We start from the raw sequence: 461,457 nt of genomic DNA, 5'->3' as shown, positions 1-461,457 counted from the left end.
AGGAATATTTTGAAAATCCAGATTTTAGTCTGGCCTAGGAAAACTTTAATTACTTAATTATTAGCAGGTCCTAGTCTTAGAAAATATGAAGTTGCTTAAATGAAGTAGGCTGAGTTATTAGCTTTTGTTACTCCTCAAAGTTTGCGCTGTTGTGAAGTTCCAGTATTTAAGGAAATGCTCAGAATGTAGAAGTAATTGAAACGGAAACAATACACAAATGGAGAGACTGTGAAGACAAGGTCATTAGAAAATTTTATGAGGAGTCATCTTTGTCAAACATGGATCTTTTGGAAGGCTGAGCTCAATTTTCTCGGAAAAGATTTCACTTACCCTATTTTTCTGTTTCTAAGGAGCTTTTGATCTGTAGCCTACCTGTTGAATTAAAGACTAGAACTTTGTCACAAACAAAAAATTAACATTTCCTATTATGAGGAGGAATAGATTGCATAGAACAATTGCATTTACTTAATGAGTCTACAGGTCTCAGACATTAAAAAACAGGAAATCACCCTTTAAAAAATAAAAACCATGACAAAGAAAAACAGACTTTACTGCCTTTTCACGCTGAATCTCAGGTCTCCTCCCTTCCTAGGATAGGCCATCCAGAAAAAGAAAAATAAAAGACTTGAATCTTCAGTGAAGCTTATTCTAGATAACAAGAATATAGGAATCATATGAGCTTAAGAGATCAAGCAAGGTAATCTTTACTATTTTATTTTGTCTAAATTTTAATCAGCACATTATTAATATATGTTTATAAATACATTGCCTTTTATTGTTTCCTGAGAGTAAATGCAGGCTATCATTCAGGTAGTTAAAAATTGAGCATAGTCTTGAGTTAAAAACTGGTATAGAGCACAATTTTTCTATGACTTCATTGTTAAATCAATAGATCTGTATTTATTGACAAGGTAGAGTAGAAATAAGTGCAACAACAACAATGGAGAGTTACAGTTTGAAGAAGGAAGTGGCAAAATGGAGTTTCTACAGACATTCAAAGAGCTGTATTTTCCTAAAACATGTCTGGTTTAATACAGGTAAATACATATAAATTTTGTTTTCCAGACATGTCTTTGCTTTATGGGAAGATTCTCAAACAGAACTAATGTTAAGTCTGGCTCAAGCTGTTATAATGTATCACTCACCTAAAATATTTATTTCTGTGGTCAGCTTCAGTTCAAATTGCATCTGTTTATTCATGTGATAATTTTAACCTGCTGATTCAAGCTTAATTTTGATATCAAAACAATCATTACATTTTTTTCAGTTTTAAACAGCTCCATAAAACTGTAGTATAGCCTGCTCAAGTGCAAAAATGCTTGCAGTTGTTTTGAGAAAAAAACATAGAACTGTGAGAATGTATTTTATTCTGACAGACTTCAACATGGGTCACCAATACTGAGAATTCTTAAACAAGAATTTTCAAGTTGCATAATTACAATCCCAAAATACTATCTCATAACATGTTATCACCAATAAAGTCTCAGACCTTAAGACTTTACTTTCTACAACTAGTCACAAAATTATAACCTCTAACAGATGGGAACTGTCTCATCTTCTTTTCCAAATTTCATACTCCCTGAATAAGAGATAAATGCTGAATTGCAATGGCAGAAAAATGGAGAAATTCTATTGATTTTTGGATGTATGCCATAGAAGGATTTTATTTACTTGTGCTGAGAAAATCAAAGGTCCCTGCTTCATCAGTTTTTATAATATTCATACATATTCCTAGAGATTCATTGATAATGGAAATTTTTCTCTCAAGTCAATTTGATTAGCATTTAGTGTCTCTTTGATGCAGCTGCACCAAGATCTCAAACTTGGTGTTTATAGAATGTGAAAGTAAAAAGCGTATGATATCTTTCATGTTTCAAAGGTAAAAGCTTCCGGCGAGCAAGCCTCCCAGTGCACAGAGACTGCATAAAATCCTGTCTCACAATAATTGAGTTTGGCCTTCTTGGAGATGGACCATGTAACTTTTCTTGTTGTTGCTCTCCAGCTTTATGGAAGTAAGATTTATTATTCCTAGCTTATGCTTAGCCTTATTCCTAGCTAACATACTTTCATTTTTTTTCTTACATCGTGAAAGATATGATCACAATTCACGAGGGTTACTGTAAGGTTTAGGCAGATTTTAAGTGTTCAGTCATGCTCAAAAGTTAAAAGTAATGATAACACCTAGGGTTCTTTTTTTAGTGCACCTTTTATTCAGACTTTTCAGCATTTTGCTTGTAGTGCTTCCAAAGTTATTTCTGAGTTTTGCTATTATTTCAAAGTTTAATGACATTAATTCTGAGACTAATCTTATGTATATGTTTTAGCGAATGTGGAAGGAAAGTTTGTGGATTCAACTGTAAAGCTTACAGAGAAGATGAAACTGGATTGCGTATATCCAAAGAGAGCCATGATAATCCAGACATCCTGGGTGAAAAGTAATTTAACTCATAAAGAAAATATAGCTGTCGTGCATCCAATCTATGGCATACATATTGAAGACAATTACAAAGGAAGGATTCATTTTCAAAATGATTCCAGTGAAGACAATTCCTTATACTTCATCAAGAGCACTTTGGAAGATGTTGGTCTTTACTTTTGCTCCATTCAAACTTATCCAGATGGAATCTGGGAAAAGGTAATACAAATTGTTCAGCCAGGTAAGTGAATCTTTCATTCTTCTATAAATTTATGGTATATGTAAAACAGAAATGCATGCTAGCTTAGGGAGTATTTGACAATATAAATTTTATTTTCAGTTATATAACTTATGGAAATGGAGTAATTTGGAGGTAAGTGCTAGCGTGACAGAAAAGAATTATAGTAGTCTGGCAGAAGGTCATTTTAGGAGAAGTATCAAGTAAGGGAGTGAACTGGAGGAGCCATCCAGCCATACCAGCAGCAATGTGTTACATGGCAGTCTTTGGGTACTAACGGTCAGTGATATTTCTGTTGGAACAAGCTTCTCATAGCGTTTCAACCTGTTACAGGAGCTCCCCCAGAGTATGAATAAACCGTGTATCTACACTTGAGGGTATCATATTTTTTCATTATGGTCAATGGTGAGGGAATTCCCAGCTCATTTCTAAGGCTCAAACTAGGATTGTTTTTCCTAGAAGCTTTCTCTTCTTGCCTTTTTGACAACAGTATAACCATTTAGGACTGATGTGGCAACAAAAGGGAGGCAATTAGGGAAGTTTAAATGAAGAAAAAGACCTTTTCTTTAAAGGGCACTACTAAATGATTGAAAGGGGCGGGAAAAAAAGAAAAAATTCAGTTATGTCCATGTACTTTCAGTGCAGCTACCCCTGTGCTTTCCAGTGCCTTTGTAACTACCCAGCCACTCATCCAGTTTGAGTCTTCCCTACTCTATAAGTAAAAAAAGGAGAAAGAACCCTTTTCTAGTATTTTCCATGCCTATTCAGTATTGGTCAATTGACTTGTGCAAAGGACTAGGCTCCCCTGGTGGGAGCTAACTATAATCACTATTGTCTGGGGTTAATCTGAAGTGATGCAAGAAGCAAGTTATTCAGTGGGATATCGTCCTTCTCCACTTACAGACTTCAGCACAGTGTAAACCAAACACAAAGTGGATCTGTTATCAGAGGTATTTTTTGAATGATACTGTGGGATTCAGGATTTTCAGTATATAGTATTTTTCTCTTGGTTTGAGCACTTTAAAACACAAACCTGAAACAACAACAAATCTCAACAACAACAACAGTCACAACGTTTCAAGTATGTCTCCTTAATCAAGCCACAGAGGGTGATAACAATGTTGTATAGAAATTAATCCTTTTCTTTTCCATTTAAAGAATCAAGATTTCTGAGAACAGGAACTATCCTGTTCAGCATCCCTGTAGTTGCATATAAACATGATCTTTATATCCACTGATCTCAAGAGAATAAAGTTTATTACCAGTGAAGATAAAATATTACAACTTCATTCTGTAATTCAAATTAAATATGTTATTAAAAACAGAGCTTGAAGAAGGTATTTATTAATACAGTGGTTATAGTAGAACAGTATCAGTCTTTATCTAATTTTGCTAGCACATTCATCACTATCAAATATTTTAAACTCCCTGGATTAAATCTTGCCTTGATTAAATCAACAGTAAACTTTAAATTCACTTCCATGCAAGCAGTATTTCAGCTTGCTGCCATCAATGGATACATAATTTTTCTTCTTTATCTTTCAGTCTGTAAAATTAGGACACTGATGTTTATCTTTAAAGTTTTGTATTCTGCACCAAAGAAAGAGCTTTGAGAAAGCTAAGTATTGGTCTAATACTGGGATATGGGTCTTGTTCTGTAGGATGAATATCCACTATTCAGGAGTTGAGGTTCCTGGAAAATGAAGTGCTTTTTAAGGAATTTGACATTCTCTGGTGTACAGAAATCTGAACAATGTAATTTTTGAATTGCATTTTTTTTCAATTAAGATTTAGAATTTATTGATTCTTAATACACATTGCTTTTCCAAAAGCATTAGTTTACCTGCACAGCCCCAGATAAACAAACAACTGACTGCAAAATCCATTTCTTCTATTTGCAACAACTGGTCAAGAAACTTGTAAGAGACGGAAATCTATATTTTTAGGGAATTTCATAATGTCTAGTGCTTACAGACTCACACATATGAGCAAGCTTAGGTGCTGAATCTGCAGTCGTTATAGCTCTGTTGCAGTGGTGTTGTAGTGAAAAAGAGTTTTTGGACTGCAGACACTCTACTTCTCTGCAAATAGACATTATTTACCATTTGCTTAGATTCATTTTTTAAAGTTTCCCTATGTGCTCTGGGTGGCATCGAGTTTTAGATTATATGTTTTCAATCATCAGCAGTATTTCCTGATTAAGTCTCTGCTTCTGTGAAGAATGTGCTTTCATTGGGCCTAAACTCTCTTTTTTGGATAAAGAAAGAAATAGTGGGAAAAGGATAGAGCACTGGTAGCCCCTGAACAGCAGTAGTTTGCAGTGACACTGCCTTTAAATTGATACAACTTTGTTTGTGGACACTTACAGCATTTAAGCTTGCTCTGGTAAATTAGCACTGATGAGGTTAGGTTGATAGTATTAAGGTTTTTATGTCAATCAGAACTGATTAAATCTGTTCAAAGCCTGGTTTATAATTTAACTAGTGTGGTCTGTGCATTGAGACATTTCGGGATTTATCTGTAAAGTTGGGATCAGTTACTGTGGGATTTATAGACGTTTCCACACTAGGCAGGATGTATACCATGGATGAATTTGCAGCACAGACCTCAATGAAAGCTAGCAACAGAATATGGACCCAGAATATCTGACTGGCTTTCAGAATTTGCATGGATACTGTTAGACTATTAGTCATGACAGTGATTGTTAACTAGATTAAAGTGTAAGGTGATATGCTTCTCATATGGCAGTCACATCTGTTGGCAGTTATATAAACTTGGATGAAATATGTTGGGTTAGTACTTGCTGGTTTGCAAAATAATGAATGCTTCTGCACTCAAACAGTTCAAAGTTGCTGTAGTGCATCACTACTGGTAAACAACAGAGGTCATGGGACTGATTCTCCTTTCCCACATGCTTTGTGTAAATTTTAAAACTTTGAACTAAGTGTATACAAAGTGGGTAAAATTGATATGTTTCTGATCTGGGAACATTTTTCATCTGTGTAATAGAAAGCATCAAGTGCTAATGCTTAATGAGTAAATACGACAAGTAGTGTCTGTCAAATTAATGTCAACAGACCCAGTAATTCAGAAGTGTTAATGAGACCCTGATGCTTTACAACATTAAGCAGTTAAAAGAGTTTTTAAACAAAACACAGAAAAAAAGAAAGCAGTCAAATACTGAAAGGAAATAGGCATGCCTTTTTTATTATTATTTCAATAACACACCTATGTCTTTCCCTTTAGCTAAAGGTGCTTTTATAACAAAAAGTCCTCCATTGTTACAGTCTTTCATATGTGATTAAAGATGTTATTAAATGAATAAAAGATTCCCCAGAGACTGCCATTGTATGAGAGCTGGCAAAATAATACTGGAGAAACTCCATTTAGAGCTCTGCTCCTGGCTTATTCTCTGGCCACAGAACACCAGGTCACCCCACCGTGGTCTGTGTGGGGAGAATTACATTCATTTTTAACCAGGGACAAAATTAAAAAATGGGAAAAGATTAATCTTAATCCTGGGCAAGGAACAGCTGTGTTGTCATAGGGATCTGGGATCCCAGGAGATAGAGGAGATTATAGCTCTCATCATAGAGATCTTTTCTCAGTGCACTATCCTTGTTGCATTACTGGCAGATGAAAGACACTAGAAGTGGTGATAAATCACCACTTAGATCAAATTTTTGACATTGTTATTGTATTGATTGATTTTTTTACTAGATGTGATCTCAGTTCAGTCCTAGGGCTGTATCAGGAGATACAATAAAAATGTTTTGTTCTTTTTGTTTTAAATTTTTAAGTTTTCTTGAGAAGTCTGTGTAACAGATGAGAAAGAATTCTCCCAGACTGCACAATATTATCCATGCTTTCTTTATTGACAGTTACTGAAACATATAGGCAGAAAAGCAATAATATTAGGGATTTTTTATTGGAAACTTCACATGTTTACCTACAGGATATTTTTATAGGTGGATTCAGTACTGAAATTCTGTAACATAATTGTGAAGAACTTCAGTATATTCTGCCACCATTACCCGTGAATATATTGGCAAAGAGTATTCTAGTTATCCCTCAGGAAGGTGTTTGCCAGCTGTGTGAATGTGTTGCTTTTTTCTCGTGGAGTGAACATACATCCAGCAGTTTTCAGAACTGTTCAGTGTTATTTTTCCCTTAATCTTCCTTCATTTTGGAGCCATAAACACTCCATGCACTAAAGAAACAAAACCCTCACCTACAGAGAAAACTCCTTTAAATTTTTGGATAAGATATTTTAAAGATTGTGTAGGAATGGTCAGTAGTTGTAATATCTCACTTTTCTTAGGGAATAGTTTAAGGACAATCTGGAGTTCCTTATACGCAGTGCTTAGACATGTATGTCTGAAGACTGGTTTTGAAAGCAGTATAAAACATGAGGAGCAGAGAGTAAAGTCACTACTAATGGAAGAAGCATTAGGGTAGGAAACATCATGCAGGAGCTGTTGGACATCAAAAAGATGTTAATTCCTATGCTCGCTGCCCAGAAGGGAAAGCATTTGAAGCTGCAGTTTGTTGTAATTGTACTTTTAGATAAAAGAACATTCAGGGAACAGTGTACATGGTTAGTCCATCGGGGAGGTGTGCTTAGCAATGCATGTTTAACTGTGGTCTCAGGCGGCCACTCGAAACAGCACAGTACTTGCCTGGGAAAGAAAAAAAAAAAAGTGTTGTCAGTTATGTACCTAACTATAAGAAAGAGGCAACAAGAATTCTGCAATATTTCTTTAAAAAATAAATTTTAAAGCATAAACCTTTACAAAGAAATGTATATAGGAAAATTCTCCAATTTCTAGCACTTTAGAATGAATACTAGGGTGATGGGTTTTATTTCCAAAGGAACTGAAGGACGTATTGGCAAAATCCCTTCTTTCTTCTTACAGTAACCCCCTTTTTTTTTTCCTGTTTTGTCCAGACTTTTACTTACCTATGGCCACTGAGGGCTTAGCTCCATCTGTTTTTTCAGTCGTTGGTCCTTTGCCAGACATGTCTTCAGTCCTTTGGTTCTTCTTTCTTCAATTCATTCATCACTACAAAAACATACATCTATGAAGGGATTTTTTTAAAGTTTTCATAAAGTATCAATTCACAGAAAAAGAGTTTAAGAAATAATTCTGGCCTCTTCCATCATTTATTCAGCAGAAAAGAAGGTGTTGTCCTGTCACTGTCATGGATGCCTGCCTTTAAGTTCTTGATTTTTTTCTGTTCTTTTTCAGCCATTATTGACTCCATGGAATATTGTTATGTAGATATATAAATACAAAAGGTTAAGAGGAGATCAATGTTGTTTGGTTCAAATCTGTGATTTCCATAAATTTCTGTAAATCAGGATCTTAAGACTTCAACAAATCTGAAGGGTATTTATGTCCTGTTCTCATCCTAACAAAATAAAATACTGATAGTTTCCATTTAAAATGTCCTTCAGGTACAATACTCCCTTGAACTTAATGAGTTTATTTCAGGCTTCCTATACAGTGAGAACTTAAAACTTTTTTTTCCTACTGCACTTTCATATTGATGATGTTTGTTGAAGAGACATGAACAACCACTACTACCTGGTTATAGCTCTGTACCATCATTTCCCATAGTGATAATCTTGCCCTTTTCTTTTTTGCACTTATTAAAGTATGAGACATTTCTTTGACAATTGGAGTTCAGTGCAATAGTTTTCACATTATCAGCCCCCTGTATCGATGCTTCCTACACAACCACAAACTATCCTCTGATTCATTCTGCCTTGAGAAATAGTGATAGGTGCATCAAGCTCCAAACCACTCCACATGGTTTTCACATTCTCCCAGGCCACTTTGACTTATTAATAGGTTAGTCCTACAGGTACCATTGCCTTGAAATGTAACAATTCGTGTGTATTTAAGTTTCCACATATGTATATAATTAGAATATTGGCTATTTTTAGGTTAATAGAAGCAGAGATGATTGAGTGTAGGCAAAAACTCTTAGAAGCAAAGTAAATCAACCTGTGAAGAGCTTTGTGGCACAGAATTAGATCTGTTAAGGTTGGCTTAGCAATTTTAAGACACATGACATTCAAATTTACAGTGTAGATATAATTTGAAAAATAGAATATAATAAACATCACAAGAGAGATCAAAACCTGATATTGTTCTATATACTATGCCTTTGCTACATATTTAGATAGAAGGTCAAAAGTCTTCAGCAAGGAAAATGCTATGTGCTATACAGAGCAATGTCTTTTGTTTATTTACAGAAAGAGGAGAAGTAGTTAAAATTAACTGGAATGTTTTTGTTCTGTGTTTGCTTACTTACCTTTAAAAATTGTTGAATTTTAACATGACTTTTTGGTATATTTTGAATCTTACATTTATTTTCTCCATAGTTTTCTTTCAGTTAGATGGTAAAATAAATAAATAAATAAATAAATCCTTAGTTTAACTTAAAATTTCCCAGTCCATGCTCTGGATGAAATGGGAAATATTCTTTCGTCATTTATAGTGACTTTTATATCTTGTAATACGAATTACAATAATTGTTATTATTATTGTTCTTTGTTTTCATACTATTGTATGTTTTGTTTTGTTTTTTAATTCATAGCTAAAATTGATTTTCTGTTAGTCAGTGAGGATGGACCATTTGCTCAGGAGATATTTTTTGCTATCAACTCTGAATGAAAATGGAAGTTCATTAACAGAGTATTTAAATACCAGATGTACTATGAGGTACTTTCATATTTTAAATAGAGTGATCAGCTTATCCTGTGATAGCAGAGACAGAGCTTTTCTATTCTTAATTAGCGTGATGATATCCATGCCACTCAGCACTTCCTTCTATATTACTGTTCTTCTGCCTGCCAAAAGCAGTACGTTGCATAGATTTTTTTCAAGTCCCTATTCACCTGAAATAGCTTACTTTCTATTTATCTCTGTCCCAATTCAGAATGTGATTCATAGGTCTACAGTGAAAAACTATCAGCCCTTTAAAGCACATGGAAGCAAGAGCTAATCCTGAGGGATTGTCATTCTTTAGCTTAGACTGAGCTTCCCAGAGCAAGAACTATTTTTGCATCTTTATACAGTGTCAACCACATTGTCAGCACCTAATTAGAAAGGAGGAGGATGTAGCCAAGTAAAACTGCCTTCTTCATACCTCTGCTGTGGTTACTGACCTGCTAAGTACTGCTTTTCTTTCTTTTTATCTTCTGTGATGAGCTAAGGATTGGATGCCCCTTCAGTATAAAGGACCAGGGGAAAAGAAAACTGTTGGGAGCAGAGTAGACATCTCCTCTTCTCTTGCGAAGGAAAGCTTAGATCAAAAGGAATTATAGAATTGTGAAAAATTCAGGTAGAAAGAGACATTGTAAATTCATCTCATCCATCTCTGTGGTCTGATGCAGGATAAGCATATCTGAATCACCCCTGTTTCCCATGTTGGAAAACATATGCACGATATTCTTACACAGTCATCTTAGTGCTTAACTAGCCTTGCAATAAGAATCTTTTCTATTATATCTAACCCAAACGTCTCTTGTTTAAAACTGAGCTTATTTATTGTAGTCCTTTCCTTTTACTCACAGTAAGGCTCTCATGATACCAGCATTCAGACATCTTTTCTGTACTAATCAAACCCAGTTCTTTTAAATTTTTTCTTTGGTCATGATTCTAAATTTCATCTTGTTCTCTTCGGAATTCTCTCCAGTTTGTATATATCCTTAGTAAAATATGATACCTAGAACAAAACACCATGCTCCATCTAAGGCCTAGCTGTTGCTTTGTCTTATATAAGTTCTCTGTTCATATACCTGAGAAAATCAGTCTTTTGGAAACAGTATCACACTGTTGACATTGTTCAGCTAACAATCAATTATAACATTCAGACCCTTTTATTCATCACTATTTTTTGACATTTATTTTTTAATTTTCTTCTCTTTACTTCTTACCATTTTAGATGTCTGATTAGTTACTAAGAATAATGATGCTATTATGTACTCTTGGTTACAGTGTTTGCATCAGAATGTACTATGTTAAGGAAGAAAAAAGAGATCACATTTAGCGTCCACAAAGACTGCTGCATTTTTGCTGTGATGAGATAAAACTTGAAGGTTGTTTTACTATTAGCTGACTTGCTGTTGCCTGATAATTTAGGGGCAAATCTCACTTCTAATTTGTTCATCTGCTGACCCAACCTGCTGTTTAAGGAGGTTTGCTGTTGCAGAGAGTCGCAGAGAGGCTGCTGGGAATTGACTGGCTCTCAAGCTACTATCCCCTGCTGCTCTTTGACTTGAACACCTCCGTGTGGCCAGGGGAGACCTGGAGCACATCAAACATGACTACATGGTGCTAAGGATTAAAATCAAAGCTATGGGATCCTATGTGGTTTTCACCTTGATCCTGACAATGAAGGAGAAAAGCTTCATGAACAGGTGGCATATCCTGCAGATCAACACCTTGTTGTGCAACTGATGTTAACATCAGGGCATTGGCTTTTATGACTGTGGGAGCCTCTTTGAGGATTGAGGACTGCTAGGAAGAGAAAGGATCCACCTGACCAGGTGGGGCAAAAGCATCTTCACCAACCAGCTGGCCAGTCTGGTGAGGAGAGCTTTAAACTAGGAACAACGGGGAAGGGAGCCGATGCCTCACAAACAAGTATGGAAGCAGTGGACAAGGTTGGCAAGCAAAGGGTGCAGGATGATGTGGACAAGAGAGACATTGCAACAAAACAGGGCAGAAGGAAGCCCATCCTGAGGATATATACAGAAATAAGGAAGTGTTGTGAGGACAGCATTTTGGGGAAGCTCTCACATCTCTTCTGGGAACTCAGCATGACTGGATGCCCATGGACGCCCATGTGAAATGCCTGTGAACCAACACATGCAGCAGGGAACAAACAGGAGGAATTAGAGCTCTGTGTACAGTTGCAGGGCTGTGAGCTCATCAGGGCCACAGAGCCGTGGTGGGATAGCTCACGCAGTTGGAGTGCTGCAATGGATGGGTACAAGCTCTTTAGGAAGGACAGACTGGGATGACAAGTAGGGGTAGTAGCCCTTTATGTGCAAGCAACAGGAATGCATAGAGCTCTGTCTGGGAACATGTGAGGGGCCAGCTGAGAGCTTATGGGTCAGGATTAGAGAGCAGACCAAAGTGGGTGATGCTTTGCTGGGGGTCTGCTACTAGCCACCTGATTAGGAAGAAGTAGTGAGGCCTTCTGCAGACAACTGGAAGACATTTTATATTTGCAGGTCCTGGTCCTCCTGGGGGACTTTAATCACCCTGATATCCATGGAGGGGAAACACAGCAGGGCACAAGCAATCCAGGTTTCTGCACTGATGATAATGTTCTGACACAGGTAACTGAGGATCTGACAAGGAAAGGTGCTCTGCTGGACCTCATACTTGCAAACAAGGAAGGATTGTTTGGGGATGTGAAGGTCAGGAGCAACCTTGGCTGCAGTGACCATGAGACAGTGGAGTTCAGGATCCTGAGAGGAGGGAACAAGGCAAATAGCAGGATCACAACCCTGGGCTTCAGGAGAGGAGACTTTGGTCTGTTCAGGGACCTGCTTGGAAGAATCTCATGGGATACGACCCTGGATAGGAGAGGGGTAGGAAAGACTGGCTGATTTGGATCACATGGATCGCATCCTCTGGTGGTGCATTCCAATGAGCAAGAAATCAAGCAAATGTGGCTGGGAGCTGCATGGATGAACAAGGAGCTCCTGACTAAACTCAAACATTAAAAGAAAGCATATAAGAGGTGGAAGCAGGGTCAGGTGAACCAGTAGAAACATAGACACACTGTCTGAGCATGTGGAATGTGGTGAGGAAAGTCAAAGCCCATCTGGAGTTGCTAAGCCCATATGGTGAAGGATGTGAAAGGCAAGAAGAAAGGCTTCTACAAATACTTCGTCTGCAAAAGGAAGATGAGGGAAAATGTGGTCCACTGCTGAATGGGGCAGAAAACCTGGCGACACAGGACACAGAAAAGGCCGAGATTGTCAATGCCTTGTTCACCTTGGTCTTTATTTGTAAGATTTGCTTTCAGGAATCCCGGGTCCCTGACACTGGTGGGAAAGTCTGGAGCAAGGAAGGCATCCCTTGGTGAAGGAAGATCAGGTTAGGGAACATTTAAACGAGTTGGACAGACAAAGGCATATTGGACCTGACTGGGTGCACCCATGGGTGCTGAGGGAGCTGGCCATTGTCATTGCGAGGCTGCTCTTAAATATCTTTGACACGTTGTGCTGACTGGGGGAGGTTCTTGAGGACTTCTTGAGGAAGAAAACAAATGTCGCTCCCAAGAGGGGCAAGAAGGAAGATGTGGGAGACGTGGAAGATCTACAGGCTGGTCAGTCTCATATCGATCTGTGGGAGAGTGATGGAGCAAAACCTCCTGGAAGCCATTTCCAAACATTTTAAGTACAAGAAGGTGATCAGGAGTAGTCAGCATGGATTTATGAAGGGCAAATTGCGCTTCAGCAACTTGATAACCTTCTGTGATGAGAGGACTGGCTTGGTGGACAAGGAGAAAGCAGTGGGTGTTGTTTATCTTGATGTTAGCAGTGCTTTTGTCATCGCCTCCCATAAAATCCTCATAAACAAACTGATGAAGTATGAGACAGTGAGATGGATTAAACTGACTGAACTGCTGGGCTCAAAGGATTGTGATCTCCAGCTGGAGACCAGTCACTACTGGTGTACTCCAGGGGTTGACACTGGGGCCAATACTGTTTATCTTCTCCATTAATGACCTGGATGATGGAACAGAGCACCCTCAGCAAGTTTGCAGACGATACAAAACTGGGAGGAGTGGCTGATACACCAGCTGGAGCTAGCCTCAGTGGTGCCCAGCAAGAGAGCAAGAGGGAATGGGCACAAACTGATATACAAGAAATTTCACTTAAACATAAGAAAAATCTTTTTTCCTGTGATGGTAGTCAAACACTAAACAACTTGCCCAGAGAGGTTGTGGAGTCTCCTTCTCTGGAGATATTCAAAACCTGCCTGGACGCGATTCTGTGCAACATGCTCTAGGTGACCCTGCTTGAGCAGGGGGTTTGGACTAGATGATCTCCAGAGGTCCCTTCCAACCTCAACCATTCTGTGATTCTGTAATAATTGCTCCACTTACCTCTTGAATAATAGTATTCACCTGGAAAGCTGAGTAATTTCAGTTGTGAAGTGATTATAGTCTGGCATAGAAAAGATGGCAATTAGATAAGGGGAAAGGAACCATCAGGCACAGCAAATCCTTAATTTCAGTTGGATTTTCTTTTCTCAGGTATTTCCCTGCCTATATAAGCCCAAATACTTACTTTTCCCAGCTACTATTCCCTAATTTTGCACCGTTGCAGCAACCATGCTAAAATTCAATTTAACTAAAGCATGATATTATCTCTAATATCAACCAATACCTCTGTAGCATCCAGTGGTTATGTGCAGACTCAAGAGTTTTATTAACCTTGTTTTTTGTTTCTGAAAGTGTAAATGTGATCAATGAAATTTTGAGATAATGGAATCTGGAAATCATTAGAGTATGCAATTGCAGGGGACAATGGAAAACACAGAGTAATAGCTTTAAAATATTTAAAACTAAGAAGATGGTATTAATTTATCTAGGACAGATTGAACAATATTTTATGTGGGGGAAATACATGCTAGGTTATGGAATGAATAGTGGCAGAAGATAAGCAGAGGGTAAAAAGAACTACAGATTCAAATAGTTAAGCTTCCAAATATTCTGAAGGAAATCACTAAGGGATGTTTATTTTTTAAGTTCTTAAATTCTTCCATCTGCAGATCCTATTTCTGCTACTGATATTTCTAATGATGAACCTTGCATTCAGCTGGCCTGTCAGGTGATATAAATGAGAATTTAATAAGGACAGAAAGAAATGGAAAGGAAACATTCAATAAAAGATACTGATGATATACTGACTTCTTTTATTTTCTTAGATGGTACCAAAGTGCATAACAAACTTATTATGAAACAAACTGTATCTATCTTTCTTTTCCAATATATTTTCAGTCCTTAAAACAACCCATTAAAGCTAACAGATAGGTTCTGAGATGTGGGGCAGAAATTTGCCGCAGAGCATCCTGACCCAGCATTCCTGTGCTGTATAACACTGCTGGGACTGGGCAGGCTGGAAAAGTGTGCTGTCCGCTGCCTTGGGATCCATTCAAATGTTTGTCCTTAGGGGTCAGTTTGACTTTTCTCACCCTTTCCCATCCCCTCTCCCCTGCCTTTTCTGTCCTGTGTGGCTTAAAGCATCATTTCCTCTGTCCTACCTGAAGCCTGAACCCTCAGGAGTCTCATGGACGATGTGAGTAGGCAGACACAAACATGCACACACACACAGACACGCACGCATGTGCTGTGACACACAGTTTCACAGTATAACACTTCTCTTCATCCTCTGAGGGAAAATGTGGATCATTAACAATAAAGTGAAGGCTGGGTACAATAGTCTGTGTCACTTCTTCTGTCTCTTTATTGGATTCCTACTGCTGGTAAATTCCTTTCATCTTGAGATGATGACTCCTGTAGAGGATGAAAATCTGGGATCCTGACTTCTCGTACTTTCTAGACTCCTGTGGTTGAATTCCAGGATAGCACATTATATGCTCTTGTTGAATGACTTCTTTCTCAAAAAAAAAAATAAAATTCTTCTTGCTAGAAATCCATGAATGTTTGTGTCTGAATAGGGGATGATTTTCTTTCTATTATTAGAACTGCACTCTCTCTTCCTCTCTTCAGTTTCTCCCCTTCCTTGCATCTCAAGTAACTAATGTTCAGTTTTAAAGACAGGGTAAAATAGCAATAGTGATGCAATCTGCATAAACAAACTAGAATTGGCAGATGGGTTAAAATTACATGCAAATTGTTTATAACCTCATGAAGAATTAACAATTGGTACAGACAGGTTCACCAAATTGTTACAATATCACTTATTATGAAAGAGATGTTTTAAGAAGCATAGGAGTATGAATGCTTTCATTTTATCTTTTATAATCCAAATAGTCACTGTTAGAAAAATACATTCTTATCAAGCATTGTTCTACTGCTGGTTTCTGTGTCTGACTGTAGAAGTGATGTCAAAACTTTGTTGGAAATAAAAATCTTTATTGGCCATTAATTCTCCAACTTATTTAATAGCTGTGCATCCTCATGTCCCTGTCTTATCCAAAAAATGGCAAAAATATTTTTTAGAAACTCTACAAAATTGTGTGTTATATGTTAATACAGTGGGAACACATTATTTTGGGGGGTTAAATATCATCCCATATTTCACTTATTCAGGAAGAATGAAGAGGGCACTCTTCTGGAAGTATTTTCTCATCTGAAAGCTGATCTTCATGGTGATAGAAAGCCCTGGAGAAAACTCATCTTCATAAAATTTTGAGCCTACTTTTCATGTTTGATTTATTTGTCACTTCTTATTATAAGTAGAAGAAAATTGTATTTGTACTCAGAGCTTGGGCAAACAAAGTGGAACCTGTCTTTAATGTATAGCCAAATTAGCTTTACACTTTTGAAAAATCTGCTAAGGTCATTTATTATTTCTGATGGAAAACATTACTTCCTAAAGGTGGCTACTTTGAAGGTAGCTCTGCTACCTTCAGTATGAGCATCTGCTGATCTTGCGGTACATTGGAGCATGTGGGAATTGGCTGGGTCCTCAGATATGTGGTGTTACTCACTGTGTGCACTGCTAGGCTGTGTGTGTTGCCTGCACAAGTTGATGTAACTGTTTGTCTAGCCAGTAATAGTTATAGTGCCAGTAATAGTTAACCTTTACTTAACCTTTAAGCCTCAACAAAGATAAAGAGCCATTTAAAGCCCAAAGAATGCATAACTGATTCAATTAATTTTACTTTACTGCACTGAATTTTGCCTTTCTGAGGTTGCAGGATTGATGTTGAAGTATGTATATTTTTTTCTGGTGTGTGTGTGTGTGTGTGTGTGTGTGTGTATGGCTTTAAACCAGGAGGAATGCATGGGATTTATGTGCATGAGTGAAACTCTGGAAGCCTTGTACAAGATTATAAATCTGGGACTAGTGAAACCTATGATGAGCAGTAATAAAAATGTCATAGATACTGACTTTAAAAATGAATAAACTAGCTGAAAACAAGTCCAGATATCTAAACAACTTTCCATTGAAGAAACAAAACCAGCTAGTCCTGTCACAGACCAGAAAATGAGAAAAATAATGGTTGTGGATAAGACCTCTTGTAAATCGAACCAAAAAGTAGAGAATTTGAAATCTCCCTGGCCAAAACAATGAGAATCAAACTAATAAGAAGCATTCAATTTTAAAAAAGTAGGCCATTTTGATGTTTACATGACATTTATATTGACTTTTAATTCCTTGTGGGGAAAAATCAAACATTGCTTTATTTTCCAGAATGGACTCTCTTAACTTCAACAATTTCCCTGCTGCAGCATTTGAATTTGGTTGCTTAACCCTCTAAACTCTTTCCAAGAAAAATATTGAGAGATTATGTTTTTAAAAATATAAAAGCTTAGATTTCCCTCCCCTCCCTTTATGTTTTTAATGGTCCTAAAACAGCGGGAAATATGGGTAATTATAAGATATAATGAGATAGCACTATGCCAAAAGAGACTTGAGAGGAGTGTTCAACATAGAGCACCTCTCTGGTAAGCAGAGGCAAATGCACCTACTTCACCTGCTACTACTTTTTATCCAGGAGGACGATTACATTGCCAGAGCGGGCAGCAGCTGCAGTTGTTGGAATGAACAGAGAGAAGGGGAAGTCTATTTTTATCAGATGAAATGCTACATTTTTTTTAGCGTTTCTGAAATAATCACATGTGCTTGTTACCTTGAGTTTTTTTTGGGGGGGTGAAGGCATGTCAGTGTACCTTTTTCTGCAGAAGTATTTCTCAGAGTGGGAGGTATTCATCCCATACATACCAGGCTGAAAGCAAAGAAACTGTGTTCAGAAAGGAGCTAAATAAAAAAAGTGGTTAAACAGAGGAAAAGGAGGATGAAAGAATTAAGCTGATACTGGTGCAAAAATAAAAAGGGACAATTACTTAAAACAAAAGCCTGAAACATTTAAGTGCACTTGGGAAATTTTATTACAGCTATGTAGGCCTGATTTACCACTGCTTGTGCCCTACGTAATCATATATTTTGTGCACAGTACCATATTGTAAGAATGGGATTGTTTAAAGTCTTTTATTAAGAGTGTAAATGGCTGAATGTTACTACATATTGTCAAGTAAAAAATATGTGCAAAACAAAAAATGTGTGATATATTACTGAGAACCTGGGATATCTTGTTGGACAAATATAACACAAGGATTTAACTAATAAATTATCAGACAGAAGGGATTTTCATGGTTATGGTGGAATGACTTTTACCTGTTTGATCACAGTTCACTATGTGCGTAATATATATTTTCTTAGCAAATGTACAGCAGGACAGCAAGGGAAAAGGCTATTTTTTCCTCTGGTCCTGGTTGCTGCTTTTTGACTTGGGGGCAATCCTGTTAGGAGGGTGGCAACATTGTCATACACATACTTTCCTTAATAAGCAGGTTTATATAGGAGAAATGCCTAGATTCTTGCCAAAGGCATCAGTTCAAGGTGGCTTTGGCAGGAAGTGAAGGACCCAGGCGCAGAGGGCGACACTTGGAGGGTCCTGAGGAGAGTGCAGGTAGCAGTAGGGCTTGCTCGTAGCAGAAGGGGACAGCAAAGGCATCGAAGTGAAGGAGAAGATGAGATTTTATTGAAGACTCAGGAAAGGATGTGTGGTTTATTGTAAAATAGGCAGTTACTGAAAGCTGGTGGTCTGGAAAGCGGGGCTGGAGGAAAGGATCTGACCTGTAAGAATATGATGAGTGAGAGAGATTTGGTCTGCAAGCCCTTTTTAAATTAGCCCTCTCACCTGGCAATCTGAATGTGCTCTGCATAAAGAAATGACCTTTTTCTACTTTAGTGACTTTTGAAGGATTGGATCTTGGGATCTGCGCTTCAAGGAGCATTTCTTGCAAGTGTGCGATCCCATGATAGTAGTCATTTAATCTGATCTGAGTAATAGTTAGACTTCGGTGAGCAAATTTTTGCTGGAACTAGCACGATCTCTTACATGATTATCCAGCCTTGGCTGTCTTCTTCAGCAATAGAAAATTAACCATCTTTGGCAAGTTGTCCAAGGAGTTAATTACCTTAACTATGTTGTACCTTCTGTTTAGTCTGAATTTATCTCGCTTCTGTCCTTGTCTATCATTAACTTTCTGTCTCCTTGATTGCAATCTACATGCAGTCAAGTTACTCATTAATTTTTTTTAGGTAAACTAATTAGACACAGTTCCTTTTGTCTTTCAGCATTTAAATTTTTTAACCATACTTCTGGTTTCCAAAGGCAGAGGGAATGTAATTTTTCTGTGCTGTGTTCCATTGATAAAATATTCAAAAATTATATCTGGCCTTTTTCATTCTTGCTCTTCATTGTTTCACTGAGAGCGTGCAAATTTTTTCAGATTCTCAGGCTTCCACACTAAAGCTGCCTTTCTGTCCAACATGAATGGAGTCACTTATTCCTAGATTTAGGGTAGTATACTTGGCCACACGAAATTCCATTACCCTTTGTTTATACCTAGCTTAAGAAGTGGGCTAGATCACTCTGTATCAATCATTTCTCCAGTACTTACAATTTTGGCCACCCTGGCACTACCAGCATCCAAAGCAATAAAGTTTACCAGCATTATTTCCCCTAGGTCTTTGATAAAAATGTTATAGCAAGCAGTATCTAAACCTAACACAGTCTTACAGCATAATCTGTTCCAACCAGATTGTTACTGGATCCATACCATTCCATGAATCGCTGTTTACAGCTTCATTTTAAAACCTACTAGACAGATTTTGATGCATTTAATGACTGTCATTTTTCCTATGCACATTTTAATTTTCTGTCTCTGCTTCCAGTTGCTACTGTATATAGAGGCAAACATATAAGAAATATATACTGGTGACATTTTTTGACATAAAGGCATCTAATGAGAAAGAAACTCCTTGAACAGCTTGAAAGATCAGACATTTTACATTGCAGGCAAAGCAGTTTGAACGTTAATCTCTTTCAACACTAAAGCTGACAGTACTAGTCCTTACTTAGGAGATATATGCATTACAAAGCTGCCTTTAGAAACCAAATGGCTATTGAATGCTCTGAATATCAGAAACACTGACAAGTTTTCTATAGAAGAATTTTTTTATTTTCTTAATCTGTAAACAGTGAATTCTATTACTAAAAGCAATAGCTCCGAGCAGAGAAATTTCAGTCAAAATGATTTAAAAAATAATATATCTATGGTTTACATGGGGATGAGCTATTGAATTTATCTGGAAATCTCCTTGCATACCACAGCCTGAATATTGCAAAGGATTTTCCAAAGTAGAGCATGCAAGTGGTTAAGAAATTTTTTATATCTTTAAGTGATAAGGTTTGTGAATGAGACAATTGTTATTCATAAGCTGGAATGTCCTGAGGGTCATGTAAAACTATTTTTTTTAATAATTAGCATGAAATCAGAATTTTAGAAGGACAAGACTACCATAAGCTTAATTAGAATGGTCCTATAATTTCTGTTGTTGAATATTTACTGAAACTTTTAATAATGCATTGATGTGTTTGAAATGTATAAAAATATCCTTCTTGCAATGTCACAGAAGCTCATAGCTCCATAGTTTACTGTTTTGTCTAGATATGCATAGAAATATAGTCTATATATGTATAAATGCTATTTTTCAGTATTTCAAATTGAATATCTTTCTGCTGTAAGCCAATTTCATTAATTTTTGCCATTCAGGAAATGCTGATGTTGAACTTCACTTGAATTAATTATAAGCAGTTTTTTTGGTGTTTTTTGTGTTTTTCAACAGACGCTTTTGAAGGACCGGAGAAAGAAAATAATCCTGTGTTTACTGAGCCGGGAGGAAATGTCACTTTTACTTGCCCTTATAATATTGGAGGTTCAGTGCAGCAAGTGATGTGGGAAAGGATTAAAGCAGATCGGATAGATAGCATTGTCTTGTGTAACACATTAGGGGAGAAAAGCTTTGGTTCAGATTTCGAAGAGCGTACACTGGTGGACTGCACTCCTGAGGCAAGCTCCACGATCATCCTTCAAAACATTACAGCTTCTGACTTTGCAATGTACCGCTGTGTAGCTACTGGAAGAAACAAAACCTATGCAATGAGTTTTACAGTGGCTGGTAAGTAAAGAAGCAAAGTGATAAATGGTTTCACAAAGAGGACCTTTTGAGGTATCACACTTTTACTATAGAGAGTAACACTTAAATAACAAATGAATACCACATTCAAATTTGCAGCATGTAAAGGATAGCAAACTTTACTCTTTTTGTTTGTTTGTTTCCATAGTAAGGAACTGGTTTTAAGCTCCTCTGATCTTATTATATGACTTCAGGACTGTTTGTGAGAAAGTAGTTTGATGTTAGGAAGGAGATACTTTGGAAGAGGAGAGACTGCCCAAATTTTCAGGGAGAGGTTGGTATTCCCCTGAAGAAGGCACTTGAGGAAGTCCCTACTAGCACAGATGCCCTGCAGGGTGCAGACTTAGGTCACAGGAGAGAGACCTATGTTCCACAAAAAGCAAAGAGCACCCTTCTATTTAAAAATGTTAAAATTTGTAAAATGGCCACTACCTTATTCATGTAAGGAATTTAGGGTGAGGTGAATAGCTCTCTAGCTTTTGCTTTAACCATTGTCACAGTTTGATCATAATGGGAGCTTAGGTATCCATATGTACTAAAATTACACAGACTGTGAGCTGAATCCCACATTCATATCTATTTTCTTTTATGATTGAAAAAAAAGACTAATTTTGGGTTATTCTTTATAGAATACATCTGGAAGATATGGTTCTTGTACCACCCCGGTCCTTCTTCTCCTGCTGTAGCATTCAGTCAAGCTTTTTAGTATCTTTAAGTGTATTGCCTTTGTTCCTGGTAATAAATGAATGTTCAACAGACAGCCCTTTAGCAGTGTCAAGAGCTGTGGCATGAGGTATAAAACTTCAGAATATCCTTAATCTGTGATATGGTTTTTGAGAAGCGGAGAATACTCTGGGGAAAAAAGGCTGACCTATTTTACTGAAAATAATCAACTACAAAAGTCCATGAAATTGAGCAGAATGTCATAAAAGGCAGAGAAGTTTCAGATGTAGAAGTCCTCTCTCTCACCTCTGACTACTTTAAACACTCAAATTTCAAAATTTTGACCACATTCATATAATCCAGCAGATATGAACTATAGAGCAATGAATATATTTTCTGTTCACTCCAAGTGCAGTGGTTCTCATACTAAAACTAAATCAGTCTATCAAATAATGATTTTATCAAAAAATCAAACAAAAAATTATCTGTTCTATGTACAAAAACTGTTTCTTCTTGTAAAAGAGAGTTTCCATGCTTTATGGCTCTTGAAGCAAATCCTATAAATCACTGCTATTCCAACAATGCCAGCATGCAGTTATGACTGTTTATTGGAGAAAAAAGGTATGAAACCAGTGAAAAAGCTGAAGTACAGTGTGATTCAGAAAATATCTGCTGTTTCCCTCTTAAACACTCACATTGCAGTATGACACACTGCCATATGTTGACTTTTTTGCAGTTCCAAGGGAAGTGTTTGTATTGACAAGGATTTCCAATCATTTGTCTTTAATGTTTGGAACTGTTTCATAACACATGACTAATAATTCTAGGGAAATAAGGAGAAACACTAAAGGGAAAGAGAGAGACAGGTCATGTGTCAGCTTGTGCAGCACTCTGTGAGACAGTCAGTAAAGTCCCTTACAAGCTCAGAGGGCCTTATTCTGTCTTGATTTGACATCTGTGCCTTGAATGAACCAAGTGGTGACAAAAACTTGATATGTCTTTTTTTTTTCATTCTGTCAGTTCAGTTACTTCATTTTGTCTGGCTTAGCATTATAACGAAGCCACAATCTAGCTTGGATTTGCTACCAAACTCTTCTAATGTCTTTCTTATGCTGATGTGATTATGCATGGATATTGCAAATCTTCTCACCTTGCCCAGTTCCAAAGATGTTTTGAAATATTGAGTCTAGGAGTTGGGAGAATAGCTGCAGTTTAAATAACAATAGGGAGACATTCTGTTTTGGTGGAGAGAGAATAAGACAAAAGACAGGAAACATTTTTTGGAGAAGCTGCTGCTGAGAAGATACCAAGAAATTTTGAAGAGGAGAAATCTTGTGGGAAGGGAGGTCGAAATAAGGAAATAGGATTTAGGGATTATTTGCAGAATTCATAATAGTTTCAAAAGCACTGATTCTGAGAGATATCACAGTAGAATGAAGAGGCTTGTTTCTTGTCTACAGGGAAATGTATTTCTGCAAGGAGAAACAGCATGGAATTTCTATGAACAAAGAAGGGAGATGTAGGAGAATAGGTATTCAAGTGTTTGGATAGTGTTTGTTATTCTTGCATTTGTACCAGTAAAAGTCATCAAGCTATATTCAGTGTTTTCCAGCATTTGTGAAAGCAAAACCATGAGACTTGTTCAATGCCATTAAGCTTGTCCATTCTATTCTACTAAATATTGTGACTTTTGCTTTTCAGTAACAGAAATTCCGAGCTGAAATGGGTGTTTTGCACATCCATCTTTGACCTCAAACCCTAGAAAGCGTAAAGTGACAAGAGTGCATAAGGTAGTGTACCTTTTGTGGAACAAAAGTTTCAGAAAAAGAAGACTGAATATTACATAATCATATAATGTATTCAGGAGACTTCAGATTAATTTTTGATGTGTTTGTCACTATATTTCTGCTTTTGAAAGCTCTATTCATATGGAGGTTGGTTGTGTCACCAGATCCCACATCTGAATTTACTTACAGTGCTTTTTCCTTTGATTAGACCTAGGCTTTTTACCATGTTTTTGAAGGAAAGAAGCAGGCTTTACAATAATCCATGCATTGTTTTGGTAGATATAGGTGAAAGAAGGGTAGAAGTCATGTGAAAGAACTGAAAAATTAAAAAGATGGAATAATAAGTTCTCATTCCATCCTGAAAATCTAGCCATCTTTAGAAAGGTTTAGTGAAGTTTCTTCTTCATTTTTCTTTAGCTGACAGTGAGATAGCAAGCTCTTTCAGACAAAGGAAAATGGAAAAGTTGTTCATTGCTGTGTGTTCGCAGTAGATCTGAAAAAATGGACCAATGATTGTATTTAAACACAGTTTTAGGGGTCAGAATTTCATTACTGATTTATACTAGTTGAACAGCTGACCCTCTATCTGACTTAGACATCCAAGTTTGAAAATGTCAATCTCTACCTGTATTATGTGTTCTTAGTAGTATATAAAGGTAAATCCTTTAGATTTTGTCAATAGACTTTTTTAATGTTTTTGAAACAGAAAAAGGGCATATGTGAATTTTGTGATTCCTGAATAAAAAAGTAAGCTTTGAATATTATTAGAGCTGTATCCAGTTGGATCACAGTGGCATGCAGTTTTAAAAGGTTCCCACAAAAATATTAAATGGTACTCTTTTTATGTATTGTCTAGGGTGCTTCCATATTACTGCAAATAAAATTTTCTGCTTGTGGTAACCTTAGTGTAGTGACAACACCTGCAGAAGACCTGGCGAGGAGTCAGTGACTGGCAGAGTACGTGGTAGCAGCCCCAGCGTGTGAAACTACACACTGACCAAATTCCCATCAGGGCCAGGCATGCATATTCCATTTTGTCAGCAACATCTAGCTGCTTCCCGGACAGTAGTTTCTCAAGGTTAGCACAGCTGAGATAAGGAAATAGTTCTAGCAGATTTAAGGGGCCCTTAGGAACGAGTCAAGTCCCACCTGTGCGTCCGAGCTGTGTGTCTGATCTGTGCCTCCAGCAGCCTCCCATCGGCAACCCCTCCTTGCGGTTCCCAGGGCTCCCCATGCAGTCTGTAGTGTAAGTCCTTTATTAAACCTATTCTGTTTAATCCCATATGAACCTTGACTGTCTCTCTCTGCCGGTATCCGACCCTCTCTTGTCTGCCTTGTGGTCACACTTAGGTATACCTATAAAGTTAAGAGGCTTTGTACACTGTTTTATGCCAGCCCCAGTTCCCTGATTGTTCAGAGTACATAAATGTTAGTTTTAGGTTCTGGGCTACACCACATCATTGCTTGGGAAACTAAGGCTTGAGGATTGTCTATGCCAGCGCAAAATCTGCACACACTATGAACATTAATTACAGCAGATTTAGTTCTCTCAGCCTGCTTCAGTCCTTCCAAGTCAGAGGTCAAATCCAAGCCCAAGAGGCCTTGTGCTCTTCCATGCTTACACTACAGCTTACTATTGCTTACTACTTACAGCTACCTCATGGGAGGTTACAGACAAGACTACTTCTGGAAGTGCACAGTGATATGACAAGAGGCAATGACCACAGCTGCAACATGGGAAATTCCAACTATATGTAACAAAACAAAACAAAACAAAAAAACCCATGAGGTTGGTCAAATACTGGCACAGGTTGCCCAAAGAGGTTGTGGTGTCTCCATCCTTGAAGATATTTAAAACTCAGCTGGACACAGCCCTAAGCACCCTACTCTTCTGCTTTGAGGAGTTGGATGAGATGACCTGCAGCGGTCCTGCAGTCTAAAGTACTCTGTGATTCCAGCTCATATATTCCATGCTGAAGGTCCCACAGTAACATAGCGAAACACACTTCATAGCTGTGAAAGCTATGTGTAGCTACTGCGTCCACAGATGCTTCATGGTCAGAAGGATGCAAGCGGGTCCCAAACAGACCAGGTCCCCATTTTCCCTTTGTCAGAACCAGGTGAAAATGCAGTTTCCCAGCAAATTGCTTGGTAGCTGGTTGCGGGCATCTTTAACTGAAGCAGTGAGCAAAGCTACTTCAGTGTTAAAAAATCAGAGGCTTCAGTCATCACTCTGACTGTGACAGGCTCTCACAATCATGACAGCTGTCAGTGAACCAGGATTGTCATGTGAGTTCAGCGTCTACAGCTCAGCAGCTTGCAGTGCAAGTACACCTCTTTGCACTGACAGGGGAAGAAAGAAAAACATCCTAGCCTAAGACAATCCCTTTTCCCCTTCTGATCTTGTCTTATAGATGGATTTTTAAAATGCCACTTTGACTTTTTCAAAGGCTGCGGATAGCCCTGCGGTGGCTCCAGGGTCTTAGGCTTGCTAGTGCCAACATCAGCAGCATGTCTGTGCTGTTTGTGTAGGGCAGAGTCTGAGAGGCTGCACTAAGCGTGATCCCCTTTATGGAGAGCACTGGTAATTTATGCATGAGGCTGATGAATTGAATTTGGGTGCATGCTAGTGAGACTTGTATTGATGATGTATAGAAGATTCTAGTCTATACTTTTTTTTAGTTCATGCTTCTTTTGGATACCTAGTTTATTAAGTTACTGGTGGACCTTTGGCTTAAATGGATAATGTGTTTTGAATTGTTACAGTTGATCATCTTTTCGGATCCACTTGTCCTGCATGAAAACATCTTTAAAACACAAAAGCTTTATTTGAGCTCTTTGTGGACACTGGATACCTGCTTGTAAGAGCCAGTTATTTCTAAAGAACAGTGACACAGGCATCCTAAGATTTTTCAGATTGTCATTTTTGTTCCCAGATAATCAAAATCACATGCAACAGTTAACTTCCATCTAAAACAGGTGATGATGGGCTGGTTAGGCCTCAGGACACTGTTAAATTACTTCCAATATTATTTTTAGCTATAATGGAACCTTTTCGCTCCAAGACTGCTTACTCAGTTTTAGAGAACAGGAATCAGATAATCACTAAAATAACAGACCAGAATAGGACAAATCCAGCATTGGGCCACAAGTGGCAGATGAGAAGTAAAGCTGGGGACTCCATGTCCTGTCATTGAAGGTTATCATACAGTTCTAAGCTGGGAGAAGATTTATATGCCATAGAAAATAGATAGAAAATAAGGAGGATAGTATTTATAGATTAGTTTATAGATATAGATTTATAGATACAGATTTCCCAAAACAGTAGGGGATGAGGAGAATCAGAGTAGGAATGAAATAAGCTTCCTTTTTCCTTCATATAAATGTAAGATATCAGTCTTTTTGTGGGTCTCTTATTCAACAAAGCATCTTTTTCTGAGCGTGAATGCATTCATGCTGGATTTCTGCCATTCACTTGTGGGTGAAACTGATGTGTAGTTAGGATACCATATGTACCAGTCCAGCTAGGCATGTGACAAGCTGTATGAAGACCCTTACAGTGCCCAACTTCTTGTGAGAACAAATAGCTGTCTGGCCCAGCAGTACTTGCTCCACAAACCCAAAGCCAGTGCCCTGAAGATTGAAAACCTTCACCTAAGAAATTTCGCTATCTTATAGAAAAAAAGCCAAAGATATAAAGCTGCAAGAGAGAGAGGAATAGGTTATCTAATGCTTAAGAGAAATTGTGTCAGTAATTACAACTGTATATCTGTATACTGTATATATACAGTAATTACTGTAATTGTATATTTAAAGAAAACAAAAGCCTCAGGAATGTTTTGCTCACCTCAAATGCAAAGAAACAAAAGGGCTTTGAATTGTTGTTGCTTCTAAAACAAAACTCAATGACTTCTTCTAAAACAAAACCTAAAGACTTTTCTCATCCAAATTTAATTGTCAGCTGATAATCCCATCTCTCTCTTTTTTTTTTTTTTCACTCAGAGATTGTTATCTTGGCCTGATAAAGTTGAAAGTGAAACTTCAGGAAAAGAGAAATGAAGTTTGGAGTGCTCAGACTACAGGGCTGGACGGCCACTGAAATTTGGAACACTGTCTAAATTCACCCATTCATGATGATAATTAAACACAGGATTTTTAATGGAGCAGCTAAAATCTTAAAGTTTCTTTCTTGCTTACAGGACGTTTTCCCCCGTCTCTGTAACTACTCACTGGCATAGATAAGGATTTTCAGTGATGGGTAGCTAAACACTTAGAAAAAAAGTCATCATCATTTTTTCTTGAGGTTGGGCACAGATATATGCACTCTCCTGCCATTTTAAGTATCTAGCAATTGCAACCATGCTGAAAGTAGAGTGCTTTTACATGTGGTTACAGTTCAAAAGATATCAGCTTGTGTTATCAAGCAGCCATCTCTGATGTGTCACATACCTTCAGCAACATGTGTTTCTGAGAGAATTTTCTTTCTTTTTCTTTCCAGTAGAATAACATTGAAATTCAAGGATAAGACTATTCTGTAATCAGTATTTTTGTTATCCTTTCCAATGAGCACATTAATACTGAAGAGGTGAGAGTTAGCAAGTCTCAACTGGTATTCAGGACAGCCAGGTAAAAAGCTGTGAACCCGTTTTATCCTCTTTCAAATCCCTCTTATCTTGGCCATGATGTTCAGGACAGAAAAGCCATCTGCTGATGGATCAGCAGCTGGCCAGCTGGGATTACTGTCATTAGTGATGCTGATTATTTTAATTTCCCTATGTATTGGGCACATAACTTCCCTGCGTATGCAGAACACAAGCTCTTGGAGGCAACTGCTGTTTCATCTGCAGATACTGTCTTTCTCTGTACAGTGTCAAGAACACTGAAGAGGGACTAACCTACAGACAGACTTTTTTTGCCCCTTTGCCCATAAATTGCTAGTCTTTATTTATAACACAAGAAACAGCTTTGTGGCCATAAGATATGGCCACCATCTCTTGTAATAATACAAGAGGCATCTCCATGACTTCTTTATAGTGAAGTTACCATTTTTTTACTCCTCTTTCACCCCAGAGCACCCTCATTTCTTTGTACTTTTTGTTTTTGTTTTACTCCTACTTGTTCAGAAACTGAAGAACATGTAAGAAATATTTCTTCTTTAACATGTAATTGGACAAACTTACACCTAATGTTTGCCTCATTAAGACATTGGTAAGATGAACCAGCTAAGATGTGCACTGTAGTAGCTGCTATTGCTAGCCATATATGCCCTGTATAAGGTAATGTTTATTACATACTACTTGTGTTAAGTCTGCTTGCTTTTTGTGCTATCAACCTTAAGTCTACAGAGAACTAGTATGGAGGTGCAACAGAGAAACAGGAAGCAGGGCACTGGGGTAGGCTGCAAAAAGTTGACTTGAAGTTTTGTGGTTTGACACACATTTTCTTTTTAATGCCACTAATGAAGTTCAGAATTGTGACAAGAGAAAAAAAAAAAATCACAATGAGTGTTCTAAATGCTTAATAACTGTACTGAGGACCTGTGTTGTGGACTTCCTGGGTGACTTTGGGCACACCACTTCTTTTCTTTCTTTCAATGTTTTTCTCCTCCTGAAAAATGAGAATAATATTACACAACCACTCCCCAATCTTGAGTACTATGAGAATATATTGGCTGATACTAGAAGTGATCAAATCACAGCATTTGCCTTGAAGTTATAGTCTTGCCTATCTCTACCCTCTAGTCAGGGCATGTTGCCCATAGCTTCATATGGAGATGTGACACTGTATCCAAGAAGCATAAGCTTTTTAAGCAAAGCTGAGGCTAATATAAATGTAGCCTTTCCTGCCTTGGTTGTGATTCCCAAAGAAAGCATTTTTGTTTCGACTGGAACAAACAGGGTGGGTTTCCTGACATCTGTCATCAAAGCATGTGCCATACAGGGTTAGAATTTTTTTTCCATCATACTAGGAGAAGTTTTTGTGGAAATATTTTTGTTAAAAAGTGAAGATTTGTCTTTGAATTAGAACAGTAGAAAACTGACACAACTGTGTAGTACTGAATGGAAAAACCTCTTGGGGCCTGAGATGCTCTTTTTGGTACTCTGAAAAACATCTTGTTGCCTATGGAGGTATTGCATGATTGTTTGGTTTCTCTTACAGGAGGACTTTTACAATACCAATAACATTCACAAAGCTAGTCTGAGTGCTTTTATTATCCATGTATCAAGTCACCTGTGTATGTTGTTGGTCTACTTTCCTCACCAGGGGAGGGAGGGAGACGGGAAGGGAATATACCAGGCCTCATTACTTTATTTCATACTGCTTTGCTGTGTTCACTCACCTTTGGTCATCCCAGTCACAACTCTTGTAAGAGCTAGTTCAGCATAACAAAGGCATTTTAGAAACGAGGAAATGGTTGCGAGGTCTGAATATTGAGCAGAAGCTGTCATGCAGTAATGTGTCTGCGTAACTGTTGATTTTCGACTTAGTGTACCATAGAAAGTTCATGCTGTTTTTCCAGAATGCTAATAGTATTTATTATAATCATATTTTAGCGACTTTGGATCATCAGTGGTTTATTATCTACATAGCGGGAGGAATTTCTGCTGCTTTTCTACTGTTAGTTTTCTTACTGATCATCTGCATCACCACTGCTTATCACAAAAAGTGAGTAACAAATCAATTTGCTTTGTATATTGAGGAAACATGAAAGTATGAAGGTATTAACAGCTTATCCTCTAATATCCTTTTTAGAGCCAGTTAAAAAAGGTGGATGTGAAAATTTAGATTTTCTTGCCAAAATTTTAAGCATGAAAAGAACTTCTCAGTCTATTAAAAAAAATTACATTTTCATATTTTTTTCTCTTTTTTCTTATTAAAAAAAAATCAGCTTACTCTAATCTCTTTAGTCAGCTAAATGCTTACAGTGGTATTAGCTGAGACTTCATGCCAAGGGTGATTTGTCAGGAATAACACAGGCATAGGTGTGCCTATCTTGGATGTAGAGAAGGATAGGTGACATGAGGTTTTTCTAGATCTTCCAGCACTTTTTGTCCTTCTGATTCTATGTTCCAAATTTGTTCATGGACAGACCTGAACTAATCATTTAAAACATTACCTAAGTTTGCTGTATTCCTTGCCAAATATGCAATAGTTGACTGACTCATGAGCTCTACTTCCAATGAAAAGAAATAGTGAGCATGAAAAATATTTCTTCTCCTTATCACAAGATAAAAAGCTGGTGGACCTTGTTAGAAATATATTATTGGATCTGTTTGAATAGGAAGGTCTTTTTATCTGGTCCAGGCATTGATGAAGCAGTACTAATCTCATGCATATTACAGTTTGCAAGTCAGAGGAAAAGCTACTTGGATTCTTATTGTAGTTATTGGTTTCAGTAGGAAAATAAACTATACCAGTGTTATCTCTTATTTGGACTATGCTGTCACGCATGGTGCAGTTCTCTATTATGTTTCTGACTGAATGTGTGTCCCCAGAAAGAAGAGGAAGAGGATCACACAGGCCTTAGCGAAAGCTTTGTACCCTACTCAGACTCGGGTAAGATCAGCTGGCATTTACTTGTACTCAGTATTATATATTTCTTAATATCTTTTTCTTCTGTGCCTGATGTATATAACCCTTGAGTCTTCTTGTTTAATCTTAAACTATACAGACAAGAAAAAACAAATATTTTAAACTATGGCTAACACTTATTCATGATTTTTTTGGTTAATGGTATTTAATGTTTCATAGATATATTTAGAGACCCAACTGCATCATACATTATTGACAAAATAGCTCTTTTTGTCTTGCCAGCTTTTTTAATATTTGTGTATTGGTAATTTCTATTTTGCCCAAGTAGCTACAGATAAAATGAAGCAAAAAATTTTATCTTGTGCTCTGATGTAGATGGCACTGACTTTATTTTTTCTTCTATTTATCTTCACTATATTTTGTTGGACAGCTGTTTCAGTGCTTCTCCTTTCTTTCTGTACTGTAACAATCAGTTTTTTGGAACTTTGTGATTTTTTTTTTTTTTGTAATAATCCTTATTAAGGCCTGAAGTTTACAAGTGGAAAGATAGGAGTCAACTTTGCTGCTTCTGCCTCTTCTCTTCATAACCTGAATCAGGTTGTATCATGCTCAGGGAAATGTCCCCATTCTCTCAGCGGATGTGAGACTCTCTGGCTTTTCACCTGTTCCCTCTCAGCTGGCATTTCTATGTGATGCTGCAGGGAGCTCCACAGTAGATATGTCCTTACAAACCCACCGACCTCCTGCATTTTTCCTTTTCTCTCATTCTGACTTTTGGGTCACTGTTTGGCCCAGAATGAAGCAGTCTGTGGGGCAACCACAGGCCAGGGACTAGCTGCTTGCTGCAGAAACCATCCATCTTCCTGTGCCAGTTAACCAAGTCACCATCACATTAAGTTGTCCTAATGATATTACTAATTCTTAGTGTGGTCAATATCTTTGGAATAATTAGTGTGTTAAGATCAGCATAGGTGACTATTTTAATATCTGAAGTCAGGGGAAGGAGGCAGGCCACTGCTACTTTACCTGTGCCCTGATGTGGATAGCTGTGAAATATATTCAAAGCACATTTTTTCATATAACTTGAACCTGAAATTAGTTGGCACAATACACCAAGATAAAAAATATTTTGATTGATATTTGTATATTTCCTAATAATAAATTACTGTATGACGAGAATTTGTCATTTTTCTCCTTGCTCAAAATTGCAGCTGTTTTGCAAAAAATCTGGATCCATATGAGAAACTCAGAGTTTGAAAAATGCTAACTTTTTGCAAGCTGTCATCCTGTCTCCACTCTTTCAAACCTCAAACCCTTTCACTACTTCATTTCTTTCTGTAATACAAAAGGGATCTGTGTTTTGTACTATTTACATACAAATCTCAGCCTCAGGCTTCCCTTATTTAAGGGTATCTTTCTGGCAGTCCTGGTGCTATTACACTGGGGGCAACTGAAACCTACAGCCCACTGAAATCCTTGGGCCTTAGTTCCACTCCTAGTACAGTTCATGACTGAAATAAGCAATTCTTCTGCTGAACTTTGGCTGAACTCTGCCTTTCTCAGGTAACTTTTTGCTGAAATCCTTTAACTTGTTCTTTCCTTTTTTTTTAAATGTTCTTCTAGCCTGTTAACAGTTACGGAAGATCCAATTTTCAGGGTACAGAGAACACAGAAAGAAGAAGAGAAGAGTCATCGCTCAGCCAGACAGAGGAGATTTACATCAACTGCAGAAGTGTCTCACACAAACCTAAGAAAAGACTATTAACTTCCTTCTTAGACTGAAGTAACCAAAGTGCAATCAGTGTATTTGCATCTTACACTGGATTCTGTTTGCACCGGCTTGACGTGGAGAGTGAAAGCGGCTGTTCCCAGCGCTGCCCGGGCTGCCACGACTGGGCAGTGCGGCTGCCTGCACCCACCTGTTTCACATTACATCAAATATGTCTTTGCTACATTGCAGCCTACAGCTCTGATTCATATGTACAAGTAAAGGCTATTTGTATTGTTACAATTTAAGCATTTTTTTTACCCAGTGGGTATATTTTTAAGCAATAATTTTAGAACTGCTCTGATATGCAGAACAGAGCTGCATATGCTTGCATTAAATTAATTTGATCTGAGAAATCTATGTGTCTGAGAAGTCTATGTGACAGGGTGAGAAAGAAAATGTGCTTGGTGTTGTCTATATCTGACACTTTTGTATCTCGAATTCAGAGAATTTGAGAATTGTTATAGAATAACAAACATCCACAATTTTCCACACTGTAGGTGTTATTATGCTGCTGGGCAAACAGTATCGTTTAGCTGGCAAAGGCAAAGGTATCAGGGATCCTTGAACCCGGACTTAAAACTATGAACAGAAGCTTGCTGTCTGACAGCTGTATGGCTATACAGGCTTCTTGACACTCAACAGCTTATTTCAGCACTTGCCATTTGGGGATGGAAGAGAAGCTTAGCCTCTGCTCCATACACGCACGCACACACACTCTGTAGCGCCCAGGAGAAAACAAAGCACTCAGACTCTGTCACTGTCAAGTTATATTTAATAATAATTTATTATAAGGTTTAGTTGCACAAAAAATAAATGAGAACATGGAAGATACATGGATAAATGGCGCAAAGCAGAAAAAAGCGTGACTGAGAACATTTACAAAACAATATACATACATACATATGTGTATGTGTATATATTCTGCTGAAACCTACAGAAGAAACCACACAAAAATAGAACAAACAAACAAAAAAATCCTCAAACAAACAGAACTAGAAGGCAGACCTGAGAATTAGGATCTACACATCTTTTGGCCTTTTACAAATCTGCTTTATTACCAAGGACGGAATCCCAGTAGATGAAGGTGTTACCATGATGGCGAATAATCATATATGTCTGCATACCACAAACTGTATATGCCTGGACCACCTCTGCTTGATTCCCCTTTTCTCTTGAAACATTAGTAAAAATGTTGTTAAATAAATATATATATATATTTATTTATTTATTTATTTACTTATTTTTAAGAAAGGGGTGGTTGGGGGAAGGCATCATTATCGCCTACACCTCAGTTACCAGTTCCACTTGGTTGGCTAGGAAGGAGAATCAGCAGCCTGACAGTGAAAAGCACATTTTGCTTAGCCTTCATGGGCACAGAAGAATAGGAGTCTAGGCTCTTCTGACAATAATGGGGACACAAGGCTTTTCTGAACTACTTGAGTGATAATAGCACTGTGCAGTTATCCTACACTCCAGCTAAAAATTTTAAAACCTAAACAAAAGGTCTTTTAACCTAGCACTGAAGATGTAAATTGCTTGCAATGTCAAATGCCATTAGAAAACATCTCATTTTGGTTTTGTGTACTCCTGAACAAAGACACATACACTTTACAAGGGATATATCTTTTTTTCATTTACTTGCTGAAGGATTTTGGAAATATAAATGCTTGCTTGTGAAGTTGATGAGGATACACAGAACTGTACTATTAATAAGTTGTTTTATTTCCTGAGTTATCAAATGTCATAGCAGATAATTCTAAATTGTGCACAGCATTACAAGTAAAACCCTGTAGCATTGGGTTGTTTCTTTGATGACCTCACTTATAAATATCAAAATGCCAAAATGATACTGTAATGAATTTGGTTACATTTAAGTTCTCTGTCAGAACTCCTGATACAGAAATATCTATTAACTGAGAAGTTGGTATTGTTTCACTGTTTTTAGAGACAGAATACAACCCTAAAGGGAAGAGGTTGAGCTTAAGTGCCTGCAAGACCATATTGGTTTCCTTATTTCTGGTGATGCCCTTGTTTCTTGCCTCTCCTGGCTCCTGTAGTTTTTCTGCACATTATTATTATTTTTTAAAATAATTGCTTATTTTTGAGATTCGAGGAAGGAAAAAAAAATCTGTAGTGCACATCTTTGCAGTTATTTAATCTTTTTTAATTCAAATTCCATAGACATAGTACTTCTACCAGGATAGTTCACAGGGAAAATTATCACATCACACATAGCATAGTAAGAACAATATATTATTTTTCCAATAAAGAAACCCAAAGCAACAGCTTCATTTTTGTACTGTCGTACAAGTGAACAGCAGCTGAACATGAGACTGAAACAAATAAAAACAAAAAGGAAAAAAACCCAACCCTCAACCTTATCATATTCGCACTAGCTTAAAAGCTAGTAAATTATGCACAAGAGAAAATTCCAGAAAGGTCATTTGAAATGTAACGTATAAACACTTTAAATGTTTGTAGTGTGTAGTGTGGCAGGATGGGACCCAGCAAGAGCCTATGTGCTTTGCCAGGGTTTGGATTATGTAAATCGGCTTTCCAGTGTAAAATGGTTAAAAAAAAAAATTTATTTTCAATATTTTCTGTAGAGCTGCCTTTTTCTTTCACATACTTTTAGATACTTTAGGGTAAACTTAATCAACTGTAATTTAGAAATTTCATTCTGAACAATTACTGTGTTATTTCTTTCTGCACTACTTTCCCAAACAGGTAAAAGGAAAAAAAAAAATCAAGCAAATAATATGACACAACCATAGTTAGCAACCAACTCAGAATGCTATCCAAACTGTAGGATAATGTTGTCTTTTTTGCTGTTTTAAAGCCTTAGAAACTTTGCTGAAAGGAGATGAATATAATAAAGGACATTTTTATTAAACAACTGAATCTTGAATCACTGGATAACTACTTTTCTTGTAACAGGAAAATGGATCTATAAGATTTAAGAAAGGGGAAAGCAGATTTTTTTTCCCCCATGATATGGTAGATGAAAAAGGTGGATGTTTAAGTCCCATGTTCAACGGAAAATTCCGTGCTTTATAGTATTGCCAAGTCTTTAAACAGCTTAAAGTCACATCTCTTTAAAAAAAGAAATCAGAGACAAAGGATATTTGAAATCAGTCTTTGCTGGGACTTCTGAGTGTAGGTGAGACACTCGCCAGAATTTGGATGAACAGAAAAAATATTAAACTCACAGTTTACAATAGAAAGTGAAAGTTAGAACAGTATATTACATCATCTCCAGTTATTCTCCTTAAATGCATCCCTATACATTAAAGAATTTCTATGACCATAGAATACCTTCATGATACCGCCAATTCTGCTTTTCTTCATGTCCCCTTTGGCTGTGAGTCTTCGCATAAAACAGTGTTGCTGCCAAAAAACAGAGCACACTTTTAGGGCTGGACCCACTGCAGACCGCATGAAACTGGATTCCTCCAGACTCCTGCTTCAGGCAGGGGAGCGCAGCACATAACCCTCTTTACCACCAGCAACCTGCCCTAAATTCTTAGGCACCTTTTCTAATAGGCACTAAAAGTTTCTCAAGCACACTCAGAAACAACTAGTTTTAACTGCCTGCAGTGAGCAGTTTAATCATCTAACTCCTACCCAAGTCTTAATCCAGGAATAGAGGAGGGGAGGATCAATGCAGCAAACTAGGCAGACTATTTAAAGGTTAGATGCTATCAACATTTGTTAGTTTGATTGTAGGTGGATGCTAGCTTATTCCTGAAAGATTCAAATAAGAAATCTGGCTTTGGAGGAAGAAAAGCGTTCAGAGGACTGACCTTGCTATTGTCAGGTTCATTTCCGTTTGTCTGAGTGGGGTTTTTTTCATAATCGTAAAGATTTCTGGAAACTAGGGCTGTGATTGTTTAATTTTTATTTTATCCACATGATGTTTCTTAAAACCCCTGTATGTTATTGGGCTATGTGAAGTTCCATTCAAATGAATGGCAGTTTTTTACATCAGCTGAAACTCTGTCTCAGTGAATACTCTCCAGAGTAAGCTCTGGACCCCAAAAGTTGAAACTAAATGTCAAATTCTCAGTGTCTGTTATGCACAGTGGAAGTTAGGCAACTCAAAAGGTATTTTGAAATACTCACACATTCCTGAGGAACTGCCTTGGGCTAGACCACAGGAGATGCTGAGGACGAGATGAGTCCCAATTGCTGTGCCTCTCTGGGATGTGGTGTCAGGATGTATGTGGAGTCAGGGTGGCCAGCAGATTGCTCTGGCCCTATGAGGTCCAGCAGAAAGGGTCCTTCCCTGAGGCTAACGTGCTCTTCAAAAAGCTATGCAGGAGAAGGCTTTTCAATGGCATATGAAAGTCCAGCTGTTTCTGCCACCACTCATTTGTTCATGCAGTATCCTACTGGCTACATCGGCCAGGACATGGAGGACTTTGGTTCAGTTCTTCCCCCAGCTTGCACCAAACTCACACACCCTGTCCCATGCCCTTTCCACCCTTCCAGCTGAAGCTGGGCTTCTGTACAGACATAACCAATGTTTTTAGGACTGAGAGGAAGAGCCAGGAGGAGGCCTTCAGGGCCCTGTAGGCAAGTGGCTAGGGCACTCACATAAGGATGTCCTCCTTTCTGCTTTCTCCCACAACTCTTTGTCTTGTTCTTTTCTAATCACTGTATCAAGTAAAATGCATAAACAGCAATGAGGACAGGATGAGCATCTGGATAACACCTGGGCAAATGCATAGTAAGTTTGCCACCACTTCCCTTAACTGAGTCTTAAAATAAGAGAGCCTCAGGAAGGTAAATCATTTATAATACTAACCAGAAAGTTTTGTTACATGATTTAAGTGATCAATAGTTAATTATCATACTAAGATAGAGTCATACAAATGCGCAGTATCTGTCCTTTTTTCCCAGTATCTTTCTCTATTTGTTCTGAGGTCTGTGTGTGTGGTTGGAGAGAGAGAATGTATGTTTGGAGTACATATAGGTATTCCAAGTGCTCTCTGTCAACACCATTTTTTTCTCTGAACTAAAATCATCTGAATTTATATTAAATTTCCATAACTTACACAATAATCATAATATGCAAGGAGCTTTGTGACAGAACTCTGTCACATCATTTCATAATTAGAAGCATAAGGCTGGAGCACCTGTGTACATATTTTTATCATCATAAATGCAGATGCTGTTCTTATCACCTTGAGTCTGATCAGCTCTGAAATACTCTAAATCAATTTTAGTAATATCTTGCAGAAGTAATTCCACAAAATCATGTGATGGCAGTAATGATGCATTGTACAAAGTAGTAATATTCTAGCATCTATTTTGCATAATGAACTTTAACTGGATTGCTGGTTCTTCCAGCCATGCTACGGAAAGGGGGTCCAACACTACTGCGTCCACTGTTATAGAAAAGCTCGGACCTGTGAGTTGAATTAAGCACAAAATACTGACCCTGATAAAGCCAGAAGAAGTTGAATGCTCCGGAAAGACATTTTGTACTCAACATGACTCAGTGCTATGTGCCTATAATGTCTGCTAAATTCTCCTAATCTTTTTAGAGATTAAAGAATCTGTTTTATTTTTCTTGATTTCTTACCCTTTCCTTTTTTTCTGCTTCATTATGCTTCTAAAACCTTCTTCTCTCTCTTTTTCTATGATGGTGTTTTTCAAAGAGTGAAATGGAACTGAGAGCAGTGATAAAAGGTGAGGATATGTCATACTTTGGTAAGAAGTCACAATTCTGTTTTCCTATATTGCCTGTTTTCCTTACAACCATCTTAAATCAGTACAACTCAAAAAAGCAGTTCAAGAACATAAATAGCTCCTGTCACAGCCTGTCATTTAAGGAAAATCAGGAAAATTAACAATTAACATCAACAAGGGCAACTTTACTTTCTATCATTTATTTTGTTTTAGCAGCAGGAGCAGCGATGAGAATAAATGTTTAACTGCAGCCTTTAGTTTTGTAATTGGTATCAAATTGCCAAGACAGTTGATTAATTTTGTGCTATTTTAGATGCCTATTGCAATCTTGCTATCATACAGTGACAAAAAGGTGGAAAGATGTAGCCTATATTAAAAATGAGGGTTAACTTCATTCATGTCAAATATTGTTAAATAGAAACAAAAAAAACCTACTGTAAAATGTGTCCATTCAATCCCAGGACTGTTAGAACAGAATGAGGTAAATGTGTTTAACCTCATGAGGGTTTCTGTACTCAAGGAAAAAACACAAAACAATGAAATCTTAATCCTTCTTTGGGACTATCAGTGTGAGATTTTAAAGATTAACTGCTTCATTTTAAAAATTCAGAGCTTACATTCAATTAAAAAAGAAATCTTTTCTCCATTATAACTTTTTGCCCTCGTAACATCAACATTTTAAAATGCTTTAATTTTAATTAATCATACTTAAAACTTAGTTATTCTCATATCTGTTTTAACCATATCCGTAAAAGTCTGCCATGCTGCATATGAATGCAAAGATGCAAGAAACATCTTTGTATAGTGAAACTTTCATTCTCTTGAATATAACCAGTTCATCTGTGGATTCTAATCTTCAGAATCCACAGCTGAACTGGTGTCTAAGCATAATACCATTCAAATAATTGATGAATACACATCACCTTTCTATATCACCTTTTACTGTCTTGTAAGGCTTGGACATAGAAAGACAAACTTCTTATTACAACAGGGTACTCAATATACTTTGACATTTCTTTCATTCCAACAGATGCATGTACATAGCACACCTTTTTATCTAAAATCAAAAGCAAAGATTATTTATTCATAATATCAAGAACATACAGCATACCCTATATGGAGTTCCAGACTTTGCACCCACAAAATTAATATATAAAACCTTAAACCCTTCAATTTTGAAGCTATGCTACTACAATGGTATGCACCCATTCTTCTACTAACGAAACATTGGCAGACACCCCACCACTTGTCTATGGTAAAAAAATATAAGGTTCTAATATATACTTGCAGTGTAATAAGTTATTCTGGAGAGAGTCACAAATAATTAGGATGATGTATGGAAAAAGAAACTTTTGAATGTTGTTGGATCGATTCCTGTAACCAAACAGTAGCTTTCTGCACTTTCTCCACTGTCTGCTTCATTTTGTGTGTGGATAAAAGCCATATTTATTCCTTTGCAGCAGGTGAAAAAAGTGGCTAAATACACTGATATTAAAAACTGAAAAAGAGATTAATTGGAACATCTTCCTCCTTTCTTTTTAGGAAGAAACAGTTGCATATAGGCGATGCTAGATTTCATGTTAAAAGGGGCAGCAATACAAGAGATTGATATTTTGACATGGAAAACTACCCTGTAGTTTCTGGGTTACCAGCTGAAAACTAGCAAATGTGGCTGGTGAGCTAAATCTGACTAGAGGTTTATATGCTACGGGCTGATGATCTTTGTCAGTTCCTAGTGCTCTAATATCTGAAAAATCACTATCTTTTGTGGTAGTATCTTTTACACTGGAGAGCAAGAACTGAACAAGCATGAATTTCATGCCCTTTCTGATAAATGCCATTCAGAGGTCTGATTAATACTCTTTTTTAATTTTTGCCATGAATGGGTAAGGGTCTTCACAGTCTGCCTGCATGTAGCAATTCCTAAATAAATGGTGCCTGTAGGCATTTAAATTATTGCTATAGAGAGCATTTTAAAAGATTTTTGACCTCAGATATTTAATTGTAACTCTTCCCTCAGTAAAGTCTTATCAGCTTACAACAAGACTTGATTAGATATGTTTGTAGCTTCCCAATATGAATATCCTCATACTGTTAAATGAAAAATTTCCCCAAATGCCATTGCAGACTTTTGCCAGAACAAAAGAGAACAGCTAGTCTAACAAATTTACTTGGTTTGTCAATACGATTCCATGCTTTCCTTGCTGGATTTGGGGAAAAAAATCAAGAACAGAATTTTGTACAAGACATTCTCTTTGCTTTAACATAGGCAGGCAAGTTTGTTCCAAAGGAATATACTCACAGGTGATTTAAACTATTAATAATATAATGTAGCTGCTTTAAGAAGGGGGCTACTCAGTGACCTTAGCATCATATTTATGATTTATTACCTGTCTTCTTCAATTTCTCCTTTTCTGCACCAAGTGACTTCAAAATCAAAAGCACCAGCATGCATCAATCAATAATATTCACAGCTAAGAGGTATTAGTAACTACATTGAGTAATGTTGCCTGTTATTTTTTATAAGAATTAATATTCTCTTATCAAGGGTCATGTTTTAAAATTTAAAATCACAGTTACAGAAGTATTTTCATCACACTATACCTCAGAACTGAAGTGAAGGCAATGGTCTTATGTTAATTTTACCATTTTTTAATGCACTAATGCTAAGTCTTGTTTTCACTGGTTGCACCTGGTTACCACTGAAGACATTTGGTTGCCCTCCTGCTCTTCGCAGCACATTAGCTGAAAACAGAGAGCTCTTCTTGGGTCAGGAGTGGGCATATTATCTGTGTGCCTTGCACATGAAGAAAGCCGAGACTTGAACAGGGGGACCCATGGGGTCCCCAGGCCTTTTAAAAGCCCCTGGTAGTCTCTAGGCAGGCAGCTCTACCACGGGTGCCAAAAGAGAGTTTCCTTCTGGCAGAACCACTAGGAGCTGGACAAAGTTGTCTCAGTGGGGAATCACTTGTATTATTGACAGGCATATGTCAGGAATTAAAGCAATTCCATGAAAACAGAAATTTTTGGCAAACTATTTGCCTGGTGCCTGCCTGGTTCTCATGGAGCTTTTCTGAGGAACATTTCTGGAAGTAATACAAATACACAAATTTTACAGTGGTATCATCTGCTGTTCTGGAGTGGCACAAATGGCAAACTCCACCTGCCACTGAATATCTTTGTGCTTCAGGGGCCCAGTTTTATTTGACTGTGTTACAGGACACTGTGAAGTTGCATACTTAACTTTCAGTGTGGATGTGTTTACTCTCTGAAAGAAATGTGTTCCTGATAAGTCAATTTTGCTTTTTGTTGACTCAATTTCCCGGCTTTGTCCTGCAGTTCAGTTTTCTAACTGTTGCTACAAGATGGCATTTCACAAATCTTTATAAATGCATAGTTGCATAATGTAGCAAAACCAAAATATTTAGTAAAATTCCTCCAGATGACCAGTCCCTTTTATTTTTCTTTTTTGGAAACATTATCTACATTATCATTAACTGAACGTTACTCATTCGCTGCATAGGAAGACAAACTCATCTGGGACAGACAGCAACCTTTCCCCAGGAAATGGAAGGAGTGCACTTCTGTATAGATCTTGTGTTCTTATCTAAAACACAGCTAAAGCACTAGCTTTAGGATTTAGATTTTTAAAGCATATGGGCACTGAATCTATAAAGCAGTTCTGATACTCTCCAGTTTTCCTTTTTCCTACTTTGGGGCCATGAAGAATATATAAGCATTAAATGACCAGTGTTTAAGTCACTAAGAAAAATAGTTACAGATACAGCATAGAAACCTGCAGAACATGCTGGAAACTTATTCCAAGGAATTTTAAAGAAAATGTGTATTTTTAGGGCAAGGAAAATGATCACAGTTGCATAGAAATACAAATAATTGGCCAGTTCCTCAAAAGGCGTATATTTGGCAAAGCTCCATTGAATAACAGAACTGTACCAGCTGAGCATCTATCCTTTTGTATCACACTTTGCATGCAACATTTGCAAATTGGAAAATTTCCCAAAGCAAAATGTCAACCACATTTTTTTCTTAAATGAAAGTGTGAATGAAGCTTCCTTGATGGGTACAGCTCAGAGACCTGTACCATAGGTACAGCTCCCTGACAGCGTGGGAGAACAGTTTTTCATTATTGTGTTAGCTCATCAAAAATTTCTCTGTAGGGAGCCATTCTACTCCTGAGTGTGGCAGCAGTGTGAGAAGGAGTAGAGGTAGTGAATGAGACAGGAAAGGAGAGCAAAAATAAAGCTGGTTGTGGTGGGGTGCAACTGTTTCATTCAAATGGATCACAAAACTTTTTTATTCAGCAGCTGTTCACTGAGTGTAGAAATCTTTACGTTTGTAAGGTCTGTTAGTCTGTAAAGTGTTTGAAGAAAAGCTGGACATACTGTATCAGTAAATGTTTAATCAAAAGCAGAAGTTTCTTCTGTACTTTTTTATGATATATACATATATGTATATGTATGTGTATATATAAAACAACCCGACAGCACTTTTTCAGTAAAATTATAATAGCTAAAACTGATTGTTTAATTGGAAAACAGTCTATGTGTCTCCTCCTTGACACGCTTCCTCAACCTGTCCTGAGAAACAACTAGTGAGAAGAATTCCTCTTGTAATCATGGCAGAGACTTTCGTACTGGGAACAGAATGCAAGGGCTGCTCATACAATAGCAAGAGAGCAGATTTTTCTCTCCACATTTTCAAATGTTCCAGGGCATTGCAAGAAGTACATAAATATTTGATGCCACTTACAAAAATCTAAATATTTAGGATAAATAAAACTTGTTCCCTGCCTACAGGTATGCCTTCCAACTTATTCCCTCCTTACTGATTACAAACACACCTTCTACAGTTCATTTTTTAAAGACCTCTTCCGAAGAAAGAAAATTTCCATTGAGATGCACTCATCATCCTTTTCCATGTAAACTGATACCTGATCCATGGTCATACAATATACAGTGTGCATCTAAAACAGAAATCTGAGAAAGAAACAGAGAAAATCAAAGTAACGCTTACCAGAAAGACAAGACCAGAGCTCAGCTTCTGTACCATATCTGGCCCACAACATACAATACGAGATTGCCAGTCAGGAATGCAGCCCACATTTATTTGTTTGAAGAACAGCTTTCCTGCTGTTTAAAGTTATGCTTGCAGGCATGATTATTTAAATAATTTGCAAATGAGAAGACTTCTTGGCAGTTCTAAGGGCTCTACTTTGCTGCTTATATGTGCATCCACAGCTCTTAGAGGTATTCATGGGAGCTATGCGCATATTAGTAAGGGCAGGATTTGTGCCCTAGGAATTTAAGGTTAGACACATACTAGGTAGTAACCTTCTCTTAATGCACCAAATTCTATTCTCAACAAATAACTAAGTATTCGCCTGCTACTCCAGTACTTATTGGAGTCCGATTCAAGTAATACTTGACCCTCCGAGTAATTAGCAACTTTACTTGATTCTAAGGGTAACATCTACATTATCTATGCTGTTTATTTAATTGGCAGCATTTCAACAATTCCAGCTGGAATCAGTGGGCTGCAACAAGGACCTAAAAACACTATCAGATGAACTAACCTGACAATGGAGATGGGTAGGAAGACCCTAATGTCAAAATGCGTCATCATGATAGAGCCCAGAGAGGGCCTTCTCCCGTCATGCAGAAACCTTCACACCAACACAGTTTCTTTTGTTTCAACCACTTTCTTACAACACAAATGCTTTCCCCTCCCTCCCCTCCTTTCTAAACATATTAACAAAAGGAAAGATAAAATAAATAAATAACAGCTTAGCCTCTGCTTCAGGGAAGCTGCCTCTTCAGGGTTCAACCTTTGCTGTGACCAGGCTGGAGCTGGCCGGCCTCAGTTTTCACTGCAAATTGTGGGTGCGGAGGGCGCACGTTGCTTCCTGACCCCAGTGGCAGGCTCCAGGCTAGACTGTCTCTCTCGGCCGGCTGCTCTCCGGGTGTCATTGGATGAGGCCTGAGCTGTAGCTGAATCCGTAGCTGCCGGCCAGCGCCAGGGACTGCTGGTGCTCCTCGCCCTGCTCCGAGGGGTAGCTGGGAAATGTCTGTGCCCGAGACACCTTCCCTGGACCGAGACTGTGACCTAGAGGTCAGAGATAAGAGTAACGAAAGCATTATAAAATTTTACCATAACTCAGCTTCCTTAATTTACTTGGGCCCTGTTAGTCATGAACACTGGGCTCTGGCTGACTGATTTGGACTTTTCTGGCCCGTGGCCCCGTCGGTGGGGAGGGCCAGCCTCCAAGGCTGAAGGTATCTCTTGCTGTACCAGCATCACTGCCCGGCTGCCACCTGAGCCTCTGCTGGCCAATCTGCACAGAGCTGCAGCAGCACAGCAAAGCACTGCCCCGAGACGCAGCGCAAGGAGGGGCTGCACTCTCCTAGCAGGTCTGGCAAACAAAAGTCACTGAGCTTTCTGTATTTCCCATTCAATCTGATGCTGCTGGCATGCACTGAGAGCAGACCTACCATGCTGGGCTCTTCTGGGGCTTAAAAGGAGGCTTTGTGCCCACACCTAAAGCACAACTGGAAGATAGATGCCTAGCTGAGACAGAAACTATCCAGACCCAACATAAACATAATTTAGAGTCAGAATTTTTTTTTTTTTTTAGTTTTCAGAATATCACATCTATATATTTGATACCTTCATCATCTACTATCATCTCAATGATATTTGACAGAGCTGATGAAGAACTTATGCACATCTTATATATCTGAAGCCCTGCTTAAATCACAGAAGTAATGCATGTGGTTTCAGAGGAATTAGTAATGCAAATGTCATTTCACATACTTATTGTCACTGGAATATAGGATGTTAGTTTGTGCCAGGTAAAAATAGTCATTTCAAGATCAATCTTGAGATGGGATATAGTTTGTGTGTGAGAATACTGGTTGGGAAGAAGTATATCTGTGATCTTTTCTCAGAAGTCCTAGTGAGTTTCACAAAATCATGGCTTGTTCACTCACAGTTGAGGAGGTGGGAAATGATTGTGAAAAATCAAAATAAGCCGGCGATAGAATATCGCTCATATGATGATTCTCTATCATGATCACTCACCCATCTCAAAATACTTTTTTGAGTTTGAGATTTCATTAGTAACTAAGACTGATGCAACATTGACTGCTCTTAGTTCCAAAGTATGTATCTTCATCCAAAGTATATTTTCCAATTTTGGAAAGGTATACTGAAGCCTGGAATTAAAATGGTTTTGGATAATTTTTTTTGAAATGTCTTTAATACATGTATTATATGTAGGAATACAAAATAATAGTTTTCCTTCAACCACAGATTTTAAATTAAAGGATGGCTTTGACAAAGTATATACTCTTATGCTGAATAATTCATTTCACATTGAAACACTTCAAAATAAGTATCAGTTTGCTAGACTGACCTAGTAGTACTGGAACTAAGAATGCTGCTGATTGGATTTGGCAAAACTTTATCATTACTGTTGTACTTGGAAAAGTCTGGCTATAATAACTGTTACTTACTGCCTGCTTCATGAAGAAAACCTCAATTCACCCAAAAATGAGTACATCAGTGGCAATATTAGGGCCAAGAGAGAGAAAACAAACAACCCCCCCACACACACACTAAATAAAAAACAGACTGAAAGGTACATCTCAGTGACACTGGAGACAATAAAACTACAGACTGAATTCCCTTTCAGAGTATGACAAAGCAGAATGATTTCTGTATGCATATCTTTATTATTCATTCACTAGATTAAATCCACATTGGCTATGAAAACCCTGACTGAGATGCTAAGTTTAAATATTTTCTGCTTCAAGAAGCTTTTGCATCAAACTGAATTGAAACGTACAGTGGCTGTAAGGTCTGAGCTGCAAACTAAAAGTACTGAAAAAACAGATAGCATGTTGTCTGAGAATAATCTGAAAAGCTCTACTTTGAGCAAATTTTAACCAGGGAGAATATTAAGTGAGGTCTTTACACATTTTTACTTTTATTTGGTATTTGCATTGCAGATAGTGTTAGTTTTTTTTTTTTATTTAATGCAAGCCAATCTATAGAAAGTTGCATGACTGTAATGACTGTTAATTTGGTGTTCCAAATCTGTCATTTTTCTTTCTAAGGATGTAAGGCCATATTTTCTTTTTACTCAGAGGCTAGAATCACAGTCTTTAATGGCCCATATGGAACTTTTAATCCAGTCGCATGATTGGCTCTGCAAAATTTGTTTCTTTCTTACCAAGAAAGATCATTAAAATATGTCAAGGTACCATTTTCTTCCATTCCGTTATTGTATTGAATCAAAAAAAAAAAGTAAAACAAACAGGCCCTGCAACAAGAAGCAGGACTAGAAACACTTGCCAGCCAAGTGTGCTCTGTCTCTCATCTGACCAATTCTGAATTCCTTGCCCAACTTCTGTAAAGTGATGAAGAGCGCCCCATCCTAAGATAATTTCTAGACAAGGCATTAAGGCCATCTCTTAAAATATAGAAGATCAATTGAATGTACTAAGGTTAAGAAGGAGATTAAATTCAAGTCTTTCATTTCCTGAATGTATGCTTTAGATGCTAGCACGTCTCTTACTGATCTTTAAAAGAAAATTGTAGCCGCTAAATCTCACAACAGGACTGATTTAAGCCATTCTGTAACCAAAGGGGTCAATGAGGCTAAGTGACTTCCTCCCTGGCTGCGTATGTGCTCAGAGAGGGAGACTGTCTTAGATCCAAAAGATTAAAAAAGCCGCTCAACAGAGCCAAAAGGTCTAAGACGCCAGGGCTCGGCCCAAGCCACTATTTTCATAGAACATAACATTCACGGAACATACAACATTATTCTATGAAAATAATAATAAAAAGAATAGAGGACAGATCAAATGAAATGAGCAAGCTATGGGTAATAGAGAATTTGTCAGTTTAGGAAACTATATCACAGCATTTAAATAAAATGAATAAAAATATCTAACAGTGGTAAAACAATGAAATAGTGCCATGGTTTTCAGGCTGACTTAAGATTTTCAATGGGAAAATTTCCGAATTTTAGGGTTTTGTTCAATGCAGAGCTTTTTTTTAAATTTAGTATTTCCCAGAGGGGAAATTCTAAATTATAATCCACTATTTCATTTTCATTCTTACTAAAAATTATTTTAATACTGATCATCTCACCAGCCTTACAGAGTCTTAACTATTGCAGAGTTTCTACAGTTAAGGTTTAGATTTTGAATCTAAAGATACAGGAAAAGCTTTTGAAGCAAAGAAATAAATTCCACAGTTTTCTAAGCTTCTGCTGGAATATTTGCTGTGTTATATTTGTGTCTTAACAGGTTAAGAGAGAAGTAGGAGAATTCTGTTTGTGGACTTTGCAGCTCTTTGGTACCACAGCTGTTTTCAAGAATACTAGATAAACTCTTCTGTACAGTTCTTCTGAAGTCAGTGTGAGGATTTTGAATATTACACGCTTTGTGAGCTGAAGACACCAGGAGAGTTGGTGGAGCTTTCTTCTTGTGGCTTACATAGGAAATATATTTTTTTCTTTTCTAAGACAGGACCTTGAAAAGGCAAGTATTATTCAGTCTACTTCGGCCTTTATTCAGATTTACTGTCAGGATCAGAGAACGCAATGAAGCTGTAGTCCAAACCAATTAAGTATGAATGGTACATAAGGATAATTTAATGTAATCTGGCAAATTAGACCAAAATTAGATTTTTCCTGATCTTAATTATGTTGGAAACAGAGGCAGTATACATAAAGATCTTATATCATGACATGGTACTTATTTATAACAATTCTTTAGAGGAAAAACCCTGTGGTTTCCTAGTAACAGAGTGATGGGTGTTTATATAAGTAGATTGATCACAGCTTCTAAGAAAAAACTTGCACAACTGAGCAAGTTTTAAAAGCTACTTTGCTGCTGCTTATTGGGAAATGTTTCTCTCCGGGGTTCAGAATTCAGAATCTGAACCAGAAGGCAGGGGCCTGGTTCACTTCTTTTCTAAAAGAAGACAGGGTCACACTTTTCTTTTTAATACAAGAATTCAAGGGATTCTTTTATCCAATGTTCTCTGGTTAGAGCACTCATCCGTGATGTTCAAATCCTGGCCTCAAATGCCCCTCTCCCTCTGGGCAGGGTTTGACATTGCACTTTCTGTAGTGGAAAATCAGCTGAAAATGTCCCCTTCCTCTTCTGTACCCATAGGGCTGTCCCTCAGTTGTGCCCTTGCAGCTAGCTCCTTTGCAGACTGCAGCCCTTTGGTGATCTGGTTTGCAAACAGCCCAATGAATCGTTGCACTGGCACAGCTGAGGAGCAGGCACAAGCAGCCAAGGGCAAGAGATGGTGAGATTTTTCTCTGACTGGCTTCGGTGCCAGAAAATTTGTTTGGAGAATGATGACCTGAGTAATACATATCCAAATTCAGGAGAATGATATTGCCACCAGACTACTGATGCTTTTGATGCAGGATCACTTTTGAAACCCTGTGGCTAAACTGTCCTGCTATAATATCTAAAATATATGTATATTTTTACAGTACAATGATTAAAAATTAATAGGACCAGAGACTCCTGTGTTTCAGCTTCTGCTGTAGAGCTTTTTAAGTACCTCATATTAGATAGTCATTAGATAAAATATAGAAACAGTTCTTTGCAGCTGCACAGCAAGTTTTCATCTGGGACTTCCTAACCCCCTGAACAGATGACTTTACAAACAAAATGATGTTCTTCTAATGTAGTTTTACTTTTCTAGGTTATGATAATAATCATATTTGAAAATAAAACTTGGCACTTTCATTCCCAAGATTATGAGCACAAAATTGAAGTCATTAAATTAAAGCCAATTGGATATCTTTATTAATATGCTTTGTATATATGTACATGGGAGTGCTCTGAGACTTCATGAGGACAAAAGTTCTGTGATTGCAAATGCTATAGAAAAACATGGTTGTTAAAAAGAAATTTATACGAATTAGTCAGTTCAAGCTAAGAGCTAGAAAAGTAAATCACTCTGCACACTAAAGCAATCTTTTCTTTTTTAGAAGTATCCATTTGCAAATTCTGGTATTCACAATAAACAGAACAGTTTGGAAGTCAGTGAAACTGAGATGATGAGATTTTATTCACAAAGGATGTTGCAAGGAGGTGTAAAAAAACCCAATTAGCTAACAGATGTTTGAGGAATGAAATGTAGGTGAGAAAGAGTTAGTTGCATTTTGTTTTCTCACACAATTCCCACTAGGCAATAAATGTGGCCCTTCAGCCAGAAAAGTCCACAAAACTAGTACCAGCCTTTAATCTAGATTTATATCTTCTAAGGACTTTTCCAACAGCAGTAGAAATATATAAGAGAAGGCCCAAGGATTGTACTGAGGACATGGTTTTGATGGGGACTGATGTCTCAAGATGCTTCAATGTCTAATATTCTTGGCGGCATTATTGTAAAGATGCAGCACAAAATGGGAAGGTCACTGCAGCTATGCATTGAGAGTCCACTAGGGAAAATAAAACACTTATTGCAAGAAAATAAATTATTATGACTGCTTATTTCTGATGGAAGCTTTTATCTTCCTAAGAGCTTTTGTTGCAAAGAAAGACAAAATTCATATTTTATTCTGGGTAAAGAAAATGGTTCTCAAAAAAACCCTACTACAATCTCAAATCACGTTAAGTGGCTATTATTGCATCAAATAGGATAGTTTCATTTAAGGCAGAAAATAAATGATTGCTGTTATCCTATTTATAAATTGATACTGGTTAAAATTCTGCCAACATTTCTGTATTCAATATACAGTATCTCCTATTGAGCTGTTGATGAGAAAGCATCTTTTCCTTTTCTGCCGTTAGTTGATTGGGATAACTAAAGCAAAGTTTCATGCTAGGGCAAACTGCTACAAAGCAAAACATTTATTCTGCTGTAACGATGCAGTTGGATTGCAAGGGCATTAATTGGTACAGCAATTATTATGCTGTCAGTCACAAAAAGAGGCAATGGAAAGGAGCAGATGGAAACTGAATAATAGTATAAGCTACATTAGAGCATATTGATTTTCATATACTTATTGAAAGTGAAACTGTGGGCCTGATTCAGTTCCAAATAAAGAAATCCAAACTTTCCCTTGAATTTAACAGATACTGGAATTAGCACTTCAGGGAGCACAGCTGGGCCCAAACGGTTACATTTTATAAAATAATTTTATATTTCATCAAACATCTATCTTTTTGAGGGGAAAACAAATATTTGGAAACAGATTTTTTGAGACACATTTTTAATAAAAGGGTTTAGTTTGTATCTGAAATAATTTTGAACCAGTATATTTTAAATTTGTCCTGAAATTTATAGGAAATACATTTAGGGAAAGAATGTAAAAAATCCTACTAACATTTCAGAATATTTCATTTTCATTCTCAATTAAATATAATTTTAATTTTCTTTGAAATTGTAAATGAAATGAAGAATCCATTTTTGCCAGTTACAAGATCACTAAATATCTGACTGGAAGGTATTCATTACAGATTTCCATCACTTTCCAGAACTGGAAGACTACTGCGCACCATAAAAGTTTCTGGTATTATCATCAGGGTCTCCTCTAGGGAAGACAATATTTTACATATGCAGGTAGAAAAGATTGCAGGAATAATTTTTTGGCAGTTTTAAAAAAAAGTAAATCTACAATATGTCCATTTTTTCTGTCTTAAAGAAGAAGTTTTCCTCATTCCAATTTTGGCACGAGAACACTGGCGTTTTATGATGAATACATTTATATGTTAATATTTTGAAATCAATAAAATGCATGTCCTTATGTCTTTGTATTAGTGCTGATCATTTCGGTACCTACAAATAATATTAATTGCACGTAAACTCTATGTACAGAAAAAAAAGCACTATTTCACCTGTATTGCTATCTGAAAAGAGCAAGTATTTAAAAGCACCATCTCAAAAACATGTCTACAGCTAACCTATTGACTAAAGGGTAGGTTGGTTAGTCAATAGGTTAGTTGTAGTTGTGTTTCAAGATACTGCTTTTGAATACCTGCTCTCTCAGTGCATGTAAAGTGTATTTCACCTTCAAAACCCACTCTCTCCTTAAGACTACTTAAGCCATCACAAGGTGATGTAGTTCTTGTGGTAGGAACAGCACAGAATCAACCACATCTTTCTCAAAGGTGAGTAGGTTTCCCGTGACCAACCGATTATTGTTAGTCCATTGGGGATTTTTTCCTAATAATATATCTTTTTATTCATAGGAACAGCTTTCTATGCCTCTGTGTGTGTATAAAAGGAGGAGACGTATATAAATGCCTGCTGCCTAGCATCTCTGTCTAGAAGATGGAAAGAAGAAGAAAGTTATTCTGCACACATCTCAAACATTACCCAATAGTTTTTTCCCCTTTTTGCCCACCAACTATTCCTGCAGCCAAAATATGACACATATTTGGGAAGAGCAATCTGTTTCATGTATTACATCTCTTTGATGCTTGTGCTCTCCTATTGTAATACATATTTGTATGCATGCATCCTGGAAGTAGTGAGAAATTAAATAGGAGTGAATCTGACTGGGGTGGTAATAATTTTACTCCTGCCTTCTGAGCCAACATGCAGATAAGAACAATAAGCTGGTACATGTTACATCACCTTCCATATACAGATTGCAGTGGTCTTTACAGAGATTAATTGGTTTCATCTTTACAGCTCTTTATTTACACTTGCCATGCTTGTGCTAATGTTACAACACCAAAATAGTCTTCCCTCTCCCTCCATACTGAGTTCAGCTCCTGAGCTACGCCAGCACAGCAGAAGCAGGCATAACTCTGTTCTCATGTAACAGAAAATTAGGCTACAGCTTTGCTTCAAAACAAATAGAATTCTCCAGATGAAAATTTTCAGATAGAAAGGTTTTCTAAGTTCAGTTTCAGAGATTCTGCAAAAGTGAAATTTTCTGCACCCATGTTTTAAACCAATTAACAATTTTCAACTATTTGTTGGGGAAACCTGATCTAAGCTAGCCCTGCATTGAGCGAGCAGTTGGACCAAATGAGCTCCAGAGGCCTCTTCCAGCTTGAACTATTCTATGATACTCTGCAATACTTTATTTTCAGTCATTTGATTTTCTGAGAAAAACAAATGAACGTGTTTTAAATCAGTTAAAGAAAACACTCAGTCATTCTTCCTGACTAGCATATTATATTAGGAGAGTGGTAGTTTTCTCTAAGTCATTACATACATGGTACAATTTGCACCCATTAAAGAAGTGGCTCTGGCCAGAGATTTTGTTTCATAGTGAAAGATAGCAGCATCAGGATCTTGAAGAAAAGCTTTTGACAGGAAAAGTGACCAAACAGTTTAATACTGGCATGTCTCAAAATGATCAACACGTTACTTAGGGCTCTGAATATGATCTTGAATTAGTGCCCTAACAAAGCTAGCTGAAATGGCTGAGTACTTCATACACGGTGGGGAGCATCCCAGGACCAATTTATCCTTTCAGCCACAGACTCAGCCAACAAGAAACTAATATAAAATATCTTCACGCAAGTTGAAAGTATAAGTATTATTTATGAAAATAACAACGCCAATCTTGAAATTTTTATGCCTGTTTAAAGTACAATTATTTCATTTACAACAAAAGTAAACAGAGACTAAGTGTTTTTTTTTTTTTGTGGAGAATGAAGGTAGTTTCATTTTCTGATTCAAGCTCAAAACCTAATGAACTGTACATAATCACAGACTTTTTAAATAAAAGCCTCACAAAGCTGAGACAGGCCACATCAGCAACACTAAGGAAAGAAAAAGAAGATGGCAGAGGAGGAACTCCTGCAGATGACATAAATTCTTTATGTCAGAAAACATTTGAATTAGATAATAAGAAATAAGATGAAAAAGTAATAAGAAATGAATGTTCTGACAATAAGTGGTTATGGGAAAGGTTAAAGGAGGTTTGGGGGAAGATTACATAGCTAAGGAAAACTCTGGCAAGATAATGTTTTTGGTATTTAAAGTACTTTGCCTTATGGGTACGTAACATATCAACAATAAGGAACTACTAGGAAAAAATACTGTTCAACTGGAATAACCTGAAGAGTGGGAAGAATATAAAGGCAATAAAATAAGAAATAAATGCAAAAGAAGATAGCTAAAATTGTGTGACCTCAGTTTATTTGACTCAGTAATGACTTTCTACTGTATTTAAGTAGGTAAAGTTCTACACTTAGCTATCTTCTTTCGCTTTTGATTCCTGTCAGGAGCAGAAAGTCATTATATGAGTCAACTGATTGTTGATCTCTATACATAAATAATTTAGAATATAATTTTCTTTTACATCCTTGAAAATTACATCTACCAGAATAAGTTAAAATAGGTGGCTATGTAAGCAGTGTTATCATCCTGATTTACCAATTTGTCACTTTACTGGATGTTTTTCCCTTACTCAAATTGTTTTTGTTGCATTTCTTCCAAAGCTGAACTAAATGTCCAGTTCAAAGAAGGATATTATCAGTGCCATGTTAAAAAAAACCAAAAAACCTAAATCTTCTACTGATTTGACATGAAGTATCTTACTAAAAATGCAATGTAAAAATGCAAATTTATACTTGCATATCAGTCTGATGGTATAGAGTATTTCACTGTTAAATATTTATTGCATTTTAAATTATGTTGATGTTGACATTTCCCCTTGGATAAGCTATTCCAGAAAACACTGTAAAGGCCTCATGCAATCTACTGATACAACAGAGGTAAAGTGGAATAATGAATTTCTAATTTCATATTAGACAATCTAAAACTGTCTGTTTTAAAAACTGCCTGAAACTAGAGGCTTGCCTTAAACTTAAGGTTGCTTGAGTTTCTTTAAAATAGGACTTCATCTGCACTATGTCTGCAAAGAACAGCTTAAAAGGATAGGCTGAATAACTGAAAAACTATACTCTGAATTTAGGAATACTTTGATAATTTCCCACTAAAATAACAATCTGCTGACTGCCACACATTCATTAAACATGTTTGTAAAATAAAGATGTTTCTTAAATCAAATGAATCAGAGGTGCTAACCCAATGAAAGCGTGATGATAGCTAATTGCAAATTTAGAAAACCATGACAGAGATTGCTTTCCTATCACAATGAAATTATAGAAAAAGTGTGTTTAAAAACTCACTTTCTGCTACCATCTTCACGGCAAAATCCCATCTTACTTCTGGAAGCAGAAAACCAGCAGATAGTTTTGAAGAGCAGCAGCAAACAAAATAAGCTTACACACTTATCAAGAGATAACCGTTCAGTTTAAGCAATGGGATCATTATGTGTTCAATGCCTGCTTGTAAGAGCAAGCTGCAAAGCTCTTCTTGAAAATGCAATTAACATTTTTCTGGTAAGGAATTTTGCACGCTAGCCAAATGCTATACTTATTTAGGATTTTGAGTTTATTTTATATTCTGGAGAGGAAACTTAAGCTGAGATTGTATTCAGGAAAAAATAGGACTTTTTCTATTTCTCAATCAATATTTTTTCTGTCTCAAGCAGGCCTCTTGAACAATCTTTGAAGAAAAACAACTTAATGCTTCCTGTAGGTGACAGGATGTAGTTCAGATGTCTCATATTAACCAGTTTATCCAGGATAATATCCAGGCATGATTCACCAAATCAGAAATAAAAATCTTTGCCTATCTAAAATATCTCAGGGCACAGACACACAGACAGGTGTGGGGTTTATAAATGGGTAAAAAGTCATCCCATACAGGATGATTTGAACAAGCTTGAGCTAAGTATCTTTGTGGATCCAATCCTGAGCTACCTCAACACTTGAGGCTAATTGTTAACATGATAACAGTGACCCATTCTGGTTACTCTTATTTAACGCGAGGTCTTCCCATCTTTGCACTGCATCCTTCAGTGTCCAGACTGAGAATTAAATCTTTCACTGCATAAAGTCTGTATTGTATTTTTTAAATGAATTCAGTTTTAACCTGTAAGAACTCTGCTGAGGACTTCATCGAATTCTTTTACCTTTCATTTATCTTTAGTTAGCCAAGTATTCTCTTGAGATAAAACAGTAAAGATTGATCTGCATTGGAAATCAAATTTTACAATTTGCGGATGAGAAACATGCATATTGCACATGAAAAAATGCAGAAAACAGGTTTCACGAGAGATAATTAAGGTATATTTTGATTTTGATAAATTCTCTACCTATTAGGAACCCAGACAAACCTAATTTTGGAGACATTTTTCATATCTCCTGCATGTTCCCGTACCTTCCTACAAAGCATCTGGTAGCAGCCTCTGTATAATATTTTATTAAAGGGACATAGGTCTAACCCAGTATGAAAATTCCCAGGCTCCTGTCTAGAGTCAGGCTTTTGTGCTGAAGGAACTGGGGGAAGATTTCTATCTGTATTTGGCTTACCAGCACTTTGAATTCTTTCTTTCCTTTCAGGGATTACATACATAAAATATGTGGAAATAAGGCAGTTCACACAGGCCAAACAAATTATTTTTCTGCAGGATTTATTCTCTAAAATAAAGAAGTTCATTGATTTTGGATCTTATAAGTTTAATTGGAATAAAGTAGATGCCTAAAACATCAATGAAGCATTCAGGAAAGTTAATCCATTTTTCATGACTCTATAAATAATTTCTTCTAGCTGTAAAAGCCTTCAATTACCCACTAGGAAATCAAAAACAATGGCTGTAATTCACTGAGGGATGCAAGTGGCGTTCTTTTGCTTTTTTTCCTTAAAGGGAATTCACTGTGATTCAGTGTGAACAAGCTGTGTCATTTTAATCAGACTCGTGTAAAGCTAGAGGAAATGAGCTAAGGTAAATCTGAAAAAGATGTGTCAAACTGGCAGATCTGCTTGTGTCTTGAGATGGGAGAAGTCCTTTTTTCTTTATTCTCATGAATGACTGGAGAAAAAAGAGTAAGCCAAAGCACTTTATTTCTCCTCCCGTACAAAAATAAATAAATAAATAAATAAATAGCTATACTTTGAATACCAACAACAATAATCATCACACCTGAATTACTGCCCATGTGTCTTCTCTCTGAAAATTTGTTATTAAACCTGCAAATACTGTTTCCCATTTCTTGGCTTTTCCTACTTCTCTGCTCATTGAGGCCAGTTTTGGCCTCACAAAGTCAGTCCTAAGAAAAAACAGTGCGTTCTGGCAAATTAGTTGACCAATTTGCTGAAAGTACAGGCAAGAAGATGTAGGAAACTATAATCTCTTAAGTGACATTCATTCTGTCCTCTCTCAGTGCCTATTAGTTAAGCATTATTAAAGCAAGCTAGGAAATTAAAAAATAGTACCCACAGCACCAGGCAATAACCAACAATGGTATGCAGAACATGACACATATAAAGTAATTATATTTCCTACAAATGTTTGGAGAAAAGAGTGTTTTAAAATAAAGCAAGGTTAGTCCTGATGGCAATTTTGCTATTGGCTCGGATTAGGCAGAGCTGTAATGCAGAAGTTAAATTCATTATGCGTGCCTGTAGTAGTAGCATACAACATCAGAGGACAAGGTGAGCAAAGATGAAGCGCCTGGGATGGCTGAAGGTTAGAGATACCAGTGTTCAGTAGCAGCTTAGCTAAGAGCAAGGTGGATGGCATGGAGCCAGCAGCAACAGAAGAGAAAAAAGAAGTAACATAAAGGATGGCAGATATGTCCCCTCCACCTTTACATTGCTCACTCCCTTTGCACACCATGCACAAACTCCTGAATGAAACCTGGGGGATTGCTCATGTACGGCTAGATCACCCAGTGCTCCAGCCATTTGCAGCTATTGGCAGCAACACTGAGGCAAGTGAAATTCAGAGCAGCCTTTTGTATATCACTGCTCCGAATACACCAGGGCACAGAAGAGACTCCAAGCAACTTTGCCTTCCCTCCTTCCCTCGCCAGGGTTTGTTGCTGTTTGTGCTATTTCTACTTCGAGTTCATATCAAACCAGAACAATGTATAATGTAGAAGCATACAATATGAGATGATATTCTTGAGTTATGGCACCACTTCTTCGCAAACACTGAAAAAAATATTAACTTACGCATATATTTCTAGGTTTATTAGTACAGCTCTAAAAGGACAGAAATAAATAACAGAATTTAAGTAGCTTTCCAACTGGAAAAAATGGGAATTCAGAGAGCTGTAAATCAGCTGTGATTTAAAAGGAAATTAAAGCATAATTTTAGCAGAAATTACTCTGAAAGTACTATAGCTGTTGAAACATGATGACATACTTTTACATGAAGACAAAATGGCAGCTTGCAAAACCATGCCATATAAGGTATTTGCTCCAGGTTGTAAGCATAAAGTCAGACTAAAATTAAACTTATATATGCTCTATTTTAAGAGCATATTGAGGACAATTTTAGGAGAAAAATAAATTTAAAAAATGCCTGACAAAGCAAATTCCTAAAATAAAGAAGAAAGCATATGTCTTTTTTTATCTCTTTACAGTCTCATTCTCCCTGGAGAAGCAATAATTAAAAATTAGTAATTGTGATGACTTCTACATATCATTTGTTTAAAACTAAAGATAGTGAAGCAGTACTGAGGGGTTCTTAGCTGAGTGTGCCCCAGACTGGAACTAGTTAAGTGTCAGATAACTCTGATAGAAGAAGCTATGCTATTAATGACAAAATATAAATGATTTATACCACTAGAAGAACAAAGACTAAAATTTATTATGTTATAGCTCACACCAGCGAGGACTACACCATCCTGATTACTCAGGACATTGATTTTGCATCATAAAATTACCAAATTTACATCCCATAGCTAGAACTTACAGTAAAAATAATTTTCTTTATATAGTCTTGCGGCTGCAGACATGAAGACTACTAAGGCACAGAGGAAGGAGTATTACATCTTTCTTGGAGAGCTGTATCTCTCACGAGATCTTTGCATTCTCCCATTTCCGTTCCTTTAGGATGGATATTTAATGAAATGCAGGCATACGTATAGGAGCCTCTAAAATAGCTCAAACACTAGCTCAAAATGTCAGCCAGTGAATACTCAGTACAAAAGTCCCTGGCTTCAGAAATTCTCTCTGAAAGGCAAAACAAAATTAAACAAACATTCTTGCCTTTTTAGAGAGCTTCATGAGAACAATCACCCGCTAAAAAAGGACCTTTGTTGGGGCGTGGAATCTGCCTGGCCATTTGCTTTAGAGGATAGACAGGAACTGAATTTAAAACACAACTGGGGAGCTATCTGAATTTAGGAGACATTCAGACCTGAGCCTGCTGAAGGCTTTGAGACCACGTGCTTTACTCTTGTAACTGTGGTGTTCAGAAGACACCCAGGGATTTCAGCAGGGGCAATGAGCAAGGGGAGATTCACTTTTTAAGCCTTTGATAGAATGGCTAAGTAGCAATGATTCAGGCAACTGGACCACCATAATGCATCACAAAACCTATCTTTACTAAATTGTTACTTTAACTGCAAAAATGAGGAAGCAGGAGCTAAAACGAGCACACTGAAAAATGCAGCTACTGTTTCTGCCAGCTAAAAATTATTCTTCCTCATTCTAGAAATTAATTGCCTTGAATGTGTCACAATTTCTTGCATTTCCTTCCCCCTGAAAAGCAGACAAAGGAATCTAAATTGAAAGGAAAATAAAAGAACGGAGAAAAGAGAAAAGAAAAACCTCTACAGCACATGCTTTCTTTTTTCTCCTTTCTCTGCATACTTGGGTCATGCAAAAAAAGAAAAAAAGAAGTGATCTAGTATCTACTGTGCTTGGACAGCAGCACCTTTGCAAGAACTGAAATGGAGGAAAAGGAAGTTTTATTTTAGTATTCTAAAGAGCATTCTTGACTAAGTTTAAAAACAGAAGCTCCATCTGACAGGAAGCATTTCCTCCTTTCCTCAAAATAGGATGTAATTTTTGGTTCACTGAGTATCACCCTTTGACCAGAGTTTAGCTCTTCTGCCATCTACCTGATTTTGCATAAGATCCTTTTCAGATTTTTCAATGACTTATTTTCACCGAACAAGAACCTAAAGTTTTTTTTTTAAACTTAACAACTAGAAGTTATGAAACCACTGAGCATAATTTCTAAGCAAAACCAAACCAAACCAAACCAAACCATTAAGAGGATCTGTCCCTTGCAGTGAGCATGTCTGGGATGATGTTCTGATTAGAGCATCAAATGGATACTAAAATACTCTTATTATTATTCAATAGTAACAGTAGTATCTGTGCAACCTTTACTCCTTGATGATCAAAGGTAGGACACAGACATGGAGAACAATCCTTCTTGGCGAGATGGAGAGCACTTCTTCAAGGAGACCCTTTTCTTATTTTCCTCCTGTTAGTGTCTAGCTCTTGCCTTTCCAGAAATGACTAGTGAGTACATCTATTTCAGTAGTACTTGTCTCTAAATTAAATGACAATAAATGCTCATATGCAAAAGATAGGCTTACTTGGTGATCTTTTTTGCAAATAGACCTGGCCGAAGTATTTGCTAGTAAAGTATGTATTTGCAATTTGTTCCCTGTGGCCATCCCAAGTCTGCTGTTGAAATTATTACTGCCACTATATACAACATATAATATTATTTAATAAATTAGGGGGTCTTTATTTTTCAAAGACAGTTTCCAGATGCTAGATTTTTTACAGATTGTTTGAATTTGTATTGCTACTCATTATAGATGGCAAAGTATTTATATATTCAATAGCTTCATGAAATGGAATAACTTAACCTCCCTTGGCAAACACATTTATTTCTTTGCTTATCTTTGAGAAAACTTTAAAATTCTTAGACTCCAATGGGATGCATATACTTTTGTTTTCATAAATAAGAGCCAGTTGGCCTTATGCCACTTGTCTTCTGTCCATCTTTTCTTTTTCTTCATTGAATAAGAATTGAAAAACTGGTCAATGATAAATGACAAGCAACAGACATATTGGAATTTTTTAACATTTGGAGAAATAATTTCACTATAATTTATCAAAATATTATTTTTTATATTTTCACAAATATTCCCAAATCATCCAAATATTGTCAAGCAATAGATGATTATTGAAAACTATTTCAGATGATCAGATATAACTTAATTTTACTAAAGATTCATATATCCCTTTGTTTAACTATTTCCATAACCATCCTTTTTAAATTTTATCAGGATTATCACACATAGTGACATAACAAATTTCCATTAAGTGTTACAGAGGGATCTGTGGTAAATGTATACCTTAATAACAAGAATTAAAAATATTCTAGTAGATTTTCCATTTTTTAAAATTTTTACTATTTTACTATTTTGGTCTCATTGCCTTTATTTCTAAGTTGGCTTTATTTCATCTATCCAGATCATTTCTCAAGTAAAAACTGTCTTTCAGTATTATATATTCCTCAAATGCCTATACATTTAAAGGGGACTCAATAAAAAAGGATGCTTTATAGAGCATATACAAAATATTATTGAGGGAAATGAAGAGAAATATATGGAAATACAGTAAGCTGCAACACTCTGTTAACCATTTTATTACCTATATCTTGCTGGACCTTTTTGGCTGTTTACCTGTCTTAGAAACTCTAAATAAATCAATTTTTTTTTTAAACTGGTGCTTTATTTCACCTGGAATACTCTTGCTGCTTAAAAGATTTTAATATCTTGGCTCCATTCATCACAGCTGCCATCGTGTCACAGCACTTAGCAGAATGTCCCAGTGTCATATAAGAAGTCAGCACACCTGCTGAAAACTGTGCATATTAATTAAATGTATTACAACACAATTTTGTTTCACGCACCAGAAAAGTGTATCATTTGGAAATAAAGCATTGGGATGAGAATATTCTAGTCACACCTGAAAAAAGGAAAGTTTGTTTCCAAAGGCTGCATTTCCTGATAAAGCGATGGCCTATTATATTTCACATTCTGTTATGCTTTTTGGCAGAGTTTTGCTGTGAATTTGCTGTGAATCCCTGCTGTCATTTGAACAGTCTGGATGAGATGGATTATTTTTCTTTCCTCAACCAAACAGCGCTCTGAAGCGGGACGCAGCTTTTCGCGCACCCAGGCATCACCCCGATCTCTATCACTGTTCCAGATACCAGCGCCACTTTTCCTTTTTCATGTCTCCTGCTTAACCAGGAACTCTTAACAATTTGTTGCGATGCTTAAAACTAAGAATAACTAAATGAGCAACACCAGCCTGGGCGCTCCCACGCAGTATCCCTTGCACTGCCCACGGCATTGCATTTCCACGGAGGCCTCTAGCGTGAAGGCTGCCTGGGTGCACAACAGCTTCTCAGCAGTGCCACCTCTTTTAGGGGGCTCACGCCCAAACTCCGTAAACACGAACTCTGAGTTTTGAAAGCAAAAACTGATTTAAATTCAACCTGGGTACTTCCGTCCCCTGTGAAGGCTCACGACCTCATTTTCGAAAGCCCCTTGCTGCAGTCATACCCAGTTGTCCCCACAGGTCCTGGCACACAGCAGCATGACCATGAGGTGCAGGGGTAACAGTAGGAAAAAACCTCTGCCTAATCCAGTAATTGGGACTCTGGCCACGGCTTCGCAGAGCAGCCAGTTTTCCTGATGCTGCCCACAGCTCGGATAATTGGTGTGACATGTCGTCCCCCCCTTTCCTGGGAGAAGGCACAGGGGCAGAAAGCTCATTCCCCTGGAAGGCGCCTCTGGCCTCGAGGGAGCAGGCGACTGCAGGTCGCGGGTCAGGGCCTGACACCTTTCCCAGTGTGGTCAAAAGCTACCTTCCCCCGCTCTATTACTTTGCTGAAAATAAGGCATGATGGAAAAAGGGAACAAATGCTTTTCCTGGAAATATATACTGTCAGGGAGTTATATGCAGGTAAAAGCTGCCTGTCATTTAATTAGGTATGATGTCTGTGCCATTTTGCCCCTTGCAAAGGCTGATGCCTAAGAAGTATTGCTTGCCAGATATGTGGCACATAGACTTAATTATTTTGGATAAACCACAGGTGTCCAGAGATTAACATAGGCCTTGTAGGCTGGAAATTGTTTACATTATAGAAACTATATTAACTGAGGAAGTGCAATCTAATTATACAAGTTTAATAATATTTTTCCAACTGAGTATTTTTACAGTCAAAAAATCATAACAGCAATGTGATGCAATGCCATAAATGAGCAACAGTTAAAGATTATTAGCTTTGTGGCAGAGCCATTGCAGTATTCTTTATGGACAAATCACATGCACCCTCTCTACTCCCACCCCAAAAAACACAACAGCAAAAAAACTCCCCAAAACCTCAATAAGAGAATGATTTCACCCTGTAAGGTATTATAAAATGCACAGCCAAAGACAAGTTACATTCACCAGAGGGCAACCCAGCACTTTCCAGCATGAAAAAGTTTCTGTTTTATAAATATTTATATACAGGTATGTCAGCTGTAGTCAGATTCTCCAAAATTCATAAACAGAATAGCAACAAACATGGCAGCTAGGTTATTTTTAAGTGAAACAAATTGAGCTTCTCAGAATAAAATGAGAGACCAATAGGAAATGCTTTTAAGGTTTAAAACAGCACAGCAGCATTTAAAGCCTTTATTTTTTTATTGTTGCAGATATCTGTAAGAACAGATGGTTGCAAAAAGATGCGGTTCCATTTAGGCTTCTGCTGAAGCGTATTTATGTGAGTGTACAGTCACAAGGCATATGCCACCTGGCTTGGAGCTGTGATTCATTCAGCTGCAGAACTGCATTAGGTGGAAATCTTTTGAAACATTGAAGAAGTTGCTGGAACCTTGTAGGAATAAAACTCCTGCAGTTTGAAGCTATCTCCCCATGCTTCAGTAAGAATAACTCTACCTAATATCCTGGCAAGAAGAAAGAGTAAGGAATAGACTACTCCCAAACACTATGGTCCTTGTGGATACAGGAGGTAGCCAGTTAGTTCAGGATTATTTGATAGTGGCTGACAAAGACTAAGAAACAATCCACGTGGGTAAAGACAAAGAAATGAGTTCACAAAATCTAGTCCTAAAGGCTCATTTCCAAGTGCAGATGTAATGAATGATTCAAAAAGGCTACCTCTTCCTTTTGCAAAAATATATGTGGCTGGGGACATGCACAGCTTTATCTTTATCTTTATCTTTAGCTTTATCTTTATGTATGCAGCAGGGCTGTAAGCATATTTTAAAGACATGCTGCATTTTCTCCCTTCAGCTGCAGGTTTTGAATGATGCTTTGTGGAACCTGTCACAGCCCTTTAGGTTAGACTCGTTCTGGAAAAGGAGTGGAAGGTGACAGAGGACTAATCAAAGACTCCTCCAGGCTGAGTAGACATTTTCTAAGGCTTGAAGCACAGCCAGCCACGTGTGGTAGCTGCAAGATTTGTTCTGTATGGATATAACCTAGAGCAGTCACCACTGACAGACAGAAGCAAGGAGAGAGGCGTGTGACCTGTTACTTGAGTCTCAACATGAACTGCCGATATGACTATTCTCTCTTCTGTCCAATGTTTCTATCATATTCACTGCCAAACTATGGGTTTGGCAATGTATAATGCAGGAAAGAGCAAATTTTAATTTTCCCCACATAAGTGTATGCAAATCAGAACAGTTTAAATTTGGTGATGCATTTAGACTAACAAGGGAGTTTGTCTCTGTCTATTCCATTCACTTAGCGCCATGCGATTCAGAGCAAAAGAAAGCAAACTACAGTATTGAGAAAAAAGCCATAAAGCCTATGTGAAATAAAAAAGTATCCCTTATTTATCAAGACACAAAGACACATTGTCATCCTTCTATGTGAAACAGGTAGAAATTTTAAGAACTTTTTTTTTAACCCACATCCTTCTAATTGATTTCCTGTCTTGCAAAAGATTTCCACCTAATATGACTCTGAAGTTTGATGAATTGCAGCTGCAAAAGGGGATGATGTACATATACATTTCTGATCATTGACTGAAAAATGTACTTGACCAGGTCCTGAAGTGGAAATGTTTTCACCTTGGAGTTATTTTAAAAAAATAGTTCTTCAAAAGCCTAGTTTGTATGGAAAGTGTTAACCTGCTTTTCAAAGTCAGCAAAAATATTTACGATAATAATTTAGAAAAAAAGAAAAGGTTGTTTCTATTTTAATACCATATAAGTGTACAGACAACTCTGGAGACGTTGCCAGACCTACACATGAAGTTTCATAGATAAGCTATTGACAGGGTGATTTGCTCTGACTGCTATAGGCAATTCTAGGCTGATTTTGTATGCAAGGCAGGTCAGGCTCTGAACTCAAGTAACTCATACACAGTAAACAAGACAATACTTAGAGTTATCATACATATGCAACAGTATATGTAATATTCTAGTGCAATACACTGCTGCTATTGCAGCTTGAGTACAGGAGTTAAAGACAGAACTTTCCCCACCATTTTGGATATATCATACAAACTATAAGGAATTAAATAATACATCCCAAAGAGAAGTACAGATAATATCAAACAGCTGTTTGATCATATAGGAATTCTTTAATTTTTCCCACTTTTCTCTCTATGAACTGGTAAAAGCTCAAACAAATTTTAATAAAGAATACAAAATAAAACTACTTTGAAGCACTACTCTTGAAATATTGGAAAGCTTTTTAAAATAAACTTCCAGCCCCTGAACTGCAGTTTCAAACTCTATTTTGAGAATATAGGACCACTTTTCATTTCTTTGCTCAGACTTCCGGCATTTACAACTGTTGCAGATGATATGTCAGACTGATGCCTTTTGTGGGTATCTTTGCTTTAGAAATTGAGGGAAAAACTACTTCTATTTCACACAGTCTGCTGAATGAAAGGGAATACCTTTTATCCACTCAGATGCTACATGTTCAGATTACTAATGTAGGTGCAGAAGCCTGCTTTTATAACAAGAGTGTTGACTGGGCTCATCACTATCCTCTCATGAAGAATGCAGTAAGGAGGATGACAAATCTGGGATAACCCTGGCAATCTGGTAAAAGGTCACAGCTGTCTGAAAAAAGCTGTACATATCTGGGCTAAATCTATGCTGTTGCCATACATTGTTATTGATGGTGGCCGCCCAGGGATCCAGTTTAAAGGAGATTCCCTTGATAAAGAAATGTCACACAATGGGGGGTTTATTATTCTTCCACTGGGATCTCCATTGGTTCAGTGAAGGGACAGTGTACGGTTTCCATGCCTACAATCCAAGCTGTCATTTTCCTAATCACATAACTAGTCAGGACACTCAAAGGTTTGCGACCATTCAAGAACGTTATTTGACATCACTCATTTAACAATTTCCATGATGCCAATCCCTGCCTTACTATGGCACTACAAAAGACAAAAAGCTTGTGTGCCCTCTAGTTCAGTGTTCCCCCCAGCCCAAAATCACTTCTTTTGGTAGCGTTAAGTGTACCAAACCAAACTTTTGTGAATCAAATTGATTGGAATATGGTTTCATATTTTAGGATTATTTTTAAAAGACAGCAGAACAGTTGATTTGGGACCAACCCTATGTAATTCAGTGTCCCAATCCCTGTTTACACCAAGGACATTGTCAGCTCCTCCTGTTCTGCACTGTATGGAACAATAGATCTTAATTCCCTGGTTCTGAAGCCACACCATATTTAGTTAAGCTCATAAAAAATAAATGGGCCTAGAAATTTTTTCTTCCGTTACATAGCACAGTATTCCAGTTTGGAATGTGCTTATGTTTCCAGGCTGCATTTTCTCACACAGGAACATGCCATCAGATGCTGTGGTCAACCAATAAACCCCTACAATGGAAGAAGGCTCAGAGGAGATGGGTGAGGGCCATGTCCCCATGGAGCTCAGGGATGAATGCAGGGTGTGACTGCCCACAGCTGTCCCAAAGAAAGCTGAATTTATCTCAACACAAATGGGACCAAAGTGGCCTTTGTTTTAGATGAATGGCTATCTCAGTTGAGTGGATCAACAGGCTGTAAATGTTTTTCCCTGATTTAATCATGAGAGGGTGAATATCTCCCTGAGTTACCCAGAGCCGCTTTGGGGGAGTGTATATGCGGCTCAGCCCAACACAGAGTGTAAAAACTGAGCAATTAATAAAAGAACTTTGAAGAGAGCAATGGGCTTGAGCTGGTTTCAACTCACATACTCCTTCCTGGCAACTGGGGGCACCCAGCATCCTGACGGCAAGCATATTATAGAGACTGGTAATGGGAATCATGTTTGCATTGTGACTCAGCTGTATATTGCAATTTTTATATTAACAAGTGTATTGTGATTACAGTATATTGCTGTATCACTCTGCTAAGTCAAAATCCTGTGTCATGTCAAATATATTCTTCAAATAAGTAAATCTGATATTGAACATTATACCCTCCACATGTGGAGCATTTAAAAGAACCTGGTCACAGAGTATTGGACTCTGACAGATGCCAGTCAGATTTAACCATCATGTATATTTTCAGAAAGGAGCTGAAAAGTCTGATGATATGTTTAGTAAGAAGGAGATTTAAAACCAACATTTTCTAAAATTAATAATGATGATAATAATGATGATGATAATACTTTGGTTATCTGATATCAGACACTGTATGAAAGTACAGACTGACTTAAGTCAAACCAAAACATGAACTGTTTTTTGGATTTAGATGCACAACCTGTAGAAGAAGGAATATTATTAACTTTTAATGTTTCACCAGAAAATAAATGTCTGCATCCTGCCATTATGCTAAAATTATGGCAAAGGAATCCCACACTGCAGGTTTAATTTTGCTAAGCAAATAGCAGTTCTCCCACTTTCAGGACTACGTGCAGAACTATGATAAGACTGCTCTAAGAATTGCCTACTTTCATGTAAAAATGCATAGTAAATCATTTCTCCAGGAAAAAGGAATTTGTGCTGCACTTGAGATCATCATAGTATCAGACAAAAGAGGAAAAGCATAAAAGATACACATTGGAAAGTTCTTCCAAATAGCAAAAATATGTATAAACATGAAATACAGCCTATCTCAATAGATATTCTGCTTCAGTTAGATGAATAGTCTGCCTGGAATTTTGTTGGCACAGTATAACTAACAACGCTGTTCCCCTGTCGTGATATTTCAGTGAGTACAACTCAACTTTTCTTATCAAATATTGTACTTGTACTTGTATTAAAGCATTCCTTTGAAGCTGTCACTTTTGATTGGGAAGGGGTTTGGTGCTTAGCCAGACAGAAGAACGATTTACAGGCAATCATCAACCCAATTTTTGCAGCACTCTAAGTAGACCAATCCAATCCAGAGCAGGAATGAGTCTGATTAAATTAATAATGATTAATAGTGGATCAAAGTAGAAGTTGGAGAGGTTGCTGCACTATAATATTTCTATTGCTTTACAACATACTTAACTTCTGGTTTGTAAACATTCCTGTTCCTGTACAGTAACACACACACACAAACACACACACACACACAAAGAAAAATTAATACTGGTTTAGCCCATCCCATTTTCCTTTTAAAGATCTAACATCTACTGATGTGAAGCTCTGTCTAGAGGAGTATTTACGTAACTTACCTTTTTCTCTAATAGTGATATGGATGCATTTAAGCAGTCTGGTAACTGCAGTCCCTTCTGATCACAAAATGGCATTTTGTCTATGAACCTGTTGGGTTTGCCAAGTTTGAGAATGTCCAGAGGGACCACATTTTTAGTCTTTACAAGCTGACTGTTTGTACCTTGTTTTGAGGCTTAGACACTGGACATTATTTAGACATTAGCAGTTAAACTCATTAGCAGTTTATGGCCTGGGTAAAGGAAACAGCTAACATTTATATCATAAAGTAATCTTTAATGAGAAGTTCTAACAGTGGACTGAGATCAATTGAGTAAGTGATAAGGAAAATAGACTCCCTGAGAAAAATAGAACTCTTTTAAACATGAGAATGAATAATCTACTATATAACTAAAAAAAAAGTAATATGATAAATTACAGACTAAGAAGTTAGTTTGATCATGCATTTTCAAATACACCTCTCCTTCCAAGTTTTTCCTCCCCTTATCTATTCTAACATTTGAAATTAGTAGAAATTTCCAATTTTATACAACAGCCTCTGGTAGAGTTCACTCCTTCTTATTTTCACTAAAAACTATGGAATTTCCACCCGAAGTAAGCATACCTCAGATATGTGCTAATACTGGCTCTTTTTCCATTTACCGACAGACTGTAGTCTCCTTAGGGCAAGAAATAAATTTTCTTGCAGTGAAATGTACTTTTTGGCATTTAGTGACAATAATGACAATAAATATAGCTCCTAGAGCGCTCTAATTGTAGTCCACGGCTACATGCTGTGCATGTGACAAAGAAGCCTAGCATGCATCTTGACCTGTGGGAAATAGTCAGCTAAGCTGTTCTTTTCATGTCTCTTGGTCTCAAGGCAAGTTGAAAAAGCCTCTCCTTTGGGTAAAATCTAGGTGCCTCTGCTCCAAGAAGTTTTCAGCCATTTGAGAACTATAATAAGACTGTGCCATAGAGCCAACTGTTACCATCACATTTACTATATACTTTTGACTAAAACCACATAGGTCTTGATGATGGGTTATGATTTTGTGACACTTACAAGTATATAATATCATCTCATTCTAAGATTATTATTTTTAGAATGAGAGAAATGCCAATGAAGTAAAATAACACACTTTTTCCTATATGGGTGTTCAATGTGAACACCACCACAACAGACTTAATATGAAAAAAGACTAAGCATTAAGATAAAACTTTCCCACAAATGAAAATCAGTATTCCTGCATTTTCATTCACCTTTTTATCTGAGTCTTTTATGCTTGTATTTCATATTTTTCTTATAAAAAGCTCAATTGTGCTCCAACAGGCTTTTTTCTATTGTCTTATGTCTGAATTTTATTGTATACTGTGATGACATTTGGTAATGCAGTGAAAAGAACTACAATTTTATCTATTATATTTATCCTGCCAGGAAAAATCAAAATAGATATGTGGATCACATCTCAAACGTTAGTGAGGAAGTATACTGGACTTTTTCTCCTTTTTGCTAGGAAATTTCAATTGAAAATTAAAATAAATAAAATACTTCTGACAAAACAGATTAATAACCCCAATGTTCACCAAAATCTATGAGTGTAAACTAATCCTTTAAAAATGATTACCAATAGGTAATTTGCTTGGAGACAATCTTAGTTCCCCTTGTTTGATGTCAGTGCTTAATCTCCTTGTCATGTTAAATGCAGCCTTGAAAATAAGAAAGCTGTTGTCATCAACAAAAATATACTAATAAAAGATTGAATAAGTCCATCAAAACAATGGTCCAAAATTGGTTTTGATTGTTGTTGCTAAAAGAAATGCAAGCTAAATAATGTGAATGCAATCAAAGAGAGAAAATATCAGTTAAAGGCCATTCCTAAAAATGATCTGTCTTATTTTAACAAATAGGAAAATAAAGTGATGTAAATATAGGTCTAGCCAAGTGCAGGTGTAGAAGTTAGCTTCTTTATGGATGCACTGTGAAAAAATAAGGTTATGAGCACTTTCATGTTACACAAGAGACAACCAGTTTTCAAAGTTAAAAAGTAGCTTTGAGTAAACTTTCTTATAATTTATAAAATTAAATTTATTCATAAAATAAGTGTAAATTTGAATCAACCAATTGACTGATATCAATATAATATATATTTTTAAAGGCTTTAGAAGGCAATTTTAATTCCTAGCTTCACCAGTTACATTGTTGATATTTTGTTAAATTATTGGATTATATTTCATATTGTACTTCTCAAAATATTTAAAGATGTGCTATTATTTGTGGCCACTATCTCATAGCATAAAGTCCCCCAAAATAATCCTTTTCCTAAAAGCAACGTACATAATTCAGAACATGTTTTCTCTTTTCATCATGACTTTGTTTTGTAGAACTGTTAATTCAGGTTTCACGTATTTCAGTACACAGATACTATGTTTCTAGAAGCATTATATATACAGATAGATTTGACAGATAAAATGCATAATCATTATTCTTGCCAGAAGGCAGAACATACGTTTCTGTTCTTTCCATCCTGATAAAGGGTATATATTATTGTCACTACAGTGCTTTTATTAACATTGGAGGGCAGAGAACAAAATGTTTCATTTTTCTGAGTCACTGTAAAATATAACCTCACCTTCCTCCTCTTCCCTCTCTATTTGCAATAGGATTACAGAAGTCTGTGATATTAAACATTACCTTTCTTCTAGGTCAAATAAATGATAAACCATATAGCCCTGCCACAGTTAGATCAAAACATGAAGATTCTCATTGTTAGTAACTATAAAATAAGCCCGAGAGACAATGGACTGATCCTAAGGGAACAATAATCAGGGGAGAAATGAGTTTAATGCATTTCCACTTACTTCTAAGATACCCCAAAACACAACCAAACTAAATCCATCCATGAAAATACAGTGTTTATTCAAAAGAAGCTTAAATCCTGGCACACAGTTTCTTGATGGGAGGGACCCAAAGTAATATTGATTATCCACTTTTTGAAAACCAATCTTTCCAGAAAAAAATTCTCAAAAATATATCCTCTCACTCACACCTCTTGTTCCTTCTCCTCCCACCCTGAGGTACCTCAGCTATTTTCAGTCTACTTTTGGCTTCTTAGTCTGACTCAGACTTTCAAGCAAAAAGATGAAATGGAAATTTCATGTTAGTGAAACAAGTGTTAGCAGTAAAAATGTAACAATAAAACAAGCAAAAGTAAACATTTTTGAGGAATTATGATAAGAAATTAAGGCATGATCATTTATTTGATTTCAGGATCAGACATTAGTGATGTTTAATGACTAATATCCCTTATTCCATCATGTACATAAAACAAAGATGGTGATTACGTATAACATTTCTCCAAGTCAGCCTGTTTCTCAGTGGGAAAAAAATCTAGTTTCAGAGATAAACAGGCTATTTCCAATAATTTCCATGGGAACTGTCTACCACTCTCCTCCAGATGGAAGAGACTGTTGTATTATCTGTGCCAGTTCAATGGTCCCACTTCACAGCATAAGCTATGAGATCTGAGAAAATGATTTATTAAATTTTAGAGTGAGGAAAAGAAAAAGGTTATCAGAGAAATACTTTATTTATTTCTTTTTTTAATTTGTCAAAATGTTTAGGTTTTCATGGACATAGTCTGTATAGAAAACACTTAAATAGATCATTTGGAACTATTCGCCTTGTTTTATGAAGCCTTTGCCCTGACAGCCTGGTCTTCAGAAGGACTGAAAGCTTTTGAAAGATTTTAAGCACTTTCAATGCCAAGGCCACACTCATAGCTGGTGGCAATTAAAGGCACTGATCTGCTTTCCCAGGATTCAGAGTTATAATGGATATTGAGAGTCACACCTTCAACTTGCATGAACAGTTACAACCGTATCAATATCAGTGCTGACTTCTGTTCAGGGACTTCCAGGGCCCTAAGAAAACTTATACATGCTGCAATATTCAGGAAGTAATCATGCATATTTGAAAGGTGGGCTGACTAATTTAGGGCAATTTAAATGATAGACTGATTCAGAGCTGGGACCCAATTACATCTTGCTCCAAAATGCCTGTCACCTGCATCCTGTTGGAGATCTGTTCTTCTAACACTGACCAGAGCCCCACAGCTGCTGCAGTGAGGAGGAAAGTTCAGAATGGAGATTTGGCCATTGATCCACAATTATTAACGTCAGTGAAGCACCAATGCATCATTTAATCACACAGATTGAATCTAGATCAGTTATCAGAACATGAACGTATTTATGTTGAATAAGCAAGAACATGCAGCAGAGTGTTTATGCTAGCTTTATGCCCTTAAATTGGCCTTATACCAGCAACAGAAAAAGAGGCAATACCTGATCTGGTATGAAGTTAAAGTGATATCTAGTTTGGCATAAAGTCTGCCTGCACCAAGCTACTCATCAAAATATTTTGAACAAATTTAAACTGTTTGAAGGAGTTTGTGTCAGTTCAGCATTCTGAATCACATAGCCATGGCATTTCTTATCAAGCAGTAGGCACTTTAAAACAGGATTTATTGTCTTGTCAAACCACTGCCCTATTCCATGCATCAATGGGAACATAAGCAAACAAAGTAACATTTTAATCAAGACAATGCTAACACTTTTAATAATTTATATCTCTAAGTTATGCATCAATATCCATGCATGAATTCTTCTCCTAATAAAAATGAGCAAGCAAACAAACCAGCTGCAAACATCTTTCATTAAATTAGCACTTGAAGATACAAAGTCTTTCAGCTTAAGAATACTCATTAATATTATTCAACACGGGCTGGTAGGTAGACTTCCTTTTTGCCCCTTTGCTTTATTTTTCAGTCTACTGATGGTCATGGTGAATATGAAAGACCTGAATTGCTTATTACCTTATAGAAGACTCTTGTCAAAGGCATCTGTATTTCAGTATAATGGTATGATGTTGCAATAACCATAATTCTCTCACTGTGATCATCTGGATCAGAAAATGTTTCCTTTTGTCATTGTGCTTGAAATGCCTGTCATCAGGAAACAGGCTCCCAGCCACCACGTGGCAGCACATGTGTCTATTAAAATTTTCAGAGACCCTAGATTTAGTAAACAGCAAATACTCTTCAGGGATATCATTTTGCAAATAGCCATGATACCAAAATAAAAAATTCAGGGAATAATTTGTCATACTTCTCAGACAAAGGATAAATCTATCTGCTAAATAAAGGAAACTTTAGAATGAATAGAACAAGTTTCAAGTAAAAAAATATTTTTAGCATGTTAAAATGATAACTATTAACAACTGTATTTATCATAGGGGATAGTACAAATAATACTAACTTATAAAGGACAACTAACTATGGTGAAATAAACAGTCATAGAGTAAGAATGACAATATGAATTTCTGTAGCAAACTTGGAGGGCTCTTCAGCAGAGCTATGCTGGTCTACAAAAGATTGGGATCTGACCCTCATTTGATTCTGCCATATAACCAGGAATACTGGACCTAGTTGTCACCAACTATCTGCATTTCATAGACATTTGAGTAATATGGAAAAAATGCACTTATGATATTCTAAGTGAAAACAATGTTACAAGGAAAAGAAGTAAGAAATTTTTTTTTTTAAGTTTGTAAATGTACAATGGGCAACACATAAAAAACAGGTAAGGTATAAGAATACCTACAATATGTTGTACATGGCCTATATTTTCCGTCTGTGAAATCTGATAAACATATTTGAAAAATATAGTAGATAACAAGGTGCTCTGTTTAACCCCAATTTGCATTGTATGATACTTTTGATCTAACAAACACTTCTCTGAGGAAAAAACACCTGGATGTGAGTTGGATTCATGTTTGCAGCTATTAAGGTCTGAATACATAATAGACAAGATCCATATAGTGTACATATTCAGGGTGTGCCACTTCTTGATATACTTCAGCTACACAATTTAGAAGCGGTTTCATATTGAAGGAAAGTCTGAGTTATAACAATGCATCCAAAATTAATGCATATAAAATTCATTATGCTGAAATAATAATTATATAAACAAGGTTTGTCCGAACATGTGCATCTCACCTACAGTCATATATTTCATTTTGATCTCCATAATACTTTTTGTTTGCTTGTTCATTGTGTAGGTTTAAAAATCCTGTTAATACTTTTGAATGAGATACTGGGAAATGATGGATATATTCATATCAATGAGTTCTGTGCTCAGTTTCTGTTAGTAAAACTCAGTACAAAAAAAGAAGAACTGAAATTACCTTGAAAAATTTCATTCTTATAAATACATTTGTGTAAAGGAAATACATATAAATATTTACATTTCAAATAAAATGCTATGAACTAATTTTGAAAAATTTTCTCCAAGGACAAATTCTCTTGCAATTTTAATGCCTTCAGTGGCCACTTCAAAAAATAGCCAGTCTACTAAAACTGCATGTACCCTAGCACTGTGGTCTAAGAACAGCACTTGGCTGCCAGACAAGAGATGCCACAATAATTGCTAGATTTGACTGATTTCTCCCCAGGCTGGTGAAAACTGTGAATGCTGTGTAAATAGTGAGACAGTGAGTCATATTACCTTTGTGAGTAAGGCAATTTACTTCTCTGGGGTCAGCAAAGACAGGATTCAAAGCTAATTCTATCTATTGCTACTGGATGAAAAATATTTGCAAGCAGCAGATCAGTATTCACAGAGTGTGGCTTTAGAGCTCCCACTGACTAGGAGCTGTTCTCAGGGAGATAAGGGGATCATCAGTCCCTCGCTGTTAAGGCTGAATATTGATGCTCAGTGTAATGATATGGACCCATTCTCTAGGTATTAAGCTATACTGCAACAATATCTGTGTTGGGACAATTTCAAGCTATGTGATAGTAGTGAGGGCTTTATTAAACCATTCCCACAGTTGTGGTGATGTTCTCAGTTTACTTTTTGTCTGATCACCTCTGTAATGTAATAATAATAATAATAATAATAATAATAATAAAGAAATCCCATTCATATAGATGTTTTTTAAATCCAAAGCAGTCAAACATGTAGAAGTTCTATCATAAAAATGCATCTACATCTCCATATAAAAATCCTACTAAGGATCCATGACTACCAGAAGAAAGATTGACTTCAGTCAAAAAGGCTGTACATAATAACACAGGTCACTGCAGAAATGCTCAAAAGTGGTAGAATTGTTTATGCTGCAGTGATCGGCTGACATGAGTTGTAGGGAAAGGTTCTCATAAGTGTAGGTCAGCAGAGTTTTTTTTTTCATGAGTGATGATGAATTGCAACAGCTGAGGCCCAATGCTTTAACAACGAAGAATCTTCTCTTTCTTGCCTAGTTATGAGTATTTTCTCTTGCATGGCTGTGATTATTTAAATAAGCAAAATGAGTAAACATCTCATATTCCTAGCAATGATACCATTCAGATTTTCCGAACAGTTTTCCTTTTCATAATAGCTATGCACCAGCATAATTTCATTCATGTCTCTGGTAATGTCCCTGATTTACAGCAGCATAAGCAAAAAACCAGTCCCACCTTGAAGATAACAGCTTAAATCGTCTCCCTGTTTGGTATTTTATTACACAGTAAACAGCACTGCAAAATTTATGGCTCATTCCCACAGTTCTATATAAGGTTTGAAGCACAACTAAGGTAATAAGAGTGCGTGAAGAGGTATCTTGGGCCTTTCTATATATTTCTTCAGTCCTGAGACACCTTGATGCTGGTCCAACCCACAAGCATAATGTGGAGCAGTTCTCTACTTTAGAACGCTGGTCAACAAATCAGGAAATCATATAAAATGGTAGAGGCTCCAGAAAAATCCCTTTTCCTCCTGGCCTTATACTAGATGAATAGAAGATAATGGTCCTCTAAGAGTTACAAGAAATTCACAGTGAGCAGCACTGGGAAGAGACCTTCTTACAGCTCCACTACTGAGTCAAAAGGCTTTGCTGGTGCATACAAACCAGTATATAATATGAATGAAAAAACACACACAGGTACAGATAATGTTCAGTATTTATCACTACCAGAAGTCATTTGTTAAAAACAGGCTGTCTTAATTAATATATGGTGACAGTCAAAGAGGAAAACAAGATTCTTTGGAAACAGATTCATGGACAAGCACTACAACAGATTGGCACTTAAACCATAATGAACGTACTTGATCAGAGGAAAGTGTTTCTATAAGAGGCATGAAAGGGATGAAAAACTACTGAACTATTTCTCAGAATTAAATACCTGCTCTGATGAATGGGAAATAATGAGACAGTTGACAAAACCAAATGAAATACATTTCCATTTCCTAACCCAGAACAGATTATCTTTTCCATCATAAAATGCTTGTAACATCAAATGTTTTGTTACGATAGGACTGTCATCTCACAAATAGAAGCCCTGAAAAACTGCTGAGATGCCCAGGAACAATATAACAGTAATAATGGAGAAAACAAGTGGCCAAAGTCTGTCATCAATCATTCAATCAAATAGATGCTGCATTTATAATAATCAAGCTTCACCATTTATGTAAATAGGCTCTGAGCTGTACTTTCAGCACCAACATTAATTGTGAATATTCCCACAGACTGGGACTTAGGTAGATGAGGAGTGGAGATAGAAAGCTTATTTGGGTACCTGCACCCCTGGTTTGATGTCATTAGTCCATGAGCAAGAAAGTAGGAAATCTGATGCCTGATGTAGGCAAGTATATGGACACAGAGGTGCTACTCTAGCATGTTTGTGGGGGTATTTAGGGAGAAAATGTTGCATTATTGTTATATATTCATACTCATGTTTCGAAAAGTAGGAAAATGAGGTATAAAATACAAACCTGCTTGATGCAGTTTTCACTAACTTCGATGAAAGGACACCATACCCAGTAATGGGAATCAGAACTCTTACAGAAGTAGAGTAATTACAGAATATAGAATACAGAAGAGAATAAAAATGATAGCATTAATAATAGCAAATTAATAAATTGCAAGAGCAATGAGCAATGCTGTAAGCAGGGGAACAGTATTTTTCTTGGAAACCAAAACCAAACAACAGATCAAAATCCTCTGTTAACTCATATTTGTTTCAGAAAAGATAAAAATGCACTGACAGTGGTGGTAGTGGTATAGGTAGAAAGAGCTAGCCACAGATCTTGTGTACTTAGAAGACATCCAGAAAAGGCCATTTTATCTTATACACCTGTGCACAGTTAGCTAATTTTCAACTAAGTAGCCTGTTAATTCAGTAGGTATTTTACTATGCATGCCTGAAAATAACAAATATGATTAACTTCCACTTGTTTATTTAGCTCAGCTCATGTCAAACAGTTTTGGGACCAGTCCAAGGTGACTGTATAGTGCTCACTAGAGTTTGGCGAGGAGTAAGGAGGCTCATCACTGGCAGTGGCAGCCCCACAAAGGTCAGTTCCCGAAGGAGTAGGTGGGTGGGACGAGGCCCCACTTTCTTCCGTGAATGGGAATGAAAGTCAAAGGCAGACAAAAAGTGGAGAGAAGCCAGAGCCTTAGTTTCGGTCTACAGAGTAGCAGACAGAGCAGTTGTACCAGCTCAGAGAGACCAGCAGTCCCTCCAGAGGCTGCCGTACTGAGGAGGAGTGGATGGGCAGCTGCAATGCTGCGCTGTCCTCAGGCTAGACGGAGTGCTGGCATTGCCACACTTCACAGATGACGGGACTATAACATACAGTCATTAAAGAGAGTAGTAAAGATCCTTTCACTTCAATCTCGCTCTCCAAGTAAGGCCTTTGCTGAACAAAAATTTTTGTTTTCAACAGTTCTGGCTGAATTTTTTTCAACATCTGAACTAAAAACTCATACCGCTGAGGGCCTCACCTCCAGTCTGTAATTAGAGTTGGCATGACTTCACAGGACACTGCTCTGCTACTCTGTGCTAAGCCCTTCATGTGGACGTTATTAGTAAGAGCATAGGGAAGGACAGAACTTTTCATATTTATTAATGTAAATCCACAGTACCCAACCATCTGTCCCTGAACAGCTAACTCCACTCTTCCTACAATTTCTACAAAGTCCTGTCTCTCTTATCTCTCTTCCAGTCCAGTACTACATTTTCTTTTCTTCCATACAACTTTATAACTCAGAATATTTCATTTGTTTTTGAACTCAAACCAACAAACTCATTATTAAAATCCTTTCCCAGTAAGTACCTTCACAGAGTTTTGAAGGACAAAGATAAAGAAGTATCCAGCAGCTAAACAGCAAACTTACTTCAAGTATGCAGGCATGGAGCTGCAAGGAGCCTGCAGACTCCAGCTATGTCTCACTTCCAGTTTGGGAAAAGTTTAAAAACTTTGGTGAAAGATTGTTAATTCTGAATTGGGATGAAATTCCTATTACTATTCACAGTTCTTTCTTCTGTGAAATTTATCATAGTGTCTTACAATGCATCATTTTGATCAAATAAGAAGTTGGCAGGATATAAGCATTCACCAAGATGAAAAAAGATGAAAAGGCTTTTTGAATAAATGGAGAATGAAAGAATTTCTAAGAGATTTTTTTTGAAGGTTCCTTTTTTTTTCCTCTACTGAATAATACTATGATTTTTTAATCAGTTTTGAACAGCTAAAATTCAATATGCAGTTTTAAAGAATATATTCTTATGGCTCAATTGAATTGAACATAGTGAGTATGTTGTCCATCGTGCTTAAATTGTCATTACCGAGAAAACAAATAGGTCTGTAATAACACCAGACTTTATGTCATATGCTGCAAATATTGCCATCTCAATATTGTTGAAGATCAGTAAAGTGGAATATACATGATGGATAGTCTTACAGAAGCTTAACATTATTATATTTGAGATCTTATGATACTCACCTATTTTCAAAAATTACAACTTTTCTAGATTCTAATGATTCTTGTGAACATTTTCAATAGGATGTCTCAATTTCAGCCTTTTTTACTTTCTTTTAAAATTAATTATTGACAGAAAAAGCTTATAATTTTTATAGTATCATGCAAATGGATACTAAAGGAAAATCTTTTGTTTTGCCTAGGTAGTTTTTGCCCAAACCACACAGACTTTTGGGGGGTTTTTTGTTCATTTGTTTTTAAGGACTTTTAATGCATCCATGATTTGGAGTCATAGTTTGACTGGAAGATATGGTCTGTCATCATATTTCAATTCATTCAAAAGTACACAAATGAAATATTTAAGCCTAGTGACAACCATCTTGATTCTAACTTTGAAAACTACTTAACATAAGATAAGATAGCAATTGCTAGAGCAAGCAATTTATTGGTGAAAAGATTTGATAGAAAAATACAGTTTGCACAAAATTGACCTTTGTCAAATATTTCAATTTTCTCTTAGAATAAACGTAACAAAACCTTTTTTGTTCAGACAATCCAATACTGACTGACAATTAGCAGCTGTGGAGTTGGTGGTGCCCATTCCCCCGTGGCACATTCTCTGCCTGAACTACACGGCACAATGCAGGTCCTTCTCACATTTTATGATACAGCAGAGTGATCAGATGACTGTAGCAATCCAGCTTCAATCAGTAGCATGGATAAAAATTCTGGGTTTTGGTAAGAGGTAGACCGGGGCAAAACTTGGCACTACTGGAACGAGTCCAGCGTAGGGCTACAAAGATGATTAGGGGACTGGAGCATCTCTCTTATGAGGAAAGACTGAGAGAGCTGGGCCTGTTTAGCCTGCAGAAGAGAAGGCTGAGAGGAGATCTTATCAACGTGTACAAGTATCTGAAGGGAGGGTGTCAAGAAGAGGGAGCCAGACTCTTTTCAGTGGTGCCCAGCAACAGGACACGAGGCAATGGGCACAAACTGAAACACAGACAGTTCCATCTGAACATGAGGAAATACTTTTTCACTGTGAGGGTGACAGAGCACTGGAACAGGTTGCCCCGAGAGGTGGTGGAGTCTCCTTCTCTGGAGATATTCAAAAGCTGCCTGGACATGATCCTGTGCAACGTGCTCTAGGTGCCCCTGCTTGAGCAGGGGGGTTGGACTAGATGATCTCCAGAGGTCCCTTCCAACCTCAACCATTCTGTGATTCTGTGAAACATTAAAATACTTCTCATACTAACACTGTGTGAGAAGCTAGCACCACCACATATTCATAAAGTCATTAATCAAAGACAAAATCTGTGTAGTTTGCATTGAAAAACTATGTTTGTTGCTTTTTGGAAGGGAGGGAGCAAACACCCAAGATTTAACTGCTCTTCTTGCACTGTTTGGGCTTTCAAAAATAATTTAAGACTGGTGACTTCTATGCTTTCTGGTCTAGCAGGGAATGAGCTTGTTGACATGTGATCTCACTGGAAGACCATCTGCTGAGAGAAAGGGTATCACAACATAGGCCTTAAATGAAATCAGAACTTTAGAATTTGACAACAGGATATGCTTTATTAATCTTTTTTGGCTTCCCCCCCCCTATTTTTCATGGCTTATAATTGTAAGAACCTCTTACCTCAGCAACCATTTATCAGAACGAAAAGGAATATGTCAAGATACTCTTTAGAACTTGTCAGTAATGCTCTTAATTAGCTATAGCAATCACTGTTAAACACAATGAAGTTCTTTACCTTTACTAGCTTCTGAATAAGACTCTTCACATTTCCAATATGCCATTTTAAAATCAGTCTAGTTTTTATTAGAGTAAGCATCATAATAAGACTTCATAGCAAATATTTTTGGAGAGGATACTAATATGAAGAGGACATGCAGTTGTTGAATCGTCATCTAAATTTCTCAAATTATTGCAGTAAATTTTACCTCAAACCTATTCTAAATTTTAAAACCACTTGCGAAATTCTCTGTTTTCCCCAAGGCCATGTCTGGGAGAAATGGGGGAACAGCCAGAATCCTCACCGAGAAATTGCTGAGCCATTGCTTCCTCCGGGAGTTTCTAGGGGCATATACTAACAGAACATATACTAACTTGACGAAAATATAATGTGTTCTTCCCTTCCATCCTGCTTCATTTTGGGGATTAAGCATCTAAAAATATTCATCTTTCACAATGAGTGAAAAAGAGAGAAAGGAAATAATACTAAGTAGGTACACATTTTCTCTCCTGTTCTCACATGTGCTCTTGAACTTCAAAATGAAGCTTCTTGCTATATCAGTGCCACCAAATATCTTTTGTTTTATGTTAGTGTTTTATAAATGCAATTTTGTTGCAAATATTGCAAATGAATTTGATAGCAGACATAATAAAAACCAGCAGCTAATGCTATCAAAAGAGTAATGTGGCCTATCATACAGTCTGGTACTTTGTTACTTTCCTCCACTTTATATGTCTTCCCCACGAAGAGAGGGAGTATAATTATCCAAATCAGTGAGGTTTTTTTGGTTTGATTTTAATACTTGGAAACATTTGAGCCGCAGTGTATTTCCAGTAGAAATATAGACTGCTGTGTAGCATGTATGAATATGATTTTTTGTTGGCACTTTCTAAGTGACATCTTAGAAGAAATACATCCCTCCCTCCCCATGGAGCCAAGGATCACAGGTTGGAAACTGTCCTCTTTCTAGAGGAAGAAAAGTATCACAATTTCAGACTTGTAGTGAGACTAGACTAAAACATTAAGGGTTGTCTGTGTGTCTCAAGAGAGAGGAGGAAAAGAACATTTTAAAATAATTAAGAGAGAGGAATGAGGTTAGATTGTCTTGGGATATATAGAAAAGACTTCATTACTGTGTTATCAATATCTGGATGCAAAACACTAGAGAACTGTTTAACAATGCAATCTTGCATAAAATGATTTCACAAAAGTGTGCACAGGATATGGACAATACCCCCAGGTCAGTGCAGATAATTGCAAAATGACAGCCCAAATATTTTTATATAGCATGGTAAACTCTTGGCAAAAGCAAAAAGACAAAAAAAAAATCAAATTGCTATTAAATAGACTGTGGTAAACTCATGAAATTAGAGGTCTCCAAGAAGTGCAAAATAGATTTTCTTCTGAAAGAAGAAAAAAAACATTGAATAGTCTACCTATAATAGAGTCCATGTGGAGTAGATAAGAAAAAGCCTTGGATTTTTTTTTTAGGTTTTGATTTTTACATACGAAGGAAAAGGAAAAATCAACAACATCATTACAGTAACTCTTGAGTGCAGTTATTGAATGAGGAAACATAAATGGTCAGGAATATATTTTAACGCTTCCTTTATATAAACCTTAATGAAATGGCTTTAGAAAAAATAACATATAAAATGTTAAAAAAGAAGTTATTTCGTATTTAATATCTAATTTTAAATTGTATTTTTATCCTAAATATAAAATTCACTTTTTACTTAATATTTATTTTAAGAAAATTAACAAGCCATGAAGCAATGTATTATTTTGCACAGAATTTCAAGATCAAAAGAAAAGGGCCAAATCTGCTGCATAAGATTAAAGAAGAATACATAATACAGTAATTTTAAATAATGTGGATCTTCTATAGTCTGTACTTAGTAAGTATCCTGTTTCAGGTGTCCTGTATTCATACTTCAAATTTCATAGGCTTCATTTTCCTAATGTGAAAGTCCTGATGAAAGATTCAGCAAAGGAAATGGCAAGGTGAGAGGCTATGAAGCATTTCTGCCTGAGCTGCTGATAGACACTTACTGAAACGTAACTGAATGATCAGATTTGTTTAACAGATACATTCTAAAATTTTGTATCATTTACACCATTCTGGCATCAAGATTAGATGGGGAAATGAGTTCTGTACTCCATTGCTGGGCATATGAACAAACAATGGAAATGCCAAAATGATGAATGTCCTCTGATTCATTTTACACACTTTAATTTGCAGAAAACTGCAGAAACACATAGGAAATTCCTGAAGGATTAGCCTAAGGAGCATTGAACAGAATGATTCAAACCCTTCTAAATATTTAGGAACTTGGATACTCTCTGATTATTTTTAATGATATATCAGCCCTGTTACCTTGTAAGGGCTGGAAACTTTTGTAGCTGGAAGAAATAATTTGCATATGCCTCTGTCTCCTTTTTAAATATAAAACCTTTAACTTCTATTGGTCAACACAAAATGCTAATCTGGTTTAAATATATTCCAAAAAAAAAAAAAAAAAAAGATGGGCTCTCACCTAATAAGGCCAAAATAAAAGGAGCGCTGCAGGCTGGCTTACTGAGGCCAAAGAGGGGCCATAGGTTCCCCCTGTTTTTATGAGCAAAAGCGGATTTATGTTTCTTGCATCTTTAGTGCTAAATACAAAAGACAATTGTCTTAAAGACAAAATTCCTATCAACTTCATAGAGGCCAGCTTCTATTTCTGGGTCTTTTTGTTTTTGACATGTACTTACGATTTTAAGTGCTGCTTTTGGCTTAAATCCTGTCCCACTGAAGACTATAGTTTTATTTTTTGAAAATTTTCCATGACTTTAAAAATTGGAGAATCTAGCTCTTAGCAGGCACATTTAGAGTATATTTTCAGTTTTATTTAATCACTGTGTCATGGATTTGCAACAAAATGTGGTAAGTAATTTCTTTGGTTCTAAGTTTACTGTGGAAAAAAAGCATTACTGTTCTCTTTAAGGGGAAAACACTCAAGATGTTATTGGTGTAATCCTTATACAAGTACACACTTCTTTATGTGAGTACTTTCACAGAAATGAAGGATTACTTCTGTGGGTAGCTGTTCATCACTTTGAGTATGGATAGCAAAAGCAAAGTCCAAATGGGGAACACAAACCAGATTCAACCAAAACAGGGTGATTGAAAGCAATTCCTAATTTTGAATTTCTTGGAGAAGGGCCAAACTGTAATTAGATTTTCTGAACATAATTTCCTCAGAGATTTCTATAAATGCAAATAAAAAGCTAATGCGAGTTTCTATGCCAAAATTTTGTTTGGCCTTATTTGTTTAAAACTATCCAAACTGTTTAAAATTTGTAGTATCTAAATTCTCTAGAGCTAGAGCAAGAAATACAATATTAAGTTTCAACTAGCTGAAAATTCATTCTGCAATCCTTTTTCATTCTAAGCCAACTTAAGCTCCAAAATGCAAAATTTTAAATTATAACATGCATTAATGCTATCCATTATATTTTGTTGTATAAGACGACATTGACTTTGTTTCTCAATTTTTAATATTGTAACCTTGTGAAGCAGTGCCAAACCACATGCCAAAGACTAATAGTAATAAATGATGAGTTATGAAGGTAGATACATTTTTTATTCATGCTTACATGCATGCTTTTTTTGCTTATATTCTTCTGCTTCTTATCAATGATTTTAGTTGACAGAGTTGCTCTTGGCTTTTGATTTTTGTATTCTTGTAAGTATAGGAGAGCATAATATATTAATGCAAGATATGTTCTGTTGGGGTCTAATTCTTTACACAGTAATCTATTATTCATAAAAAAATGTACAATGCATTTAAGACTTACTTGCATATGCACAAAGATCAGAGTATTATGAGAGAGATTAAAACAATTTTCTTTTTTCTCCATTACTCAAACTATTTTATGTTAAAAGTCTGTAAGGTCTTAAAAATACGATCTGGATTATATGTAAACTTTATAAACAGGCATTATGATTTGTAAAGCCACGGGTATCAGTTGGGTTTTAAGTGAAATCACTCTACTACAGAAGCTTAGACCGGTATTCAGCTTGATGGCTGTATAAACTTTGTGTTATTTTTCTATATGGCGCTGATTCCCCTTTTTATTGTGAGGCTTGCACCATGGTGATGGGCTGCCCCGGTAAAAGCCAGCCGCCGAGCTGCTCCTATTGACAAGATTAATTAGACATCTAAAATACTATTTTTATTTTAGTAGTGTAATCAAGGACTGAAAAAGTGCAAGGAAGACACATAAGGAGGAAAAGATCTATAAAGAGAGAGTCCAGCCCACCCAATTTTAAGATATTTTGTGAAATGTGTGATCTTTGAGCACTGTTACTCAGGTTTTTAATCTTTTCAGGTCTTTATGTGTAAGTGTTCATGGGCAGATGGAGAATGATAAACCCAATACATATTTATTGAAATGCTTTTTCTCCTCTGAAATATAGTTTTGTTTTTTTTTTTAAACCCACCTTCTTACTCCACAGCATATTCATTATCAGATCAACTCACACTACTAATTAAGTTAAATTCTACTGCTAAATAACTCCCAAAGAGCCAATTTATCTAAGGTAGTATGAGCACATATTCATTTCTCCTTATACATCACCAGCTGTTATTAATTAAATTCCAGTCACTTCAGACTGTAAGTTTGAAATAATTGCAATTACAGAAACACTTTTATACTGTATTTAACAGTGAGTTTGGATGTTGTTTTACTGATATTTGGATATGGGCAGGCACCACCCAAGTAATTTTATTTTAGAGTTTACAAGACATTTGGAAGAAAATGTGGAATTTTCATGTTCATTTCTTGAATGTAAAAAACTTTGTCATAAATACACACAAAGTGCAGAACTGAGTTTGATGGGTTATGCTCTAGAGAAAAAGTGTCCTTTCTGAAGGTGTAGCTTACCTTTTCAAACTCGTAAGAGAACAGAGCAGCAGCAAGTGACTTTTCCCATGGCAACAGTCCATCTCAGATGGCTGCTGTACTAAGAGAGGGTGGAAGTGATGCTCACATTCTGCTCCCTCTCTACCCACTTTCCACCTTTGTCTGCAGGCTGATGCTTTGGCGATCAGTATCTCTCTGTTGTGCAAAGACTACCAATATAAACAGGTATCGAGCGGTAAAGGCATACTTCATGCTCCCTTAGGCTTCTGCACAAATACCTTGCCTTTAATTGGTCGTAAGCATTGCTGTAGACAGTTCAAAGAGATCTTCACTATGGATAATGAATAATATTACTGCATGTTAAACTTGTGCAATCAGAGGGAGAGAAAATTGTCCTTTGGATGCATTTCTTAGCTCACTGATAAAACTGAACTAGTCTCTTCTGAAATCTACTATGCTTTCTCAAGTTACAATCACCATAGTACATGCAAGAGAAGTGAAAATCTTAAGTTCAGAAGTATTCATTAATCCCATGTTTCAGTGGAAGTGTGAGTAAAATCTGCATACTTCCAAAAAGTAGTATTCTTGTGTTTTTAATAATACAATTCCAACATGATGCCTCCTGCAAAGCCAGTTGATACACATGTTGAGATATTATTCCATATACAAAGTTTTGCTTTCCTTAAAATTCTACTGACTTACAGTGGCCATTTATGAGACACAAAAGATATGGCAAAGAATGAACAATGTTCCAAATATTTCTCTCACTTCATAAATATTATAATGCATGTTTACTATCCTTTGGCCAAAGGAAAAGCCCAGCAAGAACATAACAAGAGGAACTGTAACGGCTCTACAAAGAAACTTTTTTTTTTTTTTAATTCTATTGTGTCCATACAAAAATATCAGTGATATGAGGAATAGGTGATCTACAAGTACAACATTTTTCACAGACAACTTCTAGAAGGTGTTTTTTTTTTCCATTAGTGTTATTTGACTGTAAGTCTATGACCCTGTTTAGAAATTCACTTTGTGCCTTAGTTGTATGGAGATTAGGAGAAACAAATGCTGTACCCTTTAATGAGTCATCCATCAAATTCACAGTTCACCTGCTGATTTTAATTTCTGTGATAATTTACAATACAAAACATCTCAGATCTTTCATCTATATCCTGCATTTCACTTATTTTTATGAAAGCATGTAATATGTTTTCTTGGACAGGATTCTCTTGTTTTTGAGCAATTTCTAACCTCCTATCCTAACTGTAAATTGATTATGCAAACAGCTCTTTAAGAGAGAAGTGAAATGAAATCCTTAAGACCCTGCCAAGTAATACAAAGGAATATGTTGACAACAGCTTGTTCTTTTTTAAAGTGAAAACAATACTATTACTTAAGGTTTACATTTTGAATGTAATAAAAAGTTCAGTTTCCTAAAAGATACCAATCAATTTCAGCTTAAGAGCAGTAAATCATCATCATCATCAAGTTATGTTAATTATAGCATTTAAAATCTTAAACAAATAGCTTAGAATCTAAATATACAAATGAGAATTGGAGGGAAAAAAAAGATGATATACATATATATACTAACATACATATGTACAGCAGACATATAAGTTTGCCAAACCAAGCAGTTCATATATTTGACTCTCTAAGCAAATTCACCAAGAGTAGCTTTTATTCCTAGAATTATTTAGTTTTAGTCTTGAAACTCATATAGCCACTTTATGTAGATTTAATTGGGCACCCTGAGGTTAGCTTCTGAAATACATACACAGTCTTATTGGAAGAAAAATACTAAAACACCCTGGCATTCATTAGCTACTGAGAAGCTACATTGTGCCAAATTGGCTATCCATTTTTATGTGGTGATTCTGGGAAAAATTTTCACCCCTAGTTTATGAAATGACTAAAAGAAATCTGCTTTATGTAAATTTGGGAATCCTGCTGAGGTTGCTGACAAATGCTAAACTGAAACACAGAGAAAACAACCAGTGCAAATAAAAAGCAATTTGCATGAATTCTGGTCAAATGGAAGGAAGTTAATGGACATGGCATTTTTTTATAAGGAATTTACCTTGTAAACTGTAGATTTCTCCAACGCTGTTCTGCCGGGTGATATGATGCCAATATGCACTACGAGGAAGTGAGATTGACTTGGATAATGTCAATGGTTCAGACAGACTGGTCTGGAGCTAAAAACCAAAGCAAACAACAGATCATACATGACCATACTTGATAAATAAATCTCAATACTTTGAATTGCACCAATGTTGTTAGGAAAATACAATTTACTGAATTACTGTAGTTTTTATATTGTCATTTACAGTATGTAACAAGCATCAGCACTGGGAATGCTCAGGAAAGCCCTGCAAGAATATATTTGGATATTTAAGTTTATAAGCACAGGTTTCTTACCATGTAAGAATATGTCCCTATTTGTCTACAGCTACTCCTGCTGCTGCCAGGATTTTGTTATTTTCTTCTTTAACTTTGCAATAGTGATGGATTAGAATATGCCTGAAATCTGGAATCCCTCTACAATCGTACTTCTTTTTGGTTATTTAACCTGCATATTGGATTGACTATCCAGAAAGATGCTCAGAGAAAGTCTGAGCCAACTAGCAGAGAATTAGCAACCAGGAGTCATTAATCCCCTGATCCACCATTCAAGTGCAGGCATCTCAACCACCAGTAGCAGGCTACAGCCTCAAGAGCAAATTTCCCCAGTCCAGGGGACTTCATTTAACAAAGCAGTGAGCTGCATGATAAGTGTGTGCGTATACAGGAGCAAGGGCAGAGAAACCTGATGGGAGCAATGTAAACTCTATTAGGGAGAGCTCTGTCTCCAGATGTTCTAGAGATGCGACCCAGAGACAGAAAAAGTGGAAGGACAGACGATTTTGCATGCAGACAATGTTTTTGGAGAGATCTATACATCTTATCTCTGTTTATAAGAAAACAGAATTTTTCTGCAAAATTTGTCCATCTCTGGCTTTACAAAATATAAAATGCAAAAAGTAGTTTGCAGAATCTAATGAATCACTAATACTCTGTGGAGCATGCCGTGGGATGGCTGAAAGGATCAACACCAGTGTCTGTGCTTAATGAGTTAGAATGGAAAACCCCTTAAATTCAGGAGCAAGGCCAGGAAGGTGAGGGTGGTGCTCTGAAAGGCTATGCCTGAAACCCATATCTTCAGCAAGTCCAGCTGCAGCGCAGAAGGCATCCAAGGTCTGGATCATTTATTGCAGGCTAATGAAAAACTCCAAGGGATTCCTCCTTCAGAATCATAATGCCAAATTTAAAAAAACCATTTTTACATCTGCAGACTCATGCTATTCTTTAATAACCCCCCCATTTTGGAGACAGTACAATTATTTCATTTTTGAGTATTAAGACACACTGATGCGTGGCAGTTTTGATTTCAGATCAACTTATTATAATTACTTCAGATGTTGCTTTCTTGAGAATTGTCATCCAAATGAGTCCCTTACTACAGTTAATCTCTTTTCTGCTCATTTATTGCCAAATATAACATTTTATTTCTCACTGGTGCAGACCACCAATGGAAACTATTCAATATGATGTAAAGAACTTGCTGAAAGATTTCCTCCATTAAGAAAAGTTCAAAAGTCTTATCACAGGAATTATATTTTGGAGGAGACTTGGCAATTTGAAGTTTATAAAATTAGAAAGGTTCCTTTATTATGGAGAACAAGGCAATAAGAAACATTCTAAGAATTATTCTGCAGGTTATTTTACTATGCTAGTATAACAAGACTTTGTAGGGTAAGAAAAATACATAATATCAATTAATTTCAATATACACATGATTCCCTCATAATTTATTCACACAAAAGCTAAATTCTAGTCTTGAAGCAATGGGCAAAGCTCTTTATTGGTACACACTCTTAACAAATTAATACCAGTAAGGAGAACCACTTTGGCTACGGTTCATTGTCTCAAAACTAAAGGCTTTAAAAGACTCAAAAAATTCATTCTTACTATAAATTAAGGTAAGAAGCACTGCAGTACAAAAATCACACTGGGAGCATTTGCAGTGCTGTATTTCCTCCTTTCCTGTTCTCTAATATGGGAACAACTTCTGACACCAGCTTTTGGGCAAGAAGTATCACCTCACATATGCTTCGCCACAATATGCTAAGTACCATAGGACCAGACGAACTAGATTTCTTTGGGGATTCCATGGAGAGGAAAAGCAATTTATATTTTATGAAACATCATCCTTAGAAAAAGAAAACTTTAAAATACTTTAAAAAATTGTCAATTTGTTTTTAATTTGAAACCTTAAAATATAAACATAAACATTATAATTGAATATCTTATAATCTTATGTAATATATAACTGATGATAATTTAATATCATATTAATTTCCCCATGAAGTTAATCTTACTAGTTGCTAGATTCTTATTAACTAAGATTTTGCTTTTTATCTTTTTTATCAATATTAAAAAAAACATTATTGGTCAAATGCAAGTGATAATGCAAATGATAATCAATGACAGAACAAACTGCTGTTTACAAAAAAAATGCTGAAAAACTGGATTTTTTCAGCAGATTTTATTGCAGAAAACTGGAAAATAAACTGGCAGAGACCTACTTTCTTCACAGAACATCTTATGTGCCAGACAGTGGGTGTTTCAAAGAAAAACTTGAAACCAATGTGTGAAGAAAACAACCATATAAACATAGATAAAATCATTTATACATACATTGGTAAATAGCTTTTTGCCATATAAATTATTACAGCTTAATGTGCAGAGATCTACCTTTTCAGGATCTATTTTCCCCAAGTGTAAATGAACGTCTGTTAGTTAACAATGTTAAAAAAACAACGTGCAAATCAGGGAAGATGACCCAGAACTGTTTACTTTTTAGATAATTAGTCACTCAGGTTTGAGGGTCCTAGTGTTCCAGACCAGTGGAAGAGATCATGCTGGATAAGTTTAAAGACTTTATCCTAGATACTCTTCTTACCTTTGTCTTCTTACTTTGCCTCAGAAAAAAACAACTAACTTGTGCTCAATCCTTTTCTGAATCAGCTAACTCCAACAGAGAACATCTCCCTGTGGAAAACCAAGTAAATAACCTTTCATTTTCTTTTCTCCCCTAAACATCTAGACCCTCAACTTTCTACATTTATTTTTTCCTGCCCTTAATTTAACTTAAATACATCAATTTAAAAAGCCATCTTTAAAAATGATTTCACCTATCTCCTCAACCTTATTTACCAGTTACAAAATTAAATCTAGGCTTCTCAACATGGGTCCCTTCTTATATAAGTTGCCACTGGGTACTATATTCTTCTGTTGCTTGCAAAACCAGCCTTCTCCTCAGGAGCTGGCAAAACAGGCTCAGATGCATTAGCATCAGCTGTGCAGAAGCAACTCATAATAACAGAGGTAGCACAGGCACATAGAAGAAATAAATACTTTCCTCTGTCAATGAACTGATCTTAATCTTTTGTAACTAGTTACAGAGATATAGAGGAAAACAAAACTAGTATATCAAATCAAGCATGTTAATACAATAATGTAGCATTAAACTAACGTTTATCTAGAATGATTTTGCTATAAATATCTCCCAAATGTAGTAAGACTTAAGAAAATGAAAAACATAACCCAGACTTTCTTGCCCAACTTATGAGGGAGAAAATGATGGTGTAATTAGAACTTGGATGAAAAGAAAAGTAGAAATGCATACATCAATATCGCATCAACCCTGGGGTTTTTTGGTGGGAACATAAAAAAAATCATCATTGAAATGTTTCCTTTATCTGACATGAAATTGCTAAGTGGTTAGGTTTCCTCCAGTTATTTGAATCTTTCTTGGATAAGATGCCTTTCACATGGTGAACACTGCTTTTCTTTCCTGGCTATCCAAAATCTTTTTAGTCATACAAAGCCTTTCCATTGCCAGCAACAACTTTATAATTCTTAAAGGACTATTTGGTTAAAATAGAAATGAAAAAAAAAACTATAAATGTCTCACTGTAAGTTGTTCCCGATATTTTTCATTACTGTTTTTTCATGAAACAAGGTTTAAAGACTAAATTTACTTTTAATTCCCATAGGCCAACTCCACTGACTTAAATAGATTTATTACTCTGATTTCAATAAAGAATACAATTCCAAGAATGGAACCTGTTACATTTATTAGGGCTCTGAGCTTTGATCTGTTTAGCATAATATTCTCTCATTTTCTTTTTGCATTAAAAAAGTCAAAACACTGAAGGTGACAGAAAAAATGCTTGGCTTGGGGAGAAGAACTGAGTAATATACAGTTCATTCAGTTTTTTAGCCTGCAATAAAATGAAGTTGCTTTTTACAGGTACAGTTTGGAAATAGGTTATTTTATTATGTATAAAAAAAGACTAGCTCATTTCCCATTCTCATTATAGTTTTTAAACAAATAGCAAGAGAAACAGGTCACAGATGATTAATGAGAGTTAAAGTTTAGTGCAGAAGTAGGAACAAAATCTCCTCCACTATCTAGATTCTTTTTCTTTATAACTCTAAAGAAGGCTCTATTGTGTGTTATGCTTTGAAGAGGAAGAAGGGGTCAAGAAATATATTTCACTTATCAAGTGTCCATATGCTGAGAGTGGAAAAGGACTGATTCATTTCACTTGTATTCACAAAGAGAAATGACTAGAGTTTAAGGATTTTAAGGATCACGCACTCTAAATGGTAGCATCAGCTGAGCCTAAGTTATATCACAAGCAAGAGGGAAGATGTAAAACATATTTAAAAAATAAAGCTTTAAATAATGACCAAGGAAGAAGTGTCATGTTTACCTTTTTTTGCAAAAGCAGACTCTTTTGACTCATGTTCAGCTGTTGATCTACTAGGGCACACAGAACTATTCTACAAAAAAACAGTTCCCACCCAGTACTCTGAAGCAGATTATTCTTTCTAAAGCACAGAGCTTTGCCTGTTTCTATTGAATTTTATTTTTCTGTTCTAAACAGAAATTTATCCAGCTGATATCTCTGAATTCTAAATCTCTTCAGTGACCCACTTCCATATTGTTTTATCCATGTTAAGATCTGCAGGTTTAATAATAAAATTGTGCCTTCATTCAGGATTTCTGGTTTAATAATAAGATTGTGCCTTCATCCAGGATTTCTATGAAAATACTTAATAGAATTGGATGCAGGATATATTCCTATGAATGTCCAATCGGTACAGTCCTCTCTTTGGTGATATATTATTAATAATTACTTGACTGTTATGATTTTCCCATAACCTTTTATTTATGATCTCTTAGGTTGCTTATGAAACAATCACGTATTATTTGGACTGTGTTCATTACTTAAAGATGTTGACTAATAGTATAAACACAAATAGCTATCAGCATACTTTACCTTTATTATAACTTGCTTTATGTTTCTTTTTACATTTTTAACCAGCATGCTATTCCTGACAGAATACACAATATTGGCAAAGGATCACAAATATATGCATCTCTTCTGAAAAGACTTATATAAAAGCTAGCTGTGAAAGTCATTTCAGTGATTTCAACCTTTATAACAACATATTTCTAGCATCCAGTTTTTCAGGAGCTATTCTAACCTTGTTATGACCTTTTAGGGAGTTTCTTTAATCGATTACGGAGGGAAAAAAACCCTCAAAATAATAATACTGCTTTGCAGTGCCAGGGTGGATGATGACTATTCTTTGGCTGTGGAATAATATTATGTATGAATAATAAAGTGATTGAAAATTTTTTTCTGATCTCCTTGGCCACACTATAAAGAGAGAATTGGGACATTTTGCTCCTTTTCTGGCAGAAGCATGTGTTTGTTTGTTTTTTTCCTATCCTCTGAAAGCTCATAACAGATCACATTTTTGTCTGACAGAATGGATTAATGTTGAGAAAAGTAGCTGGATTTTACGGTGCATTGGGATTATATTATTTGAATATCAGTAAGGTGTGTCTTCACCCATATTCTGTTACGAAAATTCTGGTTTTGTTTCTTTGTTTCATGAAAGAAGTTTCCCATCCATGGGAACGATACTAAATACAGTGATGGCAGAAGGTTCAATAAATGTATATAGTAGAGAATCCAGTAGTGCACAGACATTATTTACAGATATTGATTGTCCTTCCTGTTACCATGAAATGGCAGCTTTTACCAACATGACCTGCAAATGTATACAATTTCAGGATAAGACTGAGTAGAACGATAAAATAATTTCTCTAAGCACCATCATCCAGGGCAAAGTCTTCAGGTTTTAAAAATAAAGATGGATTGGATTTTGAAAGTGCTCAGTACTGATGCAGTTGTTTAAAGGTATAGCTATTTTTAGATGGGTAATGGAGAGGATCAGAGCAAAAATCCACCCCAAAATAAAAAACAAAATCCAGAACAACACCCCCTCCCTACATTTTTCTTCAAGTAAAAAGTGGAAATGAATCACAGTCCTAGAGCAGTTCATCACCTTGTCTCATGAACACTTAAAGGGAAAGGGGGGTGATTTAGGTCAGCTTAAACTGTGTTGGATTAGATTAACCTTCAAAGATATGCTCTAGAGGTCATTTATCTCAAGCAGTTCATCACTGAAACATTCATTTATTCTTTTGTCTCATTTTAGAAACACATACTGAATTATCTGCATCAGTTCCATTATAAATGTTTGTTAGAGGGTGATATAAAATACAAGTCAATGATGGAAGGGCTGGGAGAAGAGGAGTTTGGTTTTTTTATTGAATTAAGGCATTAATAGTAGGCCAGTTAAGTACAGGAGATAATATCTGGTTTGCCAAAGCAACATTTGCATTTCCAAACTGAAAGAGCCGTTTTTAAACTGAAAAGGGAGAGTGTCAGAGCTGTCTTCTGAATAACATAGAGATAAATCAGTTGGTGTGGGAAAGAACGAACTGAAATGCAACAGCTGGAGAAGTCCAAGAAAGAGACTGTCCACAAAGGCTGGCATGTTTCACCAGGAATAAGTTTTTTCAGTGGAATTCAACTTGAGATTTATGGTATTCCAGAAGACTATCTTTCATGAAGTGTGTCAAGTCGATGTCAAAATTAGTGAGGCTTGCCATCAGTGACAGCTGTCTTGCCCTCCTTCCTCCGCTTTTTGCTGTCCTTGCTCTGCTGGGTATCCCTCTCTCTGACAAAGGTACTCATGTCTTACCTCAAGCTGATTGACATCGGAGAAGATTTCAAAGTAAGCGAGTTGTTTCACAGTATGGCTTGCTCAAAGGTATGACAGATCTTAAAAAGAGGGATTTGGGACACCCAAAGTGCCAAGTCCTCAATATCTTACTTGAGAGTACTGAATGGGCAGCCCTTCTGACTTCACAGAAATTGCCTTGGCCAGTTTTAGAGCTGGTAAGGTAAGAGTCATAGCATGAAAAAATGTCTCTTGGTGAAGAACAGTTTCCAAAAAATCTCTCTAGTATGTGGCAAGAAAGGCAAAGTAAGGATGAACTCAGAATGTCCCTGTTCAGGCAAAGTTTATCTGAGTATTGTGAAAAGATCATTGGACTCTGGGGCTGAAAATTTAAAATTCTAAGGCTCATATACATGTTTTGGTAACATAATACTAGAATCTGAATTAAGAGCATTCACTCTTGCTTTCCAATAAAGCAAATACCTCAGACCTCACAAACTTGCTAATGAAGTTTTTCTTTTGTAGTCTAGACCAGATCAGTAGTCTCCAGTAATACATCTTCATGGAAATCACTCTTCTTTTTGTTACTTCATTTGGTTACATAGAAACTGCTGGTACCAATTATCTTTAATAAAATGACAGGAAGACAATTTTCTAAATATTTGCAAAAACAATATCAATAACATTTTATAAATTTTCCTCATTAAGCTTATCAGTGCATGACTCCAGTATACAATAGCATACAGTCTTGCTGACCTCAGCTTTCTGATATCAGAAGTTGGTTTTGCATGTCATACAAAGACATTTGAGTTAAAAAGAAAAAAATGACAGACCCAGAATACCTAAAAATTACCATCATGTAGCAAAGCCCTCTGACATGACTGATTAATATCTTCCAAAAGGATGTATTTCCTTCCTTTTAACTAGTTATTTTTAATGATTACAAGTATATATTGAATTATTCATATCAAGGATATACACTGCATGTGAATGACCATGAATATAAATTATTCAGTTTTAATTTTGAAAGATGTTATATTTTTACATATTTTGTGCCTAAATAAACATGCTTGTTTGTGCATATGAATGCACAAATAAATATTTTAGTTTTATTATTTCATTTACTATATACTTCAATAACTCCATTACCTTCAGTGTTTTTTTCATAGATTTCAAATCAACTGAGAAGGTGGTATTTAAAAATAACGGACTAATCCTTTTCAGTGTGTATGCCCACACATCATGATCACATATAGATGTATACAGACAGAGAATTCTTGACATTACTGAGTTTTAAAATTGCAATAAATTGTAATAATCATTTAAAAGCAACACACACACTTCTAAATAAATATACAAAAGAGATGTTTGGAAATAATTTTTTTGTTCTGAAACAACTTAAAATGAGAGACAAGAATCTCTAAATCACAGCCCAAACTTCTGCAGATAAAAGAAGCCAGTGAAACAGCTTTGTTTCTATAATGGTGCAGGTTTACTAATATAACATAAACAGCTGCAAATTAAGAAACCAAATTGCAAAGTGGGAAACAGATACACACTTCTAAATTGCTGTGTCTTTCAACATACATGCATCAGCCCAATAAATCCTACAACTGTCAACTTCTTCCATTTAATTTCATTTTCTGACAATATCTCAGCCTTTCCATTTTCCCCTGGCAAAAGTTGCCTGCAGTTGCCTGACCACAGGCCCCACAATTCTGTCCTTTTGAAATCCTGCGTTGCCGTTTAACAGAGCAGCCCCTTGCCTCCCTGCACGAAACAAAGGAAATAGAATTATACCTGTTGCCATGGAAACCCGCAACTCTATCAGGCTTTTGCCTCATGTAATGCAAAATACATGTAAAGGTGATCACTGGGCATATGTGGGAAACATTACAGAAATGGCATCATAAAAACAACAAAATCTCTCAGCCAGTAGCAATTGCAACTTTTACCACTGCACCCTACAAAGAAATTATTAAGAATAATGAAGAAAGCACAAGTTCTTTTTTTAATAAACAAGAACCCATACTGATTTGTGAATGGATTTTGAATTGCAAACTGCATTCAACAACCCAGCCAACTATACCTTCATATGAATCTTGCCTGGTAGCTACTTTTACAGAAATAGATGCTGACAGAATGAATACCTGATGGGACCAACATCTGTTATCCTGAGGCAGTCATAAGGAACAGAGTAGTGTATGCTTCTATCTGTGGAGCATGCAAAGACTTCATTTAAGCCCTTGCTGCTGAATACTGCAGAGCTGAAATATTGCTGAATAACTTATTCCTGAAGTTTAGATAGGTCAGTTCTCCAATACTGCTTAGCATCCTCATCAACAGCCTGGACAGTGGGGCAGAATCCACCCTTAGCAAATGACAGCAAACTAGAGGCAGATTGGTTGGGGCTTCCCTTCAGAGGGACCTCATCAAGGCAGAGGAATGAGCCAACAGTAATATCATGATATTCAGCAATGACAAAAGTTAATGCTGCTCCTGGGCCCAGGCAACTCAGTGCATGAATACAGGCTGGGGACCAGGAAGAAGCTCTGCTGAAAGGACCAAGGACCTATGGGTCCTGCCGATAACATGAATAAGCAGTGTACATGTGCAGTAACAGAGGTTAGTCACATACTGCAGCATAACCAGCAGGTCCAGGGAAGTTATTCTCCTCTATTTGGCACTTCTGGAACCACATCTGGAAGTTCAGCTTTGTTCAGAGGGCGTTCAGGTTTGGGTCCCCAGTACAAGAGAAACGTCAGCAAACTGGAGAAGGTGCAGCAGAGAGACACTACAGAGAATCTGACTTATGAGGCTGGATTAAGGGAGCTAGGTTTGTTTAGCCCAAGAAAAGGAAGGCTAAGAGACATCTAACTGCAGTCTCTCTCTCTCTCTCTCTCTCTCTCTCTCTTTCTCTTCTTAAAGATATGTTTTAGAAAAGACAGAGCCAGAGATGTGTTATTAGAGAAGCACAATGAAAGGGCAAGCGGCAACAGTCACAAGCTTCAGCACAGCAGATTCCAAATAGAAATGTGGAAAAATTCTTCATAATGACAGTGGTCAAGCACTGGAACAGGTTCCCAGAGTACAGATGCTTGGAGATTTTTGAACCTTGACTGGATAAGATCCCGAGGAACTTGATCATGTTTTCGATGCTATCCCTTTGTTGGACAGAAGTTTAGACTAGGTGACCAGCAGAGGTCTCTTCCTATTTAATTTTTTCTGATACTGTAATCAATAGGATGGAAGAACAAAAAGCTAGCGAGATGTGCTGTGCCAGTGTCTTAATCTGACATTATTTTGCTTGCTATAACAGCTGCACATCTTTATACAATATAGTTACTATAGTAAGTGAAATAATGTCAAATCAACAGCTTAGAGACTGATTTGCTTGTTCCAGTTTTTTATATTCTTCTTGAACCAGATTCTTGGGCAGTGCAGAACAGCTGATAAACATAAGCTGTTAGCATGGCTGGAATCATATATGGGTTATCAGTGATGTAAGAACAGCAACCCAAGATTGAGCAAAAAAGGAACATAAACAATTGCTATCTGGACAGGCTTTGATCAATACATATCAAAAGACAGCTTGTACTAGGAAAAGCATCCATATTTCAAGCATGTTTTTTTAGCATACTAAATATCAGCAGTCTCCAGTCTAAACATAATCAGAGAGATCGTTGTGTTAAAAAATCTGCCATCTTTAGAAAAAAAGGAAAAGAAGCAGGGAAAAAAAAGAAAAATGAAGATAAAGGGTGGGCTTCACCTATTTTCTGTGCTACCAACAGGTACTTGATGAACCAAAGAACATAAAGCACAGAAGGGATTTACGGAGTAACTTTAGGACTATTACGAGAATTTTTGATCCCCTTGCAGACTATCACTTTTTATAAATCTTCTGTTTACTGAATAGTACCGTGCCCCTCTGTAAATCATTGATAAAGACGTTCCGTGTTAATCAGAGACAGAGTCTTAACAATTCCCTTGTGTTTTATAAAGAACTCCTGAATAGAGTTGCTTGAACAGAGGAAGGTCTTGTTTGACAAAAGACACAGAATGATATTATTGTTCAGAAGACTAAGGAAATCCATGTGAAAAATAACTTTTTCAAAAGTTAATTCTTCTGTGAATAAGTAATTGACTATGATTCAGGATTTGTTTTGTTGTTGTTTTGTTGTTGTGCTATTCCCAGCAGTACAGCTGATTGCTCTATGACCTTGGGCAATTCATACTCAGTTGAATTTGGCCTTAATCTTTCTGTGCCTCATTTTACTCATTAGTATAATTACTATAATAATACCTGTCTCATGAGAGCATCGGGTGGCTTCATCAGCTATTATTTTTACTAATAATAACAGGAGCTCTACAGGCTACTTTAGTTTATTTTACAAGAAACAGTTTCTCAAAATAATAGATATGCGATTAATAATAAAGTAAGCCAGCTGGAGAACTGGCTTGAAAATTATTTTTCTAGTAATACATCAACCTGCTCCTCTGCAAGAGAGTTTAATGATATAAATCTACAAGCATAGTTATACAAAAGCAAGTCCTTTTAAAGGTACAGAATGCCAAAGAAAACCTCCCTTCCATATTAAATGCTTTTCAGAGTTTAGTTAAGGGGAGGGCTGGGAGTAGCCAAATAGGGCTCAGTCAGGCATGTAACAACTATTGTGTAATTACAGCAACCCTTCCTAATTTATCATTCATATCACCCATGTCTTTTAGCAAATAAGACTGCTAATCAAATAATCAATTTTGTTCAGGGAAAGTTCTTTGGCTATTCACTTTCTCGCATTTTCCAGAACCAGATATGAATTTCAACTTGATAATACCTTTCCAGCTACTTTGATAGCTCTGTAAACATGAAATATTTTGCAAAATATAAGAGCAAAAGAATTTACAAATGTGCTTATGCCACCAACCTACAAATCCCCTTATTTTCAAAAACGACTTGTAAAGCTGAAGGTAAGGATACCTGACTCCTAAGAAATACTCAAACGGCTCCTTAAAAAGTTCCTAGAAATGGAAATAGGAGCCCATATGGATTTTTAAAGAGCCAAAGTGCTAAATTCTCAGGAGGGTTTGCATCATCACATACTTGCTAAATGTATAAAGATTTGCCCTCTTGCTTTTACACAAAACCCCCAATGTCTAGTTAGTTAAATCAAAGTGTTCACCATACATCATAGCTGCATGCAAACACAAAAATGACATGGACAGAATAGGGAATACAGTGTTCATAGGATTCATGCATGCAGATTTAGGAAGGATTCATAGGAGCAAATTCCTGGCTGACAAGAAATTGTAGTGTTTCAGTTATGAGATACCTCTGTGAATCTTTTATTACAAGTAGATTTTGGTTCAGCTTCTATTTCATACAAGGAAGATGGTAGACTTCAATTTAAGTGTCTTACCTCTTTGGTCATAATAGCCAAAAAGCTAGAAGAGTAGTGCACATTATATAAAATAATCCAGAATTTTTAAGAAGGAAAGAACAGTTCTGAAGGTAGGATACAAATCCCTGTGGTGAGATACCTGGGTTTTAGTCCTAAATTATTAATTTTTTTTTTTCAACACAGGACAGTAGCAGCTCCTGAGATTTAGAGACTCTTCACAGTCAAGATTGCCCAGTCCAGCAGCAGGCAAAATATTGAATTTGTCCCATCATGCTCTGAGAGAAACCACTCATGACTACTACCATTTCAAAAATATTTTTCCAGCCAAAAGTCTTGTGCAAACTCTAGTCCATAGTTTTGAAATGGTAAAATTCCATGTAAATCATGTCCCCGCTACCAGTACCTCTGTTACACTTATACACAAGGCCTTGCCCGCTCTGCTCTCTCGGCTCCCCACTCCCCTTCCCTACACACTTCACAAACCGGTACGTTGTTTGCAGTGTCTCTGACATGACAGATTGTTCTGTTCTCCCACCTGCTCTCCCACTGCATACAAACACCTCCACTACCGCTTCGTTACCGTAGTAAAGACATTGCCCACACTGCTGCTTCATTTGAACCCACAGCAAACTTCTAACAACAACCGCCTGCAGCTTCCCTGGTGAACTGGGGCTTTGCACCTCATCTTGCCCCTGTCCATAAGGTACTGGGTAGGAGACCGTAGACTCCTGCAGCTGACAGAGGAAGAGAAGAGAAAAAGGTGATGACTTGGTAGGAGAGGAAAAAGCAGGGCACCATGGTGAGGGGCTGTGGAAGTTAGAAGAATTTCATGAGCAGGATGAATATCTTCCTTTATGAAGCCAATGATACCTGCTGCATAGTTTATGGCAATATTTCAATGCCAGTTATTGGATATGAGTGATTCCCTGAAAAAAATGCCAGTGACACAAATCTACTTTCAAGGAAATATTTTCTTTCAAATGAGATTAAAAAATGAAACAGCTACAGTCTGAGGAAGTATTGAGTTAACAGTTATTGAAACCCAGACTGTATATTCACAAATCCTCTACTTTCTTCTGAAGTGGTGAATGTTGAAAATAGACCTGCTACACAGCTCTAGGATTTACATTTATCCAAGTATGCATAGCTCTCTGACCCTGAGGACTAACAAAGAACAATGTAAAATTGGCAACTGGCACAATTCTCAGAAAATTCTCACTGAAAAATAAGAATCAGGAAAAACAGCATTATGTGCTTAATGAATCAAGAACTCTATGGGAAATTAATGATATTTATAGGAATGGGGGATACAAAACTCAAACCTAAAGTACATAGATTCTGACTTAGGGCAAAAGAAAAAATGCAGCCTTTTTGTTTTTGTTGTTTTTGTTGTTAATCTTGGCAATATGCAACGGTGACCAAGATCTGCCAGTGGGCAGAATATTCACTGATCATGCAATAGAACACTCTAGTTTTTTTATTATTGGTTTCTATTGCAAAGAAGAGAAAGCTTTACTTCTGCAGAAGTCCTCTTCTGCCAAAAGTGCTGAATATCTATTTCAATTTTAACTTGTAACTGTCAAAGACCTCTAGAAACAGTAACAAAAATAAACTTCACAATGTGTGAGAACCAAGTAAGCAATTCACAACTATGTACCATAATAAAGCAACCAGCTTATAGGGTTATAAATTAAGATGCAATAGCGGCTTCTAAACAAACATTATATAACAACATCATACAGTAGTTTCAGGTGGGAAATAAAGAAAAGTATCCAAGCTAAGTGAACAACTACATGAATAACTGACCTGAGTCTGTACCTTAACTTACATAAAGTGCAAGAGTTCATGAATGATCAGATGTATCAGGACCTCAATAAGTCAGCCTCTCCAGAACTTGGAGTCACAGTAAAACATACTAAGAAACCAATGAGTCGTAACATGGAAATCTGACACCATGTTCTACAGCTGAATACCAGCATTTTTTCCTCCATGTATTGACTTGACGCAACTGCACTTAGGCAGTTTATCATACTTATCATCTCTTTATCATATTAAGTAAAATACAGTACTGAAATGGAGCCCCAAAGATGTATATTTTAACTAAATATTTCATATAATCATTGGGTCTGCAGCATCCACTAGTGTTTCCCTGCATTTCCCACCTTTCACAACTTGATAATAATAGGTGATGGGCATGTCATTACACAAAGGCATAAATATAACTATAAACCAGACAAAGCCCTGAATATGCTTTGGCTGTTTATTGAAACTATCATTTTAAACTGAAAACTTAGACTCTTTTAGATATGTTTATGATTTTGTTGGATTCTGTAGAATTTTGATGAGTGTTTAGACTGAGATTGGGTTTAAAATACGTGAAGAAATTCATAGTAAAGACTTGCTTACAGAACAAAATTAAATTAAAAGTTGACTATGGAACTAATGCTGTTATTTTCTCCAGTTTCCTTTTTTTTTTAATTCTAAGACAATTTACATTGTTATTTTTCATTCTATTTACAGTCTTCTTATTAATACCATGCCTGACAACCCTATAATTTATATTTATCCTCAAACCAGACTTATGAAATGCTGTTATACTCCTAAACTTGTTTCAGATGAGATATAGAAAGATGAAATGACTTGCTGAAGACTACCAAAAAAAAAAAAAAAAAAAAAAAAAGTTGGTCACATGAAGAATGAATACTTATCTCCAAAATCCCAGGCCTATTTCTTAATCACCTTGCTCTCCAACCTCTCTTTAAGTCCAGTGACATTGCCTGGCATTTGTCTTCTTTGGCACATTTGTTATTCCCCTTTTAATATCCAAATTCATTGATATTAGCTTATTTAAAGGACAGAAATCTATCATGATGATTCATTCACTTATATTAATCTGAATATTAGAGACAAGCCACGTAAATAACAAGAATGGAAGAGAAATATACAGATGCAGTGTTTTATAAAGGTGTTTATCTTGCGGTGAATGTTAAAACTATCACAATCTAAAATGACATTATTCTTGCAGCCTTGCTGTCCTTAGTAAGGCAAGCACCACAGAACATTTCCCATGATAATAAGTAATGAAAACTTGTACCATTTTAATTTCTTCATGCATTTACACTCCAGGCTTACTGATGTTTGATTAACATCAGCTGGCTAACATCAACTTTAGCATATTTTATTTAGAATTAGTTTTACACATTGTAAATTTTTATTCTTTTGAGATTACATAATAGAGTTTTACTGGCAGTTCTTGAAAGAAGTAATTTATAAGGTTACAAAGGTACCAATATACTTCCTTGGCATCCCTCCCTTGCACCTGTAGTCATAATGAGAGTAATCTGCAGTTCTTAACCCCCCATTCTGTACGCTCAAACTTAATGGGTATGGTAGTTATATCAGGAGTGTTTTCAGTGAAGGCTGAGTGGCAGAAGATTAAAGTTGGCATAAGTGAGGAAAATCAGGCCTTAAATTCCAATGCCGTAAAACTGTAAGCACATTTTAATTGTGATGTAGAGGTTAGATAGACAAGTGCCATTGAGAGTAACTGTGTTCATCTGTTTGGAAATGATCTAAACTGAAATCCTTTAAAATGATCACCTAAACCAACATCTTCTGTTGATTGCAAGAAGGAGGATACTCAGCAATGAGAGAATGAATTATTCTTTTTCCTTCTCACCTTGGGATGGGGCAACCAAGAAGATCTGGCAGGTTCCTCTATAAACCAGTTCAGCTCAGTAACCCTGCAGATCCCTATTCCTTCTAGTTAGGTTTGTTTTTGGATTTTTTGGTCAAATTAGCAAGCTGAATTGACTTGCTAAATCAGATTAGCATCTGAGCTACCTGAAGAGAAGTGGCAGGAGCTTGCAGCCTAGACGAGGGACAGGGGAGGGATGGGAGAGCTGGCTGTTAGGTACTCAGAAGTGGATCTGCCATGGCCAGCGCCAGATTGCAGTTAGTGGGGACACTTCCTATTCCTAAGGCTGTCACTTTTCTTTCAACTCCAGGACTGCCAATCGAACCAGATTTCTAAATGACTTTTTTTTTTTTCAAAAAAAGGGGCAAGAGAAGAGATATGTAAGAATACAAGCTATTCAGATGATAAAATGAGAGCTGTTGATACTCTGAGATAACACAACAGCACAAGATAAAATCTCGTAGACAGCAAATCATTATTCCTTTTAATTAAATTGTTGTGTTGATACTGTAAAAACACTAACAAAACATTCCAATATCAACCCCTTCCCACAAAAAAAACCCACAACCCCAAATCAAAGCCATCATCTGCATTACACTGGTCTGCTAAAAAAAAAAGGAAGATTAAAAAAGAAGTAAATACACAAATAACTCTTTTCCCCCCTCAAATTTCAATGTACAGTATTAGCACTGGCCCAAATTTTTTTACTCCCCCCCAAAAAATGAGCATGAAACATTTCCACTCTGTGAATGTAACATTTCAAACTCAATCTAAGAAGAGCACCAGAACTAAATTACAACAGTATCTCCTCTTTGTCTTGATATTGCATTTGAGTAAAATCGAGCCTGTTTTGATCACAGTAAAACCAATAACCAACTAGAAACCCAACCTATGCCAGGGACTATTGATCCCATATTTCATGTCCTTCTTCCAACGTTATAATTTGAAAGGGATACAGGCAGAAGACAAAGTTGTGCGTTGTGCTACCTACTTAAACCGACAGGGTTGTCTTTCTCGTGATTACAGTGAAGACTTGCTACTCTATGAGCTGCCACAGAACAGTTTTGCTTCCTCTCCATGACATTTGGAAGATAACGGGAAGAATTCATTTGCTTGTCAAGTCTTGCCCTTTTTAACACAGTTATGCAGCAGCTACTTGGTTTCAGCAACAGGTTCCTTAGTGTAAAAATGAATTTATTGCTTAATATTCTGAAGCAGGATTCTTGTATGCAGAGATCTCCATAAATGGAGCAAATTTTGCTCCATTGGCCTGAGGCTGCTTACAATACCTTTATCTGAAAAGTTTCTTGCAGTAATAATTAATTTTGCCTTTCTTCTTCAGACAGAATTTGGTGGGGTTTTCTTATGTTTTTGGTTTTGAAGAGTAAGGCGACCCACATTGTATAGTGATCATGAGAACTAATCATAATCTATACATTTCATCAAGGTGGCTTCAGTAAAAAACGCATTTTGGTTTCCTTTATAAAGTCTATTCTCTAATACCAGATTACAACCTACTATAATCTGGAAAAATGTAAACTTTAGAGTATTAATCACTTAAAATGTGCTAACATTTTAAGGAAGGAGCACACAAAAATTCAAGAATCCTTTCTAATATTTAGCTTCTTGAAATTGGAAGGAAGGAGTAAAGATGGAGCTACCCTTACATTTCTTCTCTTTTCCTGATTTGTTGAGTAATGGATATACCATTAAGCTTCCTTAACTTTTTAAATTTCTTTCATTTTCACCTTTATCAGAAAAAAAGTGAATATAATTCTTAATATTACACATGACCTGTTCATTACAGAAAAAGAAAAAATAGAAAGCCCACATATGGGGCTATAAAGACAAAGGATCAAAGGTCAAACTTTAGGAAGACTTAGAAGACATTTGCAGCTTCTAGATCCTTGACTTAAAACTATATTGTATTGTGCTTGTATTTCAATGTTGGATTTTAGGGGAAAAATATATACAGGCTCTTGGTGAAACTGTAGGAATTAGATATTGCAGATGCAATTATGGTTGAAAAAAGGAAAAATAACACCTACTTGGTCTATCTTCAGTTTTTGTTTTTGTTTCTAAAATGAATACAACTCAAATGCTGCAATCAAAGATGTAGATGACCTGTTAAACATTCAGTACCTCATCAGTCAGGAGTAGCAGAACTTCCAAAACCAAAATTCACGTTAGATTTCCATTTTAAACATAAAAGAAACATATTTTTGTGCTTTCTTTACGCAGCCTAAAGCATCTATGCAGCCTACAGCCGATCACAAGCCTGTATCGATCCCTTTAGGCAGATCACAGTATAGCCTCATCCAAAGATGCAAGTACTTTGTACACTGGGCGGATGATGACTCATTTTTATTTCTCAGTCTGTTCTCAGAGTGTGATATTATGTACCATACGGCCACAGCCTTCATAAATGAGGTTTCAAGGAACTCATCCAATGGCAGAATGGAAACAACTTTGCTAAGCAGCAAAGCTGCTAATCAATAGCTGGAAGACCTGAAAGATAGGTTGCATGAAAGGAAAATCCTACATAATCCTGGACTCAGGTATCAGCACTTATTAGAGCAGCATGAAAAATGCTCTAATTCCTATTCCTGGTGTAGGCACTTTAAAAGCAAACATATTCATAATGATGCTTTCTTCTGTTTTCTGACTATTATTCAATCACTTTCTGCCTAGCGGAATTAAGTTATTTTTTACCAAGACTATTACTACTTCAGATACTTTAAAATTTCCTCTATTGTCTGTTTTGGATTGCATTTTTCAACAAGTGTTCATATGTCCCTAATCTCATTTTAATCTTGATTGTTAACTCTCCTCTTCCTACTTTTTCTGCACAAAGTTTGTGTATCTCCAGTTTCCTACACGTGCTCTTTAGAGAGACTTTAAGTCTAGTTTTGTTGAAAAACTCATCCATCTCTTTTCACAAACCACAGAAAAAGCCACATTTTATGCCTTCTCATCTCTCAGCTCTTACTCAGAGACTTATAAAATCTGAAGGGAGCATTCAATATGATGAACTTTTGTCACGGACAGATAGGTCTTTCAAGCTTTCTCTACAATAAATAGAGAAAAATAGGCTTCTCTAGGGAGTAATTATGAGCAGGAGTTGAACAATGGGGTTCTGAATTGGCCTCTGCAGCAGCCTTTCTTCCTCAGGAGTGTAACAAGGTATTTTGACAGTGATGGAGTGTGTGGGGAGAGGATCACATAAGTTATGTTTGTGCGACTGCGGGCACATGCATGGGGGTTGAAGGAAGGAAGGAAGGAAGGGGCAGTGACTGGAAACAGTGTCAAAGATATGTGAAGAATTGTGGTCATTTGAGAGGAAAGAAGGTAGACCTGGTTCCCTGGGCTCCCTCTACCCTACCTTTCTTCACTGGCAGACATAAAGGTAGATTCAAACTACATCTGAAAGTTAGCTTTTCAGAATGGTCCTTTAAGGTTGTCTCTACTCCTAAGCATATAGAGATGCTGTTCAAAATCACTTTTTTTTTTCTTTTTGTCTTAAAAAAAATACACTTTTTGGCAGTCTCTTAGAGTGTTTAAAGATAACTTGTGGAAACCAGAAATCCTGAACGTGAAAGTAAGAAAAAACTTTACAAATTCACTTTGTATTGCTACTTATTACAGCGTAGGGAAAGTAATTTCTTTCCTGTGTTAAAAAAACAGCATGTGTCTGTTGACACCTAGGTTTTTTTTCCCCACATGTGAAGCCATGAGACAAAGTTAACATTCAGTCATCGATAGCTAGCTCACAGCTGGCTTCAGATAACAGCCTAATCTTTGAGTTATGGAGCCAAAACTTTCAGGACGGTAACCATGGATCTAGTAGTTAACAGTATCTGTTACTCCAGGAAGACATTAATAACACATTATTGTACAGCACACTGAAAAACCCTGACCATGAAAATACACAAATCAAAAAGTTTGTTTTTTCTTAGCCACACAGCTAATAGCCTTATTATGGTTGAATCCATAGACTGCCATACTCGATACTTCTTTTGTTCTTGATTCTCAATTTTTATAAGTCCAAAGATTTTGGTGAATGGACATTACCCGTGCCTTCTGCTCCATCTCCATCATTAATCTTTCATGTTGCTCTGCTATTGCCAGTGTTGCAGAATGGACTTTCTGATATATCATCTCGCCTTCTCTTGTCTGAAAGGTGAACAGCCCTTCTCCTGTGTCACACATCCTGAGATGAGATTTAAGCAGAATGGAAGGAAAAAAATTAGTACGCTTTCATTTTTATCTAACTATTATAAAAAGTGCATACTTTGCAGTAGAAAATGCCAACTTTTATAGTTAAACTCTGGAATTCTGAACATCTGCAAAATTATTTTTACCAGTGAGGAGAGACATATTCCAAGAGATGTGTGCAGAACTGATGAACACAACCTTTAGATTCAGTTTTAATCATCCTCTGAACAGTAAGAGAGAAGTTCTATCATAAAATAAAAACCTGAGGTAATACAGTCAGCTATTTACAGCACAGTTTCAAGTGTCTGCACTGGTAAGTAGAAGCTGAATTTAATTCTCTTAACCAGTTCATGCCAAAAGTACATAGCACATCATGACATTGAAAAGCTGAGATTTTAACAGAATGCAGACCAATTAACGTTGCTGTTATGATGATCACTACAAAGAAGATATATTGAAATACAGCATTAAGAGTTTTAAAATATAACTCTGTCTTCTTAGGAGTACATTTATGTAAGGCAACATAAGCTATCATGATAATTTCAAAAGCCACTCAGCCTGAGTATATTTGGCATTAGCAACAGTATTTCTGTTGTATAAGAAGATTAAATAAAGAAAAATATTACATAAATAAAATGTGTTCTCTTCCCTTTAGAGAGTAAATGCTATATTATCCTTATCTTTGGTATTCCTAAGGCATTATTCTGAGAAACAAAAGAGAGGAGTGGTATGTGGTAAATGTGATGAGCCAGAGGGCTGGTAAATATAGTAAGAGTAAACATCAATGTTAGATTATCGAGTAATTTCAAGGGTATATACTGCGTTAAACAGCAGTGCAATCATCTGACATATTCAGATTAGTGGATTATAATAAAATTTTATTCTTATTGTCTTGCATGGGTCCTGTTAAAGACAAACATGCATAAATAGCATTTGCTTCAATAATTACAGTTATTGCTTCAGCAGTAACAGCTTACGTGTCTCTGATTTCTGTATTTATAAATAAATCTTTATGAAATTTTAGAGTTGGAATTAATTTGGTTTAATGTTTTAAATTGATCTGATACTTCCTTTAAAGATTTTCAGAGTTATCTGTGATAGAAATTTGATGTTTTGAGTCACTGATGCATAACATCCTTCAACAATAGGAAGATTTCCATTTGCCTTAAAAGACCAGATTTCTTTAATATTTAGGTTGCTTACATTATTTTTAAGGACATCTAATTTTTCAGAAAGTGCTGTCTATTCCAATGCCTTCAATATGGGCCCTGAAAATCTGAGGTATACCGAATTACTAATCATTTTAGAAGAACATGTCCCTAATACCCTAACATTCTAACAAGTTTCTAAAAATAAAAGTATTTACAATTTGTCTCTCAGATTCTGGAAGATTGTCCACAAATTAAATTTTACAAAATATTTTCTAGTCAAATTAAGGTATGCATATATATTATTTTAATTAAATAATCATTACATACTTCTGCTATATAACACACACGCACACACACACACACACAATTATATTATAGCTGTTTGAAAATGAAATTTGTCACGAGAGTGATTTTTGTCCAAATTAGAATAAAGCTTCATATATAATTTTATTTCAAAACCCAGCATAGTATTATTAGTAACATCTCTTGAGTTCTGAATTCTTAACTTTATTTATAAACAGGATTATTGTGCTGTATAAAAGAGTATTGAGAGTTCAACAATTCCTTGTGATTTCAGGGCAGACCTGTGAAAATAAAATCTTATTAACTCCTATAAAAACTTTGCCCATACACTGGTAAAGTACACAGTTTTAGGGAGCTCCCTCTAAAAACATATGCATATGTGTGTTTGGGGAGACCGGAAAGCATTGGAGGCAGACACAGATAAAATAGAAGTGCTTCTTAGGGAAAGAAAATGCATGGTGAACATACTTAGTAATGATCAATAGAGATGTTGAAGGGAAAGTCATCGTTTTAAGAACAGCCCAGATTCCTAATATTATACACACCTACACTTCTGAAACAAAAATAGTCTTCCCCCATCCCAGGATGCAAAGAAAATACAATTCACTTTGTAGACAGCTATTATTTCATCAGCATTAATGTGATGTGCCAATTAAAAGACAAAAAAAAAAAAAAAGCAAAGTTTTGTACTAAATTCTAGTGGAGATCAAGATCCCTGCTGTAAACATTTAAGATATTTTATATCCTCAGCCACAGTCTTCTGAAGAGCTTCTGGTAGAAATAAAATGTCTCAAGAGTTTTGAGACATTATAGCAACAGTCTTTCAGGTCCCTCAGGGCATCGTATAGCTGGTACTCTGCTTTTGTGTAAAGAGATCTTAATAAAATTCAAACAGCGTGAAATGGAAAGTCTGGAAAAAATGACGAAGTTTCAGAAACTGAAGCAAAATATGATCTCTTTGTTGGTTTCAGAGGATGAAAAAATCCTATAGGGATAAAAACAAGGAAGTAGGCAATGGACTGTGATGAAGATCCAGGAGTTAGGCAGCTTATTTTAACAAACCAAAACCTAATCACCACCAGCGCTGATACGATCAGATTCTGTATCATGTCTGTGAACCACAAGTGGAAACGATCCTGCTGGCTGCTGCGCCGCCGTGGCAGCTCTCCCACAGCAGAAGGTGGCCCCACGGAGGAGGCTGTGCTCTCCAGTGGGACGGGGCAAGCACAGCCCCCTGCCCTCGCGGGCCATGTTACACCAGCGGTGGGACACCACTGATGGCAGCCTCCCAGCATGTGTGTTGTGTGCTTCCCCGGCTAACCATGTACAATATACAGGCAGCAGCCCAAAAATTGAAGGAGGAAGAAAATTATAGGCCTCATTTTTCAAGTGCTGAATACCCCTAACTTCCTTTTAAGTATAACAGGACTTAAAGGCCCCAAGAATGAAACAATCAGTGCCTGGCAAGTCTGAATGCTACAAAAGCAAAAGTTGTTAGAAAAAAACTTCCTTTCTTCCGTCTAAACCTGCTATTTGTAATTAATCTCCTGAGGTGGTGAATCCATTTGATATAGCGAAGTTCTCCAACTTGTCAATATGATATAGAAAGGCATTCACTTCCCTCCCAAAATCTTTAATTATTTTATTCAGAAAAATGATCAGACCTTAATTACGAGACCAAGAACAGAGGAATGTTTCAGGGTTAGTTTCAGTCTTTCTAGTACAGGGAAATGCAAACTGACTTAGAGAAGTCTCAAACTGCTAGGGAAATACTCCTGAGCATGATGAGGATGGGGACAGGGAAAGGGGCAAGTGTGCTCTCCTATGCTCAAGAATTTTGCTGAAAAGACCAAGGAGCTTTACTTATCTGGCCGACAGGAATGGGCAAGCAGATGGGCTGAAGCGTACTTCTTGACTTGGTCTCTTTACAGTCGAAACACAGACAGAAGTACAAAGGTATTATTTCCTCTATAGCCTCTATATTATATTATTTCCTCTGTATGCCAGATAAATGTCCATCTAAAACTGCAGTTTCAAGTTCAGCCTTGTCAATATGTTGCTTTAGAATGAGTGAAAGTGAAAGAACTATGGGTAAATTCAAATTTCTCTTTGTTCAAAGCTAACCACGACACATAGTTGTTTAGTTGCATCTTTTTGGTTACTTTCCATTATATTTTAAAATAAATAAAAACCATTGCTGCTTGCAATCTGTGTTCAAAACCCCTAAAAAGCTCTTTGTTTTCCAGCAATCTTTTAAAATGAAAAATGGCCTTTTCCATAACATAGACCAAAACTTGTCAAAATTATTACTTTTTACTATTCTGCAAAATACCCTGCTGTCTTTTTTCACTTAATAAATGAATTGATAACCATTTATTTCCTAGAATAATTTTAGAGCGAGGACAGAACAAAGATGTGGACCTCTTTTTTTTTTCCCCAGTAGTACCACAGGTTTGCATTGCAGCCCTACCTACTCAGTCTTAGGAACCTATGTCTTAGGATATTTAAGGACTCAATGCATTAAAATGTACAAAGTGCTTTGACTGAAATAGAAAAGTGCATTTTTTCTCCCATATTATTACGGAATGATATAACTGGGCAGAAAACAAAACAAGTAGATAAATAATGGCTGGAAATCATCACAAAATTTTTACTTCTTAAAATACTACTGCAGCTGTTCACCATCATCATTGTTAGCAGATCTGGTTCAAGACCTAGTGGAAGGAACAGGGGGAAGGTAAGAGCTAAGATTGTGGCACAGGGAAAACTACATTGATAGATCAACAGTGAAGGTTCTTGCTTTTACTCAAAGGTCGGGTTTCTTTTCAGGCCAAGGAGACTTTCCAACCAGTATTGACAGATTTTTTCAGTATTTCCCAGATCAACACAATGATTTCCCAGTGCCTCTGCTCACTACAGCAATCTCACTCTTTTAGGGCAGAATCAATGATATATATTAATCTCATAGAATTCACTCCAAAAGGGAAATTTTGTTGACAGTCTGTTCAGTTCTTTAAAAATTGAAACCAAAACAAAATATTAAGTACTTTCTTCTCAGGATTCCCTTATACATCACTATCAAATATGGTATTCAGATAGCGGTGACCCTGCAGCCAAGTCAAACTCAGTTTCTTTGTCTGCATTTTTCCAAACATAATTAAACTAGCTTTATTCCAACTCCAAATTGGAACTGCTTCTGTCTGCTATAGAAATATCCCTAAATCTATCTACATATTAAGGCAAAATAGACCTGCCTTGAACTACCCATCACTTTGCTCCCTTTGCTTTCCAATAAATGACCAAGGAGCTCCCTTTCTTCTATGGACCTCTGGCCATATGCATAAGCCACACGTCACAGGAATCATTGGTTAAGCCTCCATATTATTAAGACCTACCCAAAGAATAGAAATAACTGCTTTGTTAACACATGCCAGACAGCACTGGAGGAAGTTCCAGGCTAAATCAACTTACATTACTATTAAAAACAAACCTTTTCTTTCAAATCTACAAACATTGTATCTGCAAACTAAATGCCAAATGAGTTATTCGGAAAATGCCAATGACAAAATAACTCATGCATGGACTTGACTACCACTTAAAAATGGTACTTTTTTCCAAAGAGAGGTTGATGCTCTCATGTCATGGTTGAAATATTTTAAAAGTTTAATAGAGTAATATTCAGCAAGTGTATGTATGAGGGCATAAAAGGACAAGATTTTGATATCTCAGTTTCATTTAATTGTTTTTGTTAAAGATAAAATGCATTTTTAGAGAATCATAAAGGTTGTCTGAAAACTGAGGTGCTCAGAAACACTATGCATTATAAGTCTTTGTTTTAAAATAATGGATAAATGAAAATTGTAACTAGAAAGATTTTAGCTCTTCTTATATCAAAATCTAAGATTTTAATGGACTGAGGTTTTTTTTGTTTTTTTTGTTTTTTTTGCCCACAAATAGTTTAGCACTAAAGAAATTATGGCTGATTTGTATAATTCATTAATTAGCATTATATAAAACTATATACCCACACCTAAATAAAGGTAAACATTCTCAAAAAAGGCACTGAACAAACTGAACTGACCAGCTAGGAATCATTAAAAAAGTGTAAAACATTAGAGTCATTAGCGTTGGGTCATTCCTTCCCAAAGAAATGTGATTAACTGCAAAGGCAGAAATCCATGAGAACATGTCACTTGAGCACTGATTCCATCAGGTGAATCAGCTCCTAAGCACGTCCATACCACTACTGGACTCTCTGGGTCCAGTGCAGGGGACCTCTGCCCCAAATCATCTGTCAGCACTTTTAATACTAATAACAGATGCTGTCTTCTCAAAATTTATCTCCTCTTTTCTTGTAGAGTAAATCAACACTGGTTTTAAAGATACAGTAGAAACAACAGATTTTCTGTTTAAAGATAGTAGTAAATAACTATTGCCCTAGTTTGGCATTTCTAGTTCTTTAAAGAGACATGGGCTTTAAATTTTTAATTGAGAATAGATCAGGATTCAGTACTGTCCAGTAACCAGAGTGATAAAAGTTAGCAATAGCTCATCAGATTTACTTTCTGTTGCAGAGTTTGCAGGTGCTGTGTTCCAGGCTCTCCTGCTACAACATAAAACACTGTAGGACTACACTGGTGGAGAACCCAGCCCAATGGTATTTACAGATCAGAAGTCTTTCACATACAACCCTTCCAACACCTTATTGCTCAGTTACATGACTCCTTTTCCAAGTTACTGGTTTAACTTAATTTGGGTATCCTAAGGCACTCTAAGTAGGTTCATTTGTTTCTTTTCATATTTTTCCTTAACTTCACAGTCCAGATGTAAAGTCTAGGGTGTCTTATCAACGAAGGCTTATTGAAATTATTTCTTTTAAATAGTGAAGCTCTTTTCTCAGGCACTTCAAGGCCCAGAAGTGAAGTAAGCTTGTGCTCATTTCCTGTATTCTGAAGAAGTTGGTCAAATGCCAGATGAGGAACCAGCCCTGGTACTGTCACAAGAAGCATGGTCAAGAAAAGATGGTCTTTCCTCACAGCCTTAAAGCTGTGGATGTTGGTCAGAAGAGAACTCAACGGTATGCAATGTTTAACTCTGGACTGAAACACTTATTTCTTATGTTGTTACAGCTTTGATTTTCTAAAAAAAAAAAAATGGTGGAAACTAGCTGCAGTTTTGCCTTCAATTTCACAGAATCACAGAATCACAGAATCACTGAGATTGGAAGGGACCTCTGGAGATCATCTAGTCCAACCCCCCTGCTCAAGCAGGGTCACCTAGAGCACATTGCACAGGATTGCATCCAGGCGCGTTTTGAATATCTCCAGAGAAGGAGACTCCACCACCTCTCGGGGCAACCTGTTCCAGTGCTCTGTCACCCTCACAGTGAAAAAGTTTTTCCTCATGTTCAGATGGAAGTGTCTGTGTTTCAGTTTGTGCCCATTGCCTCGCGTCCTGTCGCTCGTCACCACTGAAAAGAGTCTGGCCCCATCCTCTCGACACCCTCCCTTCAGATACTTGTACACATTGATAAGATCTCCTCTCAGCCTTCTCTTCTCCAGGCTGAACAGGCCCAGCTCTCTCAGCCTTTCCTCATAAGAGAGATGCTCCAGTCCCCTAATCATCTTTGTGGCCCTTCGCTGGACTTGCTCCAGTAGTGCCACATCCCTCTTGTACTGGGGAGCCCAGAACTGGACGCAGTACTCTAGATGTGGCCTCACCAGGGCTGAGTAGAGGGGGAGAATCACCTCCCTCGACCTGCTGGCAACACTCTTCCTGATGCAGCCCAGGATACCATTGGCCTTCTTGGCCACAAGGGCACATTGCTGCCTCATACTTAACTTGGTGTCCACCAGCACTCCCAGGTCCTTCTCAGCAGAGCTGCTTTCCAGGAGGTCAACCCCCAACCTGTACTGGTGCAGGGGGTTATTCCTCCCCAGGTGCAGGACCCTGCACTTCCCTTTGTTGAATTTCATGAGGTTCCTCTCTGCCCACCTCTCCAGCCTGTCCAAGTCTCTTTGAACGGCAGCACAGCCCTCTGGCGTATCGGCCACTCCTCCCAGTTTTGTATCGTCAGCAAACTTGCTGAGGGTGCACTCTGTGCCTTCATCCAGGTCACTGATGAAGAAGTTGAACAAGACTGGACCCAGGACTGACCCCTGGGGGACACCGCTAGCTACAGGCCTCCAACTAGACTCTGTGCCACTGAGCACAACTCTCTGAGCTCTGCCATTCAGCCAGTTCTCAATCCACCTCACTGTCCACTCATCTAACCCACACTTCCTGAGCTTGTCTATGAGGATGCTATGGGAGACAGTGTCAAAAGCCTTGCTGAAGTCTAGGTAGACAACATCCACTGCTCTCCCCTCATCTACCCAGCCAGTCATTCCATCATAGAAGGCTATCAGATTGGTTAGGCATGATTTCCCCTTGGTGAAGCCATGCTGACTACTCCTGATCACCTTCTTTTCCTCCACATGCGTGGAGATGGCTTCCAGGATGAGCTGCTCCATCACCTTTCCAGGGATGGAGGTGAGGCTGACTGGCCTGTAGTTCCCTGGGTCCTCCTTCTTGCCCTTTTTAAAGACTGGGGTGACATTGGCTTTCTTCCAGTCCTCGGGCACCTCTCCTGTTCTCCATGACCTTTCAAAGATGATGGAGAGTGGCTTAATTTAATTAGATTATCAGAGGAGACACACAAACACTGTCTCCCTTGTGGACATCTAACTTTTGTTCTTTCCTTGTTTGCTGTTAACTCAATTTCAGCTAAGTCATTTTGACAGAAATCCTATTTGTTCTTTCTATGCAAGGACATTACACACAGCACACTAAACACAGATTAGCTAATGGGTAGGCTTCTCTAAGAAATGAATACAAAGCTCTCCTGAAGGTCCAAATGCTTTGCTTGTTCCAACACATGCTAGCGTGCATGTGTCCCAAGGTTGTTCTTTTCAGAGAAAATGAAAAAGGCAAAGAAAGTAAACAATTCTTTGTGGCAGGGACATATTCATATAAAACAGGCCATATATACCTAGGAATACTTATCAAAATATTTGTAAAATAAACTATGTAGATTTTTACAGAATTGTAAGTTGAACTTCTATGTTGAAAAGATAGAAAAAATAGAGGAAGAAATAAGAAAGTATTGATAAGAATCCTAAAGTACAATAGAGCAGGCAAAAATGTGATACATTTTGGGTGGGTAAATTAACAAGGAAAAAGGTAACAATATATAAATAGAATCTGTATGGGATCTATGAAAGGTCAATGAGTGAAGCAGAGAGAAGAAAATTAATGGAAAATGTGCAGAAGGTGTAATTATTTCTGTTATAGAACTTTGGTGGCAGACATGGTTAGAAAGCTCTAAAGGTGGGAAAAGGTCAGTGAAAGCAGGGAAAATGTCCCATGAAAAGATTGTGAAAGGGAAACAAAGATCAACAACATCAAGCACACCAATAATATAAAGGGCAATATATAGAGCAAGCAGACACAGAATCTCAAAATCTTTGTGTGTGGCATGTTACTCATACCCTAAAGTAAATAATGAGTTAGATTTCCATGCTTTGCAGTCAGCATTTCAGAGTTTTATGCTGCATGTCAAACAAGGATATCCTGGCAATTTTATAATCTGAGAAGCAAATAAAGAAAATGATCTGATATAAGAGGCATTGGCCCGTCCCCTTAGATAACAGCTATTTACTGCCAAAAATATACAACAGGAAAAAAATAATTATGCATGATATCTACTAATTGCTGGCTGTAGACATTGATCCATAACATTTATTGTCATGTTATTGCACTTTAGCTGACATGGGTAACTTTCCACTGTCCATGCGCATGCTCATGAGAAATGGTAGTGTTTTATCTTAACTCTTTTATGTGGAATCTCCTTGAATGTGACATGAGTTAATAGAGGGAACATGGTGTATTACCACACCTCAGATGTGGCTCAGTAACTTGATCATGTAGCTTAGACCTGAACATTTGTTCAAGGTCATATCTTGTATTTCTTGCATCATTCTGAGTGTTTTCTGCTAGAAGAGCTAAGGGGTTCCTCATGGCATCAAAACAGTTTCCTACTAAGTCCTATTTATGGGAACTTTGAAACTCCATATTTTGCCATTTTGAGAAGTAAAATGTTAAGATATATTGGAAAAGGGTGGTGATTTGTTCCAAAAACATAGCTGGGTCCAGAGGACCACAGTACTTTCCAAGCAATAGCTGCATGTCTTTTTAAGTTATTTTATGCAATCATGGTAACAGAATACTTGTGTGGCAGATTGATTAATGCACTGTTAGTCTTTCTTAGCAGAGATGCATTACACTGCTAATTTTCCCTCTAAATTACAGTTTTTTTCACATGAATACTGGTTATTCAAGATAAGATAATTTCTTGTGCTGCATGAAGCAAACAACCATTTAAGGGGTATTATATAATATAAACTTTTTTTTTTTCTTGAAAACATTTTTTTTTAACTTGTTTTGCCAGGCAGGAGAGATTTCTGTACAGTACTAGTAGTAATTATGCCTCCTGGGAAATTCTTCCTTCTCATTGCCTGCGCTGTGTCTACAATTGCTGTGTCTGTGCTGCCCTCTGTAATAGCACATTTAGAGTAATGAGGTGCATATCACATTGCTAAAGCTTCAGGGACAATATCCCACTCCTGCATATCAAATGCTTTCTGTTTAATGGAAGTACAGTAAGCAGGCTGTGTCTTTCTCTGAACCAGATCAATAACTGTTCACTAGTACTGTTCACTATTCTCTAATTCATTTCAAACAGTTTGATCCCTGTTCATCATAAGACATAGTGGTAAAATTTATATTTTAGGTTTTTATCAAAGGTTTCATTTTGACAAGAAGCAGGATTCTGTTTGGGACTTGTTTCAGACCATTTTTATTTGGTAGCTACCAAGCTTCACCATTGTTTCTCATTGCAAAATGTTCTTATATATTTTAATTTCTTGAGTTGGCATATCAGAATAAATGTGAATTATTGCTGAAGAGATAAAGATAACAACTCGGTTTCCATGCTAGTTACAGTATAGAAAGCAGAAAACAAAAATCACTCCCCAAAGATAGTAATCATTCAATCGCTGTTAGGTAATGAAGCAATACTTTAGATCAGTTCCAAGTGAAGAAATAAAAATCTTCAAAACAAAACATACCACTTCCATAATCAGCAGCTTTGTAGAGCTCACACAGTAAAGGTAGAATATGGAGACAGACATACAAACATGAAATATATTCATACATAATGATGAATATACTGTGGCAAGTCTCTGTTTTCCTAGACCCTAGAAACTAAATTTCAGTCAGTAAGAGAAGAGACAGCCATTTGGAACTTGTATTTTGGAGTCTAATAAGTTGAATTCCAAATATGTTAACACTGCTATAACTAAAGTTTTTGTCCCTTGTTGCTTACAGACTAGTTTCATAAAACATGACCTAGACACTTTGATGGGGAAGCTTGAGCTCCATCTGAACACAAGGAAAAACTTCCTTATTGTGAGGGTGACTGAGCACTGGAACAGGTTGCCCAGAGAGGTTGTGGAGTCTCCATCCTAGGAGATATTCAAAAGCCGTCTGGACATGGTCCTGGGCAACGTGCTGTAGGTGACCCTGCCTGAGTGATCTCAGGAGGTCCCTTCCAACCTCAACCATTCTGTGATTCTGTGAACTGTGCTGTTTATGCTTTAGCATCTCCATACAACAAGAAATCTAGGTTGCACATGCAAATTAGATCTTTTCTCAGTATTCAGTCCACATTATTTAATTAATCTAGGTGATCAATACATATACATATGCAAAATAATCCATTCTAGGGAAATTTTTGACTACTTAATGTTTTCTTTTTTAAAAATCATGTATATTATACATAAAGGAAATTTATCAAACACAAAGGCAGGAAAATGAAATCAATTGTTGACATATTCTTAAGTACATAAAACATTTGCATTTTTGACAGCTTAAGTAATAGAACAAATATAAAAATGTTATTAGATAATTAGTTCCGTTAATTTGTAAAGCTCTGGTCTCACTGATAATGATGAAATACTATTTAACACCATATTTTGGAAGAGTATCTATTCTTAGCAGCTAAGTGGAAGATACAGCAAGAACTTATATTACTATTATCATTTTAGCACAGGAGCAGCATTTACAGACTGCTGTACAGCAAATAGACCAGTGAAAAACATAGATCTGAAGGGAAGAAAAATAAAGAGGTTACAAAGATTACAACCAGCTCAATTTTTTTTGATTAAACCTTTTCACTCAGCATGGTCCAGCTATTATTTTTATCTCACTTTTGAACCACAGACATATAAGTTCCAAGCCCTGTAATCTGGGATTGCGTTCAAATAAAGATAACCACTACAGAGTTTCTGCCAGCCTGTTAAGAGCTATTATTCCCCAATGAGAAAAAGTGCATCTCAGTAAAACTGCTTACCTCCTCTCACTGCCTTAAGTAGCAGAACACAGGTGAAGCAGCATTAATTTTATATCACTACTGTTGACTTTGCTAAATACAAAAATGTTAGATATAAAACCCAAATAAGGTTATTGCTTTACTAACAGATGAGAGCATAATAATACAGAAGCCCTGTGGCAGTGCAACATTACTTCCTATATTAGAAGCAATAAAACTTAGGGACCCAGCGACTTTATTTTCTTCTTTTTTTCTTTTCAAAGCTCTAAAGTCACTCTTACGTGTGGGACTATTCCTAATCCAGGAATTGCCAGTGGAATTCTTCTTAGTTGCTGCCTGCTACAGTCTGAATTGTTTTTGCATACAGTGTGACACAAATCTGAATTTATTTGTTTCTCTCTCAAGAAGCAATGAGTTTTGTAAGAAGGAGGCATATTCCAGTTAACAGATATTATGACAGCCAAGGAACTAATCTGTATAACTGTTTATTTTACTATATTTTTGAAGAACTCAAGCAACTCAGAAGCTACAACACTGGACACTATTTTACAAGTGCTGACAATACTGGGAGTAATCATTCATGTATAAAGCTCAACTTAAAAAAGACCATAAAAATCAGTTTTGCATCTGCACATATCATATCTGCATATGCAGTATGAGCCATTAAACACAAGACAACACTTGAAATGATCTACAAGAGGATTTGTCCTATAATTCCTCAATAACTTCTCATCTATATATTAAGTGTTGTTGGAAATACATTGCATCTACCATGAGGCGGATACTGTGTTTGTGTCATTACCCCTTTTTTTATATTCACAATAAAGATGGGAAACAGACACTTTCTACATTTTGAAAAAAATATACTAATGCTTCCACTTACATGGAGAGGAAGCAAACTTTCTGGAGGGTTGAACAGGAATGAACTAAGACAATTAACATTTTTGATGGATGGACCAATAATATCAAGACGCTAAAGTGAAAAGCTATAAATGCCCAAAGACAGAGTCAGGTTTAGAACTATACAACCAGGGGAAAAGGTGAATTAGTCACAGCTGATTATGATGTATATTCAAAACAACAGTTTTCCCAGTTCGTGAAAAATTACATGACCTTCTAATGCTACATTCTCTTGTTTTGAAAGTGGGAAAAACAAAGTGCAAAGGAATGGTGAAGGGAGATACACTCAACTGTCGATGTTGAGTTTGATTTTTGAATTCTGACTACTTCAAAAATAAGGGGTTTCAAGGTGTTCTTTTTTTTCCTTTTTTTTAAATGCACCATCATTAAAGGTTTTGGCCACTCAAGCCATGATCTGCCACTCCACGAAACTTTCAGTACATTATGATCTTATTGTGAAGGGGATTTGAGTACTGTTGTCTTCTTTCAATGTCACTCTCTCCCTCTTCAAGCCATGAGAAGTACTGGTTTGAACATTTTGTCCACAGAGGAATTTTCAGAAAGTCATATGCAAATATTACAGGCACAAAAGGGTTGTCCAGAAACAATCACCACCCTATGTACATACACTAATGAGTAATTAACATATGTTAATGATCCAAGGACTCATCAGCACTAAGCTCAAAACTGGCAGGTTTTCAGCTACAGCTTGGGAGTAGCCTGCCACAAGCAGAATGATTACAGCAGAGATCCCTGGGGCAGACAAAAGCACTGGCCATGAGTCAAATCAGGGATGTTTTAAAGAAAAAGCTAGATTTCTCGGATGCTGACAGTAGAAACTGAAGAATGTAACTGAAGGCCATGTTCCTGGTCTGATCTTCAGCGAGACATATGGACACAAGCTGTGAAATAAGGCCTTAGGTGGATAAGCAGTATGTGCAATAATAGCATTATGTCAAAAGAATAATTAGACAAAATGTATGGATACCATCACAAGTAAAAAACACCGAACTTCTACCATTATTATACATATGGTATTTAAAGTAAGGAGGAAACAAGACTTCCCTCCCACTTGCTTTATCTGTTCCTCTTTTATATAAGCCAGGCAGAAGCTAAGTCGCCAAGTTTTACCTGTTCTCTTGATTGCAAACAATAGCAATTCTGTTATGGATTTAACAACTCACAAAACATTTGCCTGGCATCTCTGGCTCCAACTGTGATTGTGTATATGATAACCACGTGCTAGTGTTTCTAGGAGTGGGAAAATTCTTGGTAAGGATTTCTCACTAGCCAGATTGCTAAATTCAACTTGTAGTTTGTGTTCAGGCAAGTAGCAGCTTGATAAGGGCTTGAGAATCCTCAAAACTTTTTTGGTAAAATTTCCTTCCATAAAAGAAGACACACCTTTCAATCTGAAAGGCAAGTGGGGAGGAAAAGGTACTAGTGGATAAAAGGAGTGTAAAAACAAAGAAACTAAAAAAAAAAAAAAAGCAGCAAAGAAAAGCACAAGAAAAGCAACAAAAATAATCACATGGATCAAATAACACAGCAAAGGAAGAAGAGGAAAAGCATACAAAGAAATGAAGAATAAGAAGAAAGCAGTATTTATAATTAAATACTTAGGCTCCCATATTTTCCAAGAAATATCTTATTTCTATAGCCTCATTGGATGGAACCGCTGGGCATTTTCTGATGTTTTGATAAATGCATATTTCTACTTCTCTGTCTGCTATTAATATTTCAATTACACTGATCATGTTCTCTTAGCTGAATAGCTATTATGGGTCCTGTGTGAAACTACTGAAGCTGTACTGAACAAAGACACACTTTATGCTAGCATTAGTGAGGATTTTGCCTAAAACAAAAGGGATTAGGTAAGAACAGCAGGAACTGTGGTCACTGTGCATGTATGTGACCCTGTCTCTTCTTCATAAACAGACCAGTTTCTCTGCATAGCACAAAATGCTAATAACTGATAAGAAATGCTACTTGACAAGTTCACAAGAAGAAACACAGACTGCAAAACATATTCTGGGACAGCAGAATTCAAAAGTATGAAATCTATTTTCTCTAATGCATAGGATTTTTAAGCACAGCAGCCTGCTCTGTTTCCAGGGAACATGGGGCACAGTTAGAAAGCAAAACGAGGAAAGCAATCTTCCTTTGCTCTGAAAAAAAACAGTAACTAGCTACTTTTACACTAGAGCTAACTTGTCTAAGTTCAATATTTCATAATTTAGGCTTTCGCTTCTACTGTTCTACACTTCTTTAGTAATATTTTTATAAGAAATTTACAACAACAGTGGAACTGCAGTGAACATTGGCATGTGTTGATGCCTTCTGTCATGACTCTGTATGCTAGCTTAAAAAAATTCATGAACTATAGACACGAGACCTACTGGCTTCATCAAACATTTATAGGCAACTATCCAATTATGAAGTACTATAGGTGGTAGAATCATATATAAAGGACATTCATAGTTCTTATGTAGCAAAAGGCTACCATGTCTCCCCAAACATTTATATATAATAGCTTGGGTATGTTTGTGGCTATCAACCACCCCGATATCTGCTGGAAAGACAACACAGCTAGGCACAAACAGTCCTGGAGGTTCCTGCAGAGCATTGGTGACAACTTCTTGACACAGGTGGTGGAGGAGCCAACAAGGAGAGGTGTGCTGCTGGACCTCGTACTAACAAACAAAGAAGGACTGGTGGAAGATGTGAAGGTTGGGGGCTGCCTTGGCTGCAGTGACCATGAGATGGTGGAGTTCAGGATCCTGCGAGGAGGCAGCAGGGCACCAAGTAGGATCGCAACCCTGGACTTCAGGAGAGCAAACTTTGGCCTCTTCAGGGACCTACTTGGAGGAATCCCATGGGTGAGGGCCCTAGAAGGAAGGGGTGTTCAAGAGAGCTGGTTAATATTCAAACATCACTTCCTCCAGGCTCAAGAGCAGTGCATCCCTATGAGTAGGAAGTCAAGCAAAGGAGGCAGGAGACCTGCATGGATGAGCAAGGAGCTCCTGGCAAAACTCAACCAGAAGAAGGAAGTATACAGAAAGTGGAAAGGGGGACAGGCCACTTGGGAGGAATATAGGAACGTTGTCAGAGTATGCAGGGATGCGACGAGGAAGGCTAAGGCCCGTTTGGAATTAAATCTGGCTAGAGATGTCAAGGACAGCAAGAAGGGCTTCTTCAAATACATCAGCAGCAAGAGGAAGACTAGGGAAAATGTGGGGCCTTTGCTGAATGGGGTGGGTGCCCTGGTGACGAAGGATGCAGAGAAGGCAGAGTTACTGAATGCCTTCTTTGCTTCAGTCTTTACTGCTCAGGCCAGCCCTCAGGAACCCCAGACCCTGGAGGCAAGAGAGAAAGTCTGGAGAGAGGAAGACTTTCCCTTGGTGGAGGAGGAGTGGGTTAGAGATCATTTAAGCAAACTTGACACCCACAAATCCATGGGCCCTGATGGGATGCACCCACGAGTGCTGAGGGAGCTGGCGGACATTATTGCTAAGCCACTCTCCATCATCTTTGAAAGGTCATGGAGAACAGGAGAGGTGCCCGAGGACTGGAAGAAAGCCAATGTCACCCCAGTCTTCAAAAAGGTCAGGAAGGAGGACCCAGGGAACTACAGGCCAGTCAGCCTCACCTCCATCCCTGGAAAGGTGATGGAGCAGCTCATCCTGGAAGCCATCTCCACGCATGTGGAGGAAAAGAAGGTGATCAGGAGTAGTCATCATGGCTTCACCAAGGGGAAATCATGCCTAACCAATCTGATAGCCTTCTATGATGGGATGACTGGCTGGGTAGATGAGGGGAGAGCAGTGGATGTTGTCTCCCTTGACTTCAGCAAGGCTTTTGACACTGTCTCCCATAGCATCCTCATAGACAAGCTCAGGAAGTGTGGGTTAGATGAGTGGACAGTGAGGTGGATTGAGAACTGGCTGAATGGCAGAGCTCAGAGGATTGTGATCAGTGGCACAGAGTCTAGTTGGAGGCCTGTAGCTAGTGGTGTCCCCCAGGGGTCAGTACTGGGTCCAGTCTTGTTCAACTTCTTCATCAATGACCTGGATGAAGGCACAGAGTGCACCCTCAGCAAGTTTGCTGATGATACAAAACTGGGAGGAGTGGCCGATACACCAGAGGGCTGTGCTGCCATTCAGAGAGACCTGGACAGGCTGGAGAGGTGGGCAGAGAGGAACCTCATGAAGTTCAACAAAGGGAAGTGCAGGGTCCTGCACCTGGGGAGGAATAACCCCAGTCACCAGGACAGGTTGGGGGTTGACCTGCTGGAAAGCAGCTCTGCCGAGAAGGACCTGGGAGTGCTGGTGGACATGGAGTTAACCATGAGCCAGCAATGTGCCCTTGTGGCCAAGAAGGCCAATGGTATCCTGGGCTGCATCAGGAAGAGTGTTGCCAGCAGGTCGAGGGAGGTGATTCTCCCCCTCTACTCAGCCCTGGTGAGGCCACATCTGGAGTACTGCGTCCAGTTCTGGGCTCCCCAGTACAAGAGGGATGTGGCACTACTGGAGCAAGTCCAGCGAAGGGCTACAAAGATGATTAGGGGACTGGAGCATCTCTCTTATGAGGAAAGGCTGAGAGAGCTGGCCTGTTTAGCCTGGAGAAGAGAAGGCTGAGAGGAGATCTTATCAACGTGTACAAGTATCTGAAGGGAGGGTGTCAAGAGGATGGGACCAGATTCTTTTCAGTGGTGCCGAGCGACAGGACGTGAGGCAATGGGCACAAACTGAAACACAGACACTTCCATCTGAACATGAGGAAAAACTTTTTCACTGTGAGGGTGACAGAGCACTGGAACAGGTTGCCCCGAGAGGTGGTGGAGTCTCCTTCTCTGGAGATATTCAAAACGCGCCTGGATGCAATCCTGTGCAATGTGCTCTAGGTGACCCTGCTTGAGCAGGGGGGTTGGACTAGATGATCTCCAGAGGTCCCTTCCAACCTCAGTGATTCTGTGATTCTGTGATTCTGTGATTTGATGTGTGGCATTAAAACCATTTTGAGTGTCCTCAGCAATACCTAAAGATTCTTTTGAAGTATTTCCCCATTTTCTCACTCTCATTCATATTACAGGTATTCTTCATATCATAGACAGAATATTAGTCTCAAGATAAATGCTAATATACATTTCTATTTCTGTGTATTACTATTTCTGATCTAATTTCTCTGATGGTCTTTTTACTGGCTATTTGACACTATTTCCACATGCACTGAGCACTTTTTTCTTGGCTGCCCTCCATTTCCTCTGTGCTTCTAAGGCTGAGAGCTAATTGAACCCGTTTTTCTTCTTTTTCTCTCTGAGAGAGAAGCTTGTCCAACGGGGCTTAAAGAAGTTTACCATAAAGAGGCAAAGTACTAGTGAAATGAAATATCTGAGCAACCCCTTCTTGTCACCTTTTACTCAGATCTTCTATACTTTCTGACGGGATGTTATTCCTAAAATGCTGTACATATTCCGGTGCTAGAGTGTTCCATCAAAACAACATATATGTTGTGCCTCTAGGCAGAAGTCCCTTCCTAACTCTATTTCAGTCTTACCAGCCCATGTACTTTACCCTCAAATTCCTATCACCTCCTCTTATTCCATTTACTTAGACCTTTATGTTGCTGCCACAAAACCTTCCCCAATTTTCATCCATCTCTTGAATTTTCATTAGTCCCAGCAAGGTGGTCTATTTGCTGTCCAATTTCATATCAGTGTTGGGCTTCCTGTGCAACAGCTTTAGCACTCATACCACTGTCGTTGTCTCTAGCCCTGTGTTGTTTTCCATTGCTCTTGTCACTCCTTATCCTGTGGCAGCAGCAACAGGAGTCCTAAATAAGTCAGTCACCAGAAACATAGATGATCCAATCTGTTCTTTCATTACATAAAGGTCAGACACCACTGATCATCATCCTAAAGATTTTCAGGGTTTCCCATTAAACCATCACCTAGACTGTAAACTCTCCTTCCATTTCAGTCCCCTTCCTGACAGTAGGTGCTACTTATGATCAGAGGGTTTAAACTTTTTTGATTTTTTAAATGCTGCATACTAATAAATGCAGTTTTGCAATAAGTGGTGATTATTTTTATTTATTTTTACAGTCAACACTCATGAACTTTCAGTCATCATATCACACAGTTCAGGAAAATAAAATCTATACTGTTATTCATTCCAAGACAATGCTGTTTTGAAAAGATGTATCAGAGATCAATTAAAATACATTTTAAAGAAGGGATATTGTTCAAGTTGGACAGCGCAATAAACAAAATATACATGTATACAGATATATTTTTGATATAACAAAATGTCCAAATCCACCTTGTTGCATTGGTTCAAGCAAGCCATGAAAGTGCAATGTTATATTTGACTTCTCAGCCCCTGACAGGATAATCAAGTAGATGAAGCATCTCAGTGAATTATAGAACTGTACTGATTTATTTATTTTTTTCAAAAAGTCAGAAAGATCAAATGATGTTTGGAACCTCTGAGATTGAGCAATTCCATTAGATGCTGCCTTTCCCTCCCCTCTTTCTAATAAGACTGAAGCTTTTTAGAAAATATGTGACAAATGACTACTCACAGTAGAAATAAATCACACACCATCACAGCATTACTCAGAGTACAGAATTATTAATAGTGCAATAATAGTAATAACTTTCTGCAATAGCAAAAAAGTACTATTAGGAGGGACCCAGCAGCTAATGGCATTTGCTCTAACAGGGGCTCAGGGACAGGCCTTCCCCTAGTGCCTTATAAATAAGCACAAGATTAAAGGAGCCCATGAGACCAGTCAAGAACTCCTCAAAAACAGCCTGACTTTTCTAGAATGCTACCGAGAAGGTGCTGCATGCAAATTGTTCTCGATCTCCCTTACGAGACATTGTTTTGATAGTTCTATAGTTAATTAAAATTAAAATGAGAGGACACTTAGTTTCAGTGAAAGTCTTGAGGGGGGCATAATATATGATAATGCTACCAGTGCTCTGGCTTGGATTTCATTTACTAGTCTTGTCTTCTCCTTAGCAGAATCCTTTTGTGAAAACAAAAACTGAAATTTAGCATAGGGATTTGTATTCAGTCAGCATACACCATCATTACCTAAGCAATGAAAAGAATTACTCACAAATGGTCAGTCTGACAGTTCTTCGAGGCCTGCCTATTTATTTATATATTCATTTTTGCTAGTGTCTTTACAATCTGGACGAGTGCATATTTTACAATATTTCATAAGTACACATGTCTCTAAATATATTTTTTGTTTATGTATACTTGTCTTTTCTTAGCAGCAAATGTTTCTGGTTGGCAAAACGTAACTTGAATTTCATTGAGAAAACAGCTGTTGAAAATGGTGAAAAATCTCTATCCTACTCCAAACTAAATTAACTAAACTAAATTAACAATATCTGAACACCTACCAATCTGACTCCAGTGAGAGTTTTTGAGCTTTTTTTTAAAAGGCTTAGACCAAAATATGTAAAGTATTCTCTGGTTTATATGCACATACATTAAAAAAAAAAAATTCAACCTAATGCAAAAAGCAAAAGAAAGCAAAGCCACCATTAATTTGCTCTTAATATTATCTCTTAGTTTTGTTTACCTATAGATTTTTACAGATGAGAATACTTTTATTTCTAATTATTGACATTATTTCAATGATTATTCTTTGATTTTTGCATAAAAATTTGCAAAACCCACTGCAACAGAAGAAATGAAAGAATCAGTAACTTCAGCAATTATACACTTACTCCTACACAGTCCTGGGGGATTTGAGAACACGTATAGAAATATTTGTGTGCGTGCGTGTGTGTATGTGTGTATAAACATATACATATATTATATATGTATACACACACACACATATAAAAGTATACATACATGTATATGTATATATACACACTATATACCTATATATAAAGAAGACAGTGGGTATGATCATCCTCAGAAAAGCTACATCTTAGTGAGGGTAAACAAAAAGAAGTCAATACGTACTTTATAAGTGAATTTATTATTCATGAGAGCATTGAATTAACACTGATAGAACCAGGGGAATTAGGCAGATACTAGACAAACCTTCCACGACCAGCTGCCAATGCAGCTTTCTCAGCTCCTGAGTAGTAACTGGCAGTCATACTATACTAAACTTGATTACAGTGCAAACAAGTCCTGAGATTGAGAGAAAAACAAAAATTTCATTGCAGTTTTTCATGTGACGTACAAAGGACAACTGTTCAAACATTGAAATGGCCTTTAGAATAATCCTACAGGCAGACTGAAGCTCAGGAACTGAAGTTTTTACAAATGAAGCCCACAAATGTTTAGAAACATGCCCCTTTATGCTTCTGCAATACTGTTTGCAAGTATGCATTTGCACAGGGTCCTACATATTCATGAACAAGGCTTTTTTGCTGTGCAGATTCCATCCTCTGCATTTGGATTACTTCCTTCTATGTTTGTACAGCACCCAGGCAGAGTACAGAGGGTATTTCAAACCTCCTCAAGGGACGGTACTGCATTCATGACATAAGCTTTGGAGAAAAGGAGGATTTATTTATGCTTAGCATTCCTGCTGGCTAGATGGTTCTCTCTTCAAAATGTGCCCTTCCGGATTGCCCTTTGTGAAGTACTTAACACTCTCCTGCTGTCTGCATAGAGAATTAGGTGCCTCATTTTAGCATTTTCAATCAGCTGATGCAGACAGGCTTCGGGGTGGGGGGGAGAGGTGCAACAGTGTTTAAAGGCTAAAATAGACACCCTGGTTCTTATTCTAACATAAAAATGAAGAATGTTATGAATTTTATTAGCAGATTTTGGAAACATGGTTTTGTTTCAAGTTTTGCTGTTAACTTTTTTTTTAAATGGGTAAAACTTTTTTTGTTTTACTATTTTACTTTTCAAACCTGTGCTGCTTCACAGTCCTCCTGTATTGTGAGGCAGAAGGTTAAATTTTAGTACGAGTCCTGTAGAGGAATGGACTTGGTGCTGGGGCATCGTGAGTTATTCAGAATTGCCAGATGGGATAATTCTTTGCTATGGTCCACTGTGGAACTAGCCGGTCAAAATGTGGAGTTGGAACAATAAGTGCATCCTGCTATGATTATGAATATATGAATGCTCCAGCGTTCTTTGCAAGTTAAAGTGTTGGGTGGGTGTGTATATCATGGCTGATTCTTCAAACCAAGGGCTAAAAAAAAGCCCTGAAGAACACTTTAGACCATACAATAGAAATCCAGGATAAATTAATTTAGTATATATCCCCTTCTTCTCACTGTTTGTCATATTAAGTTACATTGTGGAGGAACATGCCCAGTCTTACCAACACAAGAGCAGACTGACAGCAGCCTTGGCAGATAGAACATGCAACAAGCACATCCTAAGTCACTTACAATGAGTTATATTAGTTTCCTCTAATCTAAGAGTTGTCAGATGAGGCACTACGATCAAAACGAAGTAAGAGTCTTGTAGATGACAGGACACAAGGAAATACATAACTCATTTTTAAGTAGGATTTACGTGAATCAGATGACTAACACAGAACTTATCCCAGGTCAGGAATTTGGCAGAAGCCAAGTTGACAGGTGGAGAAAAGTTGGAAATGCAAAAAGGAGTAGGAATGGAACTACAATTAGATCAGATTTGAATATAACCTCAGCATTGCTAAATATCAAGAACTAATTAATCCTTTTAAGTGTTGAAAATGCCACTTGTCCTAAAATTAGAGCTACGTGATTATTAAAAAAACAAGGGGGAAATACAACATACTCTAGTTTTTGGAAAGTTATTTTCAGATTTTACCAATACATTGCACTTGGGGAGAGCATAGGAGAAAGAAGGGAAGAAGCTGTGAGAAAACACAGCAAAAGCAAAACCACTGACAATTCAAATCATAGGTAAATTAAGCATTATGAAAATATAACAAAGGCATAACACTAAAATAAAAATATCCCATCAAACATTATTCAGTGTGGAACACTGAGATCTCTGAGCTAGTGCTTGCAAGAAATTATAAACGTATTTATTGCAGCTGCATTTGATTGGTTTTTATGCTTTTAAACCCAAGCTGACTTACAAATTCTGGAGGCATGTAGAAAAGGTGCCTTTCCCCACATAGAGGAAAAAGAGCATGCTTCCCATAACTTAATTGTAAGGGTTAACTGACTAATATGTTTCACATTAAAACCAAAACTTGCCACAGAGGACTGACAGTCAAATAAAAGATTTCTGTCAGATGTAGTGCCTGAAGCAAACACTGAACTTTCTGCTCCAGATAACCCTAGCATCTGTGTATCTACCACTGAGAAAATGAATAGTCAGTCTTGGGTCACATAAGGGGGAGGGGGAGGGAGGAAGAGAAAGTCTCATGTCATCACTCTGCAGTGCTTGAACCTTTCTTGTCCACACAAACAAATTCCAGATCTTAGGAGTGACAGAGAACACCATATTTAATTAGTTTGTCTCTGATGAAGTAAAAAGCAAAATCAAAAGCAAATAAACAAAAAATAATTTAGTGTGACTCAAGGGGTCTCTCTGAATGCACAGCACGAATAAACTTGAAATTTAGATTATTCCAAGTATTTACATCTTGTTTACAAAAGAGAAGGAAGCGTATTTCAGAAAAAGGAGTGTGTCACAGATTTGTGGCTACTTCCAATTCTTCTGAAAATTCTCCAAGAATATACCTATTACCTCCAACTCTCTACTCAGATGAAAACTTATGGTATTTCACATTGGCTGGGGCTATGGTAGCCCATCTCCATATTGCAATTTCTCATTATGTTTAACTTGACTTCGGCACTTTTGGGGGGCTTTTTTTGGATATGTCTTGCCAGTAGTTAATGCACTTGACTAGAGAGCTTCCATGCGGAAAAATACTGTTTAATGCAAAGAGCAGAACTGCAGTAAAGCAAAAGAAACAATATTTCAAAAAAACCAGAGTCCATATGTGTTTACTTCTCTCAATGCCTTGCCCCAAGAGATGAAAAAAAAATTCTGAATTCTTAGGGCTCTCCTCTTATGATCTTACAGAAGGTGCCTCAGACAGCTTGTTTTGCTAAAACAGAGAGTTTGGACAACTGCCTTTCTCACTTTCCAGACAGTAATTTTTAAAATTTGCTAATGGCCTTTTGGTTGTTTGGTTTTCACCCTCAGTAAAATGCATCCTGAAACTTTGGCAAGTGGCTGAAAATGGTATCTTCACACCTGATCTAGACCATGAGATATTTTATCTTCATCTATTTTATCACTTTTCTGGCATGCTTCTTAGATTGTATATAATTAATTAATCCAGAATATACATACAAGTATCTTCACCTGGACAGATACATGAACACCTCCAAAAGGAGCATGTTTCCCATTTCATGGACTTAAAATCAGAGCCAGTCACAGATTAATGCACATTGTACAGACCTACGGTGTGGAGCAGCAATTCCAAAGGTTTCAAGACAAATGAATGCTACTGCACTTTCACAGAACAACTGCATCCTTATGCATAGTGTCTCCAACATATCCCATACCTGAAATAATGAGAATGAACTGTCTGAAACGCATGACACCTTACATCTGTTCATAAATTCAGGAAATTCTGTTGATTCAGTGATGATTCAACAGTACAACTGACCAAGCCAATATGAAGCTGGCTCATGAAAAAGTACATGATCAGCTCCTAGTTTAGGTGCTCTAAATTACTGTGGGATCCACTCACTATATTAGATGCACATTATTAGTTGGTATAATGCCACCATCGCATCTATACCCAAAAGAGTGGTGAATTAATATTTTCTGATCAATGGATTGATTGTATGGGATTAGCCCTAATCAGCTACTTTGAGAGACATGAGAATGAAGAGTATAAAAGAATCTCACCACCCACTTTTGAACTAAGCCACACAAAACTGTGCTTCCTTCACATCTCAGCAGAATTTGAATGGGGAAGAATATAAACTGAGTAAATTAGTTTGCAAGAAATATTTATTTTCACTGGCTATCTAATTAATGAAAAATAAGGATGAGTCTAACTTCATACGTAACGCAAAGGTACATATACACCCAAACTCCAATTCAGTGGAAAAGTCAACACAAAAATCTGGGTATTGAAAAGAGTCTGTGTTCATTCCTCTCATATTTAAGACAACCTCCCAGTCATGCAGTTATTAGATTTCATTAGACAAATGAACAGTTTAGTTTGATATGAGTATATATTTCATTTAAATGTAAGAAAATATGTTTATTAAATGATAACTTCAGTTGTCTGAAAATTTAATTTTGATCTACTTATCATAGTATCTTTTTCATGAATATGTCCACTTATTTTAATGTGATGCACTTATTTTGTGAAATAAGTAATTCAGAAAAGAGTATGGATAATAAATAACATAATAATATAATAATAAACATATAAAACTGAACTCTTAAAGTTCATGTAAATTAGCCACATACATATATACTGCATAGCTGCTAGTGCTCAACAAACAACAAGAGCCTATTTCAGAATATTTCCTTTAAAGCAATTGTCTACATTTAAATTTTAAGCCTTAGGGAAAAAATAAAGTAACAACATTTTTACTATGTAACATTGTCATCAAGCATGGATGAGCACTTCACTTCTGAAAAGAGACTATGCATCAAGAATTTACTGTATTAAGATACTAGCAGATTAAAGGACGAAGATAAAATGATGTTCAGAAAGATGCTGAATAAAAGATAAATAAATCCCCACAAAAAACAAAAACAGATTTTAAATTGAGTATTAGTATTGCCCTATATAGTCTTCATATGTTATTAAAGACTCTTTTTTCTGTAGTCCTGTTTTACCTCTACGTTTTTCTGCCAGTCTAAATCTAATCTTCAGGCATTTTCAAATCAGACAGATAAAGCACTCTCAAGCATGCAAAAGGAAGGAATCAGATCAAATAAAATAAAGCATAACAGATAAAGGCAGAGCTAGCTCATAAAAATAAAAGACAGGAAAACAATCTACTTTTCATCAGGATGCACGGTGTATAGATGGCACAGGGAGATGATGTACAAATATCAGTATAGGAAGCTGGAAAAAGCAGTAAGATAAAAATCTCTTGCATTTTACTTGAGTATGCACAATCACTATATATAACTTGCTAGTGCTGATGTGCCATAGTTAAAAATAGAGCAGAACAGAAAGCAACAATCCTGTTTTAGAAAAAAAAGTAAAACCCAGAATTTCACTATGCTATAGAATGACTTTTTTCATAATTAAAATACTGTAGAGAAAGACATGCACACATTTTGAACCACATACAACAAATCAGCTTCAAGTGATTAATTTGCAGAACACAAAAATACTCTGGTGATATCAATCTTGATATACATCTTATGAGTTAAGCAATAACTCCCATCAATAAGAAACTGCAGAGAAATTTTGCTTGCTACCTTTTTTAGAATGTAGGGTCTATTTGATCTGTGGTTTTCTTTTTTAACACCAGCTGTACTTTTGTAAGTCTTTGTTAATGATATTTTAATAAGTACATACTGAAATGCATATAAGATTTTTAACAAAGGCAGTGTGGCTAACCCAAGAGTGCAGGGATACCTGACTCCATAGACTGCTCAGCATAGGGAACTGGGACAAAATTAGAAAAGTCTAGAACCATAAAATATAAGACAAAACATCAAGGACAGAAATAAGCCAAGAATGTACCAGAAAAAAAAAGGCAGAGGATACGGGCAAGATATGAAATGCAATAAAAAGATATGAAATGGAAGCAAAAACAGACTTGCACAGATCTTTAAATCTGATCTGAGGATGGAAATCACAATGAGGATTAAAACTTCGGGCAGAAAAAAAGCTAGACTTTTATTGGACCCACTCCCTTTTATGGGAGTTCTCTGTACTCCTGCTTATGATTATACTAGGGTGGAAATCATGCATCAGGAGCATCTGAGAAGAATAATATCTACTGTAACTGAACTTATTGCATTCATACTATATGATGAGTCTTTTCCATGATCCAGAATTCACTTCTTCTACATCAGCAGCACTCAAATATATCCCACAGTAGTGTTTAAGTATAGTGAGACCCATAAAACTTAAGACGGACAATTCAATGACAGTTAAATAAAGAGCAGAAGCAGCGAATGCCCCTAGCTGGGAGATGACAAGTAGAAAAGCTTTAAGTCCTTTTAAATATTATTTATAGTTTGTATATCATATTATATAGTATTTTATAAAGTATTTATATTATAGTATTAATGTTTATTTTGAACAGTGAGCTGAATATATTGAAAAGTAATATTCAACAGATGGAAGTGTATGGATAAACCATGTATTCTGTCTTTCTTACTTCAGGAGGGCTAATCTAACTTATCAGGCAGCTTCTCAAAAATGACTGTTTCTTTTCTTCTTTTTGCTGCTTCTCCTTAGCTCTTACCTTCCAGACTCAAATGTGAACCATGTTGAGTCACGTCCATATCTCCTCAAAGAGCTCAGAGGCCACATGACCAACTTGACCTTGGCATTGTGGATGTCCCAGAGATAGATGTTTTCATGTGTGATCTGCATTGTACATTCCCCATAGATGTCTAGATTTGGTGTAGGCATAAGATACACATTGAATCGCTCTGGAAGAAAAAAACAGAATAAGGCATATCCAGTTGAAACAAAATGTGAACGTGCAAAACCATCAAAAAAAATCTTAAGCTACTAAAGTTTCAGAAACCAAGGCCAAATTTCTAGCCTGTGAAAACTGCTAGGGATTCACTGATGTCCAAAAAGCCTTGCCAGTGTACCAGAGGAGTATGAGAATTCTTCTCATTTCATTTTCAGTATAAAGAATACAGCAGGCTAAAATCTCTTTCACAGATGATCTTCAAAGTCCTTTAACTTTGTCATACAACCCCAGCAACTTAACTCAAAGCCTTTATCCTCACACTGAAGTTCACAATTCTTCACACACACACTCCCACACACCCACACACACCCACACGCCACAGTGATTTAAACTCTGGTAGAAGTTCCTTTCTCAAAGAATAGAGTACCTATATTGGCAAAACATATATGTACAACTATTGTCCTTACAAAAAATTGTCCTTGTATTTGCAAACCCAGACTTACTTACTGAAGCCTGTAAATAATTACCTTCTTTGTGTCAAGCTTCTACTTAGGTGCCAAAATTGGTAAAATTCGTAACATTTTTCACCATCTGTTGCTTTCTGGACACATTTGATTCAACACAATATATTACCAAGGCTACAACAACAATTGTTATTAGCTGCACTTCCACTTCTTAGTACACTTACTGAAATGAGAGGTCAAGGCAAAAACAATTTGAAGTATAAACATGAGCAACGCTCATTCTATAAAACAGGTTCCTGGAAATATGTACTTTACGGGGAGGCCTGATAAGAAAATTGTGTCCAAGTACTTAATAAATGAATGGTGGTTTGTTGCGGAACATTTTTAATGCACTATTTCCACTGAATTTCCTCATAGTGAGAATGACTTCCTAAAAATTATGAAAGAATTCAAAATAATCATATGAGGTATAAAATGAGAGAAATTTGACATAACAGTCAAAATGAGATTCAGCTTCCAGGTGTGTTTGACAGTCAATATCTCAAACATTATGTTTTCAGGTTTTTTAATATTTGTTAAATATAATTTTCTGACAAATCAGTTAAAATATTGCAAATAAGTGAGTTAATATAAAATATGCCAGAAGTGTGTGTGTGTAGAAAGCAATAAAAGTTTGGTTAAGGAATTAAAGGAACCAAGGAACTGCTGGGTGAGCAGTAAGATTTGCAGTCCTGCATAGCTATAAGTAAACTTGTCATCCCCAGTGTTATTCTGTTTCAGTCCATTTAATTTTGTCCCATTAATGATTCTCCAATTGATTCACTCAATCTCATGGCCATTCAACCTCTTCTACCAGGCTCTTGTTCTCATTAATCACACTAATGGGTGCTAGTCCTAAAAGCTGTATTTTATGACTAAGGTCCTATGTGTGAAACTCTTAATGTTTTGTAAAAGTCTTCTGACGCACAGCACAAATAGCTTAGCAGGTGCTGCTGAAATTGCTGAAAAGAATTTCCCCTAACTTTGAGAGGAACATGTTGAGCACGTCTCACCTAATGCTTGCTAAAGTCAACAGAAGGACTTGCTTATGGAAGCATGGGGCAAGGACTACATCATAAAGGGAATGGTGCAGAACAAGGTAACCTACACTTTGCACAAGAATTATATATGTTTGCCCTTTTTCAGTGCCTAAATATTGCAGTAATGGGCCATACGAAAATGCCTAGAAGCCATGGAGATAAGCTTTTATTAGATGTTAGATTTTAATTTTGTATTATCATGCTGTTACCTCCTAGAGTATTCTCCCTCTGTTTGAAAGAAAGATGCAGATGATCAGCATATCAGCAGGTTCTCTTGGCCCCCCTTTCACATAGTGTCCTTTGGCTATGTGAAATCACACAATGTGTGATACGTAAAAAGTAGGAATGTCCATTTCCCAAAGTCTTCCCCTTATCTTGTCTTCACTGACAGAGTGCCTCAGAGAGCAGAGAAAATGGAAATGTGCAATTATTTTCTGTAGTAGACATGAAACTCTCATGTTGAAGACAAGGAAAATTTCAATTTGCTTTAAAAGTTACCAGAACATTCACAAAACCCTCAACTTCTCAGAAGTGTCTGAGGATATTGTTGCATGAAGGGTATTCAGGACATTTGATATACTCAAACTGTCCGGAGACATTGTTGACTTTGCACTGGAGGTCAGTGTCTAAGGTGAGGTGGCATGGATTAAAGAAAGCATGTCTGATTAAACTGAACATGAGCTGCAAGGCAAAATGTAGAACCATTGGAATTTATTCAAATTGGCAATAAAAGAAAGTACACAAATATATTTGCAGGGAGAGATTGAATATGGATTTATTTGCTTCTAAAACTAAAACTTACCAACACCTTTGGGTAACAAGAAGTCGAGGACAAGGGAAAGGTGCACTGTTAAATTATGGTAAGAATTTAAATCTAGGGTCCAATTTGTCCATTTCAGAAATATTTGAACAGGTATCTAGAAAATGGTAATACAACCATTCAGTTCTTAGAGGCAAGTTTTGCCCTTATATTCACACTAGCAAGAACAAACACTCGTAGACCAGATTTGGGGTGTCTGGATTCAGTCCCCAGTTGAATTCAGTCCCAGATCTCCGATATTTAGCTTCTCTGTGGGTCAGTCACCATCTGCATAAGGGCGACATGGGCTAAGAGTAGTTTTTTGGGTAGTAAGGTTAACCAAATAGAAGTTAATGAGGGACTCAGAAAATATAGAAATGGAAAAAAACAAACAAGTAGGTACTACTAGGCTGAACAAGAGAAGGCAGAGACCGTGAGGTACAATTCCTCAGCATTCAGCATCACGAGTTTCTTCCCTTCTCTAAAATAGGTGAAAGAAAAATTCAGAGATAGGGGGAGAGAGGATGAGAAAAAAATGCTGTTTTATTGCCACACCTATTATTCCACTGCTTTCGGCGCAATTGCTCTTTCACATCTCCTTCAATAAGCAGAGCAATGTTTCATCATATACTTGGGCTATGTAAAGGTGTTTAGCATTTAGGCTTTGGCAAGTAGATGACCTTTAATAATGCTTTTCAGAGCTCAGAGGCAGAAGAGGCTTTGTTAAACTGAGCATATTGACTGATACAGAGACTTGGCAGCAATGATGAAATGCTCACAGTCTTTCAGTTCGATGTGCAGCTGTACTGGGGAAGCAAAATGACCGTAAGGCCTAATGATCCTGGTTCTAATCATTTTATCACTAGATTTCTTTGGCTAAATCATTCCAGTTGGAAAACTGAATAGATAACCCTGAAATTCTGTATTCCAGATGCTTCTTTTCATTCAAACTTTAATGTCAAGGAAAAGTACTTATGGAAGGAGGCAGTCGGGTTGGTGGAATCTGTGTAAGAAGAGGCTTTAAAAGCACACATTTAGTTCCTATCTGGAATAAACTCCTCCATCTATGAACCTTTTGCTGCTGACAGTGCGGCAAAGAGAGCTCTAAGTCGCAGCATCTTCTGTTCTTTCATACATCAGGGCTATTAGAACGATTCTCTCCTGGTTTTCCTTCCCAGTGAGAAACTGGCCCTTTAGAATTACTTTCATCTCTTTTTTTGCATAATTATTCTGCTTTGTATCTATTATAAATGCGTGGAAAGGTTTATTAACTTAAAAAAAAAATCAAGGCTACTGTACATTAATTCATTGATAAGTAAGGTAGAGATGATTCTGAAAACTCACTGGATTAACCAGTCACTGAAAACTGTAAATCCCTTTCTCTTCTGAAAAAGCTGGCTGTATTTACTTTATTCTTGAAAAATACAACTATAAAAACAGATTAATGATAACAGAAAATGAATTTGACGGTAGTTTGTAATCTCAATATGTAGCATAAGGAAATAACTCATAATCCTCTTCTGAGAATACAAAGATGTTTTTCAGTATAGGAAGGTACATTTTTATTAAGAGAAATTAATGGGTTTCTTGATATTAAAACACAGGAAGCAAGACTGCTGTACTGTGGTATCCTTTAAATAAAGAAAGGGAAGCAGCACAATGGTTATCATGAAAAAAGAGAGATCTTTACGCAGGAAGTAATTTTATGAGGTATTAACAGCGATATTAGGCAGGGAGTAAAAGAAGTAAAAAAATAATTATCTTTCAAACTTGCACAGATTTCTAAAATCAAAATTAGTCTTATAACATACATCAAGAAAAGTCAAAGCACCAGAAAGACATAATAGAAAAGCATCATCTTGACATAACAGACATGACACCAATCATTAATTGAGCTACAGCAGTAAAAGATGGAATGAGCCTTTTCTTCATCTTAAAAATGAGCATTTTTACGTTTGCCTATTTTCTTCCCTGTTTACATCATTACTACAATTAAAATTCAACAGAATCTGATTTTAATACAAGTATTCAGTTATTTTAGCACTAGCATTTAGTATTTGTAATAGACAGGAATACTGTCTTTATCAAAAAGGAGCACCTGCTCTTAAAGAATCACTTTAATAGCATCTTCTTCAAATAATACTTTTTCAATCAATATTGTCTTGAATATTCTGGTTTCTTTTGCACAGTAAACATAGTCTCTCATTGTCCATTTAGATGACTTTTTTCTTATTATTTCTTCTTATAAAATCATGAAATACAGTGTTACATCGGAACAGTGACATTTTGATTAAATCATCACCATAGACAGAGTCTACAAGCAATGACAGCCAGGCAGATAAAAATCTTCAAAAAAATAGATTTGTTCCCGTTGCTCGGTTTTGGGTGCACTACTACAATTGCTTCTAAACGCATTGAGATCTGCAAAGGAAGTTTCTGTGTCTTTCAGATGAAGATGGCACTCTACATGAATGCTGTTTTTCCCTATCGGCAGCTTGGGAAACCTAAGGAATATGAAAGGTACGTGTAAGGGTCTGAGGATATTGCTTAGAAGGCTACTTGTCAACAATGTTATCAGATGCAGCTGAGTCCAGATTTTCCTTCCAGGACTTATTGCTATGTATTATTATTTGCACTGTCATTGCATCTAGAGTTCCAGTACCATTATGCTAAATTCATTATCTAAAGAGGATCGTGTAGTCTTTATTGCTTTTGATATAATGCTTTATCTTCATTCTTTATAAAATAATCTAAATAGACTTTCATAAGCAGTAAGAGCCTGTTTTGCTGTTATAGGGCTGAGGAACACCTGCAAGTCACATGGATTCGCAGGAGAGAGAAGGTAAAATGGTTGGGAGTGTAAGGGACGCTTCATTGCAGATCTCAGTTTTATGAGAAACTGCATTTCATTGCAAACTAAGTAGCCATTAGTTGTGAGCCTTTTATGTAAAAAAGAAAATCATCTAAGGGTCATTTCCCATACTGGAGTTAACACAATAACACTTGCAGTAATGCTTCTTAGAGGTAATAACGGAGATGGAGTACAGCGAGAGGCTTTCAGCTACTGATGGGCTTTGCGCTAGAGCAAAAGTCTCTCAGGAGCCTCCTCTGCTCCTCCTGCAAGTCACAACACTTGCAGCCACGAGCCTCTGCCACAAGCAGCGTGCATCCATAGTTTGGCTTCTTTAGCTATCACCACCGCAGGATTGCTTGGTGCTAGAGGGTCGTGCAACGGTGCCACTATAATAGACAGGATCTCGCGAGCGCCTAGAGAACAGCTCAGAACTGTAACAGAATTAGTCTGCTTCCGATTGCTGCACTACCACAGATTTTCTCCTCATATGACAGAAATACCTGATTAATGCACTTGGGGCCCTTTAGCCATGACATTTGCACACCAAACACCAATTTTACCAGTCTCTGGAAGAAATTGTTTTGCAAAACGTATTGTCGCATTCGTGTGGCAAAGAATCAAGTGTCTTCCCTTCTGAAATCGAAAGCTTATCTCATGGGGGCTCACATGAGTGAGAGTGGGAGGATAAACATAACCAAATATGCTAGACAAATCACAGCAAACACACCCAATTTTCTTGCCAAATATCTTCTGAAACCCGAGTCCTTGGGTGTAAAAATTATAAGCAGCATGTGGCAATGAGTTTTTATGGTCCCAAGGCATTTACGATATCAGTTAAGAAATTTATCAGAAACCTTCAAAACTAAATGTTCTCATTAGGGATGGTCATATCCAGGGACTAAAACAAATGTACAACAGAAAATCTACTCTACTCTGTCAAGAGATCCCCAATTTATCTGATCACTTCAGTGACTATTCTTTGAAGTACATGCCATAGAAATATATGCTAGGCAAATGTCAGGAATGGGTAAAACATGGACAGATGAAGAGCATAGCATATTAAAAATATTACTGTTAGAAAAAAGTAAAATATCTCAAGGGGGAAAAAAGACATTAGGCTAGTTCTTTTATTATCAAGGAAATATCTTTACCAAATGATAAACATTCCAGATGATCTTTATCAACAACCAATTGAAAAAGGCAGTGGGATTATACCTGCTGTGTTGGGATTAAAGGTATTAACACCCTGACATATCATGCAGATATTAACATTTTGTTGCAGCACCACACTTCAATTGCTTTTAGCCCTTAAAATGTCAAAAAATCATCAAAAATTCTAAAAATCCCGGAACCATAGTCTCTATCAAAATACAATCTGTGGTCTTACTCAGGGGCTAAGAGGCATCTTTAGTTCAGTCCCGAAGGATATCCGTAGTACTATTCAGGGAACAGAACATGCATGAAACTAGAAGTTGAGACTTTTGGATTCTATTCCTGGTTTTGCAAACATTTACTATGTATTCTTGCATTACCTTTTTTCCAGTAGATGCTAATATGTAGACTGACTCAAAAGGATTTCCATGAGGTTGACTAACACTGGCAATGTGTTTTAAAATAATGACAGTATAAGGTCCTAATCAATGTACAGTTATCTGACACAAAAAAAATCACCTTAAGAGTGTCACTGCTGCCATTTTCAGAATGAGCAAGGATTTGACATTTCTTATACATACTCACTTTTCATGAGTTTCAAATTGGAAATTTAAACTTTGACCCTTCATTTTCAGGCCGACAAAAGGTCAGTAGTCTTTTTAAGGGGTTTGAAGTATCTTTTGAACTACAGTCTTTGACAGCATGCCCTTATGAGCTACAATATTGAAAATGTTCAGAAAAATAAATTTCAGATTTAAAATTTTTACCACAGGTCACCAGGTGTTTCCACCCCCAAATACACATTTTTTCTGTAAAACTGTCATGTGTGGAATGAGACTGCCAAGTTTACAGGAACTAAGATAGACCAAAGTCAAGGTTATATTCAACTGACTTTACCCCAGCAAACTGCTAAAGAAATCTGAGTGCAAGTGCAGGTTTTTACAGCACAGCTAAATTAATGAAAATGCTAGATTTCATACCAGTAATAAGAATCTCTGTACTCTCACCTCCTTCCAAGTTGATTAAAAAAATCCCAAACCAGAATTTGCTTTGCTTCTAGAACTAAAAAAAAGACAACTTTGAATTTCAAACCTGCTTATTAAAATGCAGAGTTGTGTGTCAAGGGAATGAGGGAAGGAAGGAGATCGGTATCAGAATTGCTTGTATGAGATCCCGTAACTAATGATTTAGAAGAGAGTGTTCTTCAAGTATTGGATTCTATTCAGCCGCTTGATTTAAAAAAGGTTGGTAATCATATCCCTCCATGCATTCTTATTCATGTGCTTTGCACAAAAAACACATGCTTTGCTTCCTTTTTTCCTTACATTTATTTACTTAGAACAATAAAGATGCTAATTATGTTCATATATGTTGATTTTTTTATTGCTAGTACTGCAATTATTTTCTACACTAAAGCAACTGAATCAAGACTGCTTCAAACAACAGGACTAATCTATGTCTTTTGGAGACGTTTTGTATGACTGGATCTCTTTCTATCAAGAACAAGATGAAATGCAATATTTGTCATCTAAGTCCCAAAGCTGCTGGACTCTAAATGATTTCACTACCGAAACAGCTTGAGGAATTCCAAACTATTTTTCTGTTCACATCACAAGCTTTTGACAAGATTTATTTCTCTTCTCCTTTGTAAAGGAACTGCACCTGCTCACATATTTCTCTTGCTAACAGTGCATATATGAGTTTACACCTATAGCCTATGTACATATAGCAGATAGGATGCTTTGTATCTGATCATTACAGGTTGTATCTGATCATTATTACTCCCCCACAATGTTAGTAGCTGTAATTTGTACTGTAGTTTAAGACATACGTAAAGTTAAACCAGGTTACAGATTGCATCTAGTGTCATAGTAAGCAAACAATTTTCACAAACACTGGAACTTTTTTTAAATCACACTTCAATAATATCTGATCTTTGAACAAAATTTCTTAAGTATTTCTGTATATTTTATGTTATTAATTTCAGAGGTGTCTGGACTCTCGTAAGAAATTAATACAATGTAATTGATATAGTGCTATTTATTCTATAATTTAATTATGTGATTTTGTTTATAATGATAGTTGGCTTGATATTTTATAACCATTGAGGCAATTTGTTTTATTACTTTGTTAAAAGCTATTGGATTTTATTAAAGCATCAAGACATTAATAATTATTGAGTGTTGTAATTTAGAAGGGAATAAATGAGCTTATTTTGTGTTGCCTTTATGTTCATTAATAGGAATTAAATGACAGTATAATCACAGATTTTGTTTTGTTATTGAGTATTCCATCCACTAACATTGTTCCTGTATGCATTTAATCTAAAGTTCTGTACAAAATAGCCTTTATATGAAGATTTATAAGCTCAGGCTTACACTGCCTAGGATCTGCCATTGCCTTTTTTACCTGTATTTGATGACATTTAGATGACCTAGACTTCACTGTTCAAGACAGGTATGAGCATAAAACAAAAACATATTTTGCAATCCAAAGCCTTGTTCAAATGTTCATCACTTTCTTTTAAAGGCTGTGGAACAACCACTACTGTTTTCTTCCTCTGCACAGAGGCCATTGTTTCCAGAACCAGAAAGGTCATAGTCATCATTTCCCATGTCACATGCGAACACAATGAACACATGTAGTCACTCTGAGTTATTTGGCATGGAATTCAATCATCTTTATTTGTAGAAAATAAAATTGTTATTCTAAAACACATCCAATGTGTTTATTGAAGCTATTAATGCAGTACTTCTAGGTAATAGGAAAAATCCCCGCAACAAGAAACATCAGCAAATATAGCACGGGATATGGTTCACCTAAGAACTGATACATGAGCAATTACAAAGTTACTTACCATTTTGTTCTCTCTGGACTCCAGCAGCAAGCAAGTCCGGTTCCCCAAGACTTATATCATTGAGCCTGGTTCCTAGACACTCCATGCAGAGATGTTTGCACCATTCCTCAGCCTCTAGTTCTGGAAAAAATAGACAAAAGCATCAGTGGAAACATTTTACTCAGAAAAGTAATGAAGTTTTTAAAAAAAACAAACTGCTTACAAACTAGTTTTATGATAATTTGCTTGTTTTGAAACATGAGTTATTAACATAAAGTTCCAGACCTACTTCTTTGCCTGGAATTATGAACATTTAAAAGGACTCACACCATCAGGATTGCACCCCCTGTTTTCAAATTGGGGGGTAGAGGGTGGAGTTAAAAAAGAGAGAGAGAGAGAGAGAAAGAACAAGTGAGATTTTAAGGCAGTATCTTTCTAGAAAAGCTGCTTGAAAGAAAAATGTAAATTAGAAAAAAATAAGATATTATATCTGAAATATTCTTTATTGCTCTTTATTGTTATAAAAATAACATTTTAAAATAGTTCCAAAGTAGTTTTCTAGAAGTAAAATAAACTAAAGTCATAAAAAGAATCCTCAAATACAAAACTTTTTTCTTTGCTGTACTGAATGGCCACATCTGTTAAATCAGTCTGAATACTGAGCTCCGTCAGTTCTGTCCACCTTCTTTTGTCCTCAGAGCAATCTGGAATATTTGCACAAAAATTCAAAACCTTCTGATCCAGAGTTTGTTGTTGCATCTCATTGATCTACATCTGTGAGCTCCCCAGCCCTCAGTCTACCGAGACAAACTCACAAAACAGTACAACAGACCCCCTCCACACCCAGACTTCACTTTCCAAGCGTAATACCATGAAATCCCTGGAACTGGTCAAACAAACCACATCCCAAATTGGCTTTCACACAGCGTGAAACCACAACAAATAAAATAATGCAACTAGGCTGACTGTCTTTCAATACAAAGTAGGTTTCACCTAGGGGAAATTTTCTGGAGAGCAGACTTGGCACCAGGCTCATGCTGAGCATCTATTGTCATAATCAGCCTAACTTTAGGATTGGATGACTCCAGCCATCTAGCAGTGTTTCTATCAAATTGCCCAAGTATTTTTCATTCCTTTTTTGGGGGACATTTGGGAAATACTTATGCGATAATTTCTTCAAAGCAGTGTTAAAATTTTGAGAGTAAGAAAACACTGTATGCATCCCTTGAAATATCCAGTGATGATGATTCACTGTAATTAGTAAAAACATATATCTGGGGAAAATCTTTCCCATGCACAACTGGTACAGTCCTCAAATCCTCACTAAGTTAGGCACAGACAGCAAGTGGCAGAAACATCTGCCAGACAAGAATGGGAGACAGGCACAAAATTCACAGATGTGCTATTTTATTTAAGGCCCTGTCTTTAAAGAATGGTTTATTTCTGAGTTATTCTATCAAGTTCCTAGGCAAGTAGTTTGAAGCACAGAGTCAGTTCTGGGGTTTTTGAGAGCCAAATGTGGTTGTTGTTACAGGGACCCAGAGAATTCAGGGGGGCTTCATAAGACTGCTGCAACCAAAGAGGTCTCCCTTGACCCTTCCCGATTTTTTGCAGAGTCTTTGTCTTGGGATGCACATCTCCAAAGTCTGTCTTCCCATAGCATCCTCAGTTTCAGATGACAAGAGAGAATTTTCTGTCAGTAATATCTGGATATGATTTAATCTTGTATGTGAGGAGAAAATATTGAGGTTATGGGGTACTGTTCTTTAAGACTTTTTCTACAGATACATCTATCTTCTTGATGGAAGTAAGGACAGAAAAGGTATATCTCTGGACAGCAATAAAAATGTAGGACTTTTAATGAGAATAAGATGAATTTGGTTAATAATCTACCTCCAAATTTGCTTTCTGTTCATACATGAAGAAAAGAAGATTCCCTCCTGCTTTCCATTCCTCTCCATCAGCCTTTGCCATCTCCTGGGGTACTCTTGAGGTCTGTTGAACCAGAGCCATGCCTATAAATCATAACTTTCCCTGGAGAGGGCTTCATGCTGGGAGACAACAGAAAGGGACCATAAGACACGTTGCCATATTCTGGTGGCACAGAGCTGGTGCTGGGGACACACTGGCATACGGGTAAGCCAAGCCTGCCAGGGAGGATGGCACTGATTTGCCCAACTGGTGCTTCCAGCTACAGATAAGCTTTGAGGAATCAGTGGGAAAAGGCTGGTAGCACAAAGGTGACAGTGCAAATCTAACCCAGTGGTCCCATGCTTCTTTCTCTTCCCTCCCATATTTTCTTTTCTGCTGAGACTGTAAAACAGAACAATATAAATGCTCACCAAATGGGCAGCCCTATAAAGAGCCTATGATTTTTTTCATGACCAGTATATAATTGTTTACATACTTTATAAAATATATATTTTATTACTTTATTTTATTGTGCCTGCAGCCCAAATGAAAGGCGACATTCTGGAAATATAGAATGAGATGATAGTAAACATATACAAAACTATTCTTTCTAATTTTACAAACATCTAGGGAGAAAGCAAAACATATCAGTGTTTCCATAAGTCTAGCTTAGCACTGTTATGTATTCAAAACTGGACTCTTGTTTGAAAGCAACAGGTTCTATTTATATGCATTCTCACACCATGTTTCAAGCAGAATTATTAGGAAACAAAAAAAGGGTTGCTCTTGGAAGTTATTTCTTGTGAGAGTCTTTCTTTTCATCTCCTCAGTCCACCTGCTTACCCCTATTACAGGAACATCTAAATCTTGAAACTTTGGATCCAGAAACAGCCTTTCAGGGTGTTTGAATCTGGCAGTTTAATTTAAGTTGCTGCTTCTTCATGACATTGATGATTAGACCCAGATTAGATCATTCTCCAACTGCCACACAGAAGAAACTATCTAACTGTGATCACTCTAAGATTACACTGTGTTTTGCAAAGTATAGGCTATAATGTATGCTATATAATTCAAAATTTGTATCTTACAATAACTATCAACTGCATACTACAGAAAATACTGTTTCAGTGAAGAACTGAAATATCTTCCCAAAGAACTGCGAGGATTTGTGTATGTTGTCAGAAGCGTCAACATTAGCTGCAAATGTTTTTGAAAGGTCAAGAGTACGAGTGAGTTAGTTTTACCTAACACATCCTGATAGCTATTGCTTACTTGCAAGGGATTGCCTTTTCCTTGACACAAATGTGAAACCTCTTTTAGAAGCAGGTGAATTACTTCTCATAGCTAAAGTCATATTTCCCCTTTCATCATGTATATCCATAAAGCAATTCACCATTCCTGTGCAACCAGTCTAGAATGCTTTGTGTTTCTGGATATCAGATTTAATATTATTTATGAATTTTGAAATGTATTTATTATAAGTTATAGCACATAAATAGATCAGTCACAGTAGCAATCTTTAAAGAAAGAATAACAGCCACCATGTTACCAAACAGAGATACCATAGTTACCTCTTTATTTTGAATAAGTGCAAATATTGAAACAGATGAAATATTGCAGTGGAACGAAGCCATAAAAAAATGGCAGCACAATTCTTATCTTTAATGCATGCAAATTAGATTTATTGATGGTAAATGTCACTGGAAATTTGGTCCATCAAATGGTCAGTTGAAAAAATTGGTACTGAATAATTCAGTTTCGACTTAAGATAATGGAATTGTTGTACTGAATGATAAACTGTAAAGCGTGTTTGCACAGCTATAAATACAATCAACATACTTGCATTTTCATCTGTCCTGTTATTCAGTTATAATAAGCTGCTATACAAATGTCATGAGGTGAGATAAAATACAAAGAGATGGGAGACCTTAATTAGGCCCTGCATGTTGCATAAGAATTACCACTGGAAACAAATCTGTAAACTTCTCATCTGAAAAGACACAGCTTGTTTGTGGCAATATTCCTCTGTAGTTTACCTAGGCCTCTCAGCCATTGCATGAGGTTATGTGATGAGGCGTTTTTACTTCAGTTCTCACCTGAATAAATTCATGCCATTCCCCAGCCAGTGGAAACAAATTCCCGCCCCTGAAGTGGTGTATTGCAAACAGGCAACACCACAGGGTAATGTTTGTTGATATAATCATAGTGAGCAAATTATGTTAGCAAATCCTGTTAAAAACATAACTTGGTAATAGCAAAAGAGCACTTCTGCTGCTCAGATCAGTTCATGCTACACAGCAAATGCTACGAGAGGGGGCTGAGGAGGAGACTATTTTTTTAGGCCAACCTTAGAGATCTTTGTATCAGAGTTATACCAGCTAAAGATGGGACCGTTTTCAGACTTCCTAACTTAGGAAACATCTGACGTGTAGACTAAGCATAATACCCCAGGACTCCCAATAACTTCATATTCTTTCATGTTTACCTGCTAAGTTCACATTGTACAGCTCGAGAGGAATCCATCACCACCCACTGCTACGAGCCGCCAACACAGCCGAGTATCCCTGTCCTGAGATAAAGCCCCAAATACATGAGGACTGTCCTGCTCTATTCAGCTTTTTTCCCTGAATGACTGTGTCCATGTTCAGTTCCCCGAGGCAGCGCCCTTCGTTGCAGGAGAAACCATCCCATCATAGCAATGGCAATGCTTGCATGGGCAAAAAATGGCTCAATTCATACCTGACTCTTAAAGGTTAAAAACAAAGATGAGACCATTTGTCCCTTCCCCTTTTCACGCAGCCCACAGAAGGTAAAGCGGCCCAGGATTTAAGTTGGAAATAACATGTACAGGGGATAACAGACATTTTCTTTGCACACCTGTAAAAGTCTCATTTACTTTTTGAGCTTTCCCTAATGTCAAACTGTACAAATCTAAAATGTTAGTTTCTTTGTCTTTGAAACATTTCTATGTATTTTCTGCTGAATAGTTTGACTACTCTTCCCTCTAAACTCCTTCATAAGAAGTCCAAATCCAACTGAATATTCTTTCTCTGACTGAAACCAGAGAGAGAATTTTTCCTGTTTGGATTAGTAAGATCTGAAAATCTCTGCTGAGGAAGATGGTTCAGAAAAGCCACACCTGCCAATTTATGTCTTCTAAATCACCACCCAGACATAAATAGAAGTCTCTAGGAAAAAAAAAATCACAGAATCCCCATAGGACTGATGTGCTATCATGCTGAACCACACACAATATATGCAGCAACTTAATCTCATTTGTTTCACTTGTATATATCACTAGTGCCTGCAGGCACATAATTTCTTATTGAAATTGGTAATACTTTTAGAAAAATCTGTCCTGTATCACATGATTTTTGATGATTTAAATACAATTTTTATTTGATAACTACTTTAAATGCATTACACCTAACAGTGTCTCCATTACTTGGGGTATTTTTACAAGAGCACTTCATGCACGCTCAAACGCAGACACGAATACAAAGCAGTAGGGCTATTTTTAACTCTTTCACAAAAGAACATACGGATTTTACTTATGATGAGTAATAACATGTATTGCTAATTAACACTCGTTATACATGCATTATGCAATTATTTCTGTTAAATGATAGATAGGAAGTAATGAAGGGGAGATAAGTTCTATTTAGTGTAAAAGAACAGAAAATTAGGCCATATAGAGACTAAAACTTGCTTCCCAATTAAGTAATAATAAAGATTGTGGGTTGTAACTGTGAAAGCAATTTTATTATTAAAATTAGATTTGTATTGACCAATTATATTTAAAGTTATTTCATAAGATATGGGACTCATCTATAGAATTTTTGCTTATATCTCAACAGAAAAAAATAGGAAGAAACTTCCTGTGAATCATTGAACCAGAAAGTCAAAGGAAGTCATAAAGGAAAATTACATATGCTGTTAACCTTTGGTTGTTACTGAAAGTGCTCTATATTCAGGTTGTTATTTTATAAGAAATAAGAAATTATAAGAAATAAGAAATTACAGGAAATTATTTTAAGGAAAATGTGAGAATATTCTTTGAGAAAATATCTATGCATTGAATTTCTACAATTTTTTGCCATTACTCTTTTTTCCTTTTCCTATCATAAGACTATTAATTTGTAAGTATTTTGACTTATTAAAATGCACACATATTTTTGAATATATCATCAGTTAATGACATTCTTTTTCTGTCCAATCTTAGCATATTAAGAACTATAGTTTTCCTTAAGGAAGTATTGAATAACGCAGCAATCAAGCTAAATGAATAGTTAAGAACATGAACACATATTATTTTGTAACTTTAACCATTGGTATATATTGCAAATACACTTTTTTTTAACTGAGAGAAGATATGATCTACATACTATATAAGAAACTCCTATTTTCCCATCATTCACTGTTTTAAAGTTGTTGTTGACATGAGGGCAGCACTACTCATCACAGCAATTACCAGAAGACATTTATTAGCTATAACAAAATTAAATATTTCTGCCAAAAATTATCCACACTTATCTAGAGAAGCTGCAAGATACATCACAAATAGGCTTCTGATAATTTAAATTTGTGCATGTACCTGTGTTTCCAAATAGCCAGTTGTGTGTCCCTGTTGTTATCTAGGTATATGCAAACTGACATTTCCGTGAGGATTCCCCCTTCATTTCTGAAAGTCTGATCAAAGCTGTTCAACTTGATTAACCAGCATTTGGCTACCAGACAGTCTACTATTCCATCTTTAATGTAAACACTTATGGTGTTAAGTGAATGCTTTTGAAAGTAAGACAAAAAGACTTGCCATATTGCTGTTACTGTTCATTAAACTATTTCCGTAAAATACACTTTATTTGCACCCAATAGCTACACTTCTACTTACATCTCTCCTTCTTTCCAATGTAAAATTGCACACATAGGAATCAAACAAGTAAAGCCTACAATACATTATATATATTGGTGGATATATGACACAGGAGATAAAACCTCCCTTAAAGAGTCATGAATAGACTTAGCTTTTTGATAAGAGTTTCTCCCATCAAAGTATTATTTATACCATATCACACTCAAATTTTACAAGGCCAAGGTAATGTATATATATTCAGCATATTGTCATTAGTCAAATACTTTGTAACGAATAACGCCTAATGATTGCAAAACTGCCTAACATACCAACCTCTTCAGAACTGCATGGAGACTAAATGACTCCATATACAATGGCAGCTACAGGTGCACTTGCGATGAAAGGACACTCTTCACTCAAACTCTAGAAAATGCCATGCAGAGCTGACTACCAGTCTCCAACCATACGAAATTTCCCACTTGAAATGTTTCTTGAGAATGTAGTTTACATATGAAAAAATGTACTTTTTCTTAAGAGTGAATGTATGGGAGAATGAAGAGAAATAGTTTATTTACAGGAAAGTAATTTCTCTGTTCAACACTTACTTGTGTTAGCATAACTATAAGACATATTTTGTTTCTTTAGGTAAAGGTTGATGTCTGCAATCAAAAAAGTGAATATCACATTATTCAGTAATTAATCCTACAGAAATGAATGATGCTACTCATGAAATAAAATGCTATTTAGTGGTATAAATAAGTCCTTCAGGTTAGATTTCTAGTTAAGCTCACAGATTGTGTATACTACTTCACACTGGGGACTAGTGCCTTTCATCATATCATAAGTGTTTAACAAGTAGTAGTATGTCCAATAGATAAATAGCGAGCCAATAGAGCACGATTGCTCAAAAATATCCATAGCAACCTTTTTGCTCTGAATACAAACTTGCTTTTAAGTGTTAAGTAAGACTTATCAAAACCTTCCTGGAAATAGAAGAAACATTTATTTAGTGACTGAAAGCCCCAGGTCAGTTACAAGAATCTGCCATGGGAATTGGACAGATCCCCAGGACTGTCAATCTATACCTGCTTAAACAGTTATTAACGTCAAACGACAATGGCATGAAAGTAAAACAACCTCAGGCAGCTTGTCTGTAGTGAGAATGACATAAACACCATCAGTCAAGTGTCCAAAAAGGGTCTGTCACCAGTAACATAATACACAGAGGATGCAATCACATTAACTTATGCAGCCAACGCATGAAAGGCAGTTAATGATGGTATTTGTCTGGCTTAAAACTTCAGACTATTTCAGATTTAATCTACTCCTAGGATGATTTTATTTCTCTTGGAAAAGTTATAGGGCCTTTTTTTAAGTGAAGGGAAAATTTAAGTTAAATAACTTCTGTGTAAGTCTGAAGTGCTTCCGTTTTCCTTTTGTCAAGCATTTAACTCACAACCTTTTAAGAGACTCCATATGCAAAGAAACTAGTACAAATCCTAAGATTCATTTCACTTTTTTTCTCCAAATATTCTGTCTCATATTTGAATCATTAACAAACCTTACTGTTTGAAGATCAGAAATACTGTTTGATAAGGAGAATAATTATCATAATATTATTTCTGTAGAGAAAACCAAGCTGATAAGGACATGTTTCAGGGTGTGGGAGAAGCTATATGCACCATTACCACTACGTGCTTCATTGCTTTTATACCTTTGACCACATGACTTTCACTCCAGCCATTTGAACATCTTCCACATGAAATCAATAGGAATAGCCAACAGACTAGTAGACTACAAAGTGTCTGGAATCTTCTGTTCTTTCTTTGGCTAAACATATCCTGACTGACGCAAGACTTCTAGTTTTGAATACTTTGTTTTATTAAACACTGTCCCCCCACTTTGGCTGAGCACAGAAAAAGTATGGTCAGTGCTGCACCCTTCTTATGTTGCAAAGGCTTTAGGAAACCTCTCCAAAAATGCTGCTGTAAGCCTCTTTTAACATAACAACAAAATCCCAGAAAAAATCATTTTTCTTTCTCTGCTTCCATTATCTATGAAATATGGTGTTTTGCCCCAAATTCTAGCAATATAAATATTTGATTCTTTGCTATTATTACAGTTAACAAGTAGAATTTTATGACATTGAAGGTGAAAAGAAACAGTCCCTCTTCCACAGATTCAAAGTGATTGCACTCAACTTCTGACTGAAATAAACTACGCAATCATAACACAGTGGTATATGCTGTGTAACTCGATTTTTAGCTGCAAAAAAATTTAGTTTGGGGAAAAACTAAGTGTTAGCTATAGAATATGGTGTATCTTCTATTTCATTTTTGGTGGATTTCAATATGGCAAAATTGCGAAAAGAAAATTTTTAAAATTACATAGTTGATACTTATTATCTAAGGAAATACAATAAGTAACATCTTCCTCAGATTGCATATCTATATTATTTAAATCTAAAGGGCTCTTTTTATTTGAAAATTTTCACTTGTTTTTTATTCTCATTTTACACGTTTCTTGTATCTTTTATTCTCAGAACGAAATGTATCCTTACATTTTATATACCTAAATATTTCAAATTAAAAAAGTTATATGTAAACCTAACAATGAAAACATTCACACTCACCGGTCAGGCAACATCTCCCCTCCCACTGCCCCAAATATTAGTATTTTTAAATGAAATTGTATTTAAACTAGGCCATTTTAGATTTCTGTTTTTTGATATACACTACTGAAATCTCTAGCAACATAATCTTAAATAAGAGAGACATATGGCTGCCTGAAATGAGGCAGGCTCTTTAAAAACTGAAACTCATAATCCTTACCCTCACTGACTTAATAGGACATGTGTTTTTTGTTTTTTTTTTTCCAATGGACCGCTTCTAAGATGCAGCCCAGAAAAACTATGTCCTTTGCTGAACCAGGATAACAGCAAATAAATCCAACTTCAATTACGTGTCATTTTCCTCCAAGAAAAGCAGAATAAGTCTTGATGAATGCAATCTTACAGAACATACCAAGATTAAATCCTTTGAAAATTCAAGAACTTCGTGCTGAATCATGGCTTAAGGCCATGTTGACTGGAGACTCACTAATTAAAGATTGTTTTATTTCAAAACTTTCACGCTCATTTAGGGGAAAACAACACATCCTAAAAGTATAAGGACTGTCTAGATATAACAAAGCATTTCCAAGCATATCAAGTGAGAACTGCAAAGAAAGGTTAGAATTTAGACTCATAAATCAGGGGTGCCTATTACAGAGAAAAGCAGTACGTGGAGATGCAGTTGTAAATTATACACACTACGGATCAACTGCCACCTGAGAGCTTACTTGTGACCTGATTTATAGCATGAGCAGTCCTAGAGGATCTCCCCTCCCCTCCCCTCCCCTCCCCACCCTTCCTCTCCTCTCCTCTCCTCTCCTCTCCTCTCCTCTCCTCTCCTCTCCTCTCCTCTCCTCTCCTCTCCTCTCCTCTCCTCTCCTCTCCTCTCCTCTCCTCTCCTCTCCTCTCCTCTCCTCTCCTCTCCTCTCCTCTCCTCTCCTCTCCTCTCCTCTCCTCCGTGGCAGAGCAGAGTGGCCAGGATTAACGCCCTAGCCAGACTGCTCTCCTTTGCTCCGTACTTGGGACTCCAGGCAAAAATCCTCTTGGAGATCCCTCATGAACTAAGCCAAATTCAAACTCAAGTTCTCCCTAGCACATATCCTTATAATAGAGAGAACAAGCTGGAAAACAAATTATAAACAGAAATAAGGTATTAACAGTGTTGATGAAAAAATTTAACACCATCATTTAATATGGAGTTATCTGGCACCATCAGCATCTCAGGACACATTCAACAAATGGGCAGAAGTACAATATATATGCTGCAATATGGTTTTCCTTACTTTCTGCATTAATGCTTTTAAATGAGGAAACAGCCGACTTAAGTGCTACTCTTCCTTCTGCTTGAACACACTGGCCTACTTCTAGCATTGCTACTTTAAAAGAAATGCAACAAAACAACTTCTTGATTTTTGTGATATGTGAGGGTAACAGAGTTTATCATCTGCCTCATAAACCAATGAATTTGACATCAGGGTTTTTCCCCTGGATCGCGGTGTTACAAAAGACAGCGTAACAGCAGCAAGATCACTAGAAGCAAGGAAACAGCAGAATTCTCTTCTTTTTTCCATGTTGGATAAGGGTGGGCAAACCTCAACTGTTCTTTACAGTTTCATAACAAACCCTAAACTATGCGTTTGCATAGAATCTCTCTAATTGGGACACAGAAGGTGATTTAATTTTTACTTTCAGAAAAAGATATTCAACCATCAATGTAACAGTAAGGTAATTAGACCTAACAAAACTGTCCAAATGTGGCTAAGATACTCAACTGAGCAAAGATCATTCGCATACTCACTGCGACAGTCCTCCTCATCGCACTAAGTTTGGAGTGGACATTAAACAACTACAGTGTTTTCAAGACAGACACTACTGCACCCAAAGACAAACATCATCTTTACTGAGGGAAAACATTGCTTAATACAATGCAAATAAACCATTTTTTTTTAATAATTGCAGTAATGACTTTCTGATGCATATATTTTCTTGGAGGATAATTATCATATTTGACTGGAAAAGGGTAAAAATCACATTTACTTTTATACTACTTCAGTAGTTTATTTTACTCAGATTAGCATTGTTCATGCTAAGTCCTCCTTCCACCTAAGCTAACTCACATAGTACCCAGTGCATTTTCTAACTTGTATTCAGCCTTTCTTCAGAAGCCTTTCCTATGCTTCCTATGCTTCTGAAATGAAAGTATATTACTCAGCAACTAGGGCAGTGGACACTTTGATCAACAGTATTATACAACTGTTATTTTTGTACTATATGTTTGAAGCCATGAAATTCCAACAGCATCATGGTTAGTAGTTTTGATATTTCTGTTTAAAAAACATAGATAAAAAGGTTGGTGGTTTTTTTCCTGAATTGAACGTTATGCAAAAGGTATCCACTTTCCTTCCCTTTCAGTCTTCTGATAGGGAAAAGGAAAGACGGTCAGGTTTTTTGTTCCTATCCCTGTAATTTGAAGTTGAAAAATTTTAGTTTCTGTGAAAAAAGGGGTTTGGGTTTTGTTTGCTTGTGTGCTGTTTTTTTGACACACAATCAACATTCTCCACTGACAAAAATGCCTTTTTCCTATTGGTTCTAGATAGTACCTAAAAATCTCACACTTTTTTTGGCATGCTTCATCTACCTCTGTTCCATGCTAGTAAACCTGAGATTACTCTAAGATGATAAGTATTCCAAAAGAGAACATCTAATTAAAAATCTGAATTGATGTGCTTAATAAGAATCTCATTCAACTGTGTAATTTTCAGTTCACATTCCTCATGAAAATGAAGAGCTGGAGTGACCCTATGTCAACATCCTCCAAAGAAAGCAAGTCCAGCAGTTAGGTTTCACCCTCAGGCAAATAACCACTCTCATGGCAGATGTCAAAATTGTCTTTCCTGAAAGCACGATAGTTTCAGTACATACATAGACACGTGCCCACCTCCCCCACTCACCCATATATGCATATATATATTTTGCTCAGGAAATCAAATGATTCATCAGCAGTCAAGACCCATTTTATGCACAAATGTGTTTAAAAATGTTTCACGTACTTTGATCAGTCGCATCTGTTGGAGTAGAAGCTTTCTACGCCTAAAATTTTATTTTCTGCTACGTGTAATTAACTGAAGAATTTTTCTGAGGAATTTTTCATAAGGAAAAAATAAAAGTTGTCTATTCATCAGGGCTCAGCACTTAGAGCTGCTGCTTGATCAAGGGAAAAAATGCAGCTAGCCAGTATGATTGATATTGAGAAGAATAAGTATTTATATAGATCCTAATTTTTTTGTCTAACTGAAAAAATCTCAAAAAGTAGATAATAGTAGCATTTGTTCTTGTGAGTGTACCTATATTGATCTGTGCACTATGATTTATGTTAGCAAAATACAGATTTCATGTTTATGTAAATTTTCTGTGAAACATTAAACTGAACTTAGACTTTATTGCACAGTATACTTTATAGAGCAGACATATGGCTTTAGACATATTGTAATTTATAAGCAAGCCCATTTTCTACCTATGTGTAGAATATACCAATTCATTATTTTTAATGATCATTCAAAATCTACAAAACACAGCATCTGAGAAAAAAAATGGCTGAAATATATTCAGTTTTTTTCTAATTAAGACCCCCCAAAAGTACTAGAGATTTCTTCTGATTAGCTTTTAATCCCCAAAATATTTTACTGATAGCAATAAACTTTCTATCCAAAGTTTAAAGTTCAGTTCTGTTATTTGCTAAAATAATAAGATGCTTGATTTCTTCTCTGCATTTTAATTAAGCAAATAACTGTTAATGATATCTAATTTATCATCAGATTAATTTATAGGTAAACTGGAAAATACCTAAATTCAGATAAATTGCAAAATAAAACCATTAGGCTAATTTGCGATCCTTGAGCAAACAGTTCAAACATTAGTAGTACATAAGGCTCTGGAAATTAATCACACCATTTCTTTATATTCTAAAGAATACTTTTTTAACTAATACATACCCCATTTCTGTAGTTGCTCGAGCTCATGATATCTGTATTGATATCTGAACCTTAAGAATCTGTTAATTGAATTTACGGTTCATTTTGTGTTAACATGCTTGGACTCATTCACATGTAGCTACATTTCTGACTGAAATTTTTTGTTGAATAATGTAGTTTTCCAGTGGCCCTGTGAAGAAAGATTTTTTTCCTCCTCCATTCTTTCTCTCTCCTAGTGTGTCTATTTATCTGAACAAAAATTATGAAAGGATTATTCTGCTGTCATTGGACAATATAACTGTATAGACAGGGACTAATCTGACTACGCACATTCACTCGTTTGTACAAAGCTGAGAGCACTGCACAGAAACCCTCAAAAAAAAGCCGTACTTGGCTGACTTAACTATCGTTATTTGAAGAGCTTCTAAGGGAACCAGGGAGCAGCTGTCATACAGGAGAGTCCACTGCAGGTCAGCTTTGGCATAGATACTGCTAACAAATGATACAATCCAAAATAAAAATATCAAACCAACCTTCTTTTCAGCTAAGCAGTAAAATTATCTATCTCACTTCCTGTGAGTACAAAGCAATAGAGCAGCACCCGTGGCTCTGATATGTACTGAATTCTGAACAAAGGATTCCTGGCCCACTGTTGTGCCCTTACCCCATTCAGAGATTTCTTAGAGAAGTGCCCGTATTCAGGAAAAAGGGATGGAATATTCTCATGTTGTGCAAATAGCCAAAATCTGCTAATCTCATTTGACAGAAAGCAGTGGATTAATAAATACAGTCATTCAGAAATAATGAGGATAATAAAAATGGAACCTATAGAAGTATGGCACATTGTATTTAGAATAAATGCAAACACTAAGCAGATGTATAAAGAACAGATAACAGACGCACAAAACATACAGCCTTTATTGGCAGTTCAGAGCAAGATCTTAAATCAGCCATGTTTGAAGGTCATTGAATTAGGCATATTATTTTGGAAAAATAAAGCCTTCATGAATTTGCATGTAAAATCAATGCATGTATCAGTTTCCATACACAAAATCCATGGTGTAATATAGTAGATTGAAGTATGAATGAAAGAAACTGTTATTATACCAAGGATATTGAAAATTTTGAGCAGTAACACTTTCCTGAGCTAGAAGAAGAGAAATCTTTTCTTTTTACATCAGAGAAATGAAAATTTGACATTGCCTTTTACTCCCTTAATTTGACCCCCCAAGTTTGTATTCATAAATACATGTATAATGCCTAGAGTACAAAAAATTAAATTTCTGTGAAAGTTTGTACATATCTGCCATTTAGAACTATAAATTTGTGGTTTTCCTTCAAGACATCCATTAAAGACATTAAAAGAATATTTATTTCTTTAGCATTCATAATAATCTTCATCAGTCTTCATACAGATTTTTTTACATGCTGTCATATACTTGATCCACAAAAGAGGCTAAAATTATAGATGTGTGACATCTTTCAAAATTAAAATGATTTAAAACTTCAAAAATTACAGATTATCACCATTCTCTTGATGTAGTGTGCACAAAGATGCAAACTGCCTATAAAATAGTTTGACCTAATCACACACAGAAATGTACTCTTCTTCCAACTTCTTCATAATTCTTTTGGGATATGCCAGAGCTACATGCTCACAGATTCTAAAATTAAGTCCTCAGAAATTAAGATTTTCACTCCTCTTCCCCTATGGACGTACACTAATCATTTTAGTTATACTTATGTCTAAGTTTTAACTAAAATCATAATTTTTGACATGATATGAACCTAAGGAAATCTCCAAATATCAACAAATGCATAGCAGTCTGAAGGGCCGGTAAAAACTCATAGTACTCTTAGAGATTCTTCAAAGTTGGTCCGTAACCACAATAAACTATGTTTTTATCTAACTCAAATTTTTATAGATTGCAAAATATTTCTCAACAGGAGAGTATGATTATTAACATGAAATATGACATGGAAAGAAATCTAGTTGTATTCAGCACACAATGAAGATATCGTTACTAATCAGTTAGACAAAGATAATATACAATTAGGTACTCTGAATAACACTGATTCGTACTTTATCACTGTGTAACAGCAGCAGAGGACAGCATTTAATACTGGAAGGGTGCTAATATAGCTAGTGACATATGCTGGGAGCACTGCTGCTTAAATTGCATAGATGTCATGGATGTTGTGCTACCCTCAGAAAAGATTCACGCTGTTATTTAGCAAAAACATTTTGAAATGACACTGGCTTTTTGAGTTTCCTTCATTAATTCATTTCCCATCACAAGAAAGAATAGAGGAGATAAGTGTCAGACTCCCTGTTTAATTCATTTCTCTTTGTTTGAATCAAGTGACTGTAAGCTGCAGCTGAGTTTAGGCTAGGCTTCTTGCACACCCAAGCAAACCTAGCACGGTAAGATCATTAATGTTTAGAAAATAAAATGGAAGCTACACAGTCATATATTTTGCCATTTTATTGCATTAATGTTTATAGGAACATACTTAAAAAAGACCTGTCCATGCTTTTTAGATGAATTAATTAATTATCTACAGGCTTGTCCATTAGCACATTCAAATGTTCTTTCATTTTACATTTATTAGCCATATTCATTTTATATACCCAGAGCAAATTCTCTAATTTGATTACTTCAATTGCTAGGTCCAGTCAAAATTATCCATAACACAATCTAGGCAGGAAAAAACAGCTGTAATATCTAGTTCATGTTTTATTTATGGCATATAAACTTCAGTTAAAGGATTGATTTATTTTTGCGTTGAAATTGAAATGAAATGCTGTGTTAGTGAAAGGTTTGGCCGATGAAGAACTCTAAAGAAGCACAGAAATTCATATTGTCACTGAACGAGCATCACTGTGAAATGGAGTTGGTGGTTTGAGTTTACTACGGTATTCCAAGGGGGTATCTTTGGGGATACTTAACAAAGTACTTACCATTCATCAAAAAAGTGATAAACTATATCAGTGAAATATTGTTCTTACTGGCAAGATGATTAAATAATAAAGCTGATAGACTTGGTTCCCTTTTTCTCTTGCCAATAAACATTAAGCTTCACTAATTCCAAGTTGGCTTTGTTCTTCTGTTAGCTGTTAGGTTATTTTTTCCCATTAATTATACATTATTTTTTAATGAAGTATAGTTTAGAGCCAAGTGGTGACCAGTTTTTATGGTTTGTACTTGTCTTCATAGGAAAATAAAAATATTATATTTGTATTTTAACTTTAGAATTATACATACTTCTAGCAAAAGGTTTAAAAAAATTAACAAGGAACTCAAGATTATCCGCTTTTCAACTTTACCTTACATGATCAAAAACACGCAGGCTAGTTGCTCCTCAATGCTACTCCGTAAAGTCATTAACCTACTAAGAGATGCTAGTAACTTTATGCTGCAACATTTTTCAAAAAATTCACTGCAAAGTGAGCCCAGAAATAGGTACAAATCATGGAAAAAATAAGAAATGTCCCAAAAGTGAGTTCAAAAACAGGTAGAAATCAAGGCAAAACTAAGAAATGTCCCACATTTTCTATATTTAGTCTTCCAGAGACCAGACTGATCTAGATTTCCTAGCAGATGAGGATCCCTCCTAATTTGAATGAATATGCAGCTTTCACTTCAAAGTAAGGCTCAGATCTTCACAAGGTGTCAAAAGACTAGTACATGTCATAGGGATTTTACTGAATATGAAGCTTGAACCCATAACATATGACAGCACACCATATGGATGCATTTTAAAAACAAAAAGCTGAACACAATTTGGAAGTATTTATGTTACCTTTGTGAACAGAGCTGTTGATTCTCTCTTCACTGTGGCATTTAAAAGAATTAAAATGTGTGATTGGTCAATTTGAATTAAGTAAAAAAATCCACCTAAAATCAAGCATTCCAAAACATATCTGAAAGGATCTAGTAAACTATCACATTAAGTGGCCCTCAAAAACTACCAACAGCAAAGCAAGCTTGATCAGCTAAGCACATGCAGTATGTAAGTCAAATATGATATTGACTGTGCTTTTAAAAAGATTTAAAAATTGATAAGAACTGAATCTAAAGCAAAAATGCCAAAAATATATTTTCAACATAAGCATATTGTATGGGAAAGTGCGGAAGAATGTCGAGGAGATAGGCGATGGAAGCTAGCCAGACCGTTCCGTGGGAAAAGGAGCATCAACAGGACATGTTGACCCATAGCCATGTAGCTGGGCCTATGCCAGTGTGGTGTGCACCTGGGCTTTGACTCGAGATTAGCGATGAGCTCAATGTGCCCACTGCGCATGTGTGTAGTACACAAAAACCACGTACAGTGTCCCCCCGGCGTTCCTCGCCACGGACCGACGCTCAGCGGAGCCAGGGACTCTCCCGCTCCTTTATTGCCTCGATCAGGAAATCTCTGCGGAACCCCCGCTCAGACGCAGAGGTAATAAACGCTAAGTGTTGACCTTAGTGTGCCTTGTGTTTGTGTATCTGTTCCTGCCGGGAGTCCAGGCGTTGCCCCCGCCGGACCCTTACACATACAAATTCTCTGTGTTTTCACAGAGATTTTCAATCCAATGATAGCTATTTCAGCAGGACAGAATTTATATATTCACCATGATTAACACCTGCTTGATTTATTTACACATTAATACACTCTTTTCTAAGTTTCAAAAACAATAAAAGTGACAAACAGATTTAAGTAAACAGGTATTTAAAAACTAAAATGCAGCCTCAAAAGACCTGTGCAGTCAACAGCTTCTCTCAGTCATTTTTTTCTATTGATTAACTTCCGTTTTAACCTCAGATTAACTTTCAAGGCAGCATTAGCAGCAGTTGGAATTGATTAAAACAAACATTAAAAGCAGTCACTCTTTAGAATAGAAATTGGAAAAAAAAAAACACTTTTATATAGCTAAAAGGTTCATTCCTCTATATTAGTTTTAAAAACATTGCATGCATGTAGCTGAATTGTAATTGCAGTTATAGAAAAAAAAGTTCATTTTTTTCCTGTTTCAATGCAATCTCCAGAAAAGATTGTATTGCAATTAATATCGTATATTGATTTGAGGAAAAGTTGCGTATTTCAAGCCACTGTTTTTAAAACTGAAATACTTTAAAACTACATTAAAAGGAGCTCTGAATGTGAATCACAGCTTTCTTTTGGGGAAGCTTCAGACTGTTAGACATCCAAAGCACAGTTTGCTCTGTGGCTTTACAGCAAATGCCTTTATTTGAAATACAGAAGAGATTTAGCCTAAAATCTCCATAGAATTTAAGGTTAAAATTTCTAAAACTGACAGAGAAGCTACTCAGACAATAAAATTCATCAGGAAAATATTTATTTACCAAGAAAATGGCTGAGTCCTCTCTTTGAGAGATTCAGTGATGATTTACTTGGAACATCATTCTAGGGTCATCAGTTACTCTAAACAAGGGAAATTCAGGGGTCAGGGAATACACTATGTAAAAACTGTAATGTCTGCTAATTGGAGTATTACTGATTCATTTGTATACCTAGCTGAAACCTGGGAATCTTGACCATTATATGAAAGAAACTCTTGCACGTTTATAACTGGAACCTTACTTCTGGAGATTAATGACCTACTCTAGTTAACGTTCCAAAAAGAGATTTTAGTCTCAGTAATGCTAAAATATTCTCAGGAAACGTAGTCTTGATAGTCTTATCAAGACACTGTAAGACTGATGCATATTTACTGGTAAGGATATTTTAAATGACAAACACAGTACCTTACAAAATTCACAAAAGGACTGGATGTCTTTCCAGATAACAAGAACATAGAGTGCAAAAAACAAAAAAAATTTGTTTTCACCTGGAAAATACTTGTGTTAGAGAGTATAAGGGAGATTACAAAGTTCCACTCTCAGAGGCTATGAGACCATAATTACTTACTGGAAAACTTCTAGTACTTTGCTGAACAGAGCACATTTTCTACTTTAGCTGGAGGACATAACAAACTATAGACATGGTAGTCTTTTCAAATACATAAGAAATGTGAAAATTTTGAATTACTGAATTTGAGAGTAATTTCTGGCTAAAATATATTTGCTTACATTCTTAAGGTTAATCGTAGGTCACTATGCCTTCCCATTAAATACTACTAAAGAGATTAAAATAAAAGAGAGAGAGACTATGAGAATGCATTAAGTTACTTGGCTCAGTCGGCCATGAACTTCTAGCCACCAATGAACAGCAAATTTATAAGCTGTGTAGATCAACCCTGCCATTCTAGCAGTTCAACAGCCTACAAGGGTTTTAATGCTGATAGCAACATTCACCTTGGCAGTAGACTTCAAGCAACCTCTCGAAGTGAAGATAGATGAATAGTGAGCACCAGTTTGTTTGGTTTTTTTTCCTAATGTGCACAGGTCGGTCTGAGATTTTCATGCCAGGACTGTACATGAAATAGCACGTTCCAAGCTGAATACATAAGTTAAATACATGTTAGCAGTTACAAAACTTCCTATGCTCATTTACGCATGCTGTTCTTATCAGCTCACTTTCACTCAAGGATAGAAGTTTTTCAAAGGCTTGAAACAGTTAACCTGCTAAGAGCCCTGCATACCTTACACGCTGTAAGTAGCCAAATGTAATTCAGGCTGAATTGTGACAGAGAATGAAAAATAGATCTGATGTTTCAGGCTTGGAGCAGCAAATTATCATGTTATTCACTGAACTCTCCTTAGGCCCAGCCAGCCATACATCATCTGTCAATACTCCAAATTCAATCTATAAATTAATATCATGAGTTTTGTGCTGTCACTAAAAGTATGCTATTCTCAGGAGAGGTCAGGAACTGCAGAAGTTGCATTATTTTTCAGGGTGATAGATATTCACAGATCCCAGGAGATCTGTCCTATATTCCACATAGATGAGCAGAAGCCTTCGTATCTCAGCTGATATCTGGCTTCCACTTCGATGTGTGCATATTTGTGGAGCGCTGGCAGGATATTACATCAATGATCCTAAAGAAGTAGAAGTATGCCCAAATAAAGGATGTTTTTTCTTAGGTAGGCATGAGTTAAGTATTTGTACCCTTCTATTATTATTAGAGATTTTAATGTGAAAAAATAATGGAAAAATACTCTGAAAAATATAACCTTTCGCAAATGATGCATCTTAACATGGTCCTATCATTTCTGCAAGGTTTTAAGGGGTAGGTCTCCAAGTGTGCTGTTCCTAGAACTGTTTGGGACCTTTCTCACTAAATGCAGTTTCATCAAATCCTGAATGCGATATCAGAAATCTACCCATCTCTTTGCCAGTGTGCCTAGCAGGCTTCTGAAGAATCCAAGATTTCAGCATCAAGGGCAGCAGTATCATGCTGATGAGGGCTAGTAGCCTAAAAGCCTGAAGAACAGCTACGCTACAATAATTAGGCCTTGGAGTCCTGTCCAAATTTCCAGGGAAAACATCTTGTCTAAATTTCCTTCTCACAAGAACATTTTTTAATCTATTTTTAAATTACAACCTTTACAACACAGAAAGTAGCAAATCTGAAACCAAAGAAAGGTACATTATTATAATATTTTGTAGTACTATGTGCTAGAAAGTATAAGTCTAGAAAAGAAACTGAACCCTTTTCTCCTGGGTGTACAACAGACTTCTTAAAATGCAGAGTCTCATTATCTTCTCTTCCAAAGTACCTATCACAGCAGAGGCCTCTAGAACAAATTATTCAGACATGCATTCACATGAGTAACAGTGTAGTAACGATTAACTATGTGCTGGTATGCCATCCCTTTTCAACCTTAGCACTCCTGATACATTTTTGTTTCTTTTTTTATGTTCAAAAAAACAGAAACAGACAAGTTATATTCTATTAGGAATGACACACACATATATGTGTGTGTGCGTGTGTGTGTGTGAGATTCCTGGTGGAATATCACTTCCTGATAGAATTCCTGATAGAATATATATTTTATACATATCTATATAAATTCATATATAAAATAATATACACCAATAATAGGAAGAGCTTATATTTTAGTAGGACAGAGAGGCATCACAAGATTACTTCCAGCTGCATTTTCTATGATAAATATAATTAGACAATGATTATAGTCTTCACTTTTTTTTCCATTCATGATAACACTTATTCTATACTGTTCTGTACTTCCTGATAAGAAAATTTGAGGCTATGGTTGGCTAAATGCCAATCTGACCACCATTTCAAATGAAGTTCTTTGATCATCAAAATAAAAGCAATGTAATACACATAAGAACCTGAGTAGCATGCAAAAAAACCCTTAACTTTAATAATATGATAAAATCTAAATTTAAAAAAAAAAGCAAAAAAAAAAAGCACTTTCTATATTGGAGAGGCAGCAAGAAATGACTTTGCTTAGTATAGAATGCCACATCCTTAGCATGAGGTATTCTGAGAGCACTGTAGTGGTTCTTAACACAGATATTTCAAAAGTACTTTTAAAATGAAAACATTAAATTTGTATGCAGTCCTCACCCTTTTCCACCCAAGCACGTTGTTTCATAACATGATTCCCACATGTAAGAATACATTAAAAAGCAATCCTGGAGAGTATTTAGCTTCTGCATTACACAAAAATACTCGCAGTTTGAAGAAACAGGGTATTCCTTAGGATGAAGATGACATGCATTTACTCCTGTTTCAGAACACAGTTCATTTATTCTCATGTAGTGCAGGAAGCCAACTGTGCAAACTTCTCTGTTGAATGCCAAGATCTACCCACAGAATACAAGCATCTAGAGAGTCCAGAAAGAAGTGGACAAAGAGGAGGAGATGGGGATTTTTCTCTATTTTGCATAAAATGTTTGAATATTTCATATTTCTTACTGCTAATAGCAATTACAAATTTATACTACAATTTCATGCATGCATATTTTAATGCAAGCAGATTCTTTATACATATAGATACACACACACATCTATTTATCTATATACACACACATAAATATATATATATCAGATTCATATAATAGAGAGAAGTCCTCTGAGACACTGAGCCTCAAGCTGAGAGAAAGAGCTTCTTTCCTTGGCTTTGTCACATTCATCCGCCATTCAGTTAATGAAGTTGCACTTCCACTGCCTCTTCTGCAAACCACTAATAACAACTCATAATAAGAGACCATTTTATTTATAAAACTCATCAAGATTTTCAGATGGTTTCCAGGAATAGTTTTATCATTCTGGAAGATCACATTTTGCCAGTGTAGAACAGGCAAGGTATACTGACATTCTGGTATACACAGCACAAAGGCGTGTTAAAAATAGGTAGTGCCTTAGTATTTTAGCTTCTATAATAAAATGTATTTACATGACAAGATGTAGATTTGGACTTTCTCATTCATAATATGATTAAAAACTATTCTAACTTTTCACTGAAATTCATTTATGTTATGAATTACAGAAAGGATAAGACAGTAACACTATATCTTTGTTTCACAGGACCAGCAGTTATTTATGGTACAGTACATTTATCAAATCCCCCAAGAATCTCAAAATGGGATCAGGAAGAAATCTTGTCATATATAGATGCCCAATGAATGAATAATTTCAGATTTCAGTTTTAAAGTAAACAGCCAGAAGCTAAGAGCAACTTTTACTTCTTGTTAGTCAAATGTTATGCCATGTTGTTAAACTGCATTTTTCTGGGCTTGTGCCTTCACACTAACATAGACTTTGTTTTGGTACAAAATATGGAGGTTGCAGATATTGCTAGGTTCATTAGGTGTTTAGCAACTTAAGGGGGAAAAAAAAAGCAAGTGATTATAAAACTTTTTATTAAAGTCTGCCAAACAATTCCAGGCCTCTGGATGCCTGATGTCCTGGACTTCACTATCACTATCCTATTTCCACCCCAACCTCACTGGGAAAGGTAAATGTACGCTGAATTTCTATTATAGGGCAGAGGTTTTGAGATTTACGTCTTTATACCAGTTTCTCACAAATCAATATTCAGCTGAACTTGTACCATCTACCAGGTGAATTTGGAATCTGCTTTCTTTCTTCTGCTTGTCTTCTGAAGCTGCTCAGCTTCTGCAGGCAGCAAGATTTTTTCTCCTCCTTCACTCCCAAAGAATCCTACAGTCTGTAAAATGGATGATTCACTATTATCTTAGTTATCCTGCTTAACTTTTGTGCCTATGGGAACAGTTTATATTTCATATAAATTTCAGTCTCTATGAGTAAATTTGTGACATGGAAAATACAGTGTCTACACTTCAATATATTTGTCCAGGAAGAAAGAATAATATGGAGTTTCTCCACTTATTTAGATGCACTATGTTGAAAGTTAGTAAAGAGCAACCAGACAAGTTTACAGCAGGTGAACATCAAGGGAACGCTGAACACTTAACACATCTGCAATAAATACTGTGTAATGAAATGTTACTGAAAAGGGAATATTTTCAGCTCCCAAATGTTTTGACCTAGCCTCCAAAAAAGTTACCTTTACAAATTTCTGCAGTTAGAAATCTTACGGCTTCCAGCCAAGTTGCCAAGAAAGTTCTTGGGTTTTCTTCTGTTGCAATAGGTGGCTCAAGGTATTCAGCAGGAACAGCACAATTTGTAAGCCTGGGTACCCCTGTTTTGTGCTCTTCCTGAAAGAATACAGGGCTGAACCATGAGTGCCACGTAGAAAAGTCTCTTTGCTGCTGAAGTAGAAATATGCTCTTGTGTCAAGTTCTGTGAGAGGCTAATGAACGCTTCCCACTCCTTTTGTCACATGCACGTGGCCCTGCTAGGCTGAAGTTAACCCTGTTTCATTGCTGTCCCCCGTTTGCCCTACAAACAGGGAACGCAGCAGCGCTCTCGGCTCAGTGACCTGTCTGAGAGAAGTGCTGAAGGGATGACAGGCATTGGCAAATGCTGACAAGTGTCTAACATTTTCAAATTTAACATCTGGCAATCGTACTAAAATACGAGATTGTCTTCCCAAAATATTAGAAAAGAAAAACCCACAAAACATGCTAATTCATTTTAGAACTAAGTTTGTACCTCAATTAATAATCTAAAATTAGATGGGTGGAAAAGGGTCAAAATTAATAGTGTAATATCTGTTCTATCGAAAGCAGTCTCCTGAAGATGGGGCAATATTTTCTGTATTCCTTTCATCTATTGGTTATACACGTTGCCAATGTGCGTCAGAAAGTCATAACAATATAGTTCACACAGGCAACCACAGAAAAATGAAGACCAACAGGAAAGCAACTATCTATGAGAAATAAAAGAGAAAAAAAAAACCAAATATTTCTAATTTACAAATGCTAAAGGCAGGAATAAAAATACATATTTTTAGGTAAACGTGAACAGACAAAAATATAGAAGTCATCATTAATGAGAGGGAACTATTTCTTATGAACAAAAGAATACACATCCTAAATATTAATCTTAGAAAATAATGTTTATAACTATGACTCATTTGATCTTTGCCCCCAAAGTGTATAGTATTGCAAATATAATTATCAAAAAGGGAGAGTGTAAGAATCCAGGGCAATACATTTGACCTCATGCAATGTCGTCTTTTGATTTTTTCTTTTTCTATTTCAAAATATTGCGGAATGCACGGAAGTGAGAACATGCATCTGACCTCCAATGAACTCTATATTTTACAGAGAAATAAATAAATAAATAAATAAATAACTCCCCTACAAAGTAGAAAAGATAGGGTCATAAACTTTCATAGAACAATCCATGCTACTGTAAAAGAGAAACGTACCATCTTTCAGAACCTTTTCAACTATATAGAACTAATTTTTCTACAAGGAAAAGGGCAACCTTGTTTGTATTTTTCTTTCCAGGACCAAAACTCTATTTGGGATGCTGTTCTTCACTTCTAACAGCCTCCACATTCCTATAGCTTGAAACCCACAGAACTAACAGTGAAAGTTGGAATTTATTCTGTTTTTTTTTTAAAGATTATGTAGCCATTTGTATTGTTAGTCATAATAGAAAATATGACCACTAATGGTTTATTTTAAAGTCTCAATGTCTCATTGTAATTTTAATCCAAACCACCCAGTTTCTTAGCTGTCAAAGAATACATCGATATGAATTACATGCATTACATTTTGCATATGCCCTTAGGTCATAGTGTCTTCACTCATAATACATAAATCTAGCAGAAGTAATGCAAAATCTTGGTATCATGTACAATTACAACTCAGAATCTTTAAATTTATTTAAAAAAATAAAAAGCCAGAAACATCCAGAAAGTTCGAGATACCAAGCCTGAGTTTCACTTATATATTTATTAATATTTTATAGCAATCAGTCATTGAATGAATTCAGTAGCATCCAGACTTGAAAGGATTTCCAGATTTGCTTGATGATACAAGGTAGTTTATAAAAACACACAAGGATGGAGAAGTATTTTCTGTGTTTGATTTTCATCAATTCCAGTTCTGAATTATCACCATATATATCTATATACATATAAATAAATATATATATATATATATATAAAATCCTCCATAATCTTCACCTTGAAAAATTATCAATATTATTTTCCCTCACCTTTCACATTAGAAAGCTGTTCAGAACTTCACTGCTTTAATTGTTAGAAATTTTCCTCTAAATTTCTTGTCTAAAGTGCTATGGTTATTTGAATGGCTATTTGCATCTTCTACATTTGTTCTTGTGATAAAATCATATTATATCTTAAGCATCTCTCCTTTTCCTCTCAGATGTATTTAAAAGACAACAGTAATATCTTTTTAATCTCTATTATGCTGGAGTAAATATGCTAGAAATGCTTCATTTTCTTTCTTGGTATTCTATCCAATTTATCCTGCTTGTCCAGTTGGCAACCTTTAACTTTATCTCAAGTCTCAACATACTGGCAACTTGAGAGCTTTGCATTTCCCCATTTTTAAAGCAACTCATAAAGTCATGATTCTTGATAACAAAATTGTTAAAATACCCTTAATGGCAATAACTTCCACATGATTTTCAGGGGTTCTGAAACCTTAGGATGTTCCTTGGTAAGGTGGCAGCAATTTCCCATAATCAGAAGAAGGATTCCCACTGTTTACAGTTCATGTTAAGTTCAATGAGTTATAGACCATTTTTCCTGTTATTTAGCCAGCCATTTCTCATTAGTTTACTTCCACTGAAATAATTCTGATGGTAACTGAGAGGATTTTAAAATATTGCTTGCTAGTCACCAAAGTCGCAACTCTCCCTCTGCTAGATCAGATGTCAGAAGACACATCCAGAGCAGGAAAGCCCAGGAGCTTAGGCAAAATCCATAGGCTCCCAGCCAACACAACCAGTGGCCTGGGAGGTATCACAGCTTTCAGGCTTTCTGGGGAGGACCAGAATGTTCTAAACCTTTAGAGAGGCATTTTAGCAAAGAACAGCTTTTTGCTGTGCTTAATTTCATTGTTAAGAAAGCCAAGTACCAGAAAAAGGTGGCATTTTGTCACACAGACTTTGTTTCAGAGTGCACAGGGAAAGATACCTGCTTATAATACCAAAAACAAAATGATGCAGGTTATTTTAAATCTTCCTAGGTACAACTCTGACTAGAAACCCAATCTCAGATTGTTAAACCCAATTAACCCATCTCAGCTTTGAGCATCATTTTCTCCTTTCCAGGAAATTCCTCATCATTTCTCCTTTCCAGATCTGTGCTCAACAGACCCTTTGCAATGGGATCAGCACTACTATCCTGCCCATCTTCCTTAGGAGGTCAAGATGCTGGGAAACAAAATATCTGCTTCTGCTTTATAATATTTATAGTATTAAAGGTGGAAAAATATTCATATCATGAAACTTTGGGCTCCTAAATAATTCAAAAATGTCAAGCAGCTATGAAACTAGGACAAGATTTTTGACTGAGTCAAAAACACTTGAGTGGCTCTTTCCCACTGAAGCCATGGGAAAGAAGACATATTAACAGAAATAAGGTATTATTGTGTGAACTGAAGAAGCAGCCTGGCTTGCCAAAATTATCACCCAACAGTAAACCATGAAGCTGAAGCTTAGGCACTGTCCCATAGCAACCACAGACGCTAAACTTTTTTTTAGAGATCTGAGAATAAAAAAAAAAAATCACATGAAAATGTTTTAAATACAAAGTAGGTCTCTAAATATTCCTTAAATAAGTTTCATAAAGGAAAGGATAGCACTTGGCATATTTCAGCATCATTGAAAATGGTAACAGTTCCTTGTGGGAAGGCAGAACTCAGTTGTTGAAATGAGCTGCAAAAGAAATTTTTTTTAAACCATATTCTGGTTCAGAACACACAAAGGATCTGGAGTTGAACGGAGTCTGATTTTAATGAAACAAAACAGTACATCTATGTCATCTGATGGAAATGATGCAGTTTAGACATATTGAAGGCATGGTGAAGGGTAAACTGGTAGAAACTCCACTATATCCACAGTTAAGTTTTGTAATCTTTCAAAAATAGTTATCCAACACTTTTATAGGAATGCATTATAGGAATCCACTTTTATAGGAATCCATTATTTCAGGGTCTACACCAGCTGCCAGAGGACTCTAGATAACATTAAGAAGTATTTGCTATGGTCTGTTATCTTTAAGGGGCCAAGAACTTAGAATCATAGAATAATTCAGGTTGGAAGGGACATCTGAAGGTCCTCTAGTTGAGCCCCTGGTCAATGAAAGTCTAATCAGACCAGTTTGCTCAGGCCAGTCAAGTTCCAAACACCTCCAAAGATGGAGACTTCACAACTTCTCTGGGAAGCCTGTTTCAGTATTTGATCATCCTCACAGTAAAAAGTATTTTCCTAATATCTGTTGGAATTTTCTGTATTTCAGCTTGTGTCCATTGCCTCTTGTCCTATTACTGTGCACCTCCGAAAATAGTCTGGCTCCATATTGTCTGTATCCTCAGATCAGGTAGCTGTAGGTATCAAAAAGATCTCCTCTGAAGCTGTCTGTTCTCCAGGCTGAACAGCCCAGCTCTCTCAGCCTCTCCTCATATGCCATGTGCTTCAGTCCCCCGATCAGCTTGGTTGTCCTCCTCTAGGCTTGCTCCAGTATGTCAATATCCTTTGGGGAGCTCAAAACTGGACACAGTACTCCAGATGTCTTACAAGTGCTGAATAGATAGGAAGGATCACTTCCCTGGATCTGCTGGTTACACGCTCACTGATACTGCTCAGGATATGGTTGGCCACCCTTGCTGCCAGGGCACACTGCTGACTCCTGTTCAGCTTACTGTTGATTAGGACCCTCAGGGCCTTTTCTGCAGAGCTGCTTCCAGATAGTGCTCAGCCTGCATCGTTGCATGGGGTTATTCCATCCCAGGGGCAAGACCTTTTGTTTGCTCTTGTTGACCTTCCTGAGTTTCTTGTTAGCTCATTTCTCCAGCCTGTCCAGGTTACTCTGAATAGCAGCCCTGCCCGCCGACATATTGACTGCTCCCCCAATTTGGTGTCACCAGCAAACTTGCTGAGAGTGGTCTCCATCCACCATTCAGGTTGTCAATGTCAATATTAAACAGTTTTGGTCCCAGTACTGATCCCTGACAGACACAGCTAGCTACTGGCTGCCAGCTGGACTTTGCACCACCGATCACAAATCTTCAAGCCCAGCAGTTCAGCCAATTTTCCACCCAACTTATCCTCCACTTATCCAGCTTGGTGATAAGGAGGCTGTGGGAGATTCTCAAAGGCCTTGCTAAAATCAAAGTACACAACACTGACTGCCCTTCCCTTGTCCACAGTGCCAGTCACCTTCACACAGAAAGCAATAAAGTTGGTCAGGCATGATTTGCTCTTGATAATTCTATGTTGGCTGCTCCGAGTCTCCTTCTTGTCCTTCACGTGTTTAGAAATGGCTTCTAAGAGGATTTGCTCCATAACCTTCCCACGGACTGAGGCGAGGCTGACTGGCCTGTAGTTACCTGGATCTTCTTTCTTGCCCTTCTTGATGATGAACATGACACCTGCCTTTTTCCAGGCATCAGGAACCTCCCCAGATTGCCATGACCTTTCAAAGATGCTAGAGAGCTACCTAGAAATGACATTGGCCAGCTCCTTCAGTGCCCTCAGATGCATCCCATCTGGTCCAATGGACTTGTGTCTGTCCAAGTGGGTTAAGTGATTCCTCACTCTGTCTTCCTCTACTGTGGGTACTACTTCACTCCCAGAGACTGCTGGGAGGCTCAGGCACCTTAAAGGTCTCAGGACAAGCCTTACCAGTGAAAACAAAGGTAGAAAACGTGAGGAACCTCAGCGTCTCCCAAGGTGAGTACCTCAATCTTTCCCATGTCCCTTGTTGCTAGGTCCCCTGCTCCACTGAGCAGGCATCCACACTCTACTTCATCTTCCTTTTACTGCTGCTCTACTGAAAGCTGTGTTGCCCTTCGCCTCCCTTGCTAGTTTCAGCTCCAGCTGAGCTTTGGCTTTCCTGACTCTTTCCTGGGTGTGCAGGCAACGTCTCCATATTCCTCCCAAGTAGTCTGTCCCTGCTTCTATCTTCTGTGTACTTCCTTTTGTGTTTGAGCTCAGTCAAGAGCTCCATGTTCATCCATGCTGGCCTTCTTCAGCAAATGTCTTCTGCACATTGGAATGGACTATTCTTGTGCCCTGAGGAGGATGTCCTTGAAGACTAGCCAGCTGTCCTGGGCCCCTTTGCTCTCCAGGAAAGTTTCCCAGGAGCTCTCCTGCCAAGTAGGTCCCTGAACAGAGCATTTCCCCTAGTTGGTTTGCTGATCACTGGCATCAAGAAATAGTCTTCAATGTATTCCAGAAATCTAGATTACTGGCACCCAGCCGTATTGCACTTAAAGCAGACGTTGGGATGGTTAAAGTCACCCAAGAGTACTGGGGCCTGTGACTGTGAGACTTTCTCCAGCAGCTTCATCTGCCTCCTCGTCTTGATTAGGAGCTCTGTAGCATACACCCACTACACCATCATCTGAGCTGGTGTGTACCCCCTTATCTGTGGGTGAGGGCCCACAAGCTCTCTTCTGGTTCATCACCTGTCCCAAGGCAAAGCTCAAGACACTCCTTTGAATACAGCATAACCCTAACATAAGGCATCTCATACTGGCACCCTGGCAGCATCTTAAAGGACTTGTATACGTAACTGAGTTCAAAGCTGAGAAAGTGCATAATCTATGTTACTGAAGAGAAGGATGACTGGGCCGGATATTCTGAACTTTAAGTTTGCTCATTCTTTGCAGAATGAAGTAATTCTTTGCAAAGAACCTTGAAATTATGATTTTCTGGCACTCGTCAAAGTATACCTGCACCATAAATATTCTAAGGAAGGAATAAGATCTTTTTATTAGAGGAAGAGGAGAACAGGAAAGTTTCTATAGAACTAATTTCAGTGCCGTTGAAATACAATTTAAGTGCTTTTATTAGTTTATTAATCATATTAAGGTATAGAGTCATTATTACTTCCAAACAGAAGAAATTCAAGTCTTTGATGTGAACTACTTTTCTAATTATTTGTTGAACTGTTCCTAGAAAGCCACTCATTTTCTATATGTGTGTTTTAACATTCAAAATAAAAAACAAACAAAACACTTTCTGTGAATTTATCTTTCATGATAGGAAGTACAGATCACTGCTTGCAACACTTGATCCAAAATCCATTTATTTCATGATCTTACACACTTCTAACCAATCTCCTCCAAACATTTCTTGAACTTTGTTGCATTATATCTAACTTAGAGTGTACACCATGGAATGTTTATATGATAATATAAAGATACACAATTTTAAGTTGTACAGTTTTAAATATGTCAGTATACAATTAGAAACATTATCAATAATAAATTTCTGTTTCTTTGTTTAAACCTTTTTCCAAGTGAAATATCCCATGGGACACAGACATGTGCAATCACATTTTTAAACAAGAAATAGGGTACTTTAATAATGCAGCATTCGATGCAAATGCCAGGTAACTACCTGTCATTGTGTACCACACGTCCCATGTCAGCTCTCAACTTAACTTAGTCATTATACCATGTAGCAGTTCAAGCTGCAGAGTGCTTGACATCTGGCTTTAAAATATCCTGAGGTTTTAGCTGTTATTTACCTCTTTGCAATGGCAGGATTATTATTACGTTAGTAAGCGCCGATAGCAAAACTTGGTTAAAAAACTGAATATGTTTCACGTCTTGACTTAATAACACCCCGTAGGGTATTGTTTACTCGGTTTTAGAAGCTTAGCAGAAAATCTCCTGAGTTGTTAGATTATCCGGGTGCAAAACCCAGCCAAAGATAAATAATGGAGGAAAGAGCTCTAAACACCCACAAGACCTTCCAAAGTATATTACAAAAAACAAACAAACCAACAAAACCCCCCAAACTCACCATCAAAACCCCACATCTTAAAGTTCTTGTTTACAACAAATTCCCTTTAAGCTAAGGATAACTATCTGGTGTTTTAAGGTAATTCACCTGAGCAATTCCTTGAGATATAACCTGATTTCTTCAAGCTGGAGATGCAGTAGCAATCACTTACCTGACTCACACGCAAATGTCTTTGACGTCTCATCATGAAAGATAATTGCCACTGCATGCTTCTTTGTCTCTCGAGGCAATCTAGTTATGTTTTTGATATTGTGCAGCTCAGTTACCTTAAAATGAAGAAAAATATTTTAGGCCAGTGTATAAATAGTAAAAATAAAAATACTAACTATAACTATTCAATTTAATGATGTTTTATTATTTATTTAATATTTACTATTCATTTAATAATGTTTAATGATGCTATTTAAATTTATAAGTTTGCCATTCACAAAAAAACCCCAACAATATATAAATATGTAGAGTCTGAAGTTGCAAAGCTTTCTATAAAATGTAATGGGTCAAAAAATGAATGGTCTACTTCTTTAATAAAGCTCTGCATGAAAACATAGTCTTGTGATACCTCTAAAACAGATTTTCCAATTTCTATATTTATACAAGTTTGATCTGTTTCATAATCTGCATCAAATATATACACCGAGTAGAAATAGCAATGTCTTGTTAGGTAAGGGACATAACCCAATTATCATGTCGATTAGTGTCACTACATTTGTATGGATACAGGTGTATCTGTCTTTAAAGTGGAATTGTCATCCTTGTCAGAACTCAAAATTTTATTTTATTTTCCAAATAGTTCAAAAGCTTATCAAGAAGAAGTTATTCATATTATAGTGAACATACAGTGTAAACAACACGTCTATTTCCAGCTTCCTTTGATGCAAGTAGATAACTACAATTAACACAAATTAAAGAAAAATATGGTTTTCCAAGCAGAGCTGGAAGCACAGCCTATTTTAAGCTGCTTAACACTTCTCATTATGAAACCTTTCTCAGTTCCTTAAGTATAGACAGAAAAAGTTTTCCCAGAGTTCTAAGTTTTCCAGGCAAGACATCTGCCTCATGCAGAATTATTACTTTTTATTTAAATGGCATCTATATGAGTTTGGCCATCTATGGCTAGTGAAAAATGAACTTAAAGTAGGGTTTTGGGGGAGTTTTGTTTTAAATTCTGATGCTGTTTATGTGCAGCTCTAGCATTCCTGTTCAGATGTGAGAAAGGATTGTTTTTAAGAGACAAAGATTTTATATTGAGGAGCAAAAAATTGGAACATGTTGGGGGAAAAAAGATCACAAAAAAAGGAGAGCAGAAGAGCAGTAAGAAATATCAAGAAGCCAGAGAAATAAACTGGGAAATTATGAATTGGAATGTATGTGTTCTGGTGAGAAACTTGCGACCAGGACTGAAGAGAGCTATAGGCAAAGGTTTACCTTGGTGCCCCTCAGCAAAACTTGGTCCACTTTTTCAGTGGTTTTCCTGTCCTGGGGGACCCAAAACTGGACATAGTGTCTAGATGCAGTTTAACAAGTGCTGAGTAGAGGGGAATAATCACTTCCCACTGATCTGCTGGCCATTCATACCACTCATGGTGCTGTTGGCAACCTTTGTTGCCAGGGCACACAGCTGGCTTGTGCTCAGCTCACTGCCTACCAGGGCCCCCAGGGCCTTTTCAGCAGAGCTGCTCACCAGCCCATCCATCCCCAGGTTGTATTGTTGCAGGGCTCCTCCTTCCCAGGGCAGGACATGGCATTTGTCCTTGTCCAGTTTCACAAGGTCCCTGCTGGCCCATTCCTCCAGCCTGTCCAGGTCCCTCTGGCTGGCAGCCCTGCCCTCAAGTGTATCAGCTGCTCCTCCCCAATATGGTGTCATCTGCAGACTTGATGAGAGCGTGCTCCATTACCTCATCCAGGTCACTGATAAACATGTTAACCAGGACAGGTCCTCGTACAGACTCCTGCAGTACTCTGCTTGTTACTGACCCCTGGGTAGAGCACAACCTATTAACCGTGAGCCTCTGAAACCAACCATCCAACCAGTTCTTTTTACCGTCTAGATGTCCACACATCTAGATTGTAATGTCCAAACTTGGATATAAGAATATTTGGGAGAGAGTGTTGAAAACCTTGTTAAAGTTCAAGTAAAAAACATCCACCGTGCTCCCCTTATCCCCAATCATAGAGAGCAATCAGGCAGCTCAGGCATGATTTACCCTTAGCAAACCCATGCTGGCTGTTCCCAATCACTTTTTCTCCTTCACATGCCCAGAAATGTGTTTCAAGAGGACTCGCTCTGTAGTTCTTCCCAGGGACTGAAGCAAGGCTGACCGATCTGTAGTTCCCAGGTTGATCTTTTGGCCTTTTTTGATGATAGGTACGACATTTGCCTCCTCATAGAAGTCCTCAACCCTATCTCTATGACCTCTGATGGAACAGCCATACAAGGACATCAGCTAGCTCTCTCTGTACCCTCAGCTATATGTAGGAAAGACATAAGGCTGGTCAAGAATGATTTGTATTCAGTACATCCCTGTGTACCTTGCCATACATTTTCCATTCAGGCTTGGGAATCTTTACATTCCAAAGTTTCACCATTTTACACAGACAGAGTATTATCAACAGATAAATCAATCTGCAGAGCATCTTTGACTGTATCTTATGTAATATAGTTGAAAGGATACCTAGTAAGTCCATACTAGGTCAATAGTCAAATTGGTGACTCCTGTTACAGTGATTTAATAGATATTGTAGGACTACTTATGTCATTAATGATAAGGATGTACCTAAATTTGTTGAACTAGTGCCACTCCTCACCTTGCAAGGTTGAGTTATTTTGAAAAGTTAGTTGTGAGCAAATACAGTATTTTAGGAAGGAAAAGGACTTAGCAAAAAAGAAAAAATCTTTATCATCACAATAATTTTATTTTCAGTTTTTTTAAAGTGAGAGCAATTTGCTTTGACTTTGTCAGTGTTAAGATTGTCGACCTAGACATTAACTCACAAACTGAAGATGCGCATATTTCAGTGGTGATGCTGTTTTAGAAGACCTTACATATGCAAAGTGTCCACTGATGTCAATGGAAATCTTTCCTGAGATTGCCAAAATCAAGTCTTAGGTCATCATAGATTTAAGATATTTTGAGATGAAAAATACTAATTCATTGAAAATATTCATTTACCAGAATTGTCTTACAATATTAAATTTATTGATACATTTTCAGGGCTTTGCAAGAGCCCATTTACATCACTTTTTGCTTCGTGGGGCTGCCAGGTACACTCCCAAGAGAGGGGCTAAGCAGCACAGGTACCACTCTTCTGTTAAGGTAACAACCAAAATCTCTGTTCATTTTCCTAGGCCTTTGCATGGTAAATGGCCTAGTATATGAGACAGCTCCTATTGCTTCCCCAAAGCAGCCACCCCAAGGAAATCGTGGAATAAGTAAGCATTAATAGGTAGAGGAAGAGAGAGTAGACCCTAGAATTCAAAAACTGAGGGGAACAAAACAAAATCCAGAAACCGTTACTGAATTCTGAAGAACCAGAAGGGTCCTACATAGGAGACAGGGAAGACATGGATCTACTGGGTTTGCTGAATAAGAAGATGTAAGAGCAAAAGAATTAAACAGATTTGAGACAGAATGAAGTCCAGATTATTCTTGAAAAGTATTTGTATTTCTTAAATAATTTAAAGATGCATATAGCTTCCAATTAAAAATTTCAAAAAGATGACAGCACAATATAAAAGGCAAAACAAAAGAAGAAAAAATCAGTATTTCTAACATAAGCAAATGAAACAAAGTGATATTTATTCGTGTGTGTGTGTGTGTGTGTGTGTGCGCGCGCACGACTACGTGAAAAATATGCAGAAAAAAACCCTTAAATATTCTTAAGTTAAAAGGGGAAATTTCTCTAGAATAGCAGAAAAGGAAATACAATATAAATGCTTTGAATAGTGACAACAGGACACAGCCTTCTTCCAATTTCTCCCAGGCAGTAGAGAACTATTATTTTCTTTAACATTTGAGGGTTAAAGATTACCAGAAGATCCTGCAAAATGCTGATAAGCTTGATAATAGATCCAAACCCCTTACATTCCTTACACGAAGATTACATAATTTTCACAGTAATTTTTGTTCCAAACATGGTAACTACAGGCAACTGGGGAAGCCTATCTAGCCACGTATAAAGATGATTTTAACCAGTTCTCTTGTTAATTGTTATATTAAATCTGTTTTATTTAATATATTGGCAGAACATTTTCTAGGCAAGATCATTCACACACTTGGAAATAATGTCAGAGAACAAAGAATAGGCTTTTATTTGCTTGTGGAAAATTCATATTTGAAAGAGACTATGAAAACACCACCAAATTTTGACACCCTGGTTTTCAGTACCCACACGAGTGATTTGGTAGAAGAAAATGCAAATGCAAGTGTGTGGGGGAAATAATCCCATTTTCTCCCTAGACAGAATAGAACTTTTTATAACTCCTGTTTGACAGGCAAAGAGTTATGTGAATTGCCCATTCCAATGTCTCCAATTTTTTTTTTTAATCTATGTTTTTTTGAATCATTCATAGTTTCACAGCAAGCAGAGACATAGCAGAAGTCACATTACTCTTGTGAGAGCCAGGGTATAGCATTTCACAAAAATAGACCTATTTCAAACTACAACGAAATATTTTGAGACATCTCTTTTCTTGTCAAATCCTTTAACAGGTTGACATGGGTAGTGAAAATATTTCTGCCACTTAAAAAAGTTTTTTTCTTTTTTAAATACACATCTTTAACCGTGAAATAATTCATTTTCCAAAAACTGAATGTTTTCTTGGAAATAATATTGTTTTAGTGATGATAACTACAAGCAACATAAGATTTTAGAGATGGCTCTGAAGATATAGGGGTTTTGTAGAGATGTTTGTTAAGAAAAATAATGAACACTATTGGGTAAACTAACAGAAAAAAATAAAGAGAAAAAATAACTGAGCCTTAGGACACAATCCCATCATCAAGTCTGATAAAGTAATGAATGAATTTCAAAGATAAAGCAGCAGATCTGGTTTTACCTACTGAACAAGTGAACATGTTGATAAAAAAAAAAAGACAGTTAAAAGTAAGGGGAGAGGTGATGCTACCAAATAAGCCCTCCAGTATTTCTATTGAGTGCTTAATTTTTAATAACCAGTAGAAGTATAAACTTTTACTTCCCCATTCAACTTTTGAAATTGTACTGTGTGCCTCCTTTCATAATCGGGACACAGACACAGGAGCAATCATTCTCTGAAAGTCTTTCTCCTTTCCTCCCGCTGGCAGAGAGGAATGAAGTTATTCAGATTCAGGATTCTGTTTTTAACATCAGTGGCGCATGAGTCATTTTTCTAACCTCTGAACATTTGTGATTAAAAAACAATAAACACCTGAGAGTTTATATTATATTGTATATAGAAATGAAAAAAAACAAACTTCGGTCAGCCAATCAAACTGCCTTTTTCCATATTTTTTATAAATTGGTTTTAATTTTGATATTAACAAAAATGCAAAAAACAAAAAAAAATGCTTTTTAAAATGGAAACTGCATCAACTTATATTTCTATCCAAAAATTACAGAAAAAGACAAAATAGTTCACCAAAGACAACATAATTTCTTTCGAAAGAATTTAAAGCATCTCTTTTCAACCTTTAGAAAGGATTTAAAAGACTTTTCAAGTTGAAATTTTATCAAAAAATCTCTTTTTCTATGAATAGTGAATTGGGCAAATCAACTTTTTTAAGCAAAGAATGTTATATCAAGATTTGCTCACTGTGCTATCGTAACAGCCTTGTTGACAAGATTTAGACTAATTTATTGGAAATACTGCTGCTCTTCGCAACAAAAAAGACTGTATTCTAGAAATAGCTAAACTATTGATCACTTTGTATGAGTAAGAAGAGAAAAATGAAAGGAGAATTTAATGTGTTATTACATCTGTAAGAATGTTACCTAGACCTTCAACAAATTAGACCAAATTAATTCAATGGTGGCATTAAATTTTGCCTAAATCTTTGGTAATATTATTTAAAAAAAAAGTTTTCCTATCCCCCTCCCCATTATATCCCTTTAGAACAAAGTAAGAATGAACTGAAATAAACAATCAAAAAGCCATTTTTTTGAGCAATCTTGCAAATACATTTCTTGCCCACCCTTATCTTTTATGATTCTAACAGTAAGCAAAAGGGATCCTTTTGTATTAAGCTACAATTATGTAGTTCACAACTTTTTTTTTTTTTAATTTTAACATGCTTACTTAAAGCTGCTTTTCTCTGCTAGACGCTGGCGCTATCATTTAGTGCAGTACTCCATATGGTACTCAATGCAGTACACATTAGGGACTCTTAGCACCTGGCCCTTTTCTCAGCTCTCCTACTCCTCATCAGTAATTCCTGCCTCATATGTCCATCACTCAGCATCCCACACACACGTTTCCTTTTTTTTTTCTACTTGATCTCTTGATCTTTTTTTTTTTTCTTCTTCTTTCCTGTACCAGTCTGCAAAAACCACTTTACTCCTTTTCACATGAAAATGAGCATTGGTTTAAGGAAAGAAGATTGCGAATAGTTATTTAATCTATATGCAAAAAATATATATATATATATATATCTTTGTCAAGCTTTTTTTTAGTTCACTTTTTATATAAAAAGCTTTTCATTGTGTGCAACTTTTTTGACGCAACTGTAACAGAGACATCCAACTCCTACTTCTGATTAAGAGCTGGTCAAAGGACATAACCTTGAAGGGCCACAGGGTAGAGGAAATTCCGGGACTGGTAAGGATAGCATCTCATTCCTGCAATGCAAAAGTTAGGCTACGCTAGACTTGCATCTGGGTCTCCAGGCTAAGCTTCTGTAGACTGCTTCCTCTTACTGTTAGGAATTTAGATTACCTGCAAGTTTCCAGGTAAGCCAAAAGTTGAAGTTTCTACATCAACACAGCTAATCACAAGTATAGCCTCAGGAAAAGAAACCCACTTGGTCTGCACACCAAATTTTTTGGCAAGTCCCAGATTGTTCAGCAAAGCTGCTTTGCAGAGGAATGTCAAGCACTAAATGAGAATGCAAAAGAGGCTATAGTTAGTCTTCTGCTGCTCATATATTTAGAGCACTTAAGAATCATCCACAGATTGCTATAAGTAATGCAGTGCACTCTCTCCCATCCTCATCCTTATTGTTTATCTTGGTCTGCAGATGGGCCCAAACCTCAATTTTTCTGCTTTGGTATAGCATCTCATCAAAAAAGGGCATCACTTTAACAGTTTCTCCTTGCTTCTTTTAAATAAATAAATAAATATATATATATATAATAAAATCAATAATCATTGACACCTTCTAAATGCGGTTTAGCCGCATCTTGATGAATCAATCATCAAAGGGGAAAAAAAAAGCTGCTTGCTGTTCTATATTAGGACTGCACTACAAAAGTTTCTACAAACTTTTTCCAAAGAAAATGCAGAATAAAATACAGAACAATACACCAAGATGACTGAGTAGTCGGAAGAAACTCTGAAAAGGGAGAAGGAACCAACAGTTAATAAATCTCATGTTATATATTCACAAAGATTCAGGGATCAGAGAAATAAGAAATTTTATGTCCTCACTTAGGAAAAAAAAAATCTTTGTTTTCTTGAAGATTTTTCCTATCTTATGTCTAATGAGAATGATTTGCACCTTGAGAGATCCACAGAAACATAAAGTCATCCATCTGGAGAAAGGAAAGGAAGACTTTCCCTTGGTCGAGGAGAATCGGGTTAGAGATCATTTAAGCAAACTTGACACCCACAAATCCTTGGGCGCCGATGGGATGCACCCACGAGTGCTGAGGGAGCTGGCAGATGTTATTGCTAAGCCACTCTCCATCATCTTTGAAAGGTCATGGAGAACAGGAGAGGTGCCTGAAGACTGGAAGAAAGCCAATGTCACCCCAGTCTTCAAAAAAGGGCAAGAAGGAGCACCCAGGGAACTACAGGCCAGTCAGCCTCACCTCCATCCCTGGAAAGGTGATGGAGCAGCTCATCCTGGAGGCCATCTCCAAGCATGTGGAGGAAAAGAAGGTGATCAGGAGTAGTCATCATGGCTTCACCAAGGGGAAATCATGCCTAACCAATCTGATAGCCTTCTATGATGGGATGACTGGCTGGGTAGATGAGGGGAGAGCAGTGGATGTTGTCTCCCTTGACTTCAGCAAGGCTTTTGACACTGTCTCCCATAGCATCCTCATAGACAAGCTCAGGAAGTGTGGGTTAGATGAGTGGACAGTGAGGTGGATTGAGAACTGGCTGAATGGCAGAGCTCAGAGAGTTGTGATCAGCGGTGCAGAGTCTAGTTGGAGGCCTGTAGCTAGCGGTGTCCCCCAGGGGTCAGTACTGGGTCCAGTCTTGTTCAACTTCTTCATCAATGACCTGGATGAAGGGACAGTGCACCCTCAGCAAGTTTGCTGACGATACAAAACTGGGAGGAGTGGCCGATACACCAGAGGGCTGTGCTGCCATTCAAAGAGACTTGGACAGGCTGGAGAGGTGGGCGGAGAGGAACCTCATGAAGTTCAACAAAGGGAAGTGCAGGGTCCTGCACCTGGGGAGGAATAACCCCAGTCACCAGTACAGGTTGGGGGTTGACCTGCTGGAAAGCAGCTCTGCAGAGAAGGACCTGGGAGTGCTGGTGGACACCAAGTTAAGCATGAGGCAGTGGTGTGCCCTTGTGGCCAAGAAGGCCAATGGTATCCTGGGGTGCATCAGGAAGAGTGTTGCTAGCAGGTCGAGGGAGGTGATTCTCCCCCTCTACTCAGCCCTGGTGAGGCCGCATCTGGAGTGGTGCATCCAGTTCTGGGCTCCCCAGGACAAGAGGGATGTGGCACTACTGGAGCAAGTCCAGCGAAGGGCTACAAAGATGATTAGGGGACTGGAGCATCTCTCTTATGAGGAAAGGCTGAGAGAGCTTGGCCTGTTTAGCCTGGAGAAGAGAAGGCTGAGAGGAGATCTTATCAGTGTGTACAAGTATCTGAAGGGAGGGTGTCAAGAGGATGGGACCAGACTCTTTTCAGCGGTGCCCAGTGACAGGACGCGAGGCAACAGGCACAAACTGAAACACAGGCAGTTCCATCTGAATATGAGGAAATATTTTTTCACTGTGAGGGTGACAGAGCACTGGAACAGGTTGCCCAGAGAGGTTGTGGAGTCTCCTTCTCTGGAGATATTCAAAACCCGCCTGGACGCGATCCTGTGCAATGTGCTCTAGGTGCCCCTGCTTGAGCAGGCGGGTTGGACTAGATGATCTCCAGAGGTCCCTTCCAACCTCAACCATTCTGTGATTCTGTGATCTGAATGGAGATCCTAAATTTGGTGCTAATAGCAAATCACTTCCGTTTCCTATTCCCTGACAAAATTCCTGTCAGCATTGCTTGATGCCAGGGGACCAAGTTACAAGTGTAACTAAAGTCTTGGGCTATATTAGTTTAAAGTGCAATCCTGTGCCAGCAGATTTGGCAAAGAACTTGAAATCATCCTGAAAAACTTTAGAAATCTAACCACATTTCTCCTTAGCTAAGACAACCTTCATCTATTTTCAGTAAAGTCATGCTGTGGATTCCTAGTAAATAATTCAAGTGCAAGAAAATGGTTAATATAAGATAGTCTGCAGTGGCAGGTAGCAATAGGCTAAATCCAAGCAAGATATACAAGCGTAGGCTGATGATCAAGGAAATTATTCAGAATTGTTATAGAGAAAAAGTTTCTGAACAGTAGACCCACCTGTAAAGGAAAGAGTTACTCTTGGCTAGCCAGAAGAGATCAGATAATAATAGATTGCTGGTGACATGGTACTTACTGTACAAACTTCTCATTTCTCTAAAAGCACTTTAGCCTTTACATGTCTTGACATGACATTTCAGCACTCTCCCACTCATTCTGAGCTCTGGCTATAACTTCTTATCCGTGTTAAGAGCCTATTTTTACATGGGGGAAATTTTTTTTTTTTTTGGTTTGGGAGTCCGTGAACCACATTATAGAAATCTGTAGCTGTCTTTTTGTGACTGTGCTTGTTACCCAAGTAAATTATAGGAAATAATTTCAAGAAAACACCCATATGCTTATTTAGTCTCTAAAGCATTTGCTTCACTGAAAGCTAAGCTTCCTTTTAGTTTGCTAAACCTTTGCTTTGGGTGTTACTCAGCTGCACAAAACAATTACACCACAGGAGTGAGATGACGCAGAGGAGGACAGAAAGCGTCAGAGCATGGGGCATAAGTACCGTAACTGGAACAAACTTGCATCCAGCTACATTCACGTTAAGCTGACTTGCCTCATTTACATCAAAAAAAACCAACACTCTCCCCCTCTCAAAACATACAAACAAAAAAAAAACCCAAAGCAACAACAACAACCCCCCCCACACACCTCATCACAAGTATATGTTCCTCTATGAAGCTCTTGGGACACAGCCTGGTCCTATTTGTCCCTCAAAGCACGCTTCCACCCTTGAACCCCATTCGCACTTACCACCATTTGCACTTGTTTTGGTTTGCCAGGTGAAGTCTTCCTTTGCCTTAGACTTTTTCCCCCATCTGGCTGTCTGAACTACTGTGCTAGTAATTCATTTCTTTTACATTTAAACCAAGTCAGTCCTAATGGCCATCCAGATGGGGGAAGAAAAAGCAAAAAACCAAACCAAACAAAACAACCCCCCCAAACATACCACATGCTGGAAATATCTCCTCCCCTTGAAATTCCAGTCTTCTACTTGGGAAAAGATCATTATGTACAAATATAGCCTAGGGCATGAACTGGATGATACATCACAAAGCTACCTCAACACATTCAAATGTAGTTAGATGCTTGTCCCCCCCTTCCTCTAGTGCTTTAATCCATTAAGAAAGTCATATGGCCCAAAACAATAACAAAGCCTTCAACTGACATTCATGCTCACATTCAACAAGAGTGTTTTTCCTACTATTATTTAAAAATCTGGATGTGCTAGCACCATCCCCCTCTTCACAGACTTCAAATTCAGAAGATGTCAATCACTATTTAGGGAAACCTCCTTACAGACAGATTGTTACCATTGATTATGAAAACCATGATCATACCATTAAAAAATGCCTAGCAATAATACCAACTGACCTAAAACTAGGCAGCCCAGCTTTGGACAATTGAATGGCAACTGAATTGCTCTTTCCAGTCTGTTGATCTTTAACAGTTGAGTATTGGATTTTAGTGATCATTTTCTTTGAACACATATTGGCATCCTCCACACAATATTGATCAAAAAACCATGCCACAGTAAGCAGAATACAGTTTGTCTGCCTGCTGACTAAACTGTATATGATTAGAGCTTTCCAGTATTAAATAAAAATGGGAAGATCACAGTATTAAAAAGAAAAGTTAGGCAGAAAGAGTTGAAGCAGAACAAGACAGAAGAGAAAAAAAAATGTCTTAATTTAGCACAGCAATTTTTCCAAATTCTAAAGAGCTAAAACTGAAAAGATGAAGACTTAGAGTCACAAATATTAAGAAGGAAAAGACATCTGGGGAAGGAAGAATCAGGGCAAATTTCCTCCAGTAATATTAAAGCCTGCATGAGGTAAAATTTTTCAAATTTAGATGGCAGTGGACTTTACACAGTTCTTCCCTAAGCAGCAGGATTTGGTGTTAATAGGACTTCAGTAGATTCAAAATTTACAATCCAAACATAAAAATTGTGTGAGGCCATCCAGGAAAGCAGCAAACAATTGTATCCTGCTCCTTAGTATGCAAGATCACATATCCACTGAGTTACCAATAAATTTGATGTGACAAAACAGTTTTCAGCATAATTTTTACAGTATCTTTCACCTATTCATTGTTAATGCAATGAAAATAAGGTACCTACCTTTAATTTTTTTTGCTTTTTATGATGTTTATTATCTTAGTAGATGTGAAAGGCGATTAAATTACAAAATACATTTAATTAAATAAAGGCTCAGATTAACTGGGAATCTTTGCTTCTTAACTGACAAAATTTATTTTGCATTTTACTTATCACTTTCTTCATAACTACATGTGCTTTCCTCAAAGAGTTTAGGACTAAGTCAATACACTTGTCCTTGAATCCATCACTCAAGAACTTATCAACTTATCAACTTATTTCCACAAAATTGTATTGTATGACAGAATTGTGACTCCACTACAAAGAACATTCAGTGTTCCCTGCAGGACTTGAGTTAGCTCAGCTCAAACTGGAGCAGGAGTATTATTTTGAGAGAGATTTTTAGCAAGTTTACCAAGAATCTCTTTTAAGTGTGATCTAGAGAATTCAGAGTTCAGCATTCTCAAAGGGTTTCCAAACTCTATAAAACAAATGGAAAAACAATACACACATCTTAAAAATCTACTTCCTTTGATGCCAGCACTACAGTAACATTATTCTAAAGTTAGAAACATGCAAACAAACTATGGAATGACCCAAATGTTTACAAAGCTGTATTCAACCATAACAAAATAAAAATAAAAGCATACTTCATTATTGAATTGGATTGGATATTTATTTGTCTACTTATTTGTATGGGAAAAATCTGTCCTGTCGAGAAAGCTGGATATAATAGTAAAGGACATATCTCATACAATCTCATACTAACATGAGCAGATGGATTCAATAAGGTGTTAATATTTGTTTCTGTCCGATTTGCACTCAGCTCATTTTTGTAGTAAGATATTTAAAGATTAGGGCAGCAGCAAGGGGAGTGCAGGCAAGAAAGTCAAATTTGGTTCTAATAAACATGCAGGAGAAGCAATAGACTGCAGAGGTACCAAAAAGAATGAGACAAAAGCTGAATATATCCCACTAAAATGAAGTTGCATTCTATTTTTAATATTTGCATAACATTACTTTCTTACTTAGCATTAATCTCAGAGCTGCTGGATAAAGAGAGCATAATTAGAATCTTCAGGGAGAAACAGAAACAGATCATGAAAAACTTAAATTACCTCCAAAAAGAAAGAAAAAAAAAAGTATGAGAAATACTCTGCTAAGCAGCAATTACAAACCGGTCTAAATAAAAGATTTTCCCTCCAACCATGCAGAAAGAAATTAAAATAAAGAAAGATCTGGAAAAATTTCTGAGGATATCACATTTTGAAATGTTCATTTTCAGGTTTAGCACCCAAAACAAAAGGTTGGAAGGCAAAACACATTTTGAGTTAAACAAAGTATTCAGGTTTAACTTCTAAAAATAATTGCAATAATTTTTACAAATGAAAATTTGAAACTCTTGCAATTTTCATGATAAAATAATCAAGGTGATGTCTTCCCATTGCCATGTTAAACAGCATGGTAAATTCTTGAATTCCTACAATCAAACCAAAACTGCAAAAATACAATAGAGATCCACACTGTCCTCTTTTGCATTACATTGACATATAAACACTTTGTGTCTGTTACACACCTAGGGATTTGGCAGTTAAATGGTACAATTAAAAAGATCAGGTAACTCTTCCACCATTACAGTAATAGTACAGCCAAATTGCATATTACATCTGTATCACTACTACAAATAAAATTCTATAGTAATTAAAAGAGCAGCTCTGGAAGAGATGAAGAAAAGAAAAAAACCCTCAAATCAGAAGCTTGCATAAAAACTCAAATGTTTCATTCTGGGGCATATCTTCTTTTAATTCTTCTAAGTGTGTGCCTCCCATAAGAAATTGGGATGGCAAATCATTATGAGATTCCATGTATTGAATATTTTTTCCACTGTGCAGAGTCCTGGAAATTGCTTGGGCAGAGGAGAAGGTCTGAATTTACATAAATGTATTTCTGTTTTGCATTGAGCACTACCTTCCTGTCATTTAATCCCTATCTAACAAAAAACTGAAGCAGAGGAGAGCACTGCAAAATGTAATTGTTCATCCTTTTACTTCTTTATAATGGCCCCCATACGGCCATCTGTTGTGTAATATCAAGCACACAGTAATGCAAGAAAGCAAAAGTCAACACAGTGGCAAAGAGCAGGGCCTCTAGTGACCAGTCCCCAGACAGTACGGAAACACCTCAGACAAGAAACAGCATGACAACAATAGAACAGTGATATAAGGAGCAAGAGCTATTATAATAATTAATATAAGAATTAATATAAGAATAAGAGGTATATTATAATAATAATGGCAAGTGAAGGGCAAAGAAACCACCAAATACACTAAAGTCACACTGAATGCTGCTACCACTCGGAAAAAAAGGAGATATGGGCCCATTGCAGGGGGAAGGAAGAGAACAGGAGTAACTCGAACAAAACATCTCCCTTCTGCTCAGTTTTCACTAATCCTGTCTGCAGTTAGCAGTGGCTACCTTCACATGGCTGAATAATTGCTGCAGGCAGAAGTTTTGTTATAGCTTCAGACTGTGAGCAGCAGGTTGGACTAGAGACTTCCTGAGGTCCCTCCCAGCCTGAAGTATCCTATGAGCATAAGAAGGGAAACTAAGAGATCTGTAAGTCTCTTTGGGCCTTTGGGCAAGCCCATATGGGTTTAGGCATCCAGTGTATTTAAGATGAAACTCATCTTCCTGACTTTATTACAGTTTATTTTGCACAAGAACAGCACATGACTATCAACAGTAGGACCAAGGGTCCAAGGGATTGAAACCCAAAACTTAAGGAAGAAAAGTGTTAGAGGCAGAAAAAAATTGCAAAGTCTATTGCATGAAAGAACTGTAAAAATTAAAACACAAGATTACAAGAGGAACATAAGAAGGGAGAAGAGAAATCCTGTCATCATGTGAAAGAAAACCAATCCACAGAGAAAACAGAAGAGTTACCTCCATCTCTGCACACAGATTTATCCCTGGAAGGGGATGAGTTGTTATGGTAACAACATTCTCCAGGAATTTTGCCAACAAGTGACATGTCAACCTCTACATTATGCCTCTTGAGCAGGTCTCCAGCTGCTATTTCAGAGGAATAAGAGTTTAAGAAACTGCTACCAAGTAAATGTTCATTCCTATAAGCACTACATGGAGACCACACCTATTGCAAGAGTAGGACTCACCCTATAACTCAAAAGTGGATTTAAAGAAAGATAAAGAATGGATGAATGTATATATTAAAAATAATAATAATAAATAAAGCTAAGTTTAAGCTAGTAATATCACAGCCAGAAAAGTGAAGTTCACTGGGGAGAAATATACATAGCTCTGACAGCAGAGGGATATGGTATCACCACTTCTTGCCTTCCGAATAAAATTGAGATAAAAATGTAAAAGTTTAAATTTACTGGTAAATTTGGAAAATGTAGATTACGTTATGCAGTTTTAGATTAAATATCAAATGAAATTCCTATTTCTTAATTTCTCAAAATTTAAATAAGTGCAAAATAAAGATAAATTATTAGATTATTACCTCAGCTCTCTCCTTTTCCTAAGTAATCATTACTGTTAATATAACTCCGTCTGGCAACAGAGTGCCCATCCAGGTACCCAGGTTCATACCATACTGTAACTTGCCACTTACCACATGATCAGTTACAAACTCTTTATTTTTTTAGATTTCATTGAAACAAAGTAAGGGCAAGACCCAAAGTCATTTGATTAGTTTTTGCTTCCCATTTTTAAAGCTATATTGCTTCAGTTTACTGTATAAAATCAAACCCACCAGGTTTGCTTAACCAGGGCAGATTAAGCCAATTAAGTCATACTAACTACTTTTATCAGACAGAAAAGTAGAGCTTTCATCAAGCCAAGTTGCTTCACTTTCTCTTGAACTGTGCTACTGTAATGCTGCCAGAACTGAAGAACTGCTACCCAAACCATAAAATTGACCAGCCTATAAGGATTTTTCTGCTTTTGGCTGGTGCCTTGGTGTTTTAAAGCAATAGCTAAAACCTGACCAGTTCCAGGGGGTGGGTGTGGGTGTGGGTGTGGGTGTGGGTGTGGGTGGGTGCGCGCGCACATGTGCCTATTCCCTTTCCAAACATTTTAATTTGGATTTTTAAATACACACTGAAAAAGAAATGCCTTCCGATTTCAAAAGTATTTTCATAAACAATTATTTGTAGTATAAAAACATGAGTTTCCCCCAATCCTATTTCCAAAACTCATGTTGCCCTCTTATCCTAAAGATCATTTGAAATATATTTTCCTATCTGACCTTTCATTTTGATGTGCAAACTGAATATCAGACAATTGTGTTAGTATATCATTAAAAAAAAGGCGGGGGGAACAGATCCTCATGAACACTGAGTGTTGACAAAGTTTAAAATAACTAATGTTTTATATTAAAAGAATACTGTAATCTGTAGCCCAGATTCACTTTTGAAAAATAACATCATGCTAAAAAGATGGCAAAGAGAGAGAATGATTCACAACTGAAAAAAATAACAGCTTTCCCAATTATCTTTCTAAATTTGAAGTACAATTTAAAAAAAAAAAGATATTTTTAATATCAAACTTCCTGCTAGAGTTACTATGTATGCAAACGGTAACACTGTGCTTATGCCTGAGAAACAAAATGGGGCATTTCATTACTTTAGTTTAATTATCCAAGTAGAGTAATAGGGCAATAATTCACAATGAATGAGTAAATGAATTAGACCATTATATGAGCTTTAATAGCATTTTGAGGTTATTAAAATATCCTGGACAGTTAAAGACCATTTCCATTTTTCAAAGTTTTTGCTTTTATCATTCTCAAAGTTTACAAGATTATGCCCAGACATTTTCAGAATTGTTTCAGCCCAAAGGTATTAGTTAATTAAAAATTAATTAAAAGTTTATTTGAGTAAAAAATAAAAAAAGAAGAAGAAACATACTTTTCCAAAACTTCCTGTAACTTTTCCCCATGGTTTACTTAAATTGGCTGACCTTTAATAATTCCCAAAGTTATCTCATTAGATAAGCTCAATTAAAAATAAGGGTTTTTTTAATTAAAACAGGAAATATTTCAAACCAAATTAAAGCAAAGACAACAAAATTACAAAATACAACCTCACTGAATGCACTAAGTGATGAGTATGTAACTGTTATTGCAGAAATGCTAGGTATAACCCTAACTATTGAACCTCTCACTGCATTGACAGGCTAGAGATTACAGTTCAGAACCTGCTTAATTTCAAACACAGAACAATCTTGTGTGCTTGCCAATAAGCCCTCAACTGACCATGGCCAACAGCAAGTGTTACAAGCCTGGGCTGACTGCATACACACAAGCACAACCACAGGGATGCCCACTGGCAACCTGAGTTTGAGGTTCCTTTTGCAGGAGAGTAAAACAGTAAATACAAATACAACTCAAAAAAAGTATCATTTAGAAAAGCTTTATCTCCACTGATTTTAAAAGGTGTTTACATGCTTCAGCATCTTTAAAAATAATATGCCTCCAATTCAACAAAGTCAAAACCGACATTTAGATGCTGTTGTTCTTAAATACAAATGCACATATTAAAAACATTTCAGTTATTCAGAAGGAAGTATTAATAAGCACCAGATTACTTATGATGTTCTTGATGCTCTGTAGAAAAATGAACCAATTAGATGAAAAGTTATTATATATAGAATGAAATACTGTGAGTTTAATTTAACCTAAATTTAGCATGTATATGTACATGTGTGCACACAAACACACCCAGAGTGGTCCAGAAATGTGTAACAGAGAGAGCAAAAGGGAATCAGATGCAAAAGAAAAAACAAGAATTGCAGTAATTGGAGAAAGAATAAGAAAGATTCTGAGCAGGAATATAAATCCTCTTTTAGGTATTTATTTTTAAGTAGATAGTTTAATTTTTTGACAAACTTTTTTGAAACATTTTCACTTCATTTGCTTCTAAAATTAACTAAAATTTGTTAGCTGATGATTTGAAAATTCTTTTAGCTTAATGGTCTTTGGGGATAAATTCATTTTGAATACCTATTATGACAATTATATACAGCTACATTTTCAACTCTAATGCATTTTTAATAACCTTCTTCATCAGCCAGTGATTTGAATTTCAAATTTTCTTCTATAAAGAAGTAAAAATTAGATAGTTTTGTGCCAGTTTTCATAATAAATTGTCCTTTTTTATTTAAATTGCAAAACCATCCTTACTGTAAGCAAAGCAAAAACTTAAATGAAACTATTAGTACTCATAAGAGTTTTTATTTTTTTTTCTCCCTTTATTAAAAGAAAATAAATTACAGTGACTAACCTGTCTGCCCTCCCTTGCACACCATAATGTGCTGGTTGTATCCATCTGCTTCCCTTTACAGTTATTACACAAGGGACGAGCCTTCTTCCCATCTCCACATTGAAATGGTAAACATACTAGAGCCCCAACACATCTCATCTATGGTATTTCTGAGTAGTATGCAAACACAAATAAATATGTCTACGTTTATTGGTATCCCTTCTATATATTGTATGATAGACATTGCCTTAATTTTATGATCACATTTTATTTTTCATTACTGTTTTTTCACCTCAGTCAGATAAGTATTGTTCTGTTAAATAGAAGCTTTATAAGTTACGTCTGATTGTCATAACTTAGTACATTTTTTCTGACTTAATAGTGTACCAGTTAAACCCTGATTTCCCTCAGGGTTTTTCCATGATGGTCATCACATAAGTATGTTTTTCACAGACTGTTCCACAAATATTAATTTCCCTTCACACCTTCCTCACTTCTGAGAGGTGAAGATTATATTGACAGGTAAGGAACACAGAAATTGTACAGTGAAAACTAATGGAAGTCAAAAATACATCCTCTAAACTTTTGATCCCAATTTGAGATAAGTGAGATTCTACTTTGCAGATATACTGCTTGCATTAAAAAGAAGAGCTTCCTCTGAATTTATCCACATTTCAACAACTCAGATACACAGCACCAAAAACATGCCAATAGGGACAATGAGGGAAAAGTCTGGTTTAATAGCATCTAACATTGGAAAGGAGTTTCAGGGGGGAGCAGTCGTAGTCGCCACTCTCCCCAGCAGCACCCAGCTGTTCTGGTGTGGCTCAGTCACTGCTTTTTGATCCCTCTCTGCAGAGTGGTGGTGCCCTCCTTCAGAGCCCTTATTTCCATCCTTTTCAGAGGTATCTATCCTTTCTGTCCAGAGGTATCATCTGGGTAGCTAGTGCGAAACCCTCACTCCCAAATACGGGGTGTTCCTATTTCAGAGCTCCCCACTCGCGGGCCGCGTCTGCGAAGCGTGCACTTCCCACTCGCTGAAACAAGTGAGGTAGGGAGCAATTTGCTCCCATGCAAAAAGTCTGAACAACCCCTCTTGCTTTCTCTTAAATTGCATCTGCCCTGCTGCACTGATACTCTTTGCCTCAGAAATAATTGGGTTGAAGAGACAAACCGTGTCTGCACCCCATTCTCTTCACCCCCTTTTCCACCTTCCTCACCTTCTTAGATTTTTATCTCAGTACCAGGATCCTTGTTTTTCTGTAAATCTTTTGGGTTTGAATTCAGCCTTAATGCCAGACACACTCTTCCCATCCCATTCTTCCCTTTATCCATTCTCACCTCAACATCTCCTTGATCAGTCAGCTTTCCATCTCTGACCAGCTCTTGATATTTTTTTTCCCAGACATCCAATTGATAAGGCACTCCCATAGAGTTCCAGCACATTTTTTCCTTTATTTTTCTCCCACCCACCAACATTTGCTCTTTTTCTTCTCTAAATTTTAATTCAATAATTTTCCTTTCCATGATACCTAGGTGTCAGAGGATATACAGAGAATGGCTCTCTGATTTCATTTCAGATACGTGACCCCACACTAGTCTTCAGAAATGACAAGCAGCTATTAGAGTGAATGTCAGGCTTCAGCCCTGAAGGAACTGGAAGGAACATATTTCATTACTCAAGAGAGAAAATTATGTGAATTTCCATCATACACAGGAGCTGTATAGATGACATGAGACATTTTAGCTGTCAAAGTCAAAAGTGTTTCTAACAAATATACACAAACTACAGGTTTTCAAAGGCTTAAAACTTTGCCAAAACATGGCTAGATTTTCATGGGAAAAACAGAATATACATAACTGACACACAGATCATCATGTTCTAAGTCTCTCCTGTAAAGCACATAACATGAGCAGTTCAAAGAAAAGCTGTTTTAGAAGACTCTAGGAAGATTGAGTGTATTTTTTCCATTACTAGAAATAACAGAAATATTCTCAGGAGATGACAGAACCAGTTTGACACAACACATGCAGCACAGGGATATATCAACAGCTTGCAGCAAATTTAATGACATATACTTCACAGTTCACAGAAAAGTCTAGGTTGGAAGGGACTCCTGGAGATCATCTTGTCCGACCTTGAAAGAAGGTTAGATTAGGTTACCGAAGGCCCTGCCAAGCTGAGTCTTGAATACTTCCAATGAAGAAATATTGGTTTCTCTGGTCAGCCAATGTTTAATTGTTCTCATGGTGATTTTTTTTTCTTATATCTAGACAATTTTCCCTGAAGCTTGTTCCCATTGCCCCTTTTCCTGTCCATGTGCATCATCATGAGGAGATTACCTGTTTCTCTATAACTACATTTTAAGAACTGGAAGACTGTGATTTAGCCCCCCAGGCCTTCTCTCTTTGCTAGGCTGAATGAACCTTTTTCCTTCAATCTTTCTTCATATGCCAAGTTCTCCAACCCTCTAAACACCTCATTAGCCCTCTCCCAGCCCCTCTCCAGTTTTTCAGTGGAACTGTTTGCAAGTCAGTCACTGCATTGCTTTTCCCTCAATTCTGTGGGTATCTTCTATACAGTGAGTAAAACTCCTGTACTTTAACTATGCATACACACTTCTTCTTTTCAAAAATCTTACTAAGTGTTCAGGAAAGATGTTACCTGACCAAAACTGCAGGTCAGTGTACTTTAAAAATATATTTTTTTCCCCTCAAAATAGCTTTCTGTAGAAAATGAGTTTATTGGAAATTCAAAGAAACTGAAAATTTAGTATTATACATGGTTTCTGAGTAACTAATGCTTCGTTGTAGCCTCCTTCAATCTATCCATGAACTAAAAATGGCTGCAAACATTTATATGGAGCACTTCTTAAAGCTCTTGAAATACACCAAAGTGTAATGACAATGGGGATGGCAGGGGGGAAGACCATGAAGGTGGTCAAACACTGGAACAGAGAGGTTGTCTCCATTCCTGAAGATATTCAAAACCCGACTACACATGGCTCTGAGCAACCTGATCTAACTGAAGCTGCTTTGAGCAGGACTTTGAGCAGACTGAACTAGATGACCTCCCGAGGTCCCTTCCAATCTGAATTGCACTATGGTTCAATTACATTTTGGAAGTTTTGTATTATAAACATTTTTCCTCCTGCTGAAACGTTTAAGTGTTTCTCTTACTTTCCCCCTCCCCTATCCAAGAATATTTTCTACAGTAGAATGTTCAGTTTTCCAGCTTGTTTTAATGCTTAAAAACAGGATTAAGAGCACTTATTTAAATAGCTTATTTTCAAGGGCAGAGTGTCCCTTTTTTGGTAAGAACACTCAAGTACTCCTATGAAATTTGTTGTAATAAGTGTTAATGGTGGGTCCTATACGAAGGTACATCTCTGGAGGTTGCTTTATGCTACTATTAAAGACTGTTTAAGAGATTAACTCTTTAATTTACCACCAGTTGTTCCCTCCTTGATACTTAGGGTCCCTGGCCCAGTCCTCTGTCTGTGTGATTGTAGTCTAAACAGGGCCTGCAAAGCTATCATGATTAAGAAACAACCCCCCCTCCCCTTTTTTTTTTCACCCCAGGAGGGAACAAGCCACTGATTTCACTGCTAAAGAATTCAAAACACAAACCTTCATCTTGGGGGGGGGGGAATAAAGCAAGATAATACGGGGAGAAAAATGAAACAGCTGCATAACATTTACCACCTAAAAGTTATTATCATAGTACTGCCACTAATTTATGAATTAAGGCTAAAATGGAATATCTTCTTACTCCTCCTCTAACATCTGAAAAATCAGATACAGTAGTTTGGTAGTCATTATCTCTCTCCAAGATCATAGAGCCACCCATTGACAAGTTACTCTTCGCAGAATCATTTCTTTATTTATCCTTATGCATTGACACTCTTAATTCACACTAATGGCCCTCTGCCTTCAAAACTTAAAAAGATGAGAAGAGCCCTACACAGGAGCAGATTCATAGGGAGGCATGGCCATTTAAGTATTTGAGGCCCGTGTTTGTAAGAGCTTAATGTCTTGTCAGAATGCTCAGCTTGTAGCTTTCTTCGCTACGTTGTTAAGGAAAGAAGATGTTATTGCCTTAATACAATCTTTGTTGAAAGAGATTTTGTTTTATTAGTTTGCATGCTGCCCTTTAATGTGCTTATACTCTATTAACAGCTTTATCACCAGCACAGTTCCAATTATTTCTGCAATTTGCTTTTAGGTGCAGACAATGCTTGTTTTGAACAATTACATTGTTCAGATACTTGGATCTTTTAAGAGGGATCTAATAATTACTGCAAATTTTTTTTATTTGGTATACAGAACTGACTGTATTAAGTTATTTTACTAACAATTATTCATTTAGATAGGGATCATTTCAATCTCAACCTCATCAGCCAAGCAATAGCTGCACTAGAAACAATACACTTTGTTTACAGCACTTGCAAGTAATATCATATTTTCGAGCAAAATCATAGTTGTGACAGGTCACAAATATTTGAAGAGAATGACATAACAAAAGGGGGAAAAATAAGGATATAGTTAATTAGGAACTATATTAGGAAAATTTAGCTATCTCTGGTTTGGGTGACTGAGAAGACTAAGGGTGTAAACAACGCAACACAAACGCAAAGTACATTTGGGCATCTCTCTCAACCTCAAAGTGCAAAGATTTATAAAAGTAACTGTTAAATGCTAGGTTCTTTGCAGATAGAAATTTGCAAAAGATTATTCAAGCAATAAAGTATTCACACACACACACACACACACACACACATTTTCATATAGGGCTATTGGATATTGGGCATATTGGAAAGCATTCCAATATCTTACTATGAAAATATAGTATTGAGATCACTATTTTGAAATTCTCTGAAAGAAGGTCTGTACAATAAAATATGAGCACACTTTGAAATAATAAGGATAAGGAAAGAAGAGTAAAAGGACAAAATTGTCTGAACTGGGGGTTGTTCTCAATGTAATTGTCTTCATAAGGTACATATTTAGCTTTCCTCTAATATGAATTTTGGAGGCAAAGAGTAAGTTCAACCAGATGGTAAAATTAAGCGTTATTGAAGAAAGTTAGATCAGCTAAAACAGTAGTAGCATAATAGTCAGTATAGCAAAACCGAACAGATGGATTTGAATTTGAGATTTTGAAAAAGACAAAGTATAAGCATTATACCATAAAAAAATGAGGAAGGGGAATTCAAGTAACATCAGGTTTGGATGTAAATCAAATCATTTGATACATCTTATTACAAAAATGCAAGAACTCAAGCCTAACAACTCCCCTTTGATAGATGTTTAGCCAATTGCCCTTTGAGAATGCCTTTGCTTCGGAGAAGCAATGAAGCGTTACAAGTAATAATAGTAGTATCCCAAATCAAAGAGGTCTACAAGGAGACTTAACCACTGATTTGTAGTAAACATGAGCAACATAAAAGGCTGAAAGACTCTGCAATAGAGAAGGACTCTTGGACTAAATTAGCATAAACTGTTTCAATAGTTTTTTTTTTTTTTTTTTAAAGGAATCCTGCTAGTGGCAGGAAGATGCTGAGACAAACAAAAACAAGTAAAAAACCCCCACAAAAGTAACGGTGTAAGTTGAAACAATCAAAGAGAAGTTCTTATAAGGATTATGATAATGTTACCATACATAAATATTTTTATCCTTTGTTTTAGAGTTGGAATTACATTTGTGAATAATATGGACTACCACAGGGATGAGTGTTCCCAAATCTGATGGTTTTCAGAATTATCAGGAATTCATTTATCCTGAAATATTTTGAAGTGAAAAGCACCTCATATCTTAAGGTCGCCTCAGAGACTAGCAACTGTGCTGTGGTAGAATAAATCTATCTTATAGTTCCTCCATAGCAGCTTAACAAGAAAACAACCTCTGCTCTCCTTCCTCTTACAAAATAGGACTATGAACACACCAGAGAAATTCCTGAACTCTGTGCGCGTGTGTGTGTGTGCATGTGTTTATGAAGAAGTATTTTAAGAAACTGCTGTAGCTGCTATAAGAACTTGCCATAAGTCACTGGAATTGCGTTACATAAATCATTATTTCTGAAGCTAGGATTTAGAATTCTACAAGTTGCTTTGAGATATTCAAGCTGCGAAAGAAAACTTGTACTGTAGCTCCCCTTTGGTGGCCTTTGCCACAAAACTAATTTAGTAGACCACATTTAGAAAGCTACTGCTATTCTTTTTCTTGATTCTCATTTACTTGTGTGAACATACATTATGTAACATGAAGCTTAAGACTATCCATTCCACACAAGTTTTTGGCTATTAGAAGTCATTGTTAAAATTTTGTGCAATTTCTTTTACATCTGCAGAGTTATATCCCAATCACATGTGTTAACAGAAAAAGCAATTTAATAACAACAACAACAAGCCACAAACACTTATCCTTTAACTGTGCTGACTTGCCATTGGTTGAATCATACCTGGTTAAATTAACCAATGAAAACAAAAATAAACCAAGAGCTTAATTCTTGAATCAAATTTCCTACTTTATTAAAATGAGATTTCATTCTAACTACATACATCAGGAAATACCAAATAAAAATACTGATCATCCACAAAAACCTCACCCACAGAAAGAATTAAACAGAACATGTATAAACAAAGAAATAGAAAGCAAATAACCTTTGAAATACACCCAGTCAATCAATCTATCCCAGTTGATACCCTGTAAGTATAATATTTAAATAATACAACACCATAAGTCAGATAGCAAATCCAAAACTACACACAAGCACGTAGAACCAAGGCAGAATCAGGAAGAAGGCTGCAGAACAGGTTTTTAGAAGTAAAAGACCACAGCATCATTTTTTAAAAAGCACGAAGCTTAGAGATGGCTGTTATTGACAAAGTCTTAACAGAACAGTCTCTCATATTGGGGAGATTAAATCAGTAAGTCCTGAAGTCTACGCTAGACACCACCTATTTATTTGAAGTGTAAGTATGCCGACATTGGCAGGTTGAAGCTTCTCTGGGTGCAGCCATATTGGAGACAGACCCACCTCACAACAGCTTCATTAGATGTAAGGATTAGTGAACTTGCTAGTGAAAGAGCACTGTGCATTAACTGGACTGGAGTTTTCACAAGCTTGAGCTACATAGCAAGGTAAGGAATGGAAGAGTTCACATCTACTGGTTCCCATTTTGGAGTTTATGGGCTACCTTCAGTAATTTAGCCACGTCATCCTTAAGTTCCCTTTCAGCTCTTGGGTGAATATGCTCTCCATAATTTGTTAGTGACCATCCGGTGTACCTGGGTTTGAAGTATCTATGACCAATTTATGATACAGAGATGTCTCTGCAGAAGCCTCTCTTGCATCCCCCCACTGGACCGTGCCAGTTTCTTCTACAGTAAATTCCAGTGCAAACGTACTCATTTATACTCTCTTCTCTCCACATTTCTTTTATACTCCAAGCATCATTTGGATGCACAAGGTTTTTGGCAGACTTTTGCTCCTTGCTCCTGATGGGTCAGAATGAGTACTTAGAACCAGATTTGATTCCTTCTGCTATTTGCTAGTTCTTTCTTGGTCTAATTCTGTTTTTAGAATTAACTTGCCCAACTTTCTACTCCTTTCTAGCTTGTTTGGATACAGGTCAGGTTTCTGAAGTTCGATCTCATGTTTCTAACAACGTTCCTCACATTGCTGCTTAGCCACATTGACTTCCTGTTATCCTCTTGCGAGCCTCTCCTAATGGATAACAGGCACTGGTCCTGCCTGAGCAGTACGTCTCCAAAAGCTCTACAGAATCTCACTTTCTTACCTAACTTTTAACTTCTCTTGTAAAAATGAGAATGCTTGTTATTTATTCCCTCTGTTAAGTTGAGAAAACATGTTCATTCCATACACTGGTGTAACTGGGATGTGTATAGAGCTACTGCATTTTATGTCCTCCCAAGAGTAATGGGAGTAAATACAGCTATTCTGAACCACAGTCTCTACAATGAATGTTCATGGGACAACAGTACAGATAAGCTATAACTTACCACGACAAGAGTGTACTGAATTCAATTTAGCCCAGTTTAAAAAAAATATATGTTTATATGTCATAATGGAGGTAAAAGAAATAATTAAAAAATTCACAAACAAAGGGAACAAAAAGCCCACTTCCCACAAAAAAACCTTCTTCTAAAACAGTATAATCAATAAAGTGATTTTCTTGTACTCTTAGATAAGATCTGTGTCTAGGGAACCTTTTTTATTCTTAAGGCTTAGCTGAAGTTCCTAGGACAGTAGCTATCAGCTTGATTTCATTGTGAAGATTTTTACTGAATTTATAACTCTTTTTAGGGGTATTCTGTATATATTTCATACAGGTTTTTCAATTTATTAAAAAAGGATCAAATATTGTAGTAAGAGACCAAATATTACATACCGAAATAAAACTGCTTAAATCTTTCATTTAAATATTGTCTCAAATTTGTACACAAGCAAAAAGGCAGGAGAAAAAGAGTGATTTTCTGAATGGCATTACAGTAATGAGAAATTAGAATTTGATGCCAGAAAATGGAAACAGCAGTTGAAGTCATGTTTCAAATAATGAATGCAGTGTTCACTGTTACTGTCAGTCTCTGAGGACTAATGCCATTACTGTTAAATATAATAATAATTTATACTAAGAAAATCACTAGAAAACACAAAGTGATGCATAACAGCATTACAGAATTTACGGAATAAAAAGTGAACCCATACATTGTCTGAATACCATCAAATAAAAAAGTCCATTTTCTAAAGTGAGGCCAGCTCATCTCCACATTAATAAATACTTACTTAGGATATGTAAACTAGAAGACATCTATTTTTCATTTTCCTTGCTTTGCAGTACCAGGTCTTTTTTTTTCTTTTTTTTTCTTTTTTTTCCCCTTTTTTAGCCTAAAGGCCTTTCTATAATTCACACTGTCTCCTACACTTATATGACAAACCTGTGTACTGGGCATTTAGCCATGTAGGTGAAGTGTTTTTAACAGGAACTTGATTTGAGCTACATTTCAAGGTAAAATATCCACTGGAAAAGCAGAGATGCTTAAGCTCTTGATGAGTTACTTACTGTATATATATACACGGCAGTCGCAAAAACTACCCTGGGGATTTGTTTGTGTTCCTGGATACTGAAGTGAATACAGGTAAGACAAAGATATTAATTTTTGTTCGGTTTCCACTTGAGAGGTAAAATTTCCTCCGGTCACCCTTTGCATGAGAAAGCTAGAAAACCTGCACACAACAATGTAAGTCAGACTAGTGCTTGTATGCATAGACCCTCTCCCAAGACAGCATAAACTGATCTGAAGGACACAGGTTGCTAAGAGTCTCTGTAGGCTCTGAAGCCTGCTCTGCACTACCCCCTTTCTTCTGCTTGTTATATAAAGAGATTGGTTGAAAACAGGGATCTGTGTTGACCTACATCACACTTATATGAATATTAGCATGTGGACAGAACTTTTCACATTTTCAAATACATTGCCCTTTCATAAGGAGTTGAGTTTGCAACAACTATTTTAATCTTCTTTAAACACAAGCTCTTTTATTTCTTAATTTTTAGTCAATTTTCTTTTGCTGTCGTTTCTACAGAGTTCAGTTACCCTTCTTTAACTTTGCACACCAGATGTCTTCCTTCCATTATATTTTTTGAGTAAATAAGGAAACGCAGAATTTCAAAACAATGCTAAAATTTTGTATTTTATAAACAATAAACAACTATTTGAAAATATGACAAAGAAATAACCAGCTCTACTAAAGAAAAAATCAAGATATTTTGATCCAGTACCAGCAATCAAATAACTGTATTTGCTCCCATAATGACCACTACTGTTTCCACTAATAGTCACACTTGGTGCTAAGAACTCATTGACGTCCACTTTACCACTATTTCATCTACCAGAGTGGAAACAATTGAGGTGAAACGCCTCAAATAATCACTATGAAGTAATAAAATATCCTTAAAAGATCAAGCCTGAAGATGAGATGCAGGGTTTCTATTTTTTGATAATATAACATAAGAAATTATTCCATGACTTCATTTGAGAAAGGGAATGTCATCCCAGTGAATGGATACATTTCTTTCTTCTGTACAGCCAAAAATTCAATTTTGTTTTAAATAGGAATGATTATTCTTTTCATTTTGTTTTTCTCTGTTTGGAATGGAGTAAGAGAAAAAGAGATGAAAAAGAAATGTAACAGCCTTTCCATTTGCTTGTGTCACATGATAAGGGCCAGGCTAATGCAAGCTTCCATCAACAGTACCATTGCATGCCGCTGCATCTATAACTATGTTATTTTTGCAGCTTCTCAAATGATTCTTGCATGTCACCTGATTTTTCTACAAAGATAAGTGTTGTCAAGCAACATAAAGTGTTTCTGAATCCTGTTACATAAAAGTACAGTATTAGGAACGTGTTCTACAAATACTCCCTTTCCCACCGCCCCCAACAAAAACACCCTGCACCTTCATCCTTCTGCCCTGTTGCTAATTCATAAGAACTTCATAGTGGATCTCCTTGGGATTTCAGCCATACTTAGAGCTATCAGGCACAAATGAATCAGTTCATCCTTTTAAAGGCTCATCATCAAGTTCCATCTTGAAAGTAATTAGTTTTTGCAACTTACATTGAAGAGAAGGATCATTTTTGCTTGATGCAGGCACATGGGAGGAAATGTCTCTGACTTGCATTAGTGAAAGTGCCAGTTGTCCAGTACATGTCAGTCCTAAACCCTAATGCCAATGTCAGGTCAAAATTTGGATTTTTGATGACACCAAATTACCAGATTTTTGTTGTTGTTGCTAGAAAATATCCAAGAGATAATTGTATGTTATTTATTATATGTACACTTTTTATTTAAAGATGTCAAGAGTTTTTTGGAACTCAAAGGTTAATTTATTTTTTTGTGATAAAAAGCATTAGTCCTTGCTTCAACAGATCTAGACTTTCATCCACACTCTTTCACTGCTTGATGCCTAACCTTGGTTAAGTCATCTCTGTGTTTCAATTTGTCAGCTGTAAGGTAATATCCAACTTTGATATGCCATAAAGCTAAAAGGCAACTGGACAGAAGTCACAACTGCAGACACATAAAACACTGCTGTATCTTATTACTACCTAACTTGAAGCCTCCTGCATGACTTGGGGACCTGATAACAGTAACTTACAAGACAGAAAGAAAAATCTCTTGTTTTCCATCACTAAAGTGATAATGACAAGAGAGCAGCGAGAATCTCATTCAGTGAATACTGTTCTAGAAAGGCTAAATTTTACCCTTAAAAAGAGTTACTATTGATGAAGCTTGTAAATCTTGAAGAGTTTTGGGAAAACCATTACACATTCAACTAGTGTGTCAACGTTACAAGTGAGACATTTAGCATCATCAGAACTAGCTTTATACTTAATTAATAACTACTAGTTAAACATTTGATTAAGCAGTCAAATTTACACATTTCCAAAATACTACATGAAATGGTAGTATTTTCTAGACAATATTAAAGAAAAAACATCAATTTATTTCCACACACACAAACAGTGGTTTTTTGCTCATCTAAACAATGTGAGATCTAACCTGCACCACTGATATTTACAGAAGTTTTACTGTGCTTTTCGTGTTAGGGTTATGCTTTTCAACCTGATTCCTGCAGCATCATTTGCAAACTCAACATATCAAGAATACACTCTTCCCAAGGAAGAGTGGGTAAACAGACAGTGCCTCATTTCACTAGAAGAGCTTGATTTACCTTGTGAAAGTTCCTGAAATATGCTGCCTTCTCATCTGGAAATTTTTCTAGCCTCCTGGGTCCTTTGCTAGAAGCCTTCTTGAAAACCAACCAACATCGTCTGAAAATCTGCAAACAAAATCAACAGATTCCATTAGCTTTTCTTTAGAGGTGAAAGGTATGAACATTCAGTTACCTAATTTACATAGCAATACTTACAGCATTTTATTTTAAAAGCTTGAAAAACTCTGAGGACATCAATTATTTCCATACTATTAATTCCTCAATTTATAGATACCAGCTAGTCTCACTCTTTTGTAGACTTGTAAAGACTATTTTACTTCAGTTTATTTAATGTGTGCCAAATTTGACAACTCCTGAGATTCAATATCATTCAATGATAAATGAGCAGGGTCTTCTGAATGACAGCTTCAGGCTTTTTTGACTGGATGTCAATCTGAGCGAGTTTTGGAAGTGCAGGGAGCAAGGTTTGCCAGAAGTCAACAGGGAGGCTTTGACCCCTCATTAATGAAGGCTTCAACATATCCATCGATGAGAGCTGGATACTAGCTATCCTTAAGGATGCTGCTCATTAGGCTGTTCCCTGAGGTTCAGCACTGGGATGATTTGGGAGCATTTTGTGACTTGGGCTTCAGCAGACAGAGAGAGGGGGAGTGAATGGTCCTTAGATTTTAAGGAGAAAAGCAACAGGAAGGAACTGTATGCTTTCCCTTTAATATGTCACGGCTTCAATTTATTGTTTACATTTGTATATTTTCCAGATCCAGAGAGAGAGGGGATATGAAGAATGCGATGGCTCGATGAGGATTTCTGACTTGGTATGTACTTACACAAAGGCACATCCTTGCACGTGGAAGTTTTTTGTTTTTGTTTTTGTTTTGTTGTTGTTTTGACCTACAACCCCTTTTAAAACTGGTAAAAACATATACAGTTCCACTGGACTTCAGCAGAATTTTATCTGATTACACCAACAGACAGTTTGTATCTCAGTGTTTGAAAACACATTAGCATATGAATTTACCTATAAATACGAATAAATAGGTGCAGATGCGCGCAGACAGCAAACAAATATTTGCCTTTCATAAGGCACCTCATTGTCATATGGAAACCTCCTCAATTATTCATGACCTGTGTGATATCCTTTTATTCCTGGCCTAGTTTAGGATGCCATTGGCTGTAAACAAAACTTCGGAAAGACTTCTAAAGCTCTCAGGTAATTGGAGTAGCAATTGTGAAAGAATTCAGCATCAGCCCTTTATCAATAGAGAGAATGACAGCCATTTGCAGATTTGTCCCCATAATATTTAGTATTTCCTGTGAAATTTAAGGGTTAGTTTTGCATGCATGCAGGGCCGAAAAACTGCCAAATATTTGATCATTTAATCAGTATTACAGCGTTGTTGATGAGCACTCACTTCTCACAGGAAATGATTTCATAATTTTGTATTGAGGGCAAACAACACAGATGACTTCTAACCATGTACTATTCCTTTTCCTTAGAGCAAGTCAGAAAGGTAGCATTAAGTACATGCAATTTTTTGTCTTTCTGTTATTAAAATATCAATTATAAAGGACAAAAAAAACCCTGTTCAGTGAAAACCTGAGAAGGATTCTACTGAAATTGCCTGCCAACTTCATGGAACAGCAGAATCTCCTTAAATAAGACCCTTTCTCTCTGTTTTACTTGATTCCCAACTGAGCAAAGCAAGAAAAAGAAGAAATCCTCTAGATCCTACCATCTATGCATCTATAGATGAGTAAGTGATGACAGTAACTTAGCACACACACGGTCTGGAGACAACTAATGCAGTGGGCCCTAGCAATGTCATGCAGTAATGATTTTCATAACGATGTATAAACTCATAGGAGAGCAGAGCTTCTGTTACTAAAAACAGCCTCTGAGTAGCTCATCTCGTAGCAAGAGAAAAAGGTTCTGGATTTGGAACAATATAACCTTATTACCCCAAAATGATTTCTGAAGCCTTTTTAGTCAGGAATTCAACTTCCAGTGCTGCTCCATTACTATTCAGATATCCCTTTTTATAATTTACTTAATAAAATATTGTAACAGATCAATTCATGATGAAAATCTCTGCTTAATCCTCTCTGCTAACTAACTTTTCTTCTGCTTCATGCACTTCTCAGCTCACCTTTCCAGGCTCTCAGAATTTCTGTTCTTATTGTTTAATATTCTTGATGAATATGTGGAAGTGTCTGGACTGTGAATGAATCATTATTCTTCATGCTGGTATCAGAGTTCTGTTTTATTGTTGCCATGGTTATTCATAATAAAGCCATTAAAAGACATATTACAGGAAATCCATTGACTATATTAGTTTTCTAGAAGGAAGGATAACTTTTTCCTTTTATAAAATATATTATAATAATTTCCTTGCTATGTGAACCTTACATACAAGTTTCCATTCTCCAGAGATTTTTAAATCCTTTTCCTTGTCATTTGCAAAAGATACTATCAAAATTAATATCTGTTTTCATCCACAGCTGTAACTAATAACAAAGCTTTGCTAGTCATCACTAATATTTAGAGAAGGAATTTTTATTAGCAAGACTCTCCATAAAACACCTCAAATTCCACCTCACACTCCCCAAATCCCCTCAAACCTCTAAAAAACTTGTGAGTCTTATTTTTAAATAACCTTGCCAAAACCGAAAGTTAAAAACGATCTGAAAAAAGAGCTTATACATTGAAGATCTCTCAAAAAGATACTTTCCTCTGAAATATCCCTGCCCTTATCTAAGAGATGGTACAAATGGCAATTACTTTCTCAGGCATATTGGACAACCACCTAATTTTCTGTCAGTGGCTGTAGAAACAGTTGTCTCTTCAGAGAAGCAGCAGTCAGTCAGCTCCTAGCTACCATCGCTGAGCAGAGCGCCACTGCTCACGCACAACCACCACAAAATATGCATAAAAACACTAAAACATGAAGAGGAAAAAAAAAGATCAAGTTACTGTATTAGTTATCTCCATTAAAGATGGATATTGATTTCTAATGAGGTATGTGAGGAGAAAGCACTATGTTGTGAGCAAATATAACATCTTAACTCTCAAATTAAAAAAAAGAAGTAGCATTCATAATAATGAAAATAATTGTCAAAATAAAGTCACATTTAACCATTGTTTTGCCACCCACCACTTTTGATTTTTCTGTGCATATTTTGGTAGAAGGAGACAAGACAAGGGGTGAAGCTTTATTGCTTCAGTGGAAGTACACACTTGAGGACATCACATATTTAAATAAAAAGTTAAGAGAAACAGGAAAACAGTTACTATCAGTGAAAAGACTGAAGAAGAAAATGGGAGGACAAAACCATTTATGTCTCACCTCAAAAGCAAGTTACAGGATCTGAGCTATTGCGAGTAAAGTCAACAGAAAAAAAGGAAAAAAAAAAAACCCTCTTCAAGTCACCGGAATGTATCTACTTGAGTTAACAGTACTTTGCATTAAGAAGACCAAAAAGTACTGCTGTAGCAAGGACCTCCATTCCTCCTGTGCACCCTGCTTTCTGTGCATCTTCAAAATTAGGATGCTCTAGAAACAGTGATTTTCCTGTCTTGAACAGCACTGATTTCACTGTTACTTTTTTTTTTTCTTGAAATGCAGTTCTTAAAAATATCTAGCATGACCGCTCCACTGATCAGGTATATTTTGGGTGGCAAATTTGCCATTTTGGGAGACAAAGAGCTCTCAGGTAGTGTGGCACAAAATCCATGGGTTAGTGCAGCTGGGCACAGGGCCGCCGGGGCCCCGGCCAACTCCTGCTCCCTGGGAGCTCACCTGCTTCACAGCAGAAGAGCAGGTATTCACCATGGCTGTCCAACCCCCTGAGCAAGATTAGGGGAGGCAAAAATACCCCATAGTCCTGTTCAAGAGCATGAGTTACCTGCTTCTGTCAGCAGCTCTGGGATGTGGGGCCAAGCCATTACTATGTATATCATCTAAAATAGTACGGGCCTTGTGAGCGCTTCTTCCCTTGCCTCACTGACTCACACTCTCCACCCGCTCTTCCCTATTTCAACATGTCTTCTTCAAACATTAGCAAAATAACCATCACAAAGCAATTGCAGTAAGAGCAAAACTGTTTAAACTGTAAAGCCAGGATCAAAAGTTCACCACTACAGCCCCAAAAGATCACTGTTAATGCCTTTAATAAACACTGTCTGAAAGTGTGTTATGAATGCTATCAAACAGGGACAGATTCATCACGTACGATATCCCTGCACTTTCTCTCGAACTTCATCTCATCATTCCAATTAGGAAGGAAGGTTACACCTCTAGTTTAGCAATGTACTATAACCTTCTACAAGGTTATAGAAGACAGCTAGGCCTTAGATAATTTCAGTGTCACAGTTCAGATCCTAAAGTTCTAATAGCACTGGTTTGGGGGGGGGGGGTTTGTTTTTCTGTTTCTTGTTTTCCTTCCCCTCCCCTTCAGATTGTGAGCATGATGGCATTTGCAGCTAGGAATAGAAGAATTGTAGAAACATCTGCTGCAAACTGTTTCATCTCAGATTAGATCAGACCTTGTGTGCTTGATTGCAGTCAGTGAGAATTAGGATGGATATAGAGAGATGATTATGGACAATTCACCCAGTTCTAGTATGTGTGTGTGTGTGTGTGTGTGTGCGCTCACCATTTTTCTGCTGGAATAACACACCATTCTAGAATCATATACATTCAGAATACACTATAATTTATGGTGTTATAGTCACCAGCTATATATGTTATCCACAGAAAGATTTATTTTATTATTAGAGAGTTCTGTCAAAGCATGCCATAGTAATTTTCTAACTATTCCTATGGTAACTAAACTGCTGTGTGTATAAACAGTTTAGCTATGGAATCTTAAGTTATACTGTTCAGATAGTTAGCACTTTTATACACAGAAAAAGGGAGAAATATGTGGAGAGATCTGCATGAATTCTTCTGAGAAGCGGTATACGCTTATTAATCCTTAGGCACCTACAGCTTAAAAACTTATTACATTATTTTGCTTTGGATTGCCTGTCCAAAGGATGGCCTATAGAAATAATACACTCGGACTTCATAGCAGCCTGGAGATCAGCAGAATTTATTCTTTATATTTCAATTGCTGTTACAATTAATTAAAAAAAAAAGACAGTTTTAATAGCCATTTTTTGGCTTTCCTGCATTTTTGTCTCAGTTTTGTCAAGAATAATTTAAGGGTGTTTCTTTTTTTCTTGTTCTTTTTTTTTTTTTGAGAATAACTAATACTGCTTTCTTCATAGATACCTCCATAGAGTAGAAGAGGAAAAATAAATAAATAAAATTTTGATTACAGCAGTTTTAGCAGACATCCAGCAAGAGAACCCCATAATTTTCAATATATATATTTTTAAATTACTATGACCAAGCAAGTGAATGCATTTCATTGGGCTTAAACTGAGTGTGTAGAAGTTACTTATGAACATTTATGCAGCCAGAGTATGCACCCAAGTTCATCTTTCCTCCCATTAGTACTTTTAAAATGTAATCAGAAGAATTTACAGAGTACTTACAGAGAAAGATACAGTTTCATTATATTCTGATACTGAATAGCTCTGGCTTAATTCACTCATTTAAAAACTGGTTTGGGTGGAAATATCAAGTTTTTCCACTTTATAAAAAGTTTCCTTTTAATTAGTGACAAAAAAACATAATCCACTTAAAAATGATAGACCACAAATAACTGTTTGATATTCCACAATGGAAACTAATAGTTATGGAATAAAAGTTATAATTCCCCTCATTAGTTTATAATCATATGATTATATATTGAAGTAATGGAAATACCACTTCAGTATTACTTTATTTTTGATTCTTCCATATATGAATTTATAATGTTGAAATACCATATCTGTTTATATATATATATATATATAGAGAGAGAGAGAGAGAGAGTACATGTAGAGACTCATCAGTTTGTTTCCCAAAAAAGATAAAGGCTCTTTCATTACCACACATACAAAAAAACCTAATCATGAGAACCAGACAAGTTATAGTTACTGAGATAGTTTTCTTCTTTAAGTCTTTATAATTCAAAATTCAAACCTTTACAGACAATCCAAAATAGCACACTTACATTGAAAGATCACAGCTATTTACTCAGATCCTAAGTACTGTATGTTAGGAAGAGGGGAATTTATGAAAATAAGTGTTACACAATCAAAACCTTTTCAATAACATACCTTAAAACAAAGCAGAGCTTCTGAACAGAACAGTAATAGTAAACACCTGTTCTAAACTACTGAAGGACCAAAAAAAAATCATTTTTACATGTTTGGTTTAAAGGGTTACAAGCTTAAATTGAGCTTTGGAATCAAAATTATCCTTTAGGTTTCCATCAACTAGTATTCTACTGCATTTATCCTTATTTCTCTCCACATTATCACACAGAAACCTGTCTTAGCAGAGATATTGTTCTTAAGATGCAGTTGTTTTGACTGACAAAATAGGTGGAAATAGTGTGCTTAGCAAGCAATTTAATAAAGCCAAGCACAGCACTAAGTCTAAGGTACTTTCCACGAAGTTTTAAAAAAAAAAGTGAGCTGAAGTGAGCTGAATATAAGTGCCATTGCATATTTATGTAGATGTTTTATTTCTAACAGCATTTGGTCCTCAAAGTAGAATAGGAAAATCAATCTTTTATTCCTGCACATGTTTTGTAGTTTCAGCATATATCTAGAAAATCTTGCAAAACCAGCCACACCAATATGCATGAAAGCTAATTGTAATCCATAGGTGCCACTACCAAATAAATATTTGGTCACTATCCCAAGCATATATGCATGCTGCAGTGTCTGCAATACATTTAAATACAGTGAGACTAAACAACATATAAATACTACTGTAGAAAAAAAAAAAAAGACCTTTAAACATTCTCTGCCATACTGTAGTACAGGTGAAAGTATACATTCCAAAAATTACTCTTATCTGTGACATACCATTCAATAAGCCTTGAAGTAACTGGTCATATAAATCAATCATACGTTGGTTTCCTACAGATCAAATTTATCTCCTTTCTCTATGAAGTTAAATATTCTGCTTTAACTCTCCTTTTAGGATCCTGACATGTCTGCTGTAGATTTTATAGAGTAAAAAACATTTATATAAAAGAGGTGTACTGCAACATGAAGCAGTAAGACTACCACAGGATCCTACAATGATCAAGAGCATGTCTAATATCAGTGCTGTTTTCTTGACATTTGACCAGCTGCCTTATGCATATTGCTCTAAGTCACAAGAGTTTAAGAAGAAGATGTATGCAGGCAGAAAAATACACATTTCAAATATTTCTGTCATTTGTATTAATGATTTGCTTTCTGCCATTCTTCTACTAGTTATTTTACAGTATTTCCTGAAAATCTCTTTTTAAGGATGTACCAATCTGCTATTACAATGCCATCAATTTGGCACTGAATAAACAAGTAATTCAAAGGAAGAAAAAGATGAGAAAACAAACACTTTTACAACAAAACTAAGAGGATTTGGAAGAAAATGCTACCGCTGTTAGCACTTTGTAACTAGCAACATCAGTTATGATCAGCTTTGTTTCAACAGCAATTTTTTAGCAGATAAAGACAGCTTTTACTCAAAGGAAAGTAGCATGAAAGATCTTCCCTAAGATCTCAAATGCAGCTGGTGTGTTGCATTCCCAGCCAGCATGTGCTGTGGGGAAACGTGCTAGCATGGGGGAACACAAATCATTTTGTTCCAAGCCCAGGAAAATGAAACAGAGGAAAAGCAGATGGTGTCGCACCAAATCCAGACTTTGTAAATCAGAGGACCACTCCAAATTCCCTGCTCTGTACGTGTGCTGGGTCTCAAGAAACGTCTGCACTGGAACTGTTTTAGGGATTCACCCAGGGTTTATCCAAGTGTGTCCAGAGAAGCCATGCCAGTGCTTCCGCATGCTTTGGCTCAGGCCCAAAAAAGTAACACTTAAGGCATCACCTATCAATTGCAAATTTCTTCCTTAAAGGGAAGATTGTCATCCCACCAAGACAATACATTATTAACATTGGGAAATAAAAAGAATCCTGTAATCCCTTCCTGATTATTGCTCATTTTAGAAGAGCTTGTAGGAGATAAGCCTCTACCACATCTACTTCTACAGCCACTTCCAGCGGAGAGAAGAAAATGGTTAGTTTGCCCAGCTGATGCTATATTCTCCGATATGCTCATCAACTGCATGGAAATACAAAACATCTTGATTTCTGGTGACTCCTGAGAGGAAGGAGTAGAAAAAGAAAAATATTATAGCATTTCTGATCAAGTTTAACAGACAGCCTGTGATACACTATACAGAGTATAAACATCTACCATCTCAGGTCAATATGCAGTCCCTCTTCTTACTTGTATCATTAAAAGTACACATAGAAATGGCAGAAAACAGCCTTGTTCACTTCCTGCAACTGCTGCGATCATCTCAGCTGTAAGATCTGAATTTGTAATTTGTATTCTAAAATAAAAGTCAATACAACCTTGATTAATCTGCAATAGCTGCCAAACTTTCAGCTTGGCTTTGGCATTTGGCTAGGGCCTGTCTTGGACTCTCCAGTTCACTAAGTCAAGAACAGTTAAAGATATGGAGCTGCCTGGGACAAAACTGAAGAACTGGAGGAGCCGTCAACAACAAGACTATTCTTATGATTGGAAATGGGTACACACAGGTACCAAGCTGATTACTGGCATAAAATATCTTTAACAAGTGTAGAGCTACTGAAAAGAAGAAGGAAAAAAACAAAGGAAAATAAAACAAACCAACCAGAAAAACCCACATTAATGGAAGCTATTAAGAAGCCTATAAAACAAATAGATATTTAATATGCTGTGTTATAATAACTACAGTTCAAAGCAGACGTTTCTACTGCCAATATAAAATGCTTTGAAAAACCTGGACTTTTTTTTTTTTTTTTTTTTTTAAGATTTCACATAGTCTGAAGTCCTTATCTTCTGCTTCTTAGTCCAGCAAAACTGTATTCTGGAAAATTAACTACTAACTGAAAATATTTCATCTTAGGAAAACATTCCTGCCTGAATGCCATTATCACAACAGACAAACTGTCATGTATTCAGTAGCACACACATTTAACACCGTGTATTAGGATAACCATGACAGCAGCATCTGCATCGGTTAATCCATCAGCTGTGTACCAAAGGAAAGAATCAGAAACTGAATTTTAAACTAAAGGCATTCCCTACATTACAAAGCATCCAAATTCAGGACCTAGCATTTAGGTACCAAAAAAAGTTCTTGGCCATCAAACTAGCAAGAGAGTGAGCAAGAAATACTTCAGTCAGAACCAAGATTTGGCTCTGCAGTATTAATTGATTAATCTTCATATTTAAGCTGTAATGAAGTTTCAGAGATAATGTTCAAGTGTAAAATTTAACAAATAGGAGACTTGCTACAGATAAAGTTTTCTTATACAGTTATAGCAATCTGTATATTCACATAACCAGAGCAAGACAGCTTTCTTATTAAGCAATCTTTTCATGCAAAAGGTCAGGACAAAACTATAGTAACAAAATAAAATTTGCAGATTGTATGGAAAATATTTAGTGGGATTAATAAAGTAATTACTGTAGCTTTATTAATACCTGCAGTGAATAAGAACGTACTATGAATTATCAAGTAAAAATTTTGCCAAAATCTGTATGATAAAAATAGAGACTGCCAGAGCATTGACTAAGTCTATTGGTTTTCTGGTATTAGAAAAGTGAAATAAGAGATGTATTATGAGCACTTATTCATACATAGCTGGAAATGGATTCATCTTAGACTTCTTATCTCATTTGATGCCAAATCTACTGACGAGCCAGGTAAAGGTAAGAGAAAGACTACAGCCCACACTGAATCATTGCATTTCATAACAAACTCATTTCACAATAAGATGGCTTCTTTATCATGCTTAAGTGCAATAATATCTCTCTTTTTTTTTTAAAGCTTCTTTATTTATATTGTATCAGTTGACTGGCTCCTTGTTATCATATATATCAAAGGTCCAGAGAAAGTGTGTTTTACTGATCTAGTTGTTTTGTAATGAAGTCATGAAGAAATAAATCTCTCCCTCCCCATCCCTCTCCCCTGCTCAAATCCCCAAAGGATTTTTGATATCTTAGAATAAAAGTTTCTGATTTGGGGCTTTGGGAAGAAGCAAGGAGGATGGGAAGTTTTCAGTGTGGAAGTGGGCAAAATGAATACACCCATAATCCCAGGCATAAGGTACAAACACTGAGAATGATTCAGAGTTTAACTGAGGTTGTGTTTATACATCATCCATACATATCATCTGCCTAGTCAGTTAACACATACTGACAGCAGTAGGTAAACTTCAGTCTCTGCATCCTAATCAATTTATTTTTTGGTCACACACCAATAGATCTTATAGCATAAACAGGATTCTAAATTGCGTGATGCATTTCCAGTATCTTGGAAATCAATTTGAGCAATTCATCTTATTAACAAGAAATGAAAGTTGGCTATTAAAATGTTATTCATGTAAAGAGAGCTAAGTGCAGCTCTGCAGAGCAGCAACTGCTACACATACTTGCTTATTGTTTTAAAGTCTACACTTAAAGTAGCCCAGCTTTCATATCAGTCTACATATAGAGGCAGGCATAGATGAATAAAAGGAACTGCCCAAGTCACCTAGCCCAGCCTCCTTCAGTTGAAGGAAGTCACACAATAGATGCCTACTACCTTTTGAAGACCTTCTTCACTCATCACACTATTTATATCCAAGGAGAGACCTGAAGTCTGACAGTTTTTCTTGTTGTCATCATGGTACTGGCACACAGAGATTGAGCTAAATCCCTTCCTGATGGACAGCAGGAAAAAAAAAAAATATATATATATATATATATATATATGACATTTCACATTTGTAATTCCATTTTCATAGGTGTTCAGTGGCTCCTGCATGTCTATTGTGCTTTGGAGAGCTAGCTTTTGTTATGATTTACTTCATGAGTCTTGCCCCAATGAAAATTTTAATTCTTGCAACTAACACCTACATGAACAGATTTCGCCTTTGACTCCAAATCATTAGTTTTATCATTTGTTTAGTTAGCTTCTATTGGTTTTGTGTCTTTTAACATGGATTAGTAACGAAACTATCAGGAGGAGGAGCTGTTCAGTGCAGTCATGGTAGTTCAGTTTAGCATTCACCAGTGACCTCACAGCATCAGTTCACAGCAAGACAGCCACTGTGACACTCAGTAGCTGAAGACCCTGTACCAACGTATCTTTTGATGACAGAGCCTTTTGTTCTACTTCTATTTAGAAGGATCCAATTTTATTCCTTTTAGACAGCACATAGTGTGTAATTTCTCTTTCAACTCTTCAGCCTTTCAAATTAATAAGCCCCTGCTGCCCATTGTTTTCCCTCAGGTCTTTTTAAGTGTACCCTGCTGGACTTTAAACACCTTTCAATAATCACCTTAAATTAGTTCAGTCTTAGTTGATGATGGATTTAAGCTCTAAGACTTTGTAAATGAATAAAAATATTTTATAAATGGAGCTGACTCACAATGGAAACATCTATCAGCCGTCTTTACAATGAATAATTTTGACTTTCACAGAATTCTGTTTCTCTACTGTTACCTCCATTATTGCTGCTATTTCTATTGCTCTGTATGACATAGATTCCTTTCTACTATGAATAGTTTGCATTCTTTTGTTATTAGCAGCATAGCAATTAAACAGTGTTATTAGCATTAGTAATTGTCTCACAGAATACATTCCAGGAGATACACTAAGCAATGCAATGTAGAATTCCCTTCATTTTCCATGCTACAAACATAGCTGAAGTCTCCTCTTCTTACACATTAGTGAAGCTAAGACATTCTAAAACAACACTTGTTTGGTGAAAGAAGTGTTTTAAGGTATTTTCAGATCTTTTAGATGTTCCCATTTTTGTGTCTGAAAAAAACCAAAACCTTATTAAAACATATCAATGGCACAGGCATTGGGGGCAGGAGTTTTCTGAGATTTTCTGTTTTTTCTAAACTTAGCCTTTGAAGAAAGTAGCATAGTTGTTCACTACATGTTTGCCAAGTCATATTTTATATTAAACTTCTCCAGTCTTTTTTCTTTTGGGGGGGAGAGGGGGCAGGGGGAAGAGGAGGGCAGATGAGGAGCTTGCTATTTCATTATCTGCATCTCAAAACAGAGTGAAAGCAATATTCCCACTGATCACATACAGAAGCAGGAAGGGAACAGAGCAATGGTCTGTTCCACAAAACTCAGGCAAGTTTGGCTTCAACATATTGTCATTAACATGGGTAGTTAAATTTATTCTGAACAGGTATAAGTAGACATTTCCACAAGACATACCTACACAGATCAGTACTACAGCTGGTTTTGTGGACAAACTCTTCCTATAAGCACAGTAGTAGTAGTCATTTCCCATCTCATGTCTTCCTTGCAAGAACCATTACAATTGTTCTGACAGAATTTGCCCAAAGTGGTCCATGCACACTCAGCCTGTCTTTCAGAGTTCTTCATCATCCAGAAATTGTGAGAAGGCCAAGAATTTTTATCCTTAATCTTTAGTTCTAGAAGTTTTAACAAAACTTTCAGTTAAAATTGAAGGGATATAGAACCCTTGTACCCAAACAGTGAATTTTGCTTAGGACTAAATAAATGCTTTCACTTCCTTTGGATAATCATTATTTTCTGCCCAATCCAAACATCAGTAATTTTGGATTGACCACGATTGGGGCTTAGTCTTGCAGTCCAATTTCTTACTTAAAATGGGATTATTTTACAAGAAGAGCAGTTAATAGTTCTTCCCCTCACCCCTTCTTCTCCCTGCCACCCATCTACAAATAGAAAAGACGGGGTTAATTTGGTATAGAAAAATAATAAGCCTTTGATATTTTTTCAGGAAAAGAAAGACAAAGCAAGCCCCTGCCTCCGAATCCCCCAGTGATCCATAAACTAATCCAGTAACAAAATACAACATATACTCAACTGATTTAAACTTTTACGCTGTTACATCTTTGTAGTTGTCACTGTTCTTTATAACACTATACTTCTCCTTCAGAGATGCAACAGTCACTTATGTAAGTGGGTGTTTGTACTAAAAATACAACCGCAATTAAATATCTGAATGTGTGCATACACTTTACTGTGAGGAATGCATCTCCTCAAAATGAGAGCCCAGAAGATGTCAAAATTTAACTAGTTTATAAGTACCCCAGTTGGAAAATACATGATATAAACAAAGTATATGTTCTTCAAAAAAATAAGTGCTTGCAAGCTTTTCTGACTTAGGTTACTAATTTTTAAGACATCACTCTTTAAGATGTTGTCACCAGTGATTAGAATTTCTTAGAAATGTCATAGAAACAGTGTGTTTTATAAGAGAGTGCTTAAATTAAGAAATCTATTTTAGTACCCCTCTCATTACTGTCACAGAGGATTCTTGCAAACTGTGAACAGCAGAAGTTTGATATGATTGTCTTCACGGTCAAGAGAAGTTAATAGTCCCAGTCAGGGGTGTTAGACCAGCTGACCTCGATCCTATGAATATGTGAAATAATGACCGAATGTAACCTTAAAAACATAACTAAACTTGGCTCTCAATGAAAATGTAACTATTTCTCTGCAAAGAATTTCTGAAGAAAAACAACTCGGAGAGCTATTTTTCTCAGTTGTGCCCTTTACTCGCTTTATCGCTAAACTTCAATGAGGCTGCAAAGAAGCAGTCCACAGAACCTAATGGAGGTTTTGCTGCGTGTAGACCCTGGAAGGAGGGCTGTCAAGCAAAGGCAAGTGGTTGAAAGGTATCAAAGCAGCTCTCTATGAAGTTCTGCTTCTTAGACAGTATAAAAGCTATAATACAGTTTGCTTTTCCCAAGCTAACCTTAGTCTCCTCTTTCTACCCCCCATACCCACCCCAGTTCTCTATCTTTTGATTGGCACCTTCTTCTCAGCAACAAAATTTAGTGGTTTGGGGGAGAAGTAACTTAGGATGACAGCTCTTTGCCCTTTTAAGATTGCAAAAAGAACTGAAATTCAACTTTCTGCTTCCAGACAAGCCATCCCAAAAAGTTGAAGTGTGGTTAATTAAAATGAAAAACAGAATCAATAAATTAAATTAAGGGTCTTATAACAATAGTTGTAGCCTCTTCTGTAGCTGAAAATTTTGACTGTAACATCTGTGGATTAAGGTTTTCTAAAGAGAAGTTGTTTAGTGTTGCTTTGTTTAGAGTAAGGATATGTAATTCTTATAGTTTTTTTTTTTAATCTATCATGCTTTATGCCTCAGGATCACATAACTCTCTGACCTCATCTCTTCAGTCTAAACATAACACAGTTCAAAACATGGATGCAGATGTCAGACTCTGAAAAAGATCTGAATAGAAATTATATTTCAAGCACTGGAATGGTAATTTCCATTGTTTTGAAAGTATGAAGGGAAAGAAAAAACTCCATATCTGGGTTCACAGACTTATCCATCATTACAGAAATGTGTGCTTTTACTTTCCACTATACAATGCACTCTTTGTTAACAAGTTTTTGACCTTTTGATCATGTCATCTTGATACCTGTACTAAGACAGTGACTATGTGTCTGAGATAGTTCAAAACTCTTATCTTTTACCTTTTCTCTGGGACAACTTACTTCCTGCACATATTAAATATGACAATTTTGATAAATTTTATAGAAGCACTGATATTTCTGTATATATGCAGTATATGAGGTTTTATGTTAAGATATTTATTTCTGTAAAGACATTTTCTCCCCTTTCCCTTGCCATGTTTTAAGAGGAGCACTGCACAAATCAGTGTTCACAGGCCTACTACTACAGTAGTGGTGATTTTGATGACAACCTCCATCAACCTGAGAGGCCACAGGATCAAATCAACTGCTTCCCATTGATTTCAATAAGCTACGTAACATCTTGAAGACCTGAAGTTGAAATTTCATTGCATCTCTAACGTTCTCATTACCAATTCAGGAGTCCTAACAGTCAAGACTGTGAAACTGGTGCGACTCAACAGATGTAAATTGTTTCCTGAACAGAAAAGAAATTGCTTCCAAGCATTCCAGAAAACTCATTTCCTGCATGTCACCTGTAATTAATGATAGCTGAAGAAATAAGGTAAAAACTTTTGTTTGAAGAAAAGACCAAAGATGAACAGCTAGATTTTGATTCTTTCATCCTTCATCTAAACAACTGCAAGTACTGCTGAAAGTAAGCACTGCAAGTTGCTCCAAGCTACTGACAACTTGTCAGATGTGCCAGAAGTGATTAAAAAAATAAAAAAGTTTCCATTTTCAATTCCAGGTGCTAGCTTCCTTTATCTATTTACCACTGTCATATTTTCTCAAATAAAAAAGAGATTGGCTATTCTTCTTCTTTTTATGTTACCTTACTTCTCTTTTCTTGCTCACATCAGTATTTCCTCTCCACTCCTGTCATCCTCTGAGAAGCAGCCTTTCAAGACTAAACAAAAACTGGACAAACTAACATGATTTCTGAGATTTAGAAGAAAATGAGCACTAAACGTTTATCTTGTCTCACTGAAGAAATATTTTTCAGATAGAATAAGATAATTACCATCAGTTACCCAAAGAAGACTCCCAGATGGTCAGTGGCTGGGCACAGGGGAACTTTGCCAGTGGAAATGGCAATTAATACCTAAGTGATCTGAAAGCTGGCTTTTCAGTTGTCTTGTTTGCAAAATCAATTTGTGTAGGAATTCCTTCTCTGGCCCTCAAACTTTGCATATATTCAAGCAACAATGACTAAAACATGGAAGCAGAGGCCCACGTAAGTACATTCATGACCTTATGACACCACTATCTAGCCGCTATACTAGCTAGATACTGTCATGGCTGGCCTCTGGGCTAATGGCCAGGAGAGCTGCCAGCATAAACTGGAGCTACCCATGGAAGGAACAATATAGCTTGTTATCATTCAGAAAAACTCAGGAGAGAGTTATGATTCAGACATACATTTTGTATTAGAAGTAGCTACCATGGCTATAGTGGTCAACCCCTTAAAAAAAAAAATCTTCAGAGAACTATCCTGTTTGGACTGATACTGCATTACAGAAAATAAGCAGAGTGTAAAAGTCTCATAAAGGACTACTTCTCTTTCTTCCTGTATGACTTTACAGGTTGCAAAATATAACCCTCAATGTCACTCCAATATGTTTTCTTAATCCCTCCAAACCAAGCAAAATAAGTGTCCAACAGAACCCCTTCACACGTGCACACACACAGATATCCAATTACAAATTCCCAAGTAAATGGTTGTTGGTAGTTCCTTTCTCCACTTTGCTAATTTGCTGAAATTACTGAGGTGCACTTGTGCTTACAGTTTACTGGAGAACAGTTACACTGTTTGATGGGAATGGAAAAGACAGGAGAATAGGGTATTTAGGTAAGCTCTGCTGTAATTTGACATCCCTGTTTAGCATCCTAATTCCTGAGTTCAAAGAGTTTTGTCTCAGATCACTTTGGTCTACCTGAAATTCCCAAAATTCAGAATAGTGTTTAACTCATCAGCTATACAAAAAAATCAGTCCTGGTGAATAAGAGTCATCTCAATTAATTCATCATTAAAGTCACAGGGTTTTTTTCAACCCTAGTATACATATGGCAGTCTAGAGATTACTCCCACGTTTATCTCATTGCATTTGATCTGGTAATGAAGTACAAATGCTGAACTTGTGACATCACAGCCATTTTCATAGCAACACACCAATTTTACAAGCATCATCATAGCTCTACTGACACAGTGAAAGCTGAACAAAAAGCAAGGCTGAGAGAATGGTTTTCAAGCATTCAAACATAGGGGTACTTTTAGTACCCTCTTAAAGTAGACCAAGCTCTGTTTACCTTCAGTTAGCATACTGACAGATCCTTGTTTTCCATTAAGTTTTTTCTTCTTAAAACAAACACACACAAAACCCTTTAAATGTCGAAATTCTTTACTGGTTTCCAGTAGACCTCAAATAGTCAATGGATGACCACTTTAATATAGACACTAGACATGATTGTTTATTTCTATTCCTTATATCATTTGTATTACTACACAGTTCATCTAAATAATGGATGACAGTTTCACATGTTTTAGTGCAACAGCACTCAATATATCCCTTACAAGGATACAGTATATTCCCAAGGATACAAAATAGCCTAGTCTTTAAGCAAGACATTGATTTAAAGTTTCTTTATCTACTTCTGATGCTCGCTGCTCACTAAACGCTAATAGCAAACTGATATTCACACCAGCACAGGTTCCGTTTTTAGTTAACAAACATGAAAGCACTGGAAGAAAGCTATTTCATTACTAAAGAGATCATAATTGCTGAAGATACCAGTAAAAAACAAACAACCTCCTTCACCTACCCCCTCCCCCCAAGTTTATCAAGAGGTCCAAACTCTGAGGAAATTTAGAAATTGTATATTTTTCCTAGGAAGGTCCACAGAATAAATCTTAAAGCTAATCAGAAAATCATAGACTAGGAATTGTTATGCTTTTGTTACAGTCAAGCCAATTAACCACCCTGCTCCTATCACAGCATTTCAAGTATATTATATATTAATAAGCTACCTACACAATAGCAGCCTTGTAACAGAAAGGGGTGGGGGGACAAAAGAAGGAAAAATTAATATCACATTGAATGCATACTCTTCCATAGAAGCTCCTCTGCCTTCCACAGATGTGCACTGCTTGAATGCTGAACCAAACCTCCTTATTTCCCTTCTTCCCAACTTACATCCTTACTGCTCTAACCTGCTTACTTACACAAGAGTGAGCATAAGCTTATTCCCCACAAGTCTTGTAACCCTTTCGACTCACAACAACAAATTCTTGATAGCCTTTTACAAGACCAGATGCTTCTTGAAGCACCTAATTAGCCACCAATAGCTCAATGAGCAATAGTCCTAAAGAGATAGCTATCCCACACCTAGAGGATTTAATACACTTTTGTCACTAAAGGAAATGTCTGCATTAAAAGATGGGTCTCTAACCAGGTTAAGATGCTTCTGCCAATCAGAAGGGGGAAAGAACAATGTGGATCATCTTCCAGCATTACATATCTCACAAAACCCTGTTTTGATGCTTTGATTCATAATGCCTGGTACCTTAAAAGAGAAATGGCTAGCTGAATAGAGAAAACAGGAATTGGTGTGATGGATGAGAAAATTTTGTGATGCAGGAAGGTAATGATTTGCAACCCATGTTTTATCAAATTTGTGAGAATCTCAAAATTAAGCATAAGTGAAGTCAAACTTTAAGCTATCCTTGACATACCAGGAACATGGCTGGAAGAGATCTGAGCTGTGGTATGAATCGCTTTTCCTTCTACTGAACCCACCCTCTACCCTACCATCTCGCCCTCCTATTTTCCTCCATTTTCAGCTCATCACTATGAATTCATTCAACACCATTACTCTTTTTCACATTGCACTCAGTCCCACACTTCAAGTATGCCATTTGAGGTCTGAACTTTCACATCTCCCCAGTGTATTTCCCACCTACCCCACCCAGAAAAGCTCACCCCCTATTTTTGCTTAAAATTCCTGGAGTTCAGAACCTCCCTCATCTCAGACTACCAAACTCACCAGATCACCCTTTATGCAAGTACATAGTGCTGTGAAACATCTAAAGTACAAGTATTTACCTAAGAGATAATACAATAGTAATAATATAATTTATCAAAGGATAAATGCTTTAAATCATTTGGTTATAAACCCATAACCTCTTCACTTTTCTTATTCTATCTCACATTTACAAAGCAGTACAACTCATCCTTTTTACTTGCTTGCTTTTAGATAAGTTCCTTTCACAGGAGACCCAGCAAGTATTGTTGATAGAGGGTAACTTAGGAGAAGTAAAGAGAGGATAATAGTTCATCTCTGTCTCAGTTAGGTGTCAGTACAGAGGATTGATTCAGATAACCATACTAATGTGAGGTTTCTCTTCTGTTGCCTGCCAGTAACTTCTGAGAGACACCAGCTGAGAGACTCAGTGTTCAGAAAGTATCCCTAGCTTTCTTAATATACTTTGAGAAAAATGTGCCAAAAACTACTCAACGAAATAGCCTTGCTACAAAAGAGTCTACATAGCAGGAAAAAGAGAATGAAACTTTTCTGTGGATACTATCACAGACTCCACAGCTGCTGCCACTTCCCCGTGATCACAATGCAGGTATTCACACTGCTGGATACTCAAAGCCCAAGATCTACCTGTCCTGCTCCACATTTTCTGACTGTTTTGTGTTGTCTGCTTTTCTCATTACATTGTAAAACAGCCTTCTGCAAAGTAGGTGTAAACATCACATAAACAGATATGGGCAGTTTTCTTGACTTTTTGTATTCTACCTTTATTGTAAGCAGTGGAATTGCATTTGCCCCACCTTCTGTTGTATCTTCTCTATCAGTTGAATATATGGGACAGAGAGCACACTTGTCTTTATTGTTTCACAGATTTGTTGCTGCTATAGCATAGAGCAACACTGGGAACTATAAATATATAAACACCAGTAAAATCTCCACTTATTTAGCTTCCTGTTACACTAATTTAAGACACCATCTTTGTTTTTGCATCATAATTATATGAAGACTCAAATAGTATAATTAAGAAGAAAGAGTTCTGGTCCTACAGATGTAATTGTAAATATTTCTTCTTCTTCTTCTTCATTTATTCTAGTCTAAGACATAGGTTCCTGATCCAACAGCTGTGGTGACCTAGGCAGCACAACAGCATGAGAAGGAACTCAGCATTATATTGTGAGAGCAAGAGAATAACTTTATGCAAAATGATACTCACTGTTCATTTTTCTAAAGAGCAAAATCATTAAAAGTACAGCATAATGCCCTGTAATTAGAATCTAAGTCATTTCCGCTGTTAAAAATACATTCTAATTGCTTTAAGTGAAAACACATCATTATAACTTCTCTTGAAAGGGGAACTAATAAATAGATTAGTAAAATATTACAGTCAGTACACTGAATCATGTTTATTCATTCAGCTGAGACTGGAACATGCAAAGTACATTTTCTTATGGAAGGACACAATTAGGGAGAATGGCTGGCTCATGGGATTAGCCAAGGGATATTGAGTTTTCCACAGGTAGCTTGGTGGTGTGAATCCTGCCCAGCTTGGTGTTGACTGAAGCTGACCATCTGCTACCTGCTCACTGTCCTACGTAAAATGAATTGGTTGTCTTTGCCCAATTCCATGTTCACAGGGGCCCAGTACTACAGCAACTGGCAGTAATTAGCACACATTTTAGCAATATCAGCAAAAATGCAGAAGATGTAAAAAGTATAACAAAAATGCTTATCTAGTATAATATAAGCAGTCTGCCAGATTAAGTTACACTTTGGGAAGAGACAGGATTGTGGAATGGGCATTATCTAAATTCTTTTCTTTGCTTGTGCCAGTCAGGGAATGTAGATGACTCTACACTTTTGCATACAATTTTAAATGTCTAGTTTCACTGGATTTAAAAATCCCAAGGAAGTAAAATGGCAATCCTAAATTTTCCCTCTGGAAGTTTAGGTTTTTCACTAGGGAAGGCGAATTATATTAAAGAAGGATTTATGTACTTAAAATCCAGTTACTATAATTAGCGTGGCTATCCTCAGTATCTGGGAAAACTGTTTTGGTGTCTGCAACATATTATTTGACTTTCTATGAGCCCTGAGCAGCTGAGCAGGCAGCCAGTGTACGCAGGAAGGGAAGAACAATGAAGGCTATGTCTTAATTTGTCTAGGCCCTGATTATTAACCTTTAGGTGAACTGGCCTGATTCCCTCCTTTGGTCATCTCCTAATAATCCTGGCTAGAGCTACGTTATGTGAAAGGAGCAATGATTCATACAAATGGCAAACTAACAAAGTGACAGAATAATTACAGTGTAAAAGCACTTTGCAGTTACTGAATCTGAATTATAGTAATATTAAGTATGAAATTAAAAGGATAATCAGTAATTGTCATGTGTTTCACTCCCTAGTAATGAGTTAAGCTAGTTATTTCTAATCACAGTCAATATGCTAGATACTGTAATGGCTTTTCAGGAAATTTGGCCTGTTGAAAACTCTTTTATTTCAACACTTGTTTTTGTTCCAGAATAGATAAAAATCTGAGGGTTTTTTAAGTTATGTAACAGAAGTTTTAAAATAAATAACTTGAAATCTCTCACTTTCCAAACATACAGATTTAGATTTAATTACCAGTGGCGATGCACTGTCTCTGTCTCATTTTAGTGGTAGTTCAGGCTGCTCCCTGTTTGTCCATGGCCCGAATCTTGGATTGCCCGCAATGCGACTCCCACAATAACCAGTACTGCTCCTACTAAGTGTTCATTGGATCATGGGAGAGAAGTTCAGTAAGGAAACCCAGGAAAGAAAAAAAGCACAAATGAAGTGTTTTATTTTCATGTCTAACTAATGCAAAATAAAATAGTTGATTTAAATTTTTAAATTCAAATTGGAAATTAGAACATTAATTGAAATTTTAAATGTATGGCTGTTCTCTAATTATTTACAAAAAACAATTCCTACAGTAATTGTTTTTCTTTAAAGGAGTAGTCTGACAGAAACTTCCCAACTGGCCTCTAATTCTTGTAGGTGTCAACTAAGATTATTAGGAATGGGAGAACATAGCCACTCCATTGTAATCACTGAACTCCTGTGATCCTCCACTAATAGAAAAAAGCAAACCAATCTGCCAGATTTGAATCTTCTCATTTTTAAAAATACTACATCTGTAGCTTTTTTTATTTTTATGTGATTTTTTTTAAAAACATTCATAATGTTCAATAAATTTCCTTCTGTCTCTTGAATAAGGATGTCCCTTTTTGGTACGAACTGCATTCAAGTCGGTGGAAAAGCTTCCATTTATTTGAGACGATGAGGATCAAGACCTTACTATTTGCAGGCAAAGATATACTGAAACCTGGTAAGAAAGCTTAATCCTTTGGGATGTTAAGTCCTCACAGATTCTGAGTTTCCTCTCTTCAAGAGGAAAGATGGTCATCTGGCCGAAGCATTAATGGGAATCAGGTTGTTCTTTAGATCCATGTCTTTCCTGGATGATAAATGACAACTATTAGGACTCCTCTTTCTCATGACACAAAACACAAACCTCTTTACTGAAACCTGAAAAATGTGGATTTAGACAGGACAAAGAGCCCCTGTGCTAAATTCTGTGAGAATACAGTATACAAATTGACATTCAATTTCATATTTATTTTGCATATGTCATTAAAAATAATAATAGTATGCAAATAATAAAAATAATGATGCACATATATAGACAGTAAAATACAGAAAAACAGCTGTTGATTTGCTGAATCTGAAATCAGACTTATTCTGTCCTATTGAGCTTAGTTCTGGATGAAACAAAAACACTGAGTAAGTATCTATTTATAATACACAAGCATTATGGAAGAGTACATAATTTATTTTATTTATAATTTACCGAGCATCCTTTTTAAAGCAACAACAAACCAAAGATAAAAGGAAGGGAAAAAAAAAAGGATAAATTGTAGTGGCTTTTAGTTAGCTATCTCATTAGTGAAAATGAAAAGTAGAGATGGCAACCTGCTTACTTTAGCAATTTGATCTACTCTGACCTGGAATAACAACAGCATATTTTACATGTCACCTTTACAGCAGAAAGGTTATCTCACCAACAGCACTTTGTATTCACGGACATTCTTTTGCTGCTATAAATGAATGCAATGCTTCCTCTGTATATTTTTCTGCTTCCCTTTGACACATTATCAGATTAGGAATATATTAAAGATTAAGTTAATAGTATTGAACAGTTTCAATAACTGAAAAAATATCTGTATTTCCTACTTTGCTTTAGACAATAGAACTTCTGCAGCTACAGAGAAGTTTCCTGTCTGTGCCAGCACTCTGTCTGTTTAGACATCTCCTCTTTCTCATGTACATATATTTGCACAGCGAATCTCTTGCTAGATAGAAGCAGGCTCCACTTAGCCTCAGTGAGATTGATTGCAAGAAGCAGATATAGCTGTGTAAATATATGCTGATTCAAACTTTCACCTAAAACGCAAGAAATCCTTCATAATTCCTGCTTCAACATGCTTGAAGTTGCAGGGCACGAGTCAGCCCTGTGAAACAAGCCGACACCCAGTTCATGCTGTTAGAGAAGACTCTGCAGTCTGACTTCTTTGACCAGCTCTTTGGGGTATAAGTTCTTGCACAGACCCTTGTTACATTTCCTCGTAGGATAGAATTCCACCATTGGTCTGAAGAATTGTAAACATTTGTATGAAATTACTGATGTTTAACAGGTTTTATACTTTTGCCAGTATTTATATATATCTTTCTTGGAAAAAAATATAACACTAAGTATACAAGACACTCATCTGTACTGTTCATACAAATTGTGTGTAACTAAAAGAGGAATACTCTATTTGTTGAATATTTTATTGTAAATTGAATACTATCAGAGAAGCTTTAATTACATGTTTTCTTAAAGTTTAATCAGTATACTATTAAGACAAAATTGCAGTGTTATAATTAAGATAGAGCACTCATGATTAAGAAGAAATGAATTATTTACTAGTTGGCAAATATTCAAATATACCTATTAACAGAGTATTTTAAAATTAAGAGTGATCAAAAAGAAAAAAGAAAAGTCTATAACATGACAGCATTAAGCAATGGATTTGACTAATGCCATAAAAAGAATTCATTTTTAAAATGCAGATACACATGCTTTTAGACAGTGTTTCCTTAACTTAAATAGAAAACCAAAATCAAATTAAAAAACAAATATTTTTACAGAAAATTTTAATTTACATCCATTTCTGACTAATATTTTTTCACCTGAATTTTGGCCAGTATTTTGAAAAAAATATAGAATTCTAGAACAGTGACATAAAATGCGGAACAGCTGCACCAGCGATGAACAATTTTCTGAAAGGCAACTATGATAGAAAAAATAGAGAGAGCGAGTAATAGAGAAATGATGAAGACCTTTCATAGTTGAAACTATTTTTTTTTAATAGATAAATTCACTGAGGTATGATAATATTTTGACAGCTCTGAATGCTGACCAGGTATATCCATCCTCAGTTGCAAGCAAAATCTGTGTGAGCCAACATAAATCGGTCGGAATAGGTGCCTCAGCCTTCTCTTAAAGCAATTGAGAGTGGCTTGGGCAAAACAGGTTTCAGACAGAAAAATTGCATTTTACATTGTAAGGGCCACTAGCCTGTAGTTTGCTTTGTGATTAAATGGCACAGGCACCACTATAATGAGGCAGTCTATCAAAGTCTTCTACCTGGTTGTTTACACTCCATGAGACTATATGAATGTTTTTTAAAGTTTTCATTAAGTCTTTGGCTGCTGTGTATGCAGAAACACAAAGCCAATTATTTTGAAGTTACACAGGTTTTTATTCTTTTTATCTTCTTTGAGAGCCTTACTGCTGCTGCTTATGCTTCACTAAACAGCAAAAATAGGGACATTCCTGCCTTTTGATTGATGTCTGCTACAATTATCCTATTTATATACAAATGTATTCTTATGTGTAGGCATCATCATTTTAATTTGAGTTGTCAATTGCAATAGTAAATTCTGTAAAAAAAAAAAAAACCTGTCCAAGTTTAAAATGAAATTAAGTAGAATTTTTAAATTAAAACAAAGCTGCCAGAGAGCTTGGAGGGGGGGGGGGTTGAATCTTCTCTTTTTCATTGGAAAAAAGAGAACATTACAGATATGCCAGGATTAAAAGCATAGATATTTATTCACCTTCTCTTATCCCAGCCCCCACCCCCCTACCCCCTTTTTGGTGCATTATTCTGCTGTTATTATTTTGTTTCCTCTGTCTGTTTCTATTCCAGAGCCTGATCATGTAAACACTTTCACACAGACAATTTCATTTCTTTGAGGAGTTGATTTAACAAACCTATTACAACATTCGAAGAACTAATTTCTGAGCTACCAGGGAATAAATGTCTTGAATTCCAAGAATTGTGATGCAAATGACTCATGTCTAGCTCCATGTTTTCTTCAGGTTAGGTTATTTATCCTGAATCACAAGTCCTCTACAATGTACAAGGTACTCCTATATTCAGTGGTGAAATCTATGTTTTTTGTTCTTTTTACATAGTTTCAATATTAAAAGTTATCAAATTTTTAGTATCAAAATCACATTTTTTTCCAAATAAAAAGACGTTACTAAGCGAGGCATTTTTTAAAAACAAAACAAAAATGCTTTTGCAGATGCAAAACAGAACAATGCAAGTTTTGCATCACACATTTCAATAGATTTATCTTAAAGAACTCCTTTTATGTATATAGGTATAACTATACTTTGCCATGAACAAAGCAGGCCCTTCATTAGTAAAGCTGAGTTCCCAGAAGGTTGGGAGGATAAATTCAAATGCACTGAGTGCTGGAAGAATGGCTTAATGAAAGTAGGTTATTATATCATCAGAAACCAAATACATACATCATCACCGAAATTTGTAAAATAATTTTCAGCAATATTACTATCATTCAACACAAATAAACTCCCAAACATCAAGGTCTGTTGCAGTTGAAAATTAATGTACTATACTCTGATTTAAAGAACAAAAAAGAATATCTAGCTAAGCTATATATTTATTGTTTCTACTATCTTTAGCTATCTTATGCAATAGATGAAGATCTTTCAGCTAGGAGAAAGCACAAAAATTATCCTCAGCCCTTATTTAATTCATTTGTCTCACAGTATGAAAGTAGAAATCAATTTTCCTGAGCTTTTCTAAAGGATCAATTTGGGGCACAGACAAAGAATAGAAAAATTTATTTGAAATGTAAAACATTCTGTAAAGGTTGTGCAATTGAAAACAGAGATACAAATAGAAGTTCAAACTTTGATGTAACTATAGTTCATGTCATTATTGTCCCTCTGCCAGCAAACATGTCATTACCTGTATAATGAAGTTGTATTTCAAAAGAAACATGGTGCATGACTAAACAGCATATCCTGATACTACACTGTATAATATAGGAAGAAAATAACTTATACGAGATAAAATACAAAGAGAATTTAACTAAGTATAATTGTATATAATAAACTCAATTTTGAATACATATCTGGATTCCAACAAGTTGGAACTTCCAATATTTGATGCTGGCTGCTAAGGAAATACGGCAACCATGGCATAAGAAGGAATATCATGGAATGGATAAATAGTTGAGCAAAAGAGAGGAAACAAGTTTCGGAGCACATGATCAGTCCTCGCAACGGAGGAAGCTCACCGGCAAAGCTCTGCAAGAGCCGGCATAGCTCTGCAGACTCAAGGGCCCGGTACGAGGGCAGGCAGGGAGGCCACGGGTGCAGGACTCACAGCTGGCATTTCTGAACACCCGGGCTCACAAAGTGGCAACAATACTGGCAATGATGAAAGGGCAACAGTATGCCATAATTCAACACAGAAACACAGCGAATGACACATCCAGGTGAACCACGCCTACCCAGCATAGGAAATGGAGGGTTTTGAGCCGCAGCATTGGTATAGAGACTTCCCTGAAAACATCACTTCAGTGCTAGGCAGCACTCACAAAAGCAAGTTGAGTGCTAAGAATGATAGAGAACAAAACAGAGAGCACCTTTGTGCCCCTGTCTAAAACCACAGTTCATCCATATGTGAGCACGTCTCATCTCTCATTTGCCTCCAGGAAGAAGTATAAGAAGGTTCAGAGCAGGGCAACAGGGATTGTCTCTAAGGTGTGAAACAGCTTCTGCAGGAGGTGCAACAAGGGCTCCTTGGCCTGGAGAAGAGATGGTGTGGGCAGAAGCCTGGGTCGCTAAAGCAGAGGTCTCCGACTGCAAGTGACATGGTGTGAAGGGAGTGGGGATATACTATTTGCGGCCTCTTTCAGTGAGGAACTAGGGGTAGGAGATGAAGACAGCAGGACCCAGGTTCAAACCAGTCACAGGAGGTGGTTTGTCTGATGGCGGGCAGGGGAGCCATACAAGTTTTGCCAGAGTGTTGTGGATGCCAAAAATTAGCAGGGGTTGAAGGGAAGGCCAGGCAAGTGCTGGAGGAAGTATCTGTTAATGTTACCAACCAGAGAAACTACAACAGACTTGGGAAAGCTTGTGAGTCAGGAACGGTCAGACGGCAGAACACTAGTTGTGGGAAATATCATATACACTTGGTTTGCTTCACTGTTCACTGCATGTCAGCTTATGGACACTGATGGAGAAATACCACTGAGCTAGATGGACTTTTCAGTCTTATGCCCCGTAACTACCCTTACATTCACGAATTGAGTCAAGAGCCAAGCAGTCACATCTTTACTCTTGGCGAATGTTGTCAACAAAATCAATGGCTGAGTTTTCTGTCAATGACAATTCAAAACTAGCAGCATCCCATTTTCTGCAGTCATTTAGCCTTTCTTTAAACACCTGTTTGGCCTGAATCCTACCTTTTACAAAATTTGACAAGATTGTGGACAAGGATATGGAAGAGAAAGAACGCAAACGTGCAGAAGTGTATCTCTCACACAGACTAACTTGCCTTTTTTCAGCTACTGAAGAACACCATTGTTCACCTTGTGCATTCTCAACTGAAAGGCAGTGATAACCCCAGAGCACTTTCCAGGAGGTAAATATCTTTGTAAATTCTCCAGGCATCAAAAATTAAAGTGTCAGCTTTGACACTGCCTGAACTTTACAAATCTTCTCAAATATTTTTCAAAAGCAAGCTGGAAGGCATAACACATAAAAGGTAAAATCACACAATAACAACAGCAACAAAAAATAGCAACACATACAGTCTTCTCCTTAAGAGTGTCATTAAAAGCAGATCCAGCTAAGTACTTAGACGCCTAAAGAACTTCAATGTAATGCTTTTACATAAATCCAGACCTGTGACCTGAAAAACACTGTAAGCCTCCCAGTCCTAGAGGAAAAACGCTAATCTTAAAATAGTAAAATATAATGACTAAAAGGCTGTTTCTAAATGAGTTAGAGAAACATCAGGGAAGTGTTAGGAATACTTGATCTTGCTGAGATGAGCCCCCAAGGCCCATTCTAGTTTCCATGATGCAATGACCCTGCGACCAGAACCACCCCTTCTCCTTGCTTATGGCTGAATAAAATTAGGAACTAGGCCTTCCTCTCCTTGTTAAACCTCACTGTATAGATGATAGCGCACCTATGACCCATCTGGAGATCCACATCTAGATCTTTAAATAAATGTTTTCTTCAGGAGGTTATTACAGAAGAGTTATCTATCACCATTTTTCAAAGAGTCAATGCTGCTCTAGTGTATAGTTATTAAGCTATGTTTCTGCATAACTATTCACTTCAGAGAGGGAATATCCTTATGCAGTGCTTTCCACACTGAGCCCTTATGACTGCTCCTCAATCAGCCTATCTGGGAATCAATTCTGAGTTGCTTAAGCTCCTCCAGTGGAAGCCAGTGAACCTAACTCTGAAGTCTGGCATTTCACTTCAGAAGCCAGAGCTGAAGACAGACTTGAAATGCTACTTTTTAATTGTTTAGAACTTGCATTGACCTAGCCTTCTAAAACATGCTAATTTTTTAATCTCAAAGAGTTTGCAGGTATTTATAAATCAAACTGCATACAAATATGTAATAGTGGATTACTATCTGATGCAAAGCCTATTTGAAAATCTCCTCTTAAATCAAAAGAAGAATAACAGTTGTAAGTGCTTACTGAGAACATAAAACAAACACCAGAGGAAAAAGAACAAAGTAAAAATTGATTGAGTGCATTTTTTACAGGAAGAAAAATCAAATAATTTGATTTTTCACCTGCTCTTTTAATCATCAGTATATTGTAGGTTTTACCATGATATATTAAAAATCCTAAGTCTGCTTGTAGTATCAAACCCTGTTTTGGCAAAATATGCCTTTCAAATTCTAAACCCAAGAAAAGCTAGCATATGTGTTTTTGTTATGGACTATAAAAGATGAAATAGCGAATCTGTGTAGTCTCTTTTTTATTTCAGTTAGAAATGACATAACTAAAACTTTATTACAGACACTGCAGCCATTGCGGATGTCTAAAAAGTCTTCCACAGAGCAAAACACTGGTGATGTTTGATTTGGAGAGGAGACAAGAAGAATCGGTGTGCAGCAGAAAGTGTTCCACTGGCATATGTTTTCCATAACAATTTGCTACAGATTTTTAAAACTTTCTGTGCTAAAGATCAATGTCAGAAAAAGTGTGATTTTGAAAGTAAGTTTCTATTGTATTCTTGCATGTCCACTTCTATATGAAAGATATTGTAGACTTCTTTTATTTAAGGTTTGGTTAAGGTTAAAGTTTGTGGTTTGTTTGTTAAGGTTTAACAGGCAGCAAACATCCCATGTGAGACAATTAGATTTTGTGTAAGAATTTCTATAAAATAATGCTCCAAGAAAGCTGGCACAATATTATTTCCATGGTGAAATTGAAAAAGTCAATTAGCTAAGGGCTTCACAAGCTTAACGTTAGCAGAAACGCACAGCACTAAAACAGCAGCATCAGCAAAACTGTAATTTGTTAATTGATTGAGCATGTTTTCACTACTCATAGCTGAAGTTAAGTATAAACATGAGTGACCAGTCATGAATTTCCATTAACATTAACCAGAAAAATCCTTAATAATACATATAATAAAAGAGATGTGACCAGACAGTCAGGTATGAAAACAATACTTGGTTACTGTTACTGTATTTAACAGAGAAGTTTGGTATTCATTCATTAGTTACATAAAGAAAATACTTTAACCTGCAACAGAATCCATAGAAGGTTTAAACCTGTTTCCAGGGACATGACTGACAACAATAATAATTTTAATAGGATCAAACCCAGATCTTTATATTTGTTAGTTGCTATTATGGTACTTCTCCAACATAGGCAAGGAATAAGAAAATGCTCTGTTTGTTTTTGAACTTGATTTTAAAAATATAAATAAAAATGTATTTCATGATCTGCTCAGGCTTTTTTGTTGATGTCTTATTATATAATAAGATTATACTATTTATATTAGTGCAAGATTTGCAGTGTTCTGACTATATCATAAATCTTCAGTTTTTGTCTCTATTATAAACACCATTGATAACTTTTTCTCCTCTCATTTTATCCTTAAAAATTAGAATATTAGCATTATTTTCATATAATTATTAATTGAAATTTTTTTACACAGTGCTTTTAAACTTACAGATTGAAAATCAATTTTGTAACATATTTGCAACAGGAATTACAATCCACCTGACAAACTGTCACTTTTAAAGTTCTCAGCTGGCAGTGCTGGAAACAAATGTTCTTAGGGAGAATGCAGACAAATGCTAACTGTGCTACAGTATAGAAGTCCTCTTTATGTTAATTATACAAAGCTTACAAATGAATAGCTCTTCAACCAGACCTCCCCAGTGAAATAAACATCATTCCTCTTAGTATCCAGATGTTCCCTATTATTTTTGTTTCCAAGAGTAAAATCAACATCCTCATAAAACATTAATATAATTAAAATCACACAGCATGCAGTGTCACTTCAGCTATCAGAAACAACCTGAGGGCTTGTCCCAGTGATTTATGCTTGGAAGGGAATTAGAAGAATCTGGTCATGTATGTAAACATCTTCTGCTACAGTGTAGCCAATGTATGGCTGCTCAGCCCTTTCTTACATATAAGAAAAAATAAATTTCCTATGTGTCACAGATTTTAGTATTTTAGCTGAAAGAGTTAAATGAAAAAAGTATCAAAGGAAAGTAGACGTGTAACAAAGAATTTATTTTAGTGGAGAGTCATCAAAAAGAGTTTTGATGGAAAATTCAAGTGTGTGTAAACACAGGCCTTTATGGACTGTCTAGAGGTTGCTTTATTATATTTCTTTTAGAGATAGGTTAGATTTCCTTTTTTCCTGTTGCCTCTCTTACAAGTTTTCCCAGAGAAAGGAAATCTGGATCCTATTCTAAACCTTTAGGCTATATCTACATTAGCAAGCAAAGAAAGCCGAAAGGATCAGACCTGTAGATGAAATGGATGGTGCTGAGAACCCAGCACCTGCATTACACGCGTTTCACTTTGGACTAGCTCGTGTCCTGTTGCACTGCTCAAATGCCCCTTACAGACTGGAGTGCAGTAGGCAGACCCCAGGCACATCCTTACACTATGAGACTATGGCTCACACTGTAAAGCTTTTATCCTTATATTTCAGTTATGTATTTTTAGTCATCTGGAGAATAAAAATTTTGTGCTGTCTTGCACAAATTCAAAATTTCAAAATGTAGAGAAAGTTCTTTTTTTTTTTTTAATGCACTAAATATATGATATGAGGAAATGCTCATGCAAGGCACCTGACATTCTCCTATGCATTCTTTCTGGATTACCACTGAGTTCACAAACAAAACAATACTGACTATCTAAAGCAAAAAGCCCACCCAATTACAAAACAAATTCTTAAGGATTTTCTACTAATAACTGAGTGAATAGAAATGATGAGACTAATTTGGGAAAAAAGGAAAAATTCCAGTCTTAATCAACTATTCCAAAATATATGAGATGCTATACATAGTTTCTCTCAACCAGTGAAGGCAAAATGCTGTCTTTGGATGAATATAATCAAAGTAATCACATATCAATAAATATGTATCTATATAAGTCCTTTCACTGTAATCAAGACTGTTTTTAGCAGACAAGTCTAGATATACTGTATGGGTAAACCTCTTACCATTTACAGCAACAAATTTGTCTGTTTTGGTCATATTTTGTGAATTTTGGCTGTTTATGAAATACAAAAATGAAGTATAGCAACAATGGAGAAGACTACTTGGCTTGGCTTGGCTAATTTATTTCACTAATTTTCACAGAGTATTAAGGGGGAAGACGTCAAGGCAAAAGGGTGCCAGAGCTTCCTTTGACAGTCTGTGAAACAATTCAGAAGCTAAGCTCGCATTTGCGCTTTGTAATGACCACAAAACTGTTGTGTTTGTTTAGTGTTAGGTTATTTTATTAAAACTTATGTATTTTGTTTTTCAAAGCCCCCTTGCTCTATCTATGTCCACATATGAAGAAAGAAATTTGTGCCCATGGAGTTACACCTTACTCCGTATCATTCCTGTCTCTTCCTAAGAACTCCTGTCTCTGCCGTTCTAGTTTAGCGCTACAGAAGAAACAGATTGGATGAGATATTTAAAAAACAGACTAAAACCAGAAACTAGGCTTCTCCCTTAGCTCTTGATATGTATAGGTCAAGGCATTTAGATGTATTCAATTTGCATTTTCTTTGAGCAGGAATTTGTATTTCTTTTAAGCACAGTAATCGTAATAGAAGTAAAATTAGAAACACAGCTGTGGGAGCTAGGTCTCCAGCACAAGGGAAAAACAGATGGAAAAGGGTAGTGAATCTGTTTGGATTTTAGGGAAGTTTAACTCCTTCTTCAAGCAGAGAGTACCACAGCCTCTTCTCCGAAAAGAAGACATTTTGAGTATATTTGAGTATTGAGTTTCCATGAGTTTTAATGACACAGTGGAAAGAAAGATGGACATTTATCTATCACAGACAGCAACCTCTTTGCTTTGGAATAGGAACATCAACTTTTTTTTTTTTTGAAATATACATTTTCCACATCATAGATCTGAAGGGATAGGTGTTAAGAACAGATATATAGTATAGACAACAGCCATAAGATGTCAAAGTTCAACAGCAATGAAATAAAATGGGTTATCACAAATGAGGATACTGTCAGGCATCTTGGAAACTGTGTAAAAGGAAGATGATTAGCTGAATACATTCTGGTATACAAATATAAGAATAGCATAGTAGGTCATACCACTGAGCATTTTAGAAGAAACAAGATAAATATGCTTAATAAATTGAAACATCCACTCAGTAACATTCCACTTCAAAGAGAGAAACTACATAAAAATATTTAACTTACTAAACTGAAATTAAAAGGAGCAGCTAAAAGGGTGAAGTGATTTTAAATAGGATTTAAAAAAAAAAAACACTAACCTGGATCACATTAAATATATATGATGCATCCGAAAGGGAACAAAAGAAAGTTGGCTCTTTTAACCATTAGACACTGGCAAAAATAATTTTAAAAATGGATTTTTAAAAAAAGCGAAAGCTGTGTCCAACTGAAGAAAACAGAGAAGAGTATAAATTCTAAAAAGTTAAATGTAAAATTACAAGAAGTCAGGCCAAAGAATATTCTGAGGCATAAAAAAACTTGAAGAAAAGAACATCCAGTGCCAGGGAGTCTGTAGGGCCAAAAGATATTTACTGTGTGAAAGAAATGTTCAAAGAACATAAGGCTGCAAGAGAAAAAATAAAACAAGCAATTAAATTAATTCTTTGCATTAGTCTATCAGGAGCTTGAGTGACATCTGAACTACTGTTTGGGTTTGGCTGGGTTTTTTTCTGACATTAAATAAGTAACCGTCTCAGTTTAGGCATTAGTAGAAGAGGCTTTGGAAAATAGTCAATAAAATGAATAATAAAAGATTATTAGAACTGAACAGCTCTTATACAAAAGTTTTAAAGCAACTCAAGCACAAAAGTTCCAAAAGAGTAAGTAGGGTGAATGAGCTATCCTTCACACCGGCCTCAGTACTAGTGGGATAAGTAGCAAATGCGACAATAGTTTTTCCTCCAAGGTATCCAGTATGATGTGTGGAAATACAGAGCAGTAAGTCTGACTTCCGCACCAGTTAAACTAGTTGAAAACATAATAAATAATAGAGTTAAGAGAAAATAAGATAGGCAGAACTGTGAAATGTCAGTGCAGCTTCAGGAGCCAGGGTTACACCTTCTCGCAACAGACAGCAGAACATCTATAAAAGACATAGAGAAGGGAAATAATAGTTATTAGAAGTACATAGCAGATTTTGAGATAGACTGAGACAGACTAAAAAGATGAAAATGTCTTGGTCTGGAAAACACTTGCCTGAGAAGAGATATTGTGTAAGTACATAAAATCATCAATGGCATGATGAAGATACATAATGATTACCCATTGTTTCATAATACAAAAATTCAGGGGCATCAGGTGAAATTATTTGTCACTAAATAAAATAATGAAGGAAATACTTTTCATATCGCTCAAAATAGTATTTTGGAATTTATTGCTTTATCGGATGCCAATGTATAAAGGGATTTAAAAAACAATTAGACAAATTCAGAGGAAAACGCTCACCGAGCAGTAATATGCATGACACTGTTGAAATCCTAAGGTCACAAAACACTAAATACCAAAACCTTGGAAGAGACGTATCATTCTGAATTTGCCCTGATCTCCTACTTTTCCTAATATAGGTACTTTCTACTAATGCCATTGGACACTGAACTTGACAGACAATAGGGCCATTATGTGCTCCTATGCCAAGCCCTTTTCAGAAGACCAGTATTGATTTAGTTTTGCTATTTAAGGTCTTTATTTCACCAATTCTAATACGTTATTCCCTATATTATATTAATTTTAAATGTCTTCATTCACTCTGTATGGACTCTAAATCTAGAATCTAACTGTGCTCTCGTATGAAATTTTGAGGAGATAATCTGAGAAAAAAAAAATCTATAGAAGCTTGTTCTACTAATCTTATGTGCTATAATGTCCACGCTAAAATGATACAAACATCTTTATGTGAGTAACTGTTGGCTGATATGAATAAGAGAGGTCATAGTCTGGCCTTCTCTGCAGCAAAGCCAGAAAACAGAAATAATAATAAGGGCTTGTGAATCCAGGAATATGGCCAGAACAGATGAATTCTGAACGAGGACTGAATTTCACCACAACATCGATGTCAAAATTCAGTTTTGTTTCAAACGCAGAACATGACTCCTCCTTGTTCCTTTCAGAAGCCTTCACAAAAAGCAAGACAGCATGACAGAGCAGGATTTCTACAAACATGATCAGCATTTCATTTGAAGCTCATTCTTTCTTCATGGAATACATGGAGAAAAAAAGCCATGGTTTGACTCCTTTAACTGATCAATAATGTTCCTTTTATGTAGCCTGAGTATAAAGCCCTATGGATTAAAATGATCTATCTGAGAAAATGTACTGTATCCTTTAAGCAACTACATTGTCAAGCACTAAATCTTCTATAAGCAAACTGTCTTCAAAAGAAAGAAAAAACTTTGGGTATTTTTTTTCAGAGAATTCCATCAGATTTGACCATATTGTGACTGCTGATAGACTAACATACCTAAAAATAGTTCTTATTCTATCCTCACGGCAAGTGCCAAAAACATGTAATATTTAATGTTACAAAAATTGGATATTCCAACCTCTTTTAGAGAAATGAATTGGACTTTCAAGTAGTTACGTTTACTTGTTCTTGCTCCACCGTGCTTATGTGGCCAACTGGCCACCCTAAATTGAAGCCATTTGTCAGTATAGTTATGAACTGAATGGCCATGTTCTTTGACAGATTTCTGCTGTGCTTGCGCTGCGTGCCTGACAGCTAGATGGGTAACTAGCAGGCTGTCTTTTAGATCACTACCCACAGACGCACATCTGACAGTAAGATCTGATTGAGTAAGGCCCAAAAGCTTCTTCAAACCAGAATAAAGAAACAGCACAAAACCCTTATCAAAACAAAAAATCCTTTTAAAGAGTCTTTTAAAGTTTTAAATATTCAAAAGAAAAGTCCTGACAAACATTAAGGCTGTGAAGAAATGACTTTGGGATTCAAGCTTCCAATCTGCAAAAAAACTGTAGTATGTTTTCTCTCTTATTAGAAGGTAAGTGAAGACAAACGTAGAGGAGTTTGTACATTCTTCTATTTTTAAATTTACATTTACATTTACCAAACACACACAAGGGAAACTAGACCCAGCTCCCTGCAGAGAACATAAAAAATCCTGTTCTGAGTATTATTCTAAGGCTGTGGTTTTGTGTGAAGATGCCCTTGACAACAAAACTAGTTTTAAATGTTTCTCTTCCCAACCACTTCTCTGTGACCCCTGTCTCAGTGCTCTGCGCTCTTACTGGTGCCAGAATACAATAATATTTGTATGTGGCATCATTCTATGAGCTGCATCAGAGAGCTTAAAAAGCCTTATAATACTTTATTTTGGTGGGGAGCGGGAGAGCAGGGGCAAGAGCTTCCATGCTCATTTATTTATTATGTTTATTTTTAAAGTAGGATAAGTTCCCTGATCCTTGTCTCAGATGGCACAGCTAAGGGGCTGCTCTGCTACTGCCTGGAAAGAAAAGCATAGGATGGGAGAAGAAATTCAGGAAGACTTTCCGACCAAAGCCATGAAGCCACTGAGGAATTTCTTTTATGAATACACAGCCTCAGATTTCTGCACAGCCATTTAATTAAGAACTTTCCCAGCTAACTCCCAGTCACCTCCCTTCTCTTCACGTAGTAGTAGAGGCTATTTTATAACAGCAGAGAAAATGAAGGTCTCTTGTTAACAAATATATCTGTTTTGCCGCATTAGAATTCAAAAAGATGCATGGTGATGATTCTACCTGAAACAAACACAACTTATTATCGCTGTAAGGGATTATAATTTTTCTTATGAAAAAATGGATGAAGATAGTTCACAGTTCATTTGCATAATAATAAGTCAGAAAATATAAAGCTCAAAAGCAAGTGACTACAATGAAAAGGTTCTTGTAGAAATCTGCAGAAAATGCAGAATGCACATTATTCAGATGTACAAACAGAAGCTTTGTAAAGGTCAAAGCTACCTCTTCAAAGCTGTATTCTGCCACTGTGGTAATTTGGCCTCTCTTTTTATGACCTCAATTTTTAACTGAGGAAAATAGGGGTAGTGTCATTAAATTCTGAGTTTTAATGACCATAACAGTTGAAATAGCCCAGGTAAACACTGCATTTTCATGGGAAATTTCAGATTATAGGTAATCACAGTCTACTCTTTTGCATCAATTTTCCCCTCATCCATGTGCGCAGGGAACCCTACAGGGACACTGTGTGGGATGAGGAAAAGGCAGAGAACAGTTACAGCACTTTTCATTTCTCCTCCCAAGGCCTCTAAAAGGAAATATTAAGAACTCGCAATGGCTACAAAATCCCAAGCAGAACTTTCAAGAACCGTTCTGCTACTGACATGAAGAAGTCATAGGGCCACAGGGCTGGTGAGACAGGATTTCCTCATATTGCATGTCTCAATGATTACTTGGGCTCAGTAAAAGACTCTGCACCCAATCCCAGTGGAGAATGGGGAGGAAAAACTCCACCATCAGTAAAACCAAAAATCACAGATTTCCTGTAGTGGGTTCTGCAGTTAGAACAAGAAAGTCTCATTTCGCACCCATGTTAGTAAACTTATGGTCAATGCTGCATTTTTAAAGATGACCAGATGTGAAAAAATCATTCTTGAACTAAGCCAATTAACGCAGTCCAGAGAAGGCAGATCTCTAATTCTTTTTGACATCTAGAGTGTTTTGCATGAATTAACACCTCCAGTAATTACCTAGCACGACACTGATGTAAGTATCAGGCAAAAACTGCAATGTTAGATCGCTGGTCTTCTCCTCAAATTGCTTTCAACTGCAATTTCAAGTAATATAGGCCTTCTTTTGTAATGCAGCAGCCATAAAAAAAAAGGGGGGGCTAAAAATAAAATCTGATCTGGAGACTTCAAAAATGGTGCAGAATGGAAAGAAGAACATTCAATATCAGTCTGGTCATGCTCACTAAATGGCAGTTTGACAAATCTCCCCATGTTTTTCTCTGAAACAATTCTCTAGAAAAGTATCCTGTGACAGTAAAGCACAGAGAAATACAATTGGACTATTTTGTCATGCTATTTTTGTATGGGAATGTGTAGTATCAACAAAAGCTATGTTTATGATTAACTGGAAGCCAGTCATCTATTTTGGAAGATTCTTCTAATATTGTTTCCCACCAGTACAAGCAAAAAGCACCTATTCATAAGCCAGGTTTCCCACAAGAAACAAGGTAGGATGACAAAGTACAAGGTAAAAAAACACTCCCTGACAGTTTTCTGTTCTGACAAGATTTCCTGCTATGACTCAATGCAGGAAACTATAATAGAGGCTATTACTCACATCGCCACTCCTTTGAGGAGCTAGCAGCTGTGATAAACCCCAGACACTTGCGCCTCTGTACAGCTATTTTGTTTTGCCCCTCTATGCTCTGATGGTCTGTCTTTACATGAAGACAGAAGAACAAGGCAGCAAGGCCATTCAAAATAAAGCATTAATTCTACATCTGACCATAGCTCCTATTAGTGAGGAATATTTTATCATTGCATTATTGTAGCAGCTTCCGTAGCACGTGGATTCTTGGTTCAAACCTGCTACGGTTGCCATCCTCAAACTAGCTGGCAGTAGAAGCACTCCTATAAGCTAGCTAAAGTATATCATGAAAACAACAACAGCAGCAGCTGTAGAGTGCTTTGCTGTGGAGCTGTGCCATGGCAACCCATGCACTCTGTGGGACCACGCAATTCCGTCTATCAGGAAGCTGGGAGTCACACTCTTTTACCAAGACAAAGGTACAGTTTCTCCCCCAAGAAAGTTATGGAATCCTCACATACAAAAGTTGCCACTGGCCTGCACTCAGCCTTGAGTCCCGGGAATGTGAAAGACAGAGCTGGAAATTCTATACATAATGAAAAGTGGACACATTTTAATATTGCAATATAGCTTTAAATGCATGTTTTGGAAGCTGGGTGTTCAAAATATTAGAGTGCATGAATATCAGAGTTCATGTGAATGTGTGTACTCATATCGGATATTTTCCATGCATAAAAAAACTCAGGAAAATATTCAGGAAGCCCACTGCCATCCTAGCCATAAGGACCGCTGAAAAAGCTATTCAGTGGACATTGAAGAGGAGAAGAGGAACATGTAGTAACTTTTTTATGAAGAAGTGAGGGATATTTTGAGTGATAGACAAGGGGATCCATAATCCACTCTTGCTAAGTTCAAATTGTTTTCCCCCTCCATCCCTCAATAAGTGAAATAGGACTGCATCTTTTATATTTTCCAAACACTGTATGACTGAGAATCTGATTAAGTGAAATTTTCTTGTGAGATATGAAGTTTTGTCTTTAACCTGTTACTACACTTTGGCATAACAACATTTTGGCAATGTTATAATGATCCTGATGATACTCAGGAACCTTTCCAAATAGGGCTGTTATTCATGTCATTCAGCAAATCTATTTTTCAGCTTATCTGTCCTGAAGAGATAATACTGTACATGAACAGAACTTGATTCTTTTTTCATTTAGATCTACCCAGAGGTAAATAATTTGTGCTTCTTGTCTTCGAAGAAAAGGGAGAGAAATACTCTGTTTGCACGTGTGATGTTCTCTCTTCTTTTACTGTCAAATTTAGAAGGATAAAGAATAAAAACCTTGCCACAGGGAAGACCTGCTCTCCAGCCAGTGGTAAAATTGATAGAACAACTTTTGTTGATAGATTGAAAGGTTTTAAGTGTAGGCCACAGAAGTACCTCAAAAGATGAAATGAAGGAAGTTGAGTAATCACCCACGACAGCCATTTTATCTACAAAAATATTTTTTTCCTCCAAACAGCTAAAATACTGCACATTTTAAAACCAAATTACACCATGTATGACCAGTCTGTGGAGAGTCTGTTGGTAGGACAAAACCACACATTTTAATATACCAGACCAATGAGTTTCCCTTGCTTTTTATTTTATAGTCTTTATTTTGTCTCTAAATGTTACTAGACAACAAAGACTGATTAGATGGGCATCCATTAACTCCTTTAGAAGTGATGGGATTTATAATAGTAGCAAAGCTGCCAGTTTTCTCTTCTGTCTCTTGGCTAATTAGAGAATAACTGTCTTCCAGATGTGCTGGCAGTAGGTACTACAACCAGTCTGTCTGTCTTAAATTCCTTTCTTCAATTCATTAAGTTTTATGGTAAAAAGGAAGCATTATATTGCTTAGAAATGATACAAATGTAGCCCACCCTACCAAGAATTCGTATTGTGTACTGAAAAGTAATTTATGTGCACAATTTTCTGTGATATGGAAAAGGATTGGGATGTTGTTGTCTTTGTACTACACATCAGATCTATGCAAATAAAAAACTCCTTTGAAGCCAGAACAGTAGGCCAGACTAAAAGTGTTCTGGGATGTTTCCAAGTTGGCTGGAGTAAACGAATCATCTTTTCCTACAAAAGAGCCTCTCTATTTCAGCCCACTGGTTGCAATGTCTTCTGAGGCACCAATTACAGCATCAGACAGTGCAGAGGGGATGACAGGATCCACATGCTCACAAATCTTCTGCGCTCAGTATTTTCAAATGCTTTTCTAGCCCATGAATATTATCATACAAAGAGCAAATACATGGAATACCTAGAGTTATGGGCAAACTCCTAAAGGATCAATTAAATGAAATCTCACCAACCTCTCCAGAAAAAGCTATTTGAAAAGCTCTGCTGTCTTCTACACAAGGGCAATTTCACACTACCACAAACTCTTTGTCTCCAAATCTAAGATAGTTATTTGGCCATCACATATGTCCATTTAAATAAGGCTCAGTTAAACCTAGTAAGGATGCACGGCTCTTCAGTACATACTTTCAAACCAAGCTAAATGGTTTTCCATGCTGTCCTACTCAAAACTGCTGGTCTAAGCTCTATGGCATGGTAATTAAAAGTTTTTGCCCATTTTAAAAATTCTTAAGCTACAAAATATGTGAAAAAAAATATTTATTGATAAAATGTGTGGTTTACTCTTAAAATCCCTAAAATATTATCCACGAGAATCACAGTGGTTTATTGGCAGCAAAATGTACTGCTAAGTTGTTAGTGTTAACCGTGATTTAGCAAGTCAAGCTGGTGAATAGGTTCCTATTCAGATTCATATTAGAATGTACATTTATAGTATTTGTATTGGATCTTTTCCTACTTTTCACTACTTTAATAACCTTACAAAACCTTTGTGAAGGGTTGTATTTCTTTCTTTGATTCATCAAACACGAAAAGATTACCTTCAAATACTGGCCTCTGTACTGAAAATATTTAGCTATTTTTCTTCTAAGAATTTATGACCTGAAAATTTTGTTTATAGTGGTGTTTAAAGAAGAGATCCTAACTATCTTAAACCTGAGAGAAACTACTCTGAGAAAATAAATAAAAATGTCTGATATACTGCAAACCACAATTTGCCTGAAAGGTTTTTTAGAATGATAACTCAAAAGACTAGTTTTTGACAAGTTTGACAAGACTAGTTTGTTTTAAAATATATTTTATAAAACATGTTTTAATAGATTAATAAAACATATTTTGTTTTAATAGATTAACCTGGAGATATGCACACAGCAAAGTTTTCACTGACTCAGGATTTAAAACAAGTACCAGTAGGTATGCAGTTACTTGAACACAGCAAATGTGCAGAACCACAATATCTAATATCCATCTTCATAAACCTTCAAAATACATTTTAATTTCCTAGCATCTCACCTCTTTCAGTTTTCTCATTCTGCCAAAATGAATACATTGCCCTATTAACAATACAGCAAATAAGCTGACCCTCATGGATTTTCATTAAAATCAGTCACTGACAATAACCATCGACTCTTGAGATATTTGCAAATATTTTCTATAAGATACAAAACACAGAAAAGTAACAGTTAAGAGTCCCCACAAAATGTATTGATTTTTGCAAGTAAAATTAAATTATTATATCATATAGAAATTAATAAAGCTGCAAAACTAAAAAGTTTTACACTATGTGCTTTTCCTTTCACTATTTTGTATGTCTTTAACATACACTAATTAACTAATATTTTCTGGAAACAATCTGTTACCTACTAATCTTCTTTGCTTGAACATAATTTTCTTCATTTTTTTCTTTAAGACACTTATACATACCTGACTTATCTCAAATACTGTGGAAGAAAGATGGGCATATAGCAAATTAAATATTGCTGTTTTCCTCTGGCAGACTAGAGTGCAAGGCATTTATGTCTAAATTTAAAAAACACTGAAAGCACACAGGCTTTTTATTAAACACAGATAAACATAACATTTGCATATATGTGATATTTGCTTTATTCTACCAAATGCCAAGGGTGAAGTTACTAAAAGCATGGGTCATACATTACAAAATAGCTGTAGTTTTGATATTGTGCAAAGTTCTCACTACTGCACACAAATCTGGTTAAGCATATTTGAGCTTTGAGGGACAAAATAGAAAAATATTTATGCTTACATGAATGCTTTGTCCTTCCCACAAGAATCAGAATCTCTATTTCTAAGATATAATGAAATAAATAAAAGACACAGAAAAATGAATTTCAACAATGAATGTGCTCTTTTTTCAAAAGAATATCCATACTTACAGTTACTTTACTATACAGAAACAGGAACACTTATCTAACCTTGTAGCTCTATTTTTAGTCTCTTAAATTAGTCAAAGAAAGAATTTCTATGATGTACCCAGAAAACAAAAAGCTAGCAGAGGAATTTCTGGACTATGAGGTATCATTCAAATGCGATTCAGATTTCGAAGACGATTATAACAAGAGTTGTTACAAATATAAAATTGCGTTCACACAATCAAGCTGGGGCACTCAAACACTCCAAATAAAGTGGAGCTATCATATTTAATATACAACAGTGGAAGGAATGTTCACAAAGCAATGAAAGGATACTCAGTTCAAATTATGCCAAAGGACTCTCATCTCTTACAAACTAAATGATGGAAGTAATAAATATTACACTATTTTTTTTTCCTAAATGCCACTTAAGATTGGTAGATTACATTGACTTCAAACAGAAATCAGAAACAACTCTTTATATTGCTTGCTTCTCTGAGAAACTGTAAGGAAAATGTTATTACGCTTATGAGAGAGTGCATTTTCTTTTTGGCATAAGAAGAAATATGAATAAAACAATTAAATGTCCTCCTGGTACTGGAGAAAAGCCAGTTTGTAAGTAAAACTGGGAAGTTATAAGCATATAAGCCCCACCAAAGTAGTCTCTGAGGTCAATAAGCAGTACACTCCTTACTTTTTTCTGCATTTGAAGGTCTCTCACCTAATTAAATGGAGACTAGTATTCATGCTGCAACTATTTAAACCTTAGAAAATAACCATATATAGAAAGTCTGACTAATCTTATAGAAATATCCAAATCATATTATATTTCCTTTGTGATTATTTTTCCTAAAGTCTGCATCTGAAATGTATTTGCTTTCTTTGGAGTTTCACATCACATATTTCACTGTTTTAAACAGTTCTAAAATTCCTTTCTTGTTTCACAGGATTGTCACATACTCACTATATGATAGATTGATGTATCCCAATACCAGCGTATTATAATATTAGCACTTCCTTATAATGTTTTTAGGTTGTTTTCTTTTTACTTTTAATATCTGCTTCCAGAACAATAGTCATCTCTGTGCAAAAGTCTAGAGAGAATCTTTGTGCTTCTACAAGCTCTCTTCCACCCTCAAAAAGGGAACAGGGAAAAGGAGAGAGATCTGCCAAATATGGACCACACTTCAGTTCCATTTGAGATAGGAACTCTCAAAGAAACAGTCTATTCAAAATACAGCAGAAATCTGATAGCTCCTAAAATCTATATTTGCTTTTAAAAATCCAGGAGAAAAGTGAATTTCACATCTAATTCGACTGGCAGTGCATGTAGAAAATGACCATCTACTATTGTCATCAGTGAAGTTACTTCTTTAAGTAGCAGAAAACTGTGTCACTGATCCAGTATATTTAATCACACTGATGCCTGAAGTAGGTGTCTGTGTGAAACAATTTTGTTTTCTCAGTTTGCTTTAAACTCCTGTATTTCTCTCGGGCATTAAAAAAATAACCCAAAAGTTAGGAAATAACATAGAATTAAAACTCTCTGTGCAATTTTACAATTCTATCCTTGTGCGGACATATTATAATAAAGTTTTCAATTACTTTGTGCCCCGTTCAACAGAACCACTTTACCCTCTGCTTTTTTGTCCCAGTGCCATTCACCTTATATCCATTATCATTCTTGTCTACCGACCCCATTCCTACGGCTTCCCAGGCATCCTGTCCAACTGACCTAATCTCTCTCGTTTGGGAAAGCGTCCCAGTCTCTCCCTTTTTCCCAGTTTCTCTCTGCTCACCAACAGACACACCTCCTTAAAGCCCGCAATGTATGACAACTTGTTCCTTCTAATGTAGCTAAGCTAACTTTTTCTTCCACATTGCTCTTTAAAATGGCTGAACGGTGTGACCGAAGCTGTTGAAAACCAGATTCAATATACAGGCTGATTCCACATTGAACAATTTAGTTCAAATATAAAAAAAATACAATACAGCATAAGCATTTAAAAAACAATTTTTATAATTAGAAATGTCAGGAAGCCAAAAAAGTGCTAATAAACAAGACTGAAACTTTCACGGAAGTGTGCCTATAGGAGAGGGTGTGCTGATACTTCTCTACAGGTGCTAATTACCCGAACGTATTGATTCCCACATTTTCATTTATTTACTTTCCAGTGTCTTCTCTCTAGATAATGAGAAACACTTTGGACCTAATTGAAGTGGGATGCATTTCCTTTTTAAAGTGTTCCACCCATCATTGACTGAAAGGAAAGCTTTGCCTGAGTAAAAATTGAGCAAACACTTCAGCATTTGCCCCAAGTGTTTTCTTTTACTAAAGCAGCTGGGTAAACAATGTTTTTCATTCAGTCAGAGCCACTGTTACAGCAGCTTTCCAAATCATAATTCCATAATCATTGCCCCTGTATAAGCTCATGTATATGCTCATGTTTGTAAGGTTATAAAAGGCTTATTCCTCTTTAAAGAAAATTCCTACCAGGCACAGATCACTTACTTAAAAATAAAATGGAATTAATATTTATAGCTGCCCTTTAACAACACAGATTTAATTCCTATCACATGCAATCTCTTGTGAATTTCTTGATAAGTCTTTGCTTAAACTAAACAATTTATGTTTATATCCCAAGGCAAAAGCAAGCATTCAAGAAATTATAATAAACTGAAATAAATATAAATGCTTAAGTACATATTGGGCTAAATTCTTTTCCTTCTGCAGTGGAGAAAACAACTTTATTATAGCTTTTTTTAAGAGATGAATGCTAAAATGCTGGATTTTTTGCTTTGCTTGGCCAATGTTTTTTATGCTCCCATGCTCAAGACAGGCTCAGCTATTTGCTGCAAACATAGATACATGCAGCAGATGGTAGGTGGGTCAGGTGTCAGTCTATACTCTCTTGACAACACCATGCATATCTAGCTTAAGCCTGGAGCAAAAGCTTAGAAAATATAATGAACCATGAAAGTTTGTGAATTCATCATGTAACTACTACAGATCTCATTTGTCTTAGTTTTCCATATGAAATGACATCTTCTCATCCTGCCTTCTTACATGGAACACATATAACACATCCCCCCCTTTTCACCAACACAAAAGCTCATTTTATTATGAATTCATATCAATTTGACCATGATGGTGATGAAATAATGGTAGTATACAAATTTCCTGCTTTCTCAAATTGCAAACACAGCACAGAATTAGAGACTAATTATTTGCAGTGAATTTTTTAATCAATTTGAGTAGAAAGGTCAACTATTATAACAAAGAGGGTTATAACTTTCCAATGGAATTCCTTTTTTCAGTATGATTTTTTTTTTAATTTCATAGAGCTTACAGGAAAAATCTACCTGCATGAGGCTTTTCTTTTACAAGAGCTTTTACCACTGCACTTCTGAATTGTCTAACTCCTTTTCAAAACATATCAGCCACAGAAAAAATGTGCATGTAGCATGTGCAATTAATAAAGCCTTCTCTCTACTTGACAATACACTTGTTATCAGGCCTCTTCATAATAGTAATCCCAGTTGATTTTGATTCAGAAATTTCATTGCTCTATTTTTCTTGTAACAAGCAATGGATCCGTTTAAGGAAAATCCACCAAATGGAATTTCACAGGTGTTAAGCATTCACACTAATGTAAAAAATCCTTATCCAAACAAAGAACCAATGCAGAAACTTAATAAACTTGCAAAAGTAAATATACAGACATCTTCTCGTAGATGCCCTCATTTGCTGAATATCTGATTTAAGATATTCTATACGTGCTTACTTTAAACTGTTGGATTACTCTCTTGAGGTACACACAGTTCAGTTTGTTCCTACAGAAGACAGCCTTTGAGAGCCATCAAGATTTCTACTGCAGAAGAGTTGTTCAGCATGTTCTGAGCTACTCAAGGCTTTAAAAATAAATAATGGTACATTAAACTACTACTCAGTAGGAATATGAGTATTATCCAGCAGACATTAACAACAGATCCTTTTTTACTAAAGAGAAATGTTGCTTCATTTAGAACCACATGCATTTCTTTCAAGACAATGCTTTCTGAGATGTTAACTATATCTTGTCACTGCTTGCAAAATACAAAATAGAAAAAAAAAATACCAGAAAGCATATTATGTTTTGTTTTAAAGCCAGGTAAATTTCTCCCATTCTGAAGAAGGACTGCATTCAAGTCAGTCTGCATTTTGTACAACCTGGAGACTCAAATTTGGCAAAAATGCTGTTTTCTGTGGTCTAAATCTGGCTATAAGTTATTTTGACTTACATATTCACTTTAATGCTTCTGGCAGCTGTGTGGCACATCCAGGATCCATTCAATCAACAGAAAAGCAATTTAATAATTTTGTTATGAGAAACTGTGTATGTAATAAATATTATCCTCTTTAGTGATTGTGTATTTATAAACATGGCATTTGTTCATCATAAGGACTTATCTTTCTCACATGTTAGAAGAATCAAATGATTATATTTTCAGCTCTGATAAACTTTGATAGCTTGGGCATAATAACTATTGCCTTAATCCCCTATGATACTTAACATACACAGAAGTAATGAGTTATGGAGAAATGAGTCTCCATTATTTCTCCAAAATCTAACTCAAGGCTTCATTAAATTAAACATTTTCACACCCTTCCTTTTCTTCATTCTCATATTCTTTCCTTCACTCTCATATTCCACTTAAAAAGAATTTCAGAGATACCACCAACACAAGGAAGGCTTTGTAGTGTAGCTCATCTTAAAGCCAGTCTATAACAGACATCAACACCACAGATTTTGGAGGACACAGATTCATTGACCCTTTCTGTGACAGAAAAAAATGCATGGACAAACTTATTCTCTCCAGTTGAATAATATGGGAAAACTTCAGAGGGAAATCAATGTAAAGATCTCCTTGTGAGTCTATAGAAAGTGACCATTACATTTTCATGTTTTGAAATGCTCCTGGTTGGACATTGGATGTCACCATGACTCCACAGGTTCGTTACAGAAACAATCAGCATTTTGCCCAACTGTTACAAAGGTGAATTTCAGAGAAACATGTTCAAAACTCATTCTACTTGTCTTCATACATTCACAGTATCTCAATTTATGATGACCTAGAAACTGTATTATTTAATCCTGAGATGTTATTTATTTAAAGCATTTTATAATGAAATAAGATTCAACAGCCTTTATAGCAGCATAAAGGTTAATATTGTCACCACCTTTTTATAAAATGAAAAGCCATCTATCCTAGCCTAATTCAATATACACAATTGAAATCAATGAAAGTTCTATATGAAGATCAAGGGTAGAGAATGATCCAAAATGTCAAGAGCTTCTATTCATAGGTGCTGCAATTGTCAAAAAAAGAAGAAAAAAAAAAGTCAAGTTTGAAAGGAACTAATTCTTCTGAAGTGAAAAATATTATCTTACTGTATAAACAAAGCCATGCAAATGGGTGCTCAGTGTCTAAGGCACTTGTCCTTGAGATTCACTTTTTTGAAAGTTTAGAATTCCAGAGGAACCTCATTTCATCTGACCTTCCATAATGCATGAACCGTAGGAATTCCATAATTCGATACTGTATTTTCCATTTAAGAAAGGAGAAAAGATTTGTTTTAAACTGAAATGGAATAACTCATATTATTATTTGTGCTTCTGTAGCAATGCCTGAGGTCAAACATTCATCTATTATATTTGTGTCTCTATATCCATATTATAGCAGTAGGACTCAAAGAGAAACAATATTAAGAATAACTGTTATTTTGGATCGATAGATAGATAGATAGATAGATATAGATATGCATCTATTGTCCACATCCAAGCTAACAATTTGAGCAAATACATTTACTAGTCACAGATTCTAATAAAACATCTTACTGCTATCTGACAGAAATCAACTGTCTTAGAACCACCTTGGGCATGTTTAACTTTCAAGTTACTCCTGGAAAAATAAAAATGAACTCTATTTTAATTCTGTAGAGCAGCAGCAGCAGTCTATCTGTAAAAATCTGAAACTCAGATTGCACTGCAAAACTTGCCCAAAGAATGAAGAATTACCCTGAATTTCATAATTGTGTGGTGAGTTTACAAATCAGTAAAAGGTATAACCTCACATCAAACTATGCATTGACAACCACAATGCTTAAATTCGTGATTAATTTTAAGAAAATCATGCCATAAATAGATTAATATCAACTCAACAATTTGTAAAGTTTTCTTTTAAGCCAAAAACATTCCTCATATTATTTTCAAGAAAGCATGCCTCAGATTTCAATTTGCAACATCAAACATCAGGAAATAATTCCAACATTTATATCAACTAAAAAAAAAAAAGTTCAGGGAAACTTATGGAAAATATTCCTAGTGTAATATTAGTAACTGGACTCTTTGGTTATCACAGCAGTTAAAGGTAAGTAGTTTTTTTGCCACTTTTCATTGTTTTTAGCTTTTGCAATTTATTTTGTTCTTAATTAATGGACATGTTTCTTCTGGGTATCTTCTGGGTAGCAAAATATCCTACCTATCCCAACAAAACTTTGTCTTTTCATTTGACTCTGGGATACTGACCTAGCCAAAATTACAACTTTCTAAGTGAACTCAGTCTATTTAACTACTATGCTCACTTCGTTATTATTGGTAACATGAATTAATCAGTGCTACAGTATAATGACTTTAAAGCAGAAATGAGCAAGCTGTTATTGAAAATTGATTTCTGTATGACTAATGAACTACAAAACTTACATCATAAATCATCATTGAGAAAGTGGAGTTTAAAACTATCAAAAAGTGTTGGAATTGTAGAACCGTTACAGTTTTACCTTTTCTACTGACAACAGAAAAGATAAAGAGCAGACACCAACTTATTTTAATATACTTATAACAAAAGGAACAGTATTCCCAAGTGCCATTATGCTATTTTATGGTATCATTTTCTTACCTTTAAAAGCCTGCTATGTTTTTCTTAGATAAATAGATAAAAATATATATTTCAGATTTACTATTGAAATATTACTATTTCATATTTACTACTGAGAATAAACTCCACATTTCAAATTCTTTAAAAGTATTCGGGGGCAGAATCTATAAAACAAAAATAGTTCAACTTCACCCAAAACATGAAACTATTTTTTCAATGTTAATTGTCTTTGCTACATTTACTTTTGCCAGCTGAGTCCCAGGAACTAACTGCAGACTAATTCTTTCTTTGTTAGGCCCGGTGAAGAATTAACACAAACACACACACAATCTAAAACAAGCTCATCAGGCTGCACAAATCTCTACTTCTCTTCTCAATAAATACCCCATTCTTGCTCCATGACTCAAGCCCAATTAACAATATTATAGAAGGAAGCAGTGGATATTATGGTGGCAGTTTCACTTACATTAAGAGACACACTCTGAGTCTTTTCCTTCCTGGCTTGGAAGAGAAAACTACTCCTCTGATGAAAACACCTACTCTGTCTTGAATTAAATTTTCCTTCCCTCTTTAATGTCTTCGGATACTGAAAAAATGGATTCTGGACAAACTAGAGGTGGCTAACTACTGACTAGATTCAAAATTTCCTTTTCTGATAAACTCTTAAAATCTAGCTAAAAGCCAGTTTCAGGCCTGTTTACCAGTCACTTAGATGGGGCTCAATGTGGATGCAAGACAGTCTACAGAAGTGGAAGAATTTTAGTGGTCTCTTGCTGTCAGCAGTCGGTGAGAAACCATAAATTATAATTCTCTCATACTGCTCTGTGACACTCATATCCTAGCTGATGATAGTGGCAGAACAATGCACGAAATGGATACAAATGCCTCCTGCATGAAAAAAAACAGAAGGTGATGCTGGCAATCATCAGCTGGACCAAAACGCATTCATCTTTGGAGTCCCAAAACAACCATTCTCATCCTCATTCTATTCCACATTCACAGGCAGCTGCGATGCAAGCTGTGAGTGTGCGAGAAACCACACGCTTAACCGTCAGCAATATACTACACCATGAAAGTCTAAGAAAATCACAGTCCGGCGCTTGTAGCCCTTTCTCTCCGCAGCCCCTGCTGCGGGCTTCCCTCACCCCAGCCTACCCCCTCGAAGGGACTGCATTACTCAAGAAAGCAAATGCCAGCCTGGGAAGGTATAAAATGCTACAGGAAGAAAGAACAGGGAGGCTGGTGGGTCTGGTTGGGAACGGCTGGGCTGTCCACCAGAGCTGCTAGGGGAAGGTGGCTGCCTGGCCAGCAACCACTTCGGCTGCCTTATTGGGGTAGTTGGCATATTAACGCTTAGCCTAAAAGCTCAGTAAAACCTAGCTATCTTTTGTGTGTGTTACCCAACAAATAACTGCTTTACACTTTCAAGTTACGTATATTCTAATGGACCTTGCTTAAAGAAGCCCAAATAAACTGACCCAAAAGAGGGGCCATAATAAACTCCACCAATGTTAAAAATTTTGGCTGGATGTATAATACTTGGCTGATGTCAACTCAGGATAAGGATCAGATGCTTGAATTTGGCAAAGGAAAATATTTTGAAGAGTTTTACCTATAATGTCATCTCCGTTGTTTAAAAATTCATGCCTGTGAATTGGTTGACACAGATTACAATTTAGGACTGCTCCTGAATTTAGGATGTTAAACTATGGTAGTTTATATTTTATGTAAATAATGTGCTCTGTCATTTCTAGCTGGCTCAGACAGTGCATTTCATCCAAGCAGGTTATAAATTGACCTCATGTAATATATGCCTTCCTGCCTCCTGGCTTCAGCAATGCAATACACCTGGGCGTGAAGCCATCAACCCTCAGGAATATGCAACACTTACACCAGACAGCAAGGAACCTACTCAGAAATATAAGAAACCAAGAATATACCAGGTCCCTACACAGATTGCTTACAGACCACTTAAACAAGGTCTTTATTTTCTTCTATAAGATCCTGAATACTCTGGTCGAGGACTTTGATGGAATATATTAAGCAGCACAACAAGGACCAAGATCAAAATTTCCACTTCTCAGATACAAGCAGACACTATGTACGTATACAAATTGCTTGAAAAAGAGGTTCATCTAAAGATGATACAGGTCTGGAATTAACTTTGGGATACAAGAAAGAACTAACATTTCACCAATTTCTGCCCAAAACACAATACACAGTTCTTCACTCATGCTTCTACTGGAAACTAAAAACAACTGAAAAATATTAAAATATATTAAAAAGTCTAACACATTTTTTCTCAGGTGGCTGTCTGATCACCTGATGAATTTAGAAAGATGCACAGGCCCTGAATAAATGGTCCTAAGAGTATAGGCAACATGCTTTGGAGGTCGTAGTGAAAGATTCTTCTAGCTCTTTCATGTAATATATTGTTTATGAGCCAGATTGTGCAGTCCCTACTTGCACTATTCACGTAAATAGTTATCAGAATAAGCATTCCAGTACAACTGAAAACTGTCATAAACCCCATTCTAAAGACTGACCCCAAAGATTTTTAAATAAGAGACTTTTTTTTTTTTTTTTTTTTTTAAAGAATGAAGACAACCTGGATCTCTTGTAAAACACTGAAATAATACCCACTCTTGTCTATACACGTTTGAGCTCTTCCATTTTAATTACACTTTTGTTAATACAGTGGAGGGTATACCATCATTCCCAACAAGGTAAACTATCAGTAAGCCACCATTTTTCTTTTGAAACTCAGAGTTTCATATAAGCATGAACTTCAAACAATCTTTTGTCAAGTTTGTCTTAGGACAATGAGCTTCTGCCACGCTCTTGCTAACCAGTTATCTCTAGTTCTTTGGTAGGCAAAGCCATACCACATGCGATAACGTGCTTATGATAAAGAAAACCTGTTGTGGTCAATCAGAGGAAAAATCAAACCATAAAATATGCAACAAAAATCAGCATGTTACAAACATGACAGATCATATTTTTGCATTTGTTGAGTTTCCCGGGAGCTTGCAAAGTCTGTTTTTTATTTAATTATCATAAGAGGTAATAAAGTTAGAGGCATGCCGACAGGGAACAAATCATTATCAAGAGTTGATGACTTCTTAGTGCAATCCATTGTCCTTTTAATCACTCAACATCTAAATTAATTTAATTGTTAAAGGTTAATATTTAGGAAAAATTTTCCCCAAACTAAACATAATACATCATTTCTTTCTTACATTCCATGTTTTATATATATTATAAATATATTCATTCAATTAATTTTGATATATATAAAATATTCATTTTAATTATTGTGTGAACACTTGACTGGAATGTAACTTGTAAAGATGAAGTGCCAAGTACATGACAAACATCCTTTTCTCCTCAAAGATACAAATCTGTCACCTTGTCAGTTTTCATGTATTCTTTCAAGTAAAATCACACTTTATAATGTGAAATATTCACGACAAATATCTAAGTACTTCCAAGCCATAACAAAAAGTCATATTTGTCCCTTTGAATGAAAAGTAACCCATTCTAATGGTTATCAGTGTCCTAGAATTAGCATGTAAGACAGTACTCAAGATGATTTTCTTTGAAAGAGTATGATTTTACAAATAAATTACCATAAAATAAATGGGGATAAGCTGCCTCACATTTACAGCAGGGTAAGAGTCTATAGGTATTGATGCAGAAGTAGCTAATGCATTGTAAATCCACAGTGTAGTTTGCTTTGAGGTAACTGGTTATACAAGTTATAGCTACCTGATATAACCTGAAGCTGCCTGATATACCTGAAGTTATATAAATATCAAGAATTAGTTGCACATGAGATATATTTCTGCATTAGATTTCTCATTCTCTTACTGTCACTTTTTCCCACCTTACTGTCATTCCTAACACCTACTTTTCCTTCCTTCTCCTAAACACCTACACGCTCATACACAAATATGCTTTCATTGCTATCAACTTTTTGGTGTATATGTTCAATATATTTGCAGGAATAGAGAGTAGTTTTGAACAAAATTGCTTACTTATAGAATCACATTTCCTTCACTGTGCTACACAATTATGTTTCTTACTTTTTCTGATATTGAACTTTATTTTATATCATACATTATTACAAAGTAAGAATGCACAAAGTGTCATATAATGTACATTTCTAATACAGCAACAGTATAATCTAAAGAAAAATCAAAAAGATGACTGAAACTTTTCAGGTTACTATTAAGGATTAACACCATATCCATAACTGCAAATCTTTAGTGAAACGCATCTTTGCAAATAAGCAGAAAAATCCACAAAGTGCAGTATCTAAGATCAGCATGCCTTGCTAGTTCCTCAGGATTTACTTGACTCCCCATCCAATTTCCAGTCATACTGCAACTGCACAATGTATGTTTTCAGTTATTAAATGTTCTCAGACAATATTACTTATTCATTGTCAGTTTTCTTTCTTACTCTTAATTTTGGAATTTAGGTGCTAGATCTCATTTGTCGATGCTTTTGTACCTTCGGGGAGGTGAGAGTCTTAAAAAAAAAAAAATCATTTAATCAGGGTCTGAATGGTCTTTTTTCAAATCTGAATCATACTCACATACAAAATTATCATGGATTAAATACTGCTTTCCAATAGTGTGCTGGCTAAGAAGAAGATGTTAGGAAATTATGAGGACTATACAAATTAGAATCAAATAAAATACAGAGCTCAAATCTTTAACAGTGAAATGAATTCCTTCCACTTTTCTTGCAAAATGCAATTTTCCCATATCACTTTATGCTTCTTTTCCTTTCTTCCATCTTTGTATTTTTATCTGCCTTTGTAAGTTAAAGAATGAACAGTACTAATATAATGAAAACTGAAACATTTTTAAAGAGGTTAAGCATGAACTAGGAAAAAAAAAAACATATCAAGCCAGTTGCATTCACCCTTTCTCAGCGTAGACTCAAAGCAAGACTCCACTGGCTAACATGTTACATTGCTGAAGGTCAGCAAGATCTAATGTCTGACTATATTCAGAAAGGAGTGAAACCATCTATTGTAAGCTGTCACAGACAAATCATAGCAAATACATCAAATGGAAATACTGCAAGTTAGTGCAGGAATGAGGAAAGATATCTGCAGAAATAAAGCAGGGTTACAACATTTCATATACCTCTACCACCACTACTTTTGTGTAATTTATATCTCTGTTCATTAATACATTATTCAAATGTATTACTCGAACCAGTACCATATGCTATAACTTGAAATTGTATAAAAACTGTTATGAGGTGCATTAAAGTGACTGTGGGAATATGCAAGACTTTTTATAGGATGTTTAGGGGAAGGACCAAAGACAGGGAAATGGAAGGTTGAAGGTGTATCTGGAAGCATGGGAAAACAGAAGGAAAAGGAGATAAGTAGGCCAGTAAGCAGGTTGCTGGTCAGCATGCCTGTCTGACCGAGCCCTGCACTCATTCGCTGTTGTCCATCCTATTTTCTTTTAAAACTCTAGCTATCTGTGGAGTGGGCACACTCTCTGTTCTGTGCCTGGGCATGTGATCTTCAGATCGGACTAGCCGACAAGTAGGAGGAGAGGTCTGAGCACCAGCCACTGCACCAGGACTACTGACCTCCGAGGTCCAAGCGCCAGCAACCAGAGGAGACCAGCAGTCTGAGAGCCAGCTGCTGCACAGACTGAGCATCTAATAACAGCTACTGGAGACACCTGCAACTTGAGTGCATCCGTGTGTGCGTATTCCACTACCAAATTTAAATTGATCAGCCAGAGAGGGGGGACAGGATCGAGCTGTGTTTGTTCATGTTTATGGGAATTCTGCCTGCGTTTACGTGGATGCTGGTAAAAGCACTGCTCTCCACCTGTGTTGACTGTGTGGTCGGCAGTGTTTGGCGTGTGTGTGCACGCATGCAACAGCAGCAGCTGCACATCTATAGGGCTGGAACAGGAGAAATGAAGCCAGCTAGATTCAGCTGTCCCCAACAACAGAAACAGAAATAGCATTGGGCCTGAAGATCAACTGTTCAGAAAAATAACAAGGAAATGTTAAGTGCAACCAGAATGGGATGTTAGAATCATTTGTTGATAAATACACCAGCAAGATATTCATGATGGTGGAGTTATCAAAAGGTTATACTGTGGCCCTGTTCACTTAGGCTAGAGAAAAGATTTACAAGCAACGGAGGTAATTCCAGTGTCTTGCTAAAAATTAATTTTGGATAAATGTCTCTAATTACATTTCTAGCTAATCCAATTTCTGCCTGTATGAAAAAAAATCCTGCCATATCCAATTACAGCAGTCGTTTTTGCTTATTTCTCTATCTTCTTCAGTAATCATTAATTGCCCTGTCATAAGCTATCTGATATATCTGGTCTGGAATTTCCTCTTTTATCAATGATTTTAATAGAAAATGTATATTCTACAAATGTTATCACTTGCAAGGGAAAAATCTCAGTTTTGTTAAAATTTTTAATTTTCTGTTAGAAAACTCTTCCCAATTCATTAGAAATACCATCTGACAAGACAAACTGTATTGAAGCCAAAGCTAACAGATTTTCTAGCCCCTTAGCTGAGGAGCAGACCAGCAGTAGGCTGGTGAGCAGATCCCATAGCTTCCCAATTCAACCACCTACCAAGTGAGCAATGCCCCCAGACAACTTACGCAGGAGCAGCCGACAAGTCCTGGGACACCTAGATGCCAGTTCTATAACCTGTCCAAGATGCTCCCTAGACACAATCTCTAGAAGCTAGGATTTTAGGATGTTTACAAGCTTCTGGGAGAAAGAGGCACAGGCACAGTCTCAAAAAGCATATTTAAGCAGTTGAAATGAATCATTTTTCTCTAAATAAAATTTGAGAATTCCTATTCTGCAGAAAATGTCAGCTGTTCATTCAGCTACAGAAGCTTTCTTCCCCCAATAGTTTTTGTTCTGGATCACTCAGCAGAATATTCTATTTTTTAATCTGGTGAAGTACAGCTGTTTCTGGAAGAGACAATCCATTCTTATATCTCTAAATGTAAGACCAGAGTGTGCATCTACTGAAAAAGTTTCCATAGTCCTTTTTAAAGTTACAGTTTAAAAAATGTTAAGTATATATACATTTGTGCATATATAGATATATATACACACACACACACACGTGTGTGTGTGTGTGTGTGTGTAAAATTTTGTCCATGTCTAGTGACTGGTCCACTTGAATGATGTCATTCCTCTGCAGTGGCTGCCTATTAGAATCATCCCCCACTTCATTTGATGGAAATATGTGGTCTTGTGATGAAAAGCTTAATTTCTGGGCATTTACGTCTGGTTCTGGTAACAGTTATAAACACATGGATTGAAGAAAGATTTATTTTTTCCAGTGGCTAAAGCAAAACACTACTGTGTATGCCTATATTTCACTGAAATGAGATGTGACCTCTTTTAGATACGGTTTCTCTATCTGTAAAGTGAAAATTATATTAACCTACTTTTTAATGTTTGGGGGAAAGAAAGCTTAGAAATGGTCAAATGAAAAGCACTTAAAAAATAAAGTAATATTACTGTTACAAATCAAAATATATTTGGGCTGAATACATTAAACCAGCTTTTTCTAACATCAGGATTCATGTAAAATAGACACCAAATTCCTATTGATCAGTCTAGACTTTTGCTAAACCATCTGGGGTAGGTTCCTTGCCCATTTGGCACTTTCATAATTATATCCTGAATAATCTTTAAATTTTCCAAATATACAATTGCTACAAATCGTAATGTATAAAGACAAGCAAAGAGACCAAAACCTTGTTCACAAGTAGGCCTTATATTTATGACTAATAATTTTCATAGCAACACGTTGCAGTATCATAAACACAGACATAATGAAATTACAACATCTTAGCTCTGAATAAAAGCAGCAGCTAGGAAGTAGAAATGCTAATAAAAAGTAACAGAAACCTGAATCAAACCTGCTAGAATGATGAAATCTCATTTAAAACATCTGTAACCATTTTTCAACAAGCTCTTAAAGATTACTTCCACTTGGAGAAATGCCCTCTCATTCTTATTCTTACCAACGCATGGTTTTCACATTCATTCAACCTACATTACATAAATATTAAAGGATGATCCATAAGACTGTGACAGATATTATTTTAGTTATTAGAGTCTTTGATATTTATTTTCCACATGAAACATAATCATTCATATTTATTTTAATATTTAAGCTATGCTACAAACTAAAAGTTATGTTTAGGTCAATATTCTGATAGAAGTGAGGAAAACTGCACTGGGCTTTGGCATACCTTTTCCAACGTTTGATTTGATAAATTTTAAGTCTCTAAATATGAAATTAATATAAGCAAACCACAAGAAGAAAGTTAAGAAACAGAACGTTGAGAAACAAATTCAGTATGCATTACCCATTCGAAAAGTAAATGTAGTGTAATACAGTAATAAAAATAAACAATTGTAACAACCTCAAAAAATGAAAGTCTAATAGCTGCCGTTTCATGCTCCACTGACTGCAAGTCACCAGGGTATGACATGACGCTTGACTCAGCTTTCCTGAGATGTGTCCTCCTTCAGGTATACAAAATGAAGCTGAGATGCTACTGTAGGATTCCAAAATTAATTAGGTTAAGTCACTTCATAAGAAATGAAGTAAATTAAGATGATAGAAATTACAACAGATGACTAATATAAATATTATTTACATCCTAAGAAGGAGCATCTTGGACATACATGTTTTGGGGTTTTTTTATATTCATGCTTCCATCACTGTTACCATTATCTTCCCTTTGTTGCTGTCTCATTTTATTTCCACTTCTTAAATCTCACCACTGTTGAAGTTTTGAATTTTAGGGGGTGATCCTTTTTCCTCACTGCATGTTTGCAGATACTAAAAGCAAGTGTCCTGGGTTTATACTCTATTAAATACAACAAACAATAACAAAGCACCTCATTACAGTCCCACCTTGGATAGTAATTCAGATTTTTAAAATGTGAATAGTCACAAGGTTTTTCAGAACAAATATGCCAAATAGACATGACTGCAGTTGACTACATCTAGTGACAGCAGAAGATAAGTTAGTAATCCAAGCTGAAGACTGAACATTAGTTCTTGAATAGAGGTCTGAGCTATCATAAATTATCAGTATTGCAGTACCATGTTCATTGCAGAATCTAGCTGAATAGAAATCAGTGGAAATCTGTCCACTGGATTCAGTAGTTACTGGTCTGTGTCATGGAGAGTGAGTAGGTGATATTGACCTCTAGAGACTTTATTTAGCATTTGATTTCTGGAGCTGCATAATACAAGGAATAACTTTAAACTATTTGGGTAACTGTGTATAGTGCATAGACAGCAAATGCAAGAAGAGGTTTTTTCCATTTTTTACAGTCTTGTCTGCAAGTTTGATACCTTCCTATAGAAAATGTTTCTATATAATTTGGACTTAACACTTGTATACATAAAATTACTGCATATTACTTCAAGGGAGCATGCACATACTTTCAATATACTAATACCTTCATTATATCAGTGAACTTTCAGCACTAGTGACTTATCTCCAAGTGGAAAAACTTTTATAAGCAGAGACGCCACCAAAAACAAGTATATTAAAAAAACTTAAACTGAGTATTTACAGACAAAAATATAGTTAGCATTTTTCTTTTATTTTACAACTCAATTTCTCTTTCTTTTTTTCTCATTCTTCTAATAATACTGACTGTTTCTAATTGAGTCATGTGCATTCCCCACTGCAATACTTTTAAATTATTTTCTTCTGTATTTAATTTGAAAGACATCTACTATGGTAACTGAATTAAAGAAAAAAAAATGTAAAAATGTGACTCAGCAGCTTTTTGAATAGTTTTAATAACTAGTTTAAAATTGAGAATTTGAAAGGTAGAAAAGCAAATTAATAAAACATTTTCTTGCACTGCCACACAATATATTAATTAATGTGGGTATGTAATAATTAAACCAAATTTCTGGAGATGCTCTAAGGCAGGCAGAAAAGTATTATCGAAATCCTTTTATTCATCTTGTGAAAGACAGTTCAACTATACTTTTTTTAGCAGAATCTAAACTAGTGTTCTGCTCTGTGAGTAAAATCCAGTAGCCAAAATGGAGGAACTGCTGAATTCCTTAAATAACCTTCTCTAGCACAGATGAACTGTTAATGTTGTCCTTCTTGAGCACAACGGGTGGATAGCCCACATTGTACGTTACTAGTAATTACCTTCATCTAAGCTGAATCTCTGTTGGAGTGCAACCAATTTTAAAAGGGAGAGCAAATGTAAAATAATCCCTACAGAAGATGAGTTGAACCAAAAATAAACCCATAAAACCTAAGCCTCTGCTCACTCTACAGTTTTGTGAGCGTGCATGCGATTGCTGTTCATGCAGTTATATTTATATTGGTTGCTTCAATGCAGTGTTATTTCAGGCATTCCCTGCTCTCTTCCTTCACTCCTCCCTTCCCCTCATTCCTTCCCCTGGGTGAGCATTAATTAGCAAATCTAAAATAAAAAATCCACCAGGCAATCAACACGGAGGTAACTTCTTTCTCAAACAGTTCCATCCTGTTGAATGTGATCGCTACACACAGCTATAAATGATCGAGAATAAGAATCAGGTCTCAGTTCATCATACGCTTGCACCGATATGCCACACTTCTTTTCTATACATCACCACTCTGTGAATTTAGATTTCCTAAACCATTGCTTCTTCAAGAAATGGAACTGATTACTCTTTTTCTGCCCAGTCAGGGAAGTCCTTAAAGTTCAACAACTGGGTGAACTGAAACAGCGCTCTCTCAACTTCCTTTGGCTTTGATTGGATTTGAAAATACTCAGCACGGGATGAAAAGTGTTCCTTACCTATCAAAGCCTGCTCCCCTTGAAAAAGGATAACTTTGTTTAAGGTAGGTACATTCTTATGACATTTGTATATACAAATATACAAATAATAACCATATCTTTTCAAAAAATATCCATGAGAAAATGAGCACAAATTAGGTTTTCCTTTTTTTTTTTTTTTTTTAAACAGAATTTATTGTAAAACTATGAACCACTATTTGGCATAAGCATTAAAAGTCAGAAGTTACAATTTTGGCATCTCTTCAGCTTTTTAGATTGTCCACAGGTCAGAATTTAAGCTTGTGTCAGAGTTAGATATCTGCTGACTGATCACGATACAAGGCTTGTCATCACTTTTTTGCTAAAATATATATTCCTCTTAAAAAAGAAAGAAAAAAAAAAGACCTATTACTCTTATACTGAGAAACATCAAACTGTTCCTGTTATTTACTTGCAACTGTGTACAAAACAATGAAGTGAAGTATGAATCACTGTAATCGTATAAAGAGGATAATACTTGCAGCAATAATGAGACATATGATAAGGAACAATAGGAATTGTGATTTTACTTAGAAAAAATCTAATAAAATAGTCTTTCAGAATTAAATTATACTCTATTACATAGCACAGAGCTTTTCAAAATTGCAGAACTGCTGTCTTTATTTTATTATTCACTCCGAACTAGCAGCTCTCATAAACTTTCCAAATTCAATTGCCCTTACCCCAGTCCAATTTTCCTGTCCAATTTGTGTTAATCTAATTACATCACTGAATGGCTCCCTAGTGAGAATGCAGGCCCTTAAAAGAAGACTAACTGTATTTAAGGTACTTAATAGAGATATTGTTCTTTTCTTATAGATACAAAATTAATAAACTAGAAACCTTTACCTTACGTGGTCAAATTTTAGTGAACATTTCTACATTTGAGTGTGGAAAGTTAGTAGATTTACTATTAATAGACTAGGAACAGTAAACAAAACCTCAAAAAAAATTTTTCCCTCAAAACCCCTATAGATTTCTAGCAACCCATGAGTCTAGACAAACCACAAACAGCACTGCTGAATCAGCTCAGCAATGGGGGGAGGAATGTACATGAAGATGGGAACTGCCCTATCCAAGGAAAATCCACAGGCGGACAATCCTGATACGCAGCGAGGAAGATCGCAGTATCCTGCGGCATGCTGTACCTCATCACCCCGCAGCAAAGAACTTCACCCTCAGGACTGTCAATTTGACATATTTTACGAAAAACAATTAAACTGCAATTGCTTTTTTTTTTCCTTCTTTCACTAACCAAGTGCACTTGGAGAGCATGTGAGAGATGGGACTACGACTAGAAAGATGGAAGCAGAACTGCCTCATTCTGAAAAAGGCACTGGTCAAAGTCAGATAAAAGTGAGACTTTGGAGCTACTTATACCAAAGATTTCCTGTCACACTTGGGGGTTTAAAGCATCTGTGAATGTACAGCAGCAGCATGTTCTGCTAGACAGAGAGATAGCTCTCCAGGCTTGCTATGGGTGAGATCAGAGTGCATTTCAGGTGAAAAATAACTTTTTTTTTTTTTTAACACCTAGGAAAAGCCAGTAACGTATTCTGCTCTTAATCATTTCATATCATGATGCTGTCTTGAGAGGCAGAGAGAAATAGGAGAAGATTAACTTAAATAAGAAAAGACCAAAAGGAGTTAGACGTTAAAATCTTTAAAATGATCTTGACTTTATCTGTGGTTTTATTCCTAGTTTGGCTGGTGTCTGATGCAGGCTAAGAAGCTTCCACAGGTGAAAACTAAAGGAAGAAGAGATTTCAAGTCTTCATAGATTAAGTTTCTCCCCTTCTGGACTTTCTCCTCTGAATTGGAATGGCCTTTTCTTTGGTCATTGACAATGACATTCATTACAAATTCAATTTAATAATTGTTTAAGAAAAATGAACATTATTATTTGCTTCCTTGTTTGTGTGATATGAAACTATTACACTCCTTGCTGGAACCAATTAATACTCGTAATAGGAATGTCCCTCTGTAGTACTGGACCTACTCCTTTAAATGTTTTCACAGACCATATTGTCATTCTCAGGCATGTTCTAGTAGAGAATATGTTGTTTAAACAAGGCAGCACTGGACTGATTCAGTCCCTAAATTCATTATACAAATATCACACAAAACAGAGCTAAAAAGAACCTAAAACCTCAAGAGATGCTAAGCTTTTTAAAAAGCATATTCCAACCTCATTTAATAACTCTCCTGCTTCTTTAGAGCACCTTAAGTCTTAGAAAAAATGTAACAACAGGTCAACTGGGACAAGATAAAAGAATTCATAAAGGGATATGAAAAGTAGAAAATATGGTCAGTATATGTGTGCCAAAAAATTATACACAACTGTATGAAATCAAAGTTCCAACATGTTTTCTACCTCCTAAATGAGTAATTCATATTTTGGAATATCATTCTGTCCTTTCTGCTACTGAAATACAAACATATTGATCATTATTAAGCAAACAGCGATATAGCAATCTAGTGTATAGAGTCAGACATCACTGCTTGAGTGATGAAAGTCAATTTATTTTATTTTTATTTAATTATTCTGAATAATTTTATAACATGCAGATGGAAGGACAGATTCAATACTGATTTAAATATGAAATTTCATAATACATATCTTAACCCATTATTGAATCCAACCATCATTCTCAGAGGAAGAGATACTTCTTCAGGTACATGAATATTTGTTCTCATTCTACTATAATGTTAATAAAATACGAAAACATCTTTTGAAAGAATCAAGTTAATTATCATTAAAAGTCTATGCCTCATATTAGTCCCCCACAAAAGCCTACATATAATGGTGCTTCAGGGCTAAAACTTCAGGCTACCAAAAATACAAGATGCCCATTGACCTCGCTGGAAAAAAGGCTCAACTAAGGAATGGTGGGGGGAAGCTAATTATCCTTAAGTGATTCAAAGGATGTTGTTCTTGGCAATTTTCTCCTCTGTACAACAATTATAATTCCTGATGACTTAGGGAATGAACAATATTTAATTATTATTATCTCAATAAAAGTAGAATAGAAGTAGGGAAATATTCATCCAAGTATCTTATTCTTATCTGAGTTACAGCAACACAAAGTTGAAAAGAGTAGGAATTATTCTCTTCCTTATTTTGGTATCCTTATTTTTCCCCTTACAGTGTTATTAACAATATTTCACCTAGAATTTCATGGTCACGTAATACCACCATCTACACCCCTGACTTCTGTCTGGGTCTTCATATGCAAACCCCACTGTTCTGAGATGCTTTCCTGGAGATAAGGGAAGAGTTGCTCTTCAGAGGTATTTCTCTCTTCTTTTTGACTGCAGCTTTCTAAATTAGCTCGAGTTCCTGACTTAGGCGACTTACCTACTGCAAGTAAATGCTGGAAGCTAAATGAGAAGAATACAGAACTGAATATTCAGATCTGTTCAGCCTACTTCTGGATAACCATACATCATTCTATGTCTCCTGAGAGAAAAAATAGAAAGAGCAATCTCACTCTTTGCAAGAAAAACTGCTATTGCAAAGGGCACTCAATGTCAAAGCAATTGCCTTAAAAAAAATCTTGTCTTAGTATAATCAGCATGATCCCAAATATTTTGCATGGTCATACGTGCAAATGATATACCACCTAGGAATTAATGATCAAACATGCTCCCCCCACCACACTTGGAACCCTTTAATAGCAAGGACTCCCATGCAGTTCTAAATTAAATGGGAGCTGAAAAGACACAGGTGATTAAGTGCTAGGACTTAAATTAGGCTTGCACTGAGATAAGTAAAAGGAGCCAGCTTGTTATTCCAGGTCATCAGTTAATTGTGGGTCCAGGCCCGCTGGTATTAAATGCACTACAAAATTAGTAGCACTTCTTACTCGAGGCCATTTTGAAGATACTCCTTTCAAAGAAATCCCAAAAACTTAAAAATGGTGCTTGTATTACTTCCATTTTGTGGTAGGAAGAGAGGGACAGAATGAATTTAGAAGTTTAGATTTAATTTTACACAAGCAATGATTAAAAAAATCTGGCCACTCAATATCTGGGTGACAGGAATCTGACCTGCACAAAAGTTATATACAAAAATGGGTAAATTAGTATAATTTGTATTAAAAAAGGCCAAAAGCTTTTCGGAGGCCTTGGAAATCAGAATTAAAATTGTTCAAAATTCATATCTCAAAACAGCAAATACTTCTTATCTCTGGATTAGACCAAAAATACTAACAGATATTTTCATTCAGCTTGTGCAAGCAAAAGAGCTTGCAAAATGTGAAGTGAAGCCTCAAAAATGAAGGTAAAAGTCTTTCTGATGTGTCCTCCTTCAAACAACTGGTTAAGTTCACTAACTAAATAATTAAATAATTCTAAAAGTTTTTTGGTTTTTGTTTTTTTTTTTTTTAAATACTACAAGCAAAGGGCTCTTTGAAATCAAATCCTGTCACTCATGAAGTAAAGTCATCTGCGCATAAGTCTGGGTTCCTGTCAATGCAAGTGACTGTGTGTGAGAGAGTATGCTTGTTGTGGGAAGAGCCCTTCCAAAATCAGCTTCTGAGCAGTTAGTCAAAAAGAAATAACTGATCGAGCAAACAAGAAAGGCAGCACAGTCAGCCCTCCAGGTTTAGAGATCATAAAACACATGACAATTCTTAATGGCTTGGTTTCTTTGGCAAACAAATGGAATCACTGCTTGAGACCCCAAGAGATCCATGATTCCCAGTGCTTAAAAGCTTTTAATCTGGATTTGTTGAATTATACACAGATTTGAGGGCTTCATAATCTTCAAGCAGGAGGATTAATCAGTTAATACCTAGCATGAAGCGTTCTACAAAAATATCAAAACCCAGGCATGACAGTTCATGCAGTGTTTTAATAAAAAACAATGTTGAACAAAGGTGGTAGGAGGAAGGGTTTTCCATCATGTAAGATAATTTACTGAATAAAGACTTTAAAAAACACCCTTGGAACTAATAATAGTATGACTATGTGCACCACTAATTTAATCAAAATATTCTTGAAAAACAAGTACTGTAAAAGCTCAGTAAGTGTCCCTCATAGTTACATACCCAAACGCTCATACAAAATCCAGTAGCAAAAAAAAGGCCTATTTAAGATAATATGGCACCTAAAAACAAACGACTATATGACCTTTACATAAATCAAGAGTGTCACTATGCCACTTGCTGTGCCGCTCAATGAAATCAGCGGTGCAGTTACAGTGACAGTCTCAACAAACAGCCCCAGCAGTCTATGCGGGGATTTAGGGCCAGACCTTTCCGTTTATGCAGTTCCTCACATACGTGTTTTCACAGATATGAAGTACCTGTGAAGTAAACTACTACTCACCACAGATCCCATTTGATATAGATAGCAGAATATGCCTTCTACAAGGCAAATTAATAAACTATTTTAGGATTTAAAATAAGATACATGCCCAGTCTCAAGTTTCCTTGATGCATTAGGTAAAAGAGGAAGGAGGGGTTATACAGTTATTGAATATTCATAAAAAATAATGTCGTTCAAGGTGTAAAGTTATGATGTGAAAAAAAGCCTATTAAAGGTGGTACAAAAAAACCTCACTCAGTTCTGGGACTTAGGATCAACCCTTTTGTGTTTGAAACTGAGTGTACATCCTTCTCCCGAGGGGAAAGCAATCTCCTGAACTCCACCTAAGGGATAACAAATTCCACCTCCCTTTCAAGTTAGAACAAACTGCTTCTACCTGTCAGTCTGCTTTTTCATACTGACAACAGCTATGCCTTTTCTCCATCCAGGTCTACAGTTCTGAGTTAAGCAAAGATCAGAAATGAACTATTTTTGTGCTTACAGTGCAAAGGAAGTATAAGGAATGCTACGACTCATCTCGGTCACAGTGATGCAAAAAGACAAAAAATTCTGGTATCTTTCTCAAGAACATGATGATATCAAAAGGTCATGTAAAAAGTAGTCCAAAAAATAGAAATAGCATTAAGTCCCCCACCAACAGAAAGAAAACATCACCTTTACAACTGTGAATCATAACTAAATGGCAAGCTGTGCTTCAAGTAAATTTTAGTTTCACTTCCTGTTACTCCTCCGATTCACAAGTCTATCCCCTGTGTGTTCTTCAGACACACACACACACACACACACACACACACCACTCCCTCAGCTGTTATTGTGCCACATCTTTTCCACAGCAATTTATTTAAAAGCGAAATCTCCGAAGGAGAAGAAATGTCAGAGGGAAAAGGAATGGGAAACTTATTACAGTGTCCGATCTTGAAAGATTTGTGTGCAATCACTCTTCATCGATCAATAAGAAAGGGAAATAATTATTACCATTGAGCTGGCATGACAGTTTATGATTTCTTCCGCAAAGGAAATTTTGGGTTCCACCCAACCAAGAATTTTAAATTCTAATAGCAGGACATTGGTAAGTATTTTATTGATCAGGGAATCTAACTGGACTTGGTTCCTTTTACCACTTTTTTTTTTTTTTTTAAACAGCTCATTCTGTTTTCAGACTGGCTATCCCACTTATTTTTTGAATGACTTATTTAAAATTCATGTTGTGAGACCCTGAAGAAATACCCAAAAACATTTCAAAGCCAGCAGAATCTGATATAATTTTTATATGCAGTGACACTTTGCAGCAGTATATTTTGAATTTCACAATGATATCTTAATATTTCAGAAATGTTCATCCTTACTTTATGAACTTGAGATAGTTAGCTAAAAAATAGTTTGACTCAAAATAGTGTTTATTGAATAACATGGTTCCCTGACACCTACAAGGGCACTTACATAATCATATGAAGAACTTCTACAGAATTATTCTAAAGTTTGCTGGTATTGGTTATATTCTCCAAATCTGATATATCTTCTTCTCAAGATCAATCCATTTATGTTTTTCCTTTATGGACATCCATCCAATAAAGGGAAAAATTAAGCATATACATACAAAAAAAAGCATTATCTAATTTTGATTCTAATTCAGAACAACAGGCATCATCCTGGGATAGGATTGTGTTTAATTGCCATTTACATTCAAAGCAAGAGTCCCGTTTTTAAGCTATTCAAGTTTAACATGGATATAATCTGACAAAATAGCGTTTCATGTGGAAACACTAAGTGTGAGGTAGAATATTGTCATGAATATCACCACGGAAATCAGTTGGTATCTGAAAAGTGCTGAAAGTGTTAAGAGGCTTGTTAAGAACGTTCTTTTACACTGTAATCAATGATTTTAAAGATTTGGGGGCTTTTTAAAGAGTGCAATGTAAGATGGATCCTTACAGTTAAAAGTAGAATAAAAAAAAAAAGATCTGACTGAAGCTCCCTCCACTAATACAAAGACTACAAATAAGGTAATTGTATTTGTCATGTTAGTCAAAATAATGGAGTTGTCTGAAGTGTGTGACTGGACATTAAACAGATGCTTTTATTCCTGGCTTTAATTTCCACTTCCTCCAATCTGTTGCAATAAAGTGTAAAGAGAAGAATCAACATTAGATAGTTCTGTAAAAAGAATTTCCTGTTTATCTTATTATTTTGTCTAAAAATCTTATATTTGTGTTGTTCTTTTTTTTCCAGAACTAAAGAGTTGACATACTTATGTTAATCTCAAAGACATACAGAACAATAAACAAAATGAACAACGGGAGTCTGGTTTAAATATCCCACAGCGTGTTGGTACACCAAGAGGAAAGTACAGAAGCGACCTTAGAACCCAGCTGTAAGGAGTTCAGCATAAATGAAGCACAGACTGTGCAGTCTCCGGCACAATGTTAGAAGAATGTTGCTCTGATTTTACACGTAACTTTTCACAACAAAATGAATACATGCATTCTCAGCCCCTACATCAATCACATTTTCCCATTTTACATTTAATGCCTTGCAAGTTTTTCACTCTAGCTCCTAATTACTATAGAGAAAAACCCTTAACATGAGCATAATAGTTTAACTGTGAATTTTGTGTGTTATTAGCTACCCACATTTGAAACAAGTCATCAATATTATTCCTAAATATTTTATTTTTATCAGATTTAATCTATTTTCTATTCTGCTTGCCAAAAACAAAACACATTATTTCTGTCACTGTTCCTCAGTTACAGTCTGTGAAGAAAAAGCTACAAAAAATATTTTTATTCAATAATATATCTATAGTCTAAAACACATAAACTGCAAGTTATAGGCAATTACTTGCCATATTCAGGTTTATACAAGCATATTAAAACTAAGTCTATTATTGAAATAGGAACGAATAACAAAATTTTGATTTTTAAAATCTACTAAAGACCCAAGATTTTAAAACCAGAATTCTGCTTTGGACTTATATCCAAAATAATCAATAATATTAAACTACACATTAATTAGAATCGTAGTGCTGTAAATCAAGTGTTTTACCTTTATATACATATCAAGATTTGTACATACTATAGAAAAGTAGAATTTGAGACATAATTTTTTTTAAAGAACCTAGATTATATTCTCTATGCAAATAATAATATATAATGTGGAAATGTATAAATCTTGAGTATTTACTGCACCTAAAAATGTATTCTTTTAATCACAGTTACTACTATAAACCATTAAACTTCATATAACTCTGACATAAATGCCATAATCCCCCCTCCCCCAGGAGGGTGAATTTTAATTGCATTTTTTCCCCCAGTGTGAAGAGTTATGCAAAACGACTCAGTTACGAAAGCTCTATAGACTAGAAGGACAAGAAGTCATGAATGGAAGAATTTCATTTCACAATAAAAACACCTTACATATTACATTATTAATTAGCATATACATCTGTTTATTAAAAGGGATTGAGATTGTGCTATTAGTATGTTTATTGACTGAATTTTACTTGCTTAAAGTTAGGCACACAAATTTATATGTGTACTTAAAGATGTGGTGAGGCTTTAGGTGAGCCCAGCACTCAAAACTCTCTATTTTTTACAGTAGGGTTCATACTGTTCCCACCATTACTAATTCTAGCCTTGTCAAAGAGGAAAGGCATATTCTGTCTTGTTTGCTGATATTATCTATAGTTAACCAGTGAAAAATAAAAAAGGAAAATGAAATCTGAAGATTTTAGTCATAGTGAGCAAGGGATAAAATGCCTAACATGAGCCAAGACAAGGGCTTTCAGGTAATTCCTAGAGTAATTAAAGTCAAAAACCAGTTAAAGAATCATTGAGGAAGTCAGGATAAAAGGAAGAAAAAAAAAAAGATGAAATAAGTAAGACTTGTTACGAAAGTTCTACACTATTCTCATAAAAAGGTTCCCTTTAAAATAATGTTACTATATTATCATTGAGGAAACTATATTTCATATTAAATTGTACGATATTAAATTGAATATCTATAGTTAAGTGTCAGTTTGATTCCTATTCTTCAGGCAACATCCTCCTTCTTCTCAGCGCATCCCACCCATATTAAAAAAGGTCATCCTCATGAGAATGTATCACCAAATGAAAATACTCCATTTTTTGGTAGGAATCATCACATGTTCAACTATTACTATGGCTGCTATCAATGTTAGGCCTACCTTCAAAGCACATTCTGATAACTTTAAATCTGAATTATTTCTTTGGAAGTCTGGAATAAGATGAACATAATGGAGCTTTTCTAAAGTCACATTGATTAAAGCAGACCTAGTATGAACTGGAGCACAGCTAAGAATAGGTAGTAAATTATTTTAATTTTGTTATTGAATAGAAGCAAAACATCATGAAATAAAACCAATTTACATTACACAGATTGTTTTCACTCCTCTAAAAAAATCAAACGAAATGACAGAAGTTTTTTTTGTTTTTTGTTTGTTTTTTGGGGGGAGAGGGGAGCAGAAGAGTTGTAAAACTGAAGACTTCCTCCATACAGCGCTGTATTTTACAGAAGGACAAACATTAAAAGATTTTCTGCAAAAAAAGGTTATAGATTTAACCATTTGGATTAGATCCTTTTGGAAAAACCTATAGAACACCTGATTACACAAAAGAACACTAAATCTCGATACCATTGCATGCCTAGGCTCACCCACCCTCGTTAAAAGCAGTAGAGAGGATCATCTGTTATTCAAAATAGAGGATTTATTGTGCACTCAAAAATTATATAACTCCACTACTTTCCTGGCAGGTAAACATATCTTCATAGCCAGCATAGCCTTGCATCCTCGGCACAGACCTTGCTGCCCATTCCACAGCATGGCCCAAGGAGGATATGGGAGTTACCGCTGTTCATTTGCAAGGTATGTAGGAACACAAAGAGACACAGAACAACTTTATCAGAGGGACGATGCACTAACAAAAGGGAGAGAAAAAGATTCCCAAGAACTAGAGTAATTTCTTCCCTGGATTACTGAAACACCTCACAAAAAGGAAAGGAGCACATATTGCATCCTACTGACCTTCTTCTTGGATGACCCGTTACTGCTTGGACTAAGCTTTATACATGTACACGCACATATAGGTTATTTACTGTATGATTTGTCACAGCCATAGTGGCTATACATATTACATATAACCACTACACAAAACATTTGCTAATATAAGTCTGTGCAAGTGATCTTTGAATGCCTGTACTCAAGACCTTAAATGTCTATCAGGACTTCACAAGGAGGGATAGCTTACCACCCTCAAATCACTGAGACTTTCAGTCATGTCCCGTAAAATCCTTCCTGATTCAGAGCAGCTTTCCCAGACCTATTCCGGCCGCGGCTACCAAATCCACTGTCCAGGAAGAGCAGCCTCTATCCCATTATTGGGTGGATTCAGCAGAACCACTAATACAGGTCTGGCATAATTTTACAAGAAGAGTCAACATCATATTAACATCACTTGTAAAAAAAGAGATACATTTTTCCTCTCACCACTTGCTACCTATGTGCTAAGATACTGATAAAGTGAAGTCAGTCCAGCTCTCCCGTCATTTCAGTGTGCATTAGACCGATGCATTGATGTGAAAATGACAGAGAGATAGCATACTAAAGTAAAACTCAATATCAAATTGAACTGCATAATTCATAAGCTTCAGGGAAAGTGCCACAAACTTTCCTATAACAGAGTTCAAGGGGACAATTTTTTCTAGCAATTAAAAGCATTGATAACATGATACACGACTACTGCAAAGAGACTGTTCAGATCCTTCAGACTATAAAGTGGTGAAGCTTTCATCTAAAAGCAAGAAAGTGTTTGAGGATTTGATGATCCTCAGGTTAAAGCAGGGAGCTATCATTGTGCTCAGGAGATACAAGCACATCATAAAAGCTTACGTATATCAGACAGTCAGTCTTAAACTCTAAAACCTAAATGATTTGATTTTGTTACAGCCTTATTTAATAAGCTCTGTTGTTCAGTTCTCTATGAGATGATATCCACACACATTTCCTTGCTTGACAGAAAGATAAAGACCAAATGGCATAACGAAGGAAAAGTCTAGACCTCTAAAGCGCTTTAGGCTTCTAACTCTCGCTAAATGAACATAACTTAACATGACTGTTGTACTGGAATGACCAATCGCTACGGTCATTATGAAAACACTGCATCAGTCTCGATGATTTTTATAAAAGATAAAAATGACTTAAATCCCTCAGACTGAAATCAGCATCTTCGTTCCTTTGTGGATCTGACCCTAAGCCACCAATATATTCTGTCATTCTCAAGGTGATCTCTCCAGAGAGGCCTCAAGAAAAAATGCAGAAAGATGCATGAGGAAGCTTCTGTCATAATATATAAGAAATTCAAATCAGTATGGCACCTTGTTATTGCAGTGACTGACAATTCAGAAATGTTTTAGATAGGTGAGATCCTCACTGGGTGGCCTGTGGGTGGCCTCCTAAGCCAGAGATACAGAGATACATCTTAGAGAATTTTCCACATGAATTAAATTGTATTTCACAATTTGTCTGAAAGATATCTGATGACAAAAGGAAATATATGTCTTTACTATATTGCTGCACCTCTCTTCTCTCTCACATGATTGGGATGCCAAGCCATTATAGTAAGTAACTTGATATTTTAGGCAAAAATATGTTCACCTGAAACATTAGCCATGGCTGTTAAGGTACAGCGCCATTCTAATGAGGTTCTGTTATTCACACACATATTTTGCTTTTGTTTATCTCTCCTAAAAGAAATTATGATTTTTGTTGAATTCAATTACAAACACTGTACTTTAATTACTTTAAATTTTAAATTAGAAAATTAAATTATATAATTGAAGTGTTTAAAAAGCCACAGATCTAACGGTAAAAGGACAAAACTGCTTTCACTTTTGCAAATATAAGTGCACTTTCAGTTAGGCAACCACCTTTCCAACAATTGTTATCAGTAAAGAGAAATGTTCACCTAATTCGTCTTGAATTAAGATATCATGAAGTGTGTTTAGCAAATTAATCTAAGAGGGAGAACTACACAGGAAAACAGACTTACACAGTGTTTGAACTCACATGCAAAATGCTGTATGTTTTGAGTAAGTCCACACTTATAAACTTTCTTACGTCTTACACAGACTGGGCTTTTAGCATTGTGTTAAATCAACCTTCTGCTTGCCTTCTCATCAATGTACCATCATTGCATACATAGAGAGGCAAGAATTTTAAGAAATACATGATGTATTTCACTGAGCAGCCAAAATAGCTTCAAAATAGGACACTCACAGTGAGGTACTCAATGAAAATTCACTGACTCCACATTCCCTAAATCAAAATTTTACTCTTATCATGTATTCTGTGTTGGTCTTGTCTTCTGTGCTTATAAATAAAGATCTTGGGGCTCTTTTGCTCTGCATGGGTTGTCTTCTCACTCTTTTCTTCTCACTCTGCACTCAGTTTATCATCAGTCTCCCTTGCTAGAAGCTCTTTATTCAGCTTTAATCTAATACTGACGATTAATACTAAGAAGGAAGAAAATGACAGAGAGAAATGTAGCAGAGTCCAATAAGAAAGCTTGAAAAAAGGTAACTCTCATCAGTTAGAGAGATCAGAATATCAACCCATACAACCTCCCAGACGTCATAAGATCCCTTTTTGATTTTCCTGAAACTGTTCTAGGGGTATCTATAGGTTCAAATGGAGAAATACTTATCAGAAAACAACAGGCCAAAGAAAGGAAACATAAATGCTGAGAAAGCAGTGTGTGAAGATTTCCCATGGGCTGATAAGCTCTGGAGACTAGTCCTGCAGGAACCAAAATGCTCAGGACACCAAGTGTCCACAGGATCCCTACAAGGCCACAAGCACGCACTAATAGCAACAACAGGTTGCATAACTCAGACCACATCCAAGGAGGCAGCAGCCGGTATATGCTGTCGAAGACTAAGCATCATACACAGACCTGAAGAAACAAGGGCCCCCAAAGATCCTTCTGAACACCCACCTGGCAGCCCCTGGCATGACAGCATGGCCCTCTGCCTCTGGGCATGCAGCTTGGTTCCTCTTCTCACCCTTACTCCAACAAGGTAACTATGTGCAAGCGTGTGAGCAAACTGCGTGAGTAAATAAGTAAATGTGCTGTGTGAATTGCTATCTGTCAATAGCAATTCATAACACTTTTTCTTAATAGCAACAGCTTAATGAATAAAAGGTCTCTTTAAGAAACATTGGTTGTGATCTGTGTCTCCCCCCAACTTGATCTCATATTAGGGAAAAAGGAATTTACAACCCTGACAAAGAGGTAGTACGATGGCTGTTGAAAGAGGAAACTAGAGGAGGCATGATCTTAATCAGTTACAATTTTCCAGGTCTCCAGTAGAGAAGATATTAGCCAAGAGCAAAGCTTGAACAGTGAGCTGGTGTTCACTGAGCTCCAAGGAAAATGGTCATGCTGCCAAATGTAATTTTCCCAGCTGCTGGTAAGGCTTGGTAGGTACACAGCCCTGGTGACCTTGCACAGAAATTAAACCCTTCAAGACACAAGAATAGGTTTTCAGCAGAGAAAAGGGTGAAGTACAGACATGAAAGAAAAGAAGGACAGAAGCAGCTTTTGTGAGGCAAACTAAAGCAGAGTAGTAATTTTCAGAGTTTTGAATACTTGACTTGAGATAAGCTGCTGACTCAACAGCACTGACAGCAGATGTGTAAGAGAGAAAAGGTTCAGAGAGTTTGAGAGAGTAAAACACAAAATGTAGCTGCTTATTTTCTATTATTCGTAGCAGATGGCTGATGAATTGCCCTAGTGTAGGTAGTCAAGAGCCAACCAAAACCTCAAACTAAAGCATGAACCCATCTTCTCTCCTCTTTTCTTTTTATATCTGGCCACATATGATCAGCATCACTGAACTGGGTGACCCAAGGCTTCCTTTACCTTCTTTGAAAATAAGAACCAACATTATGCATTTAGCTATGTTTCCAAATGTGACCAATCAAGGGCCTGAAATTTCATAACTTGATTTTTTTTCCAGTCACAGTGATAAGACATTATTAACCACTGCAGCCGCAAGAAAATAAATCTAAAAGCCAGATCTAGCCAAAGATTTTACGTTTAAACTGCTACACAACAATTTGTGCAACTCATGCATTATCACATTTCCACATGATATTACATCAGTATGTAACTAACTATTCTCACAAGAATAAGTGAAATGTACCATAGGACTTTCTGTCCTGCTGTAATATCCCTGCTACACAAGACTAGTGAATATTGTGGGGCTAAAATCCCTGTTATAACAAGTGTAGCAATGCTAGAAACTGCAATTTTAGCCACAGAAGTTATATTCCTTTATTTGTCATTTAGAAAATAAATATTCCACAGATTAAATTGACTATTTCTGAACTGTCCCCTCATTTGCTCATCCTATTTCTGTTTATTTCTGTTTCACCATGTCTATTTTCTGCTAGTCTCAAATCTCTCTCCAGAGCAGTGACAATGTCTTGTGAAAGAGACTGAATCAAGTTAATATCAGTGCTCACCACATTTACATGCATCAGAGTCAAGAAAGGAAAATGAAACTATGGGGCCAAACTGCCTCTTCATTCTAGCTCTCCTGCCCCCCACTCCCCAGACTGCATGTCTTCACCCACAGAAAACTTAGGGGAATTCTCTTGGGGTCAATGGAGCTTTTGATATGAAAATCATCTTTTTACTTTTTATGATATTTTTTCATGTAAATGGAAAATAGCATTTGACTCCACATAATTAGTAATTATATTCCTTTATAAAATTCTTCTTTAGGAAAAAAAAAAATATATAGTGATACCAAATTACAACACATACTTTACAGAAGATCTATTGAAATAAAAAGCCAAGCTCATCAGCAAAAGTCAGTCCATTCAACGTGTTCTATTTGCTTACCTTGTATAAGAGAGGTCTTCCCTATTACTATGTATGATAGAAATAAATAGGGATTATCAATGATTCTGTTTACCTCTAACAAATATCAGTGACAAATACTAGGAGAGAATATGCTGGACAAGTACTCAAAGGAAAAATTCTAAAATAAATTGAGGAATTAACAGGAATAGAGGCATGAGAATATCAATTGTTTCTCTCCAAAATGATACATTTGTTCTGTTTTGTTTAAATATATATTCAGATTATACTGTTTAGCTTATTACTTTTTAAGGCAGGAAATTCTCCTTTTTGGTCCAAGATATTCTGCTGTGAACATATTCAAAATAAGTGAGCAGGAAATGACCCAGGGCATGACTCAGACAATCATACATGAGTGCAATACTTAAGTGCAATTAGTACTTCAATATCTACATCAGATGCATTCTCCATGCCCTTTCTTCCTAATTTATGTGAAAGAAGAATGAAAAAATAATAACCTGTGGAGAGCCTCCTTCATCTGCAAGCATCTTAACTACCTGCATAAATCACCCACACGCCCTCAATCAAATGCAGCCACCCTGACCAGAACGTGTCAGTAGCTTGGCAGAGCCATCTACTGATTGAAGACAAGAAAGGAACAATAGTAAATTACTGCATTGTTGATTTTAGAGTAGGCAAAAAGCAGATACATAAGGATCCACAGGAAAGGATAATTTTCATTTTGAAATTTGTTAACTCCCAGTAAACTGAATACCATTTCTGGACATCTTAAAAGTAACAATGGACACAATTCTAGACTAAAATCTTGATTCTTTTAATTCTTCAGAGTCATTTATTTAGACAAAAAGGGGGTCTCACAGCCAAAAGACTTTTTCTCATGTTCCTATGATTTACAACACTTCAGGAAAGAGAGGGTCTGTTTTAGTGCATTTAGTACTTTCTGGTTGGTACTTCAAGCTTTCAAGTTGGTGCTTCTGCCTATTGTAAAATTAAACATTGTTTTTATTTTGACACAGTAGGGCTCCTTTTAAAAAATAGAGTAACAGAATAATGTGCATTATTCCTCAATTTTTAAAATGCATGTTAAAATAGAAATTGTAAATTCCAGAAGTGGGGTTCTTTTGTTAGTATCATAAAATATTGGAATTATTATATCTTTTTTTTCCCCCCTTTCTTGAATGAACTATTACTGTAAGCCAGCATAATGGCAGGTAGAAAAAATACCAGGGTATCTATGCTATTATATAGTACGAGAAGATAAAAACAAAACACCTTTTGCACTTCTAAGACTTTATTCTCCTTAATCAACTGAATCTTTAAGTAACCATGCCTCCAAACACTTCTTTCTTTAAAAAGGACTCTTATGACATTTTAACTCTGTATCACTGCTTAAGGTACAAGAGGAAGAAAGTCTCAAAGAAACGGAAGAAATTGAATGGGAGATGAAGCATTAATTTACATGACAACTAAATGTAAAACAGTATGCAGTGCAGTCACCATATGTGATGATTACTTCATAAAGTTCATGTAGATGTGATTTTAAAATTAGTGATAGAACATATATAAAACTAAGAGTCTAATATTGTGAACATGCACTTCCAGACTAAATGGTTAGAAGATACAAAAGTTAATAATTCTACAACAATGTTACTTGGGTCAAAAATGTAGTAGTTTTGGTAGTAGTTTTTCATATTAAAAACTTACTGTTTAATTTTTTTTTTGTTTGTTTCTCGCTTTAATAAAATGAAAGGAGGAGGAAAGAGTTTACAATTTTGCTGTCACTGCTTAAGACAGTTTTCTGTGTTAACAGAGCAGATACATTTTGATAACTGTTTCTTGGCAACAGGAAGGAAAGAAAGAAACACTTTTTTTTTTTTTTTAACCCCACAATGAAGCATACAAATTGCAGACTGAGAGGCAAAGCCACCCTAGACCTGTGCCAATTAGCTCACATTTCCTGCAACTCTTCTTGGAAAACTCTTGCTGTTTGCATTTTAATATAATCAACAGTGTTTAGGCATATTTTGCAGCATCTGTGTGTAAGAGAATAATAGTAGATAACAGATTCAGAATCACATCCCTTAAGGAAACAAATACAACATATTCTGTGGATAACCACATGAGTTTGGGCAAATACTTTGGCAAAAGGAAGGTCATTCTTGTCAGCTGGACACATTAATCTCAGAGCTTTTAAAAGCAAAGACTGAAAAGCACCAATTGTTGACTTAGATTTGGAATGCACCTCTCATTTATAGAGACTAGTTTGGTTTAAGGAAAACTTTGCTGATGACAGTCTTGTTTTATTCTTTTTCTGCCTTTCCAGGTTAGAACTACCCAACTTTATGAACTACTACAGAGGCTGCAGAGTGCTAAAGAAATTCAAAACATGACACTTGTCCATATTAAACAAATGGATGTCCTGTTATACATCTAAAACATCATCAAATACAACATGTAATATTTTACATTGCCTTACACCCATATTCCCATATTCCCATAAGAAAACCTACTTAACTGAACATATAGTTTTAACTAAAATTGGTCTAAGTACTAGAGGAAATCTACAATCAAAGCAGACTATTAACTGAAATAAAATTAATTAATAATAATAGATATTTCTGTGCTTGATATGGACTCTAAGTCTGCAGGTAGACTTAGTAGACACAATTTCCATTTAAATCACAGAGAAACTTAACATAATAATTATTAACTTTGTTAGATTTGATGAACATGCCCTATTTGTAATCTTCTAAGCATTAATAAGTATTGGATTAAACCACTGCTATGAAGTCTTTCAACTATATACTTTTCTATACACATTCTCTTATATAGATTAATATACATCTTATGAACTGTGTGAGAGGAACTGTTATGGGCTTACAGAATATACTCAAGATATAGTAACAAAATGAAATAGATTTTAACTATATGCAAGCACAAAACTTCTCACAATATAAAGTCAAGTATTTTTTTCAAAGAAGCACGCAGACAAAAACTTCATCTGGAGTTTCATCTGTCTTTCACTCAGCTGATCCTTACTTTTTTTTTCCCTACTCTAAGCTATGCTTCAAGTATACTAGGAGCATGTTAGGACACAGAAAACTGAAACTTCCAGAATATTATGTTAAATACAAAAAGTACTGCTATTTGTTTTTCTGTTTAGCTTTTGGGACATAAATAGCCATATTATAACATAATTTGATATTTTTATTGCTATTATATGATACTCAAATACCAATAACTGATTTTGAGTTGTTTCAGAAAGGAAACAGCAGTTTAGTAGCTTAAAAAGCTACTGTATTACACCATAATAATATTGTAATTTTAATACAGTAAATTGTATTAAAAATAAACATGTGGGAATATCACAGTCCAAGAATTAAGCCTTTCAACATTTGAATAAGACAATAATCCTCCATTCATTTGGCAGACGGTAAAGCCTGAATGAAAGCTCAGGCTTAATGAATGAATTTTGATATTAAACCTACATTTTAATATCAGGAAGATAAAAGTAGTGATATAGATAACCTTAGGCTGGTGGACACAATGGGTGTTTCTTCTCACTCATAATCAAATCAATCCCAGACCTCTCAACGCTATGTAAAACTAATAGTTGCATCTCGCTTTCTCCAGGAGAAAAAACTTTTCAGCAATTTAGGAGTCTTATGAATCAGTGAAGCAAACATCCAGCTATCACTTCAGCTTTAGTAATGGCTGCATAACTTAAAACTCAAACGTTGCTCGTGGTCTTCTGCTCAAAGAAAGGCGCTTCATTAGCCTGAAACAGGAAATTTAACAATGCTACATGTTGAAATACTTCATCATCGTTTGGTACTACAGAAATGTCTGCTGTTTGCCCTCACACTCTTAGTGTAAGCGATACTGTTTCTTTCTAGTTAACAAATTTTAGCTTGCATTAAACCTTATCAGTAAACATGGCAGTACTGCAAAATCAGCAATTAAGGCCTCAATAGCTTCAACCAATTAGAGCTGCTGCATGCCAAGAGCTACAGCAGAGACAGATTGTGTCTCGGCTTTATTAACTCATTCTTTTTACAACAGAGCAGCTAAGTGCCTCTTCTCTGGCCATATTAAAGTAGATATAGTTGTTTTATAGTGACATATGCTTTTGCCTTAGAAAAAAAGAAAAACAAAACAAAACAAAAAACCCATAAGGATGTGCATTTCAGGCTGTGAATTTTTCATGTGGGAGCTTCTGCATAAATAACAAAGCAGCTACCATTTATATATGCAAAGTGCAACCTACACATTGCTCTACCTGTTGCTAAACAAACAGTACCTCTCTTATTGGCTTCCATTTTGAAATATCTAATACAAGCTGTTTTTCCATCTATGTTTATAACCCCCTTCCCTATCAACACCTTCCCTGAGCCCAGCAAAACATTGTACAGTACAAAAACTCAGATGGTGACTTTATTCAGCGTCATTCCCACTGGTGACTGGTTCTTCATCGATTTGGGGGCGGAGGAGATGTTACAGTCAAGCTTTAGAAATACATTTACGTGATAAGCAGAATAGGCTGGTATTTTTAAATGGAGATAAGTCCCGCAGTAAAAAAATAAAACTATCCTTCGGAAGCTTCATGTTAACGTTTCCGATGTTAGAGCATAAGCTCTCTCGGTCAGGGACCACAACTTTGTGAAGCATTTCTCTTTGCTCCCACACAGCTGGATGATGATTAATTTGTACTGCTGCAGTAAAAATGATGAATAATTATAAGCTGTGGTCTTCTAAAGTGCTGAATATCTTCAGCACCTTTTTCCTTAAATGTAGATAAAGAAGCAGACCTACAAGAAACCATATTATGAAAGACAGATTTACTTCAACAAGAGAATACCCATATAAGTCTAAATGTTAGAAAATGTCATTCACTACATCTATCAAGATAACTAGAATGCAATATTAGCAGCAATTCATAAAATAAAATGCATTTTATGTGATCATTAATATTTCAGACTGATTTTGAAAAAGAAGAAAGAGAAGCCAAGATGCATATGTAACAAAATGTATATTTCATGAACTTTAATTGCTGTAACTAGGACACAGGGATTAAAGGCCTCTGCCTAAGGCATCTGCTCCTGAGGACACAACATCACACCAGCATTTCAATTTTTCATTTCAAAAACCAAAGTTTTTTAACCCTCCTGATTCTGAAGACAAGCTGTAACACAAAACCAGAACAAACCCCATTTAGCATATTTGTTTAAAGTTATTTATCTACCTAGAAGAATTTTGAAATTGAGGAACTGTTCAGCTTAATTTTTAATATTTATACAACCTTTCTAGATGAAATCACAGCAACACAGGAGTGAATGAACAAAACCACAAAGGAGCGAATCAAACATGGCCAAAATTTTCACAGCTACAGATGAGCCCTGTGGCTGGCTTATAAAACCTGCAAACACATCTTGCATAATCGAGCACAGATTTGGCCCTTTTCAACAGAAGCCTTTCCTCTGAATGTGTATGTAATTTCATGGCAAGCAAACTTACTGAACAAACAATAGTGACACTGAAATATTAATGATCTCTTAATAATCATTTGTCTGTTTAGCTTCTTCCATTTTTGCCATTTTAGTCATGACCATCCTAAGAGATATGTAGGCAGCTATGTTTTGCTTTGATAGCTCTGTAAAGTGGGATTCAAAGGGTAACGAGTAATATTCCCCATTTCAAATCCCTCAATTTAACTCACGTCATTTATCATCCATTTGGCTCAGCTGAGAACATCACCGAGAGAGCAGCTGTTGCAGTACTCTTGGTTAGCTCAGTGCAGTGAAAACCAGCATCATTTACATCTTTCTGCATTCTCCTAGACTGAAAACCCTCACACACCCTGAGGTATTTCTTCGTATGCCTTTCTACTGACAAGGAGATATTTCACCCAATAGCTTAACCCTTTTTAATTAGTCCAAGTAAATTGATTAAGTGTACAGTATTAGAAAGTGTATCTATTTGAACAGGAACAGGTATTTACTCATTCTAGTGATTTCTAGATTACGGAATGGAAACGTGTCAACTTTGCTAACATAAGATCAACTGTTTACCTGCAGTCTGGTCCATGAAAAGTTTCAGGCTAGACAGAGATGGGAGGGAAATAAAAAGAAAAAAAGAGGAAACAAGTTCTGAAGCATCGCCCATTCTGAAGAGATGTCAGCTCACTACAGTTTTTAACTCCATTTTTTCAGATCACAGTGGAAGAGAAATTCATCTGGAATTTTTCTTTTTGGGGGAGAGGAATATAAGCCACAGAATAGTATCGCACAGAAACAGAGCAGAAACTACTGATTGGTTTGTTGGGGGGTGGGGGGGAGGGAGGTGGAATTACAGTCAAAGACTATTTTTTGACATCAAGAATTCTGGAATATACTCTTCTAAAAACATTTAGAAATGTATTTAACCCCTGGGTTCTCTTAGGACATAAACTACATTTAGTATGATTGTGTCAAAATAGTACCTTTTAAAATATTTTGAAGTCTACAAAATATACACATTTACTTTATTGCTTACTATCTTCTTCTCCAGTTCAGAAAATCCCAAAGCAATACATCTGAACACTGTAAGTATATTATCCCATGAAAGCTGTAAGGGTAATATTTATCCTCAAGCAAATATAATATGAGGCCCACCAGCATAAATTTTCCTTGCATTGCCTATAAATCTCATCTGCCTCTAACTCCTTTAGTTCCTGGGCTGCTTCTCCACAGGTTCCCCCCTATGTCTCATTGCGGGGCTTCTGCTTTCAAAGCATCTCACGCGCCTGCTTCTCATGGCTTAGCTAATGCTCTCCACGGGCTGCTACGCTGTTATCATTAGCTACAGCTTACTCTCCTGACTTGTAACTATTGTCTTCCCTCGTCCCAAACCATGAGGAAGTGCAGGAAAACAGTTACCTCTAATGACCCTCTACATGCTTCTCAGCTAATTCTCCAAAAAAGTCCAGATCTTCTGAAATAGCAGTGACCTAGCAATATTCTGTTTGGCCTCTGGGTCCTATTGGCAAGTCCTGTATCATGCAATAGCCTTTAATCTAGAAATAGAGCCTTTCTATTACCACATCTATTCAGTCTTTTAGAAATTGCAAATCTTCTGCTTTACTAAGAAAGCCAAAAACACAAAAATAATTCCATTCCTGGTTTTATGCAATGAATCAGGATAGAGCAGTCAGCTTTCTTTCTATTGCTCCTTATTCTTTCTGCTATATTTTTAATATTTATATATATTAAAATCTAAATATTAAATATCTTACATCATTAATAGGAATAACTATTATTGGAGATTCTGTTCCAATTCATGAAGTTATATCCTAGAATTTTTAACTCTGCTTTTTGTAAATCTCAATTTCACTAATTCACACTAGCTAAAATTTACATGTAAATGTGGAATTTTTTTGCCTGTTGCACAGCTTTTCATGCTAAAATGTTTGATCTTACTATTTTCTGGATGCAATGAAAAGTGCACCTACACAGAATAGTGAGATCTAATAAAAGGAACAATTACATATTCCAGAAACAGCTGATCTAGTTCATCAGGATGCTTGTATTACAATAACAAAAAGTATTCTCTTTACGTATTTTTAATATTTTTCTTCTCCAACTCTACTTTGGGATGAATTTAAATTAGAATTTTCATTACTAAAAAAAAAAAAAAAACAGGATCATTAATGACTGGAAAAATGTAACAAGATGAAGAAATTGGGTTTCATTAAACATATTACTACCTAAGTCTGTTGACACTGTGTAAGCTTAAGACTATATTCAACCAATATGCATAATACTAGCAAAGGGTACCTGGCATCCTTTCAACATTTTCCTTTGAGTTAAGATCTAATGAACAGAATACAACTCTTTCAGTGATTTCAACAGCTGCAGAAAAAGATCTTTTTGATTAAAGGCAAACCAGTAACCTGACGATACTAGCTGTTACAGTATTTCTTTTAGAAATGTTCCGGTTGGCACTACTATTCTGGACAAACCGTAATTTGCTTAACTACTTTTTCTAAACCTCTTATGTATTTCTTTTGACTAAACAATTCTGTAGTTGCTTTTGTATTGCACATACTGTATAGGCAGATTTCCTCAAGAGGCAAAGCATTTTGGTATCTCTAGACTCTGCGAGTGGACTGAACTGATTCATACTACAACCTGTGTGAACCTCTACTAATCCCAACCTCCACAACCTGTGTGAACCTCTACTAATAGTGGACCACACTAATATTTTCCTCCTGAGACAAGGTCAGATATTCATGGGTGAAACACACAACTTAAGGCTACCTATTAGTGTTACTCAGTAGAAAGCTTCACACAAGCCTACAGGGGAATGGTCTTTTAGACCTGTTTTGTGGAAAAAATACACCATCTACAAAATCTGCAGATGAGAAAATTCTGATGTCTTCTAAAACTATGAATAAGGACACTCTGCATTAGCAAAGGACAAAGATGTTGTAGCAACATCATTAACCCCCCTTTAAACAAGGTTGTTGCATTACATGACATTTGCACCCATCACTGTGGACCAATAACCTGAGGGGCTATAAAATTGCATGATGGGCCATATTCAGCTTTCAGAATTATCCTGCCAGTTAAGATGTGAATAACTGCACCTTTAACATTTTTTTAACGATAACTCCTTTCAAAAGTGAAACCATTCAGGACTTTAGATTTTGTGCTACAGTTGTGTCCCATTATTTGCCTCAAACAAAGAAAAAGAGACAGAAGCCCTGTCAAAGCTATCAACTCTGCCTTGCTATCACTGCCTTGCCTTGCTGTCAGTGATACTTGTTTCTAAGATGGAAACAAGTAAGACAAACTTGTATCATCAAGATCTGAAAACAAACAAAGATTTACTTTATTTCTATATAAAAAATTAAAGTAATTCAGACACCTGATAAAAGCTCTAACCTTAAAAAGAGACATTTTCAAGAAGAATTCAATGAAAAATATTTTCAAACAAAAAAAAAGTTTAAGAATACAGTGAAATTAACTATCTTCATACAACATTATAATAGACTCAAACTATAAAAAATGATTTTGAATTACTCCAATGTTGTTATCATCTATACGGCAGTAGTACATAATAATGGTCTTGACCATGATCAAAGCTAGCCAGTCTACATACTTAAAATAAGAGCCTTCACAAGAGTTTACATTTTAAGCAGACAAAATGATAAAGTGAAGCAAGAAAGGATATTATACTCATTTTACAGACAGAAAGCTTAAGCTCATAAAACCTGTTTCCCATTTACACTAAAAGCATTCTTCACTATGCTGGCAGTATGAGGATTTTAATGTAGCTTTAAATTTAATTTATGTAGTGTACAATGGCCTTAGAATAATTGAAAATAAGGCTGGAATGAATCAAGTGCTCAAGATTACAAATTACATATCTGAAAAAGACTAGAATTTAACCCCTCTCACATACAGTCTAGGATGTTAAGCACAAAGATTTTGGTATTCTAGAAAAAGGCTGTTTTATAACAGTAAAATAAACTCTAAAAACCTTACTACAGTTTAGAATATATGGGCTACAGAAAATTCAGTAAATATCTTTTATTTTACCACCCTGCTTGTCACAATTAAGAAAAACTACCCTTGTGGCTGTATTGTCAAGATGCTATTGTTCTTTTATATATGTATGTGTATATATGTGTATATATATAAATATGCACATATATATGCATATATATAAAATATTTTTCTACTGAAACACAAAAAGCAGCATTATATTTCTCCTCACTCAAATTCTTTCTTTTTTTGTTATATTTCTGTAAGTCTTGTTCTTTTTAGGATTGTCAGTAACAGTATACACGCATGGAGTTCACACAGTTCTTATTTTGCAAATAATAATACCAAGCAGATACCTCTTTGATACTCAGTGACCTATTCTAATCACTCAGATACAGCCCTGATACTCAGAAGACAATACATTTATGATATGAAACTTAAGCCATTGGAGGTAGAGAGTCTTACTCTCTCTCAGACAGCAGGTAAACACTATGCAACTTAAAAGTTAAATATATATATATATATTACTATACAATATAGTACATGATACAACTGATGTAGCATAATGCCTGGCATAATTAATGAAGAAAATTACATTCATTATAAATTATATCATATGAGAAGCTAAGGACCTTCAGTGTCTGCTGCAGAAGCCAGAGCACGCTGAATGTGTTCATCAGCTCAGAGAACTATGCGCTGAATGACTATAGCTTGCTTTAGTTGTCCCAAAAAAAACACTGTTCTTTTTCTGTTTTCATATGGAAACTCTTCTCATACTACAGAGGTATTCTTAGAAACATTTTAAAAGTGCAGTTTCAAGAAGAAAAATAATTATTGTTCAGAGAAAGTATTATTATTCCAACAGCATCAACAAGAACTGCTTTCATCAGCAAAGCCATTTCATTTGAAAGCAGCTTATTATTATCATACTAATCTAGTGATTAATAATTTAGTATATCAACTTCAGTTCAAATGGAATATTTTCTTCTTTCATAGTGAAGTCACACATATTCTATTTTTTCATGTTCTCTCATCATATTTGAACTAGATAATACATTTACTTTATGAAATAAATCCTTTATCAAAGACTGCATTTCTAAAACTACAGTCAGATAACTAAAAAACAATAAATAACAGCAACGATAATGAATTATATTTATCATAACAGTACCTAAAGGACAATCATGAATGTAGTCTCCTTGTTCTAGGTACTTTAAAAACAAAACAAAAAACATGGTTATGACTATTCTTTAAGAAAACCCTTTTTACTATTATTTTGTATGACTTCATATATTCTTTTCTCTTTGTGGGAAGAAGAAACGTTTGCATGAGAAGAGAGAATATATGAGTTTGCTCTGAGGGCAAAGAACCTCAAAACAGCGTCATCCAAAAAAAAATTCTGAAGACAAACCAGAAAGTATTAGCAGTATTATGAGCCTCCTGCCCAAAAAGGGTTCTACTTTGGGTATATGGTAGTGAAAAAAAATCTGATATTAAATCTCTTTGCTATTAATTCTTTTTACAACAAGCAGGTGAAGAAAACGCAAGCTGAAGAGCCATTCTTCCAGCAGGAAGACGGTGTGCGACTTCCCCTCTGCCCAGATCTAGTCAATGCAATGCGTTTCCAATTCCTGACTGACACATTAACGAACGCTGTACAGACTTTCCGAAGTTTAATCTAGATAAGCTGGAGACCATGAGGGCCAGTTAGGCAGCTAAAGAACAGAGCAATCTTTGAAAAGACTTACACACTTTCATCAATTATCATCCTCATTGCTGTGCATCTGGAGTGAGGGCTAACTCCTCTGAGGTTCCATCTTGGATGGTCCTGTAACCTCCCAGGATGATGGCAAAGACACATTTTACACATTACAATTGTTAAAATGCTGCAAAGTAGGGAAGGCGTCACTGAAAAGTGTATTTCATTAGTACTTTCCAGATTACACTATTTCTGTTAATTTCTAAGTATAACTCAGTATTAATATGCATCTTTAGAACCTTCCAGAATTTTATTCCCAGCTTTTTGAGGAAGGCTCTGTCTATCCTAATCACTAGAAGTCTTCACTCCTGAAGTCAGTAGATTCAATTCTTGTATCAGTTGAACATCTCAAGATTTGGAAATCTCTTGACTTGTATTAGGTTTTCAGTTCTACGGGGGGTTTACTAGTTGCCCTAAACACTCAAGCAAATTTTATTCTCAGGCATGATGCATGGTTAGTTATTCTGAATAGTAAAAGGATACACATATAAAGAAATTCTTTATATGATAAGAAAGTGCTCATTTACAATTAAAGCAAACCTTACTTTCCCTCAGCTTTTCTTTATAAGTTTGCAAATTTGTCCCACTATGTACAAACTTTCTTTGCAAGAAAATTAAAAGATTATCTTCTTTATCTTTGTTGACCTTATCACAGAAATTCCATTTTATTTGGATCTGAACTATTTTATCTGAAAAAAAAAGTTTGCAACAAAACAATAATAACTAAAATAAGACACCAATATCCTTCTGAATCTTAGAGCTGCATTACAAATTGAAGAGATTAAAAACATAAAATGCAGCACAGCATTTACAATTGTTTTTTAAACAAACATATTTGAGAGGCTACAGTGTAAAGTACCCAGATTTTTGGTTCAAGAATTCATTATCAATTTAAAGAACAGTGAGGTATATAAACAGCATCCATAACCAGGAACATATTAAAGTATTTTCCACCTTCAACAGGGAGAATATTTTACATTGCTTACATGACTACATACAAGTATATTTGTGAAACATGGCCCAACTAGCTGATCTTTTACACAATCTAGAATAAAAGAGAAACTTTCCAGGGTAATATATTCACAAAACCTTTATTTGTCTATAAGCTATAAGAGGATTTTATAATGTGCTTTTTTAAAAGTTTCTCATTAGTATGTGTCTGAAATATATCCTTTTTATATAGTTTATGTGTATATATATATATATATATATATATACACACACACACACACACATATGTATAACTAACAACTGACTCACATATGCTGTTGCATGAATATGTTGTTGCCAGGCAACAGCTAGAAAGCATTTTGCACTGCTTGCAAAAATCTGAATGAACGATTTGAAACAAGATTTTTTTTTCTAAAAAACTCGGAAGAAAACTCACTGCTGGAATGACATGAATAATTCCTCATGTATTTCAAAGATTCATAGAGAATGATCCTTCCATAATTACCAATATGAGAAAGGAAAACTCCTTTGAGTAGGATTTGAAGGGCATTTTACGACAAGAAAATTCATGTTCTATGCATCTAGCTAATGATCCCTCTTGGATTCTGAACCAAAGCCACTGAAGTTAATGGGATGCTTTAAATTGACTTCAAGACCTGATCAAAAGACCCTAAGTGTCCCTAGTAGGAGAAAAACAACAGCCTGCTAAACAAAGAACCAAAAGGCCATCATCTCATAGGAGATACAAATAAATTCTAGATATAGTCTTATCATTTCAAAATATGCAAGGTAAAGAGGTCATGTCTACAAACCCTCCTTCATGTAATCTACATACAGCTAAAGTATAATCTCATAGAGGCTAACGATATTACACACAGGAGTAAAAATAGAAGCATCCATAATCTGTAGATAACATGGAAGTAATATGCAATCAGCAAGAGAGAAACTATTTGTCACTTTAAATAAGTACCATCCATTACAAAATTAATAGTCCTTTGGCCATCAGACCACTTGAGACTTAAGAAGTAAAAAAGCGCATCAAGAAGAAAACTGAAAAATACAGCACCTCAAAAGTACCTAATACAAGTCTGAATCACAAGTTTCTTTAAACACAGACAATATAAAAAATGGTTGGACTTTTTGTTCTTGTTTGCAATAGCTGCAAAATATTTTTTTTCCATTTTCTGCACAATATGCTTAGTCAAATGATCCAATAGCTCAAAATGACTGGTTTTTGCATAATGACCAAATTGGAAATCCATAAATTTTCCATTTAATTCTGCACATCCACTCATGTAACTGCAGCAAGAAAAGGTACTGAAAGCAGTAATTACTGGTATTTAAAATGATGCTGTCAGTATTAAACTGTAAATGTGACTAGCTTTTTTTAATGGAATACAATGAAATCCTTTTAACTTCATATCTCAGGTTGTCTAGAACTAGCATGAAAAAGGAACTCCTTCCCATGGAAGAATTCTGTCATCTAAATCCTGTGGGTTTAAAGCTTTATTAAAATTCAAATAACTTCATAATAAATAGGAATTATATTTTTAAAGATGCATTTGAATTGTTTTTATGCTCTGAGACATAATTCAGAATTTAGTTCATACATTAGGATGTAATTATAATGCCATTCTCAGTGTTTTCAAACAGGCTGAGCAGATTTGCCATAGATACTAATATAAAATAATCTATGGAAAGGAAATCCATTCCAGGGTGCAGTGTTTGCTTGGGCTTTTTCATTTATTTGTTTTGTTTTTAGAATATGCTATGGAAACTCAGGAGAAATAGAAGAACCTTTACTCTGCCCTCTGTTTTCATCATGACCTTCCTGTGAAGCCACTGTTATAAATCAATATAATCTTAAACCCAGGACTTTTTGTAGTTCCTTTCTGTTTCTTCACCCCAAATACACATATATATTATTAATTAAAAGTTAGAATTTTGAAAGACACATACTGCACAATTTCCAGAGGAACTAAGCTCCACTGTCTTCAAACAATCAGCATTAACATCAGAAGGAGAAACACTATGTTCATTTCCATAACAGCTACCTGTAATGATTTTAAAGTGTGGTTAAAAATAGGGGGTTTTATGTGGTAAAACTCTTCATTTGGTGACTAACAGCAACCCGTTATTTATTACTCAATCAAGGCTGACTGGCAGGCACAATTTTCTCTTTGGATAGCAGTATTAGAGTATAAGCTGAACCACTCAGGAAATAATTCTACTCAGCATGTAGAAACACATAAAAAACAGTATTTATTCACAAACTCAGTGAAAATTTCCACTGGAGAGAATTCTTCTGTTCTGCGACCAAGGTGTGCCAAAAAGAAGATGAAAACAAACAAACGAAAAGATCACGACTCTGAAGGTTGAAATGGGTCAAAAGACGACCATTGAAGTGACAAAATGATCATTTTTAATTGGACTTCTTAACATGACATCAAATTGTTTTTCTCCTAAGGAACAACACTTCAACAATGCATGAAATCCTTGTGGCTTCGTTTATTGGGAGACAACAAAGGGATTCCGATCTGCTACAAGAAAGTTTCAGCCTATGAGCACAGCCAGCACAGTAGAAAATTATGTCATATGAATTTTAATGTAACCCAAGTATGAAAGATTCTGAAAGAACAAAGGCAGCACAGTCCTATTCCACACTACACAAATGACCTATTCTGATCTGAACAGCACACCACATTACAATCAAATTTATTTCAAAAGAGGGTCACGCAGGTCAAATGTAATGGCTGCAAGAATGAGGTATTTCCTTTATGTAGTATTAGAGAAAAGCAAAATATCAAACAGCACAGAATGCCAGAGAGCTGAAAAGAAAGACATATTTAGGCTACAGGGAAACTAGATCTGAAAAAAAAGATTTTTTAATTACAGTTGTTATCCTCACTGACCACAGTTTCTAAGTTTCAAGGATACTTGTGACACCTATATGAAGATGTCATGTATACACGTGTGATACTTTACTGCACAGACTTTACCATATTTCAAACTTCGAGGAATCATAGACGTGTTTTATTTACAGCCCATGTTTAAGAAAAGTAGAGGCGACAGTCTAGGTGGTCTAACTTGGATAAGTTTTTTTCTCAGCCTGACACCTCCATGGTGGATAGAATTATATTCCCAAGGGAGGCAGATGTCACATCATGACAAAAACAGAGAGGCAGGTAACGCCTTTTTGGTGAGCAGAGTATCCAGTTCTACACCAAAAGAAGCTAAAGAAGACATAAATCCCCTTGATGATTCTGGGAAAAGAGGTGAAAAGTTAAGAAAAAAAAAACCTCAATGATCAGTGTATTATTAAACAAAAAGTAAGGACAAATTCTCACAGTATTTCTTGTCAGGTGTTCCCATCAAGACTGAGACCCTGTCTTTGACTTCAAAGAAGCTTGTCTGAACCGAATCATTTATTTAAACAGCTTAAAGTCCTGACTGTTCAGGAATAATGTACCTCCTAAATTTCAGGTGGGAGAAAAAGAATATTTTTGTAAAACAATCAATCAGTTCAAAAGGCACATTTGTCCATTGTCGGTGATTGGAGAAAACACTTGCTCAGAGTACAGATCTAATTTGCATTTATGTGGGGAGTACGTAGGCAGGCTAACATGTACTTAAAACATTGTACAGCTCTAGTAAGTCAGAGGTAAACATGTGATATCTTGTAAGAAAACATCCATAAAGAGTTTCTATTTTACAAAGTACAAAATCAATAAAGGGAGGAAAATAGAAGAAGACTTACAGCTCAGGTTTTCAAAAATTAAATTCTACCAAAAAATTCACTCCAAGTCAAAGGTTCTATTTTAAAATATAAAATACACTGTCCGCATTTGCACTACAGTATTATGTCACCCAGTTGAACATGTGACTGAAACTTCACAGGTTGCACTATATCAAAGTATCTTCAGTTTGATTCCCGGCCAGGGCTCCCTCAGTCGCAAAACAAGACTGAATAAAAGCAGCACTGGAAGAATTTCTGTAATGAGTTGGCTACCAGCCTAAAGGTTAGAATTAAGTTTTATTGCCCAAGTCTAGCACTAAAATTGGTATTAGTCACCTAAGCTCTCCAAGTGGTAATCTACTTTTCAGGAGACAGCAGAATATTCATAGAATGTAGACAAACAAAAAAAAACACAACCCCCCCCCCCCAATAATTTCCAATGTATAAGAAGAATGAAACATAATCAGCAAGAGATATAATTCTATTTGCATATTTCAAAGTTATCTCAACCTTAGTTACTAGAATCCATAGCTCCCTTCCCCCTTTCCATATTTTTTGGAGGTTAAAAATACTCATTTGTTAACAGATATTTATATCCCTGAAAGCTGATGCATTCACCTACATTATGACAGCTATAGTGTAACTCATTAAGGTTTGGACTTGGAGATAGACATAAGGAGAAAAAAAAATACAAACCTTTAATGTTTCACTTGGTGAATAAAAATTGCATTAATTTGGAAATTCAGTCACCAGAATCCAATTAGCCATGGATATATACACACATATTCATACCTTTCAACCATCACATCTCATTTGAATTTCGATGCTATTTTCTATAAAGTATAATCCATTTTACATTGTACTTAATAGATTTATTCAGATGTGCAACCCCACATGTCATATTTAAGCTTATACTACCACCTGCCTGAGGCTGTGTAGTCTGAACTGCTACCCCCACACACACTTCTTTTCAATAGAAAATTCCCCATAGACACTGTAGGAACTGTTCTACTTCTGCTTAGTGCAGAAGTATTGTTATCATTCTGACCATGAATAATATCCACTCCAAAAAGTGCACTAATGTTACCAGTCAAAAAAAAAAAAGATCAGATTAATGTCTTTGAAACAATATATTCAAGGTATATAAGATATACCATAATGAAATATGGCTGTCGTCATAATTTCATTTTCAGGAGTCAGCAAGTATTATCCAAGATTATTGTAACATGAACTGTACATTTGTTGCATATACATTATACACATGTACATACATATATTCACATATATGTAGATGCATATACATAATTTCATAGTCACAGCACTCCCAGGTACCTTCAAATGTAGATGTGCAAATCAAAAGATTAACTCTGCCTCCAACTAGCAACATCAAAGTGACGTGATACCACCACCATCCCACTGCTTTGTATTGGGCCCATCTAGTAACACTGCTGAGCTGGGAAAAACTGATGAGCAAAGGTTAGGCAGAGGACTGCCAGAAACAAACTAAGGCTTGGAAATTGCTTCTTCAGATAAACTAATGCTTGACTCTGATTCAGGGAGTTACTCGGGGCTTGCAAAATCAATCATAAGAGCATCCATTCTCCTTGGGTTTACACCATCTCTCAAACATTTGCCATACCACAGCTAAAGGAGTCGGCGCTACTGAGGATTCAGACCAAACTCTTCTGTGCTCTTTTGGAATTAACATCCCTGCCAAGGCAGCAAAGTGCTCCAAAGGTCAATTTATGATTAGTCTCCCATCATCCTGCATGCCGCGTCTGCAAGCAAAGCACAGCATCTGAGGGGAGGAGGTAAATATTAGCACTGTGATAAGCTTCCAGTGCGACTTGGAGGAGGGCAGGTTTCACAGGGTCCCTGCTCGATAGGGCTTGGGGGGAAGCAAGGTGAGAGAGTCCTCCTTCCTGCAGGTGGGAGTAAGTAGGGACCCTCCAGTTCTCTGCACTCCCAGAGAAAAAACAAGGGATTTTCTGAGGAGCAAATCCCAGCCCACCTCCCAGCCCCCAGCCCAGGGGGACCCTGATCTTTTGGGACTATTGGCTCCATCAGCAGCCACGCAAGCCAGCAAGGGCCTTCAGGCTCCCAGCTCTCCTGCACCTTCTCTCCCCCACACAGCAAAGAAGGGATGCGAGAAAAAAAAACAAAAAAAAACCAAGCACATGAGTCCCGACAGTGTCTGAAGTTTCGGAAATCCTGCCCCCCAGCCTAGCTGCAGACGCTCGGCTGTGGCTGCTCTGCCTTTTCAAGGTTTACTGCACCCCACGAGGGAAAGCTCCATGGCTGGACTGACAACGCGGCTTTATCCGAGCACCCTGCTGGGCACCAGCCTGGCCACCCTCCTCGGCTGCGAGGCCGCCCCTAGTTCTGAGTGGGTCAGCCTCAGGGCCGGCCTCCCGGTCCCCGGGGCTGTCAGCAACCCCCTCGCCCCGCTGCGGGCTCCCCCTCCCCAGGACCCCGGCACCGGCCTCCCCGCTCTCCTCAGCGCCTGGCCGCCCGCTCTGCTACGGACCTCCAGGATGGCCGGCACTTGCCCTCCTTGCAGACGCCCCTTTCCCCAAAACGGGAGGGCGGGGGAAAATCTCTGCACAAAGTTTTTGCCCTTCCCTCCCCCACTGGAGCCTCGGCAGCGAGGAGAGGGGTGGTGGGGGAAGGGGCGCCCGGCGGGCACCGCCGGCGGGGACGAGCGGCGGGGCGAAGCCGCCCGGCGACGGCAGCCCCGGCGCTGCGCGGCGCTCGCTGAGCAGCGGGAAGCGGCGCCTTCCCGGCGAGAGGCATCGGGGAGAAACCGGCTGCCGGCGAGATGCCACGGCCGCGCACCCCCGCCACCCCCGAGCCCCCCCAGGAGAAGGGGAGCGAAGTCCGGGCGGCGGCGGCAGCGGCGGCGGCAGCAGCAGCAGGTCGCCGCGCCCCGCGGCCGAGGGGGCTGAGGCGGCGGAGCTGCCGCCAGCGCGGCCGCCCACCCCGCGGAGGGGCCGGCGGGCAGAGAGCTCACTCACCCCCAGCTTCCTGCTGCGGATTTTCACGTAGCCCTGCTTGACTATATCATTAAAGTTGGAGGCCATGGCCAGCGCTGTCTGCTTCCTCCCCTCCGCGCCCGGAGGAGTCGTCGTCGTCGTCCTCCTCCTCCTCCTCCTCCTCCTCCGCCGCCGCCACCGCCTCCTCCGCCTCCTCCCCCGGGCCCTCCCGGGTGCCGCCGGCCGCCGGCTCCCGAGGCGCCTCTGGCATCCAGGCAGCGGCGGGGGCCGCGCTGCGCTCCGCCGGCGCGCTCCTCCCGCGGGGCGCCGCGCTCAGCCCCGCGCCGGGGGGGCAACCGCTACGCGCCGCGCCGCACCGCACCGCACCGCACCGCTCCGCTCCGCCCGGCGGCGGCTCCGCGGCTGCCCGCGCCCAGGCCGGGGGGCGGGGGTGGGCGGAGCGGGGCACCGCCCCCCGCGGCCGCCGCCGTGGCGGCCCGAGGCCGGCGGCGCTGCGGGGCGCGGGCTGCCGCGGCCGGCCGCGGCGCGGGCCCCCCCGCACCCCCCCGAAACCCGGGCTGGGGGCTCCGTCCGCACCGCTCCCGCCGAGCGCCACGCGGAGCCGCGGCCGAGCCGCCTGCCCGGGCTTGGCAGCTTGACCCGCTGCGCTTAGAGCGGCCGGGCTCCCTTGGCGGTGCCCACGGCAGGCACAGCTCCGGCGTGGATCTGCTTGAAAATACGGCCCAGAGGGGGACGGACATCTTCCTATGCGTTTATTCACGAAGTCGCATAGGCTCCCACTACCACACATTGAAATGTGGTGTCAGTAAAGCTAACTCGCTGAAACAAACGTTTAAACTGCAAGAGTAAAACGAACAAACAAAAAAGTGCAACTCCTTTCGAATTTTCAAAATGACTTGCCACACTGTACCATGCATATGCACACGGTACCCTCAGCATCTCTTTAATTATAGGCTCCTTGAGGTGGATCTAGCTTGAAGAATGATTCCTGAAGGAACGCTACATTACATTTAGAAGAGAACAGGCAAAAACATCTTTGAGTTTGCTTGTGTTTGCTTTAGTTATATGCAAAATAGGGACGGACAGGGATGAATCTAAACTGCTTTAGACAGGAAAACTACAAATGTATCAGACTGTTAAGAGAGAGTGTGCATTGCTAGTGTTACACACATTAGTAGTGTCCCATAAAATACACTCCATAAGCATTTTCAGTGAAAAAAGTTGGATTTTTATGTTAAACTTAAGGAAAGTCACATAAACTCTTTCCTTAGATGTCCTCTTTGGAAGTGCACCATTGCCCCGAAGATTTATGTATCAGGAACTTGCAATGCACAGTATACCCCTGTGTGCTACAGTACTGGGAGCAAGAAAACCTAATTCTCTAGTTTCACTTCCTCTTTCTGAAAGTTTTTCAAATTTGTTTCAGATTTTCAAAATCTTTAGTCAATGTTCTTAATGTATGAGTTATGAAGTTTGATATAACTTAGTTGTTTTTGAATATCTAACCTTGTGAAAAGCAAGTCTTTCTTAGTAAAACTCTCATGAGCTTACACCTAGAGCAATCTTGCAGAAAATAGGCAAGATGTGATCTGGAAAACTGACTGCACTGCTTAGGTGATGGAATTTTGAAGAAAAACTTTGCAACTTTGCGTAAGTATGCAGGAAAAATGGAGGATACAAGAGAAATCTTAATGTTTCTTTATTTCCAAAATATTTTTAACTATGATGAAAATATTTTTGCTTGTTCATCATAATCCTGTTTTAGAATTACACTAAAAAAAAAAAATCAGAATCTTAATATTATGTTCTAAAGTCTCTTGCATTTTCATTGACTGCTGTTGGCTTTGTATCCAAGTCTAGCAAGTGCGAAACTATGAAACTAGGCCAAGAAAATTCTCTTTCATCAGAATAACCCTCATAATTTTTTTTTTGTTCTTAATTTTTCTCATAGTCAATCAGTAAGTGGTGAGGGAGAAGAGAGTTCAGCTCTCTTTTTATTTTCTAGCAACATGTTTTCTGATGAAATGAATTTTGGAACATCTGCTAGGAGTACAACTCTGCATTACTTCTATCCAAGCACAAATGTCTATATAATCATGCAGTTGTTCATAAAAGATAAAATCAGAAAAAGGGATGGAGACAAATACTTACCATATGTACAACTGTGGCCTCCTAGCTATTTCTAATGAATTGTCCAAAGGTATTATAAGTTTAAACTTTTACTTTAGGCAGAATATGACTTCTTCCTTAATTTTTCTTTCAATGATATGTCAAATCAGAACATTCTGTGATTTAACAGAAAACATGGGATATGCCTACAAGAGAATTCTTTCAGGACACCTTACAACATTTTAAACATAAGCTTTGTTCCAAATGAGACTAGCAATTGTTTAAAGTACAGAAAGCTCTTGGAGAATCAAAAAGGAGAGGAACATTTCTTTTCAATTGCCAACCAGTAAAGTGCATAATCCTATTCAATTAACTGATGAAAAAAGACATTTGCCTTACAGATTAACCCTGAATGATTGTTGAGTTTGTAGACCTGGTTTCACAAGCTTCCTCTGCCCGCTTTTTTTGCTGCCTCTCATCTACACTGAAGTTGTCTTGTAGCATCTGAGAAAAATTGTATGTGTCCTTAAATTGAAAAAGAAATAATAGTATGACTTTTTTTTTAAGATTGTGTTGTATAACACACAAAAAGAGCAGCAGTTTCAGAACATACATCATTCCTAGGCATTTTTTAGTTTTTCAGTCTCTGTGGTAAGGGTGATAATACACAAGAATTTGTATTGCCTCACTAAAGTGCATGTCTTATTGTCAGAACTACTGTTTTGAAAATTTCCTGAAAATGAAATTGAATAAGGTGATATATTCCTAAAGCTAATCAGCCATTTTTTCTTCAATATATTATTTTATCATATAATATGGATGGAAAATGGTTTTAATGGTAGAGATAATCAGATCTCTATTAGTCATTTCCAACAGATTTTCCCCAATTATTTATTATTGTTCTTGTATTTTTCTTTAGAATCCATGTATGAATTACATTATTATGAGGCCATGTGGAAGATAAAAAATATAGAAGAGATATGCAAATTATGTGTAAAATACTTTTGTATCTTGTAAAATTTTGTAAAAGCTTTTTTCACCCTGCATTCTGCAAAGTCCGAACTAGCCAGCCTGAGCTTAGATGATGATCAGGCTGGTATTTATTTTCAGCTGCTTTGGATTGCACCAGTCAGAATGATCAAATATACATTTGCATATGGGTCCCATGGGCAGCTTGTGGCACGAACGCATAGCAAGGCCGCTCTGAATCACAGGAAGACAGCTGAACCACTTTGTTACTGCCTCACAAAAATGGCATTGGGAAACTCATCATAACTCCTTAGTAAATTGTATTTGCTATGAAAGTCATGACTCAAGAAACAAGCTTCCCAGGAGCAGTCACCCCAAAGCCCTTACCCTGTTTTTCTTCACAAATCTGAGGAAGGCAAACGCTCTCAGAAACTCAACATACACAAACTCGGTAGAGCCAAAAGGAAGAAATAGGAAAGACATAGTACAATTTCTTGTGAAGAATATATTGCCATGAACCAATAATGTACATATTCTGTAAAAGATTATTTCTGATATTCCTGTTAGTGTGAAACCATCATTTGGAAAGAGAAAAGATTAAATAGATAATCAAGTCACTAATTATTTCAGGCAGAGAAGTTAATTTCTAACCTATCTAACATAGGTGCAATCAAATCTAATCCTTTTTTGGACAGACAATATGTGTTGCCATTCACCTCTGTCAGAATGCAATTCATTAAATGAAATAATCTCCAGTAGTGCTTGTTTGACAAAATTAATGATTTTTTTTTGGCAGTATGTATTTTAAATCTGACTTTATATGTCCCCCATGAATTCATGAATGATAGGAAGAATGACAGTTAAAACTTGCATGTGAAGTTTCCAGCCAAGATGGACTTTCACTACACTTGCTAGAAAGGAGCAACAGACACCTCCCTCTCTCTGTTTTTAGCAGTGAAAGCTGTGTTTCTCCCTTTTCTTCTCATTCCAAATACCAGCTGGGACTAAAGAAGCTCTTCTGGTTAAAAGTTTATCAGGGAACAGACAGTTGGTATTTAATCAAGACTGGAGGAAAAAGGATGAGCAGGGAGGCACTGCGGGGCGGAACATGGGAAGGTCGTAACGGGCGGAGCACTGCTGCCGGAGAAGAAGGCGGGGCTTTACAGCATTATAAAAGAGCAGGACGCGCTTCATTAAACGCCATTTTGCCACTCCTCATATTGGTGTCTGTGTGGTGATGGTCCGGGGTCTGGGGGAAGGCCCCGTGCCTCCTCGGTAAGAACGAGAACGGTAACAAGTGGTGACCCCGACGTGATACCGAGGAGGCGGCTCGGCCGGCGCAGGCGCCGGGAGCGTGAGGAAGGGATCCGGATCCGGAACCATGGAGGCCATATGTAAGGTAGTAATGGCCTGCGCCAAGGAATGGCGGGCGCCGCTGAAGGCGGGCGCGATACGAGCGTGTGTAGAGAGGCTCGTAAAGGAGGGAGCGATTACTTCTCCTATGGAGATTCTGCGGGAGGAACTGTGGCTGCAATGCACAGCAGCGCTGGCGGAGTTCCCGATGAACGGGGGATCCGCGAGGGAGTTAAAGGTGTGGGGGCTGATAAGAATGCTCCTGCGGAGAGCGAGGGAGGAACGGGAGACGTGGAAGGCGGCTAGAGAGGCACTTAGAGGGAGTGGGGTACTCGCGGGGTCGACGGAGACGGAGGGAGCGGCGGAGGGGGCGGAGGAGACGGCACCAGAGGGGGGAGAGGAGCGGGTCGAAGAGCAAGGGGAGGAACAACGGGACGGAGGTCTGGTGATGCCAGCCGGGCTGGGAGAAGAGGATTCGCGTGCCCCTCCACCACACTACCCCTGGGACGAGTTGCGACAGGCAGACAGAGCAGGACAACCTTGCCCCGTCGCGCCCAGTGAACCCGAGGGGGAAGGAGAAAGGGGGGAGAATGAGCGAGAGAATGAGCGAGGGAGAATACGAACACCGAATGAGTGGCTCCCCGGGGCACTCATGGTACCTGATAAGAGCTGGAATCAGGGCGAGTCAGTGGCCAAAGATGGCGCCGGGGACAGAGAAAGAGGGCGGAGGAGAGTCACCTTCGATAGTACGAGACGAGCCAGTGGGAGGGAACGGGTGAGCGAGGATGAGATGGACAGCCTTACAAGGCGGTTTCAAGAAGTCTATCGGGGGGGGGAGCGCGAGGGAGGCGTGAGAGCGGAGGAGGTGGAGGTGGATGTGGAGATAGGACTGGAGCAGGCGCTGCGGCTCATGCGGAGGCTGGAGAGAGAAGTACAAAAACAACAGCGGATGCTGCAGCGACTGGCCGACACACGATCCCAGGACGGTTCCAGTGGCGAAAAGCCCCGAGCCGAGTTATACCTGCCAGATTGGCAACTATCAGCGGGGGCGGTGACATTACGGGGTCTTAAACTCACGGCACCCCCTGAAACGCCGTCGGCGCTGCCGGTACGCCTGGCGCCCGGAGGGCTCATAGAATGGATGCCCATCGACCCAAAGGCCGTGAACCATCTATCGAAGTGCGTTGCGGAGCAGGGCCTGAAACACCGGGACACACAAGCAGCACTAGACACGGTGTTCTCAGCATCCCTGACCCCCTCCGATTGCCGAATGCTAGCACGCGCAGTACTGGCTCCCTCCCAGGTTCTCCTATACAAGGACATGTGGGTTGGCCGATTGCATCAGGAGTTGACTCTGGGAACTCGCGATCCGAATCATCCACTTTACGGGTCGACCCTGAACCGCCTGAAGGGGAGTGATAATGCCATGACCACTTCACAACAGCAGGCCGCCTTACTGACGGCCGGTGAAACACGAGCCATCACAACGGCAGCGCGCGCGGCGTATGAAGACTTAGCGCGCGTGGTGACAAAGACGGACCCATGGGTGGCAGTAAAGCAGAGGCTGACAGAGTCGTTCTCTGCCTTCTGCGATCGACTCTATGCCGCCATTGAGAGCGCTGAAGTCCCCGAAGCGGTGAAGGCGTCACTGATGCTCGAGTGCCTGAAGAATCAGGCCAACGACGACATAAAAGAGATCATCCGCCGAGCCCCGAGGGACCTGGGGCCTACCCAGTTAATGAAGTACGTGCTGGAAGAACAGAACCGGTTGCCCGTGAGAGAGATCCGAACCGTTGTCGCCACAGCCATGGCGGCACAGGCCGCGGTCGTACGATCAAAGACATGCTTCGGATGCGGCCAGTTTGGCCACATCAGGGCGGCCTGTCCGAAGGCACGTCAGGGTCTGAGCACCACCCATGCCCCACAGATGACATGCTGGGCCTGCGGCAGGCCGGGGCACCGGGCACGGGAGTGTCACCGCGCGGCGCCGGGAAACGGGAGGAGGGGAGGCCAGTCGGGGACCCCTCCCCACCCTCAAAGGAAAACCCCGGCCGCAATGTATACCCAAGAGGAGAGGGGAAGCTCGACAGGCGAGAGCCCAGAGCAGTGGCCCTGGTACTAGACTGCAACCACAGGCCCGGGGCCATGGTCACCCTGGAGAACCCCTGGGCCTATCCCCAGAAAACACGGCTCAAAATGTTGGTGGATACTGGGGCTGACGTCACTTGCATCCCGGGACGCATGTGGCCGAAAAACTGGCCGACGGACCAGGGAGGAAGTCTCACCGGGGTGGGAGGCAACGCGAAGGCGTACCGCTCGCGGTTCGCATTGAAACTCACCCTGCACGATCCTGACGCGGAACGGCACGGCGCGCCAACACAGGCGACAATCACACCTTACGTCACCGAAATTGCTGACCCGGTACTGGGCTGGGACGCGCTCAGCCAACTCAACATCAAGATCAGAAATTTTTGATGGGGGCCACTGGGACCGCCGCTAGTGAGATCAGGGCTATACCCTTAAAATGGAAAAGTGATGACCCAATATGGACTGACCAGTGGCCCCTGACTTCAGAAAAATTGGAAGCGGCGCAGAAGATAGTGGCTCGCGAACTGGAGCAAGGGCACCTAGAGCCCAGCAATAGCCCTTGGAACTCTCCGATTTTCGTGATCCTAAAAAAGACTAAGGACAGCTACCGGCTATTACATGACCTGAGAAGGATCAATCAACAGATGTTTGACTTTGGACAGTTACAACCGGGACTGCCGGTACTGACGGCAATTCCTGAAAATTGGCCAACTATGGCCGTAGACATCAAAGATTGCTTCTTTTCTATCCCGCTGCACTTACAAGATAGGGAGAGATTCGCATTCACAGTCCCATCGGTGAATAAGCAGGAGCCGGCGCGGCGATACCAATGGACGGTGCTCCCACAGGGCATGAAGAACTCACCTGCGATTTGCCAACGCGTTGTAGCCGACGCAATAGCCCCGGTATGAAAACAACATGCGAAGGGGGTCATGATCCACTACATGGATGATATCTTGATGGCAGCACCCAGCGCAGAAGTGCTGCAGGAAATGGCTGCTGACCTGAGGCGGTGCTTGGCTGCGGCCTCGCTGGCGATAAACGAAGCAAAGGTCCAGAAGGGACCAGGCATTAAGTTCCTAGGGGCAGAGATTGGACACTCGCAGATAAAGCCGCTGCCTATAACTTTGAACCCAGACGTCCGCACCCTACATGACGCTCAGGCGCTAGTGGGGAGCCTCCAGTGGCTCCAGAATATGGTGCCCATAACACCGAGCCAGATGCAACCGCTGTACGAAATGCTGAAGGGCAGGAACCCATGGGAGGAGAAGCAACTGACCGCAGAGGCCAAGGAGACTCTGAAGAACATCTCTGAGATGCTGAGCCACCCATCGGTGCAGCGCTGGGACCCTGCTGATAAGATCACGCTCTACCCAGTGCTGAACCGGCAAGGTGGCATGGCTGTGCTCGGACAAGGACAACCAGAGCGGATGCGAGTGATCTGGTGGGTCACGCCCACGCGGCCGGCTGGAGCGTTTGTGCCGCATTCCAGCCTCTTAGCACGAATGATCACTAAGGGGCGGAAGACATGTGTCTCTGCATTCGCACGTGAACCGGACGCGATTGCCCTGCCTTTCAAGAAGGGCACCGATGCACAGACAGAGACCTTCGCCGCGGCGATGGCAATGGCCATGGAAGGATTTCCAGGAGAAATCCAGCATCTCCCGCGCCTCCAGCCGTTGAGGCACCTGGACATTATAGAGGCTGGCGGGCCTGCTCGAGTGCTTCCTACTCCGAAACCGGGGAACACCGTTTTCACGGATGCCTCCTCAAAGACCCAGACAGCGGCCGTCGCCTGGCAGCAGAATGGAGAATGGAGAGAGGCCACCTTTCAAGCGGCAGACGTCAGTGTTCAGTACCTTGAAGCCAAGGCTGTAGAAATGGCCTTGAGGATGTTCCCTGATGACCACCTGAATATCGCCACAGATTCCATTTTCACGTACAACCTGGTGAGACAAATGGCCACGCGGGGTTGGGCGGGCACGCCGATCGCCACAATGTTAGAAGACGCCTTGCAGGCGCGGACTGGCACGGTTTGTATTACGCACGTCCGGAGCCACAGCAAAATACCGGGATACTATCAAGAAGGCAACGCGGAAGCCGATAAGGCGGCCGGCAGAGTGATGACCCTGCGGGAGGCCAGGGACCTCCATGAGTGGCTGCACGTCAGAGCCAAGGCCCTGGCCAAGACTTGCCACATCCCCATCTCTGAAGCCAGAGGCGTGGTCGCCACGTGCCCGTACTGCTGCAGGCGGCCTTTGCAGGAGGGAGGGACGAACGTCCGAGGCCTGATGGCGAATCAAGTCTGGCAGACCGACTTTACTTTATGTCAGAGGCTCCGACCAGATCCCTGGCTGGCAGTCACGGTGGACACATACAGCGGCATGATCGTAGCCACGCAGCACAGGAAAACCACAAGCCGAGCGGCCCAAAAGCACTGGGCGTACGCTATAGCTGTGCTGGGGCTACCTCAGACCATCAAAACCGATAATGGATCCGCATTCACATCGGCGAGCACCGAAGGGTGGGCGCAGCGATGGGGAATCAAAATAGTCCACGGCATACCATACAATAGCACGGGGCAAGCCATAGTCGAGAGAGCCAACAGAACTCTTAAACAGAAAATTGATGTGTTGGGAGAGGGGGAGGGCATCCCCGAGCACTCAGCCATCCCCAGAGAGAAACAAACTGAAATTTTACAAAAAGCACTGTACGCCCTAAACCATCACCTCCGAGGGGAGAATAGTCATGAACCAGTAGCAAAGCATTGGGGAGGGACGAGCCCAACGGAGGGTCCCGAGGTACGGGTCAAGAATCCCACGACGGGGGAATGGGAGACCGGGTGGAGACTACTAACGCAGGGCAGAGGTTATGCTGCGGTCGCGAGCGCGGAAGGGGGCCCGGAGACCGCGAGGTGGGTCCCCACACGATGGGTAAGGCCGCTTTTACGCAAGTTAGAAGCTCATCGAAACAACTCTGACACCTGAACTACAGGCCGTGCTACCGCGCCCTCCATCGAGTGCCAGAGGACTGCCCCCGTCTTCGGAATGTGCACTGGGCCCACCCCTGTTGCCTTTAACGGTCGAGGTTATATATGTGTCTCCGCAGATCGTGGTCCAGTGAAGGTACCCAGCAAGAACGCGAAACCTGTCTTGACTCACCATGACTTGTCCGACGGGCAAGAGGATGGGAAACCTGATGCTGGGGGTACTGCTCCCAGTGGTAATGACACTTCACAGGATTGACCCCAGGCCCAACATGTGGGTAACCTGGGCGAACGAGACGGGCCAGCAAGCGTTCTGCTTGTCACTGGCCTCAGCTACCCGACCCTTTAGAACGTGTTTAGTAGGGGTCCCAAGCTTTAGCGCGGCGGCTTTCTCAGGCTTTGCTACCGGCGATTGTAAAAAGAGTATCTCAACCGCTACCTGCAGTGCTACGCTCATTAATAGCTTAAACGTAACTCTGCCCTGGAACCCGCAAGAATTAGATCTGCTCGGGGCAATGCGTATCGGAAACTCGTCCAAAAACTGGACACAAACGTGTCTGGTCTTTGGGGGGGGGCCCGGGCTTTGGAGGAAGTAGAGAGAGGATTACACCACGCAATTGGACTAATATCAGTCCTATGGACGAGCATTATCAAAACTTAAGCGCCTTTTGCGGCATCGAGGGACCCACCAAAAAACCCCTAGGAGCTTATGGGTCCGAGAACAGACCCTTCCAGGGCCCATACAATATAGGGCCCCCCAGGGCATTACCGCCTGGAGTATTTCTTATATGTGGGGACCGAGCTTGGCAGGGCATTCCTGGGAATGCGTTTGGGGGACCGTGCTATCTGGGAAAATTGACACTATTGGCCCCGGATACCAATTGGTGGAAGAGTGTCACAAGTGTGAAGATTGCTACCCGCCGCAAGAGAGCTGTTACTGGCTTATCCCCCGACTGTGATGACAGGGTGTCCCTGTTAAGCCCCACAGAACGAGTGTTTCTATCCCTTTTTGTACCCGGGGCAGCCGCCGGCGACGCCCTGAAACAGATCGGGCGTTTAGCCTGCTGGGCGGAAAAACAAGCCAATGTCACCACGCAGGTGATAGAAAGCCTGCTAGAAGACCAAAAGGGCCTAAGGCATGCCATCCTGCAAGACCGGGCTGCAATTGACTTTCTATTGCTAGCCCAAGGCCATGGTTGTGAGGAGTTTGACGGTATGTGCTGTATGAATTTGTCTGATCATAGTGAATCCATTCACAAACAATTGCGGTGGTTGAAGGAGCACACAGGCAGAATCCGCCAGAACCATGGGTTTTTAGACGAATGGCTAACTAACCTGTTTGGCAATCTACCACAGTGGCTAACAGGACTGCTCGCTGAAGGCTTGCGCATTTTGCTAATCCTCATAATTATAGGCTTATGCTTGTGTGTAGTACTGAGGTGCGTTAAGAAAGCCTTGCTGAAAGTAGCGGGCCGAGTCTGGATTGCTCGACAACAAGAAGGAGAAATTCTGGAGGAATGGCTGGGCTTTGGGGGGGGGATATAGTCTGTTGGAAATGAGCAATCCCGCCTATGCCTTTAAGGTTTTCGCTGAACGACGAAGACAAGGACATCGCCTGCGTTAAGAATCGGGAAAAGGGGAGGCAGCACACAGCTCCGCTCACGAAGCTACTAATGCAAGGAACCACCCGATGGCGGTCCCGTCGAGACACACCGCACTTCCGCGTGTTTTGTTGCGTCCCGCTCGATCTACCGAAACACTGTTGATGGGAGAGGGGGAGATGTGGAGGAAAAAGGATGAGCAGGGAGGCACTGCGGGGCGGAACATGGGAAGGTCGTAACGGGCAGAGCGCTGCTGCCGGAGAAGAAGGCGGGGCTTTACAGCATTATAAAAGAGCAGGACGCGCTTCATTAAACGCCATTTTGCCACTCCTCATATTGGTGTCTGTGTGGTGATGGTCCGGGGTCTGGGGGAAGGCCCCGTGCCTCCTCGGTAAGAACGAGAACGGTAACACAAGACATTTGATAACAAATATGTTCTGACCTAAAGCTGTTTACAATTTAAAATAAACAGTATTTTTTTAATGATAATAAGAAATTTGCATAGGCAATACCAAGAAAGCTACATTAACTAATGTATTATTAATGCATTGAAAGCCTACCTTCAGCTAGGCTTCAATTATTTTGCTCCAACTCATAATTCACATACTAACCAGAGTCCTTTGTGAACTAGCATAAAGCATAAATCGCTTAGATAGAGAACTATTGTTTTGCATGGGCATCATAAAAAGCAAAGCCATTATTCCTGCATAAAAATGCATTAATATATGTTATTGGCTTACTATTCAGGCCCACAGTGCCTATACTTTCATTCCCCAAATATAGGGCAGACAGATAAGCATCTGACTAATATCTCACCATGTTCTTTCTGACCTAGGTCAGAAAGGCAAACAAAAAGAGTGAAATACTTTGGTTTGTAGGTTGATATATTGTATATGGTAGTTTAGCCTGTTTGCTGAGATTAAAAAAGAGAGTGTTGTCATCCCTGCTTTTTTTTTTTTTTTTATCAGAGAGAGCTAGTGAGTGTCAAATCTCTACTCCTCTGAGACTGTGTCTTTTGACATAAAAAATAATTCATGTATTTTGCTCTTTGCCCCAAAACAAGAAATCACATGGGCATGGTTGGGGTAATAACTGTGTTGACAAACTAACTTTATCCTGACAGATGGGCTCTGTCAGAGGTACTACACCAGTCTGAGGCATTACTTTCCCCAGATGTAATCCTCCTCTTTTGGAGAGCAACGCCCTGTAGCAGGGATGTTAGAAGTGGATGTGTACTGGCATAGTACACATAAATGGTTCAGGCTGATATATTTGACTGTGAACTTCAATATGTAGGAGCAAGATACTTCACTTCTGCTTCTCTGTAAGGGGGAAGTAACGTTTTAAATAAAGACAGCCAAATCTTAGAGAGCCCATTGATTATAAACATCTTGCAATATATAGTTTTGAAAATAATGATCCTTTGACTGTCTTCTGCCAGTTTCTAAACATGAAACATAGTGAATATCACAAAAGTGTTCTATTTAAAATAGAACAATTGTATGACATTTTACAGATAATACTCCAATGATCTTCAGAAAAAGCTGCAGGAAAATTTGCAGGGAATTAAATCACATTTTGTGTATAAGATTTATTTTCCATTATAATCCTCCTCAAAAAGTCAAAGATGATTTTTTTGCATTGAAGATTCAAGACAAACTTGAATTCTGATTCTTCAAAGCTTTCTACCATGGGAAGTCTAGTACTGAAAAAAATAATTCGCATACATACCACCTTGCTCCATATTTGCTATATCTTTCTCTTCTACAAATTGTCAGAATTATCCTCTGTTAATAAAAAGTACTACAGGGGACAAAAACTACCAAGTTCATTCTAAACATATTCTCATTTGTAATTCCCTTGTCTCCCCCAGGGAAATAAGGATATTTGTCTGACCTATCTGTCTGTCCATGAGTTCAGTCCTATCAGATAACCTTTGAATACAGTCCTGTGATAGTCTCAGAAAGGACATTCCTTTCCAAACTGCACCATATGACGCTTAAAAAGAATGACTATAAGACAGAAAACTATTCATTTAATGTTTCTTATAATGTAAAGAGTAGGGTTTTATGAATATATCTTCAGAAATGTACACAAGGGAAAAACAGCCTGAAACCAAGAGTGTGATAATCAAGATGTAGGATACAAATGTTAACAGAAGAACCTTAAGAAGGTGAAGGAAAGGGATTATCTGTAACATGGTGAAGTGTCTCAGTACCAAATTTCACAAAATAGGAAGCAATGTCTTCCAAAACAGAAGTGAAAAAAATTAGGACAGTCTAGCTTAGCATATTTTTGTGCTATACTTTTTCCATTCTTTCCCCTTCTTACCCACTTCCCCCCTGGAGAGGAGACAGCAAGCTCCCTAGAAAATAGGAGGAAGACAGATCTGTCATAAGTTAGAGGGAGATTCTGGCTTAACATAATAGAAAGAGAAGTGGAATCTAGCTGAGATGCTGAACCATAAAATGAGACACTTGTTAAATAGTCTTCATCATCCATTTTGTGGCTTTATCTTTACAATAATTTTGTAGTGTGTGTAAAGTCTATGCTTTAAGGAATTTTATTTTATTTTAGCTTTAAATTTTGTCTATCAGTAAAGCTGACCCTTATTGCTCTGATGCACAATAATGTATTTCATTCCTATCGCTGTGGCGATCCTATCCTTAAGATGTGTAATGCAGCATTTTAATACCCAGCTTCCACCATATTGCTCTAAAATATACAAATAGCAGTCACTGTCATGAGCTCCTCAGAAGGGCTGAGAATTTGGGGTTACACAGTATTTTTGCAAGCCCTAAATGGACTATGTCTTCAAATCAAGTGATAAACTAAGGGCTGATCTGCTTAAGTCTGCAAAAGTCATGGTTATGGTTCATATTTTCCCCAGGCTGTTGATGGCATAATTTTATTCCCTGCTGACTCCAGCAACTCTGACCAGTGTCCTCTGCATGTGCAGGCAGATGGAGAATGGCAGGAGGAAAAAACTTATTTTGGTCCTCACAGATATTTTCTATCCACAGGAAATGGAACGCTGTATCACTGTTTTTGCTGTTTTACAAAGTTATCTTTCGTCCTTCCACATCCTCCATATCAGGTAAACCAGGCGGTGCTTACTCCTTTGGTAGACATACACTGTATATCATAAATGGTCCCCTACTTATATGTTAACACCTACATGTATGAGTTCACAACTTACTTCATCTTACTTGAATACCTTGCTAAAAGGTTCAATTTTAACATTATTGACTTTCAGTAAATCTTTGGAAATGATAAAACTGTATTACATATGTAGCTAATTGCCAATCCTTAATCTTTTAAGGTTAAAACTTAATATTATTTTTGCAGTTAATGCAATTTTATTATAGAACATCTGAGACTGAAGTTTGACAAAATCAAAAATGGGTAGATTTTTTTTGAAAAAAAAAAAAGAATACAAGAAGGTTTTCTAGGCCAAGTAGTTCAAAAAAGGATTTTCAAGTGTTTCAAAAACATTCTCTTACCTCATTTGAAAATATTTGTGATGTTTTAGGCAAAATGATTTTAATGTGCATTTATTTGCCTCTAAATGTACAGGTAAGCATGTATTCCTGAACAAATAAATGTGGGATCCAAAATGCAATGTCTAATAGAAATTGATATCTGTTTTCATGCCCTAAGAGTGAAATTAAGCTCTCATGTATGTCTATAAAAATGGTGTTAAACATTTTACAGATGTTTAAAAATCATCCAGGAATCCTTTAGTGTCTGACTTACTTGACTGCCTTTTTTTTTTTTTTTTAATAGCTTCAATTTAGTTATACAGATCTGGGCACCTAATTCATTCTTTTGTTCCAAAGACAGTAATTTGAAAGTAGCACTTTCCATGAATGTATCGGTTTGGAGCACTGAATGTATTTTCAGACAACTATAACGATTTGACAGAAATTTCTGAGTTGATCATTTATGATTGTCAGGCACACTATTACTTGCCTATCATCTTTTATTAGAAAGTGATGTTATTATTTGCTCTTTCTACCTGAATTTTGTTCACTACAGTTGTCCAAGTTTTACCTTTTAAATATGATGGAATAGATATTAATAGCAGGTGTGAGATCATAGCTGATGGTTTCACTGCCTGATGGTCAATATAATATACCTAAATGTGGGTGACATAATAACCCTGACAGTTAGATTAGATTACCTTCAAAGGAACTCATATAAGTCTTGTTAGTTTTACTGATTCCACCTCTAACTAGTCACATTAAGATTATTAAGGAAAGACATATGTTTAAGCAGAAATCAAGAGGCAAATTTAACACCCTCCCTTGTTAGAATACAAACAACTGCTTGTTTACCGTCTTTACTTTAACAGAGCCTAGAAAAAGTAGGATGTTACGGCCTACAGAAGTACTATTTTGGTAAAAGCTTTGCAGAACAACTCCAAACTCTTTAAATGTATCCTCTATAACTTATTTCCTTTAATATTCATTTTCTAAGCATGCTATTTAGTACATTATGCTATCCTTTTTAATGGCTACAAAGAAAGAAGAATTTTTACTATTTTTAGACCAGCCTTTACTATAATATCATCTTAGTTATATTATTAGTATGGCTAAGTGTTGTATTTCATTACTAATTAAAAACATTTCTGACAAGCAACCAAAACATTCTAACTTAACTAAAATACTATTTTTTTCCATATATAATTTAATTAACAAAGAAAGTCAGTACTACTCACTACTTGTGAGTCAATTACTCACTCTGAGTAAAAGTATTGTTTGTATATATATCAATCTACTTCTAACAAAATCACTTCTAATAAGCAAACATCAAAGACATTTAAGACTAGATTTTCCCTCTTCTGCAAAGTGAAAACATCTAACTTAAGTCCATAGCAGACAATAGCTGAATGCAGATCTGGCACACTCTTCATCCTAACGCTGTTCTCATACTGTCAAGTGATCGTAACCAGTACAGAGAAATGGAAAAAAGGCCCCTTTCCATTCACACCCCATTTCAACTCAGGGAGTTGATTTCTTTTACCAGCTGTTACTAGAAGTGCATTTTCAAAAAAATGAAGATGGTTTGAAAAAAGTATCTTGGGTGAGACTAATAGAAGCAGCCAGAGAAGAAGATGCGACAACCCTGGGGAGCATCGTGATTTCAGTGTGAGCTGGGTTGATAAGAAGTAAGAACTACACAGTCTGCTCTTCAGCATTCCTCTACTAATATGAAAACAAAAATGATTAAACAGGGGTTTTGGTAAAAAACATCCCCATAAACCCATGACATCGGAATGAGAACTGAAAAACATAAAAATATAAAAGCTACTATCATCAAAAGATGCATGATTCCATATGAAGTAAAAAAAAAAAAGGAAGGAAAGAAGGAAAGAAGGAAGGAATGAATGAGAGACCATATGTTTTAATCGCTGTCATTTTCCATTCTAGACCTTTCTAAACCAGGCAATATCTAGCAAATATTCAACAGTCACAGTGGCATTGAATCAGATCTCTAAAAAACAGTGACAAAGACAATTTCTGCTGAGTATCACTGAAGATTATGGAAGTAGCATGTGACGCTAGTTAGGTATTCAGAAAACTTAAGTGGTGAACCTAAGAGCAACCAAAAATAGAGGCTCTGTTTGAATGTATTCACATCACTTACACCAACGGAAGGAGGCTCTTCACAGTTTTTTCTCTTTTCTATCCAAGGCATAAACAACTTATGATTATATTCCTTATAAACATGTGTTTTAGTTCTCAGACATATAGCAGCAGGTGAAAATATCTCTCTTTGCCCCACAAAGGTTACAAAGCCTGTATGAACCACCATACTCCTTCTATTAGTTCTGTGCAGCTGGAGGCCTATTCTACTCCCTTCACAGCATGTACATACTTTTTTTTTGGAGTGGGCCTGATGTGCAATTTGAAAAATTATAATACCATTTAATTGCCATACAACGTGCAGTCCTTCGTCTATGTCTTATAAGCAGGAAGCTGGTGAAGATTTTTACCTCATAAAATTTCCCTTTAGGTTATTGGAAGTTCTACCTTGTTCATTTGCTTAAACAACAAACATATTTTAAAAATGTGCTTTCAGAAAAAGAGACCAAGCAGAAGTTCTTTTAAACTATTAGTAATGGATACACATTGTTCTCAGGTTTTTGATTTGCTTTTTTATTTGTTAGTTTATTTTTAAAGGTGAATGGAACATTCTTGCATCCGCCAAGACCTGAATTTAGAAAATTCTTTGCTAAATATTGTAACAATAACTTATAGTAAATTATATATTCAAAATGTCTATTTTTTTCCATTTTGAAGAATCTTTGCAATATTTTGCAAAGAAACTTTCATTTTTCTGTTATTTGCTGCAGATTATACAGCTTGAAGACAAGAAGTCTGTGAAGATGGTTTTCTCTTTCCATGAAATGTTTTTCACATTTGCCTGAAGATGCAGAAAATGAAATTTTTCTTCTCTATTCTTCAGGAAAAATCTCGTCTGTGTGCCAAATCACTGACTATTCCCAGGCCAGGCTTATGCTACTAGTAAGCGACACATTAAGCAGCCATATCAAACTGCTGGTAAGCACAATGTTACTGCAAGAACAGGTGGATGAAGAGATTTGAAAGGTGGAAGTCAGAATTCAGGTTGCACAACCTTCAAGCTAGCTCTTTTCCTAAATGCTTTGTAATACAGCCTTTAGTGCTTGGCATAGTACAATTTTTGATAGGGAATCCCTGAATATCTTTGGACTACATGCAAAGACCAAGCTAGGACTATACAGGGAACTATGTCTTCCTTGAGTCAGTTTTCAGAATATGTAACTGAATAACACAGGGCTGATATGGGGCAAATAAACATAAGCATTGCTTTTATGTTTATGAAGTCAGCCCTTGAAAGAAAACTCAGAACAAGCACTTCAGATATGGGTAGAAAATCATTTTAAGAAATGATTATTTAAAAAAATATTATTTTCTGTTTTTAATTATGTTGTCATCTAAGATTTTCTCAGCCATGTTTTCCATGAAAAGTGTTCCAAAAACCTCTGCTCTCATTTTTCTTCTCTCGAATGACAAAGAACAAAATTCACCATAATTTTTCCAGAATCTATAGGCAAAGAAAGTCAGCAGGATCTTAGAGCATGCATGAGGAATAGAGAAATTTCTTCTGAGTTCTCACGTGTCCCAAAGGCCAGTATCTGGGAAACAAGGAGTAAGGGCAAGTCTGGAAAGGTTTCTGCTCACTTTCTTCTGCATCCATTCTAAACTACATTTGTTTTCCTTAACTTCTGCCTATTTTCAAGGATACAAAGCACAAACATTAGTTATCCTACTATATAATTCAATTTATTATCTTTTTAGCATATACTGAGCTAACTGGTTTGAAGCAAGTGGCCTCAAATGCTAATTGAAATATGTCATTGATCAGTTTAAATATAGAAGAAGGCTGCCTGAAGAAACACAGATGACAAAATAAAAGAAGATTTTTTTCAAATGACTTCTTTTACGTGTTACATATTTTGATGTTAATGTTATACTGACCTTGCACAGAATGAAAGTCGCTGTATAGGCTAATGCAAGATACACGATAGCACAATAAATCAGAGAAAAAGGCATGGGCCTTCATGTTAAGGGCTTGAAACTTCTCATTTCTCAATGTAGACTGTGAGTTTCACATAAAAAAAGTAATGACTGAAAGGACAGGCTTAAAAATTTTTGAAATACCAATTTGATAGATATCCTTATTCTTCTCTGTCTGTGATTTGCATCTGATTTTAAGATCTGCATTTAGATGTACTACCCATGTATTATACCAGATTCAGTCTTATTATTTAATAGAAATAGTAAAACAAAAAAAAAGTTATTAGATGAAGTTCTGAGAAAATAAGTAACTTTTCTGATAATTTATCTTGATGATAAAAAACACACTTCAGCTGAAAAGAGGCTCTTAGAATAGCCACTACTCTTTTTCCAACAAATAAGTTATGGTATCCCTACCCAAAATCACAAAGTTTTGAAAATAAGTCATTATTATATCTTTTAAAATTTTACATCTTTTTTTCCCAAGATCAGGTCCATCAATAATAAGCTGAAACAGCAGAGTGCCTGTCCTACTTCAATTTTTCAAATTTCACCCAGATGGGCTGTGAGGTATTCTTCATACTAAGCAAGTTTGCAATGAGGGCCTAATATTTAAATTCAGTGGACCCTAATAAAATATATATATATATATAAAATATATATATATATTCAGGCTTTCCAGACCTAAGAGCACATTTCATGCAGTATTTCAGACAAAACCAGAACTGGTACATATGTATATGTATATGTATATGGGTTTGGTGGTTAGGATGAGAAAAAAAGAACAATATGTGAAATAATGATATCTAAGTTAATTCAGTTAATTCAGAAACTTGGAAAAGGAATCATTATGATTATTGTTGGGCTCAGCTTAAATTTGTAACAGACTGCCAAGCATTGCAAGAGTAAGTATTTATAATATAAAAGTAAGACTGGTTATTTTCTTAATCAAAAGAGCTGTACTGTTCCCTATTTTATTTAATGATTATACATAGGTAGTACAACTCTACTGGTTTCTTTGAGATTGCAAACACTCTTTTACCTACCAAAATAAGCTACACAAATGGTAAATTATATTACGTCATTCATTTGGAGGTTGGAGGGAGCTTGAAGTCTTAAATCCAGAAAGGCAAAGAAGACCTGTAAAAATGTTATTGTCAAGTAGCCCTAAGCTGTGGTGCTGCACTCTCAAACACTGCAAGCGTAGCTGAAAGCAAGTAGTTGAAGGCAGAGAACATATGCAAGTTGTGACAGAGGCTGGACTTCCGGCAACAGAGAGCATCTGGTATATAATGGTAGCAGAATTCAAATCAATGCCATCTTAAGGGGCCCTCAGAGAGCCCCAGAGTCCCAATTTGTCAGGGGATTAACAGCTAAATATCAGCGAGCAGGAAGTCTATTTACGTTAGTCTAGATGCACTGAACTGCCTCTGTACAGGATGCAAGAGACTCTGACTCTCAACAGACCTGCATGGAACAAGGACAGCTGAACAGAAATTTTAATAATATAGTTGTTTTTATTTTTCCACAGATTTCAGCAAAAGCAGCAAATGCAGTGGGTACACCATTATTTATTAAGTTAAATGGACATTTGGGGCAATTCATTTCTGCATATGGTGATTTGGTTTTGTTTCAAACATGGACTGTCATTCCAGAGGTGGCCAATCAGAAGAAAAAAAAAATGATATGCCGGTGACAAGCGGAGTGGGTCTTTGCCCATAAGTCACAGTTGCTGACAAAGAAAAAAGAAGAAAAAGAAATTGCTTGGAAGAGGAGGTTTTCTGGGAGTGCTTACTAAAGCTGTTTTCTGAAAGCCAAGAGCATTTCTGAGAAAAGTTAGATAAGCCTTAAAATGTAATTCTCTCTTCCTCATTGGACTGTCTTCTAAAGTGTGGTGCATATAGCTTTTTTTACCAACCTTTCTTTGTCTACATACAAACTGTTTAGGAGAAAGGGATCTCTTGTGTGTCTATGGGGAAAAAGCAATTGCTGGTTTTGAGAGAGCAAACGTGGCTGGCAGGCTGGTTAGCATAGCGTATCTTCACCATAGAAGATGGTTGCTTAAAAGGAATGCAAGATACTCATTTTTTCACCAGGGTGAGGGGGAGAAAAAGGCTTAGAATACCTCTTCCTTATTAAGCCATTTATTTATTTTTTATTCCATTTTCACCAACATAACTTTGGTACAGGCAGATACATCACAGCTTCCCTATGACAATCACATGTGAGACTTTCTATAAGAAATCTATAGCCTTGAAGAGAAGATGTTGATACACATATGATGTATAACTAGAGAGTTATATAAATAACTGCTTTGCCAGTTCAGAGGTCAAATGAAACCAAAAAAGGGGAAAAAATGTATTTTGGGGTGAAATGAAATAGTACAGGAATTTTCAGTTGAAAGAAAGGAATTACCCAGTTGTATGGCTAGACTGACAAGACTGAGTTTGCTGGTTTGACCAGTCTATCCCTCATACACTGTAGGAGTAAGAACAAGACACTCAGTTCTAGACGGCCTCTTTGTTTCATTAGTGGTAGGGTGGACTTTCCATTTTTCCTACAGGTAATCTATTCATTGACTGATATTCATGATATTCTAAGGAAGTCTATTCCTTCCAAACAGCTTTGACTGTTTTGTCCAAATAACTTTGAGATATTTAAATATTAATTGGAGCAATGAAAAGGAACCTGCAAGTCCTTCTTCCTCAAAACTCTTTAAAATATGTGATAAACTGGCTTTCTCACAGGCTTTCCAATTATTTCATACAAAATACAACAGCTTCAATTGAAAAGGCTATAAGAGACCTTGTTCTATGTTTTCTTACCACTCAGGATTTAGAACACTCTTGTGGTAAAAGGCACAATTAAATATTTGTTCTCATCAGGTAGGGAAACATACACAATATTTTCGTATCAAGCAAGTGGGCTAGTATGGTTAAAAATGGGCTAAATATTGTGCTCTCTGTTTGGGATACTGGTCTCTGAAAAAGCAGTTTTGTAAATGGATTGTAGCTCTAAAAAAGTTACTTTTTTGTCTTGGAAAGATAAACACTACTACTCATCTGGCATCTCTAAACCTCTCCCAAATATACATCTGTTTTTGAAAGGCCAGAGTTATTTGCCAATTTCTATCCTAATTAAAAATAATCTGAAGGCAGCCAGAACTGTATATTTGGGTAATCAATTAATGCAGCCTATTGATGATCCTAGTTTAGCTACAGACTTCAAAGATCTTTGCAGGTAGACGGGTTGCCTATTCCTATGCCAACAACACATCTGACTGGTGCTGTGACTAACAGATTACACATATACACTGATATGTATAGAGCATGCATATAGAAGTAAAAGAAATACACACAATATGTGCTGTTCCCTCACAGCATCCCAAAATAAAATGCTTAATGATGCTGCTTAAACAATAAGAATTAGTACAAAAAAAAGCAAGTTACAAGGGAATAATCTCAAATAAAGCACATTTTGCAAGTACTGAGCCTGTTCTTTTTTTCTATGCAAAAATGACACTGCAATTTCTTTTCCCAGAAGAAAGCTTCATGCAGCATTTTCTTTTGGAGTTCACTCAGACGTTCCAGAAACATGCTATCCTGATGCCTGAAAGTCAAAATGGTAGTCTCTGAAATCATACCATTCATATCCCTTGCTCCATTTATTAAAACTCAATGCATGTTCAACTTTTATCAAGTCACAGAGGTGATGTAAAATGAGAACAGAATTATGTGTTGTAACACAGAAGTTATTCAAGGGAGAAAAGGCAAGAATGCATTTCCTTTCTTCCAGGCAAACCCCTAACGGTATCTGCCTCCTCCAGAACTGATAGCAAAAGGACACCACAGATTTCAAGAGTGCTTCAAACATGACCATTCCTGCCACCAGACTCCATTAAGTACCTTTGTAACTCATTCACTGGAGGAAGAAAACTCCATGAGGATATTTACAATTGCCTTGACCAAAAATTAATTAGTTAATATTTGCATTTTGACATGATAGCTGCCTGCAAGGTCCATTCCATTCCAAGGTTATTTTATAGCCTCTTTACCTAGATCCTTTCATTAGAAGCTGATGTCAGTTCTTCCCAGGTAAGAAAAGCATAAAGCATGGTGTAAAAAAAAAAAAAGATTCATTCCCATTACATGAATGCAGTTCTGCTTCTTTATTGCATGCAATCTTTCTTACACACAGGAATTTTCACCACTACTTAGCATCAGTGTAGCCTGACTTTATTTGGGGCATTAATCATAGCCTCCTATTGTACCACCTGCTCTGAATTCTTAACTACTCTTTCTTGCAGTCCCCTAGAAACTTTGTACTTTCAGCTTTCTAGCCTCCTGCAGCCTTCAGTCCTGGAAACTTGGGTCTGCATCCACTTCTATATTCTTTGTGTCTGGGGAACTATCTCACCTGTCTCATTTCAGCGCTTCACTGTTGCTTTGTCCATCTCAAAGATCTCACACGGGACCCCTTTCCTTCATATTAGAAGCTAGGCCAAACCTATAGCAGACCCAGAAAGCCAAACAGCTGCTGTTCTCTGGTAGTCTCTGAAGACTCAGAGTTCAAATCCAGGAATTATTCATAGATAGTTACATAAATACATTCACAACATAAATTCTATTTCTCTAAATAGCATGTATCCCTCACTTAAGCTGTTGCCAGCCTACTATTGCAGTGCCCTTCAGGCCAGCCTCAGAATGTTCCTCAGGATAAAAAGAACAGAAAAAAAAACAACTGAGAGAAGTTACTACACGTCCTGATCACTACCAAGGCAAAGGCTGGCACTTACAATAGCATGAATGCCTTTCAGCCAAATGGTCCCTTGAAAGACAGGTAACCTCATGGGAGAGATCAAGAGCTAGTAATGGTCATGCAAAATTAAACCAAGCCCTCAAAATACCAGCATTCTCTGACATAGCAACTCACTAAAAACAAACTTGGAAAGTCAGCTACATTGTCCCCCTAAGTATTAGGTGAGATGTATTCTGCTTTTAAAATGACTTTTTCTCTTCATCATTATCTCTTAAATGTATAGGTATGTATTGAGCATGACAGTGTTCTCTTGGTAATTCCTCAGACACAAGTCTCCAAACAGTAGCAGACTACAGAATCTCTTAATTTTTGTATGTACATACAATAGCACTGATTAGTACTGTTTCCAAGGTCAAAAAATTCTTATTATCTCTTTCTGAGGAACAAATACTCCATTATCTATCTAACTACAATGTTAAGACTCAACAAGATATGCTTTACTAAATCATTAACATATGCCTCCAGAGTAGTATTCGGTTCAAGGCCTGGTCCCAAGAAGTGTACTAAACCCTAAGTAAATCTTCCCATGAAGTTTCATACTGTTAAAAATAGATCTTTTATCTGACATGTCATTTAAATTTTAGAAAGAATATTTCCTTTTTTAAAATGTGCACTTTTTAATTGGAATCTTTTTCTTTCACTTTTTAAATTACATCTAGTGTGTAACAGACTGATGGTCCATTGCAGCACACTGAGTAAGCACACCTTGCCATCAGGGGAGCTAAAGTAACCTGGTGCTTTTGAAGACTTGATACCATAATGAGCACTTCCATAGATAAGTGCCATAGTTGTGCTGCAGGACTGGTGAATTCATCCAGAAAGAAAAACCTGTTAGGGTGCACCTGGCTCCTTCCCTGCCCACAGGCTGTGCTTTTTTTTCCAGTGGAAAATAGAGAGAGAGGAGAGCAGATAATGATCATCCAGGCTTTTTCCCTGACAAGGGAAATGTTCCTATGATCCAGATACAGCCATTAAAAATTGCATGTTGACACCGTAGTCTTCTGTTTAAAAAAAAATTTCAACCAGTTGTCATCCAAAGTTCAAAGAAAAGACCAGCCACATTCACAGCACAGAGTTATTCTCATCTGCATTCAGTAAAAATAAAGTTTTGTTTATGGGCACAAACATTTTAATACCAAGCATTGGAAATGAGTTGAAGAACTCAGTTGAATAACTTAGTTATTTTCCATTTTATCTTCAATGTTTCATTTGTTTTTCCCTAGGAATAGTAAATGATAGAAGAATTCAGTTGGTATGATACAAAATTTCTCTACTGCAGTTGTTAATTGTTACATTTTGTGAGCAAGATGCTGTTAATTCAGCCTGTTCTGAATTCAGACTATTGGAATAGAAAGGAAAAAATGTATCCAATAAAGTGAGAAGCCTTCTGATGGAGCTGACGACTATGTCAAGAAAGTTGTCCAGAATTAAAAGAATGAAGAGATAGGAAAGTGAGGGAAGGCAAGTGAGGCAAGGCAAGGGATCAGTTCAGTGTCAATAGCAGAATTTAGGCCACATTTAGGAGTCTACAAGAGCTATCCAAAGTACTGGACACCCCCTGCATACCTGCATAGTAGGACAACATCAGGGAAGCTGAATAATGTAAGAATATCCAAAATATTTTAAAGCTACTAGATTGTAGTGGCAGGGATGGGTGCAAAAGGGAGGGAGCTGCACAAAGTCTGTGAGAATACTATAACCAGTGAAACATTTGCATTCAAAGATGTTACCAATATCTGTACTTTACGTGAAACAGCCAATCCTTCTTAGTTTAGAAGAAGACTCGAGGATCAGGATTTGACTGGACAGTCATGCCCTTGTTGTCAGTCTTGCAAAATTTGTTTGAGGCACAGGACGTGGAGCTTGTTCTTGTATTCAGAGTTTCATAATGTGAATCCTCTGACTGCAGGTGGTTCTCCAGGCAGTGTCCCAGCGGTTTTCAGTCCCATCCTGGTTACCCTACGTCCAGGGCTTTGCACAGACTATATGGACAGCTTTGGTGCCTATTTGCAAAGTACTTAATAAAATAAGCTTCTAGATTTCAATGGATTTACTTACATGAGGAACTTACACAATTTACCCATTACAGTGATGAAGATTGGAAATGACAGTGATTACTGATGCCAGGGTCAAATAACTATTTCAGTACAGTGGTGAGGGTTTTTTTGGATTAACATAGGAACAAAACTCTAGATTTATGAATGTGCCTGCCATTTAGTAAGAGTGTATAAAAAAGACTACATACTCCTGATGAAATAAAAGACAGGATGGCTTTATAGTATGAAAATATTTAGTGCTCAGCTTTTTCATATTTGAAATGAAAATAATCTTATTTGCAAAGGTAGTGAAGCTTAATTAAGAGTGTTTGAAATGGATCTTGTATTATACTGGTCAAGGCACTAGGGAGTAACATTTATATAGCCTATTGCTGTCATATAAGTACTAGATTATACACCTATTATGTTTAGTCATGGCTGCTTAAGGGGAAAAAAAGTGTTTGCTTGGAATATGACAGATAGGATTGAGATAAATTTTTGTGTGCACAGTAGGTCCTGGTAGACCAGACAGAATTCCTTCATGCAAAATACAAAATGGATTGTCCTATCCCCACCCCAAAACAATTCAGAGATGCTGTTATCTTTCTGATGATAATAAAATGCTTGACATTACAGAAGCAAGTATTTCTTTTGTCCAATTTTATACGCAGTCAAATCAATTTGGGCAATGGTCTTCCCAGCTTTTCCAATGCTAAAGAGGAATAATAAGAATTTAGAGGATAAAACCATCAAGGAACAAGCACATGTGGGAAGTGAAGCTGAATCAGAATGGTCATAGTTTTTTTTTTAATCTTACCTTTTGGAATCAGAACAGTCTAAGTGTCAGCTAGGACAGCTACACAAAACAGTTAAAACTGAGGTACACACAGAGCTGTAACGCCATGTTCCTGGGAAACTTTTGGTCTATCCATGACCAGTGGAAACAAAGAAACTGAACCAGCTTTCATGCAAATTCAAGCCACAGCTGACCTCACAGAGAGCATCTGTGTTATCTAGTAAAGGCTGAGTTCAAAAACAAGGTAGGGAACCCTAATGAAGTCTCTCACCTTTGACCATGAATGCATTTTCCTGCAAATAAATGAAATGTCTTCGAGACCTATACTGTTCTGCCAAATCTGATTTAAATTGACCAGTTATTTAGTGGATGGGATTAATAGACAAATATATGGACAGACCTGTAAAATAAGACTAAATTCCTTAGGAAACCAGTTTAGCCAGTTCTAATGAGTTTTCTATGATGAAGCATCCATAACTTCTCTGAAGAGTCCATCCTGATACTTCATGATTCATTTCCCTCATGTCCAGCTGGAACCTTTCTTGTTGGCATTTAAACTTCTTGCTTCTTGTCCTACCAGTAGGGAGACCAGATGATTTTCTTCTTCTTTTCAGTGATGTTTTAAGCACTAGAAGATTGTTATTTCTCTCTCTCTCTCCCCCCCCCCCCCCCCAGTAGTTAAACAACTCTAGCACTTTCAAAACCTTTCTTTACAGAGCATACTCTAGGGTCTGCGACACATAACCATCACCTCCTCTGGACATCATTTCCTTGAACTAGAATCCTCTCAGCTGGACATGAGTAAATCCTCCCTGATGTCTTTTCAAAGATAAATTATACTTTCCTTTTTTTCCATGGCCATGCTACACTTTATGCTTCTCAGGAAGCCCTTTTTTACATCAACATGACATTGTTGATTCATCTTTGGCTTGTGATCCCCGTGTCTAGTCAGTTATCCCCATCTCATATTTACACAGCTGATTATTGTCTCATTGTAAAACATCACACTTGTCTCTACTCAGGACCATCTTTTATTTTTAGACAAATGTAAAGATCATTTCCATCTGTCAAGACCACTTGGAATTTCTATTATGTCTTTTTATTTTTCTCATAGTCTCTCCCAACTTGATGATAAATTTGAATTTAATAAATACAGTTCAGGTCATTAAGGAAAATACTGAATTGTATTGGGTAAGTCAAAGTAATTCTGTTACTTTCTAAAACACTCCGAGTCTACATGAATGAAAACTTATCTTGTTGCTGTTTTTGGAAGATGTCTATTTAGGATTTTTCCATTTAAAGAAAGCTCATATTTTAACTTAATAGATGAACAAACTTTTCCCCAAAGCTTTTTTTATTTTTTATTTTTTTTAGTTGCAGATAGAAAATTTATTCAGGAATATTCATGAAATATTTTTGTTGCAGTGATTTTCCTCCTCTATAAATCTTCTTTGCTTCTTCACTGCTCTGTAAATGCTGAGTGTAGCATTTACAGTAAAATTCTGGACATCTTTAGCATTATTTTACCCATTATTCATGTGTTGGTGCAGCTGTGTTATAGAAGAGCGATAATTTTGCATAATCTGTATTTTGTAGTGCACTTTTGAATTGCGCAATGTCATGTCTACATTGTATCCATCTAACCTTGCCCTCATAATGAGGCAGGTAAAAATGCCAAATGGGAGTCATGAGAGATCTTTCATGGTACTATTGAATTTTTCTGCTGTTGTAAATTTTTGTAAATTCTATCTCAATAACTGCAAAAGCTTCATAAAGAGAAAGAATCAGAAAATGTGTTCTAGCCTCATACAGCTATGAAGTCTCCTACTAAAACATAACATGGTTGTAATAGGGCGTTAACCTGTCACTGACCTCCGAACTCACAGGCTAGCTGACAAAAATGAACAAGTGCAAAAGAAAGGAGCAAATTTCCCCAAAGATCTATTACATATTCTACCATTTTCAATACCACTGGAGTATTAAAATATGAATGAATATGGTTTCTGATAACTTATCTGCTGCAATGTGCTAAAATTGACATAAGCACTAGGCTTCAGCTGAGAAAACCTGATATAGTTCTATTAAAAAATATTGCCCAAGTAACTGTGGTACACAACAGCTTTATATTCTTATTGAGAAACAAACATTTAGATAGCTATTGTCTTACTTTATGATAAAGATAAACATATAATTACTCTGTGAATTAAGCAGTAGGCAATGAAATCCTATCTTTAGATTAAAGGATAATTATTATACTTCAGGTGGTTAAATAGTTTGAAAATCGAATGCCCAGGTAATTCCACCTTTAATATTATGACAACACTGTAATTACTTTTAGTGATAGACATGGAGCCACAGATGAACTGTGTAGAGGAGCGTGAGACATGGCTAAGGGAATATTAACACCCTCTGGTGCAGTAGATCTGTTCCACATCATGACATATGGCAGCAGCTGCTTATCTTTACAAGCAGCTGCCCTATTTGACATTGCTATTGTATCCATCCTCTTTATCACATCACATAACATATCATATGTCACATATACATATGTATGTACATACACAGGCGTATATATATATCTACACATACATACACATGCATACCTATATATACACACACACATACAAGTGTTTGTATATTTCTTGTCAAATGATGTGACAAATCATCCCCAAAAGATAGCTTGTAATATATTTTTTTAATACCAAATGAGCAGTTATGAACTAGTGGTGCTTAAGAAAAAAAAGTGGTACTTATTTTTTATTGTCTGAGCAGCAATTTTGACAGTTTTCTAACAGATAGGATTACTTTCTTAGACCTGTGTGATATTCTTCCCAGTTTGACTTGAATTTATAACCCCCCCTATTTTGGCTTGGGCATTTATTTTTCCTTGAAAAACTCTTTTTTTTCTTTTTTTTTTGTTGTTTATATTGCAGGCACATTTATTTATTGTTCAGGGTTTTATATCATTGTCAAACTCCCTTTATTTTATTTGAGATAGTTAACTTTTTTTCCTTTTCTCAAAACGTTGAAAATATGAACCAGTGCCAATCCTCCTTTTTCATTAGATAAATTGTGGGATTCATAGTGGACAGATTTCACCTGTTTTTTTTAATCTTCTTTCATCCTACTGGCCTGCTTCACAGATAAATTACAATCATAGTAATTTCAGAATAAGGATTTGAGAATCAATGTCTGGCTGAACATCTGTACCTAGGTTTAGCAGGTGTCAGGATAAGCCAAATAGATACATTTTTCAAATCCTTTGGCAGTTAAAGTGCAATTTCTTTCCCCAATCACCTTTTACTTCCTTTTAGGAGAGACATAGTTAACCAAGAATGTCATGTGGATCCAAGCTACATGTTTGCGCTAGATTCACGTGGCTAAGATTTTTCTGTATAGGAGTAGTGTTTTTTATTGCCCTGCTCAAAACTCTTGCTATAAATATTTATTCCTGCTCATTTCTCTAATTATTCAATAGAAAAAAGCAGTTAAATTGAGTTTAAAAAGAATCTGATGAGTTTTGCTTTATATGAATTTTGTCCATGAAAAATCCTTTAGTAAGATAGAACTTACTATTGCTACAAATTCTAGAAAAAAATTGACTCTGTAATTAGATTTTATTTTGAGCTTGTTCAAGTGATGGTCTTACTACCTTAGTTGTTGGATTTTTTTCAATTATGTATGTTGTTTTTGGAGATAAAGTGATTCCTGGTTTTGAGTGAATATGCAGTGCAGGAATTGCTATTAGATTGCTAGCATTACTAACAGTAACCAGCAAATGAAGTCACTGTTCAGTGCTAATTTTCAAAGGAACTATACTGAATGTTAGTGAGAGAAAACTCATTCTAACTCAGCCAAATTTGAATCCGACAAGACTATGGGGTTAAAAACCTCTCTAATATATGAGGAGAGAGAGAGAGAAAAAAAGCTTTACCACAGCCATAGATCTATAAAAGTATGCTTTTCATAATTGTCTCTAAACAATGACCCCATTTCATTGATCCAACAAGTATTTCATTGATCCAACAAGTAAAAACTTAAAGTGTAATTTTTCGTGTTTCATCCCACTGCAACATGAGATATTCCTGATATTTCAACATAAAGCTTATCGCTGCTAAGAGTTCTTCTATTTCCTTGCTTTACTTTGAAGTATTTTGGTAACAGGTCCTACATGTACTATCTTTATTACAGGAAGTTGGATAATATGAAGTTTTAAGGCAGTAAAGGATATAATAAACATGTGATTTACATTGTATTTTGAATATCATCCTTAATGTTTGAACTTATAAATTCACTTATAAGCACTGGTAATATTTCAGACTTTAAATTACAGTTATTGATTTGTTATCTTTAACTTCTACAGTAATATTAACTGCACTATTAGCTCATTTAAGGTATTTAATAAAAATAACACCTGACAATTTAATGTTTATTAATTGCACTGGTGTAGGTACTCTACCAAATATGACATATGGGCTTATCTTCAAAGACACAGCTGTCGATGTATTTCAGCTTCAACAGCAGCCTTCAGAAAACCTTTAAATCACACTTAGTTGTTATATAGGTCTTCAGCTAAAATTTATTACTTCACATAAGAGCTTTTGAATATTTAATAAGCTTTCAGGGTGATGAGAGTTGCATCTTTTCTGTTTTGTTTTTATTCATTGAAAAGCTTCATTATGTTAATGTAAAAATTATGACAAAACAGATTAACTGTAGAACTCACCATGATGATTATGAGCTTCTCCAAATTCTACATACAGTGAAAGTATGAATGAATGAATGATTCTATTGTTGGTCCATGGAAATAAAGAACATGTTGTATGCTTTGCCTTTAACTATGTATGTTCTTATGGTTATTGTTAGTTTGGAGGCTATTTGTTGTGAAGTGATCTTTCTGAAGTGATTAACTGCTATTTTTTAAAAAAAACTGCCTAATTGTCATGATACTGTTTTTGAATTTACGGTATCTAAACAAACTTATTGCTCTCTATTACTGATACCATTGTGTATTGTACTGAAATAAATATTTAATCCATGAATTAAGTACATAAGACATAAGCTGTTCTTGCATCACAGTTGCTAATGTCTACCAGACAAATCTGAAATCCGCTGAATAAGAGGATATTCCTTAGTTCAGGACATTGTCTATTATTTTCATCCCTTTTTGGTACTATGTTTTAATTCCAGTCTTGCTCCTATTTTAAAATCTGAGTCAAAATTTACATTCATCTAAATAGAGCAAGATCACAGATATTGGCAAAACTATATAAAAAAATCCTTTATGCTTTTTCCATTCTTCTACTTAGGTGATCATAATAAATGAAGTGAAATAATTCTTCATTTAATCATCTTAAAAAGTTCATAATTTGGTGATCCACGTGACTGATTTTCCACTCAAACCATGAAACTTTTAAATCAGACTATGAAGAATTCAAATCTTTCATTAGACCAAATTTCACTGTGTAGTGAAAGTAAATGAGACAAAAAAACATCTTGACCCATAGATACAGATTGTCAGAGAAATTCAGGACTAACCTTTTCAGCTCACAGCTAGAAGACATATATTATTCTATGGAAAGAAGGAAAATGGGACCATCTCTTATGAATGCAGTTGATCTAAATTTCTGGTCTGAAATAAATTCAAATTGTTCAACACTTATTTTTGTTCTGAGTTAGTATTAACCTTTTTTAGCAGCCCACAGAGTATATTAAAATGTCCATTTTCACATAAGCATGCTAAGCCAAATATTTTTTCATTTTTGGACAGAAATTTTTTTTTACCTTTATTCAACCTTGTTGAATGGTAAGATATTCTCAGAGGCATCAATTTACATGTTCATTTTTCTCAGTGAATGAAGCCACCTGAGAGAACTGACACAATTTATCGTACAGATCAACCAAAGAGGAGACCGATGCATCACAAAAACCACATCTCAAACGCAGAGACTGAACCATAGAAAAGCCTGGAAACACTAGACATGGAAACTGAGGTGCTGTGGCATTTGGGGTCCACAGAGAGATTCCCATTTGATCTACTCTAAATGATACAATTAACAATTAAAACAATTTAATCACAATTGACCTGATCAAAAATGATAGCAAATGAGGAACTGAAGAGAGGCAGAGAGAACATACAGTATTTTAAAAAATGGTAGCATTAATGAGTTATTTTCTAAAGAGGATTAAGATTTTTGGAGCAAGCAAAATCCAGCAAGCCAAAACCTGGGATAAGATCGTTTATACCTTCTGATTTTCAATTCAGTTTACCTTTTCACTTGTTTATGATGACTCTTGAAAATGAGCTTTCATACTGCTTCAAGTTAATTAACTGCACTTTATTGCAAATGAAGTCAACATTTTAGTCTGACATTACAGACTGATTATCCTGCTAAAGAAAACTGACATTCTCTGTGTAATTAGAAGCAGGTCAGCTCCCAGATACGAGGCAGCTCCCAAGCTTTTTTAGAATCCTTTAGTATAATCAGCAGTACAACTATGAATAGGAAAAAAAAACAACAGCTATTAAAAATGCAGACCAGTACATGATTTGCAAGTCTCTTGCAAGTACAGTTTGCCATTGACCTGATCCAGATTAAATTTATGTAGTACCTGTTGCATACCACGGGGTTTGCCCAATTACCCAAAGTAGGCTATGCTATGGCAAACATGCTCCAGTTAATGTTTTCTTCTTAGACCATAAGTTTCCAGTGCCTTGTTCTTGTTGACATACAGAGAAGTGCTGTGGTTCGCATGCATGACCAGTCTGAGGACTCAAATGCCCAATGAGGTGTGGGAAACAAACTTAGTCTAGATGAAACTGTAAATAGTAACATTTGCAGAAAATGGTCTTTTGAAATCCACAGCGATTATGTTCTACCTCTGGTCAATACCACACATCTCAGCATAGGTATTCTATCTTTCAAGTAGTTAGACAGAACCTTAACCTTGTATGTAATGAATAATTCTATTGAAATCTACTTCAGTATGAATATCCATATTTGTGAATAAATCTTTGCAAGAACAAGGCTGAGGAAGGAGGAGGGAAGTAAACATGATTTGAATTTAGCAACTACAATAACCCAGTGATTAAAAAGCAAAGGAACACACTCCTTCCCTTCAAAGATATTTGCAAATTTAGATTGTGCTATTTTTCTTAAAAATAATCTCAAAACAATATTTCTGTGGATTTATATGTTTCAAAAAGACTCTTTATAAAGGGTGAACTTTCTTTAGAATAAATAATTTGTTTTAAAGTACTAATTTTCTCTTTCTCACACTTGCAAGTTAACAATACAATAAGGGACAGCATGAATTCTAATAAATTTTAGCAAAATCACTGATTGTATCTGAAAGAAAAGAACAAATTGGAATTTTTATAATACGAATTTTGTTATCTGATGATGGGCATACATGTTTTCTTTGCTGGTATTAAAACAACTGCAGTATCAGCCTAGTATTAAATTACAAAGCAGCATAATTGATTGAGATTAATTATCCCTTATTATAACTTAAACTGGTCTTGTATTAGTAAATCAAAACTAGAGTTTAAGATATTTTATGTTAGATTTATAATAACATTAAAGTTATAAATTGATCTTAATATCATGATATTTTTACAATACAGCCTTCTAGTTGATAGAATAATGTAAGGGCAAAAAAAGACCATGACTGAACATTGTTTGCAATAATGATAAGCTATTCAATAACCAACTTTTCTTCTTGTGTTTGCTTACAAATTTCATATAGCATAACCAACTAGGTAACATAGATTCTATAGATCTCTTGTTGATTAAGTTGTGTTACCTACCAGAAACAAATATTTTATCTCTTCAAGTCTGCCATTTCTTGTTTGAATTTTCTACCTTGAAAACTAACCACAATATAGGTCAGTGATCTTCCTTTGACATTGTGACTTAAACCTTCCTATAGAGGAACTGCAGATAATGTAGAGAAAAGAGCCTGCAACAATCGAAAGTGGTCTATGACTACAAAGGTATTCCCACATTGTTCAAGAAGAAATAAATACTGCAGGACACTGCTCATTGTAGCACAGAGAAATGATATGCTATGTGGCAACTGTTAGCAAACACTGGATCTTTATGTTATTGTATCAGAAACAATCATATTACCCCCAAAGTTACTGTCTCACTACTACTTTTAGCAGAAGAGGAATGGGATATTTAAAGATTCATGTGATCCAGGACACTGCAATTAGACCTTCCTCCTAAAGCTGTCCAATTGTTTCCAACTAATAAGTCCCCCTAACAAATCTGAAATGCACTTCAAGGTGTGTTCCCAGGACATTTGATTCCCTACCAATCCTGGAATAAACAAACTTATCTAGCTACATCCATACTATGACATAAATATTTCAGGTTTAGGCAAGCTAAGCCTCATGAGCCACATTTTCTGTACATTGTAGCCTGATGGTCCATACTCTGTTTGCAAATACCTGAAGTTTGTGATGACTGCTCTGCCCACATGGGCAAGAGCAAGTAAACAGTGCTGACCCTTAGCTTTCAGCATAAAAATGGCCTCATTGACTCCTAGGAAAGATTTTCCTGTTCAGAAGCTGAAGACTTTGAAGATACGCTCCACAGCTAAGAATTCCAGCAGGTCCTTCCTTTCCTTGCTGGTTTATCTTCCTCAATGCTGCTAGTCTCTATTTACTTTGTAATCTGTAGTTGAAGACTTCACCTGAGGCTTCCCAGTAGATCTGTGGACAAGGGAGGGCTAGTGCGTGGCTGTAACTTTTTCTGTCAAATCTCTCACATCTTAACATTTCTTTGGTGATAACTTTTCTAATTTTGGGCACATAACTAATTAATCACAGAGGTCACATTTAAAATCTTTACTTTGGGTTTATAATCAAAATGAACCAAGTCTAATAATGTCATTCTGAGAAGTAAAACATTGCATTCTTTTTATTTTTCTCCCAATTAATTAGTATTTTCAGTTTCTGATTTCCTTGCTCTAATCTTTGAAATAGCAATTTAATATTTTAATGCACTATTGTCATAATCCAATTTCTTTTTTATAAGAAAAAGAATTTTATAATATGCAAGCAAGGCTTTTTTTGTAGTGTGAGGCAACATAAATCTTATCAACATTTATATGACTGCTATTTTTGGAAGAAAAAAATGAAAGTTTGATATGAACAAAATTTGTAAAGTATGGTTTATCTCACAATTAAGTACAATATAGTTAATTTTTTTTTCTAGATAGAAGATGGAAATATTCTGGTCTAATTATAATGAATGCACTCAGTAGGCTGGGAAATAACATCCCCCAAATATACTCTTTGCTTTGAGATGAGATGTTGTAGCCAAAGCTAAATGTTTTGGGAACAACACAGTTAAAGCTTTTGTGTGTTTGTTTTATTTTGCTTTTGTTTTTATTTTTAGTGCAGATTTTTCTTTGAGAATGAACACTCAAAGTATTTCAAGGCTGTTGATAAACTTCCCACTGCTGCCACTGAAAACCGAGAGGACATCACACTCCCACTCCTAACATGCAATGGCTGAGAAGCACAGGACAGAAAGTAGAAAAGGAATGGGAATCTTAGGAGCAATGGAAGCTAAGTCTAAGGTTTCCTATATATAGGATATGACTCACTGCACATATTTACCAAAACTGTCTTACGCCTAACCTCAGCTCTGCTAGTGTGCTCTCCTTTGATTCATCACTCTGCCCAGGTTCCCTGCTTGCAAAGACTTATTGAACAATCCTGTTTTACAGAGTCCTTCAAGAGGTGAAGAGTTATGGAAGATCTAAATATTTTTTTCATTTGAAAAACAGTTCTTACTATAGGAAAAAACAGATATAACTGGCTTTCATACCATTCTACTACCAACACATGTTGCTAGTGGGGAAAGGAGGAGCACACACTACGACGCACAGAAGGTGATGGGCTTCTGGGTATCCCTCGCAAACAAACATTGTAATGAACTCACTTGGCCTCTGGATGGCATCGTGCCGTCGCACAAAAAAAGGACAAAAATCTTTTCCCAATCGGTTAAAAAATGATTTAAAGAAGCGTTGAGAATGAATTCTAGGTTAGTTTGTCATGTATATTTTACGTGACAGACGTGGAATTTACAATCATATTCTGAACGGGTTAAATACTTTCAAATTTAGAAATGTTAAGTATTTTCTTTTTTTTTTTCCCCCCATAGGCCAGAAATAGCATCTGTCACCAGTCAGCAGGGGCTCAAATTCAACCCATTTCTTTAAATGCCAGTCTTCTTCTGTGTATGGTGGACCAATATTATGCCATACTGAACTTCTAAAAAAGTCATACATAAAGTTGCAGTGTATCTGAAACCAAGCAAAATAGTGTAAGAGTACTAATACTAAGCTCTACAAAGTTAGCTCATTGATAAAATGGCTGTGAATTACTTTTCCTTTAAGCAAGAAAACTCCATTATGAGATGTGATTGGATACATAGATTTCCTTTTTTTTCTTTTTTAATATTTAATAATTAAAGACCACTTTTTATCCTAGGTGTGGGTTTAGGAGAATTAGTGTCATATATTGCCTCTTATATGATCTAGACTGTTTGTTTTCCTACATTGCAAAAAATAGATTTAAAATCCTACCCTTATACCATTTACTAAGCTGTGTAATATGTAATTTCTGTAATAAAATTGAGGAAATACCTGAAAAACCTTAACAAATAATAAATTTGGCTTGTGCCTCTCCATGGAAATTTGCATTTGCAACTGCAATATCATGTGATTCACTGATATTTTGTATCATTTTAAGATTACAGTATGATGCTGTCATCAAATACATTAAATTGTTTTGAAAGGCAGAAGCTCTTCCTCTCACATCTGGAAACAAACAAATGTTTTACCCTTTTGCTTTTGAGGAATACAAGTATTTTGCCTTGTAAAGATATATAAACTTCAGGTAGAAAAAAGCTGGATACCATTATGAAAATGAGTGTGATGCTTTAATTTTACCCAAAAGCATATAACTTGGATGTCAGGAACTGACAGGATTTTAGTAGCTTTACAAATTGTAGGCTCTAAAATAAATCTGGATAACAGTTGTTCTGCCAGTTAGCTCTGCCTTGTGAATCTTACTGTAAATCTACTGCTGTTATTTGTGAGCTAGAAATTTGGAGAGAGTTGGTGTAACTACAGAGCAAACACTCTTATTTGAGTTCCTGAGGGCTGTAACAATACTAGCAAACCTGCAGCATTTTATTCTAAGTGCCATGTAGCTAGCTAATGACTTGGTACTATCATTGCTGGAGCAAGCAGAGTAGTAGTGACAGATACAAAGTCAGCAGACACATACATATAATCTCCATTCTTCATACAGGGCTTCTGAAGTTTGGAATAGTGAAAAAAATAGAAAAGTGGATGAAATTGATACAGTAAATGTGGTTTCTAATTTTACAGAATTATGACAATATGGAAGAAACTTCAGTTACTGTTCTTATTAGGCAAATAGGGGACTGCTCTACTCAGACTTTGACAGTGAGTATCTGCCTGTATTTGAAATCATTTTCTTACTATTTGCCCTGTTCACCTCTTTCTCTGTTTTCTATATAATCTGATCCCCTCTCTCTATCTGTTGTGATTGCAAGGGAGCTACAGTATTGCAGACAATAAGAAGTATTTCCATTCTACCAAGATTACAATCTTTCAAATAATCAGTCTGAAATCCTCCCACAAGAACTGTGCCACTCTCACTGTTGTTTGCTCTGGTCAGCTGAAGCCTTTTACATGTCTCTCAAGAGGTTAGTGAGTTATTTTTCAGCAGGATTCCTATTTCAGCCACTTACATGTGTCTTTGGCAGCCGGCAATCACAACATCAAATTGCTAATTCTCCTCCCTAGACTACAATTTCAAGCGAATCAACTTAAGGGACAGATTACAGTTTTATAGTTCTGCTTAGATGGTGTGTCAGCTTTGCAAATTGTACTTCTAAGTAAACATTACTTCTGAGTTGTATGCTTTCTTAGAAATTAAGGCAAAGGCAAATAAAGCTAAATGAAGAATTCCTCCTTCTACAGAATTTTATGAAGACAGAATAACAGTTATTCATTCAAAGCATATATTAATGTATTAATAGAAATATAGGTATTGAACTGTTTGATACTGAAAACTTTATTTTAAAATAACTTATATTTTGTCTTCAAATTGTGAATTTTCCTTTGCAAATAAAATATTAGCTTAATCAGAACAATTACAGTAATTCTGGGTTCTTATATATGATTTCTATAATTTATGCAAGCTTTATAATAATTTTACTAATGGTTGCTCTCTACAAGACTCAGCCATACTTTCATTTATTATGTTCATTCTTTTGGCACAATTTACAAACAAATTCAAACCACAGTACGTGGGAATCTGGAAACCAACGGGGCTGTCTGTACTCTGCTCAGCAAGGTTCCATACCGCATTTTCTGCCTTGGTCCTACTGTAGTCAATAGCCTACTAGCCCTGACCATATTCAGTTAATCACTTCTGTGGCTTGACTTGGGCAGGGTAAAATGCAAAGTGGTGTTTTGCATTCACACTGTTCAGCGCTGCCCCCCTTTAGAACTGACTTTCTAAGTCCATAATACTTTGCATCTGGCCTTGGTCTCTTCTGAGGACATTGCAGTTACCCTGTGCCCTTAAGAAGTTGATTTTTGATCTAATTTTCTGATGAAGGAAGGAGGGAGGTAGCAAGGGAGGGAAGAGAGAGAAAAAGCAAAAAATGTCAAAATCTATTCCTGAGAACATTTCTAGCCCTGGGAAAAAAAAACCATAAATAACTGAACTATTTGAAATGCTCTTGCTATTCCCACTCCTTTCTCAATTCACTTTTCATGATCAAATGTAGCTTGCAGATGTACTTCCAGAAAGTAATATTTAAGCTGAGACATTCAGCTGTTCACATGAGAAGTGATACACAGTGTTTGATAAGAGGTGAAACAGTTTGGCAAAGTACAAAACAGTGTTTCCAAAATCCTGAGGGAGGCCTGTCACTGAGCCACCGGTCATGGATACATATCTTACAACACTGCATATCTTACAGTTACAGCTATTAAAATGGAGCCTTGAATACAGAATTCTGTACGGATGCAAAAATTCATCCTTGGTCCAGATTTAGACTGTAGGACAGTGTTCCTACAGCCTTAGCAGTGCATTCAGCTAATAAATGGTGTCAAGTTAAATGAAAATTAGAGAAAGAAATGTCTATAATAAGAGAAACTTTTTTTTTTTTTTTTTTTTAAGTACTCTGAAAAGAACCCCTGGAAAAATATTAAGGAATGGTTGATGTCTCTCTATTTTGACTCAGGTTTTCTTATACTTTTCGACCACTGTGTCCTTATTTTATATATCTTGTACTTGTTGATCTTTCTAGATAAATGTTGCAGGTGGTCAGTCATTTCCATTTTTGTTCAAGAAATTGCTGACAGAACTTTGTCACTATTCTAATTTAAAATAATTTCTTTTCTTCAGTGACAGTACAAAGTCACTCACTGGCCCTACCAGCATGTGGTATTTAAGTTGCTATCATCTTTTCAAACCATTGTTGTTGTATCTCAGAAGTTAACCTTGGTACCTTCAAAGTATCTTCTAATAGTAATGACAATGTATATTCAGAATTCCAGTGAGTATTAACATTCATCTAAATGGGCTTTGGGTAATCTTATAGTAAAAAATTAGAAGGTCTCTTAATATGATGAAGGTGATTTGGATCATGTTTATATTTAAATAGTAATATGAAAATAAACCCAGAAGTTAAAAAAAAAAAGAAATCTATTAAAACATTAACAAAAGCTTCTACTACATTTAGGCTGAAAGGTTAAGAGTTCAATTACAAAGCACTGGAAACTGTGATCAATGAAAAGAAACACAGATTTCTAACTTGCTTGGACAGGTCAAATTTTTCCATTAAAAAGAAATGGAGAGGAACAACAAAGAAACAGGCATTGATGTTGTGCAAAAGCATTTGCCAATGGAGACAATTTTTCACTTAAATTAATTTCAATGAGATCAATGTTTGATGTGTGGCACATGCCGATAACCTTTGTCTGTGTTATCACTGATAAGGCATTCAACATTCACTTATTCTAAATACTCATCAGATATGCTATTGAGGTCATTATCCTGAAACATACTTAGCAGTTTTTCAGATTTTTTTTTCTCTCCCAAATACAGCCTGTCTCACCACTTTTTTTGCAGCTGCACAAGAATTGCCTGAATGAGTTTCTCATCACAATAACTACTGGGATCAAAAAAGACCAGATGGCACTTTCAGGCTCCTTAGGCAAGTAAGATATGCCATGTTAGAGATATCTAGTCTATACGGTCCTTTTGGCAGACACACATGAGCCAGTTTTGCTGTTATTCTGAGCTGGCCAGGAGCCACGTACCTTTGGTTAATACAACACCAGCAAGATATGAACACTACAGTGCTGTTCAGCCATAGCTACATGGCCTTCAGCTGGTTTGTAGCCTAGGCTCTAAATTTGAATCTGCCATGAAAGAGTTCATACGAACACTCTCATTTGTGAAATAGATGTTTCCATAACAACATCCTGCTCTTCTGAATCTGCGGAGTTTCACAGAGCAAGCTATCTATAACTAGAGAGGAAGCTGATAGACACCTGACCAGCTTAACAAAATGTAATTACAGTTTGTATTATCTCCTTGGAGCTACTCAAAATTCTGCTGAACCAAGCCTGAGCAGCCTGATCTAACTTTTATGTTAGATCCAAATTCAAAGCTGGTCTTGCTCTAGGCCAGCAGACCTCCAGAGGTCCCTTTCAACCTAAATTATTCTACAATTCTATGATTAAACAATTGTAACTTGGCAAGCTTTCCCTAAGTGTCTTTGGAGCAACCATACATGAAAGAAGCTCTGGTAATAATATTTCGTTGGATTTATGTTGTACTGGAAGAGAGAAAAGACAGTTCTCCCACGGTAGAGAAACATGGAATCTTGCAAAAATACCCTCTGACTTATCTCTGAAACATGCTACAGAAACTAGACTTGTATGGGCTATAGAAAGCTAAAAAGGATCTCTTTCATGCAAATCTCTTTTTCTGATTTTACCAGGCAGGTGGAATGAAATTACAGAAAAATTTCTTACTGAGAGTAAGCAGTAAATATGTCATGTAATCTTGGTCAGTAGGCAGCTCTGACTGAAATTTAAACTTTGTCAGCATCCAAGACTGGGCAATTTCTGTACTGTATTACCTTTATTATCTGTCCTTCATACATGTGGCCATTTCCTACATCTGTTTAGTGTAAAACCTTCTTCTTAAGTAAAGACCACATCTTTGGACTATGTACCAAGGAAGTAGTGATAACCCACAATATTTGCATCTTTAATGATGTGGGTAACCGAATAGAAGACCAGGGATCCACTGAGCAGAAGACAGCAGTAGTCCCATGCCTTATGGTAGGCCCAGACAGCTGTTTGGTTGGCTTTTATTGCCAACCCTTCAATGATACATACAGTTATTTGAAATATAGTGCAACTCATTTCTCTTGAGCTAATCCAGATTTGTGCAACCTCAGTGTCTCCTGTTTTCCACACATAGATAGGGTTCACATGTGGACTCACACTTATGACCTCCTTTGCCATAGATGCCTCTTAAAACTTCAGCCAAGCAAGGTGTTTGGAAGACCACCAGCCAGGCAGGATGAGGTGTTGCTTTGCAATTAACTTGTGCATCACCAAAAAATTAGCAACTAACCAGCAACAAAATAGGCAATCCATCAAAATGTGGTGGAACGTAGGAAATTTTCAGAATAAGAAGCCAAAGTTTGTGATTTAGGGTGCCCGTTATCTGCTAAATTCTGCCAGCTGTCTTAGGAAAGGGAAATATTCGTGCCCCAGGTGATAACATCACAAAGTATTTCAAGGAGGAGACAGAACAGTACCCCTTTGCCGTCTTTACAGCTAAGGCCCAGTCCCTCTCTATTTTAAAGTTATGGATTGTGTCTATTCTAGAACTTTGTAATTATATTTATGCTATAAACACAGACCAAAGCCTGTGTAACAGAGATTAGACTGTTATAAGACATTTAAACTGCTATAGGACATTAGAACATCTTAGATTCCTTAAGCAGCTTCCTTATGTCAAACCAATGCAAGCTACTTTAGCAGCAGAATAAACTGTCCCGAAAGATTCACACATCTTCAAAACCTTAAAACTGCTTAAAAAGGCTGAAGTGGTTGAAACCATGTGAAGTGTTTTAAACTGAGTCCTGGACTCCCTGGTGAAATCAAAAGGCCTGTGTCCAGTGTATCTATCTATCTGCTCTGTTTACTTTTTGAGCAAATATATAAAGGAAAGCTGAATGCCTGAATGTAATGATTTATCTCCATATAAATCAAAAAGTTGGCATCCCAAGAACTCTTGTGATCCCACTTATTTTGCAAAGAAAATCTGCTATACGGTCCAAATTATTATCCAATAGCACAAAAATAATCATTGACAGCTATTTTCAATCCAAAATGTCAGCTTGGAAAAAAATGGATGTATCTTGTAGGTCAGAACAGCTGTGACCTGACTTGTTCACAGAGTGAATTTACAAAGTAGATGCACCAAAATTCATACTAAAAGCCAGCCGAACTCAGCCTGACATGCTGAACATGACAGCACATCTTGGTGCTTTGATGACTCACTCCAACTATTGATTCAATGGCAGTAGTAACTCCTTCTAATCTCTGATTCAAAGTAAAACACAGTTCACCCATTATGTAACCATGCTCTTTAAATCTGTATGTCACCAAAAGCTATACATCCATGGAATGCGCAGAGACCCATAATTAACCTCAACACATCTCTTACTGTTTTTCCTGTGCTTATATGTGTATTGTGCATCTTAACTACCTCTGAAATGTGGATGTCACTCCCCCTTTTTCAATTTTGTGACTCTTTTTTGTCTTTTCTCTTCCCCTCCTTGAATTAAGGATCAGCTGTGCAACAGTGCAAACAAACCATAGAGACATATATTTAGACAGAGTCTGTGAATAGAAGAAAAGGTCAGAAAAGCAGTTAAAATACAGTAGCAAAAAAAGAATAGCAATTATTTCACTGAAGTGGCCAGCCAACAATAATTTTTTAATATAGATGTCCAGCACAGTTCACATGTAAACAACATACTGCATGAAAATATATGCTTTTATCTTTACCTTCACAATCTATAATCTTCAGGACAAATCAGCTACTGATGTAAAAATAAGATACATACATTGTTCTGAGATGCTTTGTCAGGCAACTATTTAGACAGACTAAGTACTATTCTCGGAGACTGGAGAAGAAGCCTGTCTCTTCTTAAATGTGACCACTGGAAAACTGACTCCATCAGTTAACATATTCCAGTTTAATCTCTCCCCCTTTAAATCTTTTAAAATTATCATAAAATATCCTTTTACCAGCTGAAATACCATTCACTCAGGGTATTTTTCAGGTAGATGTGAGCTCACTGATATTCTGAACAGATATAACCATGCTCAGAGTCAAAAAACTATGTATGACATTGCCATGGCCTTGAACCTAGGCTACTGAGCCAAGTAGAGCTTGAGCCTGGCTAAATGAGTCAGATAATTTGAGTGGAATTTTTGGTTGGAGAAATGGCAAAATGAGTTCTTGTCTTCCTGTCCTCATTTTCATACTAATTCTGCTTACAGGATTTAATTTATTGCCACATCTTTCTTTCCTCTTGTCTTTCCACTGATTTGCCTAAACAGCAAGACAAGTAAACGGAGAAGCTCATAAAAAAAATAATCTATCAAAGCTAATATCTAAGAAGTGTACATTTAGCTTGGTTTCTTAAAGAAAGGAGACACACATTATTACACTCCTGTCTATCTCCCCTAATCGTACTGAACTCATTAGCAAAAGTCAAACAGACTTGACAGAAAGGTCCAAGGCTGGAAGACAGTCAAGTGCCTGTGAGTCTCCAAGAAAACGGCAAGTGGGTGGAGGAGCTCCCCTGGCCAACAGAAGGGCAGGAGGGACCCAGCTGCCCTGCACGGTGTTTGGCAGCGGCCAGCACAGCAAGCAGTGGCTGCCAAGGGCCAGAGTAGCCAAAGGCAATTCTGTTTATTGCCAGGAGGAAATCAAAGGAAATACTGTAGGGAGGATTAGGAACAAAGACTGTAAGTCCCAAAGAAACCATGCCCAAGGACTTCTGTTTTCCTAAAATTACTTGTTATGGTAACCCAAAGAACTCTGCAAAAGTCAGCAGAAAGTTGCCAACCATCTCTCAAATCCTTCTAACCCATAACATGACAAGAAAAACAAGATTTTTTTCTTTCTCTCTCTTTTTTTTTTAACTGGATATACTTAAAATTGGAACAGATTTCAGGAATCAGAGCAAGTGTGCTGTTCAGGGCATGTTTGTGTGTTTGAGTCATGCACATAAGAGAGAAATGAGAATGAGTGAGTGACAGAAAATGCTGAATCCAGAAGATCCTCATTAATTTAGGAGTAATGGTTGACAGGTACTATGACCTGTCTATGCAATGCTGTAAATATTTAAAATTATCCTATTTATTCATATCTGAATGTGGGCCAATTTTAACTAGATCGTTATCAACATTTAGGCACATACTGGAAAACTGAAGGGGAAAAAAAACCCACTGTCTTGCATGGCAAAGTCCCTCTTTGCCTGTTTCCTAACATAGAAAATCAGTCAAACCTTCTTAAGTGAACACCTGGTGTGCTTGTTAACAGCACAGGATGGCAGGGAAGGCTCAGCATTTAAATATCCATTGAATCTCCTGCAGTTTCCACTGTTAATGATACCTCATCACATTCCTGTAAGATCACTTATACCTGCAGGACACAAAATTTTTCCCAATGAACCAGCCATAAATAAATAAATAAATAAACCACCCACTCCACCCTAAATGTCTCTGTTCTTCTAAAGGTCTCTATAAAAGTCAAGCAGGAGTTTTCCTGAGAAGGTAAATTAGTTGAAAGCAAAAAGAGCTTTATTTTTGTTTTTGTTTTGTTTTGTGTTTCTTTTTGTTGTTATTGTTTTTTGTTGTTGTTTTCTTTTTGCCTCCTTAAAAATAGATTTTGAGCTATGGCCAATCTTTAGTAGAAAATACTGGTAGTAGACTGATGGAGTTTTACCCAAAGAAATTCATGCAGACAAGGTCATCTTCCTTTTTACTCAAGAGGGATCTAAACTGCTTCAAGGGATTACTGTGAGTTAGGCAGTTGCACCTTGCACCTCTACACTCAAAATATGCATAATGTACAATCATAAAAAAGTTGCAGCTCACCATTCAATCCCACCTCAGTATTTGTGTTACTCTTCATCTGTACTTTCCAGGTATTAAAAATATTTTCATTATATTGAAAGGAGCTGCAGAATTTGGATCAGGCTTTGGAACGTCTAATTCATAGATAATGTTTGGTTCAGAGTTACCTGAATTGGCAAATTTCAAATAGAAATGTTAAGCATAAAAGTCAGTTTGCTGGTATATTAATCACTTTAGCTTTTGAGGACGTTTTAGGCTGAAGTTTCAAGCTGGGCTCACATTTAAGTTAAATATGGGCATTTAAAGTTCTTATCACTGCATGTTCTCTTTGGTAATATAGATTGTTAAACCATGCCCTTATTACCCAGAAAAGCCATACTAACACCCTCCTGTTGTAAGATAACCCATAGTATGTTTAGCAAACTCAAAAGTTTTTACCAGTTCTATTGTACAAAACACCTGTGTGGAACTTTTTTCTCTCAGCATTGTACAAATTCTGGTACCTTTGCTCACTTTAGAGGTAGCTTTCTTTCAGTTAGCTGCTTTGAAATGTGTCTAGGAATGAAAAGCATTGCATAAATGTAAACATTATGACATTTTACTCTTGTTAACTTATACACACTAGAATGGTATTGCTGCTTTGTTTGGACATCACTAGGAATGATTCTTCTTAAGGATCATGAATGGCAAACTCTGGTCCTTAAATTGTAAAAATAGGCTTTATGGTTTGTGAGGAGCTATTTGTCAGAACCTCCTTCTCAGAAAATTTCAATTTATCAACAACAAAATTTGTGATAGGAGAATACTGGTGTCAATAAGTCTCTCTGTCAAAGAAGTGTAAAAATAGCATTCCTGAGAAGTTTAATTCTGATATTTTCAAATGAATTTAATCCTAGTTTTTGAGTTGAAATAACCAAGGTATCATCTGAAACCTACTCAGTGCCCCAGTTTCATTAATTTAGTATGGTCTTTTATGTATTCATATATAAAAATCCTAGATCTCTATCAATTATTTCCATGGTTTCAACAAAGGCCTCATATAATTTATGGATGTATGGATAATTTGTAGGTTTTAAGAGAATAAAATTTCTCATCTGCTTAATCTCTTCTCTTAGATTGTTAGCCTTAGTGCCTTAGGTGAAAGTATATGTCTTAAATATTTGGCAATATTAACAACTTTCCTGCTTCCTTAATCTATACAAAGAATAGTTTTCTACTATAAATGCATTAATCCACTACTTAAAAATGTCACCAGGATGAATCTGTGCCATTAAAATGCTTCAGGCATGCCTGAAAAGAAATAATTGGCAACATTAACTGCTTTCATGAAGGACAAAAATCATCTTTAATTCAAAGAAGTGAAGGCATGATCAATTTCTTCAAAATTTTGAAAGAATCAGAGACAGTAAAAATAAAAAAATTGGCTTTGCCAATTGTTTAATTTGCTGGTTAAATCAAGAAGCTTTGAAATGAAATATTTCTGCTATTTTTACTGCTTTTTTTTTTTGCATTGTAACAAAATCAATGAGCAAATGTGAATCAGCTTTCTGCTTCATGCTCTACTCAAGTAGAATATAAATGATTATTTAGGGGTTTGTTCTTACAGAGTGCTTAGTTTCCTCTTGAATCTCAGGAGACAATGAAAACATTTATGTACTGTGCATAAAATATACAAACATTAAATCTATAGCTCATATAGAGTAACTATGAGTAACATACAAGTCCCCTTCTTGCCAGCCGTAACAATGATGGATGATATGCAGGGATAAGATAGATAGGCCAATGTTGACTTCTCATTTTAGTGCCTAGACTGAGGGAAACCTCTGGAATTTTACTACTGTTAAGTTGTACTTATAATCAATAATTCCTCTAGTTCTCACTGAGTGTAAAATTCTGTTAGCTCCTTAACATGAACTCTATTTCCTTTTTTTTTTCCTAGCCACTCTCTGCCAAAATATATATTTTCTAATGTCAGTAAAGTGTTTCTTCTTATTTCTTGATGATGTTTCTCAGGACAGTGACCTCCTGCTTTTATGTCACTCCCTTTTATATTATTAGGTGTTATGACTAATACTGGTGTACCTCACTGCGTCACTGTATTTTGACACAAGCTGAATATCTGCTTTAAAATACAGACTTGATTAGATTTTGGTGTTTTGATTTTTTTTTTTTTTTAATGATGATGCAGTATTTTTTCCTTTGGTGGTTTCCACTGTCGTTATTGGGACTGACAAGCCGACCTCAGAACTAATGAAATAGCTCATATAGCTAGGGATCAATTAACTCCATGATTTCATAATCTGGATGGAGAGCAAGAATGTTCTAATACTCTACAGCACAAGCTGCTTTCTAATGACAGATGTATCTTCTCCTAAAAATGATCTGCTCTTTATGCTCGCTGGTCCCATCTTTTTTCCCATTGCAAAATATATAAATAGCAAGTGCATCAGCTTCATTGGATCTATAACTATTTACAGTTAAAGCAATTCACCTTGCAATGCTGTTGTGGATTCAAGGAGACAATAATCAAGAATTTATAAACATGGCATGAATTTGGCCCTAAACCATGGAGGCCAAATGGTTCTTTGTATTCTGCTAATTAAACTTAATTAATCCCTTCCAAAAATGGCACATGAATCGAAGAAGAAGATTTGTCTCAGTCTAGAAAAAATGGACTTCTGAACATGAGTGACTGGGGCAACCCTGATCATTGCACTGCGTTAGTGCCAGTCCTCTGGCAGCCTGAAAAGCTGAACACATGAGTGAGAGAGGAGAGCGCATACGACAGCAAGTTGACTGAGCAGCAGGGAGGTAAACAGATCAGTGCAGGGCATTTGCTCTGCTCTGCTGTAGGCTGACATACTGAGCAGACAGAATTGTTGTTTTGATTAGTCTTTTACATTGTTTCCTCTTAAGACGGATTGTTTATAATTTTTTTTTTTTTAACCTAGCTTTGTAAGTCATTTGTAACAACAACAACAACAACAACAAGATCAAAAACAAAAAGGAAAGGAAAATGTCTGGGCCTGAATTCATTGGTCCTCAGTTCACACTTCACTCACTTCACACTCAGTTCACACATTTGCTTATGGGAATCATCTAGATCTGTGGAGGATCCAGCCTGCAATAGTCAGGCCACCCCCCAGTCAGCTCAGAGCCAGGGCTCCAGAACAGGGCACAATGCTGGGTGCAGGCAGCTTCCTGCTCAAGCTCACCAAGATGAAGCAGAAATGAGAGAGAGAGAGAGAGAGAGAATAGCACAGGTGATACCTTTGGGCAGAAGCTTTGTACCTGAGAGTAGGCATGAGGTTAGACACTACACATCTGGAAAGACAGAGGTGAACAGTTAAGTGTGTAGCCAGGGTGAAGGGCAACTGGGTGGGAGGTCAAGAAGGGGATCCCAGAGTAGTTATAGGGGTTGCTGTGGCCGGGGAACAGGACAGGACAATAGTGGAGTGAGGGGAAGGGGCTGGACAGGAGGCAAGGGTGGATCAAACTTGTTGGAAAAAAGTCTCTCAAAGTGTGCAGCTCTGCAGCAGTGCTGGCTATAGCCTTGCACTAGGTGGAAACATACTCTTGCTAGAGAAACTGAGGGGTAAGAAAAGTAAGCACTAGCCTTAGCCTCCAAGGTAGAGGAAACCGGCAGGGCCAAGAAATAACAGATAATAGCTATGAAAAAGCTTAAGTAGGCTACCTGGGTAGCTCTTAGCAACCAAGCTGTTAGAAAGTTTCCTCTCTGAAGAAGTCTTAAAATGCCAGCCAGGTGAGAATAAACACACCGTCAGGTCACACAATCAGTAAGTATATAGATCACAAAACATAGTACTTCTGTTTGCTTGAATATTGTCTGCTGTATTCTGGCAGTAGAAGGTTTGAGCAAGACTAATAACAAGCATATGTGAGAAATATATTGATAGAATAAAAAATACACAGTTAAATATTAATTGCCACAAGAGACCAAAAGAGTCACAAGGCATGGGGAATAAGATTTTTTTTTTAATATGATCCTGATGGTACTGATGATATGATATCATACTGATATGATACTGATACCACTCTTTCTTAGGCCAAATTTAATTGAAAAAGGTGTGTGGACAGGATTGGGGGAAAGCGTCAGAAGAATATTGTGCCAGGTCTTCAGAATGTCTTACCACAGACCTGTTTATGTGGTAATATGGAAAGGGTGATAGAGGTAAGCAGTATGCACTAGAAAATTAAGGACTAACACATTCACTGTTAATGTGATTTTTGGTTTTCAGTGAAAACAAAATGAATTTTTGTGTCTAGTTGTTTCAAATGCAAATTTTAACATTTACATATATGCACCACAGGCCACTTTAAAAGTATAATTAATATTTGAGTGCAGCTTTGAATGTAATGCATTTATTAACTTCAAAAAGTTGTTTTATGTTAAAATGGATCTAAGCATGTTAAAAACAATGATGGGTACAGAGGACAACATGTTTACCTAAATGGGCTTCATTTTTCCTTCATTCAGATGTTATTGTGGAAAGGCTGAGACACCTTGGTTTCTTTCCAAAAAAAAAAAAAAAATCAGCATCTGGACCAATTTGTTAAGCCGAAATAAATGGCCAATTCCATGCGCAGAATCCTGAAATGGTTCCATTTAGTGAGAATCTGGGGACAGACTCAGCAAGATGATATAACCTCCCGACTTTTTTCCCTGATGCATTAATTTTCTGTTTGATGCTGTCAAATAAACAGAACAAACAAAATGGCTCATTAGAAGTTTCATCACTGCTTAGCACTGAAATAGAGTGAATTTCATTCAGTGCAAATGCAGTTGTTTTCATTACAGTTTGTAGCATTGGAGAAGTCAAGGGAAGAGTAAAAGATCCCTATTAAGAGCATAGAGACAACCTGGGGTTCTATTAAAACATTAATCTCCCCGAACCTCAGTAAAATTGCTTATGAAACCCTGCAATATGGTGCTGTACATATTCATGCAGTCTGACTGGGTGCTGTAAGCACAAGAAACACTGAAGTAGTGGTAAGGATCTGTGCTTCTTCATGTAACATTTATTTTCTCTCTTTGAATTAGTAGATCAATATGAGAAGTTCAGTTTTAAAATGTGGCAGCTTTAATGGGTTATCAAAATCTTACACTTAGGACCTGATTCAAAGACCATTAAAATCAATAAAAAGGCTGACTCTTATTGACTTTGATAGGTTTCACATCATGCCCTTCAGCTTGTCTTTGTACTTACAGTCAACTTCAAAACATTCTTCAAGGAAGAATATATCTTTCTTCCTGTTTTTTCAGATACTTAATGGAACTGAAGATATGTATTTTTCCAGAAGCTTCTTTTAGAGAAATAGTACTTTTAGGTAATAAACCCTATAGACATATACACTTTAGTAATAATACCACTTTCACAAATTATATATTTTGAGGGTCCAGATTACAGAGGGAGATAAATCTGAATATGTCTTTGGTACCACTAGTAAGTGGTACCAAAGACACCATCTAAATAGTTTTGTGTCACTTTTGTTCACTGATGGACAACCATCTATTCATACAATTATTATTAGATATATGATTATATTTTGTATTTATTCATGTTTTTAATAAAAGAACTCTGCAGAAAAAAAGTCTTATTCATAAACACAGGATCAGCAGTATGAAGGTGGAATGACAGACTTTCTACAAAATTCAGCCTTGGCTGTCGGGGAATTTTATGGTAGATTAGATGGCTTAAGGTTCCACACTATTTCAGTCTGTAACCATTCCTCTTAGACTAGAAAAGAATAGTTTTACGGGGCTGTATTTTAGAGTTAACCTGCATCATCTTTGTGAGAAATTGTAGCCTGAAAAGCTTTCGAAGGTGTATGTTTAATGTCATGGGCTGAAGAAACAAATCAAAATGTGATTTTTACCACTGCTAGTTGTGCCACCTTTCCAACAAACAATGCTGAGTGTTACAAACTATTGCTGGCTTGCTGGATGAAGTTTGCATGAGGCTGTTGTGTCACCGCTATTAAATTTTTCATCCAGGGTTCTCCAGGTGGACATTAAGTCTGTTGTAATGTCAGCATGAAACGTCCATGATCTAATTGGCTTGCCTGCAGACACTCCATGTAGCCCCAAGTTGGAAAGAAAGGTCAGAATTCAAAGAACAGATGGCAACTGGCTAAAGTAATTAAGTGCTGAAAATTCAATCCTTCTTTACACATGTTGCACAGAATGTTTAATCAGAAGGTTGACCAGTGAAACTGGCTACTCAGCATTGCTTTTCCTGTTTCTGACTGTGGGAATTCATTTTCTACTAGAGATAAGATATTTATTACATTAACTAGAACACTAAGTAGGTTGAAAAATTCTCCCAAAATAGGAAGGAAACCTTGATATTTGAAAAGGAACAATTTTAATTTAGAATGTTGTTTTCATTATGCAAAATATCCCTACAGGGAATAGCAGAGATGGAAAGCAAATTGTTCTCTTGTCATTTGTCCTCAATGCCTTGTTCTTTAATTTGAATACAAAAGACTATGGTTTTAGTCATAGCCATACGGTCAACAAAATAAACCATCAAATAATTGGGAGAGGAGCAAAGTAAGGTTAATTTAAATCAAAGCATCTGTCAACACAAAATATCTTAAATACCGAGAAGAATCATCATCTTTACCTGTTGACATGGGCAAAACAGTCTCACCTTGGAAATTTTACTTAATATAATTTATTGCCAAATAACAAAAACTTTTGATTACTGACATTTTGAGAAAAAAAAACCCATAAACAATTAAACACTTGTGGAAACACTTTTTGTCCTCCTTCCCCAGGTTCAGCTCACCTTGATTTCACTGTGCATTACACTTAGCCCATCTGAGTACCTTCGGTGGGGCAACGGGTGGTGCAGGAGGTTGGGATTGGTGGGTAATGGTTTCCCTCCACTGATCCTTCCTGCTTCTTACTCATTTTCTTCAGCCTCGGCATAGGTCCCTGCAGGCTGTGGTCCCTTGGGGATGTCCCTGCCCTGGCATGGGTTTCCTCCTTCCAGGAGTGTGTCTTCAGCTGTGTCTCCTTCCGTGTATCCCCACTGCATCCACTCTCCCCAGGACTGCGCCTCTCTCTGAAGTTCAGCCGGGTGTGGAGGCTCCCTGAGGTGGTGGACACTGGTGGGTGACGGGCACTTCCCATCAGCGTCAGACCCAGCTGTACCCATGCAAGGCATCCTGCGGCTCCCTCTGCCCTCAACCCTGCCAGTTATGGCCAGTACACCTGTGGGATTATTTGGTCGGTCTTACTGGCTTTAAGGGGGGAAAAAAAAAAAAAAATCAGATAATAAAACCAAGTTGCAAACACGTTACTCATGAATTTCTCTCTTTCCTACATGTATACTAAAGTTTTCTCAGTTTTAAATTTAAGTGACAAAAACACTGTAATAATAATGTTCCATCACTAATTAATAGCTAAAGAAACTGGTGGAGCTACCATAATATTCTGCCTTTCACTATTACTTTGAAGGTAGTGCAGTTCTTCCTTATGAGACATTTGCAAATAGCATTTCTTAAAAAAAAAAAAAAAAAAAAAAAACACAAAACACAAAACAGAAAAGAAAAAAGAAAAACTGGAACTGCAGCTTACTGAAAAATTTTCAGCAGAAGCAGAAATTTTATTCCTCATAGTTTAGGTGCTCCCTGTCAGACATCGTCTGGCCTACTACTATCATACAATTAATAATGTGAAAGGCCCAGGGAGCATTATAAGATGGAAATCAATGGCCACTTGAAAAGTGCAAACACAGAGGTTTGACTCTCCAACACCAAATGAACAAATCTGTTTGGACTGCAGAAACAAGAGTTAAAGTTTTAAGGCAGATTTTGACCTGAGATGCAGATATGGCTTTTCAACTGGGACAAATATGTATTTTCCATATACATTTGAGGGCAATGTTTAGCCACGATGAAACACACTTGACTGACTCATGGAGATCTCAGCAACAGGAATACTTTACACTTAGATTGGCATTGGAAAGATGTAACAAATGACATCAAATATTCTGGTGACTAATCTCTTTGTGTAAACTTGTGGTAAAGGTGAACAAATACATTAGACATTCTTTTGCATATTTGGCATTTAGGTCTGAGTCCAAAGGTGTAAATCTGTGTTCTGTAATAATTTGTATACTTGCTACATTTGTTTCAGTTTTGATACAGAATTACAAAACTAACTTCTTCCTTTTTTTTTTTTCCAAACCGTAAACTTCAGCATAAAATTTGGGCACATACTACAATTAAAAAAAAAAAAAAAACTATGTTGATTTACTTTACAGATATTGCTTCCTTTTGAGAAAGGGGGCATGCATGAAGCAAATTCTCCCAATTTTCTTTCTTGCTTCTCCTTATAAAAAGAGAGTAGAAGAGAAGAGGGGAGGCAGGAGGCAGGAAAGGAGAATGTGCATGCAGGAATGTTAAAGTTTATGTTCGTTTACACCACATGAGTGGATTCACAGTTCTTTATTGTTTATACTCAGTTGAGACTGATTCCTCACTACCTTATGTCTAATGTATACATCCCTCCTTTACACTAATAAATACCATTGATTTGATGATTTACTATACATCATATATTGATTCACTGTATTTCTCTTATTAGATAATTTTCTGATTGTCCATATCTCAAAGACATCTCATCTTATGCTTCTAGTTTACTGTGGTTTCATTTACTTTGGTCTAACACATTTATAAGGACATAAATCACCATATTTTTGCCAAAATATTGCTGAAACCTAGGAGAATGCTACAAAACTGACATGTCTCAGAATAGAGAGAAGAGATGTCAACTCATTTCATATTAAGAAGCCTATCAGTAAAACCTCTGATAACTGTTAACCACAGACTTTGACAGACAGTTCGTATGGTTCATTCACAGTTTTTGCTCTTCTTGACATAATCTTATTCACCTCTTCTGGGTGAGAAATGAGAAGTGTTTGCTCTCAAAATCGGACTGAAGCTTAGTAGTCTAAAAGTAGCAAAATGTTATGTAGCTTTTTATTAAAATAATAGGAAAAAATCTTAATGGTAACATTTTGTCTTTTCAATCAATGTCAGTCTGTCTCCTGTCCATTCCACACAAACATTCTTAACACATTTTTATTATCTGATTGTTTCTGTGCTTGCCATAGCTGTGATTTTTCTTGACAGTGAAAATAACCTATCAGAATCATAAAAATCTACCTTGGTGGACAGAATGTGAGAATCATTCTTTCAATAAAGTAAACATGAAAATCCATCATTGAATACAGTCTACTCCTCAGTGCTTAAAAGATGATCATGATACTAGGTAAAATCAGAGTGCAATCAGAAATAAGAAACCTTAAAATACTCCATATCCATTACCACAGTTCATAACATTATTTTAATACCTTCTTTTTCTTTGTTGAATTTGTTATTATCTTAACGCTTGTTCCATGGAGCTCTTGCAGCACCAGTCTGCCATTCTGCAAAACAGAATTAAGCAGGAGAGAAAATGTAAAAATATGTGAATATGGAACCAAGGAAAAACTTAGCAGCTGCTATTGTCTAATTCATGTGGCCTTGTTTCAAGTCCAGAAGCTACTGTCAGCTATACAGGTTGCATGGTAAATATAAATCATAAAATGGGTTGGAAAGAAGCAATTATTTGGTTCATCAATAATATTCTGCATGTTGGCTCTGTTCTACACTTGTTTCACTGTTTCCCCCGTCTTCTTCAAAGCCATCTGTCCCATAAGGTGGCAGCAACAGGTGGCAAATTCCTTCTTTGGGATGCTGTTCTTTGATGTAAGTTCATCTCATTTCTTTCTAAGACATGCCACTTTTCAAATTGTGTAAATCAGCATAGTTCCACTGAAACCAATGGAATAATAGCAATACACAATATATAATTCCTTTCCCTACATATCTTGTTTGTTTGTTTGTTCTGCAGGGTGTATGTACAGGATATATTCACAAGACTCAAGTATGCTGGATCCCAGCATGTGCAAGTAGACTGTAAATGGCTTCTATGGCCTTCAGCTAAATCCACAGTCAAAGAATGGGAGACAAAAATTTCATAAATATACTTTTTCATAGGCAAGCATGTACTAGCAGTTTATTTGATTTTTGCTCAATCCTGTGTTAATAAAATACTTCTGAAGAATCATTCTAGACTGAATTGTTGAAATCCTGACAAAAAACAGCTAGTGAATCACCTTGTATCGGCTAGCCAGAGAGAGAGCATGGAGAAGAGGCATGGTAAAAATGACAATAGGAACCAGAGGAAAAGATAAGACTGAGAAAAGGAAAATATAAATGATGAATAACAGAAGCACAATGAGGCAACACACTGTGTTCTTCTAAAGAAGAAAAAGTGGTAGGAAAAAAATCATTATTTTTGTGAAAATTATACCTTCAGACTATGGGATGGGAATACCTTGTGTGGATGAGGCCATCACCGAAGGGACAAATCAGAACAACCTGTTCGAACATGAAGTGTTTGGACTTCAAATGGAGTGCAGTTTCTCCATGCAAAGCAGAGGTGTTCTAACATTTGCTTTCATCTTGAATTGTCTGGGGACAATGGGGCAGCAAGGGAGATGCTGGCCTGGGATCCTGATGCTGATAGTAGGATGGAGTAGGAGACAGTGTAGAGATTCATTCTGGAAAAACCTCAGGCAATGTATTTCAGTTATACTTCTGTACAATCTTTCCAGTTTCTTCCCCCCACCCCACTGGCAATTAACATTTCTATAAAACACTCGTTTCATGAATGGAAAATATTTGATTTGAACTTTGACCAACCTTGTATAGGAAAGGATTGCTATTTTTTGTTCATACTAAATGATAAAGGACAGGCCCAACAGTGCAATGCAATGATGTCTTCTGCGGGGTGCCCAAAAGTCTTTTTGAAGGAAGGTATTCAATTGTGCAGAATGTGTAAACACTTCAGATTTCTGTCTATACATCACACACTTTTTACAAAATATTCTTCTTAGCGAGCTTTGACATGAACTGGAGGCACTCTCACCCTTAATGATTTATGAACAGATGGAATTATTGCCTTAAATGTTCTGCTGTCTGCACCTATAAACACATAAAACACTGCTTTGACTTGGACTTTTCAGTTACTTGTGAATGATACTGTAAAACTGCATTATAGCACAATATATCACAGGAAGGTTACACTATAACTTGGTTCCTGTGAGATGTTGCCCAAAGTGATGACTTTGCTTGGCTTTCTCAGAGTTTCTTAATTGCAGTGTGACTGCCTTCTAAGAACAGAGGGCAAGATCTGAGCTCTCCACCTCTCAAGAGTACCATGGGGGCCCCAAACTGCCTGCAAATCATAGGAAAAGAAATTCTATGGCAGGGAGAAACTCATTGTGGGCACAGATGCCTTGCACGTGACCAGGAGTAGCCACACACCAAGCGGGGGTGGCGAGGGTACGAGCAGGCACAGCCCAGTTCCAGCATGTTTGGGGAGGCTTTCAGACCAGAGACACTGGCACCAATTTTCCAAATCAGTGGCTGCCTGATGTCTCTTCTACAAACCACAGATTGTTTTGGGAAAGTACAAGGCCAAAATTCTGCAGTCAAGGTGGGGTAGGAAAGGAGCTTTAGCACATAGCGACTAACTCTGTCCCAGCACCACTGCAGGTAGACTGACCAGCAGAAGGCAGGGAAGTATGAGCAGATGCAATTCAGAGTGCATTAACATACTACAAAGAAGTCCAGACATTTAATAGTGGAAATTAAATTAAATACACTTCACAGGCTATTTTGCAATATTAAGACTTGCCTAAAACTGTTATGAAAATGAGTATAAATATTTCCTTTTTAACTTTGTGTGAGCTTCTTTTTCTACACAAATTCTGTGTTACATAAACTCTAAAAAGATGTATGGCAGAGATCCAGAAAAACAGATCTTTGCATAGAGCAATTGTTTTTCTACTGCTAAGGTAGAAAATCAATAGTGCATCAAATCTGCTTTGTTCTTAAATCACTAAAGGCTTTGGTTTCAGATGGGCACATAAAAAAATTACTTACCTCAGCTTGCATGTATATATTAAAAAGAAAAAAACAAATCAGATAAACAAGCCAGAGCTTTAAAGTCTATTCATTTTAAAACATTTTAGTCATCTCATTCATCATACAGATCAAATCTAATCTAACCCAGAAAACAATACTTCATTTTCTATCAGGAATCTCTACCTATTTAGTAGTGATGCACAATTTGATGTTTATATTTTGAAGCACTATTTTTTCTATCTACATTATACAGTCTAAAATTTAATGTGCTTATAATAAGCACACAGAGAAAGCTATCCTTAACTTTTGATAGTGTTTCTGTAGCTACTATTTTTGATAAAAATGTCAGTGGACAGAGAGACAGAGAAGGTAATAGGTAGACTGCTGGAAAGCTGAAACTTGAATTTAAATTCAAAAGTCTGTATCAAAGATGTCAAAAATGTCTAATGATTCCTATTACCTCAGTTACTTCATGATCAATTTGAAACACTTTACAGGATTTGAATTTTCAGAAGTTATGTAGCTGATCTTTAAAGAACAAACTGGTAAACTGCCTTAAACTGGGAATTCTACTGAGGTGAGTGACATTGCCATGCATGTTCAACCGCTCGTGAATGCTTTCTATTTAAAACACACCTTTAATCCAAAAGGATTTTTCCTCCCTTTTTTCTATAAAATTTATTTATGGCAGAAAACACACTATTTTCTATGAAAGTCAGCAGTCTAATGAACAAGATTCACATAGCAAATAGTAAAATATGTCAGGAAGGGAAATTCTGGTTGCAATCCTGACAATGGGGAGGGCCCTTTGGGATTTTTATTTTTATCTATGATCTGACCTAGTTTCCATTATGTCAATGGATATCATTTGTCTTTAATTCAAAATGGGTTGTGCTTTGAGCAAAGAACTGGCAAGTAGATGTTTATCTACTGAAAAGGACAGAATCTAGATAATGCTATGAACTCAGAAGTAGCTGAATTAATACTATCAGGTGAACTCAGTGCCCTGGCAGCGGTTTTAGAAAGAAAGCCATTTTGTTACAACATTTCTTTTCTTCTAACGCAAGCAGTGAATTCACAGCACACAGAGTCAAACCAGTCTGTGGTATATGTAGAGTAATGGAATAGAGGAAACAGAAAGATAAATGCCATAAAATATGGCACTTCTTATTACAATAGTAACAAATATAGAAATGGACTACCTGGTTTAGCAAATCAAATCCTCTGCAATGGCAGGTAACCACATAGGGGAGTTCCTTAGGATCTCTCAAAACTTTTATTCCATATGTCACTACATCCCTTGAGCCAAAGCCCTCCCTACCACCTTAGAACATGCCTAAGATTTGTAGCAAAAGACCAAAAGCTCCAACTATAATGTGCTACAAGAACAGACAAGAGGATATCAAGGGAAATATCAGTGTCCTAGCTCTTTTCTCACAAATGATCCACTAAGAGGACCACCGGTAAAAAAGAAGGAAACATATGAAAATCTCCCCTCTTTCCACTTGTGTCAGAATACTAAGTCAAGCAAGGCAAGCCAGAATGGCAAATGGTCTTGCCTTTATTTACACCTCAGCACAGTAATTCTGACAACCACTTGACAAAAAGTGTATGGAAACACATTAGAGAAGTACTGGCTACCTTTTGGAATGACAGGTTTGAGTCACTGCTGTCAGCACAGGAGAAAGCCCCCTGGCTGTGCCCATTCTCGCACTGATTGTGTCAGTGATTCATTTTGCTCCCATTGAACTCTGCAATGCCTTCAAACCGACGGTGAATGGCACATGCTTGTGAATGAATGTTACTTTGATAAAAAAGAGAGTCAGATGGAAGATACAGATACAGAAAACTAAGTCACGGGTGGCTTCAACTATTTCCAGCTACAGTTAGAAACTAAACTTGGTGCAAAATAAAGTAGTTTTGGAGGAGGGCAAGAAAGGGAGGTGAGGCTTTACCCCAGTTTCACTGTATATCCGCAGTTTTGGAGCTACCCTGACTGCCTCTGTGCCGGGGTGGGAAGAATTCCGCAGGTTAGTGTCAAGACTTAAAGCTATATTATTAATGTCAGCCTCCAAGCATTTCTCCACATCTACATTTAGGACACTGTCTCAGTTAGTGTCCTAAACAAAATTCTGACCCAGTCTAAAACAGTCTGTGCTCTAAACCTGGAACTCTAAAACAAATGAGGAGAAAAAGACTAAGTACTTCCCAAATACTGCACTGGGGTAAGGATTAGGCAAAATCTGGTGATAGTTTATTATCCTTCTGTTTTTTGCTTTGTCAGTTTCTGTGCATTTTTATAGCAGTTTAAAATTATTTTTTTCAGGAGAATTTACTTGTTCAGGGAATCTGGATGTGCTCATTTGCATACTTTCAGTTTGCAGAAGAGTTTTTCAGCTAGTACTTATCACCATTGAGACAGAGCTGCTGTTGTGCCTGGGGGAGTGCTTCTTGGCATTCTCATTTGCAGGCCCTAGGGGAAATTCTTCAAGCCAATTTGGTGTGGAAACATGCTTTCTGGCTGAGGAGAAAGCAGGTCCCTTTGGCACAGCAACAGCAGCGGTAGCAGGGGCAACAAGAGAGGAGACATTACTTTTGTGCCTTTTCCCACTAAGAAATAAATGTTATTCTCTTGTAGAGCTTCTGTCTGCACTGTTATTCTGACCTAGCAAAATTAGAAATACACTACTGGGTCACACAGCTCTATTTCTATACAAGTTACAATAATAGAAAATATATTTACAACTGAATTGCCACTAACATAATCTGCCCAACAAATGATCCTCCTATTTATACTATATATTGTACCTTTCACATTTCATGTGATTTAGTACACAGCAAAGGCTATTACAATTAGGTTTCCATTCAGACTTCACACTACAACTTTCGGGGAAGAAAAGAAGGTTATTATCTAATTGAAAAGTCAGAAGAAACTAGAATCCTGACATTTTACTGTGAGTTTTTTGGTCATCATTTGCTGCATGCTAAACTCCATTACACACTTTTCAAAATATTTTTATACAGAAAACAACTTTCTTACACATATTACTGCACTGTGTCTTCAAGCCTAGCATTTGCAAAGGCAGCAAGAGTAAAAGACAAGCTGGCTTTAGAGACAGAAAAAGGCTCACACATGCAGACAGGAAGAGAAATGGCCCTGGGAGAAGAGGCTGGGTGATCTGAGCACAGGGGCTTGAGGGAAGAGAAGGACCTAGGAGAAGGGCTGTAGGATCCTTCCTCTGAGATCAGAGCATGCGGGTGGGCAACAGGATGGAGGACTGCTTATGAAGGGAGGGAAAGACCCTCCTCTCACCCACACATATCCTCTCACAGTTTTTGAATCCCTGTTAATTTTTCCCAGGACTCTAAATGAGCAGTGAGGTATCCTAGATGCCTCAGACATTCCCATTCTCTTATGCTCCATCCCTCTGAACTGCTGTCAAATCTACCCTCCTTTAATATTAATTGTAACAACAGGGAGAGAACTGGATGAAGGAATATCAATTACGGAGGGACGTATCTGGAGGCTTCACCAGAGAATAAAGCTACAGGGAATACAGAAAGTTGGACATGTTTCTAGCATGTGGATAAATGGTTTTCCTAATAAATATCATTCATGGTTTCATGAACATCACATCTTTTCTTCTTTTCCAGCAAGAAGTACACAAAATACAATGGAAGTGATAAGTCTGTGGACATCCACAGCCAGACAATTTGATTAACAAGCAAACAATGCAACGATTCAAAGCACTGTGAAAAGGTATCAGAGAAGGATAGAGGCAAGAGAGAACATTAGAATTCCAGACAGAAAAAAAGCAAGTGAAAGTGAGATATGGATTACCCAGCTCACAGATGAGCCTAATTACAGATTTTTTTGTAATATCCACAAAGTTACAGAGTTCCCAGCTCTGTATCAAAAACATTTTTCTGCTTCTCATTTTCAAAAAAAAAAAAGAAAAAAAAGAAGAAATTTCTTCCTCTCACATGTCTGTGAGACTGCTGCCAGTAATCATCTCTGAAACAGGGTCACAGCAAAAAAAGTGTACACTGAATACTTCATCTGTAGAAAAATGGGACAATAGGAAGACACTTTTTTTTCTTTTTCTTTTTTTTTGAAAATGAGAAGTGGGAGAATGTGGATATTACAGAAATTCTGAAATTAAAGATAGGCTCATTTGTGAGCTAGGTGACTCCAGCTCAAAGAGAGATTTCTGAAAAAATAGATTTTTAATCTGGACATCATGCCTCCAAATTAAAGACAGCACCTGAATTGTCCAGGGAAAGGATTAAAACAGTGATGATCAATAATTTAGCACAAATTAGAAGACTGAACTGAAAGAATCCAGAACACAGGAGAAAGATAGGCCAAATAATGCAGTCAGTATGTCCCCACAGTGTGATAAAAAGCAAAGCTATAAAAAATGCCCAATCCAAGGGCAATGGAGCTAAAAGTACAAGAAACAGGACTACTTACTTCCCTATGATGAAACTTCAACAGGAGGAAACTAAAAGAAACTCAATGCACGCAGAGATCGAGGATGCAAAGATTTCCAGGGAAGAGGAAGATATTAGCAGCACTTTTGTGACAACCTTCATGACTCTCAGTGTACAAGTCCTAGGAAAGAAAACTGCCAATCATTCAATTGTCAAAATTACAACTGGGTGCATGCAGGCTGTCAGGAAGAAAGCCTGGGAACAAGAGTTAGTTTTTATAGCAATTAACACACCAGTATCACACACTGCTGAGTAGTAAGACAATATTCAACTGCCATACAACGCCAGAATATTCTCAGTGTGAGGGAGAAAGAATAAACAATAATAATTCAGGCTTATGATGTGATGTCTCAGAAGACAATTTGAGCATGAGTGATACAGTGCAGGCAGCTCTTTACAGGCGTAGGCTCAGAGTGAAAAAAGAATTAATTTCTGTGTTCTCTGGAATGCCATGAGGCCACCTAACTGCCCCAAGGATCACAGGGCACAAGCAGCCAGATACACCCCATTGGGAACAAGATGAAGCTGCTGAGGGCATCCAAGTAGCTACAGCACTTGGTACCTAGGATGCAGCAGAGCTGTGACACAAGATACAGCTGAGGAAAGCCACAGCAGGGCCATCAGATGTGGTACAGTCAACACAGACAAACAGCTCTACATAGGACAAAGACAACTCTGTGGAAGAGGAGTTACAGTATATCATATAATAAAATATTGTCTCACTTATGACAGGAGGGTCTGCACAGCCCAGAGAAGAACCCTCCCAAAAAAAGAATATGGCAGTCATGTTTTGAGTAAATTGTCCTTGAAATTACAAAGACAAGTGACACTGGAAGTTATACCCCTTTAAAGGAAATTACATGAACTGTAAGCAGAAGTCAAGATTCTGTTTAATAATCTTACAAACTGAGGATATGATGAGTACACACATCACACCTAAAGAAGCAGACTGGACATTACCTAAGATGTGCAATGACTGTTCAGCAATTTATGTCCAGTTAAACCATACATGTAAGTAACGAAAAGTGATCAACAAGAGGAGACTGTAATCTTACGAGATTTCAGCTAATCTTGGGAAAAAAAAAACATTCCCTTTAATTTTAGGAACTACCAGGGCTATGGCAGTAATCCAGGACAAGCATACTGGAAGATCTTTGACCTGCTAAGTCAGGCAGAAGATGATGCACAGCTTTAAACCTTGGCTCCTGCCCATCAGGATATATTTGCACAAAAGGCAGAAGAGAACAAATTTTTTGTAACAAAACATACAGCAACCAACATGGAACTTGGAAGATGATGCATACATTGCAGTAGTGAATATTTTGATGAAACACATGAAAAGGACTACTGTCTATAAGGATAGACATATAATTAAAATTGTAAAATCTCATAACCTCTCATAATACAGAGTTCGGCTTCACAAGTGTGAAGCTCCCTCATGCTAATATTTAGCAGGTTGCATATGAAATACCAACAACTCTTTCAATCACCTTTTCTATTGACTATAAATTGATATGAGAAAGGACAGATTTCCAGATAGACTTATATTTGAAAATATATATATTTTATTCATGAAAATTTATGGTTGAAAAGTGTCCAAGTATCTAGCTTCAAATCCGGTTGGTATTAAGTTTAGAAAAGAAGCAAATGGTCCGTATTTCAAACATTTTTACATCATCTTTGTTCATTTTTTACACAGAATCTGTTGGCAGACAGTTATGATTTGGACCTTTATTGTAGATTCTTAATGTTGATGTCTTTTGCAGATACAGATTTTCTAAGAAAGCAGCCCAAGATATATATATATATATGTGTGTGTGTGTGTGTGTGTGTGTGTGTGTATGTGTATGTATATGCATGTATACGTATGTGTGTATATTATATATATGTGTGTATGTGTATGTGTATGTGTATATATTTACTGTACATCGTGTGTGTATGTATGTGTATTTGGAGTGATAATGCAAACTGTTAGAGAAACAAACTTTGAGAAGTCATGCTTGAAGAAAATGTATTTTCAGAGGAGTAGGCATCACTACATCAGACCTCAGAAACAGTTGTTTCACTGGGCAAGGATGAACTTTTAACTTGCTGTGGGTTCTAGCAGCTGTTTTAAATTTGCAAAGGTCTAAATTCTGTTACTGAAGGAGAAAGGACAAGCAAGCTACAGATATTTGTGGCTTTGCCTTTTTCTAACTAGAATCTAAAACTTCCATAACTCCTTGACTAAAAAAACCTCTGGTTGTATATTAATAACCTCTGTTTCACCGAAGAAAATGTAATTTTTCATGGAAAAGTGACCATTTTGAAAAAGCAGTAGAGAGACTTTTCTGACTATGCTTCAGGTAACTTTCACTGCAGTGCAGTGGATGAGATAAATGACATTATAAGTCACAGCTCAGAAGGGAAAAAAACACTGAGATCAAGTTTTCAGACTGTGCAGAGAATAATCACATGACTAATTGAAATAGCTATACTTCATTTCAAATTCATTCAGATAATTTGTTTAAACTTACACATTTGAATCTTCATACAAAAAATGGCCAGGTTTCCTCAAAAAAATGTTCATGGTTATTCAAAATAATTGATCAGTTTGCTATTTTGCTTGTTTTGCATCACAGAAGCCAATTTCAGAATGAAGTTTTCATAGCAATTGCGGACTGTGATAAGGAAAATAATTGCTCCCTAGAAAAGAGTAATGTTAGAATTAAAGCCTATAAACAAAGTAATTGACTCTGCTGCATGCCTTAATGTGGCCGGAGAATTGACGGCAATGCTTACCGTGGAGCAAGGGCTGCAGACTCACCGATGCTGTTATTGCACATTGGGGTTTCCGGATCGTAACCGCGGACTCCTCAGTGATGGATGCCCCCTGCATCACTCCATAACACTGCGTGCCACACTGCTTATACACCCATAAAGTGGCATTGTTAGTACTGACTCCAAAAGGTACTTCTCTGCCCCTAGCTGGAATTAAAGTGATAAAATAGCCACTTGGGAGCAAGAAGCAACAGGAAATATACAGAGATACTAAGTACTTTTAGGGCTGAAAGCACAGTAGCCAACAAAAAGGAATAGACCGATACAGAAAATATCTGTGCAGAAACAGTTCCCAAAATCATTATAGTTAATTATTGCGCATTGAAGTGAATTATCTTCTTAGTATGCACAAATCATCAATTTACTTACATTGATGACATGTTTTGTGTTACGTGATTTCCCAACCTCATTAATTATCTTATTTACTTAAAGGTGACTTAGATGTGACAGGAATTGAATGCAAATGTAATTTGTTAATGACACTCACTCATGTCCCTTCCTTTCAAGAGGATTAACCTATAATTTGACATCAAAAGCAAGGTATTCTCCCAGGCTGTGAAAATGCTATTTTGTGAAAGATCTGCTTTCAAAAATGTATCCACTTGTCTTCCTGTAGTCTGGGTGGGATTCCTGGGTTCAGGCTCTTTCTGAAAGCCAGCAGTGTCACTTCAGTAATATTGCAGAATTGGGAGAAGTTTTCCGTTTCAGAGATCTGTACCGTCCTTTTCCCCTAATCTATGCAGCATCTGTTATAAGTGTTTCCTTCCCCCATTCCTATCTTAACTGCACAGGCAGCCACACTTTTTTCAAGCGTCTGATCTATCTTCAAGGAATATCCCTTTATCCTTGTTTAATTTTCTTCTTATTTGGTACACCTACACTGTGTCTCACTTCTGTCTTCAGATCAGAATATGCTTTTGACTAAATCATCTTCTGATTAATTCTTCTCTGTCTCTGAAGCTCTCTGTTGAACTGAAATAACAGGCTTAAACTGAAACAAAAGAAAGGCATTTTCTCCAGGCTTTTTACTGATGCTCTGACATTTCTTCTCTTCTGTTAATTTCTATCTTGATAATTTGCTGCTTAATTTATTAGTATCTATTCTGTTTTGCTCGTGTCTCTCATTGTCACAGGTTTATTATTGTTCTTTCTTTTAAGTAATATGAAGGTTCCATCTAAGACCTGTATGTAGTTTATTCTTAGATCTACTTTTTTGCCATGATATCTCTCATATTCTTGCATTTCCAGTCTCTGTCAGAAGTTTCAAACCAGTTTCTAAAATTGAGTTTATTTTTCCTCCTGATCCTTTTTAAGAACTTTCCAATTAATTAATTCATTTTCTTTCCTATATAAGATTTACAGTCTACTTTCTTACTTAATTTCTCTATAGCCTTTGCTGTCCATTCACATTCAGTATTCTATTGTCTATAAAACACCTATATATTTTTTTCCCCCCCAAGGCTCCCTCAAGACTCCTTAGCAGTGAAAGCAAAATTGAATGGTATGAATGAAACAAGTTTGCCTTGATGTAGCAAAATTCAGTTTTTCATTGAGCAAAGCAGCTTCCCTAAGCAATGAAGAAAATAGGCTCCCCAAGCCCAGTAACAAGGGGTCTGACCACCACTGCTATATCTCAACACCGTTTCATACATACCTACCTGTGTCCTTTCACCAGTCCTTAATGAACACTTTGGGAGTTGTCAAGACAATATATTTCTCTTGTCTAGGAGAATGGAGGGAGAGTTTGGCTGACTTCCATCACCCACTTTTCACTGCTGGAGTGTTGTATTACCTGCATTTCCTCTCCATCTTTCAGCCTGGAGCAGGACTGTGACCTCTGCCTGGGCAGGGGACCTGCCCACTCTCAGCTACCTGAGCTGCCTGAGGCAGACAGTGTCAGGAGGATCAATTCTGCCATCAGCACTGGGCAAGCTGGGCACAGAGTCACAATGTTCGTTCTTTCTTGACTTGGTCCCTTTGAACTCTTAAGTCATTCACTTCCTAGGTACATAAATTGCCTTTGCTAAACCAGTTTTATCCCAGCAATTCCAGTTATGCCGTCACTTCACATATTCTTCTCATTACCACACCAGAATTAATTTTAATATCCTCACATTCAAACATCTTGATATTTTCACATATTCTCTCCTTCTCTTATTCCAAAATCATGTCATGCTTTCTATGATGCAATTCTACTTGTTTCTCTAAGTATCCTTTGCCTGCTCTTTTTAACTACTTTTTTTCCAGGTGATCTTTTTTTGTCTGCTTCTTGTCACGAAACTCCTCAGTAGTAATTATATTTTTTCTAAACCTATCATACTGCTAGACTGTTGTTTATGATAGATTGTAAAAGCAATATTCTTGGGTGCAATAAATCGAAACATAGAGCTTGCTCTCTGTTTCTGTAGCACAAGTTACATTTATGGTTGTTCTCATGATTTTTAATAATAAATTGATGTCTTTTGAACTGCTACTGCTAGATGGACTTTTTTAGATTACTCCTTTCTCTTTGACGTAGCCTTTTTATGTTATTTCTCTCTTTATTGAGAACAGGGTCAACTGAGGTACCATTTGCAGAGAAAATAATAAAAACAGATTATTCTAATAGAAAGGCAAGAAAAGTTCACCCAGAGAATAATATTAAAGATTGTACTTATATAATTTGGCTATATATGGAGAAATAGTTTTCAGTGCTGCAGAAACACCTCAAGAAAACTTTTACTTTCAGTCAAAGACTTTAGCCTTTTAATGTGTTCTATTCAGATGGATCTGCCCTGCTCCATGTAAACACAGATTTCTATCCATGTGGAACTAATTTCAGGAGAAGGACCTAAATAGCCAAAAGAGAAATGAAGAAATGGAGTTGAGGGAGAGCATGAGAATATCATAGAATAATGAAAGAGCGATATTAAAAGGGATAACATTCAGCACACAGCTCATTAGCTCCACTTCTTTATTTCATTTTTGTGTTTTTCACTTCTTATTTTTAAAGTCCTATAAGCCCGGGACAGCTATCTTCTACTCATAGGAGATGACACCATGTTCTGGTTCCATCATCCCCATTTTTGTCCTACTCTTACTAAAAGCTTGATCATTCATTCCCTGTAATTTCGAAAATTAGTTCACAGTCAAGATCAAGGATGAAGTTGAGATAATTAAATGCAGTAGACACTTAGAGAGCTCAGTTACCTCCAAAGACAGAAAGAAATGGAGAAAGGAGTATGTGGACAGGCAAAATCTACACTGGCTGATTATACCTACATTTGGAGAACTGGTATATTGAAGTACAGCCAGGGACTCCTATCAAAGCAATATAATTTTAGTAAGATCAAAACCCATATAAATGGGTTAAATAAGACCAAACGGGTAAATAAGACCAAATACCAGGTAAACCTGGCTTTCTTATTTATTTTCTTCTCTCTTTGTTTCACCTTTGCTAAATTCTGTCCCTACCCTTTTGTATTTGGGATGGTGCTTAACCCACACGAGTCATCTAGCGCACACCAACAGCACTTCCTTTTTTTTTCTCTCTGCAATTGATTTATAACTGAGAGGAGTAAGATAATTCAGCATGGGTCTGTCTACTTTCACTATAGTTCTCTATATCAACATTAGAACCAAAATGAAAATCTAGTTTATATTCTGTTTATCTTCCTAATGATGCAATCATTAATATTCTAAAGTCATTATCCAACTCTTTAACCACTTTGACATCAATTAGATTTATAACCAAATAAAGCCTGTGGCATCCTGTACCTTTCATAGTCAATCTTTATCTCAGATTGCATGGCAAACGGGAAACATGAAGACACTACATAGTCTGTAATACCACTGATAGAAGAAGTAGCATACTGAATTCCAAAGCACTCAAATCATGTTTTAATTAAGATAAAACATGAATAAATTCCTCTTTTTGGCTTTGATAGTGTTAATACATAAATTTCATTGCTGTCCTTGACAAATGAAATGTGATAATGGACTTACTCATAGACCAATTAGCATTTAACAACAATTAAATGATAAAGATATGTAACAACCCTGATGGAATGAAAATATTTGTCACAGGAAATTCATGGGAGAAAACAATGTATACCAGTTGGAACATCTAGAAGAACACTCCCAGCTCCTTTCTATCTCACCAGAACATATTTTAACATCAGCCAAACGCTTATTTTGTTAATGACTAACATCATTCCACAAATTCCATATTTTCCCCACTGATTATAGACACAGCACAGGGCCACTTATTCCCTGGTCAAAGTCCAGCAGCTTTCCACAGAATAGGGAGACCAGTAAGCAGGGTAAGAAGTTCCAGTTTGTTCTTTTTTCTGAGATAATGAATCACACAGAATTTTTATTTACCCTATTGTTTCCTTTATTTATACATATACCTCCCCTATCCCCCATGCTTTACTGATGCCAAAACACAACTACAAAACAAAACAAAACAAAACAAAACAAAAAAACAACCTAAAACTGGAATGGTGTTGGTCTGATGATTTGGGGCTGTTGTCTACAGAAACTTGACAACAATTATGCCTTCAAATCTGCAGCTCAATATGAACGTCCAAATACATTATGGAAATTGAGGCATGTTAGCAATAATACAATTGGCCAGTGAGAACTACCTTAACAGGTTAACCATTTACTAGCTTACACTTACAAAAACTTGCACTAAATTCACTTTTCTTAAAAAAAAAAAAATTAGCTACTCTGATCGCAAATTCATGAATTTCATTTTTAGCAAATATATGGTCATTTCAAAACAACTAGATTATGAGGAGATTTTATTATAAATGCCTAGTATTCAGTGGAATTCTTTCAGCACACTGTGGTTGACTGAGGTGACCACAGCACCTCATGTGAGTGAGCAGGCAACGTGATTGAGATTTCTTCCCCGATGGAAGGAAGCTGGAGACAGAAACCTTTATATCCCACAGATGGGAATAATCAGTCAGTTTGTCAGCCGTATGTGCACACTATTAATATATAAACTGAATGACCACTTAAGATGGCCTCTGAAGGGAAGTATTCTTTCAACTAGGGTGGTTAGAAACTTTTATCTGAAAACCTGTGATAAGCCCAACAAAAGATGCCTGCATCTGATCCGATGCCAGTATTTTTTCTGGTTAATATATGTTACATTGTTATGCAAAATACAAACGCTTAGTGCAAATTAAGGTGATTTGTCAGACAAGTGAGGCATTGTATCTGCCAGTTACTCCAGGCAGGTCACAGATACGTCCATTTGACAGGAGTAAAAGTCAGACCGCTATGAAGAGCTCTTGAATCTCTACCCTGCTTTTATTTGCATTGGAATAACTGCTAGACATTTAGAGGACTGAATCTATAAACTTTCACTTTCTTGTTCACATCATGGCTCATAATGACATTTACAGTAGCTAAAAGGTCACTTATTTCTTTTTATGTTTTGGAGAGAAAAAGGTAGAATTATTAGAGAACTTATTTCCAGAGATGATAAAGAAAGAACTATCTAGAGTTTAAATAACAAATAAACTGTGCCAGTGACCTTTTGGTGATATCCTTCATGCATTATTCTAAAACTGTTTTATTTATGGTTTTAAGAATCTTGCAGTCTTGGCTCCAAGATGAAATACAGGTGAAAATGGTGATTATTTTATATATACATAAACTGAGTCTCTACTACATTAACTAATTGGCCACTGGGCACCAAAATCTGACTGTTAATCCTTTGCTCTTTTACAACAAAGAAAGACTTTCATTGCCTCCAAAGTTCTTTCCATTTATGCTGCTCTTCTTTATGCTCAGTTCAATAAGGATTTGTATGAGTAGCTCCCAAGAATGTTATTAGGAATTACAAGAATGAATCGCATGCAATAGTATGAATATATAACCTTAAAAGTCATTACCCCCCAAAAGAAGCATGCCGTAATAGTCTGTTAATAGCAAATGTAATAATGATAGGTTGTGGCTCTGAAAGGTATAATAAGTAAAATTTTATGAATATTATGGAGAATGTTTTAAAACAGCACCCTGTTTTGCTCATAGCTGTATATTTAACCAATGATCTACAGCTGTATATTCAATGGAAAAACGTTCATTTCTGGTAAGCAAAATATTTATGTCAGGCTAGCTTCCAAGTTCAGATCAAATTGTTACTGGACCAGTTAAAATATAACACACTAAATTGTTGATGCGTTTGTTTTGTCATAACCTATGGGAACTTTCTTTAACATATAATGAGTGATACAAATGCACTGTGATGTGGATATAAGGCATCACTAAATTGTCAGGCCTTCTATGTACAAATATCTTTAGAGGCAGTTGTGAATCTCTTACAAATTAGGAACTCCATTTGTTAAGGTAGACAGTATAGTGTATTCCTATCTTAATAATACATACATTTATCTATATCTATATTTATGTATGCACACACATACACACATATTCATGGGTATTATTTGCTTAAAATATATAAAGCTATATCGAGAGAGTGCTTTCTAGACATATCACACATATTCATTATATAGTGTGTATATACATATGTATATACATTATATAATATAGATAAATACATATCTTGTATATATAGAATTCTTTCTATTTTAAACAAGTATGTGTGAGAGTGTAATAGCCAAACATATTTGCTCCAGGAATTCTTGCTTTCCTACAAGCTGAATCTGGGATGCAAAAAGGGCATTACTGGAATTGTTGCATTAACTGGCGTATTTGTATTTTTTGGCCTGTTATGGAAAAAGCAAAAATACAGCCTGAATCCTTTTAACTTTAGAAGGAAGTGTAAGAGTCCTTCTCCTTTTCAGAGTCATGTTTAATTCAATTCTTTTATACAGGGTGCATAGCTATTAAAAATAACAATGCAATAATTCTCTCTCATTCAAAACTCATTTCTGCACTCTGGAGCAAGTTCTGTATGGACAAAGGAGCATGGACAGGGACTAGTCATTTTCAGTGGTATCTGATGTGAAGAGTAAATAAGCCGATGAATGAACAATGTAAAATACACTATTTCTCTATTTTTGAAATTTGTATACAGAACACTGCCATCTTTTAAGTAATTACTCTTACTTGATCAGTTCCTGAATAATCTTATGCTGTCTGTAACATCAGCAGCTGAAATACTGTTTGCTTGCTTTTAAAAAGATAAATGAATACCAGTTGTAACAATACCAGTTGTGTCTGTGAAGAAAGAAAGAATCATTTAGGTGACAAAGTATTCAAAGTAACATAACGACATCCAGAATTAAAAAGATATATTAATTTTAACATAAGAGCAGGTTTACAGCAAGCTACCCTTAATTTTAAAGCTTTGGTTTTCTCTATTGTGCTAATTTAAATACTTATTTTTCAGTCATAGTTTGCCTATACCAGTGTCACCAACAGTGAAAATAGTTTCAAATGTTTTAATATAATGTCACTTAGCTGGAGTGAGCTGCATTTATATCAGCAAGACTGTTAACAGTGGGATGAATATAGAGCTGAGAAAGAGTACTAATTTTCCTATTACTGATGCAATGTCAGTGACTAATACTCTGGGACAAATTCAATTATTAGTTCTACAGGCATGTAACTTCACTGAAAGTACCTATTGAAAAACAGAGTTGAAAACCTGAAAACAAAATCTAAGTTCTCCATTGTAACTAAAAAAAAAAGTGATTGCTCTTTAACAGAATTATTCTAGTAATTTATTACTACAAGAGCAGCAACTGAGATTAAATGTATTTGTACTTTGTACTACAAAAATAGGATTTTTCTCTCTTTGGAAGAAGCCAGTTAACATTTTTTTAACCTTAACAGTATTAGATTTAAAAATCATGTTGTCATTTTTTGCCACTGTAGATCAGATCTGAAATGGGCTCAATGACAGAATTTTAATTCCAGTACGAAGGAGGATCACTGCAATGTTGGCCAGTTTTAGTTACTTCTTAGTTCTTGACTGTACAGCAAAGCTTGTGAGGAAAGATGGAAGATGACATCTTTCTAATTTTTAATGTTTAAAAACATATAAAATACATTCTTTATGTATTTTTATAATTTTTCGGCCTTCTCAGCTTTAAAGTTGAAAGATGGAGAAGGGGAGCTGCACCAAATTGTACTGAGTTATAAATCTAATGCTGCTAAGGTTAAAAGACAAGAATATTAAAACTATGAACTAGCTGATATGAAGAAGATCTTTAGAATGGTTTGGAATGTTTAGTCAACTGCAGTTGCATTCCAGGAAAATGTTTATGGAAAATGAGATTACTTGGTGAACGATATTTCTGGATATATATTTTTTTCTTTTTTTAAACTTAAGCTTTCTTAAGTTTATTAAAATTTCAATCCACTACCCGAAAACAATATTAGCTCCACTGAGCCACTTGGTATGAGCATGAACAATACTTCTGTAATGCTAATCAAACAAACAAAAAATGGCAATGACTTAAACGGCTTGGATAGACAGAAGTTCCCAGTTAATTTCTGGAAATGTTCATTGTAGGAATTAACCTAATGTTAAACAGATTATTATTGTTTTATGTTAAAAAAAAATATAAATACATGTGTCTGCATGTGTATGTCTGTCCATACATGCACATGGGTTTTTTTTCTTTTTTCTTTTAACATATTTGTTTGCAGAAGGCAGATATTTATGCTGCCAATTTCAGTCATAAATTAATCACTGCAATCCCACCCTTCAGTTTTAAAATAAGTGCAATCAGGCTAATTATTGGGAGATAGAGGTTTCTAGTAATTAAATAACTTAGAGTGACTTAGGCAAAGCTTCAAACCTAGCAATGCTGGAAACCTGAGGCTTGGACATCCATCACTTGTTTCTACACACCAATTATTGTCATTTGTAATTCTACCACTGTTCTGCTGATTCTTTCTCATTTATTGTCCTCTTATGACGCCCAGTCTAACATATGCTAAGGCAAAGCATAATGTTTAACTTTGATACTGACCGCTACTGGCCATGATGTGCCTTTAGTGATCACTGTGCCAGAAACTAATTTTTTGCTAGATAGAGCCTGCACAGTTTATTAATAAAGTTGTGATAATTTTTATTTCCTAGCATTTATCTTTACAAAGCTAAGCTGATTTTCTAGACATTCCTCACCTGTTTCTATGGCATGGATTTTTTTGGGGGGTGTGGAGTGGGGCATTTGAGGACTATCTCAGACACTAATCTCTTTTGCCTCCCTGGCTCCTCACCTTTAGCTCTGTGAGAGATCTGCATCTGAAAATCTGTTTTGAAATTTATTGTGTAATTTCAAGCGGTCAGGAAAGATAAATACATACCAGCAGGGACCAGTTTCAAGGAAGTGAGTGGCATTAGCATGGGTTTTCACACGAGTCATGCTTATGAAGCCTGCTTAACAGATACTTGGTCCAGATACTTGAATCCAGATGTCAGCCAATTGCTCTCAGTTACAAAGAAAAAAAAAAAGAAAGGAATAGAGGGGAAAGAGCTAGGGGAAAAGGGCAAAGAGGGGAAATGTTAGTCTCATTTGAGAGAAAATAATGTGAAGAAACTGCCATCAAAACCAGTATCATTTGAAGAGGTATTCAACAAAACAGCATATTTCAATGGAAACATATTGTTAAAATATTTCAAACAGCACTAATTAGATTTCTTACAGTGCTTTCTCTGTGTGATTTTATGTTGTACTTCATGATCAGTTTTATACAGAGGAAGTACTGTCATCTTTTCACTGCTGAATGTATATTCAAAAGCTTTTTTCTACAAAAAAAAATCAAAGGGTTTTTTTGAAAAACAACTGCTTTCTAATTACCCAAGAATAAAAACAAACTGCTCACTTTAAAAAATTTTTGCCCTAAAATGCAGACACATTCACACACACATATACATAGACATATATATGCACACACACATTTCAAGAATGAAAATGAACTCCAACCCTATATAAATCCACTTGATAAAGTAATAAGTTTTATTTATTTTTTTTTTTTTGGCTTCTAATGTATTTACTTCTCTGCCTCAGTGCTGATAAGAAGCCAGTTTTCTGGTCTGCAGAGGCTCATCAACAGGAATCTTTCTAAACTTGCTTGTTGAAAAAGATTATACATTTCCTTTATGTATAATTGCAAAGAATAATGGAATAATGTGAACTGGTTTTATAAATATTATATGCTCCTCTATTTAACCTAATGACAGTATCTTGCTCCGTGCTCAGAGTTAAGCTGAAGGAGGTGGTATCGAGCAAATCAGCAGGAAATGTTACAGCTACAAGAATGAAGATGCTGAAATAACTCCTGTATGGGCTCTGGAGGACCAGTGGAAAGCCTGCCCCCAGATCCACCAGGCTAGCAAAGTTCACCTCTTCCATACCAAGCGTAGGATAGAAGGGGAAACTGTATTTTAAATATGCCCCTATGGCATATTTCCCCTAGGTAGAAGGAGGGATGAAAGACACTCTGCTTAACTTATGAGAGAGAATATAGACAGATGTTACAATTAGCAGTCTGCTCACTTCAGTATAAAGACAAAAATAAGTGGGCTAAAGGGAACTTAATAAAGCTTTCAGGGGAAGAGTAAAGCAGAGAGCTCATCATTTTACAGTTTTGCTCTGTGTGCTACTTATTGTGAAAAACAATACATTAGTATTCTATTCAGAACCTGTCTTCTAGCTGTTTTAATCACTCCACTGTTCACAGAGTCCTAGAGGAAAAAAATAAAAATAAAGGTTTACATGCATCAGAAAAGTTAACATGGTTGTGAAAAAGGAGTCCAAAGCATCTAATGCCCATTTAGTGAGTGGCAAAGCTGTGCACTCCCACCATTAAGGGAAATGAAGGCAGTCAGATTTGCAATATACAGATTTAAGGTACACTTGAGAGGTCCTGACACATGCAACGAAAAAAAAAAAGGAGAAGCTTGCCATCTGTAATTTATCACTTGTTCATTGCTATCTAACTTTTCAACAGGCAGTAAGAACAAGTTTTCTTTTTCTGGTGAGCAAAGATAGTGCTTAAAAGGAACTTTTGAATATTGGTGTTTATTGGTGTTTACCATTGCTATTACTGTCATTAGTATTGTAACATGATTTTGTGCAGTGCAAGACAGGGACAGCTGTTGTCAGAATGACAGTAGAACTGGAGCCTAAATTATATTCTTCATTATCTTCATAGTTCAAACAACAGAATATTAAATCTATTAGGAGACAATCTGATGAAGTAAAAGGCAGCAACACCAACTCTGCTGAAAGTTATCTTTGACTACCCTGAATTTTGGAAGACATTCCAAGTAATGCACTGTAACCTTGAACTAAACCAAATTATTAATCCAAAAAGCTTATTGGAATGCAGGCTCGCCTCTAATTTGGTTCCACTAAATAAGCACTTTGTCTCTATTACTCTTAAAGGTTTGCTTTCTTGCTACACCTGGATTCTTCTGGATAATTATTTGCAAACATTTCTTCATCAGCTCTTTATAAACAAACATATTTATATAAATTTATCTATCAAATCTTTCTGTACCAACAATTTATCATATAAGAACAGTAAAAATTTTATCTTCAGAAGAAAAGGAACTGTATAAAAGGAATACTTCAGGAGAAAAAAAAACAAATTTGTTTCTTCAAGGATTTTCATAAACAGTACAAAATACTGAATAGAAAGGATAAACTTAAACGTTGCCTAGAAGTGAAAGCTCAGCAGTTCTTTCAAGAAAGTACATAAGAGGGAGTTAGATCAAGGGAATTTGTCTATTCACATTTACATCAGCTCTTCAGAATCTGTTGTTTTTATTAAAGTCAGATGCAGTAGCCTACTGACAAAATAATGAATCCTTCTTGGTTATGTGGAACAATTCAGGGCCCTTGGGATCTCATGTCAGTTCAATAAATGTTGCAAAATGGCTATAAACCTCTTACTTGATTTCAGTGTCAGTGTTTTCCTTTTTTGAGCTCAAACTTAAATTTAAAATTTCCAAATATTGGGAGTAGCAACTAGTCTTTGAGTACACACAAACAAGTTTGACAGTGAAAGAAGAGAAGAGAAGAGAAGAGAAGAGAAGAGAAGAGAAGAGAAGAAGAATAAAATACAACTGCAGCCAAGATTATATGCCTAACAGCAGCTCATGAGGGCAATGGGCATTATCTGCTGTTCTCTCAAATGAAAAATATTAAGAAAGTTCTAAACAAGTGGAAAAGAATTTGCTAAATCGTGCCATGAGCCTGGGCCCACTTTATGGGAACTCAAAATATACCGTTGGCCATAGGCAATACTAGTGCCCGCTGTGAATCAAGACATCCTGTTCCTGTATAAAGATCAGTGTATATAGAAATGTTACTTTTGTCCTTGCCATTCAGAAATTTTTCTTCAGGCAATAAGGAAGAAAATATGCTCTGTGTTCCCATAATACAAAGCATGCCTCAAGGCCAAAATGTCACCTTTAGCCTTTTTTAACTTTCTGAAAGTACTTAAAAAAAATAATGGGTTTTATTCGATTTGTAGCCAGGTCATCTGACATGATACAGTAGCATTGAGACTGGAACTGCAGGATGTTCAGTCAGCAACGGGCAGAGGGTCAAGAATCCAAGAAGGTAGTGCTACTAGGGGATATGAAGACAGATGGATGGACGATATATAGATACACATATATGTGTATTTATATACTGCTTAAAAAATAAATGACCCAGCAAAACTTACAGATTATTTCTTTATTGGAAGGAAAAAAAGAACATGATTTTAAAATATGGATGCATATGAAAAATACATACAGGTTTTGCTACGGAATTGGGCCAATTATCCTCTTGACAAGCACCAGGAGCTGAAATGAAATTCTCCAGTGCAAAGTTGCATACCAGATTTTGATACAGTTCTCTAGAACTTGCAAACAGAGGACCGATTTTATGATCTGGATGGACAATAGCTCTTTCTTCATTCTATGTTTGCATGTTTTATTAAAAAAAGGAACAATTTGTTCGGATGGAATCTCTAAACAGGTGGAGGTTTCTATTCCCCTGGAAGCAGCCAAATAAATTCAGAGAGAAAAGCTTTGGGTCTGCAGAGTTTGGGAGAGAAGAAAACAGAGGGAACTAAAGCAAGGAGACTTCCTTCAAATCTTCTTTCTTTATAAAGCTAATTTTTCTGTTTAATATTCTAATAAAGACTGTATTTTTGTGCTTAATAGTAGCCCTTTGATCTTCTTAGGGATCTTAGTATGAGGAAGAAGTCAAGACAGATCCATCTCACACCTCCAGCTGACTTCAGTTTAGTCAGCCCATCCCATAAGAAATTTTAAGTAAGTGAGATGAGTTTTTACTCTACGTAAAAGAATAAAATTTTTTTTCTCCTGAATATAGAGGTATCTATACGCATAATAAATAAATGTAAAGAAATAGATGATTTAGTTGATTGAAACTGGCTTTTAAAAACATATTTAAGTAATAAATTATGCTGTATTTTTAAACAAAAAACACCTTCAGAATTGGAAAAAAATGAACTTTTCATTTCATATTCCTTCCTTTCTCCCTCTCCCTTTTTACCATAAATTAAAAACTACAAAACTGGTGGCCTGCTTTCTGGACCAGGAAAACATAGGTCCAGTTTCTGGACCTGCGACTACCTTAACATCTTTTTAAGCTTCTCTTCTCTTCTCTTCTCTTCTCTTCTCTTCTCTTCTCTTCTCTTCTCTTCTCTTCTCTTCTCTTCTCTTCTCTTTCTTTTCCCTACTGTTAGACTATCCTTCTAGCTATGCTCTTGTGTCAAGGGACCAGCAAAATTTTTGGTCTGTGCACAAGTTATGAAAAAATTAACACTTTAAAGTGGACATTGAGGGTTTACTTATTAGATCTTTTTTCTTAAAAACTAATAACATAACTGTCTTGTTCTAGGGAGTAGGACAGAGATGAAAGAGAAAAACAATTTCAGAGCTTGAAGTGTAGTAACACTTAATGGCATTTATTTATTTTATGTTTAAGTCTGTGGCTTCCTGCCACATACAAAAAGAAATGCAGTAGTTATCAGTAGCTCAAGGGCTATCAGAGTGCACCCCATCTATTGCAAGGCAGTCAAAGTGACAAGGGATCCGCAGCCTGCCGGAGGGTGCAAGGAAAGAAAGGACACTAAGAAGGGAGTGAGTTAGGGAGAATTTGGGCGGCGGGGGCGGGGAGTGAGAGTGGTTAATATAAGTTCATCAGAGTGATAGAGATGAAGTCAAGAGGCTAAATACACGAATTCATTACCAAAAAAGGAAAGTCCAGCAGCAAGGTAGGCAACAAAATCGAACTGCCTTAGTGATTAGAAACCGAGTAATTTTATGCTACTCAAAACATTTGGAAAGGGGTCCACCTTTGGAGCTGGTTAGCCAGCTGAACCAACAGCTATTTTAGAGGATCAGTCAGCTATAATGTGCAGAGCCAAATGTAAAAAGCAAGCTAAGAAGAAACATGACAGGCATCTGTAATTCCTAGAAACGGTTCTACTACGCAGGCAGAACAGATAGTTGCCTAGGGCAGCAAAATATTAAAGGCAACAAATTGTTTAGTGACCATTTATTGCGCCAGTGGATGTTCACATATGTGAAGGAAGAACATTTTCCAGATTGCCTGTGGCAGCAAAAACTGTAGAGCAAGTGCTACTAGTTCCAGGGGGATACCATCAGTAAAAAGCAGAGATTACATTTTCTTAAATGAAAAAGAAAAATGACTTATCAAAACCAAAAATGTGAATCATGAATTAGTCTCAAGAGTCCATTTTATATTAAACATTTCTTTTTTTAGAGGTTTTCTTTTTCTTCTTTTTTTAATTTTTTTAAACAAAAGCTATTCTGATGCAAGATACCTATCTTACTTCTGGAAAGGGTCATGCCTGAGTTCTCTGTTCTCTCCTAAATGCAGTCATTCTGAATTCTTAGGCATCTTTCAGTGATCTTGCAATCAGATCAATCTAGACTGAATTAAAGCATTTAGCTTACTGCTCTACACTATAAAGTGTAAAAAAAAAAAAAAAAAAAAAAAACTTGATGTTTTCAATTGCTTCCCCTTTTGAAACTTCTGTATGCAATGATTATGTCCAGAAAAGTTTTGGCCTCAAGCTTTTCCTCTGTACAACAATTTTATAGATGTAAGTGAGCAATTGCCCTTTATTTTTGAACATGAGTTTTTCTTTTTCCATTTTCACATTCATTACTGCCTTATTTTACTTTATTTCAAGTTTAATATGAAGGCATCTGCACTGTTTTAAACCATAGACAAAATTCTTGACTTTCCCAAATAGACCAGTTCATTGAAGATCATTACAATTTTCAAGCATTGCAACCTCATAAATTATAGAAAAACTGAGTACTAAACTTTGTCTTTGTCTCATATTCATATTTTGTCTTTAACAGAAGCAAAATAACCAGAAAGGTGCAAAGGTGTGTGGTATGACTGCATGTGCTTGTCAAATCACAGCTACATAAATCATGTTCATCAAACGGTTTCTCCCCACCAAGCCTTTGGTTCTTTGTGAGTAATAACTTCAGGCCACATCTGCTTTCCTGTCCAAATCTGTGGTTTGCACAATTAAGCTAAGTAAACATGAAAGAGAATCACTTAAAAGAAATCACAGAAATTTATTTTGAGAAAGAAATTGGAAGGAACAGCAGTTTTATCTTTAATCAGCATTGTCAGCTTGCCGCACAAATAGAAAGACAATGTTCCAATAGTGACCTTTAAAATTCTTTCTTTGAACTTTGAATACTGTCCTCCTCAGACACAATCTTTTGTTGCATGCTAATGAGAAAGATAAAAGAAGATAAATAACATCTGAATACTTAACTAATGTATGTTAAACATTGATAAAGGAAACAAATACAAAAAAGATATTATTTCTTTTTTGATGCTGTGCAATTTTAGTTTTCTTCAAAAAAAGTACAGCTCTTTCTTTCTTTCTTTCCAGAAGATTGATATTCAATAAAAGACCTAGATAGAAAGGATAAAGATTTACATAAAATTTAAACAAAACAATCATTAAGGCTGAGGAGAGAAGTTTAGCGACTGGATAATTGATTAGAAGAATAGACATGGTCTATAATTTATGCACAGAACAGCAACATATAAAAGGAATAATCAGGAGTAAATGAAGAGTATTAAATGCAAAAATTAGAAAATCACCTTACTCTATGAAAATGACATTGACTTTTTTTTCCACTTGTGTTTTTTGCTTTTAGAACACTGTCTTCACAATGTTTCACAGCATTCATGCTGTGTGCATGAATGCTGTAGAAGCAGCTTTCATGCAGAACATGTTTTCCAAATGATAAGATTTTTCTATGCATTGAAATGCATAGTGTGTTAATATTTGTTGCCACTAAAAAAAAAAAAAACTTTCCCCTTTTTTTCCATTCATCACATCTATTGTGACACTCTTCTGTTTGTTACTTAAAAGGTATGGATTTCTTTGAATAAGGGAAAACACTCTGAAACATAAGCCTGACTGCTTTATGCATTTTTATATGAGATAAATGAATTTGAATGCAGATTTTTCCTCCTCCTTTGAGATCTTGACTTCTGTCATATAATAGTCAGTAACCAAAGAAAGTTCATTTCCAATTCACTTCAGTTTGTTTGCCCTATTCAAGGAGGAGTTTTAAATCAGAAATTGTATCAATAATCCTATTGCAGGTGCTGTTAACAAGCCTTATGAGCTTGTAACATCCGTGAGACTGCTCTAAATAATGCTGGGTTCTGAAAAAGCATTTCTGATGACATGCAACCTGGCTGGATGCCCAGTGAAATAAGCTGCAGTAATTCTGCTGACTCAAGAAGTTAGATCATTGCTGGAGATAGTAAGCTGAATTTGCAAAAGTGTTCTGGCTTTGGATCTAGTCTCCTCTTACTGAAACAAATGAGAATGTCACTGTTAACATCATCTAAACTAGGCTAACGGTCCCTGATTTTGGAAATCCAACCCAATGGAATATGGATGGCATCAAAGCCAGAAAAAAATCCTGTGGAAGTGTTGCCAACTGCCATATGTAATGGCTAAGAAGCAAAGATGCAGGCCCAGACAGGATAATTTATCTGAAACCACAAAGTAATCCTTACAAATACGTAAAACTTTAAAAATCAGACATAAAATACATATTGCCTGAAATTCACAGGCCTTGAAATGACAGCAAGAAGAAACACAAACTGCAAACAAAAATGAAAATCAAAACTCATCTCATTAAAAAAAATAATAAAGAACACAAAAAGCAAAAGCAACAAGGAGAGCTGCATGCAGATTTGAAACAAAACCTTCAGTTATTTATTTCCTTCTGATGACCAGCAACTAGACTAGACAAACTGGCAGCATGCTGAGCAGCCACAGATTGAGAAAATAGATGTGATAAAGTGCTAATAAAATCTGCCTAGCAAAAAGACAGATCAAAAAGCGACTTCAAGCTGAATCTCAGTTCTAGCAGAACTACATATAGCTGAACAGAAGGAATAATAGCTTGATAACAGCTTAATTTACTGTTCTTTGATTGACTATCAAGAGATGTCACACAAAATTTGAAGAAATTTCAGGTAGATCCTCAGATCTGCAGGTCTGTGTGAATCAAAGTCATATCTCTAGTTACTTAACAGACCAGAATTCTATTTCTCACAACCATTAAAAGAAGAAACTTATCATTACTCCGAGCATATTATTGTTGTCATTTGAATTAATATAATACCATCAGCAATCTATTTAATATTTAAATACTTGCATGATAATATTTGCATAACTTTGCTGTAGCAAATCTACCATTTCTCTTTCTGCCTTCATAAGCTTTGAACTGCAAGTCCAGCTATCTGCTCTCCAGCTCTTTCATGCCGTGTTTGCCTGAGAAACCCTGGGTGAGTCTTCATTTTCAAGTTATGCAAAGTCAAAGCATGAAACCAGTGAAAAGTCTTAATCAATAATAATAGTGTAAATTCTTACAGATAGATGCTTTCTGTTTTCCAAGTAACATTAATCTCATTCTGCTTTTTGTGTCTGAAAATTCCCCAAAGTTAAATGACCAAAATTATGTGTTCTTCATATTGTATTTCTGATTTACACCAGATTAATCTTTTGTCATGTGAAAGTTCAAAGGAACATGACTCCTTGGGCAGTCTCATATATCTGTAAATATCTGCCATTAGGTAAGAGGGCTGAAGACAGGTTTCTCTATGAAGAACTATTGCATAATGTTTTTATATTGTTAATGTATCTGTAAAACTTCATCAAAAAAAAAAAGCACTCCAGAGTCATGGTGACATTTTGGATTATTTCCCTGATGAAAGCATTATTATCTTCAAAATTCACTTTTGTTGCTATACAATTTCTCACTTTACATGCTACTTTTATTTAGCAAACAAAATAGTTCACTATCATAGTAAGACATCAACAGTATGTTTTTATCATTAAATTTCAAAGAAGTTTGTCATTAAATTCTACCCTATTTTGCCTTTCACAGATATTTGTGAAGAGTTGCATTTTTGTTGTCTAATGTAATTGCCACTTATTTTCTTCCTTGGGTAATTTCTTTTATTTGGGTTTGATCCACTGAGTTTGTAACCCTCAAGATCTGTATTCAGTTCGGAATAAAGATACACTTGCATTCAAAACAGAATATTATCTGCCTGCTATCCAGATCATACATGCTATGCCTAAAATAATAAACCAGGACAGATTCACTTAATACAAAATCAGCCTTAATCAGTAATTCTGTGACTGATCACTGTGTAGCTTCTTCAAGTTTGAAAATAAACTTTATATTGAGGATTTTGTAGACTTCTGTTCAAAGACCATAACAGAAAATGCACAATAAGTTCCCAGGAGCCTGGGAAGCAGGAGCTAATGGAAGTTCTAGGCATAAATGTTGCTGTGAGGAGATGATGAGCATTAGAGACTACAGTGCTTTGCTCATTCTTGCTTTTATTCTCGCCTTCATGTTCAGCCTCAGAAGACAACAAATCCTTCTGGGATTCTTTACTGTTGTGACAAGACAAACTATAGCCAATTTTTCAACTCTTCCAGTGAATTATTTATTAGGTTTCCCTGCTAGATTTAATTGTCTTTCATTTTTTACGAAAGAGCTGTGGTTACAAATTCAGTTGCACATTCTCCCATTTGTAAGGATAAATCGAGATACTACTTTTCTTAGTAACAGGAATCCAAGTTAGTAAAAGCTTTTAAAGAGAAGCTTAATCTAAATATTCATGAGGATAAAAAGGATTCAGAACCACAAAAGCAGCTAGTTGGATTTTGGATGCTTAACTCTATAGTTGTGATTTAAAATATCCCATCTCAATTGCTGCCAAACTTTAGAGACACTCAGATATGATTGGAGCAGTACGCTTTTGCCTTACAGCTCTCAGAAACTTCAAATTTTATCTTAGGGCCTGTTGTGAAGAAAAAAATACTTCCCAGGGCTGAACCGTATCTCTTATTTCAGCCTGACCCATATCTAGAAATGATGCATTCATTCCCTCTCCACACTTCAGGACAGCATGTGCTTCTCAGAGCGTGCCTATACGTTATATGGGCAAACTCATTGCAAACTATGGACAGGGTGCTTTGGAAGTGAGATATGTTTTTGATCCCCATCAAGGCCTCTTGACTGAGTACTCTTCTAACTGAATTTAGAGAGGGAAAAGTAAGCAAAAACTTTTGACAGGATATGTTCTACTTTCTTAGACTCTTCTTGGTTGACCTTTGGGGATCATTATGTGGCTCTACTCCTACCTTTGTAAAAATGGTGTTAAGGTTACGTTGCACAAGCTTTCTATCACTTTTCTCACAAAAAAGTAAGAAGTTATATATGAGAGCTGGCTATTCTTACTATCATTAAACTGTTAAATTTTCAGAGCCTTTAAACAATTAGTTTCAGAACAAAAACTTACAAAATTTATATATGTTCCAACTCAGTGGGGCTATTCACACTGCAAAAAGGAAACCCTTGCATAAAGCATTCCAGTTATGTCTCTATTGCTTTATATTACAATATTTTAATACTGTAAAATTGTCTTTCCACAGAAATATAGACAATAGCCTTCAGATCACTCCTGATAGCTGGTGGGGAAAATAGGAAGTTAACGTCAAATTTATATGCATTTTTACTTAGCAGTTGTCTTGCAAAAATTTAGCGCTATTGGCATTAGTCAATAGGAAATGGAGATTCCTCAGGGAAAGGATGAACAAGGATAACTGGAGTGGAAGACCAGGTTTAATGAGTACTTTATATCTACTGCTGCAAACTTGCAGGCAATTACAAATATCTACAGCACCTAATTTTGAGAACAGGGTATTAAACTATTAAACTAAAACCACAGAGAACAATTCTGGGCCCCAGTTCTAGCTGCTTTGCATAATTGCAGAAAGTGGCTGGAAAGTTGCCCTAAAGTTCCATTCTAGGCTTTCTCAGAAGTGTATAGTTATCCTGTACAGACCTTCAGTACATGACACAGTGGCAGCTCGGCTGCTTTTTAGTTGATGGGGATTTGAAAAGAAAATTTTGCAGTGGACTTGTGAGTTTGTGTGTGCATTCACGTGTATAACACAATGAAGGCTTAAGAGAACAATATCGTACGAAACAAGAACAGTATAGGTCATTGAGTGTAAAGATAATTCTAACAAGATGAGAATAGTTAGTCATTATATTTTGAAAAACAGAAAAAAATCATCATTACCTTTCTGTTTTCTACACACTGCTTTTGGGCTCAGTCTGAGCTGCCATACACCCCTCACTCACAACTTGAAAATTCCCCAATAGTAGCCAGCAAATTCCTCAATAAGGGCTACTGCGCAGACTCTCAAATGCAAGAAAATTTTGTAACACATTTACCAAACTTGATTGCAATAGACAGAAATACCTCCTTGTTCAAGTTCATCATAAAAAGGAGGGTTTAAGCATACAGTTATGCAACAGATTCTCACCACTCACCTCCTGGGGTGCTGGGATCTTCTTTCTCCTGCCCACTGCTTGTCATGCTCAGCCTGAGTTGGCTCATGACCATCTCTCACTTTGGGTAAAACCAGGAAAACGCCCACTGAGCACACTTGTGCAAGCATAATATACTTCCTCTTTCCATGTATACTGCATGGTCTGATGTACTGTGACACTGGGCTTGATGACAGTCGTGTCCCCCCTTACTTAAAGTAAGAGCCACTCCAGTACAAGAGGAGAGGAAATACTAATGCTAATACATATGGCACAATATGTAACACAATTTTGCATGGCCTGGTGGCCAAATCAACTCTTGCTGTAGACTGGGCATAGTCTTCCACTGCCACAAGTATTTCTCCTCCCAAGGAGCTTCCCATCCACCATATCGCAGCCTCTTCTGAAGGCAAGGAAAATGAGAGACATGTCTGACTTCCCTACCAAAGCCTACCATGTGTTTAACAAAAAAAATAAGTCCAAGAGCAGTGAGTAAGGAAGATACGAGAAATGAAACCACAATTTCTGTAAAACCCTCTTACATGGTCACCAGTGAACTTTAATAGGCATCCTGGGAGATGGCCACCATGAAACATGAGAGAAGAAAGAAACACAGAGTTTATGGCAACTCCCACATAGCCCTAATACTGGGATAACTATATCTGAAAAGAAAATGTTTTTATTTGATTTTTTAATTGAATGTTAGTGGATTTTTATTTTTATTTTTTTTTGCTGATAATAATTGCTAGCATGTGAAAAAAGAATCACAGAATCGCTGAGGTTGGAAGGGACCTCTGCAGATCATCTAGTCCAACCCCCCTGCTCAAGCAGGGTCACCTAGAGCATGTTGCACAGGATTGCATCCAGGCGGGTTTTGAATATCTCCAGAGAAGGAGACTCCACCACCTCTCTGGGCAACCTGCGCCAGTGCTCTGTCACCCTCACAGTGAAAAAGTTTTTCCTCATGTTCAGATGGAAGTGTCTGTGTTTCAGTTTGTGCCCGTTGCCTTGCGTCCTGTCGCTCGGCACCACTGAAAAGAGTCTGGTCCCATCCTCTCGACACCCTCCCTTCAGATACTTGTACACGTTGATAAGATCTCCTCTCAGCCTTCTCTTCTCCAGGCTAAACAGGCCAAGCTCTCTCAGCCTTTCCTCATAAGAGAGATGCTCCAGTCCCCTAATCATCTTTGTAGCCCTTCACTGGACTTGCTCCAGTAGTGCCACATCCCTCTTGTACTGGGGAGCCCAGAACTGGACGCAGTACTCCAGATGTGGCCTCACCAGCGCTGAGTAGAGGGGGAGAATCACCTCCCTCGACCTGCTGACAACACTCTTCCTGATGCACCCCAGGAGACCATTGGCCTTCTTGGCCACAAGGGCACATTGCTGCCTCATGCTTAACTTGGCGTCCACCAGCACTCCCAGGTCCTTCTCCACAGAGCTGCTTTCCAGCAGGTCAACCCCCAACCTGTCCTGGTGCCTGGGGTTATTCCTCCCCAGGTGCAGGACCCTGCACTTCCCTTTGTTGAACTTCATGAGGTTCCTCTCCGCCCACCTCTCCAGCCTGTCCAGGTCTCTCTGAATGGCAGCACTCCTTCTGGGGTATCAGCCACTCCTCCCAGTTTTGTATCGTCGGCAAACTTGCTGAGGGTGCACTCTGTGCCTTCATCCAGGTCATTGATGGAGAAGTTGAACAAGACTGGACCCAGGACTGACCTCTGGGGGACACCGCTAGCTACAGGCCTCCAACTAGACTCTGTGCCACTGATCACAACTCTCTGAGCTCTGCCATTCAGCCAGTTCTCAATCCACCTCACTGTCCACTCATCTAACCCACACTTCCTGAGCTTGTCTATGAGGATGCTATGGGAGACAGTGTCAAAAGCCTTGCTGAAGTTAAGGGAGACAACATCCACTGCTCTCCCCTCATCTACCCAGGCAGTCATTCCATCAGAGAAGGCTATCAGATTGGTTAAGCATGATTTCCCCTTGGTGAAGCCATGATGACTACTCCTGATCACCTTCTTGTCCTCCACATGCTTGGAAATGGCCTCCAGGATGAGCTGCTCCATCACCTTTCCAGGGATGCAGGTGAGGCTGACTGGCCTGTAGTTCCCTGGGTCCTCCTTCTTGCCCTTTTTGAAGACTGGGGTGACATTGGCTTTCTTCCAGTCCTCAGGCACCTCTCCTGTCCTCCATGACCTTTCAAAGATGGAGAGTGGCTTAGCAATAATGTCCGCCAGCTCCCTCAGCACTCATGGGTGCATCCCATCAGGGCCCATGGATTTGTGGGTGTCAAGTTTGCTTAAATGATCTCTAACCCACTCCTCCTCCACCAAGGGAAAGTCTTCCTCTCTCCAGACTTCCTCTCTTGCCTCCAGGATCTGGGGTTCCTGAGGGCTGGCCTGAGCAGTAAAGACTGAAGCAAAGGCGGCATTCAGTAACTCTGCCTTCTCTGCATCCTTCATCACCAGGGCACCCACCCCATTCAGCAAAGGCCCCACATTTTCCCTAGTCTTCCTCTTGCTACTGATGTATTTGAAGAAGCCCTTCTTGCTGTCCTTGACATCTCTAGCCAGATTTAATTCCAAATGGGCCTTAGCCTTCCTTGTCGCATCCCTGCATACTCTGGCAATGTTCCTATATTCCTCCCAAGTGGCCTGTCCCCCTTTCCACTTTCTGTATACTTCCTTCTTCTGGTTGAGTTTTGCCAGGAGCTCCTTGCTCATCCATGCAGGTCTCCTGCCTCCTTTGCTTGACTTCCTACTCATAGGGATGCACTGCTCTTGAGCCTGGAGGAAGTGATGTTTGAATATTAACCAGCTCTCTTGAACACCCCTTCCTTCTAGGGCCCTCACCCATGGGATTCCTCTGAGTAGGTCCCTGAAGAGGCCAAAGTTTGCTCTCCTGAAGTCCAGGGTTGCGATCCTACTTGGTGCCCTGCTGCCTCCTCGCAGGATCCTGAACTCCACCATCTCATGGTCACTGCAGCCAAGGTAGCCCCCAACCTTCACATCTTCCACCAGTCCTTCTTTGTTTGTTAGTACGAGGTCCAGCAGCACACCTCTCCTTGTTGGCTCCTCCACCACCTGTGTCAAGAAGTTGTCACCAATGCTCTGCAGGAACCTCCAGGACTGTTTGTGCCTAGCTGTGTTGTCTTTCCAGCAGATATCGGGGTGGTTGAAGTCCCCCATGAGAACCAGGGCCTGGGATCGTGAGGCTACTTCCAGCTGTCTGTAGAAGGCCTCATCGACTTCCTCATCCTGATCAGGTGGCCTGTAGTAAACACCCACAACAGTGTCACCCATGCTAGCCTGCCCTTTGATCCTTACCCATAAGCTCTCGACTCGCTCTTCATCCACCCCTAGGCACAGCTCAATACCTTCCAGTTGCTCTCTCACATAAAGAGCAACTCCACCACCTCGCTTTCCTGGCCTGTCTTTCCTAAAAAGCACGTAGCCATCCATGACAGCACTCCAGTCATGCGAGCTATCCCACCATGTCTCTGTAATGGCAATGAGATCATGGCCCTGCGACCGCACACATATCTCTAGTTCTTCCTGTTTGTTCCCCAAGCTGCGTGCGTTGGTGTACAGGCATTTCAGAGAGGTGATCGAGCATGCAGGTTTCCCAGGAGGGGTAAAAGAGGGTCCTCCATAGCCACATCCCATGCGCACTTCCCTGGCTGCATTCACCTGTTGGAGGCATCCTGACTTGAGCAGTCTTTTGCCAACTACCCTGTCACTATAACTCTCCCCTTCCCCCATCATACCTAGTTTAAAGCCCTCCTTACCAGGTTGGCCAACCTGTTGGCAAAGACCCGCGTGCCCCGCCTCGTGAGGTGGATCCCATCTCTCCCCATCAGTTGTCGATCTTCAAACAGGGTCCCATGGTCGTAGAAACCAAAACCCTGTTGCCAACACCAGCGGCGCAGCCAGTCGTTAACCTGGAAAGTCCGTCTCCTCCTCCTCTCATCCATCCCCCTCACTGGCAGGATTGAGGAGAAGATGACCTGGGCTCCCAGACCCTTGACCACCATCCCCAGAGCTCTGAAATCCTGCTTGATGGTCTCCAGTTTGCCCTTGGTGTCATTGGCGCCCACATGAAAGAGCAGCAGTGGGTAATAGTCCGAAACATGGACGAGCTTTGGCAGTCTTTGCATGACATCTCTCACACGAGCCCCCGGCAGGCCACAAACCTCTCTAGACAAGAGGTCAGGTCGGCAGATAGATGCCTCCATCCCCTGCAGCAGGGAGTCCCCCACAACAATCACCCGCCGCTTTTTCCGGGTGTTCCGGCAGGGCACAGGGTCTGTTGTCCCAAGTACTTCCCTGGCAGCCATGCCCATCTCCTCCTCATCCTGGAGGGTACTGAACCTGTTCTTCAGCTTCAGGTCTTCAGGAGGAGTAGGAGCCTTTCTCCTCCCACGAGCAGTGACCAGTTTCCAGCCTTCTTCTACGGTGTTATGATGTACCGTTTCACACGGCACAGAGCCCTCTGGCAACTCCACTGCTGCGGGGGGTTGGGACTCCCGGAGCTGCACAGTCTCTGAGAATACCCTGTCTATCTCTTGCTCATCTTCCCGGATGCTGCGCAGCCTACTGACCTCCTCCTGTAACTCCCTTACCTGACGACACAACTCATCAACAGCAGCACACCTCCTGCAGGAGAGCTGACTGCCAGCCCAGGCCTCCCGGAGAGGCCCCAAGCACTCCCTGCAGCCTGAGACCTGTAGAGCCGCATCTACTGTCAGAGGGCCAGTCTGGGTCCCAGCCTCTGACACAGCAACTCCAACAGCCGCTGGGGAACGCGCTGTGCGGCGTGTCACGACCACAGGCGTGCCCTTCTGCGCAAACTGCTGCCTCTGTTCACTGCGCTCTGGGAGCTGCACTCTAGGCCTGGCTCTTATATAGGCCTCTCCCTAGCACTGCCTAAGAGGGTGCTTGACCGCCCTAATCAAGGGCCACTGGGATCAAAGGCCCCAACTCCCTCTGGCCGGGGCAACCAAGAGAGCTCGTTAGCAGCAGCCACTCCTAGCTAGAGCTTTTCCCATGAGCTTTTCCCAGGAGAAGTCAAGGCCTCCTGCAGTTGTCCTTGCCTAGCTTCCCCTTTCCTGTTCACAGCGATCACCTTCTAGGTCCTCGGGGGTCCTCAGAAAGCCCACAACTTCCACAAGATCCTCAAGTTCTAGTCAGAGCCCAACCACTGCTGCGCAAACTGCTGCGTCTGTTCGCTGCCTCTGTTAGCTGCGCTAAATCCTTATCTCATTTATCAAGCCAGTTACTGATGCGATACAATAGAGGGGGAGATATATATATATATATCTTATGTGTTACTTTTAAGGCGAGGCCTGGGGAGGCTTTTATTTTGTCCCAGTCCATTTGCCCTTCTCTGAGCAGAAACAACAAAAACCAGAGAAGAAAATTCTTATTTTCTCTTACATACCTACTATTGCTCAGTGTGTGACCAGAAATAAAGCTGATGGATAGAACTGCAGTTGATGGATAAGTGTCCTCTGCAAACTAGAGTATGCTCTAGTTTGTCAGTTATTTGATTCATTTTCAGCTTGTTCAGCACCTACGTAATAAATTTTTCTGTCCATCCACTAAATTCACTAAATTAACCAGGGGGACTTTGGAAAACAAATGGGTGAGTTTAGCTATACTTTTTTCTTTCTGCTCTTTGGGAACAGCAAAAAGGCTATGTTACTGGTGCAGGATTTGTCTCTTTATGATGAAAAATTGTGCTTGTTATTGCATGTGGCAAATTTTTTTCTCTCAATTATATCACCCTGTGTGCCTCTGAAGTGGAGGATGAATCATCCAAGAACAAATATACATTTTTTACTTAAATCTCTGCCAGAACAATTGGCCAAAGGGTTCAAAACAGGCCTACACAATTAAAATTCTCTATAGCTGAGCTTCTAAGTCACTTACATAGCCTGGACACTTTTATTTGGACCCTCTGTGAATTGATGTCCTTCTTTCAGAGTCAATAAAATGGTGTAAGTTTATAATACTGGGAAATTTGCCCCCATGTCTCTAAAACTATAATTATCATCCTATCTTAAAGTAACTGTGCTTCCCTGAGAACAACATTTATATTGTAAATGTCAAGAACGTCCATAGGATATGGTTATCAAAAAAAGTACTGATTTTAGAGAGAGTATTTGCTTTCACAAAACATCAGACTAAGATGAATTACAGCCTCAGGCAGCAGGTTTTATCTTACAAATGTTTATTAATGAGTTAATACAATGGCCTCTTCAACCAGTTTATCCTGCAGTCTTTACCTATTATAATTTTCCCCACCTGTGCAGCCTTTATGACAAAAGCCATCAAGGTCCATAAGCCCTTAGAAAATATGGCAACTCTGAAGCTTCAATTCACTCCAGCTCAGTTTTCTCAAAGTCTCTTCTTTCTTCCCTTAGTTAATCAGAGCTACGAGATTTAGATAATGGCAGTACAATAACTGAGAAAGAACTATACATTGATTAATGTAAATGCCTGTGCTTTGCTTGGCTAATAATGGCTGTTTGCCATTCAGAGTCTGGGGATTTGCATACTATGGCAGGTTACTGAGATAGAACTGTGCTGTCATTATGCAAATAGAAGTGCAAGGAAATGAGTGACTGAGAAATAAGTACATGTATGGAGCTGTTAGGGTGAATTAGGTAAAAATGTAATAGCATTCCTGAGTTCTGACTAGCTGAAACTTTTCCAATTTTGAAGCAATAGTGCTAGGACAGGTAAAATATGAGGAAATGTAAAATGGGGAGAGGAGGAACAGAGGCTGGTACCATTTTCAGTGACTTTTCTAGTCAGTAACAGATCTGAGGCTGTTAATTTTCGGTCAGTATTCCTATTGCAAAATGAGTATAACATTTGTTCACTTTATAAAAATGTCTGGACTCCTAAATCAGTAGTGAGCTGTGAGACCCTTAAATGAGAGGTGAACTGGAAGTCTTAGGAACTGTAACAATGATGATTAGTTTTAGAAACAGGCTGAAAAAATACAATTATTTTATTCATGCTTATATGTAAGGTTTTATCTGAGGAAAATGGTGTTTTCATGACATTCGAAAATTATGTTGAATTTTGGCTATGGATTGAATTTAGGCATATTTATTCTGGATATAAATATTATGGAAGGGGTCAGAGTATATCAGAGAAATAAGGTTTTTCTTATTCTTTACTCATATCCCAGTTAGTGCTCATTAAATGGCATGATAAAGTAAACATTTGCTATATATTCCAGATATTCTAATTATAAAGGGAAACTTGCTCATCTCGGATCAAATTGTGTAGTAACTATTGCTGCGATCATGTCAAACACATTATACATGACATAATGATGGGATCTAGGAAATCAGTAATTTTGTTGACTTCTTCTATACCAGGCTTTCATGATATTTATGCAAAATAATCATAGGATAAGTCTGCTGCCTGAGAATACATTGATATTATTATTCATTAGTCTGTACTACTCAGCGTGAAGTCACCTGGCATCAGACCTGATGCTAGACCTGAGGACTTCAAGTGAGCTCTGCCTCTGGGAGATTTCTCCTTGACCTATTTGCATGTTTCAGCAGCACAGTAAATAACTGAGCTCCCAGCATCTCCATGGACACATTAGCAAACGATAAAATGAGCTATTCTAGAAAACTGTGGAGAAAACCCATCATTTCTGCTGTTTACATCACTGTTTGCATCCTATATTTTCTGTCAGACTTTGTTTTTATTTCTCCCCTTTTCAAAATTGCTGTCATGACTTCACTGCTAGGAGCTATAAAATGCCACAATTAATCTTTCTTTGCTAGAATTGTTATCCTATGCAACGCTCTACAGGAATGTTGCCATACCTTATGCATGCCCAGTCCCAGTTTAAAACCTCTTTGTCAGGAGAGGATTTCCGCTTCTGAAGACAACACTGTGTGAGCTGAAGCACATGGGTAAGGAGAGGGAAGGAAGTCAGGAGACCCAGAGGCATATATGCATGGAATAGCATGTTTGCTCTTCAAAACCATGAAAAAACCAACCCATTGGACTGCAACACTGCTGTAGGTCAAAATTGTGTCTACAGCAGCTCACAATTGCCAGGTAAGCATCCTGCTTTCAATATGACATTTTATTTTTCCTATTACCTGATATTTTCCAAGACAAAATGGCAGGCACAAGCAAACCAGAAGCACCACTCACAGCTGTGAAATGCTGGGGTAGGGAGCCAAGCATACTTTGAAGAGCAGCAACAGAAAATGCAGAGATGATTAGAAGTGGCTATTCCTCTAAAGGCCCCAGTTTAAAATTCACATAGCTATGTTAGGACTTTAAACAGTAATCTTTTCCAGTTGCAGAATTAACAGTCAGAAATGATGAGAGAATTTAGGACTAATAGAGAGACAAATGTATCCCCAGAGAATTTCTTTTGAGGCCATTGGAGCTACTCCAAGATAGATTTTTTTTTGTGGAACAAAAAGAGGTAGCCATGTGCATAATGTTGAGAGAAGTAATCACTAATATCAAAAAGGAAATGTGTAAGGACATCATGGGAAAGTGAGAATGGGAGCAGATTGTAAGAAAGGAATTAGCAGAGACAGATGTTGAATAAAAGTGGTTTAATTTCTCATCAGGTCTTTGACTGCTCTATACTGCTGCCCAGAATAAACTATATGAAGTAGGGACTGTCTGCACTTTATATGTTGATGTACCATTCTCTGGAGCTTCACAATAGCCATCAGTTCAATTATATCATTAAAAGACTCAAAAAATATCTTACATCGAAAGATCTCTCCACAAAATTTATTTTCCTTAATTATACTCAGAAGAACATTATATACAAAACAAACCTGCAAGAACTAAAAGGTATTGCCATTTTAATCTGCCCTCCATATAGCCAGAAACAAGAAATTTTCAGCTGCAGAAATCTTTTAAGATGCAATTATGCCATGATGAAGTAAACCAGCTTCATTTTTAAATTAACTATTAAACAATATAGCAACATGATGCTTCAGTTCAACAAGCTTTTTAAAGTTTCTTTAAGAGATACCTACTATTTTCTCACTCTGAATATTTTTACAAATACGTTTCTCTAAATAACAATATGATGAAATGACATTTTGTGGTAAATAAATAAATAAATAAAGGATAATAAATAACCAAAACCAGAGTCTGAACCTAAAATCTTTCTTCTCTTAATTTTCTTGTACGTGTGTTTGTTTTTCTGTTTGAGATGGCTGCCTCCTACTCAATTTCTGATAGGTAGTTTGGAAGGCATAGTGCAAAGGTGGGAGAAGATGCTCTGCTTCAGGTTTCAGAAAAAAAGACAATACATTTCTCACTGTATATTTGTCACTTTATCCCTTCTAATCAGCTTTCAATGCATGTTGAATAATGTTGGGGCACTGAACCGTGAATGATTTTCTTGTAATGGAGACAGTTTTTCCTAGCAATACATTAGATTCATTCTAATACAACAAGTGAAAAAGAAATTTTACTGCTTTTTTTATTTTCAGATATTTGGTGGTGGGACAAAAATATTTGGGAGAGCGTGGTACAGGCATGCCTCCTTTTTATGATTGCTAAGAGGAAGTAATAACCACAGTAATAAATACTGTTATACAACATTCTCACCTACACCTCAGTTAACAGCAACACATAACATTATTTAGACAAAAAGGTTGAAGATTAGGGAACAGTACAAAGTCCCTAGGTTGAACTAAAGAAAAGAGTAAAGTAAATAGCAAAGAAATAGCTGACAGAAGAAAAAACAGGATAATTTGTATTTGGACAGTGAGTTGCGATAGTGACTAAGGAAATGTGAGAGTGGAATTCATTACCGTTCACAACATTGCTATAAATAACTTTGAAGTCAGAAATATCGGGCTTCTGACAGTGAGGTAACTGGGGGGTTTCTGTGCCACACATACAGCTGCAAGTCTGAGAACAGAGGGCTTTAAGTGGTGATTGAGTGAAAGGGGTGTTTCTTACTAGCACTTCTGTTAAATAAAAGTTTGCCCCAAAGGGCAAAATGTAATTACCATCGTTCACTACCAGGACCACTCTTTCTCTGCCTAGCATTATCCATCACGTTTGCTATTGATCATTCTTTCAGCTCTAGCAATCTTACGTCCTACCTTAAAATATCTGGGAGGTAAGCTGGAGGCTTAATGGAATTGAAGCACAATGTAGGCCTAGGATCTGGTAGAGATTCACTGATTTGTCAGCGCTTTCCCTCTGTTCTTGCATAAATGGATGTAAAATTTTACTATTCTGAATATGTAATGTGTTACTCAGAGAAAAGTATTGAGAGTATCTAACCTCAAACACCTTACAGACAACCATTCTTTCTAGAGAATGACTGAGAGCACTTAAGTTAGAAAATTCTCCTCTTAGGTTTCATTTACTCCTTCCTTGTGCCATTCATTCATTCAAAAAAAAAGTATATATAAGATGTTTATGCAAGACATAAGCAGATCTTGCATGGTTAAGATACCTGAACCCAGAAAAGTGCATTTTCATTGATGTGATTCATTTTTCCCATTGATCCATGGGAAAAGAAAGAATTAAGGCTAAATGATATCTAGTAAATATTGCCTCAGTAATTCAACAGATCAGGAAATTCCCAGAGGTTTAAATTTTACTTGAAGTCTATAGAATGGCTGAAAATGTTGATGAATTGCTCCTAGCTTGGCCTTGGGACGTCTGGCTTCTAATCCTGGAAAGCAATGAGAAGAGATCTATTTTGTTGAACGTTACAATGCCACTGCACCAGAAGTATGAAACATAACACCTAGAAATATCAAGAAGAAAGAAATGTATACAAATTCAAATACCACTTTCTCTTACTAATATCTCCACATGACTTTTGTTGTGGCCCCTTAATGGGAGTCCATGAATGGCATTCTTGTTAAGACATCAGCTTTCTCAAAAGCCTCTATCTTTGACCAGTTTCTCACTTTGCCAGTGACTAGAGAAAGTACTTTTCTTTGGTTCCCCACTGGTTGCAGACAGTGTCAAAAGAAACACTGACCTAAATCAGTGTTGGAGGTCATCATTGTCTTTATGTTGCATGCAGAATGATTTCAACTGATGTGAAAAAGAGAGAGAAGTATGAGGAAAGACTCTTTCTCTAGCTGGACAGTGAGAAAGAGGTTGCCTTTCTTGACATCTGTTTACATATTTAGAAGCATAAGAAGGGGCTTAAGCCTATAAGATTTGGATATGATTTTTCCCCATTCATAAGGTAGTTGTCTTATTTTGCTCTGATGTTCTTTCTTTATCCCATACTGCTATAGGGTACGCAATTATTTGTAGAAATAATATCCAGGAAATAGCTTTCCATAGCTAATATATTGGATAAAATCGAACTGCTCAAAGAATCTAAAACAATCTGCAAGTGGAAGGAGACACTTCTTTTAATTTAGTAAAGTTTTTACGGTAGTTTATAAGCATATCTACAAATGATGGATGCAGTTCTTAATTGCATGCTTCCTAATGACAACTGTAAAAGATTAATTCCACATCTCTGTGTATGCCTCCAACTCTCCCACTCTTAAAGAGACTAAGAAACATAACACCTCATTTTCAGACTGGTCATGTTTATAAACACAGAGTCCCTGTGAATGTCTCTTCTGTGAATCTGAGTCCAACAAGTATTCTCAGAACATACTCAGCATCTGCAAACTGCTCAGATTACTTTCAAAAATTACTTTCTTTTGAAACTGTGCTGGAGGAGCAATAATGCTAGTATTCTTCTACAGCTTTGCATAAGGAATTAGTGGTGGGAGAACTTAGAACCTTCAAAGAATTTTTTCTAGCCTCAGAGACATACTTTGTTTAACCAGAGCCGTCAGGGAGCCATAGCCAGCCCAGAAGTCTCTTATATTCTTAGAGTGAATAGGGAAAATGGTGTGTTTCTTTCCCTGGATGAGTAACTCTATTAAAAAAAAAATAGTGGCAGGCACAAAACAGATTCTGTAATTTCTTTTCATGTTTTAAGATGTACAGAAATGGACTGACAAAAAAAGAATTTGATAGTGAGTTATTCAATGCAGTGAGAAATTTTCTTGCTATGTATTCTTGAATCTTTTACTCATTTATGCCATTGGACTGAAGGTCATATGGAGAAGTGTACCCCCAAAATGACCTGTTCACACAGACCTTGGAAAATGGAGAAAGACTGTGATAACTTGTAAGAAACATTGGAGTCTAGAGGTTTCTATCAGATACAACAGAAACATTTCTAAAAGACTAGTTCCTACAGCGTTCAGTCATTCTTTATTTCCTAGTCCATCATGTCATGTCACTAGAAATACTGGTAAGAATTTTTAGGAGCTCAAGTAGTAACTAAGCTCTTTAATACAGATAGTGCAAGTTTGCTTGGTATCTCTGTGTTGGCCTCTCCTCAAAAGGAGAAATATTTGTATGCAATATTTTAAGGAGACAATACAAAATAGTACAATCTTTGCTCCTTTCTTCCTTGATGAAAAGGAAGAAAAACATAAGATTTTCTAAAAATGGTGCTTCTCAATCAAGGAGATATTTATTGCATGTTGGAGCAAGCTGGATTCTACACTTCATTGCATTTTTTAATGCCATTTAAATGAGTGTAGTAGAATATAAACTGTTGTCATTTTTTTATGCCAGTAAAACAAAGAAAATCCTAGGAGAATTATTTTCAGAACCTCATTCATTTAAAGAGACTGCATGAAAGCAAAATGTCATCATCTTTGTACTGAGGCACCTATTTCAGGCTACACAAAGCCAATTGCCATAAATGGGAATCCACATGGGAATTCATACCCTCCTGACACTGACAAAAAGGTCTAATTTTTTATATTGCCTATCTACCTGTTGTTCAGTGAGTTTCAGACTTTTGGAATTCAGACTGTTCAGTGTGCTGGGTCTAAGTAAAATTAATTATATATTCCTACACAACCATAATAGAAACAAACAAATGTGTTGAGTCCCTGATTCAAATAAAAATGGACCTGGAACACATTTGAGAAAGCTAAAGGTTATATATGAAACTGATTTGTTCATTTTAATAGTTTCAAGGAACTGAAGCAATCTTCACAATTAATATAATTTTAAAAATCTTTTTAAGAACTAATAAAGTGATACTAGCCAGGGAAGGATAAATCAAATAGTAAGCTCACTACAAATATTGGCCTTATTCAGCCTACAAAGTGTTTCCTGAATATACAGGCTTAACCTAAGTATTACTGAATATTTGCTCAAAGAAACTCTCAGTATTCTGTTTCTCTCAGAAATGATCATTCCTACAGTGAAACCTTGCCATCAGGTTATTCATATTTAATTCATGTAGCAGAGACTGTGGAATAGAGCAATGACTCCTGTTTCCTGCATTGAAAACGCTATGCCTCTTCATTGGGATATTTGGTAAAGAGGTCATTCACAGGGCAGCGAGGAAAGCATTAAGTTCTGATTTAAGAAACAGGTTTCAAGCATCTCATGTCTTCATGCCAAAAGTAAGGAAGGAATATCAATATGTCTCCTATGGTCTTGGGAGTTAAAAGAGAATTATATTACTAAAGCCTAATGTAAATTAGGCTTCATAAAGATCGCTGTAATGGAGAACTGCCAGGTTACTCCAGCTGAAGACATGCTCCACAAAGGAACGGAGCATGTGAAATGCAATCAGTTTGCTATCTCCTCTTAAATCCTAGCGCTTGAGACTCTTTCAGAAACCAAGCTAGGACCAGCTCCTTCCCTCTGCAGAGACTCATTTCCTACCAGGGAGCACTGATCTCTCTTTACCAGAAGGTGAAAAGCATATAACACTGGTGCCTTCCTTGATGTGCACTTTTACTATTAAATAAAACAGGCAAGGGTGTGGGATCACTGACTCTTCCATAGCGCTTGTGTTCTGCTTGCTGCTGGTAAGGATTTGGCACATTCTTCCCGTGCCTGGAAAGGATGTCTGCAAGCGACACCAGGCCACGGGGCCTATTTTATTTGTACAAAGATATTATTTTTTGACTATTTATCTGTTGTCAAGAGGATGTATAACTGAAAGATTGTGTGCAGCACAGCAATTTGGGTGTCCTCATCACAGGACTGCAATAAACACCTCACAGGCTGCCCAAAGGCCAGCTCAGAAAACCCAGTTCAGGCATATTAGAGTGAGCATTAAGCTAGAAGCCCTGCTCAGGAATTTAGGGGTCGTGTGCCCTGGAAAGCAGGTTTGGCTGTGCCTGAGGCTCAGCCCGCAGCTCCATGGCTGTACAGACCATGACCTTGGTCTTGGAATATTGCTGAGCAGCCCTCTAGGCATACTTTGTTTTTCAATTAGTTTGCTAGATTTTCTGGAGGATATCCTATCCATAATTCCTGAAAGGTAAGTTTATAGATGTGATTTGCCTAAAATGCAACTGAGATCACTAGGGCACATTAATATTTGTAGTCTTTGGTCAGTTTATAATTCATGTCACTCAGTCGCTAGCCTGCATCGGTGTCTTGCATTCTTATTAAGAATTATTCCACCTCAGGCTTTTTACTGCTAAAAAATTGTAAAGGAATGCATATGTTTTTTTCTAATTCTGCTTTTAGTGATACTCAGATTTTTTTCCTTCTTTTCTTTTAAATGAAGAGTCTTGACCAGTGTAGCCAGGACACATATACCCATTACATTAGAGAGAGGAAACAGGTGAAGTGATCTCATTTCCCTCTGCACACATGCTGTTAAAAAAGAATAGCTAGATTTGCAAACCAGACACAAAAATTTAATGAAAGAGTGACTCTAAAATCTGAAGAAAATATTATGTTTGGGACTCAATTAGAAAAGAAATATAAATAAAAAAGAAATGCTGTTCAGAAATGACAATACGAAGCACAAACATTTTTACTTATTTTTTCACCAAATCAAATAAAAACTTGAGACATCAGGAATGCTGAAATATTTTTAAATGCATATCATTTTAACTTTTAAAGCATATGTATTCTGCAATGTTTTTTATTTTTATAAGCATGAGAAAAAAACCTAGATTTCAAAAGTGGATGACTGAATTGGGCCTGGCAGTTTTCAGTGATTCGTACACCTTCACTGAGTAATCAAAACAAATAAATTTATTTTTATGCAAAATATCCTGAGTTTGACCATTTACATCAAGCTACAGAAGAATTCTGAGACAGGAGAATCATGCACAGAATTTAGTGTGGATTATGTTCCCTATCCTTTGATAAATTACAGATACTGACCTTCAAGTCTCAGATGCCCAGAAATCTGAATCTGTATCTGACCTCTAGTTCTTCATTTTCCTCAGGCTTTTCAAGCTTTGTAGGAGGTTTCATGGAAGAAATTATGCCAAAGCTGAGGAGTTCAGATAATGCACATTATAGCATTTGCACGTAGAATAAATATAATAATTTTAATTTATATAAAACAGAGATAATTTAAGAAAACTTTACTTACTTTCTAGTGTTAAAACCATTAGAGTTGGTACATATGAAGAGCACTGTATTTTTATAGAGTGTTTATACTTCATTTCAAAGACATCTACTGTGATATACGTGAAAATAAATTATTCTACACATAAAAACTATTATTTTCACCATAAAGAAAGAAACAGGTCACCAACAGAAGATTTTTTTTTTAATACTAAGAGAAAGTATCACCAGATCTTCAGATTTGATTTTAATAACTTTATGGATAATTCAATGAATTCACTGAAGTAGCGGAAGCATTTCTTACCTGCAGAGCAAGTTGAAAGGAGTCAGTAAATGACAAATCAGAGTATTCTGTAATTTATAGAGAATACTTACCAAAACAACTGCAGTTCCATCTGACAATTTTTCTTCCTAGTTATATATTGAGAAATAATGTAGAAAATAGTTTTCCACTTAGTTTGTTACTGCCACTTTGATACTTAAAAGTGCATTAGCTGTCAAAAGCAGAAACTTGACTAAATCTCTGCCTGGACCTTGATGATATCGAACTCACACAGGAGGTCACTATTATGCAATATTTGGTGCACAGATTGACAGTAATAACTACTTATCTCTATTGTCTAGGACCTACACTTAACAGGTTCTCTGGGTTCGCTCATGATACATAATCAGCTCTGAAATACTGTTAAAGTACTTAATAGCATATTATTTCTATGACAAAAAAGATGGTCCTATAACAAAAGAGAGCACTTTCAGATTGAAATATAGAAAAATTGTTGAATACACTGTAAGTACTGATACAAGACACTGTTAAGAAAAATGGTACAGCTCTTTATATAGAGAGAGATTTTCAAGTATTGTAATGTCACAATAAGGATGATACTGAGTCCAAAGAAAGCTGGAAGAAAAGAAATATCTACTGTGATTTGCATCATCTATGAATCTAGCACAGAATACTTTTCTTTCTTCACCTCTTTCAAGGGGGAAACCATCCCTGATCATTTAGGCCTCATACTGTAGCTGTCTCTTGAAGCACCTGTCTGGACTGCTCATTAAGGAAAAAAAAAAAAAAAGTTTTGCTTAACTACCCATATTTTTTAAAAGCAAACAATGTTTTCCTTACGCTGCAGTTCTGTGGGTTTTCTTGGTCATATTCCAAACCCTGATATGCCATATCTTATTTTAATATCCTAGTTCGATTCAAGTTATTAAGTTTTACAAGATATAGTCTTGGCAACTCGATTTTCACTATGAATGCAAACATAAAAAAAAATTAAATTCTTTAAAGATCATTTGCACTGCAGGACACACACTAATAATAGTAAATTCTGACTAGTAAGTTATTCTTTCCATGAGGAATCTCTTTATAGACTTAAAGTCAATTAAAACCCTTAACTACAGAGTACTGAGTCAAAGATCTATTATGCTACTAGTTTGCTAGCATTGATTTAGGCTTGGGATATACTGTAACTGTTATACTTTTACTATATGTGATCTATACTAGCGTCTACTTTCTGCAGCCTTCTGAATCCATGATTCCCATTTTATTCCCCAAATTTTCATGGTTTCAATGATTGAAATAGGCTTTTAATACTGAGTTGATACTACTGTTTATGTCTTTCTGGAGGAGAATTAAATCCTGTTGTGTCAATTCGTAAGCAAGACATAACTTAAGACTGCTATTTAAAAAGTTGTCACATACACAGAAAGGTATGCTTACTGCTGGAAATCAAAGCAAAATTGATACTGTATGGAAGTCCTGTTGCAAGAAACACTTAACTGTGTGGCTCAGGTATGTGAAAACTGTAATTCACCTGTGCTTCTGTGAGACTTAACCATGAGTTTAAGTATCTGAAATGATGACGCTTCCTTGAAAGGGAGCCCAAATAGCTAATAAAAGCATGTGACTTAGAATACCTCAAAAAAAAAAAAAAAAGCTAGGTTTTTAAAATTCATAAATCTCATAAAAAAAAGGATATTTCATTTCACAAATTTAATTTCATAGCACATTACAATTTTTCCATCACCCCACATCCTGCTAATGTTCTGCAGGTGTTAAATACCTCTCTTTTCCATCCCTCAGGTTTCACAGGTCCTGTCTATACAAGTAAATAAGACAGGGTCAGGTCACGAGCTTGCAATGGTTTCACAGTCACTGTCTGTTTATTGTTAGCATGCTCAGTTGCTGTCATGGTCCAACAAGTTTGCCCAATGTCAGCTGGCCTTCTGCCATGCATTGCCCTAGCAGAGTTTGGCACAAATACTCATGCCAAGGACCTTTCCACACAAACAGTTTCAGTGTTGCCCTCTTCTTCTGGGAGAGAAGAGAGGGTAGGCTTTCGAAGATGAGCTAGGCTATGTCATTTTGGTCTCGGAGCTAGCGAACAGTCTGGATCTGTTTTATTTATTAATATAGACTTACTCACTGGGACTGACCAGGGCTCTCCATTCTTGGAGAGAGATGTCTGTTGCCTCCTCAGATGTTAATAATGCCTTTCTTTCAAATTTCTAACTGATTAATGAAAGTCTGACTGTGGTTTCACAGATGTTTTACAGCCAGCACATGCAGTTCCAGCCTCAGTGCCATGCACTACCACTTTTCACATAGCTGTTGGTGGCTATATCTACAATAAACTGGAAATGAACTGTGATCATAGCTACAACAATGCTACTGCTTAAAGATACTTTGGGAAAAAATGAGTTTTCTGAGGATTTTTAGAAAACTGTGGAGCTTGAAAAAGACATGTAGATGAGACTGCAGTCCTCTAACATGTAAAATCTTTGCCAAAGAATTAAGGTTTTAGCTTGAATTAATGAAAATAATTGTAGAAGAAGAAAGGAGGAGTATTTAACCAAGAAGGATGATGCTTGCAGAAATACAAGTGTGTAAATTAATTTAGATTTTGAATTGACCAGTGAAACTGTTGTCAAATGGGAAGGTTAAGTAGTGGAGACTTATTTGTATTAAAGTTGTACTAAAACATGGTACAATATTCTAATTTATTCCATTGTGATAAATTCCTGCCTGTCAATGAAGAAAGGAACACTGGTCAAAAATAGACTAATTTCTTATTTAAAGTGGAGATGATATGAATAATTACCACGAGATTTGTCCAGAAGAAGAAAATTCTGTTAAATTAAAAGCTGTAATACTTAGAAAACAAGATCTGTTTTTTGTGGGTGAGGGGAACAGAAAGAGTCCTGAGACAAACACATACTGAGAGTAGCCCATCGGCTGGTGCTTATGGCTGTCATCTGTGTTGTGGATGGCTGAGGTCCAGCCCTTATTATGTAAGTAACATGCAGAACATTTCAATGAATATGCATTTGTTGAACAGCTCCCAGAGAGCATCACTTTAAATGTTATTCCCACTTATAAATCAAGTCTCCTGCTTTTCTCTAAGGAGCAGAATGTCAATTAGCTGTTAGGAAAACTAGAGTTGAAGGTACTTTACACCTGTAGAATGAAGACATAGAAGATAAAATCACTTAGGCTAAGTCTTTCCTATAGTCAGCCTTACATTGCATTAGAGTGGAAAAAAACAGGCATCTTTTGTTTTTAGTCATTTAAAAACATATTTGAAAAATATATATTTGAATGATAAGACAACATTTGTTAATGTAGAAACTGAGGGTTGCAAAGATAGTTAAAAAGCCTGTATCTGTGTAGCCTGGGGCTATTTCAAAGTGTTGACATATTGTTATAAAATAGTCTACAGCATTCTTCTCTTTAAAAATTGAGAGAGACCTTTGTAATCTATGAAGTCCATTCTCCTGTTGTGAATGGCAGCGAGCATCTTTTGTCTACATGAAATGGAAGAATTTCTCCAGAGCTTACCCCAGTCAGGAGGTATGGCTGGAAAAACACACCTTCTACCTTGTCAACATTGCTTGACTCATAGCAACTGCAGCCTGAGCTGGCAGTGGCAGAGCCAGTCATTCACTGGGTCTGATGATGAATCCCCACCTGAGATTCAGGGGAATTTCAGATGTCTCAGAAAACTTTTCTGTCTATGAGCTCAGACTGACAATTTACTTGTTATATCTCAAGGGATGCAGAATTTCAGAAATTATTGTCACAAGCCTCTTTTAGTTATGGGCCTATAGCACCATGCTTTCCCCTTATTCTAATATGATCTAATTAATATTATCACTAATTCTACAATTTTAGATACAATGCTTCCTCAAAATGCCTTGGACAACAGGTAACTTGGAACTGATAGATAGCTGGAATATATTGTTGTAACTGGAACACACTGTCACTGCAGCCCAGCTGATGGGTAACTCCAGTAATTCAGTCGCTTTCTATCATTCTTAATACGGCAGGCTAAGCTCACACATAAGATTCCAGAGGACCTTGGGGTCCACAGTTGCATTCCCCATTCAAACATCATATAATATATAGCATTTAACATTTCAATTTAAATTATTTTCAAACTCAGTAAATAGCATCTTAAAACTCTGAAATCATTGCATAACTCATCTTATAACATAACATAACCTCCTAACAAATGTTAGGAACTTTGTTCTAATTGTGAAGATAAATCTTTTATGTTCAATTTATGGTCATATGCTATTATGCTGCCATTGTTCTGTGGTCTAAATCATTGCTTTCTTCCACATCCAATGTGTTTCTGCATCCTCTTAGACTCTATTTAGTAAGATATTTTAGTCAAATGAAAGGTTCCCCATTCCTACACCTTCTTACTACCCCTTTTCTGTAACAGTTCCAGTTTAAATTAAACTTTCTTTAACACTAGCAACCAGAATTATATGCAGCATTCCAGATATGGTATCATACAATGCCTTTACCTGTCATTAGTATTTCCTCTACTAATAGCAAAGTGTTTCTGAAACCTGCTGGTGGATTTCTCCCCCATTTAATTTTAAATTGCTTACGTCACAAGGTTTAGGAGAAACATGATTAGTTTCTGAATACATAAATTTGGATTTTGTACTACTGCAGTTCTTTCCATTGGTATTACTTAATCTGTTTCTTTCTATATGATATCCCAGTTCTCTTTTGTACAGAGTATACTTCTTTGTTTTGTCAGCAACTTTTATAAGCATACTCTAGGCTTTGTGCCAAAACCATTAGTGAAGCTATAAAACAAGGCAGATCACAAGTCCATTACTTAAGGAAACCTATTAGTAAGTGCTCTTCAATCATCTCATTTAACATTATGTATTATTGTAAAACAATAAAAATCAGTAAATAAAAAGTTGCTTCAAAAACCGACATTTTACTAAAAACATTTATAAATTTAGTAGCTATATACCTGATAAAATTTTAAAATATCTGATTATTAGAATTAGTTCAAATTTATCTTTCAGACATATTTACTGATTCAAATATCAGTAAGTTTTTTTAGTGAAAATCATTGTCAGCAGAGATGCTTTTGATGGGTTTTACAGGGTGGAGCTGTAAAAAAAACAATCTAGTCTTACTTTTTTTTGGTGCTCTAAACAGATCTGACAAATTACATACAGGGTATTGTCATTTCTGAAATTGAGAAATGTACTCCAAAAGCCAGAATTAAAAAGAAAAAAATAAGAAAAAGGGGAGAACAACATTTTTAATATCAAATTCTGAAAAAGAGATCAAGCTACCTGTGATAATTGTTTTCAAGTGCTAAACAATAAAAAAAAAGAGAAATATAATTTATAACAAAGCAAATTAAATCCTTTTGTATGTGGAAAAGATTGTCTTTCTTGCTAGACTTATGTTAAACAGCCTAAATATGTTCAAGGTAGAATTGCAGAAATGTGTTCCCATGCCTTACTTTCTTCCTCAAGGTCATGCCTTTGACCACACAATGTTTGAAATTTGTTGGAAGAAGATTTAAGCTGATCAGTCCTGATACTCTGTGTAACAGAAGAATGAAAAGGCTATTACATGTCTGCTTTGGTCAGGTTATGGGAAATTTTTTTAGTATACTTGCTCGTGTTACTCTATATGTATTTATATTTCTCTTATAGCTCTTATTATATTTAAATACTATATTTAAGTTATTACAAACCCTGATCATAAAGAATATTATGCTCAGAGACAAATTTGTGTTCTTTTGAACATTTCTTCATTTAGTATCACCTATTTTCAGTTTCCTACCTCTTTCTCTTATCTCTTGATCATTTGGTCAAGTTCTCTGATTTTTTCTCCACTTTGGCAACTTTTTTTCAAATCCATGTGACTTGAGAGAAAAAAAAAGAAAAATAGAACACTTGAATATTTTCTTTGAATAATAAATATCAGAAGAGATATATTAACATGCACTTTGAGTAGTTCTCTTAATTTCCATCTTTTTTGTACCTTTAAAAATGTTGTCACAGAACTTTGTAACCAAATCTGTGATAGTTTAATTCTGTGTTGTTAACTGATGTCAAACCTAAAGATATGTGTGCAACAAAAAAGCAAAAAATCCTATCTTAGTAATTATGTGCTTATACAGACACACACAGACACACTATTGTTCTGAAGCTTTTGTTCCCCGTTTGTTGCTGATGGAAATCTTCCCTGAGGAAGAGCAGAGGCTGACAGGACTCCTGTAAAGATAAAAAGTGCAGAGTTTGCTTTATACTTAGTTTTGGATGTGTCCACCTAATTTTATGCAGTTATTCAAGGCATTTAAGGTAATTGCTTAGAAAGCTTAACCTTCCCTCTGTAGTCTAGGACCTCCACAGGAAGATCAGCAGCCCCAGAGGTTTACTGAGATCTCTGATATGCTTGGGAACAGCAAAGGTACTTAGGTGCTGCGTGTCAGTGCCTCAAGTCATGCTGGATGCACTCAGTCTCGAAGGCTGCATGGAAGTACTCACTGGTTGCTGCAAAAAGAGGTGAGCACTCCTGTTGTACATTGCAGATATACTTCTACATCTCTAGTGAGGCTAGAGCTCTTAATTCTTTCTTGTCTCACTAAAAAAATGTTATTCTGGCCTAAGGTGCTATAGTGCTATAACCAGTCCCATGATTTAACAAATTATTCCCTCCCTAGACGTTCATATCTCACCTTCTTTCTTGGTTTCAGGCCTTGTGCCAGATGGTTTTGATGTGCATTGGAAGAAGTTTGCATTCCCATATCACTTTTTTAATAATCTTTTGTGCTTGTGTGCAATAACACTTACCTTTTTTCTAATTATATAAAAATATATTATAAAAGAAACTTCCAGTGAAAAGGTTAAGTCAACAATAACCCTAAATCTAAATGTTTAGGGGCTTATGTATGAACTGTATTTTTATTTTCCGTGCCATAAGCACAGAGTTGCTTGAAAATGATGAAAAGGAGAAAGAATATGGAATTGCTACTTTAAGAAAGGACATAAACAATGAACTAGACTCTATGATATTCCCATTCAGCAAAAAATATCTATCATATCATTTTCTGGCTTTTCTACATAAAAAAAAAAATTCTTTCCTGGGCATGGAATTTCCTTGGGATTTATACATTTTCCACTATGTATAAAAAAGTGCATTAACTACCAACAATCAGAATATTTTCACCTTAAAAAAACCAAGGTTTTTCTGGTTTGCTTTTGCTAAATACACAAAAGCCTCCATAATGTGTGAGCACACTGTACGTACCTGATACAGTCTCCAAATCAATACACTGCATTATTATGATATGCATTTAAATTAATAGCTTAGATGGTAATTAACTGCTTAATTAATGGTAAGTAATAGCTTAATGCAATAGCATTAAGGCTTAATTAGAAACTAACCTGAACCTTTCAATTTAAAATATTATAAGGCCAGTTTTCCTTTGGCCAATTCAGTGAAATATCCTTAGCAGTGCTTCAGAAAAGTGTGATGCAAAAATATTTAGCAAGAAAAGACCATTTTTTGAACTGTAGATTCTACTTTTTACTCTCTGAAAATGATCTAGGAGTTAAAAATCAGGCTTTCCTTTCCCCGTCTCTCCCACAGGGCACTGTCGAAGGAAAACGGTTAAATCTTCATCAGTCAAATGTATCTTTTCCTATGGGTGAAATGTTTTAGTATGGGAAGTCAGGCCTGAAGAAATGACAAGTAAAGAGGACTTTGAGTTATACTGTGCATTAGATGCAAAGGAAAATGGAGCAGTTTTTCTCCCTTTAGGATCAGCGTTAAGGGAGCGAAATCTGTAATAGTAAAGTTTTTTTTTTTTTTTAACATCATGCTGAGAGTAATCTTTAGACCCTTTTCACATGGCTCTTACGCCTTTCCCAATATTTATGTTTAGAAACCAACATATGTAGAGATACAGGAAAATGTAACTGACTTGGCCAGGAACTGCTTGTTTCTCTGTCATCCTGAATTTTTCTTCTTGTCTTTCAGAAGTAAAAAAAGAAGTGTTTATGTGGATGTAAAGATGGTGCATAGGCTTTCAGAATCCAAGAAATACAATTCTCAGTTTTGAAGGAATAAATTTCACCTTACTGAGACATATGGGAGGCCTGAAGTGTAGAATCAACAATAAAATATTTAAAATACTATTGCAAAGTTCTGAAAAAAACCCCACACTTAAGGTTTGATTCCAATTTTTTTCCCAAATTTCTAGATGTTCCATAAAAATGAGAGAAATTGCAAACTTTCCCCTCCATTTTCTTACTGAGTTTCCAAATTTTTGTGGGGTCTAGTATTAGCTTTTTTTAAAGACATATTACATGTTCTATTACAGCAATACACGTAATGTCTATATTCTTCATAAAAAGAATGATAGCCATGGTACAAAACCTGAAGTACTATTATTTAGTTATCAAAAGTAAATGTAATATTATTTTGTCGTGATCTGTAAAGGGGAACTACTATAATCATTATAATTGAAGGGAGGCTGCACATGGCAAAAATATCAGGTTTTTGCTTCTCAGCTCCTGCAAAGAAGTACACTTTGAGTGTTTTATCTCGGAGAAGAATTTTCCTTTCTAGTGTTGTTCTCCTGGAATTGCTAGGATAAATGAAGTTATGTCAGTAGAAAAAAATGTATACTAGTAATGCTATTCAAGTACACCACAACTAGATTAATGTAAATCACTTTTATTTTTATAGAACATGAGACTTGCATGGCTTACTTTTACTGTACGGTTTTAGAGAGGAAATTTTTGTGAATAAACATGACAAGAATATAGTATAGGACCGTCTTCTCTATTTGCTGTATTGGCATCATACAGATTTTTTTTTCCAAGTAAACTGTAGAAGCAAAGACCAAACACTTCAGGATTTTGTTACATAACTGTACATATTTTAGTGTGTTTATACTTTTATTTATATCTATGAAGCCAGAGGTTTCCCACAGTAGCATTATTGTTCTAATGTTACACATATGCCTCATGCATATGAATAGAGAATTTAATATTTTTAGCATGTAAATGAGAATTTTCTTTTGGCATAGAAATAGCCATAGGTGGGACAAATGCATCTTAGTATTTTTTAAATACTGTCCACTCTTCAGTTTCACTGAAACATTTCCACCTTCTTCACCAATCTGCCCATAGTCCCTGGAATAGACATGTCATGGGAATGCACTGGAAGTATAACAATCTAAAACAAAGACAAAGTAAATATCTGTGCAAATGATATATAAAGTATTTTCAGAAGTAGTCCTTACCTTGGTAAGTATATGGAAGTTGCATGGGTTTTATGAGTTAGTTTACTTACCTTTGCATACCAGAAACTACTTTCCCTCACCATCACTCCACAAAACGTAGGACAAAAATAAGACTCCTTTTGAAAAATGATTAGCTACATATTCATGGAGGATTCTTTTACTCCATGGCATTGCTTTAATTTTCAGTTTAGAGTGCCACAGAACTCAGTATGTTTTAATACGCATTGCTTTGTAATGAACATACCATAACACTACTCATTATTAGAAATTTCATACCAAACCATGTATGCAAATTCGTTTAATCAATGTTACTCTTGCCAGCCTTAGTCCTGTGTGATGGTCAAATATCAGAAGTAATGAAAGTATTAATGGAAGCAGAGATGAAGATGGCAGAGGGAAAGCATATCTGTGGCAGAATGGTAACAATTATCCAACAGGAAAATCAGAGCCATATAGAACATTATTTTTAACTTGTGCTTGGACTGCTTACTCTTTTTAAAATGTTAAAGAATGATCGATTAAGCTTACAACTTTTTAAATTTTAAATGCCTTTCCACGTGCTTGCATATGTGAAAAGAGGAAAAAAAAAGAAAAAAAACTTAATTAAAATATATCTTCATTTTTATTGAGTTGTAAATTATGACTTTTGTGGCAACCTTATATGCAGTTATTTTGGGATTGTTTATCCCCCAAAAGTCTATGGTGACCTTCAATTTAAAAGGACTGAGAAAGTGGAGGCTCCTTGGTAAGATGTTTTCAGCTATCTATAGATAGCTTTTTCAGGCTAAGATAAAGAACCACTGAGCAGACATATTTATAGGTTCTGGTTGTGCTTTTCAATTGCAGATATTTTTAAATGCAGTTAAAATATGCAGTACTTTTCCAATAGGCATCCAACCCATAAGGTTGCCTTTTCCTCTGAACCCGTTAAAAGATTCTCACCCAACATACTGTTCAGAAAATTATTTTCTATTTCCCCTCTGATGTAGGTTGAAATATAGATTGATGCAAACTGTGAGAATTCTAGTAGCTTAAATTAGTAAAAATGGAACATTTCACCTATTATCATGAGAATCACAGCGATGTGAAGCGTCAAGCTCTGAGCTTCCTGTAGTCTGTCAGTTTAAATGTCTAGATCGCATTCTCATTAAAGAGAGTGCTGTTTATGTTTCAAAAACATTCTTGCATTTTCTTGTCCATTTTAACATTTTTCTGTGCTCTTAAACCAAAATAATATGAGAAGTACCTGTCTGCCACAAACACAAGAAAAACAGCAATAGCGGATTGTCAGACCTAACAAGCAATAAAACATTCTCAATAACCTGACTGCACCTCCATGTCAGCTTTTGTTTCTTTTTAATTTTTAATATTAAGGCACAGGTATTCCGATCATGGTGAAAAAAATTCTCAAATCTGACCCTAGAAAATTACAATAAGCTTCAAAGTTTTATATTTTCCCTCAATAGGTCAATAATGCTCAGGCTGTTTCATATTCAGTATTTTCTAAATTAGTGCTGCTGGTTATATATTACACGATGGTACCTTTGAATAGCGAGATAAAGGAAAGTTAGTACTGTGTACTGCGATAGAGCAAAAAAACCCAGGTTGACCTTGTGTCTTTTGATGCAAGAATTTGCCAGTGATATCTAATATTTCTAAAAAGGGAGTTCCAGATATCACTTGCTGATGACACCGAATTGCATGTTGAGCAGCTTACGGCTGGACATACCACATCTTTTTGTAAATTGCTCAAAACCACTGTGAGTATCTTTGCACCTTGGGAATATTTTGAAAAGTAACATTTCAAAATATATTAAAAATGAAAGAAGAAAACAGAGCTGTGCAACATTACTACCTGCATGGAGACATATAGATGTCTAGAATGCTACAAGCAGATATTCTCCAGCTCTCTTGTCCAGACAGAAAAGGCTTCCAAAGCTTTATTACTGCTTTATCAGAAATAATCCAAGACAATTAAAATACATAACAGTACATGGCATATGGTTGAGCATAAAGTGGATAGTATGAATTAAATGTACACTAAAAATGCATTTTTATTACACACAGTTTTTGAACAGAAGTGTACAGGAAAACAATTCTTTGCTGAATTTTAAAGTTTGTTAAAACTAATATATTAAAAATGGCCTGCAAAAAGAACAGGTTTTTTACAAGCAAGACAAAACATCAGTAGAACAACTTTGTAGTGAGCAGTGAAAAGCTCAAAAAGCTCAAGTGCTCTCTCTATTTACGCAGGAACAAGCTGAGGAAGAGATCACAGGCAGAAAGTGACGGAGAGGATCAAGAAAAAACATTCTCACTATTACAATGCTTACTAAAAATAAAATAAGGGTTTAAAGCTGTTTAGCATTGGAAAAGAGAATAGCTGCAGAAAACAAAAACAAAGTTGACTGACTTCTTTTTTAATGTTGGCCATATTTGACAACCAGCTTTATTCAGGTGCTGTGTAACTTGACTTCTGACATGCTTATGGGGTAATATTGGGTAGATTCCTATAACTAGAGCACAGTTTTTAAAAAGGATTGTGATAATACTTTTTTTCAGTTTGATAGCCAAACTGAGAAAAGTGTGCTTCAGAGCAAACATACAAATTTTTAACCTTTCCCTACCAAAAAGTGAGAAAAATAAAACTATATTGTCATTGAACATGATTTTTTTCTGTTCATCCTAAAATTCGGCATTTGGGGGCATATAAAAGATAGCAAAACAAACATAGGCTAAGGTTCATAAATCATTTATGGTTATTCTTATTTCAGTGGTTAAAGTAATCAATCAGGATGTAAAACACAACACAACACAACAAGAAAACAGGTTCTAGCTCTCTCCGAAAGGATTTTTCTGCTTTCTAGTTAAGTCTTTATCTCACAACTACAAAGGAATACTTACTAAGATGAGAGATATTCGGAAATGAGTTTCCCTCAGCCACTCTTGCTGAAGCTATTCTATTTTGAATAAAATATGTATTTATTAAATATTTGATATATGCCTGACTATAGAGTACTTTTAGTTATAAACTCCAGAGAAACACATAACATTTTATCTAGCATACTTATGCTGGGGTTGAATGAAATTGTAAGAAAATACTGAAACTCTAGAAAAAGTAGGCCCATCACATAATATAATCTGTGCTTCAACCTAGAGATGACAGCTAGAAGGTTACGCAAAGTAGCTGTATTTCTACTAACGTCATAGAAACCCGTAGAATGTTCTTTGGAAACAATTTACAATGTAATTTAGTAGTTAAAGGTTAGATAAGCATTTCCAATGGTTGTTGATCCAGTTGTGTCACCCTTGTACTCTCACTCTGCATTGCTAATTAAAGCAATGAATAATGGCATTGGAAACAGCTCTTATCAGCCATAGAGAGCTATATTAATTTTGATCACTTTGGAACAGTTTAATATACTGCAGCATAGCCAGGATTGTATTTAATAATTTATGTATCCCAAAGAGAATTGACACAATGGTTTATAAGGGATAAAAACAATAGAATGATACTAACACAAATCTGTTTTGTTTAATTAATTAAGACAATGGAGGAGGTTGGCTCTGACTTATGTTTTATCCATTGTTCAAACAACTCCATAAACAAATATTTTACTATTGGCAAGAACACACTGCAAAAAGAGAATCTGATCAATGATTAGTTATACCTAAGTACATGCAAGCATTCGTAAGCGATTTAAATTGGAAAACAAATCATTGTTCCATTAAATGTTATAAACTATTTGAACTCCCTATTCCACTCAATATGATTATTAACAATATGGGAGTCAATACCTAATGAGAATAAAATAAAGTACAGAATTAGCAATTAGCAAGGCAAAAACAAAAGATGTGATTAATCATACAATTTTATAGTCTTACGTCAAAGAACAAGTGGGGTTTTTTGCTTGTATTTTAAAGGCGAAAATTGCAAAATACATGTCTGAGATGTGTCAAAAAACATATGTGTATCTTTTTTTTTTTTTTAATTTTTTTAAGGGCAGACATGAATGAAATTTGAGCTCCCCCTTTATTCTGACTTCTAATTTGTTTTCCTAGAGAATTACCATGGCACTAACTACTCCACCTCATTTATTTTTTTGAGAGGTTTTCTTGGTTTCATTGAGCTCTAATCAATGCCTAAAGGGCATTAGGGAACTACTACAATAGCCTTCAGAAATATGTTGTAATTTCAAAACTCTGAAAGCTGTGCCTCTTATTCTTCCTGTTTGTTTCCAATGAAGTAGTGCAACATGTAATGTAAAGCTACAATGCTGGATGTCAAATCCATTTATATTCTTATTGATTATCTGACTGGAAGAACTGTGTTTATTCATTGACAGAAATATAGTATATTGTACATGCACTGTAGCACTGTGTTCGGTTAATGAGATTAGCAAATCCACTGTTATCTTCTGATGTGTTCACTGATCGACTGAATGCAAATACATCTTCATTTTAGAATCTCTTACGAGAGAAAAAAAAAAAAGCCTAAATGATAAATAGCATAGCTTTATTTGTCCTTTTCTTATCTGCATTTTCCTCCTTTCAAATTTTAATAACCTAATGAATTATTATATCCAATCACAGCATAAGCATTCATTCATGGCCCTTTTCTAACTATGATCAATTGGCTCCCAAAATGGCCTTGCTTGGAAAATATTCTATTCGTGATTAAAGCAGTCAACCAAATCACATTTGCACTCTAACATGCTTATATTTGTTGAACATATTAAGAATATCACTTGAAATAAAGTAGTTGATTTTTAGATCATTTTGTTTTAGAGTGTACAAATTATAAATTCACCTTTTTGATCTCAACTGGAAATAAATTTTTTTACCTTTTGTCCCAAATCATGAGATAAAAGTTGTGGAATCATAAAAGGCATCCTACAATCTAGGTAGTTCCTGAGAAATAATTATTTACTGGCTTATTTTTAATTTACTGTTTGGAGATTATTTGTTCTCCTTAAAGTGCAGAAAATAAGTTCAGGATATCTTGAGATGACCCCTCAACTGAGGTGAGATTTAGGCATGAAAATCATGGAGGCAGTAAAACTTGGGACATAAAGAACTAGAGATTTCAGAAGGAAAAAGTCACAATGTTTAATTAAACTCTGACAGTTCCCATCCCACAAGAGGCAAAGCTCAGGATGCTGTTCACATGCTCTTCATATTCATTCTATTCTGTTTACGAAGTGAATAGTAGAGTAAGAGCACATTGTTTTGGTTCATATCTTGAAAAATGTTTACAAAAGTACTGTAGAGGGAGGCTGAGAACATATTTCAAAAAATAAAGGCTATGGTCAAACTTGGCACTAAGCTTTTATCTCCGTGCTTTACATAGGAAGGAGGATCTATAATACAGTGTTAACCAATATTTCCCTATCAACAGCTAGATGATGACTAGACCACATAAACCATACCACTTCATTCTTTTCTATCTTTCTGACCCCTTGAACACTTTTGTACATATATGAAATAATTGCGCCATTGTTACTATGGTATTAAATAAGGTATAACAGAACTTGCTAGCTGGGGAGATTATTTGTCCGTCTTTCTATGACTGTGCTTGTGATCATTTTGTAAAACTGATTCAGATACAACAAACATGATATTTATCATCTGTTAAAATGAATACCATGAAACAACAGATTTTGTTTTTCTAGGTAAGTTCCCCTTTTAAGGCATCACTCATCTCATTCTCTTTATGAGATAAAGTTGAGCAGCTCAATAGTTTGTGACCAGATTTAGGGTTGGGAGTTTTCCCTACTCTTTCATATTTATCCTAAGTGGCCTTGAGCAAGTCACTCTTTTTCTGGACACATCTGTTTGTCTACATGGGAGTATTGGGAAGGGGATAGGAGTACTGAAACATAGCAAGTATTATAGAGATATATTTAAGAACAGAAGACATTCTAGCATTATGATGAAAAGGTCATAAATTAACATTTTCTGACATTCTCAACTGCAGTCAGGGCAATCACACATCATCTTTTGGCTTACTTTTAAGTGACTAATTTATGGGATTACCTCTTCATAGAGAACTCTGAAGTTCTACATGCAAGCAGTTGCTGAAATAAATATTTTATGTACTTAAGGGAAGTAGCTGAGTCTTCTCTTACTCAGGGAACAGTGCAAAATTATGAAAAGTGAAAGTGACTTATCCGATCTATCACAGTCAAGCAACAGAATTTGAACACCGCTATTAAGAAGCAGACCCTTCAAAATAAAATGTGATCAATAAAGAGATCACAAAGAAATGTGTGTCATTAATGTGAATATTAACTACCCTTTCCTCGTGAGAAAGAAAAGATACTGTACTGATATTCTGAAACATAGATTCTAAAATGAGTAACATCTGATGATTTATTTATTGCCACCATGACCATTGGAGCAGCCAGCTATATCACACCTACAAGGTATTGTAATAGCAGTGGAGTGAGGGACAAACATGCTAAAGGTTTATGTGGCAGACCTAGTCAAAGCAGCAGCAACTAGCTCCTAGCTGTTGACTTCCATCAATTTCCATATTAATTTAGACTACCGAGTTGTTACCACAGAAATGTTCTCCAGCATCAGGGAAATCAATTAAACATTACTTGTCTTTCTTACATGTTTGGAATTATAGAGGTGGAATGACAGAATCCTAGTTTCTCCAGTAACTCATACAGTTATTTGACTTCATTTTTTATCCAAAGATATTACTGCAGGCTGAAAAGAACTCCTGGACCTTAAAGAGATCCTGCCCAGTTGCTGAAATCCTAGGGCTTTATCTCTAAAAAACACATATTTCTATGCCTTGTCAGAGAAAAAACAAAAACAAAAACAAAAACAAACTCTCTAAAGCCTATAGGATACAAGTTTTTATCAGTAAGCTTGCTGTGTGACACGATTGTATTTTTACAGGGCTTAATAGCAACCACAGAAGCAATTTTGTCTATTACAGCATTTGAAAATCAATAATTATGCACTTTCTGTTTCTATTGTGCACACTGACATTTTCAATACTGCTATGTTGCACACAGGGGTGTGATGAAGATGCTGGCATAGCAAAAGCAGATGGAGTTTTAGAGAAAGTCAGTGCCTCATTTCACAATACCAGGAACAAGGGTAGAGTTGGTCTTGTTTTGTATCATACAAAACTCTGAACCAGTAAGCTAAGAAAGGGAGGATAAGAAAGGAAGTTTGGATTTAAAAAAGTAACTACTGTGAATCCTCGTTCATTGTCAGTTACTGTAAGATTTAAATGTTTAACCTGTGTCTAAAAAGTAATTGCCTCACTATTTCTGCACCTCACTGCCAAACGTGCAGCAGCTACAGACACCAGAGCTACTACTGAAGTTCCCTCATCATGCGCCCCTAGCGTCTCCTGAGAGATAACGGCTGGGATGAGCAGGTCAGCATTTGTAAAAATGAAAATGATTAGGAAGCTAAGATTGACCATACTGGGTCAAACAAAAGATCATTCTTGTGCAACATCCCATCTCCAGCAGTGGCCAAAAGCAGGTGCTCTGAGAGGACCATCAGAACAGGCAAAGACTCCCAGCTGATGACAGCCTCCAACCATTTGCAGCTCAGGGAATTCCTGAGCAAAATGTGATTCCTATGTAATCAGTAACCATTAACATTTTCCTCTTGTGAACTTACCCAACCTACTTTTAAACCTATGCAAATTTTAACTATCCACAGGCTGTCTTCAGAAAGACTCCTGTGGCTTGGTTACCAATTATGTAAATAATCTGTAAATTTCTTTTTTGTAGGGTCTTACACAAATTCCAAGAAAAATCTAGAGGAGTTCATAGGATCTATGAAGCAGACTTAGATGGAGAATGCAGGGTATTAGTGAAAGGAGAAATATTGTTGGATTTAACTATAAACTAGAATTCTCTTAGAAGTTTATAGGGATATAAGATATGGAGCAAGTGTGTTGCTGAGCTGTCAAAGTTCACAGAATCTTTGTGAAATCTATTTTCTCCCTCTATATTTACTCATTTATGGCACTATATGGTAACCAGCAACCCAACAGAGTTTGTCTGATTTGACAGCTGAAAGTTGCTGATGTTTTTATAAGTCATGAATTTTTAAAGGAGAGATACCTAAAACTCTCAATATTTGCTTTTCAGGTTTATCTTAATATATTCATTTTACTTCCTATGTGATATTTACATTTTTTACACAGATAGTTAAGAAACTCAAATGCAAATAAAAATGATATAGACATCAAGATAAACTTGAGATGCATCATTTCTGTGTATTCCTATTTAGTTATGAGTACAAGAAGCACAGAGAGAAGGTGGACTTTTTAATCTAAATGTATAAGTAATAATATTTGGATGTTTTTAATATAAGGAACTCTTTATACATTACAATTTTTTATGAATGAAAGGAACAATCCCTCTGTAACTGATATATCTGAGAAACAGAGAACCAGAGTTATTTGCTCATTGCTGTATGAAAAAAAAAAAAGGAAAGAAAACAAGCAAACAAGCAAACACCCCCACCTCCCCCCAAATCACTCCCCGCTCCCCCCCCAGCACTAAAGCAAGGAACAGCACAATAATTTCCACCTCAGACTCACTTTCTTCCCAGGACAGAATTTGAACTCTCTCTCCTGTACCATGTAGATTTTAAATTATTTTTTTCCCAAAGATAAAATATAGGCCACATTAAAGTCCACATTTTGCCTCAGAAGTCAGCAATTAAGACAACTGGGAAGGAAGAACAGACATCTGCTGACTAAAATTCTAAGTTGGTACACACTGACTTTAGCATATTTTCTTTGATTCTTACTAAAAATCTCAAATAGAAATAATGCATATAGTATTTTTATATATAGGTCTGGCATGTACTTCATGGTAATTTTCCTATAAGTCTTTAGGAAGCCTTTAAGTCCTTTGATCCTCTTCATTACTGTTAGCCTTGTCATGGTAGAGATCAGATAATCTCCGTCATCTTCACTCACTGTCTTGGTGGAGTCTCCAGCAGCATACAAGGAACTTCGTCTGGTCCCAGATCCTGAGTTCACTTTCTTCTATCTCTTTATTCTGAAATGAATTTTTTAAAAAGTGTGACCAGAGAACCAAGCACTTTAAATTTAAAACAATTGCAGATCAAATTTCTTCTAAGAAAACAAGTTTTGTAATCCATCAGTAGTAGACCCCTAGACTTTAGATGAGGCAGAATTTTTCAGTAGTATTAACTTTAGAGTACACATTGGATTCTTTTTCAACTGATTCTTTAATAAAGAAAAAAAAACGGTAGTGTTTTAGAGCAATTACTTGGAATTGTCTTTCACAGTGAGAAGCAGGCTATGTTTGCTCACTTAGTTTCTAATGACTAGGAGCCATTATTTATTGATTGACAGTTCTGAATTGCAGTACTACTGCTATTCAAGATACATTTAAAGCACTCACATACAACTCATAAGCCTTTTTTTTTTTTTTTTTTTGGAAGAAGGGCATGCAGAGTATAGTGAAAAAGATCAAAGATGTTTCAAACCTCTCATCTGACAGAATTCCAGCCACTAGTCCAGCATAAAGACTTCATATTATGCTAACAGCAGGAGGGAGAGATTATTTACAAAAATGCAATCATCATAAAAATCATCATTAAAACATAACCATGACAAAACTATATTGGTTTTGATAAATCTTGTTTTGATAAATCACACTTTCAATAATAACGTGCATCAGAGCAGGAATGTCCGCTCAAGTTGGGCACCAGAAAAAGAGCTAATACCCTCTCCACAATTCAGAGCACAGTGAACTGCTACCCAACAGCTCTGCATGGAGCAACACATTTGTCAAGGTTTATGAGCTCAAGCACTGCCTAAAAGTAGCTACACTACAAACCGATCCCAGAAGACTGCATATAAGTGCTATGTATGATTTAATTTATCCTGGCAGACCTGAGCTGTTTTGGTATATTAATAGCTCCTGTCTCACCCATGGTTAACTGAAAATTTCCTGTGCTGTAAACTTAGGGGCATACATCTCTAATTCCATCCATGGTATCTCTGTACTTTTCATTGAAATCTTGTTGAAAGCCTATTCCACTCCCACAGAGTGTTTCTTGTTTTCTATGTTTCTTGCCTTTCTTTAGGCAGGTTTCAAACAAGTTTTCAGAAAAGGGAATTCAACCCCCCCCCCCCCTTTTTTTTAGTTTTGAGTCTGAGAACCTATAAGTCTTGGGAGCAATGTCTGAACAACTTGACATGGAGTCTGAAAGTTTTAACAAAGCTCTGGAGCATGGAGGACCCCAGCTACTTCTTGGTACCTGTCACCATATTCCCAGCAGCCTGAATGGGACAGTCAAGCCATTACGCATACACGTCTAATATAACATGCCTACCATTTGGAAGACTAGATAGCCTACTGATTTTCTTAGAAAAGCCCAGCTTCACATGTCAAAATCACTCTTGGTTAAGTAAGCTACCAGGGTATAAAAGCCTTTGAGCTAACAGTGTGATTGCTGAGAGTGTCATAGACCCCATGATGCTGCTGTTTACTGATGAACATGTTCACTAAGCATTATAGATGCAGCCAGATTTCCAAGCTCTAAAGCGGTAGGAATCAATAAACTGGCAAATTCCACATTATAACTGGATACACAAGATTAGGCTGATTGGAAAGTTCTTTGTCGTTACTGAATGTCATTGGACATTTTTTGAAACAGGTGGTTGTTTCCTTTTCAGTTACTTTAATTTGATGATTTTCTATAATAAATTTGCCTAATTAAAAATTCGAGGTAAGTTCTATTAACAGCTCCTTATTACACATTTTTATGAATACATTTAGTACAATGTCACTCATTGTGCCTTCGTTTTCCTTTCATATTGCAAAAAAAGTGTTGTTAATTTAAAAATATTAAACAAACCATATATCCTTAAAACTAGCAACTGAAAAAACTTTTAATTTTTTTAAAATTAAACTAAAAATATCTAAAATATATTAATCATAAGACACGCATATGGGCTTAAATTTTATCTTGTTCTCCTAGGAAAATATATAGTACATTTTCAAGATCAATCAAGTTACTTAAAATATATATATATATTTCTTACTTAAATATTTTAGAAACACTTAATATAGTCTAACATCTGCACAATACGAGAGAGAGTTTCAATCTGACTTTTATACCATAATCAAATTAATATAGTCACACGTACCATGGGCTGTTAGTAAAAACAGTACCTGAATACTTAGAATGGCAAACTTTGAATGATAATAGAAAAGAATATGAATATATACCTGCCAGAAATCATTAGCATATAGACAATCTTATTTAAAAGACCAGTCACAATCTGCAACGAATCATACATAGTGTCTTTTGAGAAGCTAATGTATAAGAACTTCCCTTCATTTCTACACTTGTTTACAACAAATATCTTCCATAAGAATTCCTAAGATCACCACTTCCTTTAAGAGAATTTTTACCAAGGTATACCTGGAGTATAATACATAGATGTCAAAAGGGTTTGGCTCAGCTGCTCTTGTCTATTTATAAGATATACTCATAATTCTTCTGATGTAGTTCTGCACTTCCATGACTTCAATGCCTATATTACATATGACAGCAGTAAATACCTATTCAAGTGTGAATGTTTACAGAATGTGTGTGAACATGCTTCAAAAATTGGCTATTCCTAATGGATAGATGCTGCAATAAGGCCAAAACATTTATTCTGAAAGTCATTGCACATTGTCACAACACAAACTCAGGTTCCTATTATTGTTATTGCCCGTATACAGCATTCAAAAATTTAAATAAGCAATAAAAACATATCTAAGAAGAATTTGTACTATCGTCTTTCTACTGCAAGATAAAAAGAATAGGGACTGGATAATAAATGACCTACTTATTTTCCTACCCTTGTATTACAAATATGAGGACGCTAAAACTATGAAAATGTTTGGGATCATCTAAGGCATCTTTGCCCCACCTAAGTCCCTACAGAGGGCTGAGGCAGAAAACCAGTCCAGGAACTTCTCCATATTAGTATGCCAATGCAAGTAGCCTCAAAAAAAAATGGATGATAGGTTCTCTTTATATACCCAGCACAAAAATTACTGGGACATAAGGAGTTACAGAACTACAAAATTGAAAAAAGAAGGGAGGGCCCTTGGCCTTACAGAGGTTGAGGCACCAGTGCAACAGCTTTCCCCATACAGTATCAAAAAAAGACTGAAACAGTACCTTGCAGTTCCTCTAAACATTTATGGCAGACCTAGTAAAAGTTATATGTGAAAGACACATTTTCAGAGGCACCAATGAGTGAAGAAGAGAAATCCTAATGAAGTTTAATATTCATATTTCTCAAATTAATATTTCTGATTTTCAACAAAGTTTCTGTAAATATGTTGAACCTTGTCTGCTTTGTCCCAGTCAGCTACTATCCACAACTTTTTTTCTGTTTAAACAGAGCAAGGGAACTGACCGTCACAATGTGGTAAATGCACTAAATTTGTCCATCTGTCCATTTCCATGGGTGTTGTCACATGGTACACATTGTTCGCTACAGACTTGGCTAAATCCGGTTAAAAAACAAAAACAAAACAAAAGAAAGAAAAGAAAAAAAAACCCCTTTCTTCTCCCTAGCAATTCTGTTTAAGAGAGGAACAGAGAAAAAACATCAGAGAAAATAGGCCAGTTTTAAAAATGGAATCAAAATTTGCCATAAGCTAAGTAAGGGAAATTTTTCCCCTTGGAAATCTGCACCAGCTGCCCTTGACAGCACTTTGCATCCAACAGGTGAGGGGACAAGAAGTTGTTGTGCCATGTCCCTCAGCCACCTAGCACAAGGGCACCAGGGAGCTGAAATGGGAACAACCTTTGCTTCCACCTCCGGCGTGCCAAGGCCCCCAGGGGCAGACGGGGAATTGAACCGGCGGCCCAAGAGCTCCTCCCGGCCACTGGGGCTGCTGCTGCTGCTGCCTTAGGAGTTTGTTGTGATGGCACCCAGAGCGAGTCAAAACCTCTTGGTACCTGGAAGGACTATACAACAGTGTTCCAAATTATTGCCAGACAGGGACCAAAACTGTGGGAAGCCTACTAATAATAAGTGGAATATGCAACTGCACTAGAAAAAGAAGAAAAGAAAGAGTGGTAAAAATGAAAAGGTGAAATAAAATGCATGTGTTTTGAGCTCCAGATAAACCAGCAGAACATTTTAAAGCTGTTTGCCTGGCAGCAGACAAATAGAAAGTGCTATCAAAGTCAGCCAACAAAAGCATGGAAATACACAGGCATATAAACAGGCAGCATACCATATGTCCACCAATATCTAGTACAACGGGAACATTAAGAAAGCCATTAAGATAGTGTCCCCATTGTGCCCAGGTAGACAATAACATATGGTACATTTCCTGCTTAACTGTGCATTTCCTTGCTTTTGTTGTTTAGCATCACTAATTTTGAGCTCAATTAGTATAGTTTGTGTGTGAATTTCTCTGCAGACTATTTTATAATTTTTTGTTACTGCTTAAAATCAATCTTTTACAGTGTAAGTGCACAAGAAGTATTAATATAGGGTAGGATTTTTTTCCAAACTTAAATTAAATGGGGTAGCTAGATGGAATTATTTCAGTGTAGTTACACACGATACATAAATTATTATTGTCTTCTTATTAAAGTCCTCATGCATTTTGCTATAACGTTGCTACCGAGAAACATTACAAGGTTATTGTTGGTTTTAATCATGTAGACTTCCCAAGGACAGGAACTCCAACAGATGTGGGTACCTCTCAGAAGTGTAGAATAGAGGTAAAATAGGAAGGGACTAATGTACCAGTGTCCAAGGAAATAAAACAAGAAGTGTAAATTGACTATGTACAAATGAATGCCCACTTGTACATGAGGACAAGAGGGAAATCAGATTATGAAATTTAGGGATATCTCAAAGAAAAACTGAGAGTACTTCAGACAAAACAAATTTCCTTAAAAAATTATAATAACCCAATGCATATCGAAGCGCTCGTATGTCTGTTCCAAAGGAAAATCACATAAAAGATTTTCATTTCAGATGTTTGCACCTCTTTTTGCAACTGACTAACCAGGGAATTTCTGTGAATTAGTGAGATATTGAAGAGGTGGCTGTGGTAGGTGAAAAACAGCTTAAATTGTGAACTCTGACAGGCAGCAGATAATTGGCTGTATGTGTAGGTGTGGGTGAATGTCTGATACTGAACTTTTGAACTCTTTAACAGAAGCCTGCTGCTTGCTAGCTGCAACCCATAGGATCTGGTTTTAAGTTTCGGTAACACCTGGACTAAAAGTGGCACCTCCTGAATCCTCCAATTAATAACGAGACATGAGACAAAGAACATGGGTTAGGAGGATGCTCACCCGTTCTGCTTCTGCACACACACTATTTAGATGGAGGAAACTGAGGCTTTGGGAGCCTGACAAGAAGAAGGTGAAGCTCCTGGCTGCAGGAAAGATCCTGGAAAAGGGGAGGCATCCTGCAAACCAGGGAGAAGCGCGGAGATGAATGCCGGGAAATGCCCAGGGACCTTGGCCACTAACGCCCAAGGCTGGTAACCGCGAGCAGCAGCACAGACGGACCGACACAACTTTCTGCCTGACCTTCCCAGAGCAGCAGCGACCTCCCTGATGGGACATGGAGACTAGTGAATGTAGCGCTGTTGGGGAGCGAGCCAGGGAGTGTGTGAGATCATCGAGTAAAAGCCCTAATCTGGTTGCTTCTTAAATTAACCTCAGCACCCAGTTCCACAATGGGTTATCATTTATTCTGTCTCGCCTGTGACAGTGGCACTATTCAGCATTATTTGGAAAACTGTGCACAGCTCATGTAAAAGTATGCATGGAGAAGGAAGCGATCTCGGCTCTGAAATGAAATTAGAATGTAGAATGGAAATCATTGCAAGATTTAGCTAGTATCTTCACTAGTATAAACTATGCCTCGTTTTAGACATTTATTAATGTCTAAAAATATTTAATACTCTGAGTGATGTTACAGGTTCCTCTCCAGATTACAGTAACATAGATTTATGTCAACTTCTTATTTAATTAGAACACATTTGCCATTTAGCATTAAGGGACTGTCACAGACCATGAGTGAACATATCTATACCGAATTAGGTTTCACACCTTTCCAAGACAGAAATTGCCTAGACTCTGGGTAAACTCATCCACCATGCTACTCCAAATCTCTAGAAATGCATCGTGGGCTTTCAAATTATGCGACTTTTTCTTTAAATGTTGTGTTTCCTTTAAAAGTCATAAGACCCCAAGTCATGATTTTCTGTATTTCTCATTCAATTATTTTTATTTTCTTGGAACTTATGTACAAATTATGTTTTTTTGATTTTTGTTAAAAGAAAAGGCTTTTGATTTTGCTTACAAATATATCTCCTTTAAACTTTCAAATATTCTTCTCAGAATGAATTTCCCTAGTATATTTCTGGGTACCATGTATTACAATAGAACCACTGAAACTTGCTGAACAACTACATTTAATATTTTCTTTCGGGTGGAATACGACAAAAATTACAATTTTTAGCTACTTGTACTATGGCAAACAAGGAACAATACATTGTAATTGAATCAATGTAGTCATACGGATCAGAACTTGACATGAAGATTTCTGGATATCAAATAGTTTGGGTAAGTCATCCAGCAATTACATTAAGAGTGGCAGAGGATAAATATTATACAGTGGGTAAGTAACAGAGAAGGACTCCCTCAAACAACCATTCATAAATTCAGGTTTTGTTAACAGTGACATTTTTCCAAAAGAAGAATCATGCATATTTATAACACAACAATTTAATTGTCCTCACACATAATAAAAATTAAGCCAGCCTTTAAAACAACTGGTTTTGCTTAAATTATTTTTCTTTACTTCTCAGATAATCACATTTCTCTGCTCAGCTGACTTTGTGTAATAACTTTATTCTTCAATTGTACCTTTTACAATCTGACCATACTGGGGTATGGCATGCCCAAATAGAATAGCTTTTATGAAGAAAATACTTCCTTTCAACTACATGATTGAGGAAAAAAACTATCCAATATCTCCAACAAAACAGACACAACAAGAAATGAATACTTCCAATTCTTAGTGAATTATAAGTAACCTTTCAGCTTTCCTGGCTTTTTTTTTAATAACATTCTGAGCCCACTGGAATGAACAAGAAAATTCATACCACCTGCTTTTACAGTGCAAGAATGGAGAATATTGCATAATACATAATAAATATGTATGTATTACAATAAGAGAACTCAAAATGTCCTTATATTTCTGTAGAAAGCCTGCCTCCCCTAGCCAGTTAAGGCTAAGTACAAATTGTTTCTGCCATTATTCTCTGCAAGTCACTGTGTTTGGCATTCACACTGCAAGCACTCAAAATTTAAATATCTTTCAAAAATTTAAAAAGAGATGTGAGAAATATCAATTAGTCATCAACACATAATATAATCAACATGCTGTTACTTTTTTACTATGGTCAGATTAAAAAAAGAAAAAAAAATGCACTTTTAACTAAACAGCTTACTTACAGTTAAGGAAAAGAGTCTAAAGTCTACCTGAGAAATATAGTGTTGGACTCATTTGTTTAACATGCTGTAATAGCTCTTTATAAAATGGCTCCTGATTTCTGAACATAGGAACAGTTCTTCCAGATCCTAACAAGCAGATAATACCAATAACACATACATTCTCTTCCTTTCGGTTTTAAAAAAGTGTGATTTGCATGAAAGGTTTTTTGCATTTTTTTAACACTTGAGAACAAGGGTGTGAAAGTACACTTGGCACAAGCTATTTTCTCATTCCTCTTTATACATTAAGATTCACTTTCTGCGGTAATATTTTTACCTACAAAATCTTCAGGCCAATAAAAAGCATGATCATTTTCCTTCCCAGTAATTACATGGTTGCCAGCTTCAATTTAGTTCCATTTACCATTTCAAGAATTCTTAACTTTAACAATTGCTCAATATGCATCTTCATTACTTTCCCTTTTACTTCTCCCAGGTATGAAAGTGTTCACCTCTGTAGCAGATATTAACTTTTTTTCCCTTACCCACTTGCTATTCCCCCTCTGAATTTGTCTGGAGACGAAACAGACTGTTTTGAGAATCATGTCATGTAGGTTCTTTGTTACGTACTGTTTTTTCACACTGAAGATTTTTTGTTTTGTTTTGTTTTCTGTTTGGGGAAAACACTGCACTTCACTAATGTTTAAACAGAAAACAAAGTTCTCTTCAAAATAAGAAAAAAAATATGTACACTCAACAAAAACCTTTTGTTTCCTGAAGAAACCACTTACTATACTGCAATATCATTCAACATTATGTTTCCTAGAGACACTACTTCTTGAAATTGCTTTATAGTCACTGAACAAAAATTATATGAGAGTTCTGGGTTGCACCATATTCTGGGATGCACCTACTCTGCCTTGGCCCTATGCCCACAACACACTGTTCATCTTTGACAATATTAAAGTCTGATATCTCGTGAACTGGCTGGAGTAGAAACAAATACCATGCATCACTGCAGGACCGTGATTAGGAGCTTTGCAATGGTGAACATATTTATTTTAAAACTTGTAAGACTGAGAGATAGAATGTGAATGTGCACATTACAATTACTTATTCTGCTCTCTTCCATTCCTCCAAGCTTCAAATTCTGACATGATAGTGGTTACTATCTCACAAACTGTTAAAGATAGCGTGCAGCTGCAAAATTATCTGACTGAAAGTTTGAACCCTGGCTTTCAAATATCACAAAGTGCTAATCTCCTAACTCTATGGTTTGTAAGGTTTTGACTGCTGAAATCCTGTGGGAGTTGAAGTGGAAAGTGAAAAATGGTGATGGTAACCTGATGATGTTAAAGTTTCATTATCTGAGGACCTACCATGTCTGATAAAAAAGTATAAGTGCTCTCAGGGCCAGGAAAATTACCTATGTAAACAGGAGGGAAAAAGCACTGATCCCTAAATGACAGTAAAGCAGTCAAAGACAAAAGCAGACAAAGAGTAAAGCAGTTAAAGACAAGAGGTAAAACACTGTTAGACAGAAGATAGAGTGCTCTTTTTCTTTCTTTTTTCCTTGCCCATTTTTTTGTAATATTATCTTTTTGTTTACATATATTAGAACAACAAATCAGTATTTGCCAAATACCAATTATAGTTCTGATTTCATATTGAAACAAAATGGATGTCTTCTAAGTTTTTTTCAATACTAAAAGTTTTCTGAAGTTTTCCACACCTCAATTACATTTATAAACATACCTAGTTCTGAATACAGTTGAGGACAAGTTCACCTTGCATCTATAAACTCCTTTGAAAAATCTAATTTTAGTGATTTATGAATGGATTTTCAAGTGTTTCTTAATGTATAGGTGTTTTTATATGCTTTATAGATTGCTCAGATGTTATTTAACTGCAAACCATTCGTCACAATTTATGGTTGATGCTCACTAAGATGAACAGTGGTCCATCTAGCTGCGTAATCTCTGTTTCTGACTGTGGCAATACCAGAATTCAAGCTGGCCATGTTTCTACAGTTCATTCTTCCTGTACTCCCCCAGCATCCAAAACTGTTGTATCAGTTGAAGATACATCCCTGCTTAGTACTTCTGTGATCCTCTTATAGACCTGTTATACAGAAATTAAAAAAAAAAAAACCTTTTGGAATCAGCCAAAATCTCTCAGAATCACAAAATCATAGAACAGTTGAGGTTGGAAGAGACCTTTGGAGATTGTCTAGTCCAACCCTGCTGCTCAAAGCAGGTCAACTAGAGCAGGTTGCTCAGGGCTGTGTCGTCAGGTTCTGAATATCTCCAGGAATGGAGACTCCACAACCTCTCTGGGCAACTCATTCCAGCATTTGAATACCCTAACAAGAAGAAAGTTTCTTCTTGTGTTTCAAAGGTATTTTCTGTATTTCATTTGGTGCCCATGGCCTCCTGCTACTGAGAAGTGTCTGGCTCCATCTTCTTTGCTCCTTCCCATCAGGTATTTATACGCATTGGTAATATTCCCCTGAGCCTTCTCTTCCCCAGGCTGAAGAGTCCCAGCCCTCTCAGCTGCTCCTTGTAAGGCAGATGCTCTAGTCCCTTAATCGTTTTCATGGCCCTTTGCTGGATTCACTCCTGTATGTCAATGTCTCTCTTGTACTGCAGAGCTCAGCATTGAACACAGCACTCCACATGTGCTCTCACCAGTGGCAGAGGGGAAAGATCACCTCCCTCGACCTTCTGGCAACACTCTTCCTAATGCAGTCCATGATGCTGTTGGCCTTCATTGCTTCAAGGGCACATTGCTGGCTCATGGTCAAATTGTTGTCCACCAGACCCCCAAGTCTTTCTCTGCAAAGCTGCTTTCCAACTGGTCACCCTGCAGTCTGTCCTGGTGCATGAGGTTATTCATCCCCAGGTGCAGGACTTTCACTTCCCTTTGTGCAAAATTCCCTTCATGAGGTTCCTGTCAGCCCATTTCTCCACTCTGTTGAGGTCCCTCTGAATGGCAGCACAGCCCACTGGTGTATCAGCCACTTCTTCCAATTTTGCATCATCTGCAAACTTGCTGAGGGTGCTTTGTTCTATCATCCAGGTAATTAATGAAGAGGTTAAACAGTATTGGCTTCAGTATTGACGCCTGGGGACACCATTAGTAACTGGCATCCAGCTGGACTTCATGCTGCTGATCACAACCCTTTAAGCCTGGCAGTTCAGCCAGTTTGCAATCCACTCAATGTCCACTTATTGTGTCCATACTTCATCAGTTTTTCTATGAGAATGTTTTGGGAGACTGTGTTGAAAGGACTGCTAACATCAAGATAAACAGCATCTACTCCTCTCCTGTCATCCACCAAACTAGCTACGTCGTTGTAGAAGGCTATAAGGTTGATCAGGCATGATTTCCCCTTCAAAAATCCATGGAGACTACTCCTAGTCACCTTCCTGTGCTCAGTATGTTTGGAAATGGTTCCCAAGTTCAGTTGCTCCATCACTTTCTCAGGGACTGAGGTAAGACTGAACAGCCTGTCTTTCCCAAAATCCTCCTTCTTGCACTTCTTGAAGATAGGAGTGACATTTACTTTCTTCCAGTCCTCAGGAACCTTTCCCATTCACCAAGACCTTTCAAAGATAGTCGAGCATGGCCTCGTAATGACATCAGGCAGGTCCCTCAGCACTCATGAGTGCATACCATCAGGTCCCATGGATCTGTGTGTGTCTAGTTTGTTTAAATGCTTCCTGCACTGATCCTTCTCTACCAGTGGTTAGTCTTCCTTGTTCCAGACTTTTCCACTGATCTCAGGGGCCTAGGATTCCTGAAGACAAATCTTACAAGTAAAGGCCAAGGTAAAGAAGACACTGAGTACCTCAGCCTTTTCCATGTCCTTTGTCACCATGTCCCCTGCATCAGTCAGCAGCAGGCACACATTTTCCCTCATCTTCCTTTTGCAGCTGATATACTTGCAGAAGTCTTACTTGTTGCCCTTCATGTCCATTATCAGATTCAACTCCATGTGAACTTTGGCTTTCCTAATCCCATTCTTGCACTCTCAAATGGTCTTCCTATATTCCTCCTAGGTCACCAGATTCTTCCACCTCTTGTATGCTTCCTTTTTATGTTTGAGTTTAGTCAGGAGCTTATTGTTTATCCATGCAGACTTCCTACCTTTGCTTGACTTCCTTCATGTTGGGATAGACCATTTTTGAGCATAGAGGAGGTGATCCCTGAAAAATCAGCTAGGTCTCCTGGACATCCTTCTTTTCTCCAGGACTCTCACTCATGGGATTCTTCAAGCAGGCCCCTGAACAGACAGAAGTCTCCTCTCCTGAAGCCCAGGGTTGTGATCCTGCTATTTGCCTTGTTCCCTCCTCTCAGGATCCTGAATTCCATCACCTTGTGGTCACCACAGCAGGGGGAAGGTTGTCCCCAACCTTCATATCCCAAACCAGTTTTTCCTTATTTGTAAGTATGAGGTCCAGCAGAGCACCTCCCCTCATTGGCTCCTTGATCACCAGTGTGAGGAATTTATCATCAGTGAACTCTGGAAATCTAGATTCCTTCTGCCCTACTGTGTTGCTCCTCCACAGGTATCAGTGTGGTTAAAGTCCACCAGGAGAACCAGGGTCTGCAAAAATGAGGCTTCTTCCAGTTGTCTGAAGAAGGTCTCAACTACTTCTTCTTTCTGATAGGTGGTCAGTAGCAGACACCCACCACAACATCATCCATATTAGTCTGCCCTCTAATCCTGACCCATAAGCTCTCAGCTGGCTCATCATCCATCCTCAGACAGAGCTCCAAGCATTCCTGCTGCTCTCTCACATAAAAGGCAACTTTCTCTCTTTGCCATCCTGGCCTGTCCTTCCTAAAGAGCCTGTATCCATCCATTGCAGCACTCCAGTTGTGTGAGCTATCCTACCATGGCTCTGTGATCCCAATGATGTTGTAGCTCTGCAACTGCACACAGAGCTCTAATTCCTCCTGTCTATTCCCCATGCTGCATGCGTTGGTGCGCAGACACTTCATATGAGCATCCAGTCATTCTGAGTTCCCAGAAAAGATATGAGAGCTTACCCCATAATGCTGTCCTCATGGCACTTCCTTATTTGTGTACATATGCATGGCACGGGCCTTCTTCCACCCTGTTTTGTTGTTTTCAGGGTCTCTCCTGTTCCACATCATCTTGTACCTTTCACTTGCCAATTATGCCCACCACATCCTCATTTGTTTGTGGGTCATCCTCTCCCTCCCATGTCATTCAGTTCTCCTTTACAGACTAGTTTGTTAGTAAAATGTTTTTGCCTCACTTGGTCAGGTGGATCCTGTCTCTTCTCAGCAGTCCATAGTCCTCAAAGAGTACTCCATGGTCATAAAAGTGGAATCCCTCTTGTCAACCAGTTGTTGACCCACAGGATCCATCCACTCCTCCTTGAGCCCTTCCCCCTTACCATAAGGTTTGAGAAAAAAAAAACACCTGGGCCACCATGCTCTTGACCACTTCCCCCAGAGCCACACAGTCAGGCATGATATGCTTTAGGTCTTCCCTGGCCCTCCCGTTGGTGCTCATGTGGAAAGAGCAGCAGGGGGTAATAGTCCAAGGGCCAGAGAAGCCTCACCAGCCTATCCAAATCCGAGACCATGGCATGCAGCAAACCTCCCCAGACAAAAAGTCAGGTCAGCAGATGGGGGGTCTTCATCTCCCACAGCAGGGAGTCATCTACTGCTGTCACTCACTGCTTCCTCCTGATACTGCCATGTGATTCAGGCTCATCTTGCTTGGATACTTCATCTGACAGCTCTCAGCCCCCTCATCTGCTACCAAGGCACTGAACTTATTCTGCACTTGAAGATCTGCAGGTGGAGCAGAAGCCATCCTCCTGGTGCCAGAAGTCACTTGTTTCCAGCCTTTGCTATGATGGAAGTTTCCATTTCCCAACCCAAAAAGTCTAGGTTCTGCCTGCCCCTCCTTTGGTACAGTTGAGGGTTCAGGCTCTTGTACTCGCAGGGTCTTGGTAAAGATCCTATCAATCTCTTTCTCATCATCTCTGATGCCTCACACTCTGTTGATCTCCCGCAGCTCCTTTGCTCGGCAACACAGATCTTCCACCAATACACAGGTCCGAGAGACAGGAAAGCAAGGAGCCTGTCTCCCCTGGCCCCAGACTCAGCGAGAGGCCCCAGGCACTTCCTGCAGCCCTGGACCCTCAGGGCCTCATCCTCCCTTGGAAGCTTGCTCTGAGCCAAGGCCTCTGCTGTTCCTGGGTGGCTGCTCCAGGAGGACAGGGTACTGTCCCTGAGGGGCATCACTGTCACTGCTCCACATGGTGACCGTGCTTGCAGGGTCCCCGTGCACCCTCCTGAGCGCCCTATGCATAAGCTGCTGCTCCTGCCAGCTGACTCTGTTAGTTGTGTTCTCCTCCCAATTTCAATATCGCTTAGTTCTCATATTATAGGTTTTGCTGAACTGGATGCCATGCCCATCTTGTCCAATGACCTTATGATTCTCTAACTTTCTTTTGTCTCTCTCTCAGTCTTCTCCTCTTCAAGCTAGAGAGTTCAAGAGCTTTTACTCTCTCCTTGAAAAGCAAGTGGTCTATCCACTTGATCCATTCAGAAGTTGGCACATAAACAGCTTTTTGCTGTGTATTTATTCTCAAACTTTTCTTTTTAAAAAAAAGCTTTTATATATTAAGATGGAATATCAGTAGCTCAAATTATGTGTAATCTAAAGGTTAATTTCACCTGTCCTTTGCAAGTTTATTTTTAACTTTTAGTGAAATAAAGGTTTTTATACCTTTAACATTCTTGCTTTTAGTATCAAGGACAGAAATCTTGTATTGTCTCTTTTTCTTGTTGAGAGATTAGTTTTATTACAGTCAAGATTCTCTCTCCTTCTCACTGTCCCAGTTGTCTCCTTACAATTCCTTGGTACTTCATATCTCTAAATCCTCTGCTACTCCAAAGACCAAATCTGTCACACTATTTTTAGATGCCCGAAAACCTCTGCTTTTAAGAATACTGATGCAATACAAAAACTGATGTTTATCTTTTTCTCTATGGAATAAAAAATTACTAGAATATTGCACTGACATGCTATGAAGCTCTTTTGTGAACAGAAACAGAATCAGGCTTTTTGTTATCTTGTTAATATAATGGATTCAATATATTCTCTTTATTTCCAGAAAATTATTAATCACAGTAAGTGGTTTAGAGTGAGCATTGTTCTAATGGAATCAGAAGTAAGAAAATCAGGCTGAGAAATTCTCTGCATGCTAGATGTTCTTAGATTTTGGGAATTTTTATGGGATTTTATAGAAGGTACAGTCTCCACATAATCATTAGAAATTTTCTTCAGGAAAAAAAGTAGATGACACCACTGTAGAATATGGAGAATTCAGATGTACATACATGATCTTTTCTAAATTTAAGAAAAACAAACAAAAAAAGAGACTGAAAAAACTGTTCTGTACTTCACATGACTCTAAACTCTGCGCATATGTAGATGCTGAATTTGATGAACTCTGCGCAAGTCTAATTCCACTGACTTCGTAAACTGATGTAAGAACAGAATTAGAAATGTTCACTGTCAGATTCTAGCAATGTATGACAATGCCATTTTGATATACTCTGTATGTGGTTCATGTCTTTCAAGCTATGTTAGAAAAAATCCTGGGTTGTAAATGATAGTATCAAAATAGAGACTCCTGTTGGTTTAAAATACATGCATTGGTATTTGTTTCCTTCTGAAGTTGGAGACATGACATCTAGTTATTTCTAAACCTGATGTTGAAAGCAAGAATATTTGAGAAATTAGTCCATTCTTTTCCCTTGAAAATTGCAGAAAAAGCTCCACTGACAGCTCTGCGCTGATGTTTCTATAACATTAAGTTCTTTTCACAAAACTGAAAGAAATTCAGAGCACACATTAATCATTTACATGGAACAACTTTTTTAGCGTTAGATAAGAATGTAAGCTTTCTTTTTTAAGTCTTCCCTCTTTAAAACCTATATTTAAAAACAATATACAAATAATATTAATAAACTCTGCTAAACTCAGACTTTTATAATCTTTCAGCTCGGCACAAGTATCAGTTGAGAACTTTTCTGACAACTGCCACTGTACTGGGAAGGGAAAGAGCAGCTCCACTAAGGAACCTTATCTATTTTCAGAATAAGCACTGAAAGTCTCTTTGAGAGGAACAGACTTGCACTCTCCAGGTCTGAGATGCCGTTTGGCTTTATAGGTTTTAAGACTGAGGGAAAAGTACATCCCCAGAACATCCTCCCCTACAGACTTCTTTAGATTTGAACCTAAGAAAACTAAGAACCTCTGAACGCCACATGTGTTTTCTTCTACTCATTTTCTAAATTTTGGATCATACATCTCAGATGAAGCATGAAAATGATAATGAAAAAGTAACTCTGAGTGAACATAATCGGCAGGTATTAGTTAAGAAGCACAAGGTTATAAAAAGCGCAAATGTTCACAGGTCCATGAATATCCTTGTTCCTGTTCAATTTTTGTAGATGAAAATATATGTCTGTGTAATTATGGTGTACCATAATGGATAGAGAAAAAAATACATCACCTTTTTTATCCATAAAGGTAGAAAGATCTAGAAAATGTGCAATAATTGGAGTTGCAAATAGGCCCAAAAAACAATTTTGCACATTGTTATTCAGACTCTCTAATGGATGGAGGCAGATCTTAGTTGGGCATGGTGATGTAGAAAAGAATTATTCTTTGCCCCTTTTGATTTCATCTTTTGAAAACAAAGAAAATATGAACTAACAACTTGGGTGCATAATGACATAGCTTTTTTTTTGAACTATATTCTATGATATTCTAAAATGTCAAGAATTTTTTAGCAGGGACAGAGTGTTTCAATTATCTGTGAATTATTAGACATATCTGTACAGTAGAAATAAAAAATGAAAAAAACAAAGATTATTTTTTCAGATCTTTCATAGGTTTCTATAAAGATAATAAAGAAACTGTAAAAAATTTTCAATTTATATTTTGCCTGCAGTCTTTTACACATTCTTTGCTATGTGGTTTGAGAATGGCCATATACCTTTACAGGATTCTTTTTTCTCAATTATGAAAGTAACTCTGTGCTTACATCTAATTAAAATCCCATGTAAATTTATATGCAAATTAGGTGGGTTTTGGACAGCTGGCAGGCTGCCCAATGGGCAATCAAAATTTAAAAACTTGACTACTGCTGACCTAATGTAGCAAGAGAAGAATTTTCAGAACATGTTATAACTAATGAAAAGGAAAAAAAAGTTAACTTGTGATATTCTGATAAAACTGGTAAACTTCTGATAAAAAATTACACACAGAGAACATTTATGGAATAATTATTTCCCATTAGTCTGTATTATGTAGCAGAATAAAAATGTTCAAATTGGGTTTTTGCACAAAATCCAGAAAATGCTATCAAATATTGTAATAAAAAATTTCATAGTGCAGAAAAATCCCCCAACTAAACAGAAATGAAAACAAAAACTAATGAAGCCTTTAAAAACAGCCTATAAATATGCTAGTTTCAGGTCAGTGGGGTCCTGGCAAGTGAACCAATATTCAAAAGAGAGAAAAAAAAAGGAGTCATACAGGAATAGCTAACTTCTGATTAGTTAGAAACAAGCAGGTCCTAATAATCTGAAGGCAGGACTAGAAGAAAAAAAGACTTCTGAATTATTCCATTTATAAAACTAATTGACTTTTTAGTTACTCATTTTTGCAGTAAGAACTACATGTTGCTGTCTTCCTTGGGGGGGGGGGGGAAGAAAAGGCGTTAATTATGCAGAATTTGAAAAGAGCTAAGATAATGTAATAGTCAAAAAAAAATAAAGAAAGAAAATTAGATGTTTGGAACTATTAAGAAAGGAATAGAGAACACAACAGGCACATCATTTTGTAACTATATTAAGCTAAAAAGTGACCACACATTGAACACTGAATTTATTTCCTATATCTGAAAGGAGATTACATAAAATAGGAAAAGGTGCATAGAAGGACAACACATTTAAACAAAGGCACAGAATGGCTTCCACGGGAGGGATGACTGAACAAATGTCAGGAGGGATACGATGGCGGGAACAAGAACTCATCACAGACTCTTCCAATAAGGGAAATAAGGAACAGCAGATTAAAGCAGCAGGAGGCAGGTTCAATGAAAGTAAAGAGTAGCTTTTAGCAGAACATGTAATTAAGTCTTGAGATTTCTTGTAGTAGGCTGTTAATAAAGCTTTATGTGGGTTTGGAAAGCTATTGAACAAATTCTTAGAAGAAAAAGCCACATAAGGCTTATAAGACGCTGCCTCTGACTGAGGAGTCCTTGACCCTGATTTTTCCAGAATCAGGCACAGTACTCCTGGGAAGGATGTCTGCATGTCTGCTTTGCTCTTACAGTCTTACAGAAATCCACTTTCGTCCATCACCAGAAACAGGATAACAGTTTAGATGGACTTTTAATATGTCTTGGTAGGGCCATTTTTTTGTTATGTTCCTTAATGTAATAAGCACACAGAACAACACTTGAAATTAAAATTTTTCAAACCCAGATTTATCACTGCAGCAAAAGAATTATACATGTGAAATGCACTCTGCTCAAAGAATTCTAGGATTTGGAGTACTTTTTGCTTCAGATGTTTTATTTTTCCAAATACATTTAAAACATACAGACTTACTGACTGAGGAGAAGTTTCCAGGCTAGGTGATCAGCCACATAACCATGGGTTTCTACTTTAGACAAAATCAGCACCAATGTCTCAAAATGCAGGAAAAGAGAGCACTCAGTTGTGTCTTTCATATTCAGATTATGTTTTGTCTCTGTTCCATAAAACCCAGTGGTATTGTGCATGCATTATGACTTCAAGGATAAGATTAAGGCACAGTTTCACCTTTGGAAGTAATAAGGCTATCTTCATTATTTTGCCTTCCAGGGTTAGTTCTCACTAACTTAATAAACTTAAGTCATCCTCTACTATAAGATATTTTATTTTGCTTTCTGAGATAAAGTCTGGCCTACCAAAATGTCAAAGTAACATTCATATTTCTCACTTAAGAAATAAAATATGTTAAAATAGCATTGGACTCCAATAAAACTGCTCCTAATTAAAATATGTAAAACTAGAAGCATCACAACTCTCTTGCACTTTTGCCATGTACGCTCTCACACAACATAGCTCATTTGGCACAACATTTGCAATATTGCTTTTCCAGCTCTACACCTTATCATCATTCAATCAGAAGATATTTCATTTTTCATATCATACAGAACCAACTTTAGCTGCAAGCTTCCTCTTTAAAAGGGGCCATGACACCGGAATGTGGAAATAGATCATCTAGGTACTTATGAAAATAATTAATCATTAAAATGACAGGTTTCCAGGACCTTCTGCAAAGTTCAGTATTGCTTATAAATCCCAGCAGTTGGTCATACATCACTTCTCTAGTTAGTGCAACTTTTTCATACTACTTTCCACATTCTCACTTTTCTATTGTGTCTCTTGGTTGTAGCTGTATCAACAAAATTCTTAATTATTCTTAATTCATGTACTTTGCAACAAAGAACAAGTTTTCTGGTATTTTAATTCTGGTTAGAACTATTACTTTTTCATCTAACTTTCAAACGCAAAAGATTTTTGTGAATCTGAATAATTCCAAGTTGTCTATTTAAAAATACTATGCAATGTGGAATATATATTTAAAATCACTAATTAGCTTCTTAAATGAAATGAGCTAAGTGATTCCATAAGTGTGCCAAGCAAACAATTGTGGCTTAAATTTTGAATTGTACTGTTTCTAAATGATTTGAAATATTGATCGTCTTGTTTCTTCATATTTAGGCCAGTGATGGCACACATAGAAGTTTTACTGAAAAGTAATTTTACTACAGCTACTACTGTGATGGGAAAATACCACCCTATGATGTATTTGATCAGATTTTATTGTGTGAAACATATAGATGAATATTGATTTTTAATGGTGATCACTACTGTGATTTGTGATGATGCTTCAGAAATCTTCCATGTTTTTTAGTTTGCTTCTGTGTCTTTAAACTTGCCTCCTATGTGGGCAAGCAGGCAAAGTCAACTATATAAAAGCTACTCAGAGCTTCTTTTAAGAAAAATGAGCAATATATACTTTTTTTTTTTCATGTGCCAGTAAATGCAAATCACAGCAGAAGGCTTTCAAGTACGGAGCTGATGGATGACAAACATGTTACCCAAATACAGTGTATGCAATGTAAATCTGAATGTCTTGGAAATATTGTTGAAAGAAGTTATCTCATAAAAATGCTACACATTGCTATGTAAAAACTAGAAGAATGTCTCTCTTCTGGTTTCCAGAATAAAATATATCTGAAATATGTGCTGAGAAGTGATAAGCACATCTAAAAGATTTAATTAAAGCTCTCAGGAATAAAGAAAAGAGCTACTGACATAGAAACTGTCATGACAAATTGTCTGTGGAAGGATCTTTACGACCGGAAAATACACAGTTGACTACAGAAAATGTTTTAAAACTCTTATCGAAGACAGTTAGCTAATCTGAGCCTTGATACATATTCATAATGTTCAATATAAGATCACTTACTGTGATATGTTCAGAAAAGTTGAAATTAGAAATGATTTGTAAAAAGAAGCATCCTTCATTCATAACTGATATGCAACCAGTGTGGATCTTTAACAAACTTTTTATAAGTTTACATTTAAAAATTATAATTTTTAGTATTAGCAGTAGAGCACTTGGCTGCTTAATTACCAAGCTAATAATTCCATTAATCATTCTACAAATGGTATTTGTGTTTAGTGACAGAGCAATTTTAGGAAAGATCAATGACTCATTTTAAGAACAATTATGGTGATACTCTGCCTTTTTTGAATCCTATATTTAACAAAGCCATCCATTACTTCAAGTTAGCTTTCAGAATGATTCCCATTGCTTATCTCTACTTTATATAATAATCACTGAACAAATTCAATCCCATGGAAAAAATGAGTTATTCCTATTGATCAGGAGCTTAAACAAAAAAATAAAAATAAAAATCACACATTGAATGTAATTGTTTATTGCCTTAAAAATATTAGTGGTTTTACAAATACACTAATGACCTAATCATTTCTAAATAATAAAGCAAAATAAAAAGGATGCATTTGTGTATGGTGCATATGTGCCTGTTTTCCCCCCACACACACTAGATCACTTATAGAAAGATGTCAAAATACCTGTGATTACAGGGGTTGATATTTACATCAGATAAAAAATGTGTCCAGAAGAAGATACTGTAACAAAATAATCTTTGTAGCTAGCTAGGTGAGAATACAAATATTGCTGATATTGCAGATAATTAGCATAACAGAATAATATCCTCATATATTGAATTTACCCAAACCCAAAGAAGTGATGTGTGTGATACTGCAGGCAGTAGTACATTATCAGTCAGAATAAAACAAAAACAGACTTGGATAAACAGATTCCTGAATCTTTCTTGCTAAAATAGAAAGTTACTTCTGTGCTGAAATAGAATCACTAGCATGAACAGTTCAACAACTTTTGAAACTTAAAGAAAACAATGAAACCTTCATATAAAAGGGGTAAAATGCAGAGAAGAAAGCTATAATCTCACACAGATCATTCATCAAAGACTAACGTTTGGCTTATCAATTTAAGCTGGGAGGCCAGCATGGCTATACAGGGTTCTCAGAAGTCCAAGAGCAGGGAAACTCCTTCTCTGACCTTCCTCTAAATGTCCATCAATAATCCATCCACCATCTCCTTGCTTTTGCTCTTGTGTATTTACAAATAAACATCAGAAAACCAAAAATGAGTGACAAAAAGAATTTTGTTATGAGATTGCATGCTTGGAAATAACTTACACAAAAGTGTCTTATGAAATGCCTGCTCAAAAAACTCCTACATTTTTAAAAGAGATGACTCATCTCAAATACCTGGACACACACAGATCTGCAACAACCTTCTCAGCTTTCAAACTTGCATGAAAAGCAAAGTGGATACATGAGATGAAGGCTACCAAGTTTAAATCTTACTTGGATTTAGACTAGGCAATTGAACAATTTACAGTCTTTAGACTGTAAGATATTTTAACTAAGTTTTCTGCCAGCATCTGCTTTTGGTTCTTTTAGAAAATTAAAATACCTGAATATTACTTGGCTTAGGAACAAGAATTTGTTTGACCACACTTGACAAATCAAACAAAAGTACTTTGCACTAGTACATTTCTCATTTTCAAAGAGCTATAGATGAAATTATTCTAAAAGAATGGCAATCTAGTTCAGATTTAAATAAAATTAAATGAAAATAATAATAAAAGAAACAAAAAAGTAACAAAATTTACCATTTCCTTTCTTTAGCTGATTCCTTAATTGAAATAAGGACCTGGGGAAAAGCACTTTTCCACCTGCATCTGAGATAATTCCTCATAAACTCTATAAAGGAACACAATTAATTCAAGGTCATGTCATAAATACGACATGGGAAAAATTCATTGTTGCTGTGAATTGAGAGTACTGATTTAAATTTGAATATCCAAGATAAAACAAAAACAAAAACACCCTCCCCCCCCAAACCCCACTTTTCCTTAATTCTGGATTGAAATTTTCTGGAAGAGCAATTCTAAAGTTAAGGAGAAAGAATATTTTCTTCTTTTGCTGAAGTTAGTACAGCTGTGATACTGTAGAGTTCTTCTTTGCATAGGAATTTTAAGTGTGAGAATAACCATGCAAGATCTTGCCTTTGCAAAACTGTTACATATCACTCAATACTGTCCCACATTCATTTTACACAACACAACATAATCACTCGTGTTTAGTGAAATAGAGTATCCTTGTGATTCCTGACTGCCAACTTGGTAAGTCAAAGATGTGCACATTTTAGTTTGCCATGAGGTAACTGGTATACTTCCAGCAAAGAACTGAATTGTCACTGGCTGGTTGATTTACATAATCACCATCAGATAACTGGTTAGTAAGATTACAATCTGGAGGTTAAGAGGTTCCCTAATACAGAGAAAACATTTATTTTAGTTCTTTTAATCCTATAATAAAAAGCTACTTTTCTTCAATAAAGATGGAGATACTGACTAGTTTAATCAGATCAGTCTGAAAAGTCAAGTCCATCTTTTGTTCCTCCCTTGTTCTTGGAAGATATAGGCTGCTACTGACCCATTTCAGTTTTAAAACAAATTCCTTGTTGTGCCAGATAGAAAAAATAGATAAAGACAAAACTTGTCACCACAACCATTTTGAGGAAAGGGATGAGATAGCATTGCAAAGACCACCCTCCCCTCAACATGGTGCCGGGTGGTGGGTAGTTAGAAAGTTGAGTGGTGGAGGAAGTCTATCAGGGAAATGTAAGACTTATGGCTAGACCATCCTATTGCCTATTGATACAAAACCTATAGAGGTTGCAAAATCAAAAATTGTAAAGGCTAGAAATGCCAGAATTAAGGTCCCTTGCATTTTGGTGCATCCTTCTGTTTTACTTATAATACAAACTCATATCCATGGTCCAGCACTATTTCCCTTTTTCCATGTGCCCTATTAACTGCCCTTCCTGCTCCTGCTTTCCTTTTGTTCCACTTCCCTCTGCCATGTGCTTCTTTTTTCCTTCTTATTTTGCCTCCACATCCAACCCCTCCACTCAGCATTGCATCAGCTCCAGCTCTGCTCTTCTTTGCAAGGCGAGATTGGTGGGGGGGTGCTGGAAATGCGTGACAAAGCCTGCCCTATCCCATGTCCCACATCCTGCATCCCGCATCCCGCATCCCGCATCTGCTTCCACACCTCATCTGCGACTGGTGGGAGCACATGCAGCAAAGGATGTATTAATTACCTTGCCCCTCAGGATTGATGCACACGGAGAACGTGTAGAATCGGTGAAGAATTTAGCTGCAAAACTCTAGCAAGTCTCTGCTGAATACGGGGAAGAGATTTCTAAGGACTTCATCAGCACAGACAGGTTTTCAGGGGGAAGGTGAAAGGTATATACCTGACAGCAGAACAATCATTCAAAAAGTATTTTATCATAAGCAAAACTGTATTTTTCCCTGATTTCCTTCTTGGAGATTGCCAAACCATTTATGCCAGTTTAATACAGATATATATATATACATATACACACACATACACAGACACACACATATATACTTAGCTTCAGGCCACCAAGAGCAATGTAATGCTCTACCACAGAAGTTTGCCAAAGTTATAAGCAAATGAAAGACAAAGGGTTTGAATTGCTAATGACAACCTCACTTCTCATTATGAGATCCAGGTACAATGACTGTTATAAGGATAAGCTGTTTTGTAAGCAAACCAGTAAAAAATAATGTTTTTTTCTTTATACAAGCAGCAGTAGGAGAATTTGAAAATAGAAGAGTGTACCTTATATGTGTCTGATCCATCCAACATTCTGAATATCAAGATTTGTCTCTCCTGTTGTCTATGAGCTTTTCATTCATGCTACCCTGCTGAAGCTCTTTTCAACATTTATGAGTACAGTTTTACTGATGTTGACAGGGGACTTGTTGCGCAATTCTCTTTGTTACCAGGAAGTTCCTTTCTAATCAACTAAACACAGAAATAAAACTGTACTCCTCACACAGCTGTATTTTTCATTAATTTCAGAGAACTGCAGGTTTCTTAATAGCCTCTGTGGCCTCCTCTGGCTTAAAGTCTAAAGTGATTAAAGGAGCCAAAAATCTTGGCATCCTTCCCGTGTAACTTGCAGGAGAGGAGGACATGTAGCTATGACATCCTTTCCAGTGTGTAATAAAAATCACAGTTATATGGTCACTGACGAAATTAGAAAGGAAAGCACTGAGACAATGGCAATGTTGATTCATGGATTTCAAAAGAGACAAACTGATCTTGAAAGGGAAAGCTCAGCATTTTCTTCCTGATCCTGTTCTAAAAGCAAATCCACAATCTGAAATGTAATCTTCCATGCACATTTATATTCTGTATGCTATCATAGCATGCTTTCCGGTACCATTCAAATTCATTTGAGTTTTCTCTGGTTTGGTTCACTTTGGTTTCCTTCTTTTCAGTCATTGCCCAATACCTGTAGGTACATTGGAAATACATTAGAAGAACAGCTTGTGAGAAAGCAGTGTCAAAGGACAAATGAGTCGAGAGTATGAAGTTCAAAAGAGACTGAAAGATGGGCTAATCAAAGTTCTGTAGTGTTGACTTGCCAACAAGCTGCTGAACTCTCAGCCAAAACTAACCAACTAAAAATGCTGACATGTATTTGAAGAAGAGCACTATGGTGCAAATGAGATAAGAGAAAGTATGGGATGATTTGGCTCTCCTTTTCCTCTAAGTTCTAGTTGGCAGTAATAATGCTATTGTAGCAATTTAAACGAACAAAGCACATTGAGAAAGTATCAGTTTAATCTCTTTTCTTAAACTACAGAATAAACTATAGAGATAGTACTAAAGGAAAACATATAAAGCTGGAGGTACATGGGTCTTCCAGAAAAATTATCTGGTTTTCCTCTACCATTTTAAGGTTTGCTATACAATTACTAATTTTGTTAGAAGGCATCCACCAGGATACAGACCCGGGGATAGCAACAGGGCTGTGTGGAAAAGTGCTGGCAGCAATCTGTGCTGCCTGCACACACTCTGTATTCACCTTCGTGAATTAGTAACAGGCAAACATCTGGGTTGCAGTTATAACAACATTGCCTAAAAGACAAATGTCACTGTTGAAGACCTGAGATCTATGGTTAATAACAATGAGGCACTCTAAAATGATTGAGCCCCTATATTAAAATGGCATCTCTCAGCTTCAGCTCCAGGACTGTGCTTGTAGAAGACATTATCAAATAATATGGCTTTTACTCCATAGTTTCACCTGATTTATGTGAAAGTAAATTTATATCAGTTGAAATAGGATGGCTCTTATCACCGGGGCCAGTAGGGTCTGTGCCCAACAGTAACTCTGTACCCTTCTGACTCTTTCTGAGACTTATTTTCTTTTTGTGCTGAATGCAGATGGCACTAAGTACTGGCACAAAGCCCGGCGCCATTGCGCTGTAGAAGAGGAAGCACACACTACAAGAGGAAACATTTTCAGTGCCTGCACAGGTGCCCATAGAGTGTGCATGATGGGATGGGAAGGGGGATGCTCGACAGTTAAAAAGCATCAGTACCGCCACTGAGTTAATTAACCCAAAATTAATAAACTAATCAAAACCCACAATTCAAAAAGTCAAACATAAGCTTCTATCCCCTGAACACTATAACTTAAAAAAACCACCTCCTGTTATTTCAGGTTTTCACCACAAACGAAGGTGTGACTGAAACACCTGTGAACATTTGTTCTTTACTCAAAGATAATTTTTATATCAAAAATCTTAAATAAATGCCAACAATATCCACTATAGACTTAAAACATGATTTTTTTAACCAATTTCTTTTATGAAACATCTCTCTTGAAAACTTCAACTTCCTCTTATTTAGTATGCAGCTATACAGTTACACTTATAGATATATTTTATCATTCAGTATCAACAGCTTCAATGAAATTGTATAGGTAGTGACTTTTTAGACAGAAGCTCAAACAACCTTATTTTAAAAATTTTGAATACACTGGTATTCTGAAATCAATACACTTGATTTTTTTAAAAAAAGATTTAAATATGTGTGTGTGTGTGTGTGTGTGTGTGTGTATGTGTATTTGCTTATACTTATTCCACCAGAAAATTAATAGGACCAAGAGTTATTAAAATTTTCAGCTGATTCAGAGAAGACAAAAATAAATTAGGAACCTGTCCAAAATAGATACATTTACCCGAAGAATCAGGTTATATGTTTCTAAATGAATTTTAGCAATCTTGAGAAAGTTTACAGGATCTTGATGGTTCTCCAGGATATTATATACACACAGTAAAACAAATAAAACATCAAGTCTTTAAATTTAAAGTGTTCTATTTTATAACATTGAATTGTTTATGATTTTAGAAAAGCCAAAACATCATATAAACAAACTAAGCTGCAGGATTCATATTTTGTCTATTAAGGAGATGTAATGGCACCATCAATTCTCCTCCAAAAATGATTTTGTGCTTGGAAGAGTAGCTTTCTTCATGCCCTGAAATGGCTCTACAATAGTCTATGTTGATTAAACCAGTATATTTTAAGGGGGAGGATTTCCCCCCACCCTTCAGAGAGTATCAGCCATTTCACAAGAGAATATATAAATCCTACAGAAGGCTGACGGCAAATAATTTACCTGCATAATAGATGATGTTTACTATTTGCCTTCATCCTGGCTTTCAGAGCTTTAGACATCCTTCCCAAATGCTTTGTTCACGTATGCTGACTCAGTCTTGTTATCCATGCAAAAGTCCAATCTCTTTTAAGTCTTGCTACTGTATTTGACAGTTTATCCTTCAGCATTAACAGTGCCACAGGCTTGAAATATAACTCCTGGTGATGTAAGTCTGCAAACTACAACCCCAGCATCTGTTGTTTACAACAGAGGTTAGATGTCATTAAGATACTAGAAACTCAGCGAAGAGTATTATATAATATAGCTTTACTCTTTAGTTCTACATTGATATGAATGTGTTTCAGAAAGTGATTTTTACATTCCTGATACAGGGGCTTTGCTACTAAAAATTTCTCCTTGTTCTTCTTATTATTTTGCTCCTTGTTCATTTTATCCTCTGTTGTATGTATGTGTTAACACTGGAATTCTTATGCCGTTCCATCACGTTTCTCCAGCTACTTCTAGCTCCTATTTTTAATGCAGATGCTTCAACAGCTCCAGACTACGTCCGTTATTCACAGTTGCTGTGTAGCAAATGACAACAGCTATCATGTAAGTTGAAATCAAAGCAAAACCACAAAATCCCAAACAGCAACAAATAACAATTTACAGACATTATGGGCTTCAATCTTTGGGCAGAAATGCTGTTGCTTCTCAAACTGCTTCCTAAGTTCATGAAAATGCCACTTATCACTGTTTGAGAATACAGGATTAAATTACTTTATAACATGCCTCAGAATGATAGCTGTATGGCCTCACCACAGTGAAGTAATATTTTGCCATTTCATTCTATAAAAAACAAGCAAAGGATGGCCACAGCCAGGACTGATAAGTGCTGAGATACAGTACATGGCAAAAACACTCTTCTATAATTTCTGTGGGGCAGCTCTAACAGGTGTCAGCCGGGATTTCCAACAATTCTACTCTTTCCACATCATGGCTAGCCATTCCCTAACACACAGGTACTTTTCACCTTTTCCAACTACAATATACGCTAGCCTGTTTGTATAGGTGTTTGCTTGCTTGCTTTTTCCTTTGCTGAACTCTAGAACTGTATTTAATGTCTGTTTGTTCTAGCTGAGGATTTCCAGATATGGCCAGAAAAGCAGTGTGTGCACTAACAGCCCTTTTATGTTAAGTACAACTGGCTACATCAGTAATGGAGGCTAGGAGTAGGATCAAATTCTGACCATGGAAAACAATTCTTTTTTCATGGCTAATTCATTAGATGCTAATTAATATAGACAAAAGTTTAGGATAATTGGAATAAAGGGACTGTAGTCAATACAGACAAAACTGTGGAAGCAAACTAACCACCATTCAACAGACAAAATTGGATCTCCATATCCTGCAACTCTACATTTGTGTGTCTATACAGAATTTGCATCTCTTCTCTAGGTTGTGAAGGATTTTTAGCACAGCTCCAGATTGGTGCTGCATTTTGGTAAATGTATCTATTTTGGGCAGGTCCCTAATTTATTTTTGTTTTCTATGAATCAACTGGAAATTTTAATAACTCTTGGTCCTATTAATTTTCTGGTGGAATAAGTACAAGGAAATATATAATCAAAAAAAAGTGTATTGATTTCAGAATACCAGTGTATTCTGAATTTTTAAAATAAGATTGTTAGAGTCTTTGACATTACCGTGCTCTGCTACAAAATGTCAGAAGCAGGCGATGAGCTTGGCTTTTCCACTAACAAGATTAAGACAACTCATTTTCCTTCACGTGCTTTCTTTTCTTTTGCCTGAGATGGCAAGAAGAAAGGATTATTTTCTCAGTTTGTCTTCAGCCCAGAAAATCTTTGCAGAGGGTGTGAACACTTTCTTTTAACACTGCTTATAGCAGTCTGCCTGTAGCTTAAATCTCTCCAAAAGATCTCTAACTGCAGAAAGGAAAATTTCAGAGGATGTATAAGAAAATTAGTCTTGAATACTAGCTGTAGTCACAGCAATTCTATTTATAATTGTCTATGTCCTAGCAAATGGAACCCATTTAGTTTTACAAACACAAAATTCTCATGCTATTGCACAGCAAGTGTCACACAAAACTTGGAGTCAGTATTTGCACAACATAAAGGTAGTAGAACAAAAATAAGTTACCAGAGACTAGCCGAGATGGTGGCGGAGGAACAGGGCAAAGTGGACAAAGCTTTTCTATGCTCCCAGTATGAACAGGAAGAAAATAAATAATGAATGGGACTCTGCTGTCAAGGTTTATTCCCACAACCTAGGAGCAATACTGTTGTTGAACCAGGGAAATGAACTTAGAACAAAATGAAATTTTAAGACAAGAAGCCGAATAGTATTAAATATATGCATTGGAAAGCTGAGAGCTCTGGCATCCAAATATAACATTAGAGGTTTTAAAGATAGGATTAGTTGCAGGGCACGTGATTGCAGCGTACAGTAGAAGCAGTACAGATTCTGTGGAGTGACAGCCCTGCACATAATGTTTCCGTGCAAAAATTGCACAATCAGAGGAAAGGGAATAGGATTTGGTGTGAGTTCACAGGCTTCACTTAGCACAATTCAAGAGACACAGAACACATGGAACAAATTAAACTGCAGACATTGTGGACACAGGGATATAATAAGGAGAGCAACAAGGAAAACAAAGAAAATGTCTGGCGTATAGAGAACTTGTGGTACACAGGGTAAAAAATGGGAAGCCATTCATGTCCCAGTAGAGATTTTCCTCCTTTCCAGAAACTGTAGCTGCAAAGATGGGAACATGTGTAGCACGACTTAACATAAGATGAGTGATATACGTGAACTGCGGAAGCAAGCTAACCACCATTCAGCAGACAAAATTGCATCTCCATATCCTACAACTCTACATTTGTGTATCTATACAGAATTTGTATCTCTTCTCTAGATTGTGAAGGATTTTTAGCACAGCTCCAGATTGGTGCTGCATCTGGTCAGATGAGCCTTCCCCTAAAACACTGACCACTGGGGACACAACAGAGAGATGCCCAAGTAGTTCTACTGTGCCAGTTATGTTGTAAATAATGGATATGGATAAGAATGATGTTTATGGTTTGAACAATATTTTTTCCCATCCACACTTTTCTGAGGCTTGGGGAACCTTGAGGCAGATAACACAAACAGAATCAGTGTAGAAGATAAAAATGAGGGATTTTGAAGAATGAAGAAAACAGTAAGACTTGCTCCCTGTGGAGCAGAGGAAGGCTCCTTGGTGCTCTGTACGGCTGCAGGAGTCAGCCTGGGCACGCAAAGGGGGAGCGGGGAGAGAGAGAGCTCTTGGCTGTGCTTTTTTGCAGGGCCTGTTTTATCAGTTTACCTTTGGCTGTACAGGAGACGTGCAGTCTGAGCCGCAGCCATGAGAACACATCATGAAGACGGTGCAATTGAACGTAAGGCCCATCTCAGCATAGCCAGCTATCGTGACGCTGGCTTGGTAAGGTGAGAATAAGGCATAGCCCAGGGAAAGCAGCACTGGTGCCAGGTGCTGTAACCAGTTTCAGAGCGCTGCGCAGATGGCTCTCCGGAACGGAGGTGCCCTGGCCAGCGCTGCCGCGCCTTCGCTGCTAGGCCTGGCAGCCTGAGGCACAGCAAAACACCCCATGCTCTTGACACTGTCCAGACCACAAGGTGAAAAAGTAGCTGTGCATAAAAGGTGGGATTGTGTTTCCAAAGAATCAGACAGTAATTCCAAAATATAGGAACTAGCATTAAAAAAAAAAAAAAAGTGCCATGCTTGCTTGAGAAGCCAAACTTAAACTGTACATGGAGCTGAGATATGCACTTGCTATGACCCTATACTTTGTGTGATGCTCAGAAAGTGCCCAGTGATGCTGCTTTCTGCCCTCCTGGTCTCTGAACATGTATGGATCAGAATATAATAATATAATAAAGTCAAAGAATGAAGGTAAAGAAAGGTTTTAATATACCATATTGGTCACTTTGCACTTGTTTTCTTTTTCAACAGTTAATGTGTGCAATGAAGCCCAGACCTGGAATAAAGGTCTACATGAAACACAAAGCACATAAAGCTTGCAATGACACCGTTAGTAAAGGAATATGCAGAAAAGGATTGATCATAAAGCTCTAACGTTAACAGTTCCATTGCATGAGCATATCTGTTACAGAAAAATGCTAACAAGTAATTACATTTATGTACTATTTTCCTCATCACTAATCAATAACATGCAATTGTAAATATAATTTAGACAAATATTCTCTGAGATACATTTACTTTAGCCTCCAGGGATTTAGTTTATGTACAGTTGGTATATATCTGTAAAAAAACCTAAAATGAATGATGTCTTATGAAGATTAATTAAAGAAACCCTTAATAAGAAAGAGCCTCCTTTCAACAGGTTTCACACTGCAGCTAACACATTATTGATTTAGAAGACAGATATTTAAGGATTTACCCACATATTGCCATGGAAGACTTGGAATAGTTCATGTCACAATTAAAGGAATATAAAAATGTTCTGTTAATTTGAAGAGAAATATTGTTGGAAAACTACTGACAATGTGATGGCCAAGAATCATTAACAATCTGGTACTTATTTCTGAACAGGTGTACAATTTAATTATCAAAGCCAATGGGCAATATTAATGCCAACTTCAGAGAAGCAAAACACTGCTGGAGGTTCTGAGCCAACAAGTGAATAAATATCTCATTTCAGTCAGACAGTCCAGGATAATCAGGGGTAGTCAACAGTCTTATGGAAAATACTGCAGGCAAGGAATAAAACTGATAATCTGTGGTAAAAATAAACAGTACCTGTCATACCAACACATTCCTGCCAGAGTATTTTGCCCTTCATTAGCCTCTGAGATAATTCCAGATCTCATGCAGAATTACAAAGGGCAAGATCGAAACAGAAAAGATGCAAGTAATTACTACATGCAATTATTTGGATTCTTTCCCCTTTTTATTTAATTATATTAAATGATATGCTTCTAGGAGTTTTCATTTAGAATAGTTTCTCCAATAAATCAAATATATGATCCTAGTTTCTTTAAAAAAAAAAAAGATGACAGAATGAAATATCTTTTACATGTAAACTATTTGAATTCAGTGAATTTTATTGCATTATACAAAAAAATAATTTCAGTTAACTTTTTTTTTTTTTAATTCCAGTACAAATTCCATTAGTATTCTTGGACAATATTAATACCAAAATGAAGTATTCCCTCTTGTAATATTAAAAAAATGAATAAGAATTTTAAATTATTTCTTCTGAAAAGGAAGATTTCATTCTAACAGATTCTGAATTTTTTTATATGTAATTTAAAAACAAAAATAACCCACGCTGGTCTACTTTCATATATCAAAGTCTAAAACCACTGTTTGCTAAGAGAATGTTTTAGCTAAACTGGTGTTTTGGGTATTTCCATAGCATGAGAATAACCTTACTTTGTTCCTTTTGCCAGACAATGATATCATATCTGCAGGTCAAAAACATACAAAAATTGAAGCTAAATTTAAATAAATGGAATCTAAAATCTTTTCTTGGATTTTCCTGCTTAACATGAAATATAAATCCTATGGCATTTAGTGCATGGGTGAGGTGCAATAAGTTTTGATAACCAGCCATGCCAGTGGCTCTACACACGTTGGTGTTCTGTGACCTATGGAAGCATTAAATAATCAGCTGAGTTAGGTCTGCTCTGATTTACAAGCTGTTCCTCCTGCTGCTGCCACAGCTGGAAAAGGCAGTATTGAGGCTGGTGACCCCTTTCCTTAAAAAGAAAAGGAGGGAAAGAGGGGGAATGGGAGGTAGAAGAGAGGGGGGAAAGAGGGGGAGAGAAGGGAGGGGGGAAGAGAGAGAAGGGGAAAGATAGCAAGAAAGAGGAGAAGAGAGTGAGAGAGAGAGAGAAAGAGTGTGAGAGAGCCCATAAGAGAGAGACAGAAATGAGCTAATGGCAGTTTTATCTTAGCGCCTCTCCATTTTTGTACTCTTATCTTGATCTGGCAGAACTGGGATTTGTTAACTTTCAGGACACTGAAAACACAATTTTCGCCTAAATCTTTGGCTGAAGCAGCTCTGTCACTTGCAATTTATAGAGCGGGTGTGAAACATACTGCATCATGAATATACTGCTCTTTTAATTAAAAAATATCTTGAAAAAGCATTTAAGCAGATGCTTGTTTTAACAGTATCACACACTAGCCATTTAAAGAAATTAATTCTGTGCTCTATGCCATCAATGTATTCCCAGAAACTTTAGATGACAACTGGCAGATTAAAGAACAAATGATTTTTATGAGTGTGTCAAGGGTTTTATTATCTCAAACTGCTTTTCTTAAGAGGTGCAAATTTTCCCAAATAACTGAGAGATGGTTTGTAATCCCTATCTAATACAGTGTGCTTATATGGCCCTTAACTATGAACTGACCCTCATTCAAATCACGCAGAGCAAAAAACTTTCTGGCAAAAGTTTGTTACTCCTTTTCCATTAATGAAAGATTCAGACAGAGAAGTGCCCAGAGACGTTACAAACAAAAACCCCCAAACAGGTTAGGAAAGAATCTAAATTACATTTGGGTCATTTTTTTCCATAACTATGATATGCAGAGCTGAGACTTAATACCAGAATGTACGTTTAGTCTAGCCAGGCAAACCTGTTCCAAGGGAATCCCTTAATAGTAAACTGAGACAAAAGAAACAAATTGCAAAGGTGACCATCAGTGTTAGACTCCTGCTCTATCCTGTCCACTTGGTTTACATGAAGGAAGGCTAGGGATGGTAGTGTCATTGACTAATATTACTTTTTGTGAATATCTACTCTTTAAGATCATATTTAAATAGTATTGATTCTCCATATGTTCAGCTCACATCTTAATCCACCATTAAATGCTATTTATATTAAGGGAGATGTATTAGTTTTAGAAGACATTTAGACAATTTTTTAAGGTTTCATAGAATACATTCTGACAGTTATTTCACAATCTAAAATGGACAGCCTCATCTAGGTTTTTATACAATTATAAAATAACAATCCCACATTGCTCTCATATTTCAGAAGAATGGATTGTTTTCTTAAATCAATTGCTGAACTGCTAAGAAATATAAACTTCAAGCAACAACGCTGTGATTGTCTCCTAAACTTGAGGTAGCATTACTCTAATTCGTTTTTAAACAAAATTATTTCATATACTACAATTGGGCTAATAATAGGACCCTACACATAGCTCTGCTGTATAAGAGAAGCAGACATTTTGGAGAGAAAAAAAGATCAGGCTATTACTCAGTTATTGTTTATATGAAAATAGAAAGACTACACCCATTAAGTAGTATTAAGTTGAAGAGTTCAGCCAAAGTTTGATCTATCAAAACACCAAAAATCCTCTTCTTTCTAGCCTTTTCTTCCTCAACCATTTATTATCTTCCAGGAGCACAAGTTAATCTTCCATCAGACACAGCCAGTGTGCTCTGGGTACCTTACATTTCTTGACCATTGTAACCTCTATGAATCCATTTGGCAATATGCAAAGGACACAGTAAAATCCAACCTAAGAGTCTCTTTACATAGTTTATTCTGTAAGTAACTTCATGAGTTGCTTAATTGCAATGTTTCTTTTTTTTGTAGAGTGGCTGTGACTATTTTTCAACCCTTGTGTTTCCCCATGCTATTTGTGTGCTATAATGAAGTCTACTCAAAATGTTTTTTGAAGCTAGAATATCATGAACTTTTTCACGGATTTTCTTTGTGTTTCTACAGACCGTCCAATGAATCCTGACTTTCTTCAGTGGCCTGTCTTAACAAGGTTTACATCTAGCTTTAATCTTTGTGCCAAGAACTTATCACACTGGCTGATTATTCACATTAGTCCCAATTACAAATTCAAATGAGCAATTAGAAAGTTTTTGCGGGGCATAAGCCATGTCATTAGATGAAGGCAATAGCAGAAGTAAGTTAAGGTGCCTGCAACATACTCTCTCACAGTTTATAAGATAAAATGATACAACAAATACAAAAATCTATTTCTATGATGTGATGCAAATATACTTCAGCAACATTAGAAATAGATTTGGGGCTTTGTTGCTGCTCCTTCTGCTACAAAAAAACTAACAAAACAGATATGAAACAAACCCAGCAGTCCAGCTAATCCAAAATACTTAGATCTGAAGAAGGCAATCTCAACTGTAACAACTTAATCAGACAGTCTTGCAGTTTAATATGTAAACACAGCTATTATAGCAGAATAAAAGAAAGAAAATAAATAAACCCAAAGCCCAGCCTTCTCACTCAGCAGGCTGAGTGGTGTCACTCCTGACAGTAATTATATGGTGCTCTGTTACAGACAACACGTAATTTTGCGTTTAGTTGATATTTGTCAATTACAAAAAAAACCCCAAAACTAACTAACCCAGCAACCATAATTTTGAATCATACATTTTAATCATTGTTTACTTCACACATTTGCAGCTTATATTAATTTTAAAGAACTGCATAAACACTACATTCCCGTTCATCAACCTTCTAATAAAAAAAAATAGTAAAATAGTTTTATGTATGCATGTACATATATACATATATATAGATAGATAGATAGATAGTGTTCAGGGTATGACCATGACCTCCAGCATATAAATGTGCATCATTCTGGAGCTTATAAAAATATCGTGGAATATCACAAGGATCCAAGCCAATGCTAACTGAAAATGCAACAATAACTGATTTTGCAAGCTGCAAAACTATCTGCCCAATATCTGAGAGCCTTTAATATGCCAATATAATATCATAGTCCAAGAGAGCTAAAAATTTGACTCTTCATATCTGAAATTACACCTTTTTATATTCTCATGCATTTTCTCAGTTTGTCCAAACTGTTACCTCTGCATTACTACAAGGAAAACCACTGCTATGTTCTGATGAGACTTCCACATACCACATATGCTAAAAAAAAAAGAAAAAAAAAAAGACACACAAAAAGCTGTTGCATTGTGACTGTTTAAGAAAGCTCTTTAGCTGTTGGAACAGAATGAAAACTATGACAAGGTTAATCTATATTGTAGGTAGGACCCATCCAAATGAATTACATCTTCTTATCTAATTTCAGAACATACACCAATTGCATGTAAACAAGTGTTGAAGGATGTATCAGCTTGTACTACCATAACAAGGTCTGTAGGGACTGAACCTTGAGTTCCTAAAAACCTCTAGCCATTGATCATTCTGAAATCTGTGCACATTTTAAAAGATGGTGTCATTTGCCATGCAGCTCAGGCAGAATATGGAGACCATGTTATATTTTGATAGCCATAACTATGAACACCCGAAAGCTATTCAGGTATGCTTTCCTTCCTCCATCATCTAATTTCCTACTGGTGACAGGACAGAAACCACTCAGCTCATTTTCAAGTCAGGAACTCTGAAACCAAAAAGCTCAGGAGCTGAATTGCCTCTTGCCTATGTATTAATCAAAAGTAAAGAGAGGAAAAAATTGCTGATAGATTTGACCATTTAAATGATTTGAAAGCACTTGGCCTGCGTAGCAAGTTTTTCCAGGTGTAATCTATTTCTTTTTGTTTACATCTCATGCAAGTGTCTTCAGCATTATTTTCCTAGTGGCTAAAATAAAAGAGGTTTGAAGATGTATTGCTTTAAGAAAAGTGCAGAACTGAAAGGGAGAGCACAACTTAATCATCATTCGCTCAAGAAAGCTTACGGACTGGCACACTATGCATTTCTTGCCAGTTCTCAGTCACAGTGTTCCTTTATCTCTGAAAAATCATGTTAGTAATTAATTACAAACTAGAACCAAACTTCTGACCAAAAGCTTTTCATGGAATTTCAGTATAAGCAAAAGCTTCTCTTTATTTATTCAATTAATTTCCTGCCAAATAAATCCACTGAAGTAGAGAAGGATTAAAAATAAATGTGCACCTTTTTTATGATTCAAAAACACCACCAATGACACTAAAAATGAGCATTTATGATATTTGAAACATTATTACAATCACATTTTACAAAATAAGACATCTTCTGTACTGGAATAATCACACTGAATATGATTCAGCCAAAAGGAAAAGTTATCACAGCACTGAGGATGGAGATATGCACTGAAGCAGGGGCTCCAATATTTCCTTTTCAGTTTCATAGCTAGAATAGCAAATTGCTAATCTGAGTAAATCAAAGCAGGAACCCTATCCATGGTCTCCTGATGAGTATTCTAATTATTGGGCTATTACAAGGTGATAGGAAAACACAAGAAATTTCAGAGAAAAATATTTTTGTAGGAACAGATATCTTTAGTGCATAATATTAAAAATAAAATTTCAGTGAAAAACTTCCTTCCAGATCTGTTTGTAAAGACATAACTCTTATCTGACGAATGCTGTGGCAGGAAAAATGTGATTGGCAGGAATATGCTGTACAACAGTGAGCCTATGTCTACTGTAATCCTGTCTGAGACAGTTATTAACAGATTACATTTGATTAGAAGTATTATTTATATGAGACAATGTATTTAGTCATATCTACTTCTAGCCTGGGAAACAGTCCATAACACTTTTTTTATTGGTGGTGTTAAATTAATATTCTTGCACTTTTTCTAAAAGACCTAGCCTTGGATTAGTGTTTAGTGGGCAAGTCAAATTCTCACTTTCCTTGAGCTAGTTAATCTGCACTTTTGAGCTTCATTTTTATTCTAACTTTGACCTATGAATAATTTCTCAGTACTTTAGCTATGAACTGATATAATAAAATGCAACATTGTGAAAAAAAACAGGTTATTCTAACTCCCATTAAAAAGTCAGGTTGATAGAATCCCTTCCTCAATCCCTGCTTCAATTCACATAGAGAAATCATAGTCTTCGCATTAGTGGCTCCCCTAAGAATGAGGGAAATAAAACAGGGGAAAAAAAGAAAAAAAAAAAAAAAAAGGATTTCCCCTTATCTAGAGTTGGACACAATGTGGGAAAGACAGTGATTTCAGGACACAGTTTGATAAAAAAATAAATTGGAACCTAATAATAATAGGAAGAACCTACAGCACCATCTGAAAAATGGTGTAGTCAGTATTTCTTTGTATTTTGCTTGGTCTCTGACATAAGTGCTTCCACATTACATTCCCATATCAGGAAACTATCAGTTAGTAACCTTATGCAGTGACACAACTAACACTAGGGGGCTAAATGTCCTATTCAATCAATACGCAACTTAACACTGAATCTGTTTAATATGTCCAAATGCCATTTTAGTATCTGTTTTTCCCTTCCTCCTCCCAGAAGCCTAATTAGAAGGTACTAGAAAATGCTTGCAGGTTTTTCATTTCATAGCCTTTCAACTTTCTCCACTTTGCAAGTGCAAACATTCAATCTGAATTATTTAGATGACAGCCTGTGTTATAAATTAGAAATGTCAAAGGAAAGTAAGTTTATCAAGCTATGAATATGATAGTAGCATTGAAATATCTAGCTGGACAGAAAATTTGGATGTCAGGTCTTCTCTACAGAAAAGAAGGGCTGTTTAGAATGTGAACAACTGCTTAGTGGAAAAATGTACAGAACAGCTCCAATTTATTATTCACATAAGGCATGAAACACCATGTAACTCTGACATTTTTTCTTAGTATGAATTCTCATTGGACCACAAAATACATCTATGCACAAGCTCCACCAATTCCTGACTATGGAAAAAACACATGGTAAAAGATATTTATGAACTCTATTGTACTTTTAGGTTCTTCTTCTCAGCAAAAATTTCCCTCAATCCAAATTTCATGCCATTACTTTATGTTCTGTGTATATACATATAGTCTGTCTATATAGTTCTGTGGAAGCACCCTTGTGTTATGTATTGTTCATCAAGTCTTCTGAATTTTATGTCAAAGAAATGTCATTGATAGCAATGGGACCTCAATTAGTCATATGCTATGTCCATATACCACATTTCTAGAGAAAAGGGTTCTGTTCTCCAAAAATCTGTAGGCCTAGTTTTGCTTAAAGAGTACAAGTGGGTTTTGCAATTGTGCAAAGTCTAAGACCCAGGAAATTACATTTTCAGAAATTACTCCTTTCAAATTCTCACTTCAAGAAAGATGACCCTGGTTGAAATCTGGCCCTACTGAACTCAATGACTTCAAAAGAACAAGATTTCAACCTCTATTTTAACAGAGTTGACATTTCCCCATTAACTTGTCTTTCTTTCCTCAGGCTGGCTACTGGAACAAAAAATGCCCTTTTCATAACACATGCTTTCCCAGAATGCCTATATTCCCTACATCCATTGACAGAAGTCCTTTTTTTGCATTGTACATTTGCATTTAAATTGCTGCTGTGGAATATGGGGAATACATTACTATTTAACTTTTTTCTTTTATTGAAAACTTGTACTATCAATAGTCAATTAGTGTGCTTCTTTCAGTATTAGCACAGCAGTACAGTGAGTTAATTAGTCACTTTAATAAAATGTGACTGTTCCTTAAAAGATAATTATTAAGAAGAAAATTATGGCTTATCAGCAAAATATTAGCTTTTCCTCCTGAAAATAATTTTAAACCTGATTTGTCTCTATAAAAGATCATTAGATGACTTTAATTTTCTCATATTTTTTCTTTGTTGTAATTTTTATGCTAAAATTGGACAACCTTTATTTTTTCAATCCACTTTTTACGGTGTATTAAGAATCCTTAAAAAAAGTAGTATTTTTACTCTGAAATTATGCATGCTCATTGAATGCTGATGTGAACATGTAGATTCAACTTTTTGAAATCAACACAGATCATCTAAATTACAAGCTCAGTGCATGTATTAAGTGGACATTTTTATTTTTCCAGTTCCTCACAAAAGCTTACATGTGGGCTAGATCAATCATCAGCTATTCTGATGAAAATTGTCTAGAATTGGGAGGGATCAGCACTTCAATAACATAAATTTAAATTCCTCTGAAAATACGGCTGAGCACTTTCCTTTCTTGGCACTTTTGTTTACACAGTTCTTTATGTGTGTGTTTTTAAAAAGTGAGGTAGGGAAAAAAAAAAGGAAAAATGTATTACTACTGTACAAATAGTTGCTGTTACCATGATCATTTGCTTATCTTTGGTTTTATTGTAAACCTTAGAGTATATATTTTCTAAAAATAGTTATTGGTCATTTTATGCTTGCATGCAGCAAGAAACCATTACTAAATAATAAAATACATATCCTGTTGACATGACCAAATTACTTCCTCTCTTTATATTGCTTAGATTCTACTATATTCAGAGTCTGAGGGAAGAAAAGGAATAAGTTAATAAAGAAAAAAGACAGTTATTCTATCAAAGAACTGCCCTTGCCTTTTTACTTTAATTTTAAGAAAGAAATTTTAGAATTTTAATATCAGCATTTTAATGGTATTCCTATCTTTTTTCCTTAAAAATAGTATTTTCCTTCTTTTTTCATTATTTTTTGTCTCCGACGTTTTCAGAAAGAACATCCATATCCACTTGCTGACAAACACTGGTACAAACAAAACATATGATCATTTTGCTGTAAAGTGAGCTAAGATATAAAATGTAAAACCTAGTCAGTTTGCTTGGCCTTAGAAAGCATTTATACTTTCCAAAAGGTTTGCCAAAACCTGATTGCTAATCAGGTAACAGGGATGGAAGAAAACTCAGTCTACAAAATATAGAAGTCACAATATGTTCATCTGTCTTCCATATTTTGCAATAATATCATGGGATACAACAACATTTCAACATGGCTAAAACAAGGTTTATTATTTTTATAAAGATGTTTAAAAATTGTGTTAAAATCAAAACATTTTAAATATGTAAAATGTGATTCATTCCTCTCTACCATAAGAGTGTTAAAGTTGTCTGCTGGCCAGGTTCCAGGATTATTACCTTGTAACCAGATTCTCTCAGCCTAACTATGATTTTTTTTCTTTAATATAAATGAGATTTACATGTTAAATTGTCCATATTTTATCTATTTGCTCAACAGAAAATGTAGCCAGCCCTACCTAACTGCATTTTTTTAATGTGTTGACTTTTTAAAAGATTAAGATGCATCAATAATTTAAATATAATCTTTTGTACCTAGCAACTGGTTGATATGAAGAGAAAATTTGATAATTTTACTGATCCTATAATAAATTACAAGCTTACAGAAGGCTTTAGCTTTTTTGCCATCTAACTCTTACAGTACACTTTTCTTATGGCAATTTAAACAAAAATGCTAAAGCAGTAATGAAAACTAATCTTTCCTGAGCTATGAAAATATTTAAAGAAAAGAACATTATGCTATATGTCTTCTTAGTTCTAGACACAAGAAAGTTGCTAATTTGCTTAATAGCAAATATTAAGATATCTTAGACACTATTCACAAAGTAAACAGAAGAAATTTTTAGAAAGGATTCTTTATGACTGCATGAGAAAAACAGATGGTAGGTTCGTACAGATGGTGCTGAAGGCAGATGACTACTGCTCAGTTCAGGTCTTGAAGTAAACAATAATCTAATTACTGGCAATGGATTGTCATTATAATGAGAGTAAACAGTAAAATAAAACTGAAGCATATTCATTTTCAGGAGCAGATGCATGCTCTAATCAAACTAAACAATACTAATTATTATATGTAAATTTGGATAGCATCAAGATACGACAAACTATAAATGGAATTGTTAGGATAACAGCTACAAAAAAAAAAAAATTCCTCCCCTTGATGTGCAGACAGGCAAAAATGCCACATGCTACAAGAAGAGGACACAAAAATGCATAAATCAGAAAAGGCCCACATAAAGTAATAGGCATAACTACGATGTTCTAACAGGTGTGATTATA

The 461,457-nt window shown here is 36.8% G+C and overlaps 2 protein-coding genes across 3 annotated transcripts; one reads left to right on the top strand and one right to left on the bottom strand.

Moving 5' to 3' along the window:
* Positions 1-2,320: 2,320 nt before the first annotated feature.
* CD226 (CD226 molecule) lies at positions 2,321-32,693 on the top strand (the record flags this gene model as incomplete). Its single annotated transcript, XM_067292156.1, has 6 exons — positions 2,321-2,657; positions 18,231-18,233; positions 20,578-20,910; positions 29,933-30,044; positions 30,875-30,935; positions 32,535-32,693. Coding segments are annotated over 6 exons (1,005 nt in total), but the record flags the coding sequence as incomplete, so codon positions are not given.
* Positions 32,694-33,442: 749 nt separating this feature from the next.
* Positions 33,443-300,240, bottom strand: DOK6 (docking protein 6). 2 transcript variants are annotated; one of them, XM_067290751.1, is made up of 10 exons: positions 300,175-300,240; positions 205,853-205,960; positions 176,099-176,213; positions 144,317-144,436; positions 134,932-135,121; positions 107,604-107,742; positions 87,364-87,481; positions 38,812-44,499; positions 36,805-37,338; positions 33,443-36,069 (listed from the first exon to the last, which is right to left on the bottom strand). In XM_067290751.1, the coding sequence occupies exons 1-8, from the start codon at positions 300,238-300,240 to the stop codon at positions 44,360-44,362; spliced, it is 996 nt and encodes a 331-aa protein (XP_067146852.1). In that variant the 3' UTR covers positions 33,443-36,069; positions 36,805-37,338; positions 38,812-44,359. The 2 variants fall into 2 exon arrangements, with proteins under 2 accessions (XP_067146852.1, XP_067146853.1); XM_067290752.1 differs by having other exon boundaries at positions 43,238-44,499.
* Between the last annotated feature and the right edge of the window lie 161,217 nt (positions 300,241-461,457).

The sequence above is a fragment of the Apteryx mantelli genome, chromosome 2 (assembly GCF_036417845.1).
Source record: "Apteryx mantelli isolate bAptMan1 chromosome 2, bAptMan1.hap1, whole genome shotgun sequence".
Classification (NCBI taxonomy): Eukaryota; Metazoa; Chordata; class Aves; order Apterygiformes; family Apterygidae; genus Apteryx; species Apteryx mantelli.
The sequence above is the reverse complement of the archived record's forward strand: the minus strand, read 5'-3'. Positions and strand labels throughout refer to the sequence as shown.

Bases quoted from the DNA above. Each gene is read 5' to 3' on its own strand.
- DOK6 (XM_067290751.1), bottom strand. From the start codon at position 300,240: ATGGCCTCCAACTTTAATGATATAGTCAAGCAGGGCTACGTGAAAATC. The intron at 205,961-300,174 runs GTGAGTGAGCTC...TTTTGTTTGCAG, and splicing joins TCCGCAGCAGGAAGCTGGGG to ATTTTCAGACGATGTTGGTT. The intron at 44,500-87,363 runs GTAAATTCCTTA...TCTGACCTCTAG, and splicing joins AGAAATCTACAGTTTACAAG to GTCACAGTCTCGGTCCAGGG.